General features: G+C 38.2%; 9 protein-coding genes, 1 long non-coding RNA gene and 1 pseudogene across 50 annotated transcripts in view; 8 read left to right on the forward strand and 3 right to left on the reverse strand.

Annotated features, from left to right (window-relative positions):
* Positions 1 to 34,815: 34,815 nt before the first annotated feature.
* Positions 34,816 to 42,148, reverse strand: LOC309664504. 4 transcript variants are annotated; one of them, XR_014265837.1, is made up of 7 exons: positions 42,014 to 42,148; positions 41,719 to 41,793; positions 41,143 to 41,287; positions 40,481 to 40,583; positions 38,931 to 39,071; positions 38,574 to 38,673; positions 34,816 to 37,551 (listed from the first exon to the last, which is right to left on the reverse strand). It is a non-coding gene; the product is annotated as an uncharacterized lncRNA (long non-coding RNA). The 4 variants fall into 4 exon arrangements; XR_014265839.1 differs by lacking the exons at positions 40,481 to 40,583; positions 41,143 to 41,287 and having other exon boundaries at positions 42,014 to 42,133; XR_014265840.1 differs by lacking the exons at positions 40,481 to 40,583; positions 41,143 to 41,287 and having other exon boundaries at positions 34,816 to 37,569; positions 42,014 to 42,133.
* Positions 42,149 to 42,272: 124 nt separating this feature from the next.
* Positions 42,273 to 98,354, forward strand: IPPK (inositol-pentakisphosphate 2-kinase). Of its 7 annotated transcripts, none has more exons than XM_082469740.1 (15): positions 42,394 to 42,520; positions 45,966 to 46,170; positions 50,282 to 50,329; positions 52,446 to 52,541; positions 55,464 to 55,530; positions 57,621 to 57,742; positions 59,128 to 59,217; positions 67,423 to 67,481; positions 67,906 to 67,978; positions 71,466 to 71,745; positions 73,674 to 73,824; positions 74,568 to 74,670; positions 80,520 to 80,615; positions 93,140 to 93,219; positions 95,630 to 98,354. In XM_082469740.1, exons 4-15 carry the CDS (start codon positions 52,503 to 52,505, stop codon positions 95,853 to 95,855), a joined length of 1,386 nt encoding a protein of 461 aa, XP_082325866.1. In that variant the 5' UTR covers positions 42,394 to 42,520; positions 45,966 to 46,170; positions 50,282 to 50,329; positions 52,446 to 52,502; the 3' UTR covers positions 95,856 to 98,354. The 7 variants fall into 7 exon arrangements, with proteins under 7 accessions (XP_082325863.1, XP_082325862.1, XP_082325864.1 ...); XM_082469739.1 differs by having other exon boundaries at positions 42,415 to 42,520; positions 45,969 to 46,170; XM_082469741.1 differs by having other exon boundaries at positions 42,453 to 42,520; positions 46,032 to 46,170.
* CENPP (centromere protein P) lies at positions 98,187 to 335,163 on the reverse strand. Of its 4 annotated transcripts, none has more exons than XM_082469888.1 (9): positions 335,102 to 335,163; positions 305,790 to 305,971; positions 303,151 to 303,239; positions 286,676 to 286,764; positions 254,520 to 254,616; positions 116,448 to 116,561; positions 100,087 to 100,166; positions 98,863 to 98,954; positions 98,187 to 98,516 (listed from the first exon to the last, which is right to left on the reverse strand). In XM_082469888.1, the coding sequence occupies exons 2-9, from the start codon at positions 305,800 to 305,802 to the stop codon at positions 98,386 to 98,388; spliced, it is 705 nt and encodes a 234-aa protein (XP_082326014.1). In that variant the 5' UTR covers positions 305,803 to 305,971; positions 335,102 to 335,163; the 3' UTR covers positions 98,187 to 98,385. The 4 variants fall into 4 exon arrangements, with proteins under 4 accessions (XP_082326014.1, XP_082326011.1, XP_082326013.1 ...); XM_082469885.1 differs by lacking the exon at positions 335,102 to 335,163 and adding an exon at positions 334,733 to 335,095; XM_082469887.1 differs by lacking the exon at positions 335,102 to 335,163 and adding an exon at positions 334,565 to 334,700.
* On the forward strand, positions 132,806 to 174,570 carry ECM2 (extracellular matrix protein 2). 3 transcript variants are annotated; one of them, XM_082469703.1, is made up of 10 exons: positions 132,806 to 137,652; positions 148,788 to 149,100; positions 152,787 to 152,975; positions 155,139 to 155,702; positions 158,406 to 158,521; positions 160,173 to 160,308; positions 165,747 to 165,904; positions 168,074 to 168,213; positions 169,569 to 169,895; positions 173,508 to 174,570. In XM_082469703.1, exons 2-10 carry the CDS (start codon positions 148,812 to 148,814, stop codon positions 173,674 to 173,676), a joined length of 2,088 nt encoding a protein of 695 aa, XP_082325829.1. In that variant the 5' UTR covers positions 132,806 to 137,652; positions 148,788 to 148,811; the 3' UTR covers positions 173,677 to 174,570. The 3 variants fall into 3 exon arrangements, with proteins under 3 accessions (XP_082325829.1, XP_082325830.1, XP_082325831.1); XM_082469704.1 differs by having other exon boundaries at positions 155,142 to 155,702; XM_082469705.1 differs by having other exon boundaries at positions 132,812 to 137,652; positions 155,208 to 155,702.
* ASPN (asporin) lies at positions 187,231 to 209,507 on the forward strand. 3 transcript variants are annotated; one of them, XM_082469827.1, is made up of 9 exons: positions 187,231 to 187,819; positions 191,321 to 191,370; positions 194,684 to 194,956; positions 198,109 to 198,221; positions 200,414 to 200,627; positions 201,672 to 201,782; positions 205,336 to 205,429; positions 205,820 to 205,958; positions 208,239 to 209,507. In XM_082469827.1, exons 1-9 carry the CDS (start codon positions 187,773 to 187,775, stop codon positions 208,434 to 208,436), a joined length of 1,239 nt encoding a protein of 412 aa, XP_082325953.1. In that variant the 5' UTR covers positions 187,231 to 187,772; the 3' UTR covers positions 208,437 to 209,507. The 3 variants fall into 3 exon arrangements, with proteins under 3 accessions (XP_082325953.1, XP_082325954.1, XP_082325955.1); XM_082469828.1 differs by lacking the exon at positions 201,672 to 201,782 and having other exon boundaries at positions 187,545 to 187,819; XM_082469829.1 differs by lacking the exon at positions 191,321 to 191,370 and having other exon boundaries at positions 187,556 to 187,819.
* OMD (osteomodulin) lies at positions 209,848 to 230,655 on the forward strand. Of its 2 annotated transcripts, XM_082469815.1 has the most exons (4): positions 209,848 to 220,238; positions 221,998 to 222,035; positions 224,302 to 225,256; positions 227,854 to 229,391. In XM_082469815.1, the coding sequence occupies exons 3-4, from the start codon at positions 224,317 to 224,319 to the stop codon at positions 228,180 to 228,182; spliced, it is 1,269 nt and encodes a 422-aa protein (XP_082325941.1). In that variant the 5' UTR covers positions 209,848 to 220,238; positions 221,998 to 222,035; positions 224,302 to 224,316; the 3' UTR covers positions 228,183 to 229,391. The 2 variants fall into 2 exon arrangements, with proteins under 2 accessions (XP_082325941.1, XP_082325940.1); XM_082469814.1 differs by lacking the exon at positions 221,998 to 222,035 and having other exon boundaries at positions 227,854 to 230,655.
* Positions 235,654 to 251,410, forward strand: OGN (osteoglycin). Its single transcript, XM_082469834.1, is given in 10 exon segments — positions 235,654 to 235,792; positions 235,795 to 235,847; positions 236,871 to 236,907; positions 236,910 to 236,935; positions 236,937 to 237,119; positions 238,539 to 238,635; positions 243,997 to 244,155; positions 246,178 to 246,380; positions 248,674 to 248,769; positions 249,579 to 251,410. Coding segments are annotated over 10 exon segments (1,149 nt in total). The 5' UTR covers positions 235,654 to 235,668; the 3' UTR covers positions 249,750 to 251,410.
* A 91-nt stretch (positions 335,164 to 335,254) lies between the features above and the next one.
* Positions 335,255 to 360,298, forward strand: NOL8 (nucleolar protein 8). 9 transcript variants are annotated; one of them, XM_082469602.1, is made up of 17 exons: positions 335,256 to 335,597; positions 336,482 to 336,705; positions 337,420 to 337,482; positions 338,861 to 338,939; positions 340,330 to 340,465; positions 340,988 to 341,056; positions 342,689 to 344,566; positions 345,847 to 345,960; positions 346,446 to 346,568; positions 346,855 to 346,945; positions 349,773 to 349,911; positions 350,562 to 350,639; positions 355,210 to 355,481; positions 357,017 to 357,143; positions 357,713 to 357,783; positions 359,271 to 359,350; positions 359,818 to 360,298. In XM_082469602.1, exons 2-17 carry the CDS (start codon positions 336,567 to 336,569, stop codon positions 359,866 to 359,868), a joined length of 3,510 nt encoding a protein of 1,169 aa, XP_082325728.1. In that variant the 5' UTR covers positions 335,256 to 335,597; positions 336,482 to 336,566; the 3' UTR covers positions 359,869 to 360,298. The 9 variants fall into 9 exon arrangements, 8 of the variants coding, with proteins under 8 accessions (XP_082325731.1, XP_082325730.1, XP_082325728.1 ...); XM_082469600.1 differs by having other exon boundaries at positions 335,256 to 335,593; XM_082469599.1 differs by having other exon boundaries at positions 335,256 to 335,497.
* A 3,161-nt stretch (positions 360,299 to 363,459) lies between these two features.
* IARS1 (isoleucyl-tRNA synthetase 1) lies at positions 363,460 to 458,365 on the forward strand. 5 transcript variants are annotated; one of them, XM_082469596.1, is made up of 35 exons: positions 363,460 to 363,570; positions 370,121 to 370,246; positions 370,798 to 370,954; positions 371,500 to 371,619; positions 372,729 to 372,811; positions 376,222 to 376,339; positions 380,526 to 380,673; positions 389,196 to 389,283; positions 389,552 to 389,612; positions 392,487 to 392,582; positions 395,543 to 395,665; positions 396,179 to 396,270; positions 397,204 to 397,302; positions 399,459 to 399,585; positions 400,854 to 400,927; positions 401,307 to 401,501; positions 403,433 to 403,519; positions 405,234 to 405,317; positions 406,450 to 406,594; positions 408,210 to 408,330; positions 412,998 to 413,089; positions 413,865 to 413,942; positions 414,867 to 414,988; positions 415,434 to 415,536; positions 415,784 to 415,867; positions 418,086 to 418,260; positions 420,598 to 420,710; positions 422,502 to 422,597; positions 423,428 to 423,604; positions 424,373 to 424,478; positions 432,076 to 432,201; positions 434,131 to 434,274; positions 435,001 to 435,153; positions 442,634 to 452,040; positions 452,380 to 458,365. In XM_082469596.1, exons 2-34 carry the CDS (start codon positions 370,128 to 370,130, stop codon positions 442,714 to 442,716), a joined length of 3,789 nt encoding a protein of 1,262 aa, XP_082325722.1. In that variant the 5' UTR covers positions 363,460 to 363,570; positions 370,121 to 370,127; the 3' UTR covers positions 442,717 to 452,040; positions 452,380 to 458,365. The 5 variants fall into 5 exon arrangements, with proteins under 5 accessions (XP_082325722.1, XP_082325720.1, XP_082325719.1 ...); XM_082469594.1 differs by having other exon boundaries at positions 363,466 to 363,603; XM_082469593.1 differs by having other exon boundaries at positions 363,494 to 363,665.
* Positions 458,366 to 509,225: 50,860 nt separating this feature from the next.
* ZNF484 (zinc finger protein 484) lies at positions 509,226 to 545,394 on the forward strand. 11 transcript variants are annotated; one of them, XM_082469636.1, is made up of 6 exons: positions 509,226 to 517,490; positions 527,314 to 527,358; positions 529,517 to 529,618; positions 535,436 to 535,562; positions 535,838 to 535,933; positions 542,483 to 545,394. In XM_082469636.1, exons 4-6 carry the CDS (start codon positions 535,529 to 535,531, stop codon positions 544,708 to 544,710), a joined length of 2,358 nt encoding a protein of 785 aa, XP_082325762.1. In that variant the 5' UTR covers positions 509,226 to 517,490; positions 527,314 to 527,358; positions 529,517 to 529,618; positions 535,436 to 535,528; the 3' UTR covers positions 544,711 to 545,394. The 11 variants fall into 11 exon arrangements, with proteins under 11 accessions (XP_082325762.1, XP_082325763.1, XP_082325759.1 ...); XM_082469637.1 differs by lacking the exon at positions 535,436 to 535,562 and adding an exon at positions 535,620 to 535,686; XM_082469633.1 differs by lacking the exon at positions 529,517 to 529,618 and adding an exon at positions 523,036 to 523,181 and having other exon boundaries at positions 509,226 to 517,424.
* A 29,176-nt stretch (positions 545,395 to 574,570) lies between these two features.
* Positions 574,571 to 576,716, reverse strand: part of LOC309664376 (pre-mRNA-processing factor 40 homolog A pseudogene) — a 3,833-nt pseudogene continuing 1,687 nt past the window's right edge. Inside the window, exon 1 of the transcript in view lies at positions 574,571 to 576,716. This exon is cut by the window's right edge and continues 1,687 nt beyond it. The product of the transcript in view is annotated as a pre-mRNA-processing factor 40 homolog A pseudogene (transcript).

The following is a 576,716-nucleotide window of genomic DNA, read 5'->3' on the forward strand; positions in this document are numbered from 1 at the left end:
AAACCACAATGAGATATCACCTCACACCCATTAGGATGGCTATTATAAAAAGACAACAGATAACAAGTGCTGTTGAGGATGTGGAAAAAAGGAAACCTTTGTACACTGTTGATAGGAATATAAATTGGTACAGCCATTAGGGAAAATGGTACGAAAATTCCATAAAATTAAAAACAAAACTGCCATATGATCCAGTAATCTCTCTTCTGGGCTTTTATCCAAGGGAAACAAAATCAGTATCACATAGAGATTTGCAGTCCCGTGTTTATTACAGTATTTTTCACAATAGCCAAGATATGGAAACAAATTAAGTGTACCTTGACAGATGAATGAAGGTAATGTGGTATATACATACAATGGAATATTATTGAGCCATAAAAAGAAGGAAAGCCTGCCATTTGCAATGACATGGATGAACCTGGCAGGCATTATACTAAGTGAAATAAGCCAGGTAGAGAAAGATAAATGCTGTGTGCTGTCATTCATATGTGGAATCTTAAAAAAAAAAAAAGTCTCATAGAAGCAGAGTAGAATGGTGGTTGCCAGGGGCTGGGGCTGGGGAAAATGGGGAGATATTGGACAAAGGGTACAAACTTTCATTTATAAGATGAATAAGTTCTGGGGATCTAATGTACAGCATGCAAATTAAATATGTAAAGCTGTATATAATTGGATCAGCATATAGTATAGATTACTATAGTTAGGAATATTGTGTATATAAAATTTGCTAAGACAGTAGATTTGAAGCTTTCTCACCACACACACACACACATACACAGGCACAAAAGGCAACTATGTGAGGTAATGGATGTGTTAATGGTAATCTTTTTACAGTATATGTATATCGAATCATTGCATTGTACACTTTAGATATATACAATTTTACTTGTCAATTATACCTCAATAAAGCTGGAAAATAAAATGACTGAAAGGGGAGAGGATAGAGGTGTAAAAGGAGCAGGGTTTTTTTTATGTTATTGCAGTTAAGATAGTATAAATTCAAATTAGAATGGTATAACTTTAAGATGTTAAATGTGATCCTCTGGTAAACGTAAAAGAAAATATCTATAGAATATACACAAAAGGAAATTAGAATGAAATTTAAAGATTTTACTACCAAAAAATCAACTAAACACAAAATAAGACAAAAACACAGAAAATGCGGATGAAAAGGTTATAGGGCATAAAAAAAAAAAAAAACCCACAATGACAGAAGGAAGTCCCTCTTTAATGAGTAATTAAGTGTAAATGGATTAAACTCTCCAATCAAAAGACAGATATTGGCAGAATGGAATTTTAAAATGATCTGACTATATGCTGTCTATGAACAACTCAATTGAGATCTAAAGACACAAAAAGAAAAGGATATATGCAACAACATAGAAGGATCTTGAAGTCATTTATACTAAGTAAAATAAGCCAGTTACAAAACGATAAAAATACTGTATGATTCCGCTTACATGAGGTACTTAGAGTAATCAAAATCATAGAGATAGAAAGTAGAATCATATTGCCAGGGGTTGGGAGGAGGGGGCAAAGGGGAGTTACTGTTTAATGGGTACAAAGTTTAAGTTTTATGAGATGAAAAGAGTTCTGGGGATGGATGGTGTTGATCGTTGTAAAACATGAATGTACTTGATGCCTCTCTACTGTACACTTAAAAAAGGTTAAGATGGTAAATTTTAGGTTATGTGTATTTTACCACATTTTAAAAATTGGGGAAAAAAAGATGCTCAACATCACTAATCTTGGGAAAATGCAAATCAAAACTACAGCAAGATACCATCTCATACCCATTATGATGCCTACTATCAAAAAAAAAAGGAAAATAATGTATTGATAAGGACGTGCAGAAATTGGAACCCTTCTGCACAGTTGGTGGGAATGTAAAATGGTATAATCAATGAGAAAAACAGTATGGCGGATACTCAAAAAATTAAAAATGGAAATACCACATGATCCAGAAATTTCACTTCTGGGTGTATATACTCAGAATAATTGAAAGCAATATCTTATGAGGATATTTGTACACCAATGTTCATAGTAACATTATTCACAATAGCTAAAATGTGGAAGCAACTCATGTCCCTTGATGGATGAATGGTTATGCAAAATGTGGTGTATGCATACAATGGAATACTATTCAGCCTTAAAGGTAAGGACATTCTGACATGCTACAACATGGATGAAACTTAAGGACATTATACTAAGTGATATAAGCCAATCACAAAAAGACAAATACTGTATGATTCCACTTATGAGGTACTCAGAGGAATCAAAATCAAAGAGACAGAAATAGAATGGTGGTTGCCAGGAGGCTGTGGGTTGGGAAGCATGGGGAATTCTTGTTTAGTTGGTATAGAGTTTCAGTTTTACAAGATGAAAAGAGTTCTGGAGGTGGGTGATGGTGTGGTACATAACAGTCTTAATATACTTAATACCACTGAATTGTACAATTAAAAATAAAGATAGTAAATTTAATGTTATGTGTATCTTACCACAATAAACCACTTTCAGTAATTGAAAGAACAACTAGGCAGCTAATTAGAAAGGATAAAGAAGATTTGTACAACACTTATCAAGCAACTTGACCCTAGCTGACACTTATAAAACACCCAACTGTAGAGTACATATTCTTTTCAAGTATTCATGGAACATTCTTCAGCATAGTCCATATTTTGAGACACAAAACAAGTGTTATAAGGTTGAAAAAGATAGAAATTATACAAGGTATGCTCTCTGACACAATAGAATTAAAGTAGAGGTCCATAATTGACAGTAATATGAGAAAGCTCAGAATATTTGGAAATCAAAAAACACACACTTCTTAATACACTGTGCCCAAAGAAGAAATTAGAAGGAAATTTTAAAAATATTTTTAACTGAAAAAAAAGAAAAATGCAACAAATCAAAATATAGGGGATGCAGCTAAAGAAGTGCTTAGGGCAGTGCTTTAAACACTTAAGTCAAAAAGAAAAAAAGGTATGTCAAACTAACAGTTGCTTAGGTTGTTAAGAAAGTATAAAAAGAAGTGTAGAGAATTCCCTGGAGGTCCAGTGGTTAGGACTCTGTGCTTTCACTGACTTTCAATACCAGGTCGGGGGACTAAGATCCCACAAGCTGCATGGCCAAAAAAAAAAAAAAAAAGTACATTTATCATAATGCAAATAGAAGGAAGGAAATTATAAAGATCAACAGCATAGGGAGAGATCAAGATGGTGGAATACAAAGACATGGAGCTCACCTCCTTCCATAAATACATCAAAAATATATCTACATGTGGAACAATTCTTACAGAATACTGGATGCTGGCAGAACTCATACAACCAAAGCTGCAAGAAAGATCACCACATAACCAGGTAGAGCAAAAGAAAAAAAAAAAAAAAAGGAATCAGGAGGAGACCTGCACACCTGGGAGGGAGCTGTGAAAATGAAAACATTCCCTCACCCTGGGAACACCCTTCCCCTGCTAGGAGGTCAGCTGGGACAAAAAGGGAGCTTCAGAGGCTCAGAGGAGAGTGCAGCAACTGGCTTGTGGCAGGCAGAACAGAAAGAGACCAGCACAGATGGTCCTAGCCACCTGGCTGCATCCCCCAGCCTGAGACGTGCATCTGCTGTTGCATGCAGGGGCTGCTTCCTGAAACTCAGGCTTCAGCAGACAAACCTGGAGAAAAGACTGGAGTTCTCTGCATGGAGACAGCCTGAAGGGGCTGGAGTGTGGCTCAGGCCATAACGGGGTGTGCGCAGGATGAAGCCCAAATCCCCCATAGAAACCCCATTGTTAACACACATGAAGGGAGGGGCAGGGCCCCACCATAGCAGTCTCATTTTCTGCGTGCTCACAGCAGGCACAGCTCCACCTCTATGAGCTCTGGGAGCATGCCCATGGTTGCCCACACATGGAAGCAGGGCTGAAATCAGCCGTGTCTGGTGGCTTTGCAACTTTGACTGATTTATGCTGCTGGTGCCTTTGTAAGCTCAGTGCCTGTGGGACATCTTAGCGAATTACTGGTGCTCCCACGGCTGTGGGAAGTCCAGAGTTAGCAGCTGCAGGCTTTGCGGGTGTACACATGCAGAGGCGGGGCCAGGGTCTGTGCTGATTCTGTAGCACCTGTGGTGGGTCCAGATGTGCGACTATGCATGACTACAGCGGGTCCCAGTGCCTGACTTCAGTTCTGCACTGGTGGATTTAAGAGTACAGTGCCTGAGAGACATCTGGCCAATTGCCTGCATTCCCATGGCTGAGGTGGGGCCAAGGGCAGTGTCAAAAACAGTGTACTTTGTGAACGTGCACAATGGGTAACAGGTGACACAACAGAGCGCACTTCCCAGTGGAAAGCTCCTGTGGAGGAATGCTCAGTGGCTTCTCTCCCAGCGGAAGTGCTCCAGTTCCACCTACTTCACACTGCAGCTCAGAAACAGATCTGGGGCTTCTACTCCAACAACTAGGGAGCAGACCTTGCTCCTGACAAGGCTATAACAGCCAAAGAGCAAAGAGGAGGCCCCACTCAACATCCAGTGCAGGCTCTATTCAACATAACACCAGTCACACCCCCTATCAAGGGGATAATGGCCAACACACACTGAGGAAAGATGTGGCAGACAACCATACTAAAAATAGCCCTCACACCAAAAATGTTAGATTCATGCAGGCTACACAGGGACACTCCCACTTAAAAACAGCCCTTCAAGACCACAGTAGATAATTGTTTCTCCTAAACTCAGAGAATCAGAGAAATATAAGTAAAATGAAGAAGCAAAGGAGCCACTCCCAATTAAAAGAACAGGAGAAATCCCCTGAGAGAACAAAGAAAGAGACCTTTCCAGTCTACTAGATCCCAGGTTCAAAAAGGAAGTAATAAAAATACTGAAGGAATTAAGAAAGGCTATTGATAGAAATGTAGATCACTGTAAGAAGGAACTAGAAAGTATAAAGAGGAACTACGTACAATTAGAAAACTCATTTGCCGAGATGAAAGCTGAGCTAAAGACAATAAATAGCAAACTAAATAATGTCGAAGAACGAATAAGTGATCTGGAAGATGGAATAATAGAAACCACCCAATCAGAACAGCAGACAGAAAGACAAATGAAAAAAAAGAAAGAAAGCAATATACGAGATCTATGGTATAATATAAAGTGAGCCAATCTACACATAATAGGGATCCCAGAAGGAGAAGAAAGAGAATAGGGGATCAAAAAGTATTTGAAGAAATTATAGCTGAAAACTTCCCAAACCTAAGGAAGGAAATAGATATCTGGGTACTGGAAGCAGAAGGTCCCAAACAAGATGAACCCAAACAGACCTACAGCAAAACATTATAATTAAAATGACAAAAGTTTAAGATAAAGAGAGGATTCTAAAGGGAGCAAGAGAAAAACAAAGAGTTAGTTACAAGGGAACCCCCATAAGGCTATTAACTGATTTTGCTACAGAAATGTTGCAGGCCAGCAGGGAGTGGTGAGATATATTCAAAGTCCTGAAAAGGAAAACACCTGCAACCTAGGATACTCTACAAAGCAAGATTATCATTTAGAATAGAAAGGGAGATAAAGAATTTCTCGGACAAGCAAAAACTAAAAGACTACAGCAATACTAACCCTATCTTAAAAGACATATTGAAAAGTCTTCTCTAAATAGAAAAGAAGCCAGAATCTATAGGAAAGAGAAAATCACAACTGGAAAATAAATCACTTAAATAAGCCATTACATAGAATTAAAAAAAATAAATTGTGAAAGCAATGATAATGACAATGAACAGCAAAAGGAAACATGAAGATGTAAAAGAGGACATTAAAACAACAGAATGTGGGGGAGAGGAGTAAGTAAGTATAGGTTTTCTTTAAAGAATGTGTTTGAGCCTATATGACTACCAGTCTAAAGCAAGTAGATATAGTAATTTGTTAATATACTCGAAAAACAGGATAGCCACAAATCAAAAACATACAAGAGACATACAAAAACCAAAAATAAATGAGAGAACTCAAGCAGAATACAAAAAATAATCAAACACAAAAGGAAAAACAAAAAGGAACAAAAAGGAAATACAAAATCAATTGGAAAACGAGGTTTAAAATGACAATAAAACACATCTATCAATAATTACCTTAAATGTCAATGGTCTTAATGCTCGAATCAAAAGACATAGAGTGGCAAATTGGATAGTAAAACAAGAGCCTACATATGCTGCCTATAAGAGACCCACTTTAGGGCAAAAGACACACATAGACTGAAAGTGAGGGGATAGAAAAAAGATATTTCATGCAAACGGAAATGACAAGAAAGCCGGGGTAGCAATACTCATATCAGACATAATAGACTTTTTAAAAAAGGCCATAAAGAAAGATAAAGAAGGACACTATATAATGATAAAAGGATCAAGAAGAGGATATTACACTCATTAACATATGCAGCCAATATAGGAGCACCTAAATACATAAAACAAATAGTAACAGCCATAAAGGGAGAAATTGACAGGAATACAATAATAGGAGACTTTAACACCCCACTGACATCAATGGACATATCTTCCAGACAGAAAATCAGTAAGGCCAGAGATCCCAAATGAAACAGTAGAATAATTGGACTTAATTGATATCTTCAGGACATTACATTTTAAAAAAACGAAAATACACATTCTTCTCAATGCACATGGAACATTCCCTACGATAGACCACATACTAGGACATAAAAACAAGCCTCAACAAATTTAAGAGGATAGAAATTATTTCAAGCATCTTCTCTGACCACAATGGCATGAAACTAGACATCAACCACAGAAAGAGAAACAAGAAAAAAAACAATTATATGGAGACTAAACAACATACTACTGAAAAACCAATAGGCCAATGATGAAATCAAAGAGGAAATTTAAAAATACCTTGAGACAAATGACAATGAAAACACAACCATACAAAATCTATGGGATGCAACAAAAGCAGGCTTAAGAGGGAAATTCATAGCCATACAGGCCTTCCTGAAAGAGCAAGAAAAATCTCAAATAACAATCTAACCTACCACCTAAAAGAATTAGAAAAAAAAGCACAAACAAAAGTCAGCAGAAGAAAGGAAATAATAAAGATCAGAGAGGAAATAAATAAAATAGAGATTAAAAAACTAGAAAAAATTAATAAAACCAAGAGCTGATTTTTTGAAAGGGTAAACAAAATCAACAAACCTCTGGCCAGGTTCACCAAGAAGAAAAGAGAGAGGACCCAAATAGACAAAATAAGAAATGAAAGAGGAGAAATAATGACTGATACCACAGAAACACAAAAAAACCATAAGAGAATACTATGAAAAATTATACTCCAACAAATTGCATAACCTAGAAGAAATGGAAGAGTTTCTAGAAACATATAGCCCACCAAAACTGAATCAAGAAGAAATAGATAATTCAAACAGACCAGTTATTAGAAGTGAAATAGAATCTGTAATTTAAAAAACTCCCTGCAAACAAAAGTCCAGGACCAGATGGCTTCACTGGGTAATTCTACCAAACACAACAAAGAAGAACTTATACCGATCTTTCTCAAACTCCTCCAAAAGATTGAAGAGGAGGGAACACTCCCAAAGCCATTCTCTGAAGCCACCATCACCTTTATACCAAAACCAGACAATACACTACAGAAAGAAAGAAGGAAGGAAGGAGGGAGGGAGGGAGGGAGGGAGGGAGGGAGGGAGGGAGGGAGGGAGGGAGGGAGGAAAGAAAGAAAGAAAGAAAGAAAGAAAGAAAGAAAGAAAGAAAGAAAGAAAGAAAGAAAGAAAGAAAGAAAGAAAGAAAGAAAGAAAGAAAAAGAAAGAAAGAAAGAAAGAAAGAAAGAAAAAGGGAAAAAAAGAAAGGAAGGAAGGAAGAAAGGAAGGAAGGTAGGAAAGAAGGAAGGAAGGAAGGAAGGAAGAAAGAAAGAAAAAGAAAGAAAGGAAGAAGGAGAGAAAATAAATTACAGGCCAATATCTTAGATGCAAAAATTCTCAACAAAATATTAGGAAACCAAATCCAACAGCACACAAAAAGGATCATACACCATGATCAAGTTGGATTCATCCCAAGGTCACAGGGATAGTTCAACATATGCAAATCAATGTGATATGCCACATCAACAAAAGACAAAAACCATATGATCATCTCACTAGATACAGAAAAAGCATTTGATAAAATTCAACATCGATTCATGATAAAAACTGTTACCAAAGTGGGTATAAAGGGAACATATCTCAACATAATAAAAGCTATTTATGGCAAACCCACAGCCAACATAATACTCAATGGTGAAAAGCTGAAAGCCTTTCCGCTAAAATGTGAACAACACAAGGATACCCACTCTCACCACTTCTCTTCAACATAGTGTTGGAAGTCCTAGCCACAGCAATCAGACAAGAAAAAGAAATAAAAGGTATCCAAATTGGGAGGGAAGAGGTAAAATTGTCATTATATGCAGAATGACATGATATTATATATAGAAAACCCTAAAGACTCCACACAAAAACTACTAGAACTGATAAGCAAATTCAGCAAGGTAACAGGATACAAGATTAACAGACAGAAATCTGTTGCATTTCTTTACACTAAAAATGAAATATCAGAAAGGGGAAGTAAAAAACAATCCCTCTTAAAAATTGCATACAAAAAAAAACAAAAACAAAAAAAACCAAAACTTCGGAATAAAACTGACCAAGAAGGTGAAAGACTTACAAGCTGAGAACTATAAAACATTGATAAAGGAAATTGAAGATGATTCAAAGAAATGGAAAGATAGCCCATGCTCTTGGATTAGAAGAATTAATATTGCTAAAATGGCCATACTACTCAAAGCAATCTACAGACTTAATGCAATCCCTATCAAATTACCCATGACATTTTTCACAGAACTAGAACAAATAATCCTAAATTTTATATGGAACCATAAAAGATCGAGAATTGCCAAAGCAATCCTGAGGAAAAAGAACAAAGCTGGAAGCATAACCCTCCCAGACGTCAGGCAATACTACAAAGCTACAGTAATTAAAACAGCATGGTATTGGCACAAAAACAGACATGGATCAATGGAACAGAATAGAGAGCTCAGAAATAAACCCACATACTCACAGTCAATTAATCTTCAACAAAGGAGGCAAGAATATACAATGGAGAAAAGAAAGTCTCTTCAGCAAGTAGTGCTGGGAAAGCTGGACAGCTGCATATAAATCAATGAGGTTAGAACAGTCCCTCACACCATACACAAAAATAAATTCAAAATGGCTTAAAGACTTAAATATAAGACATGTCACCATAAAACTCCTAGAAGAGAACATAGGCAAAACATTTTCTGACATAAATTGTACCAATGTTTTCTCAGGTTATCTTCCCAAGACAATGGAATAGAATAGAGAACCCAGAAATAAAACCTCACATATATGGTCAAGTGATTTTTGACAAGGGTGCCAAAGATCTTTGATGGGAAAAAGTATTTTCAACAAATTGTGCTGGGAAACCCCAGCACATGCAAAAGAATGAAGCTGGACCCTTACTAATGCCATATACAAAAACTAACTAGGAAGAGGATTCTGGGAAGATGGTGGAGTAGGAAGAATCAAGAATCTGTCTCCTCACCTGGACAACAGTTGCAGTGGCAGAATCTGTCTGATATTACTATATGGGACCTCTGATGTCTGTTGAAGGATTGCAACTTCCAGGAGAAGGCTTAGATCATAAATTGCCATCAATTTCAGCTCTTAGCATAGTAGCAGCTACCCATCAACCACCCACAGCCACATGGCAAGCAACTGTATATATGTTTCTAGAGCAGATTGCACACAGCACGTGGGAGCAAGGGTGGGTAAAAAAAACCCTGTCTTCCAAATATTGGAGATCTGTGTTCTGATTGCTGCTTCTGATCATAAACGTGCAAAGATGTGGGCAGCCATTGTTGTTCCATCTCCTCCCCTTGTTGCAATTCCCTCCTCCTCTGGCTTAACTGACTTCCAGAGATTTAAAGGGCTAGCACCCTTCCTCCTGCCCCTTCTTTTTTTTTTTTTTTTCTTTTCCCCTTTCAGGAACCAGACTTTCAAGACTAGGACATTTGAAAACAACTGCATATATGAGGAAAATTACAATAGAAAGTGACTGTGCATGCCCAAGGAAAGGCTCAGAAAAGACCTAAAAAAACCCGTTAAGTTTACACCTCAGACTGATCCTCAGCACAGAGACAGCCTACAAGAATAAAAATAATAATAACAGAAAGTGGAAAACTCTGGGAAAGGGGGAAGTCTCATTTAGCACATTTTTAGATCCAAATGTTCAGTGTTCAACAACAAAAAAATCACAAGATATACAATGAAACAGGAAAATATGACCCATTGAAGTAAAAAAATAATAATAATTTAACAATCTGTTCCTGAAAAAGACTTAATGGCTGAGGGACTTCTCTGGTGGTCCAGTGGGTAAGACTCTGTGGTCCCAATGCAGGGGACGTGGGTTCATTCCCTGGTCAGGGAACTAGATCCCACATGCATGCCATGACTGAGTCCACATGCTGCAACTAAAAAGGTCCCTCATGCCACAACTGAGACCCAGTGCAGCCTAAATAATAAAATAATTTAAAAATTTTTTTAATTTAAAGAAAGACATAATGGTTGATATTATAGGCAAAGACTTTAAAGCAACTGTCTTAAAGATGCTCAAAGAACTAAAGGAAGATGTGGAGAAAGTTTTTAAAAATGTGAACAAAATGGAATTATCAATAAAAAGATTTTAAAAACTGAAAAGAAACCTAAAAGAAATTCTGGAGCTAAGTGAAAAAGAAAAATTCACTAGAAGGATTCAAAGGCAGATTTGAACTGGCAGAAGGAAGAATCAGTGAACTTGAAGATAGGACAATGGAAATTATTGAGACAGGAACAGAAAGAAAAAATGATTAAAGTGAACAGAACCTAAGGGAGTCCTGCAAATTGAAAGGACACTAGATAGCAACTCAAAGCAGTGTGGAGAAATAAATTTCTCAATAAAGGTGAATACATGGGCAATTATAAAATCTAGTATTATTGTAACGTGGTTTGTAACTATACTTTTTGTGTTCTACATGATTTAAGAGACTAATACATTTAAAGAAAATAAGCAATTATTAGTGTAAAAGCTAGTATTACTTCAACTTTGGCTTAGAACTCCAAATCTTGTTTTCTAAATAATTAAGGAGACTAATGCATTTAAAAGAATTATTAGTTTATGTTTGGGGGCACACACTATATACAGATGTAAATTGGTGACATCACAACTGAAAAGGATGGGGGCAGAACTGTAAAGGAGCAGAATTTTGTATGTTATTTATGTTGTTATACATTCAAATTAAAATGTTATAACTTTAGGATATTATATGTAATCCCCATGGTGACCACAAAGAGAATAGCTAAGAAATATGCACAAAAGAAAATAAGAATGGAATTTAAACATTTCACTGCAAAAAATCAACTAAACACAAAAGAACACAGGAAAACAGGAAATGAGGGACAAAGATAGCCATAGGACTATAGAAAACAGCACAATGACAGAAGTCTCTCCTTCTCAGTAATTACTTTAAATGAAAAGGGATTAAACTTTCCAATCAAAAGATAGAGATTGGCAGAATTTATAAAAACACATGTTCCAACTATATGCTTCTATAAGAGACTCACTTGAGATCTAAAGACACAAACAGGATGGAATGTGAAAGAATGGGAAAGATATTACATGCAAATAGTAACCAAAAGAGAGCAGGAGTGACTATACCAATATCAGACACAATAGACTTTAAATCAAAAAAACTTACAAGAGACAAAAGAATCTTAACAAAATACTAACAAATATAATTCAGCAGTATATTAAAAAATTTATACACCATGACCAAGTGAGATATATTCTTGGAATGTAAAGATGGTTCAACGTATGAAAACTGATGAATGTAATGCACCACATCAACAAAATGAAGGGGAAAAGCATGTGATCATCTCATTGAAGAAAAAGCAATTGACAAAATTCAACATCATTTCATAATAAAAACACTCAAAAAAATAGGAATATAAGGAAACTATCTCCACATCGTAAAAGCCATATATGAAAAATCCACAGCAAACATAACACAATAGTGAAAGACTGAAAGCTTTCCCTCTAAGATCATAACAAGGCAACAATGCCTGCTTTTATTACTTCTATTCAATATAGTACTGGAAGTTCTAGCCAGAGAAGTCAGGCAAGAAAAGGAAATAAAAGGCATTCAAATGGAAAGAAAGAAGTAAAATTATCTCTTTTTGCAGATGATATGAACTTACGTGCAGAAAATCCTAAAGAACCCACAAAAAAGATCTGATAAACTGAGCAAAGTTTTAGGATACAAAATCAATGCACAAAAATCAGTTGCTTTTCTGTTCAAGAACAATGAACAATCTGAAAAGGAAATTACAAAAGCCATTTCATTTATAATAGCAATGAAGGAGGTAAAATACTCCTTCATTGCTATTATAATTTAATGAAGGAGGTAAAAGACTTGAACAACAAAAACTACAAAACATTGCTGAAAGAAATTAAAGAAGACATAAATAAATGGAAACACATCCCATGTTTATGGATTGGAAAACTTAATATTGTTAAAATGTCAATATTACCCAAATCAATCTACAGCTTCAATGCAATCCCTATCAAAATCTCAATGACATTTTTTGCAGAAATAGATAAACCCAATCTAAAATTCATATGGAAATTTAAGGGACCCCAAATAACCAAAACAATCTGGAAAAAGAAGAATAAATGTAAAACCTAAAACATTAAACTCTTAAAAGAAAACATAGGACAAAACTTCATGACATTGGATTTGGCAATGATTTCTTGGATATGATGCCAAAGGTACAGGCAACAAAAGAAAAAATAGACAAATAGGATTTAATTAAATTTTTTAAAAAATTGGTATATCAAAAGTCCTTATCCACAGAATGGGAGAAAATATTTACCAATCATATATCTGGTAAAGGATTAACACCCAGAATATAAAAAGAACTCCTAAAACAAAAACAAAAAACCAAACAACCCATTTGAAAAATGGAGAAAGGACTTGAGTAGACACTTCTCCAAAGAAGATATTCCAATGGCCAATAAGCACATGAAAATATGCTCAACATCACTAATCATCACGGAAAAGCAAATCAATTCTATGAGATAGATACCAGCTCACACCCATTAGGATGGCTACTATCAAAAAACAGAAAAAATAAAAAAAACACAAGTGTTGGCAAGGCTGTGGAGAAATTGGAACCCTGTGCACTGTTGGTAGGGATATAAATGGTACAGCCACTGTGGAAAACAGAATGGAAAATGAAAAATTAAAAATAGAATTACCATATGACCCAGCAATTCTATTTCTGGGTATATATATCCAAAGGATTTGAAAGCAGGTTCTCAAAGAGATATTTGTACACCCGTGTTCATAGCAGCATTATTCACAATAGCTGAAATGTGGAAGCAACCCAAGTGTCCACCACTGGATGAGAGGATAAACAAAATGTGGTATATACATATACTTAGCCTTAAAAAGAAAGGAAATTCTGAGACATGCTTCAACATGGATGAACCATGAGGACATGACTGAGTGAAACAAGCCAGACACAAAAGGACAAATATTATGATTCCACTTATATGAGGTACCTGGAGTGGTCAAATCATAGGGACAGAAAGTAGAAAAGTGGTTGCCAGGGGCTGGAGGAGGGGAGAATGAGGAGTTATCATTTAATATGTACAGAGTTTCCCTTTCATAAGATGAAAAGAGTTATGGGGATGGATGGTGGTGATGGCTGCACAACAATGTGAATGTGTTTAATACCACTAAATTGTACACTTAAAATGGTTAAGATGCTAAATTTTATATTATGTGTATTTTGCCATAATAATTTAAAAACTAAAAAAAGAAAAAGTACATTGAATCATATCACTCCCGTCTAAAAATTCTTCCACAGTAGTGGGGTAGGTTGTGTGTGTTTGGAACACATATGGGAACACTGTACCTTCTGCTCAGTTTTTCTGTAAACCTAAAACTGCTCTAAAAAGTAAAGCTTATTAATTAAAAAAAAATTCTTCCAGGACTTCTTAGTGCACTTAAACAAAGACCCCTCCTCCTCATCCTGCCTTCCTTTGCCCTTCCCACCTAACTTCAGTCCTGCTGGCCTTCGGTCCCCTGAGCAGGCTTTTCTCACATCCCTACTGTCAATCTGATACCCCCCCTCCCCCATTATAGCTCTCATTCCTCTCTTCTCTGGGATGACATGCACAATGCTCCACCATGGGCCTCACACAAACCAGTGGTATTTTCCTTCCTGGGAATGTATGTACAGTGGTCAGTCTCAGGAGGACAATTTCCACCCAGGGGGCATTTGGCACTATTTGGAGACATTTTTGGTTTGGGGAGTGTGCTACTGTCCCCTACCATAATCCAGCTCTTTTTCATTACTGCCTACAAGCACTTGCATTATCCAAAGATTCAAGGAAGTTCCATTGTGCCTTGGACCTTCTCCCCAAGTCCCCAAAACCTCCTCCCTCACCGACCCCTGCAGGGGCTGGCTCTGGTGACCCGCCTGCTTCTTATACTATCCTGGCGAGGCCTCCTGGGCATCTTCTGCTCCCCCCTTCAGTCTCTTGGGGACTTTGCTCTGTTCCTGCCCTTCACGCACCACTAGGTCATGCTGAGTTCGGAACCCAAGTCTCGACTGTGTATGTTCTCTGACACCAGGGGTTCATCCTCACTGCTTCAAGCGTGGGTCTTCACTCCACCCTGGTCCACTGCTCTCTGTGGCCCAGGCGAGGGCCAGTTGCAATCCTGCTGAACCACAGGCAGGCTGAGATGTTTCCTGACCTTCTCTTGGCTACAGAGTTGCTCACCCGCAGCACGCAATGGCAGGGAACACAAAGTCCAGGGCACCCTGCTGGACACGTGAGGCTCTTCCCTCCTTCACTTTTGCTAAATCAGGTAAATGAGCCAACACCCTCAGCCCAGTCTGCAGGCCACCATGTATCCCCAAGGATGGCCTTTGTCTCTGCCTTTCACAGTCCCCCCAGAACAGACACCGCCTCCTTCTCCCGGTCTTGTGCCATAGTCCTCTACCACGTTCATTCTCCTTGCTCATCATTTCTTAGTCACCGACTGCCTGGAGCACTCCTGAGAAACACCATGCACACTCGGCATGGCAAAGCGTCGGTGCTACATGCATGTCCCATGGGGAGAGAGAGAAGAGTTTGGTTTCATTCACTCATTCATTCATCCATTCACTGGACAGGTATTTACTGAGTGCTTACTGAGAGCTAGGCATGGCTGGACACTGGAACACACGGGCACCACAGTGGCTGGGCAGTTATGGGGTTAAGGTCCAGTGTAGGATGGGGGCAGACATTGAAGAAATATACAAACAAAAAATGAACTTGTGTGGTGGTAGATATATACATCCTCCCCATCCCCTGGTAACCACCATTTTACTCCTTTTTTTTTTACAGCTTTAATTTTTTTAAATTTTAATTTTATATTGGGGTATAGTTTATTAACAATGTTGTGTTAGTTTCATGTGTACAGCAAAGTGATTCAGTTATATATATACATGTATTTATTCTTTTTCAAATTCTTTTCCCACTTAGGTTATTACAGAATAACCAAGAAGGACCTACTGTGCTATACACTACTGTGCTATTAGTTGTCCTTGTTGGTTATCTATTTTAAATATAGCAGTGTGTATATGTCAATTCTAAACTCCCAATCTATCCCTCCCCCACCCTTCTGCCCTGGTAACTATAAGTTCATTCTCTAAGTCTGTGAGTCTGATTCTGTTTTTTAAATAAGTTCATTTGTATCATTTTAGATTCCACATATAAGCAATATCATATGATATTTGTCTTCCTCTGTCTGACTAACTCCACTTAGTATGATAATCTCCAGGTCCATCCATGTTGCTGCAAATGACATTATTTCATTCTTTTTAACAGCTGAGTTATATTCCATTGTATATATGTACCACATCTTCATTATCTATTCATCTGTCAATTGACATTTATGATTTTTTTAAAGATTCTACATATGAGTGATATCATATAGTACTTGTCTTTCTTCGCCTGATTTATCTCTCTTAGCATGATGTGATCAAAGTCCATCCATGTTGTTGCAAATGGAAGGATATTTTCCTTTCTCATGGCTGAATAATATTCCATTGTGTATATATATTATACCATATCTTTTTATCCATTCATCCGTTGATGGGCATTTGGGTTGTTGCCATATCTTGGCTATTGTGAATAATGTTGCAATAAACATGGGTGTGCATATATCTCATCGAAATTCTGTTTTCATTTCCTTTGAGTGTATACCCAGAAGTGGAATTGGTGGATCATATGGGAGATCTATTTTAATTTTTTGAGGAACCACCATACTGTTTTCCATAGTGGTTGGACTAATTTACCTTCCCACCAACAGTATATAAGGGTGCCCTTTTCACCACATCCTCTCCAGCACCTGTTGTCTCTTGTCTTCTTAGGCATAGCCATTTTAACAGGTGTGAGGTGATATCTCATTATGGTTTTGATTTGCATTTCCCTGATGATTAGTGATGTTGTGCATCTTTTCATGTGTTTGTTGTCCATTTTTGCCCGTTTTAAATTGGATTTTTTGTTGTTGTTAAGTTGTGTTAGTTCTTTATATATTTATATATATTTATGTATTTTGGATACTAACCCCTTATCTGATATTTGGTTTACAAAAATATTCTCCCATTCTGTAGGCTGCCATTTCATTTTGTTGATTGTTTTTCTTGCTGTGCAGAAGCTTTTGAGTTTGATGTAGTCCCATTTGGTGATTTTTGCTTTTGTTGTTTGGCATCATGTCCAAAAAATATCATTGCCAAGACCAATGTCAGTGAGTTTCTTTCCTTTTTTTTTTTTTTTAATGTTTTCTTCTAAGAGTTTTATGGTATCAGGCCTTTGTTTCTACGTTTAAGTCTTTGATTCATTTTGAGTTAATTTTTCTGAGTGACATGACATAGGGGTTCAATATCATTGTTCTGCATATGTTTCTCCAGTTTTCCCAGCACAATTTGTTGAAGAGACTATCCTTCCCATATTGGGTGTTCTTGGCTCCTTTGTCAAGTATTAGTTGACCATAAATGCTGGGATTTAATTCTAGGCTCTTTATTCTGTTCCACTGGTCTATGTGGCTATTTTGTGCCAGGACTATATTGTTTTTATTGGTATGGCTTTGTAGAATAATTTGTAATCAGGAAATATATTACTTCTGGCTTTGTTATTTTTCCTCAGGATTGCTTTAGCTATTTGGGATTGTCTGTGGTTCTACACAAATTTTAGCATTGTTTCTTCTATTTCTGTGAATGCATTTGTTATTTTGGTGGGAATTGTATTGAATCTGTAGATGGCTTTGGGTAATATAGTCACTTTAGCAATATTTATTCCTACGATCCATGAACACAGGCTGTCTTTCCACTTGTTTGTGTCTTTGATTTCTCTTTTTTTAAAAAAATATTTATTTATTTAGTTAGTTTATTTGGCTGCACTGGGTCTTAGTTGCAGCATATGGGATCTTCCTTGTGGCATGTGGGCTCTTAGTTGTGGCATGTGGGATCTAGTTCCCTGACCAAGGATAGAACCTGGGCCCCCTGCACTGGGAGTGCAGAGTCTTAACCACTGGACCACCAGGGAAGTCCCGTGTCTTTGATTTCTTTCTGCAAAGTCTTGTAGTTTTCATTGTATAGATCTTTCACTTCCTTGGTTAAATTTATTCCTAGGTATTTTTGATGCTGTTTGAATGGGATGGTTTTCCTTCTTTTCCTGATTTAGTGTAAAGAAATGCCACTGATTTCTGTAAGTTGACTTTGTAACCTGCCACTTTACTGAAATCATTGATTAATTCCAACAGTGTTTTCATTGACTTTTTTGGGATTTTATATATAAGATCATATCATCAGCAAACAGCAACAATTTTACTTCTTCCTGCCTCATTTGGATGAATTTTATTTCTTTTTCTTGCCTAATTGCTCTATCTAGGACTTCCAGTACTATATTGAATAGGAGTCGTAGGAGTGGGCAACCCTTTCAGTTATCACCCTTTCAATTTTTCTCCATTGATTACAATGTCAGCAGTGAGTTTATCATATATGGCCTTTATTATGTTAAAGTATGTTCCTTCTATACCCACTCTGTTAAGGTTTTTATCATGAAAGAATGTTGTATTTTGTGAAATGCTTATTCTGCATCTTTTGAGATGATCATGTGATTTTTAGCTTTCAGTCTATTAATGTGATGGATTACATTTATTCATTTGCCTATGTTGAATCCTTCTTGCATTCCAGTGATAAATCCTACTTGGTCATGGTGTGTAACCCTTTTTAATATATTCTTGATTCTGTTTTCTAATATTTTGTTGAGAATTTTTACATCTATATTCATCAGGGATTTTGGTCTATATGCATCTATATTCTTTTCTTGTGATATCCTTGTATGATTTTGTTATCAAGGTAATGCTGGCATTGTAGAATGAGTTTGGAAAGATTCCCTCTTCCTCAGTATTTTGGAAGAGTTTGAGGAGGACTGGTATAAATTTTTCTTTACATGTTTGGTAGGATTTATTGGTAAGGTTGTCTGGTCCTTGAGTTTTTTGTTTCGGGAGTTTTTTGTTTTGTTTTTTTTTATTACTGACTCAATCTCTTGACTCGTTATTGGTATGTTCTGATTTTCTATTTCTTCCTGATTCAGTCTTGGTAGGTTGTGTGTTTCTAAAATGAATCCTTTTCTTCTAGGTTGTGTAATCTGTTAGCATATAATTGTTCATAGTAGTCTCTTACAATTCTCTGTATTTCTGTAATATCAGTTGTAATGTTTCCTCTTTCATTTCTTTGTTTTTTTCATTTCTAATATTATTTATTTGAGTCTTCTCTCTTTTTTTCCTTAGTCTAGTGAAAAGTATGTCAATTTTGTATCTCTTTTAGAAGAACCAGTTTTTAGTTTTGTTGATGCTTTCTATTGTCTTTCTGGTCTCTATTTTATTTCCACTCTGATTTTTATTATTTCCTTCCTTCTGCTAACTTTGGGTTTAATTTATTTTTTCTCCCTAGTTCCTTAAGGTTTAAGCGTAGGTTATTTATTTGGGATCTTTCTAATTTCTTAAAATATGCATTTATTGCTACCAACTTTCCTCTCAGAAGTGCTTTTGCTGCATCCCACAAAATTTGATATGTTATATTTTTATTTTCATTTGTTTTGGGATAATTTTTTATTTCCCTTTTGATTTTTTAAATATATTGGTTGTTTAGAAGTGTGTTGTTTAGTTTCCACATATTTGAATATCTACTCACCTTCCTCTTGCGTTGATTTCTAATTTCATGTGATTGTGGTCAGAGAAGATAGTTGGTATGATTTTAATCTTAGATTTGCTGAGTCTAGTTTTGTGGCCTATGATATGATATATCCTGGAGTATGGTCCATGCGCATTTGAAAAGAATGTGTATTCTTCTGCTATTGGATAGAATGCTCTATATATGTCTGCTAAGTCCATTTGTTCTAAAGTGTGGTTCAATCCCAATGTTTCCTTGTTTATTTTCTGTCTGGATGATCTATCCATTGCTGATAGTGAGGTATTAAAGTCCCCTACTGTTTCTGTGTCGTTGCCTATTTCTCCCTTAAGATCTGTTAGTATTGGCTTAATATCTTTTGGTGCTTAGATGTTGGAGGAGTATATATTTATGGTTGTTATATCTTCTGATATACTGACTCCTTTATCATTATATAACATTTTTAGCTTGAAGTCTATTTTGCCTAATATAAGTACAGCTACACCTGCTTTCTTTTGGTTACCATTTGCTTGGAATATTATCTTCTACCCCTTCACTTTGAGCCTATGTTTGTCTTTGGAGCTGAAATGAGTACCTTAAAGACAGCAGATAGTTGAGTCTTGCTTTTTAATCCATCCAGCCACTCTGTGACCTTTGATTGGTAAGTTCAAACCATTTACATTTATGGTGATTGTTGATCTATGAGGACTTACTACTGCCATTTAATCTTTTGTTTTCTGGTTGTTTTGTATCTCTACTGTTTCTTTTTCCTTGTGCTTCTGTCTACCTTTTTAAGTTGGTGGTTTTCCATGATGATTTGCTCAGTTTCCCCTTTTTAAATGCTTCATGTTTTTTCTCTAGATTTTTGTTTCGTGGTTACCATGAGGTTTGTATAAAATGTCTCAGAGATAAAATAGTCCTTTTCTGCTGAAAGCAACTTGTCGTCATTTGCCCACACAAATTCCATTCTTTTTCCTCATCCCACTTTATATTTTTATTATCACAAATTATTCCTTTTTATGCTGTGCCTTGCTTGCCAAATTGTAGTAGCTATGGCTATTTTTAATGCATTTTTCTTTAACCTTTATGATATAATTAAGTGTTCAACACTCTATTCTAAAATAAAGTTACAATTTTCTGATCCTGTCTATTTATCACCTTACTCAGAGTTTTTTGTACTTTTGTCTTTTCATTTCAGGTAGAAGAGCTCCTTTCAAAATTTCTTGTAAAGCAGGTCTAGTGGTAATGAACTCCCTCAGCTTTTGTTTCTCTGGGAAAGTCTTTATTTCTCCTTCATATATGAATGATAACTTTGCTGGTTAGCATATTCTAGGCTGGCAAATTCTATCTTTCAGTACTTTGTATGTATGGTTCCACCCTCTCTTGGCCTGTAGAGTTTCTGTTCAGAAGTCTGCTTATAGTCTAATGGGGAGCTCCTTGTAGATTACTTTCTTTTTTCCCTGGCTGCTTTTAAAATTCTTTCTTTATTATTGACTTTTGACAGTATCATTATAATGTGTTTTGGAAGGGTCTTTTTGAACTCAGATAGTAAGATGATCTTTTAGCTCCATGGACTTGTATGTCTAGTTCTTTTCCCAGGTTTGGGAAGTTCTCAGCTATTATTTCTTTAAATAATCTCTCTGCCCCCTTCTTTTCCTTCAGGTATACCCATTAATCTTATGTTGGCTCTCCTAATGGAGTCTGATAGCTCTCCTAGTGTTTCTTCACTTTTAAAAAGTCTTAGTTCTCTCTCGCCTTCCACCTGAATCATTTCTAGATTCCTATATTCCAGATCACTTATTCCCTCTTCCATCTGATCTGCTTTATTTCCAGTGCTTTCTAATGTAGTCTTCATCTCCTTTATTGAGTTTTTCAGCCCCAGAATTTATTTGATTCTTTTTTTTTAGAATTTCAACACCTTCTGTTTATTAATTTTATTTCTGAGTTCACTGAATTGCTTTCTGAGTTTTCTAATCATTCATTGAATTTCTTCATAGCAGCTATTTTGAATTCTCTATCAGGAAGATTCCAGTCTTCTGTGACATTGATTTTGGTTGCTGGAAAATTGTCATTTTCCTTTTGTGATACCATTATTATGATTTTTCACGGTGTTTGATGAAATATGCCGTTGCTGCCACATTTGAAGTATCAAACCCCTTTCTTATTTAGAAAAGGTTTTGCTTACTTTGATTTTAACAGTTCAATGGGTTGGCATTTAGAGGCCTTTCTTTTGTTTTACAGCAGGTGGCACTATAGCAAAAGTTTTTGGTTTCTCTTACCTGTGCCGCCTCTTGGCTGTATTTGGAGCACATGTTCCACCCTCTACCTCTTCCGCAAGAGGGGTTGCTGGCACCCGCATTGCTGCTTGACCACCAAGGTCACTAGTGATCTATCCAGTTCTGGAGTAGTTGGGGTTGCAGGCCCCCCACCACAGGGTCTCTGGGGGTCTCAGTCATTGCTGCAGGGGAGGAGGGTTGTGGGGGCATTTAAAAATTTTTAAGTAACTTCCATTCTGATTTCCATAGTGGCTGCACCAGGTTACATTCCCACCAACAGTGTACAAGGGTTCCCTTTTCTCCACACCCTTCCCAGCATTTGTTATCTCTTGTCTTTTTGAGACTAGCCCTTTAACAGGTGGAGGTGATATCTCATAGTGGTTTTGAATTGCATTTCTCTGATAATTAGTGATGTTGAGCACTTTTTCATGTAGCTGATGGCAATTATAATATCTTCTTTGGAAAAATGTCTATTCAGGTCCTTTGCCCATTTTTAAATTGGATTATTTCGTTATTTTGCTAATGAGTTGTATATTTTGGATACTAACCCCTTATCAGATATAAGGTTTGTAAGTATTTTCTCCCATTCCAAAGGTTGCCTTTTCATTCTGTTGATTATTTCTTTTGCTGTTCAGAATCTTCTTAGTTTAACATAGTACCACATGTTAATTTTCGCTTTTTATTGCTGTGCTTTTGATGACATCCAAAAATCCATTTCCAAAGACCAGTGTCAAGGAGCTTTTTCCTTATGTTGTCTTGTAGGAGTTTTATGGTTTCAGGTCTTGTATTTAGTTTTAGATTCTTGATTTTAGATTTAGATTATTGATTTTAGTTTTTTCTTTTTTCTGCTATATGCATTAACTGCTATAAATATGCATCTAAACTTTGATTCCACTGCATCCCACAAATTTTGGTAAGTTGTATTTTCATTTTGTTCAAAATATTTAAAAAATTTCTCTTGAGATGTCTTCTTTGATTCATGTGTTATTTAAAGTTTGTTTTTTAATCTTAGTTCACTCACGCTGCTATAACAAAAATACATAACAACAGAAATTTATTTCTCACAGTTCTGGGGGCTGGGAAACCCAAGATGAAGGTGCCAGCAGATTCAGTGTCTGGTGAGAACCTGCTTTTTGCTGTGTTCTCACATGGCAGAGAGCTCACAAGGGAGCTCTCTGGGGCCACTTTTTTTAAAGGCACTAATCCCATTCATGAGAACTCTACCCTCATGACTTAATTACTTCCCTAAGACCTTCACCTCCAAATGCCATCACGATATTCAGGATTAAGTTTAAAATTATGAATTTTGGAGGGTCACAAACATTCAGTCTAAAGCAAATCCGCATGTATTTTGGGATTTTTCAGCTATCTCCTATTATTGAATCTAGTTAAATTTCACTGCGGTCTGAGAGTGTACATTGTATGATTTCTATTCTTTTAAATTTGTTAATGTGTTTTGGCGCCCAGAATGTAGTCTATCTTGGTGAATGTTCCATGTGAGCTTCAGAAGAATATGTATTCTGATGTTGTTGGATGAAGTAGTCTACAGTTGTCAATTACACCCAGTAGATTGATGGTGCTGTTGAGTTCAACCATGTCCTTAATGATTTTTTGCCTGCTGGATCTGTCTATTTCTGTTAGAAGGGTGTTCAAGTCCCCAACTATAATAGTGAATTCATCTATTTCTTCTTGCAATTCTATCAGTTTTTGCCTCATATAGGCTGATACTCTGTTGTTAGGGGACTTCACATTAAGGACTGTTATAACTTCTTGGAAATTGCCCCCTTTTATCATTATGTAATCACTTCTTTATCCCTGATAACTTTCCTTGCTCTGAAGTTTGCTGTGTCTGAAATTAATATAGCTATACTCACTTTTGATTAGTGTTAGCATGGTATCCCTTTACTTTCTCCATCCCTTTATTGTTCTCTTAAATAATATAGAAAACAAAAAGTACAGTTACAAGAGACTGTTATAACAATATTAGATTTTAGAATTGCCCATGTATTTAGCTTTATTGAGATCTTTATTTCTTCATGTGGCTTTGAGTTTTGTCTCCTGTTCTTTCCTTTCAATCTGCAGGACTCCCTTAAGCATTTCTTGTAGGACAGGTCTAATGGTCATAAACTCCCTTAGCTCTTGTTTATCTGAGAGTGTCTTTTTTTTATTGATTAAATTTTATTGTAAGGAATAAAAAACAGTGTAATAAATATATCACCAATCATGTACATATACTGTAATATATACATAGTCATAATTCCTTTTTAACTAATATGTTTGATATAAATGATATTTCTACTGTGCTTAAAACCATCTTTTTTAAGTTTAAAGTTTTCCTTTCCTATCTTTTTTGTTTGTTGGGATTTTCTTTTTTAAATATATATATATATATTTAATAATCACAGTGTGCATGTGATTTTTTAAATTTTATTTATTTATTTATTATTTATTTTTGGCTGCTTTGGGTCTTTGTTGCTGCATGTGAGCTTTCTCTAGTTGAAGCGAGTGAGGGCTACTCTTTGTTGCAGTGCACAGGCTTCTCATTGCGGTGGCTTCTCTTGTTGTGGAGCATGGGCTCTAGGTGTGTGGGCTTCAGTATTTGTGGCACGTGGGCTCAGTAGTTGTAGTTCATGGGCTCTAGAGTGCAAGCTTTGTAGTTGTGGTTCATGGGTTTAGTTGCTCCGCAGCATGTGGAATCTTCCCGGACCAGTGCTTGAACCCGTGTCCCCTGCATTGGCAGGCAGATTCTTAACCACTGTGCCATGAGGGAAGTCCCTTAAATATTTTTTATACAATTTTAAAGGTTACATTCCATTTACAGTTATTACAAATATTGGCTATATTCTCCGTGTTGTACAATACATCCTTGTAGCTCATCTTACACTCAATAATTTGTACCTCCCACTCCCCCAACCCTATATTGCCCCCTCCCACTGTAACCACTAGTTTGTTCTCTATATCTGTGAATCTGCTTCTTTTTTGTTGAGTTCACTAGTTTGTTTTATTTTTTAGATTCCACATATAAGTGATATCATACAGTAATCTGTCTGACTTCTTTCACTTAGTGTAATGACCTCCAAGTCCATACATGTTGCTGCATCTTCTTTATCCATTCAGCCATCAGTGGATACTTCAGTTGCTTCCATATCTTTGCAGTTGTAAATAATGCTGCTATGAACATTGAGGTTCATGTATCTTTTTGAATTAGTGTTTTTGTTTTTTAAGGATGTATATGTAGGAGTGGAATTGCTTGGTCATATTGTTCTATTTTTTGTTTTTTGAGAAACCTCTACACTTTTCCACAATGGCTGCACCAGTTTACATTCCCACATTCCCCAGTGTGTGAGGTTTTCCTTTTCTCCACATCCTTGCCAACATTCGTTTTTTGTATTCTTTTTAATGATAGCCATTCTCACAGGTGTGAGGTGATATCTCATTGTGGTTTTGATTTGCATTTCCCTGATGATTAAAGATGTTGAGCCTCTTTTCATGGCTTGTTGGCCATCTGCATTTCCACTTTGGAAAAATGTCTGTTCAGTTTCATTTTTTAATTGGGTTGTTTGTTTCTGTGATGTTGAGCTGTACGAGCTATTTATATATGTTGGATATTAATCCCTTATTGGTCATATCATTTGTAAATATTTTCTCCCGCTCACTATGTTGTCTTTTCATTTTGTCAATGGTTTCCTTTGCTGTGCAAAAGCTTTTGAGTTTAATTAGGTCCCATTTGTTTGTTTTTGCTTTTATTTCCTTTACTTTAGGAGACAGATCCAAAAAAACATTGCTGCGATTTATGTCAAGGAGTGTTCTGACTATGTTTTCCTCTAGGAGTTTTATAGTATTTAGTCTTACATTTAGGTCTTTAATCCATTTTCAGTTTGTTTTTGTATATGGTGCTAGAGAATGTTCTAATTTCATTCTTTTACATGTAGCTGTACAGTTTCCCCAGCACCACTTATTGAAGAGACTGTCTTTTCTCCTTTGTATATTCTTGCCTCCTTTGTCATAGGTTAATTGATGATAAGTGCATGAGTTTATTTCTGGGCTCTCTATCATGTTCCATTGATCTATGTGTCTGTTTTTGTGTCAGTGCCATATTGTTTTGATTACAGTAGTATAGTCTGAAGTCAGAGAGTATGACTCCTCCAGCTCTGCTCTTCTTTATCAAGATTGTTTTTGCTGTTCAGGGTCTTTTGTGTTTCCATACAAATGTTAAAATTATTTGTTCTAGTTCTGTGAAAAATGCCATTGGTATTTTGATAGGGATTGTATTGAATCTGTAGATCACCTGGAGTTGTATGGTCACTTAAACAATATTGATTCTTCCAATCCAAGAACACAGTATATCTTTCCATCCCTTTGTGTCATCTTCAGTTTTGTTCATCAGTGTCTTATAGTTTTCTGAGTACAGGCCTTTTGCCCCCTTAAGTAGGCTTATTCCTAGGTATTTTATTTTTTGATGCAATGGTAAGTGGGATTATTTCCTTACTTTCTCCTTCTGATAGTTCATTGTTAGTGTATAGAAATTCAATAGATTTCTGTATATTAATTTAGTATCTGGCGACTTTACCGAATTCATTGACGAGATCTAGTAGTTTTCTGGTGGCATCTTTGGGAATTTCTATGTATAGTATCATGTCATCTGCAAACAGTGACAGTTTTACTTCTTCCCTTCCAATTTGAATTCCTTTTATTTCTCTTTCTTTTCTGATTGCTGTGGCTAAGACTTCCAAAACTATGTTGAATAAAAGTGGCAAGAGTTGGCATCTTTGTCTTGTTCCTGATCTTAGAGGAAATGCTTCAGCTTTTCACGATTGAATATGATGTTAGCTGTGGGGTTGTCATATATAGCCTTTATTACGTTGAGGTAGGTTCCCTCTATGCCCACTTTCTGGAGAATTTTTATCGTAAGTGGATGCTGAATTTCATCAAAAGCTTACATCTACTGAGATGATCATATGGTTTTTATTCTTCAGTTTTATTCTTAATGTGGTATATCACACTGATTGGTTTGAGGATATTGATATATCCTTGTATCCCTGGGATAAATCCCACTTGATCATGGTGTATGATCCTTTTAATGTATTGTTGGATTCAGTTTGCTAGTATTTTGTTGAGGATTTTTGCATCTATGTTCATCAGTGATATTGGCCTGTAATTTTCTTTTATTGTGGTATCTTTGTATGGTTTTGGTGTCAGGGTGATGGTGGCCTCATAGAATGAGTTTGGAAGCGTTCCTTCTTCTGCAATATTTTGGAATAGTTTCATAAGGATAGGTGTTAATTCTTCTCTCGATGCTTGATAGAATTTGCCTGTGAAGCCATCTGGTCCTGGACTTTTGCTTGTTAGGAGTTTTCTAATCACAGATTCAATTTCAGTACTTGTAACTGGTCTGTTCATATTTTCTATTGCTTCCTGGTTCAGCCTTGGGAGATTGTACCTTTCTAAGAATTTATCCATTTCATCTAGGTTATCCATCTTATTGGCATGTAGTTGCTTGTAGTAGTCTCTTATGGTCCTTTTTATTTCTGTGGTGTCCATTGTAGCTTCTTTTTCATATCTAATTTTATTGATTTGGGCCCTCTCCCTGTTTTTCTTGATGAGTCTAGTTAAAGATTTATCAATTTGCTTTATGTTTTCAAAGACCAAGCTTTTAGTAGTTGATCTTTTCTATTTTTTTTTTTAGTCTCTATTTCATTTATTTCTGCTCTGATCTTTATGATTTCTTTCCTTCTACGAACTTTGGGCTTTTTTTGTTCTTTCTCTAGTTGCTTTAGATATAAAGTTAGGTTGTTTATTTGAGATTTTTCTTGTTTCCTGAGGTAAACTTTTTTAAAATTAATCTTTATTGGAGTATAGTTGATTTTCAATGTTGTGTTAGTTTCTGCTGTACAGCAAAGTGAATCAGTTATACATATACATATGTCCACTCTTTTTTAGATTCTTTTCCCATATAGGTCATTACAGAGTATTGAGTAGAGTTCTGTGTGCTATATATTTTATATATAGTAGTGTGTATATATCAATCCCAATCTCCCAATTTATCTCTCCCCTGCTTCAGCCTTGGTAGCCATAAGTTTGTTTTCTACATCTGTGACTTTATTTCTGTTTTGTAAATAAGTTCATTTGTACCATATTTTTAGGTTCCACATATAAATGATATCATATGATATTTGTCTTTCTCTGTATGACTTACTTCACTCAGTATGACAATCTCTAGTCCATCCATGTCACTGCAAATGGCATTATTTAGTTCTTTTTAATGGCTAAGTAATATTCCATTGTATATGTGTACCACATCTTCTTTATCCACTCATCCATCAATGGACATTTAGGTTGCTTCCATGTCTTGGCTATTGTAAATAGTGCCGCAAAGAACATTGGGGTGCATGTATCTTTTCAAATTATGGCTGAGGTAAGCTTGTATCGCTATAAACTTCCCTCCTAGAACTGTATCCCATAGGTTTTGGATCATCATGCTTTCATTTTTATTTGTCTCCAGGTATATTTTGATTTCCTTTTTGATTTCTTCCATTGGTTGTTTAGTATCGTATTGTTTAGCCTCCACATGTTTCTGTTTTTTACAATTTTTTTTTGTAGTTGATTTCTAATCTCATAGTGTTGTGGTCAGAAAAGATACTTGATACAATTTCAATTTTCTTAAATTTAAAGAAGCATGCTTTGTGGCCCAGCATGTGATCTATCCAGGAGAATGTTCCATGTGCACTTGGAAAGAATGTCTATTCTGCTGCTTTCAGCTGGAATGCTCTATAAATATCAATTAAGTCCATCTGCTCTAATGCCTCATTTGAGGCCTATTGTTTCCTTACTGATTTACTGTCTGGATGATCTGTCCAATGATGCAAGTGGGGTGTTAAAGTCTTCCATTATTATTGTGCTACTGTCAATTTCTCCTTTTATGTCTGTTAACAGTTAATTGCCTTATATATTGAGATGCTCCTATGTTGGGTGCATATATATTTACAACTGTTTTATCTTCTTCTTGGATTGATCCCTTGATCATTATGTAGTGTCCTTCTTTGTCTCTTGCAACAGTCTTTATTTTAAAAGTCTATTTTGTCTGATACTAGTATTGCTACACCAACTTTCTTTTGAATTCCATTTGCATGGAATACCTTTCTCCATCCCCTCACTTTCAGCCTGTCTGTGTCTCTAGATCAGAAGTGGGTCTCTTATGGACAGCACATATATGGGTCTTGTTTTTGTATCCATTCAGCCAGTCTGTGTCTTTTTAAAAATTATTTATTTATTTATTTACTTATTTATCTGCATTGCGTCTTTGTTGCTGCGCATGGGCTTTCTCTAGTTGTGGCGAGTGGGGGCTACTCTTTGTTGTGGTGCATGGACTTCTCATTGTGGTGGCTTCTCTTGTTGCAGAGCACAGGCTCTAGGCACACGGGCTTCAGTAGTTGTGGCACGTGGGCTCAATAGTTGTGGCATGGGCTCTAGGGCTCATGGGCTTCAGTAGTTGTGGCATGCAGGCTCAGTAGTTGTGGCTCACGGGGCCTAGAGTGCAGGTTTCAGTAGTTGTGTCACACAGGCTTAGTTGTTCCGCAGCATGTGGGATCTTCCCAGACCAGGGATCGAACCCGTGTCCCCAGCATTGGCAGGCGGATTCTTAACCACTGTGGGAAGTCACAGTCTGTGTTTTTTGGTTGGAGCATTTAATCTGTTTACATAAGGTAATTATTAATATGTATGTTCTTATTGCCATTTTGTAAATCGTTTTGGATTTGTTTTTGTAGGTCTTTTTACTTCCTTTCCTCTTTTGTTCTCTTCTCTTGTGATTTGATAACTTTCTTTAGTGTTGTAGATTCCGTTTTCTTATTTGTGTGTATATCTATTATAGATATTTGGTTTGTGGTTACCATGATTTTTTGATATAGCAGTCTATATATATATACATAATTGTTTTAGGTTGCTGATCTCTTAGTTTCAAATGCATTTCAAATATCCTGCATTTGTACTCTCCTCCTCTCATGATTATTGGTTTAAGATATCATATTTGTGTGTGGATAATTTCCTACCTTTACTGTATGTTTGCCTTTACTGGAGAGCTTTCCCATTTTGTAATTTTCTTGTTTCTAGTTGTGGCCATTTCTTTTCCACCTAGGGAAGTTCCTTTAGCATTTGTTGTAAAGCTGGTTTGGTGGTGCTGAATTCTTTTAGCTTTTGCTTGTCTGTTAAGCTTTTGATCTTTCTGTTGAATCTGAATGAGAGCCTTGCTGGGTAGAATATTCTTGGTTGTAGGTTTTTCCCTTTCATCACTTTAAATATATTGTGCCACTCCCTTCTGGCCTGCAGAGTTTCTGCTGAAACATCAGCTAATAACCTGATGGGGATTCCCTTGTATGTTATTTGTTGCTTTGCCTTTGTTGCTTTCAATATTTTCTCTTTATCTTTAATTTTTGTCAATTTGATTACTATGTTTCTCAGCATGTTCTTCCTTGGGTTGATCCTGTGTGGTACTCTCTTTGCTTCCTGAACTTGGGTGACTGCTTCTTTTCCCATGTTAGTGAAGTTTTCAGCTATTATCTCTTCAAATATCCTCTCAGGCCCTTTCTCTCTCTCTTCTCCTTCTGGGACTCCTATAATGCGAATATTGGTGCATTTGATGCTGTCCATTTACATTTAAGGAAAATTTTTTAAAATATAGATTCCAGATTCCATTCTTTTTCTAAGAAAGTATTTATTTACTTGTTTTATTTATTTGGCTGTGTCAGGTCTTAGTTTTGGCACGCAGGCTCTTCGTTGTGGCATGCAGGCTCTCTAGTTGTGGTGCATGGGTTCCAGAGTGTGCAGGCTCAGTAGTTGTGGCACAAGGGCTCCAGAGCACATGGGCTCAGTAGTTATGGCACACAGGCTCTCTAGTTGTGGCATGTGGGCTCTAGAGTGTGCAGGCTCAGTAGTTGCGGCACGTGGGCTTAGTTGCCCTGCAGCATGTGGCATCTTAGTTCCCCAACCAGGGATTGAACCCACGTCCCCTGCATTGGAAGGTGGATTCTTAACCACTGGACCACCAGGGAAGTCCCCATTTAAAGTAATTATTGATATGTATGTTCTTATTGCCATTTTGTTAATTGTTTTGGATTTGTTTTTGTAGGTCTTTTTTCTCCCTTTCTTCTTCTTTCATTCTCTTGTGATTTGATGATTATCTTTACTTTTATGTTTGGATTCCTTTTTCTTTTTTGTGTGTGTGTATATCTTTCATAGATTTTTGGTTTGCAGTTACCAAGTGGATTTTGTATAGCCATATATATATTAAGTTGCTGATCTCTTAATTTCAAATGCATTTTAAAAACCCTGCATTAGTTCTCTCTTCCCTTCATGACTGCTTTTTATGTTATCATATTTTACATCTGTTTTATGTATCCCTTAACTGCTTATTGTGGATATATATGATTTTACTACTTTTGTCTTTTCACCTCCCTACTAGCTTTGGTGTGGATGATTTCCTACCTTTACTGTATGCTTGCCTTTACCAGTAAGCTTTTTCATTTTGCAATTTTCTTGTTTCTAGTTGTGGCCTTTTAATTGCTTCTCGGCCTTTTGGCTAAGATCAAGTGTAGTTGTGGCCTTTTGCTTTTTGCCTAGAGGAGCTTCTTTAACATTTCTTGTAAAGCTGGTTTGGTGGTTCTGAACTCTTTTAGCTTTTGCTTGTCTATAAAGCTTTCGATTTCTCCGTCAAATCTGAATGAGAGCCTTGCTGTGTAGAGTTTTCTTGGTTATAGGTTTTCCTCTTTCATCACTTTAAATATATTGTGCCACTTCCTTCTGGCCTGCAGAGTTTCTGCTGAAAAGTCAGCTGATAGCTTTATGGGAGTTCCTTTGTATGTTATTTGCTGCTTTTCCCTTGCTGGTTTAATATTATCTCTTTATCTTTAATTTTTGTCGTTTTAATTGCAATGTGTCTTGGCATGTTCCTGTTTGGGTTCATCTTGTATGGGACTCTCTGCGCTTCCTGGACTTGAGTGATTGTTGTTGTTGTTGTTTTCCCCCAGGTTAGGGAAGTTCTCTGCTATTATGTCTTCAGATATGTTCTCAGGCCCTTTCTCTCTCTCTTCTCCTTCTGGGACCCCCATAATGCAACTATTAGTGCATTTGATATTGTCCCAGAGGTCTCTTAAACTGTTCTCATTTCTTTTCATTCATTTTTCTGTTCAGCGGCAGTGATTTCCACTACTCTGTCTTCAATTCACTGCTTGTCCCAGAGTAAGGTCTGGCCTGCTGTGGGCACACTGGTTCTGCAGGCTGTGGGATTGTGGTTTTCTTGCATTTGGTGTCTGCCCCCTCGAGGGTGAGGCTGGTTTAGAGGCTAGTGCAAGCTTCCTGGAGGGCCAGTGCCTGCCCCCTCATAGTGGAGCTGGGTCTTGGCCTGGTGGGCAGGGCAGTGTCTAGGGGCATGCCTAGAGACACATGAGATTTTGTGTGTGCCCTTTAAGAATGAAGTCTGTATTTTCCTCAGTACTGTGGGGCTTCTGATAGAAAAGCCAAATGCTCTTGGGTCTTGTCTTCCTGGCACATGATCCCGGGGCTGGGGAGCCTGACGTGGGGCTCAGAACTCTCACTCTTATGGGAGAATCTCTTCAATATAATTATTATCCAGTTTATGGGTTGCCCACCTGGGGGTATGGGACTTGATTGTATCATGAGTCCACTGCTCCTACCTGTCTTGTTGTGGTTCCTTCTTTATGTCTTTGGTTGTAGAAGATCTTTTCTGGTAGGTTCTGGTCTTTTTCATTAATGGCTGTTCTGCAGATAGCTGTGATTTTGGTGTGCTCCTGAGAGGAGGTGAGCTCAGGGTCTTTCTACTCCACCATCTTGGCTGATCTGTATTAGAGAGTGTCTTAATTTCTCCCTCACTTTTGCAGGACAGCTTTGCTGGATATAGGATTTTTGGCTGACAAGTTTTGTTTGTTTTTTTCTATCACTTTGATATATTGGTCCATTGTCTTCTGGCATCCAGAGTTTCTGATAGCAAATCTGCTGATATTGAGGATCAATTGTATGTGACAAATGACTTCTCTCTTGCTGCTTTCAAGATTCACTCTGTCTTTGTCATTTGACAGTTTGATTATGTGTCTTGGTGTGGGTTTGAGTTCATTTTACTTGGAGTTGGTTGAAATCTTTGAATATTTATGTTCATGTATTCCATCAAATTTGGAACATTTGCAGCCACAGTTTCTTCAAATATTCTCTGTGCCACTTTTGTTCTCTTTTCTCCTTCTGGTACTCTCTCAATGCATATGTTGTTCTGGGTGATGGTATCCCACAGGTCCCTTAGGTTCTATTCATTTTTCTTGAATCTTTTTTCTTTCTGTTTTTCAGCTTCAATAATTACCATTGTCTTGTGTTTAAGTTCACTGATTGATTCTATCTTCTGTCTGCTCAAATCTGCTTCTAGTGGTTTTTTCATTTCAATTATTGTAATTGAACTAAAATTGTTTTAATTATTATAATTGAACTAAAAGTTCTTGAATTGCTTTTTAGCTTTTCTATCTCTTTATTGTTCTTCCCATTTTGTTCATACATCATTTTCTTGACTTTCTCTACGTCTTCCTTTAATTCTTTGAGCATTTTTAAGACAGTTGTTTTAAAGTCTTTTTCTAGTATGTCTGCCAGCTGGTCTTTTTTCAGAACAGTTTCTGTTGGTTTATTTTTTCCTTTGAATGGGCCATACTTACTGTTTCCTTATATGATTTTGTCAAACACTGGACATTTGAATCTAATAATGTGGTAACTCTGAAAATCAGATTCTCCCCCTTCCCAGGGTTTGCTTTGTTATTATTTTTGTTTTTTAGATTGTTGTAGGTCGGTTTTTGTGCTAAGAATTAGCCTGAGGTATAAACTTAAGGTCTTTTCTCAGGTTGTGTCTTTCCTTGGGCTTACACAGTGACTTTCTAATTTCCAGTATACACAGCTGCTATCGAATGTCCTAGTCTTTAATACGTTTCTCCCAAAAGGGGCAAAAGAAAAAAATGAATGGGGTGGCATCAGCCTTTTTACTCCCTTAAAAGTCATTTCAGCAGAAGGGGGAAGGGCTTACAACAATGAGGAGGTGTAAAAATATTGGCCACCCACCTCTTTGTACCTCTGTGATCAGAGGCAGCAATTAGTGATTAGAACACAGATCCCAAATATTTGGATGACATGGTCCTTATTGCCCAATCTGACTTTCTGGAACAAATGCATGGCTGTCCGCTATGAGTCAGGAGGCTGGGGGATGGGTAGCTACTACTGCGCTAAGAGCTGAAATTGACCAAAATTAACTGCAATTTACCATTCAAGTTTGCAATAGACCCTAAAGTTACCAGATAGTTACATCAGACAGATTCTGCTAGTGTAATTGTTGTTTGGGGGGAGATAGATTCCTGGTCCTTTCTACTCCCATCTTCCTAGAATCTTCTTTCTCTCCTTCACTTTTTTTTTTTTATTTTTTTTATTTTTTTTTATTTTTTTTATTTTTTTATTTTTATTTATTTGGTTGCACCAGGTCTTATTTTATTTATTTATTTTTATATTTATTTTTGGCTGTGTTGGGTCTTCGTTTCTGTGCGAGGGCTTTCTCCAGTTGCGGCAAGCGGGGGCCACTCTTCATCGCGGTGCGCGGGCCTCTTCACTATCGCGGCCTCTCCTGTTGCGGAGCACAGGCTCCAGACGCGCAGGCTCAGTAGCCGTGGCTCACGGGCCCAGTTGCTCCGCGGCATGTGGGATCTTCCCAGACCAGGGCTCGAACCCGTGTCCCCTGCATTAGCAGGCAGATTCTCAACCACTGCGCCACCATCTCCTTCACTTTTGAAGCTAATTTTGCAGAATACAGACTTCTTGGTTGATGGGGTTTTTCTCTCAACACTTTAAATATTTCACTCCATTCACTTCTTGCATTGTTTCTGAGGAGGAGTCAGATATCAGTCTATCTTTCCTCCTCTATAGGTAAGCAATTTTTTCCCTCTGGTGTCTTTCAGGATTCTCTGTTTTTAATTCTCTGCAGTTGAATATCATATGCCTAGGTGTAGTTTTATTTTGGCATTTAACCTGGTTGGTGTCCTCTGAGCTTTCTGGATCTGTGGTTTGATGTCTGACATTAATTTGCGGTAATTCTCAGTCATTACTGCTTCAACTTTTGCTTTTGTTCCTTTTGCTCTTTCTTCACTTTCTGGTATTCCCATTATACATATGTTACACCTTTTGTAGTTGTCTTGTGTATTCTTTTTTTTTTCAGACTTTTTACTCTTCACTCTTCAGTTTTGGAATTTTCTCTTGACATATCCTCATGCTTAGAGATTTTTTGATCAGCTGTATCCAGTCTACTAGTGAGTCAATCAAAGACATTCTTTCTCTGTTTCAGTGTTTTTGATCTCTAGCATTTTCAAAATTCTTTCTTAGATTTTCCATCTCTCCATTTACTTTGTTTACTTTACCTATCTGTCCTTACATGTTGTCTACCTTTTTCATTAGTGCCTTTAGCATGTTAATCATTGTTATTTTAAATTCCTGGTCTGGTAATTCCAACATTCCTGCCATATCTTAGTCTGATTCTGATACTTGCTCTGTCTCTTCAGACTATGTTTTTGCCTTTATTATACCTTGTTTTTGTTGAAAGGCAGACATGGTGTACTGGGTAAAAGGAACTAAATAGGTCTTTAGTGGTATAATATAAAATGTGGAAGTGGGGGAAGTCTTCAACAGTCCTATGATTAGGTCTCAGTTTTTTGTGGGCATGTTGACCTGGGGTCTGATCTTCATAAGTAGCTCTCAGTTTTTTCCCCAACTTAGGTGGGACAGGATGTTTGGAGGGGGTTGAGAGTGGGGTAGTTCCCTCCTCCACATGGAAAGCTAGAAGGGGTTGAATATTAATACTAATATTATTAATATTTAATATTATTAAAGGATATTACCCTTTCCCCAGGTTGGTTAGACTCTGATAGAACCCAAATAGGTTAGGCTCTGGTAAAACAGTTTCTCCTGAAGGCAGACCTTTTAGGAGGTACAGAATGCTCTGTGTGTTTCAAAATGATTACTTTTCTCCTCCTCCTGCTGGAAGCACAAGGGGATTTTTCTCCAACATTCACTGTGAGAAACCTGCTAGTGCTCCTGGAGGTAAACTTACAAAAAGTGTGGAGGCCCCCAGTGAATGGGGCCTATGGAGTTTTTAATCTCTCATACTTGTCCACACTGAGCCTCCAGCAATTAGTCAATTACAATTCAGGTTTTCCTACCCAACATTGGTTCCTGCAGATGTCTCTGCCTGAGGGTTTCTACTCCAGTAAGCTGATTCTCTGTATCTACCTGTCTCCCCAGTTTTTGTGGCAGCAATTTGCCCTGTGACCTCACTTCTTCGACAGAGTTAAGATTTGTTGATTTTCAGTTTGTTCAGCTGTTTACTTGTTAAGATAGAGTGACAATTTCCAAGGTTTTTACACGTCAGACCAGAAACCAGAAGTCCTATTTTTAATAGGCAGCACATATATATGTACAAAATTTAAAAAGGAAAGTTACACAGAGTATACAGGATTTTTTTTTTTTTTTGCTACCATCACATTTTACTCCTAGTATGTTACCAATTTCAGATACCCTATGCTCATAGAAATATTTGGCTGATTAGATATGTATGTTTGTGTTGTATATTTTTATATGCGTGGTATCATAATGTACACAGTATCTTAAAATTTACCTTTCTCATTTAACAACGTATCTTGGAGACATTCTTCCTTTGTAATAGCTGCATAGTATGTCTTTGATGGATAATTTAGATGTTTTCAACTTCCTTTTTTTTCTTTTTTAAAGTTATGTGCATGCAGTTTTATGACTTTTGTTGTGCTGAGATTTTCTTTTTAGTGGTATTATGTACATTCATAATGTACATTCACCACCCTCCATCTCCAGAACTTTTTCCTCTACCCAAACTGAAACTCTGTAGCTTTTTAACACTAATTCCGTTACCCCTCTCCCCAGTCCCTCAAAATCACCATTCTACTTTTGTCTCCATGAATTTGACTACTCTAGGTATTGATACCTCAAGATTTTAATTTTTAATGTAGACAAAGATATCAATCTTTTGTTTGGATTGTACTTTTCTGTGTTGTCTAAGATGATAATGATGTCCTGGGATGCCCTTATTGGAAGGGTTGGGCCTCCTTAGTCATGCTGTGGCACCATCACCCTTTCCCCTGGACTTTCCTGGAGTGTAAAAGCTGGAGAAAGGAGAAGGTGGATGGGGAGCAGAAATTCTGGGCATCAGACTCCAGGAGAGTGACTAATTCAGGTAACAGTATGCCCAACATCATCATATCCCTGTGGGGAAAGAGGCCAAGTTCCCTCCAAGGACTCTTGACTCACCTTCCAGTCAGGATACCTTGGAGTTGGTGGGATTACCTGAGGTCAGCAGTTCAGGTGGCCTGAATATCCTGGAGTCCACCCTCAAGAGCACCTGCCTAATTCTATGTAGTTGAGCATCCTGAGGCCACTGCATGCAGAGCTTTATTATTTTTTTCTAATTACAAAGATAACTCATACATTTTATGCCAAATTCAAACGTTACAGACACATGTAGCGTAGTCAATGCACATCACCTGTGGTCCCATCCCCAAAGAAAATCACAGTACACAGCAAGGCACATATTTCTTTTTTTTTTTTTTTAGGTTTATTTATTTATTTTGGCTGTGCCAGGTCTTAGTTGTGGTTTGTTTGTTTATTTATTTATGTATGTAGGCTGCGTTGGGTCTTAGTTGCAGCACGTGGGATCTTCGTTGCGGCATCTTTTAGTTGCTGCATGTGGGATCTTTAGTTGTGGCATGTGGGCTTCTTAGTTACAGCATGCATGTGGGATCTAGTTCCCGGATGAGGGATCCAACACGGGCCCCCTGCATTGGGACTGCGGAGTCTTACTCACTGGACCACCAGGGAAGTCCCAGGCACCTATTTCTTGATTGTTTTTCTTTTCTATTCAAAGACAAACACCTGTTTCTGTATTAAACATACCATGGCCATCTTTCCATATTCATACATAGTGATAGAGCTATCTAATTTAAAAAGTATTGAGAATGTATTCATTTAAATTTTTATTACAGAAGTGTTACATGAATACATACTCTGAGTCAACAACATACAAATATAAGAGGAAAGTGACATTCTTCTTTCGTTTCTCCTGCTCTCCTCTTCCCAGATGGGAAAATTTCCTTTCCCTTTTCTTTGCATTTACACACAGACACAACACATACACACACACTTGTTTCACTTAACCATAGACCTTGAACATCTTTCATGTCAGTACATACCTAACTCATTTCCTTACTGCCTGTATAATTTTCAAGTATACCATAACTCAGTGGTTCTGGGATTCATGTGGGGAAGTTGTTAGAACACGGGTTGCTAAGCCCCTCTGCAAGTCTTCTGCTGGGGTGGGCTGGTGCAGCCTGAGGCTGTCCTGAGGTGCCCACATTGGGAACCAAGTCCTGTCCATCACTCTTGTGTTTGTACAAACATCCTGTACATATCTCTGAGCACTGGAGGGTTTTGTAGGGTAATTTGTAGGCATGGAAATGGGTCAAAGGGGATTAGCTATAGCTACAATACTTTTAATGATATGGCCAAACTGGGCTCCAACAATGCAGACCCTCTCCTCCACAGTGCACACGTCCTGCCTGTCCCTTGTATACCACCCATATCAAACATGGTGCAAAATTGTTTTTATTTTGCCAGTTTGATATATATTTTAAGATATATACTTATTTTAATTATTTAATTATGAAAGAAGCTGAACAATGAATGCCTTCCTTTTTGTGAACTTTTAATTTTGGATTTTAGATTTATAGAAATGTTGCAAGATAGTACCAAGTTCCCAAATGCCCTATCCCAACTTCCCACCATGTTAACATACCTAACTATGGTACATTTCCCAGAACAAAGAAATTAACAGTGATCCATTACTATTAACTAAACTCCAGATTTTATTTGGATTTTACCAGTGTTCCCACCAATGTCCTTTTCTGTTCCAGCATCCCACGTTGCATTTAGATGTCTTGTCTCCTTAGGCTCCTCTGGTCTGTCCATGTCTCCTATGACCTGGGCAGTTACAAAGACTCTTGGTCAGTTATTTTGCCAAATTTCTCTCAATTTGGGTCTGTCTGATGTTTCTCTAATGCTTAGACAGGGATTATAGGTTTAGGGGTGAGGGGAATACCACAGAGGTGAAGTGCCTTTCTCATCATGTCATGTCATATCAAGGGATACATGATATCGCATGCTTCCTTCAAAAGTAAAAACTGTTTAGTAAGGAAAATTCCAGACACACATAAAAATAGGAAGAATAGAGTAAGTACTCATCACTGGGCTCCCAGTCACTAGTGTTTTGCCACTTTGGTTCTGGATGGCTTTTCAATGTGGTTGGAAGATGAGTTTCCCATCTCATCTTTCTTCCTTTTCTCTTCTCCTCTTTCCTTCCTTCCTCTCTCTCTCATTTCCTTTTTCAAACAGAAAGGGGACACTGATTAACTGTGGTGGGAATCTAGCTGGGACCTAGATGGAGGAGCATAAAGAATCTAGGCAAAATGTCCTCATGTAGGAATCCCAGCTAATGATGGCTTTTTGGTCTTTGCTTCACTTCTAGCTTTTTCTTGAAGAGGTGACTGGTCCAGCCCAGGGTACCCTTATTATTAGCTTGGACTCTAGGATCTGAGTGAAAGGAACCCAACTCAAATTGTTTAAGCAAAAGATAGAATTCACTAGCTCAGAAAATTAAAATCAACTGAGTTGGACTCAATCCTCTGGCTCACTTTGTGTCCCCTTTCTTGCCACTTTCCAGCTGTTTCCCCTCTGTTGCTGCCACCTGTGGTGCCTGGATCACTGCTGACAGCATGTGGTGACCCCCCCCCCACCCAGCTTCTCAGCTGAGGTTGATTCTCCCCACAGTCATTTCAGTGCAGGCCAAAGGCGTGCGCTTAGTTGGATAAACCTGGATTACTTCCCTGCGCTTCCTGAACCAACCACTGGGAATGTAATTCTTGATTGCACAGCCTTGAGGCTAGAATCAAGTTCATTTAAGTCAGACCACATGGGTTAAATAAAGGAAAAGGTACTTCCCCTAATAAAAACTGGTTTTATGCTATAAAAAAGAAGGGAGTGTGGATCCAGGGTATGAAAAACAACTGATAAACCCTGTTTATCTGGGACACCTTTCTCATGTCTTTCTTTTCCAGCCTTTCCTTCTCCCAACCCCTGCAGATGAGCCCACTCTCCTTTGTGTCCCTCACTGTTACCCCACCATGATTCTTTCAAAGCACTTGTCCCTTTGATAAGGTGGGTGTGGTCCACCCTAGGAGCATCTGTGGAGAATTTTTAAACAATCATAAAATCAAGATTTAATCTTTTAAATAACCATACACTAGTAATTCTAAACAGTGTCAGTGATAAAATGTTCCTTGAAAAAAAACCCCAACAAACCAAGATACAGAACATTTCCAGCACCACAGAGGCTTCCTTAAGGAAATGTTTTAATACTTAACAATCTGATCTGAATTCTGCATTCACAGATGCTGAGAAAATCTCAGACATGTTTAGGGTCCCCTGGCCTTGTGGTGGTGTAGGAAGGCCTTCTCACCCTTTGTGAGTGTCCCCCCAACCCCACCCCTTGGGGATTACTTACCTCCAGGAGTGGCCTGTTTCTGCCCCCATTTCTCAACCATCCCTGGAGTGGGGCCTGAGCCTACCTGGGCCAGTCCTTTGGGGCCCAGGGTTGGGGAGATGTTCAAAGCTATCAGCTCATTTTCCTGACTCACTGGCTTCATTTCACTACTATTCCCAAGGCCTTGCCAGGTGCTCTAAGCTGTTCTCAGAGTAGGGTCTGCAGGTCTTTCCTTGTTGAACCACATACCTGAGGCTGGGTTTTCTTCATATACTTCAACCCTAGCAATATATTGCAACAGATTCAATGCAGAAGCAGATGTGAGACTCCAGCTATCTTCTATGAAGCCAGACTTTAAAGAAATTTGCAAAAATGTAAAACATTTGCCACTCTTCTCTATATTTTGGGGAATTATAGCTACTTTTCTAAAAAAGGTAATGTTTATTTTAAAATGAAAATAATTTTTAAAAATTTGTTTTAATTTATAATATGGTAAACATGGAAAGATATAACCCATATTAGCAAAAACTTTTTGAGGCCCTCAATCTTTTTTTTCTTTTTTTGGCCACACCACGCTGCTTGAGGGATTTTAGTTCCTCAACCAGGGATTGAACCTGGGCCCTTGGCAGTAAGAGCATGGAGTCCTAACCACTGCACTGCCAGGGAACTCCCGTCAATCATTTTTAAAGAGTATAAAATGGTCTTGAGAGTAAGAGTCTGAGAATCGCTAATCTAATTTAATCCTCATAGCAGCTCTATGAGGTGGTCTCATTAGTCCCACGTCAACAGTGAATAAATTGAGGCCCAGAGAAAGGAAGAGATCTGCCCTTTGCTTCACTGTCATTAAGTGGCAAGGGCAGAATTCAAACCTCCTGCTCAAGGTTTATCCCTCAAGATTCAACGAAACCTACTCCTCCTGTAGGCAGATAGGGTAGGGGAGGTCCCCGGAGAAAGAAATCCAGGCATGGCTTTCTCGACATAAGAAAAGCCATTTTTGGCCTAAGTCATTTTAAGCCTGGCCACAACGCTTGCCCTTCAACAGGTCTCAGTAATGATCTTAAGAGAAAAAAAGAACAAACTGTATCAGGCAAGAGAAGTAACAGTAGCAAAGATAATATATCAGTAGTAAAGACTCTCAATTCTGTTTCAATGGTAAAGATTAGTCTGAAGTGCTCAACTACCAGATCAGTTTGGACCTAAGGGATGATGTAGACCTTTTCTGACCCTCATGACTTCAACTAAAGCTTGGACTCTGACTGCCCAAGCCCTTTATGAATACGCATGTTCCCTTAGCTTAAAACTTCCTCAATTTTGCTACCTGGGGAGACACTGCTTTGGGAAAAAGCCGCAGCATTCTCCTTACTTGTTGCTAGAAATAAATCCTTCCTTCTCCCACTCTTTGTCTTCTGGCTTGACACCCACCAAAAGGCAAAGCCAGTTTTTCAGGTAACACTCCCAACAAGAGCGCCATTTAGGAGTCCACTTGCCTCTTTGAGCTACGTATCCTCATTTGTAAGGTGTGGACCACAATGTTTCTACTTCCTGGGACTACTGGGGTGATTCTGCATCAGGTAAAGAGCAAACGAGGATATTAATAACCCGATGAGTGAGAAATGTACCCCATTCTGCAGGAAAGAAGGCTGAGGCCCCATGACTGAGCGGGCTCCAGCTCTAGGGACCACCCAACCCCCGGCCCGCCTGGACCGTCCCCTTCCAAGCACCCGGCTTGCCTGGACGTCCCCCGCCCCCAGCCCCACTGGGACCCCCTGGCTCCTAGCGCACCAGTACCACTCTAATCCCAGCCCGCCTGGACTCATGCTCCCCAGCAGGCCAGTCCTGTTCGCCGGGTAGCAGCCGACTCCTCCCGCTTGCCTCACTTCCGGCGCCCAGGCCGGAAGCCTCCCTTCCGGTTCTCAAGATCGCGCTCCGGAAGTGAGTCACTGTGCCAGCACCTAAGATGGCCGTCAGTCCATCCACCACCGTGGTCAACAGAGGAGAAGCGGGCGCGAACCCGGAAGTTGCCCGGCTCGGCCATGGGAGATGTCGGGGGCGTGGCTTCCGGCGGCCAGCGCCTGCGAGTGCGGGCGGCTGGGTCTAGCTGAGGCGGCGGCTGACAGGAGCTCCTCCCCGGTCGGCTGCGGCTGGTGCCTAGGCGAACCAGCGGCCCCCAGCTCGTGGCCCCGCGAGGCTCCAGGGCCGCACCGTGGGATGGACGAGGGGAAGATGGACGAAAATGAATGGGGGTACCACGGTGAAGGCAACAAGAGCCTAGTGGTGGCCCACGCACAGGTGAGCGGTTGACTGTCGGCGCGGTTCAGGGCCCTTACCCTACTCCCGGTGGGTTCCGCGTCCCCCAAGCACCCCCTCCGCTCAGGTCGGTTCTGTATCCCCTCAGGACCCACTACCCCCGGATCGGTTCCCCAGCAGCCCTTCTTCCGGTCGGTCGCGCGTTCCCCCAGTGTCACTGCCCCGCGATAAGTTTCGCGTCCCCCCAGCATCACCCCTCCCCGTTGGGTCAGTTCCGCGTCCCGCTGGTGTCACCGCCTTCCCCCAGAGCAGTTCCGCGTCCCCCCAGCGCTCTCCTCCGCCTAGGTTGGTGCCATGTCTCCCCAGCACTCTCCTCCCTCCAGATCGGTTCCCTGTTCCCCCAGTGTCACCTTTTCCCCCCGGGTTTGTTCCGCGTCCTTCCAACGCGCCCCATCCCGGCCTCACACGGTGCCGCCTCCGACTGCCCAGCTGCGGTGAGGCCGTCCGGAGTAGCCTTAGGGAAGATACAGGGTACCGGCAAGGTCAGGAGAAAGAAGCAAAGTGCTTGGGGTGCTGTTACCTCCCTGAGATGCAGGGAATTGCTGTTCTCCTGCTGCTGTTGTTAATATTAATGGAGCATTGTCTGCAGGTTCTTCTCCAAAGTCTTTTAGAATTTAAAGAATTTCCCTTTCTTAATTCAGTAAGGAAGAGAGTTTCTGAGAGTGCAGTGAGGACTCCCAGTGAGTTGAATCCGGGAAGAGAAGCTTGTGGATTTGTGTGAAGGCCCAGATCTCTCTGACATCTTGCTGTCTGATACAACCAGGCAGGAATGTGGTGGGCTGGGGGAGGAGTGATAGGTGTCATTGAGGGCTTAAGAGTATGGGAGTTGCAGTTACACAGAGCTGGGCAGAATCCCAGTTCTACCACTGCCTGGCTCAGGCTCAGTTTCTGCATTTGCAAAGTGGAACTAGTAACAGAATCCCCTTTGCAGAATTGCTAGAAAGATGAGGAGCTGGACAAGTTATGCAAGTGATAACTATCATCCACCTTGGACTTGGCGGTTAATAGCTCTGACCCAGCCCAACAGCTCCTACGGGGAGCTCATCTTCCAATTCCTCAGTAAGATTGCATGGTATATCTTGACTTTATGTAAAGCTAATTAAGGCTTCTTTTGGCTAATGTACTGAGTTTCAAAAGTAGCGTCAGATGAAGTAGCAAGTTCCAGACTCAGTGTAAAAGAACACCAGGCCTTGGGCACTCAGATGCCTTCTCCATTGTTCCTGACAAGCATGTGTCTACCCTCCAGGACAACTGGCCCCTTCCTTTGTTGCACAGCCCCAGATGTTAGGGTCATGTTTCTTTTTCCTTTTTTTCCCCCCACTTTTAAACTGAGTCATCAGGCTATCCTGTACCTGTTCTCTTCATTATTTTAAATCTAAATTTGCTTTACTATGCTCATTCCTGCTTGGTTGTTGTTAGCTCATCATTTGAATTTGAAGATTATCATCACGAGTAGTCTTGTAAGAAAAGGTTCCCACCAAGTGAAGATGCTGAGTAAAGGGAGAACTCTGCCCCTTGAGTGTGGAGAAACCTTTGTGCTTTGCCTGGGCCTTGAGGGAGGACAGAGCCCTGGAAGGCAGCTTTCAGGACCCTGCTGTGCCCAAGGAGAGGGTGTGTGTGTGTGTGAGTGGGATAGAAGAAAGTGGGTGAGCACCAAGTATTTCTGCTCCCATGGGTGGACTCTCCAGACCCACCTCGTTCATTCTGAAGTAGAGGGTGACCCTCACCAGGTTTCTTTCAGACCGGGAGACGATCTCTTTCTCAGAGGGGGCATCATCTACTTTCAGAATTGAAAGGTCCTTAAAAAATGATGAGTCTGTCCCCTCTCCTTTCCAGTGTCAGAACCCGACATACCTTCAGCCAGCCAGTCCTGAGGCCTGTCATCTGCACTGGAGGAACATGGGATAAGACACAGACAGACAGCCTTCCAGGCTGGTGGGTTGGGAGGCTTCCAGGAGCACAGGACTTGTAGAAAATGGGGCCTGGATATGGAGGAGCTAAGTGCAGGCCGAAGGAGGGCCGTAGTGTGGGGTGTGCTCAGGGTTGGGCAGTAAGAGATGACAGTGTGAGACCTGAACGGTATGCCAGTTCTTGACAGGTTGCTGTCAGTTTTCCTGTGGCCCAGTGCTCAGCATCCTTGGGTCCAGCTGTGCAATTTAACCCTTTCCCAGGCACTGGCCCTTGGCCCTGGCACTGACCCTCTGAGGTGCTCCAAGGCTGTGGCCAACCTGACACTGTACTCTAGTGGGTGCCTGGAGTCCCCGGCACTGACCCTGCGGGGGGTCTTGGGCAAGGACATTTCCCTTGTGAGCACGTACTTTCCTTTCCTTACTGTAGCCTGAGGGTGCTGTCACTTGTTCTAGTGGCTGTGCCATACTTGTGTTCATGCTGAGCTGTGGTCACGAAGCCTGGCGCTGCCCTCAAGTGCGCTGCTGCCAAGTGGGATTTCTCTCCGTGTGGTGGTGTTGCTTTTTCATCTGCAGTGACCCTTCTTTACCTTGGTCTTGTTCGCTTTGGCTTGGCATCCTGTCCTGTGAAGGTCACTGTAAGTCTGGTTTGTCATTTGATCTCGTATGTGCCTTCAGTTGGGGGAGTCACCCAGGGCAGGGCAGGCCAGGCAGAGACTCCTCCCCAGGCACTGAGCTGCCTTCCAGCTGCCCTTGCCTCTGGGGTGCAGGGCAAACAGGGGCCCACTCCCTTCATCACACTAAGCTGTTGTGACGTTTTCCTCCTTATTGACAGAGGTAACATGAAAGACCCGCCAACCAAGATCTTTTATCAAAAGTTTGTGCCTGATCTTTCAGGTTTTATAGCTTTTCTAAGATTCTGATCGGGCTTCAGATCCTTTCTGCAATTGTTTTGATGCCCTGGGGTGTTTGTCCTGAAGATATGGGGTTCAGGCAGTCAGGAGCTGTGTGTTTCTCTTCTCTTGTGTTTTAGGATTTGTAGATCATACTTCTTAATGGAGCTGTTGGAAGCAAATGAGTTGTTCTCTCTTTTTCTTTTTTTTCTTTCTTTCTTTTTTTAATGGCGTATTCCCAAGTCCTGGGCTTAATTTTCTCCTGAATCTAGTAGAAAGAGTCTTAACGTTCTGTTGCCTGTAGTATTTTTTTTTAACAAGTAACTTATTCTGCATTTGAGATTTTTAATGATATTCATACAGGTTGATACAGCTGATGTGACTTCTTGGTGATGTCTCATTGGAGAGCTGTGCATGTAACCCTGTCTTTATTCCTGGGATCACCTGCAGTTGAATGGTTAGGATTTGTTATTTCCAAAATATATTCCCTTTGGTGGTTTCCAGTCCTGGCCTTGGTGAGTGCTGAGCTCTGCCTTTCTAGCATGTGGGGGTCTGCTGGTCTAGGCCTGGTATCCTAAGGTGGCATGGTCACTTCCCCCGCCCCGACAATACCTTCTTCCTCCTCAGCAGAACTCAGGACAGCAGCTGCCCCTTTTACCAGGAAGGTAAGGAAGGTTTCTGTGTCTGCTGCAGAAGGACGAGACCACAGCACTGGGTCACCTACCTCTTGGTTTGGACACCTGCTCTGCGGCCATCATGTGGCCTTGGAGAGCCTGGGGTCCTTGAAGGCTCCCCTCTACAACACCCTCACTGTGCGTTCCATGCATTTGTGGTATGTCTTTATAAAACATTCTCATTTTCTTCTGGCTGTTGGATTTTCCATCTTTTAGGGACCATCTGAACACCTCTTCTGCTGCAGCCCCCGAGTGTCCTGTCCCCAAATGTCACCTGGGCTTACACCTCCACTGTCCTGTCCCCCACCTCACAACTTGCATCTGTGTCTGCTTCAGTCCTGAGGCAGCTGTGGGTCCATACAGGCAGGTGAAACTTGGGAAGGAAAATGTCCTGCCCATTCCAGACACCTGCTGTCCCCACCTGTGGTCTCCACCTCCTGTCTGGCCTCACTTCGGAGTCCTTGGCTCCCCTGTATGACAGGGGTTCCCAACCCCCAGGCTGTGGACCGGTATGGGTCCGAGGCCTGTTAGGAACCAGGCCACACAGCAGGAGGTGAGTGGCGGGCAAGCGAGCGAAGCTTCATCTGCCGCTCCCCATCGCTGACGTTACTGCCTGGACCACCCACCCCCCGGCCCCTGCCGTGGAAAAATTGTCTTCCACAAAACTGGTCCCTGGTGCCAAAAAGGTTGGGGACAGTTGCTTTATGAGATGTCTCGAGTCACCCTCCATCTGTTCTGTCTGAGGCTGTCAGCCCAACAATGCATCCCACACCTTGTCCCTCTTATCCTTCTGTGGGCCCTGGGGTGTGTTTCTGATTGCCTCTGGTCAGCAGAGCCAAGTGACTTGGCTTGGTATTCTGTCACGGGTATTCTGATGGAAGACCTGGGCTGTGCCCGAGTTGGGTGTCTGTGGGTGGTGGCCTCACTGAGAAGCAGGGCTGAGCCATTTTGGGATGCCTGGGGCAGCACCCTGAGGGTCGATTCCTTCTGTTGTTGTGTTTATCTTAGTCTCCCTTTCCCTTGAAAGTTGCCTGATCTCTGCTTCCCTGGGGTCTTCTTGGGGCCCCATCCTGGGTTATATCCTCACTCTGGTGGAAGACCTGACTTGGGCTTGTCCTCCAGCAGTGAGGCTTCAGCGATTGATCACTTCATACCTCGTCTTTGCCAAGAGGCCCTGGGCCCTTGGGCTTCACATGGGCAGATGACCCTTTTATATATTGTTTTTGTGGTCTTTTATTTTTATTTAATACCAAGCATTTGTTCCTCTCTCTGCCCCAGAAAATACAGAATACTAGAAGGAAGAAAGTAAAAAGCATCCAATGTCTCCCTACTAAGAAAATAATTTTTGTTAACACTTGGTGCACTTCCTTCTATTATATGCTTTTATTGGGTACTTAAGCATCCTATCTGTCTGTTTTTGTTTTCTGCTTTTTCACTCAACCCTACAGCATAAATATGTAGATAATTCTTCAAACAAGTTTTTAAGGCTGCAGAGCACTTAGGCAGCCAGAGTTCCTGTGCTGTTAGACATTCACACTGTTGAGCTGTTGTGAGCCAGGCTTTGCTGATGTCTCGGTGTTTTGAGGACTTGGGTGGGTTCTCAGAGGAGATCGAAGGAACATCTCCTAGGCCTCCTGGCACATGACATGCCAGTACTCCCCCACCCCCGCCATGGCCTGGGACCCTCACATCACTGAATGCTTTCTACTCCTTTTATAAGTGGCGTGTTGTACGTTTTGAGGTTGTTTAATGTGTATGTGTTTATATGTGTCATTTCTCCATTCACTGACTTTTTCAGCTTGTTAAAATCTTTGATTTTCATCTAGTGTTCCACGGTATGAGAGAGCACACCGTGATTTTCTGTCCTCAAGGACAGAAAAGGTGTGGCCCTGGCCTAAGATTCCCTGTCCTGCTTTGGAACAGGGAAGAGCTGCCTCTGCCCCAGACTGTGCAGAAACTCTTGTTAAGCCCCTCTTCTTAGTCTCACCCTTTTCTCTTCACGTTCTTAGCATTTTATCCTAGACACTATGAAGAAGGTATGTTTTAAAATCTGGTTTCAGATATTTAGTTTAAAAGGAAAGGAGTTGTTTCCTTCGCAACTGGTTAAGACCTTGTGAGCTGGCAGGGCCCTGGTGCTTACCAGATTATGCGTTGGTTTCGGCTCCTTCATGGGAATCTCCCTGTGGGTGGCTGGATCAGTCCCACTCCATGCCATGGGTGGCCCTTGGACTAACTGCATCTTTGTGCCAACCAGGGCTGGTGAGGTTGATTTCTCACCTTTTCTCTGCTGTCCCCTTGAATAGGTGTTGTCTGGGCCCATGGCCAGCCTCGTGGCATGTAACAGGGCCACCAATCCAGCCCAGTCAGACCTTTACAAGGGGCAGTTAGCACTCGCCGTCCAGAACAGGTGTGCCCACTGAGTGCTTGTGTTTGTGGAGACTGGCCTTCAAGGCTGACACTGCAGCTCCTATGGGGCAGGTGGGCAGTTTCTGGCGATGGTTTTAAATGGGTCCCTAGAGAAAGCAGTTTTCCTTGAAGCAGACACAACATGACACTCAGAATTTCTTAGCAGGTCTTGAGAAACAGTGAAGTCCAGGTGAGAAGTGAGGGTGCTTTTAGGGGGGCTGAGTTTCTGGAAAGTTGCCTAGAATTAGGGTTTCTGCATATCAACTTTTGTTTTTCCTTGAATTTTGATGGACTCCTTGGCCATTTGATGCCCATGATCGAATATTGATGTCTGCCTGGATTTGGGAGGGGTTAGGGGCATGTGCACGTCCTCGATCTTTGCTTCCCCAAGTCTGGGCTTGGGGCTCAGGGAGGTGATGGATGTCTGGGGTTTTGAGAGGAGTGTGCGTCATCTGAGTGGGGCAGGAAGTGCCAGGGGGGCTGTGGGCTAGGGAAATGGATCTCGTCTCTATGGGCCTTCCTTGCTGTCAGCCATGTTTTGGGTTCTAAAGCTGCACTTTCTGAGCCTCTTCAATCACCAGCTCCTCCCACCCCGCCTAGATCCCAGTGCTCCAGACGGTGCCTGAGCTCCTGCACCTCTGCTCTCCTCCTCCTGTTCACTGCTTCTCTCTGGGCACGGTCCAGGTTCCCGACCCAAGCCCTTCTGCCTGGAACTCCCTGTCTCCATGGGAATGGTTTCCAAAGTTGTCCACATGGAATTATCTCCCCCATTACCAAGGCTCCACAACACATCCAGGTTATTTCCTTGGAGAATGGCCATTTCAAAGGCTGTACTAGTTTAAAAGGTTATTTTTTTCCATTTTTTTAAACTTTTTTTTTAACAATTTTGTAATGTATGTTATATGAACATTGTAAAAAATTGGAAAACCCAAATAAACAGAACTTTAACAAATAAGTTCCCAAAAATAAAAAAAATAAAAATAAGTTCCCAGTTGGTGCTACCTGGACACGCGGTTACCTATTCTGAAGCCCTTTCAGACAGTTCATACAAACTCAGCATGCACATACTTTATTTAAGATTTTTTGTTTTACAAACTTTAAAAAATGAAGAGTAATAAATCTACAGAAAAGTGGTCAGATCATATGCGTATATACAGCTTGATTATGACAAAATACATGGACCCGTGTTCTCATGACCAGCCGCTTCTAGAGCCTTTCTTAGGGACCATCCCACCTGCCAGAGATCTTAGTCTTGTCTGTTTTTGAGCTTTACATAAATAGAACTATACCCATACATCATTCTCTAATACGCGCGCACACACACACACACACACACACACACACACACACACGTGTATGTACATATTTATAAAGATAGGTTCATTCTATAAGCCCTATTCTGTCATCTTTTTCATTTATCAGTAGATGATGACTGTACCTTTGTGTCTGTAAATATGGATCTTCCTTATTTTCTTGTAAATGACGGCATAGTATTCCATGGTCTGGAATATGTCCCTCTGTATTTAACCATCCTACTAATGTTGGACGTTTAGGTTGTTTCCATTTTATTTGGAATTATAAACAGTACTTTTATATGCAGTAGCTAAAATCTTCTGTGCATCTTTAATTAAGATAAATTACTGGGAGTGGGCTGGCTAGGTCAGAGAGCACAGGTTTTCCTGGTTGCTCTGCGTCTTCAGACGTGTGGCCCAGTACTGGCCCCCACCTCCTCCCCGGGGCACTGGCTGCCTGTGGGGCTTCCAGCATCTGCACTGCTGAGGATGGCTCCTTATCCACAGCCACCCACCCTTATCCCCGGGCTTTGGGTGGGTACTAATCAGACTTTGTTTTATTTTCCAATAGCGTTGTGTGGTGCTTCGTTTTCTGAAGTTTCCTCCTAATAGGAAGAAGGTAAGATCAGTGGATTTGCCACCCAATCATTAAAATAATTATTTAAGAAAACTTTGATTTTTTTCTGATGCAGAAGTTTTAATGCTAACTTTAGAAATTTGAATATGATACAAGCATTCAATGCCGAAAGCAGTGTGTCCATTTTTCTTGCTGGAATCAGCACTTTGACCTGCTGGGGTCACTGTGGGTCATCATGGTTAGTCCCTGGGTACTGAGCCAGGAGCCTCCCTGACTAGTTCAGAGAGCTCTGCTTGTGGCTGGGGAACCCAGGGCCAGGTCTTGGCTTTGCCTTGGTGATTTCCTTACACCCTGCTGCCTAAGTTTCCCCATCTGTGGAATTGTATCAATGAAAATGAAGTCTGTGATGCTGTGGTAGACAGTCAGTGTTACAAGTCACAACAGGCAGTTCAGATGGAGCCTTGTGTTTCTATTCACTGAGTCAACCAGGCAGAGTACCGTGGACACCCTCAGAAAGCCATTGTTGTTCTGTTGTATGCCCGCTGACCACTGAGTTGCAGTGTCTCTCTACATCGAGGCGGGATTTCATTGTGGTGTTTATCTAAGTGGTTGCAGCGGTCAATATGGCATAGCCCTGTGGGATCCTTTCCTCTTTCATGGTCTGGGGGGAAGGAGGGAGGTCCAGAGGGGCTAGGTGTGAGCATAGGCTCTTATCTTAAAAGGGGAGAAAAGGCAGGAGCTGCAGGTCACACCCACACAGTGGGGGCAGGGCTGGTGGTTGTTGGGTGGTGAGTAGAAATTGGGCTCAAGATAAGGGTGTAGGAGACATGAGTCACCACCTCACCTCGTTTGAGTTATGGAGAAACAGCCAGAAAAGAAGGTGAGGTGGATGGCTGATGGGTATCAATGGTGGCTGATTGTGCAAATGAAGGGCACACTTGCAGGTTAGCTTCATAGAAAGAAAAGCGGGGACTGTGGGAGAAAGCTGGGGGCTGCCATCACAGTGGGGCTGCAGTGAGATCTGGGGACAGTGTGGTTAGTGCAGAGAAAGATGGCACAGGATGGGAGGGTGCAGTGGCTGAAGAGAATTGTGCAGGGTGGTTCTGTTTCTGTGGAATCCAGGTGGAAACTAGAAACATCTCGGAGGCTGCCTCTAGCCCCCCTCCCCTCCCCTCTATCCCCACTCAGGGTCTACAGAGCCTAGCCTCGGTGAAGGGCCAGCGTTCTCTGGATGCCTCTATTTTCAGTTTTTCCTGTTTACATTTATTGAGGCAATGTCTTCCAAGGTAACAAGTCGCCTTTCTTTATTATATAAATGGCACTGTGTGATGCCAGCTGCATTATTTGTGGGGAGTTGTGTGTGTTAATTCTGTCAATAAGAAGAGCTTTTTGTCAGAAACCCTGTGTCCACAGCTCTATGTATGGAGCCACTGGGCGTGTTCTGGGGTTTTTTGTCAGGCTTTGTTCTAATACAGTAGTCCCCCGGAATGCAGACTGTGGTCTGCCTATTTTATGGTGCCTGGGTGGCAGCTCAGACTGAGACCTCCCCAGAGCCTGAGCCATGTGTCAGGCACCTCCCAGCCTGCGGTTGAAGAAGACAGCCCTCTCACTCCTGAGCGAGACCTGTGATCAACCCTTTGTACTTCTCGCCTTGGGTCAGAGTGAGGGATACAGGAATGATTTCCTGTCTCACCTAAATCTCACAGCTTATTGATTCTTTAAGAACCTCTGAGGAGAAAATATTTTATTTCTACATCTAGAAGCTGAAGAATAAAATCTAAATATCTATTGATTTTTGGATGGGACAGATTTTTAAGGTCGAATTCCTCAGAAGGTGTGCACGGGCCACTGGCGGAATCCACATGTGTTCCTGGTGGGGAGGAAGGCAGGGGCACAGATATGGTTCTCAAACTTACGGTTTCACAATCACATGGGGCCCTGAGTACAATGCAGAGGTGGGCCTGGGGGCCCTGTGGGACAGAAGCTCCAGTAAGTGTGACATTCTTCATGGTGAGGCTCACCTTCCTCCAGGTCCAGGGCCACTGGTGGCTTTTTGTGGCCACATACATGGCAGCCCTGTATGTGACGGGGGCTCATGGTGGTGTCAGAGTCTAGGAGGTCCCGGTCGTTGAGGTCTTCTTGTCCTTCTCTTTTGCAGACCTCGGAAGAAATATTTCAGCACCTACAGAACATAGTGGACTTTGGCAAAAATGTCATGAAAGAGTTTTTGGGAGAGAACTATGTTCATTGTGGGGTAAGTGATTTTTTTTTTTTTTAATGTAGTCTAAATTCATGGACCTGTTCTGTATAAAAGTACCAACTTCTCAATTATAGTTTGGAAGTTGCTTAATGATACGGCCCCCCCCCACCCCCACTGTGTTAGTTACAAAGTTTCCAAGTGCTTTTCTCATTTGTTGCACTGTGAAGTAGCAGAGCAGATAGTGTTATTCCCATTTTCTAGCACGAGGTTCAGAGATACTTTGTCAGACCTTCACTTGCTGAGACGCCTGGTCTTCACCATCCTGCCCTCATGGAGGCATTCAGTTTGGTGAGAGCTCTCTAGTGAGGTCCAGGCAGCAACACTGACCTTCAGTGGGCACCTTTGAGCAAGTTAGGGAGAAAAGGGGACCCCCATGCTGGGAGGTGTGACCTGGTCTCGTGGGAGAACCCAGCTGAAGCCCATGTGGGGTGATGGCCTCCACCTACCTGCAGGTGGTCTGCGTTGCTGGCTTTTTCTGGTCTCAGTGACCGAGAGGAGTGCCTGTTACAGGCAAAGTCTGCTGTTCGGACACTCATGGAGAGGGCAGCCTAAGAAGCCACAGTGGACTGGCCCTGTGATCCTGGCAGTCCTCAGAGCCAGTGGCCTTGGTCCATGCCTGGGACAGCCATTCTTCTGTCTCCACTTTGATCACTGCTGCTTCTCTGCTTACGTTGGCCTGACTGCTTGTCTTAGATCAGAGCCCTGAACAGACTAGCAGGTTTGTCATTTTGAACAGAGAGAGCACTGCCTCTGTTTTGTAAATTCTGTACCTTGTGTCCATCCTGAGAAAAATGATACCAAGAAGGTTGAGTACAAGTTTCTTTGAAGCTTCAGCATTGCCTAGCAAAGTAGAATTTAAATGGTTCCCACGGCAAAACATCCTCCAAGGAGGGTCGTCCTTTGACAGCTTAGGAAGTACTGTGGGTGGTGTTGCTTTGGGTCCCTTAGGGCTGTAGTCTAATCTGTAGGCTGGGGCTAAGGATCCTCTTCCAGGGTGACCCAGAGCCATGGAGCTGGCAGTGTGGTGCTGGCTGTTGACTGGGGGCCTCAGCACCTCCCAATGTGGACTCTCTGAAGGGCTCTGAGCATCCTTGTGACTTGGCCCTGACTCCCCCAGTACACCATCTGAGAGATGACATGTTCGGGAGTTGTGTCTGTCGTTTCCATGGCATCCTGGGCCCTTCATGGGTCAGCCCAAGGCAGTGTGGGACTACACAGGGGCAGAGGTCACTGGGGCCATCCTGGGGGCTGGCACCACCCCTAGTGAGGTCCCCAGCTGTCCTGTTGAATTGTGAAAGCCTGAAACCCACCACCTGTGAGAGCCTGAGTCTCTGAGCTATCTGCATGCTGGGTGCCACCTACTTCTTGGCCTGGACGGTGTGTGAGTGAATGCAGGTATGCCGACTACCAGTGTCCTTCTTGGGGAGAGAGCATGCTCATCTGACCAAGTGGAAGTGTTTCTCTGTCTCACAGCACTTGGGGGCTCTAGACCTTTCTTCTAGGAGGGGCCAGCAGTGAAGGAGAATGGTGAGGAGCTTGGGGTTCCAGCCGATGGCAGCCCGGCAGGTGGGAATAGCATTAGGATGTCCCCGCAGGGCCCAGGGCGTGCTCTAGTTCCAGGTTTGATTCTGTTTGTCCACAGTGCACAAGGCTCTGGCCATATGAGGTGAGCCCACCAGGTCACATTTCGGGAATATTCATCCCGTTGACATACCTCCTTTGCGTGAAGACACTGCCAGAGTGAAACACAACCTGCTTTTCCTCCAGGTGGTTGTAGTGTCAAGAGAGGACTGCCACTCAGGCCCAGCACTGTTGAAATGTGGGATACAGAGCACATCTCTGGCCCGAACAAGACCATGTTCAGGCAAAATCAGCATTTGTAAATGATGCTGTTTTCTCTGACTGATGGCACGAGCTGGGTTAAAGTGGAGCCCTGAGGAGAGTGTTTCCCTCTTCTGTGTCCTGGGATGAGACATAACTAGCACAATGGTGAGAGAGCAAGGCTCAGACAGAGTGACAGACGCACCCCTTGTGCCCGTGCTGCCTCTGGCCCTGCCTGGCTGGTTTGGGGACTGGTCTAGGCCTGTCTTCATGTGAGCTGGAGGTTAGGTGGGACAGGGCATGATGGAGAAGGTGTGGCATGTAAGTCGACAGGATCCCAGCATTCTCATTCTAGGCAGGTATCTTGTGTCCCCTTGGGATTTCTTTAGAAGTCAGAATTCTGCCACCCTGGAAACATGGGGAAGATGATGAGCAATGTGGATTAAATAGAAACTCTTAGTTTGGGAGACTGCAAGAAATAGTAGAGAGTAGTTGCTCCTTTGTTTTTTGCCCAAAAGCACCAAATATTGGCCATCCTGAGTCCTGTGGCTGATGGCCGCCCAGGACGTCTCACCCAGAGATTAATATTTGATCAGACCCTGTTCCGTGAGCTGCTTCTCAGATGGAAATGTGAGGAGCCTCGGGTTGTCTGAGGAGATAGCTGGTGAGGAACTTCTTGCAGGCAGAGAACTGCCTCAGGCCCCTGCTCTGCCGTCCACAGACGCTGAGAATGAGGATGAGGTCGCCGTGAGAACAGAGGAGCCGGGTGAGGAGCACCCTGTGGAGACTGACTGTGGGTGACATGGGGCACGCTTCTGGCCACCACCACTGTGGACACCAGCTGCTCTGAGGAGGGCCTGTTCCTCTTAGTGCACAGAAACTTTAGCATCTCTGTTTAATCTGGACATGTCCTTAAAATAACAGAGCAGCTTTTATTTCTAAAACCCACATACTGAGTATTTTTTTTAATGTGGTAACATATACATAACATAAAACTTACCATTTTAACCATTTTTAAGTGTGTGGTTCTGTGGCATTAAGTATGTTCACATTGTTGTGCATCCCACACTGAGTATTTCTTATTTGTTCTTACAGGAAGTTGTTCAGCTGCCTTTAGATTTTGTGAAACAGCTTTGTTTAAAGATACAGTGTGAAAGACCAGGTAAGGGTTTCTAACTTACGAATTTATAATATTTCATTTGAAATGTGTTTGACGTTATTACTCATGTTAGGTAGATATAGATATAGTTTTTAGCAATTCTTTTGCCAGGAACTTTATAATCAGGGGTAGAAATCCTAGGAGCTCATGAATACAATTCTGGGCATCAGATTTGCAGATCACTGCAGGGAATATATGACCAAGAACAAATTAATAAAAATAAAAATGCATTTGGGAGCCAAGAGGGAGCTGAAGGAGTTCAGGGAGACTTAGGGAAGGGAAGGTGGGCTCCAGGGGGGGTCCTGGAGGAGTCCAAAGGAAAACCGGGGTAGACCTGAGCCATGGAGGGTGGGCTAGGCCCTAGAGGGTGGCAGTCCTGAGAGCCTTCTCCCAGAAGCTGGCACCACCCAACCTCCTCATCCTCTTGAGGTAAGGTGGGAGACTTGAATTTTTGTACCTCCCCGCTTCACCTCATGTACTTCCCCACTATCACCATACATACCCCACCCCCCATCACCATACATGCTTTCCACCCATCACTACACATACCTTCCCCTAGTCACCTCCCAGACCTTCTCCCATCACCTCCTGTACCTTTCCCCACCTCCCGTACCTTCCCCAATCACCACAAATACGTTCCCCCATCATCTCCCAAACCTTCCCCCCATTACTTCCCATACCTTCCACTCATCACCAAACATACCCTCTCCCCATTACCTCCCATATCTTCCCCCATCACCACACATACTTTCCCATCACCCCCCAAACCTTGCCCCCCTTTACCTCCCACACCTTTCCCCCATCACCACACATACCCTCCCCCATCACCTCACGTACCCTCCCTGCAGTCACCTCATGTACCGCCCCACGTCACCTCACGTATTTTCTTTCAGTACCTCAGGCACCTTCCCTACGCTTGATCGTGGCAGTAATGACAGTAACCATGTCAAAGCTTTTCCTTTCACAGTCAGAGGCAAAGATGTAAAATCTATGTTGTTGAGGAGTGAAATGTCTCCTCCTAAAGCACAGCCAGGCAGTCAGGGTGTGCAGTGAGTCAATATAAAATCCTTTCTGTATTTGATTAGGAAAATGAAAGATAACAGGATACTGTGCCCTGGAGCCCTCAGTTTGGGGAGCAGTGAGGAGCAGGGCTTCATGGGTGGAGAGGACCAACGAAGAGGAAGGAGGCAGCAGCTTTGTTTGAAGCCTGGACTGTGTCTTGGCTCTGTTTTCCCCATCTAGACAAAGACAGACTGAGGCCTGCTGTGGTTCTGCCATCTAGTTACTAGTGCCACACAGCATCATTAGTTTTATAATTGGCAGTTATACAACTTAACAGTAATAAGACTGTCCCCTGTTGTAATAATGACTCATAGTCAGCCTTGTTATGTGGAAGGAGGAAAGCTGACTTCTCCTGGGACCAAGAGGCCATATCTTATGTGACTGTCTACAATAGAGCTTCTAGCAGTCAGTGCTGAGGAAATATTGGTGTTTGCATATTCTGAAGGAAGCTTTAAAAGGAAGGTAGTGGCTGTTGCCTCCTTCCTCTCTGAGCTCCTGGGTTAAGGGAGTCACAGAATTGGGGGGCAGTTCCCAAGATCACCCTCACTCCTGATGACAGCTGCATGTTTGGGGGTCCCCAGGACCAATCTCAGGTCTGATAATTTGCTAGAAGGACCCACAGAACTCACTGTTATCCTCATGGTTATGGCTTATTACAGGTAAGGGACACAGATTAAAACCAGCTGAGATAAGAGGGGTTAGGGTTTTTGCTGGGGCTTGGGCATATAGACACAGCTGACCACCTGTGTGGCTGCCCTCAGCCTCCAGCCCCTCTGGAGGTCAAGCTGATACTACAGGGCCCAAACTCCTACCACAGATCACAGCATTATACTCATGTGACTCTAGGTCCCCAGGTAAACTCCTCAGGCAAGACATCCCAAGGCTTAGAGGTGACCTCTCAAGAGTGGAGGCCAAGGCCAGCCCTCTCTTGGGCAAGGCTGATCCTTCCCCAGCAGGAGTCCAAGTTGCCATGGAGTCATCTTGTCTCTCTTGCACTGATCCTCAGTTATTTTCCTTGCTCTGTTTTCCAGAATCTCGCTGTGACAAGGACCTGGACACTCTCAGTGGTTATGCTCTGTGCCTTCCCAATTTAGCCAGACTTCAGACCTACCGTTTTGCAGAGCACCGGCCGATTCTGTGTGTAGAGATCAAGGTGAATTTCTGTCAAGGGGGAAATGGTGTGGGGGAAAAGGGAAAGGTGGGTCCAGACTGTAAATCCACAAGTCATCTGCCTGGAGTGCACTTTGCCCATGCTGGGCCCCATGACCTAGGCAGCCCCCCAACTCCCAGAGAGTAGGCTTTCTTCTTGCTCCTTCTGTGTGTGCCTCTTGCACCGTGCTATTCTGGTTCCTTACCCTGGCCAGACCTGAGGGGCATGGCTTCCCAGACCCCCAGATTTCGGCTTGTTTTCAGGTGTCATAACAGGGAACCAGCCAGGGACAAGCCCTAGCCGATGGCCACCAGAAGGAGGCATGGGTTCCACTCTGCTTATTTTCCTTGGAGGGTGCAGCTTGCCAGGGCCTGTCTTGACCTCCTTCCCAGCTGTGCCTACTTGGCTGCTTGGTGACATTGCATGCCTTGCTCCAAGAGCTCAGCTTGAGGACCACCCTTTAGACTGGGTGACACTCTGTTCCTTTGCTTCTCAGGAGAGACCTCCAGGAGGCATAGAAGCCTCTGTGACTCTCAAGGCCCTGGTTTGTCATGGCAGGAATCCTCAGGAGGAGGCAACAAAGGATGTCGCTTGTCTAGTGCAGGGCAGTGATTGCTGGATAAGGGCCAGGCCCCTGCTTCAGCTCTGTGGCTCAGTGTCCAGAGTGGCCACCTGAGTCTCCCTCAGGAAGCCTGCCAGATATCTTGTTATTTGTTTCCTTCCTCCAAACCTCTGGTGGTGACTTGTGGATCATGCTCTTGGCCCTGAGCATTCACATCCCTGGGTGTTCAGTGTGGACTGATGTTCTGTTTCTCCAACCAGAGGGTGAGTGTCTCAGGCGTCACAAATGATGGGCAGCGTGATCTTCAGTGCCCCGACGCTAGGCAGTGGTCTTTCATATTGTATGTGCCCAGAAATCATGGCTTTTAAAAGGCAACTAGAGTTTCAGATGTTCTGGGAGCCCAGCAACCATCAGATGGGCACCTTCCCATTCACACATTCTTATCAGAGGGACCAAGGGTTCTTCTTCTTGGGGCTGGAGTGTGTGGCATATCTGAACTCCTGGAGTCTTTCCAGTCTTGTTCTATGATGAAAACACAAAGCTACTCTGTGTTGTCAAGCTAGCAATTGAGGCATCACTGTTCTTCCCCAGTGAGAGTTCTGGCTTTGGATTCTGTAGCGGCAAAGAGATATTTATGTGATGCAGTGGGGGGAGGCATCAATTCCCACTGGGGACTGAAGATAAAAGCAACTTTGGGGAATGTTTATATCTAACACTTGCTGATTCTCCTGGGAGCTGCACTTCATTATCCTGTAGTTATATGTCTACCTAAAGGTATGTGTTTTCTCCCTAAGCTTTTTTTCTTCCTTACTTGTTTATTTTGCAGCCAAAATGTGGGTTTATTCCTTTCTCCAGTGATGTTACGCATGAGATGAAGCATAAGGTGTGTCGTTACTGCATGCACCAGCACCTCAAGGTGAGAAGAGTTGACCAGCTGGGTTCCCTCCCTGCACAGAGCCTCGTGATGAATGGCTGGGCCACCTAGAGTTTTCAGAGGAGTAAAATAAAACATAGATATTACTTACTTTTTATTTCAAAAGTACTTCATGTTCATCTTTTTCGTCTCAATTGAGATATTTGCATATCCTAAGATTTACACTTTTAAAGTATATAATCCAGTGGATTTTAGTTTATTCATAAGGTTGTGCAACCATCACCACTATCTAATTCCAAAACATTTCATCACCTCGAAAAGAAGTCCTGTGCCCATTAGCAGTCACCCCCTGTCCTGCCAACCCCTGGCAACCACCTATCTCTGTGGATTTGCCTATTCCGGACATTTCCTATCAATGGAATCACACAAATTATGGCTTTTTGTGACTCTCTTACTTAGCATAATATTTTTGAGGTTCATACACATTGTAGCATTTATCAGCACTTCATTCTTTTATGGCTGAATAATACTACATTGTATGGGAACATTTTGTTTATCCATTCATCTATTGATGGACGTGGGTTTTTTCCTTTTGGCTATTGTGAATAATGTTGCTATAAATGTGCATGTACACGTACATATTTGAGTCACTGTTTTCAGTTCTCTTGGGTATATTCCTAGGAGTGGCATTGCTGGGTCTTAGGGAAATTCTGTTTAACTTTTTGAGGAAATGGCAGATTGTTTTCTACAGCTATAGCACCATTCTGTATTCCCACCAGCAATGTATGAGGGCTCCAGTTTCTCCACATCCTCGCTTGCACTTGTTATTGTCCCTGTTTGTGATTATAGTCATCCTAATGGATGTGAAGTAGTATCTCATGTGATTTTCATTTGCGTTTCTCTAACGGTTAGTGATGTTGAGCATCTGTTCATGTGCTTATTGGCTATTTGTATATCTTCTTTGGAGAAATGTCTATTCAAATTCTTTACCTGTTTTTGAAATGAGTTGTTTGTTTTTTAGTTGTTTTAGGGGTTCTCTGTTTATTTTGGATGTTAATCTCTTTATCAGATATGTGATTTGCAAATATTTTCTCCCATTCTGTTGGTTGCCTTTTTACTCTGTTGATAGTGTCCTTTGTTGCACAAAAGTTTTAAATTTTGATAAAGTCTAATTTGTCTTTTTTTTCTTTTGTTGCCTATGCCTTTGGTGTCATATCCAAGAAATGTTTACCTAAACCAAGGTCATGGTGCTTTTCCCATATGTTTTCTCCTAAGAGTTTTATAGTATTAGCTCTTATGTTTAGGTCTTTGATCCATTTTGAGTTAGTTTATGTGTTTGATATTAGGTAAGGGCCCAACTTCATGTGATATCCAGTTTTCCCAGGACCACTTGTGAAAAGACCGTCATTTCTCCATTGAATGGTCTTGGCACCTTTATCAAAGATCTGTTGGCCATATATGTGAGGGCTTATTTCTGGCCTTCTCTTGTATTCTGTTGGTCTATATGTCTGTCCTTATGCCAGTACCACACTCTTGATTGTTGTAGCTTTGTAGTAAGTTTTGAAATCAGGAAGTGTTAGTCTTCTAGCTTTGTTCTTCTTTTTCAAGATTGATTGTTCACAATTGTTTTGGCTATTTCAGGCCCCTTACAATTACATATGAATTTGAGAATTGGATTTTTCATAACTGCAAAAAAAGACTTTGGAATTTTGACAGAAATTCCAGGAATCTGTAGGTCACTTTGGGTAGTACTGCCATGTTAGCAATACTAAGTCTTATAATCCATGAACACAGGCTCTCTTTCCACTTACTTAGGTTTTCTTTAATTTCCTTTCAGCAATATTTTATAGTTTTCAGTGTACAAGTCTTTCACCACTTTGGTTAAATTTATTTCTAGGTATTTTATTATTTTGGAATATTGTAAATGTGGTTATAAATAGCTTCCTTAATTTCCTTTTTGGTTTGTTTATTGCTAGGGTATAGAAACACAACTAATTTTTGTGTGTTGATCTGGTACCCTACAACTTTGCTGAATTCATTTATTAGCTCTGGTAGCGTTCTTGTAGATTCTTTGGAATTTTCTATGTACAGTATCATGTCATCTGTGAATAGAGTTTTACTTCTTCTTTTCCAATTTAGATGTCTTTAAGCTTCACAATTTCCAAAACAGCGGCTGGGATTTTTGATAAGGATTCCAATGTATTGCAGATTAGTATGGGAAGTATTGCCACCTTAACAGTATTCATACTCTGTGAACACAGGATGTTTTTCCATTTATTTAGGTCTTTAATTTCTTCCAGCGATGTGATAAAGTTTTCAGCCTTTAAGTCTATGTGTCTTTTGTTGAACTTATTCCTAAGTTTTTTATTTTTGGGGATGCTATTGTAAATGGAATTTTTAGAAATTTCATTTTCAGATTGTTTATTGCATAGAAATACAACTGATTTTTTAATATATATATTGTGATGAAATACACATGACATAAAATTTACCGTCTTAACCATTAAGTGTACAGTTCACTGGCATTAAGTACATTTACAGTGTTGTGCAACTGTCACCATCATCCATCTCCAGAACATTTTTCATCTTGTAAAACTGAAACTCTGCATCCATTAAACAACTCTACATTTCTTCCTTTCTCAAACCCCTGGCAACCACCATTGTAGTTTCTATCTCTATGAATTTGACTACTGTAGGGACCTTATATATGCGGAATCACACAGTATTTGTCCTTTTGTGACTGGCTTATTTCACTTACCATAATGTCCTCACGGTTCATCCATACTGTAGGTTGTGTGAAAATTTCCTTCCTTTTTAAGGCTGAATAGTATCCCATTGAATGTATATACCATATTTTGTTTATCCATCCATCCATTGATGGGCACTTGGGCTGCTCCCATTTCTTGGCTATTGTGACTAATACTTCTGTGAACGTGGGTGTACAAATATTTCTTTGAGACTCTGCTTTCAGTTCTTTGGGGTATATACCCAGAAGTTGAACTGCTGGATCATATGGTAATTCTGTTTTTAATTATGAGTACAGTATTGTATAGAAATAGTAAGAGTGGGCATCCTTATCTTGTTCCTGATATTAGGGGTAAAGCTTTCAGAATTTCACTGTTGAATGTAATGTTCTCAATGTGAGTTTGTGAAAGATGTTCTTTTAGGGTTTTTTTGTTTTGTTTTGTTTTTATTAATCATGAAAGAATGTTAGATTTTGTCAAATGCTTGTCCTGCATCTGTTGAGATGATCATGAGTTGTTTTCCTCTTTCTATTAATATGGTGTATTACATTGATTGATTTTCGTATGTTGAACCACGCTTGTATTTGATTGATAAATCCCATTTGATGATAGGTGTGTAATCTCTTTAATATGCTGCTAATGTGGTTTGTTAGTTTTTGTTGAGGATTTTTTCTAGAGGGATATTTGTCTGTAGTTTTCTTTTCTAGTGATGCTTTTGTCTAGTTTTGGTACCAGGGTAATAACTGGCTTCATAGAATGAGTTAGGAAGTGTTTTCCATCTTTTACTCTTCAGTTTTTTGGAAGAGTTTGAGTATTGGTGTTGATTCTTCTTTAAACATTTGGTAGCATTCAGCAGCAAAGCCATCTGGTCCTGGGGTTTTCTTTGTTGAAAGATTTTTTTTAAGTCTTTATTGAATTTGTTACAATATTGCTTCTGTTTTTTTATGTTTTGTTTTTTTGGCCCCAAGGCATGTGGGAATCTTAGCTCCCTGATCAGTGTTTGAACCCACACCCCCTGCATTGGAAGGTGAAGTCTTAACCATTGGACTGCCAGGGAAGTCCCCGTTGAAAGATTTTTGATTACTGATTCAGCCTTTTGTTATGTCTGTTTAGATTCTCTATTTCTTCTTGAGTCAGTTTTGGTAGCTGTATGTTTCTAAGAATTTGTTCATTTCATCTAATTTGTTGGCATATAATTGTTCATAGCATTCCTCTAAAATTCTTTTTATTTCTGCAAGGTTGGTAGTAATGTCTTTTCTTTCATTCTTGGTTTTAGTCATTTGAGTCCTGTCTTTTTTTTTTCTTGATCTAGCCAAAGGATTGCCATATTTGTTGATCTTTTCAAAGAAAGAACTTTTGGTTTTGTTTCTTTTCTCAAATTTTCCCTTTCTATGCTCTTGTTTCATCTGTCTCTGCTCTAATCTACTACTTCTTTCTCTCTGTTTGCATTGGATTTAGTTTGGTCTCTAGTTTTTTAGGGTAGAAAAGTAGGTTATTGATTTGAGATCTTTCTTCCTGTTAATATAGGTGTTTACAAGTATAAATTTCTCTCTAAACATTGCTTTCTCTGACTCCTATAAATTTTTTTATGTTGTATTTTCATTTTCATTTATCTCAATTTATTTTCTGACTGCTCTTTTGATTTCTTATTTGACTCATTGATGATTAGGAATGTGTTTAGTTTTCATGTATTTGTGAGTTTCTCAAATTTCCTATTATTATTTGTTTCTAGTTTCATTCCACTGAGTTTGCAGAGTCATATCTTTTAAAATTTATTGAGACTTGTTTTGTGGTTTAACATATGGTTTCTCCTTGAGAATGTTTCATGTTTACTTGATTAGAATATACTCTGCTGTTGTTGAGTGGAGTGTTCTATAGATATTTGTTAAGTCTAGTTGGTTTATAATGTTGTACAAGTCTTCTGCTTCCTCGTTGATTTTCTGTCTAGTTGTTCTACCTATTGATTTAACATCTTAACCTAAACAATCTAACTCAATAACAATTCAGTTTCAGTAGTATACATAAACTCTGCTCCTATATAGCTTTGTTGTCTTCCCCCTCTGTTGTGCTGTTATTGTCATACAAATTACATCTTTATGCATTGTACGCTTGTCAATACAGATTTGTATAATTGCCTTATGCAGTTATAATAATTGCCTTATGCCATGCAGGGGACATTCTGTCTTTTGAACCAGGTAGAAGAAAAAAGTTACAAACAAAATATATTTATATTATCCTTTATACTTACCTATGTAGTTCCTTTACCCAGTGCCCTTTATTTCTTCATGTGGATCATAGTTACTGTCTAGTGCCCTTTTAGTTCAGCCTGAAGATTTCCCTTTAGTATTTCTTGTAGGGCAGGTTTTCTAGCAACACATTTTTTTACGTTATTGTTTATCTGGCAATGTCTTAATTATTGCTTCATTTGAAAGGATAATTTTATAGACAAGACTTCTTTTTTTTATTTAAGAATTTTTTTTTAAATTTTATTTATGGCTGTGTTGGGTCTTCGTTTCTCTGCGAGGGCTTTCTCTAGTTGCGGCAAGCGGGGGCCACTCTTCCTCGTGGTGCGCGGGCCTCTTACTATCATGGCCTCTCTTATTGCGGAGCACAGGATCCAGACGCGCAGGCTCAGTAGTTGTGGCTCACGGGCCCAGTTGCTCCGCGGCATGTGGGATCTTCCCAGACCAGGGCTCGAACCCGTGTCCCCTGCATTGGCAGGCAGATTCTCAACCACTGCGCCACCAGGGAAGCCCGACAAGACTTCTTGGTTGATAGTCTTTTTTCTTTCAGCACTGTGTGTGCCATCCCAGTGCCTCTGGCCTCCATGGTTTTCAGTGAGAAATCAACTGTTAATCTTATGGAGGATCCTTTGTACATCATGAGTCACTTCTCTCTTGCTGCTTTCAAGATTCTCTCTCTCTTTGTCTTTGGACAGTTTTATTATGATGTGTCTAGGTGTGGAGCTCTTGGACTTTATCCTAAAATCCACTGATTGTTTCTTCTGCCTATTCAGATCTGCTGTTGAGCCCTTCTTGTGACTTTTTCATTTTAGTTATTGTATTTTTCAATGACAGAATTTCTGTTTGGTTCCTTTTTATAATTTCTATCCTTATTAATATCCCCTGTTTGTTAATACATTGTTCTGCTTGTTTCCTTCAGTTCTTTGTCCTTGGTTTCCTTTAGCTTAAAGCTTATTTAAAATAGTTGAGTTAAAGTCTTTGTCTAGTAAGTCCAATGTATGAATTTCTCAGGGACAGCCTATTGATTATTTTTTTCCTGGGTATGGACCATACGTTTTTGTTTCTTTGCATGTCTTGTAATGATTTGTTGAATACAGGCATTTTAAGTAATATAACGTGACCACTCTGGAAATCAGTTTCTACAACCTTTCTAGGATTTGTTGTTGCTGCTTGTTGTAATTGTTATTGTTTTGTGATTTTTCTTTGCCAAGTTTGAGAAGTCTGTTCTTTGTTGTTTGTGGCCTCTGATGCTCCATTAGCTTAGGTGAGCAGCTAATGGTTTAACAGAGATTTCTTAAATGCCTGAGACCATTAAGTCTCCCAGGCTTTACTGAGGGGCTCTGTGTGTGTGTACTGGGGCCTGCCATCAACACTTAGCAGGGCGGTTCCAACTCTGCCTTAGCCTTCACTTCTGCAGAGCCTCAGATCACCAGGAGGTGGTGGCCTTTTCAGGTCTTTCTGGAGCTAGTGCATGGCCTCCTAGATGCCCAGGATATACTGGAGCTTTTCAAAGCCCTGTGTACATGTCGTTCCTCTGCTTTTTCTTTTTAGTTTTAGGTTTGCCACAACTGTTATCCAGTATCTCAGGAAGTCATGAAGTTAAACAGTTGCCTCTGAATATTTTTCACAAGTGTCCCTGGGGGAAGATGCCCCTTTTGTAATTGGTTAGCTCTGAGTCAAGTCAGTGAAGACAGGAAACCAAGAGACAGGTCAAATAATGACAACTCTTTGGGAATGAGGCTTTGGAGAAGCTCCTACACCATTTAGCCTTCTCCAGTGGCTGCCACACTTCTGTTTTCACTGTGATTGGAGATGTTGGTTTTTAGGGTTCCCTTGGTGCTAGACAGAAGGGGTAAGAATAAGGCATTAAAAGTGCCACATAGCTCACTGTTCTTATTTAGATATGGCCATTTTTATTGTATAATACTTTCCATATTGTTGTAAGCCTTTGGTTAATTTTCTGGTTCCTGAAAATTTTGATCCTGACTGTTTTTGCCAGTTTTCTCCTTGCCCTTATGGGGGAGAGAATTTCTAGAGGTCCTTGGTCCATCTTTTCTTTGTGGTGTTATAACTTTCTAGGCTCTTAGGAAAAAGAAGGTATATGAGCCATTCCCTTTAGGAGATGGTTTTCATTGTTACCATTCATTTTCAACATATATGATGGATTTTTAAGAACTGTTTTTTTGTTTTTTCTTTTTTGCTATGAAATTGTACCTGCTTGTTTAATAGATAAAATATGTAATTTTATGAATTAGGTCTCCTGCCTTGCCAGAGGTAACTCACATTGTCAGTTTGCATGTCCTTACAGACTTCTTCCTGTGCCAACAAAAATATACGTGTTATTCAAGTGGAAGTGAGGTGATGCCTTTCCATACACATATTCTCATGTGTGCACACATACCCTTTTATGAAGCAGATATGGAGTCTTGCCATAAGATATTGTTCTGCTAATTGCTTTTTTCACTTAAATAATCCTTGGAGATTGATTGTTGTGTATCCTTCAGGGCTTTTTCAATGCATATTTGGATACATGCATGTATAGATGCACATATCTTTTTTTTTTTTAAAGCAAAAGTGATTTCATGTGCATTGTTCTGCCAATTGCTTTTCTCCTTGAATAAATATTGGTTATTTTGAGCTCTGCCTCTTTCTGTTAGTGGCTGCATATTATTTATTCATTCCTTCATTCAACATGTGGCTTGCTGTGTCCTGGCCCATACGAGCAGATGTCCTTTGATTTATTTAGTTGTTTCTAGGTCTTGCTGTCAAAGTTAGGTCGCAGTGAATCCTTGACCCAGCGATTCCTCATACATTTGCCAAATCAGGGGGCACGCACATTTAAAATTTTGATGGAAACCAGCAAGTTGCCTTTCAAAAGGTTGTACCAATTTATCTTCTCGCTGACAACATGAAATTGCTAGTTGGGTGCACCCTCCCCTTCCTGGATATTATAATTGTAAAGATTTGTTCATCTGATTACCAAAATTCAGCCATGTCATCTTATAAAGGTGCTTGCTGCCGCTTCTCTGCTCATGTGGAGGGGCTGGCAGCTACGTGAGGCTCTCAGAGGAGGGCCGAAATTTCCTGGGGTCACAGTCAAGCCCCCTGCCCCAGCTAGTGATGTGCACTTGGAGGTGGTGTCATCTGCTGGGCCCTTCAGCTGCCTTGGTCATCTCACAGTCACTTGGGCTGTTTTGTGTGTTAGAGTTGGAGTGCTCCCCCAATCCACCCATTGACACTATATGATGGTTTCTTAACAGGTAGCAACTGGGAAGTGGAAGCAGATAAGTAAATATTGTCCCCTCGATCTCTACTCAGGGTAAGCGAACACTTCTCCTTTGTCCCTAGTGCTGCCTTTCTTGGTGGGGGGTGGCATTCTGTGCAGTGGGGGGTGGGAGTGGGCCGCATTCTGTGAGGTGGGAGCTACTTGCCTGCAGATAGCCAGGGCCCTGGGCAGGGCCCAGGGTTCTTGCCTAGGGTCAGTGTTGCCTCCATAGGTTCCTGCAGATTACCCGTGGGAGCCAGTGGCTGGGGAGGTATTGCCAGAGGAAGGGGCAGAGAGCAGGGTGGGGATTAGGGGCAGGGATGGGGGTGCCTCTGTGAGGAGGGCTGGGGAGAATGCAGCTCCTTAATCTGCAAAGCTCAGAGACCTCGAGTGGCAGCTCTTGGGCATGTCCCCTGAGCCACGGGCAGGTGAATGCAAAGTCTGCTTTAATTCTGTCGATAATACTTTCTCTTTTTAGAAATAAACAGAGAATGTACTTTGCTTTGAAAAGCTTGTTACAGGAGGCACAGAACAACTTAAAGATCTTTAAGGTAAGAGCTGCTTCTGTCTTATGGCACTTTTAGGGTGGGGCCTATTGGTGTCTGAACTGAGCTGGATGAACCCGTGGTGCTTTGGTCCCTGACAGGGCTCTGTGACCTTGCAGGTGAGGGCATCTGGGCTGGGGCTGGCTTAGCATGATACTTTGGGTCCTTTTTCCAAGCCTCATTTCATGGGCATGTCATCCTGGGACTCCTGGGGTGTGTGACGGTGACTCCTTGACCACTGGGTGGCCTCGGGCTCCTTTGACACATAGACCCTGACTCTGGTTCTTGGAGAAAGATGGCCCTGACTGCGTCCCAGGAGTCCTGTGTGGTTGAGATGGGAGCAGGAGCTGGGGCAGGGCATCCTAGAGGGTGGCCACACCTGTGCCTTTCCTCCCGAGTAACTTAGGGAACTTGTAATTTGGGGATCTCCTTGTCAATTAGTGAGTTCTCAGAGTCCTGCATCCTGATCGTGGGAACGTTTCTGCCTGCAGAATATTCACCATGTGGCACTGGCACCTTCTGCTTCCTCATTGCCACCTGCTGCTGGCACCCTGACCAGACTTGCTGAGGCCCTGTGGTCCCCTGGCCTGCTGCTAGCAGGAGGAGGTGGAGAGGCTGAGGGACAGGAGTGTGGAGAGAGGGGGTGCGGGGAGAGGGGAGGAGGGCTGGCCCAGATCTGGAGGAGGGCTTGGTGTGGCCTGTGTTGGAAATGTGTCCCCTGGGATCCCCCTTGTCACCTCCTTTTCTGCTTACCACTGACTGCCCCCAGTCCTGGTTATCTTCTTATTAAGTATGACATATAAGCGAGAGTTTGTGACAGGCTCCAGGTTCACAGGCTCTGGATCTGTGTGGAGTAGCAGGGCTGTTGGGTCAGGACAGCGTTGTGCCCTCTGTGTCCTGCTCCGTGTGGATAGTGCTGTTCTGCACACTGGATGCCCTTCAGAAGTGGACTCAGAGAAGTTGGGAGGGAAGCCTATTCTTGCCTTGCTTCCCCCCATGGTTCAAAAATCTGGTCAGAGTGAATCAACTTTACCTTGTCTGCCTCCACCTTCCCAAATCTAGAAAAAGAGGAAATTTTAAAATCAGTTTTTATTTCTAAATCTTATAAAGACTTCAGGAATTGTATATTTAAATCCTAAAGATAAGTTCCCTTTCATCTGGGGATTTATTTGGAACCTATAATGAGGCTGGCATTTTGTCCTAAATGGACCCTTTTCTGACTGCCCCCGCCTAGGCTGGCCTGTCAGGCCCACACTTAAGCTGAGTGGTGAGTCTGGCTTGGCCCCTGGATGAGCTGACCTGTCCTGGGGCCTGGGACCTGGGACTGAGAACGCTGGCTATCTGCTGCTTCTGTTGAACTCAGCTTGAGGAAGAAAATCCAGAGGTTGAGATAATAGTTTCAAAAGAGATGGATTAAAAGAAGTGACATGGAATGGCTTTTTAAAATAATACCCGGAGCAAGTCAGTACATTATTGCAAGTGCCAGCACCTCTCAGGAGCAAGCTCTCTGGTTCTGAAACTCACGCCTTCCCTTGTTGTGAAGTTCCATGTGTGGAGAAGTTTCCTGGGCCACGGTCGGTGCTGCCACCGTGCTGTCTGTTGTTGGAGCCTTCTCCTTGTCTGTCTGAATGTTGTTCACAGACTCCATGTCTGTGGCTCTGTCCACTAATACTGGACACTTGTGAGATGTGGTGGGGGACATGCGGGGTTGTCACAGAGCCCAAGACGATAGCTGTCTGCCAAATGTCACATGAGGTGCTTGAGCAACCATATCTGTATATGTAAAATGCCCATCTACCTGGATTCCAGACATTGGGGAGAAGAGGCCTTCTATTGTCCAGGGGTCACTCAACTGCTTATGGGCCTGGAGGAGAGAGTTTCACGGTAGGCCAAGGCTGCCCCTGCACTGGACCACAAGCCAAACTCTGGCCCTACCTCCTGGTTGCAATGCATGTTGACTGGTTTTCGCTTGGTACTTCATCTTGGCCTGCTTTCCTCCTGGGAGCTCCTGCTTTTCCTTTGCCTGGCGTACCCTCTTCCCTCTGTAAGGCCATCTCAAGGGTCAGCATCTCTTGTTGGTTTCCCCTGGTCCTTTGGCCAGCAGTGGCATCAGTTGTGTTCCCATCTCCCTGGACACCCACATCTGTGAACTCTGATGGTGCTAACAGGGGGCTCCCAGGGGAGGCATCATGCTGCTGAATCCCAGGAACTTGCTGAGGGAGGAATGTCCAGTCCACACTTCTCACTGGATTGAATTGACCCCCATCTGCCACCTGGGGGCAGAGCAGGGATCGTCCTCATCATATTATCTACTACTGCATAACAGCCACTTATCATCTCACAGTTTTTGTGGCCAGGAATTAAGGAGCAACATAGCTGGTTCTGGCTCAGGGTCCCTCTTGAGGCTGCATCCCATCTGAAGGCTCAGCTGGGGCCAGGGCTCTGCTCCTAGGATGGCGCCACCACAGCCATTGGCAGAAGGCCTTAGTTCCTGGCCATGTGGGACTCCATGGGGCTGCTCAGTGCGGCTGCTATGATCTGAGAAGAGAGTCATCAGGACAGAAGCCACAGCATCCTTTATAACTTAATCTTGCTGGGGGTATGCTATTGCTCTGCTCGTATTCTGTCAGTCACACAGACCAAACCTCCACAGTGCAGAGAGGACTACAGAGTATGAGTGTTAAGGGATGGGGGCCATTGGGGACCTACCTGGAGGCTGCTGACCACACTGTCTCACAGACAATAGGGGCAAGGGATTCATCACTCCCCTGGGATTGGCTGATGCTCAGGGGTGTGGGGACCAGGATTCCCTTAGGGGTTTTCCTCCTAGATACCACAGACCCCTGTAAAAGTCACAGGGTTGCACCCACTGAGCATCCCTTCCTGTAGCCCTGGGAACATTGGTGCCATAAGGAGTTTCTTTGCTGAACTTGGTTTTAGAAGGCAGGATGGCCTCAAAGATGAAGATTTCTATACTAGTGATGCTGTTGGCCTTACCCACCCTGGCTGGAGCCTGGCTTAGTCTTTCGCAGAGGACAGAAGCCCTCTGGGATGCTGGCGGCCGATGTCCACACTGGCCGAGAAGTTTGCTCAGGGTCAGATGACACCATGTGTCCCTCAGTAGCACAGTAGTGTCACTTGGCCTCTTGAGTAACAGGCTAGGGCCTTTGGGAGTTTGTGCTTTGGGCCGAGTTTGCTTGAGGTTGCTAACATCCCAGGTGTTCTGGTCTGAGGGTTTGTATCTCAGGCCCAGGGCTCTGATCTTTGGTTCTTGAGAACTTTTCTCCTTTTTCATGTTCCAGTGGGATTTTTCTCTTGGTCAGTGACATGGTACATGAGGGTGGGTTTCCCCAGAGGGCTGCAGTATGCAGAGACCCCAAATGGGGGCATGTAAAATGTCTGGTCCTTTGGCCTGTCTAGTGGATGGGGACGGAGGTGTCTTCCTACCGGCCTGTTGGAGTTGATGTTTCCCTGTTTCTTTCCCTTCCTGAAGAATGGTGAGCTGATTTATGGTTGTAAAGATGCCCGCAGCCCTGTGGCTGACTGGAGTGAACTTGCACACCACCTGAAGCCATTCTTCTTCCCATCCAATGGCCTGGCCAGTGGGCCCCACTGCACAAGGGCCGTGATCAGGGAGCTGGTGCGTGTCATCACACGGGTGCTACTGAGTGGCTCGGACAAGGGCCGGGCGGGCACCCTCAGGTCGGGGCCTGGGCTGCGGGGCCCACCCGTCTGTGAAGCCAGCCCTTTCAGCAGGAGCCTGCGCTGCCAAGGTAGGCCTGGTGGGTGGGCTGGGTGCAGGGGGAGCAGAGCCTGTGGCATGGCCTGCGAGGGTCCTGCCTGGCCTCACGGAGCTTCTGTGGGAGCAGCCTCAGTCTCATCAGGGCTCCCCAAAGCTGGGCCTCCCTGTCTCTCAGCCCCAGGTGGGGATACTGCCTTTCTCATCTCTTATCTGGGTTTATAAGTTGCAGCATACATTTGGGCTATAGGGTTTTCCCTAAATATCATCCCACACATCTGTGCATCCTCTGTGGTTTGCTGAGTGTTTTCGCTACATTGTCCTGTTCCATCTCATTGCAACCCTGGGGATAGGTTTTCCTTGGCCTTTTTCTTAGATGGGGAGAATTGAGGCCCGGAATGTTGCAGTCCCACAGTGCAAGGCCCTTTAGGGCAGGTGGGTGGCCTCAGTGGGTGGCAGTTTGCAGACAAGTTGTGAACACAGACGTGAGGGACCTGTGGCTCTGGGTGCCTCCTACTCAAGTCCCCGTTCCTCACAGACTCGCTGTGGGCTGGCTTTGACTCAGTGGGCATCCAGACTTCAGGGTGATCTGGTGACTGATTTGGGTTTTTGCCATGAATGTTCATGGCCTCCTCGTTTGCCACCTTTGTCGTCTGCTGGCGGGCTCCACAACACACTCAAGTATGTGGCATGCGGAGCCATAGCCAGGAACTTATTTTGAGGGGCCAACTAGGAAGATTCAGATTATTCAGTTTTTGTGCTGATGATCCCTGTGGGTTCTTAGAGCCTCTGAGGATGGCCGTGGGGGTATGACATAGGAAGATGGTAGCCCTGCTCCTGCGTGGATTTTAGGTGCTACTGTTTTGCCACACAGCTTCCTAAGCACAAGTCACCCTTCTTCTGTCCCCCATTTCACATTTTTCTTAGTACAAATGAATTTTGTGGGTATTTTTCTTGTTGCAAAAGTGATACCTAGTCATTTCAGACAATTTTGGTAAACTTATGCCCATATTTGGGTACTTAACTGCTTTTAAGTAGATGGAATGTGTTTGGAAGGACACACAGATGGACACTGGTCTCCGAGGCACTGTTGACACCTGTGGACTTTTCTTCCAGACCTTCCCTGCGTATGTACACACACATAAACCTGACCCATGGGATGTGCAATGTGTTCTACATGCTATTTTGTAACCTGATGTTTTTGCCTGATTAGTATAAATCTGTATCTATATCAGCAATTGTATTTTTTGAAATTTTATTGACCATGAGGTAGATATTCCACTGTATGAATAGCCTATAATTTTAACAAATCCCTTCTAGCTGGGCCTATGCACTTTCACTCTGTCTTAATGACTGAGCATGTTTTGCCAGAGGTGGGGGAGGTCAGAGGTCACAGTGTCAGAACTGCACATGGCCACAGCTGCTCCCTGTGACTCGGAATATTTGTTTGTTCATAGGACGTGGCTGTTTCTTTGAAGGGTGGGATAAATGGGCTGGGACTCTGTCTCCCCAGCCCTCGAGGCCCCCGGTGCATGGCAGGGGCCCGAGAATGCTCGAGTGTGGAATGGACCTTGTTTCCGCACCATCCCTGCCATGACAGCTCCCTGCTCAGTGTGGCCACTCGTCTCTCAGCATGGACTGTGGCTCTGGGCTCCGCAGATGCAGTCTTGCAGTTTTGACGATGTCAACATGGTCGTTTTAAATTTTGTGCCTTGTCTTATTTAGACTGAGGTTCATCTCTCTAAACTCAGATCTGGGCTGGTGTGATGGAGGTTGAAGGATGTTGAGAGGAAGGAGAGGCACAGAGTGAGGTGTGGGTCACCTGCCTTTCTTTTGTGCCCGGTCCTGAACGTCCGCTTGTCCCAGCCCCAGCAGCTCCGTGAGGCAGGGTGCGGCCTGTGCCCGCCACCTTCTTTAGTCCTTGACAGTAAACCTCTCGTTTTCCCCTGATGTTCTTGGTAGGAAAAAACACCCCGGAGCGCTCAGGGTTACCGAAGGGCTGTCTTCTGTACAAAACCCTCCAGGTGCAGATGTTGGACCTGCTGGACATCGAAGGCCTCTACCCTCTATACCGGCGGGTTGAGCGGTACCTGGAGGAGTTTCCTGAGGAGAGGTGAGGCCCAGGTCCAGGGCTCCCCTGCCCTTTCTGGGCCCACATGGGGCCCCGAGCAGCCCTAAGGGCAAGATGGGGATGAGGGGAGCAGGTCGCCCCAGTGGGAGGACAACACTGGCCTCCCAGGAGGATGACTCACCCCAGCTACCTCCCTTCCCTGCCCCCAGATGCCAGGCTTGGCCCAGAGATTCAGTGCCATGTGAAGGAGGACCAGGGTCCTGTCAGATCTGTGGTCACTTGCCCATTTCTAGAAAGGAAAGCACATCTTGTGAACCTGACAACCCTGCATTAGGCAGTTCCATGTCCTGAGTTGGAGCTGAGCCTGCAGGGGGCAGTGCTGCTCCACAGCCAGTGAGCCACGCTTACCCAGCCGCCGCAGGGCTTTGGCCTTCAGGCACTGCCTTGTCCATCTCCTGGCCATCTTGATGGGGGTTGCTAGGGTCCACGCCTGTGGCATGTGGTGGAGGCTGGGGCCACTGCCCTGGTCTGGCTTCGCTTCCTCCCTAGCACCCCTTCACTAGCATCTCTTACCGGGACACCATTTGTCATAAACAAGAGACGTTCAGCCTTGGCTCTCCTGGTTCTGGTCTTGCAAGACGCTTCATAACGAAGTTTAGCATTAGGAAGAGATGAATCCATTAATGTTCTTTAAAACCAGATGAATGATTCTTAAACTGCTAACAGTTTAACAAACGATTTCCAGGCAGCTTTGTTATCCTGTTTTTTTGTGCTTTGTCCTTCAGAAAAACATTGCAAATAGATGGGCCTTATGATGAAGCATTTTACCAGAGGCTGCTTGATCTTTCCACTGAGGATGATGGCACTGTGGCTTTTGCACTGACAAAGGTGGGTAGATCCTTCCAGAAACACACTGTGTGCTTCTTAGGCTCTTAACACTAACTCGGGGTTTTCCTAAGAAGTGTTTCCCAGGACCTACCCCTGATGGTGAAAGCAGAAAAATTGGGGATTAAAAAAACGTGGCTAAAGTTTCCCCCAGATGGACTGGGCCGGGTGGTAATACGTTACTTTAGCTTCTAGGAAGCATTTCCCTTTGTTCACTTGGCTCCAGGCCACCCTGGGCCCAGCCCTCTCTCCACCCTCCCTGTACTGGGGTCCAGGACCTGAGGCCACTGCTCTGTGCTTCCTTCTTAGCAGCCTTAGAACAGGCTAGCGCCAACCATTCCTCTCCTTACAGCCCTCAGTGGGACTCTAGGCCCGGACCCTACCTGTGGTTGTGTGTGGCTGGCTTCCTTCCTCCCCATACCTCAGGCCAAGGGGCACCCTGGGAGAATCTCTGAGGGAAGAGGCCTGATCCTATTCTTTCCGGTTCTGTAAAATCGGAATTCAGGGGCTCCATGAACTTGGATAGGAAAAAAATTACATCTTTGTTTTCACTAACCTCTAATTGAAATTAGTGTTTCCTTCCATTACGAATGTGGCAACAAGCACTGTGTGGTCAGCAGGACCCCCAACTTTGCCTTTAAGAGAAATCAGACCTTTTAATTTCACACTGTAGTTGCTACAGATATCTCATGATATCTTTATATTCTTCACTCCTGAGATTTTGTTATGTAATACTACATAATATATTTGTTTTAAAAAATAGTTCGGTATTTGACATGGTCAAGCCTCTATTTTTTATTTTCTGCATTAAAAAATGTTATTCCGAGAGGGAGCCATAGGCTTCATTGGGCTGTCAAAGGTTTTGCTAAAACGGTTAAGGAACACTGTTCCAGTGGGAGCAAAGTGACAAAAAGGTAGGAACAAAACAGAGTGACCTCCTTCTCTACATCCTCTGGGCAGCTGCCCTGGAGCCCTTAGTTTAACTGTCCTGGTCCTGACAGTGTGTCTGTGGTTCTCACTTGTTAAGAGTCCTCACTCTTGTCTTTGGCTGGGTGCTCCCTCTTCTGCAGCTCTTGGGCTTTTGAGGAGGTCCCCTCCAAAGCCAAGGGCCCTGAGGGAATAAGCTGAGGTGCTTGGGGTTAGAGCTGTCCTCAAGGTGGGGAGAGACCCAAAAGGCAGCCTCTGTCAGAATAAAGTGACGGACTGCCCTGCATTGTCTGCAACTTGGGTACATTGATTTAGGAATAAGTATCAGTATTCCATTTTTATAGAGAAGAAGCATAGGACTTTACTTCCTTTTTTACACATTTCTATATTTTTCAAAATTGTAATAAATAAGCATGGATTACTTTTTAATTTTATTGCACGTTTTACACCTCATATGTAAACATAATCTTGTAAGAGATTCAAGCAATCATTACACAACTATCAGAATGACTAAAATAGTAACATTGAAATAACACTGAATGCTGGTGCAGAGAAACTAGATTTGCAGACCTAAACATGCATGTGCCCTGTAACCCAGCACCTGCACTCCTGGGCATTTGTCACAGAGAAGGGAAGACTCAGGCTCACCCAAAACCCTGTACAGGAGTGTTCATAGCAGCTTTATTTGTGATAGCTAGAAACTGGGCACAACTCAAGTGTCTGTCAACAGGTGGCCTACAACAGGTTATGTAAACTGGAACTGTTGAGCAGTAAGAAGGAATGAAATCTCAATACACACAACAATGTGGGTGAATCTTCAGAGAAATGTGCAGAGTGACAAAAGCCAATCCCAAAAGATCACACACTATGATTCTGTTTAAATGACATTCTTGAAATGACAAAGATGAATGGTTGCTGTGGGATGGGGAGGAGGTGGAAGGAAGGGGGTGTGATTATAAAAGGTCAACAAAGAGGGATCTTCTGGTGATGGAACTGCTCTGTATTTTAACTGTGGTGGTAGATGCATGAACCTACATGTGTGATAAAATACACATACACAACACACAGGACTACATGTAAAACTTGGGAGATTGGAATAAGATCATGGAGTGTATCAATGTCACTATCCTGGCTGTGATATTATACTATATAGTTTTGCAAGATGTCACCACTGGGGGAGACTGGGTAAAGGGCACTCAGGATCACCTGCATGTGAACCTACAATTATCTCAAAACAAATAATTTAATGAAAAAGATTCAAGCAGTGAGTATATTGTATAAAATGTAATGTTATTCCTGCCCAAGCAATAGGTGTCCACTGTTAACAGTATGTATCTTTTCAGAACTTCACACTAACACGCACACACACACTCACCATTTGGGGGATTATCCACATTATATGTATTCTTCACTAGCTTGCATTTAACCTAACATGGCTTGAAGTCTGTGTTGGAATATAAGGGTCTGCCTCTTTTTTTGTTTTAGGGATTTAGGTTCTGTTAGTTGGAATCTGAAGAAGGTGGATGTGAAGCTGAAGCTGGGGGAGCAGGTTGAGAATATTCCTAGGCCACAGACTATTAAAAGTTCTTTCACGAATGCTCTTTATCTAATTGAACTTTGTACCTCTGATGAAATGAGAGTGGTGCGAATATTGTATTTATTTCGAAGCTCAGGAAACTGCAGCCCAGCGTAATTCTTGCTTTTTGACTATTGTTTAGTATTCTGTAATGGAAGTCAGCAAACTTTTTCTATAAAGGGCCAGACACCACAGCTCTCATCCCAATCTAGAAAACTGATACTGGTGCACAGTGGCTTGGAATGGGCTGCAAGGGCCCATATGGTGACTGCTATGGGCAAGGCACAGGAGTCTTATCTGGAAGGTAGAGGAGGGTATATCCAGGGGGCCTGGTTTGGGGTTGACAAAATGTGTTTAGGGCTTCTTTCCAAGTTCTGCTTTTACATGATCTCTGGACCGCTAAACTGATGGTTCTCAGTCCTAGCAGATCCAACACTTTTTTCTAGCAAATACTGTAGCAAATACTATAGCAAATACTGTAGCAAATACTATAGCAAATACTGTAACTCCCCCTTTACTATCTTGAAATGAAATTCATAGATAATATAACCTACCTAAACACATCTTAACTGTAATATAGTTTTAACTGTAATATAAGAGGGGAGAAAAAAAAGGAAAGTATTTTGTCATAAAATAACATGTATTTAAATTAAAAAAAAAAAAGGCAGGGGTGGCAGACAGTAAATGCTTTAGGCTTTGGCCATCTGGTCTCTGTTGTAGCTACTCAGCTCTGCCATTATATCTCAGAAGTAGCCAGAGACAAATATAAAAGAGCATGGCTGTGTTCTAGTAAACCTTTATTTACAAAAACAGGTGGCAGGCTGGATTTTGCCCTTGGCCTGTAGTTTGCTGACTTCTGTTCACTTTTGCTTGTTAGTTTTTATATTCATTTTTTTCTCTGTTGTTTGGAAGTTAGACATTCTGCTACTGTCATTTTTCCGGTTACTTGTCCAATTTGACCATGCATATTTATAGACTAAAATTAATAATTTAACCCCCACTCCCACCCCAACACCTGCCACACAAACACATAATATTGGGTTGGCCAAAAAGTTCATCTGGGATACTTTAATTCCAGTTATCGCTCCCAACTTATATGCAGTTATTGTCATATAAGTTTTTGTCATATAACTTTTCTTGGGCGTATACCTAGTAGTGGAGCTGCTGGGTCAAGTGGTAACTTATGTTTAGCTTTTTCAGGAACTGCCAGACTGTTTTCCAAAATGGCTGTACTATTTTACATTCCCACCAGCAGTGTACAGGGGTCCAGTTTCTCCGTATCTTTTACAGCACTTGTTACCTGCCCTCTATTTGTCTTATTCTTTAAAAAAAAAAAAATCGCAATTTACAGTATTATTTTATACAGATGTTTGTTTAGATCTACCACGTTTACCCATATCTTTGCTTAACATTCTTACATCTCAGATCTTTCCTCTTTTTCCTATGAAAGTTTTATTGTGATATGTTACATACGATACAATTTACCTGCTTAAAGTATGCAATTTGGTGGTTTTTACTATATTCACAGATACGTGTAAGCAGCATCACAGTCAATTTTAGAACATTTTCATCACCTAAAAAAAATTCTGTATCCTTTAGCCATCATCTCCTTATCTCCTCATCCCCAACAGCCCTAAGCAGCTACTAATCTACTTTTTAAAAAATCAATTTATTTATTTTTGGCTGCATTGGGTCTTTGTTGCTGTGCGCAGGCTTTCTATAGTTGCGGCGAGCGGGGGCTACTCTTTGTTGTGGTGCGCGGGTTTCTCTTGCTGCGGATCACGGGCTCTAGGCGCGCGGGCTTCAGTATTTGTGGTGCGTGGGCTCAGTAGTTGTGGCTCTCAGGCTCTAGAGCGCAGGCTCAGTAGTTTTGGCGCACGGGCTTAGTTGCTTTGCAGCATGTGGGATCTTCCTGGACCAGGGCTAGAACCCATGTCCCCTGCATTGGCAGGCGGATTCTTAACCACTGCGCCACCAGGGAAGCCCCCTAATCTACTTTTTATCTCTATAGATTTGCCTATTCCAGATATTGCATATGAATGGAATCATTCAATAGATGGTCCTTTATGACTGGCTTCTTGCACTTTAGCATAATATTTGCAAGGTTCATGTGTATTGTAGCAGGTATCAATACTTCATTTCTTTTTATGACTGAATAATATTCCATTGTATAGATATACTGTATTTTGTTTATCCATTCATCAGTTTGATGAGCATTTGGGTTGTTTTCACTTTTTGGCTATCATGAATAATGTTGCTATAAATATTTGTGTATAATTTTTTGTGTGGACATATTTTTACTTTTCTTGGGCATATACCTAGGAGTGGAGCTCAGGAGCTCAGGAGTTTCAGGAACTGCCAGACTGTTTTCCAAATGGCTGTACCATTTTACATTCCCACCAGCAGTGTACAGGTTTCCAGTTTCTCCATATCTTTGACAACACTTGTTACCTGCCCTTTTGTTTAGCCATCCTGGTGGGTATGAAATGGTATCTCATTGTGGTTTTGATTTGTATTTCCATGAAGACTAAGAGCATTTTTTAATGTGCTTATTGCCCATTTGTATATTTTCTTTGGAGAAATATCTATTCAGGTCCTTGGATCACTTTTTAATTATGTTATTTGTTTCATTGTTGAGTTGTAGGGATTCTGTATATTGTGGATAGTAAGCCCTTATCAGATATATGATTTGCAAATATATTCTGTCAGAGAACTTTTCACTTTTTTGATAATGTTCTTTGTTGTAAAATATTTGCAATTTAAAAACTTTATTTGTTCATTTGAAATATAGTTGATGTACAATATTATGTTAGTTTCAGGTATACTACATAGTGATTTGACATTTGCGTACATTATGATATGATTACCATGATAAGTCTAGTAACCATCTGTCCCCATACACAAAAAAGTGTTTAATTTTGATGAGGTCCAGTTCGTCTGTGTTTTTCTTTTGTTGTTTGTGCTTTTGGTGTCATATCTAAGAATTCATTGCTAAATCCAAAGTCATGAATATTTTCCCCTGTTTCTTCAAAGAGTTTTAGCTCTTAAATTTAGTTCTTTGATCCATTTTGAGTTAATTTTTATATATGATTTCAGGTAGAGATCCAACTTCATTCTTTGTATGTGGATATTTAGTTGTCCCAGCACCATTTGTTGAAGAGACTATTTTTTCCCATAAATGTATGGGTTTATTTCTGGATAGTCAATTGTGTGCCATTGATATATATGTCTATACTTATGCTTGTACCCTGCCTTGATTACTGTTGCTTTTCAGTAAGTTTTGAAATTGTTCTTTTGCAAGATTGTTCTGGCTATTAGGAGCCCCTTGTAATTTCATTATGAATTTTAGAATCAGCTTGCCAAGTGCTACAAAGAAGCCAGCAGAGATTGTGATAGGGATTGTGGTGAATCTGCAGATTGCTTGCATATGGCCATCTTTATAATAGTAAGTCTTCCAGTTTGTTAACATGGGATGCTGTTCCATTTATTCAGATCTTTGTTTTTCTTTCAACAGTCTTTTCAGAGATACATTTTGTACTTTGTTAAGTTTATCCCTGAATGTTTTCTTTTTGCTGTTGTAAATGAAGTTGTTTTCTTAATTCCATTTTTAGATTGATCATTGCAAGTGTATAGAAATACAATTTGTTTTTGTATATTGATCTTATAGCTTACAACCTTGCTGAATTTATTAGTTCTAAAAGTTTTTTAGTGAATTCCTTAGGATTTTCTCTATATAAGATCATTTAGAGATAGTTTTACTTCTTCCTTTCCAGTTTGGTTGCCTTTTATGTCTTTTTCTTGCATAACAGCCCTTGGCTAGAACCTTTAGTGCAATGCTAAATGCAAGAATAGACCTCCCTGTCTGATTTGTTCCCGGTCTTATTGGGACAGCATTCAGTCTTTCATCATTATGTGTAATGTTAGCTTTGGGCTTTTCGTAGATATCCTTTATTGGGTTGAAGAAGCTCCCTACTTTTCTTAAATTGTTGAATGTTTTTATCATGAAAGGATGCTGGATTTTGTCAAATGTCTTTTCTGCATCAATTGGTATTATTATCATGTGTTTTGTTTTTCTATAGATATGACATATTAATTTATTTTTGGATGTTAAAACCAACCTTGCATTCCTGGGATAAACCCCACTTGGTCATGGCATATGATTCTTCTTGTATATTGCTGATTCAATTTGCTATTATTTTGTTGAGGCTTTTTGTGTCCATTCTCATAAGAAGTATTGGTCTGTAATACTGGCCTTGTCGAATGAGTTGGGAAGTATTTCAGCCTCTTTTTTTGGAAAGGTTTGAGAAGGATTGATGGTAATTCTTCTGTAAATATTGATATTTGATAGAATTCACCAGTGAAGCCATCTGGGTCTGGGCTTTTCTTTGTAGGTAGTGTTTTGATACCCAGTTCAGTCTCTTTACTTGGTATAGACAATTGTGCTATTTATTCTTGAGTCAGTTTTTGTAGTTTGTACGTTTTTAGGAATTTTTCCATTTTATCTAAGTTGTCTAATTTATTGGCCTACAGTTGTTTACAGTTTTCCTCTTCTTCTTGAAGTATATCTTTTAGAAGTTACTTTAGTGAATGTCTTTTGGTAAATTCTCTTTGTATCTGTTTATCTGGATATATTTATATTTTGTAATAGTTTTGAAAGGTAATTTTTTCTAGGTACAAAGAAGGGGTTGATTGTTTTTCTATTAGCATTTAACCATTTTATGCAACATTATCTGACTGTGGATGTTTCTGCTGAGATGTTTTCTGTCAGTCTAACTGTCCTTCCTCAGGAGGTGATTATTTTCTCTATGGTTGCTTTTAAAGTCTCCTCTTTTTAAATTTGACATTTTAGTGCAATGTGATTAGGTGTGGTGTACTTTTAATTTATTCTGCTTGGTGTATGTTGTGCTTTTTCTATTTGTGGATGTGTCTTTTATTAGTTCTGGAAAATCCTCAACCATTTTCTCTTCACATATTTTCTCTTCTCCATTATCCTATTCTCTTCTTCTGGGACTCTAATTAGATACATATATCAGACCTCATTTTTATCATTTTCTTCAGTTCTATCTTCCCATTCATTGATTCTTTCTTCACCTGTGTCTAATCTGTTCATTCATTTGTTCAATGAGTTTTCCATTTCATTAGTTATATTTTTAATTTCTCAAAGTTCCGTGGGGTTCATTTTCATATCTGCTTGGTATTTTTGATAGTTCCTTGTTGCTTGCCCTCTTTTAAATGCCATCTTTTATTTAAACAATTTATGAATAGTTATATTCTGTATCTAAGATACAGTAAAATTTTGGAGGTAAAAATCTCTTGTTATTTTGCTGACTCATCCTTGCTGCTTTGTTTGCTTGGGTTTTTAATGATGTATGATTGTGAGCTCATATTTGTTTGATTTTGATCTATGAGAATCTTGGGGACCTAAACAGGGGATGCTTTCCTCCAGAGAAAATATGGATCCTTGACTTAAGGGAGAAGTTTCAGGTTTAGACCCTGTACTCCATGGCTTATTCCTAGAAACCATGCCTGCACTGACATTGCCTACAGGGCAGCTTAGCCTTCCAATTGCTCCTTGCTCAAAACTCTAGTTTCAGCTCTTTTGGGAGTGAGTGTGAGAAGAGGGGATTGGGTTGGGGATTTCCTTTACCTTCTGCAAGCCTAGCAGTGCATTAAAAGTGTTAACAGGGATATCATTGTTTTGTAGGAGGTGCCTTGGAAGTTCTCCATACACCTAAAAGTGTTGTTCTTTTTAGTATGGTCATATAATTAATTGTCATTTATTTGGGTGTTATCTTTAATTTGTTACTGTTAAAAATAATGTTCACATTCACATTTTTGTACTTTAACCCTTGTGCACTTAAGCATATCTTCCAGAGTGATTCTTAGAAGTTAAATTGCTAGATTTATTTTTTATAGATTCTGTCATATTGTCCTCCTGAAAAGATTTTGCCAATTTATAATCATTCTTGTAACAGTCGAGGGTCCTGTTTCCCACATGCCCTCCAAATTACTTGATATTTCTAGTATTTAAAAGTTTAATTTTAATTTTCTAAGCTTTTGTTTCATTAACCATTTGTAATATGAAATATAGCACATATAGAAAAGTGCACAGAAAAAGAGGTAAAGCTCAATGATTTGTCATAAAGAAAACTCTTGGAGAACTACCAGTTAGGTCTGAATATGGAGCACTGGCAGCTAATTAGAATCCCTATTGGTTTCCTGTACAGTTACTCCTCTTGCCTTTCTCCCTCAAGTTAACTATTGTATTGACTTACATACCTATAGTTTAGTTCTGTTTTTGAACTGTATTATTACAGAATCATGCATATATCTCGTGTCTTGTTTTTTTTTATGTTCTATATAACATGTATAAGATTTACTCATGTTATTGCCTGCATTTCCATATTTTCAGTGCTTTGTAGTGATCTATTTAAATGGATACGCTACAATTCACCCATTCTACTGTTGATGGATATTTGAGTTGCTCCCAGTTTTGACTTATAAATAAAGTTTCTGCAAAACATTCTTGTACAGATCTCTTAGTGTACATGCACATACGTTTCTCTTGGGTATATTCCTAGGAGTGGAATTTCTGGGTCAGAGGTGTGAGCATATTTAGCTTTAGTAGGTACTATGAAATAGTTTTACCTGTTTATATCCCCTACAACAGGCTAGGGTAGTTCGACAGACTAGGGGGTTCCTGTGGCCCCATACCCTCTCTGCCACTGGGTTGTGGGTCTTTTTAATTTTAGCCATTCTAGTGAGTGTGTAATGGTGGCTTATTGTGGTAATGAGATTCAACACCTTTTCATATGTTTATTGGCCATTTATATTTTCTTTTCCATGAGGCACCTATTTAAGTCTCTTGCCCAGTTTTTTGTATGGTTGTCTGTCTTTTTCTTATTGGTTTGAAGGAATTCTTTATGTATTCTGGATAGAAGCTCATTGTCAGATATGTGTGCTACAGATGTCTTCTTCCACTTGCCATTTTACTCTCTTAATAAAGTCCTTTTCAGAAGGGAAGGTCATAATTTTAAGGTCTTTTAATTTACATCTTTTTTCTTCTTTAGTAATCTTTATGTTTTATCTACCTTAAAGTCCCACAGATATTTTAGAAACTTTATTGTTTTGCCTTTCACATTTGGTGGGTACCTTCTGCAATTGATTTTTGGTATGGCATGAGGTAAGGTTTTATTTTCATATGCAGTTGTCCTAGAATCATAGGAATTGTCCTGATCACTCTAGAGTCAGAATGAATCTTGATACCCAGTAGAGTAAATCCTTCTACTTTCTTCAGGAATGTCTTTCTTTTAATTAATGCCTTGGCTTTTCTTGACCTTTTGCTTATCTATATAAATCTTAGAATCAACTTGTTCAAAAAAAGAAACAGACTCACAGATACAGAGAATAAATGAGTGGTTATCACTGGGGAGAGGGATGAGGGAGAGGCAAGATAGGGGCTGGGGATTAAGAGGTACAAACTACTATATATAAAATAAATAAGCTATAAGGGTATATTGTACAACACAGGGAATATAGCCAATAGTTTATAATAGCTATAAATGGTGTATAACTTTAAAAAGTTGTGACTCACTGTGTTGTACACCTGAAACTTATATAATATTGTACATCAATACACCTAAAAAATTTTTTTAAAAAAAAAGAATGAACTTTGTTCAGTTCTACAAGGAAAAGCAACAACAGACCTTTTGGGATTTTGATTGATTTGGCATTAAAATGATGACAAGAGTTGACATCCATACAATATTAAGGCTTCCAACATGGGCGTTTTCTTTTTATTAGGTGTTATTTAAAATCTGATAAAACATTTAATGATTTTCTTTAGAGAGATCTTATATTTTATTAGATATATTCCTAGATATTTGATGGTTTTAGATATAGATGGTATCTATGTGGATATATAGGAATGTAATTGATTTTTCTACCTTGACCTCTTTATCTGTCAACCTTGTTGAAGTCACTTACTAATTCTAACAATCTATAGCTTCTGTTGGATTTTCATTATATATAATCATATTGTTTGTGAATTTGATTTTTTTCTTTCTGATCCTTATACTTTTCACTTATTTATTTTGTTTTGCCTAACTGCATATAGTTAATTTTTGATTATGGGAATTCTAGTCTTGTTCCCACTCTCAAAGAGGAAGTATTTACCATTAAGTAAATTGTTTGCTGTAGGTTTTTTTGGGTGTTGCTTGGTTTATTTTTAAAATAAATAACCATTATCAAATTAAGAAAGTTCCCTTCTATTCCTGATTTGTTAAGAGTTTTTATCAGGAGTGGGTGTTGAGTTTTTCAATGCTTTTTCTGTTTCTGTTGAGAAGATCATGTGACTTTTCTCCTATTTTCTGTTAATGTGATTACAGGTAAACCTCAGAGATATTGTGGGTTTGGTTCCAGACCACCACAATAAAGCAAATATCTTAATAAAGCGAGTTACATGAATTTTTTGGTTTCCCAGTGCATATCAAAGTTATGTTTACACTATATTAAGTGCACAAGAGTATTATGTCTTAAAAAATGTATATACCTTAATTAAAAAATACTTCATTGCTAAAAAGTGCTGACCATCACCTGAGCCTTCAGCAAGTAATCTTTTTGCTGGCAGAGGGTCTTGCCTCGATGTTCATGGCTAATGACTGATCAGGATAGTGATCAGGGTGGTGGCTGCTGGAGGTTGGGGTGGCCATGGCAATTTCTTAAAATAAGACACCAGCGAAGTTTAACACATTGGTTGACTCTTCCTTCCATGAATGATTTATCTGAAGCATGAAATGCTCTTTGAAAGCACTTTACCCACAGCAGAACTTCTTTCAAAATTGGAGCCAGTCCTCTCAAACTCTGCTGCTGCTTTATCAACTAAGTTTACATCATATTCTCAATTCTCTGTCATTACAGCAATCTTAGCAGCATCTTCACTAGTAGATTCCATCTCAAGAAACCACTTTCTTTTTGCTCATCCAGAAGAAGCAAGTCCTTATCCAGTAAAATTTGCTCATAAGATTGCAGCAATTCAGTCACATCTTCGGGCTCCGCTTCTAATTCTAGGTCTCTTGCTATTTCCACCACATCGACAGTTACTTCTTCCACTGAAGCCTTGAACCCTCAAAGACATCCATGAGGGTTGGAGTCAACTTCTTTCAAACTGTTCATGTTGATCTTTTCACCTCGTCTCATGAATCATGAATGTTCTTCATGGCATCTAGAATGGTGAATCCTTTCCAGAAGGTTTTCAATGGACTTTGCCCAGATCCATCAGAAAAATTCACTGTCTATAGCAGCTTTAGCCTTAGAAAATGTATTTCTTAAATAATAAGACTTAAAAGGTGAAATCACTCCTTGATTCATGGGCTACAGAATGGATGTTGTGTTAGCAGGCATGAAAGCAATGTTAATCACATTGTATATCGCCATCAGAGCTCTTGGGTGGCTAAGTGCGTTGTCAACGAGCAGTAACATTTTGAATCTTTTTTCTAAGCAGTAGTCCTGAAGAGTGGGCTTAAAATATTTAGTAAACCATGTTGTAAACAGATGTGCTGTCATCCAGGCTTTGTTGTTCCATTTATAGAGCACAGGCAGAGTACACTGAGCATAATTCTTAAGGGCCCTAGGAATTTTGGAATGGTAAATGAACATTGGCTTCAGCTTAAAGTCACTAGTGGCATTAGCCCTGAACAAGAGAGTCAGCCTGTCCTTTGAAGCTTTGAAGCCAGGCATGGACTTCTCCTAGAAAGTCCTATGAAAGTCCTAGATGGTATCTTCTTCCGATACAAGGCTGTTTTGTCCACATTGAAAATCTGTTGTTTAGTGTAGCCACCTTCATTAATTATCTCAGCTATATCTTCTCGATAACTTGCTGCAGCTTCTACATCAGCCCTTTTTGCTTCACTTTGCACTTTTATGTTATGGAGATTACTTCTTTCCTTAAACCTCATGAACCAACCTCTGGTAGCTTCAAAATTTTCTTTGAGCTTCCTTACCTCTCTCATCCTTAATAGAATTGAAGAGAGTTAGGGCCTTGCTCTAGATTAGGCTTTGGCTTAAGGAAATGTGACTGCTTTGATCTTCTATCTAGACCACTAAAACTTTATACCAGCAATAGGCTGTTTTGTTTTCTTATCATTTGTGTGTTCACTGGAGCAGCACTTAATTTCCTTCAAGAATGTTTCCTTTGCTTTCACAACTTGGCTGTTTGATGCAAGAGGTCTAGCTTTCAGCCTGTCATAGCTTTCAACATGCCTTCCTCACTAAGCTTGATTGTTTCCAGCCTTTGATTTAAAGAGATGTGTGACTCTTCCTTTCACTTGAACACTTAGAAGCCATTGTGGGGTTATTAATTGGCCTAATTTCAATATTATTGTGCCTAAGGGAATAGGGGGGCCTGAGGAAGGGAGAGAGATGGGGGGAATAGCCAGTCGGTAGAGCAGTCAGAACATGCACATTTGTGGATTGTTTGTCATTTTATGTGGTCCCAGTTCCTGGTGCCCCAAACCAATTACAATTGTAACATCAAAGATCACTGATTACAGATCACCATAACATATATAATATAATGAAGTTTGAAATATTGCGAGAATTACCAAAATGTGACAGAGAGATATGAAGTAAACAAATGCTGTTGGAAAAATGGTGCTAATAGACTTGCTTGATGCAGGGTTGCCACAAACCAATTTGTAAAAAAACACATCTGCAAAGCACAGTAAAAACAACGTATGCCTGTAATCACACAATTTGTAATGATGTAATAATCTTTTTATATTTTATGATATTTGGTTTGCTAATATTTTGTTTAGGGGTTTTTGCATATATATTTGTGAGTGGTACAAGTTTTTGGTAATGTCTTTGTTAGGTTTTGGTATCAGGGGTATGCCTGCCTCCTAAAACATTTGAAGAGTGTTTGCTCATTTTCTCTTCTCTGGAAGAGGTGAAGTAAGGCTCACATTTTTTCTTCCTTAAATATTTTGTAGAATTACATGTGAAAACATTTTGGCCCATAGTTGTCTTTGTAGGATAATTTAAAATACCTCAATTTTAGATTTTCTATTTCTTCTGTCAGTTTTGATAAGTTGTATTTTTCTAGAAATTTATCTAAAATTTTCAGAATTTTGACATATAATGTTTTGGTAATATTCTTTTATTATCTTTCAAAGTTTCATAAGATCTGAATAACACCTTTTTATTCCTGATCTATGGTATTTGTTTTCTCTCTCTCTTAATCCATCCCACCAGGAGTTTATCAGTTTTGGTAGTTTTGTAAAAATTAACTTATGTTCCTTTTGTACTGATCATTTTCTATTTCATTAATTTCTGCTCTTATTTCCTTTTTCCTTTTTTCTAGATAATTTTTTCTTTCTATAATTTCTTCCCAATATGAATGCTTACCTAATTAAGTTTTGGCCTTCTTATTTTCTAAAATATGTATAAAGCTATATATTTTCCTGTACACATGGCTATAGCTATATCCCACAAGCCTATTTTCAATATCATTCAGTTAAAATATACTCTGATTACTATTAAGATTTCTTCTTTGACCCATGGAAGCATTTGGAAGGGATTTAATAACACGTGGGGATTCTCATTATCTTTTTTGTACTGATTACTAGCAAAATTGCATTATGGTCAGGGAGCATACTCTATATGGGCCTTTAAAATTTGTTGAGACAGCTTTTTGGTCCTTTGAAATTTGTTGTGATTTGCATTATAGATTAATCTTTTTTGAAAATGCTTCTGTGTGTACTTGAAAAGGCATCTCAAATTATTAGTTGCAGTGTTTTATATCTGCCCACTAGGTCAAATTAATTGTACTGTTCAGATCTTCTGTGACCTTACTGATTTTATGGTCTGCTTGGTCCATAAGAAAGATGTTTTGAAACTTTACATAATAATTATGGATTTGTCTGTTTCTTCTCATTTATTTTGAGGCTATATTGTCAGGTGCCTTAAATTTAGAATTGTTATATCTTCTTGGTGAATTGAATTTTTCATTTTTAAGACATCATTTAGCATGTCTCTGGTAATAGTTTTTACTTTAAAGTTTCTTTTGTCTGATATTAATGTCACTTCTCTAGATTCTTTTGCACCCTGTATCTTTTTCTATGGTTTTATTTTTAATCTTTGTATTTAAAATATGGTTTGGTTTTCTATCCATTCTGACATTTGTCTTTATAATTTAATTGGACTTATACTTGGGTTTAAACCTTAATTTTTTTGCACCTGTCTTAGATTTCTTTTTCTCTCCTCTCTTAACTATCTTTTGGGTTGATTAATTTTTTTATCGTTCCATTTCCCCACTGTTTGCTCAGAGGTTTTATTCTTTTACTTTCTTTTAGTGGTTATCCTAGCTATTGCAGCAAGTCTAATTAAAAGTCTTTTACTAAAGTCTAATATTTATACCTTTACTCTCTTCTTGGACAGTGCAGAGTTCTTAGAGTACATTTTACTACTACTCCTTACTTACACTGCTATTGTTGCTGTGTACTCTATTGTTTTAAACTCAAGAAGACATTATTATTATTATTGTTTTATACAGTCAGTGTCCTTTTACCCACATATTTAGCTCTTGCATTACTCTTCATTCTGTCCTGAATCTCTGACCTTATATCGGGGATCATTTTTTGTTTTTCTCTGAAGAATACCCTTTAATGTGTCCTTTATTGTAGGTCTGCTGGTGATTCATTCTTAGTTTTTGTTTAATGATATGTATAAGTGATTTTTTTGCATCGTTCTTGAATCTGTGTCCTGATGTCTTTCCTCAGTTTTGGAAAGTTTTTGGCCTTAACTTTTTCAAATTTTGTTTCTGCCCGTTTTCTCTCTTCTTCTTCCAGACTTCAATTACATATGTATTAAACATATTCTCTTTATCTTCCATGTCTCATGCCCTTTTCTCAATATTTTCCAGCTTGTTTTCCCTTCTGTGCTTCATTCTGGATTTTTTTTTTTTTTGACCTATCTTCCACTTTAGCAAGTCTCTTCAGTTTTTTCTAACCTGCTGTTAAAACTATCTGTTGAATTCATAATGTTGATTTTGTGTTTTTTAGTTCTAGAATTTTCAAACAGTTCATTTTTATAGTCGCCAGTTCTCCTCTGAAGTTCTCAGTTTTGTCTTTTATCCTTTGAGCAGAGCAGCATGTGTGTTTGGTACCTCCAATACCTGGAGTCCATGTGTATGTACCTCTTTCTACTATCGTGGGAGTTTTTTTGGGTTCATCTTTGGTTTTTTTTTTTTTGCTGATTTTCTCTCATGGCATCATGTTTTGGGCCTGGGAATTTTTGCTTGTGTGTCAGAAATTGTATTTGTATAATTATTTTAGAAATAATTTGAGGCCTAGGATGATGTCTTCTTCTACAGAGAACTTTAGGTTTGCTTCTGCCAGGGACCTGGGAAGCACTAGCAAGCCAGGGTCATCTTAATCCAGTTTTGGTGACTGATGTCTTTGAAGCAAAGTTGCAGTTCCTGGTAAGGCCTGTCGAATTCTGGCTCACCCAGTCTTAAGGTGCAACATTTTGGATACTAACCCAGAGCGGGAATTCACCATGGTTACTGTCCCCATAAGCCCTGGAAGTTAGTTAAAAGTGCCTCTTGGCCGACCTTCCAGAATTGTCACCCACTCCCTGGACAAAAAACCCCCAAATGTCTCTGTCCTCCCCCTGGTCCAGCAATTCTTGATGGTCTTATTAGCTCTGCCTTCAAGCAGATGTTTTTGATATTTTGTCGAGCTTTTTCTACTTGACTTCAGCAGTTGGGTTGGCTCCAATTATATACTCCAGCATTGCTTGAAGTGAAAGTCTAGCTCTTTCATTTTATGTCAGATATATATATATATATCCAATGAGTGCAAACATTTTCACTGTTATAATTTGCATTTCCTTGATTAGTAGTAAGGTTGAGCATCTTTTCATATACTTACTGGCTATTTTTTCTCTTTTGTCAGTTTATTTGGTCCATATCTTTTTTGGGTAGTTTTCTTTTTACATACTGATCTAGCACTTTATATATTCTCTTTTTTAAAATTTATTTTATTAAAGTATAGTTGATTTACAATGTTGTGTTAATTTCTGCTGTATAGCAAAGTGATTCAGTTATGCATATGTATACATTCTTTTTCATATTCTTTTCCATTAGGTTTATCACAGGATATTGAATACAGTTCCCTGTGCTATATAGTAGGACCTTGTTGTTTATCCATTCTATATATAATAGTTGCATCTGCTAATCCTCAACTCTCAATCCACCCCTCCCCTAAACCCCTTCCCCTTGGCAGGCACAAGTCTGTTCTCTATCTGTGAGGCTGTTTCATAGATACATCATTTGTGTCATATTTTAGATTACACATATAAGTGATATCATATGGTATTTGTCTTTCTCTTTCTGACTTACTTCACTTAGTATGATAATCTCTGGTTGGACCCATGTTGCTGCAAATGGCATTATTTCATTCTTTTTTATGGCTGGGTAGCATTCCATTGTATATATGTACCATATCTTCTTTATGCATTTTTCTGTTGATGGCCATTTAGGTTGTTTCCATGTCTTGGTATTGTGACTAGTAGCACTTTATATATTCTTGATGTTGATTGTTATATGTTGCAGATATCTTCTCCTATTCTTTAACAAGTCTTTTACATTTGGATTATGACTGTATCAAATAAAAGCTTTTAATTTTTAGGTATTCAAATCTCTCTGTCTTTTACGGCTTCTATGTTTTGTGTCTTGCAGATTAGGACATAATAAATATTTTATATTTCGTTTTTAATATTTATCTCTTTAATTCTTTTGGACTGGATTTTTTTGTGTATATTGTGAAATACCTGGTTTCTTAGCTAAATGAATAGACTATTGGGAGAAGAGCTTCTTTTTCCTTCTACTGTAAAGATTTTTGTAGGCCTCAGGTAACCCACACTTGGGGTGCTTCCCTCTCCTTCCCACACACTCCTGCCTTGTGGAATAAACAGCTTGAATGTTGTCTTAGGGCAGTCCTCCTGGCTGTGTGACATGGAGGGGAATGACTGAAAGGGAGACAAGAGGTTATGATCTGCCATCACACAGATGTTGAGGCCAGTGATAATGTGTAAAGCCTACATCCTTTTTTGTAACTAGTTTATTTTTATAAAAGTGAGAGGTATTCAATCTAAAAAATTCAAATGTTATATGAAAGTTCAAAGAAGAAAGGGGAAAGATGCCCCCAAATTGTACACAGAGGTGACCGTCTTTTGGCTCTTTCCCTGCATGTCTGTGATACGCATGTGAGCGCACACATGGCTTTATGTGTTGGATCCTACAAACCATTTCTGTGTTGTTTGAGTCAGCAGCCCTAGTGGACGTTGCTCCAGGCGTTACACGTAGATCTATATGTGCTCGTAGCCCAGTGTTAAGAGCACGAACTTCAGAGTCAAAACACCTGGGTTTGAGTCTAGCCTAGCAGTGCAGAGTGGACAGGTCAATCTATGTCTGTTTCCTTATCCATAAACTGGGACACTAGCAGAGCCTGCCTGTGGGGTTGCTGTGGGGATGAAGTGAGTTAACACACAGTTGGTGATCCCTCTGTTTGCAGTGTCATTCATGGAAGCTGCATGACATTCTAGTGTGCTATGTGACCTGGGGACAGGGCCTTGGTGTGTGTCTGTGTGCCGCTATCTTGAGGTATAGAGTGATACGCTCAGTGCTGTCAGTGTGGCTAGCACATCAATAGCTGAGGCCACTTACTGCTTTTTCTTCCAAGGTGGGCTGTGATTGTCTTGCCGAAGACAAGTCCTAGGTCCCAGGTTTTGGAATCAGGGTCCATACACTGCCTGCAGTGAGAGGTCAGAGGGCAGCACTGGCCTCTAATGAGCTCTTTGGGACTGGGTCTTCCTAACCCACCCCCAGGTCTGGGACCAGTTCTTGGACCTTTCCAGTGGGGAAGGGTGTGTGTGGCGATGCCGTGGAGCTGACCTCTCCTTCCCCTGCAGGTTCAGCAGTACCGGGTCGCCATGACTGCGAAAGACTGCTCCATCATGATCGCACTCTCTCCTTGTCTGCAGGATGCAAGGTGAGGCACCTGCTACTGTGTCGTGTGTCCTTGGTCTAGCAGGGTTTTGTGGATTGGCAAGAGAGTTGGTGTCCCTATATTTAGAGAGGCTCTGGCAGGATCATGTTTATTAAACAGAGGCCGATTTCCAAGGCCTACTTGATATCATGGGGATTATTAACTCTTGCTCTTTAGAAGTTTGTAATACAGTCAAAAAGACATTATTGAGAATAATTTTAAAAGCTTGTTCACTCAAGTTTACTATTATTTTCTAAGAAAATATCTCAAGGGCTTGGATACTGTGGTCCAAATTCCTTTCTCTCAAAGAAAACCCCAAGCTACCATCATGGCTCAGAGGCCCAAGAAGCTGTAGGTTCCTGTGGGCCTTATTTTTCCTCCTTTTACCAGGTCCTGATGTGCCAACCTTTATAGTCATTTCGAAGCCTTTAAAACAACATTCCATTGTTTTGCTTCCTCTTTGCAGCATCTTTTCCTGGACATCATTATTCAGTCCCTTCTCTGCCTTTTTTAGGAATTTAGGATGAACCTGATAATCTTCTCTCAGTGATTAGATGGCATCTTCAGCATTGATCTTCAGGGTGCCAAACCCCACACACAGTTTTGCAGAATGTTTCACAATCTTCTGATGTGTGTTCCTGGGTCAAGATGATCTCGTCACTGGCTGCCAGCCACCCGTTTTTCTGATACTTTTGAACTAAACATTCCCAGGAGTCCTGCTTCTTGGCAGGCACAGAATTGTCCACTTTCTGATAGGAAACACAGAGGGACATTTATAGGGCATAACTGAAATATTAAAAAAAAAAAAAATAAAGATTGTTCTATTTAGTTGAAAACTCTCATTATCCCCTAAGAAAATGCCCCCAGTGGTTAGTGACAGGAATCCATTTGGATTAAGCAGTGTTATTAGATGAGAGAAAACCACACAGATGTGATTATCTGTTGCCCTTCCTGAAGCAAGGATGCAGTCAGGATACAGAAATGTGAGGGGCTGAGGGCCAGGAGTCCTGACACCCTTGACCAGCTGCTCGGCAGAAACCGACATGGTGGGAGAGGAGCGGGGACACGTGTCCAGAAACTTCTGAGCCATGTGGGTCACCAGTGTCATCCCCAGGGCAGAGAAGCATTTCAGGTGTCAGGAACCTCAGGCCTGGGCTCACTGGGAGCTTGAGGTCAACAAATGGTCAGACTCTCCTCAGCAGTGGCTCTTGGGCCGTGCTCCCACCAGCCTCTGTGTGATGGACTCCTCTCTTTATTCACATCATCTTATTGGGTGTTGGTTCTGATGTGACGTGAGGTATCCTATAAAATGTGCAGCCCTGTTGAGGGCCGGAGATGTTCACTGTCCCAGCCCCGCTGTGTGGAGCTTGGGTTTCCGGCTCTGAGACTGAGACTCAGAAGTAAGACCTTAATTTGTACATATGTTCTCTGCTGTTCAGGAGGGAGTAGCTAAGACCCCAGCAACTGAGCCTGGGATTCATTTTTCCTGTAAATAGTATTTCTGAGCAGGAATTGAGCTAGAGTCTAGGCCTTGATTAGGCTCATTAAATAGGAATGTTTTACCTGCCTTCCCTCTCCGAGGCAGGAGCTTTTGAAATTGGTATTTTGTTGGCTTGTTTTGTTTTTTTAATAATTTCGACATCTAGAAGAGTAGTACACATGGAGAAACCAGGACTCCTGAATACTTCTCTTGGGCTAAACTGAGCTTATATAATGTATTTAACCAATCATTTGGATGCATACTATGTATCAAGCACTCTGAGAGCTAAGTGATATATATAGCAATCTTAGTACAAAATTCAGAATTAGCCTGAAAGTGTTTTTTAAGTACAAGTAATTGTTCATATTTTGTTATAAGCATACAACTATTACAATATTTAGAAAGACCACAACTAAACCCTAAGAAACAAAATACCGAACACTGCAGATACAATTTGAGAATAAAACACGAAACTAGATCTCTCTCTCCAAATGTGAAAAAGTATAAAGGAGCAAGAGTTTCTCACCAGACATGCTAAAGGACACGAAAAGAGAAGTCTGTCCTCAACATTTTATCCATTTGGCTGTTGAATAGCCAGATCTACTTTCTGCATTTTCTTAGGTTTTGTAATACTTGGCTCACGATAAAGTAACTTTCTTAGCATTCGTTTATACTACTGGGATATGGTGAATATCAATCGAGTATTCTACATAATTGCTTTTCCATCTTTCTGCACATTAACTCTCTCTTGTCTGGTGTGCTGGCGGGTATCACAGTAGGTGCCTCTCTTGCAGAAGCTTCTAGCACTAGTGCATACAGTTGGCATAGACAGAGATGGAATGCATATTGATGCACAGAATGGGTGCTCTTTGTGAGTTGGGTTGAGAGGATTTGGGAGGTTTGTGTATTCTGAAATTGCTCTTTTGCTTCCAGCTCCGATCAAAGGCCCATTGTCCCTTCATCGAGATCCAGGTTTGCCTTCTCCGTGTCTGTGCTGGATCTTGACCTCAAGCCCTATGAGAGCATTCCTCATCAGTATAAACTGGATGGCAAGATAGTCAACTACTATTTAAAGACTGTACATGCCAAAGACGCCACCGTGATGTCGACTAGGTTCAAGGAAAGCGAAGATTGCACATTAGTTCTCCATAAGGTCTAACTTTTTTCCTGTAGTGGTTTTGAAACTTGAACATAGAATGTGAAGGTTGAATGATAGAGTTTCTGTTGTGTTGGGTGACTTTTGGCTGTGAATGTTTTTGCTTTTCAACCCCTGTTCAGGTGGGACTGCCTCTGGGAGACACAGAATGGAAGAGCACTAAAAACATCTTCCAGGACAAGGAATGTTGGACATGAGCCCAGCAGTGTGCTGTGTCCCAGGAGGCCCCTCTGGGCATTTCTCCCTTTCCACCCAGGGCTCACGTCTCATCTCTAAAAAGCCTTATAAGACACAAGGTTTGGATCTCCTACCACCAGAATCCTAACACAGAAAACTTGAATTGTCACATATACCTTAGAGTTCGGACTTTTAAGAAAACACAGATACTACTGGAACTTTCCCAGCTGAGTTACTTGGTCACTTTTCCAATGCAAGCCATGTGTCAGTGCAGGTTTAGTGGTTCCCTGCTGTGGAAAGCAGTAAGTTGTTGATATGGACATCAGTTTTGAGCAGTGGACTCGGAGTCCCTGTGGAGATGCCATACCCACCGCTCTGCACAGGGTCAGCAGGGAGCGTGGGACTCAGGGCAGGGGTTGACACCACTCATGCGAGCACTGACTTTTTTTTTGCGCTGAATGATTTTTATCATCTTTAACTTTAGGGGAGACAAGGTGTTCTTTCCCACCTGAAACTGCTGCTGTGGGAGCTGGAAGCAGAGCTGCAACTCTGAGCTGCTGTGCCCAGCGTGGGTGTCATGGGGTGGCTGTGCTCCTGCCAGCTCTGTGTTCCTGGCATTTTTGAGTGTTTGGGAAACCTCAGCTACTTCTGCCAGAGCCAGCATCGAGTTTTCCCTCCTTCCCCATACCTGTTCCTCCCTTGGGTTTCACTAAGATGTGTGGTGATAGTGGCCTTGAGTGGTGCTGGACCACCTCCCCGTTGGGGCTGCCCAAAGCCCTGCTTCCACAAGACTCCTGGCTGGCACTAAGAGGGTTCTTGTTGGGGTCACCAAAAGTGTGCCCAGCTGCTATGAAAACTGTTGGGAATCTTGGCTTCAGTTTTTTATTCTATGGTAGGTTGTATAGATTATTTATATCATCATTTTGAGGGACTAATGAAGGCTTATTGTAATATAATATTAGTGAAACCATGGGATTGTATGAAAATACTACACAAAAAATGAGAATATTTTGCTGATTGTAAATTTTTGTGGGGAATTTTGTGATAAATTGAGAATTATGCTTATTAGAATCAAGCCAGCTCTTCCAGAATTTATTCTCCAATTCTGTCCTATCATTTACTTCTTACTACCATTTACCACTTACTACTTAACCTCTACACTCAGAGGTTCAAAAACATATTCAAATGACACACATCTCTCATTCATGTGGTGTGTTGGGGTACAGGGGCTTTGGAGATTCCACTCATAGGGATGTGCATGGAGCCGCGTTCTCGTGGGCAAGTTGCAGGCTCCAGAGTGCGTGGAAGTAGGCAGCTGCCAGAGTTGTTTTGGCCTGAGGTTCCTTGTTGCTGGCCTGGGGTGAGGATGGTCTTGGCCAGGGTGTGCAGAGGACCCTGAGTGCCTGTGTGCAGAGCTCTGGAACGCCAGCTCCTCAAGGAGGTGGGCTGGGTAGCCTCCTGTTGCCTGTCCTGGCTGGTCTGGACTGTCTGAAAACCATCACCCTCTACTTGGGGGGAAGAGGTGATAGATGAGTGTCCCCTGCTAGAGGGTCTTGACCCAACCCTTTGCTCTCCTCACACTCCACCTCGGCCCCTGCTCTGAGGCTTTCATTTGATTGAAACAATGTTTTCACCCATTCTACTTTAAACTGGCAACTCAGGTCAGTGCAGCACTTAGACTCTGGGGGACTTTAATGAAAACACTGTTTCTTCTTTACAGAGGGACCAGGGGTGCTAAGGTCCTGTGTGAAGGGACAGTGCCGTATTTGCTGTCTTACTGTGTTTTTTTATGCTAACTGCTCTACTTTTTTGTGGAAGACCAAGAAGAGTGAATGTCAGAGGACTTGCTGCTGAGAGGTGCTGTGAAAGCCTCCCAAGTGCTGCTTTCCAGAGCCAGGAGGCGAGGTGGATGGTGTGGCTCCCCAGAGGTTTCTGAGGAATGTCTAAGAGATGAGGCTGCATTGGCAAGCCCTCCAAGAGTCCCTAGGTGGTGGGTGACAGGAGGAGGGCCGACCTTTGAGATGGGCTGGGGCCACCTCTGCCCTCATATTCATATCAAGGGGGGCGCACAGTGGCTCCCCACATCCCAGGGTGGACAGCACTCCTGTACTTCCTCAGATGTTGAGTTTACTTTTAAAAATACACTATATGTGTCACTTGTTTGGTATTTTGAATTTAAATAACTGTATTTATTTTTCATGTCCTGACAACTTATATATAATGTGCCATAACTGCATAAACATGTTCTAGAGGTAAGGTTTCTAAGTGGAAAAGAGCAAATTTTTATATTCAATAAAATCACATGCCTCCAGGTGCAGCATCTTACTTCTATGTGTAGTTGTTCACTGTTTGGGAACTAGTTGCTTGCCTCTGTGTGAAGTGATTTAATCAGACTTTCCAGAGTGGCTTCAATGCCCAGCACGCCCAGTAGGGTTCGGAAACTGAGAGGAGCAGTTTCTATGACTCCGTTCTTGTCCAGTTCCAGGGCTGTAAAGAAAACAAACAACTGGGTAAGAAACTTCACCGAGACAATGCCCTCATTCTCTGCTGGCCACACTGAATGGGAAGGCAGGACGACTGAATCATGACCTTGAACAGAGCACTTACCCAAATGCCTGAGGCAGAGACATTGAACACTCAGCCTAGGAGGGCTGTGGGGGAGCAATCCCCCTTGCCTGTGCTTTTTGAGTGATTATGGACAAAAATATCTTGAAAACCGATTTAAAAAGTACATTAATGAAATTTTTGACTTTTGATTCTTGCCATGTAAACCCAGATGAAATAAGTAGGTGTCTGTGTTGAGCATAGTGAGAAATCACCAGAACATCCCTACCTTGCAGTGGCACTTTGGTGAGAAGATCCAGCTTTGGCAAAACCTTCCCTTCTTCATCTATTTGTATCCTCCAAACAATTACTAGTTCAAACCTGAAAGAGGTAAGATGCATTGCTAAGTGCTCTTGAAATCAGACTAAACTGTATGCAGCACCTGCCTCTCTCTCTAGAGGAGAGAATGCCCACCCAGGCAGGAGTGCTGCTCTCCTCCCAACCATCCTTGGAGTTCCTGCCCTTCCCCAAGGCCGTGCTCAGACTCCCCTGATCTTAAAGACCCACAGATGAAGAGAGAGTATGGCCAGTTAAACATGAAAAGATGTTCAACATCATGAACAGGAAAATGGAAACTAAGACCATAGTAAGATACTGTTTTGTACCCACTGCATATTAGTGTGATCATACAAGTGAAGTACAGGATATAGAGCAATAAGAACTTAAAAATTACTGGTGGGAAACATAAATTGATAAACTACTTTGAAAAGAATTTGGCAGTGACAGCTGAATCTGCCCTATGACCCAGGAATTTCACTTCTAGGTATATGCCTAAGAGAAGCTTGTGTACTTGTGTGCCAGGGGACATGAACAGGAATGTTAGAAATAGTGGAAAATGATGAATAACCCAAATGCCCAAGACCTGAAGAATGCAGAAATACATATATTCACCTAATGGAGTATAAGCACTGAAAATGAATGAACTACAGCTACATGCACCACCAGAGGTGAATTTTGGAAATAATGTTGAATAAGGCAAGTTCCAGAAGCTTACATAACTACAACACCATTTTAAGGCTTGGAAACAAAACATCTTTAGGCACAGGTCACAGAAGCACATCCTGTCCATGTGCACATAAAGGTGCCCATGGTGGGTGGAGGGAGACCCAGATGAGTTCTCCCCTCACTCAGTGCTTGCTGACTCCCCACATTTCTTGAAATAAGTTGGTGAAAATAGAGCTCCACCCCTCGTGGCCTCCCCTCCTTGGCCTCCTAAGGACCCCAGCAGTGAGACTGGCACCTTTTCCTTACAGACCCCTTCTGTGTTTACAGTCCCCACATGGTCCCGCTTGTGCTCTCCTGCCATCGGCTGCTTATCTGTTATGACTCCACAGACATATCTCAAGATGTCAGTTAGGTGGTTTACATTTGTTTTCTATTTGTAACCCTCATTTTTAACAGGAAACAACCGTCTGGGTGTTGGGGAGGGACTTGGTGGGGCCTGTGCACTCACCCTGGTCGGCTGGGGCTCCTGATGCCCATGCAGCTGGAGGAGGCCCCCTCTGAAAGGTGCACAGCCTCTGGGTACTTTTCCTGTGGGGAGAAGAAACGGTTAGAGAAATCTGTGGGGCGCAGGGACGCTGTTCCAGGTGACTGAAAAGAAGCAAGAAACCCTTTTCAGGTGTCTCTTGCATTCCCTGAAAGTCTTTAATTTTCACGTGTGCCATTTTCTCATCCAGGCATCATGGCGTCCTGGCCATGGCCATCCCCACTCCTGCCTTCTGTGGTCATCAGCACTGCCTGTTCTAGATCTCCACTGACACACAGCCTCCAGGATTCCACACCATCAAGTGCCCAGTGTTAACAGGTTACACAACTCCATTCTGATTTCACTGGCTTGTCTACTCAGGGCCCCACAGCGTTTGGCCGACCTGCTTCCTTTGTCTGTCTTGTGACCTGGACAGCTTGAGGAGGCTGGTCAAGCATGCTGGCCAGCTGACCCACCAAGGTGATGCTGATCCTGATGACTGAAGTGAGGTGCTGTCTGCCAGGTTTCTCATTGTAAAGCAAATGTTTTTCTCTAGAGTGCTAGCATTTGACCTTAAAAGCCTTTCAAACTGAGGCCTGTGGGTTGGCCCCCACCACAGTGGATGCTTCCACCATCTGTCCTCACACTTGCTGCCGAATGGCCCTAGCCTGCATATTGGTAACTGTGGGCACATGGCTCCTGCACAGCCAGTGCGGGGCCACCTGGACTCTCCCAGTGACCTGTGTGTCTCCCCCAGGCATGGTGTCTGGCTATTCTGGATAATAGGGTTTCAGGGAGCATGCTCTGCTAAAAGTTAGCTTCATGATGAGATCGTGTACCATTTTAGAGTCAAAAGTATTCTCTCTAAAGTGGAAATGAAGTCGAATTTCATGAGTTTCTAGGCTTGCAACTCTAAAGTAGGGTTGGCTTTTCCCTCCATGTAATGTAATAGTTCTGGAAATGTCTGCTTCTTTCTATTATTTGTAGCGGGCTCTGGGAACCTCTAGTATTAGACTTGACTTGTAGGTCATAAGAACAACAACGCTTTGCAGGAATCTGAACAGAATGTTCACAACAAATAATGAGTGGCCCCAGCTTCTCAATTCTTGGAAAACTTATTTTTGTTTGTTCTTGTGAGAACAGATTGCGGGGTTGGGGTGATATGATAGAGACTAAAAGTAGGCTCCACAGTGAGATTCTAAGTTCCAAAAGGGTCAGCTTTTGAAAGACACATTTTCTTTCCCTCTTCTCACAGCTCCTGCTGTAGAAACAGACACCTGGACTGATGCTGAAATCACATGTAAGCCTGGCCATGTCCCAAATCCAAACCCAAACCCAGCCATCGTGGCTGCCCCAAACCTCATGGAAGGAAAGTGAGGTGTGCTTCCTCTGAGAAATGTCTGGTCTAGCAGCCAGTCAGAGAAACCCCTCCTCCTGCAAGACAAGGGGCAGGGCTGGAACTGTGGGTGAGCAGAACTTGCCTGCTTCAGAGGATGGGGCCTTCCTGAGGATGCAGGTACTTGATGGGCTGAAGAAAATCAGCTCCGTCAAATGAGGTCTTGTGGGGACAAAGATGTGTCATAACTTCTAAAGGGCGAGCCACATATCAGTGGGTTTGTTGCCAGCGTGTGAGGCCAGTGCTCTCAGACCCCTGTGTGAGAAAGATGCTGATGGAGCGAGAGCACGTCCAAACACCAAGCCATTCTGACCAAAGGTTGGGTTGGGCCTGGTTTAAACTTAGACGATTTCTAATTTCAGCGAAATAGTTTTTATGAGAAAATGTATACCTAAGTTTTTTAAATGGAAAGAGTGCTGGTTGATTTTTAAACCTCAGGCTCTTCTAAATTAGTAACAGCTGTATGAGGAATGTAAAGGAGAACATGTGAATGTGGCAGTGTAACTTCCAGGCTGAGCTGGAAGCACGTGGCCTGGGCCAGTTCCAGCCTGAGGCTCAAGGGCTTGGTCTGCTTCCAAGCAGACCTCACAGCCTCTCTAGGCCTTCTCCTCATGAGCAAAAGGAGGGTTTAGATTAGAAACTTTCTCTAAAAAAAATAAAATTTACTCCCTTTAGTTTATAAAATAAAAAACCAAAAGTAGAAACACTAACGTTAGGAAGAGATCAGGCATTTAGTATGTGTTTCTGGAGAGGTTTTAGGGGCTTGTGTGGAAAGTTCCCTTTTATACAAGTTAATAATATTGCCCTGTTTATCCAGCTTCATTCACTTGTCTGGTGACCTCAAATATTCAAAGCTGACAGAAAGAAAGCAACTAAAGGCTGAAGAGTAGCCTAGAGACGCAACATAAAAAGCACAGTCTAGATACTGTCAATGATAGTTAGAAATACAAAGGGTGGGTCTCATCCACATGAGACATGTACAGGTGGCTTTAAGGGAGAAGACAGATAAATTGTGAAAAGTGATACAACTCTAAATGCAAAGTGGGCCTAAGGTCATAGCATAAGATCAGCACATTTCAATAGCGATTGAAAGTTTTACATATTACCATATTTGACATTCAGAAAAGCCAAATGAATCACCAAGAAAGGATTAAGATGATGTACTCTGATAAGGCAGCAATCTGGCCAATATATTTTAGAATATTTAACATGAAAAAATAGCTTCACACAAAAAAAGTTGACTGGCAAGTTATCAGCCTGACCTGGAAAGCACCTTAGATACTTCACATGCTGCCACTGGTGAAACTAAGGTCGAGGTCTGGTACCTAAAGGGAGCAAATGGGAGGCCTGTGCTTCCCAGTGTTGTTGGGAAGGCTGGGAACAGGCTGCATGGTGCAGGTCCTTTGCACACACTGGGCCTGTCAGCCTTCCATAGGAAGCTTGTCCTAAGAGGTGATTCAAAATGGGTGTTTATTTAGCTGCTTGCCATATGCCTGGACTTTGCAGTCAAGAACTCTCCTGGTGTTTATGATAGAAAAAATGGTAGCTGTGAGAAAGTTGCCAATTTGTTATTCATCCCAGTTTTCTACCTGAGATCTACTTTGCTGTTGGAATGTCTGCTGGATGCTGGTCCAAAGGGAAGAGAATTTTAAACAGAACTTTAGAGAAAACCAGCCTTGTGTTACGGATCAGTCATACCATCCTGGTTCACCCACCACCCCCACTTAAATGAATGGGAAACCTTGAATCTTTAGTTTAAATGTACCCTTGAGTGTCCATAGATATACTCATTCATCTTGACTTTAATATTTTCCCAAAGATTATGTCTGTCTGATTCAGTAATTTTTTCCCCTAAATTGAGGTATAATTCACATTAACAAAATTCACTCCTTTAAAGTGTATAATTCAGTGAGTTTTGGTATATTCACAAGGTTATGCAACCATCACCAGTTTCTAACTCCAGAACATTTTCATCCCCACCTCCCCCACCCCTGCCCCGTAAAGAATCCCTGTTCCCTTTAGCTACTGTGCTGTTGGGGAGAGGTGGGCATGGGTAGGAAGATGTGGGACTCCCAACACAGGTCAGTCTGTGGAAGTGCCCATGAAGATGGCAGAGGTGGAGGCCAGGTGTGGGACAGGGACCACAGGCAAGGCTCAGGGAGGAGGGAGTGGTTGACTATGCAGCTCCATCTGTGGTGCTGGGACAAAGGTATTGGTGGGGCCATGAGGACTTGTGCTGGATTCTGGTGGATGAAGAAGAATCCAGGGTGAGGAAGGACACAGACACAGGCTGTTCCACAAGGAGCCCTTGTTGCCAGGAGAAGCAGGGAAACAGTGGAGCTGCCAGTGAGGGATATGAGGTGCTGGAATTGGGTGTGTGCAGACGGGAATGGGTACAAAGGATGGTGGCCAATCCTCAAATCATCATGGCATTGGGACAGACTTAGGTGGATGGTGGCAGAGGCAGCTGATAAAGTTAATTTGTAAATCAGGACCCATAAAATGGAAGTTACCCCTGAGGCCTGGCCCACGGCACAGATCTAAAGCTAAGTCAGCCTGCATATCTGGACAACACCTAACCCCAATCATAGTCCTCCAATTCAGCTTTAATGAGCTCACAATACCCTAGAAAATGGGATCTCCTAGCCAATCCTTCCTTGTTTTTGTGTGGGCTCTTTAACAAGTCTATAAAACTCCCTTGGGAACAGTGTTCCCCTGCTTGTGAGGCCCTGGACTTCCCCAATTCATGGATTGTTTAATTTGAATAAAGCACATCAAACTTGTTACTAAATTATATTGCTTTTGTCATTTGACACAGTACACGGACTCCAAGTTGCTGGGTGTAGGAAGAGGAGGGAGAGCCCACCTACCTGTAGGCCTGGGTTGGGGCATCACCTGTAGCAGCTCTAGGCTGGGGGCCTGTGCAGCTCTGGGAGGGTGTGCAGCCAGAGTCAAGCTAGGCATCCACACTGTGCCCCACACCCAAAAGTCCTGAGACAACTGTTCCAGTTGTTCCCAACATCAGAAGGCTTAGAAATGCCTACAACATCTGCACTTAGAAGACAATTTGCTCTTATTTTAAAGATGAAGCTAACAAACGTTAAGTGGTTCCTCTGTGCCAGTCACAGGTGCAGTTTCTTTCTTTTTTTTTTAAAAAACATCTTTATTGGAGTATAGTTGCTTTACAATGGTGTGTTAGTTTCTGCTTTATAACAAAGTGAATCAGCTATACATATATCCCCATATCCCCTCCCTCTTGCATCTCCTTCCCACCCTCCCTTTCCTACCCCTCTAGGTGGTCACAAAGCGGCTATGCAGCCGCTTGCCACTAGCTATCTATTTTACATTTGGTAGTGTATATATGTCCATGCTACTCTCTCACTTCGTCCCAGCTTACCCTTCCCCCTCCCTGTGTCCTCAAGTCCATTCTCTATGTCTGCGTCTTTATTCCTGTCCAGGTGCAGTTTCTTTACACACATTTTACATCTATATAATCACAGATGTCACATAATGATGTTATGGAGTGAACAAGTGTACGGTTTCGGGGGCTCTGAGGCCATTCTGCCCAGGTGGGACCCTCTGTTATCTCCCTGCAGGCTCACCCACAACCATTACACCCACAGTCAGTGGTCTGTTTCTAGAGTGAGCAGTAGATACGATACCCGTCACCCCTGGACACTCAGTGGGCATTTCCCCAAATGGGGCCATCTTCCTGCTTTACCAAAACATAACATTCCAACCAGAAAATTTCAGATGTTCCCAGCTCCCCTCTGTGCCCGTCACAGCCCCTGCCCCCACCCCCAATCCCCAGTCTGTCCCTGCTTCAAGTCTTGGCGGTTTGGAGAGTAAGACCTCTTGGGCTGCAGATGGGCCTCAGTCCAGGTCTGACGTCGCCTCATGATGCTACATCGGGAGTGCCACAGAAATGCTGCTGTGCTTTTGGGGTGACCCAAAAGTCACCGTTTTCCCTCTGTAACTGGTATTTTCCAAGGGGACATCATGAGACCAGGCCACTGTCTGGCTCCTCAGCCAGATGTCCACTCACCAGCCTGGGCCTGCTGCTGCCTCACAGCTGAGTCAACCACATGAGGGTTGCCAAAGGGTGACAGTCTGTCTCCATCATTCCTTCCACATTGACGAGAAGATTTCCACCAGAAGAACGAGCTTTTACTCCTCCCTTATTTATTTATTTTTTATCAGTATTGACCCTAATTTATTCAACAGGTATCAGTGTTTCTCCAAGGAGCTAAGACCTGGGCTCATTGCTCCTGGGGCTTCAGTGCATCCAGGCCCTCTCAGGGGAAAGAGCTTGGTAAGACAGGTTGGTGTGACACACGCACACACCATAGCCCCTTCGGAATCCTTCTGCACGTGCATATTAACAAGCAGGAGATCACCCCAACACCTCGGTCCACCCCTCAGAATTCTCTAGCCTTCTTTCTTCTGTGGCTCTAAAATCACTCTATTCCTAGGAAGGAATAAAGTTTACACATATAATCCTTCTATAACTTCCCTGTTTAGAATGGAGAGGGAAAGGTTAGGCAAGCAAAATCAGTCATATATACAGCCAAGAAACATACACCACGCAATCAATCTGAAGGCAAGTGTACCCTTAAAAGATCAACCCCATTAAGATTACTAGACAGTAAACATCACTTCAGGTGGGGATACAAGTCCAAACAGTAGTTCTGTTTTTAAGATTGTTTTTTTCATTCTAAGCTAATTGGGTAGCAATTGTATGCTTTAAAATGTAGTCTGTTCCCTCCCAGACTGATAATTAAAAAGGCAAGCCAAGTTGGTTTCTCTTAAAATAGTCAGTAATGATAATTAAGCTGAACACACACACACATATAAACATAATAATCAATGCTAGAAACTCTTTAGAGGTAATTTCACAACTTTCTCTTCGTAAAGTTTTTAATATGTAATTATGCAAGCAAAATAATGAAATGCAAGCAGATAATGAAAGTAATATTCCAGATATTCACTGGCAATTTTACCATTACTAAGGTTAAAACTCTCTCATTATTTCATAAATCTCAATGTCCAAAGCATTGAAACTGATTATAATTTAAAGTAACTATGGTCTAATTTAAATTTTTTCATAGAATCACAGACTTTTTGAGTTTTTAAGGTGTTTAGTTTCTTTTTCAAAAGACAAGTTACACACCCACACTGCCACACACAATTTATCGATCTCTTAACATTTGCAGGCCCTATGCACTTGAAATGCATTAGCTCATTAAATGTTCACAGCAGTCATATGAAACCACTGGTATAATGCCCATTTAAATGAAACTGAGGGGACTTCCCTGGTGGCACAGTGGTTAAGAATCCGCTTGCCAATGCAGGGGACACGGGTTCAAGCCCTGGTCAAGGAAGATCCCACATGCCGCGGCGCAACTAAGCCCGTGCGAAACGACCACCGAGCTTGCGCTCTAGAGCCCGCGAGCCACAACTACTGAGGTCTGCACGCCTAGAGCCCATGCTCCCCAACAAGAGAAGCCACTATGCAATGAGACGCCCACGCACCGCAACGGAGAGTAGCCCCTACTCACTGCAACTAGAGAAAGCCTGCGCGCAGCAACGAAGACCCAACGCAGCCAAAAAAAATAAGTAAATAAGTAAATAAATAAATTTATTTAAAAAATAAATAAATAAATGAAACTGAGGCTTGAAAAATTAAGATACTTGCTCAAGATTGCACAACTAGTAAATTGATTCAAACCTAAGGCAAACGGATTCCAAAACCTGAGCTCATAAACAATTCTACCATTTAACATTTCTAAATTCAAATATAGTTGTAATACACAGGTCAAGTGTGATTACAATCAACTTGTAGCATAATGCATGCTGGCAACTGATTTTGATGGTAGCAACAGAAACATATTTGTTGGGAAACATAATAGCCCCTACAGGTTTGTTCATATATTCCATGTGGTATAAGACTTAAGTCCCCAACAGTAAAGGGCTCCTGATCTAGTGAAGGCAACTTATTGTGTCTATTTTTTTGGGGGGGGGGGAGAGGAGGTGGCCCGCACCATGTGGCTTGTGGGATCTCAGTTCCCCAGCTAGGGACTGAACCCCAGCCACGGCAGTAAAAGCCTGGAATCCTAACCACTAGGCCACCAGGGAACACCCCTGTGCTTATTTTTATTAGAAGTCCACAGTTTTCTCTCCAGAGGAGTCAGGTTGCAGTGTCCAGGCCCTTTCTGGAGGTTCCTAGCTTTTTCACATAAGTCTTCTGTCAGGGTGAGGACGGACTGACTCTCATATAGACTTTCTACTACTTCTTCTCCTATCCATAGTCGCTCTATCAGAGCTTCCACAGAACAAATCAACTTCCTTCAAGGGTTAGGTCTCAGCTTTCTCTGGTCCTCATCAAACAACACGCTGTTAATCTGCTTCCTGTATGTCACTGCTGCCTTCCTCTGGCCTGTTCTTCATCCTTGTAAATTATGTCTTTTAAAACACTCTCTACTGTCATTTCAGAAGGGTTTTAGCAGGGTGCCCAACAAAGGCAGTGTGTTTCAATTGTCCATTTTTGAGGCCTTCCATGTTTATATTTTCAATTTTCCCTCATACTTGATGAACAGTTTGGGTACAGAATTTAAGGTTTAAATAATATTTAAATTACATTTTATATATAGAGCTAATGATATATGTCTAAACTTGTATTCTAGAGTCCTATGTTAAAATGCCTTCAGTTTTTAAAATGGGAAGAAAATATATGAACCATTGTCAACTCATGTCCGTACAAACAGAGAAACCCCCCACCCCACCTCTGGGACAAAATGAAATAGGGCACAAATAATCTATGTAAATAAAATTTTAAATGGTTGAAATTTTGGGGGCTTCCCTGGTGGCTCAGTGGTTAAGACTCCGCCTGCCAATGCAGGGGACACGGGTTTCAGCTCTGGTCTGGGAAGATCCCACATGCCACGGAGCAACTAAGCCCGTGCGCCACAACTACTCAGCCTGCGCTCTAGAGCCCGCGAGCCACAACTACTGAGCCGGCGTGCCACAACTACTGAAGCCCACTCGCCTAGAGCCCATGCTCCGCAACAAAAGAAGCCACCACAATGAGAAGCCCATGCACCGCAACGAAGAGTAGCCCCTGTTCGCCACAACTAGAGAAAGCCCACGCGCAGCAACGAAGACCCAACGCAGCCATAAATAAATAAATAAATAAATAAATAAATAAATAAATAAATAAATGGTTGAAATTTTGTATTACATCAAATCCTGATGGTTTAAGGAAAAATAAAATAAAATGAATATTAGGCAAGAGAATTAAAACGTGAGAGGGAAAACAAACCTTGGTAAAATAGTCCAAAGGACGATAATAATTTATTCTATTTGCACAATACTTTTAACTTTGCCAGGTCTTTATACATTTAATCACAGGATAACTTTATGAGTCAGGGATATAAAATTATGCCCATTTTAAAAATAAGAAAAAAAAAAGTCTCAGAGACTTGCAAGGCTGCTCCAATGACCCCAAGCCCAAAGTAAAGAAGCCAAGCTGAGCTGGCCTCCTGACCCCAATGCCTTTCTCGAAGCAAATTTCAGGTGACCCACAGTCTGGCTCAGTGCTGATCAAAGTGAGGGAGGTCAGAGTGAATTCACCCTAAAACCAATAAGGCTTATGCTTCAGGGACCAACACCACCCCCCCCCATACATGGGTTGCTTTCAAGCCCCTCTACTGAATTTTTATTTTAAAAACAAACTTTTTAAAAACAGTTTTAGACTGACAGAAAAATCAGGAGGATAGTAGAGAATTCCTATATCATTAACATCTAATATTGGTGTGGTATATTTGTTACAATTAATGAACCAATCTTGGGACATCACTTTTATAACTAAAGTCTATACTTTATTCAGCTATCTTAGTTTTTGTTTAATGTCCTTTTTCTGTTTCACGATTCCCACCCAGGATCCCACATGACATTTGTGAGAGAGAGAGGAAAATTCACCTAGATCCTTACTCTATACACCTCTTTATGTCCTGCCATGGGTGTAAGTATTTTGCTTATTATTATTATTATTTTTAATAAGGGGCTCCCATTTTTCCCTTAAAGGCTCAAGAGAAAATGCATAGTTGTTTTTTGGGTCTTAGAATAACACACGTCTTGTCATCTGGCCACAAATGATATAAGCATCCCCTTCAGGACTGGGCAGTAGGAAGGGGCCAGCTGATCCTGGGCTTGACTTGAGATTCAAAACAGGTAACAGGAGAGTAGCAAACACGGAAAATGCTTTCATTTATGCATTTCTCTACAGACCATCCATGAATTGGCAAAACGCATCTTGTAACAATTCAAATTTTCAGCATGGAGTATCTCTTAAGTTGATTGAGGGCAGATGGATTTTCTTTGCTGCCTTGTCCTGAAACTGCTTTATTCTCCTAGAGGACCTCTTTATTATTATTTTTGTAAATGTTTGTTTATTTATTTATTTATTTATTTAGGCTGCTCCGGGTCTTAGTTGCGGCATGTGAACTCTTAGTTGCGGCATGTGAACTCTTAGTTGCGGCATGCACGTGGGATCTAGTTTCCTGACCAGGGATCAAACCCGGGCCCCCTGCATTGGGAGCGTGAAGTCTTACCCATTGGACCACCAGGGAAGTCCCTAGAGGGCCTCTTAAGTAAAAGTATTTCAAGATCATCCTCTCATACATGATGAGGCCTACACACATGATGAACTTGGATTGACTAATTCATTCACTCAAAATGATTTGCAGAGTGTCTACTGTGTGGAGCTATTGTGGACTGTCAGACCTGTTTTTCTTTGCCTGGCAAGCTTTCTTATTACCCCTCCTCTGGTAAAAGACCTGTCCCTGTTCACAGGATTGGCTCAGGTCATCACAGACTGTCAGCTCCTCACAAACAGCATATGATGTGTCCTGGGCCAACTGACAGGTAGATGCTGGGAGGACAAAATCTTTTCCTACAGGGGTTGCTCAGCAGACAGCCTCTTCCAGGCTGTATGAGGCCCGTGTGTTGTCCTGACAGAGAACCAGCAGAGAACCATGCAGAGATGAGGGGCTCTCAACGGCAGGGAAAATCCTCTTATCTTGGTGAGATCCCCAAGCGCAGGCAACCTTTCTTTGATTGTCTGAACTACTCCAGCCCTCTACAACTACTGGAGTGACTAACTTTCCTTTTTTTAAAAAAAAATTATTTATTTATTTATTTATTTTTGGCTGTGTTGGGTCTTTGCTGCTGCGCGCGGGCTTTCTCTAGTTGTGGTGAGTGGGGGCTACTCTTTGCTGTGGTGCGTGGGCTTCTCATTGTGGTGTCTTCTCTTGTTGCGGAGCACAGGCTCTAGGTGCGTGGGCTTCAGTAGCTGTGGCACGCCGGTCCAGTAATTGTGGCTCACGGGCTCCAGAGCACAGGCTCAGTAGTTGTGGTGCATGGGCTTAGTTGCTCCGCGGCGTGTGGGATCTTCCCGGGCCAGGGCTCCAACCTGTGTCCCCTGCATTGGCAGGTGGATTCTTAACCACTGCACCACCAGGGAAGTCCCTAAATTTCCTTTTTTGCTAAGCCAATGTGAGTTAAGATTCTGTCCCATCCTCTGTCACTTGCATTGAAAGAGCTCTAATAAAAACCACGGGCACTTTGTTAAATGCTGGATATGTCCTGGTGAACAAAATAACACTGAGCATCAGGAAAGTACAAATAAAAACCACAATGGAATACCACAACATAAACACCTGAATGGCTACAAACAACTGACAAAACCAGTGTTGAAACTGAATTGAGCAACTGGAACCCTCACACCCTGCTGGTGAGAGTATAAATGGGCACAGTTACTTTGAAAAACTGTTTGGCAACACCTCAAAGCTGAACATACATCTGCCCCAAGATTCAGCAACTCTACCCAACATAAACATGTACATGTGTCACCAAAAGACATGCACACAGCAGCACTATTTACAATTGCCAGGACCTGGAAGGGCACAGGAACAGAATACTGGGTGAATGCTTTGTGGCTTATCCACAGGACGGAAGGCTACATGGCAACGAGGTGAATGATCACCAGTTATACTCCACATGGACGGACCTCATATGGACACCGTTTGCAGTGACAGGTGCCAACCCTGTCCTGTAGAGTCCTGTGGCAGGTGGGTGGGCCCTGGCCCTGGCGCTGTGGAAGAAATGACAGAAGGGAGCACAGGGGCTCTGGGGGCTGCTCTTGCTCTGCTTCCTCTTCTGGCCGGTGGTTCTATGATTTTGTAAGAAATTATCCAACTGTATATTTATGATGTGTGCCCTTTTCTGTGTCTATATATTTCAACAAAAAGTTAAAATACAAAAGACAGCATCCCTGAGCCCATGAAGCGTATGATCTAGTGGAGAAGACAAACATTAAACAAGTAAATACACGAATGCCTCCCCTCTACCACTGCCATCCAGCGTGGAGAATGCTTTGTTCTTTTCTTCATCTGGAAGCTCTGTAGCCATCAAGAGTACTTTGCTGTCTCTTTTGCGTCTTTTCCAACTCTTGTCATGTCTGTCCTGAAGAGCAGTGACCATAAATGCATGAAATATTGTGTACAGATGTTCCAGGATTTGGGACAAAGAACATAAAATCTATTTTCTTTTACCTGATTTTCCTAAATTAAGATTAACAATCTGCAAGCCTTTCTTGATGTAGAGGTATCTGAAATACTGTTTTGGGAAGCAGTCAATATGTCTTTTCTTGGGTCACGATTAATAGCCAAGGGCACATCTTTTTGTTTTTTTTGGTTGCTGCGCAGCATGTGGGACCTTAGTTCCCTGACCAGGGATTGAGCCCGGGCTTCCTGCAGTGGAAGCTCGGAGTCTTAACCACTGGACCACCAGGGAAGTCCCCAAGGGCACATCTTTTGATAAGTATTTTCTGGATTTTTTTTTTCTTGAAGGTCTTATCTTATGCACAATAAATTTTTATTACTTTTATGTGTGCTCTGGATAATGTTTTCAGTGCATTCCCACCCTCTGGGTATTTCAATGTGTGGAAATGCTTAAAGTTGTCTGAAAATATGGAGATCTTACTGTTGACTCCCTCTTGGCTCATTTACATAGAAGTGCAATTGTTTAACACTTCTCTATTCTGAAAATATGGTCACATGATTTTGTTCAACTGGAATTAGTTGAATCACATTTGAAATAAAAAAGGGCCAAAAGATGCAGCTTAGAAATTTTTGTTCCATGAAAATTTTACTTGTAAAGACATTTGTTTGAATGTTTATAAGCTTTCTACTTATCTTTCCTAATCTCTTTCTATTAAAGTTCAGCTAACTTGTACATTTAAATAATATTTGAAGAAACATACTAATTTCCAGAGGCTGAGGCTGACCAAAGAAATGGAAAAGGCCTCCACAAACTTTAGCTTTATTTGGGAATAGAGAGACATCGTGTTGAAGGGCTGGAGGGGAACTCGGGCCCCAGGACCCCAGAGGCTTGCACAACTGTCCAATGTGGATTATGCGCCCAGCAATAAGAGAAAATGGAAACAGAGGATGTGGGCCAACAAAGTCAAGCTTTTTTTTTTTTTAAAGATAAAATAGCCAAAGAACAGATTCTAATTTCCTAAAGGTCATACTTTAGCCTCAGACAAACACATATTCCATGCTGTTTTAAATATCAAAAGCTGTAAGCAGAGCATTTACACATTTGTAACAGAAAGAGGGTTCTTTATTTACAAGTGCCATAAGCACTGAATACTAACCAGATGTAGTTTACTGCCTCTTATAAAGAAGAAAACATACAGAGAAGAAACCAAAGTTTGAGCTTGAAAAAAATCTTAAAACAAGTGGTTAACAATTTGTTATACTAACAGAACTAGAGGAGTTGAAAGCCCTTTGCTGAAGCATGCCTCCACTGACACACTATTAGTGAACTTGCTTAAGCAGGGCCCTCTTGTTTCTTCCAAGAGCACTTGCAAATATATGGGCTTTTCTGCCCACACCTTTGTATGTGAAAGTGATGATATTCTGGTAGGATGCTCCTAAATGACTGGCCTGAAGACCCTGACTTATGCAAACATGGTTATGAAGGTCTGAAAGCATTTAATTAATTACAAGAGAAAGGTGATTACCTCAAACATGCTTTTCCGAAGTAACCAATCTTCAAGTTCTTGAGGCAAGAAATATAATCAGCCTTTTCTTTTGGGGGGTGGGGTGGGCAGTGATGGTGATACTGTGCAGTTCGTGTTTATCAGAAAAATACACTATTTTAAACATGTTAAAAACACTGTAATCAAAGATTGGATAAAGACTAATAGAGTCAGGAAATGCGAACATACGGTTATTTTCAATTTAAATTACAACTAGACTTTGTAAGATAAGGTAGTTTAGAAATGCATTCAACAACAATTTGAACTATCATAAATAGCTTGAAGTAAAATAGTTCAGGGTGAAAAATAGATCTGCAGGATGCTTAGTTTGAAATCTACCTTAAAACCATACAGAACCACTTCAGATCCACTAGAGTATCTATTATAAAAAGGACAGACAGTAGCAAGTGTTGGTGAGAATGGGGAAAGTGGAAACCTCAGACATTGTTGGTGAGATGTAAAATGGCACAGCCACTTTGTAAAACAGTTTGACAGTTCCCTTTTTCCTCTTTTTTAAATGTCCTTTATAAATTCTGAGATGATACATTCACATACAAAGTAAAGTTATAATTGTTCCTTTAAACCTAGTCCCTCTTTTCACACAGAATCCTGTCATTCAAATCTTTCTACACTGGACAAACAACTGAGGATATCTGACAAGGTAACATTCTTCTCTTTAAATATAGCATCTATTTCATTCTCTCTGTCTGGAACTCTCATTAGATTACGCTGAACCACCTAATTCCACGCTTCTTAACTGAACTCATTTATTTTCCATCTAATTACCTTTCTGTTCTTTGGGTGATTTCTTCAAATAAATCTTCTAATGTTCTCTTTAGTAATATTTAACGTGTTGTTTGACTTATCCACTGGTTTCTGCATTTTTAAAATTCTAATCACATTTAAAAAATTTAGAGTCAATTTGTTTCTTTTTCCAATAGGCTTTTGTAAAAAAACTGTCCTATATTTTAAATTAGATCTATTTGTTTAGTTATTACTTTGATATCTTAAACCTTGTACTTTGTAGTTTTTGTCCAGATTGTTCTATAATTCTCACTTAACAGAAGTTTGTTTCATGCAATTAATGTATAATTTTAAAAAAAATATTTTTTAAATTTATTTATTTATTTTTGGGCTGCGTTGTGTCTTAGCTGTGGCACGCAGGATCTTTTGTTGCGGCGCCCAGGCTCTTCAATGCGGCGCATGGGCTTCTCTCTAGTCATGGCACACAGGCTCTGTAGTTGCGGCGCATGGGCTCTTTAACTGTGGTGCACGGGCTCCAGAGCGCATGGGCTCAGCAGTTGTGGTGCACGGGCTTAGCTGCCCCGCGGCATGTGGGATCTTAGTTCCCGGACCAGGTATCGAACCCTCATCCCCTGCATTGGAAGGTGGATTCTTAACCACTGGACCACCAGGGAAGTCCCAATTAATGTACAGTTTTTTAATGTGCACTTGCTTCATCTGGGGTCATTTTTGTCTGTGAGTTATGTATGTGTGAGAATTTCCCTCCAGGTAAGTTTCAGGGTGGCTTTTCTCAGAGCCTGGAGGAGTCCCTGTATCTACAATTTATATTCCTTTCCAGACTTGGGCTTCTACCTAGCCCACACGTAGGCAAGGTAAACTGAGACCCTGTATATATCTATGTCAGGAATCTGAAGAGGTGAGTTTCTCCACCTGCCAAGTTCCCTGCAGCTTCTTTGGGGTGGCTGGCAGTTTTTCCTCTTCCTCTTTCAACTGACGGAAGTCTTTGAGGCCCCAAGCTCTTGGAGGAGGATCCACCCTAGCATCTGATGCAGCCCAGGCTGTCCTCCATCTCTGACCCAGGGCCCAGATCTGCTCTGAGATCCTGTGGGCTGGCCAACACCAGCTCCTGCTCTCGCTTTGATTTTTCTCCTTATTTCTGGCTCTCAGGACATTTTTACTTCTTTCTTTTGAGCTTGACTATGTACTTAAAACATGTTGTACTTAATCCAGAATTTCTGTAAGATTAAAATGGCAGGGGAGGGTACATATGGTTATCTCGGCCTGCCATATTTCTTTTTTTTTTTTTTGGCCGTGCCACGAGGCATGAGGGATCTTAGTTCCCCGACCAGGGATCAAACCTGTGCCCCCTGCAATGGGAGTGTGGAGTCTTAACCACTGGACCACCAGGGAAGTCCCTGCCGTATTTCTTTAAGTCTCCTCTTGCTTTCTTTTTGGTGAGAAATATCACATTTTCATTTCTCTTTAATTATACAAGTAATTAACAAATGCAGTCTCACTATAAAAATTAAATGGTCAAAGCTAAGTTAAACTCTTCTTTGATATAAGCCCAATTCTAGTCTCCACCCCTCTCTCCCTGGATGAGTATCTTGCAGATCTCTTCTCATATTACAGATCTCTATGGACCCACAGCAAATAGGAAAGTTACACCTCAATTAAAAATACCTCAATAGAGAAAATTTAATAAATATAATCATACTACACCATATTGTTTTCACATTTCTTTTCTTCACTAAACAATGTGTATTGAAGAGCTTTTCCTGTGAAGATAGAGTTGCTGTGTTCTTTTTAATGACTGTGTAGTATTCCACTGTGAATAATTTTCAAGGGTGTGTCAGCCTATGAGGGAAAAGTTCCTCAAAGGAAGGGGGTGCTTTCAGAAGAAGGGAAGGTGTTGGGCACCAGACAACTGATGTCCACCCTCTACTACCATGTTCTACCAGGCACTCATTGCTACATACTCTAAGTATGGTGTTGAGACCATTCCACAGAACATGATGGACACCCCCCACCAAACTTGGGGTCGGATGTCGACATTGATGGTTCCACACATTGCAAGAGGGTGTGAAGAGATTTATTACTCACATAATGAGGATTCTGGGAGGGAAGGGCAGCTAGTGTCCAGCTGTGGATGACAGTCATGAAATGAGCCAAGTTGATACTGGGGGCGGGGAGCAGTGGAGTAGTGAGGAAGAGTCCCTGAGAAAATATGAGGAAGCAGGATTAATTACAATGGTTTGATTCAGTCTTTGATTCCCATCTGACATGGAGCATAATGCTTGCATAGGGTTTGTGATGGTTCAAGAAACTGAACTAAGATGGATGGACTTGGAGGGCATTACACTAAGTGAAAGAAGTCAGACAGAGAAAGACAAATACTATATGATATTACTTATATGTGGAATCTAAAAAATACAACAAACTAGTGAATATAACAAAAAAGAAGCAGACTCACAGATACAGAGAACAAATGAGCGGTTACCAGTGGGGGCATGGGGAGAAGGGTAATATAGGGGTGGTGGAGTGGGCGGTACAAATTTTGGGTGTAAGATAGGCTCAAGGATGTATTGTATAATACAGGGAATATAGCCAATATTTTGTAATAACTGTAAATGGAAAGTAACCTTTAAAAATTGTATTAAATAAATAAATAAACTGAACTAAGGAGAGTCATCGAATTGTAGACAGAAAACATGGTCACTGCTAAGTGCTTGATCATTGCTAATTCTCCCTTCCAAAGACATAAATAAGCCATTTTCAGCATGAAAGCAGTTAAAATTTACTTTCACCGTTCTGAATTACAGATATCAAATGGCATACCAACATAAATAGATGATGGCATGGCTCCTCCTGCAATCCTGCTGGTGATTTCATAGTGAAAATATTGTTTGTTTCACTAAAGCCTGCTTGAAATTCGTCAGTTTAAAAGCAAAACAACTCTTAACCAGAGAGGAATTTGCTTTTTGTGTGTTATAACAAATGGTTTTTAACCACCTCTAAAAAAGAAAAAAAAAACCTCTCAGTAATTTAAGTATATATTCAGAAAAAATTAAATAAAGCAACCACAGTCCTTGAACATTGTATATAATAATTAAAGGACAATTCTCATGAGAAAGAGCTAAAAATTATATAAAATCTCAATAACTGGGACTTCCCTGGTAGCCTACCAATGCAGGGGACACGGGTTTGATCCCTCGTCCGGGAAGATCCCACAAGCTGCAGAGCAACTAAGCCCGTGCAACACAACTACTGAGCCTGCGCTCTAGGGCCCGCGTGACACAACTACTGAGCCCGCGTGCTGCAACTACTGAAGCCTGCACACCTAGAGCCCATGCTCAGCAACAAGAGAAGCCACTGCAATAAGCCCACGCACCTCAATGAAGAGTAGCCCCTGCTCGCCACAACTAGAGAAAGCTTGCACGCAGCAACAAAGACCCAACGCAGCCAAAAATAAATTAAAAAAAAAATCTCAATAATCACTTATAAGTATTGTTGTAAATGAAACAAACTAAAAAGAAATAATCAGTAAATATTTACTGACAGATTAATAGGCACAAAGCTTGCCTTAGGCTACACAATAGAGCACTCCAACGTACAAAGATGTTCTCTTCAGGAAGTAAAGATAAATACATGCTGATTGAAGAAAGTTATATTAAATTTTAATAACTTTTCTCTTTCTTACAAAAGCTTTACCTGGGATAGTCTATGTGAAAATACTTTTGTTAAATATGTTTAACTCTGTACTATATTATATCACCAACACCCAGCCAAGCTTTTATGACCTGCACTTGCCCTAGAGATCATAGTTGATAGGACCAGGGGTGAACACATGACCCAAGCTGGCTAAATCAGGTTTTCTGGAAAAATCTGAAATTGAGGGCCATACCACCAATCTGGGAAGTTGCTTGAACTGAAGGTAAATAGGCTTGGGTTCTTTGAGATGGGCCATTGGCCACATGCCTGTCAACACAGTGGGAGCTGTCCTGCAGAAGGCAAGACCTACTGAGAGGAGAATGAAGTGAACATACAGAAAATGGTAGAGATGATTTAACTCAGAAAAAGAAAGCAAGATGAGAGTCCGTGAGGACTGCCTGGACCATGAGGGTGACCTCATTCCTGGCCCCAGGCCCTTGGGAACCCCTAATGCCCTTCAATAAGAGGGTATTCTCAGTGTCCTTTCAATACACCCATGTTGTACTTAGGCTTATTTGAAGTTTCTATTACTTGCAATCAAAATGTATTTACAAACAAAATGGTCATTTCAATTCCATTAGTGACAATAAAGAGTATGGGATGGATAAGGGAGATATTTTTGCAGAAAGACTATCTAGGTCATCATGAGTGAACATAGATATTAAAAGAGAGGCAGAATCAAGCTCTGAATTATTTGTTCTTTGCCTTTGGTCAATCTCCTCAGTCCTGAAACAGTTCTTTTTAAACAATTTTTCCAGCTTTACACTTATTTTCCTATGGAGACGATTCAGTGACCTCTTCATTCTGCCATAGTTGGAAGTTCCACCACAATTGACTTTTTAAATTTTATTAAACATTTTTTTATCTCTTTGCCTCTTTTTGATTAGCTTTTTAAAATTTTGCTTTTTCCCATATATTAGTTGGGATGTCACATGCTCTATTTCTGTATGTCAAATGGTTACCTTAGATATTTTATCATGCATACTCATCAAAGTCCAAATTAATCCATGTCTCAATCCTCCTCACGAACAAAGGACTTTACAGAGTTTTAATTTCAGTCACACTTGTACTTTTGAATTCTAGCTTAAAAAAAAAAGACTTCACTTGACATTATTATGACTTTATTATATGGTCACTGTTTGCTGTATTTACCATATTCTTTGCTCCTATTGCTTCTTACATCTCAAACTTTCTTAGATCATTTTCCCTCTGCCTGAAGAATATCCTTTAATTCTAACATGAACATCTGTTAGAGGTAAATTCTCTCAGTTTCTACTTGTATGACTTTCACTTTTATTTTTTCCAAGTTTTATCGAGATATAATTGACATATAAGACTTTATTAGCTTAAGGTGTACCATGATTTGATATATGTATATATTGCAAACTGATCACTGCTGTGCCATTTTAATGCATGTTTCTGTATATACATGTGCACACATTTCTTTCGAATATATACCTAGGAGTATGTGTATCTTCAACTTTTATAGATAATATCAAAGTGTTGGTACCAATTTACCATCAAACAGCAGTATATGAGAATAGCTATTGTTCCATATTCTAACAATTGGTACTATCAGTCTTTTTACTATTAATCATTTTGGTGGGTGTGCAATGGTATCTGATGGTGATTTAAAATAGATTTTCCCTCATTTGACTAGTGGAGTTGAACATTTACATGCATTTATTGGCCATTTGAATTTTGGGATCAGTCTGTTCAAGTTGCTTGCCCATTTTTCCCTATCAGTTTTTGGAGTTCTTTACAAATACTGCCTGGGATATACCAAATTCTCAATAAAACACACTTGCCATATAAACTACTTATGATTGCTTTTGCCATTTAATGTACCAAGATATATCCCATATCAGTAAACACAAATCTACTTTGTTATTTTTAAGGCAATAAGGCAAGCCACTGTATAGATATACAATATATTGTAACTTAACCAATTGTCTATTGATAATCTTTTAGGTTCTTTGTAATTTTTCACTATTTTATATACTACAATGAATATCCTTCTAAGATACTTTTGTACATTTGTAGAAGCAGATGGCTTAATGTTGAGTAAAGGCTGATAAAATGACCTATATAAAAAAAAATCTATCAATTTATATTTCTACCAACAATGTGTAAAAGTGCTTATTTTGGAAAGAGTTTGAAAATTCTCTTCTCTTAGTTCCTGTAATTCTTGTAAACCTTGCCCAAAGCCCTGGATAAAGCCTTTATTATATATAAATGGATATATAAATAAATATATATACATATATATATAATATATGTATTCTTTTTCATATTCTTTTCCATTATGGTTTATTACAGGATGTTGAATATAGTTCCCTGTGCTATACAGTAGGATCTTGTTGTTTATCTATTTTATATATACTAGTTAGTATCTGCTAATCCCAAACTTCCAACTTATCCCTCCCCTTTCCCTCTTGGTAACAATAATTTTGTTTTCTATGTCTGTGAGTCTGTTTCTGTTTTGTAAATAAGTTCATCTGAATCATATTACTCAGCCATAAAAAAAACCGAAATTGAGTTATTTGTAGTGAGGTGGATGGACCTAGAGTCTGTCATACAGAGTGAAGTAAGTCAGAAAGAAAAACAAATACCGTATGCTAACACATATACATGGAATCTAAAAAAAAAAAAAAAAAGGTTCTGAAGAACCTAGGGGCAGGAGAGGAATAAAGACGCAGATGTAGAGAATGGACTTGAGGACACGGGGAGGGGGAAGGGTAAGCTGGGACAAAGTGAGAGAGTTGCATGGACATATATACACTACCAAATGTAAAATAGATAGCTAGTGGGAAGCAGCCACATAGCACAGGGAGATCAGCTCGGTGCTTTGTGACCACCTAGAGGGGTAGGATAGGGAGGATGGGAGGGAGATGCAAGAAAGAGGAGATATGGGGATATATGTATATGTATAGTTGATTCACTTTGTTATAAAGCAGAAACTAACACACTATTGTAAAGCAATTATACTCCAATAAAGATGTTAAAAAAAAGAATCATTTTTTAGATTCCACATTGAAGTGATAGCATATGGTATTTGTCTCTTTCTGCATTATTTCACTTACTATGATAATCTCTAGGTCCATCCATGTTGCTGTAAATGGCATTATTTCATTCTTTTTTTATGGCTGAGTAGTATTCTATTGTGTGTGTATGTGTGTGTGTGTGTATGTGTGTGTATATATATACACTACATCTTCTTTATCCATTCATCTGTCGATGGACATTTAGGTTGCTTCCATGTCTTGGCTACTGTTAATAGTGCTGCTATGAATACTGGGGTGCTTTATGTATCTTTTCGAATTAGAGTTTGCTCCACTTATGTGCCCAGGAGTGGGATTGCTGGATCATATGGTAACTCTATTTTTAGTTTTGTAAGAACCTCCATACTGTTTTCCATAGTGGCTGCACCAATTTACATTCCCACCAACAGTGTAGGGGAGGGTTCCCTTTTCTCCACACCCTCTCCAGCATTTGTTATTTGTAGACTTTTTAGTGATGGCCATTCTGACTGGTGTGAGGTGATACCTCATTGTAACTTTGATTTGCATTTCTCTAATGGTTAGCAATGTTGAGCATCTTTTCATGTGCCTCTTGGCCATCTGTATGTCTTCTTTGAAGAAATGTCTATTTAGGTCTTCTGCCCTTTTTTTGACTGGGTTGGTTGTTTTTTTGTTATTGAGTTGTATGAGCTGATTGTAGATTTTGAAAATTAAGCCCTTGTGCATTACATCGTTTGCAAATATTTTCTCCCAGTCCGTACATCATCTTTTCGTTTTGTTTATGGTTTCCTTTGCTGTGCAAAAGCTTATAAGTTTGATTAAGTCCCATTTGTTTATTTTTGCTTTTATTTCTATTGCCTTGGGAGACTGACCTAAGAAAACATTGCTATGATTTATGTCAGAGAATGCATCACCCAGATACCAAAACCAAAGATGCTACCAAAAAGAAAATTACAGGCCAATATCTCTAATGAATATAGATGCAAAAATTCCCAACGAAATATTAGCAAACTGAATCCAACAACACATAAAAAAGATCATACACTACAATCAAGTTGGATTCATCCCAGGGTCACGAGGATGGTTCAGCATATGCAAATCAATCAATGCAATACACCATATCAACAAAAGAAAAGAAAAAAAAACACACAATCATCTCAATTGATGCAGAAAAAGCATCTGATAAAATTCAACATCCATTCATGATAAAAAATCTTACCAAAGTGGATGCAGAGGGAACATATCTCAACATAATAAAAGCTATTTATGACAAACCCACAGCCAACAAAATAGTGAACAGTGAAAAGCCGAAAGCCTTCCCACTAAAATCTGGAACAAGACAAGGATGCCCAATCTCACCACTTCTATTCAACATAGTATTGGAAGTCCTAGCCACAGCAATCAGACAAGAAAAAGAAATAAAACAATCCCTTTTAAAATCGCATCAAAAAAAAAAAAACCACTTAGGAATAAACCTGACCAAGGAGGTGAAAGACTTATATGCTGAGAACTATAAAACATTATAAAGGAAATTGAAGACGATTCAAAGAAATGGAAAGATATCCCATGCTCTTGAATTGGAAGACTTAATACTGTTAAAATTCTACCCAAACTAATCTATAGATTTAATGCGATCCCTGTCAAACTACCCATGACATTTTTCACAGAGCTAGAACAAATAATCCTCAAATTTATATGGAACCATAAAAGACCCAGAATTGCCAAAGCAATCCTGAGGAAAAAGAACAAAGTTGGAGGCATAACCCTCCTAGACTTCAGACAATACTACGAAGCTACAATAACCAAAACAGTGGTATTGGCACAAAAACAGACACATGGATCAATGGAACAGAATAGAGAGCCCAGAAATAAACCCACACACCTACAGTTAATTAGTCTTCAACAAAGGAGGCAAGAATATAAAATGGGAAAAAGACAGTCTCTTCCACAAGTGGTGCTGAGAAAGTTGGACAGCTGCATGTAAATCAATGAAGTTATAACACACCCTCACACCATGCACAAAAATAAACTCAAAATGGCTTAAAGACTTAAACGTAAGACATGACACCAGGAATTCCCTGGTGGTCCAGTGTTTAGGACTCTGCAGTTCCAATGCAGGTGGTGCGGGTTTGATCCCTGGTCAGGGAACTAAGATCCCACATGCCATGCAGCAGAGCCAAAAAAAAAAAAAAAAAAAAAAATGAGACCATAGAACTCCTAGAAGCGAACATTGGCAAAACATCCTCTAATTAGGTCTTGAAATCCCCCCTACCCTCATAGAGAAATCTTCTCCCTCTCTTGAATTACTGTAATCGTTTCTTAAATGGAGCCCTGCCCCTAGACTTGATCCTTCCACTCACTTCATAAGCCAAACTACAGAGTTATCCATCTATTGATAAAATGCCAAACTGGTTATGCTCCTCTCCTGTGGCCTTTGGGTAAAGCTCCAAACCTCCAATATCCCTTTTAGGGCCTGTGGAGATCTGGCTGCTTCTCTCCTGCACTCAGTCCTCCACACCTCACAATCACTTTCGCTTCCCAAAAGATGCCAGTTTTATCGGGCCTTTCTCCTACGCTATCCTCTCTGGCTAGACCATTCTCTCTTACCTTATCGCTCTGTATCCAAACTCATTATTTAACTTTTAAGTTTCAGTTTAAATATGTCTATAGTCATATTTAATCTTAGGTTTGAGATGACTCCTAGACACTGAAACAGATATGTCAAGAAAGCAGCTAGAAATTTCCAGCATACAGATGGTAATACAGATGATCAAACTTACCTGGAGAGAAATTATAGCTAGAGAAGAGGTTTCAGGCCTGAGATCAAGTCGATGAAGAGGAGGAATCAGCAAAGGAGATTATTAAGTGAGGCAAGGGAGTTGGGCTGTAAAGACCAAGAGATATGAGTGTTGGAAAGAGGGGGAGAATCATCTGTGCTGAATGTTGCTAAAAACTGCCCTGACAGCTCCAGATGGGTATCTCCTGCATATTTCCAATAACACCCCACAACCCAGCCACAGAAGTGATCATACTGTTTAATACTGAGGCAGCCATTTGTCTGATCCCTTAGTAGTAAGAACTGACTTTAATTGACTGTAAGTAAGAACTTTGTCAACCTTATTTATCGTTACAGATTTCAGCAGTGAGTTCAAGATGCACTCAGTAAAAAAAACTTGTTGAATGACTTAATCACCGGCACACATACGTGTAAGTCCTCAAGGAATTTACATACATTTGGGGAAAACATATGGAAACCATTATTTATAATACAAAGCAGGGTGTAATCAGTGCTGGCAAAGTAGTACAGCCAGCGTGCAATGGCCGAACTGTGGAACGGGAGAAAGCTTCCTGGAAAAGATGATACTGAAGTTAGGGACTGAAGAAAAGAGCAGGCTATCAGAAAGTGGAGGCTTGAGGTTTTTTGGGTTTTTTTTTTAACATCTTTATTGGAGTATAATTGCTTTACGATGGTGTGTTAGTTTCTGCTTTATAACAAAGTGAATAAGTTATACATATACATATGTCCCCATATCTCTGAGGCTTGAATTTTTAAAACAATAAAAAGTTGTTGTTAATTACCCCACTGTGGCAAGGCAGAGGTTATTTACATATGTTCCTGTGAGTGGCAACACTCAAACTCTTCACTCTGGCAGAAATGCAGGGTAAAGATGAGCATTGTATTTAAAAATACTATTATTTATGCATTAGTTATCTCAACAGGGTATGACCATGGATAATTTTAGTCTTCTTTACATTTTCTAGCAATTTCTAAATTTACTATTCTGCTATAATTTGCAGGGAGGGGTTTAGTTTTATTCTTTTTAAGACCAGAGTTTCATCTGGGCAAATTGAGAAAAGAACTTAATTCAAAAACGGTATCTTTGTACATACACAAAAAAGTCAGTAATTTCCAGAATACTATTCATAAAAATTCCACAAATCTTAGAAGAGTTTGAAAACTGCATTCACAAATCTGGCAGAATTAAAATTAAATTTCTGTTTAAAAATGGAAATACAACATAATAAATGAAGTTAACATTAACTTTTTCCTACTCTTGGATGCTGAAAGATTCTAATGGAAATGAAAAAGATGAGATCACCCACCAGTAATAGGGAAAAAATGAGGCCATGGACAAACACACTGTGTTTTGATTTATTAAACCGCAAGCAAGCTTCACTTCATCCCCCATGAGTGATGGCTTAACCGGTTGCCAAAGTCTTCTTTTCCACTAAATACCTTTGTAAATATTGTGGTTACTCTGATTTATAGCCATCTCCTTCAGACAGTGTATCAGTAGAAAAGAATCCCTTTCCCAACAAATGTTAAAACTACCATATGTGTAATCGTCTCACAAACCTCACGCTAAGCATGGGTTTCAGGGTTTGCAGGAGGAAAATTATAGGAAAAGACCAGTTCTGGAGGCTGTGTCTGCGGTGACTCATCCCAAAGTGGGAATGCCATATCCAGAACGCCAGAGAGAAACACCTGAGTTGTCAACAGGGGACTTTTTTAAAGGTAAGAACCTAGTCCCAGAGAAGGATGTGACTCACCCAGTCCTCCCTGGGAGGCAAGAGGCCAAGATGAATTCTGGCCCTGATGCCTCTGAAGTGACGTTTACCACGTCTGCTCTCCAAACACTCAGGCAATCTGGTTTTCATCTCGAAGGCGTCTGACTCCTATGGCTTTATGGGTGTGTGGAGCCATAATGGTGATGAGAGTCGGTTTCTGCTGATGTGGGCTGCAGAACATAGTTCTACCCATCCTTCCATTTCTGCTGGGGGAAGGAGCACTGCAGGGGTGAGCTGTAAAGTGACTCTAGCTTGACTGTTGTGGAAAGAAAGAAATCAGACTAACTTGAAGTCACTCTTTGTTCTCCCATTTCTCAGCAAGTCAGGCAAATCATTTAACTCTGTGAAGCTTTAGTTTCCTCATTTAGCCTCTGTAATACTTCAGCTTTCTTCCTCTGTAAACTGGAGGATAACAAGGTACATCATTGGGTTGAAGGATTTATTGAGCACTGTGTCCAGCAGAGAACTAGGCATCTGGCACACAGTGGAACTAGTTAATGCTGCTGGTTCCTTTGTTTCTCTTCCATCCCCATCATGTATAGGAACAGGCGAGGACCTGATTCTGCCAATGCACATACTAAAAATGTCTATTCCTAGGTTATTTTGCAACTCTACAAAACTAAGTGTTATAATAACATGCGTTATATTTTTAGCTTTGAATGCACACTCTTATGGCAAAAAATGACTTACTGTAGTTTTTAAGAATGGAAATTAAACCATAAATACCAAATGTGATTTTCTTTGCACAAAATTTCTCCTCTACAAAATTTAACCTAAACTCTCTTGAACTCTTGTCAGAATATTACAAGTGTTAAAACAGGTTAGTTTGGATAAGCAAAACAATATCCTGGCTATAGGGACATGATATAAACTCACATCTCCTTTCAAGCCTAAACTTAAATAAACATCTATAAAAAGTAGAGAAAAAACCAAAATTTAAAACCCCTCTGAGCAGTAAAACCAGTAATTAGGTAAATCTTGCATTTCTGTATTTCCATGAGTTATCCACAATAAGGAATACAGGAGGAATAACAAGTTTTGGAGGGTAGATAGTACATCTTGTTCTTCTGGATGTGCTGATGCAATGTGTGGGAGAGATCTAAGCCAAGTTGAACAAATGGAAGTTGGCAATTTGAATATAAATCTCAGGAGACAGTTTAGAGCTTAGAATAGATCCGTAGCTCAATGGCATATATTAAAGCAATGTGATTACTGCTCGTTTATGTTTGCTTAATGGATGAACAAGATCTTGAGGGAGAGCAAGGACAGATAGAGAAGAGGGCTATGGAGGATGGGGAACATCAATGTTTACAATGTGTAAGTGGGTGGGGTGAGGGCAGTAAAAGATGATGAGAAAGAAAGTAAGAAAGATAGAAGTAAGAACAGACTGACTTCCAAGAATAGGGCAATCAATAAGAAAATGACAAAAAAAAGAGAAGGCTGATTAGATAGCTTCCGGGGCCCACTGGACATTTGAGAGGACACTTTCACAACAACCATAAATGCCACAGCAGAATCGCAGTAGTAGCAGAATTTGTTAAGGAACAAATGGGAAGTTGAATACATGGAGGCATTTCCTGTAGATATTCTTTTAAGAAATTAAGGAGAAAATGGGAAGATAAAATAGATGGCAGTTTGAGGACAGCCAGACAGGATATAGTAAGATTCTTTCTGGCTTACATAAGCTGAATATATTAGTAGGTGAAGAAGAACAAATTATGATTATGCAAAATGCCATGATACTGATTCAAGGACACCAAGATTCCATTGAGACACAGTCACTGCCATCACTGAACACCTGTGCATGAATGTCACACTCTCGAGACAGTTGAATCATTTAGGTTTAGGTCATGAATACAAAAGAATGGATACCTGGGAGGTGTGAATTCATACACAAGACTAGACTGGCAAATATTAAAGGTCTCCTCCCGATCCACAGATAAGTTTATGAAGATGCTCTCTTCAGTCATGTATGAGAACCTACTTGCTTCTCACATATTTATTTGCTGTACGTTTTGTTCCCAAATCAGATTATTTCAGAATAGTTTCCTTGATTTGTATTACACTACAGTAGTACTTTGCTTATCTCAAGAGCAAAGTACATTTAGAAACATACGATATCACAGAGGACATCATTTTTGGGAATTGTGGTGTATCATGAAACCACTACACCCAAGTCTTTACCATATGATTTCTCCACTCAGAATATTTCCTTCTCTGAAAACTATGGTTTCCACTCATGATATTTCTTGGTTTGTAATCCTAGTCCCACACTTAGACCTGGGTGACAGGGTATCTCTGGAGTCTCTGAAATGGGCTCCACACTGGTCCTCCTCTGGCTCTCCCTTTCCCACTAAGCAAGGGGCCCACATGCTTTCTCACAGCTAGCACCTCCCCATCAAGGTCATGCTCTGGGCATGCACCTAACACCCCAGAGTTTCCTGCCCTAGTGGCTTAGTTTCCAGGGCCCATGCAGGCCTCTTCCCTGGCTCTATCACCCTAAGGACACACCAGCTGCTAGTGTGAGCAACCCTAGGCTCAAAGGGTTTGCTTGTATGCAGTTGAGGAGGAACTTGGAAGCATGGGCTGGGTGTCCGCACAAGCAGGTCAAAACCTGGGGCAGAACATGGCATGGGGTAGGAGGGAAATGGCCACCATCCTGCTCCTTCCTGAGCCACCATATTCTTGTGGAGGCAAATTCTGAGAAGTTCAGCTTTCCAGGTAGTTATAAAGGATGCTGGACAAGGTAAGAGAATGGAGCCCCAACATAATTTATTTAACTATTTCCTAGCTTGATTTATAATTTTGCACATTTGTAATATCATATATGAACCTTCATCTGTACTCTTGCCTCAATCCCTTCATCCTTTCCAGCCTCCCGAAATGATTGTTACTGCAGCACAATAGGAAATCAAATGAAGATGAAATGAAGAAATGATAGGCCCTAGGAACACTTGTTATATCAAATGTAACCTCTTACACTTTACTCAAATCTTAATACAAGGAACGGCACTAATTCATTAGATTTTTCCTCTTATCAAGACTCAGCAGGGCTTCCCTGGTGGCGCAGTGGTTGAGAATTGGTGCCTGCCAATGCAGGCGACATGAGTTTGATCCCTGGTCCGGGAAGATCCCACATGCCGTGGAGCAACTAGGTGCCACAGCTGCTGAGCCTGTGCTCTGGTGCCCACGAGCCACAACTGCTGAAGTCCGTGCGCCTAGAGCCTGTGCTCTGCAACGAGAGGCCACCGCAATGAGAAGCCCATGCACCGCAACCCAGAGTGGACCCCGCTTGCTGAAACTAGAGAAAGCCCGCGCACAGCAACGAAGACCCAACGCAGCCAAAAATAAATAAACAAATAAATAAAGATACATGTCAACTAAGTTAAAAAAAAAAATGGGCAGAAGACCTAAATAGACATTTCTCCAAAGACAACATACAGATGGCCAAGAGGCACATGAAAAGATGCTCAACATCATTAATTATTAGAGAAATGCAAATCAAAACTACAATGAGATATCACCTCACACTTGTCACAATGGCCATCACCAAAAAATCTATACAATGAATGCTGGAGAGGGTGTGGAGAAAAGGGAACCCTCTTACATGGTTGGTGGGACTGTAGATTGGTACAGCCACTATGGAGAACAGTATGGAAGCTCCTTAAGAAGCTAAAAATAGAGTTACCAGATGATCCAGCAATCCTACTCCTGGGCATATATCCAGAGAAATCCATGGTTCGAAAGGATACAGGCACCCCAATATTCATTGCAGTGCTGTTTACAATAGCCAAGATATGGAAGCAACCTAAATGTCCATTGACAGATGAATGAATAAAGACGATGTGGTACATACATACAATAGAATATTACTCAGCCATTAAGAGAATGAAATAATGCCATTTGCAGCAACATGGATGGAACTGGAGATTATCATACTAAGTAAAGTAAGTCAGACAGAGAAAGACAAGTATCATATGATATCACATATGCAGAATCTCAAAAAAAGTGATACAAATGAACTTATTTACATAACAGAAACAGACTCACAGACTTCGAGAACCAACTTATGGTTACCAGGGGGGATGGGTAGGGGAGATGGGATAGATTGGGAGTTTGGGATTGACATGTACACACTGCTACATTTAAAACAGATAACCAACAAGGGCCTACTGTATAGCACAGGGAACAGTGCTCAATATTCTGTAATAACCTAGGGACTTGCCTGGTGGCCAGTGGTTAGGACTCAGTGCTCCCAATGCAGGGGGCTCGGGTTTGATCCCTGGTCAGGGAACTAGATCTCACACACTGCAACTAAATATTCCACATGCCACAGCTAAAGATCCTGCATGCAGCAACGAGGATCCTGCGTGCTGCAACTAAGACCCAGAGCAGCCTAAATAAATAAATAAATAAATAAATAAATAAATAAATTCTGTAATAACCTAAATGGGAAAAGAACTTGAAAATGAATAGATACATGTACAACTGAATCACTTTGCTGTACACCTGAAACTAACACAACATTGTTAATCAACTATGCTCCAATATAAAATAAAAATTAAAAAAAAAAAAGAAAATCCCTTAGCCCAGAAAAAAAATGATATCATCGAGTTCAGTGTCTGAGAATTACCTTCTGCAGCATTTCCAATAGAATGTCATCTGGTTTCTACTAGAATACTTTCAGTCTAGTGGACTCAGCATCTCAGTAGGCAGCTCAGTTGGACACTTCTAGTTATGAGAAAGGGCTTTTGTTTTTTAAAATCAACCCAAATCAGCCTGTCTGTATCCTCTGTCCATTGATTTTGGTTCTAGTCTCTGGAGCACAGCAGAACAAGTCCATGGCCTGTTTTAATATCTACAGTCTCTTCTGTCTTTGTTCCTCAGTCCCTCTAAATTCACCTGGCAGGGCCACTTCTCTCAAAAGCCAAGTAGCCGAATGTGAATGAATTCTTGTGCTACTTTCTGTTCCATTGGTCTATTGTTTTTCCTTGTGTTATTACCAAACTGTCTTAATTACTGTAGCTTCTTATAATAAGACTTGATATTTAGGACAGAAAGTCCTTTAGCCTTGTTCTTCTTCAAGAATGGCTTGGCTATTCTTTGGCCTTTGTATTTCCATGTACATTTTAGAATTTGTCTAGTTTAATAAAAACAAAAAAATACATCTTTTTCTTTAATTCTCTAACCATAGAAAGACACAATTCATTTTTATTTATTAATTGTATATCTGGAAAACATGTTAGATGATTTAGTAATTTTTCTGAAAGTTATTTCAGATTTTCCTTTTCTTTTTCTATTGAGGTAACATTGATTTTTAACATTGTATAAGTCTCATGTGTACAACATTATATTTCTACTCCTGTATACCCTGCAATGTGCTCACCACTGAAAATTTATTTTCCGTCTGTCACCACACATTTGAGCCCCTTTACTCATTTCACTCTCCCCAACCCCTCCCCGCCACCATTTCAGATTTTCTATGTATACAACGATTTTACCTGGGCTAATCAGAGATTTTTCCTTCCTTTACTTAATTTTCTAAAAAAAAAATAAATTTATTTCTTTATTTGTTTTTGGCTGCATTGCTGTGCATGGGCTTTCTCTAGTTGCGACGAGCGGGGGCTACTCTTTGTTGTGATGCGTGGGCTTCTCATTGCGGTGGTTTCTCTTGTTGCAGAGCACAGGCTCTAGGCGTGCAAGCTTCAGTAGCTGTGGTGCACGAGGTCAGTAGTTGTGGCTCATGGGCTCGAGAGCGCAGGCTCAGTAGTTGTGGCCCACGGGCTTAGTTGCTCCGTGGCATGCGGGATCTTCCTGGACCAGGGCTCGAACCGGTGTCCCCTGCACTGGCAGGTGGATTCTTAACCACTGTGTCACGAGGGAAGTCCTTAAGTTTCTACTTATACCTTTAAAACATTTTTTTCTTTTTCTTGCTTTACTGCACTGGCCAGGACCTTCAGTGGGCCTGCTTGTCTTATTCCCAGAAAGGGAAAAATTTCAATATTTCAACATTGAGTATTTTTTAATAATAGCTTTACTGAGATATAATTTATATATCATTAAATTCACCCTTTTAAAGTATACAATTTAGTGTTTTTAGTATTTTAATAGTTGGGAGCCATCACCACTACCTACTTTTGGAACATTTTGGTGACTCTATAAAGAAACCCTGTACCCATTAGCAATCACTCCCCATCGTGCCATCCCAACTCTTACCCTCCTCACCCCAACAACCACTCATCTACTTTCTGCCTGTATGGATTTGCCTATTATGGACATTTCATATAAAAGAGTCATACAATATGTGGCCTCTTGTGACTGGCTTCTTGCACTGAGCATAATCTGTTTGAGGTTCATCCATGTTGTAGCATGCATCAGTGCTTCATTCCTTTTTATTGCTGAATAATATTCCACTGTAGAAACAGACCACACTTTATCCATTCATCAGCTGATGGATATTTGAGTTGTTTCCACATTTTGGCTGTTATGAATAGTGTAGCTACACAATTCAAAATTCGTGTATAAGTTTCCATGTGGATTTATGTTTCTCCTTCTCTTGGGTATATAGCTAGGAGTGGAAGTATGTTGCTTTTTTGTAGATAACTCTGACAGACTAAGGAGTCCCCTTCTATTTCTAGTATGGTAACAGCTTTTTCTCTCTTCCTTCTTTAAACATTAAGGTGATAATATAATGTTTGGATTTTATCCTTAAATCAACCAGGTATTTCTTAAATCTAGTGTAGTCATGATATATTATCCTATTTATATACTGCTAGATTTGGTTTGCTAATATTTTACTTTTTCTAAAATCTATGTTCACTAGTCAGACTGATTTATAATTTTTCTTTCTTGTAATGTCCTTGTCAGGTTGCAGTATGGTATGGTTATGCTGACCTTAAAGAATTGTTTGGTAGAATTTGTTGATTAATATAGGCCTATAGTATTCTTTGTGGGAAGGTTTGAAATGATGGATTCAATAGTAGACAATTCAGATTTTCTATTTCTTCTTCTGACAGTTTTATTAAATTGTCTTTTTCTAGGAAGTATCCATACTGTCTAAATTTGCTGGCATAAAGTTGTTCATAATATCCTCTTATTTTAACTGTTTTCACTCTGTAGTAATAGAAATTTTCCTAGTCCTCATACTGATGACCTGTGCTTTTTCCCTTTCTCCTGCATCAGTCTTGCTACATATTTTATTAGTTTTGTTAAAAAAAATTTTTTTGGCATTGTTGATCCTGTCTCCTGCATGAATTTTTCTATTTCATTGATTTTTTGGCAAACACCGCCAGGGCAAAAAGGTGCTCATGAACCCTCTCAGATCTAAACCCAGTGATTCCTTATGGTCTTTTTTTTAACCTCACCGACGATTTTAAGATGTTTTTAAATAGTGATCCAGTTTTTTTAGTTGTCTTTGATGGGAAGGTTGGTAGAATCATCCAATCCTCCAGTATTAGATATAAAAAACTGAAAATTTTAACTGTGTATTTAAAAAATTTATGCTACTTATATATATTACCTATTCAAAAATACGAAAATCATTTAAAAAATGAAGTGGCAGGTAAATGGACATTTTACATATTTCCGGTGGGAGTATACATTACTAGAATGTTTTTGGAAAGCAATCTGGAAAAATGCACCAAAACTCAAAAAGGGGAAAAATCCAAATGTCCACTGATAGGGGAATGTATCATGGCATATGCATACATTAGTACTCCACTTAAATGTAAATATTCCTCTGAGAGGGTAAATTCAATGAAAGCAAATGAAGCACTGTCACACTTCAGTGTGAGTTAGCTGAAAAGGCATTTAACTATGGCACCAGGAAGGGATATAGACTAGGCCTGAAGCAAGATAAGACTCCCATTTCTGAGAGGGGAAATTTAGCTTTATCTGAGCAACTACACCCTTAAAAGAAAGACTAACTCATTGAAAATATTGAAAAGGTGACTTTACTCAAACACATGTTTTGGAGTTGGAACCCATGCTGGCTGTGCTTGTAGCCTGGGCACTCAGGGACCTGCTGACACCCTGTTTGGTGACCAACACCAAACTCTGCAGAGAGGCTGTCAGAGCCAAGCTTTAGAACATAGTTGTGGCTGCAGTAATAAAAAGGAGGAGAACACCAATACCAGCATTTCCCATGTACTACTGTGGTTAACATAGTTTCTGCAGGACTCATGTAACAGTCCATTAACCCACAAGATTTTAGAGCAGGGACCTCAGAAACTGTATAATCTGGTTCTCCGCAACTTTGCCAATCTTGGTATGATAATCTTGGCTATTCCTCTATGCTGCTATTTAAGTTTCTTCTTTTTCTGATTGTTTAAAGTTTTTTTTTTTTTTTAAGTTATTCTTTTTTTTCTGATCTGGTTATGAAAAGCTCAAAACATTATAAAAGTACAGAATTACATACTAAAATCCTCCCATAATTCCATCACCCAAAGATAACCACTAACAGTTTGTTGTTTATTTCTTCCAATTTGTTCTCTAGGAAGATGCTAAATTGTATACATGAAAAGAAGGGAACATAATAGCACGTGTACTATTTTAAAATTTCTTTCTTCCTCTTGGTATATTGTGGACAATTTTGCATGTCTGTTTAACAGTTACTTCAGTCTCTCTACGTAGCTTTATGGCAGCCTACTGTTCCCTATCAGTATGTAACTGGTTAATTCCCCTCCCACCTTGGGAACAATGCTTCAAAGTACTTTCCTAGAGGCACACTTGTGCAGAGAAAGATGTGTTTCTACAATGGATTCCTAGAAGTGAAATGCTGGGACAGAGTATAGCTATTGTTAATTTGTCCTGTTTCTTATTTATTTATTTATTTGGCTCTGCCGGGTCTTAGTTGCAGCACATGGGATCTTTAGTTGCTGGCATGCGGGCACTTTTAGTTGGGGCATACGGGCACTTTTAGTTGCGTCATGCGGGATCTAGTTCCCTGACCCGGGATCGAACCTGGGCCCCTTGCATTGGGAGCGTGGAGTCTTAACCACTGGACCACGAAGGAAGTCCCTGTCCTGTTTCTTTTGAGGACAACTTAACAATAGCTATACTCTGTCCCAACATTTCACTTCTAGGAATCCATTATAGAATAGTTTCTCAGACTCACAGACTTAGAGAACAAACTTACGGTTATCACGGGGGAAGAGTGGGGGGAAGGGATAGTTAGGGAGTTTGGGATTGACATGTATATACTGCTATATTTTAAATGGATATCCAACAAGGACCTACTGCATAGCACGAGGAACTCTGTTCAATGTTATGTGGCAGCCTGGATGGGAGGGGAGTTTGGGGGAGAATGGATACAGGTATAGGTATGGCTGAGTCACTTTGCTGTGCACCTGAAACTATCACAACACTGTTAATGGCTATACTCCAATATAAGATAAAAAGTTTTTAAAAAAAGAACATAAGTTTCTGTTTGCCCTAAGCAATGTGTCCAATACTGCATGTCATCCACATTTTTTTCCTCTCAAAACAATGTATATATTTCAAATCAGGCCACATTTTTTTTAAAGACATTTTTTTAGAGCAGTTTCAGATGCACAGAAAAATTGAGAGGAAGGTTACAGAGGTTTCCCATATATCCCTAGTCCCCACCATCACACAGCCTCCCCGATTATCAACATCCCCCACTAGAGTGGTGCATTTGTTATAACTGATGAACCTATACTGACGCATCATAATCACCCAAGTCTATAGTTTCATTATGGTTCACTCTTGGTGTGTACATTCTATGAGTTTAGACAACAGTATAAACACGTGTATCCATCATTATGATATCATACAGAGTATTTCCACTGCCCTAAAAATGCTCTGTGCTCCACCTATTCATTCCTCCCACCACCAACCCCTGGCAACCACTGACCTTTTTACTGTCTTCATAGATTTGCCTTTTCCAGAATGTCACATAGCTGGAATCACATAGTACATAGCCATTTCCGAACTGCTTTTTTTACTTAGTAATACGCATTTAAGGTTCCTCCATGTCTTTTCATGGCTTAATAGTCCATTTCTTTTTAGCACTGAATAATATTCCATTGTAGGATGCACCACAGTTTATCCTTTCACCTACTGAAGGACATCTTGATTGCTTCCAAGTTTTGGCAACTATGAATAAAGCTGCTGTCAACATCTGTGTGCAGGTTTTTGTGTGGACGTAAGTTTTCAACTTATCTGGGTAAATACCAAGGAGCAAGACTGCTGAATTTTTCTAGGAAACCACTAAACTACCTTCCAAAGTGGCTGTACAATTTTGTACTCCCACGAGCAATGAATGAGAATTCCTGTTGCTCCACATTCTCACCCGCATTTGGTATTATCAGTGTTTTGGTTTTTGCAATTCTAATAGGTGTGTAGTGGCTTCTCATTCTTGATTAAATTTCCAAAGCTCTTTCCTGATTGTGGGTAGGTATTTTGGGGGGGAGATGAGGGCAACTCCTATCTCTAATGTTAGAATCTTCGCAAATGTTTGGTAATCTTGGGCTACCTGCTTATGTTAAAAACACTGACCCAAAGCTCTGAATGTGTGGGTGGAGATAGATAGTCAACTTTGTGCTTGCACTGGGTTGAGCTAGTCTGGATTCTGAACATGGGGGTTCCCATTTCTACTAGACACCCAAGGTCAAGTGGATGAGAACATGGGTTCAATTTGGGGGTAAATGCCTAATACTTGGAACAAATTATGGAGACATCAGTAAGGTTGGGGTCATATGCCCTGCTTCTCTTGAGTACAGTTTCCCAACGAATCTCACCATTCCCAGGATCTATAATTTCTAAACCTGGAACACCCTCAGAGTTACCTTGTCTCACACATGTTTTGTTGTCATCTGCCAGACAGAGCCTATGTACCTTCAGTCTTCAAGGAATTTCTCAACATTTCTTGTCTTCTAATAGTACTAATTATTTTGTAATGCAGTGTTACATTTTTAAAAACAAACATAGTTTTTGTTATTTTTAGGAATTTGGGTGGCCCATGTGCTCAGTCCATCATCTTGATTTGATCTATCCAGGTCATGTTAAGATTTTGGAAAAACAAAAATGTAGCTTCTCTCTGTCAAATAATTTAGACCCATGAGGTAAGTAAGAATTTAAAAAAATAGATATTATAATTACCTAGTCTACGACAGGCATTTTGTATGTGCTATTCATTCTATCTGCACAAAAATTTGAAAGATAGGTATTACGATCCCAGCTGTACAAAGAAAAAACTTTAGTCACAAACAGCAGTAACTCACCCAAGGTCCCCTATAAGCAGCACTGTGGGCCAGGAACCTTGATCTGTCTCCGACCTGCTTATTTGCAGATGAAGAAACTGAGGCTGAGGTAGATAACTAATTTGCCAGTTACCTTAATCAGAAGCCTCATAGCTCCCTTGCATATCTTCTTCTTATTGCTTAAGGTTGGAAGTTACATAATTTCAATGACATTAATATGTAACAGCATGCTGTTTTGTTAACAATATTGTGTGTGAGACTGGTGTGGCCGGCAGAGAGCCGATGAGAGAGTTAAATAACATTAACCCAATTAAAGGCATTCCAGGAATGCACAGTCCTCTAACTTGGCAACGATGACATCTCTGCAGTCTGACAAAGCTCAAGTGATATGCAGGCTAGTATGAACGTTAAGATTTTTAATGTAATTAGTCTATGAAAATCACTCATTTCTTAATCAAGCTCCACTTTTGTGCTTCCAACTCCACCTTCTCAGCCTACAGACTAATGCTTTTTTCCCCCTCTGCTGCTTTCCACTTTTCCCATGATTTAGAACAAATATTTGCCTTGGTAACTATTTTCCCTGGTTACTCTCTTGGCTGATTTTCTGCACAAAGAACCGAAAGGCATGTATCCCCAAGGGAAGCAGTTATTTTAGATTTTGCAAAGAAGTCAGTTAACGTTTTTCAACATTCCCTTGTTTGTTTTAAAGAAAGCTCTGGTTTTGTTTCATTTTCATCTGGAGACTTAAATGACACCAAGCAAAGCCTACTTAGTTTAGATTTCCAGGTAAAATGTTTTAAATTTTAAGTTTCTACTAAAGCATGTGGAATGGTTTTAATATTTGGCTGTTTTATGTTGCAAATATGTTTAACCCTTGAGGAAATAAGCTCTTACTAATAGATTTTAAAAGTTTAAAGTGTACATTATTTTGTTTACTTGTTTTTTTCAGGATGACTACTTCTTAAGTATTTAAAACTTTATGAAATTAGGATTCAATATATTTTTATATGTTTAAATAGAATTACATGCTCAATAGAAGTATAAGTTGGTTTGAAAATTTCATTCTTTTCTATTTTTAAGTCCTAAAAGAGCATAAAGGATTAATTAAAAATGTTTTTCATTTTAAGCCTATAGAGTGAAGTTAAAAGGGATAATAGGCATCTCATGGCTTTGTGTAAAAGTTTAAAACTTAATTTAAACCCTTTAAAGCTTACTTAAGACAGATGACGAAGAATTTTAATGGAAAAAAAAACAATAAGTTAACCAAGATTTACAGATGATATTTAATGTTGGGATAAACACAATAAATGTTAAAAAGAAAGAAAATTTTACTTGATCAAAATAATACATACAGTGATTAGACCTATTGTGTCATAAAAGTTTACCCCTAGAAACATATTCACTCGATTATAAAGTTGTTTTTGGAGTAAATATTAAAGGCAATGTGAAATTCTATAAATCACTGAAAATAACAAAGGCCTAGGCATCAATGATAAAATTAGTATTGAGAGGCCATTTCATAAACATTATTTAAACATTTCAATTAGACTATTTAGATTCTGATTTTGTTAAAATTAAGATAGCTCTGTAAATTTATTTTTGTACGTATCTATTTAGATTTCTGGGCAAGTAAAAGTGAGCCAATTTGGGAGGGGGGTGGAAGACAAAGAGGGATGGGGATAATGGGAGAAGGGTGAGCTTGGGCAAAGTTCTGCTAAGTAAGAGGCTCAGGGACAACACGATGCCTGAGACCCTCATGGAAGTTTATCTCCAGAGCCCTTAGATCCAGGGCCTGACTCCTCATAACTCTCACCTACCACAGGATGGAGAGTCACATATATGACTGTCAAAGCAAGAATATCTCCATGTACAGATTTTATGTAGAGCACAGAATTTATGCTCTTTGTCAGAGCTCACTTCTCCTGCCACTCAGCAAATTCTACTTCTACCCTGTCTTACAGTGCAACTTTTCATATTGCTTTCCCCTGCTGCTGTTGCTATTTCTTCCCAACATATTACCTTGCTCTCTGAATGGACTTTGACAATTTTAGCCGCCAATCAGCTAGGGGATTTGCTCCTCCCTTACATTTTGCATGTTAGTTTTTCTAAAACTAATATGGATTACAAAAAGTTGTTCTAATATAGTTTCATTTCAGTGACCTACAGTAAAGGGTTTGAAATGACTGCAGTAATTAATGTACCTATATACTGAAAAAAAGATTGCATGCTGAGGTTAGCTGACATGAAAATAACTTAGAGGCTGCTATTTGTTGAGCCAAGGTAAAATGGTGACAAGTCAGCATATGATCCAAGTACATCCTGACTACAGGAGGATAATTCTGGCAGATGAAGTTATAAAAAGAACTGAGATTCAAGAGGGCAAACTAAGCAGATATCACTCTTTTCCTCTTACCAAATACCTAGAAATAAGAGAAGATATATTACAAACAAATACACACATGGATATATAGCTGCAGTAGGAAATAAGAAGGGGAGCTTCTGGTGAGACAGAAACTGTGAGGAATCCTTCAAATACAGAGAGAAGATGGGAATGAATTTAAAGAGGAAAACCATAGCCTTGAATAGGTATGGGAGAGAACTGTGTAAAAAGAGCTTCTGTGGAAAAGAAAGAAGTCATTAGAGTAAAAGATCCTAAGAAGGATACATTAAGGAAAAAAAAAACACCCCATACATTATAGTAAAACTTCTGAATATTAAAAATGAGTTCAAAATCTGAAAAAAAAACTTCTACAGAGAGAGGAAAAAAGATTTATTACAAGAGATGAGAATCAGATTCAATTTAAACTTTTCATCAGTAACAGATATAAGAAACAAATGGAACAATACCTATGAAGTACTGAAGGAAAATTATTCTAAAATCATAATTCTATTTCCAACTAAACAAAATGATATTTTCTGACATATAAGAATTCAAAACTTTTACAACCCAAAACATTCTCTTAGAGAAAAATGATATATTTCAGGGAAATAAAACTAATCTGATGGAACTCATGCTTCTTATAATGGCAGACTATGCAATTCAGACCATTCAGCCTGCTGAGAATAATTAGAAAAAAATAGGAAAAATAACAGGGCCAATATTTGGGATAGGACTGGAATCCTAAGAGGTCTGGAACAGCTTTTCTTCTGGAGGCATCTGTGGAACCAGAAGAGGTGACTGAGAAGCTTAGTATAGCTTTAAAACAGCCTCTCAAGTCAAGACAGAAACAAAACTCAAGGAATGGGGCCAATCAAGTAGCAGGGGTGGCAGGGAAAAGTGATGCAGATGAAATCACCAGGTTTTGATTTGGGACTTAAAGTATAATTATAATTAGTTATAGTGAAACTCAGCTTCAAATCATTCAATTTATGATTGATAGTGCCCTTAACCTCATGTCTGAATGTAAATCCTTTTAGGATAAATAATAAATATATCATTGTAGGCTTCAAAGTATATTCACAATTTTTCATATACAATGGCTGGCAATCAAATGCCATCAGGCATAGGAAGAAACAGAAGAAAATGGCTAAAAACCTAGAAAGAAATAACAGACAATAGAAATAGACATACAGAATGTCCTGAAATGGAGTTTTCAGACTCAGACTTAAATAAATGTGATTAATATGTTCAAAACGTGAAAAACAAGATTGAAAATTTCAGTAGAGAAACAATAAGAACCCACTGAAAAGCCGAAAAACTAAAAAAAACACAATAACAGAAACAAAGAAGTCAATGGATGGATTTAATAGCAGATAAACCACAGCTGAACACATAATTAGTGAATGGAAGGGAGGTTAGTGGAATAACCAGGATCAATCACAGGGTGAGAGAAGGATAAAAAAAATACAAGAGAGGGAAAGTGACATTAAAGACATAATGAAAAGGCTATCATACGTGTCACTGTAGTTTTGAAAAGAAAGAGGAGAGAGGGCTTCCCTGGTGGCGCAGTGGTTGAGAATCTGCCTGCCAATGCAGGGGACACGGGTTCGAGCCCTGGTCTGGGAAGATCCCACATGCCGTGGAGCGACTGGACCCGTGAGCCACAGTTACTGAGCCTGCGCGTCTGGAGACTGTGCTCCGCAACAGGAGAGGCCGCGATAGTGAGAGGCCCGCGCACCGCGATGAAGAGTGGCCCCCGCTTGCCACAACTAGAGAAAGCCCTCGCACAGAAACGAAGACCCAACACAGCCATAAATAAATAAACAAATAAATAAATTAAATTAAAAGCAGAAATAATAAAAAAAAAAAAAAAAAAAAAAAGAGGAGAGAGAAGTAGGAAAGTATTATTTGAAGAGGTAAGGGCTAAGAAGTTTCCAAATTTGATAAATATCAGTCCACAGATTCAAGAAGTGCTATGAATCCTACATAGGATAAAAACAAGTAAATCATATCTATGTACAACAGAGTAAAACAGCTGAAAACCAAAGCCAAAGAGAATATCTTAAAAGCAACCAAAAAAGTTACTTTTAAAGGAGAAATAATTAGATTGACAGATGACTACTCAACACAAAATATGGAAACAAGAAGACACTGGAATGAAATCTTCCAAATGCTGAAAGAAAACACTTGTCAACCTAGAATTCCATATTTAGCAAATGCATCCTTTCAGAACGAACATAAGATATAAACATTTTCATATGACCAACAAACAAAAGAACTGGTCATCAGCAGTCCTGCACTAAAAGAATTACTAAAAGGTATTCTTTTAGGAAGAAAATAATCCTGATAGAAGACTGGAGATGCAGAAAGAAATAAGAAGAAAGAAAAAGGATAAATGTTTAGGAAGATCTAAATCAGTGGTTCTTAACTGGAGGCAGGCTGACTCCTTCCACCCCCAAGACACATCTGGTAATATCTGAAGACATTTTTGGTTGTTATAACTGAGAGGAAGGTGATAGTGGTATCTACTGGGTAGGAGCCAGGGATGCTACTAAATATACAAAGGCCAGCCCCCCACCACAAAAATGAATTATCCAACCCAAATGTTAATAGTGCTAAGGTTGAGAGAGCCTGATCTAAATGAACTTTTAGCATAAAATAATAATAATAATAATAATCTTTTGAGGGTTTAACATATATAAAGAATTAAAATATATGACAAAAGTAGTTTATGTTCTAGGATGAGGTAAGTAAAGTTAAAATCCAGAAAGAGGTAAAGGTACTAATTTATATTAGATTCGATAAGTCAAGGATGTATGTGGTAATCTCTACAAAGAACTTAATAGCAAAAAGTATACAATTACTAATGGAATAATAAAAACTAAGCAATCAATTAAAAAGAAAGCAAGCAAGAATGGAAAAAAACACACACACAGAACAGGCAGGACAAATAGAATACAAATATTCAGAAAATATATTTAAATTCAAACATATCAAGTGTTACAATAAATACAAATAGACTTTCTATTCCAATTAAAAGATAAAAATTGTCATATTGCACTAAAAATGATATGCTAATAGAAAATATATTGAAAATATGAAAGGCTGAAAGTAAAATGATGCAAAAAGGTATATTAAGCAAACATTAATAAAAAGAAAGCAGCTACATTAATTAGACAAAGTAGATCTTATGACAAAACACACTACTAGAGATACAGAAAGTACCTAATGATAAAAGCACCAGAAATATATAACAATTCTAAATGTGTATATACCTATACCATGGCCTCAAAATATATTAATAAATATAACCAAAGTGACTTATATTAAATTTCATCCAAAAATAAACCCAAGAGACAATATAGTTAAAAACAACAGAAAATCTATTATTACATTATTTATAAATTAAAAATTACAACTGAGGACATAAAAGTGCTCACTTTGGCAGCACATATACTAAAATTGGAACAACACAGAGAAGATTAGCATGGCCCCTGCACAAGGATGACATGCAAATTTGTGAAGCGTTCCATATTTTTACATAGAGAACAGACTTGTGGTTGCCAAGGGGGAGGAGGGGAGGAGGGGAGGGAGAGAGATGGGCTGGGAGTTTGGGCTTGGTAGATGCAAACTATTATATTTAGAATGGATAAACAACAAGGCCCTAATGTATAGCACAGGGAACTATACTCAATATCCTGTGATAAACCATAATGGAAAAGAATATAAAAAAAGAATGTATATATGTGTATAATTGAGTCACACTGCTGTACAGCAGAGATTGGCACAACATTGTAAATCAACTATTCTTCAATTTAAAAAAAAAGAAAAAAGAACATAAAAAATATTTCCAGAAGATATATGCACAAGAGTGTTTTGTTTTGTTTCGTTTTTTGGCCACGCCACGCAGCTTGTGGGATCCTAGTTTGCTGACTACAGATTGAACTTGTGCCCTTGGCAGTGAACGCTCGGAGTCCTAACAACTGGACCACCAGGGAATTCCCACAAGAGTGTTTACAACAGAGGAAAAGTGGAAAAAATTAAATATCCATCACCAAATTGTTTGTTACATAACTTACGGAACGAAAATAGAGTGCACAGACCAGATAGATTTACATACATTGACATATATATCCATATGACCACAATTTATTACTGAATGGGAAGAAAACAGATTGCAGTATATCGAACAATTCCATTTATGTTTAAATATGTATGTATCATGAAAGATACCCTTAAACTAGGGGATGGGAAACTATGGCCCATAGGCCAAATTCTGTTTTCCAAAGTGCCATCAGAATACAGTTATGGCCATCCATTTACTTCTTGTCTATGGCTATTTTTGGCTACAATAACAAAGTTGAGTAGTTTTAACAGAGACTGTTGTCCTGCAAAGCTAAAAATATTTACTCTCTGGACCCTGAAGAAAAAGTATGTCTACCCTTGTACTAAACTATGAATTATGGTTAAGGCAACTTGTTTTTTATGCCTATGTATCATTTTGAGTTTTTAAAAATTATGTACTAGTTTTAGAAACTTAAACACATCTTAAAAAGCATTGATAAAAAAAGATTAAGAACTCAGGAGAAAGAAAACTGTGTGAACATGGCTTTTATCTTTAAATCTCTTATGGGTCATGATGTGAACAACAAATTGTAGCTCAATCTAAGGAAGACATTTCTGACAGAGCTGTCTGAACATGGAAGATAAAGAACTTCCCATTACTGGAAAAGCAGATGAATTCAAAGATTCATTCAAAATCTGAGTTCTATACAGTGAAGCACCATTATAAATGATATAGATTGCTAGGAAGCAAAAGCATCACCTGGCCACAATGAAAACACAAGCTGAAAGTAGGATCATAAATCAATGAACATGCAACTCTGACTAAGTAAGCATATAAGCATACCACAGAGATGTTGTGTGTTTGGTTACAGACAACCACAATAAAGCTAATATTGCAACACAGGGAGTCACACAATTTTTTTTGGTTTCCCAGTGCATATAAAAGTTATGTTTACAGTATACTATATTCTATTTGGTGTGCAATAGCATTATGTCTAAAAAAATAATCAATGTTCCTGTCTTAATTAAAAAATACTTTATTGCTAAAAAAAATGCTAGCCATCATCTGAGCCTTCAGAGCATAATAATCTTTTTGCAACAGTAACATCAAAGATAACTGATCACAGATCACCATAACAAATATAGTAATTTGGTAATAATGAAAAAGTTTGAAATATTGTGAGAATTACCAAAATGTGACAGCATGAAGTGAGCAAATGTTGTTGGAAAAAAGGAGCCGATAAACTTGCTTGATGCAGGGTTGCCTCAAACCTCCAATTTGTTAAAAAATGCAGTATCTGTGAAGCATGATAAAGTGCAATAAAACGAAGTATGTCTGTACTGTCTCTATAGTTTTGTCTTTTCCAGAATGCCATGTAGTTGCAGTCACACAGTACTAGTCTTTTCAGATTGGCTTCTTCCACTTAGTAATAAGCATTTAAGATTCTTCCATGTCTTTGCATGGTTTAAGAGCTTATTTCTTTTTAGCGGTGAATAATACTCCACTGTTTGGATGTAACACAGTTTATTTATCCATTCACTTACTTAAGGATGTCTTGGTTGTTCCCAAGCTTTGGCAATTATGAATATAGCTGCTGTAAACATCCATGTGCAGGTTTTTGTGTGGATGTAAGTTTTCAGCTCATGTGGGTAAATATTAAGAAGCATGACTGCTGGATTGCAGGGTAAGAGTATGTTTAGTTTTGTAAGAAATTGCCAAACTGTCTTACAAAGTGGCTGTATGGTTTTGTATTCCCACAAGCAATAAATGAGAGTTCCTGTTGCTACACACCCTTACCTCACAATTTGTCAGTGTTTTTGACTTTGGCCATTCTAACAGGGTACAGTGCTATCTTGTTGTTTTAGCTTGTGATCTACTATTTTAAAAATCCATATTTGGGAGAAGAAAGTAGAAATTCTGGATGATAACTGTGAATTTGTCTACTTCTTCTTGCAGCTATACCAGTTTTTTTCTTCATGTAATTTGAATCTGTACTGTTCAGTGTATAAAGGCTTAGAATTGTTACATCTTCATGAATAGATCCTTTTATCATTACATAATGGCTCTCTTTATTCTTCTTCATCTTATATTAATATAGCCATCCCCTTTTTTTTATTGAGTTAAATATGTCTTTTCTTAAAACTTTATTTATTCATTTTTATTTTTTTTTTTGGCTGCGTTAGGTCTTCATTGCTGCGCGTGGGCTTTCTCTAGTTGAGGCGGGCGGGGGCTACTCTTCATTGAAGTGTGCGGGCTTCTCACTGCAGTGGCGTCTCTTTTGTGGAGCACGGGCTCCAGGCATGTGGGCTTCAGTAGTTGTGGCACGTGGGCTCAGTAGTTGTGGCTCGCAGGCTCTAGAGCACAGGCTCAGTAGTTGTGGTGCACGGGCTTAGGTGCTCCGCGGCATGTGGGCTCTTCCCGGACCAGGGCTTGAACCTGTGTCCCCTGCATTGGCAGGCGGATTCTTGACCACTGCGCCACCAGGGAAGCCCCCACTTTTCTTTTGATTAGTGTTACCAAAGTATATATTTTTCCATCCTTTTAATTTTAACCCATTTGTATCTTTATTTAGCATGAGTTTCTTATAGGCAGCATAGAGTTGGGATTTTATTTTATTTTGTTTTGTTTTATTTTATTTTATTTTGTTGTGCTGGGTCTTAGTTGAGGCTTGCGGGCTTCTTACTTGTGGCATGTGAACTCTTAGTTGTGGTATGCATGTGGGATCTAGTTCCCTGACCAGGGATTGAACCCAGGCCCCCTGCATTGGGAGCATGGAGTCTTAACCACTGGACCACCAGGGAAGTCCCTAGAGTTGGGTCTTAATTTTTAAAAATTCAATCTGGACAGTCTCTGTGGCAGTTAATGAATTCACATTTAATATGATTTACATGTACTATGTTTTGGATTATTTTTATTATTCCACTTTATCACCTTTATTGGTTTATCAGCTATAACTCTTTTTTTGTTTAGTGGTTACCTTAGGGCTTATAGTATGCATCTTTAACTTATTACAATTATCTTATCTTCAGTTGATATTCCACTTTGCTTATAGTATTAGAACATTACAACAGTATATTTACACTTCCTCTTTCCTCCTTTCTGCTTCTGTTGTCATACATTTTACTTTCACTTAAGGTAGAAACCGCAAAATACAGTATTATTGTATTAATCAACACAACTGTTAAACAGATGACTGTATTAAACTAGCATCTTTTAAAGAGATTTAAAAATAAAAAAGTATTTATCTACAGATATGCCATTTCCTGTGGTATTCATTCCTTTGTGTAGATCCATAATTCTATCTGATATAATTTTCCTTCTACTTTAGCATTTCTCACAGTGCAATTCTGCTGGTGATTAATTCCTTCAGCTTCTCTATGTCTGAAAAAGTCTTTATGTTGCCTGTGTTTCTGAAAGACATTATCACTGAGTATAGAATTCTAAGTTGATTTTTTTCAGTACCTGAAAGTCATTGTTCCACTGTCTTCTGGCTTGTACTGTTTTGAATGAGAAGTCTTTTATTCTATTCTTAACTTTGTGTCTTTTCCTCTGGTCACTTTTAAGATGTTCCCCTTATTACTGGTTTTCAAGCAATTTGATTATGATGAATATTTGACATAATTTTCTTCATATTTCTTATTTTGGGGGTTTACTGATCTTGGGTATGTGGGTTTATAGTTTTCATCAAATTTGGAAAATGACCAGTCTTTATTTCTTCAAATATTTTTGTGCCTCCCTAGTCCTTCAGGGACTGGAACTGGACATAAATTGATCTTCTTGAAGTTGTCCCACAGTTTGATGATGCTCTGTTCATGTTTTTTACTGGTCGTGTGTGTGTGTGTGTTTCATTTTGGATAATTTCTGGGACTATGTTTTCAAGTTTACTAATTTTTTCCTGCAATGTCTAATGTGCTATTCATCCCTTGCAGTATAGTTTTTCCTCTCTCACATTGTAGTTTACATCTTTAAAAGTTCAATTTGGATTTCTTTAAATATCTTTCCTCTACGTCTTGAACACACAGATTATGGTTTTAATAACTTTTAATGACCTACTTAATAATGATGTCAGCTGTGCTATGGATGGGTTTCAATAGATTGATTTTTCTCATCATGGGTCAACAATTCCTGTTTCTTTGTGTGCCTAGTAAATTTTTGCTGGATTTCCCAGTACTTGTTGGGTGCTCTGGGACATAGTTAAGTTGTTGCACACAGTTTGATCCTTTCTGGAGGCTTGCTATTCAGTTCTGTAAATGGGATCAGATCAGCCATTAGTCTAGGGTAAACTGTTTTCTCTGATGTGCCGATGCCCTTCTGAGCACTCTGCCTGATGCCCTTTGCAGTACAGGTTCTCCACTATGACTGGTGGACACACAGAATCTGCCCAGCCTTTTCTAGCCCAAAGGATTTTTTCTTTTTGTCCTTCATGGTAGTTCTTTCTCAAGTGTTGAGTAGTTTACTCATACAAATGTGCTAATCATACTCGGTTGAAGACTTGATATCTTTGGAAGTCATTTTCAGGGTAGCTCTCACCTCCCTGTGCTCTGCTCTGCAAACTCTTGCCTCTCTGGCATCCCCAGTACCCCAGGTTTTTTTTTTTTCAACTCAGGGAGATTGTTGGGCTCTGACTGGGTCCTCACCCTGGGCTTCAGCCTCGGCAGGAACTCCCTCCAGGCAGTGAGCAGGAGCTCAACTTGGATTTTCCCCCTCTCAGGGACTTCTGTTCTGTGCTAATCCATGGTTAAGGTTTGAAAAAGTATTCATTTCTCAAATATGTTTTTCAGCTTCACCATGTGCAGGGCCCTGTACTGCTCTTGAGACCAGCTGATTAAAAGTTACTCTTTGTCCCTCTTACCTCTTTATAACTGATACTAGTTTGCTGTTATTTTTATTTGGTGCAATTATGCTCTTTCCCCCCAACAAAGAAAATTATAACACTAGAGAATAAAATAGTAAAATATAAGAGCTGGGAAAATGAATTGTGGATGATGTTAGTCACAGAATGACTTGGCAGAGAGGTGGAGAGAAACCTCCTGAGTAACCTCTGAAAACCTACAACACAGTGGTCCAGAGAGGGGTCGGCAAACTATGGCCTGGGGGCTAAGTCTGACCCACTGCCTGTTTTGGAATTTGTGTACACAATTGTGTACATATTGTCTACTTTCATGTTACAAGGGTCGAGTGGAGTAGTTATGACAAAGAATGCATGGCCTGTAAAACCTAAAATATTTACTATATGGTTCTTTATAGAAAAAGTTTGCTCATGTCTGGTCTAGCAATAAAGTACTAAAAATTATTTGATTCTGACAGAAAAATTCTAAATTCTGACTTGGTAGTAATACTATAGCATAGAGCCCATATATTATATGTGTTATATCTCACAGACTTGCTGCTGAGGGATATAGGCAATTATAGGCCAATTTTCAGAGGTAAAAATTTAGTCACTAACTCTGAAATTCTGTTTCATTCTCATCCTAGGAATCAAATAGTGAAAAAGCAAGCATGAAGTTTTCAAGCTTGTATTGTTTTCTTCTGCTTCTCATTTTTCAAACTGACTTTGGACAAAATGAAGAAACTTCTAGGAAGGAAAGAAGGAAGATGTATTATAGAAGACAGAGAAAAAGTTCCTCGCCCATCCACAGATCCAGTAGACAGCTTGGAATTAAGCAAATGAGGATAGTTACACCAGCAGCAACACTTCCCATGGTTAACTTGGATTATAGTACGGAGGAAAAGTTTGAATCCTTTTTAAGATTTCCTGGAGTAGAATCAAGCTATAATGTGTTACCAGGTAAGAAAACAGTAGGAGAGAGGAAGAGAGAAAAACTCCAAAGAGAAAATTAAAAAAAAATTCAAGTTATTATATTATCTTTTGGTTTAATCTACAAAGATAAATTTTGAAATAATTTAAAAAACCATTTATAGAATATACTTATAATACAAATTATTGTAAAACACAAAAAATATTACTTATCCTATAACTACATTTATAAAATCATAGTTACTATTTTGGTTTATTATTTCTAGTCTGTTTACTATGCCATGTATTTAAAATAGTTGTAATCATAATATAGTAATATACATGTCAAAACTGCTTTTTCATTTATCATGATAGATCATCTAGGATATAGAAATAAATGATTCAGATGAGTCTATGAACTCATGGCTATTAAATATTTTCAACCAAACATGAAGTTAAGCCACTGTATTTATTTTATATAGACCAAACTACTGAATTTTTAAAGTTTGAAAAGATTGGAAATTCTTCCGAAGATTTCAACTAGGCATTTTTAAACACTAATATTTAATGGTCCACATTTTTCCAGGTTTGGAAGGAAAAAGTAATTGTATTATACATATGGTACCATTACATAAAACTTTCAAAAGACAAAAGAATGTATCACCACATAATGTTCTGTGACCAATACTTCATACATTGTCTCAAGAAAACCAAATGCTTCTAAATGATGTTATTTCCACGAAGTTAACAGAAATAACATACAATTACCATGAAAACAGACAATTTAGGTCACATTTACAACATGATTGAGAGAAGAAAGAGACTAGAGGCAGGGAATTTAAAATGATGATTATAGCGAACCCATAACTCTTAAAGAACGATGAGGTCAATTTCCCTAATTAAGTGGAAAGATATCCAAGCTATAATAATAGAAAATAAAAAGGTTGAAAAGTAGTATGCATAATGTGATCTCAAATCTGTTTTAAAAAATATGCAGTATAGGGTGATGTGCATTAAAATGTATAGAAGATGTATACTAAAGATTTCTAAATTGTCCTAAAATGTTTTCCAGTGGTCTTACAGTACTTTTTAAAAAAATTGTGGTAAAATACACATGACATAAAACTTATCATTTAACTATTTAAAAGTGTACAATTCAGTGGCATTAAGTATATTCACAATGTTGTGCAACCATCACCACTATCTCGTTCCTGAACACTTTCTTCACCCTAAAAGGGAACTACATATATATTAAGCACTTACTCCCCATTTTCTCCTCCCCCCCAGTCCCTGGCAACCACTAATCTTTCTGTCTCTATGAATTTGCCTATTCTGAATATTTAACATAAAAGGAGTCCTATAATATGTGGCCTTTGGTGTCTGACTTCTTTTACTTGGCATAATGTTTTCAAGGTTCACTCATGTTGTACGGTGTATCAGGACTTCATTCCTTTTTTATGGCTGAATAATATCTCATTGCAGAGAAATACCATGTTTTGTTTATCCTTTCATCCATTGATGGATAACTGCGTTGTTTCCACCTTTTGGCTACTGTGAATAGCACAGCAATGAACATTTGTGTACAAGTTTCTATCTGAATTCCCGTTTTCAGTTCCCTTGGGTATATACCTAGAAGTGGAATATAAGATACCTAGGAGCTGGACCATGTGGTAATTATATGTTTAATTTATTGAGAAATTGCCAAATGTTCCCCACAGAAGCTATATCATTTTATATACCCACCAGCAATATACAAAGACTCCAATTTCTCCACATCCTTGCCATTATTTTCCATTTAAAAAATATAGCCATTCTTGTGGATGTGAAGTGGTATCACACTGTGGTTTAATTTGTATTTCCCTAATGACTAATGATGTTCAGCATCTTTTTATGTGCTTATTGTTCATTGTATATCTTCTTTGGAGAAATGTCTATTCAAGTCCTTTGCCCATATTTTAATTGGGCTGGCTTTCTGTTGTTGAGTTATAAGAGTTCTTCACGTATATTCTAGATATTAGACCCTTATCAGATATTATTTGCAAATATTTTCTCCCATTGTGTACATTGTCCTTTCACTTTCTTGACAATGTCCTCCAATGGACCAAATTTTTAATTTTGATACTGTCCAATTCATCTATTTTTTTCTTTTGTTGCTTGTGCTTTCGGAATCATATCTAAAAATCCATTGCCAAATCCAAGGTCATGCTTTATTTTATGAATATTATATTTTAGATCTTATATTTAGGTTTTGATCCATTTTGAGTTAATTTTTATATTTGGCATGAGGTAGGGGGCAACTTCATTCCTTTGCATATGGATATACAGTTGTCCCAGCACCATTTGTTGAAGAGACAACTTTTTTCCCCATTGAATGGGCTTGGCACTTTTGTCAAAAATCAATTGGCCATAGATGTAATGGGTTTATTTCTGGACTCTCAATAGTCCACTGGTCTATATGTTTATCCTTATGCCAGTACCATACTGATATAAGCTGATTACTGTAGCTTTGTGGTAAGTTTTGAAATCTGGAAGTGTGAGTCCTCAAATTTTTTTTTTTCTTTCAAGATTTTTTTTGGCTATTTGGGGCCCCTTATAATTCCTTATGAAATTGAGGATTAACTTTTCCATTTCTGCAAAAAAGGCTGTTGGAATTTTGATACACTATAGTACTTTTATAATCAGGAGACAACTCCTGATTATATCTATTTTTTTTCCAGGGGAGAAATTGGATGGGTGGGATTAGTTTACTGTAAGTATCCAAATGAGAGATGGGTAGGGCTTGAATAGGGCTGACACAGCAGTAAGGGAAAGAAGGGGACAAATGTGAGAGCTCATTTGCGGGGACAGTGGCTCAACAGATGGAAAAGAGTTATCAGGAATAACACTAGGATTGGAAGGAAAACATCCCCTCTAATATTCAAATTGACTGTCTAATGGCCTGCTTAGTTGACACACTTATCCATGTATCTACAACACCATATGTAGAGAAAACAATATACTAAAACCCACTGCACTGTGTACTTTAAAAGGGTATTTGAATTGTATTTCAATAACACAACAATTCTAAAAAAAAAAGATTGATGCAATGTCTCATCGAGAATTCAACGTAAAAAGCACCACAAGCATACAGTCTGATTTCACCTCTCCATCTGCACATCAGGAAGGGTACAATGTGGGCTCATTCATCATTAGTGCTGTTCCAGCTCTCTGCTCTCTGGCACGTGATGGAACTATACTGCTTTTTCTCTTCTGAAGTTAGATGTAGCCATATAATTTGCCTTGGTCAATGTAATTAGACATGTTTAGAGCTTGTGTGTTATTTGCAACCTCACATTCCCACTGCTGTGGCCATCAGGGCAGCCTGTTTGGAGATGAAGCCTATTTTTTGTCCTGACAAACAATATCTACATTGGACACCTAGCAGGAACAAGAAATAACTGAGATTTGGGGGTTGTTTGTTGCTGTTGTGTAACTTAGCCATTCTGACAGATGCAGGATGGAAGTACGATTCAGGCTCAAGTTACCATGAGGAGGTCACTCTCAGAGCCTAAGTAAGAGGGGTTGAGAATACAGCATGTGAAAAGCATTTCAGAGGGTTACATCTGTAAGATACTTTTATCCTATGCATGAAAGAACATAGAATGTTATTCTTGTGTGGCTCTATCACATTGGGCTCACTTCCATTCACAAGTGCTAGTAACAATACAAGGAATTTAAATGTTACTGTTCTTTTCTAGGAAAGAAAGGACACTGTTTGGCAAATGGGATGACCATGTATAACAAAGCTGTATGGTCTCCTGAGCCCTGCACTACCTGCCTCTGCTCAAATGGAAGAGTCCTTTGTGATGAGACCAAGTGCCACCCTCAGATGTGCCCCCAAACAGTTACACCTGAAGGAGAATGCTGCCCCGTCTGCTCTGATACTGGTACAAATATTTAGCCCAAACAAAATATCACATATGATTTAGTCTTTAACTTCCATTTGTTTTTATTTTGTCACTACCTTAAATTTTAAATTATGATAAACTAGTCATCAGGGTACTTAAAATATTGGCACAATGATGATAAACATGGAAATTATTTGGGAAATTGCATGATAGGGGAGAGAAAAATAAAACATCTTGGCTTTAGAGTTCTAGCTCTATTAGAATGAGTAAACTCAGACCAGATCACAGTCCACATTTGACTCACAGCATTACAGATGTAGTGATAGAATTTACATAGCAAACAGCTCCCATGTTCTTAGTATGCGTGAAGAGCTCTGCTTAGTTCCTTACATGCATTATCTCACTTAATTCAACTCAGTGTGTTTACAGTTATTAACCCAAATGAAGATGAAGAACTCATGGTGAACAAAGGGAGGAGTGGCTTGCATCTAGAGAGAATAAAGCCCAGTTTTCCCAGTCTATGTGCAGTCATTACTGCTCAGGTAATCCTAGGGAAATAAAGGGCAATGGCCCTGGAGCAGTGGCTTTCTTTTGTGGCACTGCTGTGCACAGAAAGATCACACTATGAGGTTTTGTTGGCTGCTCACTGTGCCTTATCCCATGAGGCTGATGCAGTAGAGGACTCTAGGGAGGAAGCCTCAGGACTCCTGCAAGAAAAGCCTGGCCGATAGCTTATGAAATAAATAAATACGTGTTAAATAATTCGATGGGAAGGGATACAGATATTTTCTGTTGCCTATGATCAAGGTAGATTGTTTCCACGCACACAGGATGATCACAGGGTGGTTACCTACAAAAGTCTCCTACCAGGAAGAACTTCAGAACATTTAGGAACTGTATTTTGGTGTATACTACTAATTATTTTACTAAGCTATTATGACTTTAGAAAATGTTAGAAAACAAAAGTGTTTAATGAAACGGACTCCTTGGGATATGAAACACAAGATTTATAAAGGCAAGATCCAGAAATTCTCAGACATTTTTCAAAGGACTTGAACTATTATTCTTGAAATGCTGTGGTTATTTTGGAAAAATAAACTTGGATATACAGAAAAGATTTTAAATGTTTCAATATGATAGTTTTAGTTTCACTTTGCTAATTTTTTCCTATTCTCCCTTTTGCATGTTCTGTCAGAGATGTGAAAAAAATAACTCACAAACTTTATAATATATACTGAATTGAAATTTCAAGTAATTCCTTCACATAATTATATTTTGAGTTCTTTTTTGGGGGTGATTTACGTATGGCATTAAATAAAATCATGGAAATGAATAAGTAAATTTTTATATTTTGATGAAAGAAAATCTATGTACTGAGCTCACTTTTCCCTAAAACTCTTCATTCGGAGGGTGAGTCTGAAGTCTGGTCTTTGTCAAGTCTTCCCCACTTTCTGCCAAAGATAATAACAGCTAAATACAAATGTAGATAAACTTTCTACGATTATATATTATGCTATCATCATCATGGAATAATAAAAAATACTCCTGTGCATATGTCTAGGTTAAAGAAACATCATTTAAGTCCAGGACATCTTCTATAGGTCTCAAGCAGTAAAAATAATTTAAGTACAGAGTCTGGGAGGAAAACAGAAGAGAATTTTCTATAACTCTAAATTTCAGAGGATGCTTTTAGGCCCATGGAGCTGAAAGAAAATCAGACAGATATAATAAATCTATAAATAAAAGCCGATTTCACTACCATAAACAAGTAAAATGTACATCTCTTTCACTTTTTTATGTCTGACAGTGTACAAATTCTTACATTATCAATAAGCCCAATTAACTGAACAGTATCTACTATAAAGTTATCACATACTACAATCTCACAATAGGACTGCTTATGGTAAGCAACATATGGTAATATTATTCCCTCTTTAGTCACCAGACAGCATGATACTTTAGTAAAAATAAGTATTAAGACTCACAAGGAAAAACAAGAATTGCCTATAAAGTCTTACAAAACAGAAATAAAGTTTATTTATTTCTATTAAAACTTCAAACAAAAATTTCAAGATGCATTTCACATTTAAACTGCACTCATATACCTAGAGGGAATATTATTTACTAACCTAATTTTCACTATGATTTTTCCTTTCATTAATACCACAACTTGCCCCTGCTGTCTTCTCCTTATGTGGTCAGTAGCCTCCTATTTGCTACTCAGTAGTATAGCATTAAATGACAGAACTGAATTTTCTGGTGATTCTTCAGAACAAAGAGAACATACCAGTTTACTTCATAAGCAACAGCCGTCTCCTTGGGTGGAAATGCATCCAGCACTGAGAAAAGAGGAACTTCAATTTGAGGAGGATGAAGAAGAAATTAAACAAGATGAAGATAGGGAGCAAAAGGAAAAGATCCCTAGACCTGGAGATTGGGGGAGACCTCCCAATGAGGGACAGAGCAGAGAAGGGGGAGAGCAGAGACCTGGAGAGGAGGGGAGGCAGGCCCATCAACACAGAAACCCAGCAAGGGAGAATGAGGATGAGGATGAGGATGAGGACGAGGACGAGGATGACGATGACACCGTCAGAGGAGATATGTTCAGGATGCCCTCTCAACTCCCAATCCCAGCTACCCCCAGAGGCATACCACCTCTGCCAAGCAGGTGCTCTCTGTCATACAAAACCATCTCCTGTATCAGCGCCGACCTCACACAAATACCACCGCTAACAGCACCAGAGATAACAAGTCTGGAGCTCATAGGTAAGAGACGTTGACGTTCGCTTGATTTTCTGGTTAACTCCCATTGTCCTATGAATGTTATATTTTAATTTTATAATATAAATTGACCCCAAACAGATTAATTTCACAATCTTCAAACATAAAAACTTTGCAGAAGAGATAGGTGTTTACTGCAGAATAGCACCGTCAGGTATAAAGTAAATTCCTCCAAATCAAACCATGATTTCCCATTGACTTTTTTCTAAAGCCAGCTTTATAAGGTATAATTTATATATAGTAAAACATTATTAGCATGTTATTCTTTGAGGGTTTTTTTAAGATTTCTTTTTTTGATGTGGACCATTTTTAAAGTCTTTATTGAATTCGTTACAATATTGTTTCTGTTTTATGTTTTGTTTTTTTGGCTGCAAGGCATGTGGGATCTTAGCTCCCCAACCAGGGATCAAACCCGCACCGCTTGCATTGGAAGGTGAAGTCTTAACCACTGGACCGCCAGGGAAGTCCCTGTTATACTTTGAGTTTTGACAAATGCTTACAGTCAATAATCTAGATATGGGCTTCCCTGGTGGCGCAGTGGTTGAGAATCTGCCTGCCAATGCAGGGGACACGGGTTCGAGCCCTGGTCTGGGAAGATCCCACATGCCACGGAGCAACTAGGCCCGTGAGCCACAATTACTGAGCCTGCACGTTTGGAGCCTGTGCTCCGCAACAAGAGAGGCCGCGATAATGAGAGGCCTGCGCACCGCGATGAAGAGTGGCCCCCACTTGCCACAACTAGAGAAAGCCCTCACACAGAAACGAAGACCCAACACAGCCATAAATAAATAAATAAATAAAAATTAAACTTTAAAAAGAATATCACCAAACATTCCGAGAAGCAACTGGCCCTGAATCTGATCAGGGACCACTTCTAATCTCTAAAAAAAAAAAAAAAATAATAATCTAGATATAACATCTCCATCACCTCACCAAATATAACATTTCCATCACCTCACCAAATTCTCTCATGTCCCTCCTTTCACCAGCCCTGATGTTTTCTGTCTCTAGAGTACCTTTTCTAGGATGTCATAGAAATGGAATCATACAGTATGTAGCCTTTTCAGCTGGACTTCTTTCATTTATCATAATGCTTCTGAGGGCTATCCAGGTTGTTGCGTTTATCAGTAGCTGGCTCCTCCTTACTTCTGAGTGGCGTTCCATTGTTTGGATAGACCACAGGTCTCAGGTGAAGAACATCTGGATTATTTCCAGTTTGGGGCAATTATGCATACAGTTGCTATAAACATCCACATATGGATGTTTGTGCCGACCTAAGTTTTCTTTTTCCTAGGGTATATACCCAGGAGTGGGATTGCCGAGTGATACAGTAAAAGCATGTTTAACTTTATAAGAAACTACCAAACAGTTCCTTAAAATGGCTGTGACACTCCTTCCAGCAATATCAGAGAGTTCCTGTTGTTTTCCCCCTTGTTTTAGCCATTGTGGTAGGCATGGAGTGGTCCAGACTTTTTGCCCATGTTCTTATAGGGCCAGGAAGAGCTCTGAGTGGAGGAATGGCAGGACAGATAACGTGTGTAAGGCTGGCTGGTGGGGAGACTGGGACAGTGAATGAGTCTTGGCGATAAGGCCCATGCTGGGGATGGCTCTGAAGATGCAGGGGTGAGAGAATCTGAGTGGGGTTTCAGATGTGTCTTGGGGGAAGTAACAGAAATAAACTACCACAGAAATAATAAATGATCGTATAAATAAATACTCAATAGTCACAGCCTGACCCCTTTAATCAGGACAGCCAATCTGCAATAGGACACTTCTGGTGTTATGGCCTTCCTGATACCATGTTCACATGATCTCCTAAGGAATTCTTCTCATGCCTAGAGTGTCCTGCTCCAGCAACGCCCCCTCCTTCTGTAGCCTGCATGCCAGGTGTGCTCTGCCATTAAAACAAAACAAAACAAAACAAAACAAAACAAAACAAAACAATTTGTGAAAGTCTAAAGTCTTATGAAAGATGAATGACCTATGCTCAGCCACAGTATCTTGGTTTTATAAGAAGGTCACCACATGATTTTTATAGTACTCACTATTTCTGATAAGCTCATTTTCTGTATTTAAAAATCGTTGACTACTGTACTTAATTAAATGCCAAACCAAAACCCCATAAATTAAAGCATGCAGGAACTTCTATAGATTGAAGTCACAGAACTATAACATAAGATCTAGAGGCAATCTGAGAGATTATCTCCCCAAGCTTCTTACTTAGAGGAAACTGATGCTCAAAGAAGGCAAGTCACATGCCCAAGATTTCATTGTAAAAAACAGTATATTTCTGGTCCAGGGTCTAGGAAATGTCATTAGGGAAATACAAATAACTATAAAAATCAGTTTCTATAGCACCTTCCATAAACACATCTTTGCTGTAAAATGCATAACGTTAACAGAATTGTCTACCAAACCACATCCTGGCTGTTTTAAAGCAGCTTCATCTAAAACATGATGTACTAGAGCATGACAAGTCCTTAGAGTGAAAATTTTGACCATATGAAATAGTCTAGTCCCAGTCTTGTTTTTTTTCTAAACACTCATTTTCTTATATAATACATACTGTCCTTGCTATAAGTATTGCGTTTTCCTCCAGATAAAGCTCTCTTTTGCTATCTATGCATGTGCATGTATACATGTATTTATAGGCACATAGGCCTAAAACACAATTGCTACGTGTCCTAGGCAATTCTATCACCTCCATTCCGGATGAAGCATTTAATGGATTACCGAATTTGGAAAGGCTTGATCTGAGCAAAAATAATGTCACCTCTTCAGGCATAGGTCCAAAAGCATTCAAGGTAAATAACATGCTCTGACTTCTAACAGTCCACGTGGATGGCTTTCTCATGACTTGTACTGTCAGTGGGTGGAGATGGAGAAGGAAGGAAAAGTAAAATGTTTTACTGGAGTTTTCTCTGAAGAAAGTTTCTGATGTCCCTAAACTGTATTCAAGTTTTATCTTGAATATAGTATATTGTTTTATAGGTTTCTAGCTGTTTTTTCTATGCTTTGTCCTTAAAGCACCCACAACAGCATGAATGACAAAACTAATGTTTTGAATTTATAGAGGAGTTTCTCCCTAAGTAGCAGAAAACATGTTGAAATATGGTCTCTTAGTACATGAGGTATTTCTGGGAAAAAAGGAGAGCTTATCCGGAAACTCTATTAACATTTTCAGGCCAGCAAGACAAAGCTTCCTTATTTTGTGCTATCTGCAAAATCTGATAAAGGATACTTCAGCAGGAGGGGGTTCTAGAAAAACAAATGGGCTCAGATGAAAATTAACATGGGGATACGCTAGGGAAAGAGAAAAGCATAGAGTAAACCTTTGAAAGAATCAGATTTAATTAAAAATTTTTTCTAAAAGGGAGAAAACAGAGTATCAAGGACTTTCAGAAAAACAAAGGCAGAAGAAAGGAGGGGTCTGTGTGTGTAAACAAATACTCATAAATGTGTGCGCTTAAAGAAGCCCAAGTAAAACAAGTTACATGCCAGGAGGTCAAACTTTATCCCCTTGGATGGTCTTCTGTCCACTCTTTGGACAAATCACTGGCCTCTTACAAGCTCAGTTCCTGGTTCTCATATAGATTCTGGACTGCAGACGAGAGAGCTCCAGACACTTGGTGTCCACGTTCATGTGAAAGACCTGGAGTCCTGCCTCATGCTAGCCGTCCTGATAGAACAACAGTTGAGACTTGTGCATTTCCTGTATTTGATCAAAAAAGAGGACACTGCAGGAAATTACCTTTTTCTTGTTTTGAGATTCTCTGTCCCATTTCCAAACTGCTGAAATTGACTTTGAGCACCACTGATGTAAATCATTCTGTAACTTTGGTAGTGTAGGTTAGTTTGGTCAACAAACATGTGACTACAAATGTGGAAATGCACTCTCCAGACAGTCAAAACTGTTTGGGTATCATACAGAAACAGTTTGTGACATTTGTAGCATTTAATTTTGAAGAATTTCCACAATCATTAGTGCTGTTTTATGACTCTGTTTCTACTTAGTATAGATGGAAAACTGAGTTCACAAACACATTGAAAGGGTTCAAATTGCTGTCTTGTTAGCATCTATGACAGATTCAGATTATTGCATGATTTAATTAACTTTGTGTCTACTGCTGAGAAGTTGAAAACCTAAGATCTAGGAAAATATGACTGGTCCAGTGGCGATAGGAGCTTTCTCTTGCTTTCTAAAGTCACCATAAAAATATGGGTGAGTGTGATGCAAAAATCACCAAACGTAGTTTGCTGAAAATACCAGGGAATAAATGCTATTAACAGGACCAACATCTACCTGGCAGGGAGAATATGGGGATTCTTGTCTAAACCTGAGCAACTGAAGGTTTGTGAAACTTTAGTAACTACCGTAAATTGACCATTAAATGACTTATATGACTGTACATCTGTGACAAGATAAAAAAGTAATTTTGAGATTTGCCTTTTAAGCTTCTAAAGAATTTAATGCGCCTGAATATGGATGGAAACAATTTGGTAGCGATTCCTTTAGAACTACCATCTACATTAGAAGAACTTAAAATCAATGAGAACAATCTTCAGTTTATTGATGAAGAAAGTTTATCAGGTATTTAACATTTGACTTTATGATATGTGTCCATATAACCTTTCTTCTGTAGTTGTGTGGAAATTTTATTTGCAATATTACTAAATGAATAGCTAGTAAAATTTTTTTAGGTCATGTTACCATTTAAGTTGATAAAATTTATTTTAACTATTGACTGGTGAAACTTTAAAAAATGTATTTTAAACTGCCTGTTGTCTTAAAAATGCATTTTATAAATAAACTTACAGTGATTTCAGGTTTTCATCATTCACAATACAATAACTAAATTACAAATCCATAATATCCTAAGAGTTACACTAACATTCCCCACACAGCCAGGTGTTCTGGTGCTGTGTTTGTACCGATGTTTTTGGTATCAGTGGTGATAACACAGTATCACGGCTTGTTGAACGGGTCTCCTTTAATCACCCTTAGATGCTCAATACACCCCATACACACCTCCCACTGCCTCTCAACATTCTGCAGTTTTTAACTTGACATGTTTTGGCAAATGAGAATTATGCATAAAATATAAGTAAATGAGCATACTATGTGAGGCTGAGGGGTAATCCTACAAACAAAGTACATAAACTTTAGCACATGCACTCTATATGGCAGTCACTTTGGCTTTGACAGCCTTGTTCCCTAGAGAGTTGCTCTGGCACTTGTCCATGAGGCACATGCACCCCACAGGGCAAGACAAATGATATCCATGGGTGTGTGGTTGCCACGACAGCCTGGCTTTCCCATGGATGTGCTTTAGTGAAGGTGCCCCACATTCTGTACATTTGATACAACTGGAATTTACTCTTCTTAAGACTGTTCCTGGACTAGCTGGATAACTAAAGTTGTCATATTATGAACTCTGTATAAAAGAGGCAGTATTATATTTACCTTTTCGTGAATTCTAGCTATGTCTTTGATTAGATTATATGCTTCTTTAAGACAAAAACTGCTTAATTTTTCTTTTTATCTTCCTAACAGTCTAGTGTAGTTCTTGAGGTATAGTGCTTAACATTTTTTATTTGATTTGAAATATATTTATTAGGTTAATGTTGATAACCAAGCCTTTAAAGGAATAAAACAATTCCATTATTTCCTTTCACTCCTCAAAAAACTTCATAAGGACAAAACACTTCTGGTGATGGGGAAAAAACAATAATGAGAACTGCCAAATCTGAGGATTACAGAGTTATGGAAATACTCTATTTCCAGATGGATTTCGGGGTACTTAACAAACAAAATTTGAAGGTCTTTTGTCATATGGAAAAGACATTAGAAAGTTCAATTTCTAACTGCTAGGTGAAACAGCCAAAGGAACACTTAATTTAGGACAAGTGTACTAATGGGTTATATGTGATCTACATGTGAGATGGTATTTCTAGCAGTGTTATCAAAATGACATGTTTTAAGTCCTTATTTGGAAGGTGCTCTCACACATTCCTACAACTGCTTCTCCACACGCACTTCTCCCTCATAAAAAAATTTCCATATTCCCAGAGGGTTGACTGTGTTCCAGGGTGAACTGGCCTCTTCCTCGATCCACCTCCCATCTCTACAGTCTGAGCACCTCACAGGCCTTGGCCCTGTGCAGGCGGCCAGTGAGGAGCCTCTGCACTGTCACCTTGTCCAGAGAGGCCCCTGTAGTGTGTGGCCCAAAGGCTCCTCTTCTCTTTGGCCTGTGTCTTTAGTCCCGTTCCAGGGCTGGTCCCTCAGGTACTGAGTTCTTAGTTCTGCTCTAATGCTGGCCCCTCAGGTACTGGGTTTTCTCTCGACTGCTGTAGTCACTGGGGCTCCTCAGCTCCTGTGAGTCCCACTGCTGTGGATGGTCAGGTTGGCTGGCAGTGAGCAAGGCAAGCCCAAGCACAGGCCACTGCCAGTACTGTGACACTACTTTTCTGGGTGGAAGCCCCTGGCTTGACCATCAGTGGCCTGTAGCACTTCTGTTAGCTCCCTCATGACCCTTCAGGTTTTATATATATAGTTCCAGAGAAGTGGGGAAGAAGGGCACTCCAGGGAGAGAAGCAGTATGTACAAAGGTGTGAAGAAACAAAACAATTTGGATACTATGGGAAATCCAGTTTCATGGATCTTGGATGCAGCCTGTGATGGGGAGTGAAGAACAAAAGATGATGTGAAAAGGTAGGAAGGAACCACACAACAGACAGCTCTGCACATGCTATGCCGAGGTGCTGGGAGTTCATCCAGAATCCACTGAGAGATGTGCATACCCACTATAGAGAAAAGGAAGGTCTTAAAATTGAAGGGAAGGTGAAAAAATAGAAGGGAGGGATAGCAGGAGAAAACTGGACATGCTAAAAAATGTTCCTGTCTTCATTAATGTTAAAAACAAAACAAAACCCATGATCATGGTGGCCTTTCTAGCAATGATGGTGGTGTGGCTATCCAGTCAGAATATCTATGAGATCAAGTTCTCACACAAGGTCTATCCATGTCTATAACCTGCCATGTAGCTCCCCGCCCACAATGGGAAGGACTTCCTACCAACTTTCTGCTAATAAATCCTCTTTCTGCCACAGTCTAACCTACAAGAACCTTCTCTACCTCCATCCTTTTGCCTGTTACATATAGGAACGTACATACTATCTATGTATACACAATATACACATAAGCCAGAGAATAACCGTAAAGTAATGTATAATATTAATTTACATTGTTGTGTTTTGTTTCTCTTTCTTGTGAGGTCATGTAATGACCACCAGTCTACTTCTATTATCTATTTTCCTCTGAAAAACTTCTATTACATTCCAAAACCTCAACTATGTACTAGATAATTATGCTGGATTCTCAGTATCTTTAGTTGCGGAAATTAAGGAGTTTTGGTTATATGAGGAAATAGAATCACTTATAATTTACTAGTTGGCCTCCATAATTCCTCTCTGTCCTTCAGCTGATGTTAAACACCAGCAGATTAATATTTTGTCATGCTGTTCCCTATCCAGAGGCTGCTTGTTGCCTAGAGAAGGAAAGTCAGACCTTATTTTCTGGTGCACAAAGTCCCTGCACAGCCCACCTCTGCCCTCTCAACAACCTTCATCCCCTCTTGCATATGGCCCACTCCAGGGCTGGTCTCTTTCCTACTCCTGAGCACACCCATGTGAGTTCATGCTTCCATGAGTTCACCTGGCTGCCTCACCCTCCCATGTCTACCTACATCTTTCTGTCTTGAGAATCTAGCCCCACTCACACTTCCGTACTACTCAAGTCTACACTGCCACCTCCTCCTTGTCATGTTCTAGAATCTATGATCTGTACTCCTGACGGTAGTGTCTTTTGTTTATCCTTAGACTATGTCTTACTTCTCTGATATGCCTAAGAGTAGGATCTGAGTTGCACAGAGCATTTCAGTGCAGTACCCATGACTTGAGTTGAATGTGAAAACATCCCCTATTCTGAAAATTTTGGCCACTGAACAAACTCCAAAGTTACACCCTGAATGTCTGACTCAGACACCTCTGGGTATCTTCACTGCTGAGCTGTCCATTCTCCTTTAAGTTTCCAGTTGATTTGGTCATACCACTCCTGAGACCAGTAGAAACAATTTAGAAAAATCTTGTTTGTATAAAGGCCTTTCTTGGTAGCTCAATCTGAATGTGTGGAGAATTTTTGATCATTCTCCTTTCAAAACGTCCATCTGGCTGCACTGTCAGAGTGCACAGGAGTGAACACCGTGATGGGAATTCACTACTATAACTCCCTTGTTCAGAGACTGAGGGTTTGCCAGGCAGAGTGCTCCTTCAGTGTCCTGGAAAAAGGAACCACCCATTGCATTACATTCCTCATACATCCTTGATTATGCTGCCATTTCATACCTGTCTGTCTTTGCAAATACGTCGAATGACCCTCTACAACCTTCTACTTCTCATCTGCCTGTATTCCAAGTCCCTGCTTGGCCATTGCTTCCTCTGTGGGGTGCCCTGGCCCCCCAACTCCCTCCTCTGGTTCCTTATACAAACTTTCCTTTCCATACTGTACATTCTTGACTTCCTTTGTCATAGATTAATTGACCATAAATGCATGGGTTTATTTCTGGGCTCTCTATTCTGTCCCATTGATCTATGGGTCTGTTTTTGTGCCAGTACCACACTGTTTCAATTACTGTAGCTTTGCACTATAGCTCGAAACCAGGGAGTGTGATATCTCCAGCTTTGTTCTTCTTTCTCAAGATTGTTTTGGCTATTTGGGGTCTTCTGCGTTTCCATAAAAATTTTAGAATTATTTGTTCTAGTTCTGTGAAAAAGGGTATTTTGATAGGGATTGAACTGAATCTGTAGACTGCCTTAGGGAGTATGGTCATTTTAACAGTATTAATTCTTCCAGTCCATGTACAAGGTATATCTTTCCATTTGTTTGTGTTGCCTTCAATCAGTTTTTTTTCATGAATGTCTCTTGGTTTTCTGAGTACAGGTCTTTTACCTTCTTGTTTAGATTTATTCCTAGGTTTTTATTCTTTTTGATGCAATTGGAAATGGGACTGTTTTCTTAATTTCTCTTTCTGATAGTTTGTTGTTAGTGTATAGAAACTCAACAGATTTCTGTATATTAATTTTGTATCCTGCAACTTTACTGAATTCATGTACTAGTTCTAATAGTTTTTTGGTGGCAGTCTCTAGGATTTTCTGTATATAGTATCATGTTGCCTGCAGTGGCAATTTTACTTCTTCTTTTCCAACTTGGATTCGTTTCACTTCTTTTCCTTGTCTGATTGCTGTGGCTAGAACTTCCAACACTATGTTGAATAAAAGTGGTGAGTTCGGGCATCCTTGTTTTATTCCTGATCTTAGAGGAAATGCTTTCAGCTTTTCACCGTTCAGTATGATACTGGTGGTAGGTTTGTCTTATATGTTGAAGTATGTTCCCTCTATACCCACTTTGTTGAGAGTTTTTATCACAAATGGATGTTAAATTTTGTAAAAAGCTTTTTCTGCATCCATAATAAAAGATCATTTGACTTTTATTCTTCAATTTGTTAATGTGGTGTATCACATTGATTTTTTTTGTGGATATTAAACCATCCTTGCATCCCTGGGATAAATCCCACTTGATCTTTTGAATTTGGTTTGCCAATATTTTGTTGAGGTTTTTTGCATATACATTCTTCAGTGATATTTGCCTATAATTTTTTCTTTTTTTGTGTGTGTGGCGTTTTGGTTTTTGTATGAGGGTTACAAACTTTCATCATACAGCACAACAGTGATTTCTCTACAGGTCTGCCTCTCCTGGACCAAGCATTCAGCATTGAGTCCTGGCTGATCTGAGCATTTGGGATTTGCAAAGTACTAGGGAAAAGGCTCTAAGGGGGCAGGGGGATACAAATAAAGAAGCTACAACATCAGTCCTCCAAATAAACTGAACATTTCACATGAAATTTTGAAAGCCTATAGAAATTACATGTTTTTTAGTTATCCTAATATTACAATAATTTTATTTTTTTATAGACTTAAATCAATTGGTCACCTTAGAATTGGAAGGAAACAGTCTCAGTGAAACCAATGTCAATTCTTTAGCTTTCAAACCTTTGAAGAGCCTATCCTACCTGCGTCTGGGAAGAAATAAATTTAGAATTATACCACAGGGTCTTCCTGCTTCTATTGAGGTACCAATATCTTACTTATAATATTTTATATTTTAAATACAGCACACTATGACAAAACAAACAATATATTTTAAAAGGTTATTGTGATGCATATTAAACTCAGTAGTTTTGGTGCTATATACAGAATTTGCTATAATTTGAGCACTGCTTTCAAACAATACAAAATTATGAATCAAGATTATAACTACTAGTAGAAAATCTTGATAAAGTGAAAATTGGTTCTGCCGACGGCTCTTGGGGAGAGAACAGGGAAGATGAACTGAGTATTCAAACAGAAACTACAACTTGCAAAAAGTACCTTGACTTGCAAAACTGTCCCAAACTGGAACTGTGACGTTCATCCCAGTCTGTTCCACCCAGAGTCCCACATGGACTAGCAGTGACCCTGTGAAAATGGACAAGATTTGCAGAGAAGGCTGCTGACTGTGCCAGCAGCACCACCCTCCACCCTCTTCCCACAGCTTACTAGTTCTAACTAGCTCCTACCAAGGGCCCAAGCACTGTCCTGTCTCCATCCCCTCTGGAGACACTCCCTGCTGCCCAAGTGTGTGGTCTCCCTTGCTACAACAAGGAACACACTTAATTAAGGGGGGACTCTGGGGGGCCTTCTCTGCTGAGTGTACGCCCCAACTTCCTGCATTAAGAACAGAGGCCTGGAAGATCCAGCTGACTCCTAGGCCACCTCCTCTGAGTTCTGTTTCTGCCACATACACAATCAGGCAGCAGGACAAAGCTTCCCACTGCTGTGGACGCAGTGAGCCAAGAGAGGGCCATTAATCTCAATATGATACTGCTGCTACCACAGCCACCATGCTTCCTCTTCCTACTTCCAGATTAAGATAGACCTTTAGAATTTACCAAAATTGTAAAGATTGAGGTTCTATAACCTGGCTTTACCTCAGAATCACTTGGATTCTAAAGAAATACAGATTCCTGGACCTATCCCAGACATGCTAAATCAAGTTCTTTGGAGAATGGGGTCAACAATTTATAATTTTTTTAAAAATTAAAATTTTAGATAGATAATGCATGCACACAGTAAAACACACACACAACACTTGAATAGTACAAAAGAGCAATGTGTCTCTATTCCACGTCTGACCCTCTCATCCCTGGTTTCTCTTTCCAAAGACCCTCTCGCTAGCTTCTTGGAGGTGCTGTCCATGCAAGTACATGTGCTGTGAATCCTTCCAATGCACTGCTTCACAGCTGCAGTTTCAACGTATAAATGAGTGTGCTCTGATTTAGGTTGGAATTTATACTTTAAAAAGCTCACGAGTGATTCTAATATACAATCAAGTTTAGGAACCACTGATCTAGTTCACCCCGAAATATGTATGAAGGTAAAAGCAAAAAGCTAAAAATCACTTTACCCACTTCCAACAATACCAAAATTAAATGACAAAGAGGGGGAAATTACTACAACAGGAATAGAAAGTTACTCTGAATATATATACCAATTGTACTTCTGAATTCCAACAAGATCCCTGAGTGAAAAATTCCTTGTAATGCTAAATGAATTTAACTTGAAGGCAGCTAGCTGTTGAAAACTTACTAATAGTTCTAGCAAACTTCACCCTGATGTTAAATGAAGGCTCTTAATTAACTGTTAATTAAAGTAATTATAATACAAACAAATCTAAAAAATGTGAGCCTAAAAAAATTACAGACAGCATGGACTGGTAGGAAGCAGGCTGACCTAAGCTGGGGCCAGCCAGCATGAGTTTCCCTCATGTATTAGCTGTGTAACCTTGCAAATATCTTGCCATCTCTCCAGGTCTGAGTTTCTCTACTGCTAAGTGGGGATAATTTCTACTTATTTCCTACTTTTTAGGATCTTGAAGCCCAAATGAAATAATTTATGTGAATAAGTTGTTTTGTAAATTAGAAAGCTTTATACAATTATTATGGTATGCTATATCATATATCATTTTATGGTTAAAAAATAATTAAATAAAATTCATTTAATTCCATAACCATGACAGATAGTACATTTTATTTTACTAGTTAGAAAATCTGACAACTTAAAAATATGAACTCATTTTGAAGTGCTGCAATACTCTTTAGCTAACACTAGTGACAACAGTCTATAACCTGATTTCAATTCTGTGAGATTGAATATATTTATCAACTAATATGAAAAAAATAAGTCTCTTCTCTTAATTATAGGAATTATACCTAGAAAATAACCAAATTGAAGAAATAACTGAAATTTCTTTTAATCATACCAGAAAGATCAATGTCATTGTACTACGTTATAATAAAATTGAAGAAAATAGAATTGCTCCTTTAGCCTGGATAAATCAAGAGTAAGTACATGCTACAATCTGACTTTCTTAGGTGATTTCTTTCCTTTGCCATTATTAAACAGGGTATGAACATGGGCAAGTGAGGGAGGTGACAGCATTCTTTCTTAGTGAACCTCCCCCTACATAAAACTTGTCTATTTGCATAGACTTCAAACCATTCATGATATGACTGATGTTAGGATGGCCATGGTCACTGCTGCTGGGGACACCCTACAGTGTGCAAGTGCTAAGCCCAAGCAGTGTGACCTTAGGTCTGATCACTGTTCTGCTCTCTGCTGACCTCACAGGCAGTCATGAAGTTTAAGTGAGATAACCCCTTCCCATAGTGAGGAAGGAAGCTGCCCTCCTCTCCCTTTCTCCCTCACCATTAGGTGGAAGCACCAGCATTCACTGTTCTATACCACACTGTCTTCATTCCTTCAAACTATTTCTCTATTTCAAGTGCTACAAAACAGACTAAAGAATGCGTGACCCGATAGCGGAAGCAAAAAGCAGAGCCCATCTTCCTGGAGAGGAATCAGTGGCCCCAGGCTGTAGCCTCAGTGAAGGGCAAAGTGTGGAGGCCTTGCTCATCAGGAAGGAGAGGATTAGCTACACAGGGAAACAGGGTCAGGCCCTGGCAGCAGCTGCATCAGAGCAGATCTATAGGCATGTGGTGAGGGAATGAGGGATCTGAGTGGCACCATGGGGACAGGCATCTTTCAGAAGCAGGACAGAGATGAAAAGAGGCCTTGAGGGCCAATTAGGTTTAGCAGGATGTGGCAGTGGCAGGGCAACTGAGTCTTCATCAGGTGAAAAGTCTTCATGGGGTGGGCAGAAGCCGCAGGTGAGGCTCTGAAAAAAGCCAGATAGCTCACCACATTTCCCAGATCTTCTGGCTTATTAACAACCTTTTCTAGATGCCTCATTCTCACCCCAAGTCCCAGATCCCAGGTCATCAGATCAAATGTGGAACAAGAATGCAATAACCCCTCAACACTGCTACTTTCTTGCTGGAACCAGAGATGATTTTAGGGTTTGATGTCAGCTAGGACTCTGGACTTCATTTCTCATACAAGTTTGACCTTCGAGATATTTGGGGGACCTCTTTGGGTCTGAGCATTACCCCTGGGATATGAGTTTTTCTCTCTGAACTCTGGTGCTCCTCTATTAGAGAGGAACTCAAGCAGCTCTGTGGTACCCGGGTAAGAGCACTAGCCTTGCAGCCAGACCACCATACAGCCACACTTGCACTGGGAATCATTACAGCACACTGAGTACTGGCAGGAAAATGGACAAGCATCTTGACTGGCTTGTCAAAACTTTGAGCTTACAGTCACTGCTCTGATGTCCCCACTCTGTTTACTCTTTTCTAGAAATCTAGAATCAATTGACCTCTCCTACAACAAGCTCTACCACGTCCCCTCCTATCTACCCAAGTCGCTGCTGCACCTTGTGCTCATCGGCAACCAGATTGAGCGCATCCCTGGCTTTGTGTTTGCCCACATGGAACCAGGCCTGGAATACCTGTACCTGTCATTTAATAAACTTGTGGATGATGGCATAGACCGAGTTTCCTTCTATGGGGCTTATCATTCTCTGCGAGAGCTGTTTCTGGATCATAATGAATTAAAATCTATACCACCTGGGGTACAAGAAATGAAAGCACTACATTTTCTGAGATTGAACAACAACAAGATACGGTAAATTTTGGCCTTTTCAAGTATACATTTAAATTGTCATGGGTGACAAAATATAGGATTAAACAACCATGACATGATGTCTGGAATTTACTTTAAAGAAAAAAAGTGACAAGAGGTTGCATTAAACAAGATTGGCAAATGTTAATGATTGTTGAAGCTGGATGATAATAGGTATGTAAGGATTCACTATAGTGTTTTTTCTACTTTTCTATGTATGCAAACTTCCATAGTAAAAAAATGTAAAAATAGAGTATGATTATATAATACCTAGAACCTTAGAGGCATGTTCAAGTGAGGCTTCAAGGCAATAGACTATGTTGCTAATCCCACCTCCATATGTAATTTCAAACACTGTAATCTGTAGAACACAAAACCTAAGTATATGCTAAAATTAAAATTGCTTCTATCTAGATTTTTCTGAAGACAAAATTCTGAATAAATTTATTGAGACTCAGCTCCCTCACTTCTGAGGATACATTTTTCTGTGTGTGTTCCGTCTGCTGACAGAGTCATCACCCCTGCCTAGAAAGTATGAATGTCTCAAGAATTAATCTGGAACGCTTTGTTAGTGCAGCCAACGAGGGAGGCAGACCCCAGAGCTCTGTGGTCCTGTCCTTGGAGATTATACCCCTTACTCTTTTACCTGTCTCTACAATTCCAAACATAAACTCCTGAAAAATAAAACAAAGAAAGAGTCAAGAGTTTATAGGGGAAAAGGTGGGGATGGGAAAGGCTTTAAAGATTCAGAGTCAAAATTTTTTGGCCAAAATAATTCCTAGGTCATGCTTATATGCTTCCTATTGCATTGCATCAGGAGGCATACAATATCTGTCCCATTCTGGTGAGATTTAGGTGGTCATGGCCTGTTATCTCCATTATAACCTTTCTCCTCCACCACTGAACCAATGGTTTTTTCACTCACAGATGCTTATTGCTTGCATCTGTTATTTCCTTAGGGGTAATAAAGTGGTGAATTTCTATTTTTGTCATTCTTTCCACATTTTATAGCTGGACTTCGTCTGTAAATAATATTTTCTTTTCAACTAGGGCAACTTTGTTACTCTGAAAGGTAGGCTCAGTTCTTTCCTTTAAACTGCCTAGCAGAGTAAGAAGTTGGTTACAAATTTGTAACTGTGTGAGGTGATGGATGTTACCTAAACTTATGGTGGTGATCATTTCAACCACATACATATACAACAAACCATTACGTTGTACACTTTAAACTAATACAATGTTATGCCAATCTTTATAAAACTGGAAAAAAATATACATATGCATTAAACATGAATGAAAAGGACTATAAAATATATGAAAATTTTAATAGTGGCTGTCTCAGGATAAAAAAGAAGTTAGTGCCTAAATATTTTTGCTTTATTATTTTGTTTTTGGCTTTTTCTCTTTCTCTGGAGGATCAATATGAACTTATGGCTTTATATATTAAGAATGTTTCAATCAACTGCAATTATTGTTCTTAAACTGTCCCATCTTTGGCCAATGGTAGCCCTTCGAGTTGGTTCCTGTGTCCTTGGATAGGCCTCCGTAGATCTTGGATGGCTCACTTTTATATTCCCCACTACAGCCGAATGCCAGCCTTCTTCCAAAGAGCCCTAGCTCCTCTCACTGGGGAATCGTGTTCAGAGGCCCCAATCTGGGCACCAGGCATCTTCCTTTCAAATGTGTTGTTACTGTTTCAAGGCCTTTCAGTGGACTGCCAGAAATATATATTTTGTGAAGAAAAAAAAAATGAGTTCATACAGATATTCCCAAGTCAAATTTAATGTTACAGAGAAGTCCTTCTGTTTTAAACTTGCTTATCTTACACTGAAAATCTAGGTTCCCAACAATAACCTATATTTATTATAAACAATAGTTTCAAAATGATAATACCATTATTACAACTAACAACAAAAGTATTTAATTAAGTTTATTATGTTTTTAGTAGTTCTATTTGTCCTTAGAATATGTTCCATGAAGGATGTATAGCTTAAATACAGAAGTTTTCTCTGTAACAATAGGTCAACAACTTAATATTCAGATAGGTCTTCAATTTGCTTTGGTTTTTAGGAATTGCTACTTTCTATATAATATTTTTCTATGCCTGTCCCTTATACCATATTCCACCCTTTCCCATAGGTTAAGTTTTTTAAAATTTATTTTTGGCTGTGTTGGGTCTTTGTAGCTGCGTGTGGGCTTTCTCTAGTTGCGGTGAGGGGGGGCTACTCTTTGTTGCAGTGTGCGGGCTTCTCATTGCAGTGGCTTTTCTTGTTGCGGAGCATGGGCTCTAGGAGCGTGGGCTTCAGTAGTTGTGGCACACAGGCTCTAGAGCACAGGCTGAGCAGTTGTGGCGCATGGGCTTAGTTGCTCTGCGGCGTGTGGGATCTTCCCCGACCAGGGCTCGAGCCCATGTCCCCTGCATTAGCAGGCGGATTCTTAACCACTGTGCCACCAGGGAAGCCCCTAAACTTTTAAATTAATTTCCCATTGATGATCCCAGTGTTATTTTTTTTTAAATATAAGCATACATACACACATTCATATTCCCCACTGCCTCTCACAATTATTATACAAATTATTACACAAAAGGATTATTATTTTTTTCTCTCTCTCTGGAAAGAGTGTATATTTTTTCTGTTCTTCACTTTTAAAAATTATCAGTATACCCTGGCTATCACTCCATATCAGTATGTAGAGAATTTCCTCATTCCTTTTTACAGTTGAATAGTATTCCACTATATGGACATTTTATTCAGCCAGTTCCTTATTGATAGACATTTGATTGTTTCCATTTTTTTATACTATAAATAATGCCACAATGTACAACTCTGTTCAAATGTAATTTTGTATTTTTCCAATCTAACTTTGGGATAGATCCCTAGAAGTGGGATTGCTGAGTGAAAGGTATAAAATGCCCATGTAATTTTGCTAGATACTGCCAAATTCCTATCCATGGGGCTGTACTGTTTTGAATTTCCTTCAATGATGTTTGATCCTATAGAGCCTCACCATCAGAACATGTTAATGAACTTTTGGATTTTTTTGGGAGGGTGCTGGGCAAATCTGGTAAGTGAGAGTGGTATGCCAGTATCATTTCAATTTACATCTTTCTTATCATGAATGAAATTAAGCATCACGTTTACATGTCATTTCATTTTCTCTTCTGTAAACTGGTTACCCAGGTATCTTTTTTTTTTCTCATTTCCCTCTCCTCCTAGGTTTTTAGGTCTTTGTATATTAGCCCTTTATCTGTAATATAAGTTGCAAACACTTTCTCCTAGTTTGTGATTTGTCTTTTAACTTTGCATTTAAAAAAAAAAACACCTGTAGTCAATTTATTAATCTTTTCTTTTAGTGCATCTGGTTTTTGAGTCACACATAGGAAGATTTTTCCCCCACTCCCAGGGTATGAACATGTTTTATTCTACTATTCTATGGCTTCATTTTTTCACATGTAGATCTTTGACATATTTGAATTTTTTTCTGGTGTATAAGAAAAGGATCCAATTTTATTTTAAAAACAAGAGTTTTTAAAAGAAATATAAAATTTAGCTCCTAAATTATGAAGGCAGAATATTACTTGGATCATTTATGACTTGCATGTCTATTTTTCCTTAGGAATATTCTTCCAGAACAAATTTGCAATTCTGAAGAAGATGGTGATTCAACCCTGGAACATCTTCATCTTGAAAACAACTATATTAAAACAAGAGAAATATCATCCTACGCATTTTCATGCATAAGATCATATTCAAGTGTCGTTCTTAAACCACAAAATATCAAGTAATTCCACATTTTTCTTTGTTATTTGTAAATTATACTCACATATCTGTTTCAGTAGCATCTTTCATCAATGAGAGAGATATAATGTCATGTTATACTTAGTATCATTATGCTAGCCAACCTGATTCGCCAACGCACATAAGAACAACCAGACATATCTACAAGGTTTAGTCTTCTAGCAGTTTTAGTGAAGGTTTCAGTTTTACACTCTAGAAAGAAGCCATCTCATTGCAAAGTTTTCTCATGAGAATAGAATGTTGTGTGCTACTGAACTAGACTGGGAGAATCTAGAACAAAATAAGCATGTCCTTTACAACAGATCTTAGTATTGCTATTAGCTAAGAACTCCCTGAGTCCTTTTAAAAATTATGTATATTATGGTTCAAGACCAAGAAGTTGATAACAGGAAAAAATAATAGGTAGAATTTATGAACTAGTGTTCTGTTTATTATTCTACTGTTAAAGCAATAATTTATTAATTTTCTATAAGACCCTATGATACAATTACTGGTATAAATAAACTTAATTATTGTCTTAGCTTTAGTTCCTTCTATTAATTACACGTGTGGAACTAAAACACTACTATAAAGTTAATTTCCTGGTTTTGAGAATTGTACTATGGCTAAGTATGTGGTTATTAACATTAGGGGAAGCTGGGAAAAGGGTATATGTGAATTCTATATGATTTTTGTAATTTTTCTGTAAGTCTAAAATTTCTCTGTAAGTCTAAAAAGTTTAACAGTATTTTAAGATCACCCTCATTATTCTTTGCTCAAGATCAAAAGATTTTATGGGAAGCAGTGGAGTTTGCTTAAAATATATGTTAATTTTCCTTGACTAAACCTTGTAAATGTAAACCTAATGCATAAATTAAAAAAAATTTTTGCTCCTCTGGTCATTGTTAGTACCTCTTTTCTTTGCCCTAATTTGCTCAAATGTATCCTTTTACTCAGTTCAATTTAACATAAAGCTATTAGTATTCACTATATACTAGACCCTAACAAAACCATACAATATATTAAACTTTTCATTAGGTAATGATCTTTTATCTTTATTTCTAAAGTAATTTGTAAAAGACACATACAGAAACCACGTTGACTTTTCTTGTTACTCTCAGTTTTGTATCTTGAAAAAACACCAGATTAGGAACTTAAGTTCTAGGCTTGGCCCCCTTGGGCAGGTTACTCTAATTTTTCAAACTTCAGTTATTCAATTTTTTAATAGTTCCCTCACCATCCTCAGAACCTTCCAGCCCCACTTCACAGGGTCATTACGAGAACCAGAGAATAAAAAGCATCTGGGAAGCGTGGTATGAAAGGTGAGTATACTTATAATTGCCAACCTTTCATATAAAATTGACAGCAACCAGCAAACCAGCATATTCAACCAAAGTTGATTATTATTTGGACAGCTTTCAAGATGTGTAAGTTTGATTTATCCCATTTAAGCTAATGTTATTTCTAAGCCCCTTTTCTTAATATCTAGGTTTTTGAGATTACAAAATGAACAAGAATAATAATATGATACAAACTGTTAGAATCAAGGGTCAAAGGCTTAAGCCAAGTGGCTAAGAAGAGAAATAAAATCCTATGGAACAAAAGTTGAGATTTATAACTAGTTTAGGAATGTAGAAGCATTGCTAATTTAAATTGGCCAAGTTGAATGTAAGAGACAGATGAAAACAAGAAGATATGGTTATTCATTTAATCAACAAGAACCCCTGTGCAATGTTTCTTGCTGTGTGAATATAAACACATTGACATAAGTGGCAAACTAAACAGTAAACAAAATTAGTGTCAGAGGGGACTCAAACTGACTCAAACTGAATAAGGTGAGTCAAAAGAATTAGCATCCTGGACAACACTGAAACACTCCAGCATTCATTTCTCATTCTGACTTTAATCAGATGTGTCCCAGGTGCTGTTCTACAGAGACAGGGATGAATAGATCAGATGAGGTCTCTGCCCTCTGGTGATGCATACTGTGTTAGGGGCAATAAGCAGGAAATCAAATAGACAATCAAAACAGGCCAAGTGTGATGAAGTCAGCAGAACAGGTTGGTGATGCAATGAAGCATGCTGGGTTCCTGAGGTCCCTCTGCCTGGCCCTGGGGGTACTCCCAGATCGTGGGTTTCTAGAGTGTGCAAACAGCACAACAGCAATCTCTGGAAGCCCTGGAGTAATACCAGGCACAGGAACACGCTGAGACCCTATCGTGCACTCAGGGACACCCTGTTGGGAGCGGAATCTCTAGAAAGGCTAAAAATCAGAATGACTGATGAAAGCTTTGTTTTTAAGTTGGAAGTTGCTTTTATTTCTGATTTTATAATTTAAAATATAAAATATGTCTAGCATTGAACTTGTTTGCTTTGAAACTTCATCATGCTCTGGATAGAAGCTTTAATTCCATTTTTAAAAAAGTGATAAATGTCCATATAGCAAACATTCTTCATGATATATAATGTTTAAAATAAAGAGGTATTCTGTTTGGCTTCAGAAATATGCTGTAATTACTAATACATATGTACACTAAGGAAATCCTGGCCCAGCTATGGTCTGAAAATATTAATGGTGTGTCATCTTTGCACATAAGTACAAGGAGTACTAACTAACTTTTCAATTTTGAGATTTGGCTTATTGTAGATTAAAATATTTCAAAAAGCACTAAAGATAAGATGTGGTTAAAAAAAACATATAGCCTAGAATCATAAGGAAATAATTACACCAGGAATCAGGACACCTGGGTGCCCATCTTGGTCTCCAATAATTATGCAGTCATTTTACTTTTCTGAGATCACTTGATTCAATTATAAAATAGCATGCTGTGTGAATATAAATGCATTGATGAACACATCAGTGGTTTTCAAGCATGGCTCATTAGGAGTTCATGGTGCCCTGGGGTGGAAGTGTCCCTGAAGAGGAAGTACACAGACTCTTTTCAGACAAAACAGCTTTGCTACCATCAGAAAGGGTTAACTGCCACTGCTCCTGCCTGCCTCCCTAACCACCCTTATTTCTTGAAACCAGTAGACAAGGTACTATATAAATCACACATCAAGTTTTAAGAATCATAAGGAACATTCAGCCAAAGTCCCTGGTCCTTATCCTCTGCTCAGCTCCTCCCACACTTTCAGAGAACTTCGCTGGAGAGCTCTGGTCTGAAGAAACGCTTCTCAGGTATGCAGATTACAGCTGCCTGGACACAGCCAACCTCTGAGTATGCCAGGGCAAGGAAGTTTAGTAGATGTGTCTGTTCCTTTGGAGCTCCTAGGGTGGGATCAGCCCTGAGCACTTCTGCCACAACCAAAGACTACTGACCTCCAACCTGAAACACCCTGAAAGGCAGTCAGCATGAGTACGTGTTCTGTAGGACAGGCACAACATGGCACAGTGTTGTAGCGTGCACAGACTGGGCTCACATCCTCGTCTCTGTCAGACTGTGTCACTCCCTATGGAGCAGGCAGGTCAGGATGACCCCAGCATCCTGAGGGTGAGTGTGTGGCACTTGGGAATGACAGGGAGTAGGTGGCTGAGTCTGGACTTAACATGCATCTTCTGAATGAAGTCCCCAAAGTGGAAAGTCTGGACACCTGAGAGTGCGTATGGCACACCTCTAAATCTGAGGGTGCAGGGCACCTGGTTTGGCAGGCGCTGCCAACAGGAGCAAGAAAATACAACAATCTCTCCCTGGGCTTGTATTGTCAAATGACTCTACACACATCCCTTAGGAGTCAGGCTTGTGAGGTTAAAGTTAACTACTCTTAGGGATGACTGCTTTTATTAACATGGAAAACACCACCCACTACACTAGTTGAAACCTGCCCCTGGTCTGCATGGACACCACTAAGAGCAGTGAGGATGATACCCCATTCACACATAAGAATGTGATTATTCCAATAACTGTTCAAACTATGTAGTATAAACCTTTAAATTCATTGGGAAGTGTTAATAAATTATAACGCTTGTTTCAAGATAATTTTAGATTTGGTAAGTATGTGGAAACTTAAGCCACAGACGATGGGTATATGGCTAAAGGATAAAATCCCAAATTTTTACCGGTGCCACACATTATGTTAAGCATAATGCTGTGTGCTACAGGCAAAAATGGCTTCTCTGAACTGACAAATTTAGATCAGGAGTAATAAAGAAAGCCTGTGGTATATATGATACGGGAAATAACTAGCACTGAGTTTGGAGAAGAAAAGATCAACAGGCTTGAGCTGGGCCTTGAAATAGGATTTGAATCAGTTGAGGGGGAAGGAATGACTGACTAAAAGAGGCATGAGCCAAGCATAGTTGAGGTTCACCAATGGAGGAAAGATTATACAGGAAATAAGAGGCCTGGGATGGCTTGGAAGGCCAGTAAGAAGAGACCAGACTTACTGTGATGAGAAATGTAGTGCACCACCAAAAACCTCTGAAGGGAGGAGTATGTCATGAAAGCAATGGCTTCAGGAAGGAAAAAGAGCCACCACTGTAATAATCTAGAAACAGAATAAGTGGGACCCACACAGCACAGGTGACAGGAAGAACAAGCAGGAACAGGAATAGGTATGACAGAGAGTTTGAAAGAAAGAAAAAAATATCTACATTCTCATCCTGGAGATTAAGTCTGAGGGCAAGTATGCCATAATTAGTGACCATCTGTGGTCTTCTGAGGGGCTCAATCTCAGAAGGACATTATGAGCCATGAATAACTGAGAATATATTAAAAATAAAATGAACTGATTGAATGTAAAAAGAAAGAAAGAGAATAAAGAAAAGAAAAGAGAAGAACTACTAGTGGATAGCGATCTACCCTGTAAGGGACACACACAAAGAAGAGAAAAGGAGACAAAAAGGAGAACTGTTCTGAGTCTCACTGATACTGCTGAGAAGCTGTGAGAAAGGGACAGTTTGGGTGAGAATATGTTGAAGTTGAGGGGGGTGGTCACCATGGAATTCAGGCAGGAGGATGGGAATGCACTCAGCTGGAGTGGAATCCAAAGGAAAGGATACACATTGAGGGGCAGGTGAAGAGAAGGGCAGGGGAGCGGAACCCTAATGAGCACCGACTTCCAATTTCAAGGGGAGCAAGTACACCATAAGTCTCCATCTGACTTGAGCCATATGATCTGACCTCAAGGAACTTCCAAGGCACAAGACAAGCTGTGCCTAGAAGCCCAGCTCCCTGGGAAGTGACCCCTCCCTTCGGCACTTGGCATCTGTTCCACCAACCTCGTGAAAGACAGATCTGGTATTATGAGTTAGGTCTGCATTGATTATTTCTTTGCATGTGGGGTGTTGTACGGTAGATGGGTAGGAGGTGTATCTTGTTTTCCCCAAAAGACTGTAAAATTTAGAAGAGAGACAATTCATTTCTTGGATCCCTGCATTCTGTGTACAAAGTAGGTACTAAAATGACTGTTGATTCCTCAGTCTAAACGATCAGCTCATGAGTTGTCCAAAGTTGATATTAATACTACTCCTAAACAAGACAAAAAGAAATCTGCAAAATTTAAGGATTTTTAAAGGAAAAGCAATAAAGATTTATATAGGGTCATAAAATTAATAAGGAATAATTTCTCTTATTAATATTTCCTGACATGGACATTAGAAGGCACAGAGTATATTTTATAAAAAATTAAGTCATGCTTTGACAACTGTTAATACGTAGTAATCAACTGATTGTTCTCCATAACAGCAACTTTGACGATGTTTTCCAAAGCCATCATTTAAACAACATGAATTACTAGGTTCATAGATGCTGACATAAAAGAATGAAATACTCATGTTCTGCTGTTTAAGTGAAACCTCAAAGGGCTGGGTAAAACCCTCTATGATATCTATTCCATCTCTTTCCCTTATTTAGAAAACAGAAAGTTTCCTCATAGGAGAAGTACTTACAAATTGGTGATAACTGAATTATTCATCTGTCCATAGTTGAATTCAGACTCTCAGTCAACTTAAAATTCAAAAATATTAAAAGTACTTATAAAAATAGAAGTTTCTGGCCAGCTCTAACATATACCAGATGACTCCAGGGGCCCTTAAACCCTAGAAGTCTGTGAAACATGAGGTCCATCTCTTGAAATGAAAAAACAAGAACGAGTATCTTGGGTCTGAACTGGAATCCTTATTATCTGTGGGCTTGGTCAAGTTACTTAGACTCCGATTTCCAGTTTCCTTGCCCACGAAACTGAGGAGAACATCTGCCTACCAAGGCTGCTGGGAAGGTTAAATAAGGTGATGTCCATGACAGTACTGAGCACAGGGTGGACGTCAGATGAGTGTCCATTCCTTCATGGATAGGCATTAGGAAACCAGCAGGTAGGAAGGTTCAGTGACTTGCTCAAGGCTGCCAAGTCTCATAATACGGTAGATATTAACTATTACAGGAGATTGATTCCTTAGATTGTGATATACAGTGGAAAAAGGAGTGGGCCTATTACCGTAGGGCAGGAGTCAGCAAATGCTCTCTGTAGACGGCTGCACTCAAGTGGGACTCTGCAGCCATATCAGCGTCTCTCTTGAGCTTGGCAGTCTTTGTGCTGTGTCACTGCATGCTCATATCCATCAGACAGAACAGAATGAAACCAGCTTAGAACAAGGGCTAAGCAAGGGCTCGAGCCTTACTTGAGCAAGGACTCTCTAAACACAGAGTAAAACCAGGACTCATAGAATCTAAACTACTTATTGTCATAGATATGGCAATAGTTTAGAAGCAGATTAAAAAAAAATCCTGATTATAGGAAACAAAAGTAATTCTGACTTATAAGTGTGATTCACTGTAATAATATAACACCAAAAAGGGAGAAAAAACTGTATTTAAAATAGCCAAACTAGAAGAATATGTGATCAGTAAACCTGTCCTGCAGATGGATTCCTACCTCAGAGATAACCCACAAGTGGGTCCACGGGGATACAGTAAGAGTGTGCATGTAAGCCTTGGCCAGGTGCAGCATGCTCTGGGCAGATGGTTCTCCTGGGGAGTTTAAGTATTTACTATCCTTGTAAACATCAGCTCTGACTAAACCTACTCCAACAGACCCAGAGGCATTTGTGAAGGATTTTCAGAGCAACTAAAATCTACTGTAAACAGTATAGATATGTGTTAGTATACATTTCATCCTATATGTCTTAAACAACGCTTTGGCATATTCTATCTAACATATTACTCACATGTCGTTGCTTCAACATGCTGTACAGGAACAGTTGAAACTATAAGTCATGTTGGAATTTGGTCTGTCACACACTGTTATGTGCAAAGAGGTGAATGTTTCTAACTAGATTAATAGAGCTTAGTGATTACACAACTAAAAAATAAAGGCATGACTGTTTCTTCTTTGACATTATGTTTCCCTTTCTACATGAAAATGGATTAAAAAACTTACAGTCTAGCATATTTTTCCCTTTGCACAAAATGTGAAGAATGTGAATCCACACAAGGGAAAGCAGACTGCATTAAAAATAACATGTGATTGCTCTAAACGCATATTAGTTTGGAAAAGAAAAGGAATACATCATGTTATTAGAATGTCATGGTGTGTTTCTAAGTAACAGAATCTCTGTGGTCAAATAAACTTACATTGAACTATCAGCTGATACAAGCAAATCTTTTTATAAATTGGAATCTGCTGAAGGTTCATTTGCTTTACATAAGTTGAGAATTACATTCACAATTACAAAATTTATACATGAACTGTCTGAAATGCTAACTAGTATGTGATACTCAGAATAAAGAATGCATTATAAATTGTAAATCTACTCTAGGTCAGTAGTTCTTAACTATTTGAAGGATGGACCCCTCCCTTTGAGGATATGATAGAAGCTATGATGGACCTTCTATGCAGAAAAATACACATATACAAACACTCTGCATGTATCAAAAGGCTCATAAAACCCATCCTAAATCCTCTAGGGATTCTTGTACAATAGCTAAGAATCTGTACGTAGAGTAACACCTTAATTAACTTAAAATAAATTTTACATGTAAATATTGCACTAGAGTCAAAGATAAATCAAAGAGTTAAAATTAATTTAAGGCAAATTGCCTTATTTCCCACAACTATTTAGCATCTATTTAGCAATATTTTTATGGCCATAGAAAAGTTGAAAGAATACAGTGAACATCTACATATTCTTCACCTACATTCACCAATTAATATTTTGTCACCTTCATTTTATCTTTTTCACTCTTTCCATATCCCTGTCTATACATATATATGTATTTGTGGGGTACAGGGGCTGGACCATCTGAATGTAAGTTGCAGATATCATGTCACCCTAGTACTTCAGTATAAGTCTCCTAAGAACAAGGACATTTTCTTACATAACCATGAGACAATGATCACATTCTCTCACATTATCAACCCCCAGAAATTTAACATCAATTCAGTTTCAACATACAGTCCATATTCAGATTTTCCCAACTGTCCCAACAATGTCCTAAATTGCTGTGTGTGTTGTGTGTGTATATGTGGCTCAAGATCTAATCAGAGTTCACTTGCCTTTAGTCTCCTATAATCTAGAGTAGCAATTCTCTGCCTGTGTTTCACCCCTTCACTTTTTGAAGGGTCCAAGCCAGCTATCATGTAGAATGTCCCCTAATATGTATTTGTCTGATTGTTTCCTTATGATTAGATTTAGGTGAAACGTTTTTGCCAAGAATCCCACGTAGGTGATGTCATGTACTTCCTTTTGTATCATATCAGGAGGCACAAAATGTCGGGCTGGCGTGTTATTGGTGATGCTGAGACATTGGTTAAGGTAGTGTCTTCATCTCCTTGTAATAAAGAAATATCCTGCAAGGTAAGACTTTAGGTCTGTGTGAATATCTCGCCATCCAATAACCTTTCACTTAGTGGTTTTAGGTCCCATCTTTGCCTAAATCAGTGACTATGTTGGAGGTTTCACAGTGGTGATTTTCTAACTCTGTGATTCCTTCTGTATTCATTAGTTGGCATTCCTCTACAGAAAAAGCTATGATCCTTTTGACCCTCTTCCCTCTGTTATAAAAAGGATTTTGCATTTGATGTGTTATAATCCATTGCCATTCTTATTTGAGGTATTCAAACTGTGCCTTCACCTAGCTTCTATGTTCTGTTCACAGTCCGCAGTAATCTCTGAGTGCTTTTGTGCCTGCTGGTATGATGAAATGTTTCAGGCACACTTTACAGATTCCCTGGCCCTGATCTATTACTTGACATTTTTCTCAGGGGCCTTGCTCCTTCTAATGAAAAACGGCCCTTAGAAACACAGATCTGGAAGTTAGATGCGCTCACTGCTTTTAGGTCTTCTCAGTTGAAAGAGCCTGGAAATTTATTTAAAACAAAACCATTACTTGCACCCATTCCTGAAAGCAAACTGACCTTTGAGGCATTACTTAAAAATATTTGATACCTACATTTTTATAAATTCAACTCAATTCATTTTAAATGACAATTTATGGCATTAATTCATCTTCAGAGCAAAACATCCAACAGGATGATGACAGGCGCTCAGCCTGCAAGTTGCAGAAGCAAGTCCTTACCAGCACAGGGTATAGAAGAATGGGAGCTGAGAACCAGGGACCAGAAGCCCATCTGAAGAAGGCTGTTGCCATGAGCTCAGCCAATTGCTAGAACTGCACAGGAATTCAGGGCCAGCTTTGTCAAACTGAGTTTTTAAGATATGGTAAATTTAGACTTTGATATAAAATTTCCTGGTTTTAAAAAATACCATATGCTCCAAACAAACCATATCTGTGGGCTGAATACTGCCCATGGGTCATGATCTACTGTCATAAGTCAATTCTCATTATAAATCACAGAGCCTAGTCCACCATGAAGGATGCTTGAACATTCAAAACAACCCATAAAATCATATCAAACCCATGAATTCACTTCTTTCAGAAGTCTTTGTGAATGCCTACTATATACAACCTCTGTTATGCATAAAGAGCATACATTATTTACACCCTGGGATTTGATGGTCTAGAACATTCTTAAACTAGGTATTTGGAAGGCACATCTCCTCATTCCCTCAGGGTTTCCCTGACAATCCCCCATCCCATTTTGCTTTTCTTCATGGCACTTAACACCGTTCTTTGAATAAACGGATGGACAAAATTTTCCTTGTAATTTCTACTATGAGAGACTATTACACAATCCATTCCAATGTACTCAGAAGGTTAAGGTAAACAGGGGAGGAAGCACCAGATACCAGCTGACAAACATCATAAAACTCAATCGTCCTAGTGATACTTGAGCTTGGGAAGGTGTCTCATGTGACCACAGTCACCCCTACTCCTCACCCATTGGAGTTTTAATTTGTGTGAGATGATTTCTAAGGTCCTTTCCAGTTCTCATTTGTTTGGGCTTTGACCATTGTTCTCCATTTCTACATTAGCAGGTCAGGAAAGGGTCTTAAAAATTATATGCAAGCTTGGCTTAAGCAATTTATTTTTATTTTCATCATGATTGGAATATATTGGGCCATGCAAGAAATTTGTGTTGATGTTCCTTCTATGCAATCAATGTTTCTGTTCATAAAATGTCAGTAGAGCAAATATTACTTTTCTAATTTTGAAACTTATCTTGTTTAAAACATAATAATGTGCAGATTATTCATGATTCCCAAATACACTGTTTGATATAGTAACACTAATTCTCCAGTATTTAGACCAAGCCCCAGTGAGGCAAAACCCAAACAATAAAAAACAAACATGTAGAAAAGAATTAGGTCCCCTTCATAGGACCCTTATAGGAACCATAAAAGGAAGATTTTTTTCCTCACAATACTCTAGGGAAGAGGAGGTACACTGATGTGTCTGGAATGACAACCTGCAAAGGTGTGGAGAAAAAACTCCCGTTTATATCCAAATGGTGTGTTTGTGCATGCTGGGCTATCTCTGCAGTTGTGAGGTAAAGCTTCCCACCTGCAGCTCCAAGACTGTGGGAGAAGTTTTGGGCCCTGGGCTGTACCTCTAGTCACAATGTCAGCAGAATAGGGTGAGTAAGCCAAAAAGACCACCTGCATCTTGGCATTATACTCCAGGGCCCATTTCTTTCCCTAAGCCTTCTGACTAAAGATCACAGCAACATGCTGCAGGAAGACAAGCTCAGGGCTCACAAGTGAGGAGAGGAGAGAGGCTGCAACACATCTTTAGAAAAACAATCTCACAGGAAGTGCCTCCCAGCTCTCTAGACAAGGTGGCAGAACCCTGCCTAGACGGATGGTGGCGGGGCAGATGCCATGACTGAGAGGAGAGGTGAGGAGAGGCTGGGAGAGTGACATGGGAGAGGAACACTGTGTGAGCACAGGCAAAGGTAGAGAGTGGGAGGCACACATCCCACTGAGAGGAGGAGCTGCCACTCAGCCCCAGCCAAGTGTTGCCATGCAAAAACAGGAGCCACCCAGTGGCAAGGCTTTACTTATCAAGAGAAGTTGAAACTTCATAATTTTTTTTTTAATATTTATTTTATTTATTTATTTTTTTGGGTGCGTTGGGTCTTCATTGCTGCGTGTGGGCTTTCTCTAGTTGCAGCAAGCGGGGGCTACTCTTCGTTGCGGTGCACGGTCTTCTCATTGAGGTGCCTTCTCTTTTTGCAGAGCACAGGCTCTAGGTGCGTGGGCTTTAGTAGTTGCAGCACGTGGGCTCAGTAGTTGTGGCTCACGGGCTCTAGAGCACAGGCTCAGTAGTTGTGGTGCATGGGCTCAGTTGCTCCACAGCATGTGGGATCTTCCTGGACCAGGGCTCGAACCCGTGTCCCCTGCATTGGCAGGCATATTCTTAACCACTGTGCCACAAGGGAAGCCCCACATTTTTAAATATAGAGCAATTCTACCTGACAAAAACACATACACATGAGCCTCAAATGACAGATCAAGGAATGCTTAAAAGTTCATAGCTACACTCCAAATGGAAATTAACCCAGCTGAATGAATGTATATATATATGTATATACATATAAAATATATAATTTCTGGCATATTCATACAGAAGAATGTCATATAATATAGGTATACCTTGGAGATATTGCAGATTTTGTTCCAGACCACTGTGATAAATATTTCAATAAAGTTACACGAACTTATGGGTTTCCCAGTGCACTATACTGTGATCTATTAAGTGTGTAATATCATTCTGTCTTAAAAAAAAAGAACAAAACTTAATTAAAAAGATTTTATCGCTAAAAAATGCTAACCATCGTCTGAGCCTTCTGCAAGTTGTAAAGACCACTGATCATAGATCACCATAACAAATATAATAACAAAGGAAAAGTCTGAAATATTGCAAATTACCAAAATGTGACACAGAGACATGAAGTGAGCAAATGCTGTTGGAAAAATGGCACCAATAGATTTGCTCGACACAGGGTTGCCACAAACCTTCAGTTTGTAAAAAAACACAGTATCTGTGAAATGCAATAAAGTGAAGCGCAATACAAGAAGGTATGCTTATAATGAGAATGAACAAACTATTGCTAACCACAATGACCTGGATGGATCTCTAAAACATAACGTTGAATGAAGAAAGCCAGACTCAGAAGAGAATGCACTGTATATATAAAGTTCAGAAAGCTATGGTTTTTGAAGTCAGACAGCGGCCTCCTCTGAAGAGAGAGTGATTCTGAGGGGTCTGGGAGTGCTGGGATTTCTGGATCAGGTGTTTGTGAAAATTGAGCTGTACCATTACAATGTTTATTTTTTTGTAATGTATACTTCAGTTAAAGGTTAAAAAAACAAAACACTGTGAAGGACACAGATTTTTGCCCAAGGAGCTTCCCATTTATGGCCACTGCTTTGATGGAGCTCAGGTTAATAAAATCCAGTTCAACACTCACGATGTCGCAATTCATCAAGGTAACAGACAAATGTTTTGAACTAAACATAGCTGAATAAATGGGAACATGAGCATTATAACCAAACAGGAGGCCTGCCAAACCTCAGGTGCTGCACCCAGAGCAGGCCTAAAGATCTGCAGAGGCCAGCATACGGGACTGTCTGATGTGAGGGCCACAGAAGTATATTTTATTTAAGTGGGGGCTGGGTGTCCTGCACACTTGGAGGTACAGTACTTTTTCTATGGCCTGCTTCCACATGTGCCATTTCTCTGGGAATCAGGAACAAATGACAGTCAGATTCTTTGTGGCAGGAGAGACCAGACTCTGCTAAACTACTGGAAACACGCTTTGCAAACAGGCTGCCCCCCAAATCTGCACGTCATGAAGATGTTAGTTTGGCGTTACCTAGTACTTAGGTACCCAGACTTAGAAAAATGTCCTCTTGAAGGATGATGTCTTAATTGATGTGGGAATTGGGCATTCTCTCAGGCCTAATTGTGAATGTTGTCTTCCTGCTCCCATGTCCTCCCTAAATGCTATGTGGTCATAGGTGATATTCTCTTGAAAAGTGAAAGTCCAAGCAGGCTTCACCTGTATCCTTGCATCAATGTCTGTATCACAGCATATAGGCTGGGGCCAGAAGCATTATATAGGGCCTGGTCTGCAGTTCCCCTGACATGCCTGTGGCAGGGCTAAAAGCTTTTAAAGAAATTCTTGAGATGTATGCTTGATGTAACAGCTTCAGTCATCAGAAGAAAATTAACAGCATGGCTCCTTTCTTACATACATCTGGAGATTGGGTTTACATTTCAATAATGTACTCTTTTAGTACTCCTTCCTAAAACTGGTAAATATTTTGTTAGTCTATATAGAGTGAGTGATTTTTAAATTTGTAACTTATAAGTATTCATTCATTTAAGAATTTCATAAAGTCTTTTTTTCAAATCAGGTATTTGTTGAATGACTTCGACTGCACTTTCAATGGCCAGTTGCCATGAATTATTAAACTCTCTCTTTTTTTTTCTTCAGAATCTTCCAGTAGACGTCTAGAGTTTAGCTAGAAGTCTTGGCTACGATACAAACAGTGATGGAAAACATATGAGCAGTAACAAGTTTTAATCTCGCTTCTCAGTACTAACATGGGCTAATCTGTGGAAGCAGCTTATTCCAGTGTCACCCAGGGTGCAGCCACACCAGGCTCTGCAGAAGGGTGTTTTTCTTTTAAATGTAATACCTTCTCATATTTTCTTCTTAAATAGTAGCTGAGAACATTTACGTTATAGATAAGTAGTACATGGTGGAAAATTCTACTTTCAAGAGAACTTACTCTCTTCTTACAAGGTATGTTTTCATGTCTTTTTTTCATGTACTAGTGTACAATTGTTTTAGTCAATACTAAGGGGACATTAATGTTATTAACATAAATGCTTGTAAATTATATAATATATTTTAAAGTTTATCTGTATAATTTCTTAAAAAATAGCACTTAAATACATAACTAAAATTACTCTAGCTTTTATGTTTTACATATAATGGATTTACTTTCAACATAATTGCGACTTTTTTAAATAGCTAAATGATAACCTGTCATTATACTTTACCATAAAAGTTAACATGATTGATTTTTAAAATCATTTAAACAAATATCTTGTGAATATGTTCTTTTAAGAAAATAACATTACCTTAATAATGAATGATAAGAAAGTTTGGGGATATTACAAATACATTAAGTGAAAACAGTAAAAAAAATTTTCAAAATGTGAAACTATGATATTTTCTAAGGTATTTAAAAAATATACGAGTTATTCAAATGTTTTTACTTACATATTTGAATATTCATATTTTGGAAGATAAATGTCTTCCTTATTCTTATGTAATGAAATGACACTGGACAGTTAAAATGGAGATCCATATAACTCTAAGAAAGAATATTTATCAGCAATAGTTTAATTAGCCCTGTATTCAATGTGAAAGATTAGAAACTTCTTTTCACAAAATACAGTCAGAATGTAAAACAAAGACTTCCTTTGTCCCCTCCCAAAGTAAATTTTTCATTTAATATGAGATTTTAAAAAATTAAACAATGTATTTGATATTCTACTCCCTCGTAATCTAATACAACACAGCATTCTTTCTTGTTAACCTATTTGGAGGTGTGGCAGCCATAAACAGTAGCCACATGGTATATAGGATTAAGTCACAAAGAATCTGAGGGGGTCTATATCTCTCTAAAAATAAGTTAAAAATCCCACCAAGAATCGAGTTGTTTAAAAAAAAAATCATAAGCCCACACACGTGTAAAAGCATATTGATGTTTTTACTATTTAGCCATATAGGGTAGTGGTGGAAAGAATTGAGGATATGCAGTCTTCTGTTACAACTACTTAATTAAAAAAGAATATTCAGATATCTGATCTGAGGTTTGAGATGAAAGAGATTAACTTTACAAGCACAAGTTTTAAGGAAGCATAGGAAACAACAGAAAAATGAAGAGGTAGGAGTTTTTTGTTTTAAAGACAGTAGCTAGGTTGCTAGATGCATTGAAAAACTGATGAAGGACAAAACATATAAAAGGAAAAGCAGCCAGCAAGTTCTTCAATCAGCTGCTATTTATACTTTCAAGGGAAAGTTAAGTATTTCTTTAAGGAAATCATAGGCTTTAAAAATATCAGTTTCCATGACAAAAAGGTACTGTGAATAAGTTTCCAAAGTTTAACTTACTTGTCCATTTACAAGGCTGCGCCTTGACTACACCTGAATTTAGTCTGGATTCCTTCTGCGAATACAGAGCATGTTATATCACATTTATATACTGAAAACTATTATTGGTACTTGTGAATCGAGAGGAATTTCAGCCAAGCAGAACTTTAAGCATAGGATTTAAAAGCACAGTGACTTATTTTCCTAATAATAGTGTCTGAGAGGAAATACCATTGCACTTAGACAAATTTTCCATTCAAGTTTGTGGAACATTTAAGCAGAAAATAGGAGCTTATTTAAGTTCAGAAAGACACTTCTCAAGCTACACTTCCAGTCCTGAGAACGTGGCCAAGTCTCTCACCCCATCCTCTCCGAGGAGAGTCTGGTTACTGTCTGGAAGTCACTGTGGGAATAAGACCCATTTAGAGGAGGCCAAGCAGAAGGGTGGACAATGCAGCAGTGAGGAGGCCAGCTTCGGCTTCTTCTGCTATAAAAGAGGGCATGGTAGCAAAGTCTCAAAGGCCTCTCCTGGCTCTAATGTGCCATGGCTTAGTAATAACAGCAGTAGCACTGAAATAATATTTCAAATATTATTCAGAGTAAGAGAAACTTGAAACCAAAATTCAAAGTTTTCCATGAGTAAGAAACTCTGGCAAAACATATAAATCAGGGAAATACTGAGCTTTCTTGAGAACAAGACATAAACATTTTTAAAGGTTTTAAAAATAACATAATCTAAATACTGCCAAAACTAAATGAATAAGAGCTTGAGCCATATTAATAAACTCAAAATTTAAAAATAAGACAAACAACTAAGAGTCATCATTTAAATGAGAAACAATATTCCCTACACTCTCTGAATAATGGGGAAAAACACTGCTATTTAGTGTTCCCTCTTGGACATTCCAATATTTTTCTACTGATAAAAAACTGCTTAACTAGAATAGGGCAAGGTTTGGGGTCTATAATCACTTGTTTTTTTTATCAAGGCTTTGCCATCTCAAATGAAGGGAATAAATGGTTAATTCCTCATGGAATCAAGGTTCTCATGACTTCTCTTTTCAAGTAAACAGGATAAGAGAATGCAAAAAGATCAGGTTAATTTCATATAACTAACAGAAGACAGAAGTAGCACAGAGAGAAGAATATGACAGAAGGCATTTTTGGTCTCAATATAAAGAATTTCCTGTCAACCACAGATGGACAGCAGTGGAACTGGATGCCTCTTGAGGTGTGCTCCCAGAGTCTTCTCACTGGAGTCATGCAATCAGAGAGCAGACACACCACCTGGTCCACAATGTTCTGGAGGAAACTTCAACACTGGGAGGGAGTTTCAACTAAATGACATTTCCTGCTTCCACATTTCTCCTCTCTCACTCACCAGGGAAGGGTCCAGGAGGGCATGACTGGTGGCTGCCCCCACCAGCCAGCAACTGGAAAGCTTCCCAACTACCACAGACAAGCCACTGCCTAACATAGCAGGCCAGAGTCGCCATCTTATCTAAGGCAGGGATGAACTCAAGTAGCTTATCAGTGTAAGAAAGAAGAGACAGGAAGGGAGGGACACTGGCTGAAGCTCCTCCTGACCCCACAGGTAGGCTGACCAGCAGCCCTTTGGGAGGGGACATGTAAGAGAAATAAGCCCCCTCCCTCATGCTTGTCTTTCTTCCTCTCTTTCACCTGAGCACTGGTCTTCCGTGTCTCCTCCCAGCTCTGCTCCTCATACCAGTGTCCCTCTAAGTCTGTCACAAATGCTCTGCTCCCCCTCATCCCAGCCTGCACCCCGCTCCAGGGCTCTCCTACATCATAGGGCAACATGACTGCAGCAGGAAATGGGGTTTGCAGGAGTGAAGGCAAATCCCTGGCCCTGCTGCCAGGCTACAGGGAAAGCCAAGACATTGCATCCTGGCTTCCCACTTTAGATCTTTAACATATTCCTCTTGCTATATGTATTTTTTAAAGTTTTACAGTTTTCTTAGGTCTATATTTCTCGTATATTATGCATTACATAGATTTTTCTGGTCTAGACAGGGAAGCTACAGCCTATTTATCTCTAAGTTTCTACAAAAATAATGAAACTCAAACAACGAACCAACTCAAAAATAACTTTTTATTAAAACTCTTTTATCTCCCATGGACCAGAGTAAATGGTGCTAGCCCTCAAGAAATTGTGGCTCCAGACTATTTTGAAGGTAGGCACTGTTGGTTGAATTTTGAGGGGGCAGTGTATGGGAAACCTTTAATTGTACTGTCTAATGTTTCTAGAAGTGTTAAGAAAAGGCAAAAGTATATGGAGGACCAGAGCAAAGACAATTTTCTTGCAGATTGCTATTTAAAATATTTAAAAAGCAAAATAATAATTTTAAAAATATGCACCATAGACAAAATAATCCTTCACTCATAAGCCCACTACCCCTCTTATTAGATTTCGGTATTCTATTTCAACCTTTTTTTAGTGTATGTATATTTTATAGATGTCTTTATTTCTATTGGTCTCAAATAGTAAACTGAGATTTATGAGGAGTACACAAACTTATGGTGAAGAATTTTATTTTCAGAGTCTGGGGACCACACATCTGGAGATTCTTCCAAAATGTTAGAGCCACAGTGTACACAGCCAGCACTGACCACCCACAGTTTAGTTCTATTTACTAACTTGAGCATTTATTTTTTAGTTTTCCTATTAGCGTACCTAACATTCAAGTATTAACTTTTACAACAATCCCACACTTACCTGAGAGTAGTGGATTAGGAGCTGTGGTTGTTTTTTGAGCAAGGAAGCGTGGGAGAAGTGGATAGGGAGAAGCATGTCCATTGAACATCCAAACATGTTCTACTTCATGGATTATGTATCCTAACCCTGTGCCTGGTACACAGTGGGTACTTGATAAATGCCCATTGAAAAACTCCAGCAACCTCAAAGAAAGCCAGAGACATGACCTCAAATGACATTTAATTCACTAACTTCTCTACCAAGGTCAAATGAGGTCAGGGGCAGCTATGGACCTAGAAGACAGAGCTGCGATGCAGAACAATCTTAAAGAATAAATTGGTACCAGAGACAAGCTTTGGTTTTGCTAAGGACCAAGAGCTAAATTAGCTCAAGAATGAGAATTGTGGAAGTCAAGGCAAGGCAGGGCACCAAGCATTAAGGAGCCAGGAACCACAAAGAAGCCTATGGTCAAGAAACATAATGGAGCATAGTTAGGCAGGCAGCTAAGAAGCAGAAATGATGTGCCAAAGTGATGCTGGAAATGAAGCCTAGTTGACCAAAACCAGATGCCTGTGCCAGGATTCCAGAGTGACTGGAATAGTAACCTGCCTGTCCCCAGGGCCGGCTGACACAAGCTGCTGGCCCTTGAGTAGCCAGCACAATCTCTCTCTGTACCATACAAATCTGACCACACAACCACTCCCACTTCCACCCTCCGAAAGCTGTGAGTGCACTCCTTTATGTACAGATGTATACAGGACAGCAATGTGTGGACTGGCTGGAAAGGAGGAGATGACAGAGGCCACTAGATAAAAGAAGATAAAAGAGAGTGCTCCTTTGTGGGTTGCAGCAGAAGATGCAAAGAATGGGTTGGGACACATGAGCTCTAACTCAATTTCCAGTTCAATTTGGTTATGTGGCCTTGGGGAAGCCACTGAAGCTCTTTGCACCTCTCAGGCCTCCTGGTTAATGTGAGAGACGTATCTAGAATAAACTGAATTGACAATTCCACAAGGCAGTGTAGAGATGGAAGGACAGAACTGGTTCTGAAGTGGGATTCAGAATAAGATTATAAAAATATAAAAAGCTTTTGCTGTTCTGTGTCCTGTAATCTTCCCTTTCCTAGCACAATTGAGTGTGAGTTCTCATAGGGAAACCTGATAAGGCTGGTCATGTCCAGCCACCCAGTGGGCAAAATGTACTTGTTGCCATATAGATTTCTAAGAGTTAAATAATGTTAGTTATCAGGTTAATCACTGATGACAGTAGGGTTTTTTAAAAAACCTTTCTCTGATGATTAAAAGATATATAAATGAATATTTTAATTAAGTTAGTTAATTCATTTCTGATTCTTAAGTCCAAAAAAAAAGCAAGGCTGTGGAGAGATAGTAAAGCTGATTTCTGGGTTCTAGAAAATTGTAAGAAGCTGGCATAATTCAAGGATTTGGAGAGCCAGGTCTTACTGAGGCTGGACCAATTCTGACTGACTCTAGAAGCCCTCTGTGGCTAAGGTGCTATCTGGTGCTTAGGCATAGCAGGACAGCTACACTGCTGGATGACCTGGCTGGGTGTGGACTCCCTCCTGCCAGGATACAGCCTCACCAATGGGCATTATGTGAAGCTAACTGCATGCCCCAAAGAGAAGACAGGCATAAGTCTGTTTTAGATGATATCATAATGCTTTTAATTTTTGAAAATTACGAAGAATGTATGTTTCACAGTTGATGGTTAAGAAACCATGATATGTAAACATACCTGTGGGAATATCCACCATCAGATGACAACAAATCTATTCTCAGAAGGTTCTCACTCGTACATTCCAGTTTTGTGTGGGCTTTAAAAAATACAACTGAAAGCACCCCCTGCCCTCCCCCTGCAAAAAAACTAAACAAAAGGAACTCAGTGGAAAGATGAGTAAGAAAGAATAACCTGGACCTCAGATGCTTTGGATCAAGTATTAGATAATGGAACAGATTGGAAGGAAGAAATCCAATAACACTGTGGAAAAAGTAACCAACTCTGAGATTGAGGCTGGGGAGGATGGTGCGAGAGAAGTTAAAGAAAACTTCCAGACGTACTAAGTGGACATGAAGGATTTTACTTTAAAAGTGACATAGATATTAAGGCAATGGAAGGATTTTAGGAATAAATAGTCAGGTATGATAATCTGTTTTTGTTTTTAAAAACATTTATTAGTTTACTAAGTATAAATGTAGTTCTTATTGCTCAGTATAGAAATTAAAGAAAAAAAAAGATACAAGTAATTCATGACTCTACCATCCAAATATTATCATCAATTAGGTATATTTGTACCAGGTTTTGTGTGTGTGTGTGTTTGTAAGTATACTATGTATAGCTTTTTTATATTTTCTTTTATTTCAAAAAACAGTTTTTCATATTTTTAAATATCTTTGCAAACATTTTGTGGGTTCCAAGGTATTTCATGGAATAAATAAACCCTATTTTATTTTACTATTTCTCTTTAACTATTAGTATTATCTTTAATTTTTTTGCTATTATATATGATTCTCTGATGAACACCTTTATGCACATTAGAATTGTTTCCTGAGACTAGATGCCAAAAGTAGAACCGCTAGATGAAAAATAAAGATATTTATAAAGCTTCCAATGCATATTGCTGAACTGCTTTCCAAAAACTTTTAATAAACTTACTCACACACTAGTAATAAATTAGAATGCCATTTCATTGTACTCTTGCCAGCTCTGAGAAATGTACAGCAGCAGGAACTGTATTTATTTAAACTTTAACTTAATCCTCAATGTCTACTTAGTTCTAGATTGGTCCCCTACACAGGACAACATGAAGGAGTATGTGCTGCTAGTGTTCTTGACTTTGTGCTCTGCCAAACCCTTACTTCACCCTTCGTACCTGACACTGAAGAATATGATGCTGAAGGACATGGAAGACGAAGGTGATGGTGATGCTGACAACTCTCTTTTTCCAACAAGAGAGCCAATTAACCCCTTCTTCCCATTCGATCTGTTTCCAACATGTCCGTTTGGATGCCAATGCTACTCGAGAGTTGTACACTGTTCTGATCTAGGTAAGGACACACGTCAACTTGTTTTGTAGAATAATGTCGTTTTGACAAAATTTAAAGAATAGGGAAAGACCTCACTGAAATTTCAAAAATCAGCTGATTGTAAAGGAATTTTTCATTTAAATTTTTGAAAAGTATAACAAACCCCAAAGTACATCCAAACTTATTTTTAAAATCCAGAAAATCAGAGGAAAACAATGGAAATTTCATATACAGAACATTTCCTTCTCTTCCCAAATTTGAATCAGTATTTCATTTTAATTTCCTTTAGAGAGAATGGATGTCACTGTGGTTTCATCTTATAGAGTGTCAGCTGGTTGAAACTGTGCTTCCTAGCAAAATTCTACCATAACAAAATAAGTTGCCCATCCAGAACAATAAATAGGTTATAGAGTTTGTGAAATCTCTAATCTAGACATTTTAAAGATAATACTCTATTTGTTTTGAATGGTTTGGGTTTAAAACTATCTAGAAAATAAATGGTTGAACTAAAAACCACTTTCTAAAGTCTCTTAAAAATGTGTAATTCTCTGCTGAGTATTTTATTCTTTTAATACTTCTAATGAAGGTGCTCTCAAATAGAAGGGCATACTCAGGGAGAGGTGTAACAGGAATGCACATCAAGAATTGTTGTACTCAGCTATTTGCAAAAGAGGAGATGGCTCAGACCTGACCCACTGTGGGAAACCAAAAGTATGGCACACACCTCCCATTCTGGACCTGGAGGCCCATTAAGGCCACTTCCAGAGCGCATATGAGCAGACAGTGCCTCTGAAAGCTTTAGATTCATTTCCTACTGCCACAGCATTCGTGGCAATAGTCAAAGCTTGTAACAGTGAACTCCAGAGACTTTAAAAAAGTGTGTTATTATGGGACATAATGAGAAAGGTGAACAAAAAACATCCAAAAAAGAGGATATTATTATGAGCTAGAATCGCTGGTAAAGTCTTAATGGAATATACAGGCCAGGAAAAAATGGGTTTTAAGCTTTACCTTTGGCATTCTTGTGAGAAAGAAATGACAAGATGCAAACAACGTTTGCTGGTCTGGAAGCACAGGCAAGAATGACTGTGGGAAGAGTGGCAGGAAGGAGAAATGTAGAAGCTGAAACAGACCCTGGTGTGAGAAAAGGTTAGATTAGGGAGTATCGGAAGGTCTTTTTTTTTTTTTCTTTTGGTACTGTCGTTTTTAAGCTGCATCCCAGGCAGGAAAAACTTCACTATCAATTTGTAGAGTTGAAGCCTGAGAAAACACTTTGCTAAACAAAGATCAGGATAAAAATGTTATGTATCTACTTTGATACTGCTGGATGTAAACTGGGTTGGTTCTGGGTAAGACTTTGACTAAGGAGATGTTCACCTTTAGCACACACCATCCTTGTGTTCACTCCAGCACAAAGTCATCTACTTCAACTTAAAGACCTTGAAGGAAACACTGCATAGCTCTGCTCCAGTATGTGACTGTCATCAAAGAACTGAGAAAAACCAAACTGCCTCATGACAGACAGTTGGTTGCAAATAGTGTTTTACTTACATGGTCTCTTGAATATTTAGCTTTGAAAAAAATCTAAATAAAATTCACCCAAGAATATCTGTAATAGTATGACACATACCTTTAAAATGACACAGCACTGTTAGCAGCATATAGTGGTCCCCCGTGACAACTGAAGATGAAAAGGACACTTAACAATCTTTTTCCCGCAGGAAAGGAAATTTTTTTCAGAGCTTCTAAATTCATCAGGGGTAGTGTAGGGGAAGGTTTGTCAAAGTTTATGTTACTAGATCCTGTCTGCAGAACCTCTACCTTCCTATAAGACCTTCCACTTCATTTTCTAAAACCAAAGTAATCTCCTAACAAAACTGCTGTTACCTTGGTAACCCATCAAGTTACCCCCTTTCCCCCCTTTCCATCTATGTCAAACTTCTTAAAAGAATTGTCAATTTTAAAGTATAAAGGGCAAAGTATTGAGGGCTGTCAAGTGGAATGTTGATATTCACAGTATTTCAATATTGAATTCTTCAATTTGGGGTTATTAAATATAATACTACTCTTCAGGAGTAAGGATGGCTCCACTAAAAGTGTAGTAATATCTGAAACTCACTTTAAAATACATAAGAAAGATAAATTGACAGATGGACAGTAAGTACAGTATAGTAAAATGTTGATGGGAGAAAAAGGAATATGAGTTTTCACTGTAAAATTCTTTAAACTTTTCTGTATGCTTGAACATTTCAAAAATAAAATGTTGGGGAAAACCAAGAAGGCCCCATGCTCGTCAAGCATAAATACCATATGGAATGTCTGACAACAATCAGAGGTGCACATGTTCAGCCATTTAGGGAAAGCAAGGAAAGTAAGGAAGAAATGCGCCACATACAGCTTCTGGAAATTTTCTGCTTCTTTAAGAGAGGAAAAACACATTTTAGTCTTTAAATAATGTAATTAACATTTACTGAGTACCTGCACAAAAAGGAAGATGCAGCTGCTGAGATGAGAGAAAAGAAAGCTATTACTAGAGTACACAGCTCGAAAAGAGCTAAGGCTGTGGGTGATAAATTCAGTAAAGGTATACTACACACCTAGATGTTAATGATATGTTATGGATGAATAAGTTTCCATAAATCAAATAATTTAGGACTAATTAGAGGAGCTCATTATTAAAGGAAATGGGTAGTAAAGTTTTTGATAGTGTACACGAAAATAATTTATCTATTTTCTAAGCACAACTTTCTACATGTTGATGCTTCTTAAAATGATCAAAACCCACAGGCTCCAATTTAGCACTACAACTGCCTGAAAATCTGCAAAGAATATTAATATTCTTTAGTCAAAAGTGCATCAGCAGAAGCTGTGCCTCAGCCATAGGTCTCCTCCTTGTAGTCATATTAGAATCCCCCAACTTAGCTCCATTTAATGTCACCTTGCAGCAGACTGAATGGTGATAGCTAGAACCAGCTAGACATCTTGTAAAAATAAAGTTACTTGATAAGATCTTTAGGCCTTTCCAAAGAACAATGTTTTTGTCATCTGTTACATGTTAAGTCATCTATTACTTAATGGTAACCATGAATTTTTTAAAAAAGCACATTTCTATCATATCAGCAATTTCATCTTTAGCATATAACATATATGCAATGTGTTTGTTTATTTCTCAGGTTTGTCCTCTGTCCCAAGCAACATTCCATTTGATACCCGAATGGTTGACCTTCAAAACAATAAAATTATGGAAATCAAAGAAAATGATTTTAAAGGACTCATCTCACTTTATGTAAGAATATATGCAAATATTTAAGTGAAAATCTCTGTCACTGCTAAAATGATTGCTTGTATTTGTGTTTGCGTAAACAAGTCTTACTTTTCTGTGTATGATGAGTGACAAAATCCCTCTTATTCAGCAGTGGTCTAGTTAATGAAAAATTATAGATTTAATTCAATTAATAATTTAATTCAACTGATGTTTACTGAATAACAGCCAGGTGGAAAGGCAGTGGGCTAAGAATTCATATAAGTGGTCCTTATGATCTATTTAGGTTCTATTTAGGTAATCATAGTCATTATACACTAAAATAATAAAACTGATTATTTTCAGGAACTCATTAATGTACAATGTAAGAAAAGCAGTACCCAAACCCACAAAGCTCTAACAGCAGCACGTGCAATATAACGTAATTGACTAAATATACCTGTATGGCTTTTTTTCCTAGATCTCTAAAGATGAAAAAGAACTTTTCCTTACTATACTCATTAATATTTCAATTTTCTAAGATTTAAAAGATTCTTATTTTTCTATTTAGCATTTTGAGCCTCTAGATTTTAGCAGGTAAAATTTCTAATTCTATTTGAAATTGGGTTTGAGGGAGGGCCTGATTCCACACTGTCACAGACATGGGGTGTGCGGCACACACAGAAAGGAGTATATTTTACCAGTGGTAACAAGATGTATTTTAAATTCTTCTAGGCTTAACCTATCTCAGTTGAAATTGTTAAAAGTAGTGATGTGTCTGAAAGGAAGGTAAGAAAAAGGAGACACTAAGGGCCTATGGTGAAACCAGTAAACATAATAAGTAAAGGGAGTTTAACTGCCGAAGTATTTGTATTTCTTCTGTGAAACAGCAACAATGTGAATAACACCAGAAAGGTGTATGTATATGAAGTCATTCTGGAAACAATGGGAAGATTGTTGTACAATGGAACCAGGGACAAAAATCATAAAAGGAAAGAATCTAGAGCTGCTCCCTGAAAGAATGAGAGGATCCAGATTAGCAGAGAGGAATAAAAAGTCCTAGGAGTGCCATTGCCCTTGTGAAACATTGAAAATTGTTTCTGCAAAATCTGGCACGTTTTGAAAATAGTTACTAGGTGAGTGGCAAGCCCTGGTTACCAAGGATTTTCCCAGTTTTGGTTCTGAAGTTCCGCACCCCAGCAGATCAAGATGGCTGCAGTCAGAACACTCAACATGTCGCAAAGGGCTTGGCTGTGGGGAACAAAGATTCAGGCTGCATTAAGCTCTTTCACTCTGGGGTTGTGTCTTCTCTGGAGAGTGCTGCCACGTTGCACTGAGAAATAGTCACAGAACTGAGAAGAGGTTGAGTCATTCTCCAGAAACTACTACCATTTTCCCAGTGTCTAAAATATGCCAGAATGCTGAGGGCACTTTGTAAGAGTTTATTCTTACAGGCCTCTATTCTGGGGAAAATGGTAAACATTAGTAAACAAGACAGAGGTGAGGTTTTAAGAGTAGATAAAATCATGCAAAAATGTATTTGTTGTGTACTGAAGTTAATTTTGTAGAGTGAATAGCTTTTAAGATAAGATAAAGAGGGCTTCCCTGGTGGCAAGTGGTTAAGAATCCGCCTGCCAATACAGGGGACATGGGTTCGAGCCCTGGTCCGGGAAGATCCCACATGCCGCGGAGCAACTAAGCCTGTGTGCCGCTACTACTGAGCCTGCGCTCCGGAGGCCGCGAGCCACAACTACTGAAGCCTGTGCTCTAGAGCCCGTGCTCCACAACAAGAGAGGCCACCGCAATGGGAGGCCCGCGCACCACAACTAAGAGTAGCCCCCACTCACTGCAACTAGAGAGAGCCCGCGCGCAGCAACAAAGACCCAACGCAGCCAAATAAATAAATTAATTAATTAAAAAAAAAGATAAGATAAAGATAATACTATCCATCACTTCCATGAAGAGAAATGGGAGGGGGGAGCCTTAAACACGTGTCACCAACTCAAAGACAAACCAAAGGTGTGAAACCAATCGTTAAAGCTTTGCACTGTTCCAACTCAGTAGTAAATTTTTTTTTTTTTTTTAAGCTTAGGTTGGGCTGGAGAATTATTTACATGGTTAATAAAGTATATGACTGACATAATTTGCATTGATTTCCATGAGTGACTAATCACTGTAGAATACTGGTAAATCAAATCCACTTCCTGATATGGTGTAACTTTCTATGCTTTATCTAGGCTTTGATTCTGAACAACAACAAGCTAACAAAGATTCACCCCAAAGCCTTTCTAACCGCAAAGAAGTTGCGAAGGCTATATCTGTCCCACAATCAACTAAGTGAAATACCACTTAATCTTCCCAAATCGTTAGCAGAACTCAGAATTCATGACAATAAAGTTAAGAAAATACAAAAGGAGACATTCAAAGGAATGAATTCTTTACATGTGCTAGGTAAGTTTTTGCAAATAAATGGAACATTTTAAAATTATAAGCAATATGCAGATGTAGAGATCTTTATCATCATTAACAACTTTAGGACTGATAATTTCCAAAACTAATTTTTTGAATCTAATAAGCTGTACCTAGATAAGCGATTCATAAATCAATGAAAGTATCAAACAAAATTTATAGCACTTAAAGAAATACACCTTTTGCAATATAAATACACATGCACTCTGCACTCTCAAGAATCCCTTAGTGTGGTTTCTGTTTTCTGACTGCTCTTAACTGGTTACAATCTGTTATTCTTATTTAATTTAAAGGTATCATTTTTAATGTATTGTAAAAACTACTCAAATACAACCTACAACATTAATTCAGATATTATTTGGAATGTACGTCTAACTTTTCATTATCTGCTTTGAAGATTATTCAGCTAAGGCGTTTTTAATTGTATACTTCCAATTCTACACACTATTTTACTTCTAACACCCATGGTATAACCATGTCATCTTCCCCTACTATATCCATTCAAAATTCCTAACCAATATTCTCATTCATTTATTTACTCATTTAATTCAACCAAGTGCCTGGCACTTAACCAAATAGCTTCACTTTCTGGCATTCCTCAGTTATATTTCTGTTAGTCAAGTAATTTCTAATTGACTTACAATTTTAAAAGTTTAGGTGACAAATAAATAAATGTACACTGGAAAACACAAAGGTTTTGAATTATATGAAGGATGGTCTTTTTTCCTATGTTACATTACTATAACGAAACCTTGATTATGATCATGGTTGGAAAAGAGTGATAAGTAAGTTATTGACTTAGTAATTCAAAGCAAAATAGTAAAGCTGTTATACATTCCAGCCTATGTAATACAAAGCAGTCTTTTTCTGAGACTGACAGAAAGGAGAGTAGATAGACACAGAAACAGATATAGTGAGTGATAATGCTCACATTTCTTAGAATTTTCTTGGGATGTGCTTCTCTGCATTGTGAGTTTCCTTCACATACAACATATGTATGCTAAATTATATAATTTCCCCCCACAGAAATGAGTGCAAACCCTCTTGATAACAATGGGATTGAACCAGGGGCATTTGAAGGGGTAACAGTGTTTCATATCAGAATTGCAGAAGCAAAACTGACCTCAATTCCTAAAGGTTTGTATTTATACAGTATTTTAAACAGTCATTTTAAAATGACCATTAAACGTAAGGTTGTAAAGTGTACACACTGTCAAAACCACAGTGCAGTTAGAATCCTTTTTACCAGTATATCTGGTCAGTGTAGTATGAAATTTAGTGTTTTCTCATGTACACATCAAGAGCCATATGTAGTTCTTTTTTCTTTTTTTGACAGTATGAAACCAGAATCTTTTTTTCCCAGTACGAACAAACATTAAGAAGCAAAGAACTTTTTATTTTCTGTCTCTTTCCTAACATTTACTCATCTACACTTGTCATTCTGTGAAGTGTCTGTTAGAGGTGAGAATTCTGTAGAGAAGAAAGAGGAAGAAGCACAGGGCCAGAGACCTTTCTCCCAGCCTTGCAGCAGTGGTTCAGGGTGGGGCTTGTGAGGAGGGACTGGGGCAGACGCTGGCTCTGGCAGGGATAGGTGTATACTCTGGGCAAGGCACTCTATACCTCATTTTTTTTCCACAGGGGTGCTGTGCAGATTAATGGGCTGATGCACAGAAAGGTCTGAAGACAATGTTGGGCACATAGTAAACGCTCTCTCGTGACATAACCAATACCAGAATGAGCACTGTGCTCTTTATCATATGAGCTGAAGCTGGTGCCTCAAAGTAAAATGCTTCTTAAGTTTGCTACTGGACCAGTTTTCTAATGCATTATTTCTAAGCTTCCAGCCTGATGATTAACTAGATTGGATTTGCCTTTCTCCAAACCCATGCTCAAGGTCACACCTTCCTCCTCCCTGACAAGTTCTCTCTCTCTTCTATGCTAACACCTGGATCAGAAATAACCCCTATGATTAATAACACATTTTCCTTTCAAACAGCCCTGTCTTTCAGTTTCCATAGTAAAAGCAGCAATAACCTGTTTTCTTCTAGTTTACTATAACCCCTTTTCTACTACTCAGATGATCCAGAAGATTAACAAAACAAATATATGCTGATAATTTAAAAGACCCAGCAAAGCTGCTATCATTAATTAAGCAAAGCTGCTATTATTAATCTTTCATTTAGGAGGAAAATTATCTAAAGTAAAAGTGGAAAGACAATTTCTTTTAGTATAGAAAAAATCAGTTTAATTCAGAACTACACAATTAAAAACAACCTTAATTTAGGTTCAAGGAGATGGCTGTTTTTCTACAAGAAACCTAAAATATTATATTTACCTTCTAATCTTTAGAACAACAACAACAAAAATACATACTGTACCTAACAAGTTAAATAAAATCCCTTTCATAAGCTGGAAGCTGACATAGAGTGAGGGGGAAGAGGAAGAGGACAGGACAGAGTAGAGGCAGAGAGGATAAGAGGATATACTGGAGCAGAAGAGTAGGGCGCCACCCCAGAGCTGTGGCTCTGAGGTCCCGCAGTTATCATTGCTCTTTATATTTACATCAGCAGATTTCTTATACTACAAAACATCCTGAGAGTAATTCTCTTCAGGTTTCAAAGTGTATCTTAAAAATGAAGTTTTAACTCCTCATGAAATTCTTAAGATTCTTCCGAAGTTATAAAGGAACATTTTATGTCTTTAGAAATTTAAATTTCAAATCTCCAAATTTACATAACTACTGCTTTAAGATCCTTATGACATTCAAAAGCCAGTTTTTTGTTTTTATGACTTATTTGCTCAAATGTTAAGGCTGACTGCCCAAATGTTATAATTCAATCATCACTACCCATTGTGACAGGATGAATTAGGCCGAGGTCCAGAGGGTTCTTACCAGACCTGACAAGTTAACATAAGAAGAGTGGAACTGTTTTCCTTCCTATTCATTTGGAAAATTCTGTTACATAATAGTATTGTGTTGAGGGGAGGAGAGACCTGTTTGAAGATAGGGTAGGTATAGAAATATCTGTATGAAAGTATACTATATATGTTGGCAGTCACTGAGCTACCCAAATCCATGAGAGGACAGTCCCCTTAAATTCTACAAACCCTCTTCCAAGAAGTTTTCCTGACTCAACATGCACAGAGATTTCTCTTGTCTTTGACTTGCTACAGCATATTCTAGAATAGACTGGCACACTCTATAATATTTTTCTAGTGATTTTTGTATACATGATAGACTTGCTCAACTAGTGTTTAAGGTCTTTGAAGACAAACTTACCTTCAACAGTCATTACTACTAATAAAATAAGGAAATGTTTCAGCAAGAGTTGAAAAACGAATGCATTTCCTAGCTAGCTAACAAGAACTTTTGACTGAAAAATAATATCTTATGTGTAGGATTAAGAAAATGAGATCTGACTGAATTTTCTGGTTAGTCTCTTTCATTCCAGCTTCAGTTAATCTGGGGAGGGCTGGGGTCAGACATGAAAGTGTGAGAAGAGAAGGTGCAAACATTCACAAGGTACCTGCCATGTGCCAGGTGGCACTAAAGATGCTTCTCTTAATTTATGCAGAAACTACTATTAATTGAAAAGAATAAATACTGCAGTGGATCAAACATATCAAACAGGGAAAAAATCCATATGTTCATAATGATATAAAAAAAATTCATTGGTCACCTCTGGGCATTGCACCAATTCGTTACTTGAAAAAAAATCAAGCATTTATGCTGCTTTTTCTATAAAAACTGTATTATAAAGTAAGTAAATAATTAATGAAAGAAAATTCTTTAGAGAACAATCTCACCTAATAAATGAATAACGAATGACAAAATCAGAAAATCACCATTTTCCCATTCTTAATGAAATAATAAATCTAGGTAGCAGTAATCAATGAATGAGTGCAAAGACCGTCAGATGAAAGAGTGATTTGCTGAATCTAATCTGGTCTCTATATCTAACTACAGGTCATAAGAAATAAGGGGGCTAGAAACCATGATAAACTATATTATGTGGAAGCCAACAGCCCAATCTACAAAGGAGTATCTCAAGCAAATTAATATCTGAAACAAATCAATAGAAGAAGGAGAAAAAGGAAAGAGTAATAGAAGAAGAGATTTAAAGAGTTATAAGACCCAAATATACCCTGTAAACTTCATTTGGATCCTGACCTGAGCAAGTCAACTGTAAAACAATACACCTGAGATCATTAGGGAGAGGAATACTAGATGATAGTAAAGAATTGTTGCTAATTTTGTTAGATGTGATACTAACATGATGGTTATGTAAGGGGAAAAAAAGATGACCTTATGGGTTAGAGATGCCTAGTGAAGTCTTTACAGGTGAAATGACATTATGTGTGTGAAATTTGATTTTAAGTACTCCAGCAAAAAAATAAATGAATAAAAACAAGTCAATAAACAAATCAATAATAAATAACTATTGGCGTAGATGAAACAAGATTGGAAAAATGGAGATAATTGTTGAAGATGGGCAACAGCATGGTGTCCCATAATACTAGTTTCTATTTTTGTATATGTTTGAAATTTTCCATAATAAAAAGTTAAAAAAAAAGCAGATTCCCCCAAAACTGCCTAAGCCTATAATGTGAAACTTAACAAGTAAACAAATAATCAATAGGGCTTGGTCTTAACCTGATCTAACATACATATGTCTTTTCTTATCACTAGAACTACCTTCAACTTTACTGGAGCTACATTTAGATTATAATAAAATTTCAACTGTGGAACTAGAGGATTTTAAACGATACAAAGATCTGCAAAGGTAAACATCCCCCAAATCCTAACTTGGAAGTGGTAGTCCATATGATGAAGATATTAATGAAACTTCTTGGAGAATGTGTACAGGGACATAAAATTAAGGGAAAACTAGAAGGAACTGCTATCATTCTGTCTCAGTAATGGAAGAGGGACAGCAAGTGGAATGAGAAAAGGGACACTTTCCAAATGTCCCTTTTGTTGCATATAGGTTAGATAGAAAATTTTCTGACAGTGGAGGAGAGGGCTGTTACATCCTGAAATAGGTTATTAAAGGAAACCATGAAATACCTTTCTCTGAACATATATACAAATATTTCTAACTCAGTTGTGGTGTTTGCAGCTAAGTGTATCATACCATCTGCTCAAGAGTTGATGCATTTTATGTTATTTTTAGGCTGGGTCTAGGAAACAACAGAATCACAGATATCGAAAATGGAAGTCTTGCTAACATACCACGTGTGAGAGAAATACACTTGGAAAACAATAAACTGAAAAAAATCCCTTCAGGATTACAAGAGTTGAAGTACCTCCAGGTAAAACTTTCTACTTGTGTTTTGCAGATATTAGTACTTTTCTTTGTTTTTATGAAACATATTAGTATCTGGAGCAAAGACCAATCAAGTAGCAATGGTAATTCACACACTAAAGACCCTCCAGGTTGCCCGAGGTGTTTTATGCCAAGGAGAGTGTTAGAATACCAGTTTCTATTGAGATATCAGCTAAAACGCTCAGGTACCCATTTCCATCCCTCTGTTTCTTCTACTGAAACTGCTAAGGCCATTGTGGTGAAGGTACGGACACAGCTAATTTCAGGTTTCTGGGGTGGCAGTGGCTATGTAAAGGCAGGACCGGTCAGGAGGAAATCAAGTAGAATTATATAACCTTTCATTCTGGAAACATTTCACAAAGGCAGAGCATGTGGATGAAGTCCCAGGTATTTTCACTATCAATGTGGTGCCACATTAGAAGTGTGCATGCTTTTTAAAAACTCAGGCCAGAATATATAATCAAAAGTCAGTATTTGGAGCATTAAGGGTGCACATTTCTTGTTCTTCATTACTAGAAAACTTTTCCTTCTAATCTGGCAACTCTTGACTAGCTGGGAGGGGCCACAGAATTGTTGGAGAATCTGATAAAGCTTTAGATACACCCAAGAACAAAAATGAGACAATGTTTTCACATAATTTTAGGAGTTTCACAGGTCCTCCTGATTCCCATCTGTGGACCTCAAATTAAGAATCCCTACTTAATCTCATGTCACCTTAGTCCATATTTCTCATGTGCTTTCCTTGATATACAATTCCTCATCTTCCAAGGAAAAACACATTGAGAACAAAACTGGGCCTTGAGCCACTTGCGTCTAGATTTCTTTATAATTTTTCTTTAAACAAGTTTTGTTCACTACACAAATAGAAGCCTGTGAAATAGAAGCCATCAAAATGGATGTACTATATAGGCAGATGCTCATTTCAAGATTATGACTTTTGCTTTGATTTTTTCAAATGCTGCGTTTAAATGTTTATTTAACCAGTGAGCACGACCAGAGTCTTTCCTCCCTCAAGCTGTCCAGTCTTTGAGTACTTTACTCCACAACGCTGATCCCAGCTTCTGGGTGTCTTAAATCTATCCATACTATTGCTAGCATTTTAAAAAATGAACAGAATTATAACACATAGTCATAAGGATACAATTCAACGGATGTCCACAAAGCAAACACACTCATGTTCAGCACTATTCCCCATTCTCAATGAGGTCAATGCTGTGGTAAACTACATCTTGCACTGCTGCTGGGCTGCCAGGAAACCATATGATGCATCTGTCACAAAATCTCCAAGATTAATAGAGGACGGCAGGGACTCCAACAGAAAACTAGAGGTTTTAGCAGTGCCTACAGTTCTCATGACTGGCTCAGATCAATCTCACCAAGGCAAAATCTAGAGGTAACAACGGCTAGAACTGGTATCTTAGCCTTGCCAGCAAAAGGCTCCTTCTTTCTAGTATGCCAAAACACTGTTAATTAAGCAGATTGTTTTTTTACTTCCCAGAAATCTCAGTTGCCAACAAAATCCAAAGAAGAAATTTAAAGGGCTATTAAAGGGAATGAAGGGAAGGTCCTATATTGTCCATTCTTTCTGAGTAATAATTTAATAAGACACATACACAGCCTATAAAATTGTATTTTATCCATTGGTGCAAATAAAAATTCAACTATTGATGTTGTATTATAGATACATATTTAAGATGTCGATAGACATATTTTTCTATAAAATTTACAAAAAAGCAGCTCTACACTTCTCCCTTTGATCACAGAAAATGCTGGCTAAAAATTCTTCACATTCATATTGCAAGTCTAATTCTTAGAGCATTAAATTTCATTCTTCTGCTGATTTCTAATACTTTTAAAATACATTATTGTAAATATGGCACTGAAGTAACCATACACACACAGACATGCACACACCTATACGTGTGTGCTTGAGTGTGTGTGTGTGTGTGTGTGTGTGTGTGTATAGAGACAGAGAGACAGAGACAGAGGAGAGTGGCATGTGCTGACCAGGCAGTGTGCCCTGGGCACTGGCATGAATCCTACGCCACACTTCACACATAGAGCACTTTTGTATATAACACAGGAGCCTGAGTCCTTGTAATAAGTATTTAACAGGCATAAACAGGCACATATACTTTAAGCAAAATATATTCAAATCAGTGTAAAATAAAGAGACAAACCCATGAACAAATGCTGACTATAAACAGAATATCTTCTTTTTACATTTATCATGTATTTTTAATCCACTCTTTTCCCACTACAACAGATAATCTTCCTTCATTCTAATTCAATTACGAAAGTGGGAGTGAATGACTTCTGCCCAACAGTGCCAAAGATGAAGAAGTCTTTATACAGTGCAATAAGTTTATTCAACAACCCAGTGAAGTATTGGGAAGTACAACCTGCAACATTTCGTTGTGTTTTGAGCAGAATGAGTGTTCAGCTTGGGAACTTCAGAAAGTAATAATTAGTAATTAGTGATATCCATTTAATGTAAAATTCAAAAATTGTTACATTTGGAATACTTGAACTCTATTTAAAATGGTGGTATTATGCACATAAGCAAAAAATCTATTCCCATGTGGTAAGTCCACTGACTTACTGTACGACAAAAAATTTCAACAGAATTTTGCAAAAACTATTGATACATCAGGAATAAAGGAAATAAGTATCTGTTGCAGTTTCCTTTTACATATAAATGATTTTGCATAAATCTCATGCTTGAATGTTCTTTCTCAGTAACAAAAAATAAGACATTCGGTATTTAACACTTTGTTATCAAGTGCATTTAAAAAAGAACTGTACTGTAAATGGAATGCTTGACTTAACAAACTTTGTGCTCTTTCATCTGCTATTAGAAAAAGAAAATTGACAAGTACGGTTATATAAAGAGTATGTTATATTATTCTTATTCTGTCTTTAAAAACTTGGGTATTACTGTAATATTTCTAATAATGTTTAAGTATGGTTTGATATAATCTTATTCAAATTCTCATGCCTTAGAGGCTTACTGTCTTTATGTTTAAAACTCCTTATAATAAAGCCTTCAGTAAGTGTTTATTACCAACTCAACAGATGCTATTCATAACAGCTTTTTTCAAGCTGTAGCACATGCTTTTCTTTTTAACTATTATTACCTGATTATAAAACCTCTACAGAAATGCATAGTGAGTGTTTATATAAAATCTCACACTTTTTATTATCACAGTTATTATAAGCTTTTAACAGTGTATCAATTGTTAGGTTATATAACACAGTCACCTCAATGCTGAGGAATATTTTTGAGATGTCCCTTTGTAAGACCTTCCTTGGAAGAGACTGGATACTATCAACTCTACACCAAACTGTCTCCTTAAATATGCACAAACTGGATAACTCTGAAAAACACACCTGGTATAACTGAATAGGCAGAGCATTAAACAGAATGCACAGCTCTGTATAAAAATTAAGAGGACTTACATATATTTTTGTTGGTGTTCAACATAAGTAAAACTAGAAAATAAGGAAAACATTAAAATATTGGTTTGAAATAAAATATTTTGCTTTGGTTTAATTTTTCTTCTCCCATTCAGGAACATAAACTATTTTTCATAAAACTCTTATATTTTTACTAAAACATTTTTAGTAAAGTGTTAATGCTTATTCTTAATAATAGTACCGAAATATCCCAAATTATACCTGTGCCATGAAAGATAATCACCTTTATGGTAAACCACCTCAAAAACTAGACTTTAAATAATTTTGGGGAGAGCAGTACCTTACAGATATGTAAAATGGGGTGGAGGGTCTGGATATCCAGGTCAAGAATGGGTAAATAGGTCTTCTTCTTCATAGTGAGGTTCCGCAACTCTGGCACTGCTGACACTCTAGGCTGGATCATTCTCTGTGGGGAGTGTTATGCTGTCCTTTGCAGAATGTCTGGCAGCTCCCTGGTCTCTACTCACTAGATGCCAGCAGCACTTGCACGCCGGCCCCACAGTGTGACAATCAACAATTTCTCCCCAAAACACCAATGTCCCGGGGGAAGGGGTGGAGCCAAATTGCAGCTGGTTGAGAACTACTGCTTTATAGAAAATTTACTTAATTTCTAAATTCTGACACAAATTTGGAAACCTGAAACAAAATAGTTAGTATTTTTGTTTGGTAAAACTGTAGGGGCAAGACTAAAGTGTGATTAAAATAATAGCACCAGTAGTGATGTAACAGAAAGAGCCCAGGGATACAGAGCTCTGAGTTGGAAAAACATACACAGAAGTCCAGTTCCACTTATAGTCTTGGGCAAATCACAATCTCTTTGAACCTGTCTTCTCATCTATAAAGGGTAGGGATGAGAATACTGATCAAATAAATTGCTATAAGAACTGAATAATAAAAGTATATGTGAAAATGCTTTGTAAACCATAAAGATTCATGAAACATGCATAACTGTTACACTGGACAATAATTTACTGCAAGAAAAATTAAAGATTAAGAAGTCCTTTAAAAACAGAAGAATACCTAACAATGATAATCATCCTAAAATTAAAATGTTCTAAAGTTTTAATAAATAAAATTCATTTTTCTTTCTTTTTTAAAATCCATTTTCTACAATATATCATAAAAATAAAATTGTGACATCATGCCACTTATAAGAACATAAGTAGAAGTGAAATTTTCACTGAAATTGTAAGAATCCAGTTCTTGAAATTAAATTAAATTCATAAGGTTAGTGCTAAGGTTAGAATCATCTAAACAAATAGATTAGTCTATGATCTGAATAGAGAAGCTTAAAGTAGCTAAATTAACCTTTTCTAAAAAGAAAAGACAGCAAAATTTTTAAAATACTGGAAATGATTCCTGAAATCACTGCAATTAATTTCCTGTATTTAATGTTTGTGTTTTTCATCCCACAGCTGTTAAGCATTTTTGGTTATATGTTTGCAAAAGACAAATCACTAATAAAAATCATAAGCCACCAAAACTGCATTAAAGCTTCTGCCACAATCCCATTTTATGGTAAATACAAAATATTACCCACTTGAAATCCATTAAAGTTTGGGAACAAATGAATTACTACAACTTACTGGGTTTATTAAGGACTTCAAGGTAGAAAAAAAAAAATCTCATTGACCATCTATCCTTATTTCCTCCCAAATACTACAATAAAAATGATCACTGAATTCATGAAACAAATATAATACTTTTAGAAAATCACTTGAAGTCACTAAAACTAAAGCTTTTTTCCTAAATCAATTTTGTTCCTCCTTAAACTACTGCATTATTTTTCTTTTGTTTTTAATTCCATCTTTTGGGAAAAGAATTGTCTTACCTTGGCCTTAATTACTTCTCTACTCACATGGTCCTTAACCTACTGCAACGGACTTAATTTTCTTGAATTTATTTTCCCCAAATGGTACCATATGAATAATACTTAATAGTAATAGGTGGTGTGTAAAGAACATTTTCAGACATTCTTCCAAAAGCCTTACTTGCATTTATTCATTTAATCCTCACAATAGCCCTGTGAGGTAAAAAGAAACGAAACTGAGTCATTTGTAGTGAGATGGATGGACCTAGAGTCTGTCATACAGAGTGAAGCAAGTCAGAAAGAAAAACAAATACCGTATGCTAACACATATATATGGAATCTAAAAAAAAAAGGTTCTAAGGAACCTAGGGGCAGACGAAGAGAATGCACTTGAGGACACGGGGAGGGGGAAGGGAAAGCTGGGACGAAGTGAGAGAGTGGCATGGACATATATACACTACCAAATGTAAAATAGGTAGCTAGTGGGAAGCAGCTGCATAGCACAGGGAGATCAGCTCAGTGCTTTGTGACCACCTAGAGGGGTGGGATAGGGAGGATGGGAAGGAAATGCAAGAGGGAGGAGATATGGGGATATATGTATATGTATAGCTGATTCACTTTGTTATAAAGCAGAAACTAACACACCATTGTAAAGCAATTATACTCCAATAGAGATGTCAAAAAATAAATAAAATTAAGATATACAGTGTAAAAAAAAAAATAGCCCTATGAGGGAGCTACATTTACTTATTCCTATTTTTTGGGGGTATGAAAATTGGAAAACAAAGATTGGATACCTTGTGGCAGACCTAGGATTTGATCCCAGCAGTCTGGTTCCCGGTTTTAACCACGATGACACACTAATTTTTTAGTCAGTGATCAACCTTATAAAAAGGTAGACAGTGCTTCCTCCTGGACATTCTTTGCTTACTTGGCTTCCACCTATCATGCCTTTCAGGTTGCTCTTTTTTTTTTTTTTTTTTTTAATAGTTAAGATGTACCATTGTACTTTATTTATTTTTAAAATTTACTTATTTAATTTATTGATCTTTGGCTGCATTGGGTCTTCGTTGTTGTGTGTGGGTTTTCTCTAGTTGCGGTGAGCAGGGGCTACTCTTCGTTGCAGTGCGCGGACTTCTCATTGTGGTGGCTTCTCTTGTTGCGGAACACGGGCTCTGGGCGCGCGGGCTTCAGTAGTTGTAGCACGCGGGCTCAGTAGTTGTGGCGCATGGGCTTAGTTGCTTCGTGGCATATGAGATCTTCCCGGACCAGGGATCGAACCCGTGTCCCCTGCACTGGCAGGCGGAATCTTAATCACTGTGCCACCAGGGTTGCTCTTTAATGGCTAGTGTTCCCCAATATTGTTTTGGCCTCTTCACTTTGCCCCTGGTAATCTCATCCATTTCTAAACATTAGCCATAATGTCTCATGTGAAGGCCTCTGAAATCCACGTCTCAAAAGTGGATCTTAGGTATCACCTCACACCAGTCAGAATGGCCATCATCAAAAAATCTACAAACAATAAATGCTGGAGAGGGTTTGGAGAAAAGGCAACCCTCTTGCACTGTTGGTGGGAATGTAAATTGATACAGCCACTATGGAGAACAGTATGGAGGTTCCTTAAAAAACTAAAAATAGAACTACCATATGACCCAGCAATCCCACTATTGGGCATATACCCTGAGAAAACCATAATTCGAAAAGAGTCATGTACCACAATGTTCATTGCAGCTCTATTTACAATAGCCAAGACATGGAAGCAACCTAAGTGTCCATCAACAGATGAATGGATAAAGAAGATGTGGCCCATATATACAATGGAATATTACTCAGCCATAAAAAGACACGAAATTGAGTTATTTGTAGTGAGGTGGATGGACCCAGAGTCTGTCATACAGAGTGAAGTAAGTCAGAAAGAGAAAAACAAATATGGTATGCTAACACGTATATATGGAATCAAAGAAAAAAAAAAAAGGTCATGAAGAACCTAGGGGTAAGATGGGAATAAAGACACAGACCTACTAGAGAATGGACTTGAGGATATGGGGAGAGGGAAGGGTAAGCTGTGACAAAGTGAGAGAGTGGCATGGACATATATACACTCCCAAATGTAAAATAGATAGCTAGTGGGAAGCAGCTGCATAGCACAGGGAGGTCAGCTCGGTGCTTTGTGACCACCTAGAGAGGTGGGATAGGGAGGGCGGGAGGGAGGGAGATGCAGAGGGAAGAGATATGGTGATATATGTATATGTATAGCTGATTCACTTTGATATAAAGCAGAAACTAACACACTATTATTGTAAAGCAATTATACTACAATAAAGATGTTAAAAAAAAAGAAAAAAAAAGCGGACCTTGCTGGGGAGTAACAAACTCTCAAAAGCAAACCCAGGGCTTCCCTGGTGGCGCAGTGGTTAAGAATCCGCCTGCCAATGCAGGGAACAGAGGTTCGAGCCCTGGTCCGGGAAGATCCCACAGGCTGCAGAGCAGCTAAGCCCGTGCACCATAACTACAAAGCCTGTGCTCTGGAGCCAGCGAGCCACAACTACTGAAGCCCACGTGCCTAGAGCCCGTGCTCCACAACAAGAGAAGCCACAATAATGAGAAGCCCACGCACCACAACTAGAGAAAAGCCCGTGCACAGCAACTAAGACCCAATGCAGCCAAAAATATATAATTAATTAATTTTTTAAAAAAGTGCTTAACCCATCTTTCAAGACTTCCATGATCTACATTTAAGTAATGCTTTTTGAGCTTTTTAGTTCATGTTTACATCTTTTTATACTCCAGCTGAAGATTACTTGCTATTTCTCAAATATGGTCTGTATTTTCCGGCTTCTGTGTCTTTATTAATGCTGTCCTTTACATCTATCAAAGTCTTATCCAACCTCAAATGTCTGTGTCAAAGGTCACCCATCTCAGTTCATCTTCCTGATTCTCCCATAAACAGATGTGGCTTCTCACACCCCACCCTCCAAATCTTCCCAGTATTTTGATGTGCTTCTCTTTTGTACTTATCACAATCTAACTTATTATAGCTATTTATACATGGGTTGTTTTCTTCACATTCTCTAGAGGATTGTAGATATCTTGAGTGTAAGCACTTGATTGCAAAGTCATCTTTGCATCCCCTTTTTCTCCCCCCCCCCCCACCAAAGCCTACCACACTTCATTGGCTCAAAACATTCTTCTGGATTAAATCAGCAAAGGGTGCTTATCGAAGGGAAAGAAAAAGCCTTTATCCTCATTCTAACAAGGCAATGTGTTTTTATCCTACATATCTTTCTTTCATCCTAGAAGCTCCTCCTCCCGCTCCAGTTCGCCCACAGACCTATACTCACCTGATGAAGATGTACTGTGTGTTCCACATTACTCTGAAGTAGGGGCAGATGGCATTTTTTCCCATTGCACATTTTTTCTCAATACAGTTTCTATCACAGGCTCTGGGGAGCTCTAAAACAGATCCCCCCACCCCATCAGCTCTGACCAGTGCTGTAACAAGGTACATATTCCCAGCAGTGACATCTCTCCCTTGGTAAAATAACAGCATGAAAATAAAGATAACTGCTTTAAAATGAGCCCTTCCATAGTCAAGGGAAAGAGCTTACAGAGGGCCCTTTAAAATGAGACCTTCTAAAGAAAGGGTAAGGGCTTACTGAGGGACCTTTAAAACGAGCCCTTCCATAGAGAGGGGAAGAGGTTACAAAGGCTGGAAGGGGCAGAAACACAAGGACAAATCAGGCCAAGGGGCAAAAGCATGTGCCATGTTCAGCTCTACATGGAGGGTGCAATGAGTCATATGAATTCCTAATATTAAAACTTGCAGTTTGAGTGCTGGAGATTTCCTTTTTTTTTTTTTAATTTTTAGTTTTTAACACTTTCATTGGAGTATAATTGCTTTACAATGTTGTGTTAGTTGCTGCTGTATAACAAAGTGAATCAGCTATATTTATACATATATACCCATATCCCCTTCCTCTTGCATCTCCCTCCCACCCTCCCTATCCCACCCCTCTAGGTGGTCACAAAGCACCGAGCTGATCTCCCTGTGCTATGTGGCTGCTTCCCACTAGCTATCTTGGCATGGACATATATACACTACCAAATGTAAAAAAGAGATTTCCTTTTTATTAAGGAAAATTTTCAATAGAAGCAAAAGTAGACAAAACACTACAATGAACTTTCATCTACTTCTCACTCAGTTTTTAAAATTACCAACTTAAGCCAATCTTATTCATTTAAACTCCCATCGCTATTATTATTTTTAATAACAGCTTTATTGTGGATATAATTCACATACTGTACAATTTACCATTTAAAGTATACAGTTCAAAGGTTTTTAATATATTCAAGCTTAGCAGCCATCACCACAACCAATTTCAGAACATTTTTATCACTCCAAAAAGAAACCCTGTCCTGATTAATGTCATTTACTCCCAGCCTTAGGTAACCGCAAATCTACTGTTTCTATCAATTTGCCTATTCTGGACATTTCATATAAATGGAATCATATAATATGTGGTCTTTTGTGACTGGTTTCTTCCACTTATAATGTTTTCAAGGTTCATTCATGTTGTAGCATGTGTCAGTACTTCACTCCTTTTTATTGCCAAGTAATATTCCATTGTATAGATGGACCACACTTATTCATCCATTCACCAGCTGATCAACATATAAGTTGTTTCTACTTTCTGGCTGTTATAAATATGTGCATTCAAGTTTTTGTGTGAACGTATGTCTTCACTTTTCCTGGGTATATACTTAGGAGTAAAACAGATGGGTCAAACGGCAACTTTATGTTTAACTTTTTGAGGAACTGTAGATTGTTTTCTGAAGTGGCTGTGCCATTTTTAATTTTCATCAGCAATATATGTAGATTCCAATATTTCCACATCCTCACCAACATTTGTAATTGTCCATATTTTTTATTTCAGCTATCCTAGAGAATGTGAAGTGGTACTTCATTGTGGCTCTGATTTGCATTTTCCTGATGACTAGTGATGTTGAGCATCTTTTCATGGGTTTATGGACCATTTGTTATCTTTGGAGAAACATTTATTCAGATCCTTCACTCATTTTAATAATATTATTATTATTATTGAGTTGTACGAGTTCTTTATTTATTCTAGACACAAGTTCTTAATCAGATATATGATTTGCAAAATTTTTCTCCCATGTGTGGGTTGGTTTTTTTTTTTTCCACTTTCTTGATAGTATCTTTTGGCACAGAAAACAATTTAAATTTTAATGACATCCAATTTACCTATTTTTTCTTCTGATTCTTGCGCTTTTAGTGCCACATCTAAGAAACTGATGCCTAACCCAAGGTCATAATGACTAACATTATATTTTCTTCTAAAATTTAACCATATTAGCTATAACACTTAGGTCTTTGTTCCATTCAGTAAATTTTTGCATGTGTTCCAGTTGTCTTAGCACCATTCGTTCAAAGCAGATCAAGATATAAAAGATTTCTATCACTCCAGAAGGTTCTTCCGTGCCCCTTCCCAGTTCATACTCCCACTTCACCCAGCAAACATCCATTCATTCACTCACTCCACCAAGCAGACATCCCAGAACCTTGTCACCCTCTCCTAAAAATTTCAGTATGTGTCAGTACTTCACTCCTGTATAACCCTCTCCTAAAAATTTCCTTAATAACTGTTAACTTGAGTAAACATAAGTAATAGGAATTCTGCTTCCTGGATCCACATGGCCCACCCTCTCCTTTAACAAAAAAGAAAACATTCCCATTAATTTGGCATTCCCATTAATTTGGCAAGGGAAACGCATCTTATAACCCTTTCCTGAGTCTGAAAACGCTATTGCTTTGTACTCAGTCCCAGTCAGTGAAAAAAAAAAAAATTAATGGATTATACAGACAACTACTTTTTAATTGTGTATATTACCTTGGAACTTTACTCTGTGAGGGTGGAAAGTACTGGCTGCTCCATGAGCCTTTGAGTGCTTCCTTGCTCTCTCTTTGCCATCTGTGGCTGGTAGTATGCTGGTCTTTTTAAATTCTTCTCTCTATACCTCCTTATTTGATGAAGTTTCTATGATGTCTTCTAGTTTTGTTATCATGTGGCTTATTGACTTGAATTGTACTTTTATCTCATGTGGTTTACTTAGGAGTTAACCAGGAGAAACACAAAGCAACAGTCCAATTGTCTGAAGAGTAAAGATTTGCAAAATATCTTCTTGAAATAAGAGCTATCCTCTCAAAAACAATTAGAAAGAAGGTACAATATCATTTGCATATGATTCGTATGTACCTGAAAAACCCAAGAGAATCAACTGAAAAATGATGAGTGTCACACATATTAACAAAAAATGGGTATCCATAAACATATAAAAAACCCCTAAAAATAAATAAGAAAAAGACAAATAACACAACAGAAAAATGAGCAAAAAACATTAACAGGCATACCTCAGAAGAGAAAATCCAAATGGCTGAAAAACATTTGAAAAAATGTTCAGCCTCTTTAGTAATCAGGGAAATGGAAATTAAAATCACAAGTAATACCATCATATACCTAAAAATTGGGGGGAAAGTTAGATAATGTCAAGTATTAATGAGATCTAAAACAACTGTAGCCTTTCATTCCCACCACCTCCACTTGCTTACCTGTAACCTCCCTCCAGCGGTGAGACACCTGGCTCCCCCATTCACCACACAGTTACATAACCATTCCTTTCCAGCATACATCACAGTAGTGTCAGAACTATTGACTTAAACCCCTGTGCTCATTCATTTTTACCCCTCTGCCTTGCTTTGTTCTTCTCCATTGCACTCCACACCACCTGATATGTTTATTTTCTCTCTTCCTCTTCAGTGATAACAGGGACTTTTACTGCTGGGTTCTCAGCACCTAAAACTGCCTTGAACAAAGTAGGTGCTCAACAAATATTAGCTGGATGAATAAATGAATTAAAAATCTTTATTATGGTTTATTACCATAATTACCAGTCTCAGTCAGACCTTTCCTAGCCAGCACTAGTTATTTGGCTCTGAGATAGTTTATCTACTTCAGTCAAATTATAATCATAGAATATAATTTAGACTTTCATCAATTCAACTGACTTCTCTCCTTAATTGCTACAATTATAACCACCAACTGAGGGAATTCCCTGGTGGTCCAGTGGTTAGGGCTCTGTGCTTTCACTGCCGAGGGTGAGGGTTCAATCCCTGGTCGGGGAACTAAGATCCAACAAGCCGTGCAGCACAGCCAAAAATAAATAAATAAAAATTTTTAAAAATTTTAAATAAAATAAAATAACCACCAACTGAAACAGTGAACTATCACAATCACTTGCATCTTCTAGTTTTCCTCTAAGGCCTGACTCAAACCACCCTTCCCACACCCTGCCAAACCTAAACCTCCTGGACACCATCAACCTTATTTAAATTTCTTAGACACTTTCAATTTTGAGTGTTGTAGCTATCTATTGATAAATATTTTCACATTTGTTAGGAACATGAACAACATAATCACTATCATAAGTTCAAATCACAGAGTTAAAAGAATAATCTAATAAAAATTAAGCTGTTAATTTTACATTAACCTTCCAAAAGAACTGTGAGGGCATGTAGAATGATTTTTGGAAAAAGTACAGATTTGCTCTCTTTTCCTTAGTGTGGAAGTCTGAGTTTTAAGAACAAACACTAAAAGGAAACATATGGAAAAGATCAGTAACAAGATGAAATCTTGGCCCAAATATGGTCTGCCACGTTTTACATACCAGTGTCTCAAATAATAGATGAGATTTTTACAGTATTGCCAAAACATCTCTTGAAACACTGTACACTTTTTAAAAATCTGAAGTATAATGAAATAAATCTTGTGCGTTCTTTATAAAAACCTAATGGAAAATACTATTTTGAGGAAACAAAAACAAATTCCAGGAATCACTTTACCTTATTAGTTTGTACAAGCTTGAAAGAATGTCCCAAAGAATGAACTCAAAGTTCACTGCCAAGAGATACAAGTTAACTCTCTGTTTAAAATATGAAAATATTGGTATAAAAATATAGCATTTAAGTAGTTAACTGCCACTCTTCAAGAGAGACAACTCAGTGAAATTTGTAAATTTTCTACATCTGCAAAATAAAGGCAATAATAGCTGGTCAACAGAAGTTCCTAATTCCATCTTATTCAATACTATAAAATTACTTTTTGGACTAGTGAAGACAGACAAATCAGAGATTTGTCTTCTGAGTGAATTCCATAACTAAGAGATTAATTTTATTTCAAAGGTTATTAGAACGCATGCTAGTGGATGTATTTGGGATGAAGGTGAGAAACGGGATAGCTGATAGAAAAGAATGTATACTTCTTTGTATGGAAAAGTAATATATTTAATCTGTGTCACCAATGACCATCTATTTCATTTTTAAAATAAACTAGATGTGAAATGCTGTATGTTTCTAATCCCGGTTCCTTGTCTTAATAAAGGGAAGCACTGGTGTGAACACACGGTATCAGACAACCGAGGTCTCAAGATGACTCTGAGTTCCACCTTAAAATGCCAAGACACTGAGCTCCATGTTACAGTGGACCTTACTTTGAAGAATTCTTTGGCATGAAAATGAAAATAAAAACAGTAATCAGTACATGCTGTTTCATTTAGTTCTGTTTGCCTTTCATACTAGAGGAAATTCTTGCCATACCTCAAACCAAAATTAAGGGGAAAAGAAAGAAGTAAGCCACATAAATCTGACCAAGAACACAAGCATTTTAATTTGAGTCCACAAAGTTTTGGATAATGAAAAGAAATACATAATTTTAATTCAACCCAAGTATTTTCCAAGTAGATTATATTTGCTTAAATTGCTATAGCAATCCAAGGGACAGCCCTGCCTGGACACACAGTTACTGTGGATTTTTAAGAGATTCAGTTTAAGAATTTAGGAATTTCTGATTCATTTACAGGATTTGCAAATTCATCAGCCCCTGAAAGCTAAAGCAAACTCAACAGGTATGATGATAAAATAATTTTCAATTTTTAAAGAAAATATTCCTACTGTTAAAAATATATTTGATTTAACATTAAAATAGATTGTAGCCATCATAAATGCACATTTTTATAAGCAATATCTGGTAAAAGCTACATTAAAATTTGATTAGCAAAAATATTCAGGGAAATAATATAGGGAATTTAATTTTCTAACTTAAAATTTACCCAATAAATGATCTTTGTTTAGATTTTTTTTTACTTTGAATGAAAGATTCTCACGTTAATGGAATAATTTTCTGTTTCTTTCTCCCTCTCCCTCTCCCTCTCTCTCTCTCTCTCTCAACTTTAAGTGACAAAAAACCGGCGAACGCCTTTGAGCCATACATCTGAGCAATGCTAGAGATTCTGGTTTTAGAAAAATGGGTATTTGTACAAATTTCACTAGAAATTTTCTCAAAATTTCTTTATTAACCAAATCCCTGATATTACGATGTGTTTGCCTCTTCCTCAAAGAGAAAATACAAGTACTCTATCTAGCACTGAAGGTTCTAGTTTCTTGGGTTTCAGTTAATTAAGATCCAAATTTATTATGGCTAAAAATAATTTTGAGACTTTCATATTTTTAATAGCAAAAGAGTTTTACTTCCTTAGGCCTTGTGTGTGATAGTGATGTACACAACTTTAATTTTACAGAGTTAAATTTAAAACTGCTTTGGAAAAAATTCTGAATCATATCCTAATACTTGGTTTCTTATATTTTAGTTTCTGTGGCATACCAATAAAACAATTAAGTTTTTAAAATAATAAAATGCTATGAAGCTTTCCAATTACTTTAAACTTTCCAGGACAAAGTTCCATCTCATTTTGATTAGTAATTTAAATTAGAACTTTCTTGATGAAAGCACGAGTGCTTTTTTCCAGGTAAGAGAAATGTTATGACATAGAAACTTTTTTAGCTATAATATGAAAAATTCATATTAATGAGTAATTTAAAAAACCTGGTAACATATTTCACTTTGCTTTAAACTTTCTTTTTCACATTTGTGATTTTTCTACTAAACAAAGTAAGGAACACAGGTAGGAAAGTGAATACAGTATATTGTGACAGAGAAATATTCAACAGAAAAGAGAACAGCCATGTTCTCTGTGAAAATGTTCATTTAGAGAAATCACTGTGGTGAAATAAATGCCTAGAAATAATCAACATTAGTAGCAATAAACATCACTAACAAGATGTAATCTATAACAAAAAATCAATCATGCATTCAACAAATCTGTGAGCACTTACAAACTGTGCATTGTACTAGAGTCTGTCAAAAATTAGAGGGTGAGAAATGAGATGATTGACAGTGAGTTATAATGTTTTGCTATGAGTTATCCTATAGGAGACAAGGCATAAATTGCCGAACATAAAAGGCAGAAGTAATAAAAATATGCCTTGCAAATGGCTGGTAAAAGATTAGCTGAATGAAAAATTTGGATAAAAAGAAATAAGAGAGCACTATAACAGGGAAAATGATCAGGGGTGAAGTTGAGGAGTAAGAAAAATAGAAAATAATGGGTATATCAATGGAGATGGAATGGATTTCAGACCAGAAAACAGCACTTATTGAAAAGGGAGTGGGACAAGGTTGAGCTACAGGGCCGAGGTCCTCAGTGGATGAGGACAATGATGACGAACTCAGATTTAGAAGAGAAACTGTCTTCAGGGAAAGACCTTTCTTCTTAGGTGGCCAAGAAGACCAAAAGCAGATAATACTAAGAATCCCTTTATTTTCAGAGAGGCCCTCGTCATGAGGTCTTGATTCCTAGGCAAAGGTAAGTGCTGAACCAAAAGTATCATCCAGGTCTCCTTTTTCCCCAACAATTTCTTGTAGTTGTTGAACAGTCATGACTTTAATTCTCAAATGTAAGGTTACTAACTGATGATTAATGATGTTCTAACACAAGGATAAAATTCAGAGTTCTGATGAGCAGTACTCTTTTCAAAGTTCAACTGTGTATCAGTCAGCTTCTGAGACCCCCCTACATGGCCTGACCCCGCACAGCTGCATGTCTCTGCCTCTTTGCTTCTACTTTCATCTCAACTCCATGGTGCAGTACTTTAAATGAAGTATGACAAGCACTTTAAAAAAAAGTTGATATGTTCTAGTATAATGAGTATAATAATATACTTTTAATACATAAAATATTATCAACTAGAGAGTAATATGTATAGGGTGTTCTATACCCATTCCTGGGAATCTCCCAAAGTCTTGGCCAAATGATGTCTGCAAAGGTTTCCCTGTCTCTCCCAAGCAGGGTTAAGCCACTGGTTCCCACAGCACTGGTATCTCTGCTGCAAACCATATTTCCCTCTGCCTGAGAATATGGTTCACTGTGCTGTGCCTCTCTTGTCCACTAAATTGTATGCACTAAATTGTATGCTTATGTCTTCATATTTTCTTCATTTCCGTGTTTCCCACCAAGCACAGTGCCTCACCCCTAAAATTCAAGACAATCATCAAGTAACCCAATCAAACTAACTAAATCACTAGTAATATTTGCAAGGCTCTTTTCTAACCATGTCCCCACACAACATCTAGTACAGGGTCACTAATTATAGCAGGTGAAAAAGCACTCCTAATCATACCCACTGGGAGCTTCCCAGTGCCCTGTCTGGGTCAGCCAGCACTGAACACTGCCCTTTGGGATGAGACCACACTCTTTCACTTCTCCTCCCAGGACTCTATCTTACTTCATGCATGAACACTGCAGTGTGAAGATTATGGCTCAGCTATATTAATGAATTAAACTAGGTGTTCATTCCCAGAGTGCAAATTCCTGAGGTCACAATTTAGGCCTCTAGGTTCTGGTTGAGATTGGCTGTAACAGTCTTATTTTGCTCCTTCAACAGTTAACCACCGCATTCCAAACATCTCACCCTTTGTTGCTTACATGTTTTTGCTCATCTCTTCTATATGCAAATCTTCCCTATTTCCCTCTGTGAGAACCCTCATATTCCTTCAAAGTCTAATTCAAATGCCATGTCCTCCATGAATCACATGGATAAAAAGGAACAATGGATGGAGTCTATTTAGATTTGCGAAAGGAAACTTTATGAATTTCAAAATCAAAATTGTTTAAAAGATGAAACCATTACCATTTTGGCATTTTACGTAGGAAGGGATAAGATTAAATAGAAGTCAATATATTAGAGTAAATGATTGTCTATTCTATTTTCTTAGTGAAAAAAGAGGCAAGGTCATCATCTGATTCTCCACTAAGACCTAAACTCCTGGGAGACAGGACAGTGTGTTTTTAATATCTGTGCATCTAGAAATTAACTCCAAAATATTAGTGGAAAAAAAGAAGCTAGGAAGGTAATAGGAAAAATGTATAGAATAACCAATTAGAAACTAATTTTGTAGAATGTAAATATTGTGTGTGTTTGTGATTTAAAGTAGTTATTCAAGTAAAGTCAGAGACAAAATAATTGGATTCTGCAAACCATTTCACAGGGAAAATTTGAAGTCACAGTCTTGGACAGAAAACACTAACAGGAAACATGATAGTTATTTTTAATATCTCAAGCTTTCACATAAAATGGAGTGTTCTATGTTCTTCCAAAGAGCAGAAAAGAACATCAGCAAACAAAAGGTGCAGCGGGAAAATTTTGGTTAATATCAAGAATCTCCTAAGTAACTAAAACATAGAGTCTCTCTTCTCATAGGCAGTAAACATCACTGAAGGGGCCAAATAGTCAGTGAGAACATCCAGCATTTATACGGAAAAAGCACTTGGCTTTGGGGTGGAGAGATGTCATGCTATCATTGTAAATCTATAGTCTAGTAAGCAAGACAAATCGAGATTCTCCTAAAAGATGGTTACTTAGTCTGGTTCAATGCAGTATGTGACTTTTTAAAAAATACCACCTTATACACTAATTTTGGTCTGAGCAGCACCCATTAATTCTGGACATTCTTTTATATATTTCAATACAGATATAGATATTATGCATTTTATATAACTGTCAATTTATATACAAATTATTCTAAGTTTACTCACTTTTCCCACAATATATTTCCTTTTTGCCTTGTAATAGGACAAAAAAAGGAACATGGGCTTTTCAAGTCCAGTATGTGTCCTTTTCTTCTTTCTTGGAGTCAAAGTATATTGCCAGTATGAAAGTTATCAATGGGATGAAGATTATGACCAAGAACCAGATGATGTCTACCAACCAGAATTCCAATTTCATCAAAATGAAGATTATGGAGTTCCATTTCATCAGCATACTTTAGGTTGTGCCAGTGAATGCTTCTGTCCACCTAACTTTCCATCATCAATGTACTGTGATAATCGCAAACTCAAGGCTATCCCAAATATTCCAGCATACATTCAGCAAGTTTATCTTCAGTTTAATGAAATTGAGGCTGTGACTGCAGATTCATTCATCAATGCCACTCATCTTAAAGAAATCAACCTCAGCCACAACAAAATTAAATCTCAAAAGATTGATCATGGTGTGTTTGCTAAATTGTCAAATCTACTACAACTTCACCTACAGCATAACAATTTAGAAGACTTTCCATTTCCTCTTCCTAAGTCTTTGGAAAGGATTCTTCTTGGTTACAATCAGATCTCCAGACTGCAGACAAATGCTGTGAATGGGCTAGTAAACTTGACCATGCTTGATCTTTGTTATAATCAAATTGATGATTCTACATTACAAGAAAAAATCCTTGCGAAAATGGAAAAACTAATGCAGCTTAACCTATGTAATAACAGATTAGAATCAATGCCTCCTGGTTTGCCTTCTTCACTTATGTATCTGTCTTTAGAAAATAATTCAATATCTGCTATACCAGAAAATTACTTCAATGAACTCCCAAAACTTCATGCTCTAAGAATGTCACACAATAAACTACAAGACATCCCATATTATATTTTTAATCTTTCCAACCTTATAGAGCTCAATGTTGGACACAACAAACTGAAGCAAGCATTCTATATTCCAAGAAATTTAGAACACCTATACCTAGAAAATAATGAAATTGAAAGTATGTAAAATTTCATTTTTTTGTGTGTATTGGTTTTATTTTTATTATTTATTTATTTTTAATTATTTACTTATTTATTTTTAATTTTTATTTTATATTGGAGCATAGTTAATTAACAACGTTGTTAGTTTCAGGTGAACAGCAAAGTGATTCAGTTATACATATACATGTATTTATTCTTTTTCAAATTCTTTTCCCATTTAGGTTATTATAGAATATTGAGCAGCGTTCCCCATGCTATAGAGTATGTCCTTGTTGTACATGTCAATCCCAAACTCCCAATCTATTCCTCTCCCCCACTCTTCCCCCCTGGTAACAATAAGTTTGTTCTCTCAGTCTGTGAGTCTGTTTCTGTTTTGTAAATAAGTTCATTTGTATCATTTTTTTCTTAGATTCTGCATATACGTGATATCATATGATATTTTTCTTTCTCTGACTTACTTCACTTAGTGTGATAATCTCCAGGTCCATCCATGTTGCTGCAAATGGCATTATTTCATTTTTTTTAAATGGCTGAGTAATATTCCATTGTATATATGTATCATATCTTGTTTATCCATTCATCTGTCGATGGATATTTAGGTTGCTTCCATGTCTTGGCTATTGGAAACAGTGCTGCAATGACATTTGGGGTGCCTCTATCCTTTCGAACCATGGATTTCTCCGGATATATGCCCAGGAGTGGGATTGCTGGATCATATGGTAGCTGTATTTTTAGTTTCTTAAGGAACCTCCATACTGTTCTCCATAGTGGCTGTACCAATTTATATTCCCACCAACGATGTAGGAGGGTTCCCTTTACTCCACACCCTCTCCAGCATTTATTGTTTATAGATTGTTTGATGATGGCCATTCTGACTGGTGTGAGGTGATATCTCATTGTAGTTTTGATTTGCATTTCTCTAATAATTAGCGATGTTGAGCATCTTTTCATGTGCCTCTTGGCCATCTGTATGTCGTCTTTAGAGAAATGTCTCTTTAGGTCTCCTGACCATTTTTTAATTGGGTTGTTTGGTTTTTTGTTATGGAGTTGTATGAGCTCTTTATAAATTTGGGAGACTAATCCCTTGTCGGTTGCATCGTTTGCAAATATTTTCTTCCATTTTGTAGGTTATCTTTTCATTTTTTTAATGGTTTCCTTTGCTGTGCAAAAGCTTTTGAGTTTAATGAGGTCCCATTTGTTTATTTATTATTTTATTTCCATTACTCTAGGAGATGGCTTAGAAAAGATATTGCTGTGATTTATGTCAAAGAGTGTTCTGCTTATGTTTTCCTCTAAGAGTTTTATAGTATCTGGTTTTACATTTAGGTCTTTAATCCATTTTGAGTTTAATTTGTGTATGGTGTTAAAGAATGTTCTAATTTCATTTTTTTACATGTAGCTGTCCAGTTTTCCCAGCACCATTTACTGAAGACACTGTCTTTCCTCCATTGTATAGTCTTGCCTCCTCTGTCGTAGATTAATTGACCATAGGTGTGTGGGTTTATTTCTGGGCTTTCTACCCTGTTCCATTGATCTATATGTCTGTTTTTGTGACAGTACCACACCATTTTGATGACTGTAGCTTTGTAGCATAGTCTGAAGTCAGGGAGCCTGATTCCTCCAGCTTCGTTATTCTTTCTCAAGATTTCTTTGGCTATTCGGGGTCTTTTGTGTCTCCACATGAATTTTAAGATTGTTTTGTTCTAGTTCTGTGAAAAATGTCATTTCATAGGAATTGCACCAAATCTGTAGATTGCCTTGGGTAGTATAGTCATTTTGACAATATTGATTCTTCCAATCCAAGAACATGGTACATCTTTCCATCTGTTTGTGTCATCTTCGATTTCTTTCATCAGCATCTTATAGTTTTCGGAGTACAGACAGGTCTTTTGTCTCCTTAGGTAGGTTTATTCCTAGTTATTTTATTCTTTTTGATGTGATGGTAAGTTGGATTGTTTCTTTAATTTCTCTTTCTGATCTTTCGTTGTTAGTGTACAGAAATGCAACAGATTTCTGTGTATTAATTTTGTATCCTGCAACTTTACTCAATTCATTGATGAACATCATTGTCTTTTAAAGACAGAAAGAAGAGTATTTTGACCTTTTAAAGAACGAATCTTTGAAAACTTATGCTTTACAAATTGCTGAAAATGGTTGCTTTCAAGCTGGCTAGGGAAATGGCAGAAATTGGCCCCAGAGAAAGGTGTACTCCAAGGTTTATAGTCTTTTCTATTAAATGTTATCACCTTGAACATTGAGAATTAGTACTGTAGGGTATACAAAGAAATATGAGATCCTGAGTAGTGGAACTATAGATGATTTTCACTTTTTTCTTTTTGAGATTGTTTCTACTAAGAATTTATTACTTAAATAATTTATTTAATACTTAAATAATTACTTAATAGCCAGTGAAGCCATCGTTTATTTTGATAATACAAAATTCATTTATAGTTTCATTTTTATTTTATTTGATTACTGTAAAAAATAATTAAACCTAATTCCACTTACAAGTATTTTAATTAATAAAACTATACCCCATAAACATTTAAATAAAATCCAATATAGGATTATGGATGTAATACAGCAGGATTAATTTTTAATTTGTATTTTTCAGATATCAATGTCACATTGATGTGTTCATCTGTTGACCCACTACATTACCATCATTTAACATACATTCGTGTAGATCAAAATAAGCTAAAAGAGCCAATAAGCTCATACATTTTCCTCTGCTTCCCTCATATACACACTATTTATTATGGTGAACAAAGAAGCACTAATGGTCAAACCATACAACTGAAGACCCAAGTGTTCAGGAGATTTCAAGATGATGTTGACAGTGAAGATCACGATGATCACCATGAAGCCCCAGAAGAAGAAGGAACAGAAGAAAACGTTGACCCTCACTATTATGGAAGTCAAGAATGGCAAGAAACTATATAAGTATACATTTATAACATCACAAAATCTTATTATTCAATATAAATTTAACTAAATATGCATAGCTCATAGTAATATACCTGGAATTGTGTACTAGTAAGAGATCAGATTGAATTTAGGTTGTTGACAACATTTGCATCATTACACAGGATTAGAACTTACTCAAAATGATACAAATCTTTAGAAATGTAAATTAGAATGATAAGTAGGAATCAAAAACTACACTTTGAATATTAAATTATCATCATGTTGAGAAAAAAAGCAAGTATGACCACTTCTATTAACAGTAATTTTTCTAATAATGATGAAAGACATAGTGTTAGAAGCTAAGAACTGTAAACCATGTGCTTCAAATCACTATGAGCACAGTGTTTAAATGCCAGAAGGTTATATTAATGTAACAGCAGCTACTCATTTAAGGAATAGACTATTTTTCTGACCTAATGTCCAGAAAAGCTTTCACACTTGTATTTGAATATCATCACCATGACAGCCACCGCCCTGGTCCTACCACTTAGAGCACAGAATGATATTCTTGATTTTCAAAAGAGGCTACCGTACTAAGGATCCAAGGCACACAGACTTATGAAATCAACTAGTCTTGTTTTTCTCTCAGAGCACGAAAGCAACAAATATTTAAACCCTGTATTTGGACACCTAAAAAACACCAAATCATCTTATCACAATTCGTATTTTAGCAAATTTCAGCAATTGTACAAAACAATCTTGACTGCGTTCCAGTGTTTCTATAGTAAATTCACTAGAGAAAGGTTTTAGTTACATAAAGATTTGCTAATAAATAACTGCTCTGTTCACAAGGTTAAGTTAATGTTAGCACAAGAAAGTATATCAACATAATTAAACACTTCTATTTTCCTAGCACAATATATTAGAAACATATATGTATATCAATGTTTATTTACACAGTGTTAAAGTTGAATAGAGTTCCTTTGAAATTTGAATGACAGGCTTTGATATCTTCTTTAAATCCTTAAAAATCATATATCATTTTGAAGCATTTTAAGTATGCCTTATAATGAAGTATAACTTCTATGATGAACTTTCTTGATTTACCAGGCTAATATTTCACAGAATTCCTCAGATAAGGAATAAACACAAATCTGGAACTGCCTACACAGGAAACCCCTCAAACAAACAGTAACAATTTAAACAGTATGCAAAAAGACAAATTAAAACTATATTTTAAAAGCAGTTTTCTAGTGGTGAGTCTATTTTTCTGGAGATGACAGTTTAAAATGAAGCCTCTAATGCTCTTTATATCTTTGAGTAGATTATTAGCATGTAGCAGAAACAGAACACCCACATGTCCCCAGGGACAAGCTCAACAACCCAGAATGAACATGAACAACATTCCATTCATTCATTCATTTAATTAACATTCAGCAAGTCTTTTGGTATGCAGGGCTTAGTAATGAGAAGTCAAACAGAATACATATGTGCACCTGTGACGCTATGAGACACAGGTGTGAGGGTAAAGGTAAGAGCAAAACGTTAGTGATGTGGGTAAAGCACATTTTCCAAAGAGGTAAAAAACTTTAAGGACCATCTCCCCCTTTATTGAAATTTTTTAAAATAGGGTTATAAATTTAAACATTTATTATGAGCTAATATGTGGAAAATACTGTGGGTGTTTTAGGAGATCAGAAAGAGAAGACTATTTCTTACCCAGAACAATTTAAAATTTAATGAGGAGCCATCAGGAAAATGCAAATCAAAACCACAGCAAGATACTCCTTTACATTCACTGGATGGCTATAATCAAAAAGGCAGAGAAATAATAAGTATTAATGAGGAGGTACAGAAAGTGGAATCCGCTGGTGACGAAGTCAAATGGTGCAGCTGCTTTGGAAAGCAGTCTGGCAGTTCTTCAAAAAGTTAGTTACCTATGATCCAACAATTCCACTCCTAGATATATACCTAAGAGAACTGAACACATATGTTCACACAAAAACATGTACACAAATGTTCATAGCAGCATTATTCATTAATAGCCAAAAAGTGGAAACCACTCAAATGTCCTTCAGCTGATGAAAGGATAAACAAAATGTGGTATATCCACACAATGGAAAATTATTCAGCCAAAAGAAGGAATGAAGTACTGATACATGTTACTACATGGATGAACCATGAAGACATTATGCTAGTGAAAAGTCAGTCACAGAAGACCACTTATTGTATGATTCCATTTATATAAAATGTCTAGAAGAGGCAAATCTATAGAGACAGAAGATTATTGGCTGCCTGGGGTTGAGGGGCAGGAGAATAAAGGGAAACTGGGGAGCGACTGACAATGGATAGAGTCTTTCTTTTGGGGGTGATGAAAATATTCTGAAATTGATTATAGTGATGATTGTACAAGTTTGGAAATACTAAAAACTACTGAATTGTACACTTTAAAAAAGTGAATTGCATGAGATGTAAATTATTTCAATAAAGTTGTTATTTAAAAATTTAACATAGACAATAAGATCTAATAACTCACTCTAACAAAAGGAAGAAAGAAATACAATGTGGCAGTAACTGAAACATGATGTGAACACAGATATACCGACTTTATTTCTGGCCAGGATGTGAAGCAGTTGAAGGCTTCAAAGAGGTGGTACTTTGATGTGTGAGTAGGGACTGATTGGCAAGAGTGGAGAAAACAAGGTCCCAAGGTGAGATTAATATAAAGATGTGGTAATTACTTATTTCAACTCTTGCACAGTTAAAACCCTCCAAATTTTCAGAATTCTGGAGCACCTATTTTTATCTCCTCCTAAATTGACAAATGAAAATACATTTTAATCTTCAATGAACAGGCTTAGTGAAGAAAAAAACTGCACAGTTTAGCAGTTCGTAACAAGGAATTTGAAATCAGATATACCTTGGTAGAAGCCTGACTTCACACTTGTAACTAAGCAAGATGACTCTCAGTAAGTTACTTCTTGAAGCCTCCCTTTCTGCATTTCTATAAGGAAGGTGGTTCTCACAGGGCTGTTATAAGGACAAGCAGAGATAGTGTACATACCAAAGCATTTAACAAACTGCATGCCAGTTACAGGTACCCTACAAGCAGTAATTACTGCAGTATGTCCAGCCCAGCAGCCCACTGGATATATGTGCCGCCAGCCATCAGCTGTGCTTCGCATGCCTTGGCGCTCTCTCTGGGACCCTCTAGAATGGAGTTAGCATCTTTCAGGTTCCTTGCAAGGTTCCACTTGTACAAAAGATTAGTAAACAAGACAAAATTTACTAAAGATTTCATTAGGGAGAGAGAGGAGGGAGCTTAAATCATATACCCACAACAAACATATTCCAAGTCATTATTTGATGGTTCAGCTTTCCAAAGCACCTCTAGATGGCCTACAAGGGTGGGAAGCAGAGTTCCCTCCACCCCTCAAAAGGCACTTGGCTGCCTGGCTCCTCTGGCTAGAGTAGTCAAACTCTTCCTGTCTATTAGGAAGAAGAGGTCACCTCTGCTCTCTTTAAAGGCATGTATATATAAACATGTCACAAAATGTCCCCCAGCTGCAGGGCCAAGTAAGGAGGCAGGTTAACAACCATCTTTTGTTACTCAAAAATGTCCAGAGGAACTCATGCTTACCCCAAGTATTTCTCATTAAAAAGAAAACAAAACAAATAACCACCAATGCTTTCCCTAGGAGGATGGAAGAATAAAGTTCTACCTCCTACCAGAGCTGCAAACAAAACCAGATGATATATTTATATCAGGAAAGAAAAAGATGAAAATTCATCAATTTTCTCATTACACTTCAAAGTATTAGCTATATTAGCTCTGAGGCTGTGTGTTTGTGACCACTAACAAATAAATCCAAATCATACCATGAACCCAAGCTTAATTAGCAAACATATTAGAAAGGAAATAAAAATAAAGGATATTTAATAAATTTGCTTACAATAATACTGGTTGAGAATGTTTAGCATGTGTTTAAATATTACCTGAAAACTATACATTTTTACTTTATTCCTCAAGTTGGAACCACTAACCCAAAATGCAGATGTATACATATCATGTAACATACTAAACCAATTCCATGGGGAAAAAAACAGAAGAAATAAACCTGTCTCTTCTGTATACTTTTACTGTAGCAAAGGATTCATATGACCCAAGGAAAGCTAGAACTAAAACCCCAATTTCCTGATTCCAAATCCATCTTTTCTAAATCTTAGAAATAAAGAATAACAGCAGCTGGAAACAAAATTAAATCATAACCGCTAAAAATCCAAAGTTTCTTACATGTTCCAATTTACTTAATAAGTATAACCTGGTATGCCTAGCAAGTAAATAGCACGGCATTTATGGATATGTCTGTCACTGCATGCTTAGGTTGCAAATTTATTAAACGTAGACTTATGTACTACTCAGAAAAATTAAAATCACAAATATGATACATTTTTAACATTAACCCTTCTTTATATTGAGTCATAATTCCCCTCCCTTTAAACTTAAGCCTTTAGTCTGGGAAGTACTTGGGTTCGCATCTTTATCTCATTTGACCAAACAACTAGGCTTCAGGCACAGGCAGAGATTTGAGATGGAGATTCAAATCATAGACTTCCCATAAAACCCTAGAATGTTCATTAGAAACAAGTCAGAGGTCATTCCCACACTGAAGGGGAGATGACTACACAAGGCAAAATTCTGGGACACCTTCAAAGATATAAAACCCTATAAAGATACCAAGGATAATGTGACAGGGTCACCAAGAAAAACTCCACAGAGATAACCCTCTCAATTTTGGATAAATGCCTGCTCTTGAGCCTTAGCTTTCATCTTTTATTACTGTTCAGTGAAAGCTAAATAGCTTTCTACTAGGATACAATAGTTCTTTCTGGAGTAGAAAACAATCTAACTTTGAAACATATTTTATACTGGAAACTATGTAGTAAAGAATTTGACCCCAAAGAGGGGTTTGGGCTTTGCTGTCAGCTTCTAGGAGGTAATCTCTATCTCTGTTTAGAATGGGGGTTAACACATCCAATCTTAGGGTGGGATGGGCCATACCAAATAGTCTTAGGTTGGCCATGCCAGAAAGACAATGATGTGATTTAGGATGTGTCATATAGTATCAGTCAACCTGGGGGCAGAGTTCAACCATGTGGGATACTCAATCAATTGATCATGCGTATGTAATGAAGTCCCAGTAAAAACTGAACTGTGAGGCTCAGTAGTGCTTTCCTGGTTGGCAATACCCATATTCCTTGTCATACATCAATGCCGGGTGGGTAACGCATCCTGAGAACAATGGAAGCTCTGCACTTGGAACCCTCATAGACTCTGTCCAATGCGTCTCTTCCTCTGGCTGATGTTTATGTGTATCCTTTCCCTGTGATAAACCATAACCATGAATAGAATGGCTTCCAGTGAGTTCCATGAGTCCTAGAAAATTATCAAATGTGAGGGTAGTTTGGGGAACCCCCCAAACTTTCAGTTGGTATAAGAAATGAGGATGGTTTTGGGGACTGTGCTCTCAAACATTAAAGTCTGGCTAACTGTGGGTGGGAACATACATATTTTCCAGTGTAATTCTGAATATTTCTAGAATCTTACCTTGTGTAGTCATCTCCCCTTCAAGTGTGGATGTGACCTCTGACTTGCTTCTAATCAACACAATATTGCAAAGAGATGGCATATATATGATTATGGGTGCATGACTGCTACAAAGAAACTGTGAGATAATAAATGTGTGTTATTTTAGACCATTAAACTTGTAATAAATAACCAATAAAATAGATAAGCAGTGATATTCTTCAGAAATGCAACATTAGAGGGATACTTCTAAAATGAAAATAGAATCATGTCACTCCCTGGCTTAAAAATCTCTCAGTGGTCTCTCACTGGCTACAAATAAAACTCAAACACCTCAGCAAGGTATAAAAGACTCTCCTTAATCTGACCTCTAGTCCCCTGTCTGATCTCTTAATATGCGCCACCCGCCTCATCTCTTCTCTCTCTCCCTCCAAGCTCCAGCCATATACAACTAATTATCCATTTCCTTAATGATCTACCCTCCCCACCTGTGTGCTGCTCCCATTCCTAGAGCACTTCTCGGCCTGCCCCCCGCCCCCGCCCCCGCCCCTCATTTTCTCTAGAGAAGTCAGTATGGTGCAGCCTCTGTGGCTTCACCCTTTCCCAGGCCACTGCAGAACTCTGTGCACATTTCTGTGTAGCAGGTCTCTCACTGTGCATTCTGTCGCTTGTTTGCTGCCCTTCTTGCTAACTTACAAACCCTTCCTTTTTGAGGGGAGAAAATGAATTTTGTTTGTCTGAGTTTATTTTTCTGTAGTACTGGCAGAGAAGTGGCACTCAATAAACTTCTACTAAATAAATGAATGCCAATAAAACTATATTTACTGGTCATAATTTTTCAAGAAAAAAATGTTATATCCACAAAATAATTTTCATTAGTACAAAGTGTCAAACTGTGTTCATTAGTAAACCATGAATCTCTAAGATTCTCTAAATCTATTCAACATCTATGCAGTTCATTTCTCAACATCCCATTAAACCTGCCACACAACAGAAAACAAATCAATATCTGCTGTTTCATTATTAGATCTTTTCAAAGATTTTAAGGCCATAAAATTGACAATTTACATCAACCAAAACCAGAGAATATCACAAATAAATTTAAAATAATTCACATTCAGAAAAAAACATGAGTATTCAAGTCTTAGTTTATCCAAGCTTTAATTCAAAAAACTCTAAAGCCAATTTTGAATAGAAAAGAGAACAAATTAGTATTGTTTCATTTTCTACTTTTTAATAAAGTATTTATCCATATCCATATTTATTGAATTTTTAGCTTAGAGGAGAAAGAAATGTTACCTTGACTGCTAAAAGTACCAAAGAGTGAAAAAATTTAAACAAATCTTTAAAGATGTTCACACAGTTATCTAAATACCACTTCAACATAAAAAAATCAAATTTAATATTAAAATAATTAAAACAGCTTCCTTCATTTAGCAAACAAAAATATATTTTACTATCAAACCCCAAATTATAAATAAAATTTATTTTTAAAAACCTAATTCTGACACTTGAGTTTTTGTTATATGTAACAAAATAAAGGGGGAGAGGGACCCCAAATGACTAAACTAAAAAATAATTTGTGCTATAACTAATTTCTACACCAGAAACTTTTTAGCTATATACTAATTAAAGTACTAGAACAACATTTTTACTCTTCATAAAATTAAGAGCATAGATTATGCTTTAGTTTGGTGTTTTATTTCGTTCAAAAAGCAGATGTTTTATCTCCTGGGAAAGCATTAAAATGAAAAGCATGATTTTTAAACTATGTCATCTTCATAAACTAATATTCACAAAAACATGAGTATTTATTACACAAGGTAAAAATAACAAAATTATGGTAATCAGTAGAAGCAATCTGAGTACAGCAGTTACAAATATTTTAAGCACAGTTCTCTAGTACAACACACTACATTTCATCCTAGAGAAAGAATGTTGGCAAAGATCTCTACCACATGGAAACTGCTTTTAAAGCTGTTGGGCCCTGAAATTCTATTCAGCAGTTTGAAATCAATCCACAGCTTTTCTCATTCACCCTCCCACTTGGGGCTAATGCAAGCCATGACCATCTACTGAGGAAAACCACAAAAAACTTCAAAACAGCTACAACGGTAGGCTCTTTTTTCACATATTATTTTAAATATCATTTGTTAAAATGTGACATCTAACAATCTTAGTAAATGTAAAGGCCACCTTTCATTTTTTTATGTTTCAGTTACTTTGAACAATTATTTTTTAACAAGCACTTAAGTATATCATTGCATAACTTTAATGTCCATGAAGGCAAGAACAAGGTGCTGCAAAAGTCACAAAACCATGTTATTCTTAATTTTCAATCATTGATTTTTGACAAACTGGTATCTACAATGCAGCACCAGCAACTATGAGTGATTCTGTCTGAAGCTACTTATGAAAAAGTGTAAAATGTGCACCACCAGATAAAATCCAGCAGTGAGCCTAAAAGAATCTTTCCCATTTCATTCCCTCTAAATCTTTGATTAAAGTTCTATATTTTTTCTAGCCTGCAATACTATTTTTGCATTTTTCATAGTTTAAATTTTAAAAGAAATGCTATTAACTAAAAGAAATGATATCTATAAAAATTATAAAACTAAGAAAATTTAAATTATGGCTTTTCCCATATTCTGTACCACTTAAAAGTAAGTGTTAATGACTACTTTTCATAATGTTAAATTTAAAATTTAAATTTTGAAACTGTTCCTGGAACTTGTTTCTGCTCATACCAATACAATCAAGAGTGTGTATAAAGGAGCAAAGTTGAAATATGATATTTTTTAACTCACATGAGACAGGATCATGGGACTTCATTTTAACTGTTTATATTACAGGTATCCTAAGAAGACTTCAATTACAAACAAGTACCTTTGTTCAAGGCACCTAATTATTAAAAAACTGAAATTATCAACATTGCTTGGATATTTGATAGAAAAGGAACCAAAACCATTTTCTGAAACTATTTTTCAGAATGTGGCTGATACACAAAAACTTTTAGCATCTAATTAAAGATCACTAAGGGTTAAATACTTGTTCTCTGGTCCCTACTGCGTATACCCTGCCAAAAAGTCCTCTAAGCTTTTAAATATTGCTTCAATGGTCTACGTTTTTATTTCCAGGGAAAAAGGGAGTATTGTCCCACAGTCAGCAGGCCACTAGCTTATTAACTTCCAGTCACTTTCATTTTTGCTAAAATGAAGACTCTGCAATCTACACTTCTCCTGTTCCTGTTTGTGCCTCTGATAAAGCCAGCACCACCATCTCAGCAGGATTCACGCACTATCTATGATTATGGAACAGATAATTTTGAAGAAAGCTTATTTAGCCGAGATTATGAGGATAAATCCCTGGATGGAAAAAGTATTAAGGTATTTTATTTCTACTCTAAATTTAATTTCTAAAATAGTTGCCCATTTAAATGTATGTTTTTGTTTTTTCTGAATGTGTCTGATAAGGTAAGAGGAAAGGAAAAGCACATTAAATGCTTCAAAATAATTCAAAATAACTGTCCTAAGATGATATTTTTAAAGTATGCATGCTTCCGAAATTAATACATAGAATCCATGATAACCAAACAGTATCTATAGCAACCAAAACATAAGATTTAAGGAAAACTAAAATTTAAAACATAAAATTTAAAGAAAATTAAACTTTAAGATGATCTCTGACCAGTTGAGATTTATATGTTAAGTAATATTACATAATGTCCTATATATGCTTATTAAAATAAAATAGGAGAAATGTGTATTAGGAGAAATAAAAATGAATCACCAGCTTAAGGTTTATTGTTTTAGGAAGAAGTGGTTCAAGGAAATAAAGAGTACTGCTTATTTTGTATCTACAGCATTTCACAATAATTCACATATGTCAACTACACAGTATCAAAAAATGAAAACTACTTAATATAGCTTAATTTTTAATCGGTTTTAACAATTCAGACTCCATCACTTTACCAAGTAACTGTAACTGTCATTGTCTACAGGGATGACTTTCATACCACATCTTCATATTCTACTTGTACGGGAGCTAAGTAATTACTTGTGGTTTTACTGGCACACAGAAATGAACACTGGGAAAGGAAAAAGTTAATACAGCACATAAGTATCTGTTGCCTGCCTACCGTGTGTCTGTATGTGTGTCTCTCTCTCCCTCTCTCTCTCTCTCTCACACACACACACATACACACACACACACACAAATGGAAAATGAGTAATGCAGCCAAATATATAACAATGTTGATTGCTTCAAAAGTTCTCCACTATAAATAAGATGACAAAGATTTTAAGACTAAACGGTTATAACTGCTTCTTTCTTTTTTTTAGTACAGATGAGCAAATGTTAACACTACAATTTCTTTCAATGGAGTTCATTAATATGCTAGTATTATTATTATCACATATATATAATATAGGTATATATAGTTATAGCTTAGGGAGAAAAAAGGCCCACTATAACAACAAGTCGTTGGCTCACATGGCTGATTTGAATCTATCAATCAGTTTAAAGAATACTTTCAAAAATCTCCTGGTCCCTAAAAAGTAGTAAGTAAAAAGTTATCTGCTTCTTCTCTTTACATTGCTTTAGGAGTCTCTCTAGCTTAATATAAATGCAGGGACCAAGATATTTGCGAAGTGGAGTAGAATTCAACGACATTTAATAGACAAATGGAAAGGGGAGAGGCTGTTCAACCAGAACACTTATGGGAGAATGTTGTCTGTAATCCCTCAGTTTTACAGTCCAAATTGGTCTTTGTCACACCTGATAATAAATGTTTATTTTTTCAATAGGAAAAAGAAACTATGATAATAATACCCGATGAGAAAGGTTTTCAATTACAAAAAGATGAGAGTATAAAACCATTATCCCCCAAGAAAGAAAATGATGGTAAGTATGAATACTCTATCATCAAATTTTTTTAAAGGAGCTTTAAAAAATAGCTTATAATGGAACTTTATTCCTTATAGTAATCAAAAATTGCATCAGGATATAGTAGATCCAAACAGTGGAATTTTATCTCTAATGATAAAGTCAAACAGGTATATTGTGAGTTTTCATCATTTGCCATCCCACATTATGAGTGAGAAACGTGGAATAGGAACATTCAAGAACAAAGTTTAGTCTAAGTTTAGCCTCTACAAAGTGTGTGCTTCTGTCTATATAAAATCAGTTGAAGAAATACTTGTTAAACACCAGTTATTTTCAAATACTATGTAGCCTGAGTATAAAGTAAATAAAATATAATTCTTGCCTTTAAGAAACTCACAGAAGAGAGACATAGTTATATATATAAATAATTATAATGTACATTTCAATTAAAACAATAGAAAACTTATAAAATTACAAAGTCCTACTTATTAGTTTCTATTTGGTTTATTCTTGCTCTATCACAGAACATTACTTCACATGACAATATGAAAAAAAAAATCACACACTAATCTCTATATTGCTACAATAAAATTAAAATGGACAAAACCAGAAAATATATCTTAAGAAATTTGAGAAGAATCATAGTGAAAGTAGACTTGAAGAAATGGAAGGACATTCTTTGCTCTTGAATAGGATGATTTAATATCATAAAGATGTCAGTTCTCCCTAAATTTACAACAATGAACTTCTTTAAAATGCTGGTAAGGCTGATCCTCAAGTTCAGAAGGAAAATCAAACCTGCATGAAATCACCTATCAGAACATACTTTAAAGCCTGCATACTTAAAATAAGTGTAATACTGGTGCATGAATGAAAGTCCACAGACAGAAAGAAATACATGTAGAAATTTAGTAAATAATAAAGGTAACATCTTTAATCACTGAAGCAAAGATGATATTTTAAAAAACTGGGGCTGGGACAACTAAGTAGTCAACTGACAAGGGATACAATTAGATCCCTATCTTACACAGAAAAACTCCAAATAAATTAGGGTCTAAATGCAAAAAGTGAAACCATACAAATAGTAGAAGATAACCTGGGTGTGGGGTATCTCAAAATCCAGAGACGATAATATAGAAAAGATCAATAAATTTGACTCTATAAATGAAACATCTGCAAGGCAAAAACCATCATAAGCGAAGACAAAGGCAATTGAAAACTGAGAAAAATATTTGTAATATATATCACTGATAAAGAGTTAATATCTCTAATTTCTAAAGAACAAGTAAAAATCCAGGAAAAAGAAACTGATCAAAAATCCATTGGAAAAATGGGCAAAAGATATGAACAGACAATTCACAAAATGATATAAAAATGACCCTTAAACACATAAAAGGTGTTCAATCTCATATGTAAGTTTAAATTATGTTGAGATAAAATTTTTTAACCTATCTGACAAATATATTAATATATTCCATTGGCAAAAGTGTAGGGTATCAGACACTGACATACGTTGCTGGTGGTAATACAAATTGGTAGAATGGACAGGAATTTGGTAAAATCTAACGAAACCTAATATGCATTTACTGTGTGACACAGCAATTGACTTCTAGGAATTCACCTGAAAGATATACCTCCAAAATTAAGAAAACACATATGCAAAATCTCTGAAGCATTGCAAAATACTGGAAACAATCTAATTATCCATACATTGAAGAGTGGTTGAATAAAGTATGGTACGTCCACCCAGGGGAATACTGTGCAGTTGTAAAAGTGAAGGAGGATGATCTCTGTAACTAATATGGAGTGATTTTCAGAAGAGATTATGTGAAAAAAAAAATGCAATAGAGTATGTACAGTATGCTGTCTTTCACCTAAGAATGAAGGGGATGTAAGAGAATATACATACATCAGCCCACTTTGTGAAAAGAAATTCAAGAAGGGGAATTAAAAAACTGAGACTAGTTACCTATGGGTTACAGATGGGACTAGGGGTGGAAAGGAGGGGGAGATGGTAACTAGGGGTACTGGGGGAAGGTGTTAGAACTTCTTGGAGTATACACTTGTTGTGTAGATTTGATTTTAGAATGTTATATTCACATAAGCAAACAAACAAATACATTTATAAATAAAACCAACTAGGATAAGATAAAAAGAACCCAAATTGGCAAACAAACAGAAAAATAGAAACTTAATTGCATTTCAAATCAATAACATACCACACTACAGGGGGAAAAATCTAATCGAAGTAACCCTTAAACACAGTATTTTGACTGTATACTTTCAGGCTAAAGACAAAATAAAATAGGCAAATACTAAAATCCTAGTGGGTAGGTTTGTTTTCCATAGTATTATAGGTTAGCAATAATGAAACTACTTAATGTGTGTTCTGGGACTGAGTAAAGTAAATGCACAGTGGATCACGAGAGCCAGGTTTCTCATTGTCAGAGAAGGGTGTTACAAATATGGTAAGGGGTAAGGCTAGAATGAACACTGTGGAGATGGAGTGGAATGAAAGATATCAGGATCAACTCCTGGTTTGTATACAGAGATACAGAAATAGATATATACATGTTTGCCTCCCTGTATGAGTGTGTATGTGAAAATATGCATATGATGTGTTTATGGTTTCATATGAGCATATGACATATATACATGTATATATGTCTGCATGTGTGTACTTGTGTATTATTATGTCCATGTCTATATACATATACTCGTGTGTATGTATGTGTATTATATATGAAGAGAGCGCCAAATAAAAATACATATATTTCCCAGGCCTCTTTGCTGAAAAAGCCCAGAAGCAATGAGATCCCAGTAGCAATGAGCATATCCACACCCAAATGTTGGTTTCTGAATACCATTCTCCACTAAAGGGGACCAGTACTCCTGGAAATAATAGCTGATTTCAGGCCTGGGGCAAGGAAAGGACAAGATTGGTCTGGGACATCTTAGCATGCCAGAAAATAAGTAAGTTCTCAAAGAACAGTGGGGACAACTAATTTTTAAAATTAATCAAAATATAAAAAATACATAGGTATAAATGTGTAAAAGATGTACAAGAACTGCTCATTGAAATCCAGACAATATAAAGGGATCAATTGTTATTCATTAAAATAAAAAATGTTTGCTCTTCTTTTTTTTTTTTCTGGCCCCACCATGCGGCATGTGGGATCTTAGTTCCCCAACCAGGGATGGAACCTGTGCCCCCTGCAGTGGAAGCGTGGAGTCTTAATCACTGGACTGCTGGGGAAGGCCCCAAATGTCTGCTCTTCAAAAGACATTGATAAGGAAATAAAAAGACAAGCCACAGACTGAAGGAAAATATTTGCAAAACATAAATCTGACAAATGATTTATATCTACAGAATATACTTTTATAATTCAAAAATAATAATACAAAAACTTATTTAAAAAAACAGGCAAAAGATATGAATAGACACTTCACCACAAAAAAATATGTGGATGGCAAATAAGTATATAAAAAGATGCTCAGCACATTAGTCATTAGGAAAATGTAAATTAAAACACGCGATACCACAACAAACCTTACTTGAAAGGCTAAAATAAAAAAGTCCAACCATACATACCAAATGTTGACAAGAATGTGGAGCAATTGGAACTTTCACACACTGCTAATGAGAATGTAAAATGGCACAACCACTTTGTAAAACAGTTTAGGACATTCTTCAAAATGTAAAATACATACGTATAATAAGACCCAGCCATTCTACTCTTAGGTATTTATCCAAGAGAAATGAAAGCATTAAGTCCATACATAAATGTTCATGGCAGCCTTCTTTGATATAGCCAAAAACTTGAAACAACCCAAATGTCCGTAAGAGATGACAGTATAAATTGTGTTTATTGAGACAATGGAATAAATTGGAATGAACTCAGTAATAAATAGGAATGAATTACTGATACATACAAAAACAGATGAATCTCAAAATAATTATGCAGAGTGAAAGAAGCCAGACAAAAGAGTGTATACTGCATGATTCTTTTGATATAAAAGTTTCAAAAATGCAAACTAACATATAATGACAGAAAGGAGATTAGTGGTTGCTGGGAGGGAGAAATTACCAAAGGGCATGAGGAAACTTTTGGAGTGATGGATATGTTAATTATCTTGATTGTGGTGATGGTTTCATGGGCATGTACACATGTCCAAACTTATAAATTATACAAATTAAATATGTGCAACTTACTGTATATCATGGAACCATAAAAAGTCTGTGGGAGGATAAACAGAGCTTAAGAGTTCTCACTGACTAATCTGTGACAATGTGATTATCAAAATAAATAAGACAGTAACGTATTATGGGATACGTTACCCATGGAATGAGGAATTCATAAGTTCATACTGACAGAAATAAACAAATAAGAAGGGAATGTTCCACCTTATATCAGAATGCCAACTAACAAATGTAGAAGAAATGATGGAATTAGAAAATAATTGGCAATTATCCTAGTAATAAATGATTCAAGTAAGAATCTTCAACAGATGATAAAACTAGAGGGTGAAAGTTTGATGACAAACCTGATGTTTAGAATCTCAAAGTACTCCTCTAGAAGGTACAAATTACAAAGTGAAAACAGTAATTTTACAGAGTGAGAACCATGGCAGATACTAACTGAACCAAGTGACCGAAGACAGCATCATAAGGAATGAGACAGATACATGACACTGAGGATGTAACATTACTTCCATGGTATTCTTGCCAAAAAATGAGGAACCTCATATAAACCCTAATTGAAAGACATTCTGCAAAATAAATGCCCTGAAAATAAAAGTTTTAAAAAATTCAAAAATTTCCTAAATAGTAAAAGGTATGAAAAACAAAGACTAAGGAACTGTTGCAGGTTGAAGGAGATGAAAGATGCATGACAAGTAAATGCAATGAATGACGTAGGGTACAATAGGGACTCTAACAGTGCCCATGATGACTCCAATTTTTAAGTTAATAGTTTGCTTATTTAACTAAGTGGTTTCTAAACTCATTAGAAATGTGTTTGCACCACTCCAAGTGATAAATCAAGCTAATATTTACCTTAAGTCCTGCTTTATGATTTTTGATACTCCAATGAAGAAATGTAACTGTCAATCAATTCAGCAATTAAATGATCACTGCTAAAACAGATAGGAGAATAAAAGAGATTGTGGATTACAGAATTTAAAATAAAATTCTGGTGAGTTATCAGATACAATATAGATTACTAGCTATCATGGCCATAACGTCTTTCCTGTTATCACCCGTAATTCTGTAAAGGATCTTTTCAAATTGGTAATAACATTCATGATAGCAAGGATTTTAGCACTAGAGGTCAAATATTTTTAAACTACTGATTTTTATGATTTTGTTTCCCAATTTAGAAATGCCCACATGCCTGCTATGTGTTTGTTTAAGTGGCTCTGTATACTGTGAAGAAGTTGACATTGATGCTGTACCACCCTTGCCGAAGGAATCAGCCTATCTTTATGCACGATTCAACAAAATTAAAAAGTTGACTGCCAAAGATTTTGCAGACATACGTAAGTTAATTTTAAATAAGATATTAGTGTTAACTCGTGTTAGTATTTAACTCATATAAACACAAGTTTCTAGGTACCTGTGGCCTATCACATGTACGGTAGTGACTGTTGAGGTATTTTAAGTATCCACCACACTTCACAAAAATCCACTGGTTTACTGGTGAATCTCCTTTCCATTCAGATGTTCCCTGTGATCTTTCTTTACTGGTGACTTTGGAGTCTATGTTGACAGCCCATCTAACATATGGGCAACTATATCTTCTCAACCCCAATATTTCAAGATCCATTTGCCTCAGCCAGTCAGCAGTACAAATATAATCAGGATATTTCTCCAATGACAATGTTTTATTTTCTACCTTCACTATGAAAACATAGAAACTGCTTTTTCTTACTTTAACTCATGGTTCTTAAATCTGGCTGCATATTAAAGTATTTTTGATACCAGGTCCTAGTCCCCAGAGATTCTAATTTAGGTCTCTAAATTTAGAGGCCCAGGTGTTGTCATTAACCACAACCAAACTCTTCAGATGACTCTAATACGGAACTAATGCTGAGTACCATTTAACTCCTTCCCAGGTCATTAAAAATCTTGGACTTCTGGTGTCCAATCAAAGCTTACAACAGCTGCCAGGAGGGTGTTGCCATGAGCACACCAAAATCCCCTACTTCTGCAGTATGAAGTCCAAGTCTGGATCACTAATCCGTCATAAATTTTCTAGATTCCAATGCTGTCAAGGGCTTCTGAAGAAAGTCACACCAAGAAATGCACACTGGCCCCACTATACATTTACAAGATTAGCCATAACTGAATTCATGCTGTCACCAGTAGCTCCCAGCTGACTGAATACAGTTGTTCCTCTTTTGTGGATTCCATGTTTTCAAACTCACCTACTTGATAACATTTATTTGTAACCCCCAAAATCAATACTTCTGGCACTTTCATGGTCATTCGCAGACATATGCACAGTGGCAAAAAATCTGAGCCATCCAGGATAGGCTGAATGAGATGCTTGGCCTTTTGTTTCAGCTTTTATACTGTAAACAAGTATCCTGTTTACAGTCTACTTAGTGCCACATTTTTCACATTTTTGTGCTTTTTGCTGTTTAAAGTGCTCCCTAAGTATAGTGCTAAAATCCTGTCTAGTGTTCCTAACTGCAAGAAGGCTGTGATGTGCCTTACAGAGAAAACACATGTTAGGTAATCTTTAAGTGTGAGTTACAGTGCTGATGGCTGTGAGTTCAATGTTAATGTATCAACAATATATACCAAGCAAGATGCCTTTAAAAAGAAACACACATAACATTTTCTACTGACTGGCTGATGAAAATGTGTGATGAGAGGCTCTAACCCTGTATATTCCCTAGGAGCAATGGTTCCATATTCACTAATTCAGCATTTGCATTGACTTTATAGACATGACCACCTTGAATAGTGAGAAGGGACCATATTTTCTAATCATCCCAGACGGACAAAAGTGATGCACACATAAATACACATATTGAATTTCTCTATCTCTCAGTATGCATCACGGTAATAAATTAGGGAACATTTTTGCCTTTATTGTTGTCAAGCAATAAGGCACGGAGAGATTAAGATAAGATATCCACAGTCACAATACAACAGGCTGGCAAAAAATCCAGAAATATTTACATGATTTTATTCAATCAGATGTAATGCTTACTTTCCATAATTTGCAACAAAGAGTTTCTTTCAAACTACTTGAGCATACTGAGAATTCAAACAAAAAAGGATGGAAGGACTCTATTAACTTTAAGTTCCCTTCCAAACCTGAGATTTTAGAACTTCAGTGAGAAACACCATCAGTGTCAAGCACAGAGTAGATGCTCAGTGTTCAACAAAACTTACTGAGCTACTAATTGTAGACACTCTGCTAGGCACTAAAAATAAAAGACGTTTGAATGACTTGATAAACAAATGCTTTTCCTCAGTCCAGACAATTAAGAATTTAACTTCATATATTTTTAAAAATTTTCTTATTTTTTGTATATTTTTCCTTCAAGCTAACTTAAGGCGACTTGATTTTACGGGAAATTTGATTGAAGATATAGAAGATGGTACTTTTTCAAAACTTTCGCTGTTAGAAGAACTTACACTAGCTGAAAATCAACTACTGAAACTTCCAGTTCTCCCTCCCAAGCTTACTTTATTTAATGCAAAATACAACAAAATCAAGAGTAGAGGAATCAAAGCAAATGCTTTCAAAGTAAGTATTTTATAGTATGACTGAGCACAATATAAAAATATCAGTTATACAGCCAATAATAACATGATAAAAGAAAAAGAAACTATGGTCTAGAATTTTGTTTTAAAACTATTTTAATGTAATAAATGAAGATATTATTTACATGATAAATAGTGATACTACTAGGCTTATTCAGCCTAGCTTATGCGTTTACCTCACTTAAAATACCTTTATCTTGTTTCATGGGACTACCTGGTGTCACATCTTCTTCCCTTGTTCACACAGCAATATTTATTTATACAGACAAGGTTTGCACCCTCATGGCACCAACAGTCTGCAAAACCACAAAATGGGAGTGTTCCTGTGTTTCTTTTTTCCTTACAATATTAGTAATTTACAAACACCAGAAAAAATCATGTTCTAAAGTAAACACTGAATTTTATTTTTAATACTTAAAAGTATTAGACCATAGAATTCTGTAGGTAGACATTCTTTTGAATTCTGTGATGGCACCTAATACAAAATTCTGTATGTAGTAAAAATTACATGTATTTCTTAATTTAGTAAATCAAGAAAATAAATGCACATGAAAAGGGCAAGGTGATTTACTCTGATTTAGATAGCCAGGTTGTCTCAAAATGCAGAGTCTACAGGGAAGCAACCTCAGCCCAGGACTTCCATAGCTCTGGAGTACTCATTCCCAGTCCTGGAAGAAACCCCAGATAAAAGGATGAGACAATCACGCTGCTGTTGGCAACAGAAGACCTCGTTAAAAAGGAAGGTTTGTAGCTCCTTATGACAACTCCTAGCAGTTCCTCAGAAGTTAAGGGACTCTTAGGGGACTTTTAAAAACTGGACTCACTTTAAAAACAAAAAAATGCTTGTAATTTGAAGATATGCAATTTGAGCAGGTAAACCTTTGAATAACTGGCATGTTAAAGACCTACAGGAGTAGGGACTTCACTGGTGGCGCAGTGGTTAAGAATCCATCTGCCAATGCAGGGGACACGGGTTCGAGCCCTGGTCCGGGAAGATCCCACATGCTGTGGAGCAACGAAGCCCATGTGCCACAACTACTGAGCCTGCACTCTAGAGCCCGTGAGCCACAACTGCTGAAGCCCGTGCATCTAGAGCCCGTGCTCCAGAAGAAAAGCCACCACAATGAGAAGCCCGCACACCGCAACAAAGAGTAGCCCCCGCTTGCTGCAACTAGAGGAAGACCACGTGCAGCAACAAAGACCCAATGCAGCCAAAAATAAATAAATAAATAAATAAATTTATAAAACAAAACAAAACAAACAAAAAAGACCTACAGGAGCTAATCAACATTTCACAAAAGGAATGTTTGAATATTTTGGATTTTACACGTGGATTACAGAAGGGATTCATAACAAGTTGGCATGAAAATGATAAACTCAGATATTTTCTAGTTTTGCTTAATGCCCTAGGCTGCCAAAGCCACTGGTAAAATCAGGATACTCTAATCCATGTTAAAGAGGCCCACTGGGGAAGACAGGAGCTTGGTGCCCATATGGTGAATTGTAGGATGCTTAAGAAAGGATTAAAATAACAGCAAATTAATTCTAAAAAAAAAAAAAAAAAAATTACCAAATTCTGTCACAGGATGCATATCAAAGGTAAGGTAAAAGATTATTGTCAGGGGAAACTACATCTTGAAATCATATTATAAAATTATACACAATAATGGATTACTGATCATGAAGAGTAATCCAACGTAGAGTCCTTGGGGCATAAAAAAGTCATACTTAGCTACGTATTTAATAAACTGCTTTGGGAGACATCTTACTAACAAGCATACACATCTCTTAGGAATATTCATTTTACTACAAATTGGTGGAGCTGAAATGGAAAGTTCTGAAGGTTCAAGAGAGGTTATGGCAGTACCAGGATGCAAATACCATCCTGCATAAGAATTAATCTTATTACCTGCTCCCAAGAGAAATTTAAAGGGCCCCAGAAATTGGCATGAGGGCTGAGGCTGAATATGATGGTATTCAGAAGTGAGATGAGTGGACAGAAATGTGGGGATGCATCAGGGCTCTACTGCCCTTCGTAAAGGACCAAATATACTACTTGTAAAACCAAAAACACCAAACAACAACAACAACAACAAAACAAACAAAAAAATCCCAACAAACCTAAAACTACCATACCAATGATTAATAGTATTGATATGTGTCTATATCTATACCTATGTATTTATACATATGTATATGTGTGTATATAGCTTGAATCATGTGAAGAAATGCAATGAGCTCAATAACACTTAAGCAAAAGCACCTTTTCCTTACAGAAATTGCATAACCTCTCCTTCCTCTACTTGGACCACAATGCCCTGGAATCTGTGCCTCTTAATTTACCAGAAAGTCTGCGTGTAATTCATCTTCAGGTATGATTGCTCCTTTCACATTATCTGACTTTAATTCAAATTATTATGGGTCAATCTTACGATTCATTAGGAAGATCACTTATTTACATGTAAATTTTGCCCATCAAAAGTATTAATATTTAGCCAAATGCTCTCTCCTGCCCAGAAGCCCTAGTTCTACCCAGAGTACAACCAAAGGACCAGTAACAAGAGGTGTGAGGTCTGCTCTTTTAGTAGGATTTGTCTCCAGGTGTGCACTTGGCATCTCCTAGTTAACCTGACATGTGGATTTGAAGTTAGGGGACACTAAGACCTCTGGTTTATGTTTCTTTCTCCAAATAGCAGTAAACACTTGCTTTTGGAGACTTCCCAGCTGACCTTATTGTCCAACATCAACTTAGGGTAATAGAAAAGTGAAAAGGGAATAAAAATAAACTAAAAGTGGTATTTTACCATCATAAGAATTCCCATTTGTTCTTTTTATTTCTTTAAAGTATATTTAAGGAAACAGTACCCATTTTGAGTTGACACTCTAGAATAGGATACTTTATCCAGCTATTATAATCTTATTTATACTCAGAAATTTCTGTTATATGGGTTTTGCTCTTAGAAATAGCCAGTAGTCTGTTCTTCCAAAGTAATACTGTAGACTTTAAAAAGGGAGGCTCAGATTGCTCAGCAAGGGTTTTTATTACCATGAAGATATATGCACAGTATGTACAATATTTTAAAAATCACTTTTTAGATAAAATATTCTGTGAGATCTCATTACACAACATACAAAAGAATGATTTCGGGTTTCTAAACAATTTTTCCCTTTTATTTTCTAGTTTAACAACATAACTTCAATTACAGATGATACATTCTGCAAGGCTAATGACACCAGTTATATTCGGGACCGCATTGAAGAGATACGCTTGGAGGGCAATCCCATCATCCTGGGAAAACATCCTAACAGTTTTATCTGCTTAAAAAGATTGCCTGTAGGCTCATACATTTAACCACTCTCAATGCAGCACATAAGCTAAAGTATACACATACTTATAATCTGTCTCAACAATGTCTAAAGGAGCTTAAGTATTTAATATTAATTTTGTATCCTACTATGAAGGAACTTATGTTTTAAGCAAAGATGTTCAAAAAACCTTACATATAACAACAAGCAAAAAGTAAGAGTGAATCTCTAAGTTCAAAACAAAGTAATGTGAAAATATTTGAACAGCATTACAAAATCCCTGCAGTTTATACTAGAGTACCATTTAAAAGGTATGTTTTTATATAAATACCCACATTTAAGACGTATTATGAAGTGAAAGGATAAGTCCAAGAAACTTTCAACTGTTTGTCTTTCCTGGCTTCTACTGGATCCCTAAAGCATTTAAGGCATATGTTCCAAAAACTCTGAAAAGCTAAATATTTCCAGGGATCTCTCACTTTTCTTTTATCATTCATACATTATTCATTATTAAGCAGGAACTCTGTTTTCTTTCTATTAAGGCAGCTACTATATTTTTACTTAGCCTCAGAAATAGGAATATAGTCTCATACCTAGGCAAAACTTTCCAAATAAAGCATAATTTTACTCTCTGATAAAGAGCTAATATAGTAATGTTCAGTTATTCTGCTTTGTGATCACACAATTAAAGGCTTTAGTAAAATACAAAATTTTCTTTAATCTAAATATTAACATTCTAAGTCCACCATAAAACATTTTAGGAAGCCAAGCACATCAAAATCAGTATGCTTATAAAAAAACCTGAAAGTCCATCCTGTTTCTCAGAACATAGCCATAAAATTCTCCACTGTAAAGGCTTTCAATTATGATATATACTGCAAAATATTTTCTTTTTATACTATAGGAATGAGAATCTCATCAATAAATTTATCCAAATGTAAGACATGAAAACAAAGTGAATTCTGTGGTGTTACTACTACACACCACCTTCCCACCCACCCATACACATCCATGTTCTTGAGAACAGACCACACATTCACAAGAAAGCATCTCAGCAACATTTTCTAGAGACCCATGATTAACTGGTATGTTTAAAGATGAGAATTCATCTTCAATCTAATAGTGATGATAAAGTTCCTAAAATTACTTTCCTCTTGCGCAAACCCCACTCAAAAGTCTTAGTTTCCACAATGCTTTGGGGTTGCATATAAAATGATCAGTGCTTTAGAAACAAGAGTCTGAATGTGTATATAAAAATTGCCGACATTGTTTCCAACATAAATTATGCACTAGAATCAAGTTGGTCTCTGTATACTATTCCCAGAACAAACACTATTGGTGGTTTTCCATTTGCTTCTGTTTTTTCCGTACCTAGAATGACCTCCTAGTTTTCAATTTTCCCATTTGTCAAGGTTGACCCCAAGATGAAATTTTTTCACTAAAACACCTGTGATCTCTTAATGCCACAATAATTACTGCTACAACACTAACGCGTTCACTGATTTTATTTTGGTAACTGGTAACAATAACTATTATACTGCTTTCTCATTTTGTGTGCGAGCCTCATTTCTCTGTGACTGAAAGCTCACTGAGCGCATTGAACACATCCAATATCCCCTTTATACATTCAAAGTGCTAGCATAATAGTGAGCACATCTAAATTGAATATATAGTAAATAGTGCAAAATAAAATCCATTTAAACAGAAGGGCTCTGTTTTATTTGGAAAAATAGAATATTTAAACTATCACAATCTTGAATAAATCAATAGAAATAAATTGTAACTTTATCTGGAAAAACAAACTTAATAAAGGATTGCTGAGTGGTGGAACCAACACTGGGGAAAGGGGTCAGTAAAGACTTCCTTCCCATTTCCAGATGTCAGAATAATAATGTATTCCTATGTTCTTTATATTACTAAACTTAAAGGGGAAAAGCACCATAAAATAACTCTCAAATTTTAGAGAATTTAAAAGCCAGTGGTTTATATAAAATAGCAATTAGGAAAGAGCACTGGTTTAAAAGTCTGAATTATGGAATTATCTTAAAAAATAGTTTTGAGACTTCTAGATAAGAAGATGTGAACCTAGGTACCCGACAACCTTATATACACCCTTAAGTCACAAATAAAATAATGAAGTAAAATAATGCTGATCCCCATTATCTTAAATAGATATTGCTTCATTCTTGACACTGATAATGAAACAGGATTAAAATTAAAAATATTTTACCCCTACAAACATTCCTGAAAGAAACTAAACAAGATATGCATAAATGGGAAGACATCTTGTGTTCATGAATGGAAGACTGAATAGTTAATATGTCAGTGCTACCCAAAACAACTTCAAAATGATAGGAACAGAGTAAAGGGACAAAGCAGGTGATTAAATAGTTAATCCCACTAGGGGACTGTAAGTAAAGGAAAAGTATGGGAGACCCCTGTAAGTTAATGATCGCTCAAGAAAGCAGGTTTGCTTAACCACAAAACCAAGCATGCCTGCTTAGCAACAAAACCATGCAACAGAAACATGAGACATGCCCCCAAACAATATACAATGGTGGCATGAGACCCACATCCTGCCCAGTGAGCTCAGTAAGTTAATGACCCCTAGGACATGCTCTCTGCACACATAAAAAACAATAATTTATGGAAAAGTGGCATTTCAAAGTGAAAGACCCTCATTGTATGGAGACCTGAAATAATGTTTCCATAGCGCCATGACAGTCCTGGCTTGACCACGTAGGGACAAGAAAACTCCCCTGTCCAACCTGGAGGACTAGCTGATGATGGAAACTTGACGTCTCCTCAAGAATGAGGAAGAAGGTGGTCTTTTCCTCCTCCCCACTTTTCCTTTGATTATAAAACTGTAGCCAACTAAGTTCTCAGGGCGCAGCACCCTCTAGCCCATCTGCTTTTAACTTACCTATCACTTTGTCTCTTGCTGAATTCTTTCCACGATGAGACATAAAGGACTGGAGCTCCTTGGAACCCCCCGAAACGCCACCTAGTGGTTTCAAAAGCAATCCCTAACAAACTCCCAACGACATTTTTAAAAGAACTGGGAAAACCCACCAAAATTCATATGGAATCTCAAGGGACTCCAAACACCAAAAAGAAATTTGAAAGGAAGAACAAAATTGGAGGATTCACACTTCCTCATTTCAAAATGTAACTACAAAGCTACAGTAATCAAAAGTGTGATACTGGCATAAGGACAGACGTACAGACCAACTGAATAGAATAATGAATCCAGAAACAAACCTTTGCATATATAGTCAAATGATTTTTGACAAAGGTGTCAAGACCACTCAATGAGAAAAGGACAGTCTCTTCAGCAAGTGATGCTAGGAAAACTGGATATCCACATGTATAAGAATGAAGTTGGACTGCTGGCTTACAGAATATATAAAAATTAACTCAAACTGGATTAAACACCTAAACTTAAGAGCTAAACTATAAAACTCTCAGGAAAAAATAAAGACAAAATTCTTTATGATGTTGAATTTGGCAATGATTTCCTGGATATGACACCAAAAGCACAGGCTACAAAAGAAAAGAAAATAAATTGGACTTCATCAAAATTAAAAATTTCTATGCATCAAAGGACACTATTGAGAATGAAGGAATGGCAAATTAGTGTTTAATGGAACAGATTTTTACTGGTGATGGTTGCACGACAATGTGATGTTTCTTTCCATTCTAGTAACCTTGTCACCAGCAAAGGACCAGCTCAAAGAAGCACTTTATCCTCTACAGGAAAAACACACCAATTATACTTCTACACTTGCCTTAAAAGCACCTAGAGGAAAATCAGTTTGAAAATGGGACTAGTGCTCACACTTCCCACAACCCATTCTAATGTATAAGTAAATGGCCGTATTAGGTGATTCATTACCATAACTGCCAGCAGACTTCTCAATCATTACTGTATTTTACCAATTCTGAAGAAGAGTTATTTAATTGTTCTGGTGCAAGAGCACCTGCAAGTAAACAACATAATCCTGAGCACTCCGCAAGGGACCACAGTACAGGTACAGTACAGGTACTGACATGTTTCATTCTAAAGAAAATCTTATGCTTGACAGATATTACTAGCTCAGCCAAATAAAATGCAAATAATGATGATGATAATAAAAAAAAAAGAATTCAAAATAAATGAGAATTAGTACCAGTCATAAAAACAATAGTCACTCAGGATTTTGAGGGAACCTGAACTTTGAGATATTATTTATGTTAACTCTTTCAGAACTGGTTTCTGTGTGCATCACTGCTGTCAATAATTTGATACTATCTAACTAAGTAGGACCTGGGGGATTACAATGCAGCCAAATATAGTTCTAGTTATGACAGAAAACAAAGGCAATTAAAAAAAAGTCTCTGAATGTATCTGTATCAGACCTAAGAAGCGTTACTTTACAAGAATCAGACTTCAATATTTAAACTTGAAATATACAATAAATAAGAAGCTCAAAATACAGAGTGTGGCTCAGGAAGTAAAGATTACACTGTGACGTTACAAGGCTGCTATGCCTATGTCCTTTATTAGCATTTGGCATTTTACTTCAAGTGTCCTTGACAGATTAATTTTTCAAAATGTGTACTGTAAAATAAATAAGACTATATTCTTTCAATATAAATGGTTAACTGACTTGTACAGAAGAATTCCTCCTTCATTTATACCAAATAACTACAAATCTAGAAACCAATAAAAACATTTTCTATTGTTTGAAAACTTTAAGAATGTTATCTTAAACCCCCAAATTAACATCAGCTTCACTTTCCATATATGTTTAAATTGAAAGACTTTAGACTATACCTTGAAACGTTTAAATGTGCGCTTACGATATTCACACCATTCCACAAAGAAGTGTAGGCTTCGGAAAAACATAAACAAATCTCTTCTTTCTTCTGCTCTGTAGAAATAAAAGGCTCTATGATTAATAAATATCGTTTATTATCGTTCATTTAAGCCCTCCATCTGGCTTTATCTTATTATTGTTTTTTATAGATCCGACACTAAAGCTAAAAAAGTACTTAATATATTTCTATACACTGAACTCTGCCCTTTTGAGTATGTGCCCCTGTGTGATTTCTCAGTCTAGAATTCCCTTTTCTCCATCTTCAAATGTTTAAATCCTACCCATCTTTCAAGATATCACACAAATGCCACTTTCTCCTTGATGTCTCATTTGATGACCTGTGGTATAATAAAGAATATATCTGGGCTTTGTCACTAGTTCCTAACACAGAGCTTCTAACACTCTTGGAATTCCTGAGTGACAAGAGTGCCTTTTTTAAGCTAATGAGGTGAATCAGGGTGGTCCCTAAGTAGCCTTAGGATGGGGACTGTTCACCAGAAAGACCAACCACATGATTTAAAAGTTGGAACTGTTGGCTCACCAGTTCTCCAGGGAAGAGAGGGGAGCTGGAGGAGTTTAATCACATGGCCAATCATGATGCCTATGTAAGGTAACCCCAATAAAACGTCTGGACAACAAAACTCAGTGGCACTTTCAGGTTGGTGAACGTGTGGATGTACTAGGAGGCTGATGTGCCCAGATTCCATGAAGAGAGGGCACAGAAGCTCTATGCTTATCCTCCTCCCCCAGCCCCCACGGCACCCCACCCCACCCCTAGACCTTTGTCTATGAATTGTTTCCATTTGGCTGTTTCTGGGTTGTAACTTTTACTGAAGTCTAGCAGTCTTATGGAGGACTTTGCCCTTAACCTGTGGGTCTCTGCTAAATCTGGGTAGTGTCAGAATTGAACTGAATTACAGGACACCCAGTTGGTGTCACAGATTTATTGTGTCTCACCACCACACCATATGTCCTATTCCAAAATAGCTAGAAATAATTTCATTCCTATGCTTATGAGCTCCCATAGGAATTTAGCTCAATTCTCTTAATACTATACCTATTGTTATATTGACACCTACAAACACTTCTGAGCAACTTATAGGCAAGATGCATGTGTTCATTTAATTATTCATTCGATAAATGATTGTGGGAGTAGAGTTCCCATTCTAGTCACAGTAGAGTAAGCACATTGAACCTGAAGGCTCCCATTAATTACAATTTAGAAACATGGAAATAACACATAAAGCAAATATTGGAAGATTCTGATATGTGGACAGAAGCAAAACAGGTAGAGACTTCAGGAATTAAGGGAGGACCAGATAATGAGTTCTTTGGGGTTCATTTTTACCTCTTGTACATCCCAATCTGGATGCCAGAGCAGACTGAAATTAAAAAAACAAACAAAAAGGCCCAGGCAAAGACTGCTCCTTCTAGCCAGCAGAAGTCATACAAGATGAGGAGTGAAGACACTGTTTTTAGTGATGATTATTTGGACTTGACACCAAAAGCTAAGGCAACAAAGCAAAAATAAACACGGGACTACATCAAACTGAAAAGTCTCTGCACAGTAAAGGAAACCATCAACAAAATGAAAAGGCAACTTGGCGAATGGGACAAAATACTTGCAAACCAAATATCTGATGGGGTTAATATGCAAAATATATAAAGAACTCACATAACCCAATAGCAAAAAACCCACACAATCAGATAAAACAGGCAGAGGATCTGAATATAAGCATACCTCAGAGATATTGCAGATTCAGTTCCAGACCACCACAATAAAACAAACATCGCAATAAAGCGAATTGCACATATTTTTTTAGTTTCCCGCATATTAAAGTTATGTTACACTATAGCTTTATGTCTAAAAAAAAAAAAAGCAACAAGGTACAGGTCTTCCCTGGTGGCGCAGTGGTTAAGAATCCACCTGCCAATGCAGGGGACCCGGGTTTGAGCCCTGGTCCGGGAAGATCCCACATGCCACGGAGCAAATAAGCCTGTGCGCCACAACTACTGAGCCTGTGCTCTAGAGCCCACAAGCCACAACTATGGAGCCCACGTGCCACATCTACTGAAGCCCGTGCACTCCAGAGTCTGTGCTCTGCAACAAGAGAAGCCACCGCAATGAGAAGCCCACACACCGCAATGAAGAGTAGCCCCCGCTCGCCGCAACTAGAGAAAGCCCGCGTGCCACAATGAAGGCCCAACGCAGCCAAAAATAATAAATAAAAATAAATAAATTAAATTTAAAAAAACAAGGCATATATCTTAATTAAAAAATACTTTAGGAGTGGGGGAGAAATAGGTGAAGGGTACGAACTTCCAGTTATAAAATAAATAAGCCACAGAGATGTAATATACAGCATAAGGAATATGGTCAATAATATTGCAATAACTTTGTATGGGAATGGATGGTTACTAGACTTACCATGGTAAACATTTCATAATGTATGAAAATGTCAAAACACTATGTAGTACACCTGAAAATAACATAATATTGTATGTCTACTATATTTCAACTTAAAACTAAGTTTTGGGACTTCCCTGGTGGTGCAGTGGTTAAGAATCTGCCTGCCAATGCAGGGACATGGGTTCAAGCCCTGGTCCGGGAAGATCCCACATGCCGCGGAGCAACTAAGCCCGTGCACAACAACTACTGAGCCTGCGCTCTGGAGCCCGCAAGCCACAACTACTGAGTCCACGTGCCACAACTACTGGGGCCTGCGCGCCTAGAGCCTGTGCTCTGCAGCAGGAGAGGCCACCGCAATGAGAAGCCCGCGCACCGCAACGAAGAGTGGCCCCCGCTCACCGCAACTAGAGAGGGCCTGTGCGCAGCAACGAAGACCCAACACAGCCAAAAATAAATAAATAAAATAAAATAAGTTTATTAAATAAAAAAAAATAACTAAGTTTCTATAAGATATAAATACACTCGTTATATACTTGGACCCAATCAGTCCATGTTTGATTGAGGACTCCTGAATATTAAACTGATCTAATGTTCACAATAAAGAGGAAAAAGTTCACAAGAAAAAAGATCACTTTACTGCTAAAAACTGCTATCCATCATCTGAGCATTCAGCAAATCTTTTTGCTGGTGGAGGGTCTCTCCTCGGCATTGATGGATGCTGACTGATGAGGGATGTTTACTAAAAGTTGGCATGGCTGTGGCAACCACCACCTTTATTCTTCAAATAAGACGACAATGAAGCTTGATGCATTAAGTGACTCTTCCTTTCATGAACGATTTCTCTGTAACATGCAATGCTGTTTGATAGCATTTCACCCACAGAACTTCTTTCAAAACTAGCGTCAATACTCTCAAACCCTGCCACTGCTTTATCAACTAAATTTATGTCACAGTCTAAATCCTTTTTTGTCATTTCAACAATCTTCACAGCATCTTCACTAGGAGTAGATTCCATCTCAAGAAACCACTTTCTTTTTCTTCATCCATAAGAAGCAACTCCTAATCAATTAAAAGTTTTGTCATGAGATTGTAGCAATTCAGTCACATCTTCAGGCTCCACTTCTAATTCTAGGTCTCTTACTACTTCCACCACACTTGCAGTGACTTCCTCCACTGAAGTCTTGAACCCCTCAAAATCATCCACGAGGGTTGGAATCAACTTCTTCCAAACTCCTGTTAATGTTGATCTTTTCACCTCTTCCAATGAATCATGAATGTTCTTTCTTTTTTGTTTTTTTTGGTTTTTTTTCTTTTTTCTTTTGGCTGCGTCGGGCCTTAATTGCGGCATGCGGGATCTTCGTTGAGGCATGCGGGATCTTTCATTGTGGCACACTGGATTCCCTCTAGCTGTTGCGTGGGGGTTTTCTCTTCTCTAGTTGTGGTGTGCAGGCTCCAGGGCACGTGGGCTCTGTAGTTTGCAGCATGTGGGCTCTCTAGTTGAGGCACGCACAAGCTCAGTAGTTGTGGTGCGTGGGCTTAGCTGCCCCGCAGCATGTGGGAACCTAGTTCCCCAACCAGGGGTCAAACCCACGTCCTCTGCATTGGAAGGTGGATTCTTTACCACTTGACCACCAGGGAAGTCCCATGAATGTTCTTAATGGCATCCAGAATGGTGAATCCTTTCCAGGTTTTCAACTGACTTTGCCCAGATCCATCAGAAGAATTCACTATCTATGGCAGCTACAGCCTCACAAAATATATTTCTTAAATAATAAGACTTGAAAGTTGAAATTATCCCTTGATCCATGGGCTGCAGAATGGATGTTGTGTTAGCAGGCATGAAAACAACATTAATATCATTGTACATCTCCATAAGAGCTCTTGGGTGGCCAAGTGCATTGTCAATGAGCAATAATATTTTGAAAGGAATCTTTTTTCTAAGCAGTAGGCCTCAACAGCGGGCTTAAAATATTTAGTAAACCATGTTGTAAACAGACATGCTGTCATCCAGGCTTTCCATTTATAGAGCACAGGCAGAAGAGATTTAGTATAATTCTTAAGGGCCCTAGGAATTTTGGAATGGTAAATGAACACTGGCTTCAACTTAAGGTTACCAGTGGCATTAGCCCCAAACAAGAGAGTCAGCCTGTCCTTTGAAGCTTTGAAGCCAGGCATCGAATTTTCCTCTCTAGCTATGAAAGTCCTAGATGGTATCTTCTTCCGATACAAGGCTGTTTGTCTACATTGAAAATCTGTTGTTTAGTGTAGCCACCTTCATGGATTATCTTAGCTATATCTTCTGGATAACTTGCTGCAGTGTCTACATCAGCCCTTGCTGCTTCACCTTGTACTTTTATATTATGGAGATGGCTTCTTTCCTTAAACCTCATGAACCAAACTCTGCTAGCTTCAAACTTTTCTTCTGTAGCTTCCTCACCTCTTTCATCCTTCACAGAATTGTAGAGTTAGGGCCCTGATGTGGATTAGACTTTGGCTTTAAGGGAATGTTGTGGCTGGTTTGATCTTCTATCCAGACCACTAAAACTTTCTCCATAGGTGCAATAAAGCTGTTTCACTTTCTTATTTGTGTGTTCACTAGAATATTACTCTTAATTTCCTCCAAGATAGACAGATAGATATACACACACATAGAGATAAATATCCCTATCAATCTATCTATCTATCTAATGGAATATTATTCATCCATAAGAAGAAGGAAATCCTGATATTTGTAACAACATGGCTGGACCTTGAGGACATTATGCTAAGTAAAATAAGTCTGAGAGAGAAAGATAAATACTGTATGATCTCACTAGTATGTGGAATCTAAAAAACAAACAAACAAAAAACAAACTCAGTTGCGGAGAACACATTGATGGTTGCCAGGGGCAGGGGGTATGAGGTCGGCAAAATGGGTGAGGGTGGTCAAAAGGTACAAACTCCTAGTTATAAAATAAGTAAGTCATGGGGATGTAATATACACCATGGTGACTGTAGTTAATAATACTGTATTGTATATTTGAAAGTTGCTAGAAGAGAAAATGTTAAAAGTTCTCATCAGAAAAAATAAAAAGTAACTGTGTGGTTATACATGTTAACTAGAGTAACTGTAATGATCATTTCACAATTTATACATATATCTAGTCATTATATTGTACACCTGAAACTAATATAATGTTATATATCAACTATATCTCAACAGAACAAAACCAATGTTCAAAATCATGCAATTTAATTTACTGGACATAATATTAATAAAGTTTCTTTTGTGGTTTATTACTTAAGAGCAAAAGTTTTCAAAAATTAGGCAATAAAATGTTTGATGCAGTTAAAAAAAAGAAAAAAAAAAAAAGATGAGAAAAGGGAAACCATGCAGTACAGAACCCTAATGCCAAAGAGGAGCCGTGTCCCTAATCCTCCCAATTAGGCAACTAGTACTGCTGGTAATAAGCAAAAGCATAAGCATATGGATCAAGGGAAGAGAATTGAGAGTCCAGAAATACAATCATAGATCTATGGTCAACTGATTTTCAACAAGAGTGCCAAAACCATTCAATGGGGATAAGAATAGTCTCTTCAAAAACTGGTACTGTGACAACCAGATATCCAAATGCTAAAGAGTGATGTGGCACCCTTACTTTGCACCATATGCTCTAAACTCTAAATGGATCAACGACCTAAATATAAAAGCTAAAACTATAAATTCTCAGAAGAAAACACAGAGGCAAATATCGACCTTAGATTTGGCTGTGGTTTCTCAAATGACAATAAAATCATGAACATCAAAATAAAATACAGATAATGTAGACATCATAAAAATTAAAACTTCTGTGCATCAAACGACATTATCAAGAGTGGAAAGACAAGCTACACAGTGGTATTTGCAAAATATATATCTGAAAAGGGTCTAGAACCCAAAATATAGAGAAAACTCTTAAAACTCAACATAAAAATCGTAAAAATGCTGTAACAAGCTATCATGAACATGGTTTAGAGAAATACAAAAATAGAAAATGTCAACAAAGAAATAAAGGATAATAAGAAGATTCAAATAATTTAGAACTGCAAAATACAATAACTTAAATACAAATCTCATCACAGTGGGCTTCCCTGGTGGTGCAGTGGTTAAGAATCCACCTGCCAAAGCAGGGGACACAGGTTCGAGCACTGGTCTGGGAAGATCTCACATGCTGTGGAGCAGCTAAGCCTGTGCGCCACAGCTACTGAGCCTGCACGCTAGAGCCCGCGAGCCACAACTACTGAGCCCACGTGCCACAACTACTGAAGCCTGCGCGCCTAGAGCCCGTGCTCTGCAACAAGAGAAGCCACTGCAATGAGAAGCCCGTGCACTGCAACGAAGTGTAGCCCCCCTTACCGCAACTAGAGAAAGTCCACGTGCAGCAACGAAGACCCAATGCAGCCAAAAAAAACCTCATCAGAAGTGTTCCATAGCAGAATGGAGATGGCAGGGGAAAGAAACTTAAAGATAGACCAATAGGAATTATTCAATACCAACAGAGAGAGAAAAGATTGCGGGGAAAAAAGGCAAGAGATCCTCAGAGAGTTGTGAAATAATAACAAAAGGTTTAACCTTCATGTCATCAGTCTCAGAAGGAGAGGGGAAAGGGCCTGGGACTGAAAAAATATTTGAAGAAATAAGGACTGAGTACTTCCCAAACTTGACTAAAAAAATATACCTACAGATTCCCAAAGATGTCTAAGCCCAGAGAAATGATGATCACATTTCTAAAAATTAAAGACAAAGAAAGTCCTTGAAAGCAGGCACAGAGAAATGAGGCATTATAAATAAGAGAACAATGGTTTGAATAACTGTCTATTTCTCATCAAAAACCATGGAGGCCAGAAGCAAGTGGCACAACATTTTTTAAGTGTTGAAAGAACAGAACTGTCAAACTAGAATTCTATATCCAGAAAGAATCTACCTCAAGAATGAGAGTAAAGACATTCTCACATGAAGAAAATTAAGAAAACTTGCTGCCAGAGCCATCATTCACTTAGTTTCCTTTAACTCTTTGAGCATATTTAAAACAGTTTCTTTGTCTAATAAATCCAAAGTCTGGGCTTCCTCAGGCACAGTTTCTATTGATTGATTACTTTTTTCCCTGTGCATGGGCCTTACTTTCTTGTTTTGTTTTTCGTTCTGCCTGTTTTGTAATTTTTGTTGAAAACTGAACATTTTAAACACTATAGTGTGGCAATTCCTGGAATCAGATTCTCCCTCTCCCCAGGGTTTGCTGTTGTGCTTCTTGTTCCTTTTGTTGGTTTAGTGACTTTTCTGAGCCAATCTGTATAGTCTATTTTTTGTTGTGCATGACTACGTAAGTCTGCTCCATTAGCTAATATCTTGACAGAGATTTACTTAAACACCTTGAACCCATGTCTCCAAGTCTTTGCCAAGGGGCTTTCTCTTGGGCATAGCTTCAATACTCAGCAAGGCAAATGACAATACTACCTTAGCTTTCACTTCCTGCTTTTGCACAGCCTCACGGTCAGCCAGTAGTGAGAACTTAGGCCATCTCAGGTCTTTCCTGAGCATGCACACAACCCAACACATGGGCAGGACCTTCTAGAGTCCCAGGGATAGGTCAGAGATTTTTGAAGTCCCTAGCCATTGCATTCTACAGCTTTTCTTTTTAAGCTTTTTCGTTAACCTATTAATTGCCCAGCTGTTATCCACCGCCTCAGGCACCCATGAAGTTTAAAAATTGCCTCCAGGGAACTCCCTGGCAGTCCAGTGGTTAGGACTCAGCGCTTTCACTGCTGGGGCCCAGGTTCGATCCCTGGTCCGGGAACTAAGATCCCACAAGCTTCATAGCGTGGACCAAAAAAAAAAAAAAAAAAAGCCTCCAAATATCTTCAACAAATTCTCCCAGAGAAAAGCCTTTCACACTAGATTAGTTCTGAGTCAGGTCAAATAAACACAGCCTTGAAAGTGAGATCTTCCAGGGAATAAAGAAACAGGTCAAACAATGACAATTTACTGGGAATGTGGCTTTGAAGGAGTTTGAACCTATTCTGCTCCCTCTGGTGGCTGCCAGGCTTGCTGGTTATCACCAGGATTACAGGCTTTTTGTTGTCAAGGCTAACACAGAGCTGGTAAAGGAGAGATAGGTATAGGGCATTTAAAAAACACAAAGCTCACTCTTGTTATCAAGATTCTGCCGTTTTTCCTGAATAAATGCTCCCTGGATTGCTACAACCCTTTGGTTCATTTCTAGGATTCCAAAAAATTTGATTCTGACAGTTTTGGCCAGTTTTTTTGTTGCTTTTACAGAGGAGAGAATCTTCAAAGGTACTTACTTACTCTGCTAGTTTCACTGACATCTATGCCTTGAATTTTAAAAGGACTCAGCCAGGGCTCTGTATTAATCATGTCTTTTATTTTCTGTATTCTGATGCTTTGACATCTGGGGCCTTGCTGACCCTGAAGAAACTGTGCCTCCCAAGATTAGCCCAGTCCTAGAGATAGTAAACAACTTGCTCCTGAATGCTTTTCTAACGTGATACAACCAGTCCAGAACCCATATCTCAACCACCTCCTTTATATTTGCTATTCCCCTATCCACTTGCTCAGGGCTAGGTACCAGAGGCATCTAGTGACAGCCCCTATGACCCACAGCCTCCTGAAATTATTCAAACTAGCCAACCTAAGCCTGCTCGCCCTGACTCACCTTTTCCTTACCTCAGAAACCACAGTAAAGGCTCTTGACCAGTTTCCCGTTCTCCGTCTCCTGACCTACTCTAGTGCTTCTCCCTGTGGTCCCCAGTGGCATGATGTACCCTTCCCTCTTAGGAACCAACTAAGTAACAAACTATCTTTTCAATGGTAATCGTCTTCCTGATCTGTTGGCCTTACCATACTCAAATAATTTTTTTAAAAACCTATTAAAATAGGTTCCCATGCATTTATTACTAACTTTTAAACATTAGCCATGTAGTATATATGAGCATAGATGTTTATTTCACATGTAAGCTGTTGGTTCCTGTAGATAGCAAAAAGACTACCCCAGAACACACAAACAGTAGTGGTGAGGTTTATTCTCTCCATACTTGGTCACTCAGCCAAATTGTCCCGTAACCATGAGTTAATAAACTCATTGGAACTGCTTCTCAGAGGGACCTCACCAACAAGTCTTCGTGGAAGCTATAGTGATATTTCTGTGAAGGTAACTAATTTGGTGCAGCTCTTAATCACTGAGTAAATGGCCCTCTGAAGCTGCTTTGAAGCTAATCTTGGTGAACTTATCAGAACTTGGGATAGTAAGTAACTTGTGGAAGTCAATAAGGGGATTAATTGAATTATGATTCTTGGAAAATGACCTAAATTGCCTCAGACATATGAAAAACGAGCATGTCTGCATAATAATGATTCAGCTTACCTGTACAATGACTAATCTGAGGAGTAGTTTTGTCCTAAATCCCTTCCAGTTACAGCTTTTTACGCTTTTCTGTGCTTTTTTTTTTTTTCTTCAAAAATAACAACAGAAATAGTGAAGAAAGCAGCTGGCACATAGAATTCATTCTCAAAGAATCCTTGTAACTTGATCAGTTGAGTATATTGTAAATAGTGGTGAACATGTATTCTTACTGAAGGAGTTTAGGAATCTATGCCACAAGTAATATCACACAATAGGGAATCTGTAAGATGAAGTAATTCCATGTAGAGTGGGTGGCCCAGAGAAACAGTGCTTTGTAGATCCAGTTTCGCTGAGAAGCAGTCCCCAAATATTGGCAATCACTCCATGTTGTAAAGGGGAGACCTAGCTCATGGATATTCTTCAAATAGCTCTATTATTCCAATTCCAATAAGTTCCAGTATTTCTCAGAAATATTTTTATTCTTTGATTTGTTATTCTTTATATAAACTTTTGGAATGGGGCAGAAGCTTGCAAATACTTTTATCCAGTTACTTCATTTTGCAGATAGAACTCCACAGAGTTTACGTATCTTTCCTAATTCAGTGGTTAGTCATTAGTTTAAAGGAAAAAACCCAACGAAATGTGTTATATGAAGGTACACTGTCCTTGTTATCACATATTTGTGATTTACACTAAGGATAAGATATGCATACTAAGTGATTATAATGCAAGGCAAAATAGGATTCATTTTTAGAGAGTACCTAGAGTTGGTAACCAGCTGGGTACAATTAGGCAAGTTTAGCTCCCTGACTTACTCATAGTCACCCTCTCAGTGAGGACTTCTCTGACCATGCTATTTAAAAATGGACACCTCTCCCTCATCCTGTACATTCTCTATTTCCCATCTCACTTTATTTTCTCCCATACCGTTTATCTCTATCTAATATATTATTCATTTTATATATCAGTTTATTTATTGCCTTTTCCTCTTCCTAGAAAATAAGTTTATGAGGGCAGAGATGTTTTGTTTTGTTAACTGCTACATATTAAGCACATACAATGTTTGCCACGTAATAGGTATGCACTTACATTCCCATAGCATTTATCCCATTATCATTTACCACATGTTATTGGTTTTGCTCATTTACTAGTTTGTCAGCTTCATGAAGTCAGAAACTATGTATCTTTTGTTCAGTTATATTCTTAGAGACTAATACAGTACAAAGTACATAATATGCTTTCAACATGCATGTATTTACTTATTTTTAAGTTTTCATACTGGGGCAGGAGAGGTATATTTTAAGCCTGGAAAGTCTTTTTATCCCGGAATATAAGGAAGTGCTCAAAAATATGAAAAGAAGAGTAAAGAATTATAAACCTTTAAAAAAAAGAATGAATGATATCATATCTATAGCAAATAGATACGTACACATATACACACATATTGATACACAGGGGTGAAGGGAGATATATTTCTTAAGCAAAAGGACTAATGCTTATTGAGAAATGTAAAGGGAAGTGCTGGAGTTGAAAAAATCATCATTTTGCAACCACCACAGTAAAAAGTAGATCAGATATGAATCAACAGGGGTGCTAAATACAGGCAGAAATTTTAATAAAGAGTAGTATCTGCGTGATCATAAAGTATCTCCCCATAGACTGTCTATTAGTTGTAAGGGAGGAAAAAAAGCAGTGATGATACAGTGGAGAATCAGGCAACAGTTTGACTGATGATCAAAATTAACATCACCTGTGAGGGACAGCTATCTGAGACAGACAAAACATCGCCTATACAGTATTTTGCCTGAGAATACATAACAGTATTTGATGATGAGAAAAAAAATCAAAGACTAAATTAAAAACATTCTATGAGTGGCAGGGAGGGGGAGGTGGAAGAACTGTATTTTTTAAAGATGGCAAAGTCATAAAAGGCTCTAGAATTGCTCCAGATTAAAGAAATCTATAAGACATGACAGCTAAATGCAATACTTGACTCTAGCCTGGATCACGTATTGCAGAGGAAAAGAAAATACAATAAAGGACATTATTAGATCAAATAAACAAATTGGAATATGGATGGCAAAGTAGATAAAAGTATTATATCAATGTCAATTTATGGAGTCAATCACAGTACTATAAGAGAATACCTCTACTCAGATTGCACACCAAAGTATCTAGGAGAACACAGCCATGATATATGCATCAGGAAGAAAAACAGAAATGGTAAAAATCTGGGTAAATACAATAATCTATCACTTTTAAATTCTTTAAATTATGTATCATGGTTGAGAGTAAAAAACCATTACTGTCTGATGGGGTTTTCAGTGCATACATATGAATGTAATTCATATAAAAACTATAACATGAAGCAGGGAGAGAAAGGGATCTATACTGTTATAAGGATTCCCAGACTGTAATTGCAGTGGTAAAGTATTAAATCTAAGTAGACTGTTAAAAGTTAGCTTATGCAGTTGAAATCCCTCCAGCAGCCAATAATAATAATAATAATATAATAATAATAATACTTTTTAACGTCTGACAGAAGAAATTACTCTCCAAAGAATATAGGTCCATAAAGAGCAGTAGTTACTTCATTAGAGCTTACAAGGCCAAAATGACAAGATGTTTTAATCTCCATTAAACAAGGGAGCAAAAAATAAGCTCTTAATCATGTGATGAGGGAGTGAGCCAAGAAATAAATCTTAAAAACTACAGTGGCCAAAGTTTAAACACACACACACTACAGACACCCAGAGAAAGAAAAAGACTGTTCTCTTACATAACTTTTTTAAAAGAACTGTATTTAAAAGTGGATTAAGTCATAATTCCTTCACCCCCATTCACATCTCCACAGTCTTCCATTATAGAAAGAAAGTGTGTGTGTGTGTATGTGTTTGTGAGAGAGTGTGTGTGTTTGTGTGTGTGTGTGTTTGTGAGAGAGAGAGTGTGTGTGTTTGTGTGTGTGCGTGTGTGTATCGGCTCTTAGAGCTGCAAGAGTGATTGCAATTTATCTATTTTCCCAAGCATAGTTCAAACTTCACTAAATGTAAAACAGATGTTATGTATTTCCTTCACAAAATGTTGACAGTGGCACATTTCAAATGCAACTAGAGTAATCAAAAAAGTAAAGTAACTCCAAATGTCTCTTTCTCAAGGATAAAGCAAAGCATAGAGAGAAATTTGGAATAACACTTTAAAACTTTTATTTAAAAATTAAATTCCTAGGAATATTAGGTCTAAAATCAAATGATTATCACAACTTAATTCACTAAAATATTATCAGTTACTCTCACACACTGCCGGTGGGGATGCAAAATGGTATAGTCACTCTGGTAAACAGTTTGGCAGTTTATTATAAATTTAAACATATTCTTATCACATGACCCAGGAACCCCACTTCCGGTTATTACCCTAGACAAAAGAAAACTTACATTCACATAAAAACCTCTATTGAGCAGCACTATTCATAATCACCAAAACTGGAAATAACCTGAATGTCCTCCAATAGGTGAATGGATAAACAAACTATTATCCATAAAATGGAATACTACTCAGAAATGAAAAGACAGATGAGTCTCAAAGGCATTATGCCAAATAAAGAAGCCAGTCTCAAAAGGTTACACACTGTGTGATTTCATTTATTTGACATTTCGTAAAAGGAAAAATTCTAGTAATGAAGATCAGAGCAAGTTTTGCCATGGTTTAAGAGTGGGGAGAGGGTATAAGGGCTTTTTTGCATCGTTGGAACTGTTTAGTACCCTGATTGTAGTCATGAGTACACAGGAATGATCTAATCAGAATAACACACAAGGAAAAAATTGAATTAAATGAACAGAGCCACAGGGACACGTAGGAAAATACCAAATGATTTTACATTCATGTCATCAGAGACCCAGAAGCAAAGAAGAAAAAGTGTTCAGTGAAAAAAATATTTGGAGAAATAATGGCTGAAAACTTCTCAAACTAGGTAAAAAGACATAAACTTACAATTCAAGAAGCTCAGAAAACCCCAGGGAGGATAAAATCAGAGAAATCCATGCTTAAACACATCATAATCAAACTATTGAAAATTAAAGAAAAAGAAAACTTCCTGAATCAGTTAGAGGAAAACAGATACATATCATATAGAAGAACGAGGATTCCAAGACAGTGGATTTCTCAACAGAAATAATGGAGGCCAAAAGGACGTAAAACAACATTTTCAAAGAACTGAAAGAAAAGAACTGTCAACACAGAATTCAGTACCCAGTGAAAATACCCAAACACATGGCGGCTAAACAATATGTTACCAAATAACCAAGAGATCAGTGAAGAAATCAAAGAGGAAGTCAAAAGATACCTAGAGACAAATTACAACAAAAACATGATGATCCAAAACCTATGGGATGCAGCAAAAGCAGTTCTAAGAGGGAAGTTTATAGCAATACAAGCCTACCTCACGAAACAAGAAAAATCTCAAATAAACAACCTGACCTTATACCTAAAGGAACTAGAGAAAGAAGAACAAACAAAACCCAAAGTTAGCAGAAGGAAAGAAATCATAAAGATCAGAGTGGAAATAAATGCAATAGAAACAAAGAAAACAATAGCAAAGATCAATAAAATGAAAAGCTGGTTCTTTGAGAAGATAAGCAAAATTGATAAACCTTTAGCCAGACTCATCAAGAAAAAGAGGGAGAGGACTCAAATCTATAAAATTAGAAATGAAAAAGGAAAAGTTACAACAGACACCACAGAAATGCAAAGCATCCTAAGAGACTACTACAAGCAACTCTATGCCAATAAAATGGACAACCTGGAAGAAATGGACAAATTCTTAGAAAGGTATAACCTTCCATGACTGACACAGGAAGAAATAGAAAATATGAACAGACCAATCACAAGGAATGAAATTGAAACTGTGATTAAAAATCTTCCAACAAACAAAAGTCCAGGACCAGATGGCTTCACGGGTGAATTCTATCAAATATTTAGAGACGAGCTAACACCCATCCTTCTCAAACTCTTCCAAAAAATTGCAGAGGAAGGAACACTCCCAAACTCATTCTATGAAGCCAACATCACCTTGATACCCAAACCAGACAAAGATACTACAAAAAAAAAAAAAATTACAGACCAATATCACTGATGAATATAGATGCAAAAAGCCTCAACAAAATACTAGCAAACAGAATCCAACAACACATTAAAAGGATCATACACCATGATCAAGTGGGATTTATCCCAGGGATGCAAGGATGCTTCAATATACACAAATCAATCAATGTGATACACCATATTAACAAATTGAAGAATAAAAACCATATGATCATCTCAATAGATGCAGAAAAAGCTTTTGACAAAATTCAACACCCATTTATGATAAAAACTCTCCAGAAAGTGGGCATAGAGGGAACCTATGTCAACATAATAAAGGCCATATACGACAAACCCACAGCAAACATCATTCTCAATGGTGAAAAACTGAAAGCATTTCCTCTAAAGCCACAGCAATCAGAGAAGAAAAAGAAATAAAAGGAATACAAATTGGAAAAGAAGAAGTAAAACTGTCACTGTTTGCAGATGACATGATACTATACATAGAGAATCCTAAAGATGCCACCAGAAAACTACTAGAGCTAATCAATGAATTTGGTAAAGTTGCAGGATACAAAATTAATGCACAGAAATCTCTTGCATTCCTATACACTAATGGTGAAAAATCTGAAAGACAAATTAAGGAAACACTCCCATTTACCACTGCAACAAAAAGAATAAAATACCTAGGAATAAACCTACTTAGGGAGACAAAAGACCTGTATGCAGAAAACTATAAGACATTGATGAAAGAAATTAAAGATGATACAAATGGAGAGATATTGTGACAATGACTATACTACCCAAAGCAATCTACAGATTCAATGCAATCCCTATCAAATTACCAATGGCATTTTTTACAGAACTAGAACAAAAAATCTTAAGATTTGTATGGAGACACAAAAGACCCCGAATAGCCAAAGAAGTCTTGAGGGAAAAAAACGGAGCTGGAGGAATCAGACTCCCTGACTTCAGACTATACTATAAAGCTACAGTAATCAAGACAATATATTACTGGCATAAAAACAGACATATAGATCAATGGAACAGGATAGAAACCCACAGATAAACCCATGCACCTATGGTCAACTAATCTATGACAAAGGAGGCAAGCATATACAATGGAGAAAAGACAGTTTCTTCAAAAAGGGGTGCTGGGAAAACTGGACAGCTACATGTAAAATAATGAAATTAGAACACTCCCTAACACCATACACAAAAATAAACTCAAAATGGATTCGAGACCTAAATGTAAGACTGGACACTATAAAACTCTTAGAGGAAAACATAGGAAGAACACTGTTTGACATAAACCACAGCAAGATCTTTTTTGATCCACCTCCTAGAGTAATGGAAATAAAAACAAAAATAAACAAATGGGACCTAATGAAACTTAAAAGCTTTTGCACAGAAAAGGAAACTGCAAACAAGGTGAAGAGACAACCCTCAGAATGGGAGAAAATATTTGCAAACGAATCAACAGACAAAGGATTAATCTCCAAAATATATAAGCAGCTCATGCAGCTCAATATTAAAAAAACAAACAACCCAATCCAAAAATGGGCAGAAAACCTAAATAGATATTTCTCCAAAGAAAACATACAGATGGCCAAGAAGCACATGAAAAGCTGCTCAACATCACTAATTATTAGAGAAATGCAAATCAAAACTAAAATGAAGTGTCACCTCACACCAGTTAGAATGGGCATCATCAGAAAATCTACAAACAGTAAATGCTAGAGAGGGTGTGGAGAAAAGGGAACCCTCTTGCACTGTTGCTGGGAATGTAAATTGATACAGCCACTATGGAGAACAGTATGGAGGTTCCTTAAAAAACTAAAAATAGAATTACCATATGATCCAGCAATCCCACTACTGGGCATATACCCAGAGAAATCCATAATTCAAAAAGACACATTCACCCCAATGTTCATTACAGCACTATTTACAATAGCCAGATCATGGAAGCAACCTAAATGCCCATCGATAGACAAATGGATAAAGAAGATGTGGTACATATATACAATGGAATATTACTCAGCCATAAAAAGGAATGAAATTGGGTCATTTGTAGAGACGTGGATGGATCTAGAGACTGTCATACAGATTGAAGTAAGTCAGAAAGAGAAAAACAAATATCGTATATTAATGCATACATGTGGAACCTAGAAAAACGGTACAGATGAACCAGTTTGCAGGGCAGAAATAGAGACACAGATGTAGAGAACAAACATATGGACACCAAGCGGGGAAAGTGGAGGGGGGGGTGGTGGTGTGATGAACTGGGAGATTGGGATTGACATATATACACTAATATGTATAAAATAGATAACTAATAAGAACCTGCTGTATAAAAAGATAAAATAAAATTCAAAAAAAACTAGTGAAAATATCTTAAAAAATGAAGGTATAATAATGACATTCTCAGATGAAAGAAAACTAAAAGAATTTGTCCAAGTGAACCTACTCAGAAAGAAATGCTAAAGAGGGACTTCCGTGGTGGCGCAGTGGTTAAGAATCCGCCTGCCAATGCAGGAGACATGGGTTTGATCCCTGTCTGGTCCAGGAAGATCCCACATGCCACAGAGCAACTAAGCCCGTGCACCACATCTACTGAGCATGTGCTCTAGTGCTCGCGAGCCACAACTACTGAGCCCGTGTGGCACAACTACTGAAGCCCGTGCACCTGGTGCCTATGCTCCGCAACAAGAAGAGCCACCACAATGAGCAGCTCGCACACTGCAACAGAGTAGCCCCCACTCACCTCAACTACAGAAAGACCACACACAGCAATGAAGACCCAATGCAGCCAAAAATAAACAGAATAAAATAAGAAAAAAACTTCCTTTAAAAAACACTCAAATTAAAGTGGAATTTTGAAAAGTACTCAAAGAATGCAGAAAAGACATGAAAGGGAAAAATATAAGAAAAAAACAAAGAGAATAAAAACCGCTAAGTGGGTAGATCTCAATCCAAACAGATCAACAGTTACATTAAATGCAAATAAATCAAATATCTAAACGTAATTGGTAAAATTATAAAAATTTCTAAAAATTTTGTAGATAATCTTTATGACCTGAGGTTAGGCAAAAAGTTTTCAGACATCATACCGAAAAACATGAGCTTAAAAAAAGAAAAAAAAAGGTAAACTGTCATTTTGAAACCAAAAAAATTCTGCTCTTTGAAAGATACTGTTAAGAAAATGAAAAGACAAGCTACTGAACGGGAGAAATTATTTGGAAACTGCATATATGACAAAGGACTTACATGCAGAATAGATAAAGAACTCTCAAAACAACAGTGAGAAAACAACCTAAAGAAGCAATAAGTAAAAGAACATAAGCTTCACCAAAAAGGATAATTAGATGGCAATTAAGCACATGTAAAGATGCTCACATTATTAACTGTTAGGAAAATGAGATTACACTACACTTCTACTAGAATGGATAAATTCAAAGATATACACAGGAACTTCCCTGCTGGTCCAGTGGTAAAACTCCGTGCTCCCAATGCAGGGTGCCCAGGCTCGATCCCTGTTCAGGGAACTAGATCCTGCATGCGTGCTGCAACTAAGAGTTCGCATGCCACAACTAAAAAAAAACTAAACAACTAAGAGTCTGCATGCCGCAACTAAAAAAAAAAAAAAAAAAAGATCCTGCATTCTACAACTAAAGATCCTGCATGCCGCAGTGAAGAAGCTGCGTGCTGCAACTAAGACCTGGCGCAGCCAAAATAAAAATAAATAAATAAATATTTTAAAATAAACATACATACAAAGTCTTGGAGATCCTGTAGAGTAATAGGAACACTCATATATTTATTGCTGGTGGAGATGCAAAATGGTAAAACCCTCTGGAAAATGGCTCAGCAATTTCTTTTCTTTCTTTCTTCTTTTTTTAATTGAAGGATAGTTGATTTACAATGTTGTGAGCTTGGCAATTACTTATAAAGAAAAACATGTGCTTACCATATGACCCACCTGTCCAATTTCCAAGTATTCATCCTAGAGCAGAAGTCATCAAACTTTCCTTAAAAGTCAGATAGTAAATACATCAGGCTTGCAGGCTATGTGGTCTGTATTGTAATATGGTAAAATTACTTCACTCTGCCATTTTACAATGAAAGCAACTATAAACAATACTTAACGAATGGGCATGATTCTGTTTCAATAAAACTTCTTTTATAAAAATAGGCAGTTTGTCTGTGAATCAAAGTTTGCCTATCCCTGCCTAAGAGGAATGAAAACTTATGCTCACACAAAACCCTCTACACAAATGTTTAGAGCAACTTTATTCATAAAAACAAAAAACTGAAAACAACCCAAATGTCCTTCAATGGGTAAATGGATAAACAAATTGTGCATTACCCATATAATAGAATACTACTCACCAATGAAAAGGGGAAAAAACTATTGATACATGCAAACACATGGATGTATCTCAAAGGAATTATGTTGAGTGAAATAAACTAGTCTTGAAAGTTTGCATACCATGTGATTCCATTTGGAAAAGGCAAAACTCTACTGATGAAGAACATACCAATGATTGTCAGGGCATAGGAGTGGAAGTAGGGGTCATATCTAAAAAGGTCAGCATGAGAGTTTTTTTAGTATTATGGAATTGTTCTTTATTCCGATTATAGTGGTAGTTATATGAATTTATATTTGTGTTAAATTGATAAGACTTCTATGACAGAAAAGTCAATTTTATTGTACGTTAATTTAAAGATATAAAAAATCATGAAAGAAGGAAGAGAAGGAAGGAAGGAGAGAGCAAGGGAGGTAGGGAGGAAGGGAGGAAGGAAGGAAGGAAAGAAGAAAGAAAAAAGAAAGAAGGGAAGGGAACGGAGAAAGGAAGGAAGGAAGGAAGAGAAGGGAGAAAGGAAAGAAAGAAAAAGAAAAGAAAGAAAGAACGGAAAGAAGAGAAAAGAGAAAAATTACAAAAGAGGTCACACAGAGAACTCTGAGGAATGACTAGTCCTGACAGTGAGATGAAAGATCAATGGATGGGTTTAATACCTGATTAGATACAATTTGAAGCAATAATTATCCTTCACTAGAATACACATCTAAGGAGATAATCTAATTACATGGAAAAGCAACCATTAAAAAAAAGATTCTTTGTTTTTAAAAAAGAAAAGAAAATTTGAAAATGAGACACACAGAACTTTTACAGATGACAAGTACTGTCAGTGATATTTAAGACTCAATGGATAAACAAATGTGACCTAATCAAACTTACAAACTTCTGCACAGAAAAGGAAATCATAAAAAAAAAACGAAAAGACAACCTACGGATGGAAGAAAATATTTGCAAATGATGTGACAGGCAAGGGTTTAATCTCCAAAATACACAAACTGCTCATACAACTCAACAACAAAAAACAAAAAATCCAATCGAAAAATGGGCAGAAGACCTTAACAGACATTTCTCCAAAGAAGACATACAGATGGCCAGGAGGCACATGAAAATATGCTCAACATCACTAATTATTAGAGAAATACAAAACTACAATTAGGTAGGTACCAACTCACAGCACTCAGAATAGCCATCATTAAAGTCTACAAATAACAAATGCTGGCAAGGGTGTGGAGAAAAGGGAACGCTCCTACACTGTTGGTGGGAATGGAAGTTGGTACAGTGACTATGGAAAACAGTATGGAGGTTCCTCAGAAAACTACAAATAGAACTACCATAAGATACAGCAATCCCACTCCTGGGAATATATCCAGACAAAGCTATAATTCAAAAAGATACATGCCCCCCTATGTTCATAGCAGCACTATTCACAAGAGCCAAAACATGGAAGCAAATTAATGTCCATCAACAGATGAATCAATAAAACATGTGGTACATATATACAATGGAATACTACTCAGCCATAAAAAAGAATGAAACAATGCCATTTGCAGCAACATGGATGCAACTAGAGATTATCATACTAAGTGAAGTAAGTCAGAAAGAGAAAGACAAGACCAGTCCCTCCCTTCAGGAAACTTGCATAAGCCTCTTAGATAGCCTCATCCACCAGAGGGCAGACAGCAGAAGCAAGAAGAATTACAATGCTGCAGCCTGTGGAACAAAAACCACATTCACAGAAAGAGAGACAAGATGAAAAGACAGAGGGCTATGTCCCAGATGAAGGAACAAGATAAAACCCCAGAAAAACAACTAAATAAAGTGGAGATAGGCAACCTTCCAAAAAAATAATTCAGAATAATGATAGTGAAGATGATCCAGGACCTTGGAAAAAGAATGGAGGCAAAGATCGACAAGATGCAAGAAATATTTAACAAAGACCTAGAAGAATCAAAGAACAAACAAACAGAGATGAACAGTACAATAACTGAAATGAAAACTACACTGGAAGGAATCAATAGCAGAATAACTGAGGCAGAAGAACGGATAAGTGACCTGGAGGACAGAATGGTGGAATTCACTGCTGCGGAACAGACTAAAGAGAAAAGAATGAAAAGAAATGAAGACAGCCTAAGAGACCTCTGGGACAACCTTAAACACAACAACATTCTCATTATAGGGGTTCCAGAAGGTGAAGAGAGAGAGAGGGGACCAGAGAAAATATTTGAAGAGATTATAGTCGAAAACTTCCCTAACATGGGAAAGGAAATAGCCACCCAAGTCCAGGAAGCGCAGAGAGTCCCATACAGGATAAACCCAAGAAGAAACACGCTGAGACACATAGTAAGCAAACTGGCAAAAATTAAAGACAAAGAAAAATTATTAAAAGCAGCAAGGGAAAAATGACACATAACATACAAGGGAACTCCCATAAGGTTAACAGCTGATTTCTCAGCAGAAACTCTACAAGCCAGAAAGGAGTGGCATGATATACTTATAGTAATGAAAGGGAAGAACCTACAACCAAGATTACTCTACCGGGCAAAGATCTCATTCAGATTTGATGGAGAAATCAAAAGCTTTACACAAAAACAAAAGCTAAGAGAATTCAGCACCACCAAACCAGCGCTACAACAAATGCTAAAGGAACTTCTCTAAGTGGGAAACACAAGAGAAGAAAAGGACCTATAAAAACAAACCAAAAACAGTTAAGAAAATGGTAACAGGAACATACATATCGATAATTACCTTAAACGTGAATGGATTAAATGCTCCAACCAAAAGACACAGCCTTGCTGAATGGATACAAAAACAAGACCCATATATATGCTCTCTACAAGAGACCTACTTCAGACCTACGAACACATTCAGGCTGAAAGTGAGGGCATGGAAAAAGATATTCCATGCAAACTGAACTCAAAATAAAGCTGGAGTAGCAATACTCATATCAGATAAAATAGACTTTAAAATAAAGAATATTACAGGAGACAAGGAAGGACACTACATAATGATCAAGGGATCAATCCAAGAAGAAGATAAAACAATTATAAATATATATGCACCCAACATAGGAGCACCTCAATACATAAGGCAACAGCTAACAGCTATAAAAGAGGAAATCAACAGTAACACAATAATAGTGGGGGACTTTAACACCTCACTTACACCAATGGACAGATCAACCAAAAAGAAAATAAATAAGGAAACAGAAGCTTTAAATGGCACAATACACTAGATAGATTTAATTGACATTTACAGGACATTCCATCCGAAAACAGCAGATTACACTTTCTTCTCAAGGGCACACAGAACATTCTCCAGGATAGATCACATCATGGGTCACAAATCAAGCTTCAGTAAATTTAAGAAAATTGAAATCATACCAAGCATCTTTTCTGACAACAACACTATGAGATTAGAAGTGAATTACAGGGAAAAAAATATAAAAAACACAAACACATGGAGGATAAACAATACGTTACTAAATAACCAAGAGATCACTGAAGAAATCAAAGAGGAAATAAAAAAATACCTAGAGACAAATGACAATGAAAACACGATGATCCAAAACCTATGGGATGCAGTAAAAGCAGTTCTAAGATGGAAGTTTATAGCTATACAAGCCTACTTCAAGAAACAAGAAAAATCTCGAATAAACAATCCAACCTTACACCTAAAGGAACTAGAGAAAGAAGAACAAACAAAACCCAAAGTTAGCAGAAGGAAAGAAATCATAAAGATCAGAGCAGGAATAAATGAAATAGAAACAAAGAAAACAATAGCAAAGATCAATAAAACTAAAAGCTGGTTCTTTGAGAAGATAAACAAAATTGATAAACCATTAGCCAGACTCCTCAAGAAAAAGAGGGAGAGGACTCAAATCAATAAAATTAGAAATGAAAAGGGACAAGTTACAACAGACACCACAGAAATACAAAGCATCCTAAGAGACTACTACAAGCAACTCTATGCCAATAAAATGGACAACCTGGAAGAAATGGACAAATTCTTAGAAAGGTATAACCTTCCATGACTGACACAGGAAGAAATAGAAAATATGAACAGACCAATCACAAGGAATGAAATTGAAACTGTGATTAAAAATCTTCCAACAAACAAAAGTCCAGGACCAGATGGCTTCACAGGTGAATTCTATCAAACATTTAGAGAAGAGCTAACACCCATCCTTCTCAAACTCTTCCAAAAAATTGCAGAGGAAGGAACACTCCCAAACTCATTCTATGAGGCCACCATCACCCTGATACCCAAACCAGACAAAGATAGTACAAAAAAAGAAAATTACAGACCAATATCACTGATGAATATAGATGCAAAAATCCTCAACAAAATACTACCAAACAGAATCCAACAACACATTAAAAGGATCATACACCATGATCAAGTGGGATTTATTCCAGGGATGCAAGGATGCTTCAATATACACAAATCAATCAATGTGATACACCATATTAACAAAGTGAAGAATTAAAAACCATATGATCATCTCAATAGATGCAGAAAAAGCTTTTGACAAAATTCAACACCCATTTATGATAAAAACTCTCCAGAAGGTGGGCATAGAGGGAACCTACCTCAACATAATAAAGGCCATATATGACAAACCCACAGCAAACATCATTCTCAATGGTGAAAAACTAGAAACATTTCCTCTAAGATCAGGAACAAGACAAGGATGTCCACCCTCGCCACTATTACTCAACATAGTTTTGGAAGTCCTACCACGGCAATCACAGAAGAAAAAGAAATAGAAGGTATACAAATTGGAAAAGAAGAAGTAAAACTGTCACTGTTTGCAGATGACTTGATACTATACATAGAGAATCCTAAAGATTCCACCAGAAAATTACTAGAGCTAATCAATGAATTTGGTAAAGTTGCAGGATACAAAATTAATGCACAGAAATCTCTTGCATTCCTATACACTAATGATGAAAGAGAAATTAAGGAAACACTCCCATTTACCATTGTAACAAAAAGAATAAAATAGCTAGGAATAAACCTACCTAGGGAGACAAAAGACCCGTATGCAGAAAACTATAAGACACTGATGAAAGAAATTAAAGATGACACAAACAGATGGAGAGATATACCATGTTCTTGGATTGGAAGAATCAATATTGTGAAAATGGGGGCTTCCCTGGTGGCACAGTGGTTGAGATTCTGCCTGCCAATGCAGGGGACATGGGTTCGGGCCCTGGTTTGGGAAGATCCCACATGCTGCGGAGCAGCTGGGCCCATGAGTCACAATTACTGAGCCTGCGTGTCTGGAGCCTGTGCTCCGCAATAAGAGAGGCCGCGATAGTGGGAGGCCCGCGCACCGTTTTGAGGAGTGGCCCCCGCTTGCCACAACTAGAGAAAGCCCTTCCACAGAAACGAAGACCCAACACAGCCATAAATAAATGAATGAATAAATAAAAATTTTAAAAAAAATGGGAAACTTTAAATAGGAAATGTAATGTATTAATTTTAAAAAAAAAATATTGTGAAAATGACTATACTACCCAAAGCAATCTACAGATTCAATGCAATCCCTATCAAACTACCAATGGCATTTTTTTGGAACTAGAACAAAAAATCTTAAAATTTGTATGGAGACACAAAAGACCCCGAATAGCCAAAGAAGTCTTGAGGGAAAAAAATGGAGCTGGAGGAATAGACTCCCTGACTTCAGACTATATTATAAAGCTATGGTAATCAAGACAATATGGTACTGGCACAAAAACAGAAACATAGATCAATGGAACAAGATAGAAAGCCCAAAGATAAACCCATGCACCTATGGTCAACTAATCTATGACAAAGGAGGCAAGGATATTCAATGGAGAAAAGACAGTCTCTTCAATAAGTGGTGCTGGGAAAACTGGACAGCTACATGTAAAAGAATGAAATTAGAACACTCCCTAACACCACACACAAAAATAAACTCAAAATGGATTCGAGACCTAAATGTAAGACCGGAGACTATAAAACTCTTAGAGGAAAACATAGGAAGAACACTCTTTGACATAAATCACAGCAAGATCTTCTTTGATCCACCTCCTAGAGTAATGGAAATAAAAACAAGAATAAACAAATGGGACCTAATGAAACTTCCAAGCTTTTGCACAGCAAAGGAAACCATAAACAAGATGAAAAGACAACCCTCAGAATGGGAGAAAATATTTGCAAACGAATCAACAGACAAAGGATTAATCTCCAAGATATATAAACAGCTTATGCAGCTCAATAGTAAAAAAACAAACAACCCAATCCAAAAATGGGCATAAGACCTAAATAGACATTTCTCCAAAGAAGACATACAGATGGCCAAGAAGCACATGAAAAGCTGCTCAACATCACTAATTATTAGAGAAATGCAAATCAAAACTACAGTGAGGTATCAACTCACACCAGTTAGAATGGGCATCATCAGAATCTACAAACAACAAATGCTGGAGAGGGTGTGGAGAAAAGGGAACCCTCTTGCACTGTTGCTGGGAATGTAAATTGATACAGCCACTATGGAGAACAGTATGGAGGTTAGTTAAAAAGCTAAAAATAGAATTACCACATGATCCAGCAATCCCACTACTGGGCATATACCCAGAGAAAACCATAATTCAAAAAGACACATTCACCCCAATGTTCATTGCAGCACTATTTACAATAGCCAGGTCATGGAAGCAACCTAAATGCCCATCGACAGATGAATGGATAAAGAAGATGTGGTACATATATACAATGGAATAGTACTCAGCCATAAAAAGGAACAAAATTGGGTCATTTGTTGAGACGTGGATGGATCTAGAGACTGTCATACAGAGCGAAGTAAGTTCATAAAGAGAAAAACAAATATCATATATTAACGCATATATGTGGAACCTAGAAAAATGGTACAGATGAACCGCTCTGCTGAGCAGAAATTGAGACACAGATGTAGAGAACAAACATATGGACACCAAGCAGGGAAAGCGGCGGGGTGGTGGGGGTGTGGGTGTGATGAATTGGGAGATTGGGATTGACATGTATATACTCATGTGTATAAAATTGATGACTATTAAGAACCTGTTGTATAAAAAAATAATTTAAATTAAATTAAAAAATTAAAAGAAAAAAGAGAGAGAAAGACAAATACCATTTGATATCACTTATATGTGGAATCTAAAAAATGGCACAAATGAACCTATCTACAAAACAGAAACAGAGTCATAGACATAGAGAACAGAGTTGTGGTTGCCAAGGGGAATGGGGAGAGGGAAAGGGATGGACTGGGAGTTTGGGGTTGGTAGATGCAAACTATTATATTTAGAATGGAGGGGGCTTCCCCGGTGGCGCAGCGGTTGGGAATCTGCCTGCCAATGCAGAGGATACGGGTTCATGCCCCGGTCCGGGAGGATCCCACATGCCGTGGAGCAACTAGGCCCGTGAGCCACAACTGCTGAGCCTGCGCATCTGGAGCCTGTGCTCCGCAACAAGAGAGGCCATGATAATGAGAGGCCCGCGCACCGCGATGAAGAGTGGCCCCCGCTTGCCACAATTAGAGAAAGCCCTCGCACAGAAACGAAGATCCAACATAGGCAAAAATAAATAAATAAATTTATTAAAAAAAAAAAAAGAATGGATAAGCAAGGTCCTAATGGATAGGACAAGGAACTATATTCAGTATCTTGTGATAAATCATAATGGAAAAGAATATACAAAAAGAATGTCTATATGTGTATAACTGAGTCACTCTGCTGTACAGCACAGATTGGCACAACATTGTAAATCAACTATATTTCAGTATGGATAGGGGTTTAAGAGCGGATTATGGGAGACTGGGATTGACATATACACACTACTGTATATAAAATAGATAACCAATTAGGACCTACTGTATAGCACATGGAACCCTACTCAATACTCTGTAATGGCCTATATGGGAAAAGAATCTAAATAAAGAGATGATATATGTATATGTATAACTGATTAACTTTGCTGTACACCTGAAACTAACACAACATTGTAAATCAACTATACTCCAATAAAAATTTTAAAAAAATTTGTTTTAAAAGAGCAGATTAGTCAGAAAATGAAGAAATAATTACTGAACTGAAATACAGATCTGAGGAACAATCAGGAATAAGCACAAAGATATGAAGAGATAGAAAATATAAAGAAAGGGTAAGATGGATGCAGAAGATAAAAAAATAATATGTCCCAAATTCCAGAATGAGAATCAGAGAAAACCAAGAAAGAGTTCCACTTCTACTTAAGATGTAAAAAACTGCAGAGAAGGCCACTCTCAACCTAACATCATGGAAAATCTGAATAATCTATAAAATCACAAACTTTCTTGAGCCCATCAAGGACCTGAGGTTACAAGGCAACCAAATAAATTAAAAATTTTCTCCCTCTAAGGAGAAACAGGACACAAACTATTCACCCTTGTTTAAACACAGGGGAGGGAAGCAGCCACCATACAAGTGGATAACAAGAAATCAGCTAAAATTTCAACAAATTCTTAAAGGACAAATGTGGGATGGATGTCATTTTGGAACAGATGGGAACCTCAGACACAAAGGGACTCCACCAGAAAGATCATGGCAGGAGCCCAGAGAGAGCTCCCCTCAGTGGCAGTGGCACAGGCACAAAGAGGTGATCAGCTGCTGCTGGGGTACAAAATGAAACCAGAACTTCTCTCTGGAGGAAGCAAAAACCCTAAGCTGCTAAAAGAAGCAGCAGCAAAGCAGTGCAAGAAAAAAAAAACCCTTGCCTCCAAGGGAGGAGTAAAAGTCAAACCCATTTGACTCTGGGAGAGGGACAGAAAACACTCCTGCTACCAAGAGAAAGATCCATTGCTTTGGAAAAAGGGGCAGAAGCTTAAATCCCTCTGTTGCACGGGAGGGGTATGAAACCCTTTGGGTGCATGATCCTACACCAAAGGCAAGCATAACCCTGGGGTGTGGGGGGAGGGGCAAGGAACTCTCTTCCCGCAAGATCAACCCCAGACCCAGGCCGAGTTTGGCTGCACTGGGGAGGAGGAGCAGGAAAACTGGTGTTCTCAACCCCTGAGGTGCAGGTCTACAGGACCTGCCCAATACTAAGGATGGACCATGGAACACAGATCTCCCTTTGTTCCCACCATGAGCCTAGCACCAAGAAACAAGCATCAACACCTACTGCTGAGGGAGTGTCAAGTGCAGGGAGAAACATTCCCCTCTGAAATGCAGATATACAGGGACTACTAAGAGTTGAGAATGAAGCTGGAACACTGATGAAAACCCTCCAGATCCCCAAACCCTATTCTAAGCATAAGGAAGAACTGAATTTTAAGTTGAGTTTGAATTCACTGCTGGAAGAATTTGAAGCCTTTGGTGCCTAAAAATAATGAAAGAAACAAAAATCCCAAACCCAGCTCAACTGCTGACTACCCTGAATTAAACCCCATACTAAGAGCCTGATAAAAGAAATGTACCCATTTCTGGGCATAAATACTATTTGTTTCAGACTCTACTGTTTTCCACAGACAATGTCCATCAGTCAATAAAAAATTATGGAACACAAAAATTCAAGAAAAAACAAACTATTGTAGACTAATCACCAGAACTGAACTCAAAGATGACTCAAATGTTGGTAATATCAGATTTGGGCTTTAAAATAACTATGATTGGGCTTCCCTGGTGGCGCAGTGGTTAAGAATCTGCCTGCCAATGCAGGGGACGTGGGTTCGAGCCCTGCTCCGGGAAGATCGCACATGCCGTGGAGCAGCTATGCCCGTGTGCCACAACTACTGAGCCTGCGCTCTAGAGCCCGGGAGCCACAACTACTGAAGCCCGCACGCCTAGAGCCCGTGCTCTGCAACAGGAGAAGCCACCGCAATGAGAAGCCCACACACTGCAACGAAGAGTAGCCCCCGCTCGCCGCAACTAAACAAAGCCTGCGCGGAGCAAAGAAAACCCAACGCAGCCAAAAATAAATAAATAAATAAACAAACAAATAAATAAATTTAAAATGAAATAAAATAACTATGATTAAAAATCAGAGACAGAAATAAGAATGGTGGGGCTGGGCAGAGAAGGAAATGGGGAGCTATTGTTTAATGGGTATGGATTTTCAGTTCTATAAGATGAAAAGAGTCATGGAGATGGATGGTAGTGTTGGTTGTACAACATTACGAATGTATTTAATACCACTGAACCGTACATTTAAAAATGGTTAAAAAGGTAATATATATTATATATGTTAATATATAATATATAATGTTATAATGTTACACACACACAAGTGCTTGCAAAACTGGTAAAATCTGCAAAAGCTCTCTGGATTTTACTAATATCAATTTTCTGGTTTTGATAGTATACTATAATTATGCAAGATGTTATCACTCTCAGAGGCTGGATGAAGTGTATATAGAAATCTCCTTGTATATTGTTTTTATTGCAACTTCTTGTGAGTCTCTAATTATTTCCAAATTGAAAGTTTAAAATGTGTAAGAATAGATAACTGTTGAAGGTGCCTAATGGGTAGCTACAGGTTAATTATACTATTATTTTTACATATCCATGTATCCCCCCACTTTTCAAAAGTTTGATTCACACCACTTCACTTTTACCAAAGACCTACATTATTACCTCTTTTTGCTAATTGAAAGAAATCTGATAGAAGAATTTTCACTTTTACGAAAAAAGGCAAAAAGTGAAAATAACATTCAGGGTTTGTTTTGGAGCGAGCCATCACAAAGGCAACATGCACCCTGAGCAGTGAAAGTGGCACCACCAAGCTCCTTCCCCAGAAACTACACTCAGCATCTCAGCATCAAGCCACCATAGCTTTGAACTGTGTCTGTGAGCATTTGTGCTGTATCTTGATTTATTTTGTACATCTGTTAGCAAAATGTGTCCTGAGGTAACTGCTTCTTCACTTTACACCATTCTGGCTTACAAAAGGTTTCATAGGAATGCTCTATTTTCAGATGTGGGGGAACTTATATTTAAAATTTTCCATAATAAAACATTAAAGAAAAAAATAACTATGATTAATAAGTTAAAAGATCTAGTGAAAAAAGGTAGATAACATTCATGAAGAAATGGGGAATTTCAGCAGAGAGAGAAAAATTAAGAATCAAATGAAAACACTAGAAATAAAAAAACATTACATTAGAGATGAAGAATTTCTTCAGTGGGCTCATTGGCAGAATGGACTTCAGCTGAGGAAAGAATCTGTGAACTTTAAGATAGGGTAATAGAAATTATCCAAAATGAAATGCAAAGAAAAAAAGAGTGAAAGAAATAGAACAGAGCATCCAAACACTGAGACAATATATCAAATGTTCTAACATATGGCTAATCAGAGTTGGAGAAGAAGAAAGAGAACAGGACAGAAAAAGTATCTGAAAAGATGTGGTTGGGAATTTTCACATAAACACACCTTAGAAAGAGCACAAACTGTCAAAAAACAATATTAATAGAAACATTTGAAAGCAGCCCAAAAAATGCATGCACACACAAAAACAATATAGCAGACTTCTTTTCACAACCCATGTACTCCAGTAAACACTGGAAGGATTGCTTTAAAGATGTGAAAGAAAAACTGTCAATACAATTGTCAATGGTCAACAACACATTCCTGGTTTTCCTCCCATCTCCCAGTTTTCTAATTTCTTTGCATGATCCTTTAATTCTATTCAGCAGGACATTTTAGAATTCCTTAAGCTTCAGTGGCAGTCCTTTTCCTATTTTCACTCTATATTCTCTCCATAGGCAATCTCATTCCTGCTCAAAGTTTTAACTTTACCCACTGGCAGATAACCCCATTGTTTATATCTCCTACCTACACCTCTTCTTAGCTTCTTACTTCTTATTTTTACTTCAGTGTTTCAAAGGCACTTAAGTTCAACATGTCCAAACTGAAGTCACCAACTCATCTGACATGGTCTTCTTCCAACTTTTCCCATCTCAACAAATGCAATCACCATCACCAAGGAGTTAGCACCTGTCAGTGACTCCTGACTCCTCTTATTTAACCAACACCATGCCTATTCAATTGTGCTTCCTAAATATCCCCCAAATCCATTCAGCCCTCTATCTCAACCACCATTATTCTAGTCCAAACTACAAACTTCTGTTTCCCTGAACTGTTTTATAGGCTAGTCACTGACCCTCCTGTATCCAATTTTGCACCCCTTAAATCCCTTCTCCCTGCAACATCAAAAATAATTCTTTCCAGGATGTCACACTTCTGTCTTCCTTAGGCTCTGCTTAAAATCTTTCAATAGCTTCACATTGGTCTTAGGACTATGGTCAAACTCCTTATACCAAAATCCATAGTGTGGACCTTACATACGTTCCTAACCTCATCTTATACCATACTCCCCTGCTCTTGCCCTCTCCCAGACACTCTGGCCTCCTGTTCCCCCCCTAGCACAGTGCCTATGTATAAGCTATCCTATCTAGGACCTCTTTTGTTAGTGTATGCCTGCTCATTTTTCAGATATCAGCTCAAGTTTCAGGAAATTATTCTATGTTCTCCCTGAAAGTCAAATTCCTGATACATGCTTTAACAGTACTGTGCAACGCTTATTTGCAGCATTTGCCACAACCATAATTTTAGATTTATTTCTGCAATTATTTAATCTGACTTCGCTACTAGGCTATAAATTCCACGAGGATCAAGGATTATATCTGGTTTTGCTTACATTTTATTTTAATGCCTAGCACATGGTGAATGTACAATAAATTTTAATTGAGTGAATGAGAGACATAGAAAATATAGGCTTAAATATAAGCCACAATAATGGTGTTATGCTTTCAGAGATACTTTGATATTTACTTATCAAGAAAAAAGAACAGGTAAACTTAAAATTATAAACTGAAAGAAATTCCTAAGAAAAAAAAAGGAAAATATCTTACCTAGACACAAATTCACTTAATTCTGAATATTCGGTGGGTTCCATTATTATGCTGAGGTCAGTAATAACAGAAGATAAACTCTCCTCATTCTAAAACAGAGACAAAAAAACTTTTTTGTATCAAAGCACAGTCAACTTTTAAATAAAATAAAGAGACAAAACTACTTTCAAAATATGTAAAATGAAATGTCACCAAGTAATAGGAAAAAGTAACCAAGAAAAAGTACTGCAAATATGGGTTACTTTTTTTTTTTAATTTTTATTGGAGTGTAGTTGATTTACAATGTTCTGTTAGTTTCACGTGTACAGCAAAGTGAATCAGTTATACATGTACAGATATGCACTCTTTTTTAGATTCTTTTCCCATATAGGTCGTTACAGAGTATTGAGTAGAGTTCCCTGTGCTAAATGTCCTTATTAGTTATCTATTTTATATATAGTAGTCTGTATATGTCAATCCCAATCTCCCAATTTATCTCTCCCCTCCCCTTTTCCCCCAGTGACCATAAGTTTGTTTTTTACTTCTGTGACTCTATTTCTGTTTTGTAAATAAGTTCATTTGTACCATTTTTTTAGATTTCACATATAAATGATATCATATGATATTCACCTTTCTCTGTCTGACTTACTTCACTTAGTATGACAATCTCTAGGTCCATCCATGTTGCTGCAAATGGCATTATTTCATTCTTTTTTTTATGGCTGAGTAATATTCCATTGTATATACATACCACATCTTTATCCATTCCTCTGTTGATGGACATTTAGGTTGTTTCCATGTCCTGGCTATTGTAAATAGTGCTACAATGAACACTGGGGTGCATATATCTTTTTGAATTATGGTTTCCTCCAGATATATGACCAGGAGTGGGATTGTTGGATCATATGGTAGCTCTATTTTTAGTTTTTTAAGAAACCTCCATACTGTTCTCTATAATGGTTGTACCAATTTACATTCCCACCAACAGTGTAGGAGGTTTCCCTTTTCTCCACACCCTCTCCAGCATTTATTGTTTGTAGATTTTTTGATGATTGCCATTCTGACTGGTGTGAGGTGATATCTAAATAGTTTTGATTTGTATTTCTCTAATAGTGATGTTGAGCATCTTTTCATGTGCCTCTTGGCCATCTGTATGTCTTCTTTGGAGAAATGTCTATTTAGAGCTTCTGGCCATTTTTTGATTGGGTTGTTTATTTTTTGATATTGAGCTGCTTGAGCTGTTTGGACATTTTGGAGATTAATCCCTTGTCGGTTGCTTCGTTAGCAAATATTTTCTCCCATTCTCTGGGTTGTCTTTTTGTTTTGTTTATGGTTTCCTTTGCTGTGCAAATGGGTTACTTCTTAAAAGAGTGAAATCAGATCCTCACTCCATACCAAAAACCAAAATGAACTCCAAGTGAATTACTTACTTAAATGTTAACACTGAAACCATAAAGTATTAGGAGGGAATATAGACATGTAACTGATTACTGAGTGAGAAAGAACTTTCTAAGCAAACAATAACAACAAAAAAGCAAATATGATTACATAAAAACACAAACTATCGATATAAAATGACTTTATAACTAAAAGAAAAGAAATAAACGGGAAAATATGTACTATAAAAATGACAAGGAGGGCTTCCCTGGTGGCGCAGTGGTTGAGAATCTGCCTGCCGATGCAGGGGACACGGGTTCAAGCCCTGGTCTGGGAAGATCCCACATGCCGCGGAGCAACTAGGCCCGTGAGCCACAACTACTGAGCCTGTGCATCTGGAGCCTGTGCTCCGCAACAAGAGAGGTCACGATAGTGAGAGGCCCGTGCACCACAATGAAGAGTGGCCCCCGCTTGCTGCAACTGGAGAAAGCCCTCGCACAGAAATGAAGACCCAACACAGCCAAAAATAAATAAATAAATAAATAATTAATTAAAAATGAATATCTGCTTATTAAAAAAAAAGTGACAAGGAGATATGAAAACTTAAAAGAAAAAGGCACATAACATGCACTAAAAACTCAGAGGCAAAAGACAAGTTACATGGAAGAAAAATGTTTGCTCTGACAAGTAATAAGATAAATGTAAATTAAAACAATGAGATGACACTTTTACCTATAACACTGTTTTGACAACGCAACCTTAAAATGTTTATATTCTCTGTCTCAGCAATTTGAATTCTAAGAATATATCATAAAGAAATACGGAATGAAGACAAAGACTAACAGCTCCGTATTACAAAAAGCCAAAAACAACTCTATATTCAATAATGGGGATTGTTAAATAAACTGTTAACTACTCTGATCTGCAAAATCCAGGTTTTCTCCTTTACTCTAGTAAATTTTCTTCCATTATATATTTACCTATAATTTCTCTTTCATTTTTTCTTGTTTTTGGAAAAATCATATGAATCTTCATAGTCTGTCTTCCAGATTTTTCTTCTTTTCAATTGCACTTGTAGGTGATTTTTCTCAAACCTATCCTCCATATTCTACTCCTAACTACTTCTAATTTAGTTTTCAGCACTATAATCATTTTATTCTTCCTTTCTTTCTTTCTCCCAGCTCTCTTTCCCTCTTATTCAATTTTCTTTGAATGCTTTCATTTGAGATTGCAGTTATAATATAGCATGTTCTTTTATTTCCTGGATTAATTATTTCAAAGAGAATTTATCTACATTTTCTAATTCCTTTCATGGTAAGGTTTCTAAATGATGATTAACAAATTCTGTACCATTTTTGTGTTCTGTACTCTGTGGATCCTTTTTGTTAACAGGAGTAGATCTAGCAATTTCTGTTATTTCCTAAGGATATAGAGTGAGCAGATAATGCTTGACTGTTTCCCATTTGTCTGGGTAATATCTGACTTGTCTTTCTGTATTTTCAGCTGCTGGAGAAATGGATATTAATGGCTTATAATCACTGTTTAGTTTTTTCAGCTGCTCAAGAATATAGTGGGAATTGTTAGGAGCAGCTGTAGTCAAAGTAGACTGTTTGTGGGCATCTACCACCATATCTCATCAAAAACAAATTCCAGAACATTCTTACAACTCAATAATAAAAAGACAAATAACCCAATTAAAAACTGGGCAATGGATCTCAACAGACATTTCATCAAAGATGATATACAAATGGCCAATAAGCTTATGAAAAGATGCTCAACATACTAATCATAATCTGGTACTTCCATCTGACCCAGTAATTCTCTACCTAGATTTATACAAGAAAAATGAAAACATACGTTCACTTAAAAACTTATACATGAATATCTTCAGAAATGTTATCCATAACAGCCAAAAGGTGAAAACAAGCGAAATGTTTCTCAGCTGACGAATGAATAAACAAAATGTGACAGATCCTCAAGACGCAGCCAAAAAAAATTTTTAAATGAATGAAGTAATGATATATGCTACAATATGAATGAACCCTGAAAACATTGTGCTAAGTGAAAGAAACCAGTCAAAAAATTTGTAATCATACAAATTATATGATTCCACTTTTATGAAATGCCGAGAATAGGCAAATCCATAGAGATAGAAGATAGATAAGTTAGGTCTGGGCAGAAGAAGGGCAAATGAGGGGTGATAAAGAGCATGGGGTTTCTCTTTGAGGTGATAAAAAAGTTCTAAAATTGATGTGGTGATGGTTGCACAAAGCTGAATAAATTAAAAACTGCTGAATGTATACTTTAAATGGATGAATTATATGGTATGTGAACTATATCTCAATAGAGCTGTTATAACAAAAAAAAAGGGAAAAAGAAAAAAAATCTCAGAGGAATGCCTTGTCTTTTGTTTGAGTATGTGTAAGTGTTTTGGATTTTGGCCTTATACCCATTAGAATAGGCAAACTATCCTGTCATCATAAAGCCTATGATTTACTGGCCCCTCCATTTTTTATTCATTCATTCATTCATTTATTTTTGGTATGTTGTGAATTCTTCAAGATATTTTTGGGCTTCCCTGGTGGCGCAGTGGTTGAGAATCTGCCTGCCAATGCAGGGGACATGGGTTCGAGCCCTGGTCTGGGAAGATCTCACATGCCGCGGAGCAACTGGGCCTGTGAGCCACAACTACTGAGCCTGAGCGTCTGGAGCCTGTGCTCCGCAACAAGAGAGGCCGCAATAGTGAGAGGCCCGCGCACCGCGATGAAGAGTGGCCCCCACTTGCCGCAACTGGAGACAGCCCTCGCACAGAAACGAAGACCCAACACAGCCAAAAATAAAAATAATAGATAAATAAAAAATAAAAATAAAAAAAGATATTTTTTCTCCATCTCTCTCCTTGTCAGTCATACTGCTAACGAGGTCAACCCACCCCAGCTGGCAAACAAGGGAAGGACCTTATAAACAACCTGACCTCAAAGACCCTGCATGAGCCTCAGCAGCACATTCCTTTCTACCACAGTCAATGTAAGCCCACATTTCTCATTCTTCTCTACAACTTAGGGGTTTTGGGTAGAGACATTCGAGAAAAGGGTCCTGTAACTTCACAAAATACCCTACATCAGATTTCAGTGTTTTCTTTCATTTGGGTTTGAATATCATCACATCAGGTACATTTTCTTTGGAGCCTATGATATGGGACTGTATTCTTTTTTTTTTTGGATTGTATTCTTTAAAAAAATTTGTTTTGAGATATAATTGACATATAACACTATATTAGTTTCAGGTGTACAAAATCATGATTACATATTTGTATATATTGTGAACTGATCATATAGTCAATATTCAACACCACACATAATTACAAAAATTGTTTCTTTGTGATGATTTGAAGATTTACTTTCTTAGCAACTTTCAAAAATGCAATAAAGTATTATTAACTATAGTTGCCATACTGTACATTAGATCCCCATGACTAATTTATTTTCTAACTGGAGGTCTGTACCTTTTGACCACCGTCACCCATTTCCCCCAACCCCCTCCCCTGGCAACCACCAATCTATCCTCTGCATCTATAAGCTTGCTCTTCTTTTTGTTTATGCTGTTTCCTAGATTCCACATATAAGTGACAGCATACAGTACTTGTCTTTCTCTGTCCAAGTTCACTTAGCATAATGCCCTCAAGGTCCATCCATGTTGTCACAAATGGCAAGATTTCATTCATTTTATGGCTGAATAATATTCCATTTTATATACAGACCACATTTTCTTTATCCATTCGTCCATCGATGGACACTAAATTTGTTTCCATGTCTCGGTTATTGTAAATAATGCTGCAATGAACATGGGGGTGCATGTATTTTTTTGAGTTAGTGTTTTTGTTTCCTTTGAATAAAATACCCAGAAGAATTGCTGGATCATGTAACAGCTATATTTTTAACTTTCTGAGGAGCCTCCATATTGTTTTCCATAGCGGCTGCACCAATTTACATTGCGACCAACAGTGCACAAGAATTTCCATTTCCCTACATCCTCACCAACACTTGTTATTTCTTGTACTTTTTACATTACACATTCTAACAGGTATGAGGTTATATCTAATTGTGGTTTTGATTTACATTTCCTCAATGAATAGTGTAATGTTGAACACCTTTGCATGTACCTGCTGGTCTTCTGTCTTCTCTGGAAAAATGTCTAATCAAATCCTCTGCCCATTTTTAATCAGATATTTTTTTCACTATTGAGTTTTATGAGTTCTTTACATGTTTTGGATATTAACACCTTATCAGACATGATTTGCAAATATTTTCTCCCATTCAGCCTTGTAATTTTGTTGATGGTTTCCTTTGCTGTGCAGAAACTTTTTAGGTTCATGTAGTTCTACTTGTTTATTTTTGCCTTTAGTGTCAAATCCAAAAAATCATCACCAGAATGATGTCAAGGAGCTTACCACCTATGTTTTCTTCTAGGAGTCTTATGGTCTCAGGTCTTACATTCAAATCTTTAATCCATTTTGAGTTAGGTTTTAATGTATGATGTAAGAGTGGTCCAGTTTCATCCTTTTGCATGTGGCTATCCAGTTTTCCCAACACCATTTATTGAAGAGACTATCCTTTCCCCTTTCTATAATCTTGGCTGTTTTGACATAAATTAATTGACCATATATGCATGGGTTTATTTCTTGGGTTCTCTATTCTGTTCCATTGACATATGTATCCATTTTATGCCAACACAATATTGTTTAGATCACTATAGCTTTGTAATACAGTTTGAACTCAAGATGTGTAATGGCTCCAGGCTTATTCTTTCTCAAAACTGCTTTGGAGGTACTTGGTGGCACAGTGGTTAAGAATCCGCCTGCCAATGCAGGGGACACGGGTTTGAGCCCTGGTCCAGGAAGGTCCCACATGCCGTGGAGCAACTAAGCCCATGTGCCAAAACTACTGAAGCCCGCATGCCTAGAGCCCGTGCTCTGCAACAAGAGAAGCCACTGCAATGAGAAGACTGCACACCACAACAAAGAGTAGCCCCCGCTCACCGCAACTAGAGAAAGCCCGCGTGCAGCAACGAAGACCCAATGCAGCCAAAAATAAATAAATAAATAAATACATTTATTAAAAAAAAAAAAAAAAGATTGCATTGGCTATTTGGGATCTTTTGTGGTTCCAAACAAATTCTAAGAGTTTCTTCTATTTCTGTGAAAAACATCGTTGGAATTTTGGTAGGGATTGCACTGAATCTGCAGATAGCTTTTGTCAGTATGGACATTTTAACAACATTAATTCTTCCTATCTATGAGCATGGAGTATCTTTCTACTTATTTGTGTTATAAACTTCTTTCATCAATGTTTTATAGTTTTCAGTGCACAGCCCTTTCACCTCCTTGGTTAAACTTATTTGTAGGTATTTTATTCTTTTTGATGCTATTGTAAATGAAATTGTTTTCTTAATTTCTCTGATAGTTCATTATTAGTGTATAGATATGCAACAGATTTATTGATTCTGTATTCTGCAACTTAAGTGAATTAGTTCATTTGTTCTAACAGTTTTTTTGGTTCTATTTTTTTTAGTGGAGCCTTTAGGGTTTTCTATAAATAATAACATGTCATCTATGAATAGTGACAGTATGACTTCTTTCTTTCCAATTTGGATGCCTTTTATTTCTTTTTTTTAATCTAACTGATCTGGCTAAAACTTCCAATACTGTGTTGGATAAACACGGCAAGAACGGGCATCCTTTGTCTTATTCTAGATCTTACAGGAAAAGCTTTCAGCTTTTTACTATTGAGTGTGAAGTTAGCTGTGAGCTTATCATATATGTCCTTTATTATTTTGAGGTATATTCCCTCCATACCCACTTTTTTTTAACATTTTAATAATAACTTTATCTTTTTCTAACATCTTTATTGGAGTATAATTGCTTTACAATGTTGTTAGTTTCTGCTGTACAACAAAGTGGATCAGCTATACGTATACATATATCCTCATATCTCCTCCCTCTTGCGCCTCCCTCCCACCCTCCCTATCCAACCCCCCTAGGTGGTCATAAAGCATGGAGCTGATCTCCCTGTGTTATGCGGCTGCTTCCCACTAGCTATCTATTTTATTTATTTATTTTAATTTTTTATTTTTTTAACATCTTTATTGGAGTATAATTGCTTTACAATGTTGTATCAGTTCCTGCTGTATAGCAAAGTGAATCAGCTATACATATACATATATCCCCATATCCCCTCCCTCTTGTGTCTCCCTCCCACCCTCCCTATCCTACCCCTCTAGGTGGTCACAAAGCATCAAGCTGATCTCCCTGTGCTATGCAGCTGCTTCCCACTAGCTATCTATTTTACATTTGGTAGTGTATATATGTCAAGGCCACTCTCTTACTTCGTCCCAGCTTACCCTTCCCCCTCCCCATGTCCTCAAGTCCATTCTCTATGTCTGAGTCTTTATTCCTGTTCTGCCCCTAGGTTCGTCAGAACCTTTTTTTTTTTTTTTAGATTCCATATATATGTGTTAGCATACGGTATTTGTTTTTCTCTTTCTGACTTTCTTCACTCTGTATGACAGACTCTAGGTCCACCCACCTCACTACAAGTAAGTCAATTTTGTTTCTTTTTATGGCTGAGTAATATTCCATTCAACTGTCGATGGACACTTAGGTTGCTTCCATGTCCTGGCTATTGTAAATAGTGCTGCAATGAACATTGTGGTACATGTCTCTTTTGGAATTATGGTTTTCTCAGGGTATATACCCAGTAGTGGGATTGCTGGGTCATATAGTAGTTCTATTTTTAGTTTTTTAAGGAACCTCCATACTGTCCTCCATAGTGGTTGTATCAATTTACATTCCAACCAACAGTGCAAGAGGGTTCCCTTTTCTCCACACCCTCTCCAGCATTTATTGTTTGTAGATTTTTTGATGATGGCCATTCTGACCGGTGTGAGGTGATACCTCATTGTAGTTTTGATTTGCATTTCTCTAATAATCAGTGATGTTGAGCAACCTTTCATGTGTTTGTTGGCAATCTGTATATCTTCTTTGGAGAAATGTCTATTTAGGTCTTCTGCCCATTTTTGGATTGGGTTGTTTGCTTTTCTGATATTGAGCTACATGAGGTGCTTGTATACTTTGGAGATTAGTCCTTTGTCAGTTGCTTTGGTTGCAAATATTTTCTCCCATTCTGAGGGTTGTCTTTTCATCTTGTTTATGGTTTCCTTTTCTGTGCAAAAGCTTTTCTATACCCACTTTGTTGAGGTTATTACCATAAATGGTTGCTGAATTTTATCAAATGCTTTTTCTGCATTTATTGAGATAATCATATGATTGTTTATCCTTTTTTGTTAATGTGGTGTAGCACATCAATTGATTTGCAAATGTTGAACCATCCTTGCATCCCTGGAATAAGTTCCACTTGATCATTGTGAATGATCCTTCTAATGTATTGCTGAATTTAGTTTGCTAATATTTTGTTGAAGATTTTTACATCTATGTTCACCAGGAATATTGGCTTATAATTTTCTTTTCTGTGCCCTTGTCTGTTTGGGGTATCAGGGTAAGCTGGCCTTGTAAAGTAAGTTCAGAAGTGTTCCTCCTCTTTTTGGAAGAGTTTGAGAAGCACTGGTATTAATTCCTCTTTAAATGTTTGGTAGCAGTCATCAGTGAAGCCATCTGGTCCTGGATTTTAGTTAGTTGGGAGGTTTTAAATTAGTGATTCAATCTCCCTATTAGTAACTGGTCTGTTCAGATTTTCTATTTTTTCCTGATTCAGTCTTAGAAGGTTGTTTTTAGGAGTTTATCCATTTGTTGGTGCATAATTGTTCACAGTAGTCTTTTATGATCCTTGGTATTCCTGTGGTAGCAGTTGTAATGACTCACCTTTCATTTCTGATTTTATCTGAGTTTTTTTTTTCTTGGTGAGTCTAGCTAAAGATTTATCAATTTTGATTATCCTTTCAAAGAATCTGCTCTTAATTTCACTGATGTTTTCTAAAGTCTTTTTAGTCTCTATTTCATTTGTTTCTGTTCTGATCTATGTTCATAGGTTTTTTGTTTGCCTTGTTTATTTGTTTGTTTTTGGCCCCACCAAGTGGCTTGCAGGATCTTAGTTCCCCCACCAGGGATCAAACCCAGGCCCTTGGCAGTGATAGCACAGAGTCCCAACCACTGGGACACCAGGGAATTCCCTCTGATCTATGTTATTCCCTTCCTTCTGGTAACTCTGGGCTTCATTTGTTCTTCTTTATCTTTATACCTCAGTTCCTTGAGGTATGAAGTTAGGTTGTTTGAGATTTTTCTTGTTTCTTCAGATGGGCATATATTGCTATGGTCTTCCCTTTCAGAACTGCTTTTACTGCAGCCCATAAGTTTTGGTATGTTGTATTTCCATTTTCATTAGTCTCAAGGTATTTCTTTATTTTGCTTCCATTTCTTTTTTGACCCATTGGTTGTTCAGTAGCATGTTTTTAATCTCCACATATTTGTGAAATTTCCAGCATTCTTCTTGTAATTGATTTCTAGCCATACCACTGTGGTTGGAAAAGATGCTTGACATCATTTCAACTTTCTTATATTTAAGACTTATAACATATAAGTTAAGAATATATGTTCTATCCTGGAGAATGTTCCATATATATCTGAAAAGAATGTGTATGGTGTTGCTTTTGGAAGGAATGTTCTATATAATTCTGTTAAGTCAACCTGGTCTAACGTGTTCTTTAAGGTCAATGTTTCCTTATTGATTTTCTCCCTGATCTATCCATTAATGTGTGATCAATTTAAGGTCCCCAATTATTATTATATTGCTGTCTGTTTCTCCTTTAGGTCTGTCAATATTTGCTTTGTATATGTAGGTGCTCCTCTGCTGGGTGCATAAATATTTATAAATGTTATATCCTCTTATTGAATTGACCCCTTTAGCATGATGTAGTGCCCTCCTGTCCCTTATTATAGACTTTTTTTAAAAGTCTATTTTGTCTGATATAAGTATAGCTACCACAGATTTCTTCTGGTTTTCATTTGCATGGAATATATTTTTCCACCCCTTCACTTTCAGTCTGTGTGTGTCCTTACACCTGAAGTGAGTCTCTCATTTTTTTTTTTTTTAATTTTATTTATTTATTTATTTTTGGCTGTGTTGGGCCGTCATTGCTGCACGAGGGCTTTTCTCTAGTTGCGGCGAGCGGGGGCTACTCTTCGTTGCAGTGCATGGGCTTCTCATTGCGGTGGCTTCTCTTGTTGCAGAGCACAGGCCCTAGCTGAATGGGCTTCAGTAGTTGTGGCACACGGGCTCAGTAGTTGTGGCTCACGGGCTCTAGAGCACAGGCTCAGTAGTTGTGGCGCACGGGCTTAGTTGCTCCGCGGCATGTGGGATCTTCCCGGACCAGGGCTCGAACCCGTGTCCCTGCATTGGCAGGTGGATTCTTAACCACTGCGCCACCAGGGAAGCCCTGAAGTGAGTCTCTTGTAGGCAGCGTACAGAGGGGTCTTGTTTTTTATTTGTTCATCTACTCTATTTCCTTTGATTGGAGAATTTAGTCCATTTACATTTAAAGTAATTATTGATAGATATGTACTTAATGTCACTCTGTTCATTGTTTTCTAGTGTTTTGTAGTTTCTCTGTTCTTCTCTTGCTTTCTTCCTTTGTGGTTAAATGACCTTCTTTAGTAGTATGCTAATATTCCTTTCTCATTACCTTTTGTGTATCTACTATAGGTTTCAGCTTTATGGTTACCATGAGGCTTACAAATAACAACTTACATTTATAACAGTCTCTTTTAAGTTGATAACAACTTAAACACATTCCAAAGCTCTACATGTTTACTCTCCCCCTCAACGTTTTATGTTCTTGATTTTACATTTTACATATTTTTATCATGTATATCCCTTAAATAATTATTGTAGTTAGTTGTTTTTACTATTTTTGTCTTTTAACCTTTGTATTAGCTTTATAAGTGATGAATTCACTACCTATACTACATATTTACATTTACCAGTGAGATTTATACTTTCACGTTTTCCTGTTACTAATTAGTGCCATTTCTTTTCAGCTTAAAGAAATCCCTTTAACATTTCTTTTAAGGTTGGTTTAGTGGTGATGAACTCCTTTAGCTTTTGCTTATCTGCAAAATTCTTTTACCTCTTCTTCGATTCTGAATGATAACTTTGCCAGGTTGATAATTCTTGGTTGGAAATTTTTTTCTTTCAGCACTTTGAATACATATGCCACTCTCATCTGACCTGCAAAGTTTCCGCTGAAAAATCTGCTTAAGGTCTTTAGGGTGTTCCCTTGTACATAACAATTGTTTTTCTCTTGCTGCTTTTAAGAGTCTCTCCTTGTTTTCAAATTTTGGTATTTTAATTTTAATGTGTCGGTGTGGGGTTTTTGCGGTTCCTATTATTTGGAACTCTCGGGGGTTCCTGGATCTGGCGAACTGTTTTTACAGTTTAGGGAAGTTTTCCACCATTATTTCTTCAAATATGTTTTCAGACCCTTTCTCTTCTCCTTCTGAGACTCCTTATAATGTGAATGTTATCACACTTCATGTTGTCCCATAAATCCCTTAAGCTATCTTCACTTTTTTTTCATTCTTTTTCGTTTTTGCTGCTTTGATTTGGTGAGCTCCTGTGCCCTGTCTTTGAGTTCACTGATCTCTTCTTCTGTCTCATGTTGTCTGCTGTTAAAATCTCTGATGTATTTTTCAGTTCAGTTACTATACTCTTTAGCTTGGGGACTTCTGTTTGGAACTTTCTTATATTTTCCATATCTTTGTTGAAGTTCATGTTTTCATCCATTCTTCTCCTGAGTTTGGCTAGCACCTTTATAACCATTACTTTGAACTCTTTATCAGGTAAATTACTTATCTCTGTTTCGTTAAGGATTTTTCCTGAGGTTTTATCTTGTTCTTTCTTGTTTTGAACATATTCCTGTTTCTTCATTTTACTTGATTATCTATGTTGGTTTCTATGCATTAGATGAAACAGTCACCTCTCCAGTCTTGAAAGCTGGCCTTGTGTAGGAGATGAACCTTACTGTTCAACCCTGCCCTAGTTCTTGGTTGTCTCTCAAACCTTTGTGATTATCCAAGCTGCCAATTTTATTTTTTATAGCTCCCAGTAGTTGAAGTTGTGCCAGGACCAAATATTCTTTTTAATTTAAAATTTTCCCTATTTTTGAATCTTTTTTTTCATTTCATTGCATTTCAGGGAGAGTAGTTATGAAAACATACTTAACTGTCACTTCCCCCAGAAACTGCCACCCATTTGACTTATTATGCTGCATGGACTATGAATGCTGACACATGTTAATTCTCACGTTCTTGTAACTCCTCACAAACAATACAACAGCACTAACAACACCAGAGAGTAAATCTGGGGAAAAGAGTTGTATGCTCCAACTGCATCTGACAATAACAGCTGTGCCAACATGGGTAATCATTCAAACATTCTGGGTGTATTTCCCTATAAGAGGGTTGACCTAGATAATCTATAAGGTCACTTTTGGTGCCAGCATTCTATTAATATGATTTTAGGTCACTTTGGTTTCTAACATTGTACTACCATGATTTTATTATAACAGTATTCTATAAGTAAGATAATTTCATTGTTTAGGTTACTTTTTAATTTTCTGATAGTTAAACATCTCCCTCTAGTGGAAATTTTGTTTTAAAAAGTGTTTTAGAACACAGAAGGTTGCTATTTATTTACGACTGCTTTTTTTCTATCAGTCTCAACTATAAAAATCTGCTCAATACGTAAAATGGTAAAATTATTTTAGAAGGCAGTTTGGTACTATCAATCAGAATTTACATGTAAATCTCATTTAAGCTGGCAATTCCACTAGAGATATAGTTCTAAAAATATACTTACCCAAGTAGGTCTAGAACATCTGAGGGTTTACCAATAAATAAAAAAAATCATAAAACTGGAAAGGTGCAGAGAGAAAGGGAGTGTTCTTAACATAGCCTGGGACAGCATGCTCTTTTTGTAGCAAATTAGGTAAAACCAAGCAGTTGAAAAGCACCTACATACTTCGAAATGTATATAATGACAACTTATGTCCCTTTAGAGATTCAGCAATTACTGTGTTCTATGTCTTTCAAAGAATATAAATTGTTCCTCTCCTTAGACTTTTTTTTCCCTGCATCCCCTAAAGCACGTAGGACAGAAACTGCTGGTAGTCCCCAATATTTGTACTTCATTCTTGCTCCAATTTTTTCACTGGCTACATGGCCATGCATAATGAAGACTAAATTCCCAGCCTCCCTTGCACTAATTTAATGGCCAGTGGAACGTAGGTGAAAATGATGGGTGTTACAACTTCTGAGAAGTGTCCTTCAATGGAAAAGATGAGCCCTGGTTTGCCCAGCCCTTTTTCGATGTCTGAAATGCTAAAGTGATAATTGCACCATGATTTGGAAGTCACATGGGTGATGGCAGAGTCTGATGATCATGAAACCACCATACTAGCCCTTGAAAACATATCCTGCAATTTTGTTTAAGCAATAGAGAAATAAACTTCTAGTACTTTGAACCTTCCTTATTTTTAAGTTTTCTGTTATGTGCAGCTCAACTAATTCTAATTCATTCAGCATGTGAGCTAACAGTATGACTTTAGGCCAATACTAAATGGTTACAAAATTTTCAATCATGCTTTGGTGGTATGAGGATCAGAATACTAGCTTAAAAGGTGAGGTCTGGGCTGGTGCCATTACTGCCTGGTAGGAGATAGGAAGCATAGCCACTATAGCAGGGGTAGCACGTCCTGTATGGTAGGGCCCACACGGCTCTGGTCCTGTCTATGTGGCTTCATGGTGGCCACCCAGGACCATCAAGCTAAGCTACTGTGGGAGCTGCAGGGGCCCAGTGCCAGTTCATGCTGGGAATGCCTCTGGTCAGGTAATAGCCATTCTTCAGAAGCACATTACATTCTAAAAAATGCCCCCAAACTGAAACCTCATCCTTGATCTAACTCATGATGTGATCAAATTACCACTTGATGCTTTTCTTCAGAGGCTTAAGGTGACCACAGTATGGAACTTCAACAAAATGAAATTAAAATATTCCAGTCTATTTTATCTCTCAGGCCAAAGCCCCACTAATGAGCACACTAATCAATCTTTGGCCACAGCCTATCCTGGAATGTATAGCTCCACTGAGCAGCTCGTTCACCTCAACTTCAGATGGTCTTTCTTTTTTCAGTTGGACTTGTGGACAGCCTCCCAAGGATAAGTCTAATTTTGCTAGCAGTCTAGCTTCTCTCCAGATAAGTCAGGGAGTGACTATAAAAAAGGTGAATGCCAACAGCAGAAAAAGCCTGTAGGACCCCAAGGCTACTAGGATGCCCCTGAGCAGTTTCCTGGACAATGTATACACTGATAGTGCAGATGTTCTCAGACATGGAACTAGACCTCAGACGTCTGACTCTGCCAACCCGACAGATTATAGGCCTGGACATTAATGGAGGCCAGAATGCAGGTAAGCATTTGGTATCTCACCACTCTGAGCTTAGGATCACATTAGGCATAAAGAAAGAAAAGGCAGTTGTCCAACTATGCATCCTTATGCAATGAGACAACATCCAGGAATTCCTGGGCCACATAAAGGAGAGTCTGGAGTCCTGGCATGGGCTTTTCATCCTAAACGAGATCAACCCATTTGGGTCCATATTCTGTTTTAGTCTTCAGCAGATGATTTTTGAGGTCATACAGAACTACAATATCATCTTGGTGACTCTGCATGGCTCCAAGGACTGGTGCCAACCTGGGAACAGTTTACCTTCCCTAGGGACACTCATCACCCATGTCCATGACATCCTACTCAACCGGCTTTGGCAATGCCACACTGTGGATGTTCTTGGTCACTTTGACAGACTAAAAGGGGATACTCTGAGGTGGGAGCAAGCTGGAAACTCTGCCATCAGATGAGAGGCCTAGATATCCCTCAGTCAGTTCTCAGCCTGCCAGGGTCTGTGGTGACAACCAGGGACATAGACTGCAAAGAGTACTCAAGAAGCAAAACCTCTAGCCCAGATACCTGGACCCAATTACTCCTGACTAGTTGGGGGCAGTTTTTGATATGTGACATCAACTCCTGTTGCATACAAAAAGGGACAACTTGAGGATGTTTCTGTGGCTGAGGATAAGCATGAGGAACCCTGGCACATGACTGCGAATGCAAGCAAGCAGCAGATCCATATGACTTGGTTGTGACAACTGGTCTACATCCACTTTAGTTATCTGATGAACTGAGGCCAAGGCAGCGTGCCTGCCCTTCCCTGTTCCTCTCCTCTACACATACTCCCTGTAGGCCCAAACTCATAAAACCAACGGGTTGAAATTGCCTTTTGCTATCAAAGCATGTGCCCAGGATTGATCATTTCTCAAAATTATGCCTGGATCCCATTCTTCTTGGAGCCAGACTTTGAAGATGTCTGAGTCTTGTTCTGCCCTATCCTGGCCAGGGGCTGCATGTTAATATTCTGTCTGCTTTCTGATTTTATGTGAAAATCCTAACCAAGAGTATCTTCCTCCCATGTTGTGTCTCAGCAGTCCTGTATAACTTGCTGGCATAACCGTGAACCACCTTGAAGTCTAACCCTCCAGCCCTGAGCAGTCTTCAGATTGTAGTGATCCCACATGGCCACAACTATTAGGAGAGGCCCTGAGCAAGAACACCAACTGTGCTGCTCCCAAATACCTGACACACAGAAAATTGCGAGATAATAAATGTGTTTTATTGGTTTAAGCTGTTAAATTTGGGAGAAAATGTTAAGCAGCAATAGATAATAGATAATAGATGACTGAGATATCAGCTGACGACTGAGGGCATCCAAGACTGTTCCCATGACCTCAGGGCTTGCACTGGAAGCCCAGGAACATCTTACTACCTGCCCTCCAATAAAGCACTATGCTCTCAGCAACAATCCTACTGTATGCAGTTGCTGGGGTATTCATACTTAAAAATTTTTTTAATGGTACCACTTTGCACAAATGTGCTACAAGGGGGCCCTAGCTCAAGAACGTCTCCTCAACTCAGCCACTGCTGAAGACTGGGGTGTGGGAGTTTTTATTTCATAGCAGCAGAATCTGTGTTATCTATCACAATGTATTCTTAATTTACCTGGATTTCCAGAAGCTGAAATTCAAGCTGAAACGTAATCATGTGGCAATCTCCTGATAATCTGTGTCTCTGCAGAACTTTCTTTACACCTGTAAATCAGAAAAATAAATATTTTTGTTTGCAAAAAACAATTTCCTTTAAATATCTATTATTTAATTTTGTGTGGATACCTATAATATACGTGGGTGTATGTATGAGAGTGTATTTGCATTGAAAATACCTGGAAGAATGTACACCAAATTGATCGCCTTTGCAAAATAAGATTAAAGACAACTTGTACTTTCTAGTTATCGATTATACCAAAGATTAAGGTAAGAAACAGAAATATGCTAGTATGACCCTAGACAAATTTGAATCATGATAACTGTTAGATATCTTTCATTTTTTCAACATTATCTGGTTCTAGTTAGACAATAAATTAAATCCATGTATTTACCTCAGTTAACTCTCAAAACTTTACTAAAATGACAGCAAAAGTATTTTTTTTAGGTATAACATGAATACACTCAAATGCATAAAATGCCCTATTCTTAAGTATACAGCATGATATATATATATATATATATATATATATATATATTTACAAGTGTTTCCCATGTAACCACCACTAAGATCAAGATACAGAAAGTTTAAAGTACCCCATAACGTTCCCTCATGCCCTTTCCAGGCTATACACTATGTCCCCAGCAAGAGATAACCATTATTCTGACTTTATTACCATCTACTTTTGCTAATGAAGGTATTTTTAAATGGGCACAATTCTCTTTTTTTTTATTTTTATTTTTATTTATTTTTTTAAGGAAATAGGTAGAGCTTCTTTTTTTTTTAATTTTATTTATTTTTGGCTGCGTTGGGTCTTCGTTGCTGCGCATGGGCTTTCTCCAGTTGTGGTGAGTGGGGGCTACTCTTCGTTGCAGTGCGAGGGCTTCTCATTGTGGTGGCTTCTCTTGTTGCAGATCATGGGCTCAAGGCATGCAGGCTCCAGTAGTTGCAGCACGCAGGCTCAGCAGTCGCGGCACGTGAGCGCTAGAACGCGCGGGCTTCAGTAGTTGCGGCACATGGGCTCAGTAGTTGAGGCATGCGGGCTCTAGGCGAGTGGGCTTCAGTAGTTGTGGCACGCGGGCTCAGTAGCTGTGGCTCGCGGGCTCTAGAGCACAGGCTCAGTAGTTGTGGCACATGGACTTAGCTGCTCCGCGGCATGTGGGATCTTCCGGGACCAGGGCTCGAACCTGTGTCCCATGCATTGGCAAGCAGATTCTTAACCACTGTGCCACCAGGGAATTCCCCACGATTCTCTTTTTTTTTAAAACTGAAGTATAGTTGCTGTACAGTACATATACATTACACGTGGACAATATAGTGATTCACAGTTTTTAAAGGTTATACTCCATTTACAGTTATTATAAAATATTGGCTATATTCCCCATGTTGTATAATATATCCTCGTAGCTTGTTTTATATCTAATGGTCTGTACCTCTTAATCTACCCCTATGTTGCCCCTTCCCCCAGAAGGGCACAATTTTACAAGGATAAAGAGAAAAAGATGAGAGTAACCTAATTTTAGAAGCTGAAAATCAGATGGATAAGCTAGATATTACACGAAAAAGTGGAACTAACCTGGCAGATCCAGGAAAATTAAAACCTAAGCCAGCAATGGGGAAAGCTCAGAATCAAGCCCATTCAAAGGCATTCTGAATGGGCACCACCGAGTACCTCTACAGATGGGGTAAACCTGGGGCACAAAATAGAAAGACTGAGACTTTTGTACAGTAAAATCTCACTCTCCATATTCTCTGTATTCCATCTATTCCTTTCAAGTACTTGAAGTGTCTAAATTTCATTTCTACATGTAATTCAAAGTTTCACTGAGGTGAGCTGCCCACCACCTTCTGAGGGTCACTCTTCCTCTCCCTGGTCATGAGGGTAATTTTGGTGGAAAAATCAGGAAGCATTTCCTAAAGTGATTCCTTCTTCTAAACCAAGTTCCCAACATCCAATCGCACAGCTGAATTAGCTTCCCCTTACTTGTTAGTGCATCACAGATCCTTGGTAATAAAACGTAAGTCATTGGGACCAGAAACCCTCCTCTGCCAAATGGTCCAGCTCTTGAAATATTTATCTTGGCCACAAGGCCATGTTCATTAGCAGCAGAGCACCACAGATGACACCGCTCTCATGTCAGTAGTGAACAACAGCTAAGATTTACAAATTAATGCTGCTACTGTTCTTAAAATTGCTTATGGCTGTTACTTGACTATTAAGTTACTTAATGACAGACTGTGTCTTCTTTAATATCTACCTCAGGCAGCTTTTAAGAGTATTACACACACTGTGATATTGAATAGACACTTGACAAAACAAGTTTACCACAACCACACATTCAAATCGTTATCTTGCAGAATTTTAATTCAATGATAAGACAACCAATTTCCTATGTATAATAAGGTAAACTTCAATACCACTTCTAGATTAAAATTAATGCTTACTCTGGAAATTCCCTGGATGCATAGTGGTTAAGACTCAGCACTTTCACTGCCGTGGGCCCAGGTTCAATCTCTGGTCGGGAAACTAAGATCCCACAAGCCACACAGCGCAGCCAAAAAAAATAAAAAGAAAAAAGAAAAAAACTAATGCTTACTCTTTTCTGTCATCTCAGTGCTCGTTAGGTCCTCTGTCTTCTTGGAGTAATGTCTTATACTGATGCCAGTAAGCGTACTTAGAAACTGAAGTTCTGATTCTAAATGTCCAAGATGACTTCTCAGATCTTTTGACAATTCCCATCCTTCAGAATCTGCTTGGTATATTTCTCGAAATGATTTTCTAAAAAGCAAATGTCACAAATAATTACTTCAATTAAGAAACCACTAACAAGAGTTTCAACTAATATCTATAAATTTCTTCAAACCATTCCCATTTTATCCTTCTTACTCTCTTCCCATTAAAACTAGTAAGATTTTTCTTAAAACCAATGTGGCTACTAACACTGCAATCATTAATCTCAATATAAAACAAACCTAACCAAGTTATAATACCATTTTTCTACATATTAGAAACAGCTATAAAATAAATTATAACAGGAGTACTTTGTAAAATTAAAATGTCTGTTTAGGCTGGAATATTTAAAGTGTTCCAACCTAAATGTCTGATATCCCAAGACACCTCAAACTATTTTAAAAGATATGATGAACCTAAAAACAAAATAAATCAGCTACCTTCAACTTCTAAAACAAGTGAAGTATCACAGAGCATTTTATACTAAGAAAGAGATTCTTGCAAAATTGAAGAGAATAGAGGCAAAAATTCCAAACGAATAACGAATAGCATAATCTCTAAACAACACTGTAATCAGATATTCTGCACTGAAAACATATAGCTCTGTTTTCCTTGAAAAAAGTAAAATTTCAGCAAATAATCACAATAAATGATATTTTATTTTTTGTAATCCTTTCTTGCCATCATGCTATCAGCCACATTCTACACTGCTGACTCCCACTATCTTAAACATGCTTTCCTTTCCTTCTGGGGTATGATTATCCTGATTCTCATTTTACATCTTGGGTCTTCCACTGTCCCTGCCTTTTGTCTCCGGTGTTAGAAGAAAACCCTAACACTCTTGCCTCTGCTCTTCTGAATATGCATTCTCTCATTCCAGAAGAATATTTGATGATTAATCTTAGCTCTTTTATGCCAGTAACTCCTAAAACACACCTTTAATCATCTCTCTTCTTCCTGCAAGGTAGATTTAACTTGATAAAGCATCAAATGTTTTCTTCTTCAAATTAGTTTTTCCTTCAAATTTCCCTACTCTTGTTAATGATAAAATCTGTCCCCTGATATAGCAGGTTCCATTTCTTGAGGGTCACCCTTGCTCTATTACTCCTCTCACATCTGGATCTAAGGTCATCTTTTCTGCTCCCCCACATAGCTATCCCTCCTTTTCTATTTCTAATTCCACTACATTAGCCTATGTTCTTATGACCATATACCATGTCTATAAAGAATAACCTAACTATATCTTCACACTGGTAATTCAAAACTTGTATAAAGCCTGTAGAAACTTTTTAAACTTTGTTTTAATGCTAATTTAAAATATCACTATAAGTATATTCTATGTCATCTGAGAGACTACAACATGCTCTTTTGTATTTGTGTTTTGAAAATTAAATAGATAAAGCTAATGAAAAAAAGAACAGAGGTAATCTTCATATAAATGAGTTCCTTCCAAGTGAATATTAAACAATGACACAGTAAACTACGGATGAAAATTTCAAGGTATTTCCAACAGAGCAAACTGATAAGAGAACTAAGTAATCACATTAAAGGATAGATATGCAGAACTCAAGAAAGAACTTGTGGCTGAGAAAGGGAAAAATGGGGAGTTATTGTTTACTGGGTACAAAGTTTCTCTGTGGGACAATGAAATTATTTTAGAGATGGATAATGATGTGATGGTTGCACAACAATGTGAACTAAACTATATACTCTAAAAGGGTTAAAATGGTAAGTTTTATGTTATGTATATATTACCACAAAATAAAAAGATAACCTGCATATTCTCATTCATAGCAGTAACTTACTTTGAGCAAAACATCATTGGTCCATTACAATTAATGATGCTATTTTGAATGAATTGGGGATATGGGTTTTATGGTTTTATAGTTTTATTTATTATTTGCAAATTTGTCTTAGTAGCATATATTTTTTTGACCAAAATTAGATGTTCACAAGAAGATTTTTTTCTTTTAAAGCAAATCTACACAAGACTTGAGTTTAAAACTCAGTGATCTAGGATTCTATGAAGATGGCAGAGTAGGAAGCACCAGGAACCTATCTCCCCAACTAGGAAGCAATTGCAGTGGCAGAATCTGTCTGATATAACTTTTTTGGAACTCTGGAGACTGCTGAAGGCTTGCAACTTCATGGAGAAGGCTTAAACGTACATTACAGTAAATCGTGGGCAATTTCAGCTCTTAGCACAGTAGTAGCTACCCATGCCCCCTCCAACAACATGGCAGGCAGCTGTGCACATGTTCTTGAAGCCACCTGCACACAGCTTAGGGGAGCAAGAGTGGGCAAAAAGGACTCTGTCCCCCAAATATTGAGTATCTGTGCTCCAGTTGCTGATTGCGGCTGCTGATCACAGAGATGCAGACAAAGAGGAGGGTAGTCACTGCTGCAAGCCCCTACCCTCTGGCTGAGGTAGCATTAAGGATATTTAAAGAGCTGTTGCTTTTTGTTTCCCACCGTCATTTTTGCCTTTTCCTTTTCAGGAGTCAGACATTAAAGACTAGGACATGAAAAATCAAACTAAATATGTGGGGAAAATTAGAAAATGATTGCACATACCCAAGTAAAAGCTCAGAAAAGACATAATTAGACATTAAGTTTACACTTCAGGCTGATCCTCAGCACACAGACAGCCTACAACAACAACAACAACAACAACAACAAAACAACCTAAAACAATAACAAAAAAGTGTAAACACTGGGGAAAAGGGGGGAGAATCTGATTTCCAGAGTTACCACATTATTAAATTAAAATGTCCAGTGTTCAACAAAATATCAAAAGGCATACAAAAAACAGAAAAGCATGGCCCATTCAAAGAAAAAAAAATATTCAAAAGAATCTGTCCCTGAAAAAGACTTAATGGCAGATATATCAGACAAAGACTTTAAAACAGAAGTCTTAAAGATGCTCAAAGAAATAAAGGAAGATGTGGAGAAAGTTAAGAAGACGATGTGTGAACAAAATGGAAACATCAGTATAAAGAAAGAAAACCAAAAAGAAATTCTGGACCTGAAAAGTACAATAACTAAAATGAAAAATTCACCAGAGGAATGCAAAGGCAGATTTGAGCAGACAGAATAACGAATCAGTGAACTTGAAGATAAGACATTGGAAACGGAGACTGAGGAACAGAAAGAAAAAACACTGAAGAAAAGCAAACAGAGCCTAAGGGACCAGTGGGACACAACCACAAGGACCAGCGTATGCATTGTGGGAGTACCAGTAGGAAAAGCAAGAGGAAAAGGGGAAGAGAGACTATTTGAAGAAATAATGGTAAAGGGCTTCCCTGGGGGGCGCAGTGGTTAAGAATTCACCTGCCAATGCAGGGGACACAGGTTTGAGCCCTGGTCCGGGAGGATCCTACATGCTGCGGAGCAACTAAGCCCACACGCCACAACTACTGAGCCTGCACTCTAGAGCCTACGAGCCACAAATACTGAGCCCGCATGCCACAACTACTGAAGCCTGCGCACCTAGAGCCCATGCTCCGCAACAAGAGAAGCCACTGCAATAAGAAGCCCGCGCACTGCAACGAAGAGTAGCTCCCGCTCGCCACAACTAGAGAAAGCCTGCATGTAGCACCAAAGACTCAATGCAGCCAAAAATTAAAAAAAAAAAAAAAAGAAAGAAAGAATGGTAAAAAGTGTCCCAAACTTGATGAGACATGAATGCTAACATTCAAGAAGCTCAACTGACTCTAAACAAGATGAACTCAAAGAGGGTCATAATGAGACATAATCAAATTTTCAAAAACCAAGGGTAAAGAGAGATTTTGAAAGCAGCAAGAGAAAAGCAAATCATCACATACAATGGATCCTCAATAATATATGAGCAGATTTCTCATCAGAAGTTTTGGAGGCCAGAAAACAGCGGGCCAATATATTCCAAGTGCTAAAAGAAGAAAACCATCAACCAACAATCCTTCTGGCAAAATTTTCTTTCAAAAGTGAGGAAGTGGGACTTCCCTGGTGGTCCAATGGCTAAGACTCCGAGCTCCCAATGCAGGGGGCCTGGGTTTGATTCCTGGTCAGGGAACTAGATCCCACGCGCTGCAAATAAGAGTTCACATGCTGCAACTAAAGATCCTGTGTTCCACAACTAAGACCTAGTGCAGCCAAATAAATAAATATTAAAAAAAAAAAAGTGAGGAAGAAATCAACACATTTTCAAATAAACAAAAGCTGAGGAAGTTTGTTACCACTAGACATGACCTCCAAGAAATGCTCAAGGCAGTCCTGTAAAGTAAAATAAAAGTACACTAGACAGTAACATGAAGCCATGTGGAGAAATAAAGATCTCAATAAAATTAGTATATGAGCCTATAAAATCTACTAGTATTGTAACAATGGCTTGTAACTGAACTTCTTTTCCTACATGATTTAACATTTTAAAAAATTAGTCTAAAGGTACTATGAGTATAACTTTCATCTGTAACTCCAAATCACGTTTTCTACAAAATTTAAGAGATGAATGCATTTAACAGAATTATTAGTTTATGTTCAGGGGTCACAAAAGTATAAGGATGTAATTCTGTGACATCAAAAAACAAAAACAATGGGGATGGAGCTGTAAACAGGCAGAATTTTTGTATGTTATTGAAATGTGGGTATAAATTCAAATTAAGAGTGTTGTAACCTTAGCATATTATTTATAATCCCTCTGATAACCACAAAGAAAATAGCTAAAGAATATATATCAAAGCAAATGAGAAAGAAATTTAAGCACTTCTCAAAAGACAGAAATGCAGGAAATGAGGGACACAAGAGCTTAAGGGCACACACAAAAAAAACAAAGAGCAAAATGACAGAAATAAATCTCTCCTTATAAGTACTTATTTAAATGTAAAGAGGTTAAATCCTCCAAACAAAAGACTGAGTTTGGAAGAACTGATAAAACCACAGGCTTCAACCATATGCTGTCTATAAGAGAATCACTTTAGATAAAAAGACTAAAAGTGAAAGGATGGAAAAAGATACTCCATGCAAAAAGGAACCGAAAGAGAGCAGGACTGGGGATACTAATATCAAACAAAATAGACTTTAAGTCAAAAGAGGTTATAAGAGACAGAGAAAAAAAAAAAAATATATATATATATATTAATGAAAGGTTCAATACAGCAAGACATAAAAATTATAAACATTTACAAACCTAATGACAGATATCAAAATACAGTTTTCCTTCAGTATCTTAGGGTACTGGTTCCTTGACTCACCACAAATACCAAAATCCATGGATGCAGAACCTGTGGATATGAAACCTGCAGATACAGAGCTGACTATATTTCAAAGCAAAAACTGAGACAGTTGAAGGGAGAAATAGTTCTACATTAAACGTTCAAAGTGGCTACATAAGAGGATCATGAATTCACCTCCTCCCATAGTCACACCAAATCTACACCTACATATGAAACAATTTTCTCTTAAAGAAACCCAAAAACTAGCTGAGCAACTCCTACACATCAGGCAAATGAGAAAAAGCCTACGTTGAAATGGATAGTAGAGGCTGAGACACAATCCACATAAAAGCCACCTGTTGCACGGCAACCCACAATCAAGAGGGACTAACAACTCTGACCTGCTCCCTGAGGAGTGAAAGGTGTGAACACCACAGCTGGCACCCCAAATTTTAAGACCAGCACCTGAGAGGCAAGCCCCTAAAATATCTGGCTTTGAAAGCCAACAAGCCTTGTGCCCATGAGATTTACAAGGCTATAGGGCAGGGGTCTCCAAACTGTTTGGCACCAGGGACCAGTTTCATGGAAGACAATTTTTTCACAGACTGGGGCGGGGGGTGGGGGATGGTTTCGGGAAGATTCAAGCACATTACATTTATTGTGCACTTTATTTCTATTATTATTACATTGTAATATATAATGAAATAATTATACAACTCACCATAATGCTCACAGGAGGCAGAGCTCAGGCGGTAATGTGAGCTGGGGAGCAACTGTAAATACAGATGAAGCTTCACTCACTCGGCCACCACTCACCTCCTGCTGTGCAGCCCGGTTCCTAACAGGCCACAGACCGGTAGTGGTCCGTGGCCCAGGGGTTGGGGACCCCCACTATAGGGAACCGAGAAACAGTTCTTAAAGGGCTCATGCATGCAGACTCACCTACCCCCGAACCCAGCACAGAGGCAGCCAACAAAAAAGCAACCAGTGTTTCTGTTTAAGAGGCCTACTTCCTTACCTTAAAGCTTTGGCCTGAAGGCTTCTAATTTAACATCATACAAGAGCCTATTTAAATACCTTCAAAGAAAGAGGCCAGAGCATCACCTTTGTACTCTCTCTGTCTTACTCCATATCACCAGTATCTCCTGGAAAGGAGTTTGTGCACCCTCTGGAACCCTGATTTTTGTGGCTGCTGCCCAGTTGGACACCTCTTATTCACTGGGCTCTGGCAGTCAACAGAACTTACAGCAGAACTTACTGTGGGTCCCGTAGCACTGTAACAAAAGGAGAAATAGTTCTTAAATGACTAATGGCCCCAGGGCACAGTGGAGATACAGCAGACTAAAATGCACTCTTAATCTTACTGTGAAAGAGACAAATAAGCTTATCTTCAGAACTGGAGCCTGAGTGGCAGGCTTATCATTAAACACACATTCAGGGCCCAATTACAATCCTCTGCAGAGACTGAGGAGGCCAGAGGATGCTACTCTTCATGCTTTCCATCTGACCAGGCCCCAAGTCATCAGTGTCTCCAAGACAGGGGCTTGTGCACCCCAACTGTTGTGAATGCTGTCCAGAGGACACATCCCTTTATAGCCTGGCTCTGGTGGCCAGAGGGCTTATGTTCATGAGTTCGAAAGAAAAGTAACAAACGAAGAAACACTTCTCACCTGGCTATTACCAGGGCTCAGGGCAGAGGGAGCAGTCTTCCCTGAAAGAGGTATATTTGCGTACTTTAAAAGCTCCTCCCTGAGCTTCTTCTTGCCAATCAGCCTGAATCTACCTGCTGACTGAGAACCTCCCCTTTGCAACACTGACAAGTCTTGAGGTACCCTCAACTACTGGGAACAGCTAAGAATAAATAGGTTGCTTGGACAACACCAAGGTATGAGAGAAAACCAAGACAGAGTTGAACAATAAAGTTCATCTACTACACGAGGTCACTCTTCCAAGACTGCAAGAAAGGGCTGTTTTATCTAATACATAGAAACCAACACAGAGAGTCAAGAAAATGAAGAAACACAGGAATATGTTCCAAATGAAAGGACAAGATAAAGCCTCAAGAAAAGACCTTAATCAAATGGAGGTAAGTGATTTACCTTATAAGCAGTTCAAAATAATGATCATAAAGATGCTCACAGAGCTCAGGAGAACAATGGATAAACAAAATGAGAATTTCAACAAAGAGAGAGAAACTATAAGAAAATACCAAGTAGGGGTCATAGACCTGAAGACTACAATAACTGAACTGAAAAATTCAATAGAGAGGTTCAACATCAGACTAGATGAAACAGTAAAAAGGATCAGTGAACTTGAAATTATGGCAATATAAGTTATCCAATCAGAGCAGCAAAAAGGAAAAAGAATGAAAAAAAAAGCTAAAATAGCTTAAAAGACTTATGGGGCAACAACAAATGGACCAGCTTTCAAATTATAGGGGTCCTTGAAGGAGAGGAGAGAAAGAGGCAGAAAACTTATTTGAAGAAATAATTGCAGGAAACTTTCCTAACCTGGGGAAAGAAACAGACATCAGATCTAGGAAGCATAGAGAGTACCAAATAAGAGGAACCTAAAGAGACCCACATCAGACACATTAAAATTAAAATATCAAAAGTTAAAGACAAGGAGAGATTCTTAAAAGCAGCAAGGGAAAAACAACTTGTTATGTACCAGGGAACCCCAAAAGACTATCAGAGTTTTCAGCAGAAACTCTGCAGGCCAGAAGGAAGTGTTATGATATATCCAAAGGCTGACAGACGAAAACTGCCAACCAATAATACCCTACTGGCAGAGTGGTCCTTCTCTGCCAGTAGGGTATTATTAGAAGTAAGGCAGAGATAGTTTTCCAGACAACCAAAAGCTAAAGGAGTTCATCATCACCAGATAGGCCTTACAAGAAATGTTAAAAGAACTTCTCTGAAACAGAAGGTCAATAAGTAGAAGCAGGAAACAAGAAAGTATAGTTCTCACTGGTAAAGGTAAATATATAGAAGAATTCAGAATAATCTAATGGTGCAATGGTGGTAGGTTAATCACCTAAAAGCTAATATGAAGGTTGAAAAACAAAAATAGTAAAAATAACGATAAATACAACAATTTGTTATGGTATACACAATATAACAAGACCTAAATTGTGACATCAAAAACATAAAACATTGGGGGAGGGAGTAAAAATGCAGAGATTTAGAATGTGTTAGAACTTAAGTTATTGTCAGCTTAAAACAGACAGTTATAAACATGTTTTATGTAACCCTCATGGTACCCACAGAGCAAAAAGCTACAGTAGACACAAAAAGATAAAAAGGAATCTAAGCATACCACTATAGAAAATCACCAAATCACAAAAGGAGAGAGCTAGAGATGAAGAAAGGAGCAATGGAATTACAAAACTTCCAGAAAATAAAATGGCAATAAGCACACACCTATCATAAATTACTTTAAATGCAAATGGACTAAATTCTTCAATCAAAAAGCACAGAGTGGCTAACTAGATTTAAAAACCAACAAAAGACCTATCATGCTGCTTACAAGATACTCACTTCAGATGTAAGGACATACACACTGAAAGTGAAGGGATGGAAAAAGATATTCCATCCAAATGGAAACTAAAAGAAAGCTAAAGTAGCATATTTATATCAGAAAAAAAAAGGCTTTAAGACAAAGTTGTAATAAGAGACAAAGGTGGTCGTTATATAATGATAAAGGAGTTAATCCAACAAGAGGACACACTGGTAAATATTTATGCACCCAATATAGGAGCACCTAAATATATAAAACAGTATTAACAGACCTTAAAGAAAGAAATAGACAGCAACACAATAGTAGGGGATTTTAGCACACCACTTACATCAACATGTAGATCATCCAGAGAGAAAATCAACAAAGAAACACTGGTCTTAAATGACACATTTAGACCCTAAGAACTTAACAGACATATACAGAATATTCCACTCAGAAGAAAGACTACACATTCTTCCCAAGCACACAAGGAACATTCTCCAGGATAGGTCATATGTCAAGCCACAAAACAAGTCTTAATAAATTTAAGAAGACTGAAATTATATCAAGCATCTTTTCCAACCACAATGATATTATACTAGAAATCAATTACAAGAAAACTAGAAAATTCACAAATATATGGAGATTAAACAACATCCTACTAAACATGACTGAATGAGTCAAAAGAAAAATCAAAAGAGAAGTAAAAAAATACCATGAGACAAATGAAAACAGAAATAAACACACCAAACTATGGGCTGTAGCAAAAGTCATTCTCAGAGGGAAGTTCATAGCAATAAAAAGCAGTAACAAAAAATCTCAAATAAAAAACAAATGAAGCCCAAAGTTAGTAGAGGGAGATATCAAAGACCAGAGAAGGAAAAGAATGAAGTACAGCCTAAAAAGGTGATAGAAAAGATCAAGGAAACCAAGAGCTGGTTAGTCAAAAAGTAAACAAAATAGACAAAACTTCAGCTAGAATAATCAAAAAAAAAAAAAAGAGAGAGCGAGAGAGAAGATACAAATAAAATCAAAATGAAAGAAGAGACATTACAACAGACACCACAGAAATACAAAGGAAACCACTCATGTCATAACAAAGTATGAAAAATTATATGCCAACAAACTGGACAATCCAAAAAAAACAGAAAAACTTCTAGAAACATAGAACAAGACTGAATCATGAAGAAACAGAAAAACTGAACAGACAATTAATAATAAAGAAATTGAATTAGTGTTTAAAATCCTACCTACAAACAAAAGTCCAGGACCAGATGGCTTCACTACTGAATTCTACCGAATATTTAAAGAAGCAAACCAATCCTTCTCTAACTCTTCCAAAAAACAGGAGAGGGAAAACTTACATAATCATTTTATGAGGCCTTTACCCTGAAACCAAACTCAGACATGAACACTACAAGAAAAGAAAATTACAAGGCCAATATCCCTGATGAACATAAACGTAAATCCTCAAAAAACCATTAGCAAAGCTAATTCAGCAATACGTTAAGCAACATACACCAGGAACAACTGAGATTTAGTCCAGGAATTCAAGAATGGTTCAAATCTGCAAATCAGTGTGATACACCCCATTAACAGAATGAAGGATAAAAACCATGTGATCATCTCAATAGATGCAGAAAAGTGTCTGACAAAATTCAACATCCATTTATGATCAAAACTCTCAACAAAGTGGGTACAGAGGAAATTTACCTCAAAATAATAAAGGCCACATGACAAGTCCACAGCTAACATCATACTGAACAGTGAAAAGCTGAAAGTTTTTCCTCTGAGTTCAGGAACAAGACAAAGGATGCTCACTTTCACCACACTTATTCAACATAGTAATGGAAGTCCTAGCCAGAACAGTTAGACAAGAAAAAGAAATAAAAGGCATTCAAATCAGAAAGGAAGAAGCAACACTGTAACTATTTGCAGGTGACATGATATTATTTAGAGAAAACCCCAAAGACTCTACCATAAAACTGTTAAAACTAGGAAACAAACTAGTGAAGTTGCAGGATACAAAACCAATACAAAAATCTGTTGTGTTTCTATACACTAATAACAAACTATCAGAAAAAGAAAATAAGAAACCAACCCCATTTATAACTGCATCAAAAGGAATAAAATACCTAGGAATAAATTTAACAAAGGAGGTAAAAGACCTATACACTGAAAATTATAAGACACTGAAAAAAGAAACTGACAAAATACTAATATTTGAAAAGATATTCCATGCTCATGGATAAGAATTCTTTAAATGTCCATACTACCCAATGCAATCACCAGATTCAATACAATTTCTAACAAAATTCCAATAGCATTTTTCACAGAAGTAGAAAAAAATCCTACTGTTTGTATGGAACCACAAAAGACCTGGAATAGCTAAAGAATTCTTGAGAAAAAACAATCCTGGAGGCATCATAAGTCTTGATTTCAAACTAGATTACAAAGCTATAGTAACGAAAGCAATACAGTATTGGCATAAAAACAGACACATAGATCAACAGAAGAGAAAAAAGAGCCCAGAAATAAACCCATTCATATATGGTCAATTAATTAATGACAAAGAAGCCAAGAATACACAATGGGGAAAGGACAGTTTCTTCAATAAATGGGTTGGGAAAACTGGACAGCCAGAAGCAAAAGGATAAGGAACCACTATCTTACACAATACACAAAAGTTAACTTAAAATGGATTAAAGACCTGAAACTATAAAAATCCTAGAAGAAAACATAAGCAGTGAGCTCCCTGACATTGGTCCTGTCAATGATTTTTTGGATTTGCCACCAAAAATTTAGGCCAGAAAAGCAAAAATAAACAACAAGTGGAACTACATCAAATTAAAAAGCTTCTAGACAGCAAAGGAAACTATCAACAAAGTGAAAAGGCAATATATGGAATGTAAGAAAATATGTGCAACTCATTTATCCCTTAAGGGGTCAATATCCAAAATGTATAAGGAACTCATACAATTGAATAGCAAAAATCCACATACAATCAAAAATGAGCAAAGGATTTCAATAGACATTTTTCCAAAGAAGACATACAGAAGGCCATGAGGTACATGAAAAGGTGCTCAGCATCATTAATCACCAGGGAAATGCAAATCAAAACCATAAGAAGATATAACCTCACACTTCTTGCAATGGTTATTATCAAAAATGCAAGAAATAACAGGTGTTGGTGAGGATGTGGAGAAATAAGAATACTTGTGCACTGTTGGTGGCAATTTAAATTGGTACAGCCACTACTGAAAACAGTATGGAGGCTCCTCAGAAAGTGAAAAATAGAACTACCGGGGAAATTGACAGTAACACAATAATAGTAGGGGACTTTAACACCCCACTTTCACCAATGGACAGGTCACCCAAAATGAAAATAAATAAGGAAACACAAGCCTTAAATGACACATTAAACAAGAGGGACTTCATTGATATTTATAAAACATTCCATTCAAAAACAACAGAATACACTTTCTTCTCAAGTGCTCATGGAACATTCTCCAGGATAGATCATATCTTGGGTCAAAAATCAAGCCTTGGTAAATTTAAGAAAATTGCAATCATATGAAGTATCTTTTCTGACCACAACGCTATGAGACTAGATATCAATTACAGGAAAAAAACTGTAAAAAATACAAACACATGGAGGCTAAACAATACACTACTAAAAAACCAAGAGATCACTGAAGAAATAAAAGAGGAAATCAAAAAATACCTAGAAACAAATGACAATGAAAACACAACGACCCAAAACCTATGGGATGCAGCAAAAGCAGTTCTAAGAGGGAAGTTTACAGAAATACAATCCTACCTCAAGAAACAAGAAAAATATCAAATAAACAACCTAAACTTACACCTAAAGCAATTAGAGAAAGAAGAACAAAAAAACCCCAAAGTTAGCAGAAGGAAAGAAATCATAAAGATCATATCAGAAATAAATGAAAAAGAATGAAAGAAACGATAGCAAAGATCAATAAAACTAAAAGCTGTTTCCTTGAGAAGATAAACAAAATTGATAAACCATTAGCCAGACTCATCAAGAAAAAAAGCGAGAAGACTGAAATCAATAAATTAGAAATGAAAAAGGAGAAGTAACAACTGATACTGCAGAAATACAAAGGATCATGAGGGATTACTACAAGCAAATATATGCCAATAAAATGGACAACCTGGAAGAAATGGACAAATTCTTAGAAAAGCACAACCTTCCGAGATTGAACCTAGAAGAAACAGAAAACATAAAAGGACCAATCACAAGCACTGAAATTGAAACTTTGATTTAAAATCTTCCAACAAACAAAAGCCCAGGACCAGATGGCTTCACAGGTGAATTCTATCAAACATTTAGAGAAGAGCTAACACCTATCCTTCTCAAACTCTTCCAAAATATAGCAGAGGGAGGAACACTCCCAAACTCATTCTACAAGGCTACCATCACCCTGACACCAAAATCAGACAAAGATGTCACAAAAAAAGAAAATTACAGGCCAATATCTCTGATGAACATAGATGCAAAAATCCTCAACAAAATACTACCAAACAGAATCCAACAGCATATTAAAAGGATCATACACCATGATCAACTGGGGTTTATCCCAGGAATGCAAGGATTCTTCAGTATATGCAAATCGATCAATGTGATACACCATATTAACAAACTGAAGGATAAAAACCGTATGATAGTCTTAATAGATGCAGAAAAAGCTTTTGACAAAATTCACCACCCATTTATGATAAAAACTCTCCAGAAAATAGGCATAGAGGGAACCTACCTCAACATAATAAAGGCCATATACAACAATAACACAGCCAACATCATTCTCCATGGTGAAAAACTGAAAGCATTTAAACTAAGATCAAGAACAAGACAAGGTTGCCCACTCTCACCACTATTATTCAACAGCATTTTGGAAGTTTTAGCCACAGCAATCAGAGAAGAAAAAGAAATAAAAGGAATCCAATTCGGAAAAGAAGAAATAAAACTGTCACTGTTTGCAAATGACATGACACTATACATAGAGAATTCTAAAGATGTTAACAGAAAATTACTAGAGCTAATCAATGAATTTGGCAGAGTAGCAGGATACAAAATTAATGCACAGAAATCTCTTGCATTCCTATACACTAATGATGAAAAATCTGAAAGAGAAATTAAGGAAACACTCCCATTTACCAGTGTAACAAAAAGAATAAAATACCTAGAAATAAACCTACCTAAGGAGACAAAAGACCTGTATGCAGAAAACTAAAAGACACTGATGAAAGTAATTAAAGATGATACAAACAGATGGAGAGGTATACCACGTTCTTGGATTGGAAGAATCAACATTGTGAAAATGATTATACTATCCAAAGCAATCTACAGATTCAGTGCAATCCCTATCAAACTACCAATGGCATTTTTCACAGAATTAGAACAAACAATTTCACAATTTGTATAGAAACACAAAAGACCCCGAATAGCCAAAACAATTTTGAAAAAGAAAAACGGAGCTGGAGGAATCAGGCTCCCTGACTTCAGGCTATACTACAAAGCTACAGTAATTAAGACAGTATGGTACTGGCACAAAAACAGAAATACAGATCAATGGAACAGGATAGAAAGCCCAGAGATAAACCCACCCACATATGGTCACCTTATCTTTGATAAAGGAGGCAAGAGTATACAATGGAGAAAAGACACCCTCTTCAATAAGTGGGGCTGGGAAAACTGGACAGCTACATGTAAAAGAATGAAATTAGAACACTTCCTAACACCATACACAAAAATAAACTCAAAATGGATTAAAGACCTAAATGTAAGGCCAGACACTATCAAACTCCTAGAGGAAAACATAGGCAGAACATGCTATGACATAAATCATAGCAAGATCCTTTTTGACTCACCTCCTAGAGGAATGGAAATAAAAACAAAAATAAACAAATGGGACCTAATGAAACTTCAAAGCTTTTGCACAGCAAAGGAAACCATCAAAAAGATGAAAAGACAACCCTCAGAATGAGAGAAAATATTTGCAAACGAAGCAACTGACAAAGGATTAATCTCCAAAATATACAAGCAGTTCATGCAGCTCAATATTAAAAAAACAAACAACCCAATGTAAAAATGGGCAAAGACCTGAATAGACATTTCTCCAAATAATATATACAGATTGCCAACAAACACATGAAAGGATGCTCAACATCACTAATCATTAGAGAAATGCAACTCAAAACTACAATGAGGTATCACCTCACACCGGTAAGAATGGCCATCATCAAAAAATCTACAAACAATAAATGCTGGAAAGGATGTGGAGAAAAGGGAACCCTCTTGCACTGTTGGTGGGAATATAAATTGGTACAGCCACTATGGAGAACAGTACGGAGGTTCCTTAAAAAACTAAAAATAGAACTACCATATGACCCAGCAATCCCGCTACTGGGCATATACCCTGAGAAAACCATAATTCAAAAAGAGTCATGTTCCACAATGTTCATTGCAGCAGCACTATTTACAATAGCCAGGACATGCAAGCAACCTAAGTGTCCATCGACAAATGAATGGATAAAGAAGATGTGGCACATATATACAATGGAATATTACTCAGCCATAAAAAGAAACAAAATTGTTATTTGTCGTGAGGTGGGTGGACCTAGAGTCTGTCATACAAAGTGAAGTAAGTCAGAAACAGAAAAACAAATACCATATGCTAACACATATATATGGAATCTAAAATAAAAAATGGTTCTGATGAACCTAGGGGCAGGACAGGAATAAAGACACAGACGTAGAGAATGGACTTGAGGATACGGGGAGGGAGAAGGGTAAGCTGGGACGAAGTGAGAGAGTGGCATGGACATATATACACTACCAAATGTAAAACAGCTAGTGGGAAGCAGCTGCATAGCACAGGGAGATCAGCTGGCTGCTTTGCAACCACCTAGAGATGTGGGATAAGGAGGGTGGTAGGGAGATGCAAGAGGGAGGGGACATGGGGATATACATATGCATATAGCTGATTCACTTTGTTATACAGCAGAAACTAATAAAACATTGTAAAACAATTATACTTCAATAAAGATGTTTAAAAAAATTACAACAAAAAAAAGAATAGAACTACCATATGACCAGCAATTGTACTGCCGTGTATTTATCCGAAGGAATCAAAAACACTAACTCGAAAAGATATATGCACCCCAATGTTCACTGCAGCATTATTTATGATAGCCAAGACATGGAAACAAACAAAGCGTCCATTGATCGTTAAATGGATAAAGAAAATGTGGCCTGTATATATATGGAATATTACTCAGCCATAAAATGAATGAAATCTTGCCATTTGCAACAACATGGATGGACCTTGAGGGCCTTATGCTAAGTGAAGTCAGACAGAGAAGGACAAATACTATATGATCTCACTTATATGTGGAATCTAAGAAACACCAAAAAGAACAAGTTCATAGATATAGAGAATAGACTGGTGGTTGTCAGGGGCAAGGGGGTGATGGGGCGGTAAGGGAAATGGGTGAGGGTGGGGTGGTCAAAAGGTACAAACTTCCATTTATGAAATAAATAAGTCATGGGGATCTAATGTACAGCATGGTGACTATAGTTAATAATACTGTATTGCATATTTGAAAGTTGCTAAGAGAGTAAATCTTCAAAGTTCTCATCACAAACAATTTTTGTAACTATGAATGGTGATGAATCTTAAGAATTTCTTGTGATCATTTTTTTTATATATACAAATGTGAAATCATTATGTTGTACACCTGAAAGTAAAGTAATGTTATATGTCAATTACAGCTCAGTAGAAAACAAAATAACAGTTGGAGACTTCAATCCCCCACTTACAATGATGTATAGAAGGACCAGACAGATTAATAAGTGACAGAAAATTTAAACACCACAGTACACCAATTAGGTCTAACAGACATATATAGAACACCCTAAACGACAAGAGAATACAAATTATTTTCAAATGCAGGTGGGACATTTTCCAGGATAGATCATATACTGGGCAAATAATTGAGTCTCAATGGATTTTAAAAGACAGGTATTCTACAAAGTATTTTCTCTAACCACAACGAGCTGAAGTTAGAAATCAGTAACAGAAGGAAAACTGAAAAATTCACAAAATTGTGAAATTAAGCAACACACTTTTAAATAACCAATAATAAAGAAGAAATCCGAAGGGAAATGAAAATATATTTTCATTCGTCTTTAAGGCCAATGAAAATGAAAACACAACATATCAAAACTTAGGAGACATAGCAAACATAGCACTAAGGACATTTTATAGCTATAAACACTTAAATTAAAAAAACAAGAAAGATGTCTAATGAACAACCTAATGGTAAAACTTAAGAAACTAGAAAAAGAAGAATGAATTAAACCCAAAGCTAGCAGAAGGAAGGAAATGATAAAGATTAGAACAGAGATCAGTGAAATAAACATTAAGAAATAGAGAAAAATCAATGAAACTAAAAATTAGCTCTTTGAAATAAAATCTGAAAAGAATTTTCACTTTTACAAAAAGAAGGTGAAAAGTGAAAATAGCGTTTGGGGTTTGTTTTGCAGCGAGACATCACAGAGGCAACATGCACCCTGAGCAGTGAGAGTGGCACCACCAAGCTCCTACCCCAGAAACTACACTCAGCATCTCAGCATCAAAACTGCCATAGCTTTGAACTGTGTCTGTGAGCATTTGTGCTGTATCTTGATTTATTTTGTGCATCCGTTAGCAAAATGTGTCCTGAGGTAACTGCTTCTTTGCTTTACACCATTTTGACTTACAAAAGGTTTCATTGGAATGCTTTATTTTCGGATAGAGGGGGGGAAACTGTATTTGAAAATTTCATAATAAAAACCACTCAAAAAAACTAGGAACAGAAAGAAATTATCTCACCATAATAAAAACCATATATGGACAACCCACTGCAAACATCATACTCCATGGTGAAAGACTGAAAGCGTTTCCTGTAAGATTAGGAACAAGGTAAAGATGCAGCTTTCACCACTTCAATTCAACATAGTACTGAAAATTCTAGGTACAGCAGTTAGGCAAGAAGAAGAAATAAAAGGCATCTAAATTGGAAAGGAAGAAGTAAAATTATCTCTGTTTGCAGACGGTATGATCTTAAATGTAAGAAATCCTAAAGATTCTACAAAAAAACTGTTAGAACTAATAAATGTATTCAGCAAAGTAACAGGATAACAAGTCATCACATAAAAATTAGATGAGGACGCAGAGAAGATGGCGGAAGAGTAAGACGTGGAGATCACCTTCCTTCCCACAGATACAGTAGAAATACATCTACACGTGGAACTGCTCCTACAGAACACCCACTGAACGCTGGCAGAAAACGTCAGACCTCCCAAAAGGCAAGAAACTCCCCCCGTACTTGGGTAGGGCAAAAGAAAAAAGAAATAACAGAGACAAAAGAATAGGGACAGCACCTGCACCAGTTGGAGGAAGCTGTGAAGGAGGAAAGATTTCCACGCACTAGGAAGCCCCTTCGCGGGCGGAGACTGCGGGTGGCAGAGGGGGGACGCGTCAGAGCCGCGGAGGAGAGCGCAGCCACAGGGGTGCGGAGGGCAAAGCGGAGAGATTCCCGCACGGAGGATCAGTGCCGACCAGCACTCACCAGCCCGAGAGGCTTGTCTGCTCACCCGCCGGGGCGGGCGGGGCTGGGAGCTGAGGCTCGGGCTCAGGGATAGCAGGGAGAGGACTGGGGTTGGCGGCGTGAACACAGCCTGAAGGGGTTAGTGCACCACAGCTAGCCGGGAGGGAGTCCGGGAAAAAGTCTGCAGCTGCCGAAGAGGCAAGAGACTTTTTCTTCCCTCTTTGTTTCCTGGTGCGCGAGGACAGGGGATTCAGACCGCTGCCTAAACTAACTCCAGAGACGGGCGCGAGCCGCAGCTATCAGCGCGGATCCCACAGCAACAGGGGCGCAGAGGAAAAAACGGAGAGATTCCCGCACAGAGGCTCGGCGCCGAGCAGCACTCAGCAGCCCGGGAGGCTTGTCTGCTCCCCCGCCGGGGCGGGCGGGGCTGGGAGCTGAGGCTAGGGCTGCGGTCGGATCGCAAGGAGAGGACTGGGGTTGGCGGCGTGAACACAGCCTGAAGGGGTTAGCGCACCACAGCTGGCTGGGAGGGAGACCCGGAAAAAGTCTGCAGCTGCCGAAGAGGCAAGAGACTTTTTCTTGCCTCTTTGTTTCGCGGCGCGCAAGGAGAGGGGATTCAGAGTGCCGCCTAAACGAACTCCAGAGACTGGCGCGAGCCACGGCTATCAGCGCGGACCCCAGAGACGGGCGTGAGACACTGGGGCTGCTGCTGCCGCCTCAAAAATCCTGTGTGCGAGCACAGGTCACTCTCCACACCGCCCCTCCCGGGAGCCTGTGCAGCCCGCCACTGCCAGTGTCCCGTGATCCAGGCACAACTTCCCCGGGAGAACACACTGCGCGCCTCAGGCTGGTGCAACGTCACGCCGGCCTCTGAGCCTCAGGCTGGTGCAACGTCACGCCGGCCTCTGACACCGCAGGCTCGCCCCGCCTCCTCTGTACCCCTCCCTCCCCCCGGCCTGGGTGAGCCAGAGCCCCCGAAGCAGCTGCTCCTTTAACCCCGTCCCGTCTGGGCAGGGAACAGACGCCCTCAGGCGACCTACACGCAGAGGCAGGTCCAAATCCAAAGCTGATCCCCAGGAGCTGTGCGAACAGAGAAGAGAAGGGGAAATCTCTCCCAGCAGCCTCAGAAGCAGCGGATTAAAACTCCACAAACAACTTGATGTGCCTGCATCTGTTGAATACCTGAATAGACAATGAATCATCCCAAATTCAGGAGGTGGACTTTGGGAGCAGGATATATTAATTTTTCCCCTTTTCCTTTTTTTGTGAGTGTATATGTATATGCTTCTGGGTGAGATTTTGTCTGTATAGCTTTGCTTTATAATAGCTTTATTTTACTTCACTATATTATAGCCTCTTTCTTTCTTTCTTTCTTTCTTTCTATTTTTTCTCCCTTTTACTCTGAGCCGTGTGGACGAAAGGCTCTTGGTGCTCCAGCCGGGCATCAGGGCTGTACCTCTGAGGTGGGAGAGCCAACTTCAGGACACTGGTCCACAAGAGACCTCCCAGCTCCACGTAATACCAAACGGCAAAAATCTCTCAGAGATCTCCATCTCAACATCAAGACCCAGCATCACTCAATGACCAGCAAGCTACAGTGCTGGACACCCTATGCCAAACAACTAGCAAGACAGGAACACAGCCCCATCCATTAGCAGAGAGGCTGCCTAAAATCATAATAAGGCCACAGACACCCCAAAATACACCACCAGACGTGGACGTGCCCACCAGAAAGACAAGATCCAGCCTCATCCACCAGAACTCAGGCACTAGTTCCCTCCACCAGGAAGCCTACACAACCCACTGAACCAACCTTAGCCACTGGGGACAGATACCAAAAACAACGGGAACTACGAACCTGCAGCCTGTGAAAAGGAGACCCCAAACACAGTAAGATAAGCAAAATGAGACGACAGAAAAACACACAGCAGATGAAGGAGCAGGGTCAAAACACACCAGACTTAACAAATGAAGAGGAAATAGGTAGTCTACCTGAAAAAGAATTCAGAATAATGATAGTAAGGATGATCCAAAATCTTGGAAATAGAATAGACAAAATGCAAGAAACATTTAACAAGGACGTAGAAGAACTAAAGAGGAACCAAGCAATGATAAGAAACACAATAAATGAAATTAAAAATACTCTAGATGGGATCAATAGCAGAATAACTGAGGCAGAAGAAAGGATAAGTGACCTGGAAGATAAAATGGTGGAAATAACTACTGCAGAGCAGGATAAAGAAAAAAGAATGAAAAGAACTGAGGACAGTCTCAGAGACCTCTGGGACAACATTAAACGCACCAACATTCGAATTATAGGGGTCCCAGAAGAAGAAGAGAAAAAGAAAGGGACTGAGAAAATATCTGAAGAAATTACAGTTGAAAACTTCCCTAATATGGGAAAGGAAATAGTTAATCAAGTCCTGGAAGCACACAGAGTCCCATACAGGATAAACCCAAGGAGAAACACGCCAGGACACATATTAATCAAACTGTCAAAAATTAAATATAAGGAAAACCTATTAAAGGCAGCAAGGGAAAAACAACAAATAACACACAAGGGAATCCCCATAAGGTTAAGCGCTGATCTTTCAGCAGAAACTCTGCAAGCCAGAAGGGAGTGGCAGGATATACTTAAAGTGATGAAGGAGAAAAACCTACAACCAAGATTACTCTACCCAGCAAGGATCTCATTCAGATGTGATGGAGAAATTAAAACCTTTACAGACAAGCAAAAGCTGAGAGAGTTCAGCACCACCAAACCAGCTTTACAACAAATGCTAAAGGAACTTCTCTAGGCAAGAAACACAAGAGAAGGAAAACACCTACAATAACAAACCCAAAACATTTAAGAAAATGGGAATAGGAACATACATATTGATAATTACCTTGAATGTAAATGGATTAAATGCTCCCACCAAAAGACACAGGCTGGCTGAATGGATACAAAAACAAGACCCATATATATGCTGTCTACAAGAGACCCACTTAAGACCTAGAGACACATACAGACTGAGAGTGAGGGGATGGAAAAAGATATTCCATGCAAATGGAAATCAAAAGAAAGCTGGAGTAGCAATTCTCATATCAGACAAAATAGACTTTAAAATAAAGACTATTACAAGAGACAAAGAAGGACACTATATAATGATCAAGGGATCAATCCAGAGGAAGGTATAACAATTGTAAATATTTATGCACCCAACATAGGAGCACCTCAATACATAAGGCAAATACTAACAGCCATAAAAGGGGAAATCGACAGCAACACAATCATAGTAGGGTACTTTAACACCCCACTTTCACCAATGGACAGATCATCCAAAATGAACATAAATAAGGAAACACAAGCTTTAAATGATACATTAAACAAGATGGACTTAATTGATATTTATAGGACATTCCACCCAAAAACAACAGAATACACAGTTTTCTCAAGTGCTCATGGAACATTCTCCAGGATAGATCATATCTTGGGTCACAAATCAAGCCTTGGTAAATTTAAGAAAATTGAAATCATATCAAGTATCTTTTCCGACCACAACGCTATGAGACTAGATATCAATTACAGGAAAAGATCTGTAAAAAATACAAACACATGGAGGCTACACAATACACTACTTAATAACGAAGTGATCACTGAAGAAATCAAAGGGGAAATCAAAAAATACCTAGAAACAAATGACAATGGGGATACGACGACCCAAAACCTATGGGACGCAGCAAAAGCAGAGCTAAGAGGGAAGTTTATAGCAATACAAGCCTACCTCAAGAAACAGGAAACATCTCGAATAAACAACCTAACCTTGCACCTAAAGCAATTAGAGAAAGAAGAACAAAAAAACCCCAAAGCCAGCAGAAGGAAAGAAATCATAAAGATTAGGTCAGAAATAAATGAAAAAGAAATGAAGGAAACAATAGCAAAAATCAATGAAACTAAAAGCTGGTTCTTTGAGAAGATAAACAAAATTGATAAACCATTAGCCAGACTCATCAAGAGGAAAAGGGAGAAGACTCAAATCAATAGAATTAGAAATGAAAAAGGAGAAGTAACCACTGACACTGCAGAAATACAAAAGATCATGAGAGATTACTACAAGCAACTCTATGCCAATAAAATGGACAACCTGGAAGAAATGGACAGATTCTTAGAAATGCACAAACTGCCGAGACTGAACCAGGAAGAAATAGAAAATATGAACAGACCAATCACAAGCACTGAAATTGAAACTGTGATTAAAAACCTTCCAACAAACAAAAGCCCAGGACCAGATGGCTTCACAGGTGAATTCTATCAAACATTTAGAGAAGAGCTAACACCTATCCTTCTCAAACTCTTCCAAAATATTGCAGAGGGAGGAACACTCCCAAACTCATTCTACGAGGCCACCATCACCCTGATACCAAAACCAGACAAAGATGTCACAAAGAAAGAAAACTACAGGCCAATATCACTAATGAACATAGATGCAAAAATCCTCAACAAAATACTAGCAAACAGAATCCAACAGCACATTAAAAGGATCATACACCATGATCAAGTGGGGTTTATCCCAGGAATGCAAGGATTCTTCAACATACGCAAATCAATCAACATGATACACCATATTAACAAATTGAAGGAGAAAAACCATATGATCATCTCAATAGATGCAGAGAAAGCTTTCGACAAAATTCAACACCCATTTATGATAAAAGCCCTGCAGAAAGTAGGCATAGCGGGCACTTTCCTCAACATAATAAAGGCCATATATGACAAACCCACAGCCAACATTGTCCTCAATCATGAAAAACTGAAACCATTTCCACTAAGATCAGGAACAAGACAAGGTTGCCCACTCTCACCACTATTATTCAACATAGTTTTGGAAGTGTTAGACACAGCAATCAGAGAAGACAAAGAAATAAAAGGAATCCAAATCGGAAAAGAAGAAGTAAAGCTGTCACTATTTGCAGATGACATGATACTATACATAGAGAATCCTAAAGATGCTACTAGAAAACTACTAGAGCTAATCAATGAATTTGGTAAAGTAGCAGGATACAAAATTAATGCACAGAAATCTCTTGCATTTCTATACACTAATGACGAAAAATCTGAAAGTGAAATTAAGAAAACACTCCTGTTTACCATTGCAACAAAAAGAATAAAATATCTAGGAATAAACCTACCTAAGGAGACAAAAGACCTGTATGCAGAAAATTATAAGACACTGATGAAAGAAATTAAAGATGATACAAATAGATGGAGAGATATACCATGTTCCTGGATTGGAAGAATCAACATTGTGAAAATGACTCTACTACCCAAAGCAATCTACAGATTCAATGCAATCCCTATCAAACTACCACTGGCATTTTTCACAGAGCTAGAACAAAAAATTTCACAATTTGTATGGAAACACAAAAGACCCCGAATAGCCAAAGCAATCTTGAGAACGAAAAATGGAACTGGGGGAATCATGCTCCCTGACTTCAGACTATATTACAAAGCTTCAGTAATCAAGACAGTTTGGTACTGGCACAAAAACAGAAATATAGATCAATGGAACAGGATAGAAAGCCCAGAGATAAACCCACACCCATATGGTCACCTTATCTTTGATAAAGGAGGCAAGCATATACAGTGGAGAAAAGACAGCCTCTTCAATAAGTGGTGCTGGGAAAATTGGACAGGTACATGTAAAAGTATGAAATTAGAACACTCCCTGACACCATGCACAAAAATAAACTCAAAATGGATTAAAGACCTAAGTGTAAGGGCAGACACTATCAAACTCTTAGAGGAAAACATAGGCAGAACACTCTATGACATACATCACAGCAAGATTCTTTTTGACCCAGCTCCCAGAGAAATGGAAATAAGAACACAAATAAACAAATGGGACCTAATGAAACTTAAAAGCTTTTGCACAGCAAAGGAAACCATAAACAAGACCAAAAGACACCTATCAGAATGGGAGAAAATATTTGCAAATGAAGCAACTGACAAAGGATTAATCTCCAAGATTTACAAGCAGCTCATGCAGCTCAATAACAAAAAAACGAACAACCCAATCCAAAAATGGGCAGAAGACCTAAATAGACATTTCTCCAAAGAAGATATACAGATGGCCTAGAGACACATGAAAGAATGCTCAACATCATTAATCATTAGAGAAATGCAAATCAAAACTACAATGAGATATCATCTCACACCGGTCAGAATGGCCATCATCAAAAAATCTAGAAACAATAAATGCTGGAGAGGGTGTGGAGGAAAGGGAACACTCTTGCACTGTTGGTGGGAATATAAATTGATACAGCCACTATGGAGAACAGTATGGAGGTTCCTTAAAAAACTACAAATAGAACTACCATACGACCCAGCAATCCCACTACTGGGCATATACCCTGAGAAAACCATAGGTCAAAAAGAGTCATGTACCAAAATGTTCATTGCAGCTCTATTTACAATAGCCAGGACATGGAAGCAACCTAAATGTCCATCGACAGATGAATGGATAAAGAAGATGTGGCACATATATACAATGGAATATTACTCAGCCATAAAAAGAAATGAAATGGAGGTATTTGTAATGAGGTGGATGGAGTTAGAGTCTGTCATACAGAGTGAAGTAAGTCAGAAATAAAAAACAAATACAGTATGCTAACACATATATACGGAATTTAAGGGAAAAAAAAAAAAAAAGGCCATGAAGAACCTAGTGGCAAGATGGGAATAAAGACACAGACCTACTAGAGAATGGACTTGAGGATATGGGGAGGGGGTGGGGTGAGATGTGACAGGGTAAGAGAGTGTCATGGACATATATACACTACCAAATGTAAAATAGATAACTAGTGGGAAGCACCTGCATAGCACAGGGAGATCAGCTCGGTGCTTTGTGACCATCTAGAGGGGTGGGATGGGGAGGGTGGGAGGGAGGGAGATGCAAGAGGGAAGAGAAATGGGAACATATTGTATATGTATAACTGATTCACTTTGTTATAAAGCAGAAGCTAACACACCATTGTAAGGCAATTATACTTCAATAAAGATGTTTTAAAAAAAAATTAGATGAATTTCTATACAACAATGAACAATCTGAAAAGGAAATTACAAAACAATTCCATTTACAATACCATCAAAAAAGAATATAATACACAGCAATAAACTTAATCAAGAAGGTAAAAGATATGTACAATGAAAACTACAAAGCATCACTGAAAGAAATTAAAGAAGATATAAATAAATGGAAACACATCTCATGTTCATGGATTAGGAGGTAATGTTATTAAAATGTCAATATTACCCAAAGCAATCTACAGGTTCAATGCAATCCCTATCAAGATCCCAATGAGGTTTTTTATTTTAAAAATAGAAAATGCCATCCCTAAGATTCATATGGAACCTCAAGGGATTCCCAATAGCAAAACAATCTTGAAAAAGAACAAAACTGAAGGATTCATATTGCCTGATTTCAAAACTTATCTCAAAGATACAGTAATCAAAACTGTAGTACTGGCATAAAAACAGACATACAGATCAACGTAATAGAATACTTAGAGAAGCCAGAAATAAACTTTCACATATATGGTCAAATGATTTTTGACTAGCATGCCAATACCATTCAAATTGTGCTGGGAAAACTGGATATCCACATGCAAAATAATGAAATTGGACCATTACCTAACATATACAAAAACTAACTCGAATTGGATCAAAGGTGTAAACATAAGACCTAAAACAATAAAACTCTAGGAAGAAAACGTAAGACAAAGCTTCACGATATTGGATTTGGCAATGATTTCATGGATATATTCAATACCAATGGCACAGGTAACAAAAGAAAAAATAGACAAATTGGACTTCATGAAAAAAATTTTTAAATGTACATCAAAAAACACTATCAACAGAGTAAAAAGGCAACTCACAGAATGGGAGAAAATATTTGTTAATTGTATATCTGATAAAAGATCAATATCCAAAATATATAGAGAAACTCCTAAAACTCCACAACAAAAACCCAAACAACCTGATTCAAAAATGGGCAAAGGATTTAAATAAACATTTCTCCAAAGAAGATATACAAATGGCCAATAAGTACATGAAAAGATATTCAACATCACCTATCATTAGGTAAATGCAAGACGAAACTACAGTGAGGTACCACCTCATACCCATTAGGATGGCTACTATCAAAAAAGAGATAACAACAAGTGTTGATGTAGATGTGGAGAATCTGGAAAACTTGTGGACTGTTAGTGGGAACGTAAAATGGTAGAACCACTGTGGGAACCAGTGTGGTGGTTCCTCAGAAAATTAAAAATAGAATTAACATATGATCCAGCAACTCCACTTCTTGGTATATATCCAAAGAATTGAAAGCAGGGTCACAAAGAGATATTTGTTCACCCATGTTCATACCAGTATTATTCACAATAGCTAAAACATGGAAGCAAACGAAGTATTTATTGACAGATGAATGGATAAGTAAAATGTGGTATATACAATACAAGAAAATATTACTCAGCCTGAAAAAGAAAGGAAATTCTGCTATATGCTACAATATGGATGAAACTTAAGGATATTATGCTGAGAGAAATAAGCCAGTCACAAAAAGATAAATATGTATGATTCCATTTATATGAAGCAATAGAGAAGTCAAATTCGATGGAAACAGAAAATAGAATGGTGGCTGTCAGGGGCTAAGGGGAGTTGGGAAATGAGAAGTTATTATTTAACGGGTATGGAGTTTTAGTTTTACAAGATGCAAAGAGTTATGGAAAGGGATGGAGGTAATAGTTGCACAATATTATGAACATTATACTACTGATATGAACACTGAAAAATGGTTAAGATGATACATTTATATGTATTTTACTGGAACTGAAAAAAAAAAAAAAAAAGCTTGGTACACAGGTCCTAAACTTCTTTCTCCATCATAGTGAAAAGAAACTTTATATTAAATCCAAACACCTTGGACTCTTCCGACTTTCTCAACTTGATCATTGAGGAGACTCAGATTACATGGATAGTCTACATACTATCCTGAGCTAAAAATGACATACTGTGGCCAGTAAAGAAATCATCTTTCATCATGGTGCTTCCTCAGACTTTCTGAAGTGTATAAAATCATCAACGGTCTAGTTAAAAAGTAGATTCCGACTCAGTAGGTCAGGGTTGGGCTGAAATCTGTATTTCTGTTCAACCCAAGTGATGCTAAAGCTTCCAATCTGTGGAGCACCCCTGGAGTAGCAAGCATTCTGATACATTTACACCCTCACTTGCGGAGGAACATATTTGTTCCCTGTTCACCTACTTCCCTCTCCTCTTCTCTCTTACTAGTTACAGCTTCCTCTACCTTCATGATGCCTTCCAACATGCATGCAAACATTTTCTTTAGAACTCCTCCTTCCCAATTTCAACCAACTCTTGTCCAGTTAGTTCAGGAAAATCTTATTCTCTCTGCATCTATGTCAAATTAGAATTGACTAAAAAATGAAGACAGTTTCTGCTTTTCAAGCAGCTTGCAAGCTTGAGACAATAGGTACATAATTAACTGTCATGGACCCCCTTCTCTCCTTCTCCAGTTAAGCAAAGTGCCTGGGCTTTGAAGTTTGATTTTTGGATTCCAATCCAGCTCTAACACTTACCTTCTCTGAGACTTCAGGAAAGCAACTTAATTTCTCTGAGCCTCAGTTTCCTAACTCTAAAACGGGGTTAACAACAGCACCTAACTCAGAGGATTGTCGTAGGTATTAAAAAGAGATGATGTACGTAAAGACGTTTGCATCTCTCAGTCTAGCACTTAGTAATAGACAGACCATGGCTATTGGTAGTAACAAAGACGTTATGATGCCACCGCTCTATGGTAGACGGCACTCTTCAGTTATTTCTACCTATTAGTGCATATGGCTCTGTTCGCCTTTAAACAGGGAGTTCCCCCACTTCCTTTACAGGAATGCTTCCCCTCCTGCAGTATATGACAATCACCTTCGCAGCTTTTGCCAAATTCTCCTATAGACTACATTGCGTAGTCTTCTTTATATCAACTTACTCTTTTACCTAAATTATTTCTCAAAGGAATTTCGTATCACTACCGTAAGCGAAAAATCAGTATCACTTGCCACAGTTAGGTGACTCATAAAAACAAATACCATGAAACCAGAGTTTTTAAATTCCAACTAGATACTGCTGCCCACTAAAGCCAAGATTGCTAAGGAGATAAGCAAGACTTTCACCTTGATAGTTACTAGCAAGAGAACACCTTAAAATGAAATGAAAGGAAACACCTTAAATGAAAACACCTTCCCCATGAGTGTGATTAAATCAGTTAATATATGGTAATACGTTTACAACGGGGTCCACGCGTGTACTCATCCCTCTCAGCCCTGTTGGAACAGACAGATAACGAGTTCCCGCCCACGTCTGGTGCTCGGGAAAAGTCTGTGGGGAGGTCCGGGGCGCCTGGAGTAGAGATCTTCACCCTTCCCACTGGGCCTGAGGAAGGCCACGTACCGAACTCGGGAGGTGTCTTCCCCGGGAGCCGGCGGCTCCACGCACGCCCGCCTCAAAGCGGTGATCTCGGCTTCCAAAGCGCGGGCCTCAGCCCGCTGAGAATCCATAGGGCGGCGCTAACGGGAAGCTGCCTGACAGAGGCGCGCCACGTCCTGTTCTTCAAGCCTCGCGCGCTGCTGGCGTGGACCATCCCGGAACTCGGCGGGGGAGGCAGGGGAATGACGCGCGATTCCCGCGCTTATAACCCGCGCTCGCAAGCATCCCAGCCTCGTTGCCATCCCTGCTTACTATTCCACAGCTGTCCCCCAGCAGTCCCTACGCTTCAAGAGAGTTGACTCCCTCGAACCCAAAGCCCGAGGGTATACCTACCCACCCCGACTTGGTGCCGCCTTGGAGCAACCAGGACGAGCAAGTCACAGAAGAGGAGGTTCCGGGAGCACTTAAGGGGTGGAGTCCCTTTATTTTTCTTCCCCTCCCTCACTTCCGCCGACCATATCCAGGAGAACACAAGGTGATAACCCTCTTCAGTATGAATTAGGGAATTTTAATTTGGGTTCTTTCGCGGATGTTGAGGCCGGGGAAGGAGGCATCGCGGTCGCCCGGAAGCCTGGAAACGAAATAAAGAGCACTGGGGAACTGTGCGTGGTAGTGGAACCTTAGGATGCTGGGTTGGAAATCCAGTAGGAAGGAAGAGAGGCGACACTTGTTGGGACACGTGACTAGAAGTTACGGCCCTAAACTGCGCGGGATGTAAAAAACGAAGTGGTGAGGAGTGGGTTTGTGGCATGGGATGTGCCGAGGCCAATTGGCCTACCTTCTCCCTTCTCGTCTTTTGAGTCTTCTCAGAGGAAGAAGGCTAGGGTGGGTAGGTTGGGGGCGGAGGAAGCTACCAGGAAGATGTAGGCCATGGCTCACGCCTAGATCAGGAGCGATGCTCAGGGCTTTTGGCGCTGTTTTGGGGTCGCGCGTGGGAGGAGTCTGGGAGCTGAGCGCCAGCCGGGTGCTAAACGAGATTAGAGATCTCATGAAAAGCCTCAAATCTCAGTACCTCTGGAAGAGTTTTCCTGAGTCCCTTCTAATCCAGCAATTTCCCTAGTATAAAGAATTACAGGTTCTGAAATTAGATTTGAGTTATAATCTTGGCTTCACCGCTAATTCTGAATGGCATTGGGAAAGTGATTTAACCTCTCCTGCTAATCTGAAAAAAGATGCCTGCAAACTATTTTGTACAACGCTGGCACATAGTGTTTTTTAAAAAGTCTGTATTAGCTATATCAGTTGCTTTTTCTATGCCTGAACAGCACTTTGTAGATATTTCTGTTGTGACATAGTATTGCAATTGCAGCATTTGCTTACTTCTCATGTGACTTTGAGGAGCTTGAGGATTGAGAGCTTTTTATATTTTCGTCTGCTAACCTGTCCCATCCCATTTCTGTCAGCGTTTGTTAAAGTGAATGAATAAAGGGAAAACACCTAACAATATGGATAAGTAAAATCGGGAGGAGTAGAGTGTAATATTGTGGTCATTTAGAGGGAAAGTATGTGCCTGTACCTGTGTCTGTGTGTAGAGGTGCTGTTCCAAAATGCATTCATGAAGAATGTGGATGTAGGCCTTGAACAGAGTCTCCAGAGATAAAATTTGGAGCAATACAATAGGAAGTGAAACACAGCTCCAGGCAACCAGTTTGGCATAGAAGGTTCAGGGAAAGGAGTTGAGGGTTTTTGTTTGTTTTGTTTTGTTTTGTTTAGATTTGAGAAGATTTAAGAGAAAGAGCTCTTCTCTGTAGATAATTATTTTTTCCACTAGAAATACTTGAGTGTATGCCCAGCCTTGATGAAAGCCAACAGAGAAACGAAGCGCCTTTTTGTGGGTGGCCTTGGCCAGAATATTTCTGAGGCAGACCTACAAAATCAGTTCAGCAGATTTGGAGAAGTTTCTGATGTGGAAATCATCACTCGGAAAGATGACCAAGGTAAATTTATAGTTCTTCATGGGTAGTTAAAGGCAAATATAACTGAAGTCAAGTATCACAAAATAAAGGAACCCAAGAGATGAATGTTAGCCCTGAACACTGAAAGTGATATGTATCTCATTACATGATACTGTTGTACTAACCCCCCACCCCCCATCCCTCCCCCTCCTATGCTCTGGAGGTGTTATGTGTGACCTGGAACTTGACCAGAATTACGTTTCTGAAATCAAAAATTTCTAAATTCCCAAACATCCGGTTTTTGTTTTTGTGGGTTTTTTTTTGGCCGCACGGCTTACTTAGTTCTCCAACCAGGGATTGAACCCAGACCCTCAGCAGTGAAAGCGCGGAGTCCTAACCACTGGACCGCCAGGGAATTTCCAAACATCCAATTTCTGAAACATGTAGCTTTCAGTTTTCAGAGCTAAAATTCTAATAATTAGTAGGGTCCTATTAAGTAGAATATCACTAACATACAAACATGCAAAGTGTTTCCTTAACTGAGTACTTGACATTTTTCTCTTACGTATTTTCTTTTGGAATATTTAGATAATCATGCTTTAAAAAAATGCAATCTTTGTATCCAATGATAAATAAACAAGGTTTTCCTTTGAAAGAGTAAGTTTCTAAGAGCTCTTTTTTAAATTTAGAAACTTAATAATTTTTACATTGTTCTCTGGGTAAGAATTTAAATTTTTTTTTTTTTTTTTTTTTTAGGAAACCCACAGAAAGTCTTTGCATATGTCAACATCAGAGTAGCAGAAGCAGACCTGAAAAAATGTAATGAATGTTTTCTATACTATTTACCAGTCCATGTCACCATGTAATTTGGAATAACTTTCGTTCTAAATCTAAACATCCACCTTTAACTCATCCTGAGGGACAACCACGATCAAGAGAATTTCCATATCCTACAATTCAGGAGGTTTAGGTTCATTCCATAATGAATGACATACGGTAGCACATTGCCAGTGAGTTTGCTCAAAAATGGCATTCTCAAATATTTTGGACAAGGGACCACACTTTAATAGAAACTGCCTGTTACACATATCCCACTGGATATTATGAAATACCCACCTCCCCAGTGTGTTCATTTCTCAGGCAACTAATTCTTGTTATTAAATGCTGTTAGGAGAGGATTTTAGAATATGCCCTTATAAGATCATATCCTTGAAATTGTGAAATCTCCATCGATAAGTTTAGTAAAGCTGAGGGCCACCTGTGACCTTCAATGAATAAAGAGGGGGAGATAATTCATACTGCCACTGATGTAGTAATACATTCTAATTATTTGGAGACTGAAAAGTCAAAAGACACTGAGTAGGAAACATGCTAATAGAGAAAGAGGGCCATTGGCCTTTTGTAATTTCATTTTCAAAAAATTGATTCGTTCAGTTAGGAAATAGATATGACAAATATGTTGCAGTTAAGAACACATCAGTTCTGCTGTGTGACCTAGCAGTTTATTTAAACTAGAAGACCCGGTTTGCTTATCTGACGTATGACCAAGATACTGCTTATCTCATAATATTACTGTGAAGATTAAGTTGAATAATACCTTTGTACTTAGCATAGTACCTACCTTATAGAAATTTCTGTTAGTGGTAATTATTAAGGAAGCTGATAGCAGATGTTGAGAAAAATCAACTACTAGGGCACAGTAGTTTAAACACAGTTTAGTTACTTGCAGCTAATATGTTTGCAAGTTTCACAGTGATAATTAGTATGAGGTGATAAATAAAAGTGAGGTGCTGCAGGATTCCAGTGTCCTCTGATTCACTCTAAGAAAATTACATTAATGTTTTATAGTTTTAGTGTGGGAAATAACAAATGTTAAATAAATACCAGCCATTTGCCACAGATTCCTGACGTTACTTTATAAACAAATGACAAATTTTACTTTATGGTTTACACATTTGCCTCATTCAAATCTTTCAATTACACAGGGAGGTAGGGAGTGTAAGGATCTAATAAGTGGTCAAGATGAGAATGGGACCTAAGCCTTCTCCTTCCAGGTCTCATTTTCTTTATTCTATTTCCTCTGTGTCTTTGTGGTAAGCAGGTTTTCTTTTTTTGGTACTAACTAATTAGTAAAAGCACATGCTGCTATATATTTTTGCATTGCCATGTACTTGGGTACTAATTCTTTGCTTTATAGGTATGTCTGTTTTAAATAAAACAAAATGGAAAGGTGGAACACTACAAATTCAGCTAGCAAAGGAAAGTTTTTTGCACAGGTAAGATTTGCTCTACATGATTTGACCCAATGTTTTTTATATTGTAAGTGGTTTTATATGTTCACTTAATTGATTTGAAGCTATCAAATAATGTATTATTACAGTTTTAGCAAATATATGCATTACAAGTAGAGCTAAAATCCTTCTTAACTGTGACTCCCTATGACCCCAGACCCCACCAAAGAAGATAATGTAATGCTCATATATACATATATTTTAACCCATAAAAATATATACTTATTTCAGCTTTTTAAACACAACCTTTTGTGATGATGTAGGTCTTCCCCCTTCTTGTAATGACTGTTTAGTACTATTTTAGAAAATGGCTGTGCCACAGTGTAGTTAGTCATCCCCCACTCATGGACATTTAGAACATTTCCACTTCCTCTTGATAAGAGAAGACTCTTGAGGATGGTCCCTCTGGGGTTTATGTCAACAAAAGGAGTTGCTATGTCATAGTTATGCACATTTGAAATTTTAATAGACAGTACCAAATTGCTTAAGTTGACTTTAGGCTGTTAATGAAAGTGTCATACAAAAACATAAAGATAATAGGAAATCCCTGTATGAGAGGCATAAGATTAATTATGCATGTGATTTAAGAACAAGGCAATGTAAAAACTATTAAAGCATTTTAAGATCCTAAAAGTATTCTTAGGGAGAAAAGATTGTATGAGATTGGGTGCTTCCAAAATAGGAGACATTTTAGGAATGTACAGATGGAGTGACCAAGAGCGTTTTAAGATTGTTGTGGGCCAAAGAAATGGCACAAGGAAAAATAAGGTCTAAACCAAGTTTTGAGGGAGTGGTCTGGTGACAAAGGTGAGGATTTGATTTTGTTCTTCAGCTGGGGCCCTCTGTGAACAGGGTAGTGATGAGATTTTCATTCAGCAGCACTTTGCTAACTGTTATATACAGGAACTGGGGCCCTAGGCCTGAGCAGGTGAGCACACAGTGCTGCTGCCTTGGAGTGTCTATGCAGTTATGCCTGGGGAGCATGAATCTTGGAAGTTGGAATGTAAGAGAGACAGACCAGAGGCAAAGAGGCCAATGAGAATTGGTCAGCTCAGTTGACCAGGCCTGTATAAGGTGGCGGAGTTTGAATTGGAAGATTGAGTTGGCGTTCTGCATTCTCTTTGTTGTGAGAGTAGAAGTATTCAAGACTTAGCATATTAGGCTCTGAAAGACACCTCTTCCTCATAAGGAAGAGTGAAAGGATTAAGGATAGATAAAATGCCAAAAGTACATAAGTTGAAAGGGAAAAACTGAGAGACCGTAAATGATCTCTATAAAGTTAAACAGCTTTACAGTGTTAAAAAACAAAACAGAAGCACTGTTAATAGCGTGGTTGGTTATTTTAACTCTTATTTATATTTTCTGTTTGATTCAGATTGGCCCAGGAGAGAAAAGAAGCAAAAGCAAAGAAAGGAAAATCAACAACAAGCAACACCAACTTGTTAGAAAAGATGGGAGTGGTGGATTTCCATGTGAAAGCTGTGCCAGGGACAGAAGTACCAGGGCACAAAGTGAGTCTCCTCTGGTAGCCTGAGTAGCTCAGGAACCAATTCCTGAGACCAGGTGACCATGAGCATCATGTTTTAAAGCAATTGCTTTTTTCTCTTGCTTTGAAGCAGTTAACATAGATAGTGCTTTATGGTCTTCAGATGCATTTACAACTCTTGGGAAAGCACAGTTTTCCCCCATTTTAGAAAGAGAAATCAAAACCCAAGTGGAGGCAGGTCTCCCAGGGGGCATAGGTGGTGAGGAGTGCAGGCAGGTCCCACGTTTGCCTTTTTAATGGCTGTTATTTGTGTAGCATCCTACATGGTTTATATGGGATGAATAACTGCCCCAGTTTTCCTTCTTTCTTTTTCCTTTCCTCATACACATTTTTGAGCACTCGTGTTTCATTATCAGAAAACTAAACCCAACAGTAATCGTGGTCCACTATGAGTTCAAATATTTTTAAGTGATATTTATGCAGTGTGGTTAATCTTTTCCATTTGTGACAAGTATAGTAAATATATTCTTTTTTTTTTTTCTTTTAGAATTGGGTTGTGAGTAAATTTGGAAGAGTCTTACCTGTCCTTCACCTAAAGAATCAACATAAACGTAAAATATCCTTAGCAATTGGCCTTTCAGAGAAATTATTGTTTACTACGATGTGGATATTTGCAAAAGTTTACTTCATACCTTTAGAATTTCACTGCCTCTGTCAGTAAATCTTTAGATGTTTGTGTAACAGTTTTTATGTTCCCAATTTCTAAGTAAGGTAAGACCCACCTACCTACATGTATGAAACAATTAGAGGATAATGAGAGAATGTAATGAGGTTTTATGCAAGTGATACAAATGATGATTGTTAAAGAAGCACGTTGACTTACTAATTTATACCTCATTCTTCTTGTTTGACATGGATTCAAAGCCATTGCCAAAGGAGCTAAAGAAGGACAAGGGAACACAGCACAATCATTAAACAAGGCTTTAGAGGAAGTGGGATAAGTTTCACATTAATTGAAAAGAGATAGGAAGGAGTCTAGGAGAGAGGAAAATAGTAGGTAGAAATGTGTAGACAGGCAGAAGAATGGTGGATGGGGAAATAGTATGGAACCCAGTATGAGCAAATTCAGATGCCCGTTCCCCTGAGGAAATGAGGTCAGATTGTCTAAGACCTTGAATTCCTAGTGTCATGGACTTCTGGGCAGAGGGTGTTTTTTGTATTCTTTTAGCTCTAACCCTGTGTGTCATGGGAAGCAGAAGCAATTTCAGGTATTTCGAACAGAGGTGTGTCCTCACTGTTCACGGCTATTGAGGCCCCTGGAGCCCTGGCCACAGCTGCTGGTTCTGCTGTCCCTGCCAGTGGCACTAAAGTCAGGGAAATACTTCTTTCTTCTTCACCTTCCAGCTTCCGACCAATGGTACCACTGACAGCAAAGAGGAGGATTTGGAAGGACAGTGTAAAGCCAAGAGACAATAGACACTGTTTGGCACAACTCACATATAATTGTCCATGTATTCAGTAGTTACTAAATGAACAAAGGGACTTTTCAGTAGTGATAGATTAAAGCAACTTATACTTGTCTATTCATATGTTTTAGGAAATCAGCAAATGCCAGCTGTCACTACAGCACAGTGACATTAACTAGAATCTTTCTGGACAATGTCAGCAACAAAGACCTGGTAAAGAATTATTAGCCTTCTAAGAAAGACCTACAAAATGCAGAGAGTGAGTAAAATGTGAAATGGATGTCATTGAGCTAAGAGAATCAGATCTAGGATGAGCCAGCATTGAGAAGACAGGAATGGCCAAAAAGTTTGAGAATCTTTGAGTCTCAGGTTTGAGATACCAACACTTAGTATCTAGCTGTGCCCCCTCTGGGTTCCTCTCTATACTCCGCTTTATGGTATTAGCTCAGTGGATAGACTGCTCAGATTTACAGAAAAGTCTTGTGGCCTCTTGTACCTAGAACATAATCTGAATCGGTTTGCTGTGATATACACATGCAGCCCAAGTAATTTCTGCCAATTAATAGTGATGGTTCTTGGTTTTCACTCTGGGCATGCCATGGACATGTCAGTTCCAAAGACCCTGAGTCACCTAATGAAGTCCTTATTTTGTTTGATAGGAAACTGAGGGTAAGATGAGTCAATGACTTGCTCAAGATTAAACAGTATTCTTTTTGCTTTACCAGTTTGATAGGTTTTTCTAAAACCTATTGCCTTTGTTTTTTTCCTTGACTGTTGGTGACATCATAAAGTATGATCCCTCAAAATACTGCCACAACCTAAAGAAAATAGGGGAGGATTTCACAAATGCTATCCCTATATCCAGCCTCACTTGGGAATTGGAAGGAGGGAATGATCCTGTGAGTAAGAAACGACGAGGAGAATTCTCTGACTTTCACAGCCCTGCCAAGAAGATAATAAAAGTGCAGAAGAATGAGGGTTTCACTGCATCTCTGGCTTTGAGACCAAAACCTAGTAGCATAATGGGGAGTCCACATTTAATACAACAACAGGCTGCACAAAATACACCTCATAATTCCATTACTCCTAAATCACCCTATGTACCTGATTCTGATAGTCAGAAACTTAAAAATGTATTTTTTCAGACGTCTGACTTAGAAACTACCAAAAAGAGAAATAGCATGTCTGATGATGATATTGATTCTGAAGATGAATTAAGACTAATGATTGCAAGAGAGGAAAACCTAGAGAAAACTACATGGTCCTCAATAAATGGATCTGAAAATGATCCCTTTGAAGTTGTAAGAGATGATTTTAAATCACATTTTCACAAATTTCATACTTCAACAGGTTTAGGCATCAAAAATAATATCTTTTGCCTCAGTAGTGAAGATAATGTTATGGAAAATGATTGTGACTCTGATTCAGGAGATACAGATGAAATCATTGCAATGAAAAAAAATTCTGATAAGATCAAAAACAGTGTAGAATTTTCACAAACAGAAAAGTCTATGCACAAGAAAACTTATTTGAAAAATAGAAAAAAATGTGATCTTTCTGTTGATTGTATTAAAGTACAAAAAAGAAAAAACAAAGAGATAGCCCTCAGTCACAGAATTAAGACTCTTAGTTGTGAATCTCTGATTGAGTCCAGTAGCAGTGAAGATGCTGATTCTGTATCAGAATCAACCGAGTCTGAAGGAGATAAGGAGTATAACACCATGATGAAAAACTGTCTCCATATGAATCTCACTTTAGCTGATTTGGAACAGTTGGCTGGCAGTAACGAGGAGGCGCCAAAAGAGGATACTGAGAACAATGGCCGGAAAACCACTGCCAAGTCTGACAAGGCCTCCAAGAGCCACAGAACTCCAGGTGGCCTCCACAAAGGCCAACAGTGTATTCATCCTGAGGAGATTGTGGCTTCCCTTTTAGAAGGAAAAGAGAACACACATGGAAAACAGGAACCAAAGGAAAATACCTTAAAGCCAAAATTCCAGGCTTTCAAGGGAGTAGGCTGTCTCTATGGAAAGGAATCAGTGAAAAAATCCTTGAAAGAGAGTGTTGCCTCTAACAATATTAATGAAGATCATAAATCCTTGAAACTTGAGGATCCCAGGAACATGTCCATGAAAAAATGGTCCTTGTACGCTAATGGCCCATCAAGTAAACTGACTCTTTTCCAACATGCAAAGAAGGCAAATGACTCAAACCAAATTCAGCCTCAAAAGAGACAGTCTACTTTTGAGAGCCAGGCTCACAAGGTGGTATTCCCTAGCAGTTCAGAAAAGGGAAATGGAAATCTTATTTCTAGTCTGTTGCCACTGAAAGATAAGAAATCTTTGAGTCTTGGTGCCAAGACTCCCAGGAGAGGCGTTGATGAAGACTGTTGCCGCAGGACTGGAAAGTCAGGAGAGAGCTCCGAAAAGAGGCCTGATCTGTGCAGCCGCAAGGCCCCTGAGAAATCACCAGAGGTCTCCTCCAGGAGAGACCCTCAGGGAAGCAAAACTGACTTCCCACTTTCTGTTAATAGTTCATCAGATGTTAATGCTAAGGATAAGCACGCTGAAGATAATCAGAAGCGTTTGGCAGCCTTAGAGGCAAGGCAGAAAGCAAAAGAAGTACAAAAGAAGTTGGTTCACAATGCTCTGGCAAATTTGGTGAGTATATTTTCAGTCTAGGAATTTAACAAGAACTTGTTTCCAAGTCCAACCTTTCTTTCCCACGAAGGTAGACAGGCTCCTTTAGAGCTGAATGTTTGTGTTTTGTGTCCTTGTATCTTTAGTAGATCCGGATATCTCTTTAGAAGCTGTAACTGATATAGTTAAGTGATATGTCCTAATATGTCTGAATGTACGTATAAATCACTTGCCAAGTGATTCATATCTTACCAAGATTTACTGTAATGAGTCTTTATTCATTCTTTCAACAATTGTTAACTACCTGTGAAATTCCAGGCCTTCACAGCAAGTGCTAGATTTACAGAGAGGATCACTGTTAGGTGGTCGGTATTGGCTTACAGTGTGGTGGGCAGAAGGTCACAGTTCAGTTCCATGGGATGAGAAAGAAGTACGCCTGTGTGCTCTGACAGCACACTGGAGGCATACCAATTTATTGGCAGTGGTGGGGGGGAGGGGGGTGGGGAGCCAGTGCTTCCTCAGCTGAACTGATTCTAGTGTGAAAGCATCAGTGGGAATTGGTCTGGCAGAGGTAAAAGGGTACGAAGAGAGAGGAAAGGCATTCCAAGATAAAGGAATAGTTTGTACAAAACTGAATATTTGCAATCAGTGTGATTAAATGTATAGAGTACAAGATGGTGAGAAATGAGATGAGAGAGATAAGTAGGGGTGAGGTGTGAAGAGGCTACAGGGGTTGGACTTTATTCTCAAAGCTGTGAAAAGACTAAAGAACTTGAAGCAAGGGAATGGAGATTAGTTGTGTATATATTGGAACAGAAGTTGGCAAACTAGAGCTCACAAGCCACTAGCCTATGGCCTATTTTGGAAGAGCCTCCAAGCTAAGAATGGTTTCTACATTTTTAAAGGGTTTAAAAAAGAAGAAGAATACAGAACCAAAACTATATGTGGCTTGCAAAGCCTAAAATATTTACTCTCTGGTCCTTGACAGAAAAAGTTTGCCAACTTCTGTTTGGGAAAGATGGTTCAGGACATGATGAGAACAACAAATCAAATGGGACAGACAGCCTGTGGGAGGTCTTGAGCCAGAACCAAGGCAGTGACAGTGGGAATATATTTTTAAAATAGCAAGAAGGTCCAACTGATGGGACTTGGTAATAAACTGGAAATGGAGAGAAAGAGAAGTTTCTATCTTGGGATGATGGCATCATTCACTACATAAGAAAATAGGGTCAGAAATAGACTTGCTAGGGGAAGGAGATGAGGGGTTGTCTTAAGGGTAATGCTTTTGATGCCCACTGTAGGATGGTTATTCAGAGGACAAGCCAATGCACATCATCTTTGGTTCCAACAGTGAAAGTGAAACAGAGGAGACATCCACTCAGGAGCAAAACCATCCAGGAGAGGAACCAGTAAAAGTAAGAAATTTAGGATGTCCATGCCGGCATTCCTATACTTTTGCAGATCCATTTCTGCGTGTTGCATACCAAGACTTGCACACAACTGCTGGGCTCAACATAAAATCCTTTGGGAGCCATAGTGAAACCCAGGGCTCCCCTGACCATCACGCATGGATACCACAGGGGCCTTAGAGATTTTCTCCTACATAAATCTATCCACATCATCTGCAAAGTGACATCAATATTATTGAAACCCTGCAGAAAGTGTTCACACATTTAATAACTCCCCCCATTCCAGGCTGCATTAGGAGCCTCTGGATTTAGTGACCCAAGGGGCCAAGTAGATATCACTGAGTCAGAAGTTTCCATTCTAACCACCATCCAGTCTTTCCTGGGAGATGCATCTGGGTTGTTGTTCCATACATGTGAGGAGGAAGATTACATAATGAAGGAAATACTGTCTTGGTTATTAATAAACGTTTCTATCTTTACCTATGTAACAGGAAGCCATGGGTGGAGCCTCTGGGAAGCTCTTTGACAGCAGCGATGATGAGGAATCTGGTTCCGAAGATGACAGTAACAGGTTCAGAATTAAACCTCAGTTTGAGGGTAGAGCTGGACAGAAGGTTAGTGAAGACTGAAAATAATAAAACTTGCAACATGTCCTTATTTTTCGACATAGTCCTTAAATCTATGCTAGTGCAGGCAGACCTTGACCCACACTCCAGTGTTAAGGTGTTTATTTTGATAGTGAGTCCTCCATGACCCTCTCTGATTGGTTCATGGGTAGGTGAGGTTATGCAAACATTAATGTAGTGAATTTCATGGCATGGAGGTATACTTGGAAGGTCTTGTTTATAAGTTATTTCTTGGGAATATGGCTGTCAGTTGTCTTTGTGTTTTGTCTTATAGCTCATGGATTTGCAGTCTCACTTTGGCACTGATGACAGATTTCGCATGGACTCCCGATTTCTAGAAAGTGATAGTGAAGAGGAACAGGAAGGTAATGCCTTATTGTCCAAACAAACAGTCCTGATGTCAGAGCTGGGGGACCTTGAGAAGTCATGTAGTCTAGCTTCTTCACTTAACACATAGAGAAACTCTGTACCCCAAGACACTGAATTGTGGAGCTTGTAATCCAATAGTTAGCTTACTCAATACTTCTTGAGTTTGTACGTATTAATTTATTTATAAAATTATAATTACCTGAAGCTGCCAGAAAAGACAGGAATAGTTAGCTTCCACCAAAGATACCATCTTCCATCATTCTGTCCCTGGCATTAGAGAGAAGGCAAGGACCCTACCTGTCAGTAGATCAGGTCCTGGTGAGGCTGTGGAAGACGGTTACATCACGCTTGGCTTACTTAAAGGAAGTGTTTATCTTCCCTCCGGCGTGTGTGCTGGGTGCAGGTTTTTAAAAACAATGTACCATTAAATGTCACTCTACGTAAATTCATCCCATGTGAATATATCTAACAGCAGTGATGCTACCAGAAGCATCCTGATTCTGCTCTTACTTCCTATACTGTTTTCTACACCAGTGGTTCCAGACTTTCTCTACAAGATCTTCTACTCTTATCCTTTACAAAAGACCTTACCTCGTACCTCCTACCATCCTTACTTGAGGATGGCCACCTCAAGTGAGCTCCCTGCTTTCCTTTCCAATCTCAGAACTACTCTGTCCTTACTTTTTTCCTCTTCATGAGTTAATCTAATCTGCATCTTAATCTTCCTCATTCATACCTCCTGTTAGCTTCCTTTCTTATGCGCATCTTCATACTTTCCCTTTCTTGTATCTCTTCCCTCTTTCTACAGACATAGGTCTCATAGGTTCAAAAAGCCATTTCTTCAACCCTGCCAGTTTTCAAGTTGCCACTCCCATCTTTTTTCAGTTCTAAACCTGAAATGAAAAAATAAATTGCACCTAATTTAGAAGCAGTTGGCTTTTTATTGAAAATACAACCTCTGGAAATGATGCTCTTGATTCTTTCAGGTGATTATTGTGTATATTGTACACTTCTGAAAACAAGTGTTCAGAGAGTAAGTTCTCCAGGATCCACAGCAAATTATGTTTCAGAGCTTCTCACTCAAAATTCCATGTTGAAAACAGGAATGGACAGAACCTTGGGAATAGCCTAGAAGCTATACATAGAGTTTACTTTCTAACTTCTTCCACTTTTGTCTGTCTCTTTACAACTCTTTAGTATGCATTCCCTGCACATACTAACTGGTTCACCAGATGCAGTGGCACCTTCTCAAGCTTCTTCAGCCTGCCTGTAGCATTTGTCACTGTTGATCATCCTTCTTGAACTGTTCTTTTCCCTTGGCTTCCATTGCACTATAACTTCCTTATTTTCTTCTTAATTCTCTGTGCCTAATTTTCCCTTTGCCTTTAGATATGTAAAGGTTCTTTAAGTCCCTGTGGCTTTAACCTTCTTTTGTGCATGAATATTTTCCAAATCTGGGTCATCTTTGCTCCTGACTGTTCTGCTGAGCTCCCAATTATTCTTTTTTCAATGCCTGATGGATATTTCTCACAGGCGTCCCTGAACGCGTGTTAAAACGCAGCAAATCCCAAACTGAATTTACTCTCTCTCAGGTGCTCTGGACCCTTCTGTTTCTGTTGATGGTACTTCCATTCTTAGGGCAGTCAGACATAGAATCTCTGTCTTTTGTTTCTTTCCTTCCCAGCTTTTGAGGCTGAATTTTTTGTGAGTTGCACAAAGACTGTCCTGCAGGTAAGCAGCCTACAAATACCTTGCAGCCAGTCTACAAATACCTTGAGCCCTTTCTAGCATTGTGTTCTATTTCCTAATGGTCAATATTAGGGTAAAATTGAAAGTACCATTTTCTAAAGTCAAAAATTGTTGAATATTAGCAGTTTCATATGGTTTAACCTAATGCAATGTAAACTCTTTGCACTTTCTTATTTCAACATATGTGTTCATTTCTTCCCTTGCCTGGCATGCTCTCCTCCCTCCTCAGGGGATCTACATTGTCTTTCCTACCTTAGACTCCACCTGGTTTATAAAACATTTCTTAATCCAATTGAACATAATCTTTACCTCTTTTGAACCCTTAGACACTTTTGGGTCATCTCTATAGAGAACTTATTCAAATCAGCATTTTATTCTGTTTATTTCTGTTACTTGGTTGTTTATATCCTGCAGTAATTTGAAAAGGTCTTTAAGGCTCACTTAGACTTCTTTTGTATTTCTATCTATAATCCAGACTAGCTGTTAAATGTTTAACTTTGTTCTCTGATATTTGTCTGTTTCTAGTAGCTAAGGATAACAAGCTTCTAGGGTTCCACAGTGACCTGTGTGTAGGCTTTCTTCCTGCAGTATTTATTACTGAATCTAAAGGCTAAAGTAACTGTCTACTAACATCATATTAATAGTCAGTAAAATTAGCATCTTTCACTATCTTTCATTTTTAGATTTACATGTAATTTAGATTAATTTTTAGAAAGTTAAAAAAATCAAAGAATCTCTAATCACTTTAGTTTTATAATTAGTATCTTGCTCTATTACATTTGTCAATCTTTACCTTAAGAACTTTTAGACTTGCCACTGAAAGCCATTAAATTCAGATTTCATTTTATAATTACAAACAGAAATGGGAATTTTGTTTGCTGGTCATGCAGTTTCTAGATTCTCTATGACATTGGGGATCTTGGGGATAGGGAGGTTAGCAAAACAAGGTTTAACTTTTCTTCTTCATATCTTAATGTTCTTTGCACATGTTTAGGTGCTTGATAAATATTTGATTATTGAGACTTCTCAAGTTATGTTTGCCAAGAGATTACTAATTATCCTCTTCCCTCTAAGAAATAAATGAAAAGAAAACTGCTGAGGAAGAAGAGCTTGCTGCAGAAAAGTTGAAAGCCCTGAATGTTGTGCAGAGTGTTTTGCACATCAACTTAAGCAGTTCTACAAGCAAAGGATCAGTAGCTGCTAAGAAATTTAAGTATGGTTTATGTTTCATCCCATTCTGCCCTCTTTTCCTTTGCCATAAAACGAGGCCATTTTAAACTTCCTGGGGAGAGCAGTTAGCAACATGTATCAGACCCTTAAAATTATACTTACCTTGACCTAGTGATTCACTTCAAGAAACTAATCTTAAATTATTTCTGTATTTATTATTAGTAAAAAAATTGGAAAACTGTTTAAATATTAATAAATGTAACTATTTACTATGGAAAATTTCCATCATATAACTTAGAAAGACTAGTGTAATGAAACCCCTGTGTACCATCACCCAGCTTCTACAATCACCAACATGTGACCAGTTTTCTCTTTGACACCTTTACTCACTTCCCCCTACTTTCCTCACTGAAATATTTTATGCAAATCCCAATAGCATATCATTTTATCCATATATTTTAGTATGTTTAAAATAATATTAAACATTTTTAAAGATCCAGGACAAGTCAAAACTAGATAATTTAAAATATGATTGCTTCTAAGGAACTCCTAATACACTTCTTTGATATTATGTGGCTTTTTCTTGCTCAAAAAGTGGAATTGCCTTGGTATTGCATTATAATTTGCTATTAGTTTTTTGCATTAATGTTCTGAATTGTCTCTTCCAACTTATCACTCTCTTTTTTTTAATAGGGACATCATACGTTACGATCCAACAAGGCATGACCATGCCACTTACGAAAGAAAAAGAGGTGATAAACCAAAAGAAAGGTATATTAAGCTACTACTTCTAGTAGCAGGTTCATTTGAATTAATCTCATTTCAGACAGTGAGAAAAGTAGATAGTAACAAGTATCACATCCATTGGTCCCCATTGTATTTAGTTTAAGAACAGGGAAGGGGGAAAGAGAGGAATTATTGATGTGGTTAAGAGAGTCTTACTTTTGACAAAGGAATCTCATGCATAGAAATGATGATATGTGCCCCTTCTCTAGTAGGTGTCTTCTACTTATATTAGTTTCCTGTGGCTTCTGTAACAGATTGGTGACTTAAAACCACAAAAATTTTTCTCACAGTTCTGGAGGCTAGGAGTCTGAAATCCAGATTATTGGAAGAGCTGTGTTCCCTCTGGAGATTCGGGGGGGGAAACTCCATTTCATGCCTCTCTCTTAGCTTCAGGTGACTGCCAGCAATCTGGTATTCCTTGGCTTGTGACTATATTATTCCAGTCTCTGCCTCCATCTTCACTTGGGCTTCTCATTTCTATTTGTCTCTCATCTTTGTGTCTGTTATAAGGACACTTGTGATTCCATTTAGAGTCTGCCTGGATAATCTCTTCATTGCAAAATCCCTAACTTTATTACAAAGACCTTTTTTTCAAAATAAGGAAATATTCACACATTCCAGGAATTAGGGCCCGGACATATCTTTCTGGAGGCAACCATTCTATCCACTGCACTACTCTAGTGTGGTAGGAGCGTCTATTTCTTATAGATATGCTGTCATTTTGATAAATATGGCAAATATATGGAGCAACCAGTAGCTTTGCCTGATTTAATTTTTTGATTTTCCTACTATTTAAAATCACTAAAGGCACTGTGGTATCCTGAATTAGATCCTGGAACAAAAAAGACAATTGTAGAGAAACTGGTGAATTGGGAACAGAGTCTGTGTTTAGTTAATAGTAGTGTACCAGTGTTAATCTTTTAGTTTTGACAACAATTGTATCATATCTATGTAAGATGCTACCATGAGGGGAAACTAGGTGAAGGTTATTTGGGAGCACTGTTTCCAGTTTTTCTATAAATCTAAAATTATTCCAAAATTAAAGATTTCTTTTAAAAAGAATCGCATACCAGACCAAAGTAGAACATAAACATTCCCTGCAATGTAGGATTCCACATTGCAATGTGATTCTGGGTAGTCTCTGGAGAGGTTGCAGTCAAAATGTTGCTTGGGGCTTCAGTCTCCGAAGGCCTGACTAAGCCTCGCGATGTACTTCCAAGATGGCTCACTCACATAGCTGTTAGCCAGTTCCTCACCTTGTTGGCTTCTCCATTAGGCTGCTTAAGTGTTCTCATAACACTGACCCAAAAGAGAGAGAAAAGGAGGAAGCCACAGTATATTTTATGACATAGTCTTAGAAGTCACACAATGACACATCTGCCTTATTCAGTTTTCTTGAAATAAGTCACTAAGTCCAACCCATAATTTTATAGGGGAAGGGGAGATTAAGCACTCATTCCTGAAGAGAGAGGCATTGAGGAATTTGTGGACATATTTTAAACTACCACAACCTGTCCTCTGGTCGAAAATTGTTTTATATTCCTACCATATGCAGAATATGCACAACCCTGCTCTAGACTCCCCAGAAGTCTCACCTTTTTATAGTGTCAGTTCAAAATCTAGGATGTTGTCATCCAAATTAGATTTGGTGTAGATGAGGCTTATATGTTGTAGTTTCTTGGGTACAGCACCTTGAATACAGTTCTTTTTCATCAGAATACCTGCTAACTAAAGAGACAGTTGTCTGCCCCTCCCCCAACATAGTGGTGGGACAACATAGGATAACCACTGTAAACACTATTCATTGGAGGAACACAGGAGGCACAAAGGAGTCACTGGTCCATAGTAGTTCTGAAATCTAGGCAGGCAAATGTTGGGAGTTCTTTGATTAGAACTGAAAGCCTGGGAATAATGCTCCATGGTTCTTGCCTCTGCCTTTTGGCTTATCCTTCCTTGTTTATGAATGGTAGCCCATGTTTGCAGCTGAGTAATTTTCTCAGCCTGCTTTGCTTGTAGAAATGAGGGAGTCCAAAAGGCTCTTCATTGTGAAATGTCTCTGTACCTATCAGTCCAATCTAGTAGTGTTTCTGTTAATATAATTCTCTTAAAATACTTGTGGGTTTCCTGTTAATCTTCTTGGGGTTCACTCCATTAGACAAAAGTCACACCCACAAATCACTGTAAGATAAGCCTTTTTTACTGTGGGGTTCTGCTGAGACTGCTGAGAGTCAATACCTTTTAAAGGAGTTTAACTCCTCAGAAGCCCTCTTGTTTGAACAATTGAAGTTTCTGAGCTATGTTTAGGGTCTTAACAAAGGATTTTATTTTATATTTAGACTGGTCTACAAAGTTTTCTCTTCAGAGTCCAATAGTAAATATATTAGGCCAGATGGTCTCTGTTGCAGTGACTCCACTCTGCCTTTGTAGTAGAAAAGCAGCCATACACAATACATAAAACAAATAAGGGAGACTGTGTTCCAATAAAACTATTAGTAGGACACTGAAATTTGCATTTCATATAATTTGTATATGTTATGAAATCATCTTTTTATATTTTTCCAATCATTTCAAACTATAAAAATTATTCTTAACTTGCAGTCTGTACATAAATAGGCAGCAGCTTGGATCTGACCCAAGCTTTACCAATACTTGCTTTACACCATATTTTCCTGAGAGTCTTAGATTTGTTCTTTGCTTAGAAGACGTTTCTTAAATTTCATGTCATTTGCCTTCTAGAGAGTAGGAGTCTTCAAAACCATGAGGTCCTAGCTCCTTATAAAAAAAATTATGCCTTTAGTTTCACTATCTCTGCTCATATTTTACTGTAAGCAGCAAGAAGAAATCAGAAAATATCTTCAACAGTTTCCTGGACATGTCTTTAGCTAGTTCACCCGTTCATTAGGTACATTTTATACTTCCCAGTTAATAAGGGTGACAGTATTTCTAAACCTTCTGCCACTATGTAGCAATGACCTCCTTTCCTCCATTTTCCAATAGCATTTACCTCACTTTTCTGCAATTCTTTACCTGAAGCCTCAATGGCCGTGTAGTTTCTACTAACAGTTTCTTCAGGGCTCTTCAGGCTTTTGCTAACACCCGCCTCACTGACCTTCCAACTTCTGCCTATTGCCTGGGCTCTAAAGTCACTCCTACATTTTGGGCTTTTATAGCAGTACCCCACTTCTAGGTACCAAAATATGTATCAGTTAGGTATTGCTATGTAAAAAATTGCCCCAAAACTCAGCTTGAAACTAAATTTTTATTAGGTCCCAGTTTCTGTGGGTCAGGAATTTGGGGGCACTTCACCAGGTAGTTCTAGCTCAGAGGCTTTCAGTAGGTTGCAGTCAAGATGTCACCTAGGGCTGCAGTCTCTGAAAGCTTGCAATCTGCTTGCAAGATGGTTCACACACTTGGCTGTTGGCAGGAAGCCTCAGTTCCTTGCCTTATTGACCTCTCCTTTTGGCTATTTGAGTGCCCTCACAACATGGGATCTGGCTTCTCCCAAAGCCAGTGATCCAGAAAGGGGAGAGAGCAAGGAGAAAGCCACAGTGCATTCTATAACCCTGCTCTCAGTAGTCACACACCATCACATCTGCCTTATTCTGTTCCTTAAAAGAGGTCATTAAGTATAGCCCACACTCAAGGGATGGGGGAATTAACTTCTGCATCTTAAAGAAGGAAGTATCAAAGGACCTTTGGGCCACTTTTAATATGACTACATCATGGTTCAATGATAATCACTTGGAACTGTCTAAAGAACACCATTTTTCATAGAGCTCAGTTTCATAGGAGGCGTATCTGCCTTAAATTCTAACCAATGGTTTAATGAAGCATTAAAACTTTCTCTCTGTAAGATAGTCTCCACCAATAAGATGATCATTTAGGACATTATTATTTTAGGTAATATAGTTAGAATATTTGGCCTAGTAAATAGAGTAGACTCTAATAGAAAAGAGAATTTTAATCTTTTACTAGCTAAAAACTCAATATTGGAGACTGCCATGTAACTCTGGTTTAAGATCAAAAAGAAAAACATATTCCTAAATATAGAGCAGGTTGATGGTAATAGAAAAAATTCATTCCCAAACAGACTAGATTTAGCACATTTATAAGGCATTTCTAAAACAGAATTATGACTAAATCCTTTAATGTCAGTGTCATAAAACTCATAGAATTTTAGAATTTGAAAAAGTCTTATAAGTCATGTGGTTTAACATGGTTCATTTTACAAATGAGGATACTGAGGCCCATTGCAGTTAAGTGATTTTCTTACTCATAGCTAATATCTTAGGTGTGACTTCTGAAATGTAGTTCAGAGGATAAGAGATAGGAGAATATGATTCTTGTTTAATACTTGGAGCTGTTTGAAATAGTTTTGTCTATAAAAAGCTTTTTGGTTAAGGTTCTGCCTTTATGAGTTTTATATGTAGATCCTCTTGGTTGTTGAAAGGATGGGACTAAAGTTATCCAAGGTGTTTTTCTTTCCTGATTTCTGGAAATTTTCCAAAAATTGACTTTTTTTGTGATGCACATATCTCTATATATGTCAATGCAGTAAAGCAAAACGAAAGAAGAAAAGGGAGGAAGCTGAGAAGCTACCTGAGGTATCTAAAGAAATGTATTATAACATTGCTACGGATTTAAAACAAATATTCCAATCTACAAAAGATACCATTGAAAAGGAAGACAACACACCTTGGAATGAGGACTCTGATGGAGAGAAAGCCGAAGTAGTCCAGGACCCTACAGCTCTGATGACTGGGGATGAACAGCCCAGCGGGTTCACATTCTCCTTTTTTGATTCATACACTAAAAATGTAAAGGAAGGTACATTTTTTTTTAAACGTTTTCATTTCAAGCGGTTTGAACTTAATTGATTGAATCTACTGTAACTGTAATGATTTAACCTTAGCTGAAGAAAGGATTCTTTCTTCCATCTAGATAAACAGTATTACAGTATTATAGTCAGCATTACATGACCATAAATGTACTGTGCCTAGAGCTGTGTTTAACACAGCAAGAAATTGTTCTTGCATTTGGAAGCAAACTTCTAGATAGCTGCCATATGAAGGGAAGCCAGAGAATAATGTGCAGCATCCCTTCTAATGTTGAGTAGAAATAGTCATGAAGAAGTATAAGAAGTCATATATTTAAATAGCTTTGTATCTTAGATGCAGTTGGAGAAGCCATGACTTCAGGGAAACCAGTGCTATATGGTAGGGAAAGGGAAGAAATAGGTAACCCTGGCTCTATACAAATAAGCTATGTCATCAGTACACCAGTTGTTTCAAACTTTATCCTTGGAGATTCGCCAGAACCTAGAGAAAAGTCTCAGCACCAGTATAAACAATTTGGCATTCCATTTCAGGAGGTTTACCTCTGAAGTCCTACATAGTCTAAAAGTTAAAAACACCTATTCCTTAGGAAGTTGCTCCTCACCTAGTGTTTAAGATGAAGTGTAGCTTTTCTGGAAGTTCATTGTAAAAAGCAAGATATACCTATACAGGAGAATACATGCACAGCTAACAATAAGCTCTATTTTAAAGATCAGCAGTTAAAGTAGTATCCATGTGTTTAGCAGGTGAGTATTAAATGCCAGCTTTGTAGTGCTCCGAAAGGAGTTATAGCAATCTAGTAGTTTTTCCAAAATTGTTCTAAATAAGACACAATATATCATTGCTCTGCTTACTTCATTCTCTTGCCTGTGTTGTCCATTTGAGTACCAAGGTCAGCCCTAAACTGTTGAACAGAGTTGATATGATATAGATACTGTCTTTAATTCTTCTAACTTTGAGAGCCAAGTGTGAGAAATTGGCCTTGAAATGAGTACTAAGACACCTCAGCAACCTGGGAGATGTGTTTTGTGTACTTAGGAAATTATGAGGACTTGTGAGGTGATCACCCACATCTTATAGCAGAAGCTTTTTCAGCAGTTTTAGAAAGAGGCTTTGGGAATTGAAAATATAAAGATATGTTCCTTTTCTCATTTATGAATAAGCAGGAAGGCAACCTGGTTTCACTGCATCATGTTACAGTTTAGGCTTCTCATGCTAGCACAGGTGCCATGCTTATTTTTTTTTTCTTTTAAATTGTGTTGCTCATTTATAAACCTTTAGTTTGTATATGTTTTTATAGTGTTACTATATTCCTTATCAGATCACCGTAGCAATGCCCAAAAATATGATAATAGCTTCTCTCAATATTTGAAAATCTAAAAAGATACTACATATTTTGAATTAATGATTAAGATATTTGAAATTTAGAAATATGTGTGCATGGTGAAAGTAAACAAATTAGTGTGTCCACAAATAATTGGTCGTTAGGTTACAATTCTGTCATCTTTCATTGTCATGATGATATAGAGACCTATAGAGTTGAGGCAGTGAAACCTGGGAAGATTGCCTGGCAGGGAGACCCTCGTTTCCAAGACAGCAGTTCAGAAGAGGAAGATGTTACCGAAGAAACAGATGACAAAAAGCCCAGCCCTGGGTAAGTAATGTGTTTCTGTCCAGGTTTATTTCATAATTCATAAAATCTGAGTTAGACATGCTTTAGAAATGTTATAGAAGTATCTAAGCTTAGCTTCTCAAGACAATTTTCTTTTTTTTGGCTCCTTTAGAGAGTTCTGTAGCCTTTTTGTAATTGGGAGCATGTTTCCTTTTCTTTGAAATTTGGATAGACTGGGTGGGGGATATGACGTGCATGGGGAAGAAAACCTGCCACTGAAGTCCCTGATCTGGAAAGAGTATGCTTCAGCTCGTTGGCTCCTACCCCATGGGAAACACTGGCAAATTGGGTAGCAATGGTGGGGTGAGAATATCAACAGTCGGCACAGGGAAGATAGAGCTTGTACTTAAGTAAGTCTTCGTTACCAGAGTTTCAGGTAGAAGAGAAGAATGTTGAATAGAGAAAGGGTGGTATCACTTTAACTCAGGAAAGAAAAATGAGCAAAACACAAAGCATATATATTTAAGGAATAGTTCATTTATACTTACAGTGTAAACATTTCTTAAATATTGAAATTAAGTGGCCAATTCTCTCTTTCTCTCTCACTTCAGAGAAGTATCATTACCTGAGAAAGAGACCACTAGATTTTTCTTTTTCTCTAAGAATGATGAGAGACTTCATGGTAAGTCAATTTTTTGATTAAATGGTATAGAACAGGTAATAGTACAGCTCTCACCATAGCGCATTCTGATATACTAACATGCGTCCAAATAAGAACTGATTGGGAAAAATTCTGATCCTTTGCAATGTCATGTGCTTTAGCCCCCTCTGTTAGACGGATGCATGTTGACTTGCAAAGCTCTGGAAAACTGAAAGCTCCCACTCGCCACTTCCCTCACTTGTTCACTATCCTCAACAAGGGCTTGTTTTGTTCCAGGGGCTTACTGAGATACTAGACGTACAAAACTCCTAAGTCTTTAGTACCCTAAAAAGTTCACATGAACTATCTCAATATCTTGTAATAACCTATAATGGAAAAGAATCTGAAAAAATATATATATGTATAACTGAATCACTTTGCTGTACACTTGAAACTAACACAACATTGTGAATTAACTATACTTCAGTAAAAAAAATAGAAAAAAAAGTTCACATGAAAACTCCGAGGCTGCTGATGAAGTCATTTCTTTTTTTTTTTTTTTTTTTTAATTTTCTTTAATTGCATATTTCTATACACTTTTAGAGAGAAGTGGACTTTTTTTTTTTTTTTTTTTTTTTTAGCTGTGTTGGGTCTTCGTTTCTGTGCGAGGGCTTTCTCTAGTTGTGGCAAGTGGGGGCCACTCTTCATCGCGGTGCGCGGGCCTTTCACTGTCGCGGCCTCTCTTGTTGCGGAGCACGGGCTCCAGACGCGCAGGCTCAGCAGCTGTGGCTCACGGGCCCAGCTACTCCGCGGCACGCGGGATCCTCCCAGACCAGGGCTCGAACCCGTGTCCCCTGCATTGGCAGGCAGATTCTCAACCACTGCGCCACCAGGGAAGCCCTCTTTTTTTTTTTTTAATATATTTATTTTATTTATTTATTTTTGGCTGCATTGGGTCTTTGTTGCTGTACGTGGGCTCTCTCTAGTTGCGATGAGCGGGGGCTACTCTTCATTGCGGTGTGCGGGCTTCTCATTGCAGTGGCTTCTCTTGTTGCAGAGCACTGGCTCTAGGCGTGCGGGCTTCAGTAGTTGTAGCATCCGGGCTCAGTAGCTGTGGCTCACGGGCTCTAGAGCACAGGCTTAGTAGTTGTGGTGCACAGGCTTAGTTTCTCCGCGGCATGTGGGATCTTCCCGGACCAGGGCTCGAACCTGTGTCCGCTGCATTGGCAGGCAGATTCTTAACCACTGCGCCACCAGGGAAGGCCCAATGAACTCATTTCTTAAGCCTAACACAAACAGAAACCAAGTTACATAATAGTAAATGGTTTATAAACAGTAAAATCCTAGTAGTTCTACATTTTCATTTTGTAAAGAAAACAAAATATTTTTAAAAATTAGCATAAATTGGCTGGGGGCGGGGGGGGAAATGGTCTTAACTAGAATTGAAGACCTTGATAATGCCAGCACTAGAATATTGTCTGTTTTAATATTAATGGGCTGTCTTGTCCTTCTTTATTTTCCCCTTTTAGGTTCTGACTTATTCTGGAGAGGAGTGGGAAGTAATATTAGCAGGAATTCTTGGGAGGCCAGAACAGACAGCTTGCGTATGGTGAGTAGTTGTATCTTCATATTAATTTAAAAGATATGGTGTTATCTTTGTGTTAATATTTGCCTGGTGTAAGAATATAGGAGGGCATGAAACTTAACTGAGAACATGACTTAAATGCTCAGAATTATAGTGCTGGAAGAGAAGTTTTAAGTTGTTTACTTCAATCAACCCATGGTGCAGTAAGGAGACTGAAGAGTGGCCTCACTGAGTGACTGGAACGAGTTCTGGCCATGCTTATTAAGTAGCAGGAAATCATAAGACTTTTGAAAGACTGAATTACAGTTTCCATTGTAAACACTTAAAGCCAAAAGTTTGAATATCCCCTGTACATTCCAAGTGAGCACTTCCAAAATGGCTTCTACAACCCTGACATTGAATAACCTAAATTTTACTTTATAGTTACTAAACACCTTGGAAAGTATTTACCTCTATTTTTAACAAAGGCTTTTGGTTTTATGTTTTTCTAGGACTGTCGGAAGAAACATAAAGATGCCAAAAGGAGAGTGAAACCAAAATAATAAGTGTCATCATTAGTTTTGATACTGAATGTGAACAAGGCTCACCTGTGGAAATTGGAGTGATCTAGAAAATAAGTTTAGCTGACAAAGAAGAATTCAGAGTGAAGGAATATTCAGAATCTTATCTGGTGGATATCATTCTGGTTGCTTTCTTTTTCTGTAGATTTCCTCTTCATTTGTTCCTAACTAATTACTTCAAATAATTAACCTGAACATTTTTTTTAATGAAGCACAAGATAGTCCCTCAAAATACTTTTCGTATATAATCTCTTTGCCCTCCATCTTCCATAACTAATGGCTATCTTCTGACACAAGGTTTACATAAAGCCTTTTAAAATATATGGATCAGAGCACTTGTATTTTCCAAGTTACATTTCGTGTGAATTATACTTGAAATATTTCTGATTGTATAAAATACACCTTACCTCCATCTTGTGGTTTTTGTTTAAGAGGTTGAAAACAAATCAGCCTTGAGTTCTGTACTTGTGTCCTGATGAATAAGCTAACTGAAATGCAGGATATTTCAGACCAACATCATGGGAGAGTTCTGTGAGGACCAGAAAAGGATGCCAAATGCAGAGTTTTCCTGTCCTTGGCCTCCATGAATTGAGGCCAAAATTCTAAATCCCAAAATTCTAATTAGACTAGAGGCTTTTGAAAAATCCAAGTGTCTGAAAGATATGTAGTCACAGTTAGGAGTCAAGACCCTGGGTCCAGATAGGGAAGCAGATTTAATACCTCATTAAATCACTGTGGCTAGGATTCAAGACAGATAAGCCTCTATCAAACTGGGCTCTGTACAAAATTATGCTATATATAAAGTCCCAAGGGATTATCATTGAGCCATACTGTGTACATCTGAAATTAAGTATTTATTGATTTACATCTTGATCAAATATAAACTCTTTGAGGGCTGGGATATCACCTGGTTTGTTAACGGTTACGTCCACACTGCCTAGAACTATGTCTAGCACTAAGTGGGTGCTTAGTAAACAGGGTCCAAGGAACTAAGTAGCTGAAAAGTCATTCAAGATTCCTGTGCTTCCAAGACTTCAGACTTTGTGTAAAACGGAAACCACCACTCAGGAGGATAAATAATCCAAATATTCCACCTTCTCTTGATGTTGATTATATTTATATCTTCTTATCTATTGCTGCATAGCAAGCCATCCCATTAACAGTCGTTCATTTTCCTCACAAATAAGCAACTTGGTCAGGACTCAGTGGGGACTGCTCATCTCTACTCCGTGTAATATCATGGGAGTGGCCCAGCTGGGGCTAAAGGATCTATTTCTAAAATGGACTGCTCACTCAGTGCCTGTCCATTGGTTTCCTCACAGCATGGCAAGTAGGTTTCAGGAGTAGGAAGCAGATGCTGCCAGTCTCTTAAGGCCTAGTCCAGAAATTGGCTCAGTTATTTCCACTGTATTCTACAGGTTAAAACACACTGAGCCCACCCAGACTCAAAGTGAGGGGACATAGATCCTCACCTCTCAGTGAGAAGTGTCCAGAGTTTTTGGCCATGTTTAAATGTTACACCCTCCCTTCTCCAGAGCAGACAAGTAACATCAAGTAGCCTTCTGCATCCCGTTTCTGCTCCCCAGATACAACCACCTTCAAAAACTTTGTTTCCTCTGATATTTATCTCTGAATTTCTACCTAACATGCTTATGCTGTGATTTCTTGGTTTTTCAGTTTTAGACATTAAATTTAGACATCAGACATTTTAAAATACTGGGCTGGCCAAAAAGTTTGTTTGGGTTTTTCCATACCGTCTTATGGAAGACTCAGATGAACTTTTTGGCCAACCCAATAATTAGACCTATCATCCCCACCTTTTTTTCCCTTGGACACATCTGTCTGGAAGCCCTCTGTCCTGCTCTAATCTGGGCTGTCTGGACAGATTATAAAAATGAACTGAACAAGGTGGCAACTTGAGGAATGTGAAAATTAAAACATTCGAAATACTTATAGTTAATAAGGTAAAGACACTACTAAATATATGTGTTGAAGTAAGTTAAGTTATTGGAGAGTCATCCCTTTGGGCAAGGACATAAAATCCCCTACTCTAATCCCTTTAGGCTGCTCCTAAACCATGTATGACTTGAATGAATGCTACACAGACTATCAAAGTGTTCTTAAACTTATCAAGGAATGCCTTATACATATTCTCAGATCAGTTTTTTTCTGTCCTTTTATTGGATACACTAAACAGTTACATACAGAATTACTCTCAATTTGTCAAGGGCTAAAATTTCCGTCATAGTCTCTGGTGAGGTCTACTGTCCTTTGCATGGCTCTGGATTCCTTGGGTTTTTTGTTTTGTTTTTTTTTTTTTAAGTATTTGTTTTTATTTATCCATTTATGGCTGTGTTGGGTCTTCGTTTCTGTGCGAGGGCTCTCTCCAGTTGCGGCAAGCGGGGGCCACTCTTCATCGCGGTGCGCGGGCCTCTCACTATCGCGGCCTCTCCTGCTGTGGAGCACAGGCTCCAGACGCGCAGGCTCAGTAGTTGTGGCTCACGGGCCCAGCCGCTCCGCGGCATGTGGGATCTTCCCAGACCAGGGCCCGAACCCGTGTCCCCTGCATTGGCAGGCAGATTCTCAACCACTGCGCCACCAGGGAAGCCCCTGGATTCCTTGGTTTTTAACCAGCAGATCCAAAAGGTGCTGGGCAGACTCACAGCAGTGATAATAAATACATAAGTAAGCAGACTAATATGCAAATAATTTTGTTTCCAATACAGGAAACACACAATAATTCTAAAGCTGGTTGTCAGGCATTTCCTTCCTTTTTATCTCTCTCCATATGGCTGTTACCATCACTTCTGCAGTAAAATTCATGAGACCTCTGCAGGTGGCACTGAAGGACACAAAAGGAGAGGCTTCTCTGAACACCACTGACCACCAGTGCTTCAGCTCCTCACAGACCATTTTGTGGCCTCTGCATTTCCCTGAGAAACAGGAGGGTCTCTTCAGATAGGTGGGTCAAGAGTTTTAGTATGCAACAGAATTATCCAGGATGCGTGTTAAAATGCATATTTTTGTGACCCACCTCCAGAGACTCAGCAGGCCTAGTCCATGCCCCAGGACTCTGCATTTTTGCAGACTCCAAGGTGGTTTGGTGTAGGTCTCCACTACACCAGAAAACATAGTCCTAGTGCCTAGGGCTGCTTTCCTTAACGGTCATCTAGTAAAGCAGCCTTGAGACTGCGCACTCACGGCCCCGCAACATAATTACTGAGGCTACTATCGTTGGATTTAGTTAACCCCTGGTGAAATGCACTTACGTCTTGTGTACAGTGAACACCGACAAAGGCTGTGTAACAACGCCCAGGACGCACAACAGCCTCCTCTCTGTGCCCCTCCCAGTCAGTCCCCACCCCGGAGGCCACAAAATAGTCGTGTCCACCACCGTCGCCCTAGCTGCGTGAAGGACGCAGCGCGTCGCCGCCACGCCACGGAGTCGCACAGCCTGCTAGGTCACAGAGCAACGCTTGGTCGGGTGGTCGTGACTTGGAACCCACGCGGCCAATCGGCGTCCGGCTTGTTGACGCGTGTCAAACGACGGACGCTGATTGGCCGAAGCAAACCAGGCCACTTCCTCTTAGCTTCACGCTTTCGGGGAGTTGCATCACCTCTAGACTCTTGACCAAGGCGTAGACGCGGCTCATTCCGAGGTACTCAGGCTCGGAGGCCCCTCAGGTACGCCTGGTACTGCTCGCGGAGGCTCCTCAGGTACTCCCCATCCTGCCCGCGGGGCCCCTCAGGTCAACCTGTCCTGCACACGGGCCCCTCAGGTACGCCCCTTACTGCCCACTGGGATCCACGGTCCCCTCCGGTACACAAGATTTTTTTTTTTTAATGTTTATTTTGGGCTATGGGTTAGTTACGTGCATATCCGTTTCCAAGGAAAACATTGGGAGGGGGTCTAAGTGGGGCGAAAGAACTCAGCACCAGGTACCAATCCTGGCTTGGCTCTCGGGCCGAGGATTACAACTCTTGGAAGTTTCTCAGCTTCAGCCTGGTATCCTGGTAACACTTGAACTGTTGGGTGGTTCTCAGAATTTGGTGTGATCGAGCTTACTGGAGTTCAGAAGATGGACGATATTACTTGGAAGTCTAGGTATTCATAAGAACAAAGTCTTAGGCTCCCACGAATGGGCATTTATTGCTGGGTGCCTGGGATTAGAGGGGAATCCCCCGTCCTCGGCTCTTACACAGTCTAATAACACAGTATTCCAAGTGCACAGAGGAGGAAGACAGTTCCTAAGTGGGATTTGGAAGTGGGAGAAGGAGAAGGCTTCTCAGGAACTGCAGTGGGTTTGGAGCCTTGAAGATGAGAAGGAACTTGGGGATATGGTGCAGGGGACTGTAGTATAATGTATAGCAGGATTTTAAAGTGTGTGTGATTCAGGAGATGGGGAGTTGTTGTAGTCACTGCAGCTTCGTGTGAGGAACAAATGGAAGATGATGCTTGGCTTCCAGCCTTATGAATTTGTGGTTTCCTTCTTGAATGAAGTGGTGTTTGAAATGAATCCAGAAGAGAAGATAAGTTTTTTATTAGGTTGGACAGTATTACTTCTAGCATTCATTCAGGTGTTGCAGAGAGGTCAGGAAGTATGAAACTAGAGGCAAAGCAATTGTTTTAGGGATTTCTAAGTAATACGATGAACTTTTACAAAGTAAATATCAGTAAAATGGTGGACGGTATATCTTCTTCATAAGTGATTAGAGAGTGAATTGTAGGGAAGAGAAGGCAGCTAAATGCAGATTGCACTCTTAAATGTTTTTGGAAAGATGATATAGTGACTGGGCAAAGGCAATAGAGTAGAATTTGTGGACAAAGGAGTAATGATAATAATTTCCATAGATGACATGTGATTGCTCTGATAGCCATTATTTCACTTAACGTTAAATTAGCATTGTATTTACAGACTTTATTTTACAGGTGGCAGAATTGAGGTTTAAAGGTTGAGTAACTTTTCCTGTAAGTTACATACTAAGTTGTGGCACCAAAACTGTCAAATTCCAAAGCCAACCCTCTTAACCATTATCCTTGCCAAGAGGAGCCCCCGGAGTGGGATACTGGAAAGGCAGGTGGGGGAAATATCACTGATGGAAACTAAGGATGCTGACAAAGGGATTTGTTCAAACTTTTTGAGCACTACCATGTGTAAGCACATGGTAGGATAGTAAGAGGTTAGATAGTAAAATGCTTTTGCCAGCAATAAGTTTACAGTTGAATTGGAGAGACATGGGCATGCAATACAACTAAACCATAATGTGTAGGAGAGGAGCAGATTCCGGGGAGGGGGATATTAGTTTTGTAAAAAGGGGATTGGTAAATCCCCATAGAGCAGAGTACATTTAAGCTAAGTAGTTCTAGAGTATTTGGAGAAAGGGCCTGAACGCAAAGCAGTATGTCAGCAAAGCAGTTTTGTTTCTCAGCAGTGTCAAGAATGTGATGTAGTTGGAGCTTGAGTTTTGTAAGAGTAAAGGCCAGGAGTAGTAATTGTGGGTAAGATCATGCTACCCCACTGAAAAGTCTGTACAGAAACCATTGGGAGTGAGGAACCATTGCATTTTTCTTTGTTTAATACAGAAGTGATACTTTCAGAACTTTTCTATTAGAAAGGTGGTGTGTAGGATGTATAGTATTTATTTTTCCCTTTATTTTTAAACTTTTTATGATAAAGTTAATACATACTCAAAAGTAATCAAAACAGAGTAATATGAAGTAAATAAAAATCTGTTCTTTCACGCCTTCCTCATCTAATCCTATTCTCTGGTGGTAGCCATTGTTAAGTTTGGTGGGTAGCCTTCTAAATTAAATACAGAATTACTTAAACATAGACTTAGTGTATTTTTAATCTCTTGAAAATATTATAATACACATAGTATAAATTGCTATAACTGTGACTTGCTGTTTTCTTTCTCAGTATGTATAAGGAATATATATATTTGATATATTATGATTTATTATTTTTAATGCCTGCATGGTATTGATGTACCATAATTTATTTTAGTCTAATCTATTCGTGGATATTTAAGTTGTTTTCAGATATTTGTCTATAGAAACGCTTCAGTTGATATCTTTGTACATATTTTATACATTTGTGTAAGTAAATCTCTGGGTTATATGTTAATAGGATATAAGTAGTCTGTGAAAAGGCTGGAGATGGACCCACCTCTTGGGTTAAATTTGACTTAATGTAACAAATTATGAAGACCTGAGAATGAGGAAGAGGGAATAGAGAAATAGACTTAGAAGTCAGACCTACATGACTTGGTGATCAACTGGATGTGGGGATCATCTGGTAGTATTAAGGGTGACTCAGAAATTTCAGGTAACGGGAAGGAATAGTGGAACTACTAGTACAGTGGAATTAAAAATGGGAGCAAGTATGGCAAGGAAGATCATGAGATTTATTTTAAACAAAAATGTTTTTGGTATGCTTTTCCAAGATCTGTGGAGGTAAATACAAGTAAAGGTGAAGGAGGGTATCTAGAAATTGCTGAACAGGAAGTGGAGGCTAAAGAGGTCTGAAGGAGTCATGGAATAAGGAAGATAGTGGAGGCCTTGGATTATAGTTAAAGGGAAGAAGAGGAGGTTGCTTCCCTGAGCATGACCTGGCAGGGTTAATCTCCCTCTTCTTTCTGCTCCCCCTTTCCCCCAAGAGCCCTGTGGTTACTGGATGCTGTTGTGCAGGTACAGCTCTCCAGTGGATGTGAGGGGCCAGAGCAATCCTGTGATTTATGCATGGGGGCCGTTTCTCCTCGGCAGCCGCCATAGCCCGGTCACTGATACATGGCTCTTCCTGGAATAGTCTATACCATTGCATGGGTCTTTGTGTTTGGCCTAATAATGCAGTGGTTCTTAATCTTTGGGGGGAGTAGAAGCTCTCTAGAAAATTTTGTAAAAGTTAAAAGCCATCTTCACAGAAAGCTTAAATCTCGTTTTCTCAAAAAAAAAAAAGTTCAGATAGATATTCCAGAATAATGGTCAGAACAGTTTAAGAGAATGACTTACATTTTGATGTGCATGCTCATCCCCTAGGATCTTGTTAAAAAGCAGGTTCAGACTTGTCAGTCCAAGGTGGGGCTGGTGAGTCTGCTCTAATCAACTTCCATAGATGCTGGCAATCATAGGACCAGCCTTGACAAGCATTAGGGGGTGACAGAAATAAATATGTTGATATCTAAAGATCTGTTAGTCTTCAAATGTAACCCCTTAAGTTTCAATTGGCCTCTAGTAAGGTTGTCACTGAACCAGTAGGACTCCTACTAAATCAGTAAATGCACAAACACCTCTCTCCATCCTTCAAAGGCTGGAAATTATAACAAGAACTGAAGATCCAAAATGCCTTTCAACTTCTGTTTAATAACATTTAATGGCACACTCTAATCAGAAATGGATAGTTGAGTTAAATGGCCCACCTGTTCTTTCCTTATTTTTTTCCTATATAAAACTCAAAGGTACTCTCACATCTCAAAAATAAATGACAGGGGGACAAAAGGAAAGACACCGCTTGTAACAAACTTAAAAAAATGTTTTTTCTGATGTTAAAAATGTTTATTAAACAGATCACTCATTTCCATGTGTGACTCAGACCTCAGTGGCATAAATCTCATTTTTTATAGATTTTTCTCTTATGTGCAAAATCAATATCCTTTTAACTTTTTATCCCTTGTCTTGGCTGCTAGGAAGCTCACAGTCATATTTTGAATCAGTGTTGCTAATTGATAAAAGCATAGGAGCTGCATGATTTAAATTTTCCCTGATCTTGAATTTCCATATAATTTTTAGATTCCCTAATTTTATTTTTAATCAATGTGTGTATTTGCCATTTCATGGTTAATCTTTTGGTTAGTCTCTTCACATTCTCTGTCAAATAAAATAGAATAGAAATGAGTTAACATAGTAAGGACTGTATTTGTCTTTGAAACTCCATAATTTCTAGCATAAATTTATTTTTTATTTGTTTTTTATAAAAAAAATTTTTTTGATGGCATGGGTCAATTACTGTACTTAGGCTTTGATGTTTTCAGAATTGGTTGAGGTATGTAAGTCTCTTTGCTCCTAGAGTCAGTTATCCCAGACTGTTACAGTTCTTGTGTTCTTAAGGTTTTCCCCCTTCTCTGTTGTTTTCTCATTATTAGCAATTCTGTCCCCTTCTAATCTGATGTTGGCTTGGAAATCTGGTCACCAACCTTATTAGAATTATAAAGTGAGAATAAATAGGCTTTGAGGAGGAATGGGCTCGAGGATGCTCACTAGATAGTTAAGCCCCGACTGATCAAGTGTTTCTGAAAGAGGTTATTAACAAACTTCTGAAAAAAGATACTTTAAGACTTATCTCACCAGGCACTAAATCAGAGAGATGTAGAGTTTGTCTTTTACAAAAATCATGAGTAAGCAACAAAAGTGATAAAATGTAAAATTAGAATGAGCTAGGAATTATTTGAATGTGATTCTCATCTTTTTAGCTTCACAATTTTTTTAGGTTTTGCCTGTTTTCCTCAGAAAGATTAGGTTGATTCAGCAGAAGTACTTTCTGTCCTATGAATGTAGGTAAGAATTTTTACCTACTTTCAGATTTATTTTTTCAGATTATTAATGAATTTTTAGTATCATTAGATAGAATTGCCAAGATTTTCTTTTTTTTTTAAGCGTGTTGTCTGCAATTACTAAATGTTATACTGTAGTTGTAGAATAAGTGAAGAGTGTGAATTGGACACAAATTCTGAAATAAATTTAAAAGTACCATATATTTCTACTTCATACCATATACAGAAATAACTCAAGATGGATCAGTGGCCTAAATATAAGAGCTAAAACTTCACAACCTTGTTATCTGTAGTGGTTTCTTAGATATGACACCAAAAGTTGAAGTAGCGAAACCAGTAAATAAACAGGACTTCACCAAAATTAAAAGTGTTTGTGCTTCAAAGAATATACCATGAAGAAAATAAGAAACAAGCCACGGAATGGGAAAAAATTTTTGCAAATCCTGTAACTGATAAGGGGATTTTATCTAGAATATAAAGAACTCTTACAACTCAACAGTAAAAAGACAACCCAATTAAACAATGGGCAAAGGATGAATAGACATTTCTCCAAAGAAGGTATGAAATGGCCAATAAGCTCAACATTACTAATCATTAGGGAAATGGAAATCAAAACCGCAATGAGATACCATGTTATACCCACTAGGATTTCCTATAATCCAAAGATGGACGATAAGGAGTGAGGATGTAGAAAAACTGGAATCTCATTCTCTGCGGGGAGAATGTAAAATGACACAGCAGCTTTGGAAAACATTTTGGCAGTTTCTCAGAAAGTTAAACACAGTTACCATATTACCCAGCAGTTGTACTCCTAGGTATTTACTTAAGAGAGCTGGAAACACATGTCCACATAAAAACTTATACATGAATATTCATAGCAGCTCTGTCCAAAAGTGGAAACAATGCTAATGTCCATGAACTGATGAATGGATAAACAAAAAGTGGCATATCCATATGATGAAATATTATTCAGCTATAAAAAGCAATGAAGTATGAGTACATATCACAACATGGATGAACCTCGAAAACATAATTCTAAGTAAAAGAAGCCAGACGCAATAGGCTGTATGTACATAATTTCATTTATGTGAAATGTCCGGAATAGGAAGATCCAGAGAGGCAGAAAGCAGATTAATGGTCTCCAGGAGGCTGGGGAAGAGGAGAATAGAGAGTGACTGCTAATGTGTACAAGTTCTTGGAGGGCAGAAGAGGGAGTAGTGAAGAAAATGTTCTGGAATTAGTGAGTGGTGGTGGTTGCCCAACCTTGAGAATATACTTTAAAAAAAAAAAAAAAAAAGGTAAAAATGAATTGTACACTTTATTTTTTTTTAATATTTATTTATTTATTTGGCTGCACCAGGTCTTAGTTGCAGCGTGCGGGACCTTCATTGCAGCACGTGGGATCTTTTTTTAGTTGTGGCATGTGGGATCTAGTTCCCTGACCAGGGATCGAACCCAGGCCCCCTTCATTGGGAGTGTGGTCTTAGCCACTGGACCACCAGGGAAGTCCCATATTATATACTTTAAAAGGGTGAACTTTATGGTATGTGAACTTTACCTTAAAGAAAGGGGAATTTTTTTTAAGTACCAAGTAGTATCATGGCTAGTGATAGGTACATTTATTTTAATGTATGTTATTCCTAGATTTCTCTTTTGAGAATAATAAATTTGATTTCTCTTGCAGTAACAAAATGGTTCAGCAAGTTCCAGAAAACATCAATTTTCCTGCTGAAGAAGAGAAAATCTTGCAGTTTTGGTCCGACTTTAATTGTTTTCAGGAATGCTTAAAGCAATCAAAACATAGGCCAAAGTATGTGAATTTCTTTGGTAAAGGTAGAGTCTTTAAGAATAAGAGGTCCTCCAAATAGAGTTTTTATATCACTCTCTTCCTTTCCACTTTTCTCATTATCACTACCCTCATTTAAGCATTTAGACTAGTAGTGTAATAGCCTCCTATTGGGGTACTTCCTGCCTCTAGTCTTCATTCACCTAAAGACCAGTCCTTTCTTTAATTACTGTTTTCATCATGTGTCTCCTGTGCTCAAAAACTTTATCATAGGTGTTTGTTGCCCTATTTTATAGATAACTCAGGATCAGGATGAATAATTTCCCTTATATCATGGAACTAATTAATGAAGGATGGATGGTCCAATACAGGTCTCTCCAACTCTGTCATAATTAGCTTTTTTAAAGGCAGGGCCTCCAGTAGATATCTAATCAGTTATGTCTGAGTTTCCTAGCCTCGCAGCTTTTCTTCTCCCCAAAGGCTCTACAGTTACAGGAGCTATCTATAGAAAAATGCTGTCCTAAATTTTTGCTGTCTGTTTTAAAGTAACTTAACGTATTTTTATTACCTCTTAGATTTACCTTCTATGATGGGCCTCCTTTTGCAACTGGACTGCCTCACTATGGACATATACTTGCAGGGACAATTAAAGATATAGTTACAAGATATGCTCACCAGAGTGGGCTTCACGTTGACAGAAGATTTGGATGGGATTGTCATGGTTTACCTGTGGTATGTTTGAGTCACCAGCCTTATAATGTTTTGATTTTTTAATAAGCATTAGATTTCATTATATAATATGTTAAAGTATGAATTTTTGCTATAATCAGACTTCATTTTTTTTAATTTTTATTATTATTATTTTTTAATTTAATTTTATTTATTTATTTATGGCTGTGTTGGGTCTTCGTTTCTGTGCGAGGGCTCTCTAGCTGTGGCAAGCGGGGGCCACTCTTCATCGCGGCCTCTCCTGTTGTGGAGCACAGGCTCCAGATGCACAGGCTCAGTAATTGTGGCTCACGGGCCCAGCTGCTCTGCGGCACGTGGGATCTTCCCAGACCAGGGCTCGAACCCGTGTCCCCTGCATTGGCAGGCAGATTCTCAACCACTGCACCACCAGGGAAGCCCTCTTCATTTTTATAATACTATTTATAGTTTGTTTTCTCTGTAGATTTTCTGAGAACTAATTTTTTTTAATCTGTTTTATTTTCTAGTTTTGTCGAATTGCATTTGTTTCATAGGGCAGGGATGTTAACAATCTTACTGCAAATTTTCAGGAATATGAAATTGATAAGACACTGGGAATCAGAGGACCAGAGGATGTAGCCAAATTGGGGATTGCAGAATATAACAGTCAGTGCCGAGCAATTGTGATGCGATATTCTACTGAGTGGAAGGTATTTTTGGTTACTTTAAGTAGAATGAAAAAAAACTCTAGCTTTTAAATGGGGGTTGAAATGTTTTATGGTTCCTTGTGCTTTTTATGAGATGTGCCCAAAAGTGTAACAAAAGAGGGGTTGATAATCCTCTTTAAATGAGTGTTTAGCTTCCATCTTCAACTCCATTACTTAAACTGTTAGCTTAAACTGAACCCTCTCTTTTCTGATTTCTATGTGCTTGATTGGTCTTCCATGTTTAATCTCCTACCTACCCACAGTATATGACAGGAATCATGCTGTCCTAGCAAATAGATTGGCTTGAATCTTGGCAATAAAAGAATTCAGATGTAAAAAACAATTCACATTTGTACACATTGTTTTATATTGACTCCCATCTTGCCCACTGCTTCTCTTAGTAATAGAGCTCCCACAATTGGTACATTTTAGTAACTGTCTGGTGCCAGCAGAGCTCTTGTCCTCTCTTATTCTGATGTGCTTAGGAACAAAGGTCCTCAACTCCCCCTTTCCTCCGTGGCTCTCAGATTAATATATATGTACAACTTAAAAACATGTCTGGCTTTTATTTTTTTCCATCTTTACTCTCTTACCACTTTGACTGTCAAATTTGCTATTCTTCAGAAGTAACATCACCCCCTTCTCAGTGTATCATATCAGAAGGCCTATGATGCTGATAAGTCTCATTGGTGTTGTTCACTTTGTTCACTAAGGTTATTCTGTCAGGTTTCTCCATTGTAAAGTTACAGTTTTTCCTTTGTAATTAGTAAGTACCCTGTTCCTTATCATACTATGACTCAGTAATTTTAGCAACCATTGATGATTCATGCCAGCAACCGTTAGACTTGTGGTGTTTGCCAAATGGTAGTTTTGGTAGACTTTTATAAAAGAATGTTAATACTTGTAAATAACATTCCCTGCATGTAGGATGAATGCCAAGAAAACTTGTTCTTAACCTTACAAAATGTGTTGTTTACAGTATACATTTACTTGAACCATTGATTGTTCTGTTTTTCCAAAATCATCATATGTAGTGATAATAGAAGTAAAACAAATTGCTATACAATAACAAATACCATTGTCTAAAAACTCTAATATTCATATTTTTTAAGTCTACTATTACCAGACTTGGCCGATGGATTGACTTTGACAATGACTACAAAACTCTCTATCCACAATTCATGGAATCTGTCTGGTAAGTTTATTTGAAGTTGAAATATAATGACTATTTTGTTGTATTAGATAGTAGAGATGCTCTAGCATGAATCCGCTTGTTTTCAGATCCACAATTATCTGAAATCTTTGGGGATGTATTTGTTTTGTTTCTGTTTTTAAAGACTTAATTTTGCTGTGAACCTAAAAATGCTCTAAAAAAATAAAAGAGGAAGCTATACAGATTTCCCATATACGCTGTGCCTCCACAGATACATAGCCTCCTCCATTATCAACATCCCCCACCAGAGGGATACATTTGTTACAATTCATGAACCTACCTTGACAGATCATAATCACCCAAAGTCCAGAGTTTACATAAGGGTTCACTCTTGTTATGCATTCTGTGGATTTGGACAAATGTGTGATGACATATATCCATAATTCTAGAATTATGCATTGCCCTAAAATTCCACTGTACTCCACCTATTCGTCCCTTCCACCCCTAGGTTTATTTTTGAATTCAGTAAATTTTGGATTCTAGAAAGGTATTAGGTTATCCATATGTTCTGTAGTATATAATGGCCCTAGCAGATTGAGCAGCAACCTGTAATCAATTTCATTAGTGTTTCTATATCAGAACATATAACTATTCACACTAAGTAAAATAAATGAAGAATATAAATGGCCTGATGTGAGTTAAAGGTTTTTTTGTCAAATTAACTAGTACCAAATTTTAGGAAAATTAGGTTTCAGAAATGGGTTTGTTTGTTTGAAGGAATTAAGTCTAAGAGGTGTGTACTTGAATTTTTTACTAAGAGAAGTTGTATATGCAGTCACTGTTTCATGAGTTTCGAAATGAATTTTGCTTCCTTTTACTATTACAAGACAACTGTTGCAATGCCAGTCTTTTTTTTTTTTAATCTATTTTATTTATTTTTGGCTGCATTGGGTCTTTGTTGCTGCATGTGGGCTTTGTCTAGTTGCAGTGACTGGGGGCTGCTCTTCGTTGCGGTGTGCATGCTTCTCATTGCTGTGGCATCTCTTGTTGCAGAGCACAGGCTCTAGGCATGCGGGCTCAGTAGTTGTGGCACACGGGCTTAGTTGCTCCGTGGTATGTGGGATCTTCCCGGACCAGGGCTCGAACCCATGTCCCCTGAATTGGCAGGCAGATTCTTAACCACTGCACTACCAGGGAAGCCCAATGCCAGTCTTGATAGGTGATTTAACCTAAGCCTCCTACAATAGTCTGAGAATCATTATGTATCATTAATGGGCAAATAGTTATTATGGTTGCAAAATGACCTATGTACATAACTCAGGCCTTGAGGGAGTCCTACTTTTGTTAAATTATGCAAGATTACAGGTGAGTTACAAAGCTCTTTTGTAGGATACATATTTTTGTGCTGTACTGTAGGTGCTTGTGCCTCTTACTGTCGTCCTATCTACCTGATTACATTTCTGTTAGTCAAGATCTGTTGCACATGCTTGGCACATGCCTTTGCCTTTGAGGAGCTAGATACCGTGGGACAGTTCTCAGACCCTCTGACTCTGATGTGCCCCTGTGGGTGCATCTCCAGACCCATGTACCCAAGGGTGAGAGCTGATTAAACTCTCTGACATGGCAGAAACTTTGGACAGGGAGACTTCCCATTTCTCTGAGTAGTTGGAGTTCTCATGATTAGGGCATTCTAAAAAGCAGGGTTTCTCTTAAACTTCTGAAAAAGAAGGTACTCTTTATGCTCTAGATCAGGACAGTTTAGCACTTAAATGTGGTTAGTATGACCAAGAAACTGAATTTCTAATTTTAATAAATTTAAATGAGCACATGTGGCTAGTGCTACCATGTTGGACAATATAGCTCTACATCAGACTTCTTAATTTACATAAAACATACTTGAATCGGGGGAAAACCGTTTTCAAAGCCTCTTGCTATTAGAATGTTAGTTATTCCTGAGGAACATGTTGACATATAAATAAGGCATATAGACCTAGGGTGAATATTAAAAAAATAGTAGGAGATACATTTAAAATGATAACATTAATTTGATGGTGATAATTTAGATTGAGTTGGTGCTTTTGAGTATATAAAGTACTTCCACATGAATTTTCCCAGATGATCTAGAAAGTCCTGTGGATTGGGTTAGGACCCTCTTTGAGGTAAAGGCGAGTGGTTGTGACTTGCTTGAGATCACTCAACTAACTATATGGCTCTTAGGCTTGAATCTTGGTCTTATGATACAAATCTGACACTTTTCCTCTGGTCTCCTGTTAATGTCCTTGCATCAGAGAATATAATTTAAGATTGAGTTTAAACTTGGGAAATTTGTTACAAGATGTCACCTTTTAGGCTTTGTCCAAAGCCAAAGGAATACCATGAAAATACTTGCACAGTTTTACATAAAAATGTATTTTAACAAATGGGAGAGAATTTAATTCATTTATTGTGCCAAATACATAGGAATCGAACTGTAAAAATGAGTTAAAGACAAGTAAGGATTCCTACCAAATGAATTCTGGCACCCAATTGGGAAAGATGAGTAGTCACCACAGGAGAACCTGGGATGACTGTTTTCCAGTATCTTGCTACATTTAGCTTAAAGCAACATGTTTAAGTGTTTAATAAAAGTTTTTGACTGACTGTAGGAGAGAGATCTGATCCTAATCCCAGTGGTTTATACTTTTTAAATTGCCTCTGTAAAACTGTCCATTACAGTGAAATTTAAGCAGTATACTAGAAGACTATTAAGAAAAACAAAAAGTCTGGGCTTTTCTGGTGGTGCAATGGTTGAGAATCCACCTGCCAATGCAGGGGACACGGGTTCGATCTCTGGTCCGGGAAGATCCCACATGCCACGGAGCAACTAAGCCCCTGCACCACAACTACTGAGCCTGTGCGCCTAGAGCCCGTGCTCCACAACAAGAGACGCCACCGCAATGAGAAGCCCACACACCGCAACGAAGAGTAGCCCCCGCTTGCTGCAACTAGAGAAAGTCCGCGCGCAGCAACAAAGACCCAACACAGCCAAAAATAAATAAATAAATAAGTAAATTTAAATTAAAAAAAAAAAAGTCTGAAATCCCAACCATAGTTAACATATTGGTGAAAATCTACTTTTTTAGCATTTCTAAAAATGTAAATATGTATACTGATACATACAGTTTTACATAATTGGTACCTCATTGTACAGTATGGTGTCAGTTGCTTTTCTCAGTCAACATCAAGTCATGAACACCTTTCCATGTCAACAGATATTTGCACTTTTAATGTCTACATAATATCTCATTATACTGATGTGTTGTAATTTACCAGCTATTCACCAGTTGAGAGACATTGTGTTTCCACTTCTTTGGCTGTGAGAAACTACAAACAGAAACTGGCATAAATGTTTGCATTTGGGAAAATAGAATTATGGTTATGTAACTGTAAAATTCTGTCTCTTTACTTGCCAGGTGGGTCTTCAAACAGCTCTATGATAAAGGCCTTGTTTATAGAGGAGTGAAAGTCATGCCCTTTTCCACTGCATGCAATACTCCACTTTCCAACTTTGAATCTCACCAGAATTACAGGGTATGTGAGATGTCATTGGCGTTAAGTTATGTACTCAGAAGTTAAATGGCTGTGGTGATCATGGTAACTTAGTCCCAGTGTGGAATGTTAGCCTGGGGAGTGATGTGAATGATGTGTCTTAATGTGATAGGTTTCGCTTGTTTTAACCATATTTTGATGCCTCTCTTTGTTTAATAAGTCCAACTCTGCTCTATTTTCCTCCAGTCACTGTTTCATAAGGGTTATTGCTTAGGGTGTTTTTGTGCCTCATCTGAGGCTTTGTAATATCATTTATTTGTTAAAAGTACTTGGAGGAAAATCTGATTTGCGATTGGTGGTGTGTTATGATCTTTGATGAATGGAATAACTTGCTGTCATTGGTATAAGAGTTTAGACGTGTCTGTTGTTTACAAAGTGTACTGCTTTACCTTATCCAGGGAGATAGTAAAGACTGTAAGTCTTCAGGAATAAGAACTATCTGTTCTCTTGTATGTATATTCAAGGGGTGTTTTATTTCTGAGTTTATCTAACCCTCTGTGTTTTTAAAGGATGTTGATTTGTTTGGAATTCTATCTCATGGCTAAGGTTTGGAAAAGAGAAATGTGCTGTAAATAAACAAATGTGGTATATTTACCTACATATCATTATTATTAACACTTACATTTCAAAAGCACTTTTCGTCTTACAGAATGCTTTCAACATCCCATTGGATCGTTGCATATCCTTGTGTGGTCGGCATGATGATGCCTGCCTGTTGTCCCCTAAATACCCTTCTATGGTGGTACTCATGTTATGTTTTTTTTAATAAAATATTTTAAGCACATAAAAATGTAGAGAATAATATACTAACTATTGAGTACCAAAGACTGAAGTTTTGTCAAATCTTAAAATATTGCTGTATTTGCTTACTTTTTAAAAACACTTTACATGGAGAATTTCAAGCATATACAAAAGTAGAATAGTTAATTAACAGAATAATTAACTCCCATGTCCTATCATGTATCCCCTACAATCTCTATGGTCAATCCTGCCCCATCTACACACTCCACTTATTTCTCCCAGACCCTTTTTCAAAAGCAAATTTTAGACATATCATTTTATCAATAAGTAATTCATTATATATCTTTAATAGATAAGAAATATTTCTTTAACATTACCAGAGTACCATTATCACACCTTAAAAAGTCATCATCAATCATTTTTAATATTCTTAATATTAAATATTCTGTAGTTGTTTAACTCCTGCATATCATCAGTGTTCACATTTCTATTTGTCTCATAAACAGCATCCTTTTTTTTCCCTCAGGTTATTTCTAGTTGTTTTTTTTGTTTGTTTTTTCTTTTTTGTTTTGTTTTAATCGAGACATAAGGAAGGTTCATACATGGTAATAGTTGTCTTTTAGGTCTGTTTTAATGTGTAGGTCTCCATTTCTCTTTCTATGTTTTTCTTTTTCTTTTTTTTTTTCCCCCTTGCAAATTGTTGTTTGGGAAACAGATATTATCTTGTAGTTTCCCACAATCTGAGTTTTGATGATTACATCTCCATAATCTAATTTAACATTTTCTCTGTCCTCTGCATTTTATAGAAATACGTACTTCATTTTTATGTTTGTTTTGTTTATGGTTTTTTTGGTGGGGTGGGTTAAATTTTACCTATAATTCAATGCACCAATCTTAAGTATACCATTTAATGGCTTTCACGAGGAGAATTCCCTGGTGGTCCAGTGGCAAGTCTTCTGTGCTTTCACTGCCGAGGGCGCAGGTTCAATCCCTGGTTGGGGAAGGAACTAAGATCCCGCAAGCCTCGCGGCATGGCCAAAAAATTAAAAAACGAAACATGGGTTTCACTAAATGCATCTGTTGTTGTTGATTTCAAATACATCAAATGTCACAGATAGCAGTTGATTAGTTTTGTCTGGTTCTGTACTTTGAAGAAGTGGAAAGATCCACTATGTATTCTGTTTCTGGCTTTTCTCACTCAGCATTATGTTTGTGATAGTCATCCATGTTATGTGTAGTTTTGGATCTTTTGTTCTAATTTCTTTGTAGGTGAATATACCACAGTTTGTTTATTTACAGCACATTTCTCTTTTCCATTTCCTTCTTCACATCCTGATAGGTAACCACTATGCTGAATTTGGTGTTTCTTTTTCATGCATATTTTTATATTTTTGTTATCTGTGTAAGTATCCATAAACAGTATTTAGTGTTGTTCGCAAGTTTTTAAATCTCATTCATTGTACTTATTCTGCACCTTGCCTTTTATACTAAACATTATGTTTTAAAGTTTCTTCATATTGATACATGTAGCTTTAAGTTTATTTTTAACTGCTGTACAGTTTTTCATATAACAAATAGACTACAATTTATCTATTCATTCTTTTGATAGATATTTGAGGTGTTCAGAGGGCGCAGCCTTTTTTTTCTTTTTAAATGGTAACAATTGGTGTTGCTCCAAACGTTTTGTAATACAAATCCTTGTGTACTATGCTGGAATTTTCTTTGGTAACTAAATTTTTACATGTTAGAGCCCCATTATAGCTTGTTAGGTCCTAGGGTTTTCAAAGTTTATACTCTTCTATAAGTAAATAAATACATTCTCTTATTGGGAAAGAGCAAGCTGTACGGAACTAAATTGAGTTACAGAAGAAAGTCCTTCCAGCTTTTCCAAAAGGTAAACCAACTTGTGGTATATAAAAATATTTATTTTTTATATTGCCTAAATTTTTAGTTTTTGGAAGTCTGGTTGATGTGATTATTTTTGAGGCTTATGCTCATTGTGGAAAATTAAGAAGCCATAGAAGATATAAAGAAGAGGGAAAAAAATTATAATCCCAGTACCCAAAGGAAATCACTGTTAATGTTTTATTTAGATTTCCCTTTAGAGGCTTTTTAATTTTTTTATGTTTATTACTATACATACTAAAATTAATAATTTTTATATCTTAGTACCTATTTCCTGGCTTAATAAGACAACACTTTTTTGCTCCTCCATTTACTTGCTCTATTCCATATACTTGCACAAAATGAATATATATGTGAAGCCAACACCCAGATAAAGTTAAAGAAGAACCTTGTCAGTCAACCTGTCAAAAGCTCTCCCTTCTCATGGTCCCTTCAGTTTAGCATGTATCCCCCCACTCCTCTATAGCAACCACTGTCCTCACTTCCAACCTCATTGTTTGCTGATTCTGTACTAAATATAAATGGAATTGTCCAGTTTGTTCTTTTTTTGCGTCTGGCTTCTCTTGCTCAAGATTATGTTTGTGAAAGTCATCCATGTTGTGTGTAGTTGTAGATCATCATTTTAATTACTGTATAGTATTTAACTTATCCATTCTAATGTTGATGGACATTGGGTAATATCCAGTTTTTGGCTCTTATCAGTAGTACTACTGTGAGCATTCTGGAACTTGTCTTTTGGGGAGCATATATACACATTCCCAGGAGTGGGATTATTGAGTCATAAGGTATACTTACATTTAGCCCTAGTACAAGAGTTGGCAAACTTTGTAAAGGGCCAGATAGTAAATATTTTAGACTTTGTTGGCCAGATGATCTGTCAGTCCTGTCAAAACCATTCTTAGGTCTTGGGCTCTATAAAAACAGGTAACGGCCAGATTTGACCCATGGACCATGGTTCATTGCCTCCCACTCTAACCCCAAAGGGATTATACTTCCACTAGACAGTTCTGATTACACTGCATCCTTGCCAGCACTTAGTATTTTCTGTCTTTTTTCACTTTGGCCATACTATGAGTGTGTACTAAGGATTGTGTTTGTTTTTAATTTTTGGCATAATTTCAGACTTCCTGAAAAGTTGAAAAGAATTCTCATATACCCTTCAATTCAAATAAAGAATAACACTGTTTTCCAAAATCGTTATTTTATTGACCTAATTCTTTATGGACTTATTATAAAATAGATCATTGTAACAGTGAAACCTCATTTATGTATCCCACTTGCTACACTATAAATGTTTTATTTGTGACTACTAAGGTAATTATTAAAGCATTTTCTTTATGTAAAAAATGTATTTGGAATTTCTCGCTTTGTATTTTCTTTTTACAAATATGGCAGATTTTTTTTAAAGCTCAGTTTATTCTGAAAATAAAAGTTTATTTTATTCTTTAGGATCAGTTCGTTTTTCTTCCATGTCTACTATTATGGAGTCTGTAAAAAAATACTTTATCTCATTTTATTTCAGGATGTTCAAGATCCTTCAGTATTTGTAACTTTCCCTTTGGAGGAAGATGAAAATATATCTTTGGTTGCCTGGACAACTACTCCCTGGACTCTACCTAGTAACCTTGCCCTGTGTGTTAATCCAGATATGCAGTATGTGAAGATAAAAGGTAAGTGTGAGCCTGGTTACTTATGATCAATATGAATAAAATAATTTTAATGAATTTTGGGAAAGAATGAAAGCTTACATTTCTTCCCTTTTTTTTTTTTTACTTTTTTTATTGAGGTATAATTGACATACATTATGTTAATTTTAGGCTTACAACAAAATAAACATTTGTGTACATCATGAAATGAACACCATAGTAAGTCTAGTTAACATTCATCACCATACATATTTACAGAACTTTTTCTTACGGTGAGACCTTTTAAGATCTACTCTCTCAGTAACTTTCAAATATGTAATATAGTATTATTAACTATAGTTGCCATGCTATAAATTATATCCCCATGCCTTATTTTATAATTGGAAGTTTGTACCTTTTAACTCCCTTTACCCATTCCACCTCCCCCACACGCATACACACCCCTGCTTCTAACAACCACCAGTCTGTTCTCTGTATCCATGAAGTTTATTTTTGTTGTTTTGACTTCATTCTTATTCCACATATAAGTGAGATAATACATTATGTGTCTTTCTTTGACTTATTTCACTTAGCCTAATGCCCTCAAGGTCCATCCATGATGTTTTAAGCAGCAAACTTTCATTCTTCCTTACAGCCAAATAGCATTCCATTGTACATATACATACCATATTTTGTTCATCAGTCCGTCCATTGATGGACACAGGTTGTTTCCATAATTTGGCTATCATAATTAATGCTGCGATGAACATGGGGTGCAGATATCTTTTCAAGTTAGTGTATTCATTTTCTTTGTATAAATACCCAGAAGTAAAATTACTGGATCATATGTAGTTGTATTTTTAATTTTTTGAGGAACCTCCCATACTCTTTTCCATGGTGGCTACACCAATTTACATTCCCATCATCAGTGCAGAGATTCTCTCTTCTCCACATCCTTGCCCGCACTTGCTGTCTCTTGTCTTTTTGAAAACAGCCACTCTAACAGGTGTGAGGTGATACCTTATTGGGGTTTTGATTTGCATTTCCCTGATATAAGTGGTATTGAGCATCTTTTCATGTACCTGATGGATATCTGATTGTCTTCTTTGGAAAAATGTCTATTCAGATCTTCTACCCATTTTTTAAATTGGTTTGGTGGGTTTTTTTGTTTGTTTGTTTTGCTATCAAGTTGTATCAGTTCTTTATATATTTTGGATATTAGCCCCATATCAGCTATATGATTTGCATATATTTTCTCCCATTCAGATGGTTGCCTTTTCATTTCGTTGATTACTTTTGCTGTGCAGAAGCTTTAGTGTGATGTAGTCCCACTTTTTTTTTGTTTGTTTTTATTTTTGCTTCTGTTTCCTTTGCTTTTGTTGTCAGAGCAAAAAAAAAAAAAAAAAAAGACATTGCCAAGACCAATGGCAAGAAGTTTATCAACTATGTTTTCTTCTAGGAATCTTATGGTTTCAGGTCTTATGTTAAAGTCTTTAATCCATTTGTGTTAATTTCTATATATGGCATAAGAGAGTGGTCCAGTTCTCCCAACACCATTTATTGAAGAGATTCTCCTTTCCCCATTGTATATTCTTGGCTCCTTTATTGTAAATTAATTGTCTTATGTGTGAGTTTATTTCTGGGCTCTCTGTTCTGTTCCATTGATCTATGTGTTTGTTTTTATGCCAATACCATACTGTTTTGATTACTAGAGCTTTGTAATATAGTTTGAAATCAAGGAGTGTTGTGCCTCCAGCTTTGTTCTTCTTTCTCAAGATTGCATGGACTATTCAGGGTCTTGTGGGTCCACATAAATTTTAAGATTGTTTATTCTATTTCTGTGAAAAATGCCATTGAAATTTTGATAGGAATTGCACTGAATCTATAGATTTCCTTCAGTAGTATGGACGTTAATATTGTTAATTCTTCAAATCCATGAGCATGGAACACTTCCATTTATTTGTGTCTTCCATTTCTTTCATCAATGTTTTAAACTTTTCAGTGTCTAGGTCCTTCATTTCCTTTGCTAAGCTTATTCCTACATATTTTATTCTTTCTGATGCAATTGTAAATGCAATTGTTTTCTTAATTTCTCTTTCTGATAGTTCATTATTGGTGTATAGCAATGCAACAGCTTTCAATATATTGATTATGTATGCTGCAACTTTATTGCATTTATTTATTTTTATTTTTTTAAATAAATTTATTTTTATTTATTTTTGGCTGTGTTGGGTCTTCGTTGCTGTGCGCGGGCTTTCTCTAGTTGCGGCAAGCGGGGGCTACTCTTCATTGTAGCGCACGGACTTCTCATTGCAGTGGCTTCTCTTGTTGCAAAGCATGGGCTCTAGGTGCATGGCCTTCAGTAGTTGTGGCACACAGGCGCAGTAGTTGTGGCTCGCGGGCTCTAGAGCGCAGGCTCAGTGGTTGTGGCACACGGGCTTAGTTGCTCTGCGGCATGTGGGATCTTCCCGGACCAAGGATCGAACCTGTGTCCCCTGCATTATCAGGAAGATTATTAACCACTGTGCCACCAGGGAAGTCCCTCCATTTATTTTTTAGTTCTGAGTTTTTGGTGGAGTCTTGAGTTTTCTATATGTACTATCATATTATCTGCAAATAGTGAGTTTTATTTCTTCCTTTCCAATTTGGATACCTTTTATTTCTTTTTCCTGCCCAATTGTTCCGGCTAGGACTTCTAATACTATGTTGAATAAAAGTGGCAAGAGTGGGCATCTTTATCTTGTTCTTGATATTAGAGGAAAAGCTTTCAGTTTTTCACCAAAGAGTATGATATTAGCTGTGAGCTTGTCATATATGGCCTTTATTATGTTGAAGTACATGCCCTCTAAAAGAGGCATTTTTAGTAGAAGTTGTTCAAGTAATTTTATCTAGCTCCAAAGAGATTATCAGGATAAAGTTGGGGGTTTTTTGTTTGTTTGTGTGGTTGGTTTTTGGCCACACCACACAGCTTATGGGATCTTAGTTCCCTAACCAGGGATCGAACCCGGGCCCCCAGCAGTGGAAGCATGGAGTCCTAACCACTGGACCACCAGGGAATTCCCAAGGATGTTGTTATTATCAAGTAACGAAAAAATCTCTTAACTCCCTGGGTTTGTGGAAGGCAGGGCCTGGATATGTATTGTTTAGGGCTATGCCCTTATAACCCATTACCTAGAACAAAATAAGTATTCAATAAATATCAACTAAATGAATGAATGCTTAAAAGTCTTATCATGATAGATAGGAGGAAATAAATAGACAATAGATGGGTCACACTAGAAATAGAACACAGTTAATTCATTAAGGAAAACTGAGTTGGATACAATATTAGAGAACATCTGAAATTTTCTCAGAAAGTTGCTTAAGTCATGCTTAAGTATTATTTTAAAAATATTCTTTACTTTGATTTTTAAATAGACATCAGTATTAGTAATCAGGACATAGTTTATACTTATAACTTAATAAACTTATTACAAATTATACAAAAAATAAATGTATTTATTAGAATCAGTAAAGCTGTTGGGGCTGGGAGGTAGCATGAACTCTCTGGTCACGTGTCTTATGATTTATTGTTTGGGAATCTGTTCTTAAGTATGTCATAATCACTCATATGTGCTAATAACCCTGGGGAAATTTGCCTTTTAATAAAATTTCTTAGAAACCCAGAAAGCCTCTACTAAATAATTTTCTAGTGGTGAATACATAGGTATGGTGTTATGTAGCAGGATATGTTTTGGAAGGAGAAATCTGATAATGAGTTTCAAATAGCACAACAAAGCCAGTTAGCTTCCAGTGTACTTCTAAAGCTGGAAATAATCCAACTGTTTGGGCCTCCTGAAAGGATAACCATGCCTGTTTCACGCTGGTGAATTCCAAGGCTTGAGGCAAGGGATCCAGAAAGGAAGCTGTAAGAAGTGGACAGAGTGAAGGTCAAGAGTATATTTTCAGGAGTTTAGAGGAAAATAATATAAGAAAACATGTGGAACACGTCTTAGTTTACTGATTCCTACTCCCCTCTTCTACGTGTCCAAGCAGCTAGTTTATCTACTTATTTCCCCTGGCCTAGGAAAAGGACTATTTTTTTACCCAGAATTTCCTTCTTGGTCCAGCGTAGAAGTAAATACTACTTTGTTTTTTTTTTTTTTTTAGTTTTTTATTTAATTTTTATTTTACATTACAGTATAGTTGACTTACAACATTGTGTTAGTTTCAGGTGTACAGCAAAGTGATTCAGTTATACATACACATATATCTATTCTTTTTCAGATTCTTTTCCCATATAGGTTATTACGGAGTATTGAGTAGAGTTCCCTGTGCTATACAGTAGGTCCTTGTTGATTATCTATTTTACATATAATAGTATGTATATATGAATCCCAATCTCCTAATTTATCCCTCCCTCCAACCTTCCCCTTGGTAACCGTAAGTTTGTTTTCTAAGTCTGTGAGTCTTTTTCTGTTTTGTAAATAAGTTCATTTGTATCATTTTTTAGATTCTACATATAAGTGATAACCATGTATTTGTCTTTCTCTAACTTACTTAGTATGATAATCTGTAGATCCATCCGTGTTGCTGCAAATGGTATTGTTTCATTCTTTTTTATGGCTGAATAATATTCCATTGTTTGTGTTTTTTTGATGTAGAGCTGCATGAACTGTTTTTTGTATTTTGGAGATTAATCCCCAGGCGGTCTCTTCGTTTGCAAATATTTTCTCCCATTCTGTGAGTTGTCTTTTCCTTTTGTTTGTGGTTTCCTTTGCTGTGCAAAAGCTTTTAAGTTTAATTAGGTCCCATTTGTTTGTTTTTGTTTCTATATTCATTACTCTGGGAAGTAGATCCAAGTATTGCTGTGATTTATGTCAAAGAGTGTTCTGCCTGTGTTTTCCTCTAAGAGTTTTATAGTATCTGGCCTTACATTTAGGTCTTTAATCCATTTTGGGGTTTTTTTCTGTATGGTGTTAAGGAGTGTTCTAATTTCATTTTTTTACACATAGCAGTCCAGTTTTCCCAGCACCACTTAGGAAGAGGCTGTCTTTTCTCCATTGCATATTCTTGCCTCCTCTGTCGTAGATTAATTGACCATAGGTGCGTGGATTTATGTCTGGGCTTTCTCTCCTGTTCCATTGATCTATAAGTCTGTCTTTGTGCCAGTACGATGCTGTTTTGATTACTGTAGCTTTATAGTATAGCCTGAAGTCAGGGAGCCTGATTCCTCCAGCTCCATTTTTGTTTCTCAAGATTGCTTTGGCTATTCGAGATCTTTTGTGTTTCCACACAAATTTTAAGATTTTTTGTTCTAGATCTGCAAAAAATGCCACTAGTAATTTGATGGGGATTGCACTGAATCTGTAGATTGCTTTGGGTAATATAGTCATTTTGACCATATTGATTCTTCCACTCCCAGAATGTGGTATATCTTGCCATCTGTGTCACCTTTGATTTCTTTCACCAGCGTCTTATAGTTTTCTGAGTACAGGTCTTTTGCCTCCTTAGGTAGGTTTATTCCTAGGCGTTTTATCCTATTTGATGCAATGATTAAAAAGAAAAAAAATTACATTTCTTTTCTTTTCTTTTTTTAATTAATTAATTAATTTATTTTTGGCTTCGTTGGGTCTTTGTTGCTGCACGCGGGCTTTCTGTAGTCGCGGTGAGCCAGGGCTACTCTTCGTTGTGGTGTGTGGGCTTCTCATTGCGATGGCTTCTCTTGTTGCAGAGCACAGGCTGTAGGCATGTGGGCTTCAGTAGTTGTGGCACACGGGCTCAGTAGTCGTGGCACACGGGCTCAGTAGTCATGGCTCGCGGGCTCTAGAGCGCAGGCTCAGTAGTTGTGGCGCACAGGCTTAGTTGCTCCGTGGCAGATGGCATCTTCCTGGACCAGGGCTTGTGTGCCCTGCATTAGCAGGCGAATTCTTAACCACTGCACCACCAGGGAAGTCCTACATTTCTTTTTGGAGTAAAAATAGAAGTTTTTGAAAAAGTATTAGATTTAATCAGAAAAATAACCTCTAAGAGCATTTTCATTTCTGATGGAAAAATTAACACAAAACATAAAAATTAAAATTAACACAAAAAAATTGTATAGAGATATAAAAAGTAAAAATTTCATATAATTTTCAGATTATAATACTTTTATGCATCATGCTCCTATTACAGATGAAGAACCTGAAATTCAAAGGGGTTGGCGTATCATTGCTATTAGGAATCTCCAGTATGTGTTTTCTCAACACCACCAAGCAATTAAATCAATTCAAGCACTAGCTATCTGGATCTAGAGTCAGATATCACAGGTCAAGAGCTTAGTCCTACAAAACTGCCCCCTGCCACTGCACCCCCCCCCCCTCTTTCAGATGTCAGTCACAAGTTCCGATTGTCACCTGGGCTTCTCACCAACCCATGACTTCCTCCTTGGGTCTGAAGAGCAACTCACAGAACTCAGAAACACTGTACTTACTAGATTACCGGTTTACTATAAAAGGAGATTGTAATGGATACACATGAACAGCCAGATGAAGAAGTGCATAGGGTGAGATCTGGAAGGGTAGCAAGCACAGGAACTTCTCTCCCCAGAACTGGGGTGGGCTACTCTCATAGCATGTGGATACGTTCACTAACCTGGAAACTCTCCAAACCCCATCCTTTTGGGTTTTTATGGAGGCTTTATTACATGGGCACAATTGATTAAATCATTGGCCATTGGTGATTGAACTCAATCTCTGACCCATCTCTCCTCCCCAGAGGGGGCTGGAGGTGGAGTATGAAAGTTCCAACCCTGTAGCCATGTGCTTGGTTCACCATCCTTAGGTTACCTAGGGGTTTTACAAAAATCACTCCATTAACGTAACAAAAGACACCTTTGGTTCCCATCACTTAGGAAATTCCAAGGGTTTTAAGAGCTCTGCCAGAACAGGGATTAAGACCAAATATATATTTCTTATTATATATCATAGTATCATAGAATTGGTACCAGAACTTGAGAACTTTGTACCTTTCAAATATTCCCTGGTGTCAAGTTAACCATAGTTTCAAAGAGGCCCTTTCCGTAGAGATTTATATGAAAAAAGAAGGTTGGTACCTTCAGGTTTCTATAGTTTATGGGGAGCAGGGGGAAGTCAGGGAAAGAAAAGAAAAACTCATAGCCAGAAAAAGAATCTGTCTTACAAGGCAGTTAACTTGATTCACAATAGCTTGTGCTATCAAGGGAAGAATATTGAGAAAGGAATGGGAAAGTATTGGGTGTCAGATATTTTTATCATTATTTAGCTGTGCCTTAGGAGTAGCTAAGACCAAGAGTTGGTTTCTTACGATATCAACTGGGAAGGAACTGTTTCCATATAGAGCCTGGCTCTGGTGTCTACTGCTGCTTCTCCCTGCAAGTGCATTTCTGTCTGTTATAAGTTTCCTGTGTTGCCTGTGGGTCATGGTCATTCCGTAGTGAGCCTGACAGCCTTAAAGGCCATCTGGCTGAGATTTCAATCATGTCATTCATCTGCCTGTATACAACTCTTTTACTTCTTGGACCATGTGTTCTGTGTTTTTTTCAGAAAATATAGACTCCACTTATAATGAAATTCCTGTGAGGTCAGAACTGGTGGGTGGCAACATTATTTGTGGTAGTTTTTCAGTGAATTGCAAAGGCCTTCACAATGATCCATAGATGCTCATTTTTCTTAGAGCCTTAGTATATTCTTGGGTATAGCTTTAGTATATTCTTGGGTATGTCATACTTTACATGTGGACGTTTAAATTAACCTAAATTTTTGTAAGGCAATTTGTTAGTATCTATTAAATTTTAAATGTTTATGCATTTGTTTCAGCTTTTCTCTTCCTAGGATAGTATCCTCCAGAAATGTTTCCAGTATGGGTACAAAGACATGTATAAGGATATTCATTATCCCAGTGTTCATAGCAGTAGCAATTTGAAAACAGTTTAATTGTCTAGCATGAATTGGTATGTTAAAAATAACTTGTACCTCCATAAGATGGAATACTATAGAGCTATTTAAAAGAATGAGAAAATCTATATGTGCTGACATATGAGAAAATGTTCACAACGTATTATGTGAAAACAAATTACAAAACTGTATTGAGTTATATCCCATAATTATTAAGTTACATGTTTACATAATATGTATGTTAATATATACATAGAAAAACACCTGGAGGAATAGACACTGTGTCGAGGCAGGGGGCGGGGTGGGGTCGGGAGTTTGAGATTATGGGAAACTTTTACTTTGTGATCTTCTTGGTTTGCTATTGTTACGGATTTTAAACACTCATATATATTACTTTTGGTAGGAGAAAATAAAGATTAATTTACTTAAAATGAATAGAGGTATAGTTAACAACAACTGATGAGCTGCCTTAACAGCATTTGATGTTTTTGTCTTTTTCGTATTTGGAAAGCACGTGTGCCCTAGCGTTCTTTGTGGTATTCCTCTGTCAGTGCTGAGCACATTGAATGCAGGTGATATAGGAGCCCCTGGAGGGAAAAATATGCAGATGCGTGTCTTTAGCGTAAGCCGAAGCTTGAATATCATTGAAGTCCACTTTTTCCCTTGCTCTCATAGATGCTGTCAGAGGAAAATTATACATTTTAATGGAAGCCAGATTATCAGCCCTCTATAAATTGGAGAGTGACTATGAGATCCTTGAAAGGTGAATATACAAATCATTGATTTGTACATGTGTGTGTGTGCACGTGCATGTGTGTGTCTTTAGCTTTAAAAAGTGAGATACCTTATTGCCCAAAAGCTATATTATTCAAGTTTAGTTTTAAGTACTAATACCAAGTACATTCAGGTCACACGTTCCAGCACTAATGATTTAGGAACAGGGAAACCAGAAGGGAATGGTAACTTGATGTGGCTGCAGCCTCATTTCTTTGATGATTTTAATTGTGAGTTTGCCTTTCTCTTTTTTCTAGATTTCCTGGTGCCTATCTCAAAGGCAAGAAATACAGACCCCTGTTTGACTGTTTTATAAAGGTGAGCTTAGAGACTTCTACCACAGGAGCTCTCCACAACCCATGTATTTGATAACGAGTGGTATTTATATTTTCTTATTGTTATATTGTTCATACAAGTGTGCCTAAATCCAAAAATCTGTTTTAGTATTACAAAAATTAAATTCTGTTTGTATTGCCTTCTTGTTTTAGTAATTAAAATCCTATAGGAATTTTTAAATACTTTTCTCAAATTACATAAGGAATCAGTTACATTGATAAGATTTAATGTGTGTATATTTGTATTGTTTATAGTCTGCACATCACCCAGGAAAGTCATTGAGGTGTTTTTTGTTTTTTGAGTTTTGTTTTTACAAATTTAAGATAGTGCTCAGATAGTGCTTTTACAAAACTGTGTGTGTAAAAGTAAACAGAGTTCATTTCAAGGAATTGATGAGGTGGGTGCTTTAAGCTCAGACATTTAGTAACTTAGTTCTTATAAGAATCACAAAGCTATTTTATGTGGTTTTCCATTTTCTGGCAACAGAATCCACAGCTGTAGCTGTAAACCCCACCACCAACAACAAAAGAATAAAGTCAGCAGGAATTTCCTGTTGGTTCTTATTTATAGGTCTTGGAGTGAAATAATGAGCAACGCTCTCAGACCTGGTTTTACACATTATGTGGAAATTATATTCAGTTGGACGTAGCATTAGCCAGCAAAACCTTACACCATAGCCCAGGATAAAATATTTGCTTACCTCCGTTCTGATTCAGTGTAGGGATAGAGTTTGGCTGATGCAGGTGATCTCTGCCATTTGGGCTATGTCCACAACGTCACATCTGCCTCTACATTTTTGTGCACCTCAGTGTTTTCCCATGTTTCTTATCTCCTAACTAATGGCATTTCTCCTCATTCCATGTTGCTGCTGATGGATTTCCAAACACTTTACCTGGTTTGGTCCCTCCCTGTGAGCCTGCAGTCATTTGCCAGCACATTCCTCACTGGGTATTCTCCACTTGACACAAGGCAGTCCTACTCTCTAACCACATTCCCTAATGTTGATTTAAACATATCCTTTGCTTCCATCACACTGACCCTTTCTTTTCCTCCCTCCCTGCCTTTGCCTTTGTTTTTATTGTCTTCCTCCTCTTTTTAAAAAAACCCTCACCTTTCTTTAATGTCATATCAGCTTGACACTCTTCAAGGCTAAACTCAGGTGCCATCTGAAAAAAAAGTATTTTTTGAAATGCTTCTTTGGTTTCTCCCTCTGAAAAATATCATTCCTGCATTCTTCTCTTCTATATCATAACATGTTTTGTTTTTTCTTGTATTTGTTTTTATTTGTCTTAAAACCTCTTACACTAGATCCCTTTGAGAACCTAAGGAAAGTTTAACCCTCTCAGAAAATGCACATGGACATAATAGATAGGAACTTTAGGTTAAATCAGAAGTCTGTCTGGAATATGCACTCAGTTCATACTGACCTCAGTTATTTAAGAACAACAACTATCCATTCATTTAGCTTCCTGAAATTTCTGGAACGTTTGGTGAGTTTTAGAAAGATGCTGCAAATTCTTTGAAGACAAAAATCATGTGGTGTATACCTAAAATACACATGTTCTGAAATATTAAGTGGGAGCTATGAGAGTAGATGCTGTCTGTGAAGGATAGCATTATAGCTCTCTGTGTGAATGCTGACCCAGTTCAGCCTTGGCAGGGGACGGATCTAAAACTGGACTTTGAGAGATAGGAATGCAATGCAGGGTTTCTTTGTTAGAAACCCTCTACAGTTAGAAACAGTAAGATACCTTTGTATTCCCTATTCTTACATCTAAGAACCCACATATTATCTCTCCATGTTTAAACTATTGAAGACATACCTTTTAGCACCTATCAAACCACACCAAAAATATTTCCAGGTGACTTGGGTTATAGCAATTAAAAATTCATAGTTATTTTTCAAGTTTAGTTTTAAGTGAATGCCAAAGAATTAAAGAGTTGTGATATAGTTGATAATAAAATTGCGTTTGGAACCAGAAGACCTTCTTTCAGGTCATTACTAGTTGTATGATTTGGGCAAACCATTTCATCTTTGTTCAGAGTTTGTTCATCTGTGAAATTCAAATACAACCAGAATATTTTTAAAACATGAGACTGCTGATGCAGGATTATAGGATTTTTCACAGGATTATAGGATTAAATGTGAAAATAATTTCTGAAAGTACTTTTTGCAAAGGCAGAGAGGTAAGAAAGCAAAGGGTCAGTTTGGCTGAAACAAAGGGTATGTGAAAAGAAATATTAAGAGATGAAGGTAGAAGAAGTAGGTCTGTAGTGTTATGTGTATGAACCTGACTTTATTGTTGTTACAAAGAAAATCAAACTGAAAACATTTCCCTTCAGTGTTACAGTAGGTGGAATACCTGTAACTAGAACTTGTAACTCAGCTCCCATCCCAATTCTTCCAAGGTTTGCCTTTTATTACTGAATAACCTGATCTGGACTGAAAGGAAAAGGAGCAGCAAAGCATATGCAGTGATTGAAAATATACCAGGAAGCGAATCGTTAAGGAAGCACATCGTCTGAGACATTTTCACAATAAACTGCATTCTAGGGCAGGGGTGAGGTTGGAAGAACTGATGAAAAAGCACAGTTTTGTGGCGAAGGAAGTTAGAAATTTTTCTCTGCAAGTCTTCAAATAATTATTTCATTTATAAGTGATGAACTGTTATTCATGGAAACGATGTATTGAATTAGCATGTTTCTTCCCAATCTGAATTATTCTATCTTTTCTATTTCTGAAAATAATTTTGCATGTTAAAAGATTTTTCAGGCTCTTACCAAAAACTGTTATTAAATTAATATTATGGTATGGTATTGTTTTATTCTTTAAGCCTGATAACCTTTCTTTTCCAGTGTAAAGAGAATGGTGCTTTTACTGTGCTTGTTGACAACTATGTGAAGGAGGAAGAAGGCACTGGGGTTGTACACCAAGCTCCTTACTTTGGTGCTGTGAGTAGTATATGTCTTGCAAATGCATTTATGAGAAGTAAACGTCAGTGGCCACTGAGTCGTGTGTGTGTGTGTGTTTGTGTGTGTGACAGGGAGAGAGAAGAGAGATGTTTCTCACTGTTGTTCACACTATGGAGTTAACCTCGTTTCAGGCTCACTGCCCCCAGAGATACCTTATAAAACTTGCATCTGTAATTCCTTCACCCTGAGCTGATTTTTGAAAATGGTGTGCTAAATCCTGAGTGTTGCTGGGCATTTAGTCTTTCTAAAAGGCATGCTATGTTTTCACTCATTCACTATTTACTTGCTATACGCTTTGCCATTTATGATATGCAGTTCTGGGAGTTTTGACAAGGGCATAGAGTCATACAGTCACCACAACCATCAAAAGGCTGAAAGGTTCCATCACCTTTGCTGTGTTCTTGACTAAATAAATACTATATGATCAGAAGGGAGAATTTGACCTCTTTCCTCAAAGCTGTGCAGTGCGGTTAATTTTAAGTTTTGCCCAGAGTAATTTTTCAAAAAATGTAATCTTTTTAATGTAATTTGTATATGAATAAAACAAGAGCATAGGGATTAAGGGCACACACTTAGAACCAGACCTCACCTTAGGTCAGAGCTCTGCCACTAACAGGCCATCCCTGGGTAAGTTACTTAGCCTGTCTGGACTTCCTTTTCCTCCTCTGTGACATGGAATGATAGTACCTGCCCGTCTGGGTAACTACAAGGATTAAATGGAATCATCCATATAGAGCGTTTAGCACAGTGCCTGACCATTGTAAGAGTGTGTACAGTCACTGCTTGGGGTGTAGCACCCACTGGGGACCTACAAATTCCTCTTGGCTTGATCATTTTGTCAGTGAGAGAGGCAGTGAAGCTAGTCTGTCTCCGTTGGTCTTTTTTTTTTTTTCATACTTAACCTCTGCAGGGATTTTTATTATGGAAGTCTTCAAACATACACAGAAGTAAAGAAAATATGATAATTCCTTATGTTCACATTATCCAGCTGCTTTAATTATTAATTTGGAATTTCTGTTATATCTGTCTCATTCCCTGTCCCCTTCCCCAACACCTTTTTTATTTTGGCTGGAGGGTTTTGTAGCAAATCCTCAACATCATATCTTTCATTTACAAGTACTTCTGTATGCATCTCTGACTGATAAGGACTTTTATTTTTAACATAGCCACCATGCCATTATACCCAATAAAATTAACAGTTGCTTAATATCACCTAATACCTGGTCAGTATTCAAATTAGATGGAAAGTAAGCATTCTTGATAATACTATTTATTGAGTTTTAGGAACTAGTCAGATTTCAGCTATTCATTGTAATTTTAGGGTCAACTGGTGTCATTGTTCCACTGATAATAAATAATGAAAAGGTAACTTCTTGGTATGTATCTGTCCTGAATGCCAGGCAGGTTAATGTTATAGAAGATCAGATCTTTAAATTTCAGCCTTTAACCCCACTTGGTAGACGTTTTCCAAGAGACCTTCCATGTTGCGGCTTTGCCAGACAATGTGCTATGTGATCTCTCCACAGAGTCTATGCACTTCTACATGACCATGTTGAACGTCACCTGTTATTCTGGCTCCTCTCAGGAATGCTGCTCTTAGCTAGTCAAATTGAGTAGGGCTGTTTGCGCTATACTAAATGGTTCAAATTGCTGGACTTTGGGGCTTGTCCTGTCTGTGTTGCTTAGTGTTTTTTTTTCAGGGTCTTCCTTCATGGCCAGGCTGTCATTGCCTTTGGCTGTCGTGTGCCACACGCACATGTCGCATCACACTAGGCAGCCTCTCAGCATAGCGAGAGTTGAACATAGGCCCAGGTGGAGCCATACTGGCTTTCCAGTTTATCTTGGTGTCAAACCAGGGTATGGTTTCACTATTTAGTCCAAGACAGTCCCTTTAATTTTAGATTCAAACAGCATAGCATGGAGGTAAAGACCTTGGACTCTAGAGCCAGGCTGTTTGGTTCTGAATGTGAGCATTGCCACTTTGCAGCTGAGTTATTTCTTTGTGCCTCAGCTTCTTCATCCGTAAAATGGAGATACTTGCTGGTTTGTCTGAGGGGAACATATGATGAAAACCTAGTACATCTATCTGCCTTCCTCACAGGATCGTTGTAAAGGTTAAATGAGCTAATGTAATGTAGTCAGATGTTCAGAGCACTGTTTGATATAGCACTTTATGTGTTTGCCCTGATTATTGTTAACATTGCTCAAAATGTATTCCTGAAGCATTGTGGTGTACCCAGCCTGCCTGGGGCCCATATTACTTATTTGTAAAGTGAATAGTTCGGGGTTTTTTTGTTTGTTTGTTTGTTTGTTTTATTATTTTTTTAAATTTATTTATGCACGCCACACCACGCGGCTTGCGGGATCTTAGTTCACCGACAAGGGATTGATCCCAGGCCCTGGCAGTGAAAGCGCCAAGTTCTAACCACTGGACCACCAGGGAATTCCCGTAAAATGAATAATTTGGATTTAGATCACTGTTGCCATCCTTTCAGGCACTCCTTGACAGGATGCAGATCCATATGCACATCAGGCATTGTGCAGTACTAAACAGTTCATGCCTTACATGTGTATGTTCTTCTGCTTTGTGCATACATGTATGTATATACATGCTGCTGTTATAAATCAAATTTGATTTTGTTGTAATGTATTCATACGTGGCATCTTTCTTCTTACTTAGTGGATACTCAGCTATATTAGGGGTTTGTGAGTAATGGCTGGGAAGACTGATCTAATCCCCTGACCCTGCTATAGGGCTCTGGATTCTCTGAATGATCCTTGAGTTAACTTCAGTTGAGAGGATAATGAAAGTTGGATACATTTATATGTCAGAATACTGAAAAATTCTCCTATAAATCTATTGCCTCATATGCTCCTCTCTTGCCACACCCACTGTTAACTGTTTTATTCTTCCCTTCTACCTTTCTCCTTTTCCCCAGGATGACTATCGGGTCTGTATGGATTTCAACATCATTCAGAAAGACTCTGTCCCTATTTGCCCTGTGGATGCTTCAGGCTGTTTCACAGGGGAAGTGACAGATTTTGCAGGACAGTATGTGAAGGTCTGTATCTTTATGGCTTAGAAAGGTGTCAGTTTCATCGTACTTCTTTCATTAATCAGTTTTTTGTTAAATAGCTTCCATATGTGGGATTTTTTTCCCGAGGAAGTAGATTTTGTTTTGTTTGAGCACATAAAATCAGAAAAAATAGACATATTATCAGCTGCATTCCAAGGGTCTAGTATCCTCAGAGGAAGCATGCTGTAATTTCAAAGGTAGGAATCAGAAAAAGTGGGCTCTGGTTTGTGACTCCGGAAACAGCTTTGTGACTTTGGGGTAATCATTGCTGATTGAAAACTTCACTACCTTAAGTGGTCTGGAACGTACTTTAAAAGTACTTAAAGTTACCCAGTGGCTGAAGTGTGGACCAAGTATTTTTATAGTACGTTTGTTATTTGTGCCTTTTATTCATAGTAAAGGTATCAAAATAACAAAGTTTAGTAATATACTTAATTATATTGTATTACTAAGTATTGTAGGATATTTTAATGGCTAGATTTTAAATTTTTTTTAAAGGCTGCTGACAAAAATATCATCAGGACCCTAAAGGAACAAGGTCGACTTCTTGTTGCCAGCACCTTCACCCACAGCTACCCTTTCTGCTGGAGGTGAGATGAAATGTAGCTCGAGGTTCAGCTTTGTGGATACCTTTGATATGTGTGCCCATTCCATCAATTCATGGTTCCCATCTCATTTGTATCCTTTAGAGTTAGTGTTTGAAAACTTCATTCTTGTTTTAAGGAGAATTTTATGAATTCATATATATAGTTATTTCATTACTTAGGTGTAAGAAACATAGGCATATACCAATATGTATTGTGTTGGGATCACAGTTCTCTAGGATGAGATATATCTCTAAAATTTTCTAATGGAATTTAGTGAGAAATATAATGTGCAATTTTTTTTTTTTTTTTTTTTGGCTGCATTGGGTCTTTGTTGCTGTGCATGGGCTTCTCATTGTGGTGGCTTCTCTCGTTGCGGAGCATGGGCTCTAGGCATGCAGGCTTCAGTAGTTGTGGTGCGTGGGCTCAGTAGTTGTGGCTCATGGGTTCTAGAGCACAGGCTCAGTAGTTGTGGCGCACGGGCTTAGTTACTCTGCAGCGTGTGGGATCTTCCAGGACCAGGGATCGAACCCGTGTCCCCTGCATTGGCAGGCGGATTCTTACCCACTATGCCATCAGGGAAGTCCCTGTGATGCAAGTTTTAATATAACATCATACTATAAAGATGTGGGTGAAAATGGAATGTTCAGTGGCATCACGTTTTGTTCCCATGTTTCCTCTTTGCTGAGGTTGACATCATTTCTTAGTCAACTGTCACACAAGCAGAACTATATTTTTTCTTGTTCTCTTATTAGCTTTCACCCTCTTGTGAAAGATGGAGGGAGATGACATAGACATTAGTATTTGCAATAGAAATAAATATCAGTAGAAGGCCTAATAGTTGGTGGTGATATCAGTAAGAAACTAAAGGTCAGTCTTACCCTTTGCCCCTGCATACCTCAGTCTGCCCAGCCACGTTCTGCATTTTTGCTTCCGCAGGTCAGACACTCCCCTCATTTACAAAGCAGTGCCTAGCTGGTTCGTTCGGGTGGAGCATATGGTAGACCAGCTGCTGAGGAACAATGACCTATGTTACTGGTGAGCAATAAGATGTGTGTCTTCATAATGTCCTTTGTCATGTAGTTAGTACTGGTTTATACTTCCCTCAAGTTATAGTAATTTTAAAAGCCATCTTTTATTGTATATTGTAATAATAGCTATTTTTCTGTTTATTCAGGAACACAAAATAATTTAGATAATATTATATAACAGAAGAAACAGCCCTCTTATGACAGGACATATAGGGGAACATTTTTCTTTTTTAAACCCAATGGAAATGAGAAGTTGCCATTTATTTGATTTAAAGAATGGAATGACTTTGGAAAACTGGCTGTACTCTCAGAGTCCATTAGCTTTAAATAATAGTCATTTTCAGGATATACATTTATTTTTGGATATACCTACAAAAGCCATTTACACTTACTATTTTTGACAGTTGTTGAGTTCTTAAAATATGGCGATGTCTTGTGTACACTGGTTTCATGGATAAACACTGCAGGGACAGAAGCCTTTCTCTCCTCAGCTAATATCTAAACTGCAGAGAGGTGTTATGGTAGTTCCTCCATTTTTCCATAGGGGGTATGTTCCAAGACCTCCAGTGGATGCCTGAAAACGCAGATAGTACCAAACCCTATATTGTATATACTGTGTTTTTCCTATACCTACATACCTATGATGAAGTTTAATTTATAAATTAAGCACGGTAAGAGAATATCCAAATTGCCAGCATCACTGCTTTTGCCCTTTGGGGCCAATTTTTAAGTAAAAAGGGTTATTTGAACACAGGCACTGAGATAATCAACAGCTGACATGGTAGCCGAGATGGCTGCTAAGTAACTAATGAGTGGGTAACATATACAGCCTGGATACACTAGACAAAGGGATAGTTCAGTTCCCAGGCAGGACGGAGTGCAAGGGCGCAACACTTCATCATGCCACCCAGAAAAGTGTGCAGTTTAAAACTTAAGAACTTTTTACTCCTGGAATTTTCCTTTTAATATTTTTGGACCACGGTTGACTGTGGGTAACTGAAACCATGTAAAATGAAACCACAGATAAGGGGGGACTACTGTACTGCAACCTGTAGGTGCAGAAATGATACAAAACTAAATCTGTGTATTCCAGAAGAATGTTTTTCCCTGAGAGTTTTGAGGGTAATCACTATTTCTTATTTTCCCCAAGAATCCAACTTGACTTTAAGTTGTGTTCTCTGGGGAAGTAAGAAATAGTGCATTTGATTTTGGAAGAATGGGAAGAATCTCAGGGCAGTAAAAGAAAACTATAGCTTTCTATATTTCTTAGCAAACTGAATTTCTCAAGAGCAAAATGTTTTTTCATTTTTATACCTAAGAAGCTCTTTAGTTTCCTAGTGGAGTGCTGAGTATTGAATATTCATATGGCTGCCTCACTGGGGGTGGTGGCGGGAGGTGTGCAGGCCTGTAAACTGACCTAGGATGGTAACTGCAGCACCTGAGAGGACAGAATGTTTTGGAGCCTAGGTGTGCCCTAACTCAGCCTTGAGCTTGGCAGCGTTTCCTACAAAGCTGAACCTTAAAGAATAAGGAGTCATTTACCAGTCAGAAGCTATAAGAGCCTTGGGTAGGGGAGTGGCTGAGGGAAGGAGGGTGGCGGGGTGAAGGTTATCGAAGTGGAGGGATGGCATGGACAGAGGTAGTGAGGTAAGAAGCTGCATTCTAAGGAACTTGCCTTATTGCTAGAGCCTAAAGTGCAGTGGCAGGGGGACTGCAGGTGAGCCTGGAGAGGCAGCTTCCCACCAGCTACATATAACCCCCACCTATTCAGACTCTTACTTTGTAGGTGATTAAGAGCCCTTGCTAATGAGTTTCAGTAAAAGCGCTATTGTATGGATGACCTGAAGACTAGATCTAAGTAAGATCAGGCTAGCTGTCGTCATGGTGATTGATTAAAGGATTGCGGCAGTCCTGCAGTTGGAGAGCAGGACAGGGAAGCTTGTGTGCTGTGGGGTTTCATATTACAGAGCATCTTCCTGGGATGGATTCATAGCAGAAACAGCCTCTGTGGGTCTTCTCGTGCTGTCCATTTGGAAGATATTCTCCTAGGAGTGAGCTCAGCATTTCCAGAATGTTAAGTTCATAAAGGCTTATGCAGATCTAATTTACAAATTTACTTACTAATGTTTTTATGTGATTGGTTATCTGATCTGTTTATTGCAGGGTCCCAGAGTTTGTGCGAGAAAAGCGATTTGGAAATTGGCTGAAAGATGCACGTGACTGGGCAATTTCCAGAAACAGATACTGGGGCACTCCTATCCCACTGTGGGTCAGCAATGACTTCGAGGAGGTGAGGCAGGGCAGTGTTTACTTGTGTTGATTTTTGCTAAAGCACTTCATTCATGCATCTCAGTATGGGGTAAAAGAATATGGTTTCTTTTTTTCTTTGCCCCTTTCTTATTGCATCAGTTTTTTTTTTCTTTGTTCCTTCCTAGAATTATGACATAAATAAGAATATGTTTTTAAGATTTTAATTTATTTTTACTTTAATTAAATATAGTTTTAAATTTCCCTCTGTGTAAAAGTGAAAAATATAATTTGTATTTTTCTCGAGAAACTCCTCACATTGTTTATCTTGTTTGCTCAGAACTCTTTTTCTCCTTTTGAGTTTCTGATGAACAGAACAGAGACTCCACCCCCTGCACTAAGTCACAGCATATTAAAACGGCCTTATAGTGATAAAAAAGGACAACTGAAAAAAATTACCAAAGCATTGCAGACCTTTAATTTAAAATCAAATGTGTGTGTGTGTGTGTGTGTGTGTGTGTGTGTCTAAATAAATACATACATAGGTATATAGATGTATTCCCTCTGTCCAATGCTGACAGCATTAGAACAGTCATGAGCAGCAGCAGCAGCCCAGGGACCTCAGTAAATCTCCAGTAGGGACCTGAAAGGCAACAGTGAAGTAGCTGAATCAGAGGACTTTTCAGGACTGAGCAGGAAGGGCAGAGAAAGAGGCTGTGGGTATTCAGTAGGTAGCAGATGACTTCTGGGTGTGAACCCACAGCAGCTCCTGCTGGTGCAGCCCAGCTACACGGCCCCTGTTAGATGACTCACCCTGTTCTGAATGCCCCTGCTGGGCCCATCTCCCAGCCTCCTTACACGAGTATAATCCTAATGTCTTGCAATCTGACTATTTGGTCCAGTTCATGCACAATAAATTAGTTCCAGCTTTGACTTGAGAAGATTTCAGATTAAAGAGCCAAGTTTAAGTGCCAGGAACAAACTAAGATGCCTTAGAGTAACAGTCTAGCCATTTCACTTATGCTGGTTATTTTCGGCAGAGATTTGGACATAGTAGACCCTCAAGAAATACTCGTTGAGATGATGGCTGTGAAATTCTCTCCTTGTAGGGAATCCCTCTGATATAGGGATAGGTAGCAAAGAAGTGAAGTCTGCTCACCAATTCAGACAGTGACCTATAGTCTTTCATGAGGTAAGCCACCTTGATGATAACTCATGAAGATCAAAGGTTTCTAAACCTAAACATGAATGTTACATAAATTAACTCTGTTTGATCTTTGGCTCTGAGGTCTTTTAACTTTGTTTTGACAGGTGGTGTGTGTTGGGTCAATGGCAGAACTGGAAGAACTGTCAGGAGCAAAGATCTCAGATCTCCACAGAGAGAGGTCAGTTTCTGAATGTTTGATTCACTTCAGTTCAGTATCGGGCTAGGTAGCCTGTTAAGACATGGTCTCTGTATCAGATCACAGAGCTACATGTAGAAATCAAACACTAGTTTGCTGAATTACTTTGTTGTTGATGATTCATGTCATATTAAGGAAAGGTGGCCTCTTGTCCTTGAGTTAGATGTCAGGAGACTTTGGTATATAACCTTCCAGATGGAGCCCTGATGGTGCTCTCTGAAAGCCTGTGAGAACTGCCGATATTTCTGTTTGCAGATGCATATGAAAGAGCTGTGAGGGCATTGTGTTTCCTCTTGGCAATTAAACTGTAATTTCTGTTTTGCTTAAAATTAATAGAAGTGGCTACTTCTTTGTTTACTAGCATTGACCATCTGACCATTCCTTCACGCTGTGGGAAGGGATTGTTGCATCGCATCTCTGAAGTGTTTGACTGTTGGTTCGAGAGTGGCAGCATGCCCTATGCTCAAATTCATTATCCATTTGAAAACAAGAGGGAGTTTGAGGATGCATTTCCTGCAGATTTCATTGCTGAAGGCATTGACCAAACCAGAGGATGGTATGTTTCTTGTTCTTTAAAGCGTTTTTATATTTATTTATTTATTTATTTATTTATTTTTGGCTGCGTTGGGTCTTTATGCTGCGCGTGGTCTTTCTCTAGGAGTGGCGAGCGGGGACTATTCGTTGCGGTGTGCGGGCTTCTCATTGCGGTGGCTTCTCTTCTTGCGGAGCATGGGCTCTGGGCACGCAGGCTTCAGTAGTTGTGACACACGGGCTTAGTTGCTCTGCGGCATGTGAGATCTTCCTGGGGCCAAGGATCGAACCTGTGTCCCCAGCCTTGGCAAGCGGATTCTTAACCACTGTGCCACCAGGGAAGGTCCCTCTTTAAAGTGTTTTATTGATTTGATTTAACAGGTATTTTACTGAGCATTTAACATTTATCAGCTGGGTGCTGGGGAGATTGTGTCAAACAAGACAGGCTCTGCTCCTGCCCTCTGCCCCTCACCACTAAACATACCATAAAAGTGTCTTTTGAGCAGGAATCTCACACTATATTAGGGCTGTAGTTTTAGAGTTTGAATTGTTTCTTTGACATTTTGAAATACAGAGATTTTGGTGTATGGAAAGATTAAGTGATACAAAACAATTAATGTGTCCTTAGTTTGTTTACTTCAAATCATTTACACAAGTGTTTAGTGGGTATTTCATACAAGATACTGGAGTGGGTGCTACAAATTGGAGGGTTAGTTGAAAATGTACTAAGATGTTAAGGCTAGCCTCATAACATTCTAAAAAATCCAGGTTTAAAATTTTAAAAAAGAAAAAAAAAGCATGGTGGGGAGGACTTTGGCATTGGTTTTATCTGATGCCTTACCTAAAGCAGTACCCTCATTCTCTTAATTAGAAAAAGATGAATTACCTTCTCTTCATGCATGAGCTTGGCTGACCCAGGTTCTAATTATACTTTCATTAGTAATGTTTCTGCAGGAGTGTTTAGAGAATGTTGGTATCATTTTCTGTCTTTACAACTTGTAGTCATCACAAACTGATGGAATTCCAGCCTTAATGTTCTTAATGTTTTCAGCTTCCAATCCATTTTTCTATAGAAACAGCTACCATATACAAACTCCTGTTCTTAGGGAGGGCCAGATGACTCACCAATAAGTTGTTTCTCTGAGGAGTTGCCATGTCTGGCAACTGTTGAAAGCCTTCACGTGGGTCCCCATGTGCACATTGGCTCCCTCGCCTTCTGTCAGGTATGGGCTGCCTCTCATAAGAACCAGGGTCCTCCTGACCTGTCTGATTTCCGTCCTCATTAGTTGTGTCTGGTGATGTTCTTGGGATGCAAAATCAGGTCAGAGATGACACAAGTGCATTACTTACTGGGACAGCTTACATGGATGTGATAGAGTTCTTTTAGGGAACTAGCTAGCTAGCATATAAACATGCGTGATATCTGATAGAATAAAAACATTTTCTATGTTCATATAGACTAGCTTTTAACTTTTGGATGAGAGTGCTTTTTTCATCTTTTGTCATCAGACTGTCCCATATGACCTTGTGCTAAAGGCAACACATCTCTGGATTTCCAGCCTGGCATTTCTGGGAGGTCCTGAGAGGCCACCAGTGCTGCCCTGCTCTGCCTTGTGGCTGTCCAACTAGCTCCCCAAGGAAGGTGATAGTACTGTCCCCAGCAGGGGGTCAGTACCTCACTCCAGGGCTTTATTTGCTTTAAATAAAGTTCATTTTATTTTTTCTAGTGAGAAGCTCTAATATGACTGGTCTGCAGTGGGTCCTGTGCCTAATTTTTCAGCACTCCCCAGATGATTCTGATGTATCCAGGATCAAGAACCATTGCTTTGTGATTATCAAGAAGTGTAACTTACCTAAAATAGAAATTCAGTCCAATAAGTAAACACAGTTTTTTTTCCTATGCTTGAATTCCTTTTCTTATTTTATTGAACTCTTTGTTTGTGGGTTTTTTTCCAGGTTTTACACCCTGTTGGTGCTGGCCACAGCTCTCTTTGGACGGCCGCCATTCAAAAATGTGATTGTAAATGGGCTCGTCCTGGCAAGGCAGGTGCACTCCCTTGTGTAATAATGAGTTGCAGTTCCTGATCTCCTTTATTCTTACAGCATGTTCTGGTTGGATCTAACCATTCTTTGTGAATAGAGGAATTTAGGAATGCCCCAGCTCTGTTCCTATTCTCTTCCTTCCTTCTGCCTTTATACTTCTTCCTGCTCTCCCTTTTCATCCAACTCCTGTCTTGTGCTCTTCTCAACCTGTAACATTCTGTCTCTACGTGTTCCTATGTCTTAGGAGAAGGACTGCATTAAGAGCTAAGCCTAATGGAGGAGGACAGAGGGGAGGACATGTGTCCCATGATACTACTAGTGATAAAATAACATTTGTCATTTAGAATTTTATAAAGTACTTTTGCTTATAGCTCTTATTAAATCTGTACACTGGTCCTTTAGTATAGATTTTTGTCATCCTGTTTTTAATATATGAGGAAGCTGTTGGTTTTAGAGGCTTATTATAGAGGAGTCTTATTTTTTCCTTTGCTTCTACTGCCTCTAGTCATTAAAAGTAAAAACAAATAAAAAGAAGAAAATGAAATTTTTATACCTAGATACCTTGCTTCATGTGCTGTTCAAGGCGGGGGATGACACCTGGCACTGTACCAGGCTCTGTTTTGAGCATTTACACGTCTTCACTCATTTATCCCCAGAACTATTTGAAATGGGTCCTTTCATTGTCCATTTTGACATTTGAGGAATTTGAAGTGCAGAAAAATTAAGGTCATACAGCAAAAGAGTGTGAAATTCTAGTTCTATACCCAGGCAGTCTGGCTCTATAGTCTGTACTTTTTTTTTTTTTAATTGAAAATCTTACTGAATTATAGTTGTAAAAATTAATAGAGACCCCTCGTGTGCTTTGCCTGGTTCCCCCAGTGGTCACGTTTTTGAAACTGTAGCACATTGTCATAATCAGGATGTTGATTGAATCACCAGTCTTATTCAAATTTCCCCAGTTTTACTCATTTGCTATTGCATGCAGTATTATCTCATATATAGGTTCCTGTATCCACCAGCACAGTCAAGATACTTGGCCTGTTTCAACATCACAGGATGCCTCTGTTGCCCTTTTATAACCATACCCACCCCCCCCTTTCACACCCCTCCCACCTCAGCCTTCAATCCTAATCCCCATCCCCTGGCAACCATTAATCTATTCCCCATCTCTGTAATTTTGTCATTTCAAGTATGTTATATAAATGGATTCATATCATATATAACCTTTTGTGATTGGCTTTTTTTGCTTACTGTAATTCCCTGGAGATACCTCAGGTGGTTTATGGATCCATAGTTCTTTCTCATTGCTGAGCAGTGTTCTATGGTGACCCACAGTTTGACCTTCCACCTGCTGAAAGACATTGAGGTTGTTTCCAGTGTTTGCTGACTATGAATAAAGCTGTGAACTTTCAAAAATAAAGGTTTTGTGTGACTATAAGTTTTCGTTTCTCTGGGATAAATGCCAAGGCTGTGTTTTTTCACTGTTACACTCTGGCATCTTCCTGCTGCCATTTATCCCAAAACTTCTCCATTGACTCGCTGCAGTATTCAAAAAGAAGCTTAAACAGACATTAACAAAACAACCTATTGTTGTGCCTTAGTAGTAGCTTGTGTCCCATTTGCACTTACGTATTCCAATTTGTAGATAGTCTGTAACCACATATAAACTGTGATGTTGACTTATTTAATTGGTGTTTCCCTTCTGTTTTTCAAGTGATGGCCAAAAAATGAGCAAACGCAAAAAGAATTATCCAGATCCACTGTCAGTCATTCATAAATATGGTGCTGATGCCCTCAGGTACAAACCAGTGTTCTGCCTTGTGTGTATTTGTCATTTCTTATTAAGCATCTTACATTCTGTTAATCATGTTTTCAGTGATATTAATCATTCTATTAATTTGGTTTATAATTAGCTTTTTTTAAAAAATGCACGTCTGTTACATGGAGAATTACATTGGTATGGTGTTGACTTTAAATCCCCAAGGTGGTTTTCTAAATAGTAAAGATGTTTCTATATCTATAGGTCTTTTGGAAGAAGAGGCTCTGTGTTGGATTTTATTAAGCAGCACAAGTACTCCCAGGCTAGTTGCTGGAGCCTTTGCCTCATTCCTTCTGTAGGTTCCCTGTCTTATTGATATTAGAATTCTCTTATATCATTTATTTCAATTTTACACTTACTCCTCAAATAGCCATATGAGGTACAATTTATGCTAGAACAAATAAAAATACTGAAAAGTTTTTGGAGAAATGTGAGATACTGCTTGAAATAGTCATAGTCATAAACGTTGAGTGCTCAGGTTAAAAGGCACCACAGAGATCTTATTCAGCATCCTCCTGTTACGAACACAGAGACCCACACCCAGGGGCTGTGGGCAAGCACGTTCACGGTTGCCATGTTGCCCAGGAGCAGTTAGTGGGGTGTCCTGCAGCCCCCAGTTATCTGTTAGACTCACCTTGGCATAGCTGACAACCTGGGCCTCTTAATTCTTTGTGCTGAAGGCTGTCCTGTAAGATGTTTAACAGCATCCCTGGTCTCTGCCCCCTGAGTCCCTCTGTGCTGGCAGAGCACATGTGGCTGTTCCTTGTGAATCCCTGATGCCTGCACATATGTCCTGTAAAGAGGGCCTGGCTTCTTCCTCTTAGTGTTGCCATACTGCCTGAGGCCTGTGCTGGGACCAGCCCAGGGCATGCTTCTAGGTTAGTTCAGTGCCATATTTTGGTGTGGCACTTTTGGTCTCCCCTTTATAATTTGCTAGGTCTCTTACACAAAATAAGAATTTTGTCAGTTTTAAATTGACTGTTAGAAGCGTATTTATAATTCCTCACTTTTGTAGAAAAAGGGCTAATTTGGATATTGCCCTGTCAACATGTCAGTAATATTTGGTTTACTGTCTACGTCCCTTTTCCATGTAATTTTTCTCCTCTTCCAGATTATACCTGATTAACTCCCCTGTGGTGAGAGCAGAAAACCTCCGCTTTAAGGAGGAGGGTGTTCGAGATGTCCTGAAGGATGTGCTGCTACCTTGGTACAATGCCTATCGCTTCTTCATCCAGAACGTCCTGAGGCTACAGAAGGTGTGGGTTGCAGTGCTGTGGGGTAGGGTCTGCCCCACTGAGCTGGGTTGAGCTGGGTTTGCAAAAGATGGTCACGGGTCAGCTGTGAAGCAGAGCTCCATGGGAGACAGGAGCTAACAGGCCCCGTGGGTGGGGGCTCAGAGCCACTGGGGAGGCCATAGATGAAAGTGTGACAGGTGTCTGGGGTCCATGCTGGGCCAAGAGCACAGGACCGGAACTTCACCATTTGGGTAGATGCTCACCTCTGCAAGACACAGAAGCCTCACCTGTTGAAGAAGAGTTGCACTGGATATTCATTTAGCCAGCCAAATTGGTGCTGGGGACTTAGTGATGGGGGAGCCAGTAAAGAGTCAGCTACTATCAGAGTGAGTGCCTAGTAAAGGCTGCTGCAGATGGGTGGTCAGGGAAGGCCACTTGATGAGTGCATTTGTCCTGAGACTCTGGAAGTGAGAGAAGTTTTCATTGGGTTGCTGGGATGAAAAATAGTGGTTGTGATATATATGAAAGTGCCTCAGAGCAGTTACCTGCTGGCCTGGGAGGCATCCTCTGAGAAGCCCCTTCCCTTACCTCTACTAACTGCTCTCAGGCCAGCAGGCTTCATTGCACATGTGCCTGTGCATGCTTCCTAGACTCCATTTGGGGTCAGGGCTCAGGTACCACTCATCTTTTTATCTCCAACACCTTAAAAGTAGAATTCCTTAGTAAACTACTTTTGACTAAACATGTGATATTATTCCTTCCTGAGAAACTGGTTGGAGAGCTGAGCTTTGAGCATCGCATTCCAGCAGGCTGGTCACTCACTTCTTGCTGCCTCTGGCTCATCTCAGTCTGCTAATGAACCCTCCCAAGAAGAACAAGGTCTTTGGGAACAACACCCCTAGTGTTCCTATCTTTTGGATCCCACCACCTCTCAGGCCAGCAGTCCTAAAGTGGGTCTACTTTGCAGGCTTCTTCTGGTGTGGGATTCAGGAACACAGGCTGGGTCAAACCACTCATAGTTGGGGCTCATCTGGGCATGGCAGAAAGATGCAGGCTCCAGCATCAGAGCAAGAGTCAGCATGGTCACTGCCTTGCCATCCTGATGGTGATGCCGTTGAATAGGGACAGGTAAAGTAGGCCTTCAGGATCGAGGAGGATTTGCAAAGGAAAAAGCAGGGGTGGAATAGAGCATTCTGGGTAAAATAAGTAATTTAAGCAAAGACATTAATTCCTAGTACTCATTTTCAACTTACAGACAGTTGTCCAGTCCTAGCCAGTTTTGCTGTCCTTCCTTCCTCAGGTTTAAAGTAACTAAACCGCCTACTTAACGACAAGATGTTGGAATATTTCTTAATTCGTAATTACTCTTTGGTGCATAGGAATCATTTTTTCCTAAATTCTCTTTAGTTCACTCAAAAATGTAATTCATTAATAGAGGACTTAATGTTCCAAGTTTAGAGTTTACTTGGAAAATATTGCTAAGAATCAGAAATTTAGATTGCCAACAGGGTCTGGGTTTTTGTGGTGTTTTTTTGATTTGTTTGGATACTTTCAGTTTAAATAATTTAAAAAATTCATTTCTCTACAGTAGTTTCCCCCAAGCATGCAGAATGTTTCAATAATTGTCACTTCCTAGGAGGAAGAAATGGAATTCCTTTACAACGAGAACATGGTTAAAGAAAGTACCAACATCACAGACCGGTGGGTCCTGTCCTTTATGCAGTCGCTCGTTGGGTTCTTTGAGACTGAAATGGCAGGTGTGTCTCTCTTGGGCCTTCTCCCAGGAATAAGGAGTCTTCTCTTTATAATTGTCCTTTTGATATTTAACTGTTTTTCTTTATAAACATAGAGGAATTTTTTTTTTGAAGTATAGTTGATTTACAATGTTGCGTTAGTTTTTGGTGTACTGCACAGTGATTCAGAAATATAAATGTGTATATATATATTTTTTCATATTCTTTTCCACTGTAGGTTATTATATGATATTGAATATAGTTCCCTGTGCTATACAGTAGGACCTTGTTGTTTATTTTATTTATAGTAGTTTGCATCTGTTAATCCCAAACTCCTAATTTATCCTTCCCCCACCCTCTTTCCCCTGTGGTAACCATAAGTTTTTTTTTTTTTATGTCTGTGAGTCTGTTTCTGTTTTGTAAATAAGTGCATTTGTATCATATTTTAGATTCCACATATAAGTGATATCATATGGTATTTGTCTTTCTCTTTCTGACTTACTTCACTTAGTATGATAATCTCTAGGTCCATCCATGTTGCTGCAAATGGCATTATTCTTTTTTATGGCTGAGTGGTATTCCACTGTATATGTATACGTGTGTGTGTGTGTACGTACCATATTTTCTTTATCTATTCATCTGTCAGTGGCCATTTAGATTGCTTCCATGTCTTAGCTGTTGTAAAATAGTGCTGCAGTGAACATTGGGGTGCATGTATCTTTTCAAGTTCTCTCCAGGTATATGCCCAGGAGTGGGGTTGCTGGATCATATGGCAACTCTAGTCTTAGTTTTTTAAGGAACCTCCATACTGTTTTCCATAGTGGCTGCACCAATTTACATTCCCACCAACAGTGTAGGGGAGGGTTCCCTTTTCTCTACATCCTCTCCAACACTTGTTATTTGTAGACTTTTTAATGATGGCCATTCTGACTGGTGTGAGTGATACCTCATTGTAATTTTGATTTTCATTTCTCTAATAATTAGTGATGTTGAACATCTTTTCATGTGCCTGTTGGCCATCTGTATGTCTTCTTTGGAAAAATGTCTATTTAGGTTTTCTGCCCATTTTTTGATTGGGTTGTTTTTTTGGTATTGAGTTGTATGACCTGTTTACATATTTTGGAAATTAAGCCCTATCAGCCGCATTGTTTGCAAATATTTTCTCCTAGTCCATAGGTTGTCTTTTCATTTTGTTTATGGTTTCCTTTGCTGTGCAAAAGCTTATGTTTGATTAGGTCCCATTTGTTTATTTTTGCTTTTATTTCTATTGCCTTGGGAGACTGACCTAAGAAAACATTGGTATGATTTATGTCAGAGAATGTTTTGCCTATCTTCTCTTCTAGGAGTTTTACGGTGTCATGTCTTATAAGTCTTCAAGCCATTTTCAGTTTATTTTTGTGTATGGTGTGAAGGAGTGTTCTAATTTTATTGATTTACATGTGGCTGTCCAGCTTTCCCAACACTACTTGCTGAAGAGATATAGTCTTTTCTCCATTGTATATTCTTGCCTCCTTTGTGGAAGATTAATTGACTGTAGGTGTGTGGGTTTATGTCTGGGCACTCTAAACATAGAGGAAATTTTATAGAAATTTTGAGAGATACAGAAAAATAGATAAATATTTCTCTTTACCTCTCAAATATAATTTTAAGGCTTGTTAGTTGTAGAAATGTGTTGTTCCAAGGCCTTAGAGATTGTCTTGGGGGGATGTCTAGCGACCTCACCCCTCCATAGATACCACACAGGCCCATGGAATCACAGGCTTCAGTAGTGGATGCCCATGAGTTCAAAACCCAACTACACCACTTGTTCCCTGGGGGAAACGTTACCTAATCTATGAGCCTCAATTTCTTTCTCCGAAAAATGCCTGGTTAGAGTTAATATAAGGCTGGGCTTCCCCAGTGACGCAGTGGTTGAGAATCCGCCTGCCAATGCAGGGGACACGGGTCCGATCCCTGGTCCGGGAGGATCCCACATGCCACGGAGCAGCTAGGCTCGTGTGCCACAACTACTGAGCCTGTACTCTAGAGCCCGTGAGCCACAACTGCTGAGCCCGCGTGCCGCAGCTGCTGAAGCCTGCACGCCTAGAGCCCGTGCTTCACAATGAGAGAGGCCACTGCAGTGAGAGGCCCGCACACCGCAGCGAGGAGTGGCCCCCGCTCGCCGCAACTAGAGAAAGCCCACGTGCAGCAACGAAGACCCAACACAGCAAAAAATAAATAAGTAAATAAATAAAATTTTTAAAAAAAGTAAATATAAGGCTCAGATGGAGATTATGTACATACAGTAGCTAGCAGATAATAGGTACTTAATAAGTAGTAGTTGTTATTAATATGTTTTTAATTTATTTTTAGGTCTACTTTATTAAATAAGTAGTCCCTGTTCAGCCTGGAAAAATTAGGAAATACAGAAAAACAATAATGAAGTTGACATTTCCTCACATTTCTCTTACCTAACAACAATGAATTTGATTTTAGACAGAGGTTGGAAAAGTAGGTTATGTTGGTTTCCTAGAAGGTGGAGATGGAACAACTGTAAGTCAAGGTGAGAAATTCCAGAAACTGTTAACCTGGATACCTGAGATGGGTCTGAGTGTATATGGGTCTGATAAAGTCTGTGGGCAGGGGAGAAAAGATGGCATCCCTGTGTGCACCCTCCTGACATAAACCAGCCTCCCCCAGCGTCCTGTGGTTAGCAGGTGCTGTTGTTCAGGTACAGCACTCCAGTGGATTCGAGGGGCCAGAGCAATCTGGTTCATACAGGGGTCTTCCCTTCCTCAGCTGGTACATAGCTCTTCCTGGAATAGTTGGTGCCTCTGTGCTTGGCACAATAGGATGGTTAGTCCAGGAAATTTTGAATGTTTTATCAGTCATCCTGAAGGACTGCACCCACTCTATTAAACATATGTAATAAGGGTCATATGACTGTCAGACTGTTGGACAGATTGACATAAGTGAAGATGGAAATGAGCGTGCAAAGCAGACATCGGCACTTGCGTTCTCACCACACTCCCTGGGATACCTACTCATAGCTGTGTCCAGTTTTCCCTCCTGAGTGATATAAATGAATGGGATTGTTGCCTGGGGGCCCTTGCCATCTTTAGACAGCAGCGGCTGTGACCTGAGAATGTATATCCTGGCTGGGACCTGCTCTGTCTGGGAACTAGAGGTTTGGCAGCAGTTGTGCACACAGCCGAGTGGTAAGGGCCAGGTGCAAGAGGCTAGGTGGTGCACGTTGAACTGATGAGAGGGGCTTCAGACCCAGATTGCCCAGTGCAGTTCCCACTCCACCAACCTGTCAGCTTAGTGCCCTTGCCTCCCTCATCAAAATAGAATTCTGAGAACTAAATAGGTAGCATCCTTGAAGAGTCTGCAGTTGGTATTAGTGATTTCAGTGGTAGCTGCTGCTCCCTTTTATTATATATGGGCTTTGTTTACCTTATAAGAGTTGAAACTCTTGAACACTCTGGCTTCCTAGAAGGTGAAAAGTGTAGTGAACCCTAGAAATAACTTAGATGGGCCTCTGTCTTTACAGAACAGGCCTCTGATCACAAAAATTGCCTCTCTAGAAATGTATGACCAGCGAGTGCCTCTGGTCTGGGGTCCAGTTGTTGGTCTAGCAGCACCTCAGTGCTAGTCTTTTTGAACTGCAACAGAGAACAACTCTGCCCTTGGCAACTTAACCACTGTGTTAGCTTAGACTAGGAACCTCATTAACAGTCACTGAACTCTTAATATAAATTGTGGTGTTTTTTTATGATTTTTGGTCTTACTCTCCTTGTTTTTGGTGTTTGTTTTTGTGCAACAGAAGAGTATCAGTTAAAGGGGAGGTGAATGGCAAAAATCCTGAAGATAAGTCTGGGCCTCAAACAAAGTTGGCTAGACGCCCTTAACTTCCTGCTTGCCCTCTGAGTTCCTCAGGGGAGCCTTCAAATTCTTCTGATTCTTCAAGGTTCTTCTCTCCTTCCAATACCTCCTTTAGCTTTCTTTCCTTGACTATTTTAACCTTTAGAAACCCCGTTCTATTTTATGCACAGCCCCTGCCTGAGTTTCTCAGTGGCAGCACTGCTGACAGTTTGAGCTGGGTCATTCTCTGTGGTGGAGGCTGGCCTGTGCATTGTAGGTTGTTGAGCAGCATCCCTGGAGTCCACCCACCAGATGCCAAGAGTGCCTACCTCCCCAGTTTGACAACCAGCATGTCTCTGTAGACATTGTCAGTGTCTCCTGCAGAGCAAAATTGCTCTGGTTGAGAAGCCCTTATCTATGCTATGCCTCTTAGAATCTAATTAGAGCTTTTTAAGTGTCTGTCTTAGTTGAGGTCAAGGTAGCACAATGGAAGAAGTCAGGCTTTTGTGGTACTACCACCTGATACAGTTCCAGATAAATGGTGCCTTGTGGAGTCATCTGGCGGGCAGCCTCGGCCTCTCAGCCACACATACGGGGTTTCCTGTTTTCTCACTGACACTGGGAGTTTGCATGTAGCTCACAGGGTGGTTTGTGCATGCCCCTAGACACCTTGACAGCTATATAGTACGTCCTCAGTTTTGATTGTTTCACTTTGGTACTTCTGCCTCCTTAACAGGTGTGACAGCCCTTGGATGGCAGGGGCTGCTTGCTCGCTCTTATATCCAGCCCTGTCCTAAGCACCCAAGATGCTTATGTGTTCTCACTGCCTGATTGGTTGTTACTTTTAGCTTACAGACTCTATACTGTGGTTCCTCGCCTGGTCAAGTTTGTGGATGTTCTGACAAATTGGTATGTCAGGATGAACCGTAGAAGATTAAAGGTAAGTGCAGGCTGCTGTTGGGAAGAGCAGAAAGTGTAGGAAGTATGAGAGTTGAGGAAAAATGAGAACAGCCAAAAGGAAAAAGAGCATTTTCAAATGCTCTCACTTTTTTAAGCTATCTTTTTCCTTTTAATTGAATATTAACTGTATTGCCATTTGATGGATGGGGGAACCCATAAGTTTAGAAGACATCTTGCATATTTTCAAAACACAATTATGGACATTCACATTAGAGGGAAAGTCTCAGGCCAAACAGGACTGTACTGAGCAGACCTCTTAAAATCTGAAATAAATTCATGCAGGTATTTTGCAGATGTTTTTAGGTAGAGCTGTGATATTGAGAGGGGCACCTCCTCACTTCTACCTCTAGAGGGACAGTTACTTATTGACAAGACTCGTCCTTAGGCCTGTTGGGGATATAGGATGAGTGAAGCATGGATCCTGTCCCAGGACTTAAGCTGTACATAAGCAACAATGGTAGAAAACAAGGAGTGAGGGATGCCCAGACCACTGTCCATCAGTACTGCCTTCAAATGTGTTAATGATAAAATCCCGTAACAAAACAATAATTTTGTTTTTGTTAAAATATATTACACACACATGTACATGTATGTGTGTATATGTACATATATCTAGAAGGACATACACTAAAATGTTTAAAGTAGTTATCTCTGGGTAACTTAATTATGGTTGGGTTTTCCCCTTTTTATTATCTTTCTTTTCTTACAATGAACTATTGGTTTTAACAGTTTAATGTGTGTTTTTTATTCACTAGGGTGAAAACGGGATAGAGGATTGTGTCATGGCCCTGGAGACCTTGTTTAGTGTTTTGCTTTCTCTGTGCAGACTTATGGTAAGATGCTAGCCCTGTGGGCTGCTTGTGGTGCCCGGTTGCTACACTGTCCTCCATCTGTATCTATTCTGTATTTGTTCCACTAAAAATAGAAACAGAAGTGTTAAAATAATCTAAATTTCTAGTTTCTTTTCAGAAATCTCTTTAGCTTATGTATGTCAAATAAGGGCTAAAAAACATTAGCTTTAAAAGCTGGATTCTTTCTTTTCACCCCTGGCAGTACATTTCAGGTCAAGGTCCTTGCATCTAGACTCAAGAGCGACATACCTCATCTTAATGTAGATTCCTGTAATTGTCTGTGAGTAGTGGGGAAGTTTTTGAACTAATAGCTAACCAAACAAAAATATATTGCAAACAGTATTTTACTTGAGACATGTTCCTATCAATTGAAATATTAATTAAATTACATACAAGTAAAAATTCCAGTTTTAATTTCCTGTATCTTATTTCTGCTATTCCAGTTTAATGTTATAAGGCTTCTATTTATTTCCTAAACATACATGGAATGAAAACCTGCTTTGTACCAGGTCCCCTGCCTGGTGTCTTCATGTCTGACCTCATTCCCCTTCATCCTGTGAAGCAGGTGGTGTTTCCCCAGTTTACAGAGGTTTAGGGACATTGATTCCTCTGCATGTTGACTTGACTTGCATGTGGTCAGGGACTCCTGTTTTTATTATAGACATCCTCAAGAATGTTTTAGGCACTTCTGGCTGTAGTCCTGCTGCTGTGTTTCATGAGTGTCTAGCTCGCCAAGTTCAAAATGAGGTCATTTCTCTCTCATAGGGCATGTTTTGTAACCTCATGTTCACTTCTGTGCATATTCCCATATCATTTCTTTAAAATGTTTATGTAGTTGCTTCTCACTCTGAGATCAGTTAATGATGGCTATGTATGAATGACCCGATGTCTTCTGTCCTTACACAGGCCCCCTATACCCCTTTTCTTACTGAATTGATGTACCAGAATCTGAAGACGCTGATTGACCCTGTTTCTGTCCAGGACAAGGACACATTCAGTATCCACTACCTCATGCTGCCCCATGTTCGGTAAGAATCAAATATACATAAGCCTCTCCTGGGCCAGGGGAAGGAGAGTTGCCAGAGATGCTCTCAAGTGGGGCCCCCAGCTCCCTGCTCCAGCCCCTCCATGCCCTGCCTCCCCCCTGAGCTGCTCCTCAGGCTACAGAATGGATAGGAGGGATGCTTAGTGTGGAATCCCCTGTAGAGCTGTGGCAGGTAGGGGTGGGTAAGCCTGTTGGGATCGCTTTGGGGAGCTGCTAGGCACTAAGCAGCAGGCTCAAGCTTTCTGCCTGCTTCTCGGCGCGTGCCCCAAAGGCAGGCATGTGCTGTCCTTCCCAAGAGCCTCCCTGGGAAACCTAGCTACACCATCGCATCTCTAGCCTGACCCTCTTCCTCACTTAAGCATGCCTATTCTTTGGAATTTTCTCCTTTTGAATCTAATCTCTTTCAAATCCCTACCTCTACCAACCAGAGAGGAATTGATTGACAAGAAAACCGAGAGTGCAGTATCTAGAATGCAGTCTGTGATTGAACTCGGGCGAGTGATTCGAGACCGCAAAACTATTCCGATAAAGGTTTGAGATTTTATTTCTGTTTTGCGTTGCACATACCTAGCTAATTATGGTTTGGAGTATTTTCTTAATATAAAGAGCTGCCAGCAATGGTGTAAATTTCTTTTCTGCAATAAGGGTGTGAATGACTTAGTACTAGTTATGCCTGCTTAGTCTGGAGCTTGAGATTCAGATAAAACATTTAACATTCATTTTTCTGCAGTTTAGAGGACTGGATGCTTATGAACTTTCCCTTCCATTTTCTTTCTAGTATCCTTTGAAAGAAATTGTAGTTATTCATCAGGATCCAGAAGCTCTTAATGAAATTAAGTCATTGGAGAAGTATATCATTGAGGTAAGACAGTTGATTTGTTTGATTTGGTCCAAACAGACTTCTTTCCTTGGGAAGATTATTTTGGTTAGTACTCTTTAGTCAACTACACTTTGAGTGTATCATTTGTCCTTTTCCTTTTTATATCAGTATGTACATAAATTTAACCATCCATGGAATTTTACACTTTGCTTTTAGACTCATCATGACTTTTTACAATGTAATTGTAATTCTTTAACAGTGATTTCAACGTCCATGAATTTTTCACCTTTGTTGGATCATTTATCCTTTCATCCACTTCTCTTCCCCAAAGTACTTTTTGATAACTAACACCAAAAAAATCTTTGTTCCTTCAGATTATACAAGTATCAAGTAAACACACACTGGTTGTAAATAAGCACTAGCATCGAGTACAAAGCAAGTCTCCTCTTACCCTGGCCACTCCCTGGTGTCTCATCACCCACTTGTTCACTAGGTTATCTCCTGCTGGGTTGTTCCTAGCATTTTACATACGTGTACACACATTTGTACATACATATACACACATGCACACATCACTGGTTTTATTTGTGAATAGAGAGGATCATATATGTAGTTTTTAACTTATTTTTTTTTCACTTTATAGTATTTCTTAAACAACATCCCATGTCAGAACATAGAGATCTAATTTATTCTTTTTGTTCACTTCCTGGCTGCATCATAATTTATTTAATTACTCTTATATTGTTGGAAATTTAGGTTTCTGATTACAAACAAAAGGGGTGTGTGTGCATGTGTACATGTGCAAATATGTCACAGTATGGATGTTGGATAGGTTCCTGGAAGTGGAGTTTTGGGGTCAGAATTTTAAACTGTCATGTCAGTTATCCTCCCAAAAAGCTTTTACCCTGTGATGTTTTAAAAAGAAATATATTTCAAATTTCATTTTTATTCCTTTCACAGGTAATATTTAAATCTTTATGATAGAAAATAATTAATTTCTATATTTGGTTTTGAATTGCCTGAGAATTCCGGACAAATATTAGAAACCAAGGAGTTTATAACTGTTTAGAAACTTAGAGATTAAAACTAAAGAGCTATAAATTCTATAATTAATGCTTAAGATATGGATGATAAAAGAATATATTTAAATAGAATATCTTAATCACTCTGAGAGCAAATAATATAGTAATGTATAATGGCAAAACCAGAAATTTCCCTATAATTTGCTTCAGTTGACAGTTCCATGATATCTCATTTTCATATTTCCTACTGTGCAGTCACCATTTCCTGCTACGTTAGTAATCCTTAACTAACTAGTATGATAGAGACATGAAATGTTAAGATTTTTTCTGAAAATATTTATTTATTTATTTATTTATTTGGCTGCATCCTGTCTTAGTTTCAGCACGTGGGATCTTCAGTGTGGCATGCAGGATCTTTTGTTGCAGTGTGTGGGCTCTTCATTGTGGCGCACAGGCTTCTCTAGTTGTGGCTCACAGGCTTAGTTGCCTCGCAGCATGTGGGATCTTAGTTCCCCAACCAGGGATTGAACCCACGTCCCCTGCATTGGAAGACAGATTCTTAACCACTGGACCACCAGTGAAGTCCCGAAATGTTTTGATTAACTGATTCTTCTGGTTAATTGATAGTTAGATTTGTGGTGCTTTGAAATTTCTTGAGCAAAGGTTACCCTTAAACATGAAGTCCATATTTCTAATGCTACAGTCCTTGTTAGTTGCATTAGGCTCAACTTGATTGATCTGGACAGGTTTTTTTCATACCATACAATTATTTATTAGTATTATTTATAGAGCTGTGCAGCCATCACCAAAGTTTTGTAGCATTTTCATCATCCCAAAAAGAAACTCAGTATCCATTAGCATTCACACACCATTTTCCCCTCAATATCCCACCATCCTCTGGCAAACATAAATCTATTTTCTGTCTCTGGGTGTGCCCACTCTGGACATTTTCTATAAATGGAATCATACAATATGTGGTCTTGTGTGTCTGGCTTCTGTGACTTAGCACTAAGGGTCATTCATATTATAACATGTATGCGTGCTCCATTCCTTTATATTGCTAAATAATAGTCCATTATATGGATATACCACATTTTGTTTATTCATTCACAGTTGATCAGCATTTGGGTTATCTCCACTTTTTGGTTGTTGTGAATAATGTTGCTATGAATGTTTGTGCAACTTTTTGTGGACATGTTTTCATTTCTTTTTTATTTCATCTTGTCTACCAAATATAGGAATTGAATGTTCGAAAAGTTACATTATCTACAGATAAAAACAAGTATGGCATTCGCCTAAGGGCAGAACCAGATCACATGGTCCTGGGGAAGCGTCTGAAGGGAGCCTTCAAGATGGTGATGACATCCATCAAGCAGCTGAGCAGTGAGGAGCTAGAGCAGTTCCAGGAGAGTGGTGGGTATCTGTTTTATTGGGGGCACCATTTGTGTCCTCAACCTGATGGGTGTCTCATACTTAAGCTCTCATACTTAGGCTCCTCTTTGATTTCTACTGTCACAGCTTTTTCTTAAATAAGAGCTTTTCTTTTCTGTTCATAAAAATATTTATTATGAATAATTCTGATAATTTAGAAAAAAGTAAAAAAAGTAAAGAGAATAAAAATGACCCATAACTGATCACCCATCCATTTAATGTAGATTGAATGCCTACTGTCTGGTATTTGTTATGTTAGGTGCTGGAGTGCTATTAAAATTCTGATTTATATAATTACAGCTTTACAAAATGGAAATCACATTATAATTTTAAATTTCACATTTTTCACTCATATATTTTTACATTTTATGTTACTTTGTTTTTATTTATATTTTTATTTTGCATTTTCACTTTACATTATAAACATTTCTGTGTGTTATTAGTCTTTAAAATGCTGTTTCAGTAAGTGCTGAAAAAATTTTCCTTCCTGTGGATACCGGATAGTGCCTTTAACCAGTCTCTGATTGTTGGTGCTTTAGGTTGTTTCCATTCTTTTAATAGTATAACTAATATTTCAGTGAATATTTTCACATGTAAGTGTTTTGTGGAATTGATTCCTTTTGGCTAGATTTCTAGATAGAAATTACTGAGTCAGAGGGGTAGACCTTAAGTTACCATTGAACTCTATAAATGCTAATGTGGGCCTAGAAAAATCTACCCTAGTGAGAGAACAGAACCCCCTGAGATTCACCAGCCAGTGGTATAGAGTGTTATTGTTATCAGATGTTGCTTGTAGAGAAAAAGATGGTGACTTTTTAGAGGTGCCAGAATGAAGACTGGAAGATATTCAAAAGAAAAAAGTTATGTTTTAATATTAATTCAAAATTTAAATTTAAATTTTAAAATACTTATGTATTTTTAGAGAAAGGGATTTAGCATTGAGGTTTGGGGCTTCTTGCGAAGGAGGACTGGGTCAGAACTTATCATAGTTTCTCTAAAATATCTAGAATACTTATGTTGGTCTCAGTTGAGCAAGACTGGAGTCATTCATTCAGCAAATATTTTTTAAGGTCCTTCTGTTTGGTTGGCACTGGGAACATAGAGTTAAGTAAGGCAGACATTGTCCTTACCCTCATGGTGCTGGCAGACACTAAAGATTAATGGACATAATCATAGTTTTGATAAGTACACTGAAGGAAATCTTTAGGGAGCTTTTCCAGGTGCCCAGGAGTTCTCAGCTCTGCCATGATTAGAATCATATGTGGTCTAATTATGGCCACTTGACATCCTATAGCAATCCTAGGGCATGAGTTGTTTGATTGTTAGGGTTCCCTCTGAAGTTGAAAATCATAAGCATGGTGGAAGTGTCATGAGGAAAGATTTAGGGATTCAGAAATCAGATGGGTAGTTATGGAAATTGGGGGAAATGTCCCGAAGAGTCCCCAAATTTTTAGGTAAAAATTATAAAACATAAGAGGCTAGCAACTAAAAGTTGAGTCAGTACTAATTTAACTTGATTTGTTAAATTAACAAAATTAATCAAAGGATCAGCCTTCAAGTCAAATCTTAAGTTGTTTCACCAGTTAGTCAAAATATTAAAAATTCCTCAAATAAACCTTATTTGAAACGGAAAGCCTACAGTTTCTAAGCTGTAGTTTCTGAATGGACTGTTCTGCATTGATGGAAAGCAAAGTAGTTTTCAGAATGCAGTGACATAAAGTGAAAATGACAGCCAGTTGCTCAAAGACCAAGAAGAGCATTTGTGAGTTACCATAGTAGGCTTTCCTGAAGATGGGAACTGCCATCCTTAGCTCTTTATACATTCTGCCTACCATGAATAGGCATGATGCTCAGAACTTCACATTGTCTACCTCTTTTCACCCTCACTGCACTCTGATAGGCAGATAATAGAACACCAGGGTCCTACAACCAGTGAGTGGTAGGCCTAAGTCCAGTTTGACTCTACAGACTGTGCTTTCTTCATTATAGCATGCTTTCTCCATCATAAACATGCTTGCTCATGTTTATGATGGAGATTCGTTGCCTTCTGGCACATGTCTTTGGACCTGGGACCTTATATACAACGGTAGATATTAGTGGTGATTTAAGTGTCCTCAGGATAGCTTGGTGCAGTCTAAAGAAAGTTTGTCTCATCCTTGACCTCAACAATGACATGAGTGCAGAGGACATGATCTCTTGAAGACTGTGTAGCTTGATTATATGAAGGTTTTATTAAAGAGTGGCAAAATATATTGGTAGCAGGGCAGCTTGAGGAGTGGGGTACTGATTGAGTAACAGTGGCAGTTGTTTCCCCAATAGGGACCATTGTTGTGGAAGGCCATGAATTGCATGAAGAAGATATCCGCCTCATGTACACCTTTGATCAGGCAACAGGTGGAACGGCACAGTTTGAAGCACACTCAGATGCTCAGGTATTTTTCTGTTCCCTAGAATATTTCTTTACCAAAAGATAAGAACATAAGAGGAGAAAACATTTACCTATGCCTCTCCTGACAGTATTGGCAGCTTGTCTCAGGGTAAAATAAACGAGTTATTTATTTTAGATTGGCCTTATTAAACTTCTCTATTATAACTTCTTGACATATGCATTTCTTTAATGAATACATAAATAGATATTTTGTGACTTTATGCATGCAGTTGTCCTAAGTGTTGGGTCATACAAAAATGAGTAGATGTAATCCCACCCTTCAAGGAATGAGTCTGTCATGGAGATAGAAAAGTAAGTCAATTCGTATTACTCTACTTGATAAGTTATCTAGTAGAAATAAGTGCTCCTATTTGAAGTCTGGGGTAGCAGTGGGGGTGGTTAGAGAGCACCCCTTGAAGAGGATGTACAAGCAGTTTTGCATTCTGGGGTCTGTGTTTTTTTGTTGTAATGGATCATAGCATCTCTCTTCACTCTTGACCAGTCTTCTCCAGGCAGATAGGTTGTAAGGTCTCCATTGTGAGAGTGAGGGACCTGCTGGAGTCCCTCTGTGCTTAATATGCCACATACAGGGGAAGATGGGGAGTACCTCGTATGAGGCAAGCCAGCCTCCTCGAGCCTTTACACAGGGTTTTTTGGTTTTTTTTTTTGGCGTGCCATGTGGCTTACGGGATCTTAATTCCCCGACCAGGGATTGAACCCAGATCCCCAGGAGTGAAAGCACCGAGTCCTAACCACTGGACCACCAGGGAATTCCCATACACAGAGTCTTAAATATGATGTAGACAGAACTCCATGTGGGCAGACAGTGGTAAGGAGCCAAAGGTGAGGAAACTAGGAAAGAAGGAATTGGGGCCAGGGAAGGAGATTTGTAAACAGTGAGAGGGTGCAGTCCTTTCTGATTACAGCCAAATTAGAGAGTCCTGAAGTCGTCTATACTTAAGGAAGTGTTGTCTGTGATGCTTCTGAGTTTCTTGACATGATTTGTGTATTGTGGGCCATGGTTGCCCTGCCATGACACATTATCCACTTCCAGTTTGCCTCCTGTGCCTTCATGAAGTGGAGCAAGTTTGTTAACTTCTCTGATTGAGTGTCCTCAAAAACGTAAATGGGGATGATGCCTAATTTATACGTATATTCCCCTCTTATAATAGAAGGGACACTGTCATTATTACCACATCATCACTGACAGCCTTTATAACCAATGAGATAAAAAAGTAGATAAAGTTGACAAGAAGGTGGCAATTTAAACTAAACCATATAAAAAAGTATGGTGGTCCATTGTAGAAATTGTGTCTTGAATCACACCAACAAACCAAAGAATAGAGTCATGGTTAAAGAAAACAACAGAGATGGCTGCTTTGAGCTCTTCAGTCCACTTGTTTATGGTGGATCCATTGTGAAAAGTTGTGCTGCTGTAAGAGCTTCATGATTGGTGATTTTATTTATTAGAAGAGTTGATATGGTTCATTAGATAGACAAAAAGCAGAGTTACATGAGAGACTCTCTTGAAAGTCGGTCTCAGGACATCTCCTGTGAGCAGCACCCTACAGAAGAAAAATGAAAAGTCTCACCTTTCTCCAGAGATGAAAGAATAGCTGTTTACAAAGGAGGACCCAAACATAAAGAAACTACGTTAATTTTGTCTTTGGCTCAGTTGTGTGACTAAAGAGTGCTGCATTATAGACTTCTGAGAATTTAAACACCATTTTGCTGGGTTTGAAAGAACCGTTTTTCTATATTTGATTGTCATGGTGTGCACCATTCATTCCTACAGGCTTTGGTTCTCTTAGACATCACCCCTGACCAGTCAATGGTGGATGAAGGAGTGGCTCGGGAAGTCATCAATCGTATCCAGAAACTTCGAAAAAAGGTCAGCTTGTCAGATTAAGAACAAGCTACTGTTTGGGAGTTTTGTTTTGGTTTTTTGTTTGGTATTTGTTTTGGTTTTAGGGGAGGAGAGGAGAGGCAGGTAATATAAGCCATAGTAATTCAATAATGATGATTAGTTACTGATCTGTGGTCCATTCAGATTGTACTCTTTAGGAAACGTAGGCCACTTCCTTTCTCTCCTTGTTCACTCCCAAGCTGGATGTGGCTCTTTTGTTTCTCTGATCAGTAGCTTTCAGCTAACATGTGCTCCTTGTCCTCCTTTTTCAGTTCTTCAGGGCTTCCACAAAACCATCTTCTGGATAGATAGTCCTCGTGACTGGCACATAAGGTCATCAGAGCTGACAGCGAGTGTCTCTGAGGAAGGGCAGAGATGCAGTCAGTGTGGAAGGACGCCTAGCTCAGGGAGAGATTGTTGGATCTGGACAGAGTGAGGTGGTTCTTCCTCATTCAGAAGTTGGGAGCCAGGACAGGTGCACAGAACATATTGCCTGCCCCTACTGGGTGAGAGAGCCAGGGAGCTTCTGTCCCAAGGAGGACTCCCACAAGTCCTCCTCCTCTGGCCAGGTTTCTGAGACCTGTAGTTCAGTGTCTGAGGTGGCCACTCCAGCAGATAATGGGATACTTGTAACCTCTGTCTCAGTTCAGAGCTTTATGAGTTGTTACTTGATCACTCCTTTTTTCAGAGAATTGGTCAGGATACTGTACCCTTCCATAATGATTCAGTGTGGGATTGTCAGCCCTGTTTAACAGCGCCTTACATTTTAATTGACAAATGTGCTTCCCTTTTAAATTTTCTCCATGTGCTTTCAGTGCAATCTGGTTCCAACTGATGAAATAACAGTTTATTATAAAGCAAAATCTGAGGGAAAGTATCTGAATAATGTTATCAAAAGCCACACAGAGTTCATATTTGCCACCATAAAGTCTCCTTTAAAACCATATCCAGTTCCTACATCAGATGAAATCCTTATTCAAGAAAAAATGCAGGTGAGTTCTGAGTTCTGTTGAACATTAAGAGATTTAGGATTAGATTTTATGTTAAGTTTATGTAGTTATATCTCGATATTCTGTCCCCCGGTAGCAATTAGTATAGTACACAGTCCTGAAGTATTGCTCTGGAGATAGTGAGTAGAGTCCAGAAGAGAAAAAAAGGAAATTAGAGCTGTTCTCTTTGGGAAGGTAACTAGGATATACATAAGAATTGCCAGGTTAGATGACTGTATGGTGCTGTTTTATCTAAAACTATAAAAGTCAGTATTGTGGATTCTGGTGCTTACTGTTAAACATAAAGAGCAATTGACTTGTAAAGCAGTTTACTTTTATGGTAGTAGGTTATACATAAAAATACAATTTCATTTCCTGTTCTTACGTTTTAGATGTAACTCTGAAAATCTGACCAAGACATGAAAGGTATTGGTCAGTGATTCAGAAGTATGTCTGATAAAAATTCTTTTCTATATCAGTTAGTCATTTATTTAGGCATATGTTCCTTGTCTTGTTCTACTTTGTATGGGACAAATGGAATAGAAAAGCAGGACCTGAATGTGACTGTCTTTTCAGTGGCACAAGTTACAAGATGGATTCATTTTCTATTTTGCATGTTTTTTAAGGAACAAGGGAAAAAGAGGGGAAAAATTGTAGCTCTTCACTGTTTTAGTGTTGAGATTGAATATGCTCTCAGAATTGTATAGAGCTCTTATTCGACACTGTGGTCAGATGCTACAGTTACCTGGTCACATATTCTCATGTGCTTAGTTAAAAGGGTCTGACCTGGAAATTACACTCACCAGAGGATCTTCCATGCCTGGCCCTGCTTGTGCATATGTCAATCTTAACATTTGTACAGATGGCAGTGAGCAAGGTAAGAGTGAACTCCATTGTTTGTATTTTATTTTTTAATTAAGCCTATGAATGTTTTTAAGGCTATTACAAGAGAATTGGTAAAATTGGATAACTTTTTCTTTCTAATTGTCATAAAAATGAATCCACAAAAGTAAGTGAGTGAACTAGCACTCCTAGAAAGATGGAGTAGACATACTTTTCCCTATTCCTCCCACAAAGTACAGCTAAACACCCCAGACATGATATATAAAAACAAGCATAAGAAGACTAGTGGAGGGAAGAAGGCAGACCAACTAGGGATCTTGGGAACAAGTAAGAAAACAGTGGAGAGTTCCCTGGTTTTTCTTTTTGCTTCATGTATCCCAGGCTTGGAGCCGAAGAAGCTGGCAACCTGGAAATGCCAGTGGGCATGGATGTAAATACCCCAACAAAATCCTGCTTTCTGCAGGTGGGACCAGGAGAGTGGCAACCTAGCAAGACAAAAAAATTCCAGACAGTAACTGCTCTACTCCACCCAAGCAAGACAGAAGAAACTAGGCTCTACTACCATTCACACCAGCAAAAGCCAAGTGGGGAACCTAGACCTTTGCCAGGCTGAGGACCCTCAAGCCCTCACTGCCATGGTGGTGTCAAAGAAGACCAAGCAGTGAGCTGGGACTTTCATCCTACCTGGGTGATAACAAGCTCTTTTGCCCAGTAGTGTCATTGAAGACCACGTGGAGAGCCTAAACTTCTATCCCCATCAGGCAGTAACAAGGCATCCCTTCCCCTCACCACTGCCCAGCAGTAGTGAGGCCACATATCCCACCACCCTGTCAAGATGTCAGTGAAGGCCACATGGGGAGCAGTAAGGAGGCATTCCTACTCTTTGTGGCCAGGGGAGGTATTAGTGGAGGTCTAGAGGAGAGCAGGAACTCCTTTCTTGCATCACCTTACCCCTCACCACCCCCCCCACCCCCGCCCCAGAAGTAACAAGGAGTCCTGACCTCAGTGTCAATGCAAGCTAAATAGGGAACCCGGACTTCTCTCACTAAGCAGTGATGAAGCAGTGTTCCCTTTCCCTCGCCAGTATAATGTCAAACAAAGTCAACTAAAATAGAGGATGTAAATAAGAACCAGAGTCTCATAATGCCTAACATGTCCAGGTTTTAACTGAAAATTACTCATTATACCAAGAACTGGGAGATCTTAAACTGAATTAAAAAAGACAGTCAATACATAGGAACATTAACATGACAGAAATGTTGACATTATCTGACAGAATGTAAAGCAGCCATAATAAAAATGCTTCACAGAACAATTACAAACACAATAGAAACAAGTGAAAAATAGCCTCAGCAAACAAGTAAAAGATATAAAGAATAGAATTAAAATAGTAGAACTGGTAAATACAGTAATTAAAATGCAAAAACTCAGCGGGATGGGCTCAACAACAGAATAGAAGAGATAGGAAAGAATCCATAAACAGGGAGAAATAACAATAGAAACTACCCATTCTGAATAACAGAGTTAAAAACAGAAAAGCTGAAAAAAATGAACAGAGCCTGAAGGATCTGTGAGATAATAACAAAAGTTTAATATTCTTGTCACTGCATTCTGGAAGGAAGAGAAGACAGGACTGAAAAAGTATTCAAAGAAATAATGTCTGAAAACTTCCTAAATTTGGCAAAACACATAAACCTACAGATTCAAGAAGCTAAGAAAACACCATACAGGATAAATCCAAAAGAATTTGCATCAGGCATAACATAGTAAAACTTCTGAAAACTTAAGGCAAAGAAAACATCTTGAAAGCAGTGACAGAGATGTTGCAATACCTAACTTCTAGGGGAAAAACAATTTGAATCATACTGGATTTCTCATTAGAAATCAGTAGAGGTCAGAAGATGAATGGACAACATTTCTCAAATGCTAAAAGATGAGTATTGTCAACCCACAATTTTATATCAAGCAAAAATATCTTTCAAGGTAAAGGGATAATCAAGACATTCTCAAATGAAGGAAAACTAAAAGAATTTGTTACTAGCAAGACTTACTCTAAAAGAATAGCTAGAGGAAATTCTTAAAACAGAAAATGATAAAAGAGGAAATCTAGGGACATCAGAACAGAGGGAAAAAAAATTGAAAGAGTCAAAATATAGATAAATTCAACAGACTTGTCTTCTTGAATTTTTAAAATTATGTTTGATGGTTGCAGCAAAAACTTAAAACCTCTAAATGCATATGCAAGGAATATTCAAGATAGTTATAAATAGGGAAGAGCAAAGGGATGTAAAGGGAGTTAAGATTTCTACACTTCTCTCAGACTGGTAAAATGTCAGCACCAGTGGTTATGTATATATAGTGTACCACCTAATACAACCACTATAAAAGCCTACACTAAAAGATACATACAAAAACACTAAGCAAATAAAAATGGAATTCTAGAATATGTTCAAGTATCCCACAGGAAGCATGGAAAAAGAAAGTAGAACAAATACAAAGCAGAAAATAAAATGGAAGGCTTATACTTAACATCAGTAATTACACTAAATGTAAATGGTGTAAATACATCAATTAATAGAGATTGGCAGAGTGATAAAAACACATTACCCAGCTTTTTGCTGCGTACAAGAAAGTCCTTAAATATAACAAAATAGGTAGGTTGAGAGTAAAAGGCTAGAATAGGATATACCATGCAAGCATTACTCAAAGCAGGGTGTCTGTGTTCATTTCAATGAGTACACTGTATAGCAAAGAAAATTACCAATGATATTAAATAATGATACAATGTCAACCCAAAGGAAAATATAATGATCCTAAAGGTATATGTACCTAACAACAGAGCTGCTTAAATACGTAAAACAAAAACTGTTAGACCTTGAACAAGAACAGAAAAATCCTTAATTATAGTTTGAGAGAACAGTTAGACAGAAAATCAGAATCTAATCAGCATTTATGGAACACCCCACCTAATAGCAGCAGACTACACATACTATTCAAGTTCCCATTTACCAAGGTATATTATAGCCTAGGCCTTAAAATAAACCTAATCAAATTAAAGAGTTGAAATCATATAGAGTATGTTCTCTGACCACAGTGGAATCAAACTACAAATCAATAACAGAAAGGTAAAAGCAAAATCTCAGGACATTTGAAAGCTAAAAAACATACTTCTAAATAATCCATGATCGGGGAAAAAGTGTTAAGGAAAAACAAATGCGTAAAACTGAATGAAAAGGAAAATACAGTATCAAAATATGTGGATTACAGCTAATTTGTATCTCTGAAGACTAACATTAGAAAAGAAGAAAGTTTCAATCAATAATCTAAGTTCCAACCTCAAGAATCTAAAAAAACAAAGTAAGCAGAAAGAAGGAAAATAAAAATAAGAGCAGAAATCAAAGCAATTGAAAATAGAACAATAAAGATAATAAAACAAAAAATGTGGTTCTTTGAAAAAATTAATAAAATCAGTAAACCTCTAGTGAGACTGACATAGAACCAAAGAAAACACTATTTACCAATATCAAGAATAAAATAGTGGGCTTCCCTGGTGGCGTAGTGGTTGAGAATCTGCCTGCCAGTGCAGGGGACACGGGTTCGAGCCCTGGTCTGGGAAGATCCCACATGCTGCAGGGCAATTAGGCCCGTGAGCCACAACTACTGAGCCTGCGCATCTGGAGCCTGTGCTCCGCAATAAGAGAGGCCGTGATAGTGAGAGGCCCGCGCACCGCGATGAAGAGTGGCCCCCGCTTGCCGCAACTAGAGAAAGCCCTAGCACAGAAACGAAGACCCAGCACAGCCAAAACTAAATAAATAAATAAAATTTTTTTTAAAAAAAAGAATAAAATAGTAAAAGTTTACTGTACATCAAAAAAAAAAAGAATAAAATAGGACATCAATACAGACTGCAGAAGTCAAAAAGATAAGCAAATACTGTGAATAACTCTCTACACATAAATTTGACAACTTGGATGAAATGAACCAGTTTCTCAAAAAGCACAAACTGCCTCAACTCACTCATATGAAATAGATAATTTCAGTAGCCCTATAGCTATTAAGGAGATTGAATTCATAATTTTAAAGCTCCCTAGAAAATTTGATTGTAAATTTGATTTTCTAGTTGAGTTTAATGCCATCACTGATGGTGTTGCACAATACAGATGTCCATCAAAAAGGACATAGACATGTCTCTATGTATAAATTTTTCTATATTTAAAAAACATTTTCAATGAAAAAAGCAAGTTTCACAATTAAATATACAATAGCGAGCATTCATGTAAATTTTAAAAATACATCATTACACATTGTTAATAAACATATAGAATTATGAAATATGAGAACATGGACTTGAAAAACAAAGTTCATAATAAGTCTTGGGAAAGGGAGGAAGGGAAACTGAGGAAAAACATAAAAGAGATGGCAATTTTTAAAAAGTAATGAAACTCTCAAGAAATCCAGATCCAAATGGTTTTGCTAGAGAATTCAACCAGACTTTAAAAGAATAAACACCAGTTCTACACAGATCTTCCAGAAAATAGAAGAGGAAGGAATACTCCCTAACTCACTTTATTCCATAATAAAGTATTGACACTAAAACCAGATACAAACAATACCAAAAAAAGAAAACTACAAATATCTCTCATGCATATAAATGTACAATTCTTACCAAAAAATCATGACATTGAATATAGCAGTATATACAAAGAATTATGTATCATAACACATGAGGTTTATTCCAAGGTTACAAGGCTGGTTCAGTATTCAAAAACCAATCAGTATAATCTACCATGTTAACAGATTAAAAGCTTATAAGATTATACCAGTTAGAAAAAGCATTTGACAAAATTCAGTGTTCATTCATGATAAAAAAAAAACTGTCAGAAAAATAGGTAGAGGAACTTCATCAACTTGATAATGAGCATATGTGTAAAAAACCTATAGTTAACATTATACTTAATTGGAAGAGATTGAATGTCTTCTGTGTAAGATCAGAACCAAGGCAAGGATACCTGTTCTCATTACTCTTATTCAGCATTGCATTAGAAGTTCTTGCCAGTAGAATGAGGCAAGAAAAGAAAAAAAAGAACAGAAAAGAAAAGGCATGCAGATCAGAAGGGAAGCAATAAAACTGTTTCTATTTGAAGGTGACATGATTGCCTACATAGAAAATTGCAAGGAATCTACAGACTGAGATGTATCCTGGGACCCCTCCATTGCTTTGCCCACCAGCACTGTTACCAGCTATTCCCAGGATGTTTGTGTATCCATTTGGACCTGTGATGATACCTCGGGCAATACGTGGTCCTCTACACTGCTGCACAAGTTCAGTGATGTGTGGCCTGTGAGCTGGTCCATCATTGCCAACATTCTGCCTGTCTTAGGTGGAGACAGGTGATCCTGTGGAAGGAATTAGTCGCAGGAACAGAGGATGTGCATAAGAAATGTCAACAGGGCCAGGGTTTTTTGTCAGCTTTAGTCACAGAAGGCCAGCAGAATGAGCAGTGACAAAACAGTTGGGGCCTAGCTGCCCCATCTGCTGACTTCAATACTGCTCCTTTCTGGACCAACTGACCAAACAACTAGGAAGAGTTCACAACTCCAACAAGATTATTTTCCCAGGATTGATTTCAAATGCAACCACAATTTATCATCTACATCAACATGATGTGATATGGTTTGTAATTTACTGTCTGACTGAAAGCATTCATGTTATGAGGAAAAAACTACAAATGATCTTTATATTATTTTAAAGTATTTTGTCTAGTTTTATATACCATTTGGGTTTAAACTTTAATTGGGAAGGTTTGTTTCCAAAGTAATTGAATAAAATCATATTACTTTTTAAAAAATCATATTGCTTATAAAAAGAAAAAGTTTTTCATTAAATTCACAGGATATAAGATAAACATACAAAAATTAATTTTTATATTCTAGCAATAAACACATGGAGAATGAAATTTAAAATGTAATACCATTTACAATTGCTCAAAAAAGAGATACTTCGGTATAAATCTAATAAAACAGGTACAGGACTTTTATGCCAAAAACTACAAAATAATGATGAAAAAACCAAAGATCAGAATAAATGGAGAGGGGCTTCCCTGGTGGCGCAGTGGTTAAGAATCTGCCTGCCAATGCAGGGGACACGGGCTCAAGCCCTGGTCTGGGAAGATCCCACATGCCGCGGAGCAACTAAACCCACGCGCCACAACTACTGAGCCTGCCCTCTACAGCCCATGAGCCACAACTGCTGAGCCCACGTGCCACAACTACTGAAGCCCACGTGCCTAGAGCCTGTGCTCCGCAACAAGAGAAGTCACCGCAATGAGAAGCCCACGCACTGCAACGAAGAGTAGCCCCCGCTCGCCACAACTAGAGAAAGCCTGCGTGCAGCAACGAGGACCCAACGCAGCCAAAAATAAATAAATAAATAAATAAATTTAAATAAATAAATAAATGGAGAGACATGCTGTAATCATGGGTTGGAAAATTCAATATAATAAACGTGTCAGTTCTCCCCCAGTTAATATATAAGTTTAACTCAGTCTTGTCAAATCTCAGCAATATTTTGTTGTAGATATAGCCAGATTTTCTTGAAAGAGAAAAAAAATAAAATAGTTAAAACACTTTGGAAAAATAAGAATATAGTGGGAGAAATCACCCTACCCAACTTCAAGACTTATCTGAAGACTTGTGTGTCATGAGCATAGAATAGACACAAAAATCATTGTCACAGATACAGAATACAGAAATAGACTCACAATAGACCACAAAATGTGGCCAGATGATTTTTGAGAAAGGAGCAAAAGCAACTTAATTGAGTAGTCTTCATTATATGGTACTAGGCAGTTAGATATCCACATGCAAAAAAATGTCCTAGACCTAAGTCTTACACCTTCTACAAAAACTAACTTAAAAGGGATCACAGACTTGCTTCCCTGGTGGCTCAGTGGTTAAGAATCCGCCTGCTAATGCAAGGGACACGGGTTCTAGCCCTGGTGCAGGAAGTTCCCACATGCCGCAGAGCAGCTAAGCCTGTGCGCCACAACTACTGAAGCCCGCGCACCTAGAGCCCGTGCTCTGCAACAAGAGAAGCCACCTCAATGAGAAGCCTGCATACCGCAACGAAGAGTAGCCCCCACTCCCGCAACTAGAGAAAGCCCACGTGCAGCAACGAAGACCCAATGCAGTCAGAAATAAATAAATTAAATAAATAAATGTATAAAAAGAAAAAAACATAAAACATTTAGGAAAAAACAGAAAATTTTTAGAATTCAGGATTAGGCAGAGAGTTTTTAAGACTTTATACCAAAAGTCCAATCCATAAAAAGAAAAACTGATAAATTGAACTTCTTCAAAATTTTAAATTCTGCTTTGTGAAAGATCCTGTGAAAAGGATGAAAAAACAAGCTACAGACTAGGAGAAGATCTTTGCAAACTGCATATCCAACAAAGGATGTATCTAGAATATATGAAGAAGTCTCAAAACTCAACAGTTTTTTTTAGATCTAATTAGAAAATGGGAAAAGACATTTACCAAAGAAAATATACAAATGATGTGTTTCCCTTGACTTTTTATTCAAATTTAACTTTTTTTTTCTTCAGTTTCACTTATATTTTTGGCTTTTTAGGTGGAGTACTACTTCTGGAAAATCCAAAAGGAGATAATAGGTTGGACCTTTTAAAGCTGAAGAGTGTTGTTACTAGCATTTTTGGTGTAAAAAATACAGAGCTGGCTGTCTTCCATGGTGAAACAGGTATGTAGAAAGTCAAAAGATATTCATCTATGTCCTTTGACACGAGATTGATCATTGAGGATCTTAATTTGGTAACATAACCTTTGCCTTTTTCCTGACTCTGGGTCAGGGCCAGCCTCTACAGTAGTGCCTGCCTGCAAGTGTCTCTTTGTGCCTTCTTTGTGTGATATGGCTGAAAGAACACTAGACTTACTAGGAGATGAAGGTTCTAATCCTACCCTTTCCTGTTAGCCATGTGATGCATTCTAGGCTTCAGAGACTTCCCTGTTGTGTTTTAACTTTATTAAACATAGTGTCTGCGTCTTGCTAAATCCAGATTCTCAATGAGACAAGCCTAAATAAAATTTTGAAGAATTATAAGTACATTTCCTCCCACTGTCATGGGTTGAATTGTGACATCACCACCCAATCCCCCACCTCTACCCCAAGATGTGTTGAAGTCCTTATATTTACCCCCAGTACCATCTAATGTGACCTTCTTTGGAAATAGGTTCATTGCAGATATAATTAGTTAAGGTAATACTGGAGTAGGGTGGGCACTACTCCAATATGACTGGTGTCCTTATAAGAAGAGGGCCATGTGAAGACATAAACAAAGAGGGAGAAGGCTATGTGGTGACAAAGGCAGAAATTGGAATTAGGCAATCCTGCAAGCCAAGAAACACCAAAGATTGCTGGGAACATCCAGAAACTAGGAAGAGGAAAAGAAGGATTCCCTTACAGGCTTCAGAGGGAGCATGGCCCTACTGACACCTTGATTTTGGACTTCTCACCTACAGAGAACTGTGAGACAATAAATTTCTGTTGTTTTAAACCGTCCCACCCACCCCACCCCACCTCCCTCCCCAGTTTGTGATTCTTACATTAGACAAAGGAAACTAATACCATCAACAAACCTGAATGTTCATTTTCAGAAACTTTTAAATATCAGTAGCTTAAAAGAAGAAATCTAAATGGCCAATAAATAAAGGGAAAATTGGTGAACCTCAATAGGAAAAACCACAATGAGGTACTATCACATGTAACCGAATTGGCAAAAACTAGAAAAATTTCATAGTATCAGATGTCAGGGATATTATGTAATAGGAACTGTCATTCCCTGTTGGATTGTAAATTGATAGAAACACTGTGGACAGCCATTTGCTGTTTTATCTGTTAAGGGCTGGATAAGGGAAGCAAACATGATGTGGGGAAACTGAGGAAGTTAAGGTTTGGAAGACAGATGGTTCACTGGGGGCTCTGAGAAAAATCTCTGACCAGGATCCACCAAGGGGAGCTGGTAAGTAAGTCAGTGGACAGTTTGGATCTCTATCTCAAGTCACTGTAGAATAAGAAGCAGGGACATACTGGAACTCACATATGTCTAGCTCATTGTCCCCTCTGACCCAGCAGGCGGCAGCCTGTGAAAGCTGAGTAATGCCTGAGCCCCACCTTAACCTTTAGTGGCATAGTGGCTGTAACTCATCTTCTACCCTAAGCAATGTTTAATTGTATATAAATGAAATTACACTGTGTGTGTTCTGTGTGTCTTGCTCTTTTCCACATATGTTCATTAGTCAACTTATCTTCTGATCATAATTATCTTTTTTTAATATAAGCGTTCTTTTCATGGTAAAGTTTAGGATTCTGATATAGGAGGAAATTTTAAAAGGAGCTATAATATGGAGGAAAAATACTAAAAGGGGAAAAAACAATTTGCCTTATAAGTTATGAATATTATGCTATTTTGCAACATTAAGATTTCCTACTATTTGCATGTCATTAAAGCCTGATTTTGTAGAAAAGACAGTATCCTTTGATAAATAGAAATAAAGTGGAAAGCATCACTGTAAAGATACATGATAGTTTAATAATTAAATAGGAAAAAGTGAATGACTTCAGCTCTGAACTTTCCCCCTGAAAGAATGATTGTTTTGTTGTTATTTTTAGAAATAAAAAACCAAACCAACTTACTGAGTCTTAGTGGAAAAACACTTTGTGTGGCTGCAGGATCAACTCCCTCTGTGGTCGACAGTCCTAGTACTCTTCTCTGTCAATATATCAACCTACAGCTCTTGAATGCAGACCCACAAGGTGCGTGCCTCCCCCAGCTGTGAACACCCTCAGCAGGCAGGTTATGGTGTGCTAGATGTTAAGATTTCCTTTAATGTTCAATATCTCTGATTTATATGGATTTTTTAAGTCAGCTTCAACTTAGTAATTTAAAATGTAGACTCCAACACTTCTTTGGGGAATACTCACGGCTTGTTTCTTTTGGTGTATTTATGTAGAAACACCCCTCCATCTGACATGGGCAGGAAATGAGGTAAATTGGTTAGGTAAAAATTACAGCTAAATGAAGCTGAACTGTTTAAATGTCAGAACATTGTAGTCTTAAATTTTGCCTTCTTTTTTTCTTGGAAAATGTTCTGAGAACTGTTGTACATATCCATGCCTTAATCAACAGACTAGATCGATACTTATTTTTCCTTGATATTTTAGGGTCCTCATTGTGCACATTTATTACTGTCTTCAGGCTCTTCATTTGACTGTTTACTGAATATCTCTTCCCTAAACTACTGGGCTTTTATACTAGTTGTTTTTTCTTCTTCCCTTTCTCCTTTCCCCCTGTGAAATATTTAAGACTGTTTTTGCAGACTGTACAATTAATCCCACTCTTGCTCTTGTACCCACTGCTGGCTTTCAAAGCCTTTAGCTCTACCCATTAGAACTGTCTACTCACTACCTCCATTAGGGATCCACTAGCTAGAGGGTGAACTCTCAGGATTTAATCCATTTTGGGTTTTTTTTTTCCTGTAGAGTGTTTAATGGGAACAGTAGGCACTCTCCTGCTTGAAAATCCACTAGGGCAGAATGGACTGACCCACCAAGGTCTTCTGTATGAAACAGCCAAGGTGTTTGGCCTTCGGAGCAGGAAGCTAAAACTGTTTTTGAATGAGGCTCAAACAGAAGGTGAGGAGATTATAGAACATGCTAATTGTTTTTCATTTTTGTTTTTATTTTATTGAAAATATATTGTGATGCCATCAATTATATGTGTAAGAGATAGTACTATTATCTTTTTTTCTTTTTTTGCTCTTTCTCCAGAAATTTGTCATACTATAAATGTTAAAATAATAATAATTAAAAGGATGATATGTATAAAATAGATAATAAGAAAAAAAATAATTAAAAGGATGATTACTTTTTTGCTTTGGAAATAATCTAAAAATTATATTGGTATGTTAAAATACATGCTTCTAGGTAAATTAGCTTATTTGCTGGTCCTAAAATTGTCCTCTTCCCCGAGAATCAAAATGATCACTGAATTTTAAAATAACAGCTTGAAGGAAACATAACTGACATTGTACTTCCTCCTTTACAACTTATAAAGCATACCTTTTCTCGGTGAGCTGCATAAAAATGTGAAGAGCTAGGTCATTAGTTGACATATTCTCCATTCCATAATTCAGAAAACAGAGAGTCAGGATAAGGCACAGGCTAGTGTCTTCGAGCATATGTTTTCTCTTTCTCCCACTTATATCATCCAGTACTGTGATTTCAGCTTCTGTGGCTGTTCTGACAACTTCTCTAGTGACATTTTAGCCCTCCCCCGAGTTCTGTTCTATATTCGATTCCCTGTTACACATGGGTGTTCATTTTAATGCTGCTGCCACTGGAATCATTTCCTCAAACAGCTTCCCCTGATGGGATCTGGGTTTTTCTGTTTATAGCCATCCTTCTTGTCATCCCAACTCATAAACCTTTTACCATTTCATCCTTTTATTTATTCAGCCTAAAGCCTGGGATTTATTGGACTTTCTGAGTCAAGATTTGTGTCTCCTAGCACTGGTGGAAAGTTGCTAAGCATTATCTTTTCCAAAGTTAGTCTTTTAATTTTCTGCAGTTTGAATATGCTGTGCCTGGGTATAAATTTTTTGGTATAATGCATTATTCATCTCTGTTACAGAGTTTTGATTTCTAGCATTTCCTTTTAATTCTTAGAATTTCCATCTTTCTGCTTACATTACCCATCTGTTCTTGCATGTTGTCCACCCTTTCTATTAGTGTCCTTAACATTAATCCCAGTTATTTTCAATTCCCAATCTGATAATTTCAAAATCTCTACCATATCTGAGTCTGGTTGTGTTGCTTGCTTTGTCTCTTCCTACTGTGTTTTTTCCTTTTTAGAATGCCTTGTAGTATTTGGTTAATAGCAGTACATGATGTACTGGGGAAAAGGAACTGAGGTAAATAGGCCTTTATTGTAAGGTTTTATGTTTATCTGGCTAGGAGTTAGGCTGTGTTTATTGTTTACTGTTGCTGTAGGTTCCAGAGGCTCAAATTTCCTTCTGTTGTCTTATGTTTTCCCTAGAGATTCCTTTTTAAATATGGTTGGAGCTTTGCCCATTCTTTCAGCTGTAATGCCCTATTATCATACAGGAGCCCATATGATGTTGTAGTAAAGTATGGGGGGAGGAGAAGTGGGGGAAGTGTTCTATAATTTTATGATTAGTTCTCAGTCTTTAGTAAACCTGTGCCTCTGGGCTGTGACCCTCACAGGTGTTACTCAGCTTTAAAATTTTTCCTCTTCAGGTAAGAAAGGAAGGTAAAGGGGGCTAGAGGTGGGTATTTCCCTTTCCCTGGGTCAGTTAGGCTTTGGTTAAAAAGAAAAAAAATAGTTACTGATGAGGAAGAACTTCTGCCATTTTACTGGGAATTTTTTTCTAGAAGCCTTGTACCTTTTTTGTCCTCATTTCCTCCATTACTGCCACCTTTTGTATTCAGTTCATTTTTTGCAGTTTACTGTTTTCTTTTTTTACTTCCTTTTGTGTGTGTTTTTTAAGACATTAGTGTTTACCATGGGGATTACAATTAGCATCCTAAATTTATAACAATTTAACTTGAATTGATACCAGTTTGACTTCAATAACATACAAAAACTCTGCTTCTATACAGCTCTGCCCCCGTTTATATTCTTGTCAGAAATTATATCTTCATAATTATGTTCCCCAAAGCATAAGTTCTTAACTGTGTTTTATGTATTTACTTTTTTTTTTTTTAATTTATTTATTTATTTTTGGCTGTGTTGGGTCTTCGTTTCTGTGCGAGGGCTTTCTCTAGTTGTGGCAAGCGGGGGCCACTCTTCATCGCGGTGTGCGGGCCTCTCACTAGCGCGTCCTCTCCTGTTGCGGAGCACAGGCTCCAGACACGCAGGCTCAGTAGTTGTGGCTCATGGGTCTAGTTGCTCCACGGCATGTGGGATCTTCTCAGACCAGGGCTCGAACCCGTGTCCCCTGCATTAGCAGGCAGATTCTCAACCACTGCGCCACCAGGGAAGCCCCCTATGTATTTACTTTTAAATCATGTAGAAAACAAAAAGTGGAGTTAAAAATAAATGCAACAACAATATGGCTTTGACTTACTGTCTAGCATCCTTTCATTACAACCTGAAGGATCCCTTTAGCATTTCTTGGAGGGCAGTTCTAGCAGTAATGAACTCCCTCAACTTTCTGTTTATTTGGGAATGTCTTAATTGCTCCTTAATTTGTGAAGAAAAATTAAGAAGAAAAAAATCTGTTTTGCAAAATGGAGAATTCTTTGTTGATAGTTTTTTCTTTCAGCACTTTAAATATGTGGTCCCACTGCCTTCTGGCTCTCATGGTTTCTGGTTAGAAATTAATCTTTTAATCTTATTGAGTATCCTGGTATTTTGCTTCTCTCTTGCTGCATTCAAGATTTGGTCATTATTTCTTCAAATATTCTTTATATTCTTTTCTTCCTGAAATTCCCATAGTGTGTATGTTGGTCCACTTGGCCTGTGTCTCAGACGCCTCTTAGGCTCTGTCCACTTTTCTTCATTCTCTTTTCTTTCTTCTCCTTCAGACTGGATGATTTCAAATGTCCTATCTTCGAGTTCACTGTTTCTTCTGTATGCTAAATTATGCTGTTAAGCTTCTCTAGTGACTTCTTAATTTCAGTTATTGTACTTTTCAGCTCCAGAATTTCTGTTTAGTTCCTTTTATAATTTCTCTGTTGATATTCTCATTTTGTTGATACATTGTTTTCTTGGCTTGTTCTTTGTATGTGGTTTCCATTGACCTTTCCATTAGTCAGTTATTTTCCATTTAAGACAGTTGATTTAGAGTCTGTCTAGTAAATCCAAGTATCTGTGCTTCCTCAGGGACAGATTCTGTTAATTATTTTTTCCTGTGAATGGGCCATACTTTCCTATATCTTTGTATGCCTTGTAATTTTTTTTGTCTTTGAAAACTGGATATTTGAATGTGGTGACTCTGGAAATCAGGTTCTCTTCCCCAGGGTTTGCTGTGTTTGATGGTTGAAGGCTACAGTCTTCTGTTTGTTTATGACTTTTCCAAACTATTTTTACAAAGACTGTATTCCTGGTTGTATGTAGTCCCTGAAGTCTCTGTTCCTTTAGCTTATGTTCAGCTATTATTTTGACAAGAGATTTCCTTGACCTCCAGGAACTAAAAATTTAAAAACAAAATACCTACTTCTCCCAGTCTTTAAAGATTGGCTCTGTTCTGGTCCACTCCTTCAGCTCAGCCAGGCTGTTTACAGTTCTGCCTTAGGCTTCTCTTCCTGTTTTCACTGAGCCCTGAAGATTAGCCAAAAAAGCTTTTTACCTTTATCAGAATCAAATGCTTAGGGTCTTCTCAGGTCTTTCTGTGTATGCATACTGCCCTGGGCATGAATGTGGCTTTCTAAATTATTCAGCATACAGAGGCACTTTTTAATGCCCTAATTGCCCAAACTTTTCCTCCCAGGCCTTAAGCAATCCATTGCCTGTCTCATCCATAATCTTTTGCCCCAGGCAGCCGTGGGTTGCCCCAGGCAGCCATGGGTTTTTTGTTTGCCTTTGGTTTTCATGCAGTGCCCATCACTTTTCCACCCTGAGTGAGTTCCAAGTAGGCAAAACAGAGACAAGCACCTTATGTAAGCCCTTCAAGTAGCTCCCAGACAGGTTAGAACAAACGCAGTACTTTTGCTCTCTTCCTCCTGGAACTAGGAACCAGGGTCCCACACTGGAAACTCGGGCTACTGTCTTTAAGCCCACCACCAAGCTAGGAAGGAGCTGGTAAAGCACAAGTAAAAACACAGATCTTTCCTGCCATTTTCAAGTTGCCTTTTCTTTAATTCAACATTCACTTGGTTGCTGTAAACGTTTGATTGCTTTCTAGAGTTCTGACAAAGTTGATTCTGGCTGGCTGTTTCGTGATGTTTCAGTTGATGTCCACTTTAAGGGAACATTTCTTTAATTCTTTGGGGACACTGTCTACCCTGGCCCACTTTAAACTCAATTATTTTGGGCCACAGAGAGTGTTTAGAAAGTTCTGGCCCCAGTCATGCAAGGGGCCAGAATTCTCATGGGGACATGTTCTATCTCTCCCCAAACCAAGGCTAAGTGGGACAAGTCTCTATATTGGTTTACTGTGACTGATGCAATAAATTACCAAAAACTGGGTGGCCTGAGACAACAGAAATGTATTCTCTCACGGATCTGGAGGCCAGAAGTCTGAAATCAGGGTGTCAGCAGGACTATATTCTCTAGGGGAGAATTTGTTCTTTGCCTCTTCCAGCTACTGGTGGTTCCAGGCATCCTTGTGGCTACCTCACTTTGATCTCTGCCTCATTGCCACCTCTTCTGTCTGTTTCTCCTTTTTCCAAAAAAGGTAACAGTCACAGTTTCCAGGAATTAAAGCATGGTCATATCTTTTGGAAGGCCATTATTAAACCCATAACGTTCTCTTAACTGTTTTTCTTCTGTGGTGAAGGATCTTTTTGAAATTTACCCTTTTGCCACGGGCTCCTTATTTGAGGTCTCAGTTTTTTGAGAGGGATTTCATTGGACTCCCCAGTTTGTGTAGACCCTAGGCTTTTTCTTCTCTCACTTTCATAGCCTATTAGTGCCAAGTCTTTAAGCCTCCAGGCCCACCAGAAAATCTTAATGTTCAGCTACCTCTTGGGATTCATGATATTTTGGACTCTGTGGATTTCTCTCATTTTCTTCCCTTGCTCAGCTATTTTTTCTTTAATTTTTAAAAAAAAATTTTTTTAATTAATGTTTTATATTGTACTTTAACATTTTCTGCTACATTATTAAAAACGAAAGCCTTCTTTTCTACTTGCATTTCTCTCTTTAATGAAGCACATTTATTGTACTTGAGATTTATTTTCAATAACTTTCCTTTGTCTCTTTACCCCTCACTAGTTTTAGGGCCTCATCATCTAATGAGACAGCCTGTCTGCAGGCTATATTCTTCCACCAAGATTGTCTTCATGCACATTCCTCCCTTGATGATGTTCCCCTGCTTGGATCCCCCAAGGCTCACCATTATCTAATGCTTCAGAATCCTTAGCTTTACACATAAAATCCTTCCTGTTCTGGTCCTTATCTGTCTTTCCAGTTATGTCCATGAAGCTTTCATTCTATCAGAAGGCTTTTTTCACTCTCCTTCCAACACATTTGGCTCTTTCATGATGGTTTGGTAGTCAACATCAACAAGTAGGTGTAGCTTCCTGTTTTGATAACCTTATGTGAAACTTCAAAGACATTCTTAACTTCTTTTTCTTAGCCCTCAAATCCATTGGTCACCAAGTGCAGTTGAGCAGTGAAAATGAAGATGTGTCATTTTTACTTGTTCTATGCAAGTGTAGGTACCTGGTTGAAACTGATCAAGGATAGAATCACATCCATGTGAATTACATATTAGTACTACTACCTATGATTCACAAACCAGATCTTACCTATAATGTCTTATTACCTTCTTTTTGCTCTGTAAGGTTGACTGGGCAAGTTTAGTAGGTAAAAGCTTGAAAGTTAACTTATTCACCCAAGATTATCGAGAAACCTGGTATTCTTTCCAATCCAGTATCTTTTCCCAATCTGATATCTCTTGCCTCATTTTCACTGTAGTCTTCCTCTCAAGATTATCTTTCATAAAATATTAATAATTTGGTAAATTAGAAGGATCTCATAAGGCTTACAGTTTTAGAAACTCACTGATGCCTTCTTGCTTGTTCCACTAGATTCTAAATATCTTCTCCAGCTCCTGTAGTTATCTATTAAGGAGTCAGCTTTTGAGAGTATTTTCTTATCCAGGGTTCCTGTTAGGTAGGACAGGAGCCATTTTTAGAGAAAGTTGGTCCTTCCCTTTGAATTCAGATCTGGCTAGAAGCAAAATGCCCCACAGTAGGCAGAGAACTTTTTAAAATTTTCTCCTTCCTTCCTTCCTTCCTCCCTCTTTCTTTCCTTTCTCTTTCCTTCCTCCCTTCCTTCCTTCCTTCCTTCCTTTCCCTTCTTCTTCTCCCACCACTGCCCCACTCTTTTTCTGAGCTTTAATATATTCAGTGTGTTTTGATCTATAGTATTTGTGTTATACTTTTGGATGCTCAAATTTTTTTTATCTTTAGCTGTATTGGCTCCTGTGTTTTTTGACCTGAGTCTTTGATAAATTCTTGCTTTCTGACATTGCAAGCTGTCCTAGGTTTATCATGTATACTCTTTCTTCCCCAAACATGGAAATGACTGCTGTTTTTCCTGTTATAGGGTGTTAATATTTAGGAACCACAAATCTGAGCTGCTTGCTTAGCATTGCTTCTAGGCCTTTTCTGAAGACATAGGAAATATTGTCTGGGTGGGAGTGTGGGGACATCTTGGGCAGTACTCAGAGTTAGTTAGGTTAAGGGTACAGTCCTGCACAAGTCTGCCCAAAACTTCTAACCCCAAGTATAAGGAGTTAGGCTCCAACTACAAGCTCAGACAAAAGAGTTCACACAAGACCATTGTCACTTCTGGCACCAACTGCAAGTTCAGAGGGTTTCCAAAAGTCACCCTCAGGTCTGATAATTTGCTAGCAGGATTCACAGAACTTGTGGAAGCTATTGTACTCATGACTACATTTATTATAGGGAAAGGATAAAAACTAGAACCAGGCAAAGGGAAGAGATAGATGCACAGGGCCAAATCTGGGAGGGGGTCCAAGTATGTAACTTCAGATTATCTCTCCGCAAGGAGGCATGGACAGTGTTACCTTCTAGCCTCAATACATGACAGTAGTATGTACAGTGTATTACCAGCCAGGGAAGCTCACCTGAGCCTTGGTGTCCAGAGTTTGTATTGAGGCTTCATTACATACGTATGATTGCTCATATGGTTGGTCTTTCTGGTGTAGCCAGCTCCACCCTGAGTCATCTCATTAGCATAAACCATCAGGTGTGTTCAGGGGCCTACAATAAATGACAAAAGATGCTCCTATCACTCAGGAAATCCCAGGGTTCAGAAGTACCCCCAGTAGCTGGGACAAAGTTTAGTTTTCTCTTAAGATGAGGCCGAATTTCTTACTATCCAGGTGGTTAACATATTTTTAATATTCATCCAGAATAGGTAGAAAAATGATTTCTTTGAAACTTCTTCTTTTCATTCTAGAAATTACAGAAGAAATCCCCATGAAGACTTTGAACACGAAGACTGTGTATGTTTCTGTATTACCGACTACAGGAGACTTCTAACATTCAGTTATCTGTGTGGTTCAGTCAACTTTTCCCTGGCATATACCTCTTCTCCCCTCACTCCAACCCTGGACACACACACGGACACAGACATATTGATATTTCCTTCAGGTGCATGTATAATATACTGTTTTTGGTCTAAAATTGAAATGGAATTGATCAAGTGACTTGAGACTTCACAGTAATAGTCACACTTAACCGTAAACACCTATGTAGTCATGTTGAGGAAAAGTTACAGTGTTACCTCAGCACTACAGAGTATATTTCTATACTTGAATTTTTAAGTATAGAACATAGTAGTTGTTTAAATGGTATAGTGTGTGTGTGTGTGTGTGTGTGCGTGCGCACCTGTATATATATATATATATATATATATATATATATATATCTCTGTATCTATCTATCTATCTATCTATATATATATATATCATTCTATGGCCTTTTAAAACTTATTTGAAATCTCTTGAAGGAATGGACAGTGTTATATATTTTTGCTACCTGGATTTTCCTGGGTAATTTGATGGAATATTTTAAGTTTTAGTAAATCAGAACAATAAACTTTCTCACAGATAATAAACATGTTAGAAGTAATTCATTCTCCCATAGTTCAGTGAAACTTGGAATTTGCAATCTTTAAAGAACACAAAAACTTAATAGTGACTTCCATATTAAGACACTAGACTAAATATCTAATTTCACTTCTTCCCAAAATCCTGTGTCAAAGAAGCAGATGCCAAGACAAAATTAGATGTGCAAGAATTTATTGGGGGAAGCATACATGAAAGATAAAGGGGAGAGGGTAAAGGCAAAGGTAGAGAGAGCCTTCAGGCAGAAATGACCTGACTTTGGACCCATGCCTTGCTCAGTCAGTGGCTGGGAGCAGCTGAGGGTGACCATGGCCTCAGCACAGATGGATCCATTGATCTGAAAATTTAGTAGCTAGAAGCTGTCAACCAACTATACTCCCTACATCAGATTCTCCTGAAAGGAGCTCTGAATGGTGCATCTCTAGCTGCTAGAATAAACGCATTCAAATCCATACCCACAAAGTTGGAGGAAACCACACAAGATAAAAAGTGTTGGCAAGGATCAGTGAAACTGGAACCCTTGTGCACTGTTGGTGGGAATGTAAAATGTTGCAGTCACTATGGGAAACAGTATAGAGGTTCCTCAAAAATTAGAAGTAGAACTACCATATGATCCAACAGTCAACTTCTGTGTACATATCCAAAAGAATTGAAAGCAGGGCCTTGAAAAGATATTTGCACACCTAGGTTCATTGCAGCATTATTCACAACAGCCAAGAGGTGGGGCAACCCAAATGTCCACTGAGGGATAAATGGATAAAGAAAATGTAATCTGTACATACAATTGAATATTATTCAGTCTTAAGAAAGAAGGATGAACCTTGAGGACATTAAGCAAAGTGAAATAAGCCAGTCACAAAAAGACAAATACTGTGTGATTCCACTTGTATGAGGTACCTAAAGTAGTCAAATTCATTGAAACAAAATGCAATGGTGGTTGCCAGGTGTTGCAGGGAAGGAGAAATGGGGAGTTGTTCAATGGGAATAGTTTTAGTTTTGCAAGTTTTAAAGAGTTCTAGAGGTCTTTTGCACAAAAATGTGAACATAGTTAACATACTAAACTTGATCCTTAAAAATAGCTAAGTTGGTAAATTTTATGTATCTTTTACCACAATTTAAAAAAAATTTTTGAATGTCAGAGGGACAGAAGCCAACCTGAAAGAGCTCCCAGTGGCCAAAGCTGGAACAGTTTGAACAAACATATAAGGTAGTATTGAATTAAAATCCAAAGTATAAAATAAATATCCATGAGTACATGCTGATATAAATGATTGAATAAATAAACGAGAGAGGTGAGACAAATCTATATAAAATTCCAAATAATGTATATAGATACTCTTTCACAAGGTGGTGTACCTTAACTCCCCACACCTTGAGAGAGGGCTGTACTTTGTGACTTACTTCGAAAGAGTAGAGTATGTGAAGGGGGCAAAAAGTAACTTCACAGTTTAGAAAACTGACAAACACTACCTTGGACAGGTTAACATCATCAGGCATGATAGCATATACTCTTTTTTTTTTTTTTTAATTGATGCGTAGTTGATTTACAATGTTGTGTTAATTTCTGCTGTACAGCAAAGTGATTCAGTTATATATATATTATTTTTCATATTCTTTTCCATTATGGTTTGTCACAGGGTATTGAATATAGTTCCCTGTGCTCTGACCATTTTTTTTTAATAAAATCTTTATTGTACAGTGTTGTGTTAGTTTCTGCTATATAACAAAGTGAATCAGCTATATGGATACATATATCCCCATATCCCCTCGCTCTCTTGCGCCTCCTTCCCACCCTCCCTATCCCACCCCTCTAGGTGGTCATGAAGTACCAAGCTGATCTCCCTGTGCTATGCAGCTGCTTCCCACTAGCTATCCATTTTACATTTGGTAGTGTATATATGTCAGTGCTACTGTCTCACTTCATCCCAGCTCCATTCTCTACATCTGCGTCATTATTCCTGTCCTGCCCCTAGGTTCATCAGAACCATTTTTTTTTTAGATTGCATATATGTGTGTTAGCATATGGTATTTGTTTTCCTCTTTCTGACTTACTTCACTCTGTGTGACCAACTTTAGGTCCATCCACTTCACTACAAATAACTCAAATTTCATTTCTTTTTATGGCTGAGTAATATTTCATGGTATATATGTGCCACATCTTCTTTATCCATTCATCTGTCAGTGGACACTTAGATTGCATCCATGTCCTGGCTATTGTAAATAGTGCTGCAGTGAACACTGTGGTACATGTCTCTCTTTGAATTATGGTTTTCTCAGGGAATATACCCAGTAGTGGGATTGCTGGGTCATATGGTAATTCTATTCTTACTTTCTTAAGGAACCTCCATACTGTTCTCCATAGTGGTTGTATCAATTTACATTCCCACCAACAGTGCAAGAGGGTTCCCTTATCTCCACACCCTCTCCAGCATTTATTGTTTGTAGATTTTTTGATGATGGCCATTCTAACCACTGTGAGGTGATACCTCATTGTGGTTTTGATTTGCATTTCTTTAATGATTAGTGATGTTGACCATCCTTTCATATGTTTGTTGGCAATCTGTATCTTCTTTGGAGAAATGTCTGTTTAGGTCTTCCACCCATTTTTAGATTGGGTTGTTTGTTTTTTTGATATTGGGCTGCATGAGCTGCTTTTATATTTTGGAGATTAATCCTTTGTCAGTTGCTTCATTTGCAAATATTTTCTCCCATTCTGAGGGTTGTTTTTCCGTCTTCTTTATGGTTTCCTTTGCTGTGCAAAAGCTTTTAAGTTTCCTTAGGCCCTATTTGTTTATTTTTGTTTTTATTTCCATTTCTCCAGGGTGTGGGTCACAAAGGATCTTGCTATGATTTATGTCATAAAGTGTTCTGCCTATGTTTTCCTCTAAGAGTTTTATAGTGACTGGCCTTAAATTTAGGTCTTTAATCCATTTTGAGTTTATTTTTGTGTATGGTGTTAGGAAGTGTTCTAATTCCATTCTTTTCCATGTACCTGTCCAGTTTTCTAGCACCACTTATTAAAGAGACTGCCTTTTCTCCATTGTATATTCTTGCCTCCTTTATCAAACATAAGGTGACCATATATGTGTGGGTTTATCTCTGGGCTTTCTATCCTGTTCCATTGATCTATATTTCTGTTTTTGTGCCAGGACCATACTGTCTTGATTACTGTAGCTTTGTAGTATAGTCTGAAGTCCAGGAACCTGATTCCTCCAGCTCCGTTTTTCTTTCTCAAGATTGCTTTGGCTATTCAGGGTTTTTTGTGTTTCCATACAAATGGTAAAATTTGTGCTAGTTCTGTGAAAAATGCCATTGATAGTTTGATAGGGGTTGCACTGAATCTGTATGTCACTTTGGGTAGTATAGTCATTTTCACAGTGTTGATTCTTCCAATCTAAGAACATGGTATGTCTCTCCATCTGTTTGTATCATCTTAGATTTCTTCCATCAGTGTCTTACAGTTTTCTGCATACAGGTCTTTTACCTCCTTAGGTAGGTTTATTACTAGTTATTTTATTCTTTCTGTTGCAGTGGTAAATAGGAGTGTTTCCTTAATTTCTCTTTCAGGTTTTTCATCATTAGTGTGTAAGAATGCAAGAGATTACTGTGCATTAATTTTGTATCCTGATACTTTACCAAATTCATTGGTTAGCTCTAGTAGTTCTCTGGTAGCATCTTTAGGATTCTCTATATATACTATCATGTCATCTGCAAACAGTGACAGTTTTACTTCTTCTTTTCCAATTTGTATTCCTTTTATTTCTTTTTCTTCTCTGATTGCCATGGCTAGGACTTCCATAACTATGTTGAATAATAGTAGTGAGAGTGCACAACCTTTTCTTGTTCCTGATTTTTGAGGAGATGGTTTCAGTTTTTCACCATTGAGAATGATGTTGGCTGTAAGTTTGTCATATATGGCCTTTTTTATGTTGAGGTAGGTTCCCTCTATGCCCACTTTCTGGAGAGTCTTTATCATAAATGGGTGTTGAATTTTGTCAGAAGCTTTTTCTGCATCTATTGAGATTGTCATGTGGGTTTTTTTAAAAAATAAATTTATTTATTTTTTGGCTGCATTGGGTCTTAGTTGCTGCACAGGCTTTCTCTAGCTGTGGCAAGAAGAGCCTACTCTTCGTTGCGGTGCGCGGCCTTCTCATCGTGGTGGGTTCTCTTGTTGCAGAGCATAGGCTCTAGGCACACGGGCTTCAGTAGTTGTAGCATGTGGGCTCAGTAGTTGTGGTGCACAGGCTTAGTTGCTCTGCTGCATGTGGGATCTTCCCAGACCAGGGCTCAAATCCGTGTCACCCGCATTGGCAGGAGGCTTCTTAACCACTGCGCAACCAAGGAAGCCCCTATCATATGGTTTTTCTCCTTCAATTTGTTAATACGGTGTATCACATTCATTGATTTGTCTATACTGAAGAATCCTTCCATTCCTGGGATAAACCCCACTTGATCATGGTGTATGATACTTTTAATGTGCTCTTGGATTCTGTTTGCTAGTATTTTGTTGAGGATTGCTGCATCTATGTTCATCAGTGATATTGGCCTGTAATTTTCTTTTTTTGTGACTTCTTTGTCAGGTTTTGGTATCAGGGTGATGGTGGCCTCGTAGAATGAGTTTGGGAGTATTCCTCCCTCTGCTATATTTTGGAAGAGTTTGAGAAGGATAGGTGTTAGCTCTTCTCTAAATGTTTGATAGAATTCACCTGTGAAGCCATCTGGTCCTGGGCTTTTGTTTGCTGGAAGATTTTTAATCACAAGTTTCACTTTCAGTGCTTGTGATTGGTCTGTTCATATTTTCTATTTCTTCCTGGTTCAGTCTTGGAAGGTTGTGCTTTTCTAATAATTTGTCTATTTCTTCCAGGTTGTCCGTTTTATTGGCATATAGTTGCTGGTAGTAGTTTCTTATGATCCTTTGTATTTCTGCAGTGTCAGTTGTTATTTCTCCTTTTTCGTTTCCAATTCTACTGATTTGAGTCTTCTCCCATTTTTTCTTGATGCATCTGGCCAATGGTTTATCACTTTTATCTTCTCACAGAACGAGCTATTAGTTTCATTGATCTTTGCTTTTGTGTCCTTCATTTCTTTTTTCATTTATTTCTGCTCTGATCTTTATGATTCTTTCCTTCTGCTAAGTTTGGGGGTTTTTTTTGTTCTTCTTTCTCTAATTACGTGTAAGGTTCGGTTGTTTATTTGAGATTTTTCTTGTTTCTTGAGGTAGGATTGTATTGCTATAAACTTCCCTCTTAGAATTGCTTTTGCTGCATCCCATAGGTTTTGAGTCATTGTGTTTTCATTGTCATTTGTTTCTAGATATTTTTTTATTTACTCTTTGATTTCTTCAGTGATCTCTTGTTTATTTAGTAGCGTATTGTTTAGCCTCCATGTGTTTGTATTTTTTACAGTTTTTTTCTGTAATTTATATCTAGTCTCATAGCATTGTGGGCTGCAAAGATACTTGATACGATTTTAGTTTTCTTAAATTTACCAAGGCTTGATTTGTGACTCAAGATATGATCTACCCTGGAGAATGTTCCATGAGCACTTGAGAAGAAAGTGTGTTCTGTTGTTTCTGGATGGAACGTCCTATAAATATCAGTTAAGTCCATCTTGTTTAATGTGTCATTTAAAGCTTGTGTTTCCTTATTTATTTTCATTTTGGATGATCTGTTAATTGGTGAAAGTGGGGTGTTAAAGTCCCCACTATTGTGTTACTGTCGATTTGCTGTTAGCATTTGCCTTATGTATTGAGGTGCTCCTAAGTTGGGTGCATAAATATTTTCAATTGTTATATCTTCTTGGATTGATCCCTTGATCATTATGTAGTATCCTTCTTTCTCTCTTGTAATAGTCTTTATTTTAAACTCTATCTTGTCTGATATGAGAAATGCTACTCCAGCTTTCTTTTGATTTCCCTTTGCATGGAATATCTTTTTCCATCCCCTCACTTTCATTCTGTGTGTGTCCCTAGCTCTGAAGTGGGTCTCTTGTACACAGCATATATACAGGTCTTGTTTTTGTATCCATTCAGCCAGTCTGTGTCTTTTGGTTGGAGCATTGAATCCATTTACTTTTAAGGTAATTATCAATATATATGTTCCTATTGCCATTTTCTTAATTGTTTTGGGTTTGTTTTGTAGGTCTTTTCCTTCTCTTGTGTTTCCTGCCTAGAGAAGTTCCTTTAGCGTTTGTTGAAGCTCATTTGTTGCTGCTGAATTCTCTTAACTTTTGCCTGTCTGTAAAGGTTTTAATTTCCCTGTCAAACCTGAATGAGATCCTTGCTGGGTATAGTAATCTTGGTTGTAGGTATTTCCCTTTCATCACTTTAAATATGTCCTACCACTCCCTTCTGGCTTGCAGAGTTTCTGCTGAAAGATCAGCTGTTAACCTTATGGGGATTCCCTTGTATGTTATTTATTGCTTTTTCCTTGCTGCTTTTAATATTTTTTCTTTGTATTTGATTTTTGATAGTTCGATTAATATGTATCTTGGCATGTTTCTCTTTGGATTTATCCTGTATGGGACTCTGCGCTTCCTGGACCTGATTGACTATATCCTTTCCCATGTTAGGGAAGTTTTCAACTATAATCTCTTCAAATATTTTCTCAGACCCTTTCTTTTTCTCTTCTTCTCCTGGGACCCCTATAATTCGAATGTTGGTGCATTTAATGTCCCAGAGGTCTCTGAGACTGTCTTCAATTCTTTTTATTCTTTTTTCTTCATTCTGCTCTATGGCAGTTATTTCCACTATTTTATCTTCCAGATCATTTATCCATTCTTCTGCCTCAATTATTCTGCTATTGATTCCTTCTACAGTATTTTTTTAAATTTAATTAATTAATTAACTTATTTATTTATTTATTTATTTTTAAACATCTTTATTGGAGTATAATTGCTTTACAATGGTGTGTTAGTTTCTGCTTTATAACAAAGTGAATCAGTTATACATATACATATGTTCCTATATCTCTTCCCTCTTGCATCTCCCTCCCTCCCACCCTCCCTATCCCACTGCTCTAGGTGGTCACAAAGCACCGAGCTGATCTCCCTGTGCTATGCGGTTGCTTCCCACTAGCTATCTATTTTACATTTGGTAGTGTATATATGTCTATGCCACTCTCTCACCCTGTCACATCTTACCCCTCCCCCTCCCCATATCCTCAAGTCCATTCTCTAGTAGGTCTGTGTCTTTATTCCCATCTTGCCACTAGGTTCTTCATGACCTTTATTTTCCCTTAGATTCTATATATATGTGTTAGCATACTGTATTTGTTTTTCTCTTTCTGACTTACTTCACTCTGTATAACAGACTCTAACTCCATCCACCTCACTACAAATACCTCCATTTCATTTCTTTTTATGGCTGAGTAATATTCCATTGTATATATGTGCCACATCTTCTTTATCCATTCATCCGATGATGGACACTTAGGTTGCTTCCATGTCCTGGCTATTGTAAATAGAGCTGCAATGAACATTTTGGTACATGACTCTTTTTGAATTATGGTTTTCTCAGGGTATATGCCCAGTAGTGGGATTGCTGGGTCATATGGTAGTTCTATTTTTAGTTTAATAAGGGGCGTCCATACTGTTCTCCATAGTGGCTGTATCAATTTACATTCCCGCCAGCAGTGCAAGAGGGTTCCCTTTTCTCCACACCCTCTCCAGCATTTATTGTTTGTAGATTTTTTGATGATGGCCATTCTGACCAGTGTGAGATATGTCATTGTAGTTTCGATTTGCATTTCTCTAATGATTAGTGATGTTGAGCAGTCTTTCATGTGTTTGTTGGCAATCTGTATATCTTCTTTGGAGAAATGTCTATTTAGGTCTTCTGCCCATTTTTGGATTGGGTTGTTTCTTTTTTTGAAATTGAGCTGCATGAGCTGCTTGTAAATTTTTGAGATTAATCCTTTGTCAGTTGCTTCATTTGCAAATATTTTCTCCCATTCTGAGGGTTGTCTTGTCGTCTTGTTTATGGTTTCCTTTGTTGTGCATAAGCTTTTAAGTGTCATTAGGTCCCATTTGTTTATTTTTGTTTTTATTTCCATTTCTGTAGGAGGTGGGTCAAAAAGCATCTTGCTGTGATTTATGTCATGGAGTGTTCTGCCTATGTTTTCCTCTAAGAGTTTAATAGTGTCTGGCCTTACATTTAGGTCTTTAATCCATTTTGAGTTTATTTTTGTGTATGTTGTTAAAGAATGTTCTAATTTCATTCTTTTACATGTAGCTGTCCAGTTTTCCCAGCACGACTTATTGAAGAGGCTGTCTTTTCTCCACTCTATATTCTTGCCTCCTTTATCAAAGATAAGGTGACCATATGTGCATGGGTTTATCTCTGGGCTTTCTCTCCTGTTCCATTGATCTGTATTTCTGTTTTTGTGCCAGTACCATACTGTCTTGATTACTTTAGCTTTGTAGTATAGTCTGAAGTCAGGGAGCCTGAATCCTCCCACTCGTTTTTCTTTCTAAAGATTGCTTTGGCTCTTCGGGGTCTTTTGTGTTTCCGTACAAATTGTGAAATTTTTTGTTCTAGTTCTGTGAAAAATGCCACTGGTAGCTTGATAGGGATTGCATTGAATCTGTAGATTGCTTTGGGTAGTAGAGTCATTTTCACAATGTTGATTCTTCCAATCCAAGAACATGGTATATCTCTCCATCTGTTTGTATCATCTTTAATTTCTTTCATCAGTGTCTTATAATTTCCTGCATACAGGTCTTTTGTCTCCTTAGGTAGGTTTATTCCGAGATTTTTTTTTTTTTTTTTTAAAGGAATGTTCTTTTTTTTTTTTTTTTAATTTTATTTATTTATTTATTGGCTGTGTTGGGTCTTCGTTTCTGTGCAAGGGCTTTCTCCAGTTGCGGCAAGCGGGGGCCACTCTTCATCGCGGTGCGCGGGCCTCTCACTGTCGTGGCCTCTCTTGTTGCGGAGCACAGGCTCCAGACGCGCAGGCTCAGCAGTTGTGGCTCACGGACCTAGTAGCTCCGCGGCATGTGGGATCTTCCCAGACCAGGGCTCGAACCCGTGTCCCCTGTATTGGCAGGCAGATTCTCAACCACTGCGCCACCAGGGAAGCCCTATTCCGAGATATTTTACTCTTTTTGTTCCAGTGGTAAATGGGAGTGTTTCTTTAATTTCACTTTCATATTTTTCATCATTAGTGTATAGGAATGCAAGAGATTTCTGTGCATTAATTTTATATCCTGCTACTTTACCAAATTCATTGATTAGCTGTAGTAGTTTTCTGGTAGCATGTTTAGGATTCTCTGTGTATAGTATCATGTCATCTGCAAACAATGACAGCTTTACTTCTTCTTTTCCGACTTGGATTCCTTTTATTTCTTTTTCTTCTCTGAGTGCTGTGGCTAAAACTTCCAAAACTATGTTGAATAATAGTGGTGAGAGTGGGCAACCTTGTTTTGTTCCTGATCTTAGTGGAAATGGTTTCAGTTTTTCACCATTGAGGACGATGTTGACTGTGGGTTTGACATATATAGCTTTTGTTAATGTTGAGGTAAGTTCCCTCTATGCCTACTTTCTGGAGGGTTTTTATCATAAATGGGTGTTGAATTTTGTTGAAAGCTTTCTTTGCTTCTATTGAGATGATCATATGGTTTTTCTCCTTGAATTTGTTAATATGGTTTATCACATTGATTGATTTGCATATATTGAAGAATCCTTGCATTCCTGGGATAAACCCCACTTGATCATGGTGTATGATGCCTTTAATGTGCTCTTGGATTCTGTTTGCTAGCATTTTGTTGAGGATTTTTGCCTCTATGTTCATCAGTGATATAGGCCTATAGTTTTCTTTCTTTGTGACATCTTTGGTTTTGGTATCAGGGTGATGGTGGCCTTGCAGAATGAGTTTGGGAGTGTTCCTCCCTCTGCTATATTTTGGAAGAGTTTGAGAAGTATAGATGTTAGCTCTTCTCTAAATGTTTGATAGAATTCGCCTGTGAAGCCATCTGGTCCTGGGCTTTTGTTTGTTGGAAGATTTTAAATCACAGTTTCAATTTCAGTGCTTGTGATTGGTCTGTTCATATTTTCTATTTCTTCCTGGTTCAGTCTCAGAAAGTTGTGCTTTTCTAAGAATTTGTGCATTTCTTCCAGGTTGTCCATTTTTTGGCATATAGTTGCTGGTAGTAGTCTCTCATGATCCTTTGTATTTCTGCAGTGTCAGTTGTTACTTCTCCATTTTCATTTCTAGTTCTATTGATTTGAGTCTTCTACCTTTTTTTCTTGATGAGTGTGGCTAATGGTTTAACAATTTTGTTTATCTTCTCAAAGAACCAGCTTTTAGTTTTATTGATCTTTGCTATCGTTTCCTTCATTTCGTTTTCATTTATTTCTGATCTGATCTTCATGATTTCTTTCCTTCTGCTAACTTTGGGGTTTTTTTGTTCTTCTTTCTCTAATTACTTTAGGTGTAAGGTTAGGTTGTTTATTTGAGATGTTTCTTGTTTCTTAAGGTAGGATTGTATTGCTATAAACTTCCCTCTTACAACAGCTTTTGCTGCATCCCATAGGATTTGGGTCGTCGTGTTTGTCATTTGTTTCTATGTAGTTTTTGATTTCCTCTTTGATTTCTTCAGTGATCTCTTGGTTATTACACAGTGTATTGTTTAGCCTCCATGTGTTTGTATTTTTTACGGATTTTTTCCTGGAATTGATATCTAGTCTCATAGTGTTGTGGTCAGAAAAGATACTTGATATGATTTTAGTTTTTCTAAATTTACCAAGGCTTGATTTGTGACCCAAGATATGATCTATCCTGGAGAATGTTCCATGAGCACTTGAGAAGAAACTGTATTGTGTTGTTTTTGGATGGAATGTCCTATAAATAGCAATTAAGTCCATCTTGTTTATTGTATCATTTAAAGCTTGTGTTTCCTTATTTATTTTCATTTTGGATGATCTGTCCATTGGTAAATGTGGGGTGTTAAAGTCCACTACTATTATTGTATTACTGTTGATTTCCCCTTTTATGACTGTTAGTATTTGCCTTATGTATTGACGTGCTTCTATGTTGGGTGCATAAATATTTACAATTGTTATGTCTTCTTCTTGGACTCATTCCTTGATCATTATGTAGTGTCCTTCTTTGTCTCTTGTAATAGTCTTTGTTTTAAAGTCTATGTTGTCTGTTATGAGAATTGCTACTCCAGCGTTCTTTTGATTTCCATTTGCATGGAATATCTTTTTCTTTCCCCTCACTTTCAGTCTGTATGGGTCTGTAGGCATGAAGTGGGTCTCTTGTAGACAGCATATATACCGGTCTTCTTTTTGTATCCATTCAGCCAGTCTATGTCTTTTGGTTGGAGTATTTAATCCATTTACATTTATGGTAATTATCAATATGTATGTTCCTATTACCATTTTCTTAATTGTTTTGGGTTTGTTATTGTAGGTCTTTTCCTTCTCTTGTGTTTCCTGCCTGGAGAAGTTCCTTTAGCATTTGTTGTAAAGCTAGTTTGGTGGTGCTGAATTCTCTTAGCTTTTGCTTGTCTGTAAAGGTTTTAATTTCTCCATCAAATCTGAATGAGATCCTTGCTGGGTAGAGTAATCTTGGTTGTAGGTTTTTCCCTTTCATCACTTTAAATATGTCTTGCTACTCCCTTCTGGCTTGCAGAGTTTCTGCTGAAAGATCAGCTCTTAACCTTATGGGGCTTCCCTTGTGTGTTATTTGTTGTTTTTCCCTTGCTGCTTTTAATATTTGTTCTTTGTATTTAATTTCTGATAGTTTGATTAATATGTGTCTTGGCGTGTTTCTCCTTGGATTTATCCTGTATGGGACTCTCTGTGCTTCCTGGATTTGATTAACTCTTTCCTTTCCCATATTAGGCAAGTTTTCAACTATAATCTCTTCAGATATTTTCTCAGTCCCTTTCTTTTTCTCTTCGTCTTCTGGGACCCCTATAATTCGAATGTTGGTGCGTTTAGTGTTGTCCCAGAGGTCTCTGCGACTGTCCTCAATTCTTTTCTTTTTTTTTTTTTTTTCTTTATTCTGCTCTGCAGTAGTTATTTCCACTATTTTATCTTCCAGGTCACTTTTCTGTTCTTCTCCCTCAGTTTTTCTGCTATTGATCCCTTGTAGAGAATTTTTAATTTCATTTATTTTGTTGTTCATCACAGTTTGTTTGCTCTTTAGTTCTTTTAGGTCCTTGTTAAACGTTTCTTGTCTTTTCTCCATTCTATTTCCAAGATTTTGGATCATCTTTACTATCATCATTCTGAATTCTTTTTCAGGTAGACTGCCTATTTCCTCTTCATTTGTTAGGTCTGGTGGTTTTTTACCTTGCTCCTTCATCTGCTGTGTGTTTTTCTGTCTTCTCACTTTGCTTAACTTACTGTTTTTGCGGTCTCCTTTTCACAGGCTGCAGGTTCGTAGTTCCTGTTGTTTTTGGTGTCTGCCCCCAGTGGCTACGGTTAGTTCAGTGGGCTGGGTAGGCCTCCTGGTGGAGGGGACTATTGCCTGTGTTCTGGTGGGTGAGGCTGGATCTTGTCTTTCTGGTGGGCAGGTCCATGTCTGGTGGTGTGTTTTGGGATGTCTGTGGCCTTTTTATAATTTTAGGCTGCCTCTCTGCTAATGGGTGGGGTTGTGTTCCTGTCTTGCTAGTTGTTTGGCATAGGGTGCCCAGCACTGTAGCTTGCTGGTCGTTGAGTGGAGCTGGGCCTTGGCATTGAGATCGTGATCTCTGGGAGATTTTCGCCGTTTGATATTACATGGAGCTGGGAGGTCTCTTGTGGACCAATGTCCTGAACTTGGCTCTCCCACCTCAGAGGCACAGCCCTGACGCCTGGCTGGAGCACCAAGAGCCTGTCATCCACACATCTCAGAATCAAAGGGAGAAAAGAAAAGAAAGAAAGAAAGAAGAAGATAAAATAAAATAAAATAAAGTAAAATAAAATAAAGTTATTAAAATAAAAATTAAAAAATAATTAAAAATATTTTTTAAAGTAATTAAAACAAAAAGAAAGAAGAGAGCAACCAAACCAAAAACCAAATCCACCAATGATAACAAGCACTAAAACTATACTAAAAAAACCCAAAAAATTGACAGACAGAACCCTAGGACAAATGGTAAAAGCAGAGCTATACAGACAAAATCACACACAGAATCATACACATTCACACTCACAAAAAGAGAAAAAGGGAAATATATATGTATATCATTGCTCCCAAAGTCCACCTCCTCAATTTGGGATGATTCATTGTCTATTCAGTTATTCCACAGAGGTAGGGTACATCTAGTTGACTGTGGAGATTTAATCCACTGCTCCTGAGGCTGCTTTGAGATATTTCCCTTTCTCTTCTTTGTTCCCACCACTCCTGGGATTCATCTTTGGATTTGGCCCCACCTCTGCACGTAGGTCACCTGAGGGTGTCTGTTCTTTGCTCAGATAGGACGGGGTTAAAGGAGCAGCTGATTCAGGGGCTCTGGCTCACTCAGGCCAGAGGAGGGAGGGGTACGGAATGCAGGGCGAGCCTGCGGCGGCAGAGCCCAGCGTAACATTGCAACAGCCTCAGGCACGCCGTGTGTTCTCCCTGGGAAGTTGTCCCTGGATCACGGCACCCTGGCAGTGGTGGGCTGCACAGGCTCTGGGAGGGGAGGTGTGGATAACGACCTGTGCTTGCACACAGGCTTCTTGGTGGCTGCAGCAGCAGCCTTAGCATCTCATGCCCGTCTTTGGGGTCTGCACTGATAGCCACAGCTCACACCCATCTCTGGAGCTCCTTTAAGTGGCCCTCTCCTCGCGCACCAGGAAACAAAGAGGCTAGAAAAGTCTCTTGCCTCTTCGGCAGTTCCAGACTTTTTTGCGGACTCCCTTACAGCTAGCTGTGGTGCACTTGCCCCCTTCAGGTTGTGTTCACCCAGCCAACCCCAGTCCTCTCCCTGGGGTCTGAGCTCCGAAGCCCGAGCCTCAGCTCCCAGCCCCCACCCGCCCCAGCAGGCGAGCAAACAACCTCTTGGGCTGGTGAGTGCTGGTCGGCACCGATCCTCTGTGTGGGAATCTCTACGCTTTTCCCTCTGTACCCCTGTTGCTGCACTCTCCTCTGTGGCTCTGAAGCCTCCCCCATCCACCACCCGCAGTCTCCACCCGTGAAGGGGCTTCTAGTGTGTGGAAACATTTCCTCCTTCCCAGCTCCCTCCCACTGGTGCAGGTCCCATCCCTATTCTTTTGTCTCTGTTTTTTCTTTTTTCTTTTGCCCTATCCTGGTACGTGGGGAGTTCTTGCCTTTTGGGAGGTCTGAGGTCTTCTGCCAGCGTTCAATAGGTGTTCTGTGGGAGTTGTTCCACATGTAGATGTATTTCTGATGTATTTGTGGGGAGGAAGGTGATCTCCACGTCTTACTCTTCCACCATCTTGAAGCTCCCCCCTAGCATTTTGACTAGAGATTCTGGGGGTGGGTGCTTTTTTTTTTTTTTTGTCTGCACCCTGTGGCATTCCTGGATTGTTGGCTTCTTCAGCTCTAAGTCTAGGATATACAAGGCAAAAAGAAAACCCAAAGAACTGACCACCATTTTGTTCCTTGGGTCCTGTGATATTGTGATTTATAATGAACATATATTTAGTCTTTGTCCCTATTTCTGGCACAGAGCTCCTAAAATCCTTGTAATTTCCTAAAATGAAAGATAAAGGTGTCTCTTGTTATGTTAATAAGGTGACTTTTGGACAATGACTAATGATGAGGACTGGTTGCCAGGAGAACCAACCATGTTATTAGAGGGTTGGAATTTTCAGTCCCACCCCCACCCCCCCAACTTCCAGGGAGTGGAGAGGGGCTGGAGATTGAGTTCAATCACCAGTGGCCAGTGATTTAATCAATCATGCCCATGTAATGAGGCCTCCATAAAAGCCCAAAGGGCCAGGTTCAGAGAGCTTCTGGGATGGTGAACACTCAGAGATGTGGGGAGAGTGGCACACCTAGAGAGGGCATGGAAGCTCCTCATTTGTCCCCCATACCTTGCCCTATACATCTCTTCCATCTGGCTGTTCCTGAATTATATCCTTTTATAATAACCTGGTAATCCAATAAATAAAATGTTTCTCTTGAGTTCTGTGAGCAGCTCTAGCAAAGTTATCAAACCCAAGGAAGGGGTCATTGGAATCTATATCCTATCAGAAGCCCAGGTGACAACTTGGACTTGAGATTGGCATCTGAAGTGAAGGGATCAGTCTTGTGGATCTGAGCCATTAACATGTGGAATCTAATGCTATCTCCAGGTAAACAGTGTCAGAATTGAGTTGAATTGTAGGACACCCAGCTGGTGTCCAAGAATTGCATGATGGGGGACTTCCCTGGTGGCCCAATGGTTACGAATCCGCCTGCCATGCAGGGGACACGGGTTCAAGCCCTGGTCCGGGAAGATCCCACATGCCACAGAGCAACTGAACCCGTGCGCCACAACTGCTAAGCCTGCGTTCTGGAGCTCGCAAGCCACAACTACTGAGCCCACATGCTGCAACTACTGAAGCCTGTGCGCCTAGAGCCCATACTCCGCAACAAGAGAAGCCACCGCAATGAGAAGCCTGCGCACTGCAATGAAGAGTAGCCCCCGTTGCCACAACTAGAGAAAGCCGGCACGCAGCAATGAAGACCCAACGCAGCCCAAAATTAATTAATTAATTAATTACCAAAAAAAAAGAAGAATTGCATGATGGTGTGGGGAAACCCCACCTCCCACACACTGAAAGTAAGTGCAGACTCCTTAGGTCCCAAGAACCGTTGCCTTTCTGCCTTCTTCTCTCCACATTTCAGAGCCTTCTTATGTTTGATTTATTTGTAATTTCCAGGGAATTATTTGTACTTAGAGGAATGAACAGGGAAAAAGTACATCTACTCCATCTTTCCAGAAAAATAGAATTGTTCTGAGAATTATGTGAGGCAGTGATCCTCAACTAGAGGTGATAATGCCCCCCAGGGAAGGGAGCATTTGGCAAAGTCTGGAGACTTTTTTGATTGTCACAACTGGTTGGTGGGGGTGCTGCTCACATCTAAGTGAGTAGAGGCTAGGGATGCTGCTAAACATCCTACAGTGCACAGGATGGCTCCCCACAACAAAGAATTATCTGGCCCCAAATATTAATAGTGCCAAGGTTGAGAAGCCCTGCTGTGACTTTGTGAAAGGACATTATGAACTACTAGACACCATTTATCATTACCATCATGAGAGAAAAACATGTTTATGTGCATTTGAGCAAGCTGCCTCCACAGATCAAAGGTTTTTTCCCTGTTGTTTTACATCAGTATATGACAAGAATCTGGACATTTAAAGCTTCTACACTATAGGCTAAGAGATTTTAAGCTTCTATACTGTAAGCAGAGAGCACCAAGCATAGCACACTGCACACACTAGGCAGTTTATAAATGCCTACTATCCAGCACACAACAGAACTTTTCAATCTAGAGAGTTCTGTGGATCTTCCAAAGAGCAGACCTTAAGGAGAATAAGAAGATGACATTAATATAAGCTTCCAAGCAGGTACATGAAAAAAGAATATTCTAAATACAGGTATCAGGCATCAGCAACATTTTCCAGGTGCTGATCTGGCCTAAGGAGGATTCAAAGGAAAGAAAGATCCAGGTGGCAGATGCCAAACTACTAATGAACCTCAGGGTTCCATTTTAAATGCCCCTGTCTCCCAACTCCAAATGTTGTTCCTAATAACTTTAATAATCTCTTTACACTATCAAGGATAAGTATCAAGGGGTCTGTGGAGGGCTGTAAAAGCAGATAAGAGTAGAAGATAATGGGGTGAAGTTGGGAGTATAGAAATCATATCACAAATTTGTAGCATAGGCAAGAGAAGTGGAAATGTCAGTGCCTGACAAAACCAAAAAACTGCAAATCAGGGTTAGGCAGCCGCCTTGGGAACACAACTCAGATGGGTGGAGGATGGATGGATGGATGGGACAGTTTATCCAGCCTAGACCTGACTCTACTGATATTAAACCAAAAATACTCAATTAACTTCCCAGATATCTTCATTTTCTTGCATAACATATTAAGGACTTATTACTTACCAAAACCTTTCTTCCCTTCTTGAGCTGGTAAGTATCAATTTATGTCTTCTATATTTCAGGAAGTACCCCCACATTCTAAAGTACTAGTGTTAACTAGTCTGTTTGCCTTACGTGTACACACACACAGGGAGACAGCCCAGTCCACTGGCTTTGGAGTACCTGGGTTTAAATTTATGGGTTCAAATTCAGCTCCTTGCCAGGTATCTGACCAAAGGTAGTTATTTATAACTCTCTCAGTGCTTGATTGCCCTCTTTTTTTTTTTTTTTTTTTTTTTTTTTTGGCTACACCGTGTGGCTTACAGAAACTTAATTCCCCAACCAGGGATTGAACCCTGGCGCCACGGCGGTGAAAGCACCGAGTCCTAACGCCTGGACTGCCAGGGAATTCCCACTTACCCTCATTTTCTAATAGCAAGAATATTGTAAGGAATAAATGAAAAATGTCTGCTAAAGTTTCTACCACAGTGCCTAGCATTTTGATCCATGAAGGATAACTGTTGGTATAATAATATTTATATTATATATAATGTATTAATATAAAATATTATTATTGGCCTTCCACACCCTTCTCAATCTCTTCAACTGACAAGCACTCACCTAACCACTCTGTCTTTATCCATTCCTGTTGGCATATGTTCTAGCTTCCACTTCTGTGCCAATGAGATCTACATTCAGAATTCCAAGTCTGAAGTATCCTGGCTTTATACCTGTGTAGGATAATCTTTATTTGGTTTCTATATCAGTCAACAATTGCCACACTAATCCTGTATAATGAAACACCCCAAAACTCAGTAGCTTAACAGAACCATCATTTATTCTCATTCTTAAGTCTATAGGTTGGCTGGGAGTCAGCTGGTCCAGGCTCAACTGGATCCAACTGCAAATTACATATAGGTCTTTTCCATGTGTCTCTCTCATCCTCCCTAGACCACAGGGCTACCCAGGACAAGTTCTTATCATAGTGATGACAGAAGCTTCTGGAGGGGCAGTAGAAACACGTGACTGTTAAGCTTAGTCTCAGGGCTGGTACACTGTCACTTGTGCCTACCTCATTGGCAAGAGCAAGTCATATGACCATGCCCAACATCAGTGGGGCAGGGAAATAGACTGTACCTTCAGTGGAAGCATATGGAAAGTCACACAGCAAAGAGAAGAGATATGGAGAGGGTTGAAGAATTGGCAACAATAATGCAATTGAGCGTAGTTTCCTATACTCCTTTTGCTGATCCTCAATTTTTGTTGGCCCATTATGTGCCTCAGCCTCACACTTCAGAGCCCAGGCTTGAGTAACATTGTTTTCTTTCCTGCATCAGAGTGATTGGACAGAACCCATTGTTCATTTACCAAACAATAAACAAGGCATAATGGGGGAAACAATCATGAGTGAAGCCTGGTTCCTGCTCTCAAGGTATTCCCAGACTGGTGTAGAAGGTAGAACAAGAGAATAAATAATTCTACTAGAAAGTAGAATGTGGGGCGCACCCTAAAAGATAAATGCAATAAATTTACCATATGACCCCACAATTACACTCCTAGGTATCTGTATGCAATAAATGAAAATACCCACACAAAAACTTGTACATGAACGTTTACAGTATTATTATTTATAAATGTCAATAAGTGAAAACAACACAAATGTTCATTAACTAATGAATGGACAAGGAAAATGTGGTATATTCATACAATGGAATATTATTTGGTAATTAAAAAGAATGATGTACTGGTACATGCTAAAGCATGGATGAATCTCAAAAACATTATGATAAGTGAAAGAAGCCAGACACAGAAGACCCCACATATTGTACAACTGCATTTGTATGAAAAGTCTGGACATCAAATCAATTGAGACAGAAAGTAGATTAGTTGTTTTCAGGACCTGCAAGTGGGCAAGGGGATCTTGTTGGGGTTATGGAAATGTTCTAAAACTGAATTGTGGTAATGGCTGCACAATTTGTTATAGTTACTAAAATTCATTGAATTGTATACTAAAAATGGGAAATTTCATGACATGTAAATAATACCTCAATAAAGTTGTTTTTAAAAAAAGGAAAAAATTGTGCAGCCAATGTACAGTGGCAACTATTAGATGTCTTAGGAAGTTAAATGTTACTACATATGTTGGCTTTTGTGATTTTTAAAAATGTTTAACTTGTGGTTTTCTAAATATTTCAATTTCGGACCTATTTCTGGATTCTTGAAAGAAGGACCCCAAATGATATATGCTTCAGATTTTAAAAACCCAGATTCATGACAATCTGATGGGTAATAACAGACATAAATGCTTTAAAAATTCAAATTAAGATTTTCAATACTAAATTAAGATTTAACAATTCATTCAGTGACAGTGAAAGTTGAGAGAGAAGAACATTTTTATTTTCCCTGTACATATGTCACCAAAATGAATGGAGAGACATGGCATTAGATACACTAATACAAAGAAATAAAGCAGGAATGCTCTCTCACTCATGCTCTACCTGGCCAGGAGGGACTGTGCTCCAGGGATCCCCAGGTCCAGCCATGTGACAGAGGGGGCCCCAAACTTAGTGGTCTTGGATCCCTTTGGTCAGGATTCTTCACAAATGCTCTGTGTTGCCCAAAGTTGAGAAGAGACTGCAGAGAATGTATATTTGAGGCTGAAGTTTGACAGCCTATGTGAGCTGTGCTGTGGCTGAGGAGAAATAAAAAGACAATTTAACATGGGGAGGGGAAAGGGTAAGCTGGGACGAAGTGAGAGAGTGGCATAGACTTACATATACTACCAAATGTAAAACAGATAGCTAGTAGGAAGCAGCCACATAGCACAGGGAGATCAACTCGGTGCTTTGTGACCACCTAGAAGGGTGGGATAGGGAGGGTGGGAGGGAGACGCAAGAGGGAGGAGATATGGGGATATATGTATATGTATAGCTGATTCAATTTGTTATAAAGCAGAAACTAACACACCATTGTAAAGCAATTAAACTCCAATAAAGATGTTTTTAAAAAAAAGACAATTTAATAAATGATGGCTGAAAATGTGCTTTTTAAAATTTAATAGTAGATATTTGTATTTATTAGGTACCATTAAGTTAGGAATACTATATTCATTGGTTTGTTCATTCATTGCATTTATGTATAAAATTTATTTTAGCTAAAAACAAAAAACCTCCCACCCCCTGCCTCCAATTTGTTCTCTGTATCTATTAGCTTGGTGTTTGGTGTGTGTGTCTCTGTGTGTGTGTGTGTGTGTGTGTGTGTTTCTATTTATTTTATAGTCTACATATAAGAGAGACCATACGGTATTTGTCTTTCTCTGTCTGACTTATTTCACCTAACATAATGCCCTTGAAGTCCATTCATGTTGTTGCAGATGGCAAGATTTCATTCTTTTTATGGCTGAAAAATTGAGATATATATAGATATAGATATATGTATATATTCATTCATCCATTAACGGCCACTAAAGTTGTTTCCATATCTTGGCCATTGTGAATAATGCTGCAATGAACATGGAGGTGCAGTTATCTCTTTGAATTACTGTTTTCATTTTCTTTAAATAAATACCCAGAAGTGGGATTGCTGGATCCTGTGATAATTCTATTTTTAAATTTTTGTGCAACCTATCTAGTATTATCTGTAGTGGCTAAACCTATTTACATTGCCACCAACCGTGCACAGGGATTCCCTTTGCTCCACATCCTCAAGGAAAATCCTTGTGCACTGTTGGTGGGAATGTAAATTTTTGCAGCCACTATGGAACAGCATGGAGTTTCCTCAAAAAATTAAAAATAGAAATACCATGTAATCCAGCAATTCCACTTCTGGGTATTTATCCTAAGAAAATTAAACACTAACTTGAAAAGATATCTACACCCCTGTGTTCATTGCAGCATTTATTTACAATAGCCAAAATGTGGAGAAAATCTACGTGTCTGCTGATAATGAGGGGATAAAGAAAATGTGATATACACAATGGAAAATTATTCAGCCATAAAAAGAAAGAAATTCTGCCCTTTTTGGCAACAAGGATGCACCCTAAGGGCATTATGTTAAGTGAAATAAGTCAGAGAAAGATACTCTATGATCTCACTTATACCTGGAATCTAAAAACAAACAAAAAAATGGAACTCATATATACAGAGAACATTTTGGTCGTTGCCAGAGGAGAAGGCGCGTGGGTGAAATGAGTGAAGGATGTCATAAGGTACAAAATTCCAGTTATAAAATAAATGTCATGTAGTGTACAGCATGGTAACTATAGTAAATAACACTTTATTGTATATTTGAAAGTCACTAAGAGAGTAGATCTTAAAATTTCTCATCACAAGAAAAAAATTTTTGTAGCTATGCGTGGTGACAGATGTTACCTAGACTTATTGTGGTGATCATTTTGCAATATGTATAAATATCAAATCATTATGTTGTACACCTAAAACTAATACAATTTTATATGTTTATTATATCTCAATTTAAAAGTTAAAAACAACTCATCATAGTATAGAGGTTAAGTGCTTTGAAGTCAAGCTGACTTTTCCCCTCTTTCTCAAATTACATTGTAAGTTATATAACCTTAATTTCCTCATCAATAAAATGGGTTTAATATTAAAAAAAGAATTGTACGTACTCCAGAGAAGAAAAAATTTATTGTCAGAATCACATTAAATTTACTTAAGAAATTCCCTGCATTATGATAGTTAGTTTTATATAATGTATTCAGCAGCATAAACACTACATTATTTGGAACCATCCATATATGAAGTTGGTTACTGTGTGGTTCCATTTGTTTTCACTTTCCCAAGCTTCATACTCCACAGTGAACACAATTGTGATTTTAAATTGCTTTCCTTAGTTTTCCATAAAAATTTTGGAATTACATGCCTAACAAGAATTTCTATAAAACTGCTTTTAAAATATATCAACATAATAGCTTCCTCTTTGTACGAATTTTCTAGTTTAAGAAGACCTCAGCCATATTGTTCACTGTTCCACATTCAGTAAACTTAAAGGTTTTTCTCCCTTGTGGGAGCTCTATATTGTGTAATTAGCTCTCACTGCCATGCAAAAGCCATCCTGTGTTAAGCACAGGTTTTCCCTACATTGAATCCTCTTATGCATGAGTTCTGGCTTTTCAGTCTTTTCCATATTAATTGCTTTAATGAGGTTTTTCACTAGTATGAATTAAATGATCCTTAACAAATTGTGCATTACAGGAAAAGACTTTTCAACATCCAGTATGTTCAGAGGGATTTTCTTCAGCACAAATATTCTTCTGTCTAATGAGCTATTCCTTCCTAATGAAGTGTCTCCCATAATTATATTCATGGTGCTTCTCACCACTATGAATTAATGAGGTATGATTGCTGAGAGAAGGCTTTCCAACTTTCATTACACTCATGGGGTTTCTCTTCAGAATGAATCCTCTGACATCGGATGAGTTTTGATTTCCTGCTGAAGGCTTTCCAATATTCAATACATTCATGGGGCTTCTCCCCAGTATGATTTTTCTGATGTGTCTTGGGACCTGCCTTACAAGATAAGGCTTTTCTACATTCTGCACATGCATGGGGTATCTCCCCAGTATGAATCTTCTGATGAATAGTAAGTTCTGTTTTACTTCTGAAGGGTCTTCTACACTATTCACATTCATGTGGTTTTTCACCAGTATGAATTAACTGATGCTTAATGAGGTGTCCTTTCTGGGAGAAGGCTTTCCAACATACAGTACTCTCATAGGCTTTCTCCTCAGAATGAACATTCTGATGTCTGATGAGTTCTGGCTTCAATGTGAAAGCTTTCCCACATTCATTACATTCACAGGGTTTCTCTCCGGTATGAATTTTCCGATGCCTGATGAGGGGTGCTTTTAGGGAGAAAGCTTTTCTACATTTGGTACATTCATAGCGTTTCTCTCCAGTATGAATTGTCCAGGGCTTGCAGAGATCTAGCTTACATGAGAAGTTTTTCCCACACTCAGCACATTCATAGGGTTTCTCCCAAGTGTGAATTTTCTGATGTGTCTTGAGGTCTACCTTATGAGAAAAGCCTTTTCCACATTCTGTACATTCATTTGCTTTATCTCCCATATTTATTTCCCTCTGATGTATAATGAATGTTGTCTTACTTCTGAAGGCTTTCTCACATATTTTGCTATCGTAAGGTTTCTCACCAATATGAATTAACAGATGTCTTACAAGATGAGTTTCTGAGAGAACGCTTTCAAACATTGAGAACACTCATAAGGTTTTAACTGAGTATAATTTCTCCGATGGATACTAAGTTCTGAATTACTACCTCTAAGTTGACTTAAAATTTGCCTTGATTTGCCACAATTTGTTAATTTTCTAAAATGGAGCAAAGCAAAGCATCCCTTGTGAAATGATCCAACTTCTCATAAGGGAAGAAATATTCTTCAAATATTCCCACTTTTGTGGTTTCAAATCTAAATTCTTCATCTGAAAGGAGAAGGAAGATAAAATTGGCTCAACAAGACATATAAAATCAGACAGAAACCAAGCTATGCAGCCCACAATCAGATGTACTACTCTTCTGAATGCTGGTCTGGGGCTTGGCACATAGTTGGTGTTTAATAAGCAATTGTGAAAAACATCAGTGTCTTATCCTATTATAGCTCCTGTTCTCTGAATTTGTATTGATCATTACTTCCTTCCCCTATTGCCCTCATCCCTAGATACTTCTTTTCTTGCTTCTGAAACCACATTTCCCTTTAACTCTAATATTAAATCTTGACACTTAACGCTTCCACTTACTGTGACTATTATAAACTTAGGCTTTTCTCAAATTTTATTATCATTTCCTCAAAACAAACAAAACAAATCAACCAGTAATAACCTAACTAGACTGTGCTGCCACAATATTCAAATTATATACGTAATTCCTGTGCTCAAAGCCCATCTGTAACACTCTTAGGCCAACAAATCCAGTTATCTACAGTATTTCACTAGTACCCACAAATATATTCTGTTCCAGTAGGATCAGAATACTAATTATTCTGTACAAAGTCAGGTTTATTGCAAGTTTGTGTATATACAAATGCCTCTCTGCACCACTTAACTTGCTTTTCTTCTTCTTGACTACTTATTCAAAACATGTGTGTGAGGGTATGTAACCAAGAGAAATTAGTGTACCATGCTCTGAAATAATAATTTTTCCTAACTTTTTCATACTACCTTCAAAGGTCTTTTTTCTGTGAATTCCTAACAATAACAATAACACTGATTTTGACAATTTCATATTCTCGAAGATATTTATTCTGAGCTGCTCCAATCTGCAGTGAAAGCTCTCTAGAACTCCTGCACAACTGTGGCCACGGGATCTACCTCCTCCTTCTTGCCTTGGATTCCCTCACTTATGTTGTTTGCTGGATCCTGATACTTTGATTCTATGTTTTCTTTTTCCAGTAGTTTCCTGATAGAATTGTGAATAGGAGATAAATTCTTTTGAGACCATGTATGTCTGAAAATGTTGGTATTGTATACCAAAACATAATTAATAGTTTTGTATGGTAGAAAAATTCTAGATTGGAAATAATTTTCCCACAAATTTTTGAAGGTATTACTCTTTTATCTTCTAGGTTCCATTATTGCTGTTGAAGTCTAAAGCCAATTTGGTTGCAGGTCTCTTATTTATGTTCTTTTCTCTTCCTCTTAGGAAGCTTTACAGATATTCTTTTGTAATTAGCATTTTGAAATTTTATGATTTGGATTAATGTCAGTTTACTTTCATCCACTTTGCTAGCCATCATTCAATGGACACTTTCAGTGAGAAAATTTTCTTAAATTATTTTGAAACAGTTTTCTTCCTCCATTTTCTCTCTTTCCTCTGTCTTCCATGTGTCTGACTCATACTCACCTGAGCAGAGATCACTTGGAATTTTCCCTTCAAACATTCCTGGATCTTCTCCTTGCTCCAACTTGAAGATCATATATGATTTAAGAACTGAAGATCCTGTTGATGAGAAACCACCTCAGACATGGTGTTAAGGATCATATAGTAAAGTTTCCACTTTGCATGTTAGCAAGATAAAAAAGTTTATCGGTGAGAGAGAAATATAAATTCAGTACCCAAAGGGAGACTGTGAAATTGAGAACTTGAGGACAAAGTCAATATACACTTCATAAGTTCTCTGCCCCTATTCCCTTGCCCCCATTTAGTGTCAGCAAGAGAAAGCAAAAGCATCAGTCAGCGAGGCACAGTCAAGCCTACACAGGACAGTGACACTCACCCACAGATGCTAGGTGGCTGTAATTCTCAAGCATCGTGTCCCTGTACAGGGTCCTCTACAGGGGTGTCAGGTGTTACCATTCCTCCCAGCTGAAACCCACAATCACGTTCCTGAAAGACGTTGATCCTTGTGATAGAAAAACTCACTTTAATCTGAGGTTGTCTGCATTGGGTGATGACAAAGGGAGGTACCAAAAATGAATTTTATTCATTTTCACCATGATTCATTACATAGGAGTTGTTTTCATTTTACTTTGCAAGACAAACCCAAGATCTGCATATTAGGTATGAACTTTGTTACTGATGTGTCATTGAATCTAGGCTTTTTTAATAAACGGAGCTAGAAATTTAAATTTTCCAAATTAACAGTTCCAATTTAAATTTAACACAGTTTTTCCCCTTAATCTTTCAAATGTTTTATGTCTTTTTTCCCTCTTAGATTGAAAATCATATCTGCAAATATTACTAATATATTCACTTATATGCTTTCTAAACCAAATACATATAATAGTTTCAGAGTTATAGTACCAAATTACTAATGGTGGACCTAATAAATGAAGTTTAATATTTCTTTGAAGTTCTTTTTTGTCCAGAGAGCATATTCTCCTAAGGATGTACAGTCAAGTTACTATATTCAAAAGCCATTTGAAATATTCATTTACTAATTTGGTATCTATTAAGTTCAAAAACTCCAAGCAGGAAAAATACAAAAAAATGAAAAAAAGCATACTGAGACACATGACAGTCAAACTACTAAAAAGTAAGCAGGAAGAAAGAGAAGGAAGACGAGAGGAAAGGAGGAAAAGAGAGGGAGGGAAGGATGAAGGGAGAAGGAAGGAATAGAAAAAATCTTAAAGAAAACAGGGAGTAGGAGTGTGAGACATATGACATTCAGAGAAACAACAATGAGAATGATAGCTGGATAGTGGGAGCCAGAGCACAACACAATGACATCTTTGAAATGTTGAAAGAATAGTACTGTCAACCTATAATTATATAAGCAGAAAAAATAGCCTTCAAAAATTATGGTGATAGTTAACAATTTTTGAAGAAGAAAGTTGTAGGATGTACACCCCCAGATTTCAAGCCTTGAAATTTCAAGATTTATATAGCAATCTTACATAGTGTTGCATTAGTATAGATAGAACAATGGAACATAATAGAATCTAGAAATAGACCTATGCAAATAAGGTCAACAGATTTTTGTCAAAGGTGAAAATGAAATTGAATAGGCTCCTAATTCAAAAAACCTTTATTTTCAATAAACGATGCTGGAGCAACTAAATATCTGTTTAAAAAGAAAAACACCAAACTCTCACCTTGAAGGCCACATTAAGCAAACAAAAGAATAAATAGAACCCAGCACAGACTTCTTCCAAACCATCTAAGAAAGAAACCCTGACTTTCAGACCTTCAGAAAAAGTGTTTCTTTCATTTATATCACACACACACACACACACACACACACACACACACACACACACACAAAGGAACAACTACTTTAAACATGTATTAAAATTTTTAAGTTAAACTCAATGGTTTCTACATCACAGTACATATGAAAATTAATTCAAGATTGACATAAATCTAAATGTGAAAGCTAAAACTATAAAATTTCTAGAAGAAAATAGAGAAGAAAATCTTCACAATCTTAGAGGACAGATCTATTAATGAGGACATAAAAAACATTAGTCATGAAAGAAAAATAAATGAGATTCCTCAAAATTAAAAATTTTTACTCATCAAACACAATGTTAATTAAATGAAAAGGCAAATCACAGACTGGAAAAAATATTCTCAATATTTTTTGTATCCAGAATAAAACTGACAAAGAACTTGTATCCAGAATAAAACTGGTTCCTTCAAGTCAGAAATAATTAAAAAGATAATCCAAAAATTTTGTGAAAGACTTGAATGAACACTCATACCAAGATATACAAATGTCTGTAAGCTCATCAAGTGATGCTCAACCTTAGTCATCAGGAAAATGCAAAGTAAAATCACCATGAGATTCTACTGCACAACCACCGGGATAGCTAAAAAAAGATCAACAAACCAAGTGTTGGTAATGGTGTAAGAACAACTGGAATGCTCATATATAGCTGGCGGGAGTTGCATACACAGATACCTTAAAATCTGTCTGGCAGATTTGGTAAATTAAATATAAGCCTCCCCTATGATTCCAGCAATTCCATTCCTATATTCCCAAGAGAAAGGAATCTTATGTCCACGAAAAGACTTGAACAAGAATGTTTATAGCAGTTTTATTCATAATCATCAAAAAATGTAATCATCTGAAATATCCAACAACAAAATGAACAAATTATAGCATACAAGTAAAATGGAATTCTACTCTTAAGATAAGAATAATTGATGTATATAACAGTATGGATAAGTGTTAAAAACGTTATGTGCAGTGAAAGAAGCCAAACACAAAAGAGAATCACACGGTAAATACTATGTTCATGTACATTTCACCGCATGTAACTTACACTCAATTTCTAAAAATTTAAAATGTGGGTAAATATAAAAGACAGCTGGCTATCTAAAACAAAAATAACACAGTATTATGGGGTTTATTATGTATATATAGAAGTAAAATATTTGAAAACAACATAAAGATCAGAAGGTTAAATGGAATTATACTATTGGAAGGTTTTTATGTTGCTTGTGAAATAGTATGTTGTTAATTAAATATCGACTGTTACAAATTAAAGATACATATTGTATTCCCTGAGACAATTTTCAAAAGGGAGAACCACTTGAAAAGTCAATGCTTGATTAAGAAAAAGAAAGCAGAAAAAGAGGAACAAAGAACAGATCAGACAAATAGAACATAGATTGCAAGTTGGTGGACTTGAATCATATCAGTAATTATATGAAATGAAAATGAATTAAACAATGCCATTAAAAGACAGATATTATAAAACAACATTTTTTAAAAACCTACATAAATATTTAAATCTTTTGTGCATCAAAACACACAATAAACAAAGTGAAAAGGCAACTGATGAAAGGGGAAAAATATCTTCAAATCATATGTCTGATAAGGGATTAATATCCAAAATATATAAAGAACTCATGTAATTCAGCAACAAAAAAACCCATCTGATTAAAAAATGGGCAAAGGACTTGAATAGACACTTCTCCAAAAGATATACAAATGCAATAAGGATACGAAAAATGCTTAATATTACTAATCACTAGAGAACTGCAAATCAAAACCACAATTAGATACCCCCGCACATCCATTAGGATAGCTACTATCAAAAACACAGAAAATAAGTGTTGGTGAGGATGTAGAGAAATTGAAACCCTTGTACATCGTTGGTGAGAATATAAAATGTTACAGCTGCTATGGAAAATAATATGGCAGTTCCTCAAAAAATTAAAAATACAATTATTATATTACCATATATCAATTCCAGTTCTGGGTATATACACAAAAAACTGACAACAAGGTTTTGAAGAGATACTTGTATATGTTCATAGCAGCATTCTTTGCAATAGCCAAAAGGTGGAAACAACCCAGGTGTGCATCTACAGATGAATGCATAAACAAAATGTGGTATGTACCTACAATGGAATGTATTTCAGTCTTAAAAAAGAAGAAAATTCTGACACATGCTACAACACAGATGAACCTTGAGAACATTAGGCTAAGTGAAATAAGCCATCATAAAAAGACAAATATTGTATGATTCCACTGATGTGAAATATCTAGCGTAGTCAGATTCATAGAGACAGAAAGGAGAATGGTGGTTGCCAGGGGCTGGGAAAAGGGGGAATGAGACGTTATTTTACAATGAATACAGAGTTTTAGTTCTGCGAAATTAAAAGAATTCTAGAGGTGAATGGTGGTAATTGTTGCACAAAAATGTCAATGTACCTATTACCGCTTAACTTAAAATTGGTTAAGATGGAACATTTTGTGTTATGTGTATCTAACCACAATTTTTAAAAAGACTCAACTGTATGCTGACTACAAGAAACATATTTTGAACTTAAGGACAGCTATGTTGAAAGTAAAAGGATGCAAAAAGATATACCATGAAAACACTAATTATAAGACCAGTACGGTTATGTTAATAGAGAAAAAGTAGGTATCAAGACATAAGTATTTCTAGCAAAGAGGGAAGTTTCAAATGACAAAAAGATAATGTCATCTGGATGACATAAAATCCTAAATGTATATGCAACAAATGTCACTTCAAAATTGAAAGAACAAAAAGCAAAATAGGCAAACCTATAATCACAGTTAGAAATTTTCATACTACTCTCTTGTCTGTTTGATCAAACAAACAAAAAGTCAGTAAAGATATTGAACACTATCAAGCAATTTAACCTAATTGACATTTATAGAACATTACAACTAATACTCAGGTAATACACATTCTTTTCAGAATGTATGAAATATTTACCAAAATAGACCATATGCTGGATCATAAAATACGTCTCAATAAATTTTAAAGAATTGAAGTAATGCAAACTATGTTTTCTAATGATAAAGATATAACAGAAATCAACAATGAAAATATAACTATAAAATACCAAAATATTTAGAAATTAAACAAGACATTTCTATATATCACATGGAGCAAAAAATTCTAAATGGAAGGGAAATATTTGGAGGTGAATAATAAAAACACAACGTATTGAAGTTTATAAGATGCAGCTAAATCAGTAGTTAGAGAAAAACAACAAAAAATGAATACATGTATATTAGAAAATAAGGTTTAAACAAATGAACAATCGATTAAAAGAAAGCCAAGAGTTGGTTCCTTCAAATGATTAAATTGATAAACCCTGAACAAACCTAAACAAATGAAAAATATACAAATAACAAAATATAGAAATAAAAATAAAGATTACCACTAACGATTATACACAGATTAAAAAATAATAAAAGGACATCACCAACAACTTTCTGGCAATAAATTTGACAATTTAGAGAAAATGAAAAATTTCTTAAAAGAAATTACTGAGTTACTAAAACTGACACAAAAATAATCTTAGTGACTAATATCTACTGAAGAAAAAGAATCTGAATAAAAGCTTTCCCACAAAGAAAATACCAGGCCCTGATGCCCTAATAGTAAATTTCCTTAAAATATTTAGAGAATCTTACACAAACTTTTTAAAAGAATTAGTAAAGAATGAGTCCGTCCCAATTCATGTTGAAGCTAGCATTACCTACCAAAATCTGACAAGTGCATTAAAATAAAAGTACAGACAAAAATACCTCGTGATCATTGATGCAAAACTTCTTAACAAAATAGTAGCGATTTGGATCCAGCCATGTACAAAAAATAGAATTATACACCACGATCAAGTAGGTTTTATCCAGGCAATGCAAAAAAAAATCAATCAATCAATACAATCTACCAAATTAAGAAAATAATGGAGAAAATTTATAATTATTGCAGTAGACGTAAGAAAAGCATTTGACATCACAGTTAAGGGTTAAATATCCCTTAAGGTGGGGTGCAAGGCCAACATGTCTACTTTCACTGCTCAATTCAACATTTACCAAAGGTCCTAGCTACTACACTACAGCAAGAAAAATAAATAAAATATGTAAAGATAAAAAGGAAGAAATAAAACTGGCTTTATTTGCAGATGATATAATTGTGAATGCAAAAAAATCCAAAAGAATTTACAAATGAACTACCAAAGAAAATTTCCAAGACTGTAGAATAAAGTCAATATAAAAAATTGATTATAGTTCTATATACTACCAACATCCATTAAAATGAAATTAAAAAACAATACTTCTTAGAAAAGTATCAAAAAATATTTTGATATACTGAGAAATAAACTTAACCAAAGATACAAAAAACCTGCACACCAAAAATTAAAAATTACTAAGATATATTAAAGAAGACCTAAATAAATAGAAGGTATGTCAGCTAATGAATTAAAGACTCATTATCACTGAAGTCAAGTCTCCCAAAATTTATCCATAGGTAAAATGCAATCTCAATCAAAATCCAAACACCCTTTTTGTACTGAATGGGAGACAATATCTGCAAACAATATATCTAAGGGGTTGATATCCAAAATATATAAAGAATTCATAGAACATAATATCAAAACAACTTGATTAAAAAATGGGCAGAGGATGAGACTTCCCAGGTGATGCAGTTATTAAGAATCCACCTGCCATGCAGCAGACACAGGTTTGAGCCCTGGTCTGGGAAGATCCCACATACGGGAGCAACTAAGCCCGTGCACCACAACTACTGAGCCTGTGCTCTAGAGCCCGCAAGCCACACTACTGAGCCTGCGTGCCACAACTACTGAAACCTACGTGCCTAGAGCCCATGCTCTGAAACAAGAGGAGCCACCACAATGAGAAGCCCGTGCACTGCAACCAAGAGTAGCCCTCACGTGACGTAACTAGAAAAAGACCGAGCACAGCAACGAAAACCCAATGCAGCCAAAAAATAAGTAAATAAAAATTTAAAATGTGCAGAGGACCTGAACACATTTTTCAGAGAAGCCATACAACAGGTGCATGAAAAGATGCTCAGCCTCGCTAATCATCAGGGAAATGCAAATCAAAAACACAATGAGCTATCACTTCACAATTATCAGAATGGCTATTATCAAAAAGACAACAAATAACAAGTGTTGGCGAAGATGTGGGGAAAAGAGAACCTTCGTGCACTGTTGGTGGGAATGTAAATTGATACAGCCACTATGAAAAACAGTATGGAGATTCCTGAAAAATTAAAAATAGAACTACCACATGACCCAGCAATTCCATTTCTGGATATTTATCTAAAGAAAACAAAAACACTAATTAGAAAAGATATATGTACCCCTGTGTTGATTGCAGCATTATTTGCAATAGCTAATATATGTAAGCAACCTAAGTGTCCATCAATAGACAAATAAAGAAGATGTGAGATATACGTGTGTGTGTGTGTGTGTGTGTATACTGAGTCATAAAGTAGTATGAAATCTTGCCATTTGACACAACATGGATGGATGGACCTGGAGATGATTTTGCTAAGTGAAATAAGGCAGACAGAGAAAGACAAATACTGTATGATTTCACTTATATGTGGAATCTGAAAAACAAAACAAATGAACAAACATAACAAAACAGAAACAGAGTTATAGATACAGAGAACAAACAGGTGGCTGACAGAAGGGAGGGGGTTGGGGAAGAAAGAGATAGGTGAGGGAGGTTAAGAGGTGCAAACTTCCAGCTGCAAAATAAATGTCACAGGTATGAAATGTACAGTATAGGGAATATAGTCAGTAACTCTGCAATATCTTTGTATGGTTACATATCATAACTAGAATTATCATGGTGATCATTTTGAAATGCATAGGAATATTGAATTACTATGTTGTGTAACAGGAACAAACATAGTGTTGTAGGTCAATTACTGTATTCTTAGAAAACAAACTCATAGAAAAAGAGATCAGATTTGTGGTTACAGAGGCAGAGTCAGGGGAGGGGAAATTGGATGAAAGCAGTCAAAATGTACAAAATTCCAGTTATAAATAATTGCTAAGGTTGTAATGTACAACATCATATGTACAGTTAACAATGCTGTATGTTATATATGAAAGTTGTTAAGTTAATAAATCCTAAGAGGATTTACCACAAGAATAAAAAACTTTTTTTCTTATTTCTTTACTTTTGTATCTATGTGTGATGATGGATGGTCACTAAATTTTTTGTGATAATCATTTCATAATTTATATGTCAAATCATTATTTTGTACACCTTAAACTTTTACAGTGCTGTATGTCAATTATATCTCAATAAAACTGAAAGAAAAAAGCCAATTTGGAAATTTATATGGAAATTCAAAAGACTTAGAATAGCTAAAATAATCTTGAAGAGGAACAAAGTTGGAAGACTTATGCTAATTAATCTAAATCATTACTATAAAGTAACAGTAATTAAAGAAGTGAATTTTTGACATAACAAAACAACAGATTATTGGAATAGAACAGAGAAATCAACTCACAATTATATGATCAATTGATTGTTTTAAAAGACACCAATGCAATTGAATAGAGAAAGAAAAGCCATCTCAAAATATGGTGCCAGAACAACTAGATATCAGTATGGGGGGAAAATGTAAGCCTCAACTCCTAGTATGTAACTATTGTGACTTTATTAAATTAACATTTGTTAAGTAGAACCCCAGGATGTCTGGATGGTGAGCTGTGGTTCAACAAAAGACAAGGAAATCAAAACAGAAGTTTATTTCTCACAGGTTCTGGAGGAAGTACTCACATGACAGAGGGGTCACACTTCAAGGTCAAAGCAGAGTGTGGGCAGAGAAAGCCTGACACTACCTAGTACATGCCTTTATTAGGGTCTTTGGGTGAAATGCTTTGAGGTTCCCAGACTAAGCCAGATTGGTCAATTCAATCCCTCAAAAGAGCAAAGGTTTGGTATGTTCCTTGAGGTTCGTATCTAAGGGGAAGGCCCTGGGAGGCGAGGAGACTGATTATCACAAGGGCCATTGGGGAGTTCTATCATCAACTTACATTTAACTCTGTGGGCTGTTTTCTAGGACATGTGCTGGAGGGAGGGGCTAGTGTCAGTACAAGGTCTCTGCAGGCTGTGTGGCCACACAAAATGGATGCTAAGACAGCAATATTGTGGAGTAGTTTAACCAAACTGTCAACATACAGAGGAAGGTGGCCAAGATGGCAGTGTTGGAAGACCCTGAGTTCACCTTCTCCCATGGCGCACCAAAATTACAACTATTTACAGAGCAAGTATCAATGAGTACTACCTGAAGACTAGCAGGAAATATTTTCTAGAACTAAAGATATAAAGAAAGAACCACAACAAGATGGGTAGGAGGGGTGGAGACATAGTATAGTCAAGTCCCATACCCCTGGGTAGGAGATCCACAAACGGGAAAATAATTAAAATTGCAGAGGTTCCCTCCAAGGAATGAGAGGTCTGAGCTACATATTGGACTCCCCAGCTCAGGGGTCCTGCATGGGGAAGATGAGCCCCCAGAACACTTGGCTTTGAAGGCCAGTGGGGCGACTTTGGGGAGTGCTGTGGAAAATAGAGACTCCACTCTTAAAGGGTGCACACACAATCTCACGTACTCCAGCACTCAGGACAGAAGCAGTAATCTGAAAGAAGCCTGGGTCAGACCAACTTGCTGATCCTGGAGAGCCTCCAGGACACAGATGCTGGCAGCAGCCATTTGGGGAAGCTTGTTCTACCATGTGGACACTAGTGCTAGCAATTGCATTTTGGCATCCTCCCTCTAACTTATTATTAGTGCCAGGACCCAGTCCTGCACACCAGCCCGTGGCACCAGTCCTGGGATGCCACAGACCAAGAGCTAGTTGGGCAGGAACACAGGAGTGTTCCCTGGTGTTCCCCTACACCAGGAGACAAGCTGCTGTAGGACCTCCTGAGTCTTCACCCACCTCAGAACCCAGTACTGACTACCGGAATGTTGGTATCAGCCCTAGGATGCAGCCTCAATCAACAGGGCATGGGTATCAGCCCAGGAACTCCCTGGACACTGGTCCTGCCCACCTGTGGGCCAACACCAGCTCTGGGATCCCACTCCCACAGCCAGAGTCCCCAGGCTTTGACCCTGCCCACCTGTGGGCCAGCACTAGCCCTTGAAGCCCCTGGGGCTCTGTAGCCAACCACCTTGTGACCTGGCTCTGTCCACCAGCAGCCTGGCATCAGGATCAGGACTCTCTTCCTTTGCAGTTGTCCATGCAGCCAGCTGTGCCATGACCTGGCCCTATCTACCAGTGGCCAGCAGCCACTGCACAAGGCAGAGCCTGGAAACCAACCAGACCATGGGCCAGGCATGCCTACCAGCACACCCACAGCAGTCAGCCTGCCTCAACAGAAGGGCCCACACAGCCCACAGAGAGGACATCCCTAGAACATATAGCTCTGGTGACCAGAGGGGAATGCACTGGTGGATCCCATAGGATGTTTCCTACATAAGCCCACTTCTCCAAGATCAGAAAATGTAACCAATTTACTAAATACATAGAAATAAAAACAGCAAATTAGGCAAAATGAGGCAACAGAAGAATATGTTCCAAATGAAGGAACAAGATAAAACCCCAGAAGAAGAACTAAGTGAAATGGAGACAAGTAATCTACCCAATAAAGAGTTTAAGGTAATGATAATAAAGATGCTCAAAGAACTTGGGAGAAGAATGGATAAACAGAGTGAGAACTTAGATGTTTTAACAGAGTTAGAAAACATAAAGAAGAACCAAACAGCGGTGAAGAATACAATAACTGAAATACAAAACACACTAGAAGAAATCAATGTAGATTAGATGATACAGAGGAAGAGATCAGGGAACTGAAAGACAGAGTAGTGGAAATCACTGAAGCTGAACAAAAAAAAGAATTTTTAAAAATGAAGACAGTTAAGAGACCTCTGAGACACCATCAAGCATACTAACATTTACATTATAGGGGTACCAGAAAGAGCAGAGAGAGAGAAACGGGCATAGGACATAGCTGAAGACATAATAGCTGAAAAATTCCCTAACCTGGGAAAGGAAACAGACATCCAGGTCCAGGAAGCACAGAAAGTTCCAAATAGGATCAACCCAGAGAGGACCACACCAAGACACATTATAATTAAAATGTCAAAAATTAAAGATAAAGAGAGAATATTAAAAGCAGCAAGGGAAAAGCAAGAAGTTATGTACAAGGGAACTCCCATAAGGCTATCAATTGACTTTTCAGCAGAAACGCTGCAGGCCAGAAGGGAGTGGCACTATATATTTAAAGTGATGAAAAGCAAAAGTCTACAACCAAGAATACTCTACCCAGCCTACAACCAAGAATACTCTACTTTCATTAAGATTTGAAGGAGAGATCAAAAGTTTTACAAGCAAGCAAAAGCTAAAAGAGCTCGGCATCACAAAACATCTTTTCTTTAAGTGAAAAAGAAAAGGCCACAACTAGAAATATGAAGAATTCAAAAGGAAAAATGTCATTGGAAAAGGCAAAAACAGTAGTCAATCAACCACATATAAAGCTAGTAGGAAGGCTAAAATACAAAAGTAGTGATATCATCTATCTCCACAGTAAATAGTTAAGGGATACACAAAACAAAAGGATGTAAAATATGATGTCAAAAACAGTAAACAAAGTGGGGTGGAGGAGTAAAAATGCGGGGTTGTTAAATGCATTTCAAATTAAGTTCAGCAACTTAAAATAATCATGTATATGTATAGATTGCTATGTATAAACCTCATGGTAACCACAAACCAAAAATTATAGAAGATACACACACAAAAAAGAGAAAGGAATCCAAATATAACACTAAAGATCAAATCATAAGTGAAGAGAGCAAAAGAAGAACAAAAAAGATAAATCAACTATACTTCAATTGAAAAACTTGAAAAAAAGTGATTGCATATATAGTTGGACAAAAAAAATAACCTACAAAAACAACCCCAAAACAAAGAATAAAATGTCAATAAGTACATACCTATCAATGATTAAATGTAAATGGACTGAATGCTCCAATTGAAAGAGAGTATCTGGATGTATAAAAAAAACAAGACCCATATATATGCTGTATGGAATATTAGTCATAAGAAAGAATGAAACCTTGCCATTTATGACAACATGGATGGACTTAGAGGGTAATATTTAAGTGAAATAAGTCAGACAGAGAAAGACAAATACTGTACAGTGTGGGTAATATAGTCAATAATTATGTAATATCTTGTATGGTGCCATATGACAACTAGTCTTATTATGGTGACCATTTTGAAATGTATAGAAATATTGAATCACTATGTTGTGTACCAGAAACTAACACAGTGTTGTAGGTCAATTATACTTCAAAAATAAATAAACAAACAAACTCATAGAAAAAGAAATCAGATTTATGGATACCAGAGGCAGGGGGTAGTGGGAGGGGGTATTGAATGTAGGTAGTCAAAGGTACAAACTTCCAGTTATAAGATAAATAAGTACTATGGATGTAATGTACAACATGATAAATTTAATTACCACTTCTGTATGTTATATATAAAAAGTTGTTAAGAAAGTAAACCCTAAGAGTGCTCAACACAAGGAAAAAAATTTTTTTTCTGTTTCTTTAATGTTAATGTATATGAGATGTTGGATGTTCAATAAACAACTTACTGTGATAATTGTTTCATGATGTATTTAAGTCAAATCATTATACTGTACAGCTTAAAATTATACATGTCAGTTATATCTAAATAAAACTGGAAGAAAAAATAATTATAACACATACAAAAATTAACTCAAGATGTAAACTAGTGTGTTTAAAAGTATAAAGCTTCTAGAGAAAAAAAAGATAATTTGTTAGTAAACTTTGGGTAGGCAAAAATCATCATTATTATAGTTAACATAGCAGCATCATTACAGTTAACAGTGAAACGTTCAAAACATTCCCTATAAAATCTGAAAGTAGACAAGGACAGCCATAATCACCATGGCTACAGAACACGGTATTGAAGGTGCTAGACTTCATAGTAAGATTTTTAAAAAATAGAAATAAAAAAGGTTTGCAAAGGAAGAAATAAATACTCAAGATTCACAGAAATAAAGGTCTACACAGAGTGAACAGATGATTACACTTAACAAGAGAGTTTAGCAAGGTTGCTAGATGTCAAATTGATATACAAAAATCCATTGAGTTCTGTATACCAACAATAGTGAAAAAGATTAAAGATAACCCAACTTAAATTCAAACTCTCTATAAAATAAAATAACTACCTAGGAGAAAACATCTGGAACTCATTCAAAATAAGGAGGGCTGGTGGCTATTCAAAATATGTAAGTGCTTTTATCACTCAATAAAAATAAACAACACAAAACAATGGGCCATGAAAATCCAGTCAATAGAAACAAAAATACAAATGGTTAACACATACATACAAAACAGGCTCAAACTCAAAAGTCATTAAGAAATACAAATTAAAATGAGACATAACCCTTTAGATTGGCCAAATTCTTGAAATTAATTCATCTTTTTGAATAATATATGCATAGTAAAACACACAAACACACAAACATACCCACAAAATTTACAAAGTAGAAAAGGGTACAGAAAAAAGTAAGCTGTTTCTCCCATCTCTAGGCCCCATTCGTTGGTAACTGTGATCAGAACAATTACTCTTACCACTTTCTTATATATTCTGACAGGGACAGTTCAAGTATATAATAGCATATATGAACACTCCTCTTTCAACGCAATGGCTAGTATCATAGGCACAGTCTCTCATACTGTTAATGGGAAGTCAGGTTGACTATATCCATTGGCATCTTGAAAACACTTCAATGCCATAATCTTGCTGCCAGAACCAACCATAAAATCTACTTGCCTCCTGACATGTGTATGAGGAAGTTCCTTATTTCACTGCTCGGAACTGCCAACAATGTAAACCATTGAATGTGCCTCTGCAGACGTGGTTATCTAATTTTGTGGGGGAAATTGTACCCAGTAAAGGACAATCACACAGTTGACAATGGTTGAAGATGGATAATGATACACAGAGGTTCCTGTTAGTTCAACTTTTGTGTATGTTTGAAATTTTCCATTACAAAGTTAAAGAACAATCAAGCCCCTTCATTCTCTGTCCTTTCTCAGAATTAGTGCAAAGTTGCAATGCAATCTGATTTTATTTAAAAAGATAAACTTTGTTTCATTATCTCCAGTTGATTTTTCAAAATTAAGTCTCATAAAAAATTTCCCCCGGGCTTCCCTGGTGGCGCAGTGGTTGAGAATCTGCCTGCCAATGCAGGGGACACGGGTTCGAGCCCTGGTCTGGGAAGATCCCACATGCCGCGGAGCGGCTGGGCCCGTGAGCCACAATTACTGAGCCTGCGCGTCTGGAGCCTGTGCTCCGCAACAAGAGAGGCCGCGATAGTGAGAAGCCCGCGCACCGCGATGAAGAGTGGCCCCCGCTCTCCGCAACTAGAGAAAGCCCTCACACAGAAACGAAGACCCAACACAGCTAAAAATAAATAAATAAATAAATTTATTAAAAAAAAAAAAATTCCCCCACAATTTCCTAGGAGATTTTGGTCTTTCCTTTGAGTTGATGTTCTCTAAATACACCTTTTCTGTACCACTTACTCCCCAATCACAAGACCTCCTGTTTTTGCCTTTCCCTTGCATGGAACTGCAAAAACTTCCTGAAATCCATTGGCAAGCAAAGAGTGATAGGTGTGGATGTGTAAACACAAAGCTTAACTCACATGAGTCTGGGTCATCCTCTGCAATCTGGAGGAATGGTGGGCACTATGGCCTCACTGTCCTTGCCTCTGAGTGAGGGTGTCTTCCTGGGCTTTCCCTGGTCCTTACCCTATCTGATCCTCTACTGTGGACCTTGAGACAAGGGAAGCCACCAGCACCCAGGCTGAATCCCTGGTACTCTAAAGGAGAAGAGGCTTCATGGGGGCTGTGCCTGACCCAGGTACTCTGCAGGAACAATCACATAACAGAGGCAGGCATGCTGCAGGTCATTAAACAAGAAGAACACCATCAAATCAATTCTGGAGTCAGGCAGATGGGATCCAAGAGAGGCCAGAAGATAAGGACCTACAGGCCGGGAGAACAGGAAGATGAGCTTATAAGGCCCTTGTGAGAGCTTGTGAGGCCCTCAGCACAGCATCTGGCACAGGCCACACCCTCTGTATGATGGGGTATGATGCACCTCATTTAATCCCCAAACAGCCTGACTTAGAGATTGTCCATGTCACAGGTGACCCACATAACTTAACATGCAACCAGCACTCCTGATACTTAAAGCCCTATTAAGGCAAATGTAACCTCTTTCAGTGAAAACAAAACCCTGACCCTGCCCCAGATGGGCCTGCCACCCTGCCTCATGTGTAGGGCAGAGATGTGAACACAGGCTCCCACAAGTCTGGCTGATAGCACATAGGGATGAAATGAAATACAAAATTTTACTGTTGAAACATGTCTCCAGACCTCAAAAAGAAACCTTTCTCTACCTGACTTATTTCACTAAGCATAATATTCTCTAGGTCTATCCGTGTTGTTGCAAACGGAAGAATTTCCTTCTTTTTTATGGCTGAGTAATATTCCATTTTATATATATATATATATATATATATATATATATATATATATATATATATATTTTCACATCTTCTTTAACCATTCATCTATTGATGGGCACTTGGGTTGCTTCCATGTCTTGGCTCTTGTAAATAGTGCTGCTATGAACATTGGGGTGCATGTATCTTTTTGAATTAGTGTTTTCATTTTTTTCAGATATATACCCAGGAGTGGAATTGCTGGCTCATGTGGTAGTTCTATTTTCAGTTTTTTGAGGAACCTCCATACTGTTTTCCATAGTGACTACATGAATTTACATTCCTACCAACAGTGTACAAGGGTTTCCTTTTCTCCACGTCCTCTCCAACATTTGTTATTTGTAGACTTTTTGATGATAGCCCTTCTGACATGTATGAGGTGATATCTCATTGTGGCTTTGATTTGCATTTCTCTAATAATTTGCAATGTTGAGGATGTTTTTCATGTGCCTGTTAGCCATCTGTAAGTCTTCTTTGGAAAAATGTCTCTTCAGGTCTTCTGCCCATTTTTTAATTGGGTTGTTTGGTTTTTTTTTTTGACATTGAGTTGTATGAGCTGTTTATATATTTTGGATATTAACCACTTGTAAGTCACATCATTTGCAAGTATTTTCTCCCATTCTGTAGGCTGTCTTTTCATTTTGATTATGGCTTCCTTTGCTGTGCAAATGCTTTTAAGTTTAATTATATCCCATTTGTTTATTTTTGCTTTTATTTCTTTTGCCTTAGGAGACAGATCCAAAAAATATTGCTACAATGTATGTCAAAGAGTGTTCTGCCTATGTTCACCTCTAGGAGTTTTATGGTTTCAGGTCTTACATTTAGATCTCTAAACCATTTTGAGTTTATTTTTGTATATGTTGTGAGGGAATGTTCTAATCTCATTGTTTTACATGTAGCTGTCCAGTTTTTCCAGCACTACTTGTTGAAGAGACTGTCTTTTCTCCATTGTATATTCTTGTCTCCTTCGATGTAGATTAATTGACCATAGGTGCATGGGTTGATTTCTGTGCTCTCTATTCTGTTCCATTGATCTATGTGTCTGTTTTTGTGCCAGTACCATGGTGTTTTGATTACTGTAGCTTTGTAGTATAGTCTGAAGTCTGGGAGGATGGTACCTCAGCTTTCTTCTTTTTTGTCAAAATTGTTTTGGCAATTCGGGGTACCTTTTTGTTCCATATGAATTTTAGGGATCACTGGTTCTTGATTCACATAGGTGCACAATAAATATTTTCTGAATAGAGGAGTTTGAGCAAAGGACTGCAAGGAAGGCAAATATTTCTGTTCATTGACTTAAGTGAAGCTGCCATGTACCCTCTGCTGCAGATCCAGCTCATAATCCATTCAGTCATCAACATGGGAAATAAAGTGATCAAATTCTCATAAGTTAATTAACATAAAAGTTGACATTTCAGTTCAGTAAATAGTGGATGATGTTACAAAAATTACCATCTGTGAGGAAGAAAATAAAATAGAAGGTATATTAGCTTAATAGCTAACATTTGTTGAGCAGTTATTCTATGCCATACACATGTATTAACTCATTTAATTCTCTCAGTGGAGATGCAGAGAGTCAAAGAAAACTGCCCAAGGTCACAAAGGTCATAAAGGGTGGAGCCAAGATCTAAACAATTCATGAGGCAACTAGAATGTGGTGATGGTTACAAAAAACGCATGGATACTACACCAAAAAGAGCTGATTTTATTGAATGTAAATTAAAAATAACTTTAAAAAAATTCATAGGTGGTAATTATGAAAAAAATTGGGGATGAGTTAAAGGGAGACAAATAACTTAGCACTAAGCACATGAATGCACTGTACTAATAACTATTAAAATCTATACTTGTGATCAGGGTATCAAGAAAGTCTCTACCAACTGACCCTGTTAATGACTACCCCCAATCAGTCAGACATTCACTGACCTCACCTGATCCTCATCACTGAACCCATGGACCCTCCTCACTAAATTTCACTGACCCCAATTATTACAGCCACGAATCTCTCATTACTGAACTCAGTGAAAGCCATCACCGATTGCACAGACTCTCCTCACTGATGCCCCCAAACCAGTGTTACTATCCCATACAGCCCACATTCTTGGCCCGACATCCATGCCATCAGCGAGCAGGAAGCCCCACATTAGTGTCCCCACATCGCCAAGCCCACACATCCCTGTCACTCACATCACAGGAGCCTGAATCACTGGAGACACAGTCATCCTTAGTGAGCCTACATTGACCTCACAGGTGTTGCATCAGTGATCTGGACACCATCAATCAATGCACTCACGAGAGAGACCAGTCATTCTGATTTGCATGGAATTAGCTACGTTCATGGCTCCACCTGGGTTTTCTGGGCTAACCGAGACAAATTGGTTAGCCTGGAACCAAAATTTACCACCCCATCAGCGAGCACAGAACACCCTCAGTGACTCCCGAACTCAACCATCACTGCCTGACTATCACTGAGTGTTACCATCACACTCTCTGGACCACAGATTTCTGTGCTTACACTGATCCCAGCAATAACAAACACGGAATTCCAAAATGACCCTCGCTTTTGGAACCTCTCTTCTCTGTCAGAACGAGCCTGAGGCTGTGCACTGATCACTGGGACCGCAGGACTCCTTGCCAACAGTAACAAACATGCCCCCCACCCGCACCCCCACAGCCCTCCTTCTCTGCTGCTCGTGTCCAGGAACAAGACGACAGCGCCCAACTCATAGTTTTTGCTTTGAGACAGTCATATTGGGAAGGTCATTCTTCCATACGGAGTAGGCGTCTCCCGGGGACCTCAAGGATTCTCTCTGGAGGGAGGAGAATGGGAGGCGGGTGGATTCGGGTCCAGAATCGTTCAGGAGAAAGTTTGGGATTAAGATCTGGAAAAGAAAATCTCTCACCTGGAAAAGTCAGACCTGTGGCAGGATGGTGGGCTCTGTAGGGACACAGGCTAGGGCCTGGGGACCAGTCCAGATGGGAGCCCCAGGTAACAGGGCCTGTATTCAGCACTTCCCATACGTGACTCATTTCTCACATAAGAAAAACCGACTATCAGAAAGGCTTCCAAGCCCAGCAGTTAATCCACCTGGCTAACTCTCCTCTGTGTTGTATTCATTACCCTCATGGATTTCCAGAGCCATCAGGATGGTGACAAAGTCCCTTCTGGACCAAACCTGAATGAGGCTCCTCTGAGCACTCTTCTCCACTAGGCCCCAACCTTGGGCTCTGTTCTTGGACTGCTTAGTCTGGTATTAGCAAGAACACTAGAGTGAAAATCTCCCACCCTTGGTATCTGATCACCTTTAATATCTGATCAAATTACTCATCCTCACTCTCCATATCTTATCACCCTGGCTGGTTTTGGGCAAGAATCTTGTTGCATCCTCGAAGAAGAATTCCCCCTAGGCTTGGTGTTTCCTTAGTAGTTTTCCATCATCCTGCTCCTTGGCTATAAATCCCCCTCTTATTCTTGGGGTATTCAGAGTTGAGCCCAATCCCTCTCCCCTACTGCAAACCCCTTTGCAGTAGTCAGTGTAAATGATGCACCTATCATAATGGTCCAGAATAAAGTCTGCCTTGTTGTTTTAATGTGTCCAAATAATTTTTTCTTCAATAATAGGGAAAAAAAACAATAGCTGAGATATGTTTATACCAGAAATACAGCTTTATATGAAAAATACAGCTTCCAGTCAGCAGAGGGAAAGAGGGAAACTGGATAAGTAAGGGCTAGGGGCAAAGAGCTTGGCATCTGGGAAATCAGACTTTGTCTGAACTCTGAACTCTCAAGAGGCATATGCCTTATGGCCTCCTATGAGCTCCACTATCTGCCCTCTTTGTCCCAGGCCCCTCTCCTTAACTCCCCCAAATCTCAGGTCAGCCACTCCTTTCATGGAAGCTGAGCCTTTGCCAAATGGCAGGTGCATATTAAATCTGAGGTTAATATAAAATTCAGTCTTAGTTCTCTTGATCACATTTCTAATCTGTATTTTTTCCCCAGGTGTTTGCATACAAAGATATGACCTCCCTATCATGTACAGGGCCCTGAGGTAGGGCCTGATTCAGTGCTCAGGAACCTCTTCACCAGGGACCCTTTAACAGCCCTTCAGTTAAAGACCACTAGGAACACACCTGTAGTTAAACAATTACAATGAATATAGGATGAAGAACATCATGGGGAACCATAGGGTGTCTTAGTAAGAGGAGTTAGAACCTATCATAGGATTTGGGCTTTGAATGATTTTGGGGTAGAGTCTCAGGGAGTGGGGGATTTGCTCTAGATTGGAATCTGTCGGAAGTGGCAATTTGATAATTATTTTGTGAGTGGCAAAGCAATCTTGTTTTTGTCTGTGCTTAGACAACATTATGAAGTGTCCTTGTTTTTGTTTCAATTTTTCATGGTCTCAGAGTAATCTTCTCTGAAGTTAGTATTCTGTGAGATAGTTTATGTCCAACAAGAGAACAAAATGGCCTGGCTGTGACTATCAGACCAGCTTGTAGTAACATTGAGATCTAGCTATGAAGCAAACATTGAAAAAATTGAAGGGAGAAATACAGTCCTACAATAATATTTGAAGACCTCAACACTGCACTTACAATAATAAATAGAAAAACCAGAAAGAATATCAGTAAGGAAATAGAGGACTTGAACAACACTATCAACCAATTGGACCTAACAGATATACAAAATAATCCATCTATAATAAAGGTTATGTATGAAAACCCCACAGTTAACATCATACTCAAATATTGAAAGACTGAAAGCATTTCATATAAGATCAGGAACAAGACAAGACTTTCCCTACATCTGGTCATCATAGTAATGGAAATTCTAGCCAGAACATTTCTACAAAATATCAATGAATAATCTAAAAAGGAAATTAAGAAAACAATTCCACTTACAATATCATCAAAAAGAACAAAAGAGTTAGGAATAAACTTAACTGAGGAGGTGAAAGACTTGAAAACTACAAAATGTGCTGAAAAAAATTAACAAAGACAAATAAATAGACATCCCATGTTCAAGGATTGGAAGACTCAACATCGTTAAGATGTTAATACTATCCAAAATGATCTACAAATTCAATGCAATCCTTATCAAAATCCCAATTATGTTTTCTGCAAAAATAGAGAAATCTATCCTCAAATTCACATGGAATCTCAAGGGACTCCAAATAGCCAAAACAATCTTCAAAAAGAAAAACAAAACTGCAAGGCTTACGCTTCCTGATTTCAACACTTACCTTAAAGGTGTAGTAATCAAAACATTGTGGTAGTGGAATAAAGACATACATATAGACCAGCAGGATAGAATAGAGAGCCCAGAAATAAACCCTCCAATATATGCTCATGCTAAGGCTTGAATGTATATGCTCCCCCAAAATTCATATGTTAAAAACCTAATGCCCAGTGTGATGTTATTAGGAGGTAGGACCTTTGGGAGGTGGAGCCCTCATGAATGGAATTAATACCCTTATAAAAGAGACTCAAGAGGGAATTCCCTTGTGGTCCAGTGGTTAGGACTCAGCTACTGTGGCCCGGGTTCAATCCTTGGTCAGGGAACTAAGATTCCACAAACTCTACAGTGAGGCAATAAATAAATAAATAAATAAAAGAGACCCAAGAAAGCTCCCTTGTCCTTTCTTTCTTTCTTTTTTTTTAAAAAAAGGTATTTGTTTATTTATTTATTTTTATTTTATTTTGGCTGAGCTAGGTGTTCGTTGCGGTGCATGGGCTCTTTGTTGTGGCACATGAGCTTCTCTAGTTGTGGTGCATGGGTTCAGTAGTTGCAGCGTGTGAGCTTCTCTAGTTGTGACATGTGGGCTCCAGAGTGCACAGGCTCAGTAGTTGTGGTGCGTGGGCTCTCTAGTTGTGGCACATGGGCTCCAGAGCATGCAGGCTTCTCTCTAGTTGCAGTGCATGGGCTTAGTTGCCCCGTGGTATGTGGGATCTTAGTTCCCCAACCAGGGATCGAACCGCCATCTCTGGCATTGGAAGGCCGATTCTTAACCACTGGACTACCAGGGAAGTCCCCTCCCTTGCCCTTTCTGCCATGTGATGTTATAGTGAAAAGACAGCCATCTATGTGGAAGTGAGATGCTGAATCTGTCAGTGACGTGATCTTGGACTTCTCAGGTTCCAGAACTGTCAAAAATAAATGTTTGTTCTTATACCACATAGACTATGGCAGTTTTGTTATAGCAGCCCAAATAGGCTAAGATAGGGCAAATGATTTTTGAAAAAGGTGCCAAGACAATTGAATGGGAGAAAGGACAGTCTTTTCAATGAATACTGTTGGGAAAACTGCATACCCACATGAAAACAAAGAAGTTGAGCCCTTAACTTACACTATATACATAAATTAATTAAAAATGGATTAAGAGAACTCTTCCCAGAGTCTCTGGCCTGCTGGCCTACTACATCAGATTTTGGATTCACCAAACCTCCACAATCACAGACTTGGTGCTCTAGCTGGGTGTCAGGCCTGAACCTCGGAGGTGGGACAGCCGAGTTCAGGACATTTGTCCACCAGAGACCTCCTGGCCCCACGTAATATCAAATGGTGAAAGCTCTCTCAGATCTCCATTTCAACAATAAGATCCAGCTCCACTCAACGACCAGGAAGCTACAGTGCTGGAGACCCTATGCTAAACAACTAACAAGACAGGAACACAACCTCACCCATTAGCAGAGAGGCTACCTAAAATCATAATAAGTTCACAGACACCCCAAAACACACCACTGCGCATGGTCATGCCCACCAGAAAGACAAGATCCAGCCTCACCCACCAGAACACAGGCAACAGTTCCCTCCACCAGGAAGCCTACAAAACCCACTGAACCAAACTTACCCACTGGGGACAGACACCAAAAACAACGGGAACTATGAACTTCAGCCTGCAGAAAGGAGACCCCAAACACAGTAAGTTAAGCAAAATGAGAAGACAGAGAAATATGCAGCAGAGGAAGGAGCCAGGTAAAAACCCACCAGACCAAACAAATGAAGAGGAAATAGGCAGTCTACCTGAAAGAGAATTCAGAGTAATGTTAGTAAAGATGATCCAAAATCTTGGAAGAAGAATGGAGAAAATACAAGAAACGTTCAACAAGGACCTAGAAGAACTAAAGAGCAAGCAAACAACGATGAACAACACAATAAATGAACTTTAAAATTCTCTAGAAGGAATCAATAGCAGAATAACTGATGCAGGAGAACGGATAAGTGACCTGGAAGATAAAATGGTGGAAATAACTACTGCAGAACATAATAAAGAAAAAAGAATGAAAAGAATTGAGGACATTCTCAGAGACCTCTGGGACAACATTAAACACGCCAACATTCGAATTATAAGGGTCCCAGAAGAAGAAGAGAAAAAGAAAGGGACTGAGAAAACATTTGAAGAGATTATAGTTGAAAACTTCCCTAATATGGGAAAGGAAAGAGTCACTCAAGTCCAGGAGGGCACAGAGAGTCCCATACAGGATAAATCCAAGAAGAAACATGTCAAAACACATATTCATCAAACTATCAAAAATTAAATACAAAGAAAAAATATTAAAAGCAGCAAGGGGAAAGCAACAAATAATCTATAAGGGAATCCCCATCAGGTTAATAGCTGATCTTTCAGCAGACACTGTGCAAGCCAGAAGGGAGTGGCAGGACATATTTAAAGTGATGAAAGAGAAAAACCTACAGCCAAGATTACTCTACCCAGCAAGGATCTCATTCAGATGGAGAAATTAAAACCTTTACAGACAGGCAAAAGCTAAGAGAATTCAACACCACCAAACCAGCCTTACAACAAATCCTAAAGGAACTTCTCTAGGCAGGAAAAACAAGAGAAGGAAAAGACCTACAATAACAAACCCAAAACAATTAAGAAAATGGTAATAGGAACACACATATTGATAACTACCTTAAATGTAAATAGATTAAATGCTCCAACCAAAAGACATAGACTAGCTGAATGGTTACAAAAAGAAGACCCGTATATATGCTGTCTACAAGAGACCCACTTAAGACCTAGGGACACATACAGACTGGAAGTGAGGGGATCAAAAAAGGATATTCCATGAAAATGGAAATCAAAAGAAAGTTGGAGTAGCAATTCTCATATCAGACAAAACAGGCTTTAAAATAAAGAATATTGCAAGAGACAAAAAAGGACACTACATAATGATCAAGGGATCAATCCAAGAAGAGGATATAACAAATGTAAATATTTATACACCCAACATAGGAGTACCTCAGTACTTAAGGCAAAAGCATGCTAACAGCCATAAAAGGGGAAATCTACAGTAACACAATCATAGTAGGGGACTTTAACACCCCACTGTCATCAATGGACAGATCATCCAAAATGAAAATAAATAAGGAAACACAAGCTTTAAATGACACATTAAACAAGATGGACTTAATTGATATTTGTAAGACATTCCATCAAAAACAACAGAATACATTTTCTTCTCAAGTGCTCATGGAACATTCTCCAGGATAGATCATATCTTGGGTCACAAATCAAGCCTTGGTAAATGTAAGAAAATTGAAATCGTATCAAGTATCTTTTCTGAACACAATGCTATGAGACTAGATATCAATTCCAGGAAAAATCTGTAAAAAATACAAACACATTGAGGCTAAACAATACACTACTAAATAATCAAAAGATCAGTGAAGAAATTAAAGAGGAAATCAAAAAATACATAAAAACAAATGACAATGAAAACACGATGACCCAAAACCTATGGGATGCAGAAAAAGCAGTTCTAAGAGAGAAGTTTATAGCAATACAATCCTACCTCAAGAAACAAGAAACATCTCAAATAAACAACCTAACCTTACACCTAAAGCAATTAGAGAAAGAAGAATAAAAAACCCCCAAAGTTAGCAGAAGGAAAGAAGTCATAAAGATCAGATCAGAAATAAATGAAAAAGAAATGAAGGAAACAATAGCTAAGATCAATAAAACTAAACGGTGGTTCTTTGAGAAGATAAACAAAATTGATAAACCACTAGCCAGACTCATCAAGAAAAGAAATGGAGAAGACTCAAATCAATAGAATTAGAAATGAGAAAGGAGAAGTAACAACTGACACTGCAGAAATACAAAGGATCCTGAGAGATTATTACAAGCAACTATATGCCAATAAAATTTACAATCTGGAAGAAATGGGCAAATTCGTAGAAAAGCACAACCTCCAGTGACTCAACCAAGAAGAAATAGAAAATATGAACAGACCAATCACAAGCACTGAAATTGAAACTGTGATTAAAAATCTTCCAACAAACAAGAGCCCAGGACCAGATGGCTTCACAGGCGAATTCTATCAAACATTTGGAGAAGAGCTAACACCTATCCTTCTGAAACTCTTCCAACATGTAGTCGAGGGAGGAACACTCCCAAACTCATTCTATGAGGCCACCATCACCCTGATACCAAAACCAGACAAAGATGTCACAAAGAAAGAAAACTACAGGCCAATATCACTGATGAACATAGATGCAGAAATCCTCAACAAAATACTGGCAAACAGAATCCAACAGCACATTAAAAGGATCATACACCATGATCAAGTGGGGTTTATCCTAGGAATGCAAGGATTCTTCAATATACACAAATCGATCAATGTGATAAACAATATTAACAAATTCAAGGAGAAAAACCATATGATTAGCTCAATAAATGCAGAAAAAACTTTTGACAAAATTCACCACCCAGTTATGATAAAAACTCTCCAGAAAGTGGACACAGAGGGAACCTACCTCAACTTAATAAAGGCCATATATGACAAGCCCACAGCCAACATCGTTCTCAATAGTGAAAAGCTGAAACCATTTCCTCTAAGATCAGGAACAAGACAAGGTTGCCCACTTTCACCACTATTATTCAACATGGGTTTGGAAGTTTTAGCTACAGCAATCAGAGAAGAAAAAGAAATAAAAGGAATCCAAATCAGAAAAGAAGAAGTAAAGCTGTCACTGTCTGCAGCTGACATGATACTATACATAGAGAATCCTAAAGGTGTTACCAGAAAACTACTAGAGCTAATCAATGAATTTGGTAAAGTAGCAGGATACAGAATTAATGCACAGAAATCTCTTGCATTCCTTATACACTAATGATGAAAAATCTGAGAGAGAAATTAAGGAAACTCTCCCATTTACCACTGCAACAGAAAGAATAAAATACCTAGGAATAAACCTACCTAAGGAGACAAAAGACCTGTATGCAGAAAACTATAAAACACTGATGAAAGAAATTAATGATACAAACAGATGGAGACATATACCATGTTCTTGGATTGGAAGAATCAACATTGTGAAAATGACTATACTCCCCAAAGCAATCCACAGATTCAATGCAATTCCTATCAAACTACCAACGGCATTTTTCACAGAACTAGAACAAAAAATTTCACAACTTGTATGGAAACACAAAAGATCCCAAATAGCCAATGTAATCTTGAGAAAGAAAAACGGAGCTGGAGGAAGAAGGCTCCTGGACCTCAGACTATACTACAAAGCTACAGTAATCAAGACAGTATGGTACTGGCACAAAAACAGAAATATAGATCAATAGAACAGGATAGAAAGCCCAGAGATAAACCCACGTACATATGGTCACCTTATATTTGATAAAGGAGGCAAGAATATACAAAGGAGAAAAGACAGCCTCTTCAGTAAGTGGTGCTAGAAAACTGGACAGCTACATGTAAAAGAATGAAATTAGAACACTCTCTAACACCATACACAAAAATAAACTTAAAATGGATTAGAGACCTAAATGTAAGACCGGACACTATAAAACTCTTAGGGGAAAACGTAGGCAGAACACTCTATGACATAAATCATAGCAAGTTCCTTTTTGACCCACCTCCTAGAAAAATGGAAATAAAAAGAAAAATAAACAAATGGGACCTAATGAAACTTAAAAGCTTTTGCACAGCAGAAGAAACCATAAACTAGATGAAAAGACAACCCTCAGAATGGGAGAAAATATTTGCAAACAAAGCAACTGACAGAGGATTAATCTCCAAAATATACAGGCAGCTCATGCAGCTCAATATCAAAAAACAAACAACCCAATCCAAAAATGAGCAGAAGATCTAAATGGCCATTTCTCCAAAGAAGATATACAGATTAGCAACAAACAAATGAATAGATGCTCAACGTCACTAATCATTAGAGAAATGCAAATCAAAACTACAATGAGGTATCACCTCACACCGGTCAGAATGGCCATCATCAAAAAATCTACAAACAATAAATACTGGAGAGGTTGTGGAGAAAATGGAACCCTCTTGCACTGTTGGTGAGAATGTAAATTGATACAGCCACTATGGAGAACAGTATGGAGGATCCTTAAAACACTAAAAATAGAACTACCATACGACCCAGGAATCCCACTACTGTGCATATGTCCTGAGAAAACCATAATTCAAAAAGAGTCATGTACCACAATGTTGATTGCAGCACTATTTACAATAGCCAGGACATGGAAGCAACCTAAGTGTCCATTGACAGATGAATGGATAAAGAAGATGTGGCACATATATACAATGGAATATTACTCACCAATAAAAGGAAACAAAATTGAGTTATTTGTAGTGAAGTGGATGGACCTAGCATCTGTCATACATAGTGAAGTAAGTCAGAAAGAGAAAAACAAATACTGTGTGCTAACACATATATATGGAATCTGAAAAAAAAAAAGGTTCTGAATAACCTAGGGACAGGACAGGAATAAAGACGTAGAGAATGGACTTGAGGACTTTCAAGGGGAAGGGGAAGGGTAAGCTGGGTCGAAGTGAGAGAATGGCATGGACATATATACACTACCAAACATAAAATAGATAGCTAGTGGGAAGCAGCCACATATAGCACAGGGAGATCATCTCGGTGCTTTGTGTCCTCCTAGAGGGGTGGGGTAGGGAGGGTGGGATGGAGACACAGAGGGAAGAGATATGGGGATATATGTTTATGTATAGCTGATTCACTTTGTTATACAGCAGAAACTAACACACAATTGTAAAGCAATTATACTCCAATAAAGATGTTAAAGAAAAAAATAGATTAAGAACCTAAGCATAGGACCTTAAACTATAAACCTCCTAGAAGAAAACTTGGGGGGAAAGCTTAATGACATTACATTTGGCAATGATTTCTCATTTATGACACTAAAAACACAATCAACAAAGACAAAATAAATAAATTGGACCTCATCAAAATGAAAAACTTTTGTGAATCAAAGGACTGTATTAACAAAGTAAATAGTAAATCATGGCATGGGATAAAATGTCTGCAAATCATATATCTGACAAGGGATTGATATTCAGAATATATGAAGAAATATAACAATAAACACAAACAGTCTTGTAGTCTAAGTACATCCTATATTTAACGTGGCACTCCTAACTCTCTGATCCCATCAAACTCTCTCCAGTAGGGTCTTCTCTTAATTACCTTTCTGTTTTGGAGTCCTGCACCTCCTTGGAAGAGTCACTCAACGCCTCTGACCTGTTTCTGCCTCTGGGTAAAGGAGATAACAGCACCAGAAACCCAGGGTGGAATTAGGACTCCAAGAAAATGAGCTACCCAGTTATTAGCACCTAATACAGATGCCATAAAGAGCAACAAGTAAGGCCATTAAAATGGGCAAAGGATTGAATAGATGTTTCTCCAAAGAAGATATACAAATTGACAGTAAACACATGAAAAGATCACCAATCATCAGGGAAATGAAAAGCAAGACCGTGAGATAACACTTAACATTCATTAGTATATCTATTGTTTAAAAACAAAAAACTAAGAAACAAAATAACTGTTGGAGAGGATATGGAGAAATCGGAACACTCCTGCATTGCTCGTGGGAAAGTAAAATAGTGGCGCTACTGTGGAAAACAGTTTGACACTTCCTCAAAAAGTAAAACATAGCATTACCATATAATTCATCAATACCGCTTCTAGGTATATATCCCAAAGAACTGAAAGCAGAGACTCAAACAGATACTTGCACACCAATGTTCATAGCAGCATTTTTCTTAACAGCAAAAAGGTGGAAACAATTCAAATGTTCATTCATATAATAGATAAACAAAATGTGATATATACTGTACATACAGTGGCATATTATTCAACCTAAAGAAGGAAATTCTGACACATGCTTCAGCATGGGTGACATGTGAAGACATTATGCTAAGGGAAATTAGCCAGGCCCAAAAAGGACACATATTGTATGATTCCACTTATATGATGTACTTAGAGTAGTCAAATTCATAGAGAAAAAAGTAGAATGATTGTTGCCAGAATTGAGATTAAGGAAGAATAGCAGTTATTGTTTAATGGGTCCAGTTTCAGTTGGGAAGATGAAAAAATTCTGGAGATAAATGATGGTGATATTTTCAAAATAATGTGAGCATACTTAATGCCACTGAACTGTACACTTAAAAATGGTTAACATGGTAAATTTTACATATGTATATTTTACCTCAATTTTTTTAAAGCCAGTATTTTAATCCCCAATTAGGGAAACGAAGTAGGGGGTTCCTCTCATATTAAACAAAATGATCTCTTTTTTAGACAAAGGGAACAAATATTTTCCTCAGGTCCTTTTTTTTGTTGTTGTTACCTCAAGTCTCTAAAATGTTTAGCAAAATGTTGAATTTCATGCCATGGGATGATTTTTCAGTCAATTTTTTGTTTACATACCGTATTTGCAATTTCTGGCTCTGAGTTATCAAGAAAAAAAGTCAAAAGAGCATTAGAAATGTGAACAGCTGAAGCTAGTTCTGAATATTGTCTAAAGTTACTGTTTAGGGAAACAGTTTCTCATATTTCCTCATAATTCTCATATTAAATTTATATAATATTATAAGGAGGCAATTTTTCAGTCTAAGTTTCATTTTGAAGCCTTTGCATATGAAACAGACAGTTGAACAGTAAAAATATTTTGTTGTTCTTGTTCTAAGGCACCTCTCATATGAACAACTTGTTCATATTCAAGTTCTGCAAAAGTGACCACTGTAATTCCAAAATGTTCTTGGTGTCTAATTGTGCCCGTTAGAAAGGTACACTTAGGAATTAGCATTAGAGTGAGAAAACAGAAAGAGAGTAGGTGCTTTGTGTGCAGAAGGCACAGTTTCAGTTTGAAAAAAACACATAAGAAATGCAAAGTAAGAGTGGTGCTTGTGACCCATGTCTCTGTAGCCATGGCCATCAATAGGGAGGGGGTTCAATGCTGCCTTGTTATTATAGGGCAGGGATGAAATACAGGGCACCCCACATATTCTCGGAGCCTCAGAACATGATGAGGAGAAGGGCACAGATTTTTTTGTGGTGTTTACTTGGAATTGGGTAGTACTATGGCCTAGATATCTCCGACCTCCCAAAATTCATATGTTGAAATCCTAATGAGGAACAGAGCTTGGCCAAGATGGTGGAGTAAGAAGACCCTGAGATTACCTCCTCTTATGGTACACCAAAATTACAACTATTTACAGAGTAACTATTGATGAGAAGGACTGGAATCTACCAGAAAAGATTTACAACTAAAGATATAAAGAAGGGACTAAAATGAGACAGGTAGGAGGAGCAGAGTCACAGTATAGTCAACACCCATACCCCAAGGTGGGAGACCCACAAATGGAAGGATACTTATGATTGCAGAGTTTCTTCCCAATAAGTGAGTGTTCTGAGCCCCATATCAGGCTCTCCAGCTCGGGGGTCTTGCACTGGAAAGACAAGCCCCCAGAACATTTGGCTTTGAAGACCAGTGGGGCTTACTTTTGGAGGAGCAAGAGGGCTGTAGGGAATAGAGACTCCATTCTTAAAGGGCACACACAAAATTAGATGCAGAAATCAGATGCACACAAATATCAGATGCAGAAAAATCTTTTGACAAAATTCAACAACTGTTTATGATTAAAACCTCGTCATCAAGTGGATATAAAGGAAATATACCTCAACATAATAAAGGCCATATATGATACACCCACAGCTAACATCATACTCAACAGTGAAAAGCTGAAAGAGTTCTTTCTAAGATCGGGAACAAGACAAGTATGCCCACTTTTGCCACTTTTATTCAACATAGTATTGGAAGTCCTAGCCACAGTGATCAGACAATAAAAAGAAATAAAAGGAATACAAATTGGAAAGGAAAAAGTAAAAGTGTCACTGTTTGCACGACATGATACTATACATAGAAAATCCTAAAGACAGCAACAAAAAACTAATAGAGCTCATGAATGAATTTGGTAAAGACACAGGATATAAAATTAATATGCAGAAGTCTGCTGCATTTCTATACAATAATAACAAACCATCAGAAAGAGAAATTAAAGAAACAATCCCATTTACCATCACATCAAAAAAAATAAAATACCTAGGGATAAACCTACATAAAGAGATAAAAGAGATGGACTTGAAAAACTATGAGACACTGATGAAAGAAACTGAAGACAACACAAACAGTTGGAAAGATATACCATGTTAATAGATTGGAAGAATTAATTTTGTTAAAATGCCCATAGTACCCAAGGCAATCTACAGATTCAATGCAACCTTTATTAAAATACCAAAGGCATTTTTCATAGAACTGGAAGAAATAATTTAAAAATTTGTATGGAAACACAAAAGACCCAGAATAGCAAAAACAATCTTGAGAAAGAAGAACAGAGCTGGAGGAATCATGCGCCATGACTTCAGATTATACTACAAAGCTACAGTAATCAAAAGAGTATGGTACTGGCACAAAAGCAGACACACAGATAATTGGCACAAAATAGAGAGCCCAGAAATGAACCCACACACTTATGGTCATTTAATCTATGGCAAAGGAGGCAAGAATATACAATGTGGAAAAAGTCTCTTCAGTATGTTGGTGTTGGGAAAACTGGACAGCTACATGTAAACGAATAAAATTAGAACATTCCTTCACACCATACAAAAAATAAACTCAAAATGGATTAAATATCTAAATATAAGGGGGCTTCCCTGGTGGTGCAGTGGTTGGGAATCTGCCTGCCAATGCAGGGGACACGGGTTCGAGCCCTGGTCTGGGAAGATCCCACATGCCACGGAGCAACTGGGCCCATGAGCCACAATTACTGAGCCTGCGCACCTGGAGCCTGTGCTCTGCAACAAGAGAGGCCGCGATAGTGAGAGGCCCGCGCAACGCGATGAGGAGTGGTCCCCGCTCTCCGCAACTAGAGAAAGCCCTCGCACAGAAACGAAGACCCAACACAGCAATCAATCAATCAATAAATCAATAAATAAGAACGTGAATTTCAAAAAAAAATATCTAAATGTAAGATCTGAAACCATAAAACTCCTAGAAGAAAACATAGGTAGAACACTCTTTGACATAAATTATAGCAACATTCTTTCAGATCTATCTCCTGAGGCAAAGGAAACAAAAGCAAAAATAAATAAATGGGACTTAGCAAAACTTAAAAACTTTTGTACAGCAAAGGAAACCATTGACAAAACAAAAAGACAACCTACTGAATGGGAGAATATATTTGCAAGTGAATGATCATAAGGGATTAATATCCAAAAAATATAAACAGCTCATACAACTCAATACCAAAAAAACAAACAACCCAATTAAAAAATGGGCAGAAGATCTGAATAGACATTTTTTGAAAGAAGACTTACAGATGGCTAACAAGCACATGAAAAGATGCTCAACATCACTAATCATCAGAAAAATGCAAGTCAAAACCACAGTGAGATATCACCTCATACCTGTCAGGATGGCTATCATCAAAAAGAACACAAATTTTGGTGAAGATATGGAGAAAAGGGAACCCTTGTACACTGTTGGTGGGAATGTAAGTTGGTGCAACCACTGTGGAAAACAGTATGGAGGTTCTTTAAAAAACTAAAAATAGGGAATTCCCTGGTTGTTCAGTGGTTAATACTCCATGCTTCCACTGCCAGGGGTTTGGGTTCAACCCCTGGTCATGGAACTAAGAACCTGCATGCCACATGGTGTGGGAAGAAAAAAAAAGAAAGAAAAAAGAAAATGAAAAGGCAAACTAAAGATTGGGGAAAAAAATTAAAAATCAAAACAAAACTAAACTAAAAGTAGAACTACCATATGATCTAGCAATTCAACTCCTGGGTATATATCTGAAGAAAATGAAAACACTAATTCAAAAAGATACATGAACCCCAATATTCATGGCAGCATTATTTGCAATAGCCAAGATATGAATCCAACCTCAATGTCCATCAAGAGTTGAATGGATAAAGAAAATGTTGTATATATACACACAATGGAATGCTACTCATCCAGACCAAAGAATGGAATTTTGCCATTTGCAACAACATGGATGGACCTAGAGAGTGTTATGTATGCTTAGTGAAATAAGTCACAGGTAAAGACAAATACTGTGTGTTATTGCTTATATGTAGAATCTAAAAATAAACCTAAAAAATAATCTAAGAAAAAGAAACAAATGAATATAATGGAAAAAAACAGACTTACACATATAGAGAACAAATTAGTTTTTACCAGTGGGGAGAGGGAAGCGGGGATGTGCCAGATAGGGGTAGGGAATTAAGAGGTACAAACTACTATGTATAAAATAAATAATCTACAGGGATATATTGTACAGCACAGGGAATATAGCCAATATGTTATAATAACTTTAAATGGAGAATAATCTATAAAAATTATGAATCACTATGTGTACACCTGAAACTAATATAATATTGTAAATCAACTATACCTCAAGAAAAAAATAAATAAAATAAAGAGAAGTTAGAAAAATTCTAACCCCCAAAGATGATAGTATTAGGAGGTGGGCATTTGGGAGGTGCTTAGGTCTTGATGATGGACCTATCATTAGTGGAATTAGTGCCTTATAAAAGAGGCCCCAGAGAGATCCCTAGCCTCATCCACCATGTGAGGACACAGTCCACCATGTGAAGACACAGCAAGAAGGTACTGGCTATGTACCAGGAAGGGCCCTCACAGAAGGCAAACATGCTGGCACCTTGATCTTGGACTTTTCAGCCTCCAGAACCATAAACATTAAATTTCTGTTGTTTATAAGATACCCAGTCTGTGGTATTTCTTATAGCAGCCTAAGACAGGTCAAAATGTTTCTGTCCTGCTGGACTGCCTTCTTCCTTGCTTTTTGCTAAATAGAGCTAGCTTTTCTTGGGGGCAATTTTGTCTACATCCATTAGTGTTATAAGTTGTTATGTCTTCTTGGAGAGCTGACCCTTTTATCATTATGTAATGCTTCTCTTTATCCCTGATAATTTTCCTTGCTCTGAAGTCTGCTTTGTCTTAAATTAAAATAGCTACTCCAGCTTTCTTTTCATTAGTGAGTGTTAGCATGGTGTGTCTTTCTCCATCATTTTACTTTTAATCTATCTGTGTCTTTGTATTTAAAGTGAGTTTCTTGTAGACAACATATAGTTGGGTCTTGTTTTTTGTCCACTCGGACAGTTTTTGTGTTTTATGTGTACTCAGTGTGTATTTAAACAATTGATGTTTAAAGTGATTATTGATATAGTTGAATAATATGTTTTCTTTCTATTTGTTGCCTTTGTTCTTTGTTTCTTTTTGTTTGTTTCTACTCTTTGTCAGCCTTCTTTTGTTTAACTGAGCAATTAGTATTATTCCATTTTATCTCCTCCCTTAGTGTGTCAATTATATTTCTTTTTAAAGACTTCTTAAGTGATTGATTTGAGTTTGCAAAATACATTTATGACTAGTCCAAGTCCTCTTTGAAATAACACAATACCACTTCACAGGTAGTGCAATTACCTTATAATGGAGTATTATATATCCAATTCCTTTCTTCATCCCTTACAACATTGCTGTCATTCATTTCACTTATCCATAGGCTATAGTCACTGATTATTTTGTTGCTATTATCATTTTGAACAAATTATTATCTCTTACCTCAATTAAGAATAAGAGGGCTTCCCTGGTGGCGCAGTGGTTGAGAATCTGCCTGCCAATGCAGGGGACATGGGTTCGAGCCCTGGTCTGGGAAGATCCCACATGCCACAGAGCAACTAGGCCCGTGAGCCACAACTACTGAGCCTGTGCGTCTGGAGCCTGTGCTCCGCAACAAGAGAGGCCACGATAATGAGAGGCCCGCGCACCGTGATGAAGAGTGGCCCCCGCTTGCCACAACTAGAGAAAGCCCTCGCACAGAAACGAAGACCCAACACAGCCATAAATAAATAAATAATTAAAAAAAAAAGAAAACTGATTCCTTATAATACAGTCAAAAAAAAAGAATAAGAAAAATGAAAGATTTTATTTTACCTTCATTTATTCCTTCTCTAATATTCTTCCTTTTTTATGAGATCCAAGCTTTTGACCTATACATAATTTCCATTCTTTCTGAAGAATTTCTTTTAACATTTCTTGCAACGCAAGTCTTCTGGTGACAAATTCCCTCAATTTTTGTTACTTTTGGAGGTAATTTCACTGTATACTACTTCTTCAGCTCCTTTCTCTTTCTTCTTCTTTTATTCCCATTAATCAGATATCACACCATTTTTAACTGTCCCTTTGTTCTTGGATAATATGTTCTATCTTTTCCATTCCGTTTTTTTTTTTAAAGGTAACTTACACTAAGTTTTCAGAGCTTCTCTCATGTTTCATACACCAAAGAGGTGTATTTTGGGGTGGTATATATTATTTATTTATTTATTTATTTATTTATGGCTGTGTTGGGTCTTCGTTTCTGTGCGAGGGCTTTCTCTAGTTGCGGCAAGTGAGGGCCACTCTTCATCGTGGTGCGCAGGCCTCTCATTGTCGTGGCCTCTCTTGTTGCGGAGCACAGGCTCCAGACGCACAGGCTCAGTAATTGTGGCTCATGGGCCTAATTGCTCAGCGGCATATGGGATCTTCCCAGACCAGGGCTCGAACCCGTGTCCCCTACATTGGCAGGCAGATTCTCAACCACTGTGCCACCAGGGAAGCCCCTTTTCCATTCCTTTTTATCTTTGCTTTTCATTTTGGAAAGTTTCTATTGACATATCTTCAACCTTACTGATTCTTGTTTGACTGAGTTCACTCTATTGATTAGCCTATGAAAGCAGTTCTTTACCTCTGTTACAGAGTTTTTTATATCTAGCGCTTTCTTTTGATTCTTTCTTAAGAGTTTCTATCTCTCTGCTTACATCACTCATCTATTCTTGCATGTTGTCCACTTTTTCCATTAGAGCCCTTAGCATATTAATCAAAATTGTATTAAGTTCCTAGTCTGAAATTTTCAACATCTCTGCTATATCTGAGTCTGTTTTGACACTTGGGTTCTATCTTTTTAAACTGTTTTTTGTTGTTGTTGTTTTAGTATGCCTTGTGTTTTTTTGAAAGCTGGACATGATGTACTGGGTAAAAGTAACTGAATAGGTCCTCATAAATGAGGATTTATGTTTATGAGGATAGGAATTAAGCTGTGTTTAGAGTTTGCTGTAGCTGAATGTATCAGAGGCTATTTCCTCTAGTGCCCTTGGTTTTATCTCCCTTTTTGTGCAAAAATGCTATTGATGTGGTGGTAAAGGTGTGTGAGGGTGTATTCATTCTATATCCCTCTGATTAGGTTTCATTTTTAGTGAGTCTGTGCTCCTGGGCTGTGACCTTCACACAGGCTCCTCAGATTGTTTATCCTTTAGGTGGGTCAGAAAGGCTTGAGGGAACTGGAGTTGGGTATTTCCCTTCCTTTATGTGTCTTCTTGAAAGACACAAGCTGATAAAATTCACACAAGCAGAAATAGACTCTCTGTATAGGCCTATATCTCTTAAAGAAGTATAGGCCTATATCTATTAAAGAAATTGAATCAATAATTAATAACCTTCCTAATCAAAAAGCACCAGGTCCAGATGGTTGCACTGGTAAATTCTAACAACTATTCTGAGAAGAAATTATACCAATTCTTTACAGTCTCTTACAGAGGATAAGAGCAGAGGGAATATTTCCTAATTCTTTCTTTGAGATCAGGATTGTCCTAATACCAAAAACCAGACAAAAACTTTACAAGAAAAGAAAACTAAAGAACAATATCTTCCATAAATATAGATGCAAAACTCCTCAACAAAACATTAGCCAATTAAGTCCAACAATGTATAAAAAGAATTATACACCATGACTAAGTGGGATTTATCTCAAATATGTAAGGCTGGTTCAACACTAGAAAATCAATTCATATAATCCTTCATATCAATAGGCTAAAAAATTCAGATGACTATATTAATAGATACAGAAAAATAATTTGACAAAATCCACCACAAACTTATGGTAAAACTCTCAGTAAACTAGGAATAGAGAGGAACTTTCTCAAGTTGATAAAGAATATTTATTTAAAAACCTATGCTAACATCATATTTAATCATGAGAAACTCAAAGCTTTACCACTAAGATCAAGTACAGTGCAAGGATGTCTCTTCTCACCACTCCTTTTCAACATCATACTAGAAATCATAGTTAATGCAATCAGACAAGAAAAGTAAAGAAAAGTTATACAGATTTGGAAAGAGAAATAAAACTGTCTTTGTTCACAGATGACATGATAATCTATGTAGAAAATCTGAAAGAATCAACCAAATAACTCCTACTACTAATATGTGATTATAGCAAGGTTTCAGAATACAAGGTTAAAATACAAAAGTCAACCACTTTCTTATATATCATCAATGAAAAAGCAGAACTTGAAATTAAATTAAAAATACAGTATCATTTATGTTAACACCCCCCCCACCAAATGAAATACTTACATATAAAGCTAACAAAATATGCATAAGATCTATACCAGGTAAACTACAAAAGTCTGATGAATCAAATCAAAGAAGAGCTAAATAAAAGGAGAGACATTTCATGTTTATGGATAGGAAGACTCAGTATTGTCAGGATGTCAGTTCTTCTCAGCTTGCTCTATAAATTCATTGTAATCCCAATCAAAATCCCAGCAAGTTATTTTGTGGATACTGACAAACTGATTCTAAACTTTATTTGGGGGAGTTCCCTGGTTGCCTAGTGGTTAGGATTCCAGGCTTTCACTGCTGTGGCTCGGGTTCAATACCTGCTTGGTCATGGAACTAGATCCCACATGCATGCCACAACTAAGAGTTTGCATGCCGCAACTAGAGTCCACATGCTGCAACTAAGGAGCCCGCCTGACACAATTAAGACCCAGTGCAACAAAATAAATAAATAAATAAATGTACAGTTCAATGATTTAAAAAAAGAAGATATACAGATGTTAAATAAGCATATGAAAAGATGCTCCACATCATATGTCAGCAGGGAAATGCAAAATAAAACAGCAATGAGATACTACTACACGTCTATTGGAATGTCTAAAATCCAGAACACTGAAAGCACCAAATACTCATGCAGATGTGGAGCAAAAGGAATTCTCATTCATTGCTGGTGGGAATGCAAAATTGTACAGCCACTTTGGAAGACAGTTTGACAGTTTCTCACAAAACTGAACACACTTTACCATATGACAGCATTTGTGCTCCTTTCAACCCAAAGGACTTGAAAACTTATGCCCATACAAAAATCTCACATGGGTGCTTATAGCATCTTTATTTATAAATGGCAAATCTTGGAAGCAACCAAGATGTTCTTCAGTAGGTGAATGAATAAATAAACTGTGGTACAGCCAGGCAATGGAATATTACTCAGTACTAAAGAGAAATGAGTTATTAAGCTATGAAAAGATATGGAGGGATTTAAAAAGCATATTATTAAGTGAAAGAAGCCAAAGGCTATATACTGTATGATTCTAACTATATGAAATTCTAGTAAAGGCAAAACTATGGAGGCAGGAAAAAGACAAGTTGTTGCCAGGGGTTAGGGTAAGGGAATGGGTGAATAGGCAGAGCACAGAGGATTTTCACAGAGGGTATCATAATGATGGATACATGTAATTATACATCTTCCAAACTTATATAATGGACAACACCAATAGTGAACCCTAATGTAAACTATGGATTTAAGTGATTATGATGTGTCAATTTAGGTTTCTGTTATAATAAATGTACAATTCTGGTGGAGGATATTGATGATGGCGGAGGTTATGCAGGTATGGGGCAGGCAGTATATGAGAAATCTCTGTAGCTTTCTCTCAGTTTTGCTAGGAAACTGAAACTGCTCAAAAATTGGCATTCTTTTAAAAAATTCCTTTTTTGTCCTTTTAATATCCATGGGATCAGTAGTGATGTTCTGTCTTTCATTTCTGATACTAGTAATTTTGTCCTCTCTTTTTCTTAGTTAGCTTAGCTAGAGACTTATCAATTCCATTGATCTTTTCAAAAAACCAGCTTTTGGTTTTGTTGAGTTTCTCTATTAATATCCTGTTTTCAATTTTATTTATTTTTGCTCTAATTCTTATTTCTTTTCTTCTGCTTGCTTTAGTTTTACCTTGCTCTTTTTCTTTAATTTCCTAAGGTGGAAGTTTATTTTTTTTAAAACTTTATTAATTATTTATTTTTACAGTAGGTCCTTGTTTGTTATCTACTTTAAATATAGCAGTGTGTACATGTCAATCCCATACTCCCAATCTATCCCTCCCCCTCCCCCTTCCCTCCTGGTAACCATAAATTCATTCTCTAAGTCTGTGAGTCTGTTTCTATTTTGTAAATAAGTTCATCTGTATTCATTTTTTCTGTGATTTTGCATATAAGCAATATCATATGATATTTATCTTTCTCTGTCTGACTTATTTCCCTTAGTATGATAATCTCCAGGTCCATCCATGTTGCTGCAAATGGCATGATTTCATTATTTTTAATGGCTGAGTAATATTCCATTGTATATATGTACCACATCTTCTTTATCCATTCATCTGTCAATGGACATTTAGGTTGTTTCCATGTTTTGTCTATTGTACACATTGCTGCAATGAACATTGGGGTGCATGTTTCCTTTTGAACCATGTTTTCCTCCAGATATATGCCCAGGAGTGGGATTGCTGGATCATATGGTAGCTCTATTTTTAATTTTTTAAGGAACCTCCATACTGTTCTCCATAGTGGCTGTACCAATTTACATTCCCACTAACAGTGTAGGAGGTTCCCTTTTCTCCACACCCTCTTCACCATTTATTGTTTGTAGATTTTTTTAATGATGGCCATTCTGACTGGTGTGAGGTGATATCTCATTGTAGTTTTGATTTGCATTTCTTTAATAATTAGTGATATTGAGCATCTTTTCATGTGCCTCTTGGCCATCTGTATGTCTTCTTTGGAAAATTGTCTATTTAGGTCTTCTGCCCATTTTTTGATTGGGTTGTTTGTTTTTTTGGTATTGGGCAGCATGTGTTGTTTGTAAATTTTGGAGACTAATCCCTTGTCGGTCACATCATATCAAATATTTTCTCCCATTCTGTGGGTTGTCTTTTCACTTTGTTTGTGGTTTCCTTTGTGGTGCAAAAGTTTTTGAGTGTAATTAGGTACCATTTGTTTACTTTTGTTTTTATTTCCATTACTCTGGGAGACGGCTCAAAAAGATATTGCTGCAATTTATGTCAAAGAATGTTCTGCCTGTGTTTTCCTCTAAGAGTTTTATAGTATTTGGTCTTACCTTTAGGTGTTTAATCCATTTTGAATTTATTTTTTGTATGGTGTTAAAGAATGTTCTAGTTTCATTTTTTTACATGCAGCTTCCTAAGGTGGAAGTTTAGATTATTGATTTTAGCTGTTTCTTCTCTCTTAATCTATGCATTTAATATCATAAGTTTCCCTTTAAGCACTAATTTGCTGCATCTCATAAATTTTGATGAATTATACTTTCAAAATACTTTAAAATTTTCTCCTAAGACTTTTTTGATACATGTGTTATTTAGCAGTGTGTTGCAAAGTCTCCAAAAATTTTGGGATTTTTCAGCTCCTTTTTTGTTGCTGATTTCTAGTTTAATTCCACTGTTGTCTGAGAACATACTTTATTTAATTTGTATTCCTGTAAATTTGTTAAGACCTGTTTAATGGCCCAGAATGTGATCTATCTTGGTGAATGTTCCATGTGAGCTTGAGTTCAATGTGTATTCTGCTGTTGTTTGATGAATTATTTTGTAAATGTCAATTATGTCCTGTGGATTGACGGTGCTGGTGAGTTCAAATATATCATTACCGATTTTATGCCTATAGGATCTTTCAATTAATGATAGAGGAATACTGAAGTCTCCAATAATAACAGTGAATTTGACTATTTCTCTTTTCAGTTCTACCAGTTTTTTTTTCCTGGTTTCATTGAGAAATAATTGACACACATTACTGTATAAGTAAGTTTAAGGTGTACAGTATGGTGGTTTGATTTACATATATTGTGAAATGATTACCACAATAAGGTTTAGTTAACATCTATTATCTCACATAGATACAATAAATAGAAAAGAAAAAAGCAATCTTTAAATTTATAAATATTATGAGATGAAAATTTAATACCTCCTCCCCTCATTCCTCATCTTCTATCCAAAAATTTTATCATACTTTAAATTATATCAATAATTAGTGTTTGCATCATTATAACAATGTAAATATAGTTCACTGCAGAACCTTTTAGAATACTGTGATTATATATCCTTTTAAAAAATAGAAGTATAATTGACCTACAGCACTATATTAGTTCCAGGTACACAACTTAGTGATTCAATATTTCTGTACATTACAAAATGATCACCACAGTAAGTCTAGCTACCATCGGTGACCATACGAAGTTATTACAATATTATTGACCATATTCCTAATGCTGTACATTTCATCCCCATGACTCAGTTATTTTGTAACTAGAAGTTTGTACCTCTTAATCTCCTTTACCTATTTCACTCAACCCCCCATCCTCCTCTCCTCTGGCAACCATCTGTTTGTTCTCTGTATCTATGAGTCTTTCTGGTTTGTGTTTTTGTTGTTGTTCATTTGTTTCAGATTCCACAGATAAGTGAAATCATACAGTATTTGTCTTTGTCTGATTTATTTCACTTAGCATAATACCCTCAAGGCCCATCCGTGTTGTTGCAAAAGGCAAGATTCCATTCTTTTTTATGGCTGAGTAGTATTCCATTGTATGTATATGTGTATGAACATATATATATGTATTCATACATCTGTGTGAATATATATTCATATGTCTTCTTTATCCATTCAATCTGTTGATGGACACTTAGGTTGCATCCATATCTTGGCTATTGTAAATAATGCTGCTATGAACATTGGGGTACATGTATCTTTTTGAATTAAGTTTTTTCATTTTCTTCAGATTTATACCCAAAAGTAGAATTGCTGGATCATATGGTGGCTTTTTTTAAAAATAAATTTATTTATTTTATTTATTTATTTTTGGCTGTGTTGGATCTTCATTGCTGGGTGCGGGCTTTCTCTAATTGTGGCGAACGGGGGCTACTCTTCGTTGCAGAACAGGGACTCTAGGTGCGTGGGCTTCAGTAGTTGTGGTGCGTGGGCTCAGTAGTTGTGGCTTGCAGGCTCTAGAGCACAGGCTCAGTAGTTGTGGCCCATTGGCTTAGTTGTGCCATGGCACATGGAATCTTCCCAGACCAGGGCTCGAACCTGCGTCTCCTGCATTGGCAGGTGGATTCTTAACCACTGCACCACCAGGGAAGCCCCATATGGTAGTTTTATTTTTAGTTTTTTGAGGAACCTCCATTCTGTTTTCCTCAGTGGCTGCCCCAATTTACATTCCCAACAACAGTGTACAAGTGTTCCTTTTTTCTCCATATCTTTGCCAACATTTGTTATTTGTGTTCTTTTTTTAAATTTTTTTATTTTTTTATTTTTTTTGTGTGTTCTTTTTGATAGTAGCCATTCTGACAGGTGTGAGGTGGTATCTCATTGCAATTTTGATTTGTATTTCTCTGATGGTTAATGATGTTGAGCATCTTTTCCTGTGCCTGTTAACCATCTGTAAGTCTTCTTTGGAAAAATGTCTATTCAGATCTTCTGCCCCACCCCCTTTTATTTTTTGGCCATGCCACATGGCTTGCATGATCTTAGTTCCCCGACCAGGGATTGAACCCTGGCCCAAGGCAGTGAAAGCACCAAGTCCTAACCACTGGACTACCAGGGAATTTCCCTCTGCCCATTTTTAGATTGGGTTGTTTGTTTGTTTGTTTTTTGATAGTGAGTTTTATATATTTTAGATATTAACCCCTTATTAGCAATAGCATTTGCAAGTATATTCACCCATTCAGTAGGTTGTCTTTTAATTTTTCTAAAAAGATTTTTTTGATGTGGACCATTTTTAAAGTCTTTATTGAATTTGTTACAATATTACTTCTGTTTTATGTTTTGGTGTTTTGGTCATGAGGCATGTGGGATCTTAGCTCCCTGCCCAGAGATCGAACCTGCACCCCAGCACTGGAAGGCAAAGTCTTAACTACTGGACCGCCAGGGAAGTCCCCTGTTTTCATTTTTTTTGATGGTTTCCTTTGCTGTGCAAAACCTCTAGCTTTATTTTGATTTATGTTAGCATGCTATATCTTTCTCTGTTACTTTAATTTGATCTATTTGTGTCTTAAAATTTTTTTTTGTTTAGTTTGAATCCACAGCTTTGTTTAGAAATAATTAATATATAACATTATGTAAACTTTAGCTGTACCGTGTAATGATTTGATACACATATATATTAGAAAATGATTACCACACAAGATTAGTTAATACATCCATCATCTCGCACAATTACAGTTTTTTATCATGATATAATGGACATATAACATATCAGTTTCAGGTGTACAACATAATGACTTGATATATATGTATACATACGTGCATATATATATAACAAAATGATCACTATTATAAGTCTAATTATATCCATTACCTCACAGTAACAATTTTTTTCTTGTGATGAGAACTTTTAATATCTACCATCAGCAACTCTCAAATATACAGTACACTATTATTAACTATTTTCACCATACTGTACATTATGTCCCCAGGACTCATTTATTTTATAATTGGAAGTTTGTACCTTTTTTAAAAAATAAATGTATGTATGTGTGTATGTATGTATGTATGTATTTATGGCTGCGTTGGATCTTTGTTGCTGTGCGTGGGCTTTCTGTAGTTGTAGCTAGCAGGGGCTACTCTTCATTGCGGTGCATGGGCTTCTCATTGCGGTGACTTCTCTTGTTGCGGAGCATGGGCTCTAGGCATGTGGGCTTCAGTAGTTGTGGCTCACGGGCTCAGTAGTTGTGGTTCACGGACTCTAGAATGCAGGCTCAGTAGCTGTGGTGCACGGGCTTAGTTGCTCCATGGCATGTGGGATCTTCCTAGACCAGGGCTCAAACCCGTGTCCCCTGCATTGGCAAGCAGATTCTTAACCACTGTGCCACGAGGGAAGTCCCAGAAGTTTGTACCTTTTGACTCCCTTCACCTCATTCAACCACCCCCACCCCCATGGCTGACAACCACGAATTTGTCTGAGTTCAATTTTTTCCTTCTTTCTTTTTAAAATTTTCAAATATAAGTGAGATCATACAGTATTTGTCTTTCTCTGTTTGACTTATTTCACTTAGCATAATGCCCTCAAGGTCCATCCATGATGTTGCAAATGGCAGGGTTTCCTTCTTTTTATCGATTAATAATTTTCCATTATATATACATATGAAGGTCTATACAGATCCTTTTCCCATTATTTAATTGAATTATGTCTTTTTGCTATTGAGCTGTATGAGTTCTTTATATATTTTGGATATTAATCCCTTGTCAGAAATAATTGATATATAACATTGTGTAAGTTTAAAGAGTACCTTTCTCTCTACCTGGAGATAGTAGTGGATTTCACAGGTTAAGTGCTCCCCCCATGCTGCCCCCCTACTCCCTCCCAGACTTTAGATTCCAATGGTAAGTAAGTTTTTGTTACATGTACTTCTGACAAACTGGCTATAAATCAGAGGTTCCCGTGATCTCCTCCTTGGTTTCCATTAATTTGCTAGAGTGGCTCACAGAACTCAGAGAGACATTTTACTTACTAGATTACCAGTTTATTATAAAAGGGCAAGGTATGGGGAATAAGCACTGCACTTCCATGTCCTCTCTGAGAGCGTCACTCTTCCCAAATCTCCATGTGTTCACCAATTCAGAAACTCTCTGAACCCCACCTCTTTGGATTTTTATGGAGGTGTCATTTCATAGGCATGATTGATTAAATTGTTGGCCACTGGTGCTTGATTCAGACTCTCTCCCCTCTCTGGAGGTCAGTGGGGTGAGACTGAAAGGTAGGAGGTCAGGGTCCCCTGGTTAGCTCCCCTGATAACTAGCCCCCATCCTTAGGTGTTTTCCCAAAGTCACCTCATTAACATACCAAAAGACAACTTTTTCATTCTTATCACTCAGGAAATTCCAAATGTTTTAGTAGCTTTGTGCCAGGAGTGGGGGGCCAAAGACCAAATATATATATTTCTTTTTATAAATCACAATGTCACAGCTTTCGAACCATTTGTTGTGTTACCACGTCTAAGCTTGTACTGCTTGCCCACAACAGGCCAATATGTCGAGAGACAAGGTATTGGGGCAAGGAACAGAGACTTTACTTGGAAAGTCAGAAAATCGAGAAGATGGCTGGCTAATGTCCTAAAGAACCATCTTAACTTGGAATAGAATTCAGGCTTCTTTTATGTTAAGGGAAAGGGGAAGCAGGAGGATTAAAGGGTAAAAGTGGAGTGCAGACTTCTTGGAGCCACCTGGCCTTCAAGGGAAGCATAACATTTCGTTGTCTTTCTGCTTGTTCATGTAGGCTGGATCACAAGCCTCCTGTAACAACTTAAAATTGTTAGTTATTTTTACTCTACCATTCTTATCTCTGCTTATTAGCAAGATTTCTGGGCTGAAAGCAAACTTATCTACAACAAGTAGTAGTCATAACTATCTCAGGACCAGGGGATGGAAACTTTCCTCAGGGAACTTAATGAGCTATTTGGGCACAAGCAATATTTCTCTAATATTTAACTCTTTATGTGCAGGACTAGAGTAATAGAGTATAAGCTAAAAAATGAGGGAAGCTGTTCCAACTTGGTGTTAGTTCTGTTCTTCCTCTGTTACAGTTGGAAAGACTATCCTTCTGCCATTGAATTGTTTTTGCAACTTTGTCAAAAATCAGTTGGCTGTACTTGTGTACTATTTCTGGGTTCCCAATTCTTTGAACTGTCTATCTCTTTGCTAATATCACACTGTCTTGATTACTGTAGCTATATAATAAGTCTAAAAAATGAGTAGAATGATTTCCACTTTATTTTGTCTCAAAATTATTTTATTGAGCTGGCTGGGTCTTCCAGGGCTAGGTAGAATTAGAGTGGTGAGAACAAACATATTTGCCTTGTTCCCAAACTTAGGGGGAAAGCATTCAGTCTTTCATAATTTAATTTGATATTAGCTATAGTTTCCCCCCCTAACTTATGAAGTTAGGAAGTTCACCTCTACTCTTAATTCCTGACAGTTAAAAGAAAACAAGAAATGACTGTTCAATTTTGTCAAATGCCTTTTCTGCATCAATTGATGTGATCATGTGATATCTTTAATTTTATCCTGTTAATATGATGGATTACAATGATTGATTACATTGATTTAATTTATTCCATGACTTAATAAACACCACTTGGTAATAGTGTGTGATTATTTTTTATATATTTGTTAAAAACAAAATAACAGGCCCAAAATGGAGTCACTTATGCTAAACATCATGTCACCAAACAGACACATACCTTAATTACAGTTTCAGCTCTCCAAGAAATAAAATCTTAAGCCAGTCAATACGGAATCACCTGATCAGCATTTGTTAGGTAATCTGCCTGATAGATCCCTGTCATTCCCTAAAGGAAAGTAATCTTGCAATAACCAATCTGCTTTCTGCCTAATGTAACTTCCTTGTTTCTGCTCTCTTCTGCCCATAAAAAAATTTCATTTGCACAGCTTCTCAGAGCTCCTTTCTATCTGCTAGAAAGCTCCTTTCTATCTGCTAGGTTGGATGCTGCCAGATTCATGAATCGTTGAATAAAGCCAATAAGATCTTTAAAATTTACTCAGCTGAATTTTATTTTTAACATATTTAAAAATTCTATTTGCTAATACTTTGTTAAGGATTTTTTCCTTATCAACATTCATGAAGTATATTGATCTGCGTTCTTTTTTTGTTTTTTTGGTACTGTCTTTCATTTTGGTATCAGGGCAATACTGACCTCATGAAGTTAGTTGGAATGTGTTCCTTTTTATTGTTTATTCTGAAAGAGATTGTGTAGAATTTGTGTTAATGTTTAAACGTTTGTTAGAAATCTCCAATGAAGACATCTGGGTCTGAAGATTTCATTTTCAGATGTTTAAATTTTGACTTCAATTATAGGGCTACTCAACATATTTATTTTTTGCTGTGAAAGTTGTTGGAGTTTGTGCTTTTATGAGCAATTGGTGTATTTTTCTAAGTTGTCAAATTTATGTGTGTAGAATGGTTTTTGGTATCCTCTTTTTTTTTAACATCTTTATTGGAGTATAATTACTTTACAATGGTGTGTTAGTTTCTGCTTTATAACAAAGTGAATCAGCTATACATATACATATATCCCCATATCTCCTCCCTCTTGCATCTCCCTCTCACCCTCCCTATCCCACCCCTCTAGATGGTCACAAAGCACCGAGCTGATCTCCCTGTGCTATGCAGCTGCTTCCCACTAGCTATCGATTTTACATTTGGTAGTGTATATATGTCAATGCCACTCTCTCACTTTGTCCCAGCTTACCCTTCCCCTTCCCCATGTCCTCAAGTCCATTCTCTAGTAGGTCTGCGTCTTTATTCCCATCCTGCCCATAAGTTCTTCATGACCATTTTTTTTTTTTTTTAGATTCCATATATATGTGTTAGCATACGGTATTTGTTTTTCTCTTTCTGATTTACTTCACTCTGTATGACAGACTCTAGGTCCATCCACCTCACTACAAATAACTCAATTTTGTTTCTTTTTATGGCTGAGTAATAGTCCATTGTATATATGTGTCACATCTTCTTTATCCATTCATCTGTCGATGGACACTTATGTTGCTTCCATGTCCTGGCTACTGTAAATAGAGCTGCAATGAACATTGTGTTACATGACTCTTTTTGAGTTATGGTTTTCTCAGGGTATAAGCCCAATAGTGGGATTTCTGGGTCATATGGTAGTTCTATTGGTATTCTCTTTTTATTCTTTTGTTATCTGTAGGATCTACAGTGGTATCTTATATTTCATTCTTGTTTTTGGTAACATGTCTCTTCTAGAGGCTTGTCAATTTTATCACACTTTCCATAGAACTAGCTTATTGTTTTGTTTTCTCTATTGTTTATTGTTTTTTCAATTGTATTATTTTTTGCTCATATTTTTATTATTTACTTCCTTCTTGTTTTTATTTTGCTCTTCCTCTTCTAGTTTATTAATGTGGGAACTTAGGTTATTGATTCGAGAATTTTCTTCTTTTCTAATGTAAACATTTAGCAGTATAAAATTTCTCTCACCACTACTTTACTTGCAAAGTACAAATTTTGATACATTTTTTTTCCACTTTCATTCATTTCAATATATTTTTAAAATTTCCTTGAGTCTTCTCTTTTGACCCATGGATTATTTAGAATTGTGTTGTTTAATTTACAAGTGTTAATTTCCCATTGTCTTTCTGTTACTGATTTCTTGTTTGATTCTATTGTGTCCAGGGAACATACTCCTGATGGAGAAAATTTTCACATACTGAGGTATGGAGAATTCATTTTGGCTTATACATGGTTCAGCCTGAACTTTGGGTGAACTAAAGCAGCCTGACTCATGGCCTGTCAAGTACACACAGCGCATCTGCTTTAACCATTAAGGCAAAGAATGTCTGTTTCAAAGATAAGGATAAATAACTCCCTTCTTATAGCATCCAGTGTTAACACTCCCTCGAAGATAAAGTTCCCTTTCCAGACACCAGGGTCCTGCTGTCTTGCTGTATATGTAATAAATCTGTCTCTTTTGAAAGCTTGAAGGAATATACCCCTGTCATATTTGATGTATGCTCTTTGTTCTGTTAAGGTTTAAGCTTATGCTAAAAACCATTCTTCAGGGGAGTGGTTCCTCAGACCTATCTGAGAAGCTGTCTCCTGGGCTACAGTTCTCAGTTTGGCTCAAATAAAACTCTTTTATATTCCCGTGTTAGACTGTTTACTGATTATTTCCATCAATACTCTCTAAGATTTCAGTTCTATTAAATTTGATAAGATTTGTTTTACAGCCCAGCTTATGGTATCCCTTGGTAAATGCTCTATAGGTGCTTGCATAGAATGTTTATTCTACTGTTTGGGGGTGGAGTGTTTAATAATTGCTGATTAGATATTATTGTTTGACGGTGTTTGAAGCCACAGGAGTAGGGGAAAGGCCTGGGGCTGCTTGGGGTGACTGACTCTGGTCACCCAGAACTCTGGGTTGTTCCTGGTTTAATTCCAGGATACATACCTCTGATCCACCTTTCCTCCTGACAACTCTTTAACTACACACAAGTCTACGTCACTTCAACATGGCCGCCCACAGGCCTGAGTGACTACAGGGGCGCAGCCATAATGACTTCAAATTTAAGACATTTAGAGAGGGGCGGGGTTCAGCAGAGCGCCATGTTGGATACTGGCAAGTTTTGGCAAAGAAGCCGCTACTGAGCATGCGCACACCCAGGAGGCGCCTAAGGAATTCCGCAAGGACAGGGAGGGATCGAGAAGAAGGAAGTGGGTGCTGTTGCCGTTCCAGTGATTAAATGACCACTGTCTTGAAAGAGCGTGGGTGAGGGGCTGGTGAGTGCCGGGAGTTTCCGAGGGCTGAGTGAAGAGGTGTCTCTGATGTCCGTGAAGAACAATCGGGTCAGTGATGGAGGCGGTCAGTGGATGGAATAATAGGGGTCGGTGTGGCTTCCCGGCAGATTGATAGTGGGGTCTTTAATGGTGGATCCGCGGAGACATGGGGTGGGAGTGATGGGGTCTATGATGGTGGATTCCCAGGAGGAGTGATGGGGTCTGTGGGATCTTTGATGTTGGATCTCTGGACGGATTCCCGGAGTCTGTGGGGGGTGGGGAGGATAACTGTGGGGCCTGAGTAATGAAGGCTCTGAGGGGGAAGGATGCTAGATCTTCATTGATTTCGTCTCTTTTTTCTGCTTACTGGTTTGTTTCTATTCCTGATATTTTAAAAGTTGTCGATGGAAATAATCAATAAATAATCATAATAGGAGTAGAAAAGAGTTTTATTTGAGCCAAACTGAGGACTGTAGCCCAGGAGACAGCATCTCAGAAGGCTCTGAGAAACAGCTGGGTTGAAGCATGATTTTCAGCATAGTCTTATACCTTATCAGAACAAAAATCATACATCAAACATGACAGGGATATATTCCTTCAAGGTTTTAAGAGCACCAGATTTAGTACATATAAAGTGAGGCAGCAGGACCCTGGTGTCTAGGAAGGGGATGCCATGGGAAGGGAGTTATTTATTTTTATCTTTGAAACAGACTTCTTTACTTTAATGGTTAAAGCAGATGTGCTGTGTGTGTTCACGCAAGTTCAGGCAGAATCATGTATAAGCCAGAATGACTTCCCCATACCTCAATATGTGAAAATTTTCTTTATCGTTATCATGGTACACTTTGCTAGAGATTTAAAAAATATATGGGGCTGCATTTCAATTTACCTTATTTTGATCCCTTCCATATCCAGATTAGTAGCTACTGTGTCATTCATAATATTTATGTATCATTTTTCTTTCCCTTTTTTACTATCAGTCATCTCAAGGTTTACTTTACTGGTCATTTTGAAGTACCGATTGTGTTTATACTCTCTACTGTTTTTATATTAATTTTATCTTTTTCTTTTTAGATAGTTTCTCTTTTATCTCCGTTTTATGTAAATTGTCATTCTTTCCCTTATTTTCCCAGTTTTATACTGGATACGTTTAGAGGTATAAAGTTTCTTTTATATACAGCTTTATCTTTGAAATGTATAATTTCAGTTTGATGTTCCACTTTGATCCTGAGTTATTGGAGTTTCTTCATTCCCAAATTATTGATATGTTTTAATTGTTTATTTTAAATTTTATTATATTGTCATAAACTGTAGACTACAAAGTCTCAACTTTTAAAAATTTATCAAGATTTTCCTTGAAGACAAGTTACACAAGTTACATTGAACTTTGTTCAATGGCTATAGGAGAAAGTATGTTTTCTGTTTGTGTGGTACAAACTTCTCTTAATGTATATTAAATATAGCCTGTTCGTATTTTTCAAGTTTTTTTCTTTCCTATTTTTGGTCTACTTGATTCATCACATTCTGAAAAAGGTATAATAGTAATCTCTCACTAATAATTCACTTTGTAGTTCTATGTGCTTTTTTGCTAGCTTTATTTGTGTGTGTTTGGGGGAGAGACGTGCATAAACCTAATGGTTAATGCATATTGTATCATTTTTTTCATTTATTGGATGCTATTATTATAGGATCCCTCTTTTCAACAAAAAGCAATTTCAATTTTGAATTTCACTTTGGTATTTATATTGCTATCCCTGCTTTCACGTTCATTTCATTTGGATGATTTACCTTTGCCCAGGGCTTTATTTTATATTTCTATTTGCCTCATTGTTTAGGTTAACTACTTATAATAGATACATTTTGGTTTTCTCAAATCCAACCTATAACCTAGTCTTTGTTTGTCAATAGGATAATTTTACCTTTTCAGTTTAGTGTAATAATGATTTACCTGATTTTTATACCTTCTGTTTTAATGTTTACTATTTATTTTAACTCATTTTCTTTTCCTTTTTCATACTTTTATTGGGTTGATGAAATTTCTGTTCATTGTTTCCATTCTACACCCCAGATAACTCCTGTTTTTTTCCTGAGATAGTTAGAAATGTTTTGTCATAGGATAGTATTATTAATTTTCCATTTAATGGCCTCCTTATCACATTGTCATCATCTTTTTGTAATAATTATATATCTCTTGCAAAAATTATTGCTGAACAATTTTTCTATTTGCTGTTTGTCATCTGATTTATTTTACATTTGTTTGGAATACTTTTGTGGGTGTTTTCCTCAGGTAATGATAAGAGATATTCTGCAAGTGTTTTATTTCTGAAAATGTCTTTGGCCCTAACAGAGAAGTGGTCCTTTAGATGCTACTTCTGATGTCAGTTAGCTTTCATTACTGCAGATGGGGCATCTTGATCTTCTTAATTCTTTTTCTGTAAATAATCTGTTCTTTCACACATGATTTAGATTTAGATGTGTTTTAGATTTTAAAATTTACCTTTAAAATTCAAGAATATTCCTAGGTTTGTTCACTGATTGAGCTCCAACTGGTGTGCGTGTTTGCATGTAAATTTGTTGGAAAGGCTAATGGTGTAGGCCTAGTGAATGGTGTGGATAGTGGTAGGAGTCCTTGGGTGATTTCTCAGAGTCCATCGCAGGTGCAGGTATGTCTGGAATTGCAGTCTTGGGATCACTGATGGAGATGCATTGTGGGTAGTGTGGACAAAGAACACTGCCTGCCATTTCAGTAAACAAAGGATGGTGTGGCTATCAAGCCATCAGCCACTGCAGCCACCCCCAACTGTGCATCCAGAGGGGAATCCAGAATGGGGAAAAGCAGGATATTGGCCCTAGATAGTTAGATGCATGTCAAAGGAATGATTTCAGTGAGCCCAGACTCTTGCATCTCCCATATATAGGAAAGTGCTAAATTCATTAACTGGAGATGTCTGGATTTTCTTTAATTGACAGTAATCTTTTGATGTTCCAATTAGATGGTTTTGGTTTTGTTTTATTTTGCAAAAACTCATGTATATTCTGGCTCCTCCCTTACCTCTTTGGAACAGTCCCTCAGAGCTATCTGAGGGGCTGTATCCTGGGCTTAAGTCCTCAGTAAGTCTGCCGAATAAATAATAATCCTCACCTTTTAGCCTGTGCATTTTTTTTTCAGTCGACAGTAGTGATAAAAGTGTGGAGGCCAGTTATTGGTACATGTGGTATTGTGATATAATAAGAAATATATATTTTGGTTTTCATCCACAGTTCCCAGCATATAGCTCCTAACGCCTTTATAATTTCCTAAGTGATAAGGGCTATAGGGGCTTCTTTTGCTCCTGTGTCTTGAAATAGCACCAAAGGGATAGGGTGAAATTAGTGGGAGTTTTTGCTATAAAAAGTTCCTTTCAACCACACCTGAAGTGATGTTTGGAAAGCCCCTAGTGAATTGCTGGATGGGGGCTGGTTGCCAGGGGAACTAAGCAAATTATTAGAGTTTTAGAGCTTGAAACCCACTCCCTGGCTGGAGGTTGAATCAGTCGCCAATGGCCAGTTATTTAATCAATCATTTGTACATAGTGAAGCCTCCATAAAAACCCAAAAGGGTGGGTTTTGGAGAGTTTCTGGATTGAACATGTGGAGATTCTGGGAGAGTGATGCACTGCTTCTGACGTATCTTGCCATAACCATCTCTTCTATTCTACCTGGCTGTTTCTGAGTTATATTCTTTTATAATAAATTGGTAATCTAATAAGTAAAATATTTTCTTGAGTTCTATGAGCTGCTCTAGCAAATTAATGGAGACTGAGGAGGAGGTCATGGGAACCTCTGATTATAACCGATTGGTCAGAGCACAAGTAACAACCTGAACTTGTGATTGGCATCTGAAGTTGGGGTGGGACAGTCTCATAGGACTAAGCCCTTAACCTGTGTGATCTAGTGCTAACTCTTAAGTAGATGGTGTCAGAACTGAGTTAAATTGTAGGACACCCAGCTGGTGTTGTAGAATTGCTTGGTTTGGGGACCCCTTCTCCCAACACACACAACACACACACACACACACACACACACACACACACACACTTGGTGGCCAGAAGTGTTGAGAATAGAGGAAAAACACACAAGAGGAGTTTTTCCTTTTCAGGGCATGATTGATGTAGAACCAGGACCATGAGGTAGAGATGTTGGAGGTTCTGTGATCAGGGACTATAGAATGAGTGATTGTGATCTCGTGGAGACAGCAGTGAGTGGTGGCTTGAAGCGAGATCCTAGTTCCATGCCCAGGAATTGGACCTGGGTAGCCTGGATGAAAACCAAGAATCCTAGCCCCTAGACCAGCAAGGGCAAAGTTTCCCTGGCTCTTGCCCCGTTTGAAAGCAAGAATGTTTCAAGGAGGCAGAAACCGTAAAAACAGGTACAAAGTTTATTATTAGAGACACAGCACAACATATGGGAGAGACACAGAGAAACAGTTTGTGTAGTTAAGACAGAAGCAAGGCAGAGATACACACCCGGAGAGAAAGAGTATGGGCGTCCTCCCTAATGAGGAGAAGTGAAGTAAAGAGGTGGTTAAATCATTTATATAAGGCATTTCGTCTGGATCTTTTCTTATCTTTGACCAGTTATCTCACTTCTTTTTCCACACCTGACCTATCCTAGGTCCCACCGTCACATGCATGCACATCTTTTTGCCAAGGTGGATTCCAGTGCAGAAGCCTGTGGGAAGGTTGACACCACCTATTATGGGGTGGCGCCCCCTCCCTTTTTTGACCCCTGAGGAGCCTTTCTATGCATGTGTAGTTGGGGAGGTCTCCTTGACCTCAAACATGAGAAATATGTGGTCTATTTATCGTTTATCTGGGCAGGACTCAGCTCCTATCTGCCCCTGCCATTACTGTTATCTTAAAGTGTCCACTGGAAGCAAAGTGCAGCTGTTTACCCTGTTCCTGTGTTATTTCTATCTGGAAGTGTAAACAGGAAGCTGGCTGTAAATGTCTAACCTGGAGCCCATCTATTTCTTGCCTCAAGAAATATAAACAGAGGCTAGTTGTAAACGTCTAGCCTGGAACCCATCTATCTTCTGCCTCAATTGCGGCCTGTGGAAAGCAGGACAAGGGAACCAGTGATTCTGATGTGTGAGTAATGGCTACTGGGGTGAGGTCAGTGTGCAGCAGTTGACAGTTGTAGTAAGCAGATTGAGGAGTGGGAGTGAGGAACTGAGTGTCAGGGTTGGTGATGACTTGAGGGGCTGGTGAAGTCAGATAATGTTTGATACAATAATTGCATTCTATGTGGATTACTGATTTTGTAATAATAGCAGTAATTAATATTTAGCAAGCACTTATGTGCCACACATGGACTGAGTGCTTTTCAAATATTATAAAATTGGTTTGTTTATCTTATAAGGATGAGGAAACTGAGACTGAAGTAAGTTCTTCAGATTGTCACAGCTAGAAGGTGGAAGACCTGGGATTCAATTGTACATTGATTTGGCTCCACACCTCATATATTTCCCCTGTGCCACCCTGTTCCACGCTGTTTGATGCACTCTTGGGAGGACAGCTGAGAGGCTGTCACTGAGTGGCACTCTCTCTGTCAGGATCCCTTTGTGTTTCCACAGAGCCCTGAGGTCAGACCACTTAGTTGAGCCTTCAGGATCATTTTTTCAGACTCCAGCCCAACTTGGCCCGATAATCACTGGCAGTCTTTGGACCCTCACTCAACTTAGGGTTCCTGGGAAGACTGGAGTTTTAAGAAAACACAGAGGTGAGGCTCACTGTGAACATGCCAGCCAAAAAGAGCTTGTCTCATAGATTCCACATCCAGTTCAAATCCTGGCTTGGCAGAAATGTGACAGTTCCTGCGAGTGGGGAGGGGGAAGCCCAGAAGTACGAATCTTCTCAGAGGTGGACTTGCTGAAACAAAACATGATCCTTTGCAATGTGAACAATGCATGGCTCATGTCATGTACTCCAAGGCTGTTCCCTGTAGTGGGAGAGGATTTATTTTTTTAAGATTTTATTATAGAAAATTTCAAACATACAGGAAAGTAGAGAAAATGTTGTAATGAACCTACAAATGCCCTCATCACCCAGTCTCAATAATTATCAACTATTTGCCAGTGTTGTTTCACCTATCTCTTCTCACTTGCTTTGTTTTAGTTAGAATATCTTAAAACAAATCTTGGATACCATGTCATTTCACCCACAAATACTTTAGCATGCAAATCCAACGGATGTGGACTTTCCCCCACCACATAACCCCCAGGCCATTACTCACCTAACAAAAGTTACAGTAACTCCCTAATGTCATCTGATATTCAATCTGTAGTCAGAGTTCTCTGATTATTGTGGACAAAGAAAGTTCTCACCTGCCGTATCAGTAAACAAAGGATGTTGTGGTCAACAATCCATCAGCCACTGCACTCGCCCCCAACTGTGCACCCTGAGGGGATTCAGGATGGAAAAAACCAGGATACTGGCCCTAGATATTTAAGGTGCATATCAAAGCCATGATTTAATGAGCCCAGACTCTCGAATCTTCCCATACATAGAGAACTGCTAAATTCATTAACTTGAGATGTCTGGATTTTCTTTTTCTTTTCTTTTCTTTTCTTTTTAAAAAATTTTTATTGGATATAGTTGATTTACAATGTTGTGTTAGTTTCAGGTGTACAGCAAAGTGAATCAGTTATACATATACATATATCCACTTTTTTTTAGATTCTTTTCCCATATAGGCCATTACAGTGGATTTTCTTTAACAGTAATCTTTTCATGTTCCAACTACCTATTTTTTTTTTGTAAAAACTCCTATATATCCTGGCTCCTCCCTTACCTTTTCGGAACAGTCCCTCAGAGCTATCTGAGAGGCTGCATCCTGGGCTTTAGTTCTCAGCAAGTCCGCTGAATAAAACATAATTCTCACCTTTTAGGTTGTGCATTTTTTTCAGCTGATGTTATCTAAAAAATGACTTTTTAAAACTTTTTTCCTATGAAAATTAAAAAAATACAAAAGTAGAGAAAGTAGTATAAAGAAGCTTCATTTAGGGGACTTCCCTGGTGGTCCAGTGGTAGAGAATCCGCCTTCTGATGCAGGGGATGTGGGTTCAATCCCTGGTCAGGGAACTAGGATCCCACATGCCACGGGGCAATTAAGCCCGTGCACCACAGCTACTGAGCTTGTGCGCCTCAACTAGAGAGCCCATGTGCCGCAAACTACAAAGCCCATGCGCTCTGGTGCCCACGTGCCATAACTAGAGAAGAGAGAAGCCCTCACGCCGCAATTACCCATCAGTTTTCACAATTATCAACTCATGCCCAGTCATTTGTCATCTATCCCTTCCTCCAACATTTCTTCTCTTCTGCTGGATTATTTTGAAGCAAATCTCAAAGATTTTGTCATTTTATCCATAAATATTTCAATATGTAAAATTCCTTTAATAAAAATAGCCATGGTGCTATTATCACACCTTAAAAAATTACAATACATTTTGAAGTATCATTTTATGTGGATTGGATTGGTAAGATTTAGAGGCTTGATCAAATTCAGATTCCTTTTTTTGTTTTTGTTTTTTGGGGAGCAAGACTACTTCCCAGGTGATATACTTGATCAGGAGGCACATAATGTCTGGTTATCTGTTTTGTGATGTGAGCAGCCATTGATGATTGTTTCTTAGATCCATATTTCATTATGTGTGCAAAATGGACGTTTCTATTTCTACCATTCCTTTACTTTGTCGACTTAAAAAAATGCATAATGTGAGAGTTGAGAATTGTCTTGTTTGGGGCAAAATGAGGACTATAGCCCAGGAGACTGTTTTATATAGCTCTGAGAAATTGCTCCGAGAGGTAGGAGAGAGGGTCAGTATTATATATGATTCAGGTGAAGGGGGTGGTACGTACAGTCAAGCTCACATTTTAGCAAAGTCTTGCTGCTAGTCCTGTGAAGGTTGCTGCTAGTCACAAGGAGCAGATGTCTCTGTTAATGATTTTAATGCCTTTCTAGATATGAGAAGATGCAAGAATTTGGGCTCATAAAATATTCTCCTGAAAATATCTTACTATCTGCAGGGCTGTTCTGCCAGTTTTTGCCAGAGCATCAAATGCCTCATTCCTGATCTCCACCCTGAACTCCTTTCAGGATGTGTTGAAGGTCAGCAACTGCAGTGGCTAGTGGCTTAACCCTTGTAGAGGCAGATGGCAAGTGCCAATTTTTAGTTGGCAACTTGTAGCTGGAATAATTATATAAGCAGAAAAAGAAATTCATTCATGAAGTGTTTGGTTATGCTTGACTGACTCTTTTGCTTTTTGACAAGTTTCAAAAACAATGGTTTGATTCCCTAATACTTTCCAAAGGTGCTAGAAATGTTCTCTCTCTTGATCTGGATGGCAGATGTGAAAAATAGGGGAAAATGCTGTATACTTAATATTCATGTACTTTACATAAGTTATACCACACAAAAAAATTAGCAAAGAAGTAACCAAAACGTTGTTTATATTAGAAAGTGTACATTAGAAGCAAAAATTTTAAAAGTCCATCATAAAAAGATACTGAGGAGGATAGATCTAGGGTAAAAGGGACACAGTCCCCAATGTATGAGTCTTGATTGGAACATGCTTTCAACAAAACAACAAGAAAAGGTTTTTTTGAGTAACTGGGAATTTTGAATATGAGCTGAATATTAAAGTGTTATAGAATTGCTAATAATTTTCTCAGGCATGATAATAATCTTTTAGGAGATTGATGTTATGAATTTAGGCATGAAGTGTCATGACATCTGCAACTTTCAAATAGTTCAGCCAAAAAAAAAATGTATGTACACTAGTATACTCATATATATGTATGCATTTACATGTAACTATATGTGTATAAGAAAGATTAAACAAGTATGGCAAAATACTAATTGTTGAAACTAGATGGAAGGTATATGTGTATTTCTTGTACTAATAATTCAACTCTTTATGTTAGAAAACTCAATAAAGAAATTGGAAAACAGTGGCTTCAGTCGGTAAGTGACTTAGGTCTTAAGGTTTGTTATTAACTAGAACCAAATCCACTTACTATATTGTAGTTAAGACAAAGTTTCCATTGACAGTTCCCTTTTAAGAATGGGAAGAGGGAATTCCCTGGTGGTTCAGTGGTTAGGACTCAGCACTTTCACTGCTGGGTCCAGGTTCAATTCCTGTTCTGGGAGCTAAGATCCCGCAAGCCGCGGGGTGTGGCTCCCCCCCCCCAAAAAGAACTGTAAGCAAAGAACAGTGAAAAAGCTAGCAGTCTCCCTTTTTTGGTCTTACTTATGGATGTTCTCACTACTTGTGATGGGCTGGTCACAGAAGCTCAAAGCAAAATCATTAAAAAGTTACTTTGCTTTTTACTAACAAATAAGAAAAATATAAACATTCAAATTACTTATAATTTTACCATCACCCAAATATTATATCTGTTAACATATATTTCCTTCCAGATAATTTTCTCTATGTGCATTAATGCATTCATGTATGTGTGTATGTGTGTATGTACACACATATTGTTCAATGAAAATGGACTCATACTGTTTGGTACATATTTTTATTTTTACTTAACATTTTAACATATTTTTCTACAGTAATTTAATTTTACATGACATTATGTCTATGGATGCCCTATAAAGTATTTAAAGCTGTCCACAATTATTGTTATCAAGATGTTTCTAAACTTTTTTTTTCTTTTTTGGTATTAGCTGTGGTAAAACTACTGGATTTAAATCTTTGTGCAACACAGGATGATTTTTTTATGATGTAGTTCTAGAAATAAGTTTTTGGGTCAGTTGCATGGACACTAAATGATGTATATGTCCATGTGTGCCATTGACACACTTCCTTCTCTCATCTGTCCCTCTGTCAATCTGTTTTTTCAGATCTCTGCCCCTTTCCCAGAAGAACCAGAAATGACCAAGTCCCTGGTGAGTTCTTATTTGTTCATGTATTTATTTGTTGCTTTCTTTATTTTTTAGTGGATTTTAGGAGGCATCTATTAACCCATATATTAAATGTGTAAGTATAAATAAATGAAAACTAAGATCAGAGAAAGTAAAGAAGAGATTATCAACTCCAAGTCAAGCTTGGATTATAGGTATATGTGAGTTGTGTGGCTTCACACAGTTATGAACTTTGAACTGTAAAATTGCCTCTGATCTTCCTGAAAGACATAGCAATGATGGAAGTGAAATACATGGTTTATATTGTTGAAAAGTAATTTATTTCATCTATAGTAACTATTTCCTGGTTCTTGATGTTTGAGAAAATTTTTGATAGATCTTCAGATGAATGGAGATAGGACAGTGTCTTTAACAACCCTGTTAGAAGTGTACTAACAGGTTTTCTATAGTGACTTACAAAGCAGTGCTTCTCACACTTGCACATGACTCCAGATTCTGATTTAATAGGACTGGGATTCCCACAGGATGTTAGTGCTGCTGGTGCAAGGACCACCTTGTGAAGCAAAGTTTTGAGTGAATGGATGTTGAATTTTGTCAGTTGCTTTTTCTGCATCAGTTGACATGGTCAGGTGATTCTCCTTTTTAGCTAATTGCTGCGGTAGATTACATTGATTGATTTTCACATATTGAGCCTGCCTTGCAACCTCTGAATAATTTCCACTTGGTCATGACATACACTTCTTTTTATATATTTGTATTTGCTAATATATTTTTTAAGGATTTTGTATCATGTTTAGGAGGGATACTGTTCTATATTTTTCTTTCATTACTGCTATGCATGGATGAAAGTCCCAAAACTCCACTTGGTTTTTTTCTTTTTCCATACCACTCCATTGGTGTGTGATGGGGCCCCTCTGTTCAGCCAGGCAAGAGTGGGAATCTAAGCTACTCACTGGGTCTTTGCTGATGGGCATGGGATCAGGCCCAGAGTTTTCTGTTTATTTGTTATGTTTGGCTGGAGCATGTTTTGCCTAAAGGTTTTCTGTCTTTCTAGATTGCCCCTTTCCTGGTCTTTTAGCTAGAGAGAGCAGACTTTTCTTTGAGTTTTTTTCTTGTGCCCTTGTTGGTGTTTCTGGGTTGTAGGCTTTTCTAGTACTTGGTCAGGGCTGTATGAGTCAATAGACTTCAGGAAACTCATGCTGTATAGTTCCTTGGTTCCTGAGGTCCCTAGACAGTTTGCTTTTTTTTCTTTAAGCTTTCAGTCTTCTTATGTTTGCTTTATGGATAATGTCTATGGTTACTAGATGTACTTAGTGGGTGAATAGGGACAAGTGCATCTACCCTGTTTTTCCAGGGGTCGAAGTCAGTTCACTGAATTTTTTTTAAAAGGAGGAGTTATTTATATATTAAGCATGGTCTTTCTTTTTTTCAGTTTTTTTACCTCTTTGTTCTTTGCATTTTAACTTTTAAAAGTAAATATTTAATTTTGAGTATCATTAAGGTTATAGATATGTTTACTCAATCAAATAGTTTTTTGAAGCTTCATTTAAAAAAATAACAAAACACCTGTTAGCTGTTCTCTTATCCCTCAAATTGCAGCTTCATAAAGGTAATCACATCACTCTGAACTCAACTGAACTAATTTTTTTACTATTTATGTTCCTATGTCTAAATAACATGTTTATATTGGTACCTTTTGGTTTTCAGCTTTAGGAAGTTTCTACTGACTTAGCACAATGGAAAATAGGGATTTAACTCTCTTTCAGACACTTAAGGCTTCAACACTTATATGCACATTTCTTCTTCCCCTCCTTCTAATATAGGTATATCATAATTTTGGGTAAATCAATAGGCTGTATTTATTATTATGATTATTTTAATTATATTCACAGCTGAACCATTTATTTTACCTTTTATGAACTATTTTTTGTTTTACCTGGAATTTATTATTGTTTGATTGAATCATTTGTTTCATTTTCCATATTTGGATCACTAATTCAACTTCACATTCTTCCCAGGTATATTAATATCTTCTCAATATGTTAAAATATATTAGATAATAACAGTAATCACAAACATTAATATAGTGCTTACTATATGCTAGGCACTATAAACACTCTCTATTAACTGATTTAGTCATAACCCCTTTGAGGTATCTATAATCATTATCCTCATTTTACAGAGAAGGAAACAGATCCACAGAGAAGTAACTTGCCCTGGGTCACACTGCTAGTAAGTGGTGAAGCCAGAAGTAAAACCCAAGCAATTTGGCTCCAGAATATAGGTATTTATTTCAGCTGTTGAAAGAAGCTTCCTTTAGAGTCTTTGACCTGCTTGAAGTTGCTCTCTGTTTGATACTCATCCACTGACTTGGGGGTCTCCCTTTGGCATGATACTAGGAATTCCTTTCATGTCTCTCAAGTATTGGAGCTCTTGCTTTCTGGCTCTTTCCTGATTTATGCTTTCATTTTTAGAGAATATTTTCCAGTAGCTCTCTAGAAAGTATTGTGTGGAAAGTAAATTTTTTGAGACCTTGCATGTCCGGAAATATTTTTATTTTACCCTCAGTAATTTCATAGCTAATTCTAGATTGTAAGTCATTTTTACTCAGAAATTTTAAGCCATTCTTTTTACTTTTACTCTCCCATCTTTTCTTACTGGATGTAGTAGGCAGAATAATAACCCCCAAAGGTATCCACATCCTAATTCCTGAAACCCGTGAATATGTTACTTCACATGACAATAGGGACTTTGCAGATGTGATTAAGTTAAGGATTTTGAGATGGGGTGATTGTTCTGGGTTATCTGGGAGGGTCCAGTGTAATCACAGTGTCCTTATAAGTGAAAGAGGGAGGCAGAAGGGTCAGAGTCAAGGAGAGATTTGAAGATGCTACTCTGCTGGCTTTGAAGATAGAGGAAGGGACCATGAACTTCTTAGAAGTCAGATAAGACAAGGAAATGGATTCTCCCTTATAGCCTCCAGAAGGAGTACATCCAACACATTGATTTTAGCCCAGTAAGACCTATTTTCAACTTCTGACCTCCAGAACTGTAAGATAATAAATTTGTGTTTTAAGTTTGTGGCAATTTGTTGCAGCAGCAATAGGAAACCATTACAGATTTTGGTACCTGGAAGTGGAATGATGCTGTAACAAACACCCAAAAATGTCAAATGGCTTTGGAATTTGGTAATGGATAGAAACTGTAAAAATTTTGAAGAGTATAATAGCAAGAGCCTAGAATTCCTCGAACAGACTGATAATAGAAATATGAATGTTAACTCTGCTAGAGGACTCAGAATGAAGTGAGGAGCACACTAGGAAAAAAGCTATATTGTTTTAGAGAATATTTCAATTATTATAAACAGACTATTGATAGAAATATGGGTGTTAATGGTGCTGCTGCTGAAGACTCAGAAGGAAATGAGGAACATGTTACTGGAAACTAGAGGAAAAGGACATCTCTGTTATACAGTGGCAGAAAGCTTAGCTGAATTTTGTCCTGTAGTTATGTGAAAAGCAGATTTGTCAATGATGAACTTGTATTTTTCTCTGAGGAGATTTTCAAGCAAAAGGTTGAAGATGTAGCCTGGTTTCTTCTTCCTGCTTATAGTAAAATATGAATGTTAAGAGATAGATTGAAGGAAGAACTGTTGAGCAAAAAGGAACTATACTTGATGTTTTGGGAAATTTGGGGGCTATCAAGATTCCAAAAGATGCTAAAATTAGTTTCTCTGTAGGAAAGTATGCTCTTGAGAGAAAGTCAAGGGTGTGGATAGATGCTTATATATTTTTCTAGGTTTTTAGAAAAAAACCTAGGTATTTAGGCATTTAGCAGGATGAATAGGGTGGAATGCATTTAACTTTTTTTTTTTTTTGAACTGGAAGTCTCAATCTTTGCTGTTAATTTGATTGTTTAGTTTATTTACATTTAATGCAATTACTGATATACTTGAATTTATATCCAGTTTTTTTTCTTTCTTTCTTTCTTTTTAAATTAATTAATTAATTATTTTGGCTGCGTTGCGTCTTCGTTTCTGCGCATGGGCTCTCTCTAGTTGTGTCGAGCGGGGACTACTCTTTGTTGTGGTGCCCGGGTTTCTTATTGTGGTGGCTTCTCTTTGTTGTGGAGCATGGGCTCTAGGCACACAGGCTTCAGTAGTTGTGGCACGCAGGCTCAGTAGTTGTAGTTCGAGGGCTTAGTTGCTCCGCGGTTTGTGGGATCTTCCCAGACCAGGGCTTGAACCCATGTCCCCTGCATTGGCAGGCAAATTCTTAATCACTGCACCACCAGGGAAGTTCTATATCCACTTTTATTAGTTTTATATTTGAACTGTCTGTTTAATATTATTTTTACATTCCTTTCTTGACTTTCTTTTAGATTAGTCAGAATTTTAATTTTTATTTTGTTAACTTGCTTGTTATACATTCTTTTATTTGTTTCCCTAGATATTACAATATCCATTTTTAACTCATTATTACCTTGCCCCCTTCTCAGTAGATACTAAAACACCTTAATTCCATTTGCTGCATTTAAATTCTACACATATTTTAAACTTCACAAGGTATTACTGTTACTGTTTTTGCATAGTCAGTATTTACAGTATTGTAAAGTGGGATTTGAGAAAGTTCTTGAATCTTTGAGTTGCTGTCATTCACCATTACTTTTTCAAAATTTTGCTTCTGCCTCATATTCTCCCTCTTTATCTTCTCAGACTACAATATGTTATTCCTTTTCACTGTGTTGTACATGTGATACGTCACATGCACTTGTGTTTATTTTATTTAAAAAAAACCTCTGTGGTCTGGTTTGGATATTTTCTGTTTGCTTGTCTTCTATTTCAGTAATTCTGTACTCTGCTATTAAACCTCTCTCAGTTCTTAATTTTAGATACTGACTTTTTCAGTTTTCATTTGATATCTTTATTATAAGTCCCATTTTCTCTAATGAAATTCTCCATCTTTTCTTCTAATTCCAAAGCGCTGTAGGACTGTTTCTTTTGAATTTTTTTCCTCTGGTTTAGGATATTTAGCCCTGTTTTTTGATAGGCATAGGATTTCTTTTATTGTATCAAAACATGTATAAAGCATTGTAGAAGATCTAGATTATGATATCTTTCTCAATAGTGGATTCGTCTTTCCCTGAGCAGATAGAGTAGAAGATGAACATCTTTATCCAGTCAGTCACAATGTTATGCTGAATCAAGGCTGAGTTGAAGCCCTAATAATAGTCTATCTTTGGTTCACTCTGGCCATCTAGGATTTTCAGCTGAGAGCCCGGTTTGTCCTCTGTGGACCCTCCTCCTGATAGATGCCAACTCTGTCTTCTTACCAGACTACTAAAATTTTGCTTTGCTTTTCAGAGGCTATTCTGCTTAAGTGTTTAGTCTTCTGCCCATACAGCCCTAGAATTTGGCAGATGTCCTGAGGGGAAAATTGGCCATGGGTTTGAGTTCTGGTTTCTCTGTCACCCAACTGTAACCTTCTACTTGTTCAAAGCTGGATTTTCACCTTTTGCCACACCCAGAATTGGTAAATATGCCCAGTGTAAAAGTGGCTGCATACATCAACTTAAATCTTCAATGTTCTCTTGAGAGTCTTAGTACCTAACAAGCTTCCAGTACTTCCAAACAGATGATTTCAGTATTTCATCTGGCATTTATAATTATTCTTGGAAGAAACACTGGACTGCCACAAACTATTGTACGCCATCTGGAAATGACAGTGCCTCAAAAGGGTCTCCTTCACATACCATATGTATTGCCCATTTAAAGTGTGCATTCAATGGGTTTTAGTATATTCATGGAGTTGTGCACCCTTTTTCATAGTTTTAGAACATTTTCTTTCCCTCCATACTCCGACTCATACCTTTTAGCTGTCACCACCCCCCACCCCCCAATTCCTTCCATTCCCCCTAGCTCTGGGCAACCAGTAGTCTTCTTTCTGTCTCAATAGGTTTGCTTGTTTTGGACATCTCATATGAATAGAATCATATAATATGTGGTCTTTTGTGACTGGCTTCTTTCATTTAGCATAGTATTTTCAAGATTCATCCATATTGTAGCATAAATCAGTACTTAATTTCTTGTTATGGCTGAATAATCTCTTGTATGGATATACCACATTTTAAAATTCATCATTAGTTGACAGACATTGCATTGGTTCTATTTTTGACTATTAAGAATAATGCTACTATGAACATTCCTGTACAAGTTTCATGTGGATAAGTGTTTTTATTTCTATTGGGTATGTACCTAGAAGTGGAACCATTGGGTCATATTATTCCTTTTGAGGAAGTATCAGACTGTTTTACAAAGTGACTGCACCATTTTACATTCCCACCTTTACTGTAGGAGGGTTCCAGTTTCTCCACTTCCTCACTAACACTTGTTATTATGTGTCTTTTTTTTTTTATTATAGCCATCCTAATGGGTACATTTTTCTGATGACTAATGACTAATGATTTAAGTAGTTTTTTAAATGTCAGAATGCAAATTTTAATGTCATTTATTATTTTGCTACAAAATAATAATAAAAATACAAATAGGTACAAACAGAGCATTTTTAAAATTATAATCATCTTAGTGAATTTGAAGGGGTATCTCTTTGATTTGAATTTCAATATCCCTTATGACTAAAGATATTGAGACCCTCTCATGTGCTTTTTTGGCCATTTGTATATCTTCTTTGGAGATATGTATATTCAGATTCTTGATCCATTTTTAATTGGATCATTTATCTTTTTATTGAGTTGTAAGAGTTCTTTATCTATTCTATACACAAGTCCCTTATCAGATATATAATTGCAAACATTTTCTCCCAGTCTTTGGGTTGTCTTTTCACTCTCTTTTTTTAAAGTACACCTTTTATATGTTTGTTTGTTTTGGCTGCGCCGCAGGGCATGTGAGATCTTAGTTCCCCAACCAGAGATCGAACCCATGTCCCCTGCAGTGGAAGCGCAGAGACCTAACCACTGGACCACCAGAGAATTCCCCGTGTTTTCACTTTCTTGATGGTATCCTTTTAAACACAAAGTTTTTAATTTTGATAAAGTCCAATTTACCTAATTTTTTCTTTGATTGCTTGTGCTTTTGATTTTATATCTAAGCATCGACATATATATGCTACCAAATATAAAATACTTATCTAGTGGGAAGCAGCAGCATAGTACAGGGAGATCATATGGGTGCTTTGTGATGACCTAGAGGGGTGGGATAGGGAACGTGGGAGGGAGGCTCAAGAGGGAGGGGATATGGGGATATATGTATACATATAGCTGATTCACTTTGTTGTACAACAGAAACTAACACAGTATTGTGAAGCAATTAGTCTCCAATAAAGATCTATTAAAAAAAAAAAGAAATTATTGCCAAATCCAATGTCACAAAGATATACCCTTTTTAGCTAAAACTTAAGAACATTTAGGTGTTTTGATCCATTTTAAATTTATTTTTTTAATATGGCATGAGGTAGGAGTCCAACCACATTTTTTTGCATGTGGATGTCCACTTGTCCTAGCACCATTTGTTGAAAAGACTGTTTTTCCCCTTTTAAATTGTTTTGACTCCTGTGTTGAATTATCAGTTTACCATAAATATGAGGGTTTATTTCTGGATTCTTGGTTACATTCCATTGAATTCTATCGTCTATACTTATGCCAATACCACACAGTTAATTGGAAAAAAAGCCTATTTTATTTATCTTTTTTAAAGAAAGAATTGACTTAGTAGATTGATGAGTGCAAAGTGAAAAGCAGAAGATATATTCTAAGTGAAGTGTTAATGAAATATGGCATACATAGAAAAGAATGCACAAATCATGTATGCAGCTTGTTGAGTTTTCACAGCTTATTCTTTTGTAACCAGCACACAGATAAAAACAAAACAAAATAAAACACCATAATATTATCAGAACCATAGAAAGAATGGCATGATACTTTTAATATTTATTTTTTTCTTGAAATAATAATGTAAAATTTAGGTATTTAGTGGGAATCTTATATGTTGTATCATGTTAAAAATTATTAAAAACAAGTTTCTAAATATCTTGTTCCTGTCCTGCAATCCTGATCCTTTACATTGAATAAGCATGTGTTTTTCCAGGGATCAGTGTCTTTCAAGGATGTAACTGTAGACTTCAGCAGGGAGGAGTGGCAACAGTTGGACCTTGCTCAGAAAAGTCTATACAGGGATGTAATGCTGGAAAACTATTTCAACTTGATCTCAGTTGGTAAGCACAGCTCTGCTGGGTAAGGCTGTACCTAATTGAGTGTATTTTCTTTCTCAGTGGAATTTCTGAAATCTGTGAGGTTTCTGAGGTACGTGGGACTTCTAAAGACCGCAGGACATCTGAAGTGTGTAATAGTTTTGTCCTTATTTTTTGTCCTATGTTCTTAACAATATTATGAATATACTTCTGTTCCCCATGAACTTTTCTGGAAAGTAAATGGAATATTTCATTGTATGACCTCTGAAATCAAGTATTCTATCATTTCCTGTTATTAGGGTGTCAGGTTCCCAAACCAGAAGTCATTTTCAACTTGGAGCGGGGAGAAGAGCCATGTATGTTGGATGGTGAAATCTCAAGCCAGAGCTATCTAGGTGAGTAGGGAACAAAAAGCATAAGAGATAGTACGACCGAACTGCAGTTGTACTGGCAGAGGCTGACAACTTTGAAGTGCTACTAATATGATGTTTCTCAACATTCTGAACTTTTGGAACTGCATGGATAGAGTTGATATTTTCCCCTTGGACATCTAAATACCATCCCCACTTCAGGCCCCTTCCAATATCAGTGTCTTCGTTGCTTGACTTTTTTTTTTTTTTTTTTTTTAACACAGTTCCCTGTGCTATTCAGTAAGTCCTTGCTGGTTGTCTATTTAATTAAATTTAATTAATTAATTAATTAAAAAGCATCTTTATTGGAGTATAATTGCTTTACAATGGTGTGTTAGTTTCTGCTTTATAACAAAGTGAATCAGCTATACATATACATATATCCCCATATCTCCTCTCTCTTGCGTCTCCCTTCCACCCTCCCTATCCTACCCCTCTAGGTGGTCACAGAGCACTGAGATGATCTCCCTGTGCTATGCAGCTGCTTCCCACTAGCTATCTGTTTTACATTTGGTAGTGTATATATGTCCATGCCACTCTCTTCATCCCACTTTGCTTGACTTTTTAGGAGGGGTGTGCTACAATTACTGGTACATTGGATTTAGGATACTGCTTTTTTGCTTTTTCTCCCTTTTTATAGCATTTTTTATTCTTTTACCTCCATCAAGGTCTTAAATCCTTTTCTTACATATTCAGGGGCTCATAGAGTTGTTTTTTTAAAAAATTACTGTGGGTCACACTCCTGCTGATTTCTTTTCATTTTTTTTCTTTTCCCTTAGTGCTTCAGAATTGTCATCTAGAGATGGCCTTATTATATCTTCTCCCATGCCTCTCCTCCAACTGTTGACTTTGAGGGTACCATTACCTACATTTGGGGACAGTTTTTTGCTGTATGTGACATTAGTAATTATGCTTCCTGACATTTTCTTCCTACCTGGCTAGTGTAACACAACACTCACTAGGTCTTTCTGATTAATTTATTAATTTTGATATTTTACAAAAAGTTTCTGTACCTTGTGTGCAGGAAATTGAGTAAATTACAGTCCTCAGTTTGTAGTCAATATATTCATCACTCTGTTTAAGCTTCCCTTCTTATTTTATTTCTTTCATAACTTTTTTCTTTTTTCTTTTTTTGCCACACCCTGCAGCATGCAGGATCTTAGTTCTCTGACCAGGGATCGAACTGTGCCCCCCTGCAGTGGAAACTCAGAGTCCTAACCACTGGAGGCCAGGGAATTCCCTATTTTACAATTTAAAAAATTATTTTATTTTATTTCTTTATTTATCCCTTTTAATCCTCACTCCCTACTTGTTTTTATTCTTCCCAGAGGCAACTGCTCTATTATATTTGATATGTTTGCAATCTATCCTTGAATTTGTGGGGTATTTATAAAATTTAAATTGTTGGTCATTTTAATTTATAGAAATGGTACTATGCTGTATGTCCTACTCAGTTTCTTATTTTTTTCTCTCAGAACTAAATTGGTTCATGTTACAATGTGCTTTTCTAGTTCATTTCTTCTAATTGACGCATACATTCCATAGTGTGTATATATGCCACATTTACTTGTCCAGTTTTCTAGCTACTACAACTAGTACTGTAATGAATTTCTTCATGAACTATTCTTATAGGAAATGAGAATTTCTTGAGGAAGAGTAGTGGGATTGTTTTATTACTGAGTATACTAATACTTTATTTCACTAAGTATAAACATGTTTTCTAGATTGGATGTATTAGTCTGCAATCCCCTGAACATACAAGGGCATCAGTTTCTCCACATCCCTGCCCATATTTTTAATAATTTCACATAAGGTGGCTAATCTGATGGATTTTAATTTCTAACTATTGTTTTAATTTGTGTTTCTCTAATAACAAAATATTTTGAACATCTTATCATGTACCTTGTAGTAGATTCTGACTTCATTTTTGGTATTTGACTGCTGACACCTTCTAAACTTCACCACTGTCTCTTCACCTTCTGCCCCACATCTGGGCAAACTGACAAGAAAGCCCAGGTGGTCTCTCCCTTGGTACTAGTGGGAAGTTGCACTCTATCAGTCAGCTTAGCCCCACATCCCAACCACCATATAAAACCCAAGCCAGTTTCCTTTTCTTGCTCTCTTAAGTCACTTTTGGACCTGCTTAGGAGCTCTCCCTTTAAAAGCCTCATTGTGTGAGTAATGAACCTTTTCACACCTTATTGGTATGTGTGTCAAATCATTACTCTTGACATTTGAACCAAATTTGGGGTGGGAGTCCATTCCTCCTCCGCAGGTGACTTCACAGTTGGTGTAGTAAGCAGGATCTTTAGACGATGACCACCACCAAGGGGTCTTTCTTCTCTTGTTCTGTGGCTTTACTGTTCTCTGGTGAGTACACACTTTGAGCTGTGCTACTTTATGCTACATTTGCTGAGTCCCACAAGTCTCTGCCATATTTTTTTTTTCTCTGTGGGTGGGTGAGGATATATTTATTCTCTCAGAGTATACTTAATAAGTGGAAATAAGAATCAGAGTAAATAATCACATTTATATGTATATTTTGTAGGCTGATTAGCAATAAGTGAAATTGAAATAAAAATGACAAACATAAAAACAGCAAAAAACAAATAACAATTAAAACGATGATGGCAGGTACATTGAGAAACAGGTACAATGCTGAAAGCTCTGTAAGTTTAGCCAAATCTTTCTGGAAAGAACTCTGGAAACACATAATAAGTGATATTAAACTGAACATGCTTCCTGCCCTGGAAATTCTACTTTGGGGACATACTCCAAGAATGTAAGCAAAAGAAAAGTCAAGAAGTTGACACAAAGATGTTTATGGCTACACTATGTATGAGGATAAACTAAACAACCCAAATGGTCCAAACAGAGGAAAAACTACCATAGCTATAAAAAAAATTATAAGTATAGGAAGTACTAATATACAGAAATGTACTATGAAATGTTATGTGAAAGAAGCAAAAACAAATAATCTATCAACACAGAGTTTAAATACATATAATGTACACACAGACCTTAGCAGTGTTCATAAGATTTTAAACAATATAAATAAATTATAATGCTCTGTCATATTTTTAACCAATTGAAGTTGGAAGTTATTGGCATTATGGGACATATGTAAAGGACAACGCCTTCCTTAAAGTGACCTAGACCTATCTATGTGTCTCAGATTGAATCATGTGTCTCAATTCTGGCATAAGCCATGACTGACTCCAGAATCGTGAACAAGTCTTAAACCTGTCACTGTTGGTTGTGTGTCTCAAGGAGGCATTGGCCCCCATTGTATACAGCTTTCAGGGGAACAACTGATACCTTACACATATAAGGGCCCATCAGGTGGCTGCTTGTGTGGAGGAAGAGCAGTTACAATGCAGCATGCTGACAGCAGATGGCACACCTTTCAAAATTTTGTCATATTTTATTGTGTTTTTTGCTTTTCCCTGTGACTCATCTTCTCAAACAATTCTTTATGCTCTTTCTACGAATTTTTCTCTTTTAGAAAATATCAGTTAGATGCCCTCCTCCTTTTACTTTCCAGTGATATCACCAAAACCATGTCTGTATTTACTCATGCCCAGATTATTCTAACCCTATTTGGATGTGCTGTTTCCTTTTTTTTTAAACTTTTTTTCTTAGATGCTGATTAAAATATTCTGCTTATCTTGTCATAGCTATATGGTGCAAAATATTATCTAACATATGACAAATTCCTCTCTCAATGGGTTTATAAACTAAAGGAAGAACATGCCTCATGTTTGCAATTCACATTTATCTCTGTTTAGTTTCCATAATCATGTTTACTTTGTTTTAACATTTTCTTTAATGATCCCCCTGCATCTGACCCTTTATTTTCTGACCTATCTGCCTATTCAGATAATCCACATACTTATGCTTTGCTCTCAGGTTTCACTTACTCCTTGAATTGGACCTAACTATTACAGCATACATCGCTTTTCCCCTTTTCTAATTCTCCAACCCCCAGAAATTCAGAGAAAATGACATTAATTTGTGTGATAACTGAGTCTTTTACCTCATTTTAAAAATGTTTCCTTAGAGAATAGTTAGTGAAATTAACTTCCTTAATTTATGTGATAGGCAGAGGAGGTTATTTTGTGCTGTTTCAGAGGGATTTGAAAATTTTTCTGCTAGGAGTAATTCAAAGGGCCAATAATTGTAATTAGAAAGGGAAGATAACTGCAAGAAATGTTTAAAATTTCAGGCTTTGAGCATTAAGCATTTGTTATTGTACAAATCTATGCCGATTAAATATGACTATGAAAGGCTCAGAAATATCTGTGTTTGTTTTTAAGTTAAAAGAAAAGAGAGCCCTCCTAGAGCTGTGCTGAGATTTGAGATTCATTTTCAGAGCATAGAACCCTAAATGATCCATGAAGAAAATGAATTTTGAATAGGAACAGAGGATCAGAAAAAGGAAGCTTAATGGGGAAAAGGAACAGAATATATGTTTGGATTCAGTAATAAAATAGACTTTAGTGACTGGTGGAAAGATAGCTTGCATACATTCATTTTATTGGCCTGAATTATGACTCTGTATTTTATTGAATGAGTAATTCAATGTGTGACAGAGGAATTATGGATAAACTTTTTACCACAGGAGCAAATTTTTTACATTGAACATTGTTGGTAATAATGTAAATGTTGTCAGGCGTAGCAATGGGTTTATAAGCTAAAGAAAGTGAAAGGTTGCAAAAGATGAAAATCCGTTTTTAGAAATCAGTATTAGAGGTCCTCAGGATTAATGAAAGCCATTAATGTGCGTGAGCAAAAATGTAATATAAAAATTAAAGAATGTGTTTGGGGACATTACAAGGCCCTAGAGATAGAATGAAATGGATATGAGGTTAGACTGTGTCTATATTCAAGAATAATCTAATTTTTACTTAAATATTTACTGAGAATCTACTATGTCTTACACACTATTCCAGAATTTGGAATATTAGTGATTCTTATTCTGGGCAAGAATGGTATATTGGAGTAAAACTAAGCCCCTGTCACTGAGAGACCCCCAAGAAACAGTGACTTAGAGAATATAAACATTGACCCATCACATGACAGTTCCAAAGTGAGTGGTCCAGGTCTGCCAGGCCACTCTGCTTCCAATGACTATTTAGGGACAGACTTTCTAGAAAGTCATTGCACCATCATCTCCTAGAGCAGGGGTCAGCAAACATCTTCTGTAAAGGCCCAGAAGTAAATATTTCAGGCTTTGTGAGGCATGTGATTGCTGTCATAATTACTCAATTTTGTTTTGAAGCCCCAAAGCATCTATAGACAGTACATCAATGAATGGATGTGGCTGTGTTCCAATAAGAACTTTATGGACATGGAAATTTGAATTTCATATAATTTTCATGTACCATGAAGTATTACTCTTCTTTTGTTTTTCAACCATTCAAAACTGTAAAATCCTTTCTTAGCTTTTGGGTAGAGGCCTGGATTTAGCCTGAGGGCTGTAGTTTTCTGATCTCTGCCTTGCGCATTGCCAGCTGCAAGTCTGGAATATAGCCAGTGGGAAGAGAAGAGGGTTTTGGGAGACACACCCACTTCCTTAAGACCTTGGCCTGATTACAGCAAATATAATTTTTACTCCCATTTGATTGGTGATAACTGAATTACTTGGCTTTACCTAATGACAAATGAGGCTTTACAGACCTATTGTTTTGAGGTAGACACATGCTTGGCTACAAGCTTAATACTGTTGAAGGAAGGGGACAGATTTTGATGGACAACTTTCAGTCTCTGCTTCAGAGTTGGCCCTTTTTGCTGTTATATTCTTTCTATTAGATGCATGTATGTGCACCCCAAACAGGACATAAAGAATTGAATCATATACATACATTTATTGTTTGTAATGGTAAAGCTAATTCAGGATGACTGAGGCTACAATAGTTTTCTAAACATAAATAAGTTGGTATTTAAGGCAGAGTGGTTAATAGGGAAAAGAGAAAGCAGGGAGATTAGGATTTATAGATGAAGGATAGTAAGACTCTAGACTCAGAAACACTTCTTTTTAGCCACATAGTTTGTCACTTTGTTCCTCTGACACCTTATTATGTAGTTCTGCTACATGCACAGAACTGATATACTTCAGTTTGAATCTCATCTTCCCCAATTACTAAACATTTGATTTGGACACACTATTTAACTCTTATGTGGCTCAGTTTCCTCATCTGTAAAATAGGGACAATAATAACACCAATAGCAAAAGGTTGTGATGATGTTTAAATGAGTTAGAACTTGAAAAAATGCCTGGCAAATCTAAATGCTATTGTTTATCAGACAGTAAATGTAATGTTAATGCTTATTTTATTATTGCATATTAATATATAAATAGAGATTACTACACATATATTTATTCATATTTTTTATATTTATCTATATTTATTATTATGTTTATATAAACCTCTTTCATTTCTCTGTGTTCACCCTGCATCCACTCTATGTATCATCCCTTCTGTGTTCTGCTAACTGTTCTTTGTGTGTTTTATTTTTTATTTTATTTTTTAGATCAGGGTATTGGTTTTGAAACGTCACAACAGGGAATGTCTGAAGAAGTTTCAATCCAGTTTGAGAGAATTAATCTCTTCACAAGAGATGACCTGTATTCCATTTTAGAAGAATTGTGGCAAGATGATGAACAGACAGGGAGATGTGAGGAAAACCAGAACAAACATTTAAGTCATGTTGCCTTCATCAACAAGGATACACTAACTAATGAGGGAGACTGTGAATATGATAAAGACATTAGGAAAATATTTCATGTAAACACATACCTTGTTGCTTCAAGAAAAAGACTCCATAACTATGACTCATTTCAAAAGAGTTTGAAGCCTATTGTAAGCCTGTGTAATTATAATAGAAACAATGCAACAGAAAATTTTGATAAGATTATTGGATATGATAATATCTTTACTCATATGAATTCTCATACAGAAATGAATGCTTGTGAATATAATCAATGTAAGAAACTTCTGAGTCATAAGCAAACTCTCATTCAACATCAAAAATTTCATGGGGAGAACCTCTATTTATTTTCTGATTGTGTAAAACTTTCCACCCATAAGTCACACCTTTTTGTGCATCAAAGGATTTATACTGAAGAGAAACATCATGAGTGCAGCAAATGTGAAACAGTCTTCACTCGGAAGTCCCAATTTGCTGTACCTCAGGTTTATACAAGAGAGAAACCCTATATATGCACTGAATACGGGAAGGACTTTTCCCTCAATTCAAACCATGAGAAGACTCCTCACACTGAGGACACTGATTGTAAATGCAGTCCACATGGAAAAGCCTTTATCCAAAAGTCAGATCTGTTCAGACACCAGAGAATTCATACTGGAGGGAAAAAAACCTATAATTATAATGAATGTGGGAAAAATGTCTCTCAGAATTCAAACCTCAATATACATAAAAAAGTTCGTACTGGCGAGAAACACTTTGAATGTACTGAATGTGGGAAAGCTTTCACGAGGAAATCAACACTAAGTATGCATCAGAAAATTCATACAGGAGAAAAACCCTATGTATGTACTGAATGTGGGAAAGCCTTTATCCGGAAGTCACATTTTATTACACATGAGAGAATTCATACCGGAGAGAAACCTTATGAATGCAGTGACTGTGGGAAGTCCTTTATAAAGAAGTCACAGCTCCATGTGCATCAGCGAATTCACACAGGGGAGAATCCCTTTATATGTTCAGAATGTGGGAAGGTCTTCACCCACAAGACAAATCTCATTATACACCAGAAAATTCATACTGGTGAGAGACCCTATATATGTACTGAATGTGGGAAGGCCTTTACTGATAGGTCAAATCTCATTAAACACCAAAAAATTCATACTGGAGAGAAACCCTATAAATGCAGCGACTGTGGAAAATCATTCACCTGGAAGTCACGACTCAGGATACATCAGAAATGTCATACTGGAGAGAGACATTATGAATGCAGTGAATGTGGGAAAGCATTTATTCAGAAGTCAACACTGAGTATGCACCAGAGAATTCATAAAGGAGAAAAACCCTATGTTTGCACTGAATGTGGGAAGGCCTTCTTCCATAAGTCACATTTTATTACACATGAGAGAATTCATACTGGAGAGAAACCTTACGAATGCAGTGATTGTGGGAAATCCTTCACAAAGAAATCACAGCTTCATGTACATCAGCAAATTCACACAGGAGAGAAACCCTACAGATGTGCTGAATGTGGAAAGGCTTTTACTGACAGATCAAATCTCTTTACACACCAGAAAATTCATACTGGTGAGAAACCCTATAAATGTAATGACTGTGGAAAAGCCTTCACTCGGAAGTCAGGCCTCCATATACATCAGCAGTCTCATACTGGAGAAAGACATTATGAGTGCAGTGAATGTGGGAAAGCCTTTGCAAGAAAATCAACACTAATTATGCATCAGAGAATTCATACAGGAGAGAAACCTTATATTTGTACTGAATGTGGGAAGTCCTTCATCCAGAAGTCACACTTAAATCGACATCGGAGAATTCATACTGGAGAGAAGCCCTATGAATGCAGTGACTGTGGGAAGACCTTTATTAAGAAGTCACAACTCCTTGAACATCATCGAATTCACACAGGAGAGAAACCATATATGTGTGCTGAATGTGGAAAGGCCTTCACCATCAGATCAAATCTTATTAAACACCAGAAAATTCATACTAAACAGAAACCCTATAAATGTAGTGACTTTAGGAAAGCCTTCAACTAGAAAGCACAACTCAGTATACATCAGAAATCTGATACTGGGGAAGTAGAATGCTCAGTGCCACAATCATGGTGTGGGGATAAAAGTTTTGAGGAGCTATAGCTTGACTAAGAAGCAAGAGGTAACCAAAGTCACTTTATCTAGTCAGAAGTATGAATATCTGGATCTCATAGCTGACGTCCGTTTTATACATATGGGGAGACACTCTGGAGAAAGTGTTTAAGCAGTGTTTAATGGCCATGCTTGGTTACTTGGGATTGTCAAGCCCCTGCAAATAATAGTACATATGGAAGGAGATAACTTGGCAATCTTTCTTGTTTTACATTTTGGATAAGCAGCTTTATAAGTCAGGGCTGTTGAGTTTTTCATGCCCTGCATAGCAAAAATATTCAATGTTGACCAAAGGAATTTCTTAATGAACAGTGTTCTTAGAACACTTTCTTAGAACAGTGTTCTAAGAAAAATTTTCATAGTCCAAGCACCCTAAGGACACTGAAATCAAGGCAACAGTATAGACAATTCAGGTCTATAATGAAGAAAAGCTAGAAGTTTTTGTGAAAATTGACATTAAAGGCACAAAGAAGGACTCTACATTTTTTTTCTTTGGGAAGTCAGTATTATTTATTGTTTATAATGTTTATCAGTGTGTGGAAATTTGGATTAGTAAATTTAAAATTTACAATTTGACTTTGAGATTGGCAAATCAGAACCACAGACTTACCTGAATATTCACAGCCATCTTTAGGTAACCAATATGTTCCCTCGTTTACTAATTCCCTGCCATGGCAGCAGATAACTCATGCCCAAGAGGTATAAAGTGCTCCCAGCCTATATCCCAAAAGTTATCAGTGATGTAAGCAGCACCCCATAGACTACCTGTCACAATAGAACTGGCCCTGAGATTATGGAATTTAGCACTCTGCTAAATCTGTAGCACAGATTTAGCACTCTGGATTCTCAGCATCTTCCACAGAAACCCCTACTTTTTACTGATTTCTGTTTGAAAAAGAGACAAATTAAGAAAATGAGTTTTAAAACCTAGAATTCTTTCCTTCCAATTTCGTTAATGCATTCTCTACATATTTATTATTACATACTAGGTTATTATGAGGCACTTGTCTTGAATTTGAACTTGTATTCTTAGAAGATAGTTGCACATTTGGAGGAGTACTCCTATTTCCTTTCAATCTCTACAAATTAATCAATTGTGTTTCAAATCCTCTGTATTCTTAAACTTTTTTTGATCTTTTATTCTATCAGATACTAAAAGAATGTGTGTACTAATCTCCCAGAATAATTGTGAATTTGTCTCTCTTTTAGAGCTACCAGTTTTTGTTTTATATATTTTAAGTCTTTGTCTTTACATACATTCATATTTAGAATTGTTATACTCTTTCTGGTTAGTTGAAACTTCATCATTATAAAATGTCTGTTTTTATCTCTAGTGGTGCTTTTTGTCTCAAAATTTACTATGTAAGATATTAATACAATATGCATACTTTACATATTAAAGGCTAATGTAAATTAGTACACCACTTTCTGTATAAGGTGGAGAGTTAGAACATTAGCTTTATTTCCTTCTTGACTTATATGGTATTGGTAGCATGCATTTTAATTCTGAATGTAGTTGACACAATCATTACTGTTTCAGAGTCAATATGCATTTAAATTAATCCATATATTTGCCCTTTTTGTTACTTTTTTCCCTTCTTGCTCTTGAATTTTCCTTCTAGAATCATTTTTTTTTCTGACTGAAGAACACTTTTTAGTATTTCTTTTAGTGTATGTTTGCTAGTGACAAATTGTTTTCATTTTCATTTGGAAAATGTCTTAATTTTGCCTTCATTTTTAAAGGATGTTTTTACTGAGTATAGAATTCTAAGTTGGCAGTTATTTTCTATTAGTATTTTGAGATATTTTGTTATGATTTGTATTTCATTGTTTTGTTGAAAAGTAAGCTTTCAATCCAGTGTCCTTTGAAGGTTATGTTCTTTTTAAAATTCTTCTTTTCTCTCACTCCTTTAAAATCTATGTCTTTGTCTTAGGCTGTCAACAGTTGGACAGTGATATGCTTAGGTATGATGTTCTATGTATTTATCCTGCTTGGGGTTTGCAGTGTTTTTAAAATCTGGAGCTTAATGGTTTTTTTCTTTGGGTTTTTTTTTGCACATTTGGGGAAATTTCTAGCTATTATTTTTCAAATTATGCATTTACTTCATTATGTTCCTCCCCTTCTCCTAGTGATGACTCCATTGTCTAGATTCCAATAGTATTTTTCTGTTGACTATTGTTTCTTTTGAGTTTTGGTGATGTCTTGTTTTCTCATATACCTGGTGATTTTAAATGAACTGCTTAGACACTATATATTAAAAATTGTAGATATGATTAGATTGTCTGGATGATATCTTTCAGAGAGGATTTCCTTTGCTTCTAACAGGGGACCAGCCTAGGAACATGAGCAATCCCTGATTGCCTTCATCCAATCATGTACTGAGATTATTCGAAACTGGGCTGCAGTCCCTGTGAAGGCTTGTCTATTTTTTATTACTCTTATTCTTAGGGGATACCCTCAAGACTTAGGACTTTGGGAGATTTATCAGGCCCCTCCTCCTTAGAGGGAACTTAATTCTACTATTTGTCCCTTTAGTCCCATAAGTTTGTCAAAAAACTGTCTTAAGCTTCTCTTGCCCAGTATTTGCTTTAAGAATTAGCAAACACCTCTTTTTAATAAATAGTTCCAAATTCCAGAGGTTATGTCTTTAATCTTATTCTTGCAGTTTCTCACTTCCTTGGTGCTGTCACAAAGCTAAACGTATTTAATATTTTCTTCCACCTTTTTTAGTTCTCAGAGGGAGTACTGGTACAGACCACCTACATTGCCATTAACAGAAGTTTTCGATTCACTGAGATAGCTGTTGCTACTTAAGGAATGCAGAGTCCAGAAATATATTTTTTTAATTACCAAAACTCTCCAAACTTTCCAAAAAATGAAAGTGCTCTGATTTGCAACATGACTTTATTCCCAATTTTTGTTGCTAAAAGTTAAGGCATTCACTCTTTTGTTAAACACTTTATAAACTTTGATACATATGAGAAAATTACTTCTGGTAGTGTGAAATTTTATTACGGTAGCTGCCAAACTTTAGCAAAAGGAGGAGATTGACTAAGAGCCTCTCAGATTCCTTCTTTGATAGTATGCCCCCCCCCACCCCTTTGGATAATTAATAGAAAATTAAGTTAATGAAAACTTGTGTTAAGAGCCCAGCGGTTTGATTCTCAACTTTTTTATTCTCAGGTACATTTAAAAAAATACAATTCTACATTACCAAGCCAAAAAAAAAAAAAAAAGATACTTTACTTTTCGTAAACACACAATTAATCTCTAGGAGAAAGGAAGAGTGTTTTGTGGACCTCCATGTATCTCAAGGGATACTTGGGATTTGATTGAGGAATGGATGGTGGAAAATTATCAGTGGAATATGAGAGCTAAATCTTAAGTAGGTAAACCCCAAGGTCAGTATAAATTAATTGGGGGAAATGTGGAGTATAGACTTGACTTGGGAAAGTAGTGTGAGTTAGCCATATCTTTTTTTTTTTAACATCTCTATTGAAGTATAATTGTTTACAACGGTGTGTTAGTTTCTGCTATATAACAAAGTGAATCAGCTATACATATACATATATCCCCATATCTCCTCTCTCTTGCCTTTCCCTCCCCACTCCCTTTCCCACTCCTCTAGGTGGACACAAAGCACTGAGCCGATCTCCCTGTGCTATGCGGCTGCTTCCCACTAGCTATCTGTTTTACATTTGGTAGTGTATACATGTCCATGCCACTCCCTCACTTCATCCCAGCTTACCCTTCCCCCTCCTCATGTCTTCAAGTCCATTCTCTACAGCTGTATATTTTTATGACAGCACTATAATACAGTTCACTTGTATTTAGAGCAAAACTATTTTAAGACAGTTTTACAATATAAATTTTTAAATTAAAAATGCACTTTATATTAATTTTTCAAAAAGGAATCTTGTTCTGCGAATTCAGTAAATGTAAGAAAACGGTCACTCAGACCAGTATTTAATTATACATCAGGTAATTCATAGGGGAGAGTACTTCTTTGATTAAATGTGGGTAGGGCTGCATTCACAAATCATACTTCATTACAGAAACTCATTTTGGAGAGAAAAACCTATAAAAGCAGTCACTAGAAAACACTACACCTGGAAGTTATCGGAAAATTTCTGCTAGAGGAAGAAAAATGCACTAAATATGGGAATAGGTTCATTCAGAAATCAGTTTTCAGTATTCTGTATTTATACACAAGTAAAATTGTGTATTTCTTAAAAGTGAGAAAGTATTCTTACACAAGTCAGAATTATAAATTATTAATTACAAGTTATTCATACTACAGAGAGGCCCTATGATATTGTATATTGTATGTTATATGTCAAAAAGTCTTTGTCCATGAGTTACACCTTACTGGACATCAGATAAATAATTGAGAAAAATAAGTCTTCTAAGAATACATCATTTTCTTAAAATGTCACAAAATTCATAGTGGGAGGAAACTATATATTTGATACAGTGGAAGAAGCCTTCCTATAGAAGCAAATTCCTCAAGAAATATGATTCATCTTGTTTATTGCTTTAATTTCATGCCCATGTCTCTAGAACCAGTGGGGACAAATAGGTCAGTCCAAAAATCGCCTTTCTTTTAATTAAAAAAAATACTTAAAGACACATATGTGCACACACATAAAACTTTGTATAAATGTGACTTATAATATATTTTATCTCTTGAATTTTGTACTTTCTCCACTCTCAGCAACTCCAGCCATCAACAGTCTGTCAACAGATAAGCAATGCTGATGAACTTCTTTTATTTTTCTTTATACTCATAACCATATATAGACACATTAATATGCTATCTGTGCACACATATGAGTGTGTGTTTCAATTGTCTTAATATGGGATTATACACACATTTTTGCATCTTTTGCACTTCACAGTACTTTTAACCAGCTGAAGAGTCCATGGTGTAGACATACCATAATTTGTTCAACCACTTTGCCACTGTTTATTGACATTTTTGTCACTAGGAAAAATGATCTGATAAACATCTTCAAGAGGTGACATAGCATAATAGGTTAGTGGACAAGCATAATCATGTCCTTACCTACTGGAGCTTTTTTTTTTCCCCCTGTAAGAGTGAGATTGATGCACTGAATTGTGTTTTCTTATTTTAATATATGTTGCCAGATTTCTCTGGAATAAGACTAGCGTTTCATATTTCTAACATTAGTATAAAAATGTGCCCTTCCCCTGTATTAAAAGTAGCTGTTACTCTTTAACCTTGAGGAGTTTTATGATTTCAAAGTGATAGTTTTATTTTAATTGACATGACCTCTTTAAAAGTTCCTTGGCCACTTTGCTAATCTGCAAAGTTGCCTTTATAAACCATCCTAAATTTTTCTTTTTGGATTGTCTTGTCAATTTGTAACAGCTTTTTATGTTCTAAAGGTAGTAACTCCTTTAAAAAAAAAAAGCCTATTGTTTGTCTCTTGACTTTGTATATGCTATTTTCCCATTCACGTCTTATTTTTTACATGTTTAAATATGCCCATCTATTCTTCTGCAGTTTCTGAATTTCTAGTCTTAGTTAAGCTTCACATATTATAAGATTTTTAAGTGTTTGTGAGGTTTTTTGTATACTTTGTATATCTTTTTTCTTGGATATGGATAGTCACTTTCACAGTTGTAGACACTGTTGGTTTGCTGAGCAATTCCAATACTCCTCTCTCACTGCTTACTCCATTAGCATCTTTTGAAGCTGGTAGTGGCCAAGTGAACTGACTCAGGCCAGGAGAAGCAAAACACTGGTAGTTCTGGGAAAACCTTTGCTTTCCTAAAGAAAAGGACAGACTTAGCTGCTGTCATCAATTTACCCTTTCTTCCTTTTACATGATGCCTGGGGCAGAGGCAACATTTTCTCATAGGGGAGAGGCCAAAAGAATCAGAGACATGTCCTGACATATATTTAATCAACACTAGCAGCAAGTTACCTCCTGACTTTTGCTATGTGATAAAAATAGACATGCTTTGTATAAACCATTCTATTTTAGATTTCTCTTGCATGGGAAATTATGCCTGAATTTATTCAGGCATCAAAATTTATAAAGTAGTCCATCTTTTCTCTATTAAAATAAATAGAAAAGATTTTTTAAAACCCCAGTAAACTAGATACCCCACAGAAACCAAAATGAAGTAGACAGATACCAAAATTAAACAAGATGTGTAATGAGTAAAAACAACCACAGATACTGGGTCAATCAATAGGACCAGAAGAGAATACTACCAAAAGTAAATGATTTCCTAGCAACACATACTTGATCAAAATTGAAAAAGAAAAAAACTGAAAAAAGTCAATAATCATAAAAAATTGTTAATGTCATTATAGAGCAACCATTTAAAATGTACCAGGACCATAGGAAAATACTTCTTAGATAGGACACACAAATAATGAACTATAAAAGAAAAAATGTTAAGTTTGACTTTTCAAAATTAAAAACTTGTCCTTTGAAAGGCACTGTTAAGAAAATGAAATGGCAAGATACAGAATGGGAGAGAATATTTGCAGTAGACATCTGACAAAAGATTTGTATTCTGAAAATATAAAGAAATTTACAACCCAATTGTAAAAAGGCAGATAACCGCACCCCCCACACACAAATAGCAGCAAATTCAAATAGAGATCATTCATGAAAAAGATATGAAATAGCCAATAAGGACAAGAAAGGATTTTCAATGTTAGCCATCAGGGAAATACAAATTAAAATCACGAGACACCTCTATACACTCATTAAAAACACTAAAAAGGATTGACATCATGTGTTGAAAGATGTGGAGCAACTGGAACTCATACATGGCAAATGGGAATATAAAATGACACAAACACTCTAAAATAGTTTGGCAAATTCTTAACAGTTAAACATACAACTACTATACAACACAGCCATCCCATTCCTATATTTAACCCAAGAGAAATAAAAACTTATGTCCATACAAAGACTTGTACATGAATGTTGATATCAGTTTTATTCATAATAGCTTCAAACTGGAAATAACCCACATGTCCATCATCAAGTGAATGGATAGTCAAAATGTGGTATATTCATAAATGAATACTACAATACTATTCAGCAATGAAAAGGAATGGACTACTGATATACGTAACAACATAAATGAATTTCAAAGGCATTCTGAGTAAAAGAAGCAGACACAAATGAGTATTGTATACTGAATGGTTGCAATTATATGAAATTCTAGAAATGAAAACTAACATATAGTGAAGTGACAAAAATCACATCAGTTGTTGCCTGGGGCTAGGGGCAGAGGGAGGGATGGCCAGCAAATGGGTACAAGAAATCTTTTGGGGATGATGAAAATGTTCTGTATTTTTATTGTGTTGGTGTACGCAACTGTCAAAATGCATTGAATTCAACACAATGGGTGCAGTTTATTGTATGTAAATTATATCAATAAAGTTGATTTAAAAAAATAACATGAAAAGATGGACTTATATATGAATTTAGCTCACGTTTAAAGACAAGATAATTTTATTCAAATCTTCCAAGTCCTAGAGAAAGATAGCGTTTCCCAGTACATTTTACTATTTTCATTGCACCATTGTGGTTTAAGAATATGCCATCACTATACAACCATCATAGTAAATACAATACAAAAATAATTATTGACTCGTGTCATGTATGACTACACATGCATTTTAGCAAATAGAATCTTGCAGTATATAAAATGAAAACTAGTAGTGATTTTAATTTTAAAATTCAACAGTGATGGAATATCAAGAAATTAGAATAAGTAATTAAATTAAAAGAGAAAAGCAATATGTTGATATCAATATTTACTGTAAAGTGATTAGTTCATCATTCTTTACTAATAGTCATAGTAGAAAACTACTTAAATATAGTTATTCTCTAATAGCAACAACAAATATTTTAAATGGAAATAGTTGAATTAAAATCAGTAATTAGAGATTTCCATTGGTATCATTATTGTTTAACATACTATTAGAAAATATGATGTATGAAATAAGATTAAAAATGCAAGTATTGATACAAACATTGGAAACAGAATTAAGAATAGATTTTAGTGGCAGGAGGGTTTTAAAACAGCAGACATGGCATTTAATTCTATGAGAAAATGTGATTCATTTTTTATTATTGATAATATGTGCACCAGCCTAAAATATTTAAAACATTACAAAAGAAAGTGCAGGTAAATGCTACCTCCACTATTTCATGGTCCCCACATTCCTCTGCCGATTATAATCTTTGAAAATGTAAGCAGAAAATAGGCATGGCTTGTTAATTAGTCTAGATATTAGAACCCGTATATCTGTATCACTTATTTTTAAAATCTTACTTGTATATATCCTATATATACATTAATAATGGGTGTACCATTATTATTTACCCCATCACATTCTGATGGGCATTTGTTTGTATCTAGTATTTTTATATGTCAGAAAGTGTATAGTTTTTCATGAAGAGAATTTCCAGGTTGGGGATATTTTAAACTTATACATCATAGAACTTAAAAGATTGTCAAATTTTTCTGACAGTTTGATAAGTGAAACAGGTAACTATATATATTTTTAAATTATATTTTCATATGAATGTGGTAGAATTTTGTGTGTTTAGAAGCCATTTTATTTCTTTTACTATGAACTGCCTACTTATTTTCTTTGCCCATTGTTTTACTGTCTTATTGTTTCTTTGTTTGTTCTATATACTTAGGAAATGATCCCTTTGTCATATACCATGCATATGGTTCTTACTAATCTGTCATTTCTCTATTGATTTTCCTTGTGATACATTCAGCTATACGTTTTTTTCTTTCAAATTTTATTTTGATATAATTTCAGATTTAAAGAAAATTTGAAAGAACATTACAAAATTCTCATATATCCTTTACCCAGATTCACTGAATATTAATATTTAACTACCTTTACTTCAACTCTTTCCCCATTAAAATATGCATACGTCCACAGACACACACATACACACGTCATTTTTTGAACCTTTGAGAGTATATTGAAGATATCATTCCTCTTTATCCCAAATTTTTCAATTTTTATTTTCTAAAAACAAGGACATTCTCTTATATAACCACAGCACAATTACCAAAACAGGAATTAATACGGATTCAATGCTACTACCTAATCCACAGACTTTATTCAGATTTTACTACTTCATCAAATAACATACTTAATTGCTAAAGCAAATACTAGTTTATGTTTTACATTGTTATCATGTCTTTTTTTAAACATCTTTATTGGAGTATAATTGATTTACAATGGTGCGTTAGTTTCTGCTTTATAACAAAGTGAATCAGTTATACATATACATATATCCCCATATCTTTTCCCTCTTGCGTCTCCCTCCTGCCACCCTCCCACCCCTCTAGGTGGTCACAAAGCACCGAGCTGATCTCCCTGTGCTATGCGGTTGCTTCCCACTAGCTATCTATTTTACGTTTGGTAGTGTAAATATGTCCATGCCACTCTCTCACTTTGTCACATCTTACCCTTCCCCCTCCCCATATCCTCAAGTTCATTCTCTAGTAGGTCTGTGTCTTTATTCCCGTCTTGCCACTAGGTTCTTCATGACCTTTTTTTTCCCCCCTTAGATTCCATATATATGTGTTAGCATACTGTATTTGATTTTCTCTTTCTGACTTACTTCACTCTGTATGACAGACTCTAGGTCCATCCACCTCACTGCAAATAACTCCATTTCGTTTCTTTTTATGGCTGAGTAATATTCCATTGTATATATGTGCCACATCTTCTTTATGCATTCATCCAATGATGGACACTTAGGTTGCTTCCATGTCCTGGCTATTGTAAATAGAGCTGCAATGAACATTTTGGTACATGACTCTTTTTGAATTATGGTTTTCTCAGGGTATATGCCCAGTAGTGGGATTGCTGGGTCGTATGGTAGTTCTATTTTTAGTTTTTTAAGGAACCTCCATACTGTTCTCCATAGTGGCTGTATCAATTTACATTCCCACCAACAGTGCAAGAGGGTTCCCTTTTCTCCACACCCTCTCCAGCATTCATTGTTTCTAGATTTTTTGATGATGGCCATTCTGACCAGTGTGAGATGATATCTCATTGTAGTTTTGATTTGCATTTCTTTAATGATTAATGATGTTGAGCATTCTTTCAGGTGTTTGTTGGCAATCTGTATATCTTCTTTGGAGAAATGTCTATTTAGGTCTTCTGCCCATTTAGTCTCCTTAAATCTACAACAGCTCCTCAGTCTTTTTGTGCTCTTCATGACATTATTTTTTAACATTTTTATAGGAGTATAATTGCTTTACACTGGTGTGTTAGTTTCTGCTTTATAACAAAATGAATCAGTTATACATACACATATATCCCCATATCTTTTCCCTCTTGCGTCTCCCTCCTGCCACCCTCCCACCCCTCTAGGTGGTCACAAAGCACCGAGCTGAACTCCCTGTGCTATGCGGCTGCTTCCCACTAGCTATTGGTTTTACATTTGGTAGTGTATCTATGTCCATGCCACTCTCTCACTTTGTCTCAGCTTAACCTTCCCTCTCTCCGTGTCCTCAAGTCCATTCTCTAGTAGGTCTGTGTCTTTATTCCTGTCCTGCCCCTAGGTTCTTCATGACCTTTTTGTTTTTTTAGATTCCATATAAATTTTGTTAGTGTACGGTATTTGTTTTTCTCTTTCTGACTTACTTCACTCTGTATGACAAACTCTAGGTCCATCCACATCATTACAAATAACTCAATTTCGTTTCTTTTTATGGCTGAGTAATATTCCATTGTATATATGTGCCACATCTTCTTTATCCATTCATCTGTCGATGGACACTTAAGTTGCTTCCATGTCCTGGCTATTGTAAATAGAGCTGCAGTGAATATTGTGGTACATGACTCTTTTTGAATTATGGTCTTCTCAGGGTATATGTCCAGTAGTGGGATTGCTGGGTCATATGGTAGTTTTAGTTTTAGTTTTTTAAGGAACCTCCATACTGTTCTCCATAGTAGCTTATCAATTTACATTCCCACCAGCAGTGCAAGAGGGTTCCCTTTTCTCCAAACCCTCTCCAGCATTTATTGTTTGTAGATTTTTTAATGATGGCCATTCTGACCGGTGTGAGATGATATCTAATTGTAGTTTTGATTTGCATTTCTCTAATGATTAGTGATGTTGAGCATTCCTTCATGTGTTTGTTGGCAATCTGTATATCTTCTTTGGAGAAATGTCTATTTAGGTCTTCTGCCCATTTTTGGATTGGGTTGTTTCTTTTTTTGATATTGAGCTGCATGAGCTGCTTGTAAATTTTGGAGATTAATCCTTTGTCAGTTGCTTTGTTTGCAAATATTTTCTCCCATTCTGAGGTTGTCTTGTCATCTTGTTTATGGTTTCCTTTGCTGTGCAAAAGCTTTTAAGTTTCATTAGATCCCATTTGTTTATTTTTGTTTTTATTTCCATTTCTCTAGGAGGTGGGTCAAAAAGTATCTTGCTGTGATTTATGTCATGCAGTGTTCTGCCTATGTTTTCCTCTAAGAGTTTAATAGTGTCTGGCCTTACATTTAGGTCTTTAATCTATTTTGAGTTTATTTTTGTGTATGGTGTTAAAGAATGTTCTAATTTCATTCTTTTACATGTAGCTGTCCAGTTTTCCCAGCACGACTTATTGAAGAGGCTGTCTTTTCTCCACTCTATATTCTTGCCTCCTTTATCAAAGATAAGGTGACCATATGTGCATGGGTTGATCTCTGAGCTTTCTATCCTGTTCCATTGATCTATATTTCTGTTTTTGTGCCAGTATCATACTGTCTTGATTACTGTAGCTTTGTAGTATAGTCTGAAGTCAGGGAGCCTGATTCCTCCAGCTCTGTTTTTCGTCCTCAAGATTGCTTTGGCTATTTGGGGTCTTTTGTGTTTCCATACAAATTGTGAAATGTTTTGTTCTAGTTCTGTGAAAAATGCCAGTGGTAGTTTGATAGGGATTGCATTGAATCTGTAGATTGCTTTGGGTAGTAGAGTCATTTTCACAATGTTGATTTTTCCAATGCAAGAACATGGTATATCTCTCCATCTATTTGTATCATCTTTAATTTCTTTCATCAGTGTCTTATAATTTTCTGCATACAGGTCTTATGTCTCCTTAGGTAGGTTTATTCCTAGATATTTTACTCTTTTTGTTACAAAGGTAAATGGGAGTGTTTCCTTAATTTCACTTTCAGATTCTTCATCATTAGTGTATAGGAATGCAAGAGATTTCTGTGCACTAACTTTATATCCTGCTACTTTACCAAATTCATTGATTAGCTCTAGTAGTTTTCTGGTAGCATCTTTAGGATTCTCTATGTATAGTGTCATGTCATCTGCAAACAGTGACAGCTTTACTTCTTCTTTTCTGATTTGGATTCCTTTTATTTCTTTTTCTTCTCTGATTGCTGTGGCTAAAACTTCCAAAACTATGTTGAATAATAGTGGTGAGAGTGGGCAACCTTGTTTTGTTCCTGATCTTAGTGGAAATGGTTTCAGTTTTTCACCATTGAGGACAATGTTGGCTGTGGGTTTGTCATATATGGCCTTTATTATGTTGAGCTAAGTTCCCTCTATGCCTACTTTGTGGAGGGTTTTTATCATAAATGGGTATTGAATTTTGTCAAAAGCTTTCTCTGCATCTACTGAGATGATCATGTGGTTTTTCTCCTTCAATTTGTTAATATGGTATATCACATTGATTGATTTGCGTATACCGAAGAATCCTTGCATTCCTGGGATAAACCCCACTTGATCATGGTGTATGATCCTTTTAATGTGCTGTTGGATTCTGTTCACCAGTATTTTGTTGAGGATTTCTGCATCTATGTTCATCAGTGATATTGGCCTGTAGTTTTCTTTCTTTGTGACATCTTTGTCTGGTTTTGGTATCAGGGTGATGGTGGCCTCTTGGAATGAGTTTGGGAGTGTTCCTCCCTCTGCTATATTTTGGAAGAGTTTGAGAAGGATAAGTGTTAGCTCTTCTCTAAATGTTTGATAGAATTCGCCTGTGAAGCCATCTGATCCTGGACTTTTGTTTGTTGGAAGACTTTTAATCACAGTTTCACTTTCAGTGCTTGTGATTGGCCTGTTCATATTTTCTATTTCTTCCTGGTTTAGTCTTGGAAGGTTGTGCATTTCTAAGAATTTATCCATTTCTTCCAGGTTGTCCATTTTATTGGCATATATTTGCTTGTAGTAATCTCTCATGATCCTTTGTATTTCTGCAGTGTCAGTTGTTACTTCTCCTTTCTCATTTCTAATTCTATTGATTTGAGTCTTCTCTCTTTTTTTCGTGATGAGTCTGGCTAATGGTTTATCAATTTTGTTTATCTTCTCAAAGAACCAGCTTGCAGTTTTACTGATATTTGCTATAGTTTCCTTCATATTTTTTATTTCTGATCTGATCTTTATGATTTCTTTCCTTCTGCCAATTTTGGGTTTTTTTTCTTCTTCTTTCTCTAATTGCTTTAGGTGTAAGGTTAGGTTGTTTATTTGAGATATTTCTTGTTTCTTAACGTAGGATTGTATTGCTATAAAATTCCCTCTTAGAACTGCTTTTGCTGCATCCCATAGGTTTTGGACCATCGTGTTTTCATTATCATTTGTTTCTAGGTATTTTTTGATTTCCTCTTTGATTTCTTCAGTGATCTCTTGGTTATTCAGTAGTGTATTGTTAGGCTCCATGTGCTTGTATTTTTTACAGATTTTTTCCTGTAAATGATATCTAGTCTCATAGCATTGTGGTTGGAAAAGATAATTGATACAATTTCAGTTTTTGTAAATTTACCAAGGCTTGATTTGTGACCCAACATATGATCTATCCTGGAGACTGTTCCATGAGCAGTTGAGAAGAACGTGTATTCTGTTGGTTTTTGGATGGAATGTCCTATAAATATCAATTAAGTCCATCTTGTTTAATGTATCATTTAAAGCTTGTGTTTCCTTATTTATTTTCATTTTGGATGATCTGTCCATTGGTGAAAGTGAGGTGTTAAGTCCTCTACTATGATTTTGTTACTGTCGATTTCCCCTTTTATGGCTGTTAGTATTTGCCTTATGTATTGAGGTGCTCCTATGTTGGGTGCATAAATATTTACAATTGTTATATCTTCTTCTTGGATTGATCCCTTGATCATTATGTAGTGTCCTTCTTTGTCTCTAGTTATAGTCTTTGTTTTAAAGTCTATTTTCTCTGATATGAAAATTGGTACCCTAGCTTTGTTTTGATTTCCATTTGCATGGAATATATTTTTCCATCCCCTCACTTTCAGTCTGGATGTGTCCCTAGGTCTGATGTGGGTCTCTTGTAGACAGCATATATACAGGTCTTGTTTTTGTATCCATTCAGCCAGTCTATGTCTTTTGCTTGGAGCTTTAATCCAATTACATTTAAGGTAATTATCGATATGTATGCTCCTGTTATCCTTTTCTTAATTGTTTTGGGTTTGTTATTTTAGGTCTTTTCCTTCTCTTGTGTTTCCTGCCTAGAGAAGTTCCTTTAGCATGTGTTGTAAAGCTGGTTTGGTGCTGCTGAATTCTCTTAGCTTTTGCCTGTCTGTAAAGGTTTTAATTTCTGCATCAAATCTGAATGAGAGCCTTGCTGGGTAGAGTAATCTTGACTGTAGGTTTTCCCCCTTCATCATTTTAAATATGTCCTGCCACTCCCTTCTGGCTTGCACAGTTTCTGTTGAAAACTCCGCTGTTAACTTTATGGGGATTCCCTTGTATGTTATTTGTTGTTTTTCCCTTGCTGCTTTTAATATTTTTTCTTTGTATTTAATTTTTGTTGGTTTGATTAATATGTGTCTTGGCGTGTTTCTCCTTGGATTTATCCTATGTGGGACTCTCTGTGCTTCCTGGACTTGATTAACTATTTCCTTTCCCGTATTAGGCAAGTTTTCAATGTAATCTCTTCAAATATTTTCTCAGTCCTTTTCATTTTCTCTTCTTCTTCTGGCACCCCTATAATTCGAATACTGGTGCATTTAATGTTGTCCCAGAGGCCTCTGAGAGTGTCCTCAATTCTTTTCATTCTTTTTTCTTTTTTCTGCTCTGCAGTAGTTATTTCCACTATTTTATCTTGCAGGCCACTTATCCGTTCTTCTGCCTCAGTTATTCTGCTATTGATCCTTCCTAGAGAATTTTTAATTTCATTTATTGTGTTGTTCATCACTGTTTGTTTGCTCTTTAATTCTTCTAGGCCCATGTTAAACGTTTCTTGTATTTTCTCCATTCTATTTCCAAGATTTTGGATCATCTTTACTATCATTATTCTGAATTCTTTTTCAGGTAGACTGCCTATTTCCTCTTCATTTGTTAGGTCTGGTGGGTTTTATCTTGCTCCTTCATCTGCTGTATGTTTCTTTGTCTTCTCATTTTGCTTAACTTACTGTGTTTGGGGTCTCCTTTTCACAGGCTGCAGGTTCATAGTTCCTGTCGTTTTTGGTGTTTGCCCCCAGTGAGTAAAATTGGTTCAGTGTGTTATGTAGGCTTCCAGGTGGAGGGGACTGGTGCCTGTGTTCTGGTGGATGAGGCTGGATCTTGTCTTCCTGGTGGGCAGGTCCATGTCTGGTGGTGTGTTTTGGGGTGTCTGTGGCCTTATTATGATTTTAGGCTGCCTCTCTGCTAATGGGTGAGGTTGTGTTCCTGTCTTGCTAGTTGTTTGGCATAGTGTGTCCAGCACTGGAGCTTTCTGGTCATCAAGTGGAGTTGGGTCTTGGCCTTGAGATGGAGATCTCTGGGAGATTTTCATTGTTTGATATTACGTGGAGCTGGGAGGTCTCTTGTGGACCAATGTCCTGAACTTGGCTCTCCCACCTCAAAGGCACAGTCCCGATGCCTGGCTGGAGCACCAAGAGCCTGTCATCCACATGGCTAAGAATAAAAGGGAGAAAAGAAATTAAGAAACAAAGAAGAAGATAAAATAAAATAAAATAAAGTTATTAAAATGAAAAATAAAAATAATTATTAAAAAGAAATTTTTTTAAAGTAATAAAAAGAAAAAGAAAGAAAGAAAAAAGAGAGCAACGAAACCAAAACACAAATCCACCAATGATAACCAGTGCTAAAACCTATACTAAAAAAAAAACCCCAAAACAGACAGACAGAACCCTAGGACAAATGGTAAATGCAAAGCTATACAGACAAAATCACAGAGAGAAGCGTACATATACACGCTCACAAAAAAAGAAAAAGGCAAAAAAAAAAAATGTATATCATTGCTCCCAAAGTCCACCTCCGCAATTTGGGATGATTCGTTTTCTAGTCAGGTATCCCACAGATGCAGGGTACCTCAAGTTGATTGTGGAGATTTAATCTGCTGCTCCTGAGGCTGCTGGGAGAGATTTCCCTTTCTCTTCTTTGTTCACACAGCTCCTGGGGTTCAGCTTTGGATTTGGCCCTGCCTTTGCGTGTAGGTCGCCTGAGGGCATCTGTTCTTTGGTCAGACAGGATGGGGTTAAAGGAGCAGCTGATTCGGGGGCTCTGCCTCACTCAGGCTGGGGGGAGGGAGGGATACGGAGTTTGGGGCGAGTCTGTGGTGGCAGAGGCAGGCGTGACGTTGCACCAGCCTAAAGTGCAACGTGTGTTCTCCCAGGGAAGTTGTCCCTGGATCATGGAACCCTGGCAGTGGCGTGCTGCACAGGCTCCTGGGAGGGAAGGTGTGGATAGTGACCTTTGCTTGCACACAGGCTTCTTGATGGCTGCAGCAGCAGCCTTAGCGTCTCATGCCCGTCTCTGGGGTTCGCCCTGATAGCCATGGCTCACGCCCGTCTCTGGAGCTCCTTTAAGCGGCACTCTTAATCCCCTCTCCTCATGCACCAGGAAACAAAGAGGCAAGAAAAAGTCTCTTGCCTCTTTGGCAGCTCCAGACTTTTTCCCGGACTCCCTCTTGGCTAGCTGTGGCACACTAGCGTCCTTCAGGCTGTGTTCACGCAGCCCACCCCAGTCCTCTCCCTGGGATCCTACCAAAGCTGGAGCCTCAGCTCCCAGTCCCCACCTGCCACGGCGGGTGAGCAGACAAGCCTCTCGGGCTGGTGAGTGCTGGTCAGCACTGTTCCTCTGTGCGGGAATCTCTCCGCTTTGCCCTCCGCACCCCTGTTTCTGCGCTCTCCTCCGTGGCTCCAAAGCTTCCCCCCTCTGCCACCAGCATTCTCCGCCCACGAAGGGGCTTCCTAGTGTGTGGAAACCTTTCCTCCTTCACAGCTCCCCCCCACTGGTGCAGGTCCCGTCCCTATTCTTTTGTCTCTGTATTTTCATTTTTCTTTTGCCCTACCCAGGTACTTGGGGAATTTCTTGCCTTTTCGGAGGTCTGAGGTCTTCTGCCTGCGTTCAGTAGGTGTTCTGTAGGGGGTGTTCCACATGTAGATGTATTTCTGATGTAATTGTGGGGAGGAAGGTGATCTCCATGTCTTAATCTTCCGCCATCTTGAAGCTCCTCCTCTTCATGACCTTTTAAATGAAGAGTATGGACCAGTTATTTTGTAGACTGTCTCTCTGTTTTTGTCTGATGTTTCCTCATAATTAGATTCTGATAATTTTCTTTCAAAAAACCATAGAAATGACTTTGTATTGTCAGTTCATCATATCAGAAGTCATATGATATTGATTTACTTCATTACCAGTTATATTAACTTTGAGCATTTAAGGTTGCTGTCTACCAGGTTTCTCCCCTGTCAAGTTTCTGTTTTCCATTAATATTAATAAGTTCCCTGGAGGGGGGAATCTTTGAGACTATGTAAATATCCTTTAACTCCTCATAGATTCATCCACTACACTTAGCATTTACTGATGCTTCTTGCATGAATCCATTATTCTGATGGCTGCAAAATGATAACTTTCTAATTCCATATTTTTTGTATGTGTATTAGATGACTTTCTATTTTTAAAACTTCGTATTTTATTTTTCCAGCTTCATTGAGACATAATTGATACATAATGTGTAAATTTAAGGTGTACAATGTGATGATTGTATACACATTTATTGTAAAATGATTACTAAAATAAGGTCAGTTAACACTTCAATTATCTCACATAAATTACCTTTTTGTGTGTGATGAGAACATTTAAGATCTACTCTCTTAGCAACTTTCAAGTATATAATACAGTATTGTTAACTATAGTTACCATGAGGTACATTAGATCCCCAGAACTTATTCAATATTAAACTATAAGTGTGTATCCTTTGACAAACTCTCATTTCCCCTGGCCCCCAGCCCCAGCAACAACCACTATACTCTCTCTGTTTCTATGAGATTGGTTTTATTAGATTCCACATATAAGTGAGATCATACAGTATTTGCCTTTGTCTGGCTTATTTCACTTAGGATAATGCCCTAAAGAGCCATCCACGTTGCCTCAAATGGCAGGATTTCCTTCTTTCTTATGTGTGAATAATATTCTATTGTGTGTGTGTATGTATGTATGTGTGTATAATGTTTTCTTTATCATTGATGGACACTTAGGTTGTTTCCATACTTCGGCTATTGTGAATAATGCTGCAATGAACATGAGAGTGCAAATATCTCTTTGAGATACTCATTTCATTACCTTTGGATATATACACAGGAGTGGAATTGCTGGGTCATATCTTAGTTCTATTTTTAATTTTTTGAGGAATCTCCATATGAGTGAACATATGTGTGTATATATCTTTTTGAGTTAGTGTTTTTGTTATATTCAAAAAATACCCAGAAGTGGAATTGCTGGATCATAAGGTAGTTCAATTTTTAGTTTTTTGAGGAACCTTCTTACTGTTTTCCATAGTGGCTGTACAAATTTACATTCCTACCAACAGTGCACAAGAGTTCCCTTTTCTTCCCATCCTTAAAAACACTTGTTATCTCTTGTTTTTTTTTGTTTTTGTTTTTTGTAATAGCCATTCTAACAGGTGTGAGGTAATATCTTGTGGTTTTGATTTGCATTTCCCTTATGATAAGTGATGTTGAGCATCTTTTCATGTACATGTTGGCCATTTGGATATCTTCCTTGGGAAAATGTCTATTCAGGTTCTCTGCCCACTTTTTAAAATGGATTGTTTCTTTTTTCTGCTACTGAGTTGTGTGAGTTCTTTCTATATTTTGAATATTAACTCCTTATCCTAGGTATGATTAGCAGATATTTTCTCCCATCCTGTAGGTTTCCTTTTCATTTTGTTAATTGTTTATGTTGTTATGTAGAAGTTTTTAGTTTTATGTAGTGCCACTTATTGACTTTTGCTTTTGTAGCTTGTGATTTTAGTGTCATAAAAAAATCATTGCCAACATCTATGTCAAGAGCTTCTTCACTCTGTTATTTTCTAGAAGTTTTATGATATAAGGTCTTATCTTTAGTCTTTAGTTCCATTTTGAGTTAATTTTTGTGAGTGGTGTGAGGGAGGGGTCCAATTTTATTTTTCTGCATGTGGTTATATAGTTTTCCCAACACCATGTGTTGAAGACTGTTCTCTCTCCATTGAGTATTCTTGGCTCCCTTGTCAAATATTATTTGACTTAATATGCATGGGTTAATTTCTGGGTTTTCTATTTTGTTCCATTGATCAATGTGTATTTTTTATGCCAATACTATACTGTTTTGATTACTATGGATTTGAAATACAGTTTGAAATCAGGGAGCATGATGCCTCCAGCTTTGTTCTTTCCTAAGATTGCTTTGGTTACTTGGGGTCTTTTGTGGTTCCATGCAAATTTTAGAATTGTTTTATCTATTTCTGCGAAAAATACCACTGGAATTTTTATAGGGATTGCATTGAATCTATAGATGGCATTGGGCAGTATGGATATTTAAACAATATTAATCCTTCTGATCCATGGATATGGGACATCTTTCTGTTTATTTGTGTCTTCTTCAATTTCTTTCATCAATGTCTTACAGTTTGTTTGGTTTTGTTTTTTTGGCTGCACTGTGTGACTTGTGGGATCTTAGTTCCCTGACCAGGGACCAAACCTGGGCCCACGGCAGTGAAAGCACAGAATCCTAACTACTGGACCACCAGGGAATTCCCTGTCTTACAGTTTTTAGTGTACAGATCTTTCACCTCCTTGGTTAAATTTATTCCTAAGTATTATATTGTTTTTGATACTATTGTAAATAGGATTCGTTTTTACATTTTTTTTTCAGATTGATCATTTGTTAGTGTATAGAAGTGCAACTGATTTTTGTATGTTGATTTTACATTATCCTGAAACTTTACTGAATTCATTTATTAGTTCTAATAGTTTTTAGCAGAGTCTTTAGGATTGTTTTTATATAAGATCATCTGAAAACAGAGATAGTTTTACTTCTTTATTTCTGATTTAGATGCCTATTATTTCTTTTTCTTGACTAATTGCTCTAGCTAGGACATCTAGTACTCTCTTGAATAAGAGTGGTGAGAGTGGGCATGCCTTTCTTATTTCTAATCTTAGAGGAAAAGCTTTCAACCTTTCACCACTGGGTAAGATGTTAGCTATGTGCTCATCATATATGGCCTTTATTATGTTGAGGTACATTCTTTTTATACTCAATTTGTTGAGAATCTTTATCATGAAAGGATATTGAATTTTTCAGATGCTTTTTCTGCATCTATTGAGAGGATTGTGTGATTTTTATCTTTAATTCTATTAATGTGATGTATCATATTTATTGATTGTGTATGTTGAATCATCCTTGTAACCCAGGGATATAGCCCTCTTCATCATGGTGTATGATCCTTTTAATGTGTCAATTGAATTTGGTTTAATATTTTCTAATATTTTCATGAGTTTTTTTCCATCTATGTTCACCAGGGATGTAGTTTTCTTTTCTTGTAGTGGCTTTGGTATCAGAGTAATGCTGGTTTTGTAAAATGAGTTTGGGAGTGTTCTCTTCATCTGCAGTTTTGCGGGAAGAGTTTGAGAAGAATTGGCATTAATTCTTCTTTAAATGTTTATTACAATTCACCAGTGACACCATTTGCTCATGGACTTTTCTTTGTTGGGAGGTTTTTAAATTATTGCTTCAATGTTATTGATATTGGTTTGTGCAGATTTTCTTTCTTGATGATTCGGTCTTGATAGGTTGTATGTTCCTAGGAATTTTCCATTTCCTCTAGGTTATCCAATTTGTTGATGTATAATTGTTAGAGTAACCTCTTGTGATTCTTTGTATTTCTGTGTTGTCAGTTGTAATGTCTCCTCTTTTATTTCTGATATTATTTATTTAGTCTTTTTCCTTTGTTAAAAGGTTTATCAATTTTCTGTATGTTTTCAAAAATTAGCTCTTAGTTTTGTTGATCTTTTCTATTGTTTTTCTGGTATCTACTTCATTTATGTCTGCTCTGATATTTCTTTCCTTCTGCTAAATTTGGGCTTTGTTCTTCTTTTTCTAGTTCTTTGAGGTGTGAAGTTAGGTTATTTATTTGAGTTCTTTCTTTTTTCTTAATGTAGGCTAAAACTTTCCTCTTAGAATTTCTTATGCTTCATCTCAGAAGTTTTGGTATGTTGTATTTTTGGTTTTGTTTGTTTCAAGATATTTTCTGATTCCTTTTGATATCTTCTTTGACCCATTGGTTGTTCAGGAGCAGGCTGTTTAATTTCCACATCTTTGTGAATTTTACAGTTTTCCTCCTGTTAGTAATTTCTAGTTTTGTATCACTGTGGTAAGAAAAGATACTTGGTATGATTTCAATCATCTTAAGTTTGCTAAGACATCTTTTGTGATCTAACATATCATCTATTGTGGAGAATGTTCTTTGTATGCTTGAGTAGAATGCGTATTCTGGTTTTGTAATATGGAATGTTCTGTTATATGTGTGTTAGGACCATTTGGTCTAAAGTGTAATTCAAGTCCACTGCTTCCACTCTCTGGATGATCTATCCATTGTTAAAAGTGGGGTATTGAAGTCTGCAACTATTATTGTATTGTCTATTTCTCTCTTCAGATCTGTTAGTATTTGCTTAATATATTTAGGTACTATGTTGTTGGGAGCATTTAAATTTACAATTTGTTTATCCTCTTGATAAATTTACCCCTTTATCATTATACAATAACGTTCTTTGTCTCTTGTTACAGTTTTTGGCTTAAAGTCTGTTTTGTCTGATGTAAGTGTAGCACTCCCTGCTTCCTTTTGGTTTCCATTTGCACAGAATATCTTTTTCCATCCCTTTACTTTGAGCCTATATATGTCCCTAAAACTGAGATGAGTTGTAGGCAGCATATCCTTGGTTCTTGTTTTTTAAATCCATTCAGCCACTATATGCTCTTGATTGGAGAATTTAAGCCATTTACATTTAAAGTACTTATTCATAGGGAAGCACCTATTAATGCAATCTTACTGTTTCTGGCTTTTTTTGTTGTTTGCTTTTTCTTTATTTCCTTTCTATTGTCTTCCTTTGTGTATTGATGATTATCCATAGTGATATACTTTGATTCCCTTCTCTTTATCTTTTGTGTATCTACTATATGTTTTTGCTTTGTCATTACCATGAGGCTTACATAAAACATAGTATACATCTAACCATCTATTTAACATTGATAACAACTTAACTTCAATAATATGCAAAAGCTCTGCTCTTTTACTCCCCTTCACATTTTTTGCTTTTGATGTCACAATTTACCTCTTTTTTTTAAACCTCTTTTTATATTGTGTATCCATTAACAAATTGTTATAACTATAGTTAGTTTTAATGCTTTTGTCCTTTAACCTTAACACTAGCACCAAGAGGTTAGCACACCACCATATTATAGTATTAGAATATTCTGAATTTGATGTATACTTACCTTTGGCAGTGTGGCTTTTATTTTAATATGGTTTCATGTTACTAATTAGGGCCCTTCATTTCACATTGAAAAATGCTCCAACATTTCCTATAAGGCAGGTCTAGTGGTGATGAGCTCTCTCAGCTTTGGTTTGTTTGGGAGAGTCTTTATCTCTACTTTATTTCTGAAGGACAGCTTTTCCAGGTAAAGTATAATTCTTTGACAGTTTTTTTTTTTCTTTCAGCATGTTGAATATATCATCCCACTCTACTGGCCTGCAAGGTTTCTCCTGAAAAATCAGTTGATAGCTTAACTGAAGTTTCCTTGTATGTAAAAAAATTTTCTCTCTTCTTTTAAAATTCTCTCTTTGTCTGATTTTAGACAGTTTTGTTATAATGTGTCTTGGAGAAGATCATTTGGGGTTTAAATTTTGAAGGGACCTATGAACTTCATGAACTTAGATGTCTAAATCTCTCCCCAGATTTGGGTAGTTCTCGGCTATTACCTTTTTGTAAAAAATAAATTTATTTGTTTATTCATTTTTGGCTGCATTGGGTCTTCATTGCTGCATGCTTTCTCTAGTTTTGTCGAGGTGGGGCTACTCTTTGTTGTGGTGTGCAGGCTTCTCATTGCAGTGGCTTCTCTTGTTGCAGAGCACAGGCTCTAGGCACGCAGGCTTCAGTAGTTGTGGCACACGGGCTCAGTAGTTGTAGCTCGTGGGCTCTAGAGTGCAGGTTCAGTAGTTGTGGTCATGGGCTTAGTTGCCCTGCGGCATGTGGGATCTTCCCGGACCAGGGCTCAAACCCATGTCCCCTGCATTGGCAGGCGGATTCTTAACCACTGTGCCACCAGGGAGGCCCTCAGCTATTACTTCTTTAAATAAGCTTTCTACCCCTTTCTCCCTGTCTCCTCCTTCTGGGACTCCAGTAGTTTGTAGATTGCTTCTCTTAATTTTATCCCATAGTTCACATAGGCTTTCTTCATTCTTTTTCATTCTTCTTTCTTTGTTTTCTGACTGGATAACTTCAAGAAACCTGTCTTCTACTTTACAGTTTCTTCTGTTTGATCCTCTCTCTTATTGATTCTCTATTTTTTGTTTGTTTTATGCATTGTGTTCTTCGGCCCGAGATGTTCTTTTTTATGATTTCTATCTCTCTGTTAAACTGTAAAGTTTTTGTTTGTGTGTTGTTTTCCTGATTTTGTTGAATAGTTTTTCTGTGTTTTCTTGTAGCTCACTGAGTTTCCTTAAAACAACTATTTTGAATTCTTTCTCAGGCAAATTTCAGATCTCCATTTCTTTTGGTTTGGTTATTGGAAAATTATTGTGTTCCTTCAGTGACGTCCTGTTTCCTTGATTTTTCATGTTCCTTGAAGTCTTGCATTGCTATCTTTATATTGAAGAGGATGTGACATCTTCCCATCTTTACTGACTAGCTTTGGGAGAGAAATACCTTCCATCAGCCCTGTTAGGGATTCTGAGGTTTTCTCAGACTTTTTCTATGGATATGCTGGTGCCACAATTCTTGTTGCCTCTTGTGGGAGAAACAATAAGATTGTATGCCTTCTATCAATCCTGCAAAGCCAGGTTGGGTGTGGACAACCTCCCTTTTGCTTTCCCTAAGGTGGTGCTGAATGCCTATGTTTATGGGGTTTCTCCTGATTCTGCAGTTATGCCAGCTTCCTATGCAAGCTCACTAGGCCTCCACACAGGCTCACTCTCACCATTTTGGGGCGGGTGAATGCACAGGGAGATGGTCACAATGTGTGAGGGTATGTGTGAGTGAGGCACATGAAGCATTGGGTCAGTTGCGGGAATCTGTAGGCAAGGCATTACCAGCAGTCACGGGTGGGTTCCCTGATGGAATCTGTAATGCAGTTAATAGGATTCACATCTCTTTGATGCCCTCTGAGAGACCTAGCTACTCTTCTCCCAGTCATTCCTTGTCCTCATCTCACTGCACACCTCAGTATTCTGGGTGGGGTGAAAAAGAAGTAGGTCTGTTTTTTAGTATCTTGCACAGCTGGAGAAGCTGGGTGCTCATTCATATGCTTGCTTTTCCCCATGGGAGAAATCATGGCCAAGAAATTCCCTCTTGGTACTGAGCTAAACTGCCTTGGGGGAGGGTTGATGTAGGTAATGTGAAACTGTTCGTCTTCCCTGTTTAATGCATCCACTCTCAAATTTTTCTTTTTTTGTTCCAATGCTGTGCTAGAACTTTCCTCCTGGACTCATGGACTTCCACAAATGCTCTCTTATCCATTGTTAATTGTCTAAATATGTTTTCTTTTGGGGGGAAGATGGTAGAAACTCTTATCTTGCCATGTTGATGATGTCACTTCTTCTAGATGATTTTCTGGTATAAGAAAGATATTTCCTTTCTCTGTCTTTAATTTTTTAAATTAATCCATGCTTTCATTTAGTCTTTTGTTATATCCATAAGGCATCCTGGATTCTTATTTTATTCACCTTAATGTCATTATTTATTTTGATACTCAAATTATCCCATATTAGACAAGTGGGCATCCCTTCAGGCTAACTCCTATGTCCTTTGGATGTATTCCCATTATTCTTTGAGTACTTCTTATTTTCTGCCACAAGGCATTCCAAGATCATTTTCCTTTTCCTAGCCCCAAGTTAGCAATGTCATAAAGGATACATGAAGAAGAGGATAATATAATAGAAGAATATAATATCATCTTTATTTATAGAAGAGGATAATATTAGAAACCAAGATCTGGGTGCTGTGTATACATTGCTATTGAAATATAATTTCTTATCTCTATCAGGGGAAGAACTAATTAATAGATAAATAACTATACATACATTCCCATAAACACTTAAAATATCATGTACATGCACATGTGATCTGTTTCAGTATCTATATATTTAGAAATATGAGTTCATTTTAATACCCCCAATTAATATCCAAAATGAAAATGTTTATGCTCACTTCCCTTTCCACATTTGTAACTCCCTTTTCTGACAGTGAGAAACACAGCTCCCATTATCCACAATATATTTCCATATTCTCTCTCTTGAATACATAAGAAGTACAGAATGGCTAATCTACTCTTCTGCAAAATAAGAAACTATAGTTCAGTATTTGTTTATAGCTCTTCCTGTCTCTAAACAGAGGACATACAGCACAAAATGGTATTCTAAGTTACTTGGGGACTCAGCCATATGATCAAGGTTAACATTAACAGTGATAAGTCATGTTGATATGTACTAAAGATATGATGTAATGAGTAGCACGTTCCTCTATGGCCTTCCTCCTCAAAACACATAACACCAGTCTAATCATGAGAAAAACATTAGAAAAAGCTCAATTCAGGGATCTCCTACAAAATGCCTCTCTAGTATTCCTTAAACCTGTCAAGGTAATCAAAAATGAAGTCTATCACAGCCAGAAGGAAACATGATGACCAAATGTAATCCTGGATGGGCTCCTGGAACACAAAAAAGAACATACAAAAAAGTATATTCTGAATGAGGTTAGTAATAATGTGTCAGTATTGATCCATTACTTGTGACAAACACCATACTAATGTAAGATGTAAATAGTAGAGAGTACTAGGTGTGGGGTACATGGAAACTCTGTACTATTTTTCATAAGTTTTTGCTAAATCTAAAATGATTCTAAAATGTTTACTTAAAAAGTTGCATGGGGAGATGAGCTGAGGGAGGTCAAAATGACTATTATTCCAGGACACAGAACCAGACAGGAGAGAGCTGCACACACACACACACACACCACACACTCAAACTGCACAGGGATGGAAATTGTTCCTGTTCTGGCCACCCACAGTGGAGTCTCATAATCTGTGGGGCACTGGGTAAGGTACTCAGATAGATAAGTTTTGCCTCACTAGTGGGGCAATTTAGCCCTATACCAAATGCTGCTCTGATCCTGTCTAACAAACTTAGAAGAAAGACTCAATGGATCAAATGTTTCCAAGTAACTAAACTGCATTTAAGAACAAATCTCAAAAATATTAGTGGAAACATGAAAATATTCAGCATACAACAATGTAACATTCACAGTGTCTGGCATACAATTATAAATTATCAGGCATGAAAATAAAGAGATAAATGTAACCCAGAAGGAGGAGAAAAATGAATTAGAAATAAACCCAGAAATGACATGATTGAATTAGTAGACAAGAATATTGAAGTACAGTTATAACTGTATTAAAAATGATCAAGGAGATAGAGGGAAAATTAAATGAATTAAATAGATATGGAAGGTATAAAAAAGACATGATTCAAACTTCATAATAAGAAAACCACTATGCCTGAGATCAAAAGTACACTGTATTGGATTAATATTAGATTACACTGAGGAAGAAATACTGAACTAAAAATCATAGCAATGGAAACTGTCCAAAAGTAATCTCAGAAAATGGACAGAAAAAATAGAGACCAGAGCATCAGTGAGCAGCAAGACAGTTTCAGGCATCCTAATATACAAATATTTAGCATGCCCAAAGGGGGGACAAGCAAAAATATTTAAAGAAATAATGGTTAAGTTTCCCCCAATTTGATGAACTCTATATACCCATAGATTCAAGAACCTCACAAACCTGAAGAAGAAGAAAATATACCAAGACATATCATAACTACATTTCTTAAAACTAGTGACAATAGAAAATCTGAAAAGTTGACTGAGGAAAAAAGACACCTTATGTACATAGGAACAAACAAAAAACAACAGCAGACGCTTTCTGTTTTTGATCTGGCATGTAGAGAGTTTGGAAGTCGTCACTTTGTCCTAACAATAAATAAAAAGCTGAACATACTTAATAATAAAAACTATTATTGGATCTTCCAGAGAAATGAGGTCACAGGGCAAACCATTATCCCCCAGATTGAAGAGACAGACAGGCAATTGGAGAAACAAATTATCACAACTTACCAGAGCAGAAACCCACAAGGAGAAACTTTTATGGGAACCAGTACACATGTAGGAAAACCTAAAGTATAATTGATGAATTGCTGGAAATGCAGTGTGGACAAGTCTGAGAGTTAAAAAATCCAGTGGGACTCAGTCAAAAGGAGACTCCCACAAACTTGTGAGTTTATCTCCAGAAACCTAACCAAATTCTCACAGTACATTTCAGAGAAAAAGCCCCTCATACTTCCAGTAGGAGAAGGGGAAAAGGAACAATTTTGAAACTTGCCCAGAGCATTTTGTTCTTCTTAACAAGGCCTGCCCTCCAGAGAAACTCTTACCACAGCCTAAATAACTGGTATTTTTTCAGAGCTTAATCACATCAGGGGATAGGAAATACCAACCCTAGCCCTCTCTACCCTTCCACATGAGGAAAGAAAATACCCAACTCCTGTCCACGCTAGCCATCCTTTCCCATCTAAGGGAGGAAAAACTGAGAAACATTTGTAAAGTTCACAGTCAAAGGGCACAGGCTCACTAAAAGACTGAGACCTAATTATAACACTACAGAATGCTTTCCATTCCCCATACGTTGCCACCACATTATTAAGGGCTTATTTACCACACTTCCTTTTACTCAGTACATGATGTTCAGCTATCAAGAAAAAAGTATAAAATTATACTAAAAGGGAGAAAACAGTTTGAAGAGAAAGAGCAAGCATGAGAACCAGACTCAGATGTAGCAGGGATGTTGGCACTATCAGACCTGAAATTTAAAATGACTATGATCGGGGGGACCTTCAAGATGGTGGAGGAGTAAGATGTGGAGATCACCTTCCTCCCTACAAATACAACAAAAATACATCTACATGTGGAACAACTCCTACAGAACACCTATTGAATGCTGGAAGAAAACCTCAGACTTCCCCAAAGGCAAGAAACTCCCCCACATACTGGGGTAGGGCAAAAGAAAAAAGAAAAAACAGAGACAAAAGAATAGGGACGGGACCTGCACCTCTGGGAGGGAGCTGTGAAGGATGAAAAGTTTCCACATACTAGGAAGCCCCTTCACTGGTGGAGACAGGGGGTGGACCAGGGGGAAACTTCAGAGCCATGGAGGACAGCATAGCAACAGGAGTGCAGAGGGAAAAGTGGAGAGATTCCCACACAGAGGATCAGTGCTGACCAGCAATCACCAGCCTGAGAGTCTGCTCCCCCGCCAGGGTGGGTGGAGGCTGGGAGCTGAGGCTTGGGCTTCAGAGGTCAGATCCCAGGGAGAGGACTGGGGTTGGCTGTGTGAACACAGCCTGAAGAGGGCTAGTGCACCACAGCTAGCCGGGAGGGAGTGGGGGGAAAAGTCTGGACCTGCTAGAGAGGCAAGAGACCATTGTTTCAGGGTGTGCAAGGAGAGGAGATTCAGAGCACCGCCTAAACTAGCTTCAGAGACGGACATGAACCGCAGCTATCAGCATGGACACCAGATACCAGCATGAAACACTAAAGCTGCTGCTGCAGCCACCAAGAAGCCTGTGTGCAAGTGCAGGTCATTATCCACACTTCCCCTCCCAGGAACCTGTGCAGCCTGCCATGGCCAGGGTCCTGGGTCCAGGGACAACTTCCCCAGGAGAAAACACAGTGCGCCTCAGGCTGTTGCAACGTCACGCTGGCCTCTGCTGCCGCAGGATCGCCCTGCATTCCATACCCATTCCTCCCCCCTGCCTGAGTGACCCAGAGCCCCCTAATCAGCTGCTACTTTAACCCTGTCCTGTCTGGGTGGGGAATAGATGCCCTCAGGAGACTTACATACAGAGGCGAGGCCAAATCCAAAGCTGAAACCCAGGAGCTGTGCGAACAAAGAAGAGAAAGGGAAATTTCTTCCCAAAATTGAGATGGCGGACTTTGGGAGCAACTGTAGACTTGGGGTTTGCTTTCTGCATCTAATTTGTTTCTGGTTTTATGTTTATCTTAGTTTAGTTTTTAGAGCTTATTATCATTGGCAGATTTGTTTATTGATTTGGTTGCTCTCTTCCTTTATATATATATATGTGTGTATATATATATATATATACACACACACATATATATATACATATATATACACATATTTTTCCTTTTCTCTTTTTTTTTCTAGAAGAGAAGATTTAATAATTGATAAAAATGTACAAAAATATTCAAATCAGAAATGCTTTATAATGTGTACCACGAAATCAGTACTTCTCAGTGAGGAGGGAAGGTAAAAGACTTCCTCAATGAAAAAAACCAAGAGAAAGATCGGATTAAAAAAAAAAAAAAGAAAAAGACAACTGTTAATGAAATCGTTTAAGTCAACATTGATTTGTTTTAGACAAGGATATTGCAACCATCACTTAAAGTTTGGTGGCACATTCTTTAGTAGGTCCTTAAGGCAATATATTTAAGCTAATTTACAATTTGATTTGATGTTAACTTTTTAAACATCACTTCAAAATAATGTCCTCACAATAGCCTTTTTAAAATGTATTTAGATGTTTCATAAAAAATAATGGTGGCTTTATTATAGTAGTGCTCAATAGCACCACTATAGTTAAGGGTCTACCAGGTTTCCATTAAGAACACCTATGTCTGAGTTCACCTTAAAAGATCATATCAGCTTCAATCAGTTGGATAGTGCACAAAAAAGCAGTCTTATCAGTTGCTGGTGCTTTTTTTGTACTACTAGATATCAAAAAATTTTCAATATATCTTCAAAATCCAACTTCTATAAAGTAAATCAAATCAATCACCTCGTGACTTAGACTTTAGAACAAAGTAGAGACACCTGCAGTTATCAGTAAATTGCCACCTTTAATCCATTCTGCAGTGCCCTATGAAAGGGTCACAGAAAGACAGTTATGACTGTATGAAAATATGATTCTTGATACAGAATCAAAAGTTATTTTCAATTTCCTTTGCTTTTTATAAAGTCCACAATAACAATACTTAAATGCACTTTTTTTCCTGTGATATAATTAAAACCCAGTGTTATTTCAATTGAATTTAAAATAGAATCCCTGGTCTGAATTAGACTTTAAATCATACTGTAAGCATATTTGGTATAATTTATTGATCATCATCCAGTTGCTCCAAAAGGGTCCTTCTACGCTTTTCCAATTCCCCTTCACTCAGTTCACTGCCAGAAGTATCCCAATTACCAGAATCCTTTCCAGTCTTTTTCTTAGGTGATTTGTGTTTTGACTCTGATCTTTGTCTAGTTCTGTCTTTTTCGCTTTCCTGGTCTTTTTCTTTTTTATACTTCTCCCGTTCAGCGTCTGACTCTGGAGAGTCAGATTTATGCCTTCTCTTCTTGCTTTTCGTCTTATGTTTTTTTGATTTCTTATAACTTCTCTCAGATTCAGCACTAGAAGAATGTTCTGAAGCAGAACGAGACTCTGATGGCTGTCTTTTTTTCTTTGAATGGCTGTCATCATCATCTGAATCTGACCCTGATTGAGAGCGGGAGCATTTCCTGTGATGTTTTTTAGATTTCTTAGAGAGCTTCTTATTCTTTGAATGATGATGTTGACATTCATGCTCAAGCACATGCATAAAATCTTTAAATATTCATTTTCTTTCAGACTCTAGAGTTATATCCTCAAATGCTGGCTCTTTGACAAATCTCTCCCAGATATCTTCCCAGACAGCATCCAATTCTATTGGAGGAGTAGCTTGTTTCAACATACTCTTAAATGCAGATTCTTTTCATTTCATCTTCTGAGCCTCCTCTTTTTCTCTTTCACGTTCACGGGCTTCTGCCTTTTCTAGTAAACTATTGAAAGCCAACTTAATATTTCCTGCATCTAATGTGGTTGATCTTTTAGTCGAACTGATTATTGCCACAAAGTCTTCAAAAGTAGTATTTACTTCAACTACAAATCCTTTATCCTTTAGAATGTCTTTTATTATCTTCTTCTCATCATGATAACGTGCTTTAAGATCCTCAACATAAAACTTGAAAAGGTCAAGTGCAGTTGATGCTGGCTGACCAAGCATATTAGTGAATCTAATGTCGGAACTAATTGTTGGATACAATTCCATCCAAGATGACATAGAATGCAGTTGTCCATGTTCATGCAGTTCATCTAAAAATATCTGAAAAGGTTCTCTGTTTTTACGCTGTCGTCTCCTTTCCCGAAGCAAACTCTTCTGTTTTTCTTCTTCTTCTTCCTTTTCTAAAGCCCGAATGTGTTCTTCAAAGCAAATTAATGCATCTTCTTTATCCATGTTCTGTAATTCTTCATCTTCTGCAAAAGTTGGATTATCCATCAG

This window comes from Balaenoptera physalus (assembly GCF_965194825.1).
Source record: "Balaenoptera physalus genome assembly, chromosome: 7".
NCBI lineage: Eukaryota > Metazoa > Chordata > Mammalia > Artiodactyla > Balaenopteridae > Balaenoptera > Balaenoptera physalus.

Coding starts and splice junctions, on each gene's coding strand:
- IPPK (XM_082469736.1), top strand. CDS start 42,440: ATGGACGAGGGGAAGATGGACGAAAATGAATGGGGGTACCACGGTGAA. Junction 67,979..71,465: donor ACAACTTAAAGATCTTTAAG/GTAAGAGCTGCT, acceptor CCCTTCCTGAAG/AATGGTGAGCTGATTTATGG. Junction 93,220..95,629: donor CCTTGTCTGCAGGATGCAAG/GTGAGGCACCTG, acceptor TTTTGCTTCCAG/CTCCGATCAAAGGCCCATTG.
- ECM2 (XM_082469703.1), top strand. CDS start 148,812: ATGAAGTTTTCAAGCTTGTATTGTTTTCTTCTGCTTCTCATTTTTCAA. Junction 158,522..160,172: donor TAGGTCCAAAAGCATTCAAG/GTAAATAACATG, acceptor TTGCCTTTTAAG/CTTCTAAAGAATTTAATGCG. Junction 169,896..173,507: donor TTGAACAACAACAAGATACG/GTAAATTTTGGC, acceptor ATTTTTCCTTAG/GAATATTCTTCCAGAACAAA.
- ASPN (XM_082469827.1), top strand. CDS start 187,773: ATGGTGGAAAATTCTACTTTCAAGAGAACTTACTCTCTTCTTACAAG. Junction 191,371..194,683: donor GGCTCCAGACTATTTTGAAG/GTAGGCACTGTT, acceptor ATGTCTACTTAG/TTCTAGATTGGTCCCCTACA. Junction 194,957..198,108: donor TGTACACTGTTCTGATCTAG/GTAAGGACACAC, acceptor TTTATTTCTCAG/GTTTGTCCTCTGTCCCAAGC.
- OMD (XM_082469814.1), top strand. CDS start 224,317: ATGGGCTTTTCAAGTCCAGTATGTGTCCTTTTCTTCTTTCTTGGAGTC. Junction 225,257..227,853: donor AGAAAATAATGAAATTGAAA/GTATGTAAAATT, acceptor TGTATTTTTCAG/ATATCAATGTCACATTGATG.
- CENPP (XM_082469885.1), bottom strand. CDS start 334,839: ATGGATTCTCAGCGGGCTGAGGCCCGCGCTTTGGAAGCCGAGATCACC. Junction 303,240..305,789: donor CACTGAGATGACAGAAAAGA/GTAAGCATTAGT, acceptor TCTGATTTACAG/GTGTAAAGAAAGTTCTGCAG. Junction 98,517..98,862: donor CACCAAAGTGCCACTGCAAG/GTAGGGATGTTC, acceptor TTTTCTTTACAG/CCCTGGAACTGGACAAGAAC.
- NOL8 (XM_082469602.1), top strand. CDS start 336,567: ATGAAAGCCAACAGAGAAACGAAGCGCCTTTTTGTGGGTGGCCTTGGC. Junction 350,640..355,209: donor GGTGATAAACCAAAAGAAAG/GTATATTAAGCT, acceptor ATGTCAATGCAG/TAAAGCAAAACGAAAGAAGA. Junction 359,351..359,817: donor GAACAGACAGCTTGCGTATG/GTGAGTAGTTGT, acceptor ATGTTTTTCTAG/GACTGTCGGAAGAAACATAA.
- IARS1 (XM_082469592.1), top strand. Junction 370,955..371,499: donor ATTGTCATGGTTTACCTGTG/GTATGTTTGAGT, acceptor GCAAATTTTCAG/GAATATGAAATTGATAAGAC. Junction 405,318..406,449: donor TATGGTGCTGATGCCCTCAG/GTACAAACCAGT, acceptor CTCCTCTTCCAG/ATTATACCTGATTAACTCCC.
- ZNF484 (XM_082469628.1), top strand. CDS start 517,470: ATGTCCGTGAAGAACAATCGG. Junction 527,359..535,435: donor CAGAAATGACCAAGTCCCTG/GTGAGTTCTTAT, acceptor GTGTTTTTCCAG/GGATCAGTGTCTTTCAAGGA. Junction 535,563..535,837: donor TTTCAACTTGATCTCAGTTG/GTAAGCACAGCT, acceptor TCCTGTTATTAG/GGTGTCAGGTTCCCAAACCA.